The sequence below is a fragment of the Canis aureus genome, chromosome 21 (assembly GCF_053574225.1).
Source record: "Canis aureus isolate CA01 chromosome 21, VMU_Caureus_v.1.0, whole genome shotgun sequence".
Lineage (NCBI taxonomy): Eukaryota > Metazoa > Chordata > Mammalia > Carnivora > Canidae > Canis > Canis aureus.
Window position 1 is genome coordinate 644,020 of NC_135631.1, and position 554,279 is coordinate 1,198,298.

Consider the following 554,279-nt stretch of genomic DNA (forward strand, 5'->3'; position numbering starts at 1 on the left):
TGGGAAAGCTCACTCGGAGTACCCAGTGACAAGCCTTGCTTCAAAGCCGTCATGCCTCTGGGATCTGGGAGTCAGATTCAGGATAGCCAAAGGGACATTTCAAGTGGCCTTGCCCCAGCTGAATCAGCAAAATGTCCTTCTCACATAAGCTAGGAATCACCTTGAGGCTCTAAACTTGGTGCTTGGGGTGTGTCCTTGGGCAGCTGGCTCTGCAGGCAGGGACCCACTGGGGTCTGGGGGAGGGCGCCTGGTGATTCAATGTGGCAGATACAGGGGTGGGAAGAGGCATCCGGAGGGCCTGGGGAGAAGGGAGAGCAAGGAGCAGAAGGATGCTCATGCACAGATGACCAGCTGAAGCATCTCTCCGTCGAGCCATTTCATAGAAAGTGGTGGTTCCTCTGGCAGCCCCTTCATGCACCCCGCCACCTGTCCTTAAACCTGGACACGTGCAAGGCGCAGAGTTCAGGAGGGGGCAACAGACAGTAAGAAAAAAAAAATTGACTAAAGCCCAAGGATTCTCAACATGGGCTTAGATTTCCCAAACTTTCTTCCAGACTCAGTCCGGAAGAAAGTTTGGGAACCGGAAGACTTCTGACACCACATGGCATGGTGGAGGAACCCCTGCAGCCAGGTCAGCCAGCCAGGTGCCAGACCTGCTCCCACCCCTCCAGGCTTTGAGACTGGTCACTGGCCCACCCACCCCCTGCAGTCTCCTCCCTTGCTTAAAATTGGGGATCAAAGGGCTGTCGAAAGGCCCCGACAAGATCAGGCATGTATTCAGTGTATTCAGTACTGGCAGTCCAAAGCACTACTGCACGCTGTCCACAGGCAGCCTGTCCATGTCACTTTGCTGGGCAGGAAAAGCAGATGGGCTGACTTGAGAGTCCAGAAGCCTGGCCTCCTGACTCCCCCAAAGCTGCCCTTACTGGTGAGAGCAGAAGACTCCCTCCCAAGCCTCATGATAGAATCAGCTGAGCTCAGGGTGGGTTAGAGAGGGAGTAGGCTGGGTGGTGCGAAGACCACTGGGCTCACAGCCAGTGGCCCGCTGCCCCCTCTCTTTCCGTTTATAAACTGTATGGGAAGAGCTGGCCCTGACCTGGTGGCATCCTGGCGTTTCATACAGGCAGACAGCAGGTGGCGCAGATGCGGTGCCACCCTCGCTAGGCTGGGCCCCGCACGCCGCCTCGTGGGGGCCGGCGGACTTGCATGGCCCAAGCTCGGCCCAAGAAGAGGCGAAAATGCAGGTCCCTGCGTGAAAACACCTAAGATTTTGGAAAACCCAAGTGCAGGAGAAGAAAGGGAAAGGTCGTAAGAGCCAAGCCAGGGCCAAAGGAGCAGGGGAGGGCAGGAGCCCGAGAGGATACCCAGATAGATGAGGCTTTGTGGACCTGATCAAAGAGGCCTTTCAGCAGAGCATGATCCTGACGGTTTCCACCCCCCACAACCCAACCCAGCCCCCCAACCCTCCCCTCCAGCAGCCACATCTTTACTTCTCAAACCCCCTGGAGCCACAGCACGATCTGTAACTCACTGAAGTTTATTATGGCAACTAATTATACAAACATACCAGCAATCTGTCACACAGTTCCAGAAGCTCCCAAACCAGTAGAGTCCATTAGTGATTTCTCTTTATAAATAACTTACAAGAAGCAAGCACAATTGGCAAGGAACCGACAGCGTACGTGTAAATGGAGCATCTCATGGCGAGTACCCACTGATGGCATGCAGGCCAGGGCCAGGGGGCAGGCACCAGAAGGTCGAGTTTCCTCGGGGGCCCCCAGCACCCCAGGCCCACTAGATGCTAGGAACTCAAGTAGTGGACATTTCAAGGCACATATGACTTCATATAGCTGATAGCAGCTACAGAATCTGCCCTGGAGATTGGTTCCCATCTGGAACAACCAAGTTAATGCTTCATTCATCACATCCCTTTGGTCTATTGTCTTTTATTACTGAACACGCTTAAAAGCCCCAGTGTGCTGGGGCTACATGTGGCACGGAGTCACAATTTCTGCCCTTTACATTCCAAAGACGCGAGAGAAGCAAAGAAACGGACTCCGTCCAACAGAGCAATGGTGTCTGAGAAAGCACCGTGTGGGAGGTCCCTGTCTGGGCACCCCCTGCTGTCTGTCTGAGGAGGGGTGCTGGGGTTGGGGCAATAAGACTAGGGAGCCAGAGGGAGGAGATGAAGTGGGCGGGGGTGCGGCTGCGATGAGATTCAAGGCACTAAAGGAGTGGATGGATGGGGAGGGAGGGGACCCCACAAGTCAATGGGCCCCAGAGAAGAGAGGGTGGCTGGGGAGGTGACTGGCCTTCCATTCCTAAGTGAGTCCAGGGTGACCACGACCTCCTGGGCCAGAGCTGCTCCCTCCTCCCCAGGCAAGGCGACCCCCACATTCTCCAACCAGTGCCAGGAAGGTCTTGGGTCCACCTTCACAATCCCCAGCTTTCTCGCTGCTCTGGCTCCACTGCCGTCGTTCAAACCAGCAACAGAGGACACACTTATCTGACACTGGCCTATCAGAGTTCAGTTATGGCTTTACGGGACTTAAAAATTACTAAGTGTAAAAAAAAAAAATTACTAAGTGTTTTTCCTAACTGTTCCCTCGCCCTGATCCAACTCCAGCCATGTGCGTGGGGCAGGCCAACCTTGAAAGGACCAGACAGACACAGAGTTGCATCCATGGCCCTGAGCATCAGACTGAACGTCCTAAATCCCAGGAGGGAAGGAGGGGGTGAGCAGGGGCCGGACACCAGCCCCCTCGTCACTGAGATAACTGCATCTGGTTCCAGTGTCTGTGAGTGCAGGCACAAGTAGACGCCTACAAACACGTGTAGCTGGTCTCTGACACGGACACCCACAAAGAGGTTCTGAACCCCCCACCTGGAGAGCACCAGAAAAGCTGAAGCCAGTGGCTGAAAAGAAGTGTTTCCTTCCCCGCAGGGGCCGCTAAGTCTGTGACTGGCCAGCACATTGCCTGGTTGCCTTTCCAGGCCCACACACTCCCAACCAGGTCCCCCCAAGGCCCCTGTGTCCTGACACAAGTCCACAAGGAGTGCCCCAGTCTGCTTCCAATTTAACCTCGAATCTCAGTGGGAGGCAGGCCAAAGGTTGTGGTACAGGTGGAAGTAGAGGAGGGCTGAGGGCCAGGACTGTGTTTAGTACCCCGGCCAGGTCGGACCCTGAGGTGGTGGAAAGCCATAGGGAGGGGTGGGCCCTGGGGGGTAAGGGGGCTGAGGGGGCCCTGAGGCCTGGGGCTGGCCTGGGAAGTTCAGGAGCTGAGGCTGTGTTGGGTAGGGAGGTTTTCCTCCTGTCAAGAGGTAGGGGGCCTGTTGAGGATATCCTGGACTGGGGGCCCGGGTCCCTGCCAAGGGGTACCCGGGGCCAGAGGCAGCAGTGGGGGCCATGGGATAGCCTGGCCGGGGTGGTGTGCTCCTCTGTGGGGACCAGGAATAGCCTGCAGCACCCCGGGCTCCCGGGTGGGCTGATGGGTAAGGAGGGCCCAAGGGCCCACTGTAGGAATAGGAAGGCTGGGACACCACAGGGAAGGGGGCCGGTGGGAGCGCACCCTGGGCTGTAGGGCCCACAGGTAGGCCAGGAGACAGGCTGTAGGGCAAAGGGTAGGGAGGCACTACTGATGGTGGTGGGGGTGGCTCTTCGGCCACTGGGGGTGTCACCGGGGGGGCCGGGCAAGGTGGGGGTGGTGGGCGTGGAGAAGGCGCATCACCAGCTGGCTCCTGGGAAGCTCTGGGCCTCCTCATCACATCCTGGAGCTTCTCCACACGCACCCTCCGCAGATGGGACAGCATCCTCATGGAGGAAAAGTTTTCCAGAAACGTCTCCAAGGGCACCTCTCCCTCCAGGAACTTCTCAGCCATGGCCTAGAAGATGTAAGGTCTGGTGACAACAGGGGCCCGCCCGGGATCAAGGCCACCCATGTCCCCTGGGGTGTGGGCCTCCCACCTCAGCCAGCTGCAGCCACTCCCTGTCTTCTCTGGCCCCTGCCTGGGACTTTCTCCTTAAGGCCCTATCACCGCTGCCATATTCCACCTACACTGTTCTGTGCTCCTCATGGGGATGGCAGCTCCCGGAGGGTAGGGACTGTGGTGGCCACTGAGGTCCCCTACCCCTGGCATCATGCCAGGCTCACAGTGGCTCCTGCATGTATGTGATGAATAAATGGATGAACACTAGCTACTCGGCCGCCAGCATAAGTGCCCCGAGCTGGGAGGGTCTGGCAGCTTCTTCCACCCAGAGCACGGAGAACTGGAGGGAGCTCATCTGGCCATGGACTGACGAGACGGCCAGAGGGAAATGGAACAGAGAGCCCAGGTGGCCTGGGAGGGGCTGGGGGCCTGACATCGGTCCTCAGGGCCCCCACTGTGCCACCCTTCCACCCAGGTCTGCCAGCAGTCCTCTGACCAAGCCATACCAGCTGCCCACTTCTGCTCCAGCCAGGGAGACAGGGTTCCTGTGACCTGCATCCAACAGGGTCGCCACCAGGATTGACTGTGTCAATCCCTGCAGTCTACTAAAGCCCCCGTCCCAACTCTGCAGGCACCCGTGCTCATCCCCATGGCTCCTGCTCCAGAGCTTGACACTACCCACGGAAGAGGGGGTGACAATGGCCATTTTACCTCAGACTCCTCTTCAATCTTCATGCCTTCGATCTGCAGAAGGTCTAACAAGGTCTCTGGCTGCAGTGCAGAAGAAAATTTCTCTGGGAGGGAGGGTGGAAAGATCGACATTCTAAACGTGCCTTTCAGATCTGGTGTAAGAGGCTGAGCTCTCGGCAAAGCCCCTCAGAATGTCCTCTGCACGCGCTGAGGCCCAGTTCCGTGTGGCCTGGGGCCCAGCAGGGTCTACTGCAGATCCCTGGGGTCTGCTGTCCAAGCACCAGGCTTCTTCACTTTAGAGACCAGGACAGTGCCCCCCAAACCCCCACTTTACAGATGGCAGGTCCCGGGACGCAGAGAGCCCCGACCAGCTCTGTAAAGCGTAGAAGCTGAGCTGGCAGTGTTGTTGGCAACAGCCCAGGGTGCAGACTCTCTGGGTTCAAATCCCAAATTTAGCCAACAGAAGCCTGGCCATGTTCCTGATGCTCTCGGAGCCTCACTTTCCTCATCTCTGAAACAACACCATTACCTGCTTTTCCAGGCTGTGGTGAGCACTTAGCACAGGGCCAGGCACATGGTCACCCTCACTGTGGGCCCTTTCCGGCCCCGGGGAAGGGAAAGGGAACCTGTTCTCCTGCACTATTCCAGGAGCTCTCCCCGGTCCAACCTTGAACGGGGACTCTGAGTTACCATAGGAGCCCCCAGAGCCTACCCCCAGACCACCCCTACCCAGCTTGGCCTTCTGCTCCTGGCACCGCTCCACGAGCTTGCGGAGCTCCTGGTACTTGTCTGAGAGGTTTGAGCGGCTGATCTCCAGGGGACCCTGGAACTCCAGATTCCGCTCCGCCAGGCTCCGGTTGGTGGCCAGTGCCATCTCCCGTTCCAGCTGTAGGTCCTGGACCTGAAAGAACAGGATGCTGACCGTTAAGACCTGTCACCACTAAAAAAAATTAAAAAAAAAAAGACCTGTCACCACCACCACCACCACTCAGCTTGCAGCAGGCTGCACCAGAGGCTTCTGGGACTCAGGGCTCACAGTGTGGGAAGGGGGTAATACCCCCCAACTAGGGTCAGATGGACCCTGGGCCAAACACTCTGACCCAGGCACCCCAGGGAATTGCTAACCCCTGCGGAGAATTCACGCGGGTAACACACTGAAGGCCGGCATGCCCGAGGCCCCGTGAGGAGCAGGCGGGCTCCAGCAAGCAGGTGGGCCAATTAATAGGACGCAGTCAGCTTTCTAGGAGGGAAGGGACCAAAATCCCAGACTACTTATTCCCAAGACTCTGAGGCGAGAGGCCTACTCTGAGGTACACTAAGGTGGCCCAAGCCAGACCACAGGCTGGACGTGCATGAGGTCTCAGAACAGTCGCTCTGAGGGGTGAGGTAGGCAGGGCCAGACCACGACACTGATTCAGGAGACGCCTGTCCTTGCTTCCTAGGCCATACGTAGGTCTGCGGACAAACTGTGCAGATGAGCTAACAGAGCAACCCCGACCCCAAGAACTAGAGGGGAGTCTCATGGCCAGCAGAAGACCCCCACCGACACAAGCCACCTGAGGCCCTCCTGCCAACTTTGCCCCTGGATGTGCCCCCTGGAAAGCACTTCCCCAAGCCAAGTGGCGCTTTCCCCTCAGCCAGGTCCCTTGTTGCCATCACCAGTGAGGCAACCACCACAGGAACCCTTCCCAGACCTGCCACGACCTGAAGCTCCATCCCTGTGCCAGGGAGTCCTCTTTACCAAGGGGGGTAGACAGTCAGACCTCGCACCCCCGAGACAGTGACAATACAGCAAAGGCACTGTGTGGCATGAAAAGAAAGCACTCGGCACCCAGGGGAGGGCTCAGGGCACAGATCAGAGAGAGCAGCTCCCACGTGGGAGCCACCATGGTCAGCACTTCGAGGAACGGCCTGGCTCATCCCCTACGAGGCCAGGGCTATCCCGGAAGACGGGGCTCCAGGGAAGCCAACCCTCCTGCTGATCCCCAGCCTGGGGTCTTGAGCTCTGAGCTCTGGGCAGGCCTGAAGCCGACTCTTCATACTCCAGACAGGAGAGGGCGATGCCCTACCTACCTCCCCTCCACAGTGCAACTGCTGGGGCCCAGGGATCATGGGGCCAGGCTATGGTCTTTCCAGTCTCCCCACAACAGCAAGCTGCCCCCACATCTGGACTGTCTGGTTTGCTGCCACAAACACCCTTTTGAGCCACTGGGCAGCTCCACAGTGGGAGGCCTGAAGCTCTCCATTCAGCTGCTCCTCAGGGGGCCCCACTGGCCCTCATGTGTGTCCACTGCCTTCTCCCTGGGTCTTAACCAATGAATCTAAGCTGTGTCATTCTGCCCTACACCTTGTCCTACACTTTTCTTTTTTTTTAAAGATTTTAAAATTTTATTTGCAAGAGAGAACATGAACAGGGGGGAGAGGGGCCTGATCCCAGGACCCTGAGATCATGACCTGAGCCAAAGGCAGATGCTTCACCGACTGAGCCACCCAGGCGCCCCTGTCCTACACATTTCTGCCTGTTCTCCCACGGCCTCCCCCAAATCTATGAAGCCCTCCTCCAGTCGTTTAGAAGAGGTCAATAAGACAGTCCTCACACCCTGCCCAAAAGAGCTCACCAGCCTGCCTCGACCCCCCATTCACTGCCCTCTGTGGAGAGAGGCCCCCTACTAGCTAGTTCTTTTTCCTCCAAGCAACTTCCACATCCCAAACTGAACCAGCTCCTGTCTCTCTGCACAACCACGCGGCGACGAGGATGTATCAAATTATTTTTACAGACCATGGTGGAAACCTAGGCCAAGGGGTTTTGCAAATCTAAGTAGCTTGCCCTACTTCGCTTCCCCTTAATCTCAAAAGTATTTTTCCCCTCAGAGAACTCAAATCAATTGGTCAGGCTGGCCACACACCACAAAATTCGAGTTGCCTTCAACCCCAGAGGCTGTCTATGCTTATATTTTCCACAATCCTGCCCTTCAGCAGAGAGTCTACCAGCTTGCTCAGCTTGAAAGTCAATTAATTACACTTAGATGAAAGCTCATCTCTGCCAAGTTTCACGCACTTGAGAGTAGGCCTTGGAATTCCTAGAGCACTGTGCTCACGACAAAGTCAAGAAATACTCGGTGCTAAATCCATGACAGAGGAGGAAGGAGAGGAGACCTGCACAGTGTCTGGCACTGTGTCAACTGAGCCAGACCCTGGCCAAGTCACGGCCTAGCTGACCACGGAGGTGGGTTTGGGGCTTAACCAACATAGGCTTTGCTTCTGGTCCTCACCAAGTGAGGCTCAAGGCAGCAGGATGTGCCACACTGAGTCCCCCTACTCGTCCTCACACACTGCCCCTACCCCATCTCCCTCACCACCACCAAGCAAAGATTGCTCATTTGGGTAGAGGGGCAGGTAGGGGCAGCTAGAATACAAGCAAAGAAGGGGCAAGGGAACCGGCCCCCTTACAAAAAGCAGGGAGAAGCTGCAAGGGGGGGCTTCCCTGTTGCTGAGCATATATCGTGAATCCCCAGCAGAGACACACCATGCCTGTTCATCAGCAAAAATAAAAATATATTCCAAATACTCATCAAATGAACTTGGCATTGCTTGTACTTGTGTCTCTCCCCAGCATTAGGGAGGTAGCTTTAGCAGGGGTAGCTTCCAGAGCAGTGGCCAGGCTGCAGCCATGCAAGGCAGGACTGCGGGAATACCCAGCTCTGGGCCACATGCAGTCGCCTGACCTTGCAGGGGACTCACAGGTTCCAGAAGATGGGAAGGTAGGAAATGCCTTTGTAAGGGGTAAAGCTTTCTAAGTTATGGTTGTTTTATTCCCACAGGGACTGTGATGAGCTGAGATGGTTAGGTACCAGTCATTACAGGAAATGGGATCAAACAGGTGATGAGCCCAGGCCCCAGCCCAAGAATGGCTCCTCCCAGAGATGCAGGGCTAGACAAGGCCCCTGGGGAGAGGCAGCCACAAGATGGTACCAGTCCTTTTAGAAACCACCTCCGGATCCAGGCTGGAACCACAATGTGGGGACTCACATGGGGGCCCTGGATGCCCCAGCACTGCCCCCCAGGAACCGGACTCAGATATCAGGGGCTCCTCTGGCTTGGTCCCAACCAGGGTGAAGGCCAGAGAAGAGGGAGAAGAGTTGTGGCCCCAACTCCCACCAAGCCAGTATCCCAAAGTATGGCCTCAGTTCCACCTGCTGGCCTTCCTTGGGACCTGGGATGGCCTTGCTCTACCTCGGGGGCCTCCTGGGCCAGCCGGTCAATGGCCTCTGGGTCATTTTGCATCTCCTCCAGCTCCTCCAAGGTCTTGTCTTTCAGGGTCTCCATCTTCCCTGTGAACACAAAACAAAGGGAAAGACAAACTGCAGTTTCCCCATGATGCTTCCACTCTGCAGGAAGGCAAGGGTCACCTGCCAAGCACAGTCCGTCCACCCTGCCATGCACTGTCCCCAGGGAGACTGGGGAGCCATTCCTCCCACCAAACCATGAGTGGCAGGAAAGCCCTTGGCAGCCAGCGACAAAACCACGACTCCTGGCAGTGCTAGATAAAGCTGCCCAAGGAGCGCACAGGAAAAGACAGGAGGAGAAGCCAGGCAACTGTGGACAGAAACTAAGTTTGGCCCAAGGCGCCTGTAAGCCCTGATGCCAGCATGCCCTCTGATAAGTGTCTATTTCTGTCTAAACCAGAAATACACCTGAACCTTCACACGCAGCAGCTCTGCAGCTTCAACATCACAGGCTCAAGGGCATTGCTGCTTGTTATACTAGTGCATTGACCACCTCGGGGTGCCCCAAGTACGCTCTGCGACGGCAGTCCTCTCCGCGTGCCACAGAAACGGACTGTGATATGCAGGTTCTCCTTGGAGAACAACAAAAAAATCATCAAATTGGCCCCTGACACACTCAGAGAGCAAAGAAAACCAAAGGACCCAAATAGAACAGCTTCTTTGACATAGGCCCTGGTGTTAGTGGCCCTCCCTCTCTGTCACTCTGCCAAGGGGGACAGCGACTGTCTGTGTAACAGAGGGGGGACAGCCAAGCCCTGGCAGTGAGCCCTGGCGACCAAGAGAAGGAAGTAGACACAACCAGACCGCTCTTCCTTTCTACGGACAGGATCCTGTTAGCTTTTTCTTTTTCTCTTTCTTTCTTTCTTCCTTTCCTTTTTCTTTTTCTTTCTTTCTTCTTTTTTTAAGATTTTATTTATTTATTTGAGAGAGAGAGAGAGAGAGGGAGAGAATAAGCAGGGGTGAGAGGGAGAAGCAGGCTCCTCACTGAGCAGGAAGCCTGACTCAGGGCTCAATCCCAAGGACCCCAGGATTATGACCTGAGCCAAAGGCAGACGCTTAACCAACCGAGCCCCCCAGTTACTCCTGATGTGCATCCTACAGCCTTGATGTTGGTTTTTCTCACTACAAAAATGATGTTTGTTTTCAGAAGGTTCTAGATTCCAAAGAGGCGGAGACCTGGAGGCTGCCTTCCTCCTGGGTGCCAGTGCTCAGCCTGCATGAGCCCGCACTGGCCGGTGGTCTGAGGAGGTGCTCTGGAATCAAGGTGCTACAATGCTACACCTGTGTGGCCAGAAGTGACCTCCAGGTCCTAGCTTCCTTGTCTGTGACAGAAGGGAATGGTCTCCCCTAAGTCATTGGAAAGATGAAAGGAGAAACTAAGAAGCAGTGACAGCCTCTCATTTGCCAGGAAAAGTGCAGGTTTACTCCTCACGTGCTGGGACAGTTGTTAATGGTACCCATTTCTGGGGCTCAAGCGTGCCCTAGTTTCAACAAATTATAGGGTCACCCTACTGAGGAAAAGCTAACCCAAGAGAGTCATCACCACCGTTTCCTGATCTCCTGAGGGTTGAATGTGGTCCCCAGCCTCTAAGGCAAGGAATGCCAAGCTTCGGTTTACAATGGAACCCTAGGGGAAGTCCTCTATAAATGCAGGTGTCCCACAGTGAGAATAGGGAAAATTAACAAGGCAGGAAACCACAAATGTTGGAGAGGATGTGGAGAAAGGGGAACCCTCCTGCACTGTTGGTGGGAATGTGACCTGGTGCAGCCACTCTGGAAAACTGTGTGGAGGTTCCTCAAAGAGTTAAAAATAGACCCGCCCTACGACCCAGCAATTGCCCTGCTGGGGATTTACCCCAAAGATACAGATGCAGTGAAACGCCGGGACACCTGCACCCCGATGTTTCTAGCAGCAATGTCCATAATAGCCAAACTGTGGAAGGAGCCTCGGTGTCCATCGAAAGAAGAATGGATAAAGAAGATGTGGTTTATGTATACAATGGAATATTCCTCAGCCATTAGAAACGACAAATACCCACCATTTGCTTCGACGTGGATGGAACTGGAGGGTATTATGCTGAGTGAAGTAAGTCAATCGGAGAAGGACAAACAGTGTGTGTTCTCATTCATTTGGGAAATATGAAAAAAATAGTGAAAGGGAATAAAGGGGAAAGGAGAAAAAATGAGTGGGAAATATCTGAAAGGGAGACAGAACATGAGAGACTCCTAACTCTGGGAAATGAACTAGGGGTGGTGGAAGGGGAGGAGGGCAGGGGGTGGGGGTGACTGGGTGATGGGCACTGAGGGGGCACTTGATGGGATGAGCACTGGGTGTTATTCTATATGTTGGCAAATTGAACACCAATAAAAAATAAATTTATAAAAAAAAATGCAGGTGTCCCAGCCTACACTGTAGAGTCCTGTCACCAGGCCAGGGCAGGGTCCAGAAATCCAGAATCTCTCCTAGAGATGCTGATACAGCTGGTCCAAGGCCAGGTTCTAGAAAGACAACAGCTCCTGGGTAGTGGTGTGACAGTGGAGGCCACTGGTCACTGCAGCATGCGTGGTCTCTCCTGATCCTGCGGGGGGGCGGGGGGGAGGCAGGGGCAGGGAGGGCAACTATCCCTCTACGGGTGGGGAATCAGAGAGGTCAGTAACCGGCAGAGTAAAAATTCAAAACCCCCTTCTGTCCCCATCTTACTTGGCTGCTTCCAAAACCCTTGGCCTAAAAGCCAAAGCAGGAGGACAGCAGGCTGCACAGGCCCCAGGACAGAGTGGAATTTGGCTGCTACCTACACGCTGCTACCATCCTGCAACCCAACCCAACCCTCTGCCAGGAACAGGACCGGCTGGCGAACAGATGAGCGGAGCCAACATTTTTGTTTTTGTTTTTGTTTTTTTTAAAGATTTATTTATTTTTTCATGAGAGACACAGAGAGAGACAGAGACACAGGCAGGAGAAGCAGGCTCCCCGCCGAGAGCCCGATGTGGGACTCAATCCCAGATCCCAAGATCATGCCCTGAGCCTAAGGCAGGCAGACGCTCAACCACTAAGCCACCCAGGCATCCCAGAGCCAACGTTCTAAAGACAGACCTAGTCTGAGTCCCAGCCCCGTCGCTTCCCAGCAGAGGGACCTCAGACAACCCGATCCTCCTTGCGCCTCAGGTTCTCCATCAGCAAAATGGGTTGGTGTAACATTCAATGAGGTAAGGTGGACATGGTGCCAGCTTAGAACAAATGTTGGCGAAGACTCCAACACCACAGAAATGACTAATTACTGAGGCCTCCAGTGTTGGCCCAGATCCCACTGAGAACTCCCTGGGCCTTCACACCGGCAGTGCCAGGCCCCGCTCCAGCACACAACAGGGTGTTTGCCAGGGTCCCTTGGTTGGGGCTGAGCCCCGAGGGTGCCGGGCCAACGGAAGCTCCAGCACAGGTAGCTGCTGACCACACACCCCGGCGAGGTCAGCAGGGTGTCTGGGGAGGCCTAGGCAGGTGTGCTCCCCCGGACACATGGGGCTTGCCAGGCACCTACTGGGAGAGCTCCGGGCAGGGCAACTCTCCCTCAGCCACTTCCCTCAGCGGGTATCCCACTCCGTGCTTGGTAAGTACCACACGAGGCAGCATGGCCTCGGGTGGCAGATCACAACGCACATTTTGGTCTCCGGATACCTTTCACCCCTAATGTTAGCGAGAAACCCAAAGAGGTTTCCCTTCTGTGGATCTTGCATATATAGATATTCAAAGTGAGAAAAAAATTTATTTTTGAATGTTCATAGTAGCTTTTATTGGAATAGCCAGGAAGTAGAAACAACCTAAATGATCTCCCAAGAGTAAAAAGCCGGACAGTCTGTGCTGTATAGCTTCACTAGTAAGTGTGGCTCTCCAGTGAGAAGGAACAAATGGATGTCGACAACATGAACAGATCTTAAGGGAATTTTTCTGGGTGAAAAGTCATTTATAGAACACTCTGCTTATACAACATGATTATTTTTATATAACCTTAAGAAGAGAAGGGTGTCAAGACGGAAAACATGCTCACGGTTACCAGGTGGAGACATTTTTAAAATATGAGAGCACACAAGTACCATGCCATTAGCCACCAGGACGATGTGATCGTTGCTGTGGACCCTCCGAGAACCCCACTTTATACTCTTGCAAGAAATGCAGTAAAAAGGAAGCAATGTCTTAGATCATGAGAATCATTCTTACCTCACAGGCAGCTTGAAAGGGTCACGAAGACCCCCCCCATCCAGGGGTCCAGGGAACACAGTTTGAGAACCATTGGCCTCACGGTTAAGAGAATGGACTCTGTAGCCAGGCTGCCTGCGTTTGAATCCCTCCCCGCCCTGCTGTTTCTTCTCTCTGTGGCCCAGTACTTCCATCTGTTAGGATGACCCTGCCCGGAACTAGACGAGCAAGAGCACCACATAAGTACTTGCCAATACAAGGACGGTCATGACCAGCTTATGCAGCGAGTACTGCCGGCACCTGACCTCGCCAAGGCGGCTCGTAGAGGGGAAGCCACTGGCCCAAGGTCACACAGCTGGGTGGTGGCAGTGCTCTCCCCAGTGGGGGCTTTGCAGCCTGCACCTCAAAATCACCTAAGTCCCGAGGCCTCCTCCAGACCCAGAACTCTCTAGGACTCTTAATTTTATTCTTAACGAAATTTGCATTTTGACCAAGCTACCCAGGGTCAAACTAGTCTGGCCTGGTTTCCCCTTCATCTGGCACTCTGAGGGAACTCAGGTGGGTGCAGCCTCCCAACAGAGGAAAAGCAAAGACTCTGGAGAGGAAAGGAGTTGTCATCCAGTCCATCCGGGGCAGGATGCGAATATGGAGCTCAATCCCCTGTGTTGTTTCTACTGAGCGACCTCTGCCAGGACCCCAAACGCACTTCTCTCAGGTGCCTCTGTCTTGCCTCATGAAGGTGGGGTGGGACCAAGCATGAGACAGGGGTCTGCCACTCCAGGACCAAAGCTCCAGGTTTGCAGCTCCACAGCTGGGGGTCAGGTGAGGCAGGGCCGAGAGGCAGCCCACCACAGTGTCTGAACCAATCAGCGGAACATGGAGGCTACAGCTCTTGTGAAGACAGCCCAAGCTTGAGCCGACTCCATGGAGGGATTCACACAAAGAGCACGCCTGCTCGGCTGTAAGGTGTCTAGAGACTAGGAGACCCACGCTGTAAGAGGCCGAGTCAGGGTCAGTCCAAAGGGGAGGGTCTGCACTGGGCTCAAGGCCCAGAAGGCACTGGGAATACTGGGAGCTGGCCTGACTGAGGAACCAACCCTGCAGCCAAGAAGACTGCCTTCTTCGACGGGCTCACCTTCACCGACCACTTTTTCTCCTCCCCAAAAAGGGAAGTATTTTGGTTAGAAGAAAGTCACCCAAACAAAATCTTGGTAAAACATTCAAGTATTTTATACCATTCTGAACTGTTTTCTCTCTGGGGCGGACAAAAGCCTATCATCAATGCCTCTGTGGATGTAGCCTGTGAGTCCATCCCTGAACTAGGAGTGAGCGTGGGCATTCGATGGATGTCTGTCCCCTCCCCAGGTCACACAAAGAGGGGCCTGACGTTGCTACAACCAGCATGGAGCTGCCGCTGCTTTCATGAGGGACAAGGATAGCAACAGGACCCACCACTTAACTTGTCATCAAAGCCTGGCAGTCAGTGACTATAGACATTTAGCAAGAAAGGAGACTGCCCTGTTAAAGAGTACTGGCCAACCAAGAAATGTGTGCTCTCCAGATAATTCTGGGGTGCACCGAAGTGTGCAGCCCCTCCACCCACTGCCCCAAATGACAGTCTTCCTCTATAATCTAAAGCCCCGTACTTGGCTCTGATGGCCTTGAAATCCCAGACGTAAATCCCCATGACATCCAACTGGTGGTGTGAATAATCACTGTCTTTTAGACAGAAGAATCCTCTCCTCCAGAGCGGGCAATGAATGAAGCACACAGCTCTCCTTCTGAGACCTTCCTCTCCTAGCACAAGTCCCTGGCTGGGGAATCTCATCCCCAGGGGTATGTTCCCAGGTGCTAAGGGCATCCCCACTTCACTCAGAGGCCTGAAGGAGGCCTGGTATACACCTTCCTGAAATCGGAAAATCAAGAGGATGGAAGAGTGTTCTGGCTCCTGTCTGCGAGGACTCTCTCTGCCACTCCCTGACCGGAAAAGATGAACGTCCCATAATCAGAAAAGAAACATCACAGCCCTGTGGTTGCCAAAGACCTCTTTCCTGTGTCAATCCCCTTTCACTGCAGACTTCAGAACAGGTCACACACTTTTTAAATGCCCCAAGATCTATGGTCTGAAACACCTCCGTTCTACAGGTCAACCCCCTCAGGTTGAACTCTCAAGGGCGGCCTATGCGTTCTAGCACCCTGGACACGACGGGAAGTGGGCCCCCACACATGGCAAGCAGAAGCAGCCACGGCTGGAGGGTGGCCATAGCGCTTCTAATCACCTTCTCTGGCCTCTACCTCAACATCCTGCCACTTCACCCATGCCCATTTCACGGGTGGAGACACTGAGGCCAAGTGGCATGGATCTTGCCTGTGCTGACAAAAGAGTGGACACCTGGCCCAAGAGACTGATCCTGGCCAACTGCTCCTTCCATCAGGCTCCCCATCTCCCCTGTGCCCTGGCCTCCACACACTGCCTCATGGGCACGGCTGGCACATGTGAGAGGCACACATTCTCACTTCTTCCAGAAGGAGATGTGCTCGGGAGCCCACACTCAAATGTACTACACATTCCTTTGAGGAACTCAACTTTCCTTACTTGTGAAATAAGTCAATAACCCCTGCCAGTCACGTAGCTCCTTTCTCTGAGACCAAAGCCCTTTGCAAACTCCTCCATTCATTTATATACTTGCTCCAGTAACTAAAGCGAATGCAAGGCTTAATTACCCCTATTTTAGAGATGAAATGAAGCCCAAAAACAAATAATAGGGTATTGCCCAAGGTCCTGTAAGCTGTTGGGGTCAAACCACTAAAGGCCCAAGTCCCCTTCCATCCTTGGGGTTTTAACCTCTCAGCCTCTTTGCCCCACCTGCTCCACCCATCACAGGAAGCAGAGTTTGGTTATAAGGTTGTCCAAGATGTAGAGCTTACAATCCCACGCAAGCATGCTGATCACCCAGGCCTGTCTTTGGTTCCTGCCTCCAGGATGGAGGGGGCTCACATCCTCGCCCTCTGACAACAGTTTGGCCTGGGCTGGCAACTGCCATCTTGCCGGATTCACTGTGGCATCACCCACCTCTGGAAGTCACTGATGCCTTTCTTTCAGAAGTCACAGAGACCTCCTCTGATTCTCAGAGACACGCAGTAAGGCTGAAGATAGCTCCCACTTCTCTGGGTTCATCATTCAGAAAAGGAGGGGGGCACAGGACATTCTGCCCAAGGCCCATAAAGCAGGTGTCCCTGAAGCCTGGGCACCCACTGCCAGCAGTGTTCTGCCTCCCAGTCACCTGACAGGCCAGAACAATCCAAACCAGCACTTCTCAAAGTGGCCGCAACCACTAGGGATGTCATCATGCAGACAACTGGGACATTACTGAGACATTTCCCAGAGGGCCTGACAAGTGCAATCACCAGGCCCCTCAGCACCCTGGGCCCTGACTAAAACCCCCTTCTGCTTCCACAGAGTCCAGGAGGATGCTGGGTAACTTCTCAGGTGGTGTCTGGAGACTGCTGCTTGTGGGAGGGGACAGGAGAGAAGACACAAGCTGCTTGAAGGCAAGAAGACTGTCTTGTTCACCTCTGACTTCCCAGCGCCTGGCCTAGACACTGACCATTCATAACAGTGTGTGCAGGAAAATGGGCCAAGGCAGGGAGAGAACAGGTGGGTCAGCTGGCCGACGAGTCAGACAAGACCTGGAGGTACACGAACAGGGCTTCTCCCCCTTGTTCACACCTGCCTTCACTTCTCCAGGCCTCTGCTGAATAAACATTTACGGAGCAATCACTGCATGTCAGGGACTGTACCAGACCCCCAAATCAAAGGAGGCAAGATAAAGGAGGGTGGAGGGATGTAAGTAAATACTGAGTTCTTACCATGTGCCAGGCAAAACCTGAATGTATAAAAACAGATGCTAACTCCCCTCAACTCAGTTCCATTTTAAAAAACAAAAATTTCACCACCACTTCCAGAGAGTGCAGGTATGAGTGGGCTCCCGAGGGGATGTAGCACAGGTGGGGGCTGGTAGAGTGAGGGCCGGGGAGGAGGGGGGCAGCCCTAGAGCTGGGGCATGAGAAGCCCACAAGTCCTCCCTGAAGGGGGTGCCTCCTGCAGGAACAAGAGTCAGAGGACCCTGGGCAGGGCACAGCAGGGCCCTGGCAACGGCTGCTGCAGATCCGCATAGCTGGGAGAAAGGGAGCGGGAGGCTGCTGAGGCAGGCAGGCAGCTACGCAGCACTCACAGGTACAGAGAGCCACATCTCTTTCATGGGGTGATGCCATCCACTCAAAGGTGATCAGACACAGAACAAAGTGGGAAAGGCGACACATGTGCTAATCTGTCTTCCTTTGGCAAGAAGAGAAAGTCTCAGTTTCCCAGCCAATAACTCAAAGGGGGAAAAAACAAACTTTTTCTTTTGTCTCCTCTGCAGCTTTCAGCTACAGCAGAGGTCATAAAGCCGGACACCTACAGGGGTCAGGCAGGCACTTGTGGCAAAGGCCAACCCACAGGGTGGGGATGTGTCCCTCTGGAAAGCAGGGGCTCAGCCTAGCTCTGTACTTCCTGCCGTAAGGAGGGCACCCAGCTTGTCCAGACCTGCTAGAGAAGCTAGAAATCCAGATCCATGTGACACCCCTCCACTTTTAAATTTCAGTAGCCAATTCAAAACTTGTAAAACAACAACAACTGGGTGGGTATGGTTTTGTCAACACCACTTCCTTCAGGAGAGACTAGGGTCCTGCCCTGCCTAGAGGACAGATTCCACAGATAAGGGGGGCGAGGAGGGCAAAGTGACAGACATTTCCCAGGCATCCTGGAGCTCACCTTCCACCACTGAGCACTGTGTATAGGGGCTGACAAAGCTGGAGCAGCAGTGAGCAGAACCAAGGAGGCAGGCTTGGGGGTGCAGCCCCTGGGCCTCCAGAGCACATACACTATGATGAGAAAAGAAGTTCCCAGGCCAATGGCCCTGCATCTCACTCTCAACTTCTTTCCATCCCTTGATATCTTGACTAAATTGATCTCACGTGCCTGGAGCAAGGGAACTCAACTGAATGAAGATAGCAGGCCCAAAGGCGACTCTACTACCCACTGGAGGGCTCAGGCCAGAGGCAGTACCCTTTCCGACTACTCCCTGGGGTAGGGTAGATGGAGCTGAGAATGCTGGGGATGCTGGGAAGGGTTCAAACTCAGGGAGAAGGCAACATATGGATGGCGCCTGCTCAATGTGGATCTTTGGCAGGACTATTTAGCTCAAAAATAAACAACTTCAACTAGTATCAGATCCTTTGCAAGGATAAACTTAAAAAAAAAAAGGAGGATCCCTGGGTGACTCAGAGGTTTAGCGCCTACCTTTGGCTCAGGGCGTGGTCCTGGAGTCCCGGGATTAAGTCCCACGTCGGGCTCCCGGCATGGGTCCTGCTTCTCCCTCCTCCTGTGTCTCTGCCCCTCTCTCTCTCTCTCTCTCTCTCTCTATCATAAGTAAATATCTCTCTCTCTCTCTTTTTTTTTTTTAAAGTAAAGACAGAAAGCAAAACACAGTCTTTTCTAAGCTGAGATCAGAATAAGGTGTGCCAGCCTGGGAGGTGGCTTGTGATGCCTGGCGCCCCTTGCCTGAACAGTCAATGTGTCTGAACAGTCAATGACAGCTCTTCCCTGACAGGATGCAAAGAAAAGCACAGAATGTGGACGAATGCCTGGGGTTTGCGCTTTGGCTCCACATCCCTTCAGCTGTATGACCTCAATCAAGTCTCTTAACCTCAGTTTCCATATCTGGAAATGGGTACCATGACAGTAATCCTACCTTAGGGGTCATGTGCCTCAGATGAGCAAAGGGCCCTAGAGAGGGCTCTGCAAGCTCCTCAGCACTGAACAAATATTAATTATTCTGCCTCTTGGGGGTAATCCGATGATGAGGGGCAGCTCTTGACTCACTCCCCTGGGGTTTGATATTGAGTGAAGCAAATGTGACTGCTACTACTGATTCAGAAGATGGAACTGGGCCTGAGCAGGGTGCCTCTGTTTCCCCAGCTTCCCCTGGCAGACAAAACAGAGGTTCCTATCACTTCCCTCCTCCTCATCGTTAGACCATGCTGACTCGCCAGCTACTTCAAGCCCCAAATCACACTGCAAGGAGAATTACAAAGGCTTTGGGCTTCTTGTAAGCTTCCCACATCCACTTAGGGCAGCATAAGCAGCAGTTACCATAGCAACCTGCACAGTTCAGCATGCCTGAGTTAGAGAGACCTGGCCCCATCCCACCCTTCATGTTAAAAACACCTGCGGTTGCCTCAGAAACCTTCTTATTCCTTCTGCTTAATGAGAACAGATTTGTTGACCTGATCTAGTTTTCTTTTTCTAGAATGATTCTAGCCGGGCACCCAAGTATCAGACTGTTCAGTCACCTGACTTCCCACAGAAGTTAATAAAAACAAATCAAACCACTATGCGCTCCTTACCTGGCCCAAAGCACCACTGAACTGAGCTTCCCTTCAATTTGAAAAGCAGGCATGTAAGTGCCAGAAGGGAGCCTTCTTCAGTTTTCTAAGGAATTTCTGGGGCTGGGGTAGCGAATCCCTCCCCACCCTCCAATGCTGAACGGTTAAGACACCATGATGGGAAGCAGAAAGAGGTCAGGGCTTAAGAGCCAATTATTGCTGGGTTTAAATCCCAGCTTGACCTTTTACTAGCTCTGTGACCTTGGGCAAAGTACTCCCCCTTTCTTACCGTTTCTCATGGGTAAAATGGGGCTAACACTACCAACACAGTGGGCTGTTGTAAGGACTTAGAGAAGTAAGCGAGACAACATCTAGAGGTGCCAGAAGAACCACTAAGCAGGCGCTAGGTAGGGAGCAGTCACACATTCACACCTTACTACTGTTGCAAAATGCTACCTGACAACCTGGCCAGGCACCCAGCTAGGCTCAGGAGAGAGGGCAGGTCTTCAGGAAGGCAAAAGGTGTGGCTTTCTGAAACAGGCTGGAAACCAATCTGAACAGAGATCCTCAAATACAAGTATGCCAACAGATCAACGAGGAGAATATACAACCTCTCAAGACAAGACTTTTTGAAGGCAATTGTCATCTTTACATAAATATTTATATAACAGCCACATGCTCTCCAAGTCCACTGAATAACTCCATCTGAACTCCCCTTTCCCCAGAGGCAGGCCAGTAAGTGAGCCCCTTTATTGTGCTGAACACAGGACAGGGGAGGAGGATTCGGGAGTGGCACTAGACTCTAGCAAACTGCTTTCTCCACTCTGTGGGCTGCTGGCCAGGCTGGGGCAGTCCATCAGCAGAGGACACCTACAAAGCGGAGCCAGAGTAGGAGCGGAAGGGCAGGGCTGGCAGGGGTAGGGCCCCTGGCTACCTACAGTCCTTTAAGGACCCAGCCCATCCCCTGAAGGGGTCCCTCCCAAGCCTGCTTCTGAATCAGTAATAGCAGTTATATTTGCTTCATTGATATTGAGCCCAGGGGAGTCAAGAGTTGCCCCCTCATCATCAGATTACCCCCAAGAGACAGAATAATTAATATTCGGGGGAGGGAGAGCAAGGAACAATTCCCAGAGGAAAGGACATCTGAAGGACAGGCAGGCATGTTCAGGATGGGCAAAGCATATTCCAGGCAGACAGAAGGCAAGAGCAAAGCCAGGGAGCTACAGCTGGGAACTCCTTGAGGACAGGAGTCGAACCAGGCTTTACCACCACACTCAGTTCCTCTCTCCAAGCCTCATGTGTCACCAGTAAAAGAGAAACAATGATGGTCACCACACATAAGGTTCAGGGCACTTACAGTGTAAAGAGCGGCATCCTAGGCGCCCTGTCTGCAGCAGCTCATAGGATCCTCACAAGGAGCCCTCCCAGCTATGTGTCCTTTGGCTTCCCTCATTTTACAGACAAGAAACCTGAGTCAAAGAGAAGTCTCGTGCCTGATCCCAGTCTCACAGTGAGGAAATGGCAGAGTCTGAATTTCACTGCGGTAGCCTGGCTTTGGGGCCCGTACTCCCCACTGTACTATGCTGCCTCTTGGTCAAGTGTGTGCCCAGGTTGACACAGTACCCAGCTCTGGGTACAAACTTAGTACATGGTCCATATTCCTGACATTTTCCATCAGACTTCTAAAGAATAGGGCCTGGCCATACAGTGCCCCAGGGTCCCAGATCTCCCAAGGGCACCAGGAGCAGCCCCTCCTTAAGGCTCCAGCTCTGCAAGGAAGGCCTAGTGGCTAACGGCTCTGGAAGACAGAGGGCCCTATGCCCTCAGTCATTACTGGCTGGGGAGCTTCGGCAGGCTACTCCATCTCTCTGTATCCTGATTTCTTCTCTAATTCAGGCCCTTTTACAAGGATGAAATGAATCAGTGCCTAGGAGGTCTAATGTCCAGTTCGCAGGCCAGGCTCAACAAATGGTCAGGATTTTTATTCCATGGCTGAGCTCCCACCTGACCCATATACCCTCTGTAGATGCTGAGGAAAGAGAACTGAAAATTCCTCCAGAGACAGCATCAATCAACGGTGCCACATAAATCCAGTGGCTGGATGTAACTCAGATCAGTAACGTCCCAATTCAATCAATACGCTGGCCAAGAAACAGGTTATTTAATAAGTAGCCCATTCTTGAAACCTCCTGACAGTAAAACACAACCCTGACACTTTGCAAAGCTTCTTTGTCCTATGGCCCATGGCCCATGGCTCAGTGAAAAGAAAACCCTCCAGGGGTGCCTGGGTGGCTCAGTTAAGCGGCTGCCTTCAGCTCAGGTCATGATCCCAGGGTCCTGGGATGGAGCCCCGCATCAGGCTTGATGGGCAGCCTGCTTCTCCCTTTCCACTACTTATGCTCTGTCTCTCTCAAATAAACAAATAAAATCAGAAAGAAAAGAAAAGAAAAAAGAAAAGGAGAAAGAAAGAAAGAAAGAAAGAAAGAAAGAAAGAAAGAAAGAAAGAAAGAAAGAACCATCCTAAGCTACTCCACACCCCATGGCCATGTGTTTCTCCTTGCTCCAACCGTTCAGATGACTCAGAAAGGATCTGCCTGCAGCTGTCAACCCTGCTCCCCCCCCCCGCCCCGCCCCACTTCCTAACCTATGCAGGGCAAGCTGAGCTAGCAGATTCAACATCCCTTTAGGAAGGATCAGGATTAAGGTTACGGCAAATATCCAGGGTCTGTATCAGGTTACTCAAGGTCTGTCTGTTCAAAAGCCAAGACGTTGGAGACCATTGTTTTCACTGAGTTGGCATCATCCTAGGCTGGTAGAAGGCTTGGGGGGGGGGGGGAGCACCCATAGACCCTACCCTTGCCAGTGACACCTAATGCTATGAACTTCTAGGTCCCCGAGCAGGCAGGTGTGCTGAGGGCAATAGTGGAGCCACAGAAAAAGAGAAACTAGTCCAGAGCCTCCTCATATCTGCTCTTGACTCAGGCAGGGATCCATGAAGGCCATTATCAAACACACAAAACCATTATCAAACAGGCGACACCATATCAGCGGTTGCATGGGGCTCTGGACTCATTTTCATCCTCCAGCAAAAGGCCTACTCCGAGCCAGCCTCTCCAGCAGCTGCCCTCCTGGTTCTTACAGACTCTACCCTCTCCATCCCTCTCCCCCATACCTCAGTAACCGCTAGAGAACACAGTCAATCAGAGCTCCCACATCCCTGCTTAGAACCTTCCTTAACTCCCCAGGGCTTTGGTATTACATTCAAAACCTTGTGTTCCTTGGCTTGGCATCCCAGGTCCTGTATCAGCTGACCCCAAATCTTGTTTTCAGCTAGATCTCCCTCCACTCCCTCATGGACTGCTCACCCCACCCCAACTCTGTTCTATCTACTATTCCCAGAACAAGCGGCATGCTTCCAATCACTTGATAAATATTCTGCACCTATATAAAGATCAGTATGACACAGATCCTGCCCACAGGAGTTCCCAGCCTGCCACCCAGCCTCTGCTCATACTGTTCCCTCTGCCAGGAATACCCTTTCCTATGCCTTCTCTAGCTTGAAAATGCCTGCCCGTCCCTCAAATCTCAGATCGTTCTCCCAAAGACTTCAACCTACCCTCTCACGGTGTTCTGTAAGTACCACCCAGCATTTATGATATAGGAATCAGCATGTTTCTCCAGCCAGACTGTGAGCTCCCCAAGGGCACAGCCCATGGGGTCGCTCAGGTCTGCATCCCAGTACTAGGTCAATGCCTGGCACACATAGGGCACTCAATGAGTGCTGACCAGACAAGGACATACACTCTGGGCCAACACAGAGGAATAGGAACTAGATTCTTCTGCCTCAACCAACTGAAAAACTAGACAAAATAAGTAGAACAACAGTTTCCAGAGAGTGGACATCAGCCAGTGTAGAAAAGTGATTTCTGAGAGGGGAGAACAAACAACTGCCCCTAGCTCACTTCCTAGAAAGAGGTTCCAGGACATGATACAATGACAGAGTGCCTAGGCAAAGCCTGACAGTCTCAGAGCCCAACAGGCTCCTCAGGTTGGGGAAAGGAAGTTGGGAGTCCTGGGAGGCCAAGGCAGCCAGACTTTACAGGGCCTAAAACCAGAGAGGAGATAGCGACACACAGAAAGAACTCTGGAAATCTGCAAAGGGTCCCCCTCCATTTTTCAGCTAAGTGCTGACAGTACGGATCAGGATTAGAGGGAACAATCCTTGGAACTCAAATTGAGCCAAAAATAATTTGTGTCTCGGCTAGAGTCAAAAAAACTTAGTAATCCACATGGCATCCATGGAGCACTGAAGAAGGTACTGCCTTGTTAGTGGGGAAATTAACCCTGGTTTAAAGATTGTTCTGATTTCAAGTAACGAAAACTAAGAGCAAGCTTTTAAAGGATGAAACTGTTTCTTTTTTTTTAATTTTCATTTATTTATATTAGTCACAGAGAGAGAGAGAGAGGCAGAGACACAGGCAGAGGGAGAAGCAGGCTCCATGCACCGGGAGCCTGATGTGGGATTCGATCCCGGGTCTCCAGGATCATGCCCTGGGCCAAAGGCAGGCGCCAAACCACTGCGCCACCCAGGGATCCCGATGAAACTGTTTCTAAGTAACTTAACAGTGTCTCAAAATAACACGAAGAATATTTGCAGAAATACAAAAATATTCAGCTCCCAATGGGGTAAAATTTGCACCGGACATCAATAAAAAATTACCAGACATACAAAGAACCAAGAAAATGGAATCCATAATGAAGGAAAAATCAATCAACAGATACAGACTCAGAAATACAGATAACAGAGTTAGCCTAAAAGGGTATTAAAATAGTCACTACAACAATATTCCATATGTCCAAGAAGCTAAAGGAAAAACTGAGCATGTTAAGTAGAGACATATAGAAAAATATAAAAAAGATGTAAATCAAACTTGCAGAGATACAAACAATAATGCCAAGATAGAAAGCATACTAGATGGTAGTAACAATAGATTGGGTACTACAGAAAAAAAGATAGGTGAACTTGAAGATAAAACAGTACAAATGATCCAAAACAAATCACAGAGAGAAAAACAGAAAGACTGGGGGAGAAAATGAATGAAGTATCAGAGAGCTGTGGAACAATTTCAGGTATTCTAATATACTTGTAATTGGAGTCCCCAAAGAAGAGAGAGAAAGAACAAGAGAGAAACTATCTGAAGAATTAACGGGCTGAAAAATTTCCCAATTTGATGTAAGCTATAACCCCACAGATCCAAAAAAAACTCAACTAACCTAAGCACAATAAACATGAAGAAAACTACACCAAGGCACATGATAACGATTATTACATGGTCTAAAACCAGTGATAAAAGAAAAGCAGAAGGGGGACTCCTCCTGGGTGGCTCAGTGGTTGAGCATCTGCCTTTGGCTTAGGGTGTGATTGATCCTGGGGTCTTGGGATCAAGTCCTAAATGGGGCTCCCTGTGAGGAACCTGCCTCTCCCTCTGCCAATGTCTCTGCCTCTCTTTCTCTGTATCTCTCATGAATAAATAAATAAAATCTTAGGGAAAAAAAGAAAGAGAGAAAGAAAGAAAAAGAAAGAGCAGAAGGAAAGGGGGCATACTAGAAATGGAAGAACAAAAAATAAGGACAACTGATTATGCATATGCAACCATGCAAACCAGGAAACACCGGACCCACATACTAAAATGTTGAAATTAAGAGTCAACCTAGAATTCTATACCCAGGAAAAATACTTCTCAATAACAAAAGCAAAATAAAGACTTTCTTAGACCCCCAAATTCTGAAAGAATTAAAGGAAGTCCTCAAGTAAGAAAGAATGTGAAACAAAATGGATCTACACAGAGGAATGAAGAACACCAGAAATGAAAAACGTGTAAATAAATATAAAATATCTTTTCTTTTTTTCTCTTTACAAATTGACTGTTTACATGTCAATATTAACAATGAATTGTGGGATTTATAGTATATGTAGAAGTGAAATGTGTGACAACAACAGTACAAAGTCCAGGAGGGAAGAAATAAATGTACATATTGTAAGGTTCTTATACTAGATTTAAAGTGGTATAATATCACTTGATGATAGATTGTGACAAGCTAAATAAAGATGCATCTATGAATCTTTAGTAAATTGCTAAAAAAACAAACAAACAGAAAACAGTTATAGCTAATAAACTAGCATAGGAAACAAAATGAAATCATAAAAATTACTCAACCCCAAAGAGATCAGAAGAAAAAAGAAAAAAAAAAGGAAATAGGAAGAAAGATTATTGGATAAATTGAAAACAAACAGCAAGATAATAGTTATGCCTAACTACATTAATAATCATATTAGGAATCCCTGGGTGGCGCAGCGGTTTGGCACCTGCCTTTGGCCCAGGGCGCGATTCTGGAGACCCGGGATCGAGTCCCGCATCGGACTCCCGGTGCATGGAGCCTGCTTCTCCCTCTGCCTGTGTTCTCTCTCTCTCTCTCTCTCTCTCTCTCTCATAAATAAATAAAAATTAAAAAATTAAAAAAATAATCATATTAAATGTAAATGTACTAAACATACCAATTAAAAGGCAGAGACTGTAAAATTCAATTTTACAAAATGCAAAACCTCTCTATATGTTTCCTACAAGAACTCATTTTAAAGACACATAACTTAAAAGAATATCAAGAAATACACAAAGCAAATGTTGATCTTTAAACACTATCCATTTTTAAATCATGGTAAAACATATATAACATAAAATTTACCGTTTGAACCATTTTTAATTGTACAGTTTTATGGCATTAAGTATATTCACACTGTTATTCAACCATCATCACCATCCACCTCCAGAATTGTTTTAACATCCCAAACTGAAACTCTACACCCATTAAACACTAATTCCCCATTCTTCCCTCTTCGGCCCCTGGCAACCACCATTCTTCTTTCTGACTCTATCAATTTAACTAGTCTAGGAATATTATATAAGAGGAATCATGCGATATTTGTCCCTTTGTCCCTGGCTTGTTTCATTTAGTATTATTTCTTCCAGTTTCAGCCATGTTGTAGCATGAGTCAAAATTTCCTTCCTTTTTAAAGATACACAATGTTTTATAGATGTACCACATTGTTTATCCATTCATATATCAATGGACACCTGGGTTGCTTCCACCTTTGGGCTATTGTGAATAATGCTGCCATAAACACCAGTGTACAAATATATTGGTTGAGTCTCTGTTTATACTTCTTTAGGGGATATACCCATAATTGGAATGGCTGAATCATATGATAACTGTATATTTGTTTGAGAAAATTGCCATACTGTTTTCCACGGTGGCTGTGCATCTGACATTCCCACCAGCAATAATGAGGGTTCCAATCTCTCTACATCCTCTTGCCAACACTTCTGTTTTGTTTTGTTTTAAGATTTTATTTATTTATTCATGAGAGACACAGAGAGAGAGAGAGAGAGAGGCAGAGACCCAGGCAGAGGGAGAAGCAGGCTCCATGCAGGGAGCCCAACGTGGGACTCAATCCCAGGACTCCAGGATCACGCCCTGGGTCAAAGGCAGGCGCTAAACGGCTGAGCCACCCAGGGATCCCATACTTCTGGTTTTTTTAACAGCCATCTAAAGGGCTGTGAGGTGGTATCTCATTGTCATTTTGATTCACATTTCCCTAATGACTAGTGATGTTGAATATCTTCATATACTTATTGGTCATTTGTCTATCTTCTTCAGAGAAACATCTATTCAAGTCCTTTGCCTATTTTATTCAGATCACTTTTTTTTTGAGTTGTAGTTCTGTATTATATATTGTATACCAATCCAGTAATTTTTTAAAAGCTGGATTGGCTATATTAATAGGAGACAAAGTAGATTCAGAACAAAGACTATTACCAGGGATTGAAAGGGTCAATTCATCAAACAAACAACATCCAAAGTGTTTATGTACTTAATAACAGAGCTTCAAAATACATGAAGCAAAAACTGATAAAATTACAAGGAAAAACGGATAGATCAACCATTATAGTCGTAAGTTTCAATGACCCTTTTTCACTGATAGAACAAGCTGACAGAAAAGCAGTAAGAAGTTATGACTTGAACAGCGCTACCAACCAACTTAACAGATATTGATCCAATACTCCACTCAACGAAGCAGAAAACATGTTTTTCCCAAGTGTTTACAGAGCATTTACCAGGGAAGACCCTATCCTGGGCATTAAAGCAAGTCTCAGTCAATTAAAACATTTCAAATCATACAAAGTACATCCTCTGTTTACAAAGAAATTAAGTGAGAAATCAGTGTTTACTGGACAGAAAGAAAATAAAGTAATAGTATAATGCTGACTTTGCATCTTCTACTACTTGTAATCCAGCCAAGGGGAGAGTAGATACATTAAATGTCTTCGATGCTAGGCATACCTGATCTGGGCTTTCTGTTTGATGTGTTTATGGTTGAGTCTCCCCTTCTCTCTCTTCTCCAGCCCATCCTAAGCCCCAGCCCCGTCTGCCTTTGCCACTGTCACTTGTCAGTACCAGCAAAATCATGACGAACCTGTTTGGTCTTTGCTTAAGTCTCTCACAGAAACCAGCGAAGGGGAAGAGAGATGCAGTAGAGGGAGCACCAGCTAAGCATACATGCCTTTTAAAGCACCCAAATCCTCAAAGGCATTGCCATTACACAGATCTCTGAGTTACAGGGCAACTATCCAGGAACAAACCGGAACCTTAAGAAAACTCTAGACTCTGAGCAGAAACTAACAGGATTTTGGAACAACAGAGATCCAGTGGGATTACAACGAGATTTTCAATGATTATGTCAGCCTGGATAAAGCTGACTGGTACTGGCCCAAAGTATTCGGAAATAATTCACATTTCATTAGGCCAATGCCCTTTCAATGGCAGATTCATGCCAGATTAGCAGGTTTCACAGCAATAAGTAGAAGGCAAAAGAGATTCCTTAGAAACAATCTCAGTTTCCAGTATAGAAAATCTACAAACTCCTTAAACTGGTGCTTCCCAAATTTGACTTTCAAAAAGAATCTCTCAGTGCATATGTGAAAAATCTTGATTCCTGGGACCGCTGCTCCAGACAATCTCCAGAGGTTTGGCTTCATATTTTTAAAAAGCGTCACAGATGATTTAAAAAAAAAAAAAAGTATTTATTTATTTTAGAGAAAGAGAGTGAGCAAGAGGAGGAGCAGAGGGGGAAGAGAGTGAATCCTCAAGCAGACTCCCTGAGTGCAGTGCCCAACACGGGGCTCCATTCCAGGGCCCCAAGACCATGACCGGAGCTGAAGCCAAGAGGTAAACGCTCGAGTCACCCAGGCTCCCCTAAGCATCACTGATGATTCTTAAGGTCCAGCAAGAACATTAGCTTTGAAATGAGACTAACAGGTTAAAAATCCCAACTCAGTGCTTCCTGGCTGGGTGACCATTATATAACATCTCTGCAACTCGCTTTCCTGTAAAATGGGATCACCACCTACCCTGAAGTATTCTCAGAACTCATTGTGTTCCCAAAGCCCCTAGAACAGTGCCAAAAGCACATGGCAGTCAAGCGAGATACCAGAGCTAGTACCACCTAAAAACCAGCCAGCAGAAGCTGTCCAGATAAAGAAATCCCAAATGAAATTTCTACCCAAAGGCACCAAGCCAGTTTCCGAGATGATCGAGGGAAAAAAGCCTTTCTGGGCACCATGACCACCAGGAACAAAGACTCTCACTTCAGCAGCCAAGGTTCACCCAGGCCCTTCCTCCCACCCAGAACCACAAGGTCCAGGCCTGGGCAAGGCTGTAGCTTTGCACGACAGGCAGGCAAAGGAAGTCCTTCCTCCCCAAATCCCTGTCATTGAAACCTTCGGCTCTAGGGCCTCTATACAGTCCTGAGAGTCAGGTGGCAGCAACTTGGGTGCACTGGCAGTAAACAAGACTCCTGGAAAAGAGGCGAGGAGCCAATGAAAGAAGTGGAAAAGCCTTGAGTCAGCAACAGGATTACTGAGACGCTGCTAGAGTGAAGGGAAGGGAGTCTATGAAGTGTCCTGGGCCAAAGGAATACATTTCCAGGGTGGGTGAGGCCAGACCCTGTACTGAGACAGCACAGCCTTGGGGACCGAAACTGCAAGGTGTAGGGTCATCTGTGCCAGTGACTCACAACAGAGCCTCGGGTAACTCCTTCTCCCAGGCGCAAAGTGGGAAAATAAGCACCGTTATTGGCCGTGGGGGAAGCAATGAGGAGGAAGCAGGTCCCCATGGGAGATGCGCAGACCCACACACGCCCCCCTGCCCTCTGTACCCGGGAGGAACCGGACCTATAGCGCACGGAGATGTACACAGACCCGTAGGTGCGCAGGCGCAGGCACAGGCAGGAGCCGCGGCCGGGAGTCACCGCGACCCTGCTCTGCACTGGCCTCCCCTGCGTGCCCCCTGCTAAGGCGGCGCCCACCCCGAGGCCTGCCTCCCGGCCTGTGCAATGGGCAAACTGGCTCTGACTGCGAGGCAGGGTGCTCCAGTACGGGCGGGGGGCGGCGGGGGGCGGCGGGGGGCGGCGGGGGGCGGGGCCGCGGGCGCCACCTGCGGCGGGAAGGGAGGGGAGCGCGCTAGGGGCGGGGGCGCCGGCCGACCTCCCTCCCGCGGCGAGGGGCAGGGGCGCCGGCGCAGTCACGCGCCCCTCGCGCCCAATCACCGGCCTCGGCCCAGGCGAGGCGGACAGGCGGGGGCGCGCCAGGAGCCGCTGCCAGCACCACCTCCTTCCCCGTCCTCGCCCCTCCCGGGTCCGCTCACCTGCCCCGGCCGCCGCCGCCGCCGCCGCCGCCGTCGCGGGTTAAACCACCGCCCGCGCCCACACTTCCGGGGCCCGCTGGCCCGCCCCTTCCGCCGGATGTGACGTCCCCCGACATCCGGGCCGGGAGCGGGGCCGCGCCGCCATCCTCGCAGCTCGCCGGGAGGCCCCGCACGTCTGCCCCGCGCTTCCCCGGCACCGCGGACACCCGCAGGGCCCCCCGGGCCGACCCGACGGAGTCCCCGCGAGCCCCTCCCGCGAGCCGCTGGTCCCGGCGCCGCCCGCGCAGGCCTCCGCCCGCCTCTGGGAGGGGCGCCGCCCTCGGGCCGACTCTGCCTCCTGGACGAGTGCGCCTGCGCGGACGCCCCGCCGGGAGCCCCCCGGGGGGGGGGAGGGGCGCAGTCCTGTGTCGCGCGGCTCGACTCGGGGGCTTCGCTCAAAGCCGCCCGCAGGGAGCCCGGGAGGAGGCGAGCGAGACCCCAGCACCCGGGAACGCCCTGGACGGTGAGACCGCGCCCGCCCACGCCGTTGGGCCCCGGCACGCGAGTGGCCGCGGGCCTGTGTCCTCCCGGGCGGGTCCTCGGAACAGCTCTGCGTGGTTTGCCAAGGCCCTGGACCGCACCTGCAGCCCGCGCTGTGAGTAGTGCTTGACAGACCTTCCACATCCTCCTTGCCCCGAATCTAGGGGCTGCAGGCCGGGGAGAAGGACCCCGGAGCTGGCCCGCGCTCTCTTCTCCGGGCAGCCCCGTTCTGTCCCTCCGCAGGGTCCATGCAGCAGCTCTAGTAAAAGTGGGGCCCCAGGAGGAGGGCTTCGGAGAATTCACACGCGTTGAATTAAGACCATCCTTGCTAGTGATAGAGACCAAAACTCCGAACAGCTTCTGAAGAGCGGGAGTCGTTGGGCCGCATGACCAGAGAGCGCTGCGAGAGCACCGGGCACAGCAGCATTCAGAGTCTCATCCCCCTGTATCTGACTCGGTCTTTCTTTTGCGACATCAAAATTCTCTTCAGCAGATAGTCTCAAAATTTCTATGTCCGATTCTAGAGAGAATGGACCTGATTGGCGGTGGCACCACCACTGCCCCTGTAGGGCAGAGCTCCCGCTTTCTGGCCACTTCCTGGCTGCCAGGTGTAGCCTGTGGATTAAGGACCCTTGGACCAGAGGATCACGCTTCACTCACTGTTCACCCCTGGAGCGCAGAGCGGATCATGAGGGAGGCAGCCTCGGCTACTGACTTATTTGAGGGATACCATGGTTGCTTTTTGCAAACATCTCACTCTGAACATGATGTTAGAGCAGCTCACGTTGATAGCAGCTTTCAGAAAACCGTATTGGAACTGTTTCTGAGTGGCGGGGCGGACCAGGGCGGATGACCTTAACGCTGCGTCATAAACCTTTCGTGCTATATAATTTTTAATCTTGTGCATATGTTACTTTGGTAGTAAAAAAAAAAAAAAAAGAAAAGAAAAGAAAAAACAGAGGGCCCCTGGGCGGCTCTGACAGTTGAACATCTGACTCTTGATTTCAGCTCAGGTCATGATCTCAGGGTTTTGAGACCAAGCCCTGCATCTGGCTCCATGCTGGGCGTGGAGCCTGCTTAGGATTCTTTCTCTCTCCCTCTCCCTCTGCCTGTCCCCCACCTGCACGTGTGCACACCCATGTTCTTGCTCTCTTAAAAAAAAAAAAAAAATAGTACTACTGGTGGATTAGCTTGAGTTTCATTCAGCAATCCTTTCACTCACTGGTACTGTGTTGGCAGGTGAAATAGGTACATGACACTTGGAGGTCACCTTGACCTGTGAATTGACCCTGGAATGGTGGCCATACCTGCAGGCACAACAGAACAGAAAGAGCCTGAGCCCTGATACAGTGGAGCTTCATGACACTGCTGGATGCTCACCTCCAGACTTTCACAGGGGAGGGAAATAAACCATCTTGTGTAAGCCACTCTTGTTCTGGGTTTTCTGTCACTCATGCCCTTCGGGCGTTAGACTCCACTTCTGGAAAGCCCTTCTTGTACTCAAGACTGGGAAAGTTCCCTCATGCATGTTCTTCAAACACCCCCCCCCCCCCCCCACTTTTCTGTCTCTTAGCATTTACTACATTTTTGTGTAACTGACCATTCTCTCCCCCTGGATGCTATTTCCATAAGGACAGGCAGAACTTTTCTGCCAATGCTAGAAACTCCTAAAACAATGACAGTAATGACTTGTAAATGTGACAGACACAATGATTCCAGCCAAGGTGTTGAGGGGAAAAGACAAACTACTGCCTACTTTACATATCAAACAGGTCATTCCCAAGTCATCCGTTGGGGTGGGTGGGTGAGGGGAGCTGCTGGGCCTTCTGAATAACCAAAGATGGAGAATTAGGGCAAAGGACAGAGGGAGGGAGAAATGGCAGAAAACTCCAGTCATCTGAGGCAGATGGCAACGGAAGAGGGTGCTTTCCCTACCATGTTACCTCCTATTTTCCACTCCAGGCTCTTTTCATCCCCACCTGGCTCTAGCCCACCCCCTTTGGTCCTGGTGGTGTCCGATCCCTGGCACTTCTATCCCTATACAGTGCCTCAGTTATACCCAACGTCGTTCATGTTTCAAAGTGACCCTGATACATGCAAAAGAGAGGGGGAGAGAGAGGAAGAGAAGACTACTCCTTACTCTTCTCTCATTTTTTCATTCCACATTTCATTCACTGCTGAGGACTGTAGATACAAAGGAGAAGGACACCGTCTCCAGCCCCAGGGGAGATGCATTGCTGGTTGGAATTTGAGAGGACACAGGAGATCTCCCTTCCCCAAGATACCTCAGTCCTTCAGATGATCAAGAACAAAAAAAAATAGTAAAGTCGAAATATTCATTATGTTTCCTCTCTACCTCCTACTACAAAGTGTTTAGCTCCTCAGAACAGGATCTTGTTAGGTCCATGGTTGACTAGTTGAAAAGTGATGTGAACAGAAATGAGGAGGGCTGGACAGGGAGGTCAGAATTTGAGGTGTATCAAAGAAGATACTGGAGAAGCTGAGGTAAGGGGCGGGGGGAGGGGTGGTATTTAGGAACTGGCTGGATAAGCAGTTTTTAAAGGAACTTTCGCCATGTGGTACACACAATCCCCAATTCAGCCTTCAGATCTTCAGTGAACACTTGGTCTTGTTTTTTTTCTGGACTTGAAAGTCAGATTATTCTGGCTGGGTTTCTCACTTGGGCCCATTCTTCCTGGCTTCCCCTCCATGCTCAGCAGTCATGCCTGCACTACTCAGAAGGGAACTGTGCCACTGAGGCAGGGGTTGGTAGCTGCCAACAGAGTCATACACTCTCTGGCTTTCCTTAAAAAATAGAGTTTATTTTCTTTTATGGCAATATGCCCAATAGCTTTAAAAAGCTGCATTTACCGACCTCCTTTGCTGTTAGTTATGATTGGATGACTAGAGGTGCCCAAGTGGCACAGTGGGTTAAGCATCTGACTCTTGACCTCAGCTCAGGTCTTGATCTCAGGGTCCTAGTTCAAGCCTCCTGTCGAGATCCTGCTAAATAAATACACAGATAAGTAACTGAGTGACTTTGTGATATAAGCAGATGGATTGAGAAGAGTTATTTGGAAGGCTGCTTTAAAGGAGCTGAGTCAAAAAAAATAAATAAATAAAGGAGCTGAGTCACCTGAGATGTGAGTCCTTTTGTCTTCCCCACCTTCTTCTCAACTGACTGCTGCTTCAATTTCAGATGTGATGGCTGGAATTCTTGCAGCTGTATTGGACCATGAGGTGACCTAAAAAGTGAAAACCATTGAAGCTGTGGATGGCCTACCCCCAGATTGGTTTAAGTGGGAGGGGGAAAAAATCTAGTTCTATCTTGTTATGGTTACTTTAGGTTTTTTTGTTATGTGTGCCCAAATTTAAACATGCTATGGTTAATATAGTGCTGCTTTATTATTATTTGGTTGGGTTTGGTAAATTAATTTATATTTTACAAATTTCTTTCCTCTATTATTCTATTAAATTCACACACAAAAAAACACACACACACACATATACACATACACTCTTGTATCAATGCAAAATTGTGATTATAAACATACATGCTTTCTTAAAATATAGCTTTTGGATTTTTTTTCTTTTCGTTTTTTGCCTTCGGTTTCCCTCCTTATTAACAGCCTAGTGTATGTCCTCTCATATAATCTCATCCAAATCTGAGTCTACTGGCCAAAAGAGGCTGAGGAGCAGGGTAGAGAGAAGCAAAGAAAAGTAAAGTATAGGCACATGAATGAAGGTGAGGACCATTACTACTTGTCCTAAACCTAGCTGGATCAGGCTTCCCCACCCCTCTCGAGCCCCTGCCCCAAGTTACTGTGACGATGCAATTTACTTTGGTCCCTGCAACCTGCACAGAGGTTACTGGATGTCACTTCCAGTGACATCCAGTCCTGGATGTCAGTCCTTTGGTCCTGGTGGTGTCCGATCCCTGGCACTTCTATCCCTATACAGTGCCTCAGTTATACCCAACGTCGTTCATGTTTCAAAGTGACCCTGTTCATGTTTCAAAGTAGAAGCCTTCACAAATCGGGGTCCAATTTGCTGTGCATCCATTTCTCTTGCATCAAGAGGGCACATCCATCAGCTTCTCTCCCCACGTGACTGACAAGCAGTCCCCTGCTAACCCGTGTCAGGTGGGAATGAGCAATGAACCTTAGTTGTGTTGACCCACTGAGATCTGGGGGTTGTTATGTCTTCAAAGAGTAACAGTTTATCTGCACTGAATGAGGAGAGCATAACAGATGTTAATTGTTTCGTTCTTCCCTTAGGAATCAAACCCCTAGCCTAGGGCCACTCAGCTAAAGAGTATATTTCCTAGCCTCTATTTTACCTAAAAGTACTCCAGTGACTTCATTAGAGCCAATGAGCTATGAGTAGAAATAATATTTACAATTACTGGCTATGTTCTTTAAGAAATGGGGTATATCCTGCTCCCCTTCTCTACTTCCTGCTAGGTGGAATACAGATTTAATGACAGGAGCTAGAGCAACCACATTAGACCAAGAGATGAATATCACATGTTGAAGATGGCAAAGCAGTGAGAAAGAATTTGGGTCCCCCCCCCCATCACTGGGGAACCACCTGGAGTATTATTACATGAGAGAGATGAAATTGTATTTTATTTAACCCTCGGTTATTTAGGCTTTGGTTACAGAAGGTGAGCCTACAACCTAATACCCAATCCATGTGTTAGCCTTGTTTTGACAATTAGAGTGTGGAGAATGGAAACCATATCTCCCAGGGTGCCTGGGTAGCTCAGTAAGTTAAGCATCTGACTCTTGGTTTCAGCTCAGTTCACAGTCTCTTGGTTGTGAGATGGAGCCCTGCATCAGGCTCCGTGCTGAGCATGGAGTCTGCTTCAGATTCTCTCTCCCCCCTCCCTCCCCTCTGCTCTCCCCACCCCCACCAGCTTGAGCATGTGCACACACACACTCTCTCTCTCATATAAATAAATAAAATATTTTAGAAACCGTATCTCCTTCCATGGACTTATGAAAGAGTCAAGTGAAATCCCTGCCCTCGGGTTGCCTGAAAAAGAAAACGATCTTACATCTTCTTAGGTCAGCTTCCCCAGAAGTAGCCCAAAAGATGAGGTTTCATGTAGGGGAGGTTTATTTCAAAGTTGCTCTTCGAGAAACCAGTAAGGGACAGGAGAAGCAGAATAGGGAAGGGACCAAGCCAAGTCTGGGTGTGATTCTGCGCAAGTCCTGCAGAGGGAAGCTCTAGCCTGCTCCCAGAGGGAACCCTGGAAAGTAAATCCTGCCTTGAAAATTGCCCAACCCAAGGCCAGGGAGCTGGGCTCTCACACTGCCACAAGCTCCTCGGCCGCCTGATTGCTGCCTTGTGACCCTAGGGCTGTAGTAGTAGATCCTCCAAAGACAAGTCACAGGTACAGCTAGAAATAAAAGCATGCCAAAGCCAGGGAAAATGCAACCTCAGATAATGTCCAGGCATCCTGTACCACCTCTGCTCTGGCCAGTGTGGCTCAAGGGGGAGAGCCTCTTCTAGCCTCTAGAGTAAGACATTCTGGTGAACCAGGGAAGAACCATAAGCTGAGCAGGAGCACATATCACCTCAGCATTTAAATGTCCACACACCCCACATTCATACACATGCTTACTCATTTACACACACATACATGCCAGTTTTTTAAGAGCAAGAAGGAGGATGTGCTATGATTGCCGATGCAGTTATGAAGTGCTCAGCAAAATAAGCCAGGCTCAGTCTCCAGCCTGGGCCCCCAGAAACGTGAAGCCTTGAATCCCACCGCAGCTCCCCACACTCACATCTTCACAGGCCTTGGGATGGGCCATGGTAAGGTCCCAGTCAACCACAGCTCCCCAGGCCCTAGGGCCAGCTGGTGTCAGAATGAAAGGACAGCCTCTCTTCCAGGCAGCAGGCGCCAGGCAGACCCCACCAGAGGGCAGTCAGGCAGCTTCCCATTCATCCCAGGCTGGATAGTCCCACAGAGCCCAACGCCGAGCAGCTAGTGAGAGGCTGACTTGGGCCTCAGACGTGGGCCTCACAATGCCTCTGAGCTCCAGTTGCTTTGTAATTCAGTGGCATTGGTCCAAGGTGACCGTGGCCTAGTCCTTTCTGTTCTCTGGGCCTTGACCTATAAAGCTAGAGATGGAACCAAATGGCCCCTCAATCATGACATTGCGCTAAGACTCAGCTCCTTCTTAACCCCTAAATCCCAGACAGGCTTCCCACGTACAGCAGTGTAACAGGAATAAATCTAGGTCCAAACTACATGATCAACTTTGTGTAATATTTACATAGCACCTACCAAGATTTGAAGCACCCTATGCATACAAATGCATGAGGTTCTGCTATTATTCCTTCTTTAAAGATAGTGAGAGGTACCTGGCTGGGTAGAGCAAGAGACTCTTGATCTCAGGGTCCTGAGTTTGAGCCCCATGATGGGCGTAGAGCCTACTTTAAAAAATAAATAAATAATAAATAATAAATATGGTAAACACGAGGCCCAGAGAGAGGAAGTGAGTTGTCCAAGTTCACACAGCTACTAAAGACCAAGCTAGGATGTGAACCCAGTCCATCCGGCTCCAGCACTGTGTTCTTAAATGCTCCGCTCTGCTCCCTCTCCTTTTTTTTTTTTTTTTTTTTTTAATTTATTTAATCATGAGAGAGACGAGAGAGAGAGAGAGAGAGAGAGAGAGAGAGAGGCGGAGACACAGGCAGAGGGAGAAGCAGGCTCCATGCAGGGAGCCTGATGTGGGACTCGATCCCGGGTCTCCAGGATCACACCCCGGGCCGAAGGCAGGCATCAACTGCTGAGCCACCCAGGGATCCCCCTCCCTCTCCTTTGGTAAGCAAGGTCACATACTCCCACTTCTCTAACTCACGTGCAATCTTCCCTTCCTTCCAGGCCACTCTTCCTCCTCCTCCACAGAACCCAGTGAGATTTGCATACTACTGTGGTGCCAGGAAAAAATTAGGTTGGGGTCCAGACAACATGAAGGTCACTCTTTTTTTTTTTTTTTTTAAGATTTATTTATTTATGATAGACATAGAGAGAGAGAGAGAGAGAGAGAGAGAGGCAGAGACAGGCTCCATGCCGGGAGCCCGACGTGGGACCCGATCCTGGGACTCCAGGATCGCGCCCTGGGCCAAAGGCAGGCGCCAAACCGCTGAGCCACCCAGGGATCCCCCATGAGGGTCACTCTTAAGCCAGAGCTCCCCCAGCTATGTACAGTGACATGCCAATGCCCTCTGTCTCTGGGCAGGTCACACAGGTGCCCCTCCCAGGGCCCCGGCAGGGACAAGGGCCGGTCCTCAGGGGTCCCACCAGCTCCTCTGAAGGCCACATGCTCAGCACCCACCTACCTACAATTACTGCCCCTTCCTGCAGAGCTGAGTGGGAGAGAGCCAGCTTTGGCCGTGCATGGAAGCCACCACCCCTGTGTCACCCAGGAGAGCTTCTTCCCGCTTTCCATCCCCGCACCTGCCCCTGAGCCCACCCGCCCCAGTGGGTGCACCCACTGAACTTCACCTCCCAACTGAGCTGGCCAAGGGGCCAGTTTTCTGCAGGGTAGCTCTAGTGCTCAGCAAAGCTGTCATGCTTACTCTCCTGCTGCGGTAAGAACAGGAAGGAGATTAACATTTCCAAATATTACACACACACTCCTTTCTGTGCAGAGTGCTTGGCAAATAGTTCAAGAACAAGAAGATAACAGAAGTTGTTACAAAATTCAGGTTAAATCTGCCTTCCCACAGTTTAAATGTGGTCCTGTTCCACTGTGAAAATTTGCCGTAGAGTAAGGCTAGTCCCTCGTGTTGGCAAAAACCTTTTATTTTTTTTTAAAGATTTATTTATTTATTTATGGGGGGGGGGAGCAGGCTCCATGTCGGGAGCCCAATGCGGGACTCGATCCCGGGACTCCAGGATCACGCCCTGGGCCAAAGGCAGGCGCCAAACCGCTGAGCCACTCAGGGATCCCCCGGCAAAAACCTTTTAGATTTGAGGGTGGTCTTTCCACCTCAGGAAACCCTGACTTCCCAGGGTAAATGGCCCTCTGGGACCTCTGTGCCCTCTCCCTCCTCCCTGGCACCCTCCCTCACCGCCCCCCTCCCGAGACCTGTCTGCTCGCTCCCCCACCCACCTCCACAGCCCCCCTGCTCTGTCTTATCCACTCCCTTCCTCTTAAACTCTTTCTTCTCTTGCAGCCTTCTCTGGGGTCTGGCCTCCTTCATGCTCCACAGTCTGTCACCTCACTCACCTACACAGCGCTCCCCATCTCCAGGGATACATTCCACGCTCTTGAACATGGTGTTCAGGGCCCACCCATGACATGGTCTTTGCTTTCCCTTCCCACATTATCGCTTGTATCATTGGTGCTGTCCTCCGGATTTTTCTAGACTTCCTTCTAAATGCATGCTGGATTACACTCCTTGAAATTCAGTGTGGCCATGTGACTTGTTCAGACCTATGAAATTTGAGCAGTAAAGGCACATGTCACTCCTGGTGAACTTTATGATGGCCTGTGTACAAGCTGGCACATGTCCTGCCCCCACCATGGCAACCAGTGGCACTACAGGTGGTGACGTCTCCATCTGTCTGCATCCCTGAGTGGCAACATCTCCAATCACAGCCCCATATACATGACCTGTCATGGACAGACAAAAGACCAAGAAAGAAACAGGGTTTTTTAAAATTATTTTTTAAAGATTTTATTTATTTATTTATTTATTTATTTATTTATTTATTTACTTACTTACTTACTTACTTGAGAGACAGACAGAGATAGCAAGAGAGAAGATGAGATGCTAACCAACTGAGACACCCAGGCACCCAAGAAACATTATTTTTAAGTTGAATGTTGCTTATTGCTGCCCTTTCTGACTGATATAATGTGCCAGTTGGGCCTATGACTGTTGCAATTCCACCTTGCCAGGCAACCGACCATCCCTTGAGCTTACTGGGATGGCAGGACTGCCCTCTTTGAGTGACATTCTCTGCTCCCCATGCCCACTCAGCAAAATCCTCTGATCCACTGAGACTGAGCACAGTTGCCACCTGTGCAAGGAAGCCTTCCTAACTTTCCACCCAAAGCAACCGAAGAAAAGGAAAAATTCTTCTCTACCCTTAAGGTCTTCTAGCTGGACTAAGATTCAATTGACATGAGACAGATTAACAGGAGAAAAAAACCAAAAATTTTATTACATGCCCTCAGAGGCCAAATTATGAAATTGAGATACAAAGAAATGACCATGCCAGGCAGTTTTTATACTTTTTAGACAAAGAGACAATAAATCTGTGAGGAATAGACAGGACAAAAAAACAACCTTGGGAGGCTCGATTAGAAATTCTAAACAGAGCTTGGACTGGGGCGAATTAGTAAAAAGTAACAAGGATCATCTATATATCCTTCTCGGATCTAAATTTCCCATCTCTGGAGATAAGGGTCTCCTAGAGCAGGGAGGGTACCTTTCACAAGGGAAATTTATTTTTCTGCTTTTATGGGGACAGAGGAGAATCTGAGTGTCCTTCTTGTACAGACTGTCTCTTAAGTAATTTCTATTTAAAATAATATGCTAGGGTGCCTGGGTGGCTCAGTAGGTTAAGCATCTGACTCTTGGTTTCAGCTCAAGTCAAGATCTCAGGGTCATGAAATCTAGCCTCATGTCCAGCTCCTCACTGAGTGTGGGGCCTACTTGAGATCCTCTCTCTCCCTCTGCTCCTCCCCCTGCTCACACTCTAAATAAATAAATCTTTTAAAATAAAATACTAAAATAATCAATAGGCCAAAGTGGCACATTTTGGGACAGCCCGCCCGGGACCCCTGCACAGCATTAGGCATCTTCTTCCTAGGATGCCTGGAGAATGCCTCCTTTATAATCTGGTCACACTTCTGGACCAGAAGGGGCACTGTCAGCCCACTCAGAAAAAGCTGGCCCTTCCAGTGGATGAGCTCCCCAGGGCACGGCTCGGTGACAGATTATGGACTGGACTTCAGGCTACCTTCCCCTGGGCCTGTCAACTGTGTCCAAGGTACAGTCTGCACTCTGTCCCCACCTACCAGGCTCCTCTCCACACAGCGAGCATTTTATGGACTTGGCTTAGGGTACCTTCAAGAAGCATTCCCTGAGGGCGCCTGGTTGGCATAATTGGTTATGCGTCTGATTCTTTTTTTTTTTTTTTTCGTTTTTTTTTTTCGTTTTTTTTTTTTTAATTTTTATTTATTTATGATAGTCACAGAGAGAGAGAGAGAGAGGCAGAGACACAGGCAGAGGGAGAAGCAGGCTCCATGCAGGGAGCCCGACGTGGGATTCGATCCCGGGTCTCCAGGATCGCGCCCTGGGCCAAAGGCAGGCGCCAAACCGCTGCGCCACCCAGGGATCCCATATGCGTCTGATTCTTGATTTTGGCTCAGGTCAAGATCTCAGGGTAGTGGGATCAAGCCCTGTGTCAGGCAATGCCATTGCGCGTGGATTCTACTTAAGATTATCTCTCTCTCTCCCTCCCCTTCTGTGCTCCTCTCCCCCTGCTCTCACCTGAGCTCTCTCTCCCTCTTAAAAAAAAAAAAAAAAAAAAGTAGTGTTCACTAAAAGAAGAGTCTCTAACATATCTAAAATTATGCCGTCCATTTCCCATCCCTCCCCTCCTATTGCCCCCCCTGCATTGTTTCCTGACCCCCAAGCCCAGCACTATTTGGCAGCAGAGTGGTCAAGAGCATGGAATTTGCAGTCAAGCAGACCTGGGTTCAAATCGTGACTCTACTACTCACTGCTAGCCATAGCTCCTCAAGGGAGTACTAGAGTCTTCAGGCTCTTTCCCTGGGAGGCTGGAGCAGCCACAGAAGGCCTCACTGAGGAGGGGACTGTGGAGACAAGGGCCGAAATGGGGAGAAGGAGCCAGCTGTGCAAAGGGCTGGGAGAAAAACATTCCAAACCACAGAAGAGCAATTGCAGAAGCCCTAGGTAACCAAATTCCATAACTGGCCATGTTTCCACCTCTGGTCTCCTTTCCACACCTGGACGTACCAGCACCCACCAGGAGATGTCTCGGCCACAGGCCACCCAGCATAACCTCCTTGTCACATCCTTCACTTGTGAGTTACCAGCAACGAGCCATCACCTTCATCTCCAGAACCTCGGGAGCTGCCGCAGACCGAGGCAGGAAGACCAGGGCGGTGCTGCCAAGTTGACTCGAGGCACCAGGCTGGGTGGCTAAGCTGGTTATCTCCGGGGATGCAGGGAACGTTACTGCCACCACCAAAGACTCTCAGTCTGCTTGTCCTCCTGGGTGGAACCTCCAGCATGCCGATAGGGCCCAGAGGAAAGTAAACACTCTTGTCTAATCTTCCCCTATGTGATCATAGAGGTGGCCGCTCCCTCAGCAAAATCTGGTCCCTCCGTTTCCTTCTCCTAAGGGGGCCACAGGGCATCGGCGTCGGTACCTGATCTGGAGGCCTGGTGGCTGGAACTCAGCTCACCAGCAGTCGATTTCATCAGTCAGGGCCCTCAAAGCTCCGAGGTCTTTCCTGAGCATCAGACAAGTCCCCTGAACACAGGCTTGTCAGAGCCTCAGACTCAGCCACATAGTCCCTGAAGAATGAATAAGACCCGAGGTCTAAGTTGCCAAAGGCTGAGAGAAATGGTTCGTTGCCCTACATTCAGGCCAGTCCTTGTGATCTGGCAGGGTCGGTGTTGCGTGAACGAGGAGCCGTGGCTCTACGGAGCTGGGCATGAGTCAGGTGCCGTCTGTAGGACAGCTGTAGGACAGCTTCCTGTCTCCTGCCGCCACTCCAGCTGGGGCTGTGCCCACTGTGCCTGGCACCCGGGAGAGACAGCTCTCAACATCACTTTTCTGCTGTCCCAAGAAGCAGGTCTGGTGACAGAAGCAGGCCAGGGTTGAGAAGGAGGGGAAGCACTTCCAGCCCTGGCACCTGCGGGCCTCTGCGAGTCACCCATGGGGGCTGGCAGCAGTGGATGCCACTGAGCCTCCTCTGAGCTGTCCCGGCTCAGTGCTCTCCCAGCCTGAGGACCAGAGGCCTCGAGTCCCAACACTTCAATATTTTACCTTTTGGCAACCTTTGGTAAGTGACACTCCCTGGCTCCAGTTGCTTCATTCTAGGATGAGTGGATTGGACTCGTTTTAGGACAGCAGATGGTCCAGACTGCATGCCCACGCTGATTAGCGTGACAAGTGGCCGAGGGGTGCATGCTGCTCAGGACGGGCATGTTGCTGAGGCCATATCGAGGGATCAGATTGCCTGGCCATGTCTTCCCTGAACTTGGGGTGGGGTGTGACAGACCAGATGCCATCTAACTCCCACCCATGAACTGGAGGACCCCTGGGCTCTCTCCTGCGGAACATTCTACCCCTTGGAATGGGCTGAGATCAGGTAGTTAAAAGGCAGAAGTTATTGACGGAAAGGTTGTGGATTCCTTCAGCAGAAACACAGGTTAGGACGATGAATCACCTCTCCTAAAGGAATAAATACCAATAAAAGGACTCTGGGTACAAGACAAGACAGGAAGGTCAGAGAAATCAGACAATATTTTAAATGCTTGGGATGACCTGCCCTTTTGCTGTCCAGCTTGAGATGATGCCGACAGCGAGCAGTAATTGGAGGGCCACCGGCTATGGTTATCCCTCTTACAGCTCACTAGCAGTGACTATGGCTCTTATCGCCTCCACGTTTGGAGCAGGAATTCCAGCAGGCAAGATGCCACCTCCATCATTTACTGGAGTCCCTCTGGGGTCCCGCCCAAGCCGACCCCTCTCTGTTACTCCTTCCCCACTTCCCTTCCAAATCTCCCTCCACTTCCATCCCCCCACCCCACCACCACCACCCCCCTTGACTCCCTCCCTACCCAGGCCCATCTGTCACCCTGCCCATGGCCCTAAAGAAGAAGAATCCAGGGAGGGGGGTGTCCAGATGGTTTTTCCTAAAAAAGTCCTCATCCTTTCCACATCCAGGCCCTGACATGGCTCCTCAAAGTCTCAAGGAGGGGCGGGCAGGGGGTAGTTCTCAGGGGAAGAGCCGAGGGGATGAGCAGAGGAGGCTCCCAGTGACTCAGTCAGAGAGGTCCAATCCAGGTCTGCTCTTCTTAGGCTTAGTGTTCTTGGAGTAACACTAAAGGCAGAAATTTCAAATTGCAAGTTTTTTTTTTAAGATCTTATTTATTTATTCATGAGAGACACAGAGAGGCAGAGACACAGGCAGAGGGAGGAGCAGGCTCCCTGCAGCGAGCCTGATGCAAGACTCCATCCCAGGCCCCCAGGATCATGACCTGAGCCCAAGGCAGACGCTCAGTCACTGAGCCACCCAGGGGCCCCAGAATGCAAGTTTCTAAAACTTATTACACAAAATATTTCAAACCTCACAAAAGTGAAAAAGGATAGTGTCATGAACCCCATGTACCATCACTTGGCATAAAAAATTACAACACTACTCTCTAGCCCAGGCCGCCATAATGAAAGACCACAGACCAGAGGCTAGACCTGATCAGAGCCCCCTTCCTGGCTTGCAGACAGCCCCCTTCTCACTGTGCCCTCCCATGGTGGCGGGATTGAGGAAAGCTCTCTGGAGTCTCTTCTTTAAAGGTCTAATCCCATCATGAGGGCCCATCTTCATGGCCTCAGCTAAACCTAACTACTTCCCAACCAACCCACCTCCGAATACCATCGTATTGGGAGTTAAGCTTCAGCATATGAATTTGGGGGACAAGGAGGGAGACACAACTCAGTCCATAGCAATTATGCAAATCTTTGTTTTATCTTTATTTAGCTCATTTTAAAAATTTTTTGTTACTCATTTTTACTGGTGCATTTTAAGGCACAGATTACCATCTCATTTTAAGACTTTATTGTACACCTCCAAGAGGTAGATTTTTTTTAATTTTTTAAAAATTTTTATTTATTTACTCATGAGAGACACAGAGAGAGAGGCAGAGACATAGGCAGAGGGAGAAGCAGGCTCCCTGCGGAGAACTCTATGCAGGTCTCAGACCCAGGACCCTGGGATCACGACCTGAGCCAAAGGCTCACCCGCAGAGCCACCTAGGTGTCCAGAGTGAAGGATTTTTAAAATATATGTAACCACAATGCTATTTTATCCCAAACAAAATTACCAATAGCTTTAATGTCATCTAATGTCCTGTCTGTGGAAATTTAGGAGTTTCCCTAATTCTCTCAAAATGCCTTTTAACAGTTTATTGATTTGAATTAGGGGGTCAGGATCTAAAGATGTATGCATGTATTGCATTTGGTTGTTGTCTTTAAGATTTTGAATACATAAAAGTCTTACCCCTTCTTATGCTTTGTTTAAAAAGTGGGAGTGAGACGCACCTGGGTGGCTCAGATAATTAAGCAACCAAGTCTTTTTTTTTAGTTTTCTGCTTTCTTTTTTTTTTTTAATTTATTTATTCATGAGAGACACAGAAAGGCAGAGACATAGGCAGAGGGAGAAGCGGGCTCCATGCGGGGAGCCTGATGTGGGACTCGATCCCATAACTCTGGGATCACACCCTGAGCTGAAGGCAGATGCTCAACTGCTGAGCCATCCAGGTGTCCCAGCAACCAACTCTTGATTTCGGCTCAGGTCATGATTTCAGGGTCGTGAGCTTGAACCCCATGTTGAGCTCCATGCTCAACCAGAAGACTGCTTCTCTCCCTCTGCCCTACCCCCCCTCTCTTTCTCTCTAAAATAAATAAATAAATAAATAAACAAACAAATAAATAAATAAATAAATAAATCTTTAAAAACAGGGAGTGGGTGGGGGGTCAATTATCTTATAGAATGTCCTAAGTATTGGGTTTAAATGATTGCTTCCCTTGTCCCTTTATCTACATACTTCCTAAAGACTGACAGTCAGATTCAGACTTGGGTTGAAAATTTTTTATTGGAATACTTCGTAGACAGTTCCATGGGTCTCTTACTACATTATTTCAGTAGGCACATCACTGATAGATGCTGGGGTTCATCAGATGTTACCGACTTTATCTGTTGGACTTCCCCCTTGAACCTCTTGTCTTATGGTCCCAATATCCACTGATGCTTTTCTCCTAGATCCTTTGTTTTATTAGGAACTGCAAAAGAATGATTTCCTCATTCTATCATTCCTTCTGAATTTAATTCTGGAATTCTTCAATAAAGAAGAACTTTCCTTCAGCATTATTTTTAGTTACCTGGGATATACTTCACTCAGACAAAAATAGCATAAATATTAACCATTATTTCCCTTTCTCTATCAATGTTCAGAATAAGGCAGTGCCCTAGCAATCCCCTATGGTGACAAAGTAGATGTTACATGATATTACATGGAACTCATGGCTTCTTTGTATATTTAGTTTGTTTCTTTTGAGTTGATGTGATGCTCAAAATGTCCCACACTTGGCCAGTGGAAGCTTCTTCCTACTGATTCCTGAGCCTTTAGATAGGACTCCAGTGATCTTTGGAGGCTCCCAACTTTCTGGACTTTCAAGACGTGCTAGGCTCACCCTATGCATTTCTCCACCCAGCCCTGGAATCAGTCATCTCTTCAAGAATCCCTGATCCTCTAGTGGTAAATGGTATCTAGAGGCCACAAGCTGGGCCTCCAGATACTCTCTGCTATCACATTTATCATGACTTCTAGGCTTTTTGGCTGCCAGAGCCAGGAGATACGGCCAACTCGTGAGTAGCACAGGTCTGAGCTGTACAGGTCCACTTACACACGGCATCCTTGTAGTACATACGGTGCAGTGCTGTAAATGTGCTCTTCCATCTTTATGAACTTTTTAATAACATTTTCTTTTCTCTAGCTCACTTTATTGTGAGAATACAGTATATAATATATAATATACATGGCATACAAAATATGTGTTAATCGACTTTGTATGTTATTGGTAAGGCTTCTGGTCAACAGTAGGCTGCTAGTAGTTAAGTTACAGGGGAGTCAAAAGTTATATGCGGATTCTTAGCACCATGGGGGAGGGGGTCAGCAGCCCTAAACCCCACATTATTCTCAGGTCAACTATACATATTTTGTTAGAAACAGAAAAATAATGAATTAGTACAAACTTAGACTTCCAATTCAAGTTTGTAGATGATGGGGTTTTACTTCAACTTTTTTGTCGTGGACTTACATCTCTTTTTTCTCCTGCTGAAAGTCTTGCATCAGGACAATATTTGCAAAATTAATTACCCCACTGGCTTTGACCTCTAACTTCGGGGTTTCAAAATAACAGTGGCAACATCACCAACAATAAGGTTACTAGATGCAGTTCCAGATTTCTTTGGTTTTTTTCCTTGCTGTCCTTATTGATTATCCTTAGAAAGTACCCCCCAGTGAATGTAGAGTTAAAATTCCGCATTTTAAAGCCACTTGAGGGGCCCCTGGGTGGCTCAGTGATTGAGCATCTGCCTTTGGCTCAGGTCATGATCCCGGGGTCCTGGGATCGAGTCCCACATCAGCCTCCCTGCGAGGAGTCTGCCTCTCCCTCTGCCTGTGTCTCTGCCTCTCTCTCTCTGTTTCTCATGAATAAATAAATAGAATATTAAAAAAAAAAAAGTTAAAGCCACTTGAGGGGCACCTCGGTGGCTCAGTTGGTTAAGCGTCTGCCTTCAGCTTGGGGCATGATCCCAGGGACCTGGGATGAGCCTGAGGTCAGGCTCCCTGCTCAGTGGGGAGCCTTCTCCCTCTCCCTCTGCTGCTCCCCCTGCTTGTGCTCTCTCTCCTTCCCTCCCTCCCTCTCTCTCTCTTTCTCTCTCTGTCAAATAAGTAAATAAAATCTTTTTTAAAAAATTAAGCCATCTGAGGTAATGTTGTGCTCTGTGTGGCTATGTCACCAACTTGATAACCATTGGGTTCATTTGTTTAGTTTGTTCTCAATTCTGAGAGATGTCTTTCTGATTGATGGGTTCTGTAAAACATTTACCTGGTTGCAGAGTCAAACTATAAAACAAGAAAAATCTCACTTCTATCCCTACCTTGCCCTATTAATAACTAGTCTTATTAGTTTTGGGTTTCTCTTTCCACTGATTCTTATTAAAAGTATGCATGTCTTGGGGGACCTGGGTGGCTCAGTCAATTAAGCATCTGCCTTCCGTTCAGATCATGGTATGGGGTCCTGGGATGGAGCCCCACATTGGGCTCCCTGCTCCACGGAGAATCTGCTTCTCCCTCTCCCTCTGCACCTCCCCCTGCTTGTGCTCTCTCTCCCTCCCTCCCTCTCTCTCTCTCTGTCAAATAAATAAACAGATTCTTAAAAAAAAAAAAAAAAAAAAAGAGTATGCATGTCTGTGTATGTAAAAGCAGCAAGCTATAAATACTGTTCTGTTCCGCCCCCTCTTTTTTTTTAAACAAATATACCCTGGAGATCTCAACTATCCCCTTCTTTTTTCCATCTGCATTATACCCAGTAGTGAGACCTGCTCTGTAGCTTATCTGATTGACATCCCCAGTTGACTGTCACTTCGGGCATGCTGCTAAGTCTTTGCTTTTGCAAATAACGTTGCAGTGCAGAGCTGGTACATACATTTTATAAAAAAAAGAATCACAGGCCCAAAATGGCATCACTTAGGCCAAGTCCCCAATGGTAGCTTTAATACATAATCTAACTGTAGTTTCAACCTCCCCTAGAAATGTAATCTTAACGAGTCAGTCAGGAATTTTCTGATTAACAAATGGGCCCTCTCCATCCCCTAAAGGAAGACCAGGTGATCTGTATGATAAGACAGCTTGGTTTTCCCCCCAAGGGAAAGCGGCCTCACCTGGAACAATTTCTTTTGCTGGTAACTCTCTTGCCCAACCCTACTTCTATGAATTCTTTCCATTTTGTACAACTCAGGAGTTCCCCTCTATTTGCTAGATAAGATGCTGGCTGATTCCTGCACTGTACACTAAAGCCAATTAGATCTTAAAAATATATGGGGTTGAATTGTTTAACAGTAGTTTTATGTTTTTGCCAACATATCTTTGGATTCAAAGCCTAGAAGTAGAATCGCTACATTTAAAAAGAGCATGTGTGGGACGCCTGGGTGGCTCAGTGGTTGACCATCTGCCTTCCGCTCAGGGCATGATCCCGGGGTCCTGGTCCCTTGCATGGAGCCTGCTTCTGCCTCTGCCTGTGTCTCTGCCCCTCTCTCTCTCTGTCTCTCATGAATAAATAAATAAAATCTTTAAAAAAAAGTTAAAAAGGGCACATGTGTGTCATTTGCTAGGTGCTATCAAATCCCTTCCGTAAGTCTGGGCCACCAAAACTAAATTGCAGCAATGTGGAGAGTTGAGGGGTAAGATGCAGTGCCCCCACTCCTTCTATACCACCCAGCCTGGGCACCAGGCCCACCTCCCATTGTTCTACTCAAGACTCAGACCTAGAGAGAACTCACAGAGGAGCACCAGGTCCCCAGCAGTCTTGGAAAGAGCTGTAAAATTCCCATTCTCTTTACTTTGGCTGGAATCATACCAGTTTAATGGGTAGCTTCATACACCTCAGGCTAAGCAGAAGCTGTAGGTAGTCTTTTTTTTTTTCTTTTTCACCTTCTTTGATTGACAAGCTTATTCCTTTGTGTGTTTGGTTTGGCAGAAAAAGTGTTTCAAGCCTTGGATCCTTTTGGGGAGTTATGTCAGGTGCTCAGCAAATGAAGGTTAATGGTAAGTCTGTTGGTTGATTTGACGCTGGTTGGTGTTTCTTTACAAATGCGCAGAAAACTCACATGGCTAGGATGCATTCAGTCTCTTACTCATCCAACCAACACGAATTGAACATCCTCTTAGTCTGCACTGTACTCTTGCCCCTAGGCTAGAAATAAAAACCTGTACAGCCTACATGTTGAATCCAGCCCACAGCTGCTTGAGGTTTGGCTCACACTGTTTATTAATGGTCTGTTTTGTTGTTTTTTAAGAAAGTAGTTGCTTACATTTGAAAATAAGGATTTCACATAAGCATCCAGACTTCTGACATCTCTTGAAAACTTGGCCAGTCTGGCATCAACAGCCAGACATGGCAACTCTGATGGGAACAGGGTAGAGGCTGCCTCCCTGTCACAGGCACATGCTGCCCTTTGCCCATGCTGCCCATCCAGCCTTTCCATTCATCTCCCTCACCTCCTGGACCATGAGTTCTTGAGCCCTGCCCTAAGCTTCCCAATGGCAAGGACTGCTAGTGTCTTTTTTTTTTTTTTTAAGATTTTATTTATTTGTTTATTCATGAGAGACACACACAGAGAGAGAGGCAGAGACACAGGCAGAGGGAAAAGCAGGCTCCATGCAGGGAGCCTGATGCAGGATTCAATCCCAGAACCCCAGGATCACAACCTGAGCAGAAGGCAGACACTCAACCACTGAGCCACCAAGGCATCCCTTAAATGTATTTGTTTAGGGGATCCTTGGGTGGCTTCAGCAGTTTGGCACCTGCCTTCGGCCCAGGGCATGGTCCTGGAGTCCCGAGATCGAGTCCCACATCGGGCTCCCTGCATGGAGCCTGTTTCTCCTTCTGCCTGTGTCTCTGCATCTCTCTCTGTCTCTATATATCCATCTATCTATTTATCTCTGTCTCTCATGAATGAATAAATAAAATCTTTAAAAAATGTGTTGATGTATTTTTTTGGTAATCTCTACACCTAACATGGGGATCGAACTTACAACCTCCCGAGATCAGGAGTTGCATGCTCTTCTGACGGAGCCAGCCAGGTGCCCCAAGGACCACTTGTGTCATATTTGACTTTGACTTTTTGACATCCAGCCCAGACCCAGCACACAGTGAGTTCTCAACAAATGTTTGTTGTGTGAATAACAGGTCTCTTGGACGCATGCATCACATTTCTTCTAACATTAAAATTATGTAAGTGTAATACTGCTCTAACTGGATCTTTGGAGCCGACTGGCATCATGAATGCCCCTGGTCTGTGCCATCCCACCACCTAAAATCATCTGTATGCCAGTGTGCTGTACTCGGTGTCTTCACAGCGACACTTGACCTCCCTTCCTCCTGGCAATCTCCTCTCCAAATGAGGACAGCAACACATGCCTCACAGGCCTGGGGGGACTACACCAGATCAGCAAACCCAAGCGTAGCACCTGGCACTTATTTTTAGGACATTATTAGCAGCACCTTTATCTCCAAGATAGGAAGAGTCTACCCACTCTTTGTTAGAACTTACGGTTTGGGATTGTTTGTTTGTTTGTTTGTTTGTTCCAGTCAAGCCCCAAGAAAGAGATCATAATAAAAATCTCTGTATTCTGTGAATTTTCTAAATCCCCTCCTCACAAACACTGATGAGGATAGAGATCTTATCAGAGAGGTTCATATGACTTATCAGGTCCACTTAGCGGCCCTCAGGGGGACAACTAGGGCAGGTCGGAGTACATATAATGAGCAACTCGTGCTGGCCATTGCATGCTCGGAACCCAAGAAGAAAGCATGAAGTGGTTTGGGGTCCTCGGGCTGGTGGCCCTCTCAGAGTGCTTAGTCACGTAAGTACAGGGACTTCAGGTGGCATCCACTTTTTTTCTGGACTCTTTCTTGCCCTCTTATTCTCCTGCTCCACCATGGGTAGAGAAGAGCATATAATCATTCCCAGACTGTCTTAAAGTTCAAGTATCTATTTATTGATCAGTAGCTTACCACGTGCACCATGGGGTCCAGGTGTCTTGAGGCAGCCCTGCAGGGTTGTACAACTCCAGGAGTGCCAGTCATATCATGAACTATGTGAAATGGCACCCCTTGGAATTGTTCAGTGCACAACCTGTGCAACTGTAGGCATGGCCCTGTCTAGGAACAGCATTTCTCCTACATTTGTTTCTAGGTCTTCTATCTGCTCTCCCTGCTCTCTCTCCATTTCCATATACATATCTATATCTCTATCTATCTATCTCTTTGTCTTTGTCTCTTTGGATGTCTCTGCATGCAAATTCTGTGTTTTTCTAGTTTGTGTCCTTCCTGTTTCTCTGTCCTCTTAATTTCTCTAATTTATTCCCCATCTCCTCACTTCCTCCATAACCCCTCTCTTCTGGTTGAGCCCTGAAAAAAAGATCAAGAGAGCTACTGATAGGCCCAGTTTTGCCTCTAACAAGCAGTGTGGCCATGCCAAGTCACCAGCTACATATAAAGAGAGGATGATTTCCACTCTACCTCCCCTCACCCCCACCATGGCTTCTTTGAGAAAAACACAATGAGATGACAGCAGCAAGAGGGATGGCTGCCTTTGTTGAGACCTCCTATCGGTCAGATGCATGATAGCCATCATTTTGCTTAACACCCCAAACATTCTATGTGAGGGAGTTATTGTCATTCCACCTTTTTGCAGGAACGACAGAGGCACAGAAAGGGCATAGGGCTTACCCAAGATCATACAACAGAACCTGTATTCAAACCTAAGTTTATTGCCATGGTCTTTCCGTTCTGTTGGGTGGCCTGTCTTGATGATGATATCATAAAGATGCCTGGAAAACACACGGTAGGATTACAGAGTGAGATGTGGCAGTTACATGTAACATGGGGCGGGCAATTACTGTCTCTCATTCATTTCTCTTTCCCAACGCTGGCTTACAGAATCCCTCTGACAAGGATCAAGTCCATGCGAGAAAACCTCAGGGAGAAGGACAAGCTGAAAGATTATCTAGAGAAGCATCCTTACAACCTGGCCTACAAGTTTGTTGAGTCTGTAGATCCAGACACAGGGGTCTATTATGAATCCATGAGGAATTACCTGGATGTAAGTGCAGTAGGCAGAATGGCTCCACAGAGCACACCCTAGGGCTCCAGCCAAGCGCTGGGGTTCACATGACTGGAGGTGTGAGCAGGGATGCTGGGGCTGGGGCTCCTGCAGGCAGAAACAAGGGGGAACAGGAACCCTTCCCAGAGGAGAAGGCACCCCCACCCTCAACTCCTGGTCTGTGGCAACCAGGTCTGGCAACGACCTGGTGGCAGGTAAATATCCATTTCAGCACCAGCGATACTTCACTGGGCACCCATGAACCACAGCACTTGGCTTGAGGGACTTTGTTCTTTCTGAACTAATGCAAATCACTGAGTTATAGTTGAAGGGGAGCCGTGTCTGCTTAAACGACAAAACCCACTGTGAACCAAGTTTGACCCCCCCGGCAGAGGCAGTGCAACCTCCACAACCCCAAGAATGACACCAGTAAAAAGGTTAAGTGCCTACGGTGTGTGAGGCCATAAAAAACTAACATAAGATCATCATTATTGTTAACAAGGGGTCTCTTCTCTTCTCCAAGAATGTATAGTACAACCCGAGAGACAGGCAATAAGTAAATGAATGTAAAAGGGTCAACTACATGGTATTGATATTATGTTTTGAGTTTAGAGGAAGGGGCCTGGAGTGACATTAGGAGGGCTGCCTGGAGGGGGAAGCACTCAAGCTGGGCCTTAGAGGGTGGAAGGATTTAGTGAGCTACGGGTGACACTGAAGAGCTTTTCAAACAGAGGCACTAGCTGAGTAGAGGCTTTAAGGGCAGTGGTTGAAAGCTGATTGCAGGAGACACGAGACACCCAAAAGAGGCAGAGGCACTGGGAGTCAGAGAGGCCGAGGGCCTCGTCCAGGCCTCCTTCAGCACCCCTTCTTGGCCCCCGCAGCTAGCCTACGTTGGCACCATCAGAATTGGGACGCCCCCACAGGAGTTCAAGGTCATCTTTGACACGGGCTCGTCCGACCTGTGGGTGCCGTCCATCTACTGCTCCAGCCCTGCCTGCGGTGAGCGCCTCCAACCCCCTCTCGCGCACCCCCATCCCTTCCTCTGTCCTTGGCATGCTGACACTCACCTCCTGTGTCTGCAGCTAATCACAACGTCTTCAACCCTCTGCTGTCCACCACCTTCCGGGTCTCGGGACGGCCCATCCACCTCCAGTACGGTTCTGGGACGATGTCAGGATTTCTCGCCTACGACACCATTCGGGTAAGGTGGAAACCCAAAGCTAGGGCAGGCTGGTCCTATAAGTGACTGCTTATAGGGCCAGATGTAGGGTCAGCGGGGAGCACCTGTCTTTCCCAAAGCCTCCCAGCAGCTGGCTGCCTGCACTGCACAGCTGTGTCCCTAGGAAGACAGTACTCTCCCCCCGGCCCCCCTCCAGCTGACACACAGACTCCTAGAACAGCTACCCCAGAGAGCAGGTCATCGTGCTGGTGGACCTTAGGGCCAAGGATTTGCAGCTTCTTTCCCCTCGATTAGCTCAAGGCTGATTTTGCTGGGAACAGGGACAGCAATGCGGAAAACCACCTGCTTTTATATTCTCAGACTGTGCCAGGCATGGTGCTGGGTGCTTTCGTTGTAAGAACTTGTTTGAGCCTGTGTCAGCCCAATGGGCAGCCACTGCTACTGCCATGAGGCAGATGCAAGCACCGAGGTATGGGGAGAGTGAGTGCCTTTCCCAAGGCACTCCGGTCACGCACCTGCTAAGAGGCAGAACTGGGATGCAAAGCAGGACTCATACCCTTTGAAGATGCTTTGGGGGAGAGGGCAGAGAGGGCTCCAGGCAAAAAAGCAGAGGCCGGGGCAGCCTGGATGGCTCAGCCGTTTAGCCTGCCTTCGGCTCAGGGTGTGATTCTGGAGACCCGGGATTGAGTCCCACGTCGGGCTCCCTGCATGGAGCCTGCTTCTCCCTCTGCCTGTGTCTCTGCCTCTCTCACTCTGTGTCTCTCATGAATAAATAAAATCTTAAAAAAAAAAGAAAAGAAAAGAAAAGTGGAGTCTGCAGCAGTGGAAGGGCCCTGAGAAATGGGTTCTTACCTTTGGGGGACTTTGAGGCTCTAATAAAAACTGTGGGCTGCCTCCCCTAAAGTGCCTGAACACACACACACACACACACACACACACACACACACACACAAGCATATTTCCCACGCAGAATTTTCATAAGAGCCCTGATGGCTGCGTGGTATAATAGCATGTCTATGTCCTTGGTGGACACAGAATCCACAACGATTTGCAATAAATTTGCTCCATTTCTGTCATCAGAGTAATGCCCAAGAGGAGACTGTCCTCCTCTCTCTTCCTTTTGTCTTCAAATGTGAACAACTTGGCCCCATTCTGCATCTGTTTCTCCACCTGTAAAAAAAGGGATGATGTCAGCAAGAGGAGTAGTGTTGGTTAAAACCCACACAGCCCACGCAGACAGAGCCTGTACCTCATGCCAGCGGAGGTCCCCGAGGGCACTACCATGCCTGGGTTTTCCTCTGCGGTGTTCGTGGCACATGCCTGCCCACCTCCACCCAGCCCCACTTTCTAGCCCTCTCCCTGGTAACCCTCTCTTCTCCTATAGTTCGAGGGCCTCGTTGACGAGTCTCAGGCATTTGGCCTGAGCCTGAGGGAGCCTGGCAAGTTCATGGAATATGCAGTTTTCGATGGCATCCTGGGCCTGGCCTACCCCAGCCTCAGCCTCCAAGGGACCATCCCCATTTTCGACAACCTGTGGAAACAAGGTCTCATTGCTCAGGAGCTCTTTGCCTTCTACTTGAGCAAGTAAGTCTGGGCTGGACGAGCCTTTTGTCCAAATCAGCTTAAGATGCTTCCAAGTTACATGATAAATTGTAGATTACTTGATCTTGAAGTTTCTTGAGACCAGGGGTCAGCAGGCTATGGCCTGGGGGCCACGTCTGGCCCACCACCTGTTTTTGTAAATAAAACTTTATTGGGATGCCACCATGCTCGTTTCTTCCCATTCTGTCTGTGGCTGCCATTGCTCCACAGTGGCAGCAGGGAGCAGTCACGATGGATATCATGCAGGCTGCAATTCCTGAAATCATGATGATCTGGCCCCTTCTACAGGAAGATTTTCCTGGCCCCCTTTTTCCAAGTCCCGCATTTGACCAATGGGAGAACCCAGGCTCAGAGAAGAGCTTGGTACAAGGTTGGCCAGGCAGGTGCTGGTCGTGGCAGGACCTGATCTCAGCCTGTAGGATTCTCCCCCATGGTGGGTGGTCAAGTCATCAGCAGATCTCTGGTCCCTGGGCTCAGTAGCAGGAAGAGCTGAAGTCCCCTGTCTGGTTAAGGGTCTGGGGCAGGGGAGAAGCACAGAGTAGAGGAGGACCCTTTTGACAGGCTGTACCTTCCTCACCAAGGGTGGAGTTTGACCCAGAGATGTGTGTAGGAGGCAGAGTGTGGTGGAGGCTCTAGAGGGACCGGAGTTCAAACTTCAGCTATATACACGAACAGAAACAAGCTGCTGAACCCCTCTGAGCCTCAAGAATTCTAGCCCCAGTCAAAGAAGATTTGTTCGACCAGTATTTATTGAGGGTCTACTCTGTGTTGGTGAAGGAGACAGGCAGGAGGCAGAGGAGGCAGGGAAGAAATAAATACATGAGTAAAGGGAAAAGATAACTCTGGATAATACTCGATTCTGTGGCCGCAACAGGCCAAGGTGATAGAACAGACAGTGAGTGATAAGTGTGGATGTAGAGGGGCTACAGCAAAGGCCTGTCTCTGAGCTGAGTCTCTGTGATGGGAGAGGGCCCGGCTGCAGAGGCAAAGTCCCGGGCAGAAGGGAAAACCTGTGCAATGGCCTGAAGGAGCACCCAAGGACCAGCAAGGGAGCCAGTGCGGCTGGAACAATGCAGGAGGAGGGGAATGGGGATGGAGCATGGGGGGGCGGGGGCTGGGGGGGCTGGTATTGCAGGGGCGAGGCTACTCTGGGGTTTTGCTCTGTGTAGGAGTGGAGGCCTCTGGCAGCGATTAGGCCAGGAATAGACTTGATCCAATTTACATTTGTGAAAGCTCACTCTGGGTGTGCCCTGGAAAATGATGCAGTGGAGTGGAGGCAGGGAGGCCAGGGGAGAGGCTTCAGCAGTCTCTTTAGGAAACAGAGGGTGGCAGCTTGGTCCAGCGAGGTAGAGGGAAGAGGGAGAATAATGGACATATTCGGGATACGTGTTGGAGGAAGGGGCAACAAGACTTGCCCTTAGATTTGCTGTGGAAGGAAGGAGAGGGGTGGGCAGAGATGTGTCCTCCCTCACTAACATATTAGCGTGCTCCCAGGACCTGCTCCCTAATTTGTAGGAATGATGCAAACAAAAACAGGAGGCCCCAGCAGAGAGGTGGGAACTTGCTAAGCCTGGGGCTCTTTCCTGAAAGAGGCTTTCTGAAAGAGGACAGGCCAGACCTCTCGGGGCTGCCTGCTGTGCCCTCCAACTGCATGGCTGAGTGCTCTGGTGGCCGAAGGGGACAGGCAGAGGGGGTGGTCAGAGCCAGCCCTGCTGCCTGACTGTGCAGGTTCGAACTCAGCCTCACCGTCCACTAGCCAGGCCCTAACCCCTCCGTGCCTCAACCTCCCTGTGTGTAAAGAGCAGGGGAGCACCTACTCCACAAGACTTTGTGACATGTGAACAAGTAAGCTGTGAAGAGTGAAGGGCACAAGTGAAGAGTGTGCCCTTAGACGGTGCCTGGTGTGTTTGCTGAGCTTGGGAAAAGCATCCTGCCCCCTCCCCCATCATTTGCCCACCCAGTGAGCTCTTCCTCCCCCCCCCCCCCCCCCGCCCCCAGAAAGGAGGAGGAGGGCAGCGTGGTGATGTTCGGAGGCGTGGACCACTCCTACTATAGGGGAGACCTCAACTGGGTGCCCGTATCCAAACCCTTCTACTGGCAATTATCCATGGACAGGTGAGTTCTTCCCCCTGAGGGTGGCTCCGGGTGATCCTCACACACGCACACACGTGCAGACACGCGCAGACACACGGACATAGCCCCCTGCCTCATGACAAGGCCCTGACCAAGCTGAGGGCTCAGTCCTGAATCTCGGTGCACGAGGACAGGGGAGGTGGAGGCCCTACAGACCTGGGAAGCTGAACTCCCTCTGGCAAGAGGGGCAGGTGGAGGTGCGCATCCACCTACTGGGAGCGGGCAGAGGTGGAAAAGGGGATGGGGGGGAAGTCCAGCAGCCTGACGGGGTTCCTAGTACACGGGACAGGCAGTTTGAAAACAGGGAAAGTCCTGGGCGAGCCAAGACGGCTGGTCACCCTAGGGAGAGGCTGCCCAGCCGGGGAGAGGGGTCTTCTTCATTCTGGAGGTCTGAAAGCAAATCACATGAGGCGCCGCCCCACCACCTCCTCTCGGCCTGAGCATACAGTGCGGCAGAGAGCATCAGAAAGCAGGGAATCTACCTGAGAACAAGGAGGCGATAGCTCATGTGATTCTGTGTGACACCAGCACACAAAAGCTTAAAATGTCCTTTGGAAGCTTCCACAGCTGGTGTCCTGCCCCCTGAGCTAGATAAGGTGTTTCCTGGCCAGGGCCCTGGCATGTGAGCTGGGAGCTGGTGGAGAACAGCCTGTGGCTCTCTTCCTGTCATTCTGAGCACCTGCAGCAGGAGAACCTCCATCTGTCCTGTGACCCCATAGTGAGCCAGACACCAGATACAGAGCTCTCACTGTCCCTCTCTCACTTACTGGTTCATTCATTCATTCAACAAACTCATGTTGAGCATCTGCTATGCGCTGGACACTTGAGGGAGGCCCTGAGGAGAGAAATGGCTCTTACATCTAACAGGGCAGATGTACATGAAACAAGTCACACAAATAATGAATTACTGTCTTGATATGTGCCAGAAGTGAGTATAAGGATGCCGAGGTGACCGAGAGAGGAGGCTGATTTAGTCTGGGGATAAGACTTCCCTTAAAAAGTGACAGTGAAGCTGGAACCTGGAAGACGAGGAGAAATTAGCCAGACAAAGGGAGTGGGGATGGTTCTAGAAAGGGACACCGGCCTATGCAAAGGCCCTGAGGCACCAGAGAGCTTGGGACATTCAAGGACTGAAAGAAGTCAAAGAAGATCAGTATGATCAGAACAAAGAGAAACAGCTGGAAGGCCTGAGCTGAAGGGCTGCTCTGGATCCAGCCAGGGAGGGGGTGGTAGTGAAGGGAGCCCCAAGCGTGACCCTGGAACCTGCTTTATCCTCCGTCTCTCAGCATCTCCGTGAACGGAGCGGTAATTGCATGCAGTGGTGGCTGCGAGGCCATTATTGATACGGGAACCTCGTTGCTGATTGGCCCATCTAGTGTTGTCCTCAACATCCAGAAGATCATCAATGCCAAGCGGTCCTACAGTGGCGAGGTGACAGGTCATGCCGCAGGGCCCTCTGGGGTTCTCCATACACTAAGGGCCAGTTGGGCCAACCTTCTCTCTCCCTTTCTCTGACAGTACATGATTGACTGCAGCACCATCAACACCCTACCCGACATTGTCTTCGCCATCAATGGCGTCAACTACCCAGTGCCAGCCAGTGCCTACATCCGGGATGTGAGGGGCCAACCCTGGGGCCAGGTCCTCAAATCTGGGACTTGCAGGAATGTTGGGGTAGCAGCCAGAAGGAGGAGCCCCCTGGAGCCCAAGCCACACCATAGCAGATGTGGCCGAGTGGCAGAGGAGGGCCACGTGGGTCTGGGAAGGCTGCCTAGAGGAGCTGAGTTCGGTCTTAAGGGGTGGGTAGGGGGTGAGGGTAGGGGCGAGGAGAGAAGGAAAGGCAGTCTCTGTGGAGGGAACAGCCGAGAATGTGAGTCACAGGAAAGACACAGGACCCAGGCAGTCCTGGCTCCTGGATGGGCACCCACTTTTCAGTTGCTGGGAGAGCCAACCGGCTCAAAGGAAAGGAGGGAGAGGAAGCGGGGAGGCACTGGCTGTTGAAGGGGAGGCTGCAGGTGTGGGCGCAGTCTGACTGGTGAAAATTTCTGCCTCCTCCAGGGTCAGGAGGGCACCTGCTACAGCAACTTTGATGAGGGCAGAGGCGGCTTGTTCGTCTCAGACTCCTGGATCCTGGGTGATGTCTTCCTGAGGTTGTATTTTACCGTCTTCAACCGAGGGAACGACACGATCGGCCTGGCTCCAGCGGTGTAAATGCTGGGACTGCTCAGGGAAGCAACCACGCCGTCCCCCCCCCCCCCAAACACACACACTCGGGGCATTCCTGCCCAGGTGCCCGCCTGAACTCTGTCTGCGGCTCCGTAAAGCCCTGCTCTCCGTGGAGAATCAAAGATCTCATTTTCCGTGGAGCCCCTCTCTCCGGATCGGGGAGGTGCCTCAGAAACAGGCAGGACTGCAGAATCTGGTCTGGACCACGAGTGAGAGGAGCCCAAAGCCAGCTGGCCTCAATGAAGAGGGCGACTAACGCCTGGAAGGCTACTGGGGACCCAGGATGCGGGAATCAGAGCAGGTCCAAGGGCTCGGGAACCCAAGAGATCAAACGCTGCCAGCTCATTCTTTCTCTCCCTTCCCTCATCTTTGATCCTCTTCTCCTGGCAAGTTTCTTTCCTCAGTCTTCCATGTGTCCTCGGGGCTTTCTAGCCTTAAGGGATGCAGACCGAAAGGAAGAAACCCTAGAAAGGAGCTGAGTACCCAGGGGGGCTCTGATCGGTGCACGTCAGGCTGTGTCCGACCCTGGACCAGCCACTGTGGGCAGGCTCTGGGGTACTCTGACTGGTTCTCCTTGGGCACGTGGCCTCCCCAGTGCCAAGGATGTGATCGACAGTTTCATACCCAACCACGTGGGCCCCTGAGCTGAGGAGGAACAGTCCCCGAAAGAAGGGGCCGAGGTGCGTTCTAGACAGCTGGGAGAGAGTCCACGCCAACACCACCAATATCCGCCACCTCCACACCCAGAGGGACGGTTGAGGATAGTAAAGGTAGATTCTATTTTCCGATCACAAAAGCCTAGTTGGCAGTGACCTTCTGCCCCCGGGGGCTCTGAGTGAGGTCCTTAAGACTCAGATGGTCCCACTCTGGCCACCCATGAGTGCCAGGTGGAGAGAATAACAGGCACTAGTAGGAGGCCCGAGGACTATGGGCTTTCTCTTTGGGGGAGTCAGGGAAGGTTGGGTGAGTCGGCATTGACCTCAGTCTTGCCCCAAACCCTGCAGCTACTGTCTGTGTGAGATCTACTCTATGTCCACGGTTCTGTCCTAGTCCCTTCAGGATGGCAGAGGAGCACGATGTGAGCTCGTGGAGGGGGAGGCCAGACTTGGTAATGTCTTCAAACAAACAATAAAAATTAAAAACTGGGCTCAATGAAGACTCAGGCGAATGGTTTGTAAAACTCATGCTCAAGGGAGTCTTCATGGACTATAGGCAACTTCTCTCTTGGTCAGAAGCCACCAATAAGAGCAAGAGTAATAGGTCTAGTTCATTACATATGCTCACTGTCTCCCCATGACCCCCCACAAGGCAGAAAGTGTTGCCCCCATTGTACAGATGAGGGATGGGCTCCAGCTCCCAATGACAGACACATGGTAGACCCTCAGTAAATACACGTTGAATAAGCGAGTAGATGAATTAGTAAGTGCTCCCACTGGCGCACACTGCTGCATCCATGGCAGGAGACATGTGTGGTGTCACTGTGGCTTACGGCCACTCCATCAGCCATAAAAGGTTGGGCTTTGCTCCCCTAAACAAGCCCAAGATCAAGGCTGGAACTGGTGCCTTTTAATGAACTAAACTTTCCTTAAGGTTCCTGCGTGTGTAGCCTGTGCTACCAACATGAGCATAAAATCTGATCTTCAAAGCAAAAAGCCCTCCAGCACCCCCCCAGCCCTCCACTTTTATTCTTTGCCAGTTGCACACCGAAGGGATGTATCCAGCCTCTGGTGAGAGAGAATGTAGAGGAAAAGGAAAGCGCTCCTGAACACTTCTTACGGGAGTGCAAATTGGTACCATCTTTTTAGAGATGATTTGTCCGTAAAGGAAAGGGGCGGTAGGAGCTAAGCATTATTCTATGAAAGAGAAAGTCTTCTAACAGGGGATGATGCGCTGGCACCCAGCAAATCCATCCCCATAGAAAAGCCCTCCGGGAACGGACTGTGACGTGCTGTCGCCTAGTGGCCAAGATGCGTGTTGCACACCCGCTCTGCGTCCTCTTTCAGGTCGCGGGTGGACCTGCCCCTTGGTCCCAGCTGCTCTGCAAGAATGGCCATTTAGTGACATGAAACCACTGTCACGTCAGCTCTCCCACCTTTAGACCTGATTTGGGTCTGTCTTGTCTCTCGATAGGTCCCCAAGTGCCTAAGTTAGGGCCCGGGACATGGTGGAGGCTCCATAAATATCCTGGGGATGAATGTCATGTGAAACCAATGTTAAGAGGACGCCTGGGTGGCTCAGTGGTTGAGCATCTGCCTTAGGTTCAGGTCACGATCCCGGGGTCCTGGGATCTAGTCCTGCATCGGACTCCCCGCAGGGAGCCTGCTTCTCCCTCTGCCCGTGTCTCTGCCTCTCTCTGTATCTCTCGTGAATAAATATATAAAATCTTAAAAAGAAAAAGCAAAAAGAGGGCAGCCTGGGTCGCTCAGCGGTTTAGCGCCGCCTTCAGCCCAAGGTGTGATCCTGGAGATCCGGGACCGAGTCCCACTCGGGCTCCCTGCATGGAGCCTGCTTCTCCCTCTGCCCGTGTCTCTGCCTTTCTCTCTCTCTCTCTCTCTCTGTCTCTCCTCTCTGTGTTTCTCATGAATAAATAAATAAAATCTTTAAAAAAAAACAAAAAGAAACCAATGTTGAGAAAACCACATCATCAGTTCACACTGAGCATAACTGCAAAATCAAGAAATGTGGATGCTAACAACTACTATCAGTTTACTCAGGCTGCCATAACAAACACCATAGACTAGGAGTGTGGTGTGGGGGGTAGTGCAAGGCCTTACACAATTGAAACTCATTTTCTCACAGTTCTGGAGGCTGGAAATCTGAGATCAAGGTGTTAGGAGGGTTGTTTCTTCTGAGGCCTCTCTGCTTGACTTGGAGGTGGCCGCCTTCTTCTGGTGTCTTCTCGTGGTCCTTCCTCTTTGTGTGTCTTATCTCAATCTCCTTTTTAAAAATTTTTATGTATTTATTTATTTGAGAGAGAGGGCTTGAGCAGGACGAGGGGCAGAGGGAGAGGAAGAGAGAGAGGATCCCAAGTGACCCCCCGTTGAGCACAAAGACCAATGCAGGGCTCAGTCTCATGGCCCTGAGATCATGATCTGAGCCAAAACCAAGAGTTGAACGCTAAGCTGACTGAGCCACCTAGGCGCCCCAATCTCCTCTTCCGGTAAGGACACTGGTCAGATTGGGTGAGTGCCACCCATATGACTTCATTTCATCTCAACCATTTCTTGGAGGACCTCATCTCCAGCTACAGTCACATTCGGTGATTCTGAGGGTTAGGACTTCAACATATGGAAATACTGGGGAGGGGGGATGTCAACTCAGCCCATTACACAGATAAACACAAAAAGTGCTGGGATGTGTCAAAAGAATACAGGAGTCAGCTGAAAGGGGCTTCCAGGGGCCAAACCCAGGCCAGTCTAGGCATGAGAAGTAAGAATAATAATACTGGATTTTAACTCATTGAATAAAACAAGAATCTATGAATCCATATTGATCAATAAATACAAACAAATAAATAAATACAGAGGGTGAAAGGATAGCTGTTCCTCACCACAGACTGCCAATTGAAAAATGTAAATGAAAATTACCACTGTGGCCATCACTTTAATGATTGATTCAGGCATAAATCCTCAAGGGATGCTTCAACTCGGGTGAAGGTTTTTGGGGGGGGAGGCGGGGAACAGCTTATCTGCACCATTTCAAAGCACCTCCCCACAGAACACCTAGGAATTCCAGCTTGAGAACCACAGTGGAGGATCTGAGCAGTAGATGCCACCTTAAAGTGACCAAAGTCAGCACCCAGAGTAGGACTGATCAACACCCAGTGCCTCCCGTGACATTCCTGTGAAAAAACACATAACCTGAATCTAAAAATAGAAATACCTCAAACTCAAATCCAGGAACATTCCGCAAAACCAGCCCAAACTTTACAACTGCCCATGTCAAGAACAACAAAAGGCAAGCTAAGGAGCTGTTCCAGACTAAAGGGGGGTGAAGAGACCAGGCACAAAATAAGGCATGAGCCTGAATTGAATCTTGCGTCAGGAAAAAAAAAAAAAAATCACCTAAAGGAACAATCTTAGGACAGCTGGTGAACTTGAATAGGTGCTATGTGTCAGATAATAGGATTGTGTCAAAGTTGAATTTCCTAAATATAATCATTGTACTGGGGTTGCGTAAGAGAGTGTCTTTGTTCTTCGGAGATACACACTAAAGGTTTAGAGTAAAGGGTCATGATGTCTGCAACTGACTCAAATTATTCAACCAAAGTAATACTCCGTGTGTGTGTGTGTGTGTGTGTGTGTGTGTGTGTGTGACAGAGACAAATGGCAAAATAACAATAGGTTGAATGTGCATGAAGTATATGCAGGAGCTTATTGCACTAGACTGGCAATTTTTCTGGAAATTTGAAATACTTTCAAAATAAAAAGTTTCAAACTTTAGAGATGGTTTCATGTTTAGTGCCGGGGGTAAGGCAGCCCCAGGACAACAGGGGAAGGGAGGGTGCCTTACCTGAGCCAGCCCCGGGGTGGAGGGAACATGTGGGACTCTGCTGCCCACCCTCACAGGCACACCTCCGGCTGAGAAGGGTGACGGGTGCAGGGAGCACCAGCAGTGTGATTTTCAAGCCTCCAGCGAGGCTCTGGAGACTTCTCTACCACCAGTGATCAGAAGTTCATTCCAGAGGGTCCGTCAGGAGGCTTAATTCACCTGACATCTACTCTGTGCCAGTTTCAAATATCTATAAAAAGTTGATTCCCCCTAGGAGAGGGAAACACACTCTTAAGCTATCTCATAAAGACAGCTCAAATGCCTCCTCCCCCATGATGACCTCCCAGATGTTCCCTAGAAGTGAGCTCCTTTTTCTAAATGACCCATAGCGCCTTGGCTCTTTTTGGTGTCCTGCTCTAGCTGACCTTTGTGATGATTTTCTGCCCGTTATTATAGTGATTTAGGTCTGGGTCTTATTCCTCCCACTCAGAGGTGAACCCAATGGAGGCAAAATTAATGGCTAATTTGTCTCTAGTGGGCCTATTGACCAGCACATGGAATGAATGAATGAATGAATGAATGAGGAGATGGACCAGGCAAAGGACTCATGGGGAATCTGGGTGCTCAGGAACCAGGCCAAAGTGGGTGACGCAAAGCAGTAAGAGGGTCTAGAAAGATGGCAAAGGCTTCCGCAAGCATCCGCGGCCTCACAGCCCACCCCTAGGCCAAGGCAGGAGGCCACCCACGCTGTTGCCGCAGATCCTCTGGTCGGAGGCTCCTGCTGCGTCAAGAATGTTTTTTTCATCTGGAGCCTGAGGCCCAGGTCAAGGGTTTTAAATACCCTCCGGCCACTTCCCCAGCTCCCTCCACTGTAACCAAACATGATAAAGTCACAGGTCAGAAGCCAGGACCCAGGTCACTGCCAGAAAGAACAGGGCCTCCGTCAGATCAGATTGGATCAGAACAGACACAGAGGGTCAGGTCCAGAGGCGTGCTCACCAGGAGTAGGTCATGTGGCATTCGGAGGATGAAAGAGCTGGTGCCCATGGGGCGGGACTCATTATCAGTGACCCAGCCCTCTGTCCCCAGCAGGAGTTCACCCCAGGCCGCCAGCTCCAGTGAGTTTCCACTGCACCCCCCACCCTGGGCAGATCCAGCTCCAGGGAGGCACCCTGAGGGGGAGCGGGGGGCGGGGGCTGTGAGGGGCAGAGGGGCTTTCTGAGAATCCCTTTGTCTCTGCTGCGGGACTCCAGGCAAACTCCTTGGTTACACTCCAGCTCCCGAGAATTTTCCATACCCCGGTTAAGAACTCCATCCTCCGCCAGCCCACTCCCAGGTTCCAAACATCACTTTGTCTGCTTCCAGTTAACCCTCGTGTTGCCCAGTTCCAGATGCCTGCCTCCCGCCTCCCCCACGCTCCTCTCTTGCATTCTCCCCAAAGCTGGGTTGGAGGCTCCACATCATGCTTCAGCCTTCTCAGGTTCTGCATGAGCACATCCCTACCCCCAAGGAAGCACTACCTCCTTTCTGCTTCCTGATTGTGCCTGAGAGCCTGACCACAGCGCCCAGTGCCCTCGCTGCTCAGGGGACACAGAGTTGGGGCTATAGGGTCCCCATGGTCCTAGCCCCTAAAGGCCACTGGGCTCCTGCTGCCCTGGGCCAGCTCACTCACTCATCCTTTCATGTGTTCATTCACGTCATCTATATGGAAACATCAATTCTGCACCATCTGCACGGGGGCATCCCAGCTTCAGCTTGCATACCTCTCATGGGGCAGAGCTCATTACCTGTATATTGCCTTATCCACCAGCAGACCTTTTCCCCCCGGGTTGGGCCCAGGGACAAGCCTTGGGAGCTCTGAAATTGGGCGTGTGTATTCCTGGGAAAGTGGCAGTAAATGCTTACAAGTGTGGGCTCACATTCCAGACAGCCTGGATTTGAACCCCAGCTCTGCCCCCTGCCAGCTGCGTAACCTGTGTAACCTTGAACCACTGAACCTCTCTGCATCCTACCAGTGACTCATAAAGAGGAGGGGTACCTGACTCACAGGGTCGTGGAAATGAGACTGAATTCCCAGCACACACTTGCCTTTATACCCGCTAGTCAGTATCCTGCTCCCAGGCGTCTGTGCATTACTGTCATGCCACTGACCTGCCTCCTTGTCCCAGGGGCTGGTCTGGGTGGGAGGGGCTTGGTTTCACCTGCCCCAGGGAGATGGACTGTGCCTGGACCAGTGTCCTGTCTCCTGTGTGCCATTTGCCAGTCCTCAGAGGTCTGGAAACCAAACCAAACCAATTAGAAATTCACTTTCCTTAGTGAATAAGGAGGATCCAGAGCCAGAGTGAGGGGACGACCTGCTTTTTCATTTTTTTTAATTGTGAAGCATAACCAACATGTAAATAGGCTTAAAGCATAAATACACGATTTAGCATATTGTTATGAAACATTCAAGTAAGCCCATGCAGGCCAAGAAATAGAACACACCAGCTCCCAGAAGCCTTGCACATGTTTCCATTCAAGAGAATTTTCACCTCTACTATCCCAAAAATCTCAGGTCCAGCAGGGCAGGCACAGTTGGCATTAGACCCTCTTAGCAGAAGAGTCAAGGTTGCCTTCCACTGCTCTGAACCCTAGGCAAGCTGCTGAACCTCTCTGAGCCTCAGTTTACCAGCTGAGGTAAATGAAATGGTGCCGTATAGCTCAGGATCTATCTCATGGGAAGATCTCATGCAGGTGTATAGGTACCTGGCATGACACAGGTAAGTACTCGACACTTGCAGGCGATTACTTTTGCTAACTTGGGTTGGGACAGCCATGGGGGAGAGATTTTCTAGGGGAGATTTCCTCTGCTCCTGCAAACTCCAAATCTGCAAATGAGGTAAGACACCTAAGAGGTAAGAGTGAGAAGAGCCTCTGCTTCAGGGGTTTTTCAAACTGTAAGTTCAATTTCCAGGGGTTCCATAGGAATGTCTTGTGGAGTTGGCGAGTCTTCATCCCCTCTGCTGCCAAGGCAATTCAGCTTGTTCCCCTTTTCCTATAATGGCATCATATGCATGTAAGATTTTATTTTTTTGTTTTTTAAGATTTTATTTATTTATTTATTTGAGAGAGAGATAGAGAAAGACAGCATGAGCAGAAGAGAGGCAGAGGGAGAGAGAGAAGCAGACTCTCCACTGAGCAGGGAGCCTAACATGGCACTCCATCCCAGGACCCCAGGATCATGACCTGAACCAAAGGCAGATGCTTCACCGACTGAGCCGCCCAGGCACCCCACATTTTATAAAGATATTTTGTCCTTAAACAATTAAATTACTGATGTAAAACTCCTACAAGTTATAATAAAAGACAAGCAACCTAATGGTCTTTTAAATGAGCAAAAGACTTGAGCAGGCACCAATGGCCCAGTAAGCACGTGCTTAGCATTACTATTCAGGAAATGCAGATTAAAACCACAAGAAGGTACCTTCTTACACCCACTAGAGTAGCTAAAATTAAATGATGGACATGCCAAGTGTTGACCAGAACGTGGAGCAACTGGAACTCCCACTATCTGCTGGTGGGAGCACAAAATGGTACAACCACTTAGAAAACTGCTTAGCAGTTTGTACTAGAGCTGAACCTGCCCTATGACCCAGCAAGTCCACTCCTGGTCTACAGCCAGTAGAACTGCTACATATATTCACCAAAAGGCATGTATTGGAATGTTAATAGCACCATGTTCCTAAGAACCCCCACTCTGGAAGCTACCGAAGGCCCATAGACCAGAGAAGAGGTCCAGAAAATGTATATTTACACAACAAAACAATATACGGCAGTGAAAATCACTGATTTGCAGCTGCCCACTATCCTGGGGTAAATCTCATGAACATAATTTGGAGCCAAGAAGCTAGACCCAGAGAGTAGATGTTAGGTGGTGCGGTTTCCCTGAAGTACAGAAACAGGCCAAATTAATCTTTACTGTTTGAAATTAGAGTGGTGATTATGCTTGGTTTCGGGGGGTGGATCTAGAAGGGGGGCCTCAGGGAGCTCTGTGGGCCCTTGCAATGTTCTATTCCTTGATCTGGGTAGTGGTTACATGGACTTTTTCGGTTTGTGAAATTGCATGAAGCCATTCCCTATGGTACACACCTTATAGTTCAAGAAATGCTTTTAAAATGATGATGTAGGGAGGGGCCCCTGGGTGGTTCAGTCAGTTAAGTGTCTGCCTTCAACTCAGATCATGATCCTGGGGTCCTGGGATGGAACCCTGCATCGGGCCCCCAGGTCCGTGGAGAAACCTGCTTCTCCTCCCTCTGCTCCTCCCTCTGCTTGTGTGCTCTCTCTCTCTCTCTTTCTCTCTCTCTCTCCAATAAATAAAATCTAAAATAAAATAAAATGATGGTGTAAACTGACATGAAATCACCTGGGAAACACATGAACATTTCATTTTTCTTTTTTTTTTAAGATTTTATTTATTTATTCATGAGAGACACAGAGAGAGGAGAGAAGCAGAGACACAGGCAGAGGGAGAAGCAGGCTCCATGCAGGAGCCTGACGTGGGACTCCATCCGGGGTCTCCGGAATCAGGCCCTGGGCTGGAGGTGGCGCTAAACCGCTGAGCCACCCGGGCTGCCCCTCATTTTTCTTTCAAAAGCAGCCTACAAGAGTATTTTATTGTCTGGCCCCATTTTCGGAAAAAATAAATTTATTCATTTACAACATTAATGGGGGGATCATTCTGGGTGCGGTCGAATCCCTTTAAAACTTTTATTTGCCTATAAGTAATCTTACAAGGGACATGCATTATTTGTAGACTCGGGCCCCAAAAATGTCATTATAAATTTAATTGTAAAACATGTGCCCATCCCTAGAGCAATTCCGCAGGGCTGAGGCTGGGGAGTGGAAGTGTGTGGTCAGCGTTGGAAGATTGTGTGCCTGGGGCAAGGCCTTGATTGAAAGCCCCTAGGGGACCAGCCAGCCCAAAGCCTATCACACCAGCTCGATAACACTTATCTTGCTTAAATGCTCCATTTCAGTCTTGCCAAGACTGAGTTCTTTAGATCTCATTCCATTGCTTGATTTGATATGTTCACGGAACGTTTCTGAACACCTGTGCCCTTGGCGGGGGGTGCCCTGCCTTAGTGATGCCGTTCTGAGTGCCCCTTGAAGCCAAGTTCAGGGCAGGGCTAATGGCAGTGTACACAGTGTTGTCTAATCTTTCTGCCAGGCCAGTCTGGCACAATGAGATTACCTGGCATCCCCCTTGGCAGCCGAGGAGCGGCTCTGGCTGCTGATCAGACCTGCTCATGGAAGACACGTGGTCCTAGAATCGGGGATCTACTGTCCCTCCCAGGAATTCCTATGGGGACTGGGTGGAGGGGCCTCCCTGAGTGCCCCGGGAGGAGACTGTGGCCATGATGGAACATCCACCTCACGTTCTAACCAATGGGCGGGAACTAGGTGGGGGGTAGGGTGGGCGCAGAGCCTGGCCCAGGGCAACGGTCTCCCCAGACCACAGACTTCTGTGACACAGGTTCTAGTCCCTAAATAGTGTCACTGTTTAGTTATAGGAACCCATGCTGACCACTTAAACCTTCTGAACTGTGTCAGTAGGGATAATTCAGGGATGATAATAATTCTTAAAAGCCCCTGTATCTCAAAGCACTGAGAAAAGCTTGGAGAGCCTCAGAAGCCCAAGCCTTACTGCATGGACGGAGTTTCATATGTCAGCTCCCTTCTTGCCCGATGGCTCACGTTGCCTGGGCAGAAAACTGCCAGGAGGGCTCTGGAATGGCCCCAAATGGAGAAAAGCAGAGGTGGTTATGTCACTCTTAATGGAGTTTTCAAGGGGGTTTATATTATATTTGTTTCTTTTTTTTTTTAAGATTTTTATTTATTCATGAGAGATATGATATGAGAGACACATCTCTCATGAATGGGGAGCCCGATGCGGGACTTGATCCCAGGACCCCGGGATCACAACCTGAGCCAAAGGCAGATGCTCAACCACTGAGCCACCCAGGTGCCCTCTATTGTATTAGTTTCTACTGTTGGTGACAAATTAACACAAATTTACAGGTTGAAACACTCACATTTATTAGCTCACGGTTGCTGCGGGTCAGGCATCCAGGTTCATTCAACTGGTCCTCTGTTTCAGTGTCTCATGAAGCTGCAGTCAGGGTGTCAGCCAGGGACATGGTCTCATCTGGCATTCGGCTGGATAAGGGTCCACTTCCCAGCTCACACGGTTGTTGGCAGGATCCAGCTCCTTGTGAGTTGTCAGACCAGGGGCCTCAGTTCCTTGCTGGCTGTTGACTAGAGGCCACCCCCTATTCTTTGCTGTTTGGGCCTCTCCATGGGGGCAGCTTGTTCCATCAGAGTGAGCGAGGAAAAACATCTATACAAAGAGTCTCACTGGGTGTTACACTATATGTTGGCAAACTGAATTTAAATAAAAGAAAAAAGAGAGAAAAAAAGACTCTACTGGCAAGACAGAAGTGATGATGATCCCATATAATATAATCACAAAAGTGGCATCCCATGTGCTTTCCCACTCCTATTGGCTAGAACAAGTCACAGGTTCTCCTGCATGCATTCAAGGGAGGGGAGCAGGAGGGGCAAGGATAATTGGGGCTCATCATAGACTGAGACATAACTGGGGATTGGTGCCACCGAGCAGTTCAGCCTCTCTCAAGGTGTTAAAATCTCTAATATGGGAAGACTCGACTATCTTCACCCATCTAAGAGCTTCTCTTTAGTGCGATCCAAAGACCTATCCAGGTGGGAAGGAAAGAGCTCCCCACCGCTATCTGCCCTCTCTTGACTTGACTACAAACCCTTGAAGGCTCGGTGTGTTTTCATTTTGCTCATGGATGTACCCCCAGCCTCCTGAACATGCCTGCCCAGCATGTAACAGGTTCATAGTAAAAATGTACTAAACGAATGCGTGAATGGCTCTCTTGGGTTCCTGCCTGAGGAGCCTTCCTTCTGCTTCCTGAACATATTTCTCTTCTATCCAAAATTCCCATGTGGGTCTCACAGACAAGCTATGCCCCCCAGATAGATGCCAGGGAAGCCTGGACACTACCTACCCCTCCTAGATGGACCATGGCCACCCCACTCTCACCCCCAGGATGGCGTGAAAGAGCCAGCCAGCCAGTCACTCTGAGGAGTTTCGGTCCTCACTCGGCTCCCCAGGGCTTCACCACAGTGGACCAGCTTCATCACTGCCACCATTCGATGTGGAAGAGAAAAGCAGGCTGTGACCGGTATTACTCGTGGTTCTGAAGGACCGAAATGGAAGCAGGGGTGGAGAATGCATTGTTCTTTTCTTTTGTGTTTCCTTTAATGGTATTACAACACCTTATTTCAAAGGAATCAAATGGGTCCTCACCAGGGCACCCCCACAAGCAGAACCTAGTACCCAATTTCCCTTCACCACCAGCCGCCCCCCCCAGCTTGTGTGGCTGTTACTGGCTGAACGCATCACCTGCTATAAAAGTCAGGTGCATCACGTCTGTTGTCATAGAGTAAAGCATTCCTTTTCTTTCTTTTCTTTTCTTTTTTTTTTTTAAGCATTCCTTTTCAAGTGTACAATCTAGAGAGTATTTCCATCTCCCCAAAGCCAACCTCTTCCTCTGGACTCTCACCTGTTTTCTGTTCCCATTATTTTACCCTTTCCAGAATGTCATATAGGTAGAATCTTACACAGGTAGCCTCTTTGAGTCTGACCTCCTTTATTCAGCACGATGCTTATGAGATTCAACCAGCAGCTCCTTTGTTTCTCTGTTGCTGAGGGCTCTTCTGTCAAGTGGCTGCACCACCATTTGCATATCCAGGGAACAGCTGAAGGACTTCCAAGTTGTTTCCAGTTTTTGACAATTATGAAAAAAAGCTGTTACAAACATCTGTGTACAGGTCCTTGTGGGGACATACGGTTTTCATTTCTTTTCAGTGAATAGAAACCCAGTATTTTAGTGAATACCCAGGAGGAAGATTGCTGGGTCAAATGGTAAGTACATGTTTACTTTACAAGAAGCTGCTAAGTCATTTTCCAAAGGGGCTATGCCTCTTGCATGTCCACCTGCAATGGTGGCCCAGCATCCCCACCAGCACCCGCAGTTGACTGACAGTTGCTTTCATTTTAGCCATTGTAAGTGTGTGGCTGCTTAGGGGCACCAGGGTGGTGCAGTCGTTTAGGCGTCTGATGCTTGGTATTGGCTCAGGTCATGATCTCACGGTGGTGGGATTGAGCCCCAAGTCGGGCTTTGCACTCATCATGGAGTCTGCTTGAGATTCTCTCTCTCTCCCTCTGCCCCCCCACCCTGCTCATGTGTGCATGTGCTCTCTTTCTAAAATAAATAATCTTTAAAAAAAAAAAAAAGTGTGTGGCTTGTTAGCACTCCATGTTTTATCCTCACAACGGTCCTATGAAAGTGGGAGGACTATTATCCCCATTAGTCCCAGGTCTCACAGACATTCGGAGGCAGTACTAAGGTCCTTACCTAGACCCTGGATCCAGAACTCTTCATAAGATTCACCCATAGCCTGCGGTAAGCTCTAGTCCAGGGACTGAGGGAGAAGGCACAAGGAGCAACAGAGAAGGGCCAGGATTCAAGCTCCCTCAGGCAAGTGTCACAAATTCTCTGGGCCTCAGTCTCCTCATCCATCAAATGTGGATAATAATATTACTTAGCAGAGTGAGCTAAGAGTAAGAGATCAATAAATCCAAGCTCCTTGGTGTCTTCTGCCAATGGAGAGAAACACATGGAACATGCTGCCCCAGGTCAGTTAGCAGAATGGCTAAGTAGGGAATCATGACCCCACTTGGAGCCACATTCCCAACCTGCTCTTTTTTTTTTTTTAAGATTTATTATTTATTTATTTATTTATTTATTTATTTATTTATTTATTTATGAGAGACACAGAGAGAGAGGCAGAGACACAGGCAGAGGGAGAAGCAGGCTCCATGCAGGGAGCCCGACGTGGGACTTGATCCCAGGACCCAGCATCACAACGTGAGCTGAAGGCATCTAGATGCTCAACCACTGAGCCACCCAGGTGCCCCCTACAACCTGCTCTTAACTAAGCCCAGCTTTGCCTGGGATTCATCAAAACATGGTGATGAACACTCCATGCACCATATAATCTACTGAGGGAAATGAAAGATGAATAAAACATGCATGATCTTCATTCATTCATTGCATCTCAATCCTGATGGTCCCTGCTATCGCCCACCCGCAGTTCCCTTCATGTCTAAATTGAGAAGTGGGTGCAAAAGGCTTGGTCCTCCTTTCTTTTTTAAAAATTTATTATGAGGGCAGCCCCAGTGGCGCAGCGGTTTAGCGCCACCTGCAGCCCAGGGCGTGATCCTGGAGACCCGGGATCCAGTCCCACGTCAGGCTCCCTACATGGAGCCTGCTTCTCCCTCTGCCTGTGCCTCTGCCTCTCTCTCTGAATAAATTTTTTTAAAGAATTATGAATGGTTTCAGATACACATATTACATCAAGTATAAAGAGTAATGAGCACCCATGTACCCACCACCCAGTGCAAGACCCTCTTGAAGTCCTGATGAGTAGCCCCCAACCCATACTCCCTCCTGGCCAGTGGCAGCTTTGAGCCAGGGGTTTCATCTAATGCTTCCAGAACTTAGGCAAGCATCTGTCGGACCATAGGCTTGACCACATAAGTGCTGAGATCAGTTCACAAGTCAGGGTGAGAAAGTCTGGAGGGGGAAGAAAGAGAGAAGACAGGAAGCAGATATCAAAATACCTGAATGTGGAGATTATGGCGCAAGGATCCACATTTGGGGCCCAGAGATGTCTTAAGAGGGAAGTCTGAAATGCAAGTGTGCTTTGGACTAACCACCCCTGGTCCCAACCTTGATCCACACTGCCCACGGCTCCACACTCACCCAGAGGCACTGGGGGATATTTGGGGCTTTCATGAAATCTATGTCTCCTGATTTGGAAAAAACAGGGGTGGCCCAGGGAATCTGATTTCAAAACAAGACCCACAGATAGGGCTTGCTGCTGACCTCCCTCCCCTACAATTTCTGAATCAAAATTTTCTATTTTGTCAACTGAATAAATCCCACAAGGTAGAGAATCCTGTGAGTTGGTAAGTATCCTCTTCTAATAAGAGGATCCTCTTTTTTTTTTTTTTTTCTTAAAGAGGACCCTCTTTGAAGTCATTCACGTGCTAGTATGAATTTGCCCGGATGGCTTTGCTCCACTGTAGCTGATTCGATCACATTTTAAGCATGGAGCACCTGGGAGACACAGACTCTAGTGGGATCTTCAAGATGGAGGCTTCCAGCCACCTGGGAGGGTGAGAGAGGAGCCCTAGGGAGAGAAGGGGTAAGAATGTGGAAGGTGCAGATTCCAGCCTGGTGCAGGTTTGCTTCCTCCAGCAAAGGAAGGCAGTATTCTCCCACTTGTTCCTCTCCACCACTTTCCCAAGAGTCAGCCCAATTGCCGTGAGAAACAAGAACATAATAGGGCCGTAGGCTAATTTGACACCCTATATTTCCACATGAGGACATTTCTATGTGGAAATGTGTCCTGAGGTCTGAATCACTGACCTAGGCCCGTGCTTTGGGGTAGCAGCTCCAGAAACATGGTTCATCACTGAGTGGGGAACTGTCCTCCGAGAATCCCACCGTCCATCCCACAGGGGCAGAGCAGGGTACAATGAGCCCCCCTTGCCATCTGCTCAATGTTAAGTGCACTTTAGACCAATTCTGTCAAAACATTCAGCTTGTCAAGTTTTAATGAATTCCATTATTTAAGTAATAAGCCACCGCTCCATAGCTTGCTCTCTGCAGGTCCATCCCAACCGTGGGGTATGGTTACAGTGGAAATCTACTCAATTGGAAACTTCTCAGATCAGAGCTGAGGGGCGGGGACAATCTTATCGGGAAATTTTCTGTTTGGGGTTACAATTCTGGGTGACATTTGAAGGCTGATAAGGCTGATCCCTAAGAACATGGACTGTATATAAGGAGCAACTCCTGCCTGCTTCTGTACACTTTCCACCCATCTACCCTTCTCTGGAGATTGGGACCTGAGAAGAACCATGAAGTGGCTGCTGCTGATCAGCTTGGTGGCACTCTCTGAGTGCGCTATCATCAAGTGAGTCTGGGGGACTCGCAGCACCCGGAAGAGCTTCCCTAGGCTCTTCCTTCTGCTGCCTGTCACCTTCCTTTCTTTTCCCTTGCGTTTGTCTTCCTTCTTCCCTCATCCAAATCCTTTCTGTTTCACCACCTCCAGCCTCCCTTCTCGTCTCTCTGCCCTTTGGGGGAGGCAGCGCTGCTGACACAAGTCTAAAGTCCTTCCCAGGCTGGCTTCTCGCTCCAGCACCGGGCTGGTGACTCTGGGCAACCACTTCCCCTCTTTGCATTAGTGTGCCCAAAAGGGAAGCATCTCTCCTCTTGGCTTCCCTCCTCCTTCCTCTCTTGGGCCAGCTTCCTTTTCCTTCCGAGGCTTCCAGAGCACCCCGTGAGCAGATTCCTTGCCTAATTACTCTTCCTCTTCCAAACGACCTGTTTGCAACTGCTTTGCCACAGGGTTCCCCTGGTCAGAAAGAAGTCCTTGAGGCAGAACCTGATCGAGCATGGCCTCCTAAATGACTTCCTGAAGAACCAGAGCCCCAACCCAGCCAGCAAGTACTTCCCCCAAGAGCCTACTGTGTTGGCCACTCAGTCCCTAAAGAACTACATGGATGTGAGTCCCCAGGGATGGCAGTGGGGCAGCTCCAAGGACGCAGCCTTGGAGGAGAGAGGGGCTCCCAGGGGTCTTGGAGGATGGGCTAGGGCTCCCAGGCAGTAACCTAGGTGGCTGCTCCCAGGACCTCAGAGGCATGGGGGTTGCAGGAAGACTTGCAATCAGAGCCGTAGCTTTCATCTGTTCTTTGGTTCATTCATCCAGTGTCTATGCGTCCAGAGCACCTCCTTATGTGTCGGGCACTGTGCTGGGCTCAGTGCAGAGCAAAACCAGGCACAGCCCCTGCCCTCATGCTGCTCACACTCGTTCTATAAGGAGAGACAGACAGTAATCAGGGAGCCTCACAAACCATGCCAAGTAAAGCAGGCCGAGGGCTGTACAGTAAAGGTCTCACTCAAACTATGGGCAAGTGGTTAGAGCAAACAGCAAAGGTAGAGCAGGGCTTTCTAGGGGACAGGAGAGAGTCCCAGAGGGCTGGCAGCTTGTGCCAGACCCCGTGACAGCGGGGAACAGAGGGCATTTGAGGAAAGGAGGCTGGAGTTCATGGAGAGCAGAGAAGGAGAGAGAGGCACAAGCAAGACCTGAGGGGCGGGTGAGAGGAGCCAAAGACGAGTCTCATGATGGCTTGCTGCCGAATTGTCTTAACCAGGAGGGTTGACACGCCCAGACTGGAGCTTCAGAAAGATCACTCTGACTCTTTCATTTGAGAGTCAATGGCCACACCTGTCCTTCAGTAGATATTGCGTGTCCCTAGTGTGAATGGCATTAGGCCCAGGGTGTGAAACCAGGTTGCCTGTTGTTGAGAGTTTAGCCTACACAATCTGCCAGACCCGGTGCAGAGCCAGGCTCAAATGCTTCCTGCCCGCATGACCTTGGGCAAGTCATTTGAATTTTGAGTGAGCCTCAGCATCTTTGTAAAACAGAGCCACTCATATCTACCATCAGGGGGTCGCTGCAAGTAAATAAGGCAATAATGTTTTCTGGAGTGCTCAGCCCAGGGCCTGACCCTTGGTCAGAGCTTGGTAAAGTCAGCCCACCTGGTCACTTAACAAATATTTATAAACCACCTACTATGTGCCAGAGGCTCTGTGCAAGGAGCTAAGGAGATGATAGTGAATAAGTAAAGTTCATAGAGCTTATATTCTAGAGGGCAAGACAGAGAAGAGACAAAGAAGTATGTAAGATAATTTCTGGTAATGACAAGGGTCACAAAGAAAAATTAATTAGAGTAAAAGGAAGAAGAAAAATGAGGGAGGGGCAAATTTAGATAAAGTAATCAGGGAGGGCCTCTTGGCAGAGGTGACATTTGACTGGGGCTCTGAATGAGTGACAAGTAGGAGCCAGCCAAGGAAAGATCTAGAATAAACTTCGCCTAGCACAAGGAATACCAAGTGCCGAGGCCCTGGGAGGGGAATGAGCTTGTTACCATCAAAGAATAGAAAGCCCAGTGGGGCTGGAACAGAGCTGGCAGGGGAGATAATGCCAGCCCTGAGACCAACAATCCTGACTGCGTCCTTTCTTGAACCTGCTACACATACGTAGATTTAGGAGCAGACAGCTCGAGGGGTTCCCATCAGTAGGTGACTCGTTTATCTCCCCACCAGCGATTCAATGAAAAGGCATTTCAGCCTCTACCCTGATGGGTACGTGGGGTTCTAGCCCTTTCTGAGAACGGGCATTCTCTAGGCTGACGGGACTAAGATACACAAGACAAGAGCTGAAGAGAGGACAGCAGGTTATTACTGGGTGTTTGTGGTGCTTCAACGAGAACAGAGGGTAACGGGGGAGCAATCGGGGAGACTCCCGGGAGGAGGGGAGGCCAGGCTGGGTCTTAGAGGATGGAAGCGTTGGACAGGGAGAGAAAGGCTGGAACAGGGAAGGGCAAGGCGAGAGGGTGGGCCGAGCAGCAGCGCCGGCAGCGGCCCCGGGGAGGCCCGACCGGACTGTGCCCCCCGCCCTGACAGATGGAGTACTTCGGCACCATCGGCATCGGCACTCCTCCTCAGGAGTTCACCGTCATCTTTGACACCGGCTCTTCCAACCTGTGGGTGCCCTCGGTCTACTGCTCCAGTCCTGCCTGCTGTGAGTGTTTGGCCCTGGCCTGCCCGGGCTCCCCGCCACCACCCCACCCGGGAGCCCAGAGCACCCGGGGGCTTCCGATAGGTCCGTCCTCAAGCCTGCGGGAGTCACTCAGGGATTCACCCGACAGGCGTTTGCTGAGCACCTACTACATACCAGGCACTGGGCTTAGGTGCCAGGGATAAGGGGTAACCTACACACGGTCCCCGCCGTCGGGAGTCAGTCCCCGGCAGAGAGAAGTGCGACAGTGCTCAGCACCATGGGCGGCTGGGAGCCTGCTCTGCTCACTCACCCGCACTGCCTGGGGGTCCTCGGGGCGACTGGCCCAACGAGCAGAAGTGGTACCTGGGAACACTTAGGCTCTAAAGTCTGGGGGAAGGTTACATTTCTCCTCCAAAGCCCCCACCCTCCCACCCGAAGAAGACCTGCTCAGCCCATGAGTCTCACTCAGCTTTTCAAGTTTGCCTTTGTTACTTCTCGTCCTGGCAGCCAACCACAACCGCTTCAACCCTCAGGAGTCCTCCACCTACCAGGGCACCAACCGGCCAGTCTCCATCGCCTACGGCACCGGCAGCATGACAGGCATCCTGGGATACGACACCGTCCAGGTGAGCACCTGCCAGCCTGCCCCCCCGATCCCACCCAGCCCTGAAGCCGTCTGCCCAGGACCCTGGTGGCCACAGCGCACCCCCTGCCGAGCTAGCTTACTCAAGCAACACGGGTCTCAGTGACCACCAAGTAACCTGAGAGGGATCGCAGGAGGGGAAGTGGAAAGGACATCACAGACATTTTGAGGTGGGGCAGTAGTGGGTAAGGGGGTGGGGCAGCGGAAGCCAGAAGCCAACCTCGTACCCCCAAGTCACATGTTAGGTAGGGGAAAGGAGCAGAAGACAAAAAGTCTCAGTTCTCTTTCAGCACCTCCTCCCCCCACTCCCCCCCCCTCCCCGAGTCAGGAGAACTCCAAAGGGCCAGCCCCTGCCCCCACAGGGTGCAGCACGGGTCAGGGGCTCTCTGACTAGTCTGGAGTCGGCTCTGCTTCCAGTCATTAGAAACATACACGCAGACACGGTGACCATCTGCAGCAAACCCTCACTTTGCGCCGCAGACCATGGCCATCTGGAGATCCATCGCAATGGTTACTTCCCGCAGAATAACAAGCATTCCCAGGGCCAGTCCTTCCCCCTTCCAGACTGCCACCCTGGAAGCTGGGTCCTACTTGAAATGAAACAGGGATGCTCTGAGCCCGGGGCTGGCACCCCGCTGTGCTCAATCAACCGTGCTGATGGTGAAAATCTTGGTTTCCCCCAATTCAGGTTGGAGGCATCGCAGACACCAATCAGATCTTTGGCCTGAGCGAGACCGAGCCCGGCTCTTTCCTGTACTATGCTCCCTTCGACGGCATCCTGGGTCTGGCCTACCCTCAGATTTCAGCTTCTGGAGCTACACCCGTCTTTGACAACATGTGGAACGAAGGTCTGGTTTCCCAAGACCTTTTCTCGGTCTACTTAAGTAGGTAAGTTGGGCAGGGAAGTCATGACCATAGCACGGGCTGTCCGGGGCTGAGCAGGCGGATAGGATTTCAGCAAGCAAGGGATTTGAAAGGTCAATGTCTAAGTCTCAAGAGGTAAATCTTAGAGACGGTGGCAAATCCCTCCCTGACGAACGGTCTCCATTCATCTTGTTTGACCAGTGTGAGTCTTGTCACCTTGACTTACACAATTGAATGTCATTAGCCGTTTGCTCCCCAGCACCAGTCCTCTCGTTGCTGGCCCCCAGAAGTGGATTTAGTGAATCCACTTAAAATGGAGGCCAAAATTCCATAGCAAAAAAAAAAAAAAAAATGAAAATAGGACTTATATCCTGAACAAGGGAACTTTTAAATGATGAAAGCAAATTTCTTCTGTTCGTGAACAAAACCTAGTTCTGAAAAAAATAAAAATAAAAAAAAAATAAAAATAAGAAAAACCTAGTTCTGCCAGTGACTTTGAGTTAATTCTAAGGATGAATAAAGAATAAGCCAAGGGTCGGTTTGGTTGAGTAAAGGTTTATGCAAGAATATAAGAGGGTGTCATCAATTTTCTTGAGACACTCAATTTTCCTCTGACAAATCGTTCTCTCTTGAAGCAATTTGTCCTGCTCAACCTTGCTCTTGAGCTGCTAACTGTTCCGCTGTAATCTCGACCTCATCGGGTTACATTGTAAGGTCAGACGCTTGCAGGGAGGTAGGGTGGGGTTAGGTGAGTGGGGATTGTTTTATCCGTGGCCAGTTCTTCCATGGTTTATTTCTTAGCATCACTCACCTTTGCTTCCCTATCTCACCCCAAACTGCAGAGATCTAGAAAGTGAATGTCCCCGTAGCAAGAACTCCTGCAATTCACAGTAGGAGAAGCCATTCATTTGTTCTTCCTCTTGCCCACTTAATATTCCAATCTGCTCCTACACATAACCTGCCTTTACGGATACTTAGGCATTTCTTTCATCTCTCCAACCGATCAGGATTTTCTCTAGCAGCACTCTGGACGTTACAGACCCCAGAATTCTGTGCACTCGCGGAGGCTGTCCTTACATCGCAGGATATCTAGCAGCTTCCCTGGCCTCTGTCTACTAGCTACCGGGAGCACCCCTGTACCCGGCCGAACCATGATGATCAAAAACATCCTAGACGTTAGCAAATTGGAAACTGCTCCTGGCTGAGAGCAGACAAGCGGACACTGCCATGCATTCACTTCTCTTGAGGTCCCCACAGCAATGAGAGTGAATATGCTATAGAAACCACACATGTTGGAACCAGAAGGACCTGGGCACTCCCTGGCTGTGTGACCTGGGGCAAGTTGCCTCGTGTCTTTGAACCTCGCTGTAAAGTGGAAATAAAAATAATGACTCTGTCTGTCATACCCTCGGCACAGCTCCTGGCACTAGCAAGAACCCAATCGAGGGTGGCTCTCAGGATGCACCTAAGAGATGTTCAGGTTGATGAATGAATGAATGAATTTCTATCTTTTATCCCCACTTTCCATAGCGATGACCAGAGTGGCAGCGTGGTGATGTTTGGTGGCATCGATTCTTCTTACTACAGTGGAAACCTGAACTGGGTGCCCGTTTCTGTCGAGGGTTATTGGCAGATCACCGTGGACAGGTCAGAGCACCATGGATGACTAACATCCTGACATGGGCAGGTCTCTTTTCCATATAGACTCGTAGGTAACTGAGCTTTCTAGAATCACCCCCCAGAACAGCCAACACAGAGAACTGTACCCCAAGGGAAGAACATACAAGTTGACCACGCCAGAGAGACCGCAAGGAAAGTAACTCACTGGAGGAGCAGAGCTGCCTGGGACCCCCAGATGCTCTGCAACCGTGAGACAGCCACTTCCCTTCTGGTCAAAGAAGCCAGACAACCTACCAGCATACATATCCACACATCCCAGCACTTAAGGGACCTTGAACTGATACATGCCCCTCCCACCCTAGGGTGAAGGGGCTGAATTGTTTCAGGGCATCCTTTCCACTTTCCCCTTTGGGGCCTGCCCCTCCCCCACGCAGACTCCTTCCCCAACCACTCATCACCCAGCTGGCCTCCTGGGGGGACCAACTGCCCAGGTTTGCCCAGGAATGAGCAGTTTCCTGGGATGCCAGGAAACTGGATGCCAGTTTCTTAGGGCTTGTAGTACTAAAACCAGGATGGTCCTGGACAACCTGGCACACGCTGGTCACCATGTGTCTGCCCCAGCCATGCTAAAACTTCATCACCTCTTTCACCTCCTGCTGTGCTCCGCATCTCCATCACTCTCTGCCCATGACGTCCTCTTGCAGCTCTGCACCATCTCAGCAGCCTCTGGGGCTCTGCTTCCCTGAGAAGCCATCCCTAGCCGCTCAGCACCACCACCCTCCCCCTGGATTATGCTTCTGTTGCCCTGCCATGTGTCCTGCTGCTCCTGTTCCTACTCAATCATAACCTATCTTTCCAGCCAGACTGTGTGTTCTCTGCAGCCCAGAACCATGCAGCTGTCTGGTTTTGCATCTCCCATGCCTAGCTCAGAGCAGGCACTCAGTCAATATTTGTTGACTAACAGAATGCATGCATGAATAAGAGCTGCTGGAATTTCATGTATTGGCCAATGGACGGAAGGAGGGACCCTCTGGGGACACCTGGTTCCTCCCTGGGGAGATATACCCTGGGGACTCAGGGGATCCTTACTTGCATCTCATCCTTAGTGTTACCATGAACGGACAGGCCATCGCTTGCAGTGATGGCTGCCAGGCCATTGTTGACACAGGCACCTCTCTGCTGGCTGGACCAACCAATGCCATTGCCAACATCCAGAGCTACATTGGAGCCAGCCAGAACTCATACGGCCAGGTGAGTCCAGCCGTGACTTTCCCGTTCTAGACCCAAGTGGTAGGTCTGCCACGTAGAAGAAACAGAAGTCCTCCTAACCATCACTCTTTCTAGATGGTGATCAGCTGCTCAGCCATCAACAGCCTGCCTGACATCGTCTTCACCATCAACGGCATCCAGTACCCTCTGCCTCCCAGTGCCTACATCCTACAGGTAAGGAGGCTCCGGTCCAGGCACCCACATGTGCCTGCAGAGACTGTGGCCACATACCACCGCACCCTTCTACTCCCAGACTCCGCACAAGAGAAAGTGTACTTCCACAGGCTGAAGCTGACTTCTGTTCTGGACAGCCTCCAGAGAGAAAGAATGCATTTAAAATGAAAGTATGAATGAAAATGTGGACGCAGGGCCCCCCAAGGGGAAAAGGGAGGCAAAGGCAGGTGGCAGGAAAAGAGAATTTCTGGTTGGACACCTGAGTCCAAGCCCTGGGTCTCGATAACTAGCTCATTGATTCCAAGCAAGCTGCAACCTCTCCCGGCCCTCAGTTTCCTGGTCTAGAAATGAGAGAGGTCAGTGTTCTCCACCCTCAGAATGCGGTTAGGGTAACAGAGAAGGACCCACCGCATCAAAGCTACAAAGTGTTGAGCAAATGGAAACCATACATTCCATAGGGTCAGGGTTTATGATGCTCCCACTGTCTCTACAAGTAACAAATCTTTACTTGGTAGAGTATGAGCCACAGGACAATGCTTCACTGACCCAGTGGGTCAATGTCGTTCAGCAAGAAGTATGTAGTACCAGGCTGTCCCCCAGGGATGCTGATTAATTAGCAGGGGTAGTGGTGGAGGGGGTGGTTCCAAAACTCCCCAGGCGGTTCTAACGTGCAGCCAGGGTGGGGGCCCGTAGGCCGTAGTAACTGAAAAGGACGAACAGTGATGTGTTTTGCCACTGGATGGGGTCAGAATGGGAAAAGGCTGTGTCATCAGGGCTTCCAAAGTTCTTCACAGTAGCTGACTTCTCCCTAAACCTCTTAGCTCTCACGCTAATGTCGAGGTTTGGACATCACCAGAAACGCTGAAAAATGTCTAGTAGTGCCTGGAAACCAATAGGAGAGAAAACAGCTGATACAGGCAGACCCCCCGCCGCCCGCCCCCGGACACAAGCCGGGGAGTTCTTCCGTGCACGTGCCTTGTGGTGGCCGCCGGCCCTGCTGCTCTGTACTCGGCACCTTGTCACTGCTGAGCCTGTGCCCCATCTCCAGCTTTATCCTCCTTTTCTCCAGAGCCAACAGGGCTGTGTCAGCGGCTTCCAGGGCATGAACCTCCCCACCGCCTCCGGAGAGCTGTGGATCCTGGGTGATGTCTTCATCCGCCAGTACTTTGCCGTGTTTGACAGGGCAAACAACCAGGTTGGCCTGGCTCCCGTGGCCTGAGCCTGCATCTCTCCTGCCACGTCCCAGGAGGAGCTAGCCTTAGCTGCCCACTCTAGGTGTACATAATTCTCCCGATTGTTCTTCCTATGGGATTGTGGAGGAGGAGTCTCGACCCAATTCCCTGTCATTACCAATAACGTAGAATAAAAACCTCACCTCCTGAAAAATGTTCTGTGGAGTTGCTTCTTCTTCCCGTACCACCAGGAGCAGAATGCCAGGGCAGGGGGACACGATGACCATGTCCGCTTGGACAACACCAAACAGTGACAGTGGTACCCGGCCCGTTAGAGAGCCAGGGAGACGAACAGCCCTCAGCGGTCTGGCCGGGAACACCATATATAAAGACGGGCACCAGAAATGCCAGGCCTGTTGCCTCCTGGAAGAACAGGGCCTCTGGGTCCTTGGCAAGGGAGTCAGCTTCTTATTTCTCCCAAAGGCAGTAAGGGATAGGGAGAGGAGGAACGAGGGCAAGGGGAGGCAGCATTGCACTGATGGAGTATTCCCTAAGCAGACCAGGCAGGGGCCAGAGGGGCCTCCAAAGCTGACACTCCCAGATCTACCAGGCTGCCATCTGTGATTAGCTGGTTGATCCAGATTAACACTTGAAGGTCCCTCAGTGTTCTGGGTGTAGGACTCCGAACGGATCCGTTTCCCTGTCGGTAATTTGAAGAGAATGGTGTTCCAGTTCCTGGGGCAGAGATCATGAAAAGGAAGTGGGCATGCCCGTTAGCAAATATGCCCTAGCCCAGCAAGCAGGAAATACTTAGAGCAGCGTTTCTCCCGGTGGGTCTGGTAGCAAAACATCCAATGAAATACGAAGTTACAGGAAAAGCATGGAACATGTGGCATTCCGGGCCCTTCTTAGAGGTGCACGAGGTCTGTTTCCCAAGGGCTCTGAGCAGTGCTCCCACGAAGTCATCTGTTTCACCTTGACCCAGCTCAGCCTGATGCCAGAGAGCTGGATTCCAGGCTGAGGGCTGGGCCGGGCCTCCCTGCGGGAAGGCAGTGACTTTGGGGTGCCCAGAACAGGATGGCTTTGGAAACTGTCTTGTCACATCCTCTTCCAATTTGTCATCTGTCACTCATACAAATACTAGATGTTGGACTCTAGGATGCCCTGGGTCTCCCCAATGTCACCGGTACTCTTCCTAGCCCATTTTCCAGAACCGAACATAAACCTAAACCTGAAACATAAACCTGATCACATCGCTCCCTTCCTTAAAACCTTCAATCAAGGGACGCCTGGATGGCTCAGTGGCTGAGCGGCTGCCTTTGGCTGGGGGCGTGGTCCCAGGATAAAGTTCCACATCAGGCTCCCTGTGAGGAGCCTGCTTCTCCCTCTGCCTGTGTCTCTGCCTCTCTTTCTGTGTCTCATGAAAAATAAATAAATAAATAAAAATAATATCTTTAAAAACAAGAACAACAACAAAAACCTTCAATCAATACCTTGCAATTGCACTTGGAATAAGACAATCCATCTTTCAGGCCCTGGGCGCTCTGTTCCCCGAGCACCTCCCCTGCCTCACCTTGACCCCCCTCACCCTGACCCCTCCTCCAAGCCTCTGTCACCTCCACAAACACCCAGACTTCTTCCCCATCTCTGGACCTCTGTACGCACTGTTCCCTTTGCCTGGGTTCCTGCTGACTTTTCTTGACCTTCAAGTAAAAGGCATCCTGCAGGTCTCAGCTCACACAGCACTGACCTGCAAAGTGTTCCCTCACCACCCTCCCATGGAGCCTGGCCCCCCTATCTGTCAGGGCACTCGACGCACCCTGCAATCATGTATCTATGGGACCGCCTGTTTTAGATCCATCAAGGCAGGCACTGCTAAAGCCCCGCATCAAGGGCAGGTCCTGGCACATCGCAGGTGCTCAATGAATATTTGCACACCCAGTGATGAATTCAAGACGACTTTTTGAAAGGGAATAAGGAAGTGGCTCTAGTTTCACTGAGGACATGCTTGACACAGCAGATGGGTCTGCTTCCATCTCCACCCACATTCTGTCCCAGTCCTACCTGGTCCTGAGACAAAGAGGTGGACTTCTCAGGTTTCTGAGGAGGAATTTCACACTGTCTTTGCTGCTCTGCTGTGTTTGTGTTTCTGGCATTTCTCTAGCGCTTCCCATGAGCCAGGCAGCATGCTAGGCTCTGGGGAGGCAGGCCCTGTTTTCCCAGACCTCTGCTCCTGCACCAGCCCCCGCCCCCCACCAGCTGCAGCTCAGCCCTTCCCTCCCTGCCCCTTTTCCCTTTCCTCGCTCTGGGATTCCTGGATCCAGACAGAATCTGAAAAGACTCCCCTTTAAACAGACCATTTGGGCTGGGAAACCCAGAGCTGACAGGTCTGATCTGACTCTTTCCACTCTGCCCCTCGAGATAGATGGGATAGATTCACATTCCCACTCTACAGTCTGGGGCTCCTCCTCTATTCATCTTTCTCCATCCCCCGCAGGCCTCAGGGGTCTAAGCACAGCTTGGTCCATCCTTCCCCTTCACACTTGTCCAGGAGTGTATTTTCATCTCGGCAATCTCTGCTCCACCCTCCTCAGGCACGGAGGGTCTCACGCAGTGCTGGTGAGAGCAGAAACTGGTACAGCTCCTAAGGAGCGCCATTTGGCAATATTTATCAATGTTAGAAATGCATATGCCTTCCGGCCCAATGACTTCACCTCTGGGAATTTATCTTAAAGCCATACACTTGCACACGTGCTGAATGATATAAGTACGAGGTTATTTTTGTAGCATCTTCTCTGTAAGAGCAAGATTTGAAACGACCCAAATGTCCACCCATGGGGGGATGGTTAAGCAGACTAGGATTAAAAATAAGTGGGCTCACCAGGTACTGGGAAAGCTCTTGAGAAGAGGTTGTTAGATGAAATGAATACACACACAAACAGGTGACAACCAGGCTCATACAATGCTATCTTTGCATTGCAAAGAAAGAAAAGAAGATTTGGGGCAGCCCCGGTGGTGCAGTGGTTTAGTACTGCTTGCAGCCCAGGGCGTGATCCTGGAGACCCTGGATGGAGTCCCACGTCGGGCTCTCTGAATGATGCCTGCTTCTCCCTCTGTCTGTGTCTCTGCCTCTCTCTCTCTCTCTCTCTCTCTGTCTCTATGAATAAATAAATAAAATCTTAAAAAAAAATAAGATTTGCTCGCACTTAGATATGGGAACTGAAAAAGGACACCCAGAATCAGAAACTGTAAAAGGAACAAGAGGGGGAGCAGGGTAGACATGGGATGGGGAGAGGTCTCACTGAACACAATTTTACATGATGTAAGCGTATTACACATTAGAAATAAGTTAAGGGAGGACATCTAGGTGGCTTGGTCTATTAAGCCTCTGACTCTTAGTTTTGGCTCAGGTCATGATCTCAGGGTCATGAGATTGAGCCCTGCGTCAGGCTCTACACTGAGTGTTGAGCCTGCTTAAGGTTCTGTCTCTCTCTCCCCCACTTTCCCCCACCCCTCTCTAAATATATATATACATGTACACACACACACACACACACACACATATATATAAAGGGAAGGTACTCTTAAACCTCTGAGTTATCCTAATTTGAAACCTACTATAGTTTGTCCTTGAACCTGTTGATCTAAAAATCTCCAAAATCAGGTCTCTTGAATGGGGTCTGGTCATTTGGCCATTTGAGAACTCCCTACGCCCAGTGAAACTGGATCACAGACCAGGCTTCCAGGATCCTGTCTTCCACATCCTCTACTGCTTCTCAGAAGATTCCCTAAGTGTGGAATCCCAAGTAAGGGACATTGAAGGGTGTGTTCACCCAAAACCAAACACCTGAGTGTTGAAGTCTGAGAATTCAGACCAGCTGGGAGAATTCAGACCAGCTCCTCCCATTCGTTAAAAGCAGCCCTCACCCATCCTAGGGTCTTGAAGGCAGTCCTCCAGCCTGCTGGAGCCAGTGAGCCCTGGACAGGGGCCCTAACATCCTGAGGCTTCTTTCAGGCTGGACATGTTCTTCCCAAGTTGGATCCCACTGGGGCTCCCCAACATGTCACATCAACCCTGCCTGAAGGAGGACAGCTCTGACCCCCACCCCGCCCCCGCCCAGGTGACCTGGGAAGGGACTACACTGATCGCAGTGTGAAGTAGTGAGGTCTTGGCCAGCCTGGAGGCCCTCTGCAGACAGCTCCCTCACCTCTTCCCTGAGTGCCCGCATGTGGCTGGAAACCAGTGGAAAGGAGACAAGCTCCATCCTCAGCCCCAGCCAACTGGGCATACTGGAGAGCCAACAGGCTGGGAGCAAGAGAGGGACCAGAGTGTGGCATCCTCAGGCCCTTGGGAGGACACTTCTGAGGCGTGCGCTACATGGTCTCCCAGAGGGTCTGCAGAAGGACTGGGTACCAACTGCCCATAGACGTGACCCACACTTTAACACCCGGTGATTGATTTTCTTCCTGTCTCTGTCTCACCGCCCCCTCCCTCACCGTGCTCCCTGGGATCACTTTCCAGGTCAATGACTCTCCCCCTGATATTTATCTCTGGTCTGCTCTTGGGGGAGCCCAAACCAAAATAGGGTAATCACACTGCCCTACCATAAACTGTCTCTGAAACCCCACCAGAAGAATCCAACCAGGAGTGATGTGAAGAGACAAAGCCCAAGCTGGAAGTCAGAGAAACAGGGCTCTCCTCCCAGTTCAGACTTCACCATCCACGCAACCTTAGGACACTTCTTCTGGGCCTCTGTGGTCCCCACTGCAAGGGAGAGGAAGTCTAGATAAGTGTTTTTTATACTTGGACCACCTTGGGGAAAACGTTTACAGCTGTTGTCCTGTCCTTTGGTCTTCTTTTTTTTTTTTATCATTCAAAATAAACATGATTTTCTCAAGCTCAAGAGAGAGGGAAACTGGTATTAAAACTCAAAGTGCACTTTACTGAATAGCAAGGAGAAAATTGGCACCGACTCTCAGCCACTACCGCATTGACAGCTGGGTTGTTCAAGAGGTGACAACATGGAGGCAGCCAATATTTTACACTTCCATCCTGAAATTAGATCCCAGAGGGCATGGTGAGGTGGGAGGCTGCCCTGGATTGCAAGCATAAACCACTGAGACATATGAAGGCACTAGTGCATGCCATTGTCACGGCTCTCTGGCGGGAGGGTTAGGATCCCCACTACACAGGTGAGGGAGCCGGACAGAACTAAGGTCCCCGGGCTGGTCACGGCTGAAGGGCATCCCAGATCTCACTCTGCACCACACACCTTAGGTCTTACTGGACAAGAAGATCTCTAAGTCCTGTCTTGGGTTTCCACGCTCCTAACTAGAAATTCACTGTTCCTGCCACCACGCTGGGATTCGGACGTCCCAGGCTCACTGGTGTCTGGGCGGATGCTTCGCCCTGGCATGTGTGCACAGTGGCAGGGCAGAGAAGGGCTAGTGGGGAAGGGGGCAAGCGGGGCCGATGGCGGCGGGGCTGTGCCCCGGGAGGTTGCCGGATACACGGTTCTCAGGGGTCGCAACTGGTGACCCAGTGACAGCAGAGCTCCCTGTCCTCGGTCTCCATCCCGCCCCCGTTAACAATAGCACCATCCTCTTTCCGTCTGTTGTGTGAAGTGGGCTCCACCGCCCAGATCCCCCCACCCTTTGGACTGACGATCTTTTTCTTTGGGACGGACCACTTATTTTCCCAGCTGCCGGGTAGGCTGTGGGCCAATAGGTCTCGGCCTTGGGCCCCTCGGGAACAACCCGGGCTGAGGGCAGCTGCCCTGCCAAGGTCACGTCCCTTTCCCGAGGCGGCGCAGTTAGAGTCACCCTAGAGTTACCGGTCAGCACGGGGCAGGGGTGGGGTGTGGCCGGAGCCAACTCAGGACCACTCAGGACTGCTCTGAGGGGCCCTCGGAGCTGCCAAGGGGCTTGGCGGAGGCTCGCGACCCTCCCTCTGCTGCACTCCCTGCCTTCCGCCCACAGGGGCCCTCAGGAACTGTGGCTCCTGCCCCATACAACCCCCCACCCAAGGAACCCAACCTGCAAAGCCTCCCCTGTCCATCTTTTCCTATTTCCCTGGAGAGCCCCCCAGCATCAAAGGCAGCAGGTGCTTCCACAAGAGCCCACCCCACTCCAGTTCGGGCGCGAGTTTTTCTCCCAAGCTGGGAATGGGGGGTTGAGCTGCGGTGCTGGTTTACCACCTGGGGCTCGGCGTGAAGTTGCCCCACCTCTCCGAAGGTCTGGAGTGAATGAGCAGGTAGCCTGGGGGAGACCGAGACAGCCTTTAATCAGGGAACCTCAGGGAGGGACACATGATGGCTGGTGGCACAAGCCCAGGGGAATCCTGGGTCCTCTCAGACTCCCCTCCTCTTGAGCAGGATCCTCAGTGGCCCAGACCTTCTTCAAAAGGCTGGCCGCAGTGTCCAGGGAGGATCCTGACCGTGGAGAGGGCCGATTGCCTGTTCTCACAGCACATTCCAAATGCTTCTTGGGGACAAGGCTGCATGGGGCCATGCAGAAGCGAGCCCCCTGGTGTCAACCAGCCTCATCCGCCCCAGAGCCTCCCTACCAGCCCCAGGACCGCTGGCAGTTTTCTCTGTCCGGCGTGTCCCACGCAGAGTCCTGATCTGGAGGCCTGCTTAGCTGGTGGACTCCTCCTCCCGTGAGGTCCCCGCAGCAGGCCACTGAGGGCTGGAGGTGGCCGAGGCTACAAGGGCTGCAGAGAGTCTGGCAGTGGCAGGAGAGAGTCTGCGAGGCCTGAGGAGAATGGCAGGGGTCTCTGAGGGGCTGGGGGCCCTCATGGAATGGACTGAAGCTTCAGTCAGGACAACAGCAGGTGAAGAAGGCCTTCTGGACAGTGTCTGGGCCCCAGAGAAGGAGGATGAGGGCTCTGGAGTAACAGGAGGAGGCCCAGGAGCCCCAGGAGAGACTGGAGGTAGACTGGAGGCTCGTGGAGGGATCAAAGGCCCTAATGAGGGCTGGGAGGCCCCAGGCTCCCCTGGGAATGTGCCCCTGGGTCCCAAAGGGGATGAGGGTGAGGTGTGGGCTCCTGAGGGGCTCATGGGTGAAGTCTGTGTGTCAGACAGGTTCGTCCTGAGAAGTTGGAGGACACGAAACACTGGCTTCTGAGCCAACGCTGCTGGGGTGCCCGGGCACGAGCTACAGTTGACCGGGGCCTCTGCGTCTCCACGGGGGCTCCGAGCTGCTTTGCCCACCTCCACTGCCTTTCTTTCCAGGGAATCTAGAGAGAGGCAGAGGAAACAAGATGCACAGTGGCTCTGTCAGATGGCCAAGGCGGCTCTGGGATGAGCTGCACTGGGGACAGAGGTCTCTCTGCCCTGGCCAGGACCAGCTGGCCCCTGCCTCCAGGGAACACCAGAAAGGAACCATGAGCAGAGGAAGGCAGTCCGCCAAAGTCACTCTGCTGGGCATTGGCCATGTGACCTGGCACAAGGCATGGAACTCTGCTGGGCTCCTGCGTCCTCTTCTGTAAAATGGGCATCATAAGGACCTGCAGGGCCACTCCAAGCATTGAATGAATGGTGCATGGGAATCTCAGCCTAAACCTCGATGTTAACAGGGGACTTTGGGTGATAACCAGGTGTCAGTGTGGGAGGCTCGCTGATTGTAACAAACATCCTATCTGGTGCAGGACGTTGATCACAGGGGAAGGCTGGACCTTCTGCTCACTTTTGCTGGGAATCCAAAACTGCTCTCGGAAATAAAGTCCATTGAAAAAAAAATTTCTTTTTTAAGTCTCAGCCTGGAGCTGGCACATCATTAAGGGCTTGATGCATGGGAGGAGAACAAGCAAAGGAAGAACCTAAGCAAAGAGAACACGGAGAGGGAATAAGCACAGAAGGAAGAGTACTGGAGAAAGGTATGGTCAGGAGGAGACAGAGGTTGTCAAGCCCAGGAAACCTAGAATGATTTTATATTTCTAAAATCATCCCAAGAATGGTCGCCCAATTCTGGATATACTGAAGGCACTGGATTGTACACTCCAAGCCTGTGAGTTGCATGGTATGTGAATTATACCTCAAGAAAACTGTTACTTTTATTAATTATCAAAAGGAGGGCAGCCCGGGTGGCTCAGCGGTTTAGCGCCGCCTTCAGCCCAGGGTGTGATCCTGGAGACCCGGGATCGAGTCCCACATCGGGCTCCCTGCATGGAGCCTGCTTCTCCCTCTGCCTGTGTCTCTGCCTCTCTCTCTGTGTGTCTCTCATGAATAAACAAATAAAATCTTTTTTAAAAAAGTACAAAATAGCCACAATGAAGGTAAATTATGGACATGTTAAATCAGAAAAATTAAACTCAAGACACAAAGCACAGAATTGGCAGGAGTATGAGGAGCCAGCTACATCAGGGGGAGTTTCCTGTTTCCAAGGAGCCCCATCTGGTGATGCACTGTCATGCTTAAGGAGGTCCCACACAGCTCCCAACACCCCACGACCCAGTACTCCACCTGCTAACCACAGGGCCCCAATGCAACCCATAAATATTGAAAAATAAGTTGTCTGACCCAAGATTTCTCACAGTAGGTCCATTATGGATGGAAAAAGAAGAAGCAAGAAACTACCTAAATGTCAGCTTAAAAGTTAACGGGTGAGCAAACCAGGCTAAATGGGAGCTTTTGACAACAGGTGGCCGTGGGCCTCTGTCAGTACCTCAAAACCACATGCTACAGCAGGTTGTCCACATCCTATTTATACCTCTGCCAAAAGATTAACGTGCGTGGCCACTCATGATGGAGAAAGACAAGACGAAGATGATGGTGAAGACAATGTAGGAAAAAAAAAAAAAAAGACAATGTAGGAGCTGAAAGCATCAACTTGGGGCACCTGGGTGCCTCAGTGGTTGAGCATCTGCCTTCAGTTCAGGTTGTGACCCTGGGTTCCTGGGATCGAGTCTCTCATTGGGGTCCCCACAGGGAGCCTGCTTCTCCCTCTGCCTCTGCCTCTACCTCTCTCCCTCTCTCCCTCTCTCTCTATGTGTGTGTGTGTGTGTGTGTCATGAATAAATAAATAGAATATTTAATAAATAAAAGCATCAACTCTGGGCTTAAATCTGGCTCTACTGCCCATCTGTGGTGTGACCTTGAGCAGGTCACTTCATTTCTCTGTGCCTCTGCTTCCTCATTGGGAAGACTGAGATGATAATAGGACTGGAGTTGCTGTGAAAAAGAGCCTGGCACCTAAAGAGTATTCACATATTAGCTATCACTTTTCTGCAAAGTTGATTCATTTCCTAAATTGTAATTAAAAAATAGAAGAGGAAGAAAGCAGAAGAGATTAGGAAAAGAAGTAAAGAAGGAAAAGGAGGGATCCCTGGGTGGCGCAGCGGTTTGGCGCCTGCCTTTGGCCCAGGGCGCGATCCTGGAGACCCGGGATCGAATCCCACGTTGGGCTCCCGGTGCATGGAGCCTGCTTCTCCCTCTGCCTGTGTCTCTGCCTCTCTCTCTCTCTGTGACTATCATAAATAAATAAAAATTAAAAAAAAAAAGAAGGAAAAGGAACAGCAAATAAACACACTTGTCACAGTGTGGCATCGGGAACACTGGATGAGGATGAGCAAGGCCGGGCATGGGCTTGTCCTCAATACAGGCTGGCTGTGTAATCTTGAGCAAAACCCCTTCCCTTCCTGAGCTTGGGTATCACAGTTCCAGCCCTTTATAAGTTCTAGGTTTCTGGGAAGAAGAGCAAAGTGCAAGAAGCCCGTGGAGAGGCTCCAGGACCCAGAGGCCTGCTTACCTGGGCAGGAGGAGCAGCAGTCCCCAGGGGGCTCAGAGGGGTCCAAGCAGGCCAGCTGGCAGGGGACCTTCTCACAGCTCACCTCTCCCAGCTGCGGAAGCACAAGGACACACATGAGGCAGCCCAGACCATCTCCCCTCCTGAAGCAGCGCCCCCACGCATCTCTTCCACCCACAGAAAGGTCCAGGGACAGAGGCTGAAACAGCAGGGCCACTTTAAGGAAACCACAAACCTGAAGGTGTTCTGGCAGGTATTTAACGTTGGGCAGGCAGGCGGAAGGTGGGCTTACACTGACTAAGGGGACTCAGAGTTTTGCAAAGGGACAGAAGGCAAGAAGCAGTGCCTGGCGGGGCAGCTTCTGACTTGCCAGGCCCGGCTTACCTGGCACGTGCACTGGGTACAGGGCTCATCGTCCAAGGTGAACAACTGGCCATTCACTACCTTCCTTCCCTCATAGTTGCAATCTGCAGGGCAGAGGAGACGGGGCCATGAGAGCCATGGCGTGCCCAGGAGCCTCAGATGTGGGGCAGCGGGTCCCACTCACCTCTGCACACCGGGCAGCACTCTCCGTCGGGGTGGAAGGGGTAGGTGCAGGTGATGGGGCAGTCCACGGGGGAGCAGGCCACTGAGCCCAGCTGCACGACACAGAAAACATACAAAGCCCTTTGTTCTGGGCAGCTGATGGGGCGCTTGGGAAGGGCCATCACAGAACCACCGAGTGGCCATCAGAGCCCCCATGGGTGGGGGAGATGCTCACTCAGTTAGAGGCTATCTCCTGACAGAACGCAAACCCCACAAAGCCAAGGGCCTGGCCACACCCATGCAGCGCATCTGTGAACAGGCCCCAGCCGAACAAATCCATGAATAACCCAGGAAAGGTGAGCACCGTAAACCAAGGAGAAAGAAGGAGCCTGAAGCTCCCTGAAGCAGGTGAATGAACGAGGCCACTCAGAGGCCAAGATGTTCACTCTGAATCTCTCTGATCCTATAGATCTTGTCCTCTCCACGCTGCACGCACCGCCAGCCAAGAAGCTCCACTGGCATCAAATGTCGCCAGCATGATAAGCAATAGGGACTCCCCCCCCCAACCCCATTTTCCAAATCCTGGGTGATATTAACAATCTCACATGCTTTTTCAGGCTGAGAGGCAGCCTGGCTTAGGGGCAAAAGTGCACTTCCAGGAACACAGGATTTAATTCTTGGCACTTCAGCTGACCAGTCTTGATCCTGATCTTGAAGGAATGACTTTAGCTCTCTGTGACTCAGTTTTCCGACCTTAGCAGATGGAGATGACAGTGGCACATACCTCACAGGATTCTCCTGAAGATTAACTGAGCTCTTGCAAAGACAGGGCGGAGAGCCATGCGGCACACAGCAAGAGCTCTGCGACGTGAGTACACTAAAGATTCCAGCACAGACCCTGGGCTTGAGTCCCTCATCCACACCCTCAGGGAGCACTCACACGTTAAGTTACAAGGAGCCCCCAAGATGCCCCCAGAAGCAGAGGACTTTCACCAGGCAGGTCTAAAAATATTTCTCTGGCCCTGGATAAAGATTCACCCTGAGGAGGGCTGGAGGGAGCCAACTTTCGCCGTGACCAGAGTGACCTTCCTCTTGGAGGGCTCTGGATCCAGGGGCTGGCGTCAATCCCTGGGTGGTTTCCACAGACAGGGGGTAGGTCTGGGTGGTCCGTACCAGACAAATGCAGCTTAGACACGGGTCCTGCACTGACGGGAACGTCTGGTTGTTGTAGAAGATTCTGCCCGTGTAGGTACAGCCTGCCAGAGAGAGCACGGGGGTGAGCGCCAGCCAGGCAGGTGGCTGGTGACCAGGCTCCTGCCAAGGGTGAAGGTCTGAGGGTTTTCTGCATTGCAGAGGGCAGGCCAATTGCTTCCCCAGGCAGTCATCCCGGGGGTTTAGGGAAAGGACAAAACACAGGTCTGGATTGGGTGCTGCCTTTTTTTTTTTTTCTCCCTGGATTTAGCTGAAGGATCAGTGTGTCTCCACTTCCAGGGAAGAGAGCATTTCCTTCTCTGCCCCTCACCGGGCAGGATCAAGCCAGAGGGACTAGGAGACACAGTGCCCAGGCACCACAGCCGTCCTCTCTGCTCCCCCACCCTACCCCTACTCAGCCAGTCCCCACCTTCCAGGACATTCCCCCACACCTCTCCTTTTGGCTTCCCCAAGCCCGCCAAGGCCTGATCTGAGTGCTGCCACCTTGATGACATTCATCACAGCCTAGTAAGTATGAAAGCAGGTGAGAGCACAACAGGGACATACTTCAGAACATTCGTATGTTATTCGTTAGATAGGGATACATGTTACAGGTGTGTGACATAGAGATAGAGCTACTTATTTCATGAAAAGAGATTCGGAAAACAAACCAAGAGGCTAAAAGTGATAAGGGGCCCTTTTTGAATTGTTTTTATTTTTGCTGTCTGCATGTTCTTCAATAAAATGCTACTTCTGAAATCATGAAAAAAGAGGACATTAATATAAAAAAATGAAGCGTCATTGCTATGTTCTCTCGCTGCCCACCAATTGTTTCACAGGTACGGTTCCTTTGTCACCCCGCCCAGGCTATAAGCTCAGCATATCTCTGTATCTGCTTCCAGCACCCACACAGGGCCTGCCTTGGGCAAACTGCTTTACGTCTCTGAAGCCCTCATCTGTAAAACGGGCTTGCCCTGTGCGGCAGTGGGGATGAAGCCTGTGTGGCCCATCCTCTGCATGGAGGAGCCTGGTGCAGGGTGATCCCAGATGCGCGGGGGCGGGAGGGGGGGGAGGATCCCCACCGAGGGGAGCAGGGGTGCTATGCAGAAAATCACCTGCAGAACAGTCCGGGCAACACTGTCCAGGGATCCGAATTGGGTGAGGGCAAGAGTCCACGCAGTCTGTCCTCTTACAGCTCACTGAGCCATCTGCCTGAAGGAAGAAAGAACTTCACCAAGACCCCACCTGTAACATCAGGCCCTGTGCCTCCCTGCCCCATTCCACCCTTCTAGCACCATCCCCAAGAAAGGGCAATGCTGTAAACTGGCTGAGGCTTGCCCAAAGGGCTCCATGATGTAGCTGGGAGGTTGGGGAAAGGGGTGGGAGCCTTTCATGAGAACTCCCCTATCTAAGGAGTAGGAAGGTCAGAGCGGGGTTTTGGTCTCTGTGACTTCCTGTCCCTCTCCAGCAGCAGCCAGAGCTCACCACCACCCCATCCAAATTCTTCTCTCAGCCATTCCCTGGAACCCTCGCTCACCCCAAACCTATGGAGTACAATAAAATCTTATTTTTATAGAAAGCTATTCCACCAGAAATGTCTATTTCAGAAGACAAAGGCACCACATATGGTTTCTTTCTTTCTTTTTTTTTTTTTTTTGTTCTCAAAGAATCTGAACATCGATGAAGGTTTTGTGTTGCTTTCTCATACTACGAGTTCTCTGGATCAGTCATCGAGGGGAAAGGCGGAGGATGTGCCCTCCTCCCACCTGTAACTCTGATGAAATGTTTTCAAGTTTTGCAAGGGTCTACGGCTTTTTAACAAATGCTGCATCTGGGAGACACTTGAAGGCTGTGCCTCTCGAACACCAATGTGCACACGAGTCACCCGGGATTAAAATGCAGATCCTGAGTCCAGACTCTGCGTGTCCAGCAGGCTCCAGGCATGGACCTCGTTTTGAGAAATAAAGCTCTAAGATCCAAGGGACTAAATGCTCTTCTAAAGCAGAGAAGAATGCCAACGTGTACCTAAATGATGAGCTGCAACAATAGCGTTTCTCAGTAAGTGGCTGTGTTTGCATCTGGGGCCACCTGACTCTCACACCTGTGCACCATATCCTTATCCACTTCAGATGAGCTGAGGCCACAGATTCAGGCTCGTGAAGGAAACCCTGCAGTATTGCAGGGAAGCCCTGAACCCCAGAGCCTCGGGCTGTCCTGCTCCTTCAGTTACCCATGCCTGGGGAAATCCTGCTCTTGGGACCCCTGACTCCTCACAAGCAGTGGGTCACACCCCATTCTGTACAGATGGAACCTGCCAGCATAGGAGGGAGACAAAGGGCGGGCTAAGGCAGCCCAGCTTCAGGAGCAGCAGGGATGCCTGGCCAGGAGGGCCTGGTCAGGGGTGAGGCAGGGACAGCCTGGGGGAGCAGCCGAAGGCATGCAGGTTGCCATTCACCTGGCAGATGCATAACTCACAGGGGTCACCAGGAGACCAGATCTGTCCAATCGGAAACTCAACCCCGTTGTCATCGAGAGAGCAGCCTGGCCAGGGGACAGTGAGGGAGAAAGGGCAGGTGGGCACAAGTGCCAAGGAGGCCTGGAACACCTGCCAGACCTACAGCACACCTCCCCCCACACCAAGAACAGCTGCTTCCACACGTGCCTGGTACACACAGCAGGCTCACACAGACATACGCTTACCTGCAAAACCATAAACATATACATTTGTACACCGGCACACACACACTCACAGACACACACGCACGGATGCTGGGGGCCCTCACCTGTCATGGGTGTGGACTCCCGGCAGGTAAAACAGCACTGTCCAGGGCCCAGCCACCACTCCTCGCGGGGGCAGTCCAGTTCTGGACATGGTGTGAAGGAACATTCCACCTCCCCATTCTGGAAGAGAACCGAGGGCACAGGCCAGTGAGGGCAGCTCCCCGGGCCTGGGCCATCTGAAAGCTAAAGAAGAGGCTGGCTGGCTGCTGTCCCCCTTCTAAAATGACAAAGAATCTCAAGGGAGGGGATGGAGGAAGGGGCAGGAGGAGGCCGGGAGCACGTTCTGAGATGTCCTGTCTGTTGAGCTGGGGGCCCCTGCCCACCCGGGCTGCAACTCCTACACCTCTTCCCCTCACTTCTGCAATAGCCTCCTGCTCTCTCTCACTCCAGTCTGCCCTCACTCTGCAGCCAGAGAACGTTCTCATGTACCAATGTGATCGCATGGCTCCAAACCTAAAGTCCATCAGCAGCTCTGCCAAGTCCAGAGCCCTCAGCCTGGCCGGCAAAGCCCTTCATGACTTAGTCTGAGGCAGAGACTATAGGGCCCCCTCCTCCCCAAGATCCCTTCCCCCAAGCCCTACCTCTGGTTAACAGGGACCGAGCCCTCCCGGTACCTGGACGGTTCCCTCCCGGGCACTGCACTCCCCGGGGAGCAGAGAGAATGCGTTTAACTGACGATGCCCAGCTCCCTGGCCTCTGGGCACACCCGTCTCTGCCGTGCACCTCACTCCAGGGCTCCCTTCCCTGCCTATCCTGCTTCCCTGGCCAGCTTCTCCTGAGAGCATTCAGAAAATCACTTACGTGAGAATCCTGCACTGAGCCCTGCTTCTCAGATCCCAACCCAAGCACCATCCCTGTTTACAGCCTCTTCTCTTGCCTGACGCCCACATTCTGCACCCCAGCCAGAGGGACATCTTTAGGCCCTTACAACAGGCCATGACAGAGGGAACTGGGGCTGTCCCGTGTCCAGCTGTGTCCTCAGCGCTCAGCATTGCTCCAGGCACACAGTAGATGCTCTATAAAAAGCTCTGCAGCAGGGTGACCTTCAAGGAGACTGTGGGCCGGCCTTGGTGAAGGCAGGTCCCGTTAATGCCTTTGCTGCCTCAGTGTCCCTTCTGCCACGTGGCAGCTCCTATTCTCCTGGTCAAGGCGCGCTAGGGAAGTCCTGTGCCTGGCCCCCCTCCTGCAGCCACTTACCTGGCAGACACAGGTGGTACACTCGTCACCACCCCCACTGAACACAGCTCCGTCTGCATACCACCGGCCGTGGAAATAGCATCTCACTGCAGAGGAGAAAGGGAGAGGCAGCTCAAGGGCTTTGGGCTGGGGCAGCTACAAAGAAAGGGGAACAGTGGGCAGCGGGACCCTCGGGAAGCTAACATGCTCCCACCATGCTCCACAGCTTGCCCCGCTCAAGGAGCCAACCACTCCCCTCCAAACCCTTGATGAAAACTAAGCTGTTGCTTAAAAACTGATGGAGAATGAATCACATGTAAAATAATGTCCTTAACCAAAAAAAGGGAGGGGACTCCCCAAATAACTAAAGAGTAAGAGAAAAGCAGAAATGAAAAAAGACTGCCCCAGACACCTAAGGCAAGGACTGGGACCTACGCCACCCCTGGAGGCTGGGAGGAATCAGTGAAAGCCTCTCATCTGAAGATCTCCTCTCCAACCTCACTCCAATAAAACAGCCCGAAAGCTGGCTTAGTCAGACGCCCCTGGGTTCAAATACCAGCTACACAACTCACTAGGGACAGATTTGGGGCAACATACTCAATTTCTCTAAGCCTCAGTCTTCCCATCTGTAGATCGGGGTTGATAAGAGATGATAACAGTTCCTACTTCATAGGCAGTATGTTACTATTAAAAAACGTCTTAGCTAAAAATAATATTTAAAGGTTAAGAAAAGCATTTTTTGTTTAAAGAACACCAGTTTTGTAATTAGTAGGCTTGATTTCAAGTTCTGTTCTGGTATTAACTGGGCAGTCATCCCTGACCTCAGTGAGCCTTGGTTTTGTCATCCATAAAATGGGGCTGTGAATAGTGCTCCCTCAAGGCTGAGCCACACAAATGCAGTGAGACCAAGGGCTGGCAGGCAACAGCACAGAGCCATCAGGGAACATTCATGATGATGATGAGGTCATCCCAGGAAAAGAGAACCACATTTTAAACAAAGGACAAACTCGTTAGTGGGGAAAGGGAGATGCCCTCCCAGTCTCAAGACAGAGCCATGCCAGGAGTGGACTCATAGCCCTTCCTGGCTGTGTGGAAGGGGGGGCAGGGCACTGGCTGGGCTGGGAGCCCAATCGAGCTTCCAAACAACTGTGCACATAGTAGGTGCTCACTTAAACTGGCACTTTGAAATGCTTCGCTTGATCTGAGTTTCCGAAGCAAAAATCAATCTCCTTCCTCTGCTCCACTCACCCTGCTCCCAAAATCACACCAAAAAGCAAAATCCTCCCACCCAAAGCCCGAAGAGTCACTGACCTGGAACACAAGTGCAGCAATCTGACTTCAGGGAGGTCTGACAGGGGCCGGGAGGACACTCTGGGGAGATGCAGGACACATTTCCCGCCTGAGGAGGGAGACATGGTGGTGGGTGGGGGCAGAGGTGGGGAGGAGGAGAACTAGGTCCTACACCCCATCAGCTCATTCCCTACTTCACACCATCCCTCAGGTCTCCTGTGCAACACCAACGCCTCCTAATGGAAGCCATCCCAGGGATCCCTGGGTGGCGCAGCGGTTTGGCGCCTGCCTTTGGCCCAGGGCGCGATCCTGGAGACCCGGGATCGAATCCTACGTCGGGCTCCCGGTGCATGGAGCCTGCTTCTCCCTCCGCCTGTGTCTCTGCCTCTCTCTCTCTCTGTGACTATCATAAATAAAAACAAAATAAAAAATAAAAATTAAAAAAAAGGAAGCCATCCCAGACTGCTGAATGCCACCATGGTGACACAAGGACAGTGTGCAGGGCCCCAGGCCCTAGTGTTACATCCTCCTAAAGCATAACAGAAGCTCTGGAAGGATGCCAGGGAGAGGCGAACAGAGGTTGCTCCACCACTTCCCTGTGCATCTGAGTTTTGAACCAGGTGACTCTACTGGCTATTCAAAGAATTAAATTTAAGACCAGATTTTAAGTGCACCTGGGTGGCTCAGCAGGTTAAGCATCTGCCTTCAGATCAGGTCCTGATCCCAGGGTCCTGGGATGGAGCCCTGCATTGGGCTCCCTGCTCCACAGGGAGCCTGCTTCTCCCTCTGCCTCTGCCTGCCACTCCCCATGCTTGTGCTCTCTCACTCACTCTCTCTCTCTCAAATAAATAAATAAATAAAATCTTAAAAAAAAAAAAAAAGGTAAACTTTAAAATTTAAAGTTAAGGCAAACTCCTCTCCCCCTCCCACCAGCCCCCAAGCCAGCCAGAGCTGAGCTATAGTGTTTGCTCCTTCACTAATGAGTCCTGAGATTCTGGCCAATGTTCGTCGCTCACTGAGCCTCGGTCTCCCTATCTGTGTGATGAGCTGGAAACGACCCTTCCATCGGGGATTGCTGAAGATACGGGCCACAACAGGATCCATGAAAGTGCTCAGCCACTGCACATGGGCCCCCATGTGTGGCACCCAAGGGGACCTCGGTACAGGGCGGCGCTTGCTGTCTATGTGCCCTACCCCCTGTCCTGCGGCCTCTGCTGTCACCACCAGGCCAGTGACGGTCAGAGGACGGCAGTGAGGAGTGGTGGACAGAGCCCAGGCCATGGACGCAGACAGACCCCGGCTCACATCCCAGCTCATGCCTTTGTCTTTTCATCTGTAGAAGGGGCCAGGAAAGCTGACCCAGAGGAGCTGCCAGGAGCCTCGGGTGAGGCAACAGAAGAAAAGCCCCGAGCCCTGAGCCTGGAACTCGCCAAGTACTCCTAGTCGAATCTGTGTGACAGCACCTGGCAGTGTCCGGAACACAGTAGGTGCTTAATAACTATTCTTAGAGAAACGAATTTGCCTACAGCAAAATAATCCTCTTAATAAGCTGAGTGTGGTAACAAGCCTCCTCCCTCCCAAATGTGGATACCTTTGTGCTGGCAAGTATTTTGCCTGGAGAGGAAAACAGCCTCCCTGGTGGGAAGTTTCCGAGGGAGTTTCATCCCCTCCCCTTCCTCGATGGATGGATCCTGTTTGCCTGCTGGCTCCTGGCTCCTCAGACCCCCACGCCTTTAAATGTGACAGGTTCCGACCAAAATGCACAACCTGGGAACTCTCCCTCCATTTGACAAGCTCACCTTTAACATCGGATGTTTCCCTCTTCCTCTAAAACCCCCAGATGGTTAGGAAAATACCCGCAAGGCCTTGAGGCTCTTGTGATGCTCACCAGGCAGACACAGACAGTGCAGTTCTCGTTGGGAGGGGAAAACACGTCCCCTTCGGCTCGAATGACGCCACTATGAAAACAGCCTTTGAAAGACAAACAGGAGTGGAGGCCTTAGACATCTTCAAAGTAGAGGAAGCCTGAGGTCTCATTACTCTTCCAGGCATAATGTACCTAGAATCTTCTCTCACCGGCCTGGATGCCCAGGAGTGGCAGATCTAGAAACCCAGGACTGTGTGGTCCTAGGACCCCTGGAGAAGTAAGCAGGAGATACCCACAGAAGATGGCCTAGGAGAGGGTCCCATTCATGTCTGTAAACCCAGAACTCTATTGAGAACATGGCATTTTATTCCCATAAGGCAGGAAGGCCAGTCAGGCATGCCTGGGTTCCAAGCCCCGGTCTGTCCATTCCGTTACCTGAGTGACCTTGGGTATGTCACTTAACCTCTATGGACTCAGTTGTTTTTATTGTGAAATGGAAACACCACCATGTGCCCTTCAGGGACCTTGGGAAGATCCACAGCCTCAGATGTAAGGTGCCCAGGCATTCACATTCAGGGCTCAGGACATAGTGGGAACATGGTAAAAGGTCATGATTATCATTAAGTCTATTCTCATTCTAACCCTTTGGGAGATGTCTTTGCTGCTGCTCCACCTGCAGCAGCCTCAGCATCTTATCACCAGGAGCTTCAGAGAACACAGAAGTTTAGGCCCCTTCCCAGATCTACTGAATGGGAAGCTGTGTCTTAATAAGATCCCAGGGATTCCTGTGAAGAGCAAGTTTTGAGAAGCTCTATCCAAGGACTCGTTAAGATGCAGGGTCTTTATTGTAAGCAGATTATGGGAGTAAATTGGAAAGGGGGACAGAATTTACAAAGAACGACTCCTCTGGCTGTAGGAGGGGAGATGGGGGAGGGGACGGGGACCACTGGGTTGATCTGGAGAAACTCAACGAATGAATGAATGAATGAAGCTCAAAGAGAACCCACAGATGATGAAAAGTTCCCCTGAGGGATATCACAGCATAGACCAGTGGTTCTCAAAGTGTGGTTCCTGGACCAAGACATCAGCATCACCTGGGATCTTGTTAGAAATACAAATTCCCAGGCCCTGCCCATACCTGATAAATCAGAAGCTCTGGGGGTGAGGCCCAGGAATTACCCTTCAGGTGATTCTAATGTACCCCACAACTGGAGGACAGTCTTTCAGCCACAGAAGGACTAGGGAAGGGAAGAAGTAGGACCCTGTGGGGAACTCACAGCCTTCCCCAGACCAGCTCCCACCTGCACACGACGGACAGCACCCCCCATCTTCAGAGGGAATCGGGTGGGAGCAAGCAGCTTCACACGTCACCTTTTCACAGGTCACCTCCCCATTCTGCAAGCAGAAGCAGGAGTTCCAGCCATCACAAGGCCCTGGATGCCAGACCAGGGCACCCCCAGGGTCTCTCCCACCTACCTGGCACCAGCACTGGAAACACCCAGGCTCTGTCCAGTGGCTCCCCGATTCATACATGGCTCCCAGGTGCCAGCAGGCAGAGGACCTTGGTGCCATCTGTGTGGCTGCTAGGCCCCTGGGCAAGGACGGGGTCACCTCCTGTAGTTGTGAGGGAGGCCCGAGGGTCCCCGGGAGGGAGGCACTAGGTATAGGGATAGGCACCAGGGTGGCCAGCAGCTGAGTTGGGGCAGAGGACAAGGACGTGAATGGTACAGGGGTGGGAGAAGGCAGGCTGGTGGTCCTGACCCCAGTTCGGGGCCCCGGAGCCCCAGAAGGGGGACTGTGTCCAGGGAAGAGGGCAGGCCGGCCTGCCTCTGGGAGCAGCAGAAGCATCTTGGGTGGGTGCTGCAGGGGCTGCAGGATGGCCGATGGGGCCAGAGCGGCTTTCGAAAAAGCTGAAACAGAAGCACAGGTGTCTCTTGAGGGAGGCAGTGGAGGCAGGAGGCAAGACAGGGGTGGGGGCGGGGGGGGTGTCTGAACAAAGCTCCTCTACCACCAGTCACTGAACGTCTCTGGGCCAGTTTCTTCAGCAGCAAAACGGGTCTAATACCACCTGTTCGACCCAAGACCGCAGGGAGGGCCACAGTGATGATCACACAAGGTGGATGGAACAACACACAAGAGCCAGCCCAGTGACAGTTGGGAGTAGGTCCCCTGCTCCCCACCCAGAGGTGGCTTCCCAGGAGGGGATGCTAAGGCCTGGGATGAAGGAACAGCCTGGGGAAAGCTTGCCATGAACTAGAAAGAACACGTTCAGTATCTAGATGACCTTACATGCATGTTAATAGGCACACCACTGAGGTATGGCAGTGAGCTGACACGGCACTGTCCAGTGTCCCTGGGAGCCCAGGTTCCTAGGACTCCTGCCAGTCACATGCTCCTCTATCGTTTGTTTTTCCTTTTTACCATTTGAAAGAAAACAAAAGGGTCAGGGAAACAGTAAAATGACAAAGGATGACGAATGGATAAAAAAAGTGGAAGCGGAAGTGAGGACGTGATGAGTTGGAAATAACAAGATGACCTGAAAAAGAACCGATGGAAAAGGAAGAAGGCGGGAGTGGGCACAGGGTGGGCGGGGGTGGGGCCAGGGGCCAGGACGGCAGGCTGGTTGCTCACCTTCACAGGACACGCGGTCAGCTCGGAGCCTGAAGCCAGGTCGGCAGGTACACAAGAAGCTGCCCACGGTGTTATGGCAGGAGTGGTGACACACTCGCCTTTCCAGGGGCCTCCGACACTCGTTTACATCTGTAGGAGAGCTTCGCTGCCAACAGCTGCCTTGTTGGGGCTGCCGACCCCTTTTTCCTCCATCCCCGAGCCCAGAAGCCTGGGGCAGTCTCCTCGCCATGTTCTCATAGGGTCCATCCCTGCCTCAGGGTATGGGACGTGACTCAGATGTCTAAGAGGGGCTGAAATCTGCGGCTGGTTCCCTTGGAAGGTTCATACACCCAGTTGGCATTTAACGGATGCACCAGGGACGCATCTCCCAGCACTACTAAGGGCTGGTTACCTGCTGGCTGGTGGGGATGAGCCCTGCTGGGAATCTCACCTCCAAACCTTCCACCTTCCCACGTGTAAGTAGGGGATAGTGTGGCCCCCTCTGAAAAAGAGTCTCAAGAATCACTGCACTAGTCAACGTAGACTGTGGAACAAATACCAAACTCCGCCAGAACAAGGTCTGTTTTCAGGCCCATGGGACCCCCACCTTCAACTCATGAGCCAAGCTTAAGCCAAACATGCCAATCCCTTTCTGGAAATTTCTGCTAATGGGCTAAGAAAACAGGGGTCTCCTTCTAAACCAGAGGAACCAAGACATAACATGCTTTATTTACCAAGGGGAGCAAAGGCAGCCAAGAAAATGGGTGAGCAGAGAGGAATCCTTGGGGTGTATCTGGGAGAGGGGTAGAAGAGAAACATAACAGGATGAAAGTGGCATGTGGCCAGGAAAAGTCCAAGACAGGGTCTCACACGAGGAGCCACGCCAACCCCAGGGAAAGGCAGGCTCTGAGCAAAGGCTCAAGTGCTTACAGGCTCCAGGCGGCCAGGAGGTCCGGACCGCTGGCCTTTCCCTGTCCCTGGGCTCGCCCTGCCCATCTTTCTGATGGGCAGCCTCAGTATGAAGACAACAGGGTCCCCCCACCTTACCTACACAGGAATGCTGGTTGCCATGGAGATGGAAGCCAGGTCTACAGGAACACCTGTAGCTGCCTACGCTGTTTTTGCATCTCTGCTGACAGGGGGTCCCAAGGCATTCGTCAGTGTCTGCAAGGGACCAGGGCAAGACTGCAGCTCATTTCCCCATGGAGCGTCAGAGCTGTGTGCTCCCCTCTTCTTCTGTTGCCATCCCTCCCACTCGGGGCTGTGGGGGACCCTCCTAGGCCCTCTGTTTCTCACCACCCACATTCGGCATATTAACGAAATCCTCCCTGGACCAGCCCTCTTCTCTCCATCCTCACTGTCCTACCCCAGCCTGGGCTTCCTTTGCCTCTCTGATCTGGAGAAGAAAAAGGGCCTGGAGCCTCTCCTTGCGCTCCTCCCAAGCCGTCCACTACACTGCATCCGGGATATTCCGACCAAACACCCAGGCCACTCTCTGCTCTCGCAGACGCCAATGCCACCCCACAGCTCACAAGCCCTGGGCAGCCTTTCCCACATCCTTCCCTCTCCCTCACCTTTGTCCAGCCATCTTGCAAATGCACCATGTCCTTGTGGGCCTCCCTCTTTGCCCATGTTCTTTTGTCTGCCCAGAATGCCTGTCCGTCTTGTCTGGGGGGAAGACTCTTATACCTCAAAACTCAGCTTGCATAGCACCTCCTCTGTCAAAGCTTCCCCATGCCACTGTTTGAAATCGTGAAAAACTGGAAATAATCTCTATGTCCATCAACAAGAGAAGACTCAGTACACTATGGGATATTTGTGCTGCAGAGCACCAGGCGGCATTTTAAAAAGAGCAAGGGCAGGTCTGTTTGCCCTGATACGGAGAGATCCCCATATCAGCTCCATTGCTGAGAAGAAGATAGCAAGCAGAGGATCAACTGGATTCAAACCCCCAACTCTAACATGCTCTTGGGCAAGTTACTTAATTTCTTTAATCAGGAAAGTGGAAATAAACAGTAGCAGTCTCACAAGATCAGCCTGAGAATGAAATGAGAACATGCACGTAAAGTGGTCGGCGCGATGCAACTGTCAGCTACTCATCCTGTCTCTGTGAGTACGTACGTGTGTATGGACGCATCGTGGGGACAGGCAAGGAGGGCATGCATCAGAGCAGTAATAACCAGGTGCTGGGTGAATATGTTCAAGTCCTAACCCCTAATGTGATGGAGGGGGGGAGCCTTTGGGCAGTGATTGGGTTTGTTTATTTATTTATTAGTGATTCGGTTTAGATGACGTCATGAAGGGGGATCCCGCATAATGGGAGTAGCGCCCTTATAAGAACAGCCATCAGAGCTTGCTCTCTCTCCCCTGGAAAACACAGCAAGGAGGCGACTGTCCACAAGCCAGGAAGGGGGGGCCTGAAAGAGAATGGCCTGGCACCTTGACCTCGGACTTTTGGGACTCCAGAACCATTAGAATAAATTCTGTTGTGTAACTGGCCCATTCTGTGGGATTCTGTGATAGCAGCCCAAGCAAACTAAGATACCAGGCTTGGAGAGCAGGGTTGGAGCGCAGGAGTGGCAGAAAGGGTCTTGGAGGTAGCAACTTTTAAAATGTATTTTACAATTTATGACTATTTCAAACAATAGAAAATAATACCAGTTTCATAGGGAATCTTTTTCCTTATCTGCCTTAAGAGAGAATGTTTCCTCTGTAAGTAAAAGTCATCTTTAAGGGATAGGTAATTATATTAAAAGATCTCCCTCATCCTCCTCACTCAGGAGCAGACTCCTTCTCTTCCCCAGGCTCCCCCAGCATTTACCCCTCACCCCAACCTAATTCTGCCCTCCCCACCAGACCCAGGCAGCTCAGCCACGGGGGCAGGTGGAGCTAATGAAGGCAGCAGGTGATGGACTGCAGCAGGCATATCTCTTCCATGGAACCTCCCTCACCTCAGTGGCCTCCTCCATCCTGTCCTTGGCTCTCCCCTCAGCATCTCTGGCTGTATCCCTCCACCCTGCAGCACCAGTTCAGAGCAGGGGCTGGACATGCCAGGATTCGAGATGACTCCAGTGCCTCCTCCTGGGATGGCCTTGGGTGAGCCCCAGTTTCCCAGTCAGTAAAGTACGGATGATAACAGTATTGCCCACAGAGGACCATGAAATGCAGTAATGCATGGAGTGCACCTGTTGGGCTGGGTGGGGCCACGCCTTCGACTCAGAGCCTGGCCGTGGTGGCATTACCTGTCTCTGGGCCACTCACCTTGGCAGCTGTGGCGGTCGGCAGCCAGCTGCATGCCTGGCCCACACTCACACACAAACCCGCCTTCCGTGTTCACGCACTGGCCCTCGCAAGAGGAGCTTAAGCATTCATCAATGTCTGGGAAGAGAGAAAACATCCTTGCACAGACCAGTCTGCATGTGGTTGGGTTCAGGGGGAAAAAAACTGACCCCACAAGGACGCTGTTTCAGGAGAAGCCTACCTTCAGCAGGGTGGAAACCACGCCGCCCCACAACACACACACACACACCCCGAGGAAGACCAGGCACCACTGGGAAAGTCATTGGCTATGAGTGAACGACCAGATAGCAGAGGTTGAGGGCTGGGCTCCTTTGTGACCCACAGAGACTGGAGGACAGAGAATAGCTAAGACAGAACCATTTCCAATGGCCCCACCACAGGGCAACCCTAGAAGGGCAGAGGAGAGTGAGCAGGAGGGCTGATCCAATCCCATTAAATGTTTATTGAGCACCACTTGTATGTGGCAGATCTGGAGGGGTGCCGCGGAGGACACAAATGTGACCAAGGCATGGCACAGACCCTCCAGCTGGCTACGGTCTGCTAACATTAAAAGCCATGGCACACGCCCAGATGCTGGAGCCCCACCAGGTGATACATGCCCCACCGGGAAATGCCTGGCCCCAGAAGCTGGAGAACAGATGGGCAGAGGACCACGAGGCAGCAGAAGGAGGGCCACCAGCAGAGAGAGCCTGAGGAGCTTCCTCCTGCCGGCCTGGGCAGTGAGAGGCTGAAGCAGTGGGTTGAGGTTCAGCTGTAGAGTGCCAAGGAGGCCCCAAGGCTTCTGCCCAGGGCAGGGGGACCAGATCCAAGTAGTCCTTTGGGGAAGTTCAGGCCTGTGGGGTGAGGAGTGCCAGGGACAGAACTCCCCACCCCTGGCTTCATGGCATCCCCTCTCTAGGAGCCACAGCAGGTCTTAAGGACCTACATAATCTATGCCACCCACTGCAGTCTGCATCTGAGTCTCCCACCCCCGGCCCCGTGCCTGCCGGACACCTCCATCCTCCCCACTTGCTCTCCTCACAGCCAGCCCCTGGGGACCACATGAATGGCCTCTAGAAAGCCCACCCTGACTAAACCCCATCTCACTGGGATCCCTTGTGATGGTGGCCAGTGCCCTCCACCCCCGCCCCTGCCTGGTGCTAACTTTGACATCATTCTCTGGCTCTTCCAGGTCCAATTTGCCTCTGCAACAAGAAGTGTGTGCAGGAAGTGCTCCCTAGCAAACACATTCATGGGAGGATGACTGCTTCAGCCTTCCCGAAGAGGATGTGGCAATGGGCCCCGAGCACTAAGACTCCTCAGTGAGACCCTTGACCCAGCGGTTCTCCTTCTGGGAATGATGGGAGAGGCCCACGAAAAGCCTCTTTACTGCAGCGTTACTTGTCGTAGTGAAGCATCGCGGAGAACCTACACAATGGACAGCAAGTTACAGCAACCACACACACGGCCGCTAAAAATTACGTTGTGAGGACTGTTCCCCACCCACAATATAAAGTGAGAAAAAGGATGGACAAAAACTTTACGTAAGGTATAATTCCAATTTATGAAACACACAGATCTACACGCCACACACACACACACACACACACACACTCACAAACACATATACATCCAGGGAAAAAAGCAAAAGAAACGACTTCATTTTAGTAAAATATCTCTGAGTAGGGGCTTTGGGGATATGTCTGTTTTTACCTTCTACCCTTCTTTTATACTTTCCAAATGTTCCAAAGTAAGTTATTTTTTACTTTCATATTTGGGGAAGAAACATTATTTATACAAAGTCAAAACTCAAAAAAAAGAGAAAAGAAAGAAGAAAAGAAAAGAAAAGAAAAGAAAAAAAAGAAAAGAAAAGAAAAGAAAAAAGGAAAGAAAAAGAAAGGCTTTCTTTCAGCTCTCTAGAAAGATACGCAAGAAACTGGTCCCAGTGGCTGCCTCTGAGAAGGCAACAGATCTGCCTGTGAGAACGCTTTTAAAATCACAAATAGCACCGTTACAAAATAATTATTGAGGTTGGCTTTCCTGGTCTTTCAAATACCAGGGTCCCAAGGGAACGTTCCGTGGTGAGCCCAGTCTCCAAGTCCTGGTTCCCTGCCCCTCTGTGGGTCTGGCTCCCCGCACTTCACTGGTTACGGCCCCATTAGGGGGTTATCCTGACTTGTCTCCCCTCTCGCCTGTTCAGGAGCAGGGATGGACAACAGCAGGAACCAAGCCACCACTCGTCACCCCAGCCCCTTGCTCCATTCCTGGCTCATAGCAGAAGGGACCTGTTTCTTGTGTTGGCCTGCCTCCCTGCCCACGCTCCAACCAGAGCTCGGCCTCGCTCAGCCTGGCCTGGCATCTCTCTGGAGGCTGTACTGGCGGGAGGGATGGAAGATGAGACAGGATGCCCACTCGCCTTGCAAACCCACACCACGCCCAGGTCTCTCACCTGTACACCTGATGCCGACAGCTGTCTCTGTCATGGAGAAGCCCACAGGGCACACTCGGGCCACCTCCTGACAGCCGCCATGGTTACAGGTAAGGTCACAGCCATACTCGCCACAGGGTCCATGGACTTCTACAATGGATCACATCCATGAGCGCACACCCTCACCGCAGTGCCAGCTGCCCCCACCTCACGGGGCTCCTCCTAAATTCTGTTGGTAAGGTGGCTCTGGAGGGAAAGACTGGAACTTAAATCCAGCTGTGCCACTTGCTAGCCATGTAACCCTAGGTGAGCCACTAACTTGTGTGCCTCAGTTTCCTCATCTGTAAAATGGAGATGAGAAGGCCTACCAAGTGGGTTGTTGGAAGATGATATTCTGAAACAAAAGCCCTGAGCCTGGAACATAGTCTCAGTGTCAAAAGAGTATTTCCCACCAGCCACGGCCCACCCCCAGTTACCTGGGCAGGTGGCTCCTTGCTCTCCATCCTGGCAGGAACAGACATTGGGAGCAATGCAGATGCCACTCCCGCAGCCAAAGGAGCAGAGGGCTGAGAGGAGAAACGCAGGTGAGGGAGTGGGGGGCCGGGGACCCCAATCTGCCCTACATAGGCCAGCCCAGGGAGCGAGCACCCTGCTGTGGAGGATGTCTGGGGCACAGGGACAGGCACTTACGAAGGGTACAGTGCCCACTGCCCATGGAGGGTGCCCAGCCAGGGCAGCAGCCACTCCCGAAGCCCGAGAGGCAGACGTGGGGGCCCAGCCGGCGTCTACAAGAGAGGAGAGAGCACTTTCCAGATTTCTGTGCTGGCTGAGGGACTGGTCTGCCATGCAGTGAAAGCCTCCCAGCTAGTCAGTAAGTCAGTCAACAGTTCTTGAGACCTGCCAGAGGAGCAATGGGGAGTACCCCTCTCCCCCTGCCGCCAAAATGACCCAGATGGTCTCTCCTGGAGGCAAGACAAAGACAAAGGTAGGAGAGAAGAGACACCAGCTTCCGACAGACACCACATGAACACAGAGCAGCAGCTCCCTCTATCAGGAAGGTCCTTCCTCAGAAATGTACCCAGCTCAGGGCACCCAGCTCAGTGGTTGAGCGTCTGCCTTTGGCTCAGGGCATGATCCCAGGTCCTAGGATCGAGTCCCACGTCTGGCTCCCCACAGGGAGCCTGCTTCTCCCTCTGCTTGTGTCTGTGCCTCTTTCTCTCTCTGTGTCTCTCATGAATAAGTAAATAAAAACTTAAAAAGGAAGGAAGGAAGGAAGGAAGGAAGGAAGGAAGGAAGGAAGGAAGGAAGGAAGGAAGGAAGGAAGGAAGGAAGGAAGGAACCCAGGCCACTTGCTCCTTTACCTGGGTCTCTCTGCCCATGCACCTTCTCGGAGAGATCTATCTCACCCACCCTTAGAAGGGTAAGGTTTAGTCTTCTCCATAAGAAGAAGTACTTCCTGGGACATTCAAGTGCTTATCAATTTGCTGATTCATTCATTGTCTGTCCCCCCTCTCATCCTCTGAGGACCAGGGCTTCATCTCTTTGGTCCACTTCAGTGTCAAGAGGAGTGCCTGGCACATAGTAGGGGCTCACTAGACGGCCGTGGAGGGAAGGGCTGAGAAAGGAAGCCCGGAGAAGAGACAGAGGAGGAAGGCAGCCCCAGAGATAGCATCCCCAGGTGACATCTCTGGGGTGGGGGTGAGGGTGCCAGGAAAGGGGAGCCGGGTGAGGCGCGGCAGGCAGAAGGGCCGTGAACAAGCCTCCCTAGCCTGAAGGGACGCTGGGCAGATGAAGGACCAGGTGGTAACAAGACAGTGTGACTGGTGCCCCAGTGGGCCAGGCTTTGGGGTCGTGAGGAGGGCCAGGGGAGGTTTCCTGGCAGGACGGAGTCTGGGCCGAGATGGGCGGGAGGACAGGGCAAGCCCTGGGGGCGGAGGGAGGGGGCGGGTGCTGGAGGCAGAGGGAGCAGGTGCACGTGCTGGAGGGGCCGGCGGTGCCTGGCGCTGGTCCCGCGGGCTGGGCAGGGAGGGGGGTCCGGCCGGGTTTCAGCGGGGCATCCTGGCGCGGGGCGAGGAAGGCCCTCCCGAGGGCGGCTGGCCCCGCCCGGGCTGTCCCCCCCCCCCCGGCCGGCGGCCCGTGCAGCGCCCACCTGGCGGCAGGTGCACAGCGGGGCCCGGCCTGGAGGGCGGAGGCGCCCGCGGCGCTCGGGGGACGCTGTGGGGCGTGGCCGGTGCTCTGGGAGGGGACCCCGGGCGCGGCGCGGTGCCGGCGCCTCCAGGGGACTTTTCCTTCTCTGACGTCGTCGCGGAGGGAGGGAGGGAGGCAGCGGAGGGGCCGCCCGGGGGGGGGGGGGATGCTCCCGGCAGGCGCCGTCGCCCACTGGCCCTGCTGCGGCGGCTCGGCGGCGGCTGGGGGCCCGGCGTCCTGCGGCCACCTCGGGGCTCGGGCTCGGGCTCGGGCTCGGGCTCGGGGCCGCGGTGCCATCGGGGCGGCGGGCGGAGGGGCGGAGGGGCGGCCCGGCTGCAGCGGCCCCAGGCGCGTCCCCGGCGGCGGAGCTGCCCCTGCGCGCCCCCAGGCGGCGGCCGCCCCGAGGGTCCCGCAGACACGCGCCCGGCCGCGGCGGGGAGGCTCCCGGGGCGCGGCGCCAATCGGGAGGGAGCACGGGCCGCCCCGCCCGCCCCGCCCCGCCCCCGCCCCCGCCCCCCGCGCAGGCCGGAGCCCGGGCATGACCCGCCGAGACCCGCGGCGCAAGGTCCACAGCCGGGCCCGACGCCCCCCCGCCCCCGCCCTCGGCCCCCGCAGCGCCCTGGGCCCCCGCAGCGCCCCGCGGAGGGACGGGACGGGCCGGCCCGGACTCACCTCTCGGCCGCGAGCCGCCCGGGCGGCGGCCTCCCTCCGTGGCTGCGGCCCGGGGCCCCCGGCAGGAGCAGCGCGAGGCAGGCGGCGCGGAGGACCAGGGCGGCCCACATGGCGGGCGGCGGCCCCGCTGGGCTGCGCTCGGGCGCCCGGGGAGGGGCAGGGCGGGGGCCCGGCGCCGCGGAGCGAGACCAGGAGCGGCGCCGCTCGCCGGCCGCGGCCTCTGGACGAGCGCGGAGCCCGGGGCGGGGGCAAAGATCAGGGACCCCTGGGGGCGGGGCCTCACCCGGGCCCACACCCCGGCCCCGCTCCGCTCGGCGGCCTGGGAGGGCTGCGGGCGCCGGACCGAGGCCAGGGCCGGGCCGAGACGCGGGGCTCCCCGAGCGGGCGGGGGCGGGGGCGGGGGCGGGGGCGGGCGCCGAGGCCGGGCGCGGGGCACGGCTGCCCGGGAAGGCGGAGGCAGCGCCGCGCCCCGGTCCACCTGCCCCCGGCCAGAGGACGCCGGCGACGCCCGGGCCCGGAGGCGCCCCTTCGCCCCCTTCCGCGGCTGCCCCGGGCCGGGCCGCAGCCAGAGACCGGCGGGCGGGGAGCGGGCAGCGGAGGGAAAGCGGACCTTCCAGCGGGAGGAGGCAGCGAGGACGCCCAGACCCCTCTGCCCCGGGCAGGAGGCCCCCGGCCCCCCAGATCCCGCCACCCAAGCTTCCGCTCTCACACTTCCAGGGACGAGGAGCTCACCTGCCGAAGGGGGGCCCAAGCCAGTTTTGCGCGACTACATTTGCTAGGAGGCGCTTTCTCTCCCGGCTAAACAATTCCAGTTCCTTTGGTTCTGCCTCTGCAGCTGCCCTCCCACCCCACCGGCTGCCTTAAGCTGTCACTGGGATCCCCAACACTGGTGACCACAAGTGACCGCGGTGCACCAACAACGGCCTGGGCCTTCGTCTCCTCCCATTCCTTGCAGATACCAAATGTTTATTAACACAGCCCAATAGGACTTGGCTTTTCCGGCAACCGCATGATGCTGGTGGTTCATAGCGGTTTCCATTAGTGGTGTTTCTGGCTGTCAGGCTTTCACGTTGTTGCTCTTGTTTCCTGAACTCAAGCTGCTAAACCAATCTCCCTACCTGAACCCGTGCGCTTCAGTTTTCCCAGATGTTCAGATTTAGGCCCATTATCTCACCTTCTTAGTGTTTTTTTTTAAGATTTTTATTTATTCACTCATGAGAAACACAGGGAGGGAGAGAGAGAGAGAGAGGCAGAGACACAGGCAGAGGGAAAAGCAGGCTCCACGCAGGGAGCCCAATGCAGGACTCTATCCCGGGTCTTCAGGATCACGCCCTGGGCTAAAGGCGGCGCTAAACCACTGAGCCAAACGGGCTGCCCTCACCTTGTTAGTCTTGATCCATCTTCAAATCTAAGCAACAAATTCTCAGCAACTAGGTCACCAAAATATTCTGTATTGTAAGATGAATGCAACTTTCATATTAATGTTCATCCCAAGGGATCTCTGGATGGCTCAGCGGTTTAGCACCTGCCTTCGGCCCAGGGTTCACGTGATCCTGGAGTCCTGGAATCAAGTCCCACATCAGGCTCCCTGCATGGAGCCTGCTTCTCTCTGCCTGTGTCTCTGCCTCTCCCTCTCTCTCTGTGTCTCTCATGAATAAATAAAAATCCAAAAAAAAAAAAAATGTCCATCCTGAGTCCTAAGGACCCTCAGGATCCTACAGCAACTTTCCTTTTTGCCTCAGACATCCAAAGGTGCACTTTCTCTCTGCACCATTCATACCGCATTCCTCGCTGTTACTTAAAAAGTGTTTCAGTATCCACATAGTCTGGAATCTAACCCTGAATTATTCAAGAATAGGGCTAAACATAAAGGCCTTCCTTCACTTGAGCCCACGAAATCTACCACGCCAGTGCCCTTTATCATGCCTACCTAGGCCACCACTCAGTGTCAAACAGGTGCTCCTTCCCAGTCCTGGAAGCTACCCACAAATGCTCGACACAATTACACAGGACTAAAAGTCCCTTTTACACACCTGTCACACCTTGCACCATCTTTTCACACACTCCAACACACCCCAGCTACCTCCTCCCTGAACCCCACAACTCTCTGCCGTGGCCTCCAGTCCCGTCTCTGGCTCACCCCAGAACTATGGCAGGGTTTGCTCCACACTGGCCGGTGAGCACCTGGATAGTGGAGATGCAGCTCTGTGCTTGAAGAAAATCCTCATTTTCCCCTCAAGAGGAGCTCAGGGTATTTAAGACTTAGTAAATTTCTACTGGTCAATTTCAAAAACAAACAAACAAACAAAAAAACAACTTTCTAAATAGTCTCTGGCATTTCTTTCCTTTCCCTGGTTCATTTTGACCTGATGGCACTCACCTTGCTCCTCTTACCATCAGTTTGCTCCTTTTGCTTGCTGTTTGCTTTCTTTTTCTTGGCTTTTGGTTTGTTAGACCTTGAGGCTTCTCAGAGTTTGAACTCTGACAGCATCTAACTTAATATTATTCATCTTCAAGAACTAGTTTAGGCGTATGCCCTGGTTATATATAGTTCCTCCGCGTTTCTTCCCCGCTTCTGTGGCCTGTGGCTTCTCCATAACAAAAGGGACCCTCCGCTGAGGGCGGAGGATCCAAGTTGTTGTTGGCTGTAGAAAGGAGGCCTCTGGCTTCTGACCCTTCCAAATGGTCATGTGATGAGTCAGTGTTTCTATTATTCTCCCAAAGGTCCACTCGTGCAGAGGCCTGGAGTGAGTAGCTCATCAGCGCCTACATGGAAAGGAGCCATTCCAGCTGGCTGTAGCAAAGCTCCAAGGGCAACCTTTCACCCCCGGAGAGGTGATTAACGGTTTTTAAGAGAGGATGTGGGAATGTGGCAGAATGTCAGTTTCCAGAGGATTGCTGGAATTCAATCCTGACTGAATATACTCAAGATTATAGGAAACAAACAAACTGCAAGGAAGGACTCTATGGCTCCCAAAGCCCAGGCTGAAGCCACGGATAGTAATAACCTTCTACTCACTGAGGTCTCCATGCTGCAGGTCGGACCACAAAAAAGCACCAGAATAATCATCCTACCACATGCTCTTTCTGATCTTAGCACCTTATAGTCAATCCTCCAACTAGGATTAACATTTTAAAATAATCACAATGTGGAGACTGTTCGTTGCTTTGCTGCCTCATTAAAGTTGGTCTCTGGCATGGGGGCGAGCCTTTTCAATTCAAACCATGACTTGAAGAATTCAAATCACAGTATTGAGTTTCAAGTTCAAACTGTGGTTTTTGAGAGATGCTGAGGATTTTTTCCCCTTAAGACCCTTAGCTCCCACCCTCAGAAATTCCAGAAAAGGGGGAAAGAACAGTAATGAAACACAAGGAATAAAAAATAAAATAAATACAAGGAACGCTTCTAAGGAAGGAAGCTTATTCCAGAAGACCCCCAAAGCAGAGGTGCTTCCTTGCCCTTTCTCCTTTAAGCTAGAATCTCTCTCTCTCAAAACCACAGTTTGAACTTGAAACCACAATTTTCCTGACACTGTATCAAAGGCTGATTTTAAAGGAGCCTGCCAATATGCCTAGGATCAACCCTACTCTCCGCTGCTGGGACAGAGCAGCCTTTATTCCCACTGGATCACTGGTGGAAATGTGGGTGCAGGCACTCTGACCCACTGAGCTTGAAAGAAGTCAGGCTCTGTTTGCTGTACAGAAGGGTGAACCCCAAATGTGTCCTACTCCTGTATTTTCAAACCAAAGGCGCCAAAGGTTTACTTGATTAAACCAGAGGAAATAAAATCAGACTCCAAAGGGCATGTGGCAACAGGAAGCTGAGAGATGCATGAAGAGCTACTTGCCCCAGCCAAGGAGCAGCGCCTGGGAGCTAGTTGGCCAGACACTGTATACACACCTAAAATGACATAAGGAAAGGCAGCCCAAGCAACTCCCAGGCTCGCCAGGTCACTAACAGAGGCAACTGGGAATCATATGGTGGCTACAGAGTCAACAGCACCCAAAGACCACTGAATTTTAAAAATTACCCCTGGGATCCCACCAAAAATGATTACGTGGCAAAGGAGACACAGAGGTCACTTCACTACTCAAGAGGAGCTGTTGTGGCAGCAAAGTGCCTTGCAGCCACTGCCCTAAAGGAGGGAGACAATGGTGCCCTGAATTAGGCGTCGTGTGACTGGGATGCTGGGGAGTTGGGCAGCAAGAAGGAAAGTGGAAGCAAATGGATCTTTCTTCTTAGATTCTACTTTATTTGGTAAAACTCAGAAACTAACAACCAATTCACCGTCCCCACTTCCTTCTCCCTGAAGAAGGCAGTTCCCCAGAGACAAAAAGGCTGTGGCGGTTTGGGTATCACCCACCATCTTCAGGTTTCAGACTCGGGCAGCTCATGGCCTGGTGGTCAGGCCTCCAGACCCAAAGCTCTCAGGCAAGACAGAAAGCAAAAGGAAGCTCTCACTTCAGAGACAATGAACCCGTCCCGCCCCCTCTTCCCCCTTACCCACAGCCTCCCTGCACCCCCAATCTAAATAAAAAGATAGCAGAGGACAACATATGAGTGTGATACACACACCACACACACACACACACACACACACACACACACACACAGCTTCCTTTCAGCCCAAGAGCTGCAAAATCCCTCCCTGGAAGGAGGACAACTGGCAACACCAATCAAGACTTGGTGGTCCAAAGTGATGGTTGGAATCCTCTGAGACTGGTAAAAATCCAGGGAGAAAATATTCCACCTTCACCCCATTCCCAGGTCTCCAGTGAACTGGTTTTAGTTCAAAGAAATCCCCATTTCCACACAGGTACTGTGGCTTCTGGGACAGCTGGCTCAGGGAAAGGTTTCCCATGGCCAAGAAGACAATGGTGGGGGAGGGGAGCAGGGCAGAGAGCAAAGCCTTCGGGAAGGGCCTGGAAAGGGGATCCCAGCCCTGGGCTAATGGATCCGTGTCAGCTCCTCCACAACTTTGATCAGGTCGTCCGCAGTGGCCTCTCGCTTCATCCCGCTGCCATCATCATACTGCAAGGAGGAAAGGGGAGCGGTGTGAGGGCCACAAGGCTACTCTTCCCTCCCCAGGGAAAGGGGACAGTCAGGAAGAGGCACCTGGCTCCAATGCCACGGCAAGAAGGAAGGTCTCTTCAGAAACCCATACCCCTCTTCTGAAAGGTTCAAGTCAGCAAGACCTACTTACTGACAGCAAAGCTGGCTCAGAGGCTACCATCTGGCATACATTTCTCCCCCTCCCAGGATGTTCCCCAGAGGCACCATCTCCAGTTAGCAAAATCCCAAAACTCCACATTGTGGAAATTTCTCTTCCCTGCAGGATCCTGACCTGATCCAAGAGCCTCCCATCTGTGAGTTGCCAGAGATCCCGCACATGCCTGAACATGCCCTTGCTGCTCCAGCACAGAGGTCACATGCGTAAAGTTCCTAGTACAGTGCCATGACCCTTGGCTACATTCCTTTGCCCTCAGACTCCACCTTCCCACAGGGGAAGGAAACAACTTAGAAAGGGCCACCAGCATTTAAGGATCAAGGCAGGAGGCCCCCAGTGTTCTGAGACCCTACAGCACACCCGGCCTTGCCATGGACTTGTGTCACAGGTGTCGCGTCACAGGTGCAGGGCCAAGTACCACACAACTCACCTGAAGGTTTGCCACAACCTCCTGCATCTTGGGCCGGCTGATGTCCAGGAAACTCTCAATCAAGTCTCCATCAATGAAGCCCGTGGCTGGTTCTGTTTTTCGCTCAGTATGAAAGGATCTCCAGGTGGACGGGGGAGTTAAGGAATGTGTGAGATCTGCAAATAGCCTTACTCTCGGTCACCCCCACCTCTGCAAAGACCACAATCTACAGCAGTCATCAGATGAGAACAGGAAACATTTTCAAAAATCACATTGCTTTTTGGACAGTTTTGGAACTAAAAGACATTAGGTAAAATTATTATCCAAACTAAGGTTTCTCAACTGTTAATGTTTTTAAAGCTACAGATGAGACCCTCCTTAGCACAAAGCCTGGACATATGTGGACCATTTTCTACAAGCGCTCCAGGTAATCAGACATGCACACCGGGAAGAACCATGCTCCTAAGTCTAGCCTGGATCTTCACAGATGAATAAACTGAGGCTTAGTGAGACAAGAGGCATGCCATCAGTCCATCGCCTCCCTCCCAGGCTAGAGCAGGAGCCCTCCCACCTCCTGCTTGGGGAGGACCTTTTCCATCTCCTGGAACGAAAAAATGTCCAGCAATACTTGGATCCTGAGTGTCCCGAGGGGGCTGATCCCTGGGCTTCTGGAAGTTTCCAGCTTCTTCAGTCTTCCCCTTCTTCCACTTCAGTCTTCCCCCTCTCTCATGAGGATTCTCAGATACTGCTGTCCCCAACATCTCCCGAAGTATGCTCCTAAAGAAGTCATCTAAACTGCCTATTTGACATGTAAGGCCAGAAAGACCAAAAGCAGATATATTTCAAGAACACAAATATGTATTTCCAAGATGAACCAGGTAAACTGGATGGTAGGTAGTACATGGGGATTCACTATACTATTTTCTCTACTAGTCTTTGAATTTTTCCATGAGAAAACTGTATTAAAAAAACAGACAGGATCTCTGGGTGGCGCAGCGGTTTGGCGCCTGCCTTTGGCCCAGGGCGCGATCCTGGAGACCCGGGATCGAATCCCACGTCGGGCTCCTGGTGCATGGAGCCTGCTTCTCCCTCTGCCTGTGTCTCTGCCTCTCTCTCTCTCTCTCTCTCTGTGACTATCATGAATAAATAAATAAAATCTTTAAAAAAGAAAAGAAAAGAAAAATAAAAATAAAAAAACAGAACCAAATACATTTCCTAAGTGGATAGCAGTTTCCAGAAGCAGCTGAGGATAATGCGTCAGTCTACCTGTGCTGGGACATGCCTCTGGGAAGGATATAAAGAGTGCTCAATCTTGCCCACACTCTTGATGACTTTATTGAGTCGATTCTGCATATCCAACAGGAGGTTGTACCAGCTCTCTGACAGCGAGGTCACCAGCCCTGAAGAAGCAAAGGGAGCCGGGAGCTACAGAACACGCAGAGCCCACAGCAAGCATCTTCTACCAAGGGCAGCCCAGGAAAGCAGCACGAGGAAGGACGACCTTGTGGCAGCCTCTGCTAGTGAACTCCTAGGTGGTGTCCAACTGCTCTTCCTCACCCCTCAGAATGGTGGCCCCCTAGGAAAGGGGCCCGTGTGGGAGTGCACCCTGCAGGGGCTAGCCTTACCAATCATGCCATTGACTGTGCCAAAGAGCACCGAGCCCTGTGTAGGAGTGGAAGTCTCGCCCAGATTCTGCATGACCAGAGAGCCATGGCAAAAGACGTTGACAAATTCACCCAGATGGAAGAGACCGACCTCCTGGAGGTGTTGCCGCTCCTCATCAGTGGTGGCAGCACTGAAAGGCAGTGGGAGAAACTCATTCCCTGCACCTCCTGTCCCCACCGGTGGACACTGTGTGCTCAGCCTCTCTGGTGAGTTCACAGTGGCAGAGCCGGTCTGAGAGGCTGCCTGTTGTGGCTTTGATTCCCTTGTGAAAGAATTCTACCTCGTGAAGAGGAGCACCGATGCCTGAAAGAGCACCCAATCAACTGAAAGAGGACACATCACCAGACCCAGGGGTGCCACCTCCTCCACACTATTCCCAAAGCCACCACTCACCTATCCTTCTGACACACAAACAAGTTAAAGGCATTTTCAGCCCCCAGGAAATTGTCATCATCCAAGATTTCAACAGCACTCATCCAGTTGGGATTGAAGTCTCGAGCAATCTTAAAATAGATAAGGTATAACAAGAAAATATATTCAGCAGTTACACGGAAGCCAGTTCTGGGACCGTCTTTTGGCCAAGGCTGAGAGCCTGCCCTGCAGACGATGCAGCTCTGTGTTTTACAACTGCCACTCTAAAGGGATTCTACCCCCAATCTCTGGCCAAAACATCCCATTTGGTTGTAACTGACCAGAAATGGAGCCTACTCAAATTCAAGTTGAGGGGAAGGAGGTCTCTGAAAATACCTAATCAATGCAGAATGTACACCCCAGGGAAAACCTTCTGCCCCCACTGGACTTGATTACCCCCATCACCAGAGAAACACTTGCAGGGGCCAGATCCTAAATGAGAGGTCTGCTCCCGTCCCCCAAATACCTCTTCAAAGTTCCCCTCCATGGGCTTGTAGGCAAGCAGCAGCACCGATCGCATCAGGTCACCCACCAGGATGAAGTCGCCCTTGGTCTTCAGGTAGAGGGCCATGATATTGTTGTAATGATTGCACTCAGTGCGAAGCTCCTTTTCTGTTGTCCACTCATAAAGCCGAACCTGGGAAGGACATCTTGTTTCTCTCAACCTGAGGGGCCCAAACTCTCGGACTGACCACTGTCCCCCTCCTCCACCCTCCATCTGCAGCACCATTTATCAAGGGGCACCATGGGATGTGATATGGTTTGCTGTGGTATTTGCATAAACATTTTTTATTTCAGTATTATATATTTACGAAATACGAAAATAGAGCGAGCACATCAAAACAATAATACAAAGTTTTCCTTTACATAAAAATATGAGTCAGTGTAAAGAAAAATGCTAAGTAATAAACAGTGATGCTAAGGACATAACAACAAAAGATGGTCTTCTCATGACTGAAGGGTGATAACTGACCAGAAATATTTCTGGAAAAAGAAGATCCATCTCCAGTTTCCTGATCACAAAGGAACAAGATGGCCTCCCAACAAACCATTTTTTCTGAACCCTTCTGAAAACATACATTTCCAGAACATTCTGATGTGAACGCAACAAGAAGAGAAAATGGAATGGAAAGTCCAACAGATACACTGTCAAATAACTAAAGGACTCTTCAAGCGTTAGTCTGTGGCTGCCCAAGGGCTTTTGTCCTCCTTCTGTCTTCTCCACTGCAATGTTTCTTCAGTTACGACCATACTTCCAAACAAACGCAGATGCTTTACAATTAGCATACAGATGAACGGATATTTGGCACAACCCAGTCAGAAAAAGAGAGACTCAACTCCCTGGAGAAGCCTCCACTGGCAGACCCTTCAGGATCCCGGTGGTCCCATCCCTGGCTTCTGCACACACAAGAACTCATGGGCAGAATATATTAAGCCATGATTTCTCGGGGTTGTGTAAAGAACCTGACCTCCAAGATTTATGCATGACAATTACATTGACCACCACACCCCCACTGGCAGGGTCAGGGGTGCCTAGAGCACCCCATATTTGTTAAGCCCAGACTAACAGAGGAAGGAAAATGGGGCCAAATGTTCCATGTGCTACTGGCTACACCCCCTACCCTTCCACTCCACACTCCCAGTCTCCCAACCTGCTGTGAAGACAGTCAAGGCTAAGGTAAGACATCATCAAAACCCAAGATGCCCATTCTTAACCCAACAGGCTCTACATGACTGCTGTCTAATATGGGAGCCATTAACCACATGTGGCTACAAAACACCAGAAATGTGGGGTGCCTGGGTGGATCAGTCACTTAAGCATCTGACTCTTGATTTCCACTCAGGTCATGATCTCAGGTAGTGGGATGGAGCCCTGCATCAGGCTCTGCACTCAGCAGGAAGTCAGCTAGAGATTCGCTCTCTCTGTCTCCTCTCTCCCCCTCCTCCTCCCCTTCCCCCAGCACACACTCTCTCTCAAATAAATGAATCACATATCACATCCCATGGTGCCCTTTGATATATGGTGCTGCAGATGGAGGGTGTATATATATATATATATATATATATATATATATATATATATATATATATATACACACACACACATACATATAAAATAAATAAATAAAAGGGGGTGCCTGGCTGGCAGTCAATTGAGCATCTAATTCTCGGTTTTGGTTCAGGTCGTGATCTCAGGATCGTGGGACTGATGATCCCCATGTTGGGCTCTGTGCTCGGCAGAGTCTGCTTGGGATTCTCTCTCCCTCTGCCCCCTCCTGCTCATGTGTGTGCACACATGCTCTCTCTCTCTCTCTAAAATAATAAATCTTAAAAAAAACCCAAGAAAACAAAAAACACACTCGAAATGGGCCTAGCCCAGATTGAGCATACTTTTGAGTGTAAAATATAAATCAGATTTTAAGGTCTTTGTATGAAATACATTCACAAAATATCTTCTAATAATTTTTATATAAATCACATATTGAAATAATAGTTTAGATATATCGGGCTACATAAAATACATTCCTAAAGAATGTATTTATATATTCCATAAAATACATTCCTCATTTAACTTCATCTGCTTTTTACTTTCATTCACATGGCAATAACAAAGTCCAAAATCACACCTGTGGCTCCTATGGTATTTCCTTTAGACAGCAATGGCCTAAACACCTGCTATCCTACCTCGTACCCGACCCCTCCAACTCCTGCCCACGAGCTCTGACCCCCCTGGCGCACAGTCACCGGGCAGCCTCTCCTCTGGCCATCCCCTTTCTCTAACTCAAGGGTGGCTTTTTCACAAGGACTCCAAGCCATCTCCCTCAGCCTCCCACTACGGCTGGGACTGGGGGACAGACGTCCTCCCTGCAATTCCTGCCAGCCCTTTCTCACTTCCATCCTGCCTCCTCCCTAAAATACCAGTCCCGAAGCTCACTCTACCAGACTCTGCCAGCACCACCAAGTCTGGAGCAGCCATGCACACCCTCACCCAACATTCTCTCCAAACAACCTCTTGTAATTCTTGGTGACTTCTACATTCAGAGAAGACCCAATACTGACCTCTTTCCGTTCTTGACCCCCTTCTCCCCACATTATCTTGTCCAACTAGTGGTCACCCCTCAGAGCCTGTCACTAAAAACAACTCCAGAATCTTGTGTCCTCAGTTTCACTGTTTCTCAGATGCCCCGAGTCCCTCAGCATAAACTTTGAAGATTCTCGACCCCATTGCCCACTCTCCCTTGATCCTGCTCACCAAACATAACCCAACTCTGGCATAAGTCTAGTCTTCAACAACAGCTAAGGAAAAACAATGGGAGCCCGATGACTGGTCTCACTTGAACTTCGAGACCACTCATGACAGGGAGTTCCTCAGACTTCCCAGTAACTGGATACTCTCCTGGTCTGTTACACTCCAGGTCCTGAAACAAGAAGCCATACCTCCTCAAACCTCTACTACCTCCACTTCTACCCTTCCTCTCAGCTTCCTCCCAGAGGACGGACACAACCAATAGAGGACCTCCGGTGCTTTCACCATCTGCGGCCCACACGGCGTAGAGGGTCCCCCCTCTCATAGGTCTAGTCAAAAACACGGCTCCAGCCCCTCCTCTCTTATAGACCATTTTCATCAGCACAGAAACATAGTCGTATTTCCACACTCAAAAAACTAACAACGCCCGCCCCCTTCCCCCTCACCCCCCCGCTGCCCTGCAATCACCAAGACTCTTCTTCACTGCAAAACTTGCCAAGAGCATTTTCTAGTTTTCTAATGCTAGCAGCCCTCTCCTCGCAGTCCTGGTCAAACCCTCTTCTATCAGCCTCCCATTCTACCGCTCAAGCAAAGGAGCGCTGGTCCAGGGCAGTATCACCTTCCCTGTTGCTAAAACCAGCGGCCAACTCCAATCCTTAGATTACCTTCTGGCAGCATTTGCCATCTACCGATTCCCTCCTACCTGATAATGCTTTCTTTCCGTAGCTTCCAGTTTTCTCTCTTGGTCCTTTTCACTCATCACCATTCTGTCATCTTCCTCATCACTCCACCAGGACTCAGCCTTCCCATCTTTCCCTCTCAGTGCGTGGGTGAGCTTATGGCACCCCATCCAGACTGGTGGCTTTAAATGCCATGTCATAACCAGTACCCGGCCATCCTCAGCCCAGCCCTTGCCTGGATTCCAGACCTCTCACCCAGCAACCATCCTGACATCTTCACTAACCCTGACTACTGAAACTACTGACACATGTCCAAAATCAGGCCTCTGATTTCCCTACTGACACATAGTAAGAAAAATATATTTGAGGATGTCTGGGTGGCTCAGTGGTGGAGCATCTGACTTTGGCTCAGGTGGTGATCCTGGGATCGAGTCTCTCTCCCTCCCTCTCTCTCTCTCTCACACACACACACACACACACACACACAAATTTGGTCTCTGCCCCACTTCTTGACTCAGGGCTCCTAAAACCCTTGTAACTTCCTAGGTGTGAACAGTATTTTACACTGAGCTCCTAAATCCTCCAGAATTTCCTGGGTGCTAGGAGTCCTTTATTCTGATGAGGTGGATCTTGGTGGTTCCTGGATAGTTCAGGACATGGGCTAGTCACCGTGACGAGAAGCCTAGACCTGTATGCCCTCCTCCCCAATCCTCTGGGGAAGGGAGAGGCTAGAGCTTCAGTTAGTGGTTGATCATGCTGGGGCACCTGGGTGGCTCAATGGGTTGGGCATCTGCCTTTGTATCAGGGGTCTGAGGATCGAGTCCTGCCTCAGGCTCTGCTCAGTGGAGAGTTTGCTTCTCCCTCTTCCTCTGTGCATGCTCTCTCTCTCTCTCTCACAGATCGATCAATCGATCGATCATGCCTTGGTGATGGAACCTCCATAAAAATCCATCAAGTACAGGTTCAGAGAGCTCTCGAGTTGGGAGGATGGCATACATCAACTCCACAAGGAAAGAAGCTCCTGTACTCAGGACCCCTGTGGACCATGCTCTTATGTTCATCTGGCTCTGTGTATCCTTTATGATAAGCCAGTAAATATAAGTAAACATTTCCTTGAGTTCCATGAGCTGTTTCATCAAGTATCAAACTTGAGAGGAGGCTGTGGGAACCCAACTTTGTAGCCATGTTGGACAGAACTTTGGGTACCCTGGAGCCCCAGTGCTGGGGATAATGTCTGAAATGAGGACAGTCTCGTGGGACTGAGCACATAAGCTGTGACATCTGACAGCAGCTCCGGGTAGCCAGGGTCAGAACTGAATCACGACAGCACAGTTGCTGTCTTGAGTCAGAAAACTGGTTGGTGTGGGGATAAAAACCCTACACATATGGTGTCATAGTGTTGAGTAAAGAAACATTTCTCTTCACCATCCAAACCCACTCTATTCAGTCTCACCCTGTCAATAAATGGCCATGCCACCCACCCTTCCTGTTGCTCATGCCAAAAGTCTTGGCCCTTTATTCCCCCCAACACACAGGTCATCTTCCATGCAGCATCATAGCCTCTCCGTGTTCACCTCTTCCATCAGCAATCAGCAACCTCCTCCCCGCAACAAGAGGCTGTTGTCTCCATTACCACTACAGCCTCACAGATGTCATCACTCCTGTCCTTGGGCCCCTCCAGCCTTTTCCAAGGTGTAAAGTGATCTTTCCAAGACCAATGTCCAATCACATCCAAATATTTGCTCAAATCCTCCAGAAATTTCCAACATTCTCAGAGTAAAACTGAAAAGTCCTTAAACAGCCTGTGCATTCGATCCCCTGGCTGCTCCTGATTGACCTCTCTGCATCCTCTGGCTCACTCTCACCTCCGACTCCTTGCACTTGGCTTCTCCCAGACACAGGCATGGCTTATCCCTCACTTCCCTCAGGAACCTGCCTGGAGGTCACTGTATCAGCAGAAGCCTCGACCCTGTGATCAAACAACCATCTCCTCCTCCCACCCCATGCTCCTTTTGACACTCCTCCAGTCCCTGTCCCATTTTTATTTTTCACCATCTTTAAAACATATATGTACTATCTGCTCATAAGCCCCAAAGGGCAGCTCTTTGTCCATTTTGTCCACTGCTCTATCTCAACACCGAAATATGCCCAGCCCACAAGTGTTCAACAAATAGGTTGTGAATAAAAACAGCTACCGAAAGTCTTGACTTAATTGATGCTTTCTCACTCGCATACTTCTCAGCACCTTGAACAACCCATGATGCACTGGGGGACTCCAAGAGGGGACACAGGACACAATATTTCCCAAATGTACTTGACTACAAAACTGTTTAAAACTTTTTTGCAAGGGAGGAGGAATCACGGCAGAAGAGAAGCAGACTATTCCACAGGATCAGTATTCTGGGGATATACATAGGATAACGCAGTTTGGCTCACCTTGTTCCATAAGGATGAAATAGTCCCCTGTCACCACACATTTCGGAGTGGTTCTCACCCTTTCCTCAATATCCACAGCACTTAGGATCTGATATGCAAGGGGGCTTCCCATAACGGAGACTAACACCTGAGCCAACCTGAGTTCCTCCCTGGACTCCTAGTTCCACCTCCCATTCCCAATACTCTGTCATTCTTAAAATCTGTCGCATACCCAGCCTCAGAGAACATAAAGGGGACATGCTCTGTAGACGATGGTGTGCAACCTAGGGTGTGATACCAAGTGGTGTGGGCCTCACCGTGCTGTTGATGCTGGCTAACAGCTTCCCATTAAATTCCACCATAGAGTACACAGCTCCTTTCACTTCCTTCTCGGCCACAGTCTGTAGCTTTCCTAAAGGGAGAAAGACAGACTCTGAGACTCCTTTCTTAACTCATCCAAAGAATCCTGATTCCCCCTGGCTCGAATTCCTGCTCCCAAACCACACATCAGAATTCAGGAAATGGAGTCAGTGTCCACTGGGGTTAGCCACCACCACAACTGTGAGCCCCAACATGATGTGCAGGGACTGCAGACTGTGCCTAAGATCTGCCTGCCCCCCCAAAACTGTTGATCCAAAGTCCAAGATGGAGACCAACTCTCATCTTGGCCATCTGAGCTGAGGTTTTTGGCTTGATAGCGAGTCTTTAGAACCATCTTATGTGGGGGAGATGAGAAGAGATGGATAAATGAACACGAAGCGCTAATACTGAGCAACCAAGGGGAAAGCAAATCTAGGACTCCTCTTATCTTGGCGACTAGACTTTCTTACTTATAGTTTACATCTCCCCTCATCTGCCTTTCAAAGAGTAGAAAAAGAAGAAGCACAAGCCAAATTTTACTTGTGTGTCTGCTCACTCCCCTCCCCCAAAATTTATTCCAACCATCAGCAGCCTGAGTGAAAGGAACAAAAGTGCTCAGGTCGTAGCAACTAACCCAAGCTCTTCTGCTGCTTAACTAAGCAAGCTCTGAAACCAAAATGGTTACTTTCCCAGAATTTTAAATCTCTCAATAGCTGGGGACTGTGCCCACTCACCGTCAGAATACTGAAAGACCACAATTCGACCTTGCTTGGGCTCTGCCTCTTCGGGATACACCATGGCTGTGCCCACAATGAAGTACGTGTTGGGGTCTTTGCCCAGCTTGCAGGAGACCAGGCTTAGAGCATACTCATTCTGCAGAAACTGGTGGGCATGAAGCACTGGAAGGAGAGCCAGAGAACATGACTAGCTGCTACTGATCCCCACACATGTGACCCTGTACTCCAGGGGGGCCCCAGCTTGGGTCCACGCACAGTGTCCAGCTCCTGTTCTTCCTATCTCCTCGGCCTGTCCATCCCTCACCAGCCTGTGCTGACAGGAGGCGGCCCAGCACCCTGGATTCCTGGCCAATCCAGAGGCCCCACCCCTCCTTTCTTCTCCTCCTAGAATGGTCTACCACAAGGTCTATCAAACTGTGGAATCGATCAGAGCCCAGAATAGACTGGTTCAGGGAGGACATAGGCACAAAATGACAGAAAAAGCTCATCTGTACCTTCAAAGGTATGCTGGTCAATGATGAGGAGATTGTGCACTTCCACCTCTTCTCCAAAGGAGGTCTCATGCGGTGCTGTGCTGCTGGAGAATAGCTTGCTGGAGCTGACGCTGCTGGACAGGGCCTGAGAACAGAGAACACACAGTCCCTTTCAAAAGCAGACCAGGCACTGGAAGCATCCAGGTGATGGGGTCAGCCAGGATCAGGGAACAGAAGCCGAGTCTGAATGAGGAAAACTGAAGGTTGGCAGCTCAAGTGGAACCTGAAGAACAGAGAGCTCTGGAGGAGAAGGTTCAGGGATGGAGGATATGGAGCCAAATTCCGTATAAAATTGACACAGCAGTCCAAAACAGAACAATCTAATGGTTACTAATTACCATTAAAACAGTGATGCCAACTCAATCAAACCAAGCTAATGAGGAACTAAGGTAACCTAATAAGGGGAGAGACTCCGTATCTCTCAACGGAAAGAGCAGGGTGCACATGAAATAGAAAGGTGTAAGAATCATATAACCTGGATTAAGGAAAGAAGTCTCACCACAGATATTTAGGAGCAAGAAAAGCATAGAATATGTAATGTAAGACAATCAGCTAATACCTCCAAGGAGTCTATTACATGGGGCTGGAAATTGTCCTACTATCCTCTGTATTTCACAAATGAGAATTTTAAAGTTTAGATTTACCCAAGGTCACACAGGCAGCGATAAACCTTGAAGCCAGTTCTGTCAGACTCCAAATCTCACTTCTTACCTATTATGCTATGCTGTCCCCAATTATGCACATCCCACAAAGTATCCAAATTGATGATGAAAGAGAATTATTCATCCTGCAAGGAAGGCTACAGAGTAGCAGAATCACTGACCACCACACTTATCCCCAGTTCTTTCCCCAACGCTCCGAGGGGGCCAAATCCAGCTCACTACCTGTGTTCACACTGGAACCCAACTACCTACCTGCTGTCTGTGGCTGTTTCTTTCATGGCACACTGGAGTAGTTGCTCCCTATGGTTGACAATGCTATACATATTACATGATCCTTTCCAGAAAAGTTTGTCAGCCCTGCTCTAATGCTATCTTTCTCTGTCCGTGCCCTCACCTGGGTGCTAGCACTGGGCCTCAGGGCCGTTGTGCCGCCACTTGTGTCTTGGACTTCGATCCGGCTGGAGAGGACCCCAAAGCACTGGGACACTTCCTGATAGCAGATCTTCCTGGAGAACAAGTGCAGACAGTGCCTCTGAGAACAGGTCTGAGAGGGGAAGCACCCCACACCAACAACCAGATCACTGTGTTCTGCGGCCCTCCTGCCCTGGCCCCCCGACCCTGGCCCTCACCTTGGAGACTCATAGAGGGGAACTGTGCGGATGTGCAGTTTCTGGATCTCGTCGATGGTGCCAATGGTGAGAGTGCTGTTGTTGGCCAGTGCCAGGCTGGAAAGAAGGGTCTAGGTTTAGACTGAGTAGACCCAAGAAAAGAAAGGATACTACAAGGTAACTCCACAAGGGGAAGAAAAACAAGACATAATTACACTAGCTTCCTGCGGGCAATGGTTCTCCACCTGGACTCATGCTAAAAATCACCTGGGGAGACATGACATATTCCCACTGCCACCCCCATCTTATTTATTAACAGGTCCAGCTGAGGTTTTTAACTGCTCTCCATTTAATGCTCTTGTGTAGCATTTGAATCTAGAACAGAGATTCTCAAATTACCATTTGCATTAGAATCAGCAGGAGGGCTTATTAAAGCAGACAGCCAGCCCCTACCCCTCCAAGGTCTGAGTTTAACATTTCTTATCTTTTTTTTTTAAGGACCTTATTTATTTATTCATGAGAGACACACAGACAAAGACAGAGGGAGAAGAAGGCTCCCTGTGGGATCAAGCTGTGAGACAAAGGAGAGGCTCAACCACAGAGCCACCCAGGCATCTCCCTGAGTTTACATTTCTAATGAGTTCCCAACTAGTGCGGTGGCTGCAGGTGAGGGACCATACTTTGACCAAGTCTTGCTTTAGGGGAATGATCTCTAAGTCAGGAATTCTGAAACTTGACAACCCTTTGAATAACCTGGGAGGTTTTCTTGAAAATACAGATTCTATGGTCCAAACCCCAGATCTACTGAATCAGAATCTGAAAAGGATTCAAAAAAATATATACCTTTTAAAAAGTGTCCCAGGGATTTCTAATGGGTAGCCCAGATGTGAGAACCTCTGCTTTACGTTTCCCATCTCAGCTACTTACACTGATTTGACTTTTGGGAAAAGGCTAGAGGAGGGTTTGAGGAAAACACCATGATGTCCTCAATCAATGGCTCCTGTTAAAGAAAGGAAAAGAGGCTCACCTGTCAGGATACCCATCAGAGTTGAGGGGACACATGTAGTTGACCTCCTTGAGGTTGACATTGGAAAAGACCAACTTGTGGTTGCTGCTGTAGATGACAGTGGGGCGGTCAGAGCAAGCAAAGACGTTGGTGGTAGAAAGAGAACGGAAAGTCCTCAATACCGTGGGCTGTGTGCCCAGAGTCACCTTCTTACGGTCGCTCAACAGGCCTATAGAAAGAATGGCATCAGGAGAAAGAAGGAAGGAAAGGAAACAAGACAAACAGCTGGGTTGTGAAGGTTCAAAGCAGTACCCAAAGGCTACGGCAACTCTACACTCCTTACTTCTCCAAAAGCCCTCCATTCAAAGTGTTATTCTTACCTGTCTCAATGTTGAGCCCGAAGTAGAAAAGTGCCCCATCTCCCAAGGCACAAAGGAGATAGTGGCTACTCTCAAAAGTGGTCATCAGGATGGAGCGAGGAATGATCTCTGTGGGAAAGGGGCACATTAAGACTTGCTCCATTTTCTCATTCCAACCTTCAAAAGATCCTTACAAAACACCTACCTCCACCCAGCATCTCTTTGTGCAGCAGCTCAAAAGACGGCAGCTTCAAGATACGTGCAGAGATGTCAGTCCACAGGCCAATGGCACAAAGAGGGGACAGCCCATTGCTGTCTCCCAGCGGCGTGATGTCCAAGCAGGCCACTTCATGTTCCATCTCTGTGTGGCTGAACAAAGATGAATATGGCAGAGGAAGGACCCTAAGGATGAAAGAAGCCCCAGAGAATAGGAGAGGAAAAAAACAGCAGACAGATAAACACACACCTGATCTGTCGGAGCTCCTGAGGATGGATCTGCAAGTAGTAGAGGGCCCTTCCCACAGCTACTACCACCTGGCTGCTGTTGCAGGAGGCCACACTGATGTTCTTGCCCTGAGGCTCCTTCCACTCACTGACCAGAGCTTTGGGTTCCTGAGAGACCAATCTCACAGATGCTGAAGTGATCTAGAAAAAGAAGAGCAAGGTCTCCAAGCATCTGCTGGGATCCATACACTAGTGGGAAGGTGGTAAACAGTGCCCTAGTGGAGCCCTAAAAATAAACTACAGAAGTCCTCTCTGCCATATGTATTTTTTCCCTAAACTCCTGCAACGATTAGTTCTGATAGATGCCATTTTTAGTTGAAGCCCCAAATCAGACAAGCTGAAGGCTGCTTCCAACTTACCTACCTGCAACCAGAAAAAAAGCAACTTGTTTTATTCTGATTAAGTCTTGGGAGAGGTAGCAATGGAGGAAGACCCCATGACTACCAGTCTAGCAGTTTTTCTCAACCCAAAATTTAGTCCTCTAAAACAGCCAAGTTCTTTACTGTGCATGAACCATTAAAATTATTTAAACCTTGCAGGTGTCTGGCTGGCTTAGTCAGTGGCATGAGTGTGTAACTATTGAGCTCAAGGTCATGAAATCAAGCCCCATATTGGGTGAGGTGATTATTTAAAAATAAAACCTTGAAAAATAAAATTCTTTAGAAAAGGCTATGAAAATATCTTGAAATACACTTTAAAAAATCTATTTCATCACTGACATAAAACAAAAAGCTGACTGATGACACTGTAACATATGTATCAATTCATCTTAACCTATCAAAGCTGACCTCCTATTAATAATAGATACATGAACTGGAACCAGTCTTTAGGCTTTAGTTAGAAAAACTCGCAAAGCAATGAATCAGTATCTGGGCACCTCCCACACTTGGTCCACAAACCAAAATAACCTTCCCTCTGGCTTTTATCAAATCTACCACTGCTAAAAGGAAGACCGAAGTGGATAAAAAGACGGAAAGAAAGTGCCATACCTGACACTGGCAAACATGGACTTTGGCCACAGTTAAGAAAAGTCAAGAGTTGAGGAGGGTATGCAGAAGTGAAGAATGCCAGGGGTCATTCCAAACTAAAATCAACCGGAGGTGGGCATGGTGCTCAGAAATCATGGCTAACAAGTGTCAAAAGGATATGTGACCCCATACTGCATATACAGATTTAAAGCAAATTCAAAACAAAGTAAGAGCTCTGGTTCTAATAATTTATGTGAAAATGCTGTCAATAGTCAAATATGGATGGGAGCACTAGGCCTAAAGAGGTATATATTATTACAAGGTAAGAAAAGTGTCTCAGAAAATAGAGCATGGTTAGTGCTAAAATGATAAACCAAAACCATAAAAAATATTATGATCCCAGTCTGTAAGAGAATGTGAATAAATACAACATATGTATATTTGTACAAAAAAAAAAAAGATAAAAGGAATAACTCCAAAGTTAAGAGCTGTTGTCTTCTCTGAGTGGTGGGTTATTGGGTAATTTTAACTTTTTTTTCTCTAGGATTTGTTACTTTCAGAGGCATAAGAATGGACTGTTGTGAGGCACCTGGGTGGCTCAGCGGTTGAGCATCTGCCTTTGGCTCAGGGCGTGATCTCAGGGCCTGGGATCAAGTCCCACATCGGGCTCCCCACAGGAAGCCTGCTTCTCCCTCTGCCTGTGTCTCTTCCTCTCTCGGTCTCTCACCGAGAATAAATAAATAAAATCTTAAAATAAATAAATAAATAAATCTTAAAAAAAAAAAAAAAAAAGGAACTCATAAAATCCTGCAGTGCTCTATACTGCACTCTAGATCAAATTCAAGTCCATGGGGCTTGCCCCATTCTCAGTTACTACCTGGATGAGTTGTTGATGAGCCACGTTGCCACAGAAGAAAGTCTGCTGATCATCCACAAAACCCATCAGTTCGGTTTCTTCCACTTCCTCTCCGTTTAACATGAGGACTCTGCAGGAGGAGGGAAGACTGGGTCAGCCAGACCTGCTCTCCCACCTTGCAACCTTGACAGGAGCATCTGGAGTAGGCGCCAGACTCACCCTTACCTTGTCTGGCCCACAAAAGAGAGCACCAAAGTGTCATCAGTCTCCCGGTTTGGGTCAGACCGCAGTGGCCACAGACCTGGAACAAAGATCAAGGATAAAGATGCAGAGCAGAGCCCAACACTCGGGTTGCCACATCTAAAGAAAGGCAGCCTGGCCTCAAGAAGGAGCAGGAACTTTGTGGAGTCCACACTGAAGCTAAAAGAGCCACTCTCTTCTTTCCTGGCTTTAAGATTCCGAAGAAACTATTTTTAAAACTGTTTTGAGCTTAATATTTTAAAGTTTTTCCTTTGATTCCAGATAGGATGATAACATTTCTAGGACTAAAAAACAAAATTTATCTTTAAAATGTGTACATAGAAGTTTCACTCCAGGAAACCCATCCCCCAAATAAGTCATCAATAGTCTCTTGTTCAGGGCAGCCCTGGTGGCGCAGCGGTTTTAGCGCCGCCTGCAGCCTGGGGTATGATTCTGGAGATCTGGGATCAAGTCCCACGTCAGGTTCCCTGCATGGAGCCTGCTTCTCCCTCTGCCTGTGTCCCAGCCATTCTCTATCTCTCTCAATCAATCAATCAATCAATCAATCAATCAAATCGAAAAAAAAAAAAAAAAAGGAAAAAAATAGTCTCTTGTTCATTCTTCAAAAAAAATTTTTTTTAATTTAAAGAATTTGGTAATCATTGTTTTACAAGTACAAATATAGGGGCGGCTGGCTGGCTGAGTTGGTGGAGTGTGCATGTGTGTGGGTCCAAGCCCCATATAGTATTTAAAAATAAAATTTATAAAAGGTTACACAAGGACACACACATATAAATAAAACCTATCATATACTGTTCTGCACTACGCTTTTCCATTTTATACTAAAGCCCTTATCACAACAGTACCTTGTTTTTGACAGTGACACAGCATTTAATTGTACAGATGTACCAGTTTTAAGTCTCCACTGATGGGCACTTTTTCAGTATTTTGCATATAACGCCACAACAAATGATCTTGTATTTACATCACTCTGTCTATATGAAGGTCTATGGGATTGATGCTTAGAATTAGAAATGTCCATAAATCACTAACTTAAATGCAGGTGCAGTTTTGGCAGAGTTTACCAATGTCTGCTTATCTCCTCCCAGCCTCACCCACACAGTGTTGTCAAGCTTTTGGATTGGATTCTGGTCACCTAGTATATAAAGAATGGTATCACCATTTGCTTTTTACTTTTAAAGATTTTATTTATTCATGAGAGACACACAGAGAGGCAGAGACATAAGCAGAGGGAAAAGCAGGCTCCCTGCAGGGAGCCCGATCCAGGACTTGATCCCAGGATGCTGGGGTCACAACCTGAACAGGAGGCATACACTTAACCACTGAGCCACCCAGATGTCCCCCACTATTCAATTTTGGTTTTGGGGGTATTTTCGTTTTTTTTTTTTTTTTTTTTAAGATTTTATTTATTCATCAGAGACATAAGAGAGACCCCAGGATCAAGCCCTGAGCCAAAGGCAGACACTCAACCACTGAGGCACCCAGGCATCCCCACTATTCAATTTTTATTTGCATCTCCCTTAGTACAAGTGAGGCCTGTTACCTGTCTTTGCCAATTTGGGGGCAAGAATTTTGGTGATCATGGGATGCCTGGGGGGCTCAGTGGTTGAGCAGCTGCCTTTGTCTCAGGGAGTGATCTCGGAGTCTAGGGATCAAGTCCCACATCGGGCTCCCTGCATGGAGCCTGCTTCTCCCTCTGCCTGTGTCTCTGCCTCTCTCTCTGTATCTCTCATGAATAAATAAAATCTTTAAAAATTAAAAACAAATTTTTGGTGATCTTCTTTATAGAAATGTTTCAACATTAGGGAAACGAGGCCTTTGTCTATAAGATGGACTACAAACATTTTTATCTGGATTGCCATTTCTTATACTTAGCTTTGAGCATTTTGTTTTTGCCGTGCAGAAGTCTTATGTTGTTGAATTAATTAATCTTTTCCTTTGCTTCTGTGCTTTTTGAGTCATAGTTTAAAAGGCCTTCCCAAAAAAAAAAAAAAAAAAAAAGGCCTTCCCCATTCTAAAATTATAAAGGGGGGGCATCTAGGTGGCTCAGTCAGTTAAGTATCTGCCTTCAGCTCAGGTCATGATCCAGGGGTCCTGGGATCGAGCCTCACATCAGGCTTCTTGCTCAGCAGGGAGCTACAGCTCCCCCTGCTTAAGCACGTGCATGCTCTTTCTCTCTGTCAAATAAATAAAATATTTTTTTAAATAAATAAAATTATAAAGGAATTTGACAACTTTTTTACTTTCATATAACTTTTTTTTTTATTTTAAAGATTTTATTTATTTATTCATGAGAGACACAGAGAGAGAGAGGCAGAGACAGGCAGATATTGCAGCAGGCTCCATGCAGGGAGCCTGATGCAGGACTTGATCCCGGGACTCCAGGACCATGCCCTGGGCCGAAGGCAGGCACTAAACCGCTGAGCCATCCAAGGATCTCCATGTAACTTCCTTTTTATATTAAGTCTAATCCATTTGGATTCTAGCAAGGTATATAAAGTACAGTATGTATCCAAACTTATCTTTCCCAGTTGATAACTCGGAACACCATTTATTAAACAATTTATTTTTTTTTTAAATCATCTTTAGGGCAGCCCAGGTAGCTCAGCGGTTTAGCGCTGCCTTCAGCCCAGGGTGTGATCCTGGAGACCCGGGATCGAGTCCCACATCGGGCTCCCTGCATGGAGCCTGCTTTTCCCTCTGCCTGTGTCTCTGCCTCTCTCTTTCTGTGTGTCTCTCATGAATAAATAAAATCTTTAAAAATATAAAAATAAATAAATAAAAAATCATCTTTATCTCACTGAACTGAGATACTACCATCAGCATACACTAAATTCCCACAGGTCTATTTCAGGACTTGTTTTTTTAATTTCTGGATTTTAGAGTCTGCTCAAGCAAACTCTGCCTATTAGTGCACCAAAACTATACTTTAATTTACTAAGGTTTAAATGGTATGTTTTAGTATCTGGTAGGGCTAGTCCTGTCTCGCTGCTCCTTTTTAAGTCTTCCTGGCTTTTCTTGCTTCTTCCTTTTTCCATTTGGACTTCGGCTTATCTAGGTCAAGAAAAAAACCTCTTGATATTTTTATTGAGATACATTTAATACAAAAATAGGTCAAATAGAGATCACTTTATAATTTAATTTATAGGACCCTGATATAGTTTTCATTTGATCAAGTCTATCCTTTGAATTCTTAAGGAGTATTTTAAAGTTTTTCCTGTACAGGTTTTGCACATTTCTTGTTCAATTTATTCCTTGGTATTTTACCTTTTCATTACTATTGTAAATTGGCTCCTTCCCCTCCAACTATACCTTCTATTTTTTTCTTTTTTTTAAAGATTTATCTGAGAGAGTGAGAGAGAAAGCACAAACACCAGAGAATGGCACAGGGAGAAGGAGAAGCAGGCTCCTCACTGAGCAGGGAGTCAGACACGGGGCTGAATCCCATGATCATGACCTGAGCCAAAGGCAGACGCTTCACTGACTGAGCCACCCAGGGACCCCTTGATTGTACCCTCTAGCAGACTGTGTTTTCATATGAATGCTATTGATTTCAGTACATTAATTTTATACCTTGCTGCCTTAATAAACTGTCTAGTTTTCAGTCGATTCTCCTAGCTTTTGTACTTTTATGATCTCTTCCTAATTCATAACTCTCTATTTCTTTATTTACCTGTTCCTATCCTCTTATTACCTGATAGTCTAATAACTTTTTCCTTTTTTTTTTTAAGATTTTATTTATTCATGAAAGACACAGAGGAGAAAGAGAGGCAGAGACACAGGCAGAGGGAGAAGCAGGCTCCATGCAGGGAGCCGGACGTGGGTCTTGATCCCGGGTCTCCAGGATCATGTCCCGGGCCAAAGGCAGGCTCGAAACCACTGAGCCACCCAGGGATTCCCTAATAACTTTTTTTCTGATGTGCCTTCTATTTGTACCTATGATTTTGCTTTATGATTCAATCTGATCATTTTCTTGTAATAGGTGAGTTTAGCCCATTTATATTTACTGATACTTGCCAGATAGATCATACATTCATGCAGATGTTTGATAACAGTTCTGTCATATTACCTTGAGTCATGTCTACTATTTATACATAAAAATCTTTCACTGGGACGCCTGGGTAGCTCAGCGGTTGAGCGTCTGCCTTTGGCTCAGGGTGTGATCCTGGAGTCCTGGGGTCAAGGTCGCATCAGGCTTCCTGCATGGAGCCTGCTTCTCCCTCTGCCTATGTCTTTGTCTCTTTCTCTGTATCTTTCATGAATAAAATCTTAAAAAAAAAAACAAAACCTTTCACTATATAGTCTTTCTTTGATCTTTTTGATTAGTATAGCTCTCCTGGAATTTAGGTTTGTATTTTTGTTCCAGAAGTTACTACCTAAAAAAAATTTTAAAAAAGAAGTTACTACCTTTATACTTACACCTTTGTATGATATTCTATGATATTCTCAGTCTCCTCTTTTTTCAGGGATTCTATCAGTTCCCTTATAAAAATATTAGACTTAACTTACAAATGTTTCCTTTCCATGTCTCTACTCCTTATGCAATTTTGGTCAACAACATATTTTTTCAACTTTACTTGCTTGGCACCTTTTTAACTTTTTTAGAGATTTTATTTATTTATTCATGAAAGACACAGAGAGAGGCACAGACACAAGCAGAAGGAGAAGCATCCCTCCCCTGCAGGGAGCCCGATGTGGGACTGGATCTTGGGACCCTGCGATCATGACCTGAGCCAAAGACAGATGCTCAACCTCTGAGCCACCCAGGCATCCATTTGCACTTTTAAATATGTTTAAGCTTCTACCATTTATTTCTCATTGAGACTTTTTAAAAAATTCTTCATCTGACCTGCTTTCCTCTAAGCTCTCACTCATGTGCCTTTACAACACCTAATGAGGCCAAAAGCCAAGGTCACTTAAATAAGATTTGCATCCTATGTCTACCAAAAGGTTACCTTTGATGCCTGGTAAGTCAATGCTGGCATGCTCATGGATTCCGATTCCATTCCGGATGATCCGCAAGGAACCTTCCTTGAAAGCCCCAGAGCAAGTAACCAGCTGCAAGCAGAGAAAAGGTTTCTAAAAAACTACCTTCAGAGCCTGGGGCCATCATACTGATGCCTAGAAGATAAACGAGCTATACCTAAACCCAAGGACCCTTTCAGCAGAGCTAAGTTTGAGGAAGCCGACTCAACAGAGGCTGATTTCCAAGTCTCTCAAATTTACCAAGCAGATAGGACATCTAGTCCAAGAAGCAAAGAGCAACTACCACTGCTCCTAACAAGCAGGCTTCCATCCTTGAAACCTAGTCTACTAGAAAGATCACAGGATCTGGAATCGGACACACCTGCCACTTGGAGGTTATGTGACCTTGGACAAGTTACTTGATTTTTTCCTGCCCCCAAGCCCTCTCACTTCTTAAATGGTCAAGAATTCCTATCTAATTAGGGTATTCATGTGATCACAGATGATGTATATCAGTATCACAGGCCAAAAGATGCACTCAATAAAAGGCAGTTATCCTTGCATCACTGGGATTAATGAGTTATGCTCTTAAAAGTTATCTTCAGTGGGCATGCCCTACTCCAGACAGGCAAATCTTAGAGGACATGGTTTGAGTGGGTGTATCAACTATCCATTTCTGGGAATGATCTTCTTACCTGTCCCTGTCCCTGCCTCTCCAGGTCCACCACACACATATCCACAATGGGTCCTAAATTGGTAAAGGTTTCCATGGCCACTACATAGGAGCCTTGTTCATTGCTGTCAACATTGAGCTAAGAAGAAAAAAACAGTTAGTGCTGGAATGCTCCTAAGAGAGCCACCCTAAAGAGGTTATCATCCAAAAGAAACTCTCAATCCTTTTAGATCTGCCCTTCTTGTGCTCCACTGGATGCTTCAAGAAGGGGAATGCTGACTAAGGAACATGGTTGGCCTATAGGAGATCCACTCATTATTCAGGGATTTCTCATCTGTGAGTCCCATGGATTATTATTATTTTTTTTAAGATTTTAAAATTTATTTATTCATGAGAGACACAGAGAGAGGCAGAGACATAGGAAGAGGGAGAAGCAGGCTCCCTGTGGGGAACCCGATGTGGGACTCGATCCCAGGACCCCAGGATCACGACCTGAGCCAAAGACAGACACTCAACCCCTGAGCCACCCAGGTATCCCCCATGGATAGATTTCAAAGCAGCAGGTTGGAAATTAAAGCGTTCCCATGCGTTTTTTGGCAGGAAAGGTCCAAAGTTTTTGTCTTCTAGACGTGATCTGAAACATTAGACTATGGTCTACTTGAAGCTAGGAGTTGGGTCCCATTTATCACTGTATCCACTATGCCCAGCACCTTGCCTGGCACATCTATTGAATGAACTTTTAAGGCAAAGAGCTAGTCAGGGGAGGATGTGAAATCAGCCAAGAAGAAAGCTGCATAGTACAGATGTGGATGAACCGAAGAAATTCTGAGAGGCTCCAAACATAGGAGAAACTTAAGGAAGAAGCAGTGGAGGTGGCAAAGAAGCAGCCAGAAAAAAGAAAGTGTCTTCTCACCTTCACAAGCTGGGAGTCCCCAAGGCGAGACCCAACAAACACAACACCATTATCGAGGTATGTCAAGCATTCAGCAATAGAAGTCTAGAAGAGAGCCAATGGAATGAGAGACATTAGAACCGATACCCCATGACGCAAAAGCAAAATGTCCTACCACCTCGTGAACATCTGCTAAGAAAATGAACAACTGCAGCCATGAGTCCCAAAACGATTCTCCATTTCAAAACCTCAGTTCATACTAAACAAATGTTCCTAAATCTCTGAAGTTTGTGACTCCATTTACCACATCCTTACTGTCAGGAAGATCTATACTTTATCTTGTAGGTACCTGCTCCAAGTCATCATTTTAATCCCAATGGTTCCAGTCTCCTCAAAATAATTAGATACCTCTACAATTCACTGCATCATTCATAAACTTTGGGGGGAACTTCTTCCTGGAATTGAATATCAGCATTAGATTAATCTTTAATTCTGAATGGTATCCTTTTTATTTTTTTTTTTTTCTCTTCCTTTTTATACTTGAGATAGTGCTCAGCTGTCTGTGAAATTCTTTAACATCTAACTTATTCAAAATCCAACTTCCATAGCAGGACTGACCATTTGTTTGCTAGGTGCTAAGGAGTACAATTCCCAGTCTCACACTGCTCACATTGAGTCGCATTCCCAGACTCACATCTGGGGTCACTGGGCCCCTAGGAGAATGTAGCAGAGCAGGGACAATTCCTACCTCTCCGAGGAGCTCCACACGGAGATCTTTGAGGGTGACAGTGCCATCCATCTGTTCCTCCTTCTCCAAAAGCAGCATGAAGAGCCTTCCCTCCATGTCTCCCAGCAGATAGCGGGAACCATTGGGGTCCACACGATTGTGACACACAATTGTGCTTTGCTGCCAAGAGGGAAGACATGGTCATTATTATTATTATTATTATTTTTTAAAGATATTATTTATTTATTCATGATAGACATAGAGGGAGAAAGAGGCAGAGACATAGGCAGAGGGAGAAGCAGGCTCCATGCAGGAAGCCTGATGTGGGACTTGATCCCGGGACTCCAGGATCACACCCTGGGCTGAAGGCAGGCGCTAAACCGCTGAGCCACCCAGGGATCCCCAGACATGGTCATTAGACATTAAATCTACCACAACCAAAGAGCAAACCCTCGTGAACCACTCCCTTTACCAAACCTATCCATTTCACGAGCAAGGAATCCACTTAGCTAAGACTACCTGTGTGAAGTCAATTTATTCTGAAGACAACTTTCTGAGGAACTCAATATACCTTAAATGTTTATTTACATCATTTCACTGGAAAATGAAAATATATAGAAAGTAGGAAGCAGCTTGAAGTATTTATTGGACTATGGATACTAATTCAGATTTTGTTATTTATCCTCACTACTACTGATTACCTCCCACTGTTAATGTTACCATAGATTTTGTTACTTAGGCTTTAACTTAATCTTTTTATTAATTCTTAAAACTTGAAACGTTAAAGTTTAAAACTTTTATAACTAATTTTTTATGTCTATATAACTTATCGCTACATTATCTGCACATGACTTGAGCTCTGAAAACATTGAACAAAATTTGCAAAATTCTCCCCTCCTTCTTAAAAAGTTGCCCCAGTCAACGGAAAGGGTAAACCTACTTTCATTACTACTTCTTTCTCATAGTTAGCTAGCAAGCTATCAGTAAGCAAAACCAGGCCAATCTCTTTGTATTCCCAATGACCACCACAGTATCTTTCACACAGCAAACACTATGACAGACATCTTTAAGCGTCCCTTTGACAAATGAGGAGAAAGAGAGAAGCAGGGTAAGAACAAGGGTGAAAAACAGAGGAGGGAAAAGTAAAAGACCACTGCTCACCTTGATGATAGGAGGAGCAATTGCCAGGTATTTGTCACCATTGTGATAGGTGATTGATTCCTGTCCAATGATGATGGCCCCTCCGAAGGGCTCTGGGACTGCAGGAGGAAGGGCAGCATTAGAATGCTCAGCACTTTGGACCCGCCAAGCCCTACAGCAACAAGGGCACTAATCCAGCCAGCCATCTCTGAGGCAAACCTTCAGACAATTATAATTTTTTAAAAATACAGCAAAGTCCAGGGAACATGATAGCTTTAACTGAGATTGCTGGCTGAGAAATTTTAGGCTGGCATTATCTAACCTTAGTAGTATTTTAATTGTCACTCTGTTAGTGCTTCTGAGTTCCTAGGGATGAAGAGTCTTCTCTGTGCTCTTCCACCTGCATTCCTCCCCTTTTCTCTCCGAAACTTTGATCCTTTCCAACTCGAAGCTTTTATTTTTCTCCTTGTTCCTTAGCTTAATTTCCCCCATTATGAGGGCCACCATGTAGAAAAAGCAATTTTCACTTGAGAGTTTTAAAACTTCTCCCCTAGGTGAGCCACATAACATAATGTTGTGACGGGGATACAGGATAAGAAGCAAAGAGGCCTGGAGTCGGGCCAAGGCTTTGTCAATGAGGCACAGGCATGGGCAAGCCCCACAGGCCAGGCTTCCTCAACTGTGAAACAGTCAAGATTAGATAAGTTCTATAAGGCCGCTGCAGTTTTTAAATGTTATGCCCAACAAAAACATAATGAGAACAATTTCTGCAAGCCACTCTGCAAATCAAACTCAGGGTTTTGTAGCTAATCCCTCCACCCCAGATAAAGGAAAACTGTACTTTTTGGAAGTAAAAAACAGACAATCCCAAAGACAAAAATGGGAAAAGCAAACGAAAGTACATTTAGAAAAAGGAGACCTCAGGACTGCTGAGTAATGCATGTGCATAATAATAATAGCACTTGAGCACTGAAACGAAGCAGTGAAGGTGAGGCAGGAACAAGGGTAAGGAACAGGCCCAGACCTTGTGTGGGGGCACATTTCCAAAACCCCAACCAACCTGCAATCACCATGGAAGCTTCAGCTTCTACATTTTCCTGTTTCCAAGGGCCCTTATTGAACTCCTTCTCTCGGAGAGACACCTCGTAAGTTTTCACATGCCGCCCCTGAGGGTCCTAGGAGAGGAAAGGTGGAGGGTGAGTCCTTAGGACAGGGGAAACCTAAACTGGAAAGGAGTCCTGAAAAGGACAGACCACTACCAGCCAGCATCTGACCATCCCATCACGGTGGCCTTAACCATCCCGACCCATCCGTAAGTTGACAGCCACCAACTAAGGCTATGACTGGGTAGATGGAGACTCAGACCTATTGTTTCTAACAATTCAACCAACCAAGACAGACTTAAAAATTAGAAAAATCAATCTGGCATACCATACTAATCACCATAAGAAATACAATATACGCACTTATATATGTGAGTACATACAAGATGTGTGTATGGTCTATATTCCTTGGCCTCAAAGAACATATGAAGTAGCTTTAAAAAAAAAAATCCACTGAGAAGCTAACTGCATTTAAGAGATTAAAAAATTTGTTTGAGGGGTGCCTAGCTGGCTCAGTCGGTAGAGCTAGCAACTCTTGATCTCGGGGTCGAGAGTTTGAGACCCATGTTGGGTGTAGACTTTAAAAAGTTTGTTTGATACGATTCTTAAAAGCATTCTGACAGGATGACAGTAGGGAACAGAACATATTGCTCGTCTACAGTTAACTAAAACATCCAGTCCTAACTTTGTCAACACCATCTTCTCTTCCCCCCTCTCCTTCTGAATCATGACTCAAATCAGTGCTAAGCCTGTCAAAGTCACCTCTGAGAGACTGAAAGAACAGAGAGAGATGGCCTTCACAAAGGCCAGATGAAAGCCTAAGAAGTTATGGAAAGAATTCAACAATGTGTTTCAGGGCAGGGGCCACATCTTAATCACTGTTTATAGCTCCTGACACACTTAGAATGACTGCCTTTCACACAGTAAATCCTCAAATATTTACCAATATTTGACTTTTTTCACAAAACAGGAGATACTCATTTTTAGTTGATGAAAGATCTTCCCATCAATGACCAAGGGTAAGACTGAACTTCAGGAAAAGTTCAAGCTGGGGGTTTGATTTGGGCCCCTGAGAGGGAGAGAGAGAGAGAGACCCACACCCACACAGGAATGAAGATCGGTCACAACTGGCAGCTCTGAGGCTAAGAACACAGGGTCAGCCTTGAAGAGCCAACATCGGTATTTTAATAACCTGGTATTTACAAAACTGAAGAAGGGAAATTCTAAGTTGTTGTTTGTTTGTTTTGAAGATTTATTTATTGGGCAGCCCCGGTGGCTCAGCGGTTTAGCGCTGCCTTTAGCCCCGGGCGTGATCCTGGAGACCCGGGATCGAGTCCCACGTCGGGCTTCCTGCATGAGCCCGCTTCTCCCTCTGCCTGTGTCTCTGCCTCTCTCTCTCTCTCTCCTCTCTGTGTATTCTCATGAATAAATAAATAAAATCTTAAAAAAAAAAAAAAGATTTATTTATTTATTTATTTATTTATTTATTTATTTATTTATTTATGATAGACATAGAGAGAGAAAGAGGCAGAGACACAGGAGGAGGGAGAAGCAGGCTCCAGGCAGAAGCCCAATGTGGGACTTGATCCCAGGTCTCCAGGATCATGCCTTGGGCTGCAGGTAGCACTAAACCACTGCGCCACTGGGGCTGCCAAAATTCTAAGTTTTTATTTCAGCTCTGACTGTTATTTTTTTTATTTTTTATTTTTTTTATTATTTATGATAGTCACACAGAGAGAGAGAGAGAGGCAGAGACATAGGCAGAGGGAGAAGCAGGCTCCATGCACCAGGAGCCCGCCGTGGGATTCGATCCCACTGCAGGGGATTTTGTTTGATCTTGCTTACTGTGTTTTAACAGTCAGAGCTGGGGATCCCTGGGTGGCTCAGCGGTTTAGCGCCTGCCTTTGGCCCAAGGCATGATCCTGGAGTCCCGGGATCGAGTCCCACATCGGGCACCCTGCATGGAGCCTGCTTCTCCCTCTGCCTGTGTTTCTGCCTCTCTCTTTCTGTGTCTCTCATGAATAAATAAATAAAATCTTTAAAAAAAAAAAAAAAATCCCCTGCAGTAATTTCAACCTCATTCAAATGAACTTCATTTCAACCAGCCTCTGAACTCTTAACACTTATGGTGACACTAAAAAACACACAAAAATACATCAGTGTTTTCAATACTTAACACAACTATCAAACGTACCCACACACAGCACTTGGATTCGGACTAGGTTTCCTTCCACCATTTATTCAACCATATGTAAGTGAAATGACCTCACGCTGCATGGCTCTTTGTTTAAAAGGGTAAGATTTTACCAAGATACAAGTAAGTTAGTCTGATGCTCTGCCACCCCGCCCCCACTTAACAAATCTGGCTCAGAGAACAGCTGCCCAGGATCAGCTCTGCTAAAGTTTTAGGCACAGACTAAAATAGAAGTCAACAGCCAACAAGTCACCAGAAAGGGAATGCTGGACAAAACGCAAACCTCTCCTTAGAAGACATAAGTAAGGCATGACTGAAATGTTTTTATTTTGCTTATAAGGCCAATTTCTAGATCATTTCTCTACAGTATGTTTTAATAATCCCCTAGCATGCCGTTAAGAGACTCAAAGTATAAACTGGGTCACCCTATAAAATCTCCAAGGTCCACAAGAATGTAATCTCGGGATTAAAACCTGCTACCAGCGCCAGAGAGCTTCCTGCCTCATTAAGTACTACTGTACTAGAGACACAACCGAAATCGGACCCATATTAACTATACCACTTAAAACATTTCCAGACGAATACATTAAACTACCCTACTACCAAAATCCAGACAGTCCAATTAGCGAAAATCAACGCCCACTATGCAAAACCACATAGCTGCTCCCTCTCTCTCCTCCGGCTCTGTACCTGGTAGACAAAGCAGATGGTAGGTGCTTGGCAACCATATAGGAACTTGACATCGATGACATGCAGCTCCTCGAGGCGGATGTTAAAGGCCTTGAGCTCTTTATTGTCCCGGTCTAGCGGAATAACCTTGAAAAGGCCATCATAGAGTCGCAGGCCAATCATCCGGCACTCAGGGTCAATGATGCCAATAATGCCAGTCTCTGAGGGGCGGCCAATACGGTCCTGAGAAGTAAAACTGGGGTTAGGGAAGAACCTCAACATTCAGAGTAATAGAAGATACGAAGCATCTCTTCCCTAAGATGATTTTCAGGGTGGGAATAAAACTAGTGGCATCCACTTGACATGCCATGGAGCCCACATGTTAATGCACATCTTTTTACAAAAACACTGAGTCTCAATGAATTAGTACCCTGTCCCCTGGATTCTTCCTTTCTTTGTAAAAGCTCAAACCCTTAGTGTTATCTCTGTTTCTCTGATCACAGAGAGAGCTGCCCCTAGCAGTTCAAGTTTCTTTTTTTGAAACATGACGGCTCTACCCCCCAAAAACTCTCATCAGTTTGAAGCAGCCACCTCACCTGGACATTGCCATGGGCTCGCGTTATGATATCAATGCTCTCGCCACTCTGCTTATATTCCAGGATGCAGGCATTGTATTTAGCTGTCAGGATAAAGAGTAGGTCCTTGCTCTCCCCCTGGAAACCAATGTAATATCATCAAAAGAAGTTCTTTTTCAAACAAGGATACCTACCCAGCCTCTAAACATCTTTCTTTAAACATGCTAAATTTTTTAAGAACTTTCTTTTCTCCCTAAGAGAAAAGTCCATAGTGAGTAGGTAACACACACCCTTAGGGTGTGTGCAAAAGGCCAGAACTGAACCTGGTAAACATCTAGTCTGCACTTTAATGACTGTGCATCTCTGCCCTACCTACAATAATGTCTTGTCTATTTCCATCTCAAGCTAATCTCATTCTGAAAGATGAATATAATGCCTCCTCTAATCTTCTCCAACTATTTGAAGAGAGAAAAAATAAAACATGAAAAACAAGGGAAGCTAAAATGGACCTACAAAGCCTTACTTAGTTATTAACAGAGCCCCAAAAGAGTAAATATTTTGTCCAAAGGGTTAAAATTAAAATTTTGAATCCACTGCTTACTTGTCAGATTCAGTTAGAATATAATGAAGCAATACGGGTGAAAACATTTGTATTACAACAATAAAGATAATACTGTGATAACCACACAAATGCTTGCTATGTAATAGCTCCTGTGTTATTAAAATATTTCATCTTCACAATAACCCAGAGATTTTCTACTGTTATCCTCATTTTGCAGACAAGCAAATAAGGCTCTGAAAGCTTAGGTGACACCTAAAGTTAAAATTAATAAGGAGGAGCACCTGGGTGGCTCAGCAGTTGAGCAGCTGCCTTTGGCTCAGGGCATGATCCCAGAGTCCCGGGGCTGAGTCCCACATCAGGATCCTTGTATGGAGCCTGCTTCTCTCTCTGCCTATGTCTCTGTCTCTCTCCCTGTCGCTCATGAATAAATAGATAAAATATTTTTTTAAAAAATTAAATAAATAAATACAATTAATAAGGAATAAAGCTAGGGCTGCCTTAATCTAGAGCCTACTCGCCAAATCAGTATGGTGACCCACATTTCAAACTGCTTTGATTTCCCCTTCTTTTTTTAAAAAAAGATTTTATTTATTTACTCATGAGAGAACCCAGAGAAAGAGTCAGAGACACAGGCAGAGGGAGAAGCAGGCTCCATGCGGGGAGCCTGACTTGGGACTGGATCCCTGGTCTCCAGGATCACGCCCTGGGCCGAAGGCGGCGCTAAACCGCTGAGCCACCAGGGCTGCCCCATCAATTTTTTCTTAGTGACTCTCTTCTACTTCTAGGAAGCTTGTTCAAGTATACAAATTGAAACCCACCAATCAAAAGAGAAGCTTTTCTCTCCTAAACCTCATTCCACTCATCCCAAGCAAAACTGTAAAACAACATAAAACCATCTAAAACAGTTCTTCATTGCTGGGCCCAACCCAGAGCACTTACCTTGGGCCTGAAGAGCTCCATGACTGCAATCTTCCCATACATGCCCACCTCCTTGACGGGCCGAAGCCCCTCAGCAGTGACCACATAGATCTCCAACCTCGTGTTTTTGGCGATCAACAGGTTCAAGTCCTCGGCTGAAGTAAAGTGTCCTGAAAGGAACAGATCCTCTTAACTTTGGAAGCCGGAACAGCATCTAAATAATCCTATCACTTCCACTTAAAAACCTCCAGAAATCTCATTTACTTCATATATTTCTCTAGCTCCCTCCATTCACTTCCTTCTTGCCAAACCCAGCACCTCGGAAGAGTTCGCTTCGGACGCCGACGAGAGCTACTTCCCTAATCAGGCTAAGAAAACTGGATTGGGCCTGAGGGCAGCATGTCCTGCAGCTGACAAAGACTGTGAAAGCCTTTCAGATTTTCCTTCTGTGCCCTCAAATTTTACTTCTCCTACTGCAGCGGCAGACTTACCTCGTTAAGAGACGCTGGGAAGAAAAAGAAAGAGAGAGAGAGAGACACGCTGCGAAGTGTTCATCTCCACCCAGTCCTTACTTAAATCCTCACAAAATCTCTAACAGCAGAACGAATGCAAATTCTGCGCTTTATATGAAAACGCAGTTTTGTCCACACCTCTTCGCCTTCCCCACCGGCAACGAATACCCCCCATCCACACTCCTTCAGGGCTTCCCACTCTCCAAAAACAAGAGTTTCGTTTTGGAATCACGATCAGAGTCTACATGAACACACAAATGTGAAGTCCTGGCATCCTGCTAAGGACGTGGATCGGGATGGTTATTCCCGGGTTCTGGATATTTTGTGTCCTCTGTGATCCTTTAAAGAGTCAACAGGCAAACCCAGCGCTGGGCTGGGCCATCCAAACCCTCTTTTTCCAGCAGCTCCCTCGGGTAAACAGCAGCCCCAGGCGAGGAGGAGGACTCTGCTTCGGGGGAAGGCGCACATTCCTCACGTCCCTCCGCCTCCTGCACCTCCCAGGCTCTCCGGCACGAAAATGCTGACCCTCCGAGTCGCCATCACCCCGGCCCCTTCCCCTGACCGCGCGAGGCCAACCTCGGGGCCCAAGCAGCGGCGCGCGATCAACTCACGCTCCGCTCCCCGTCCTCGTGGGCCCGTCCCCGTGCCCGGAGGCCAAGTGACCTCCCAGAACCAAGGGGGACCCTCGCCCGCGGCTCTGCTCCCCAAAGGCCGTGCCGAAGCAGCTTCCTCAAAGTCGCGGGCCGGGGGGCGGGGGGGGCTCGCTCGGCCGCCAGCGCCTTCCGGTCCCGGGGGCCGCGGGCCTCCCTAGGCCTCGGTCCCCCCCGGCTCCCTCCCTCGCGAGGTCCCCCGCCCCGGCGGCCTCACCGGTCACGCAGCCGTTCACGGCGGTGGGCTTCTGGGCCGTCACCACGTAGTTGTACGACATGTCGAGGTCTGGGGCGGCGGTCGAGCGCAGCGACAGAGAAATGGACACCGGCGAAGAGACGGCGGCCCCCACCCGCGCGCGGCCAACTCCACTGCCTCCGCCTCCGCCTCCGCCTCCGCCTCCGCCCCGGACACACGTTGCGGGCCAGAGCGGCCGCGTCGCGGGGCATCACGGGACGGCCTCCCTGGCCTCTTGGAGGACTCGCGGAGCCCGAGGCGGCCAATCGAAGGAGGCCCCGCCCCCTCGAGGCCCCGCCCCCAGAAGCCCCGCCCCGTCTCTTGCCGCCGGAGCCCGCAGTGCCCGGATGAGAGCGCGCCGTCGGGGTCGCGGAGAAGCTGCGGCGGCTACGGAGGTGTCCGGGGCGGGCGCGGGCGCGGGCGCGGGCGCGGGGCGGGGGGCGCGCGGCTTCCTGTCCGCCCTCGGAGCCCACCCGCCACCCTCGGCCCCAGTCCGCCGCCCTCGCTCGTCCGTAGATGCCGTCCTCTCCGCCTCCCGCCGCTCCGGGAGCTTCGAGGCTCTTCTCGCCTTTGGAACCGGAAGTGCTGCGGAGGCCTAGGGAGGGACGGAGGCGACGGCACCTGGTGCGCCTCCCTGGCCGGAGCCCAGGTCCGGACCTCCGCCCCCTGGGCGCCCCCTGCGCCTGCAAACTGGGCCGGTACCGTCACCTGGGCCTGGACTGATGGGTGACCCGGCCTCACCTCGAGGGACACGAGGAGGCTCGCCTCTCCCTTTATTTTTGTTTATTTTTTTTTGGAAATCCCAATCCACGTTTATCTATTTATTTTATTTTTTGATTTTTATTTATTTACGATAGTCAGAGAGAGAGAGAGAGGCAGAGACACAGGCAGAGGGAGAAGCAGGCTCCATGCACCGGGAGCCCGACGTGGGATTCGATCCCGGGTCCCCAGGATCACACCCAGGCGCCCAACCGCTGCGCCACCCAGGGATCCCTCACCTCTCCCTTTAAAACTGTTCTATTTTTCTGACCTAGAAGAGCCCACTGGGCCCTTTGCCCAGCAATGTTAGCGTCCCTGCTGCTGTACCAAATTCTGGCCTCAAACACAAAACTAGAATTTTCCTGGTTAACGTTCCAGCCCCGCAATCTCCGGGCCGCTCCACATCAGACAGGCTTTGCAAAGGGTAGGGGAAGCCACGAGGCCTAGAAAAGAAAGCGACCTCCCTTTTACAGATGAGGAAGCTGAGGTTTAGGGGACTTGGTTTACCCAAGATGGCCCGGTCAGTCCGAGGCAGAGCTAGGTGGGGAATCTAGTGCCAGCTCTTTCTGTTGCAGACACAGCCTAAGTTCCTGGATGACCCCAAGATACCTTTGCACAGGCTGAAACTGGAGGGAGCTAAGATGTCTTCGTAGTTTATTTGTGTGGTTTCCCACACCAAGGACTCTGCTGGACTTTGGAGGCCCTGAATTACTGGTAGAAAGAACACAGGCTCTGTAGAAAGACTAGGCTTGGTTTTGGGTCCTCCTTCTTACCAGTACGATCTTGGACAAGTCACCAGAGCTCTCTGAGCCTGGTCCCCAGAAGTAAAATAGAGTCACAGCTTCAGTTGCGTCCTTCCTGGTGTGGTGCCAAGACCAAGTGTGTGAAGGTCTTCGTAAACTAATTTCACTGCACACAATACCCACGTAAGAGATGAAGTTACTCTGTGGGTAACGGCTCTTGTGCTGCTCCCGGGCACAAAGGCAGCCCTATGCCCAACGTGAATCCGTCTGTCTTCTGGCAGCCAAGCGCAGGTGTGAACCTTGCTCAGCCCCACGCTCTTCCCCATCCCCAGTGCACGTACTAGAGTTTGGACTTGGATCAAAGTCTGGGGCAGCTCCCTCATTACTAGGGCCCTGGAAGCGTGACTGCCAGTAGGCTGCCAGTGCCTCCAGCAGCTCATACTGTCACCCTCTTCAGGTGCTGCTGCCACCTTCACTGTGAGTAGACCCGGGGAGCATCCACAGGATTTCGAATCCTCTGGCAGTTCATTGCGAAGGTGTGGATTCAGCGTGCTTTAGAGCCTTCCCCACCATGGTGAGTGCCCATGAGGGCCAGGGCAGAAGAAGGACACTGTGGTCTTGGAGCAGTGGAGGCGCCAGCTCTAGGCATGCTGAAGTTCCCTACACCCTGACCAAGAGATGCTGCTGCCGCCTGTGATTCAGAGAGGTTAAGAGAGAAGGTCACCCTCCCTCTTAGGGCTGGATCCCTACTTCCCTCCATTGCCCAGGGCTGCAGCTCCTGAGTCCCTGCAGGGGCCATCTGGTCCTGGTCTAGGTAATGCGTTTAGATTAGAACCTTAGATTACAATGTTAATAGTTACTTACTCTGCAATAGACATTATATCAACAGCAGAAGGAGCCATGAAGGATCTGATGCCTGTTCCTGAGCTGGGGACAAGTGTGGGCTAGTCCCAGAGGTAGGATCTACAGTGTGGGAGGCTCAGCATGCCCCTGGGCATTGTTCCAGGCCCACTCCAGAACTAGATGCAAACCAAAGCAGGCCTTGGACAGCCTTGGGTTCAAATTTCAGCCTGTCACCAACCAGAGACCTTCGTACAAGAGACTCGTCTTCTCTGAGCCTTTTCCCCACCCCCACCCCTATCCCCATCCGCAATGTGAGGCAGATTAAGGCCCAATCTCCAAGTGGCTGTGAGCTATTGATCAGACTAGAATCCTGGGGTCCTCTACTCAGTGCCTGATCAACTTTTCCTTTTCCATCCTGTCAGGCTACTGAGAACCAGGGTTGGTCCTGGTCTCCGAGCCCTCCTCTGGCTGTTTCAGAAGTGGTTGCAAATCCCAGGCAGGACTGTCAGGGATGGTGGGGGTGGGGGTGGGGGACACATTCTTGGAGGGTGATGGCACTGGAGGCTGGGCTTGAAGTTAAGACCAGCTCACAATTTCTTTGCATATTCCAGTCCCCGGAGGGCTCTCAGAGCTACAAGCCTATGCCCTTACTAGGCCGAGACCTCTGCCAGTCTCAGCCTCCCTTCAGCCTCTGGGGAAAGCAGCATGATAAGGCTAAAATGGAACTCTCTTTGGAGCCAGGCCGACCTGGACACTTGCTGTCTGTGTGACCTTTGGGAAAGTCATTAAACTATGCCTTGGTTTCCTCTCCATGCCAATCTTTCCTCCATAGGTTATTGGGAATATTTATTGAATGAAATATGCTCAAAAAGCACTTAGACCCCGCACCTGGCTTTTAGTCAATACCTGGAAACAGAGCCAGGAATAACCAGGTTTTTTTTCTGCTTGCTTCCTGCTGACCTGGGCTGCTCTCCTTAGCCCAGGAAAGGCCAGAATTTGCTCAAAGGAACCAAGTGCCTGCAAGGAAATGCCCCTCGACAGGCTCAGCTGTGCTGCCCAGGGCCACCAGGCGGCGCTGGGAACCTGCCCTCTGGGCCTCTGTTGGGCTGCTGTCTCTCTTTGGGTCAGAGGCAGAAGCTGCAGCCTGCTCTACAAACCTCGTTCAGCTCACACCAGCTCTTCAGAGCCTGCGTGAGAAAGGGAGTAACCGTCGTTTATTCAGTTCTTTTTCCATAATAGGTATATACTCTAGTTTATTAAGTCACCGATTCACTAAAGAAAACAAAGGTCAGAACAACAAGGTGGCTTCCCTGAGTTCTCACAGCTGGTGAGAGGCAGACAGGGGATTTGAACCCAAGAGCTCGTGACCGCAAAACCCAAACCCTGTGCCATTCTGGCCCCAAGGCTGCCTACTGCTGGCGCCCTGTGTCAGCTCAGCTCTACCTTCAGGCCAGTTGCTCGAGACCCTCCCACCAGAGGTTCCCCATGGCCAGGTCCCACCTTCTGCTTCTGAGGACCTGCCCACCTCTTCCTCGTGGTCATTGGTTGCTCAAGTCATTCTAACTGGCTTCCTGGCCCGGCTACCGTAGGATTTCACCACCATGGTGTGTACTCTCCCTCTGCTTAGAATAGCCTCTCCTTTTTCCCTACCACCCCACACCATGGCTCTCACATTCTTTGCTTTCCTAACTCCTACTTATCCTTTGCAGAGACTCCCAGGATCTACTGAGGAGGTGGTACAAGTGCATTCCTCTTGTGTAGCACTTCCCATAGCATGTGGAAATGATATTTGTGTTTCCATCAAGGGCAAGACCAGCATTCTGTTATGTCTTCAGTCCCAGTGCCTGGCACTAGGAACCCGGAGAGGCTCAGGAGGTGTTGTTTGTCCAGTACCAGAGGCCCTAGTTGGAATAGCAAATGAGTGTGGGGTCTCTTTTGTACCTTCTGGCACAGGTGCCTCAGCGTGGAGCTTCCCCTCTGACAGGAGAAGGCTGTTGGGCCCTAATTTTATTAATTTTTTCTAGACTCAAGACTCTGGTTCCTTTCTTTTTTTATATTGAGGCTTTTTTTCCAGGTAAATTTAAGCCACGGTCCAAAACATGCCATACGTTTTGCTGTCAATAAGTAGTCCCAAATATAGAGAACTCACAGAAACATCCAGCTAATAGAGTCGTGCCCAATTCAAATTACTGCTGTGTCCCTGGAGTCTTTATGGCTGAGGAGTCTTTTTTTTTTTTTTTTTTTTTAAGATTTTTTATTTATTTATGAGAGAGACAGAGAGGCAGAGACACAGGCAAAGGGAGAAGCAGCCTCCATGCAGGGAGCCCGGACATGGTACCGGGCTGCAGGCGGCGCTAAACCACTGAGCCACTCGGGCTGCCCTAGCTCAGGAGTCTTAACCATAGCATTGTGGCTGGGCAGCATGGGAGTGTCCCTGTCGCTATACCTGGAACTTCCTCCTGACTCTTCTCTTGTAGAACTCCAAGAAGCTGGTGAACACAGTGGAAGACTGTGCTGATGATGCCCTTGCTGGTCTGGTGGCCTGCAACCCCAATCTGCAACTTCTACAGGGCCACCGTGTAGCCCTCCGTTCTGACCTGGACAGCCTCAAGGGCCGGGTGGCGCTGCTGTCAGGTGGGGGCTCTGGCCATGAGCCTGCCCATGCTGGTGAGTAGTCTGGGCCAGAGGTGGGGGCCAGATGCTAGGCAGAGTGGATGGGGCCTCCCAGAAGATCCTCAGTGCTGCTAGGACAGAGCCCTGGTCAGGTCCTGATTCCTTTTTGTTTGTTTATTTTTTAAGATTTTATTTATTTATTCATAAGAGACACACAGAGAGAGGCAGAGACCCAGGCAGAGGGAGAAGCAGGCTCCTTGTGGTGAGCCTGATGCAGACTTGATCCCAGGTCCCTGGGATCACGACCTGAGCCAAATGTAGATGCTCAACCACTGAGCCACTCAGGCACCGTGGTCCTGGTTCCTACTGTCTCAATCCCTCAGGCTGTGATCTGGGGCCAGTCAAGGTCTTTCTCTGGGCTTCAGTCTGTATGTCTTTAAAATCACAAGGTTGGGCCAAATCATCTCTAAGGCCCTGCCAGTTCTGTGAATCCTGGCTTTCCAGGCCCCCACTGACCCTTTCCCTCCCTCATGAAGCCTTCTTGACATTTCCAACCTAGGGTGGTATCCCTCTTCTGAATTCCCACCCCACATTTTCACATGCAACACAGACAGTCGTGGATTGCTTCCTGTTCAGTGCCGGGCGTGTGAGCCTTCTCAAGAACTTCCGGGGGTGGGGGCAGGAGTGGGGGCGGGGCGGGGGACACCAGGCTTTGTCCCCTGTAACCTTTCCTATCTCCCTTGACAAATCCATCCATCCACTAAGCAACCTTACCTGTTGTTACCTGGTACTGTTTGGGGCCCTAGGGGTCTAACAGCAAACCAGAAAGATAGGGGTCTGCCCTCACAGAGCTTCTGTTCTCCTTTGGGGAGACTGTAACCAGGTAAACATGTAAGTGAAAGAAAGCACCCCAAAGCATGTGTAGTGAAGTAGCAAAGACAAGAGAACAGGGAAAAGGAACAGGGAGTTGCTAGGGATGGGGTGATGACTGCCTCAGTTGGGAGATCAGGGGAGGCCTCTCCAAGGAGCCTGCTCTTCAGGAAAGGTCTATGGAGGGCGACCCAGATGCTCTTTCAGCACCAAGCACACAGTGGGGCTCACCAAACCATGAAGCCCAGGAGCGTGGGAAGCCCTGAAGATGGCAGGCACAGGTCCCCAGCCAGCATCTCCTCCATTTCTAGGTTTCATAGGGAAGGGGATGCTGACAGGGGTCATCGCAGGGGCTGTGTTCACCTCCCCAGCAGTGGGCAGCATCCTGGCAGCCATCAGGGCAGTGGCCCAGGCAGGCACAGGTAAGCCTAGTGTGTGGGAGGGCTGCTGTGGGGAGGGCAGGCACTGATGGGGCCCTGCTGGCTGCTCCTGCAGTGGGGACCCTCCTCATTGTGAAGAACTACACTGGGGATCGGCTCAACTTCGGCCTGGCCCGGGAGCAGGCCCAGGCTGAGGGCATCCCCGTGGAGATGGTGGTCATTGGAGATGATAGTGCTTTCACCGTCCTGAAGAAGGCAGGCAGGCGGGGACTCTGCGGCACAGTGCTCATACACAAGGTGAGATTTCCCACCTGGGACGCTGGCTGGCCAGCACCCTCACCCCCAACCTTCTCATTCCAGGCAGCACCTGGACCTTTCCAGCCACCCCATCCCCCCCAGGACCACTCCTTCCCCCGTGCTCCCTGATCCAGGAAGGCCCACCATCCCCTGAACTACCTAAGCCCAGAACCAAAGCATTCTTCCCAGACCCTTCCCTCTACTTCCCCCACACCGAGCCAGTTGCCCTGTCCTAGTGATCTGACTTCCGAATTGCCCCTAGAATGCACATGCCTCTCGGAGCCCTGCCCTTCCTGTCCCAGCCTTGGTTCGGTGCCCGTGTGCTCATGCCCAGCTGGCTGCCGCTGCTCCTCCCTGGGCTCCCCACCTGCTTCCTGCCAGGCTCCTCCAACGTGTGTGTTCCTCACATTGCCCCAAAGGTGTCTTTTGAAAATGTGCATCTGACCAGGGTTGTCCACCTGCTGAAATCCCTCTGGGGTTCCAAGAGTCAACGTAGGCTTCTTGGTCAGGCGCCCACCACACTCTTTTTTTTTTAATTTTATTTATTAAAAATAAAAAATTTTATTTATTCATTCATGAGAGACACAGAGAGAAACAGAGAGGCAGAGGGAGAAGCAGGCTCCATGCAGGGAGCCCGATGTGGGACTCCATCCCAGGTCTCCAGGATCACACCCTGGGCTGAAGGCGGTGCTAAACCGCTGAGCCACCAAGGCTGCCAGCGCCCACCACATTTGTCCCTCCTCCCTGATTTTTTTTTCAAAGATTTTATTTTTATTTATTTATGAGAGTTAGAGAGAGAGAGAGAGAGAGGCAGAGACACAGGCAGAGGGAGAAGCAGGCTCCATGCAGGGAGCCTGACGCGGGACTCGATCCCGGGACTCCAGGATTGGGCCCTGGGCCGAAGGCAGGCGCCAAACCGCTGAGCCACCCAGGGATGCCCCTCCCTGATTTCTAAATTCCTTTCTTGTCAGCCCTCATAGGCCCCAGTAATACCAATTCACAGCAGCTCTGGGACTTTGCTGATACCTAGCCTAAGACTATGAAAATCCTTTCCCTGTCCAATCCCGCTTTGGCCTGGCTAACTTCCACAGTTCCATGAAGGGCCAGCTCTGACGTCTGTCATGTGGGGAGGCTTCCCTTCTCAGTGCTCCCATCCTGTTGTGATGTACCCCCTCCCAGTTAGTGTTGGGTTTGTGTCTGTTTCCCCAACCTCACCCTAGATTCAGAGTTTCTCCAAGATTGGGACTGTCAGTCAGTCACCTTTTTTTTTTTTTTAGCACACACTAAATGCTTGGCAAAAAGTGGGTGGGTGTGCAGGTTGGGAGAAGCTGCTGCCATGCATGTGCCATGGAGAAAACTCTAGGCTGGTCATCAGGAAACTGGCTGCCAAATAGCCAATAGTGTGACACTGGACCAGTCACCTCCCTTCTTTGGGCCCCTTTCTACATTTGCAAAGTCCCTTCTGGTTCCAACAGATTGGGGTTCTAGAAAATTCCAGGCAGGTGCCCTGTGAATACAGAGGGTGCATTGTTCTGCCCCAAATAGGGTGGGCCGGGCTGATGGGACAGAACAGTATGCCTTCTGCCCAGCTGGAAACAGCCCCGGCCCCTTCTCTCCACAAACAGCACACTGACTCCTTCCTCTGATCTGTGTGGGGACAGGTGGCTGGTGCCCTGGCTGAGGCAGGTGTGGGGCTGGAGGAAATCACAAATCGGGTGAACGTGGTTGCCAAGGCCATGGGTGAGTGCCAGCCCAGGGATTTGGAAGGGGAAGGTGGAAGGTCAAGGCTGACCTTGGGACAGACCAGGCACAGGTTCCCTGCAGGTGCATAGAAGGACTTCCTGGGTGATTCCCTGGGGGCTGAGGGAAAGTCTCCCTGGGGCCATTCCTGGGGTCCCGTAGCCTTGGGTCCCCAAGCTGTGTTTCTCCCTCACCAGTGAGGTGAAGAGTGTGGCAGCCTGGCTCAGTGAAGAGGGCTGTGGTGGGCAGGGCCCCCAAGGAATGCTGCTGCCCAGCCTGACGCCTGACACCAAGAGCAGAGCAGTCACCCTTTCCATGCCTCACTTCCCACAGGGACCCTGGGAGTGAGCTTGTCCTCCTGCAGTGTCCCTGGCTCCAGACCCACCTTTGAGCTCTCACAGGATGAAGTAGAGCTAGGCCTGGGTAAGTTTGGGGCCCCCCTTGGCCTGGCCCTGCCTGTGCTCCGATTTTCCCCGTATCTTCTACCCTGGCAGCGGTCTTCTTTGTTCACCTGGACCTGGTGCCATAGCGCTCTTAGTATTTTTTTAAGCTTTTTTTTTTTTTTTCCAGTTTATTTAAGTAATCTGTATACCCAATGTGGGACTCAAACTCACAACCCTGAGATCAAGAGTCATATGCTTTTCTGACCAAGCCAGCCAGGTGCCTCATTGTATTTTTAAGTGGGCACTGGAGGACCTTCTGGCGTGGCCTGCGTGGTCTCTTTACCTGCTTTGCTGTTCATACCCAGGGCTCTGGCCACAGGGGCTCTGTGCCCCACCTGCCTCCTTGCCTTTGCTCACACTGTTTCTGGGCCCTCATGCCCCAGCCAAAATGCAGGCCTCCTCTCAAAAGTGGTTCAGAGGCCACCCATCTCCCCTCTTCCTCCCCATTGTGCTTCCAGAGTGAGGAGCAGAGGCCGTGGGGCCTCACTGTGATTGCTTCTAGTTAAAGCTACTTAACTAGTTAAAAGGTCAGTAGTTAAGGCTCTGGCTGTGTCCACCACCCAGCCACAAGCTCCCAGGGAGTGAAGACTGTATCTTTTTCGTTATTCTGCCCATTGCTCCCCACACTCCTCACATCCACGGCGCCTAGCCTAGTGCCGAGCACTTTGTAAATCCTTGAGAAAAACAGGATGATTGAATCCCTCTTATGGGCCAGTGGTGACTGAGTCTATCCACAGGGATCCACGGGGAAGCTGGTGTGTGCCGCATAAAGGTAAGTGGACTCCCTGGCCTGGGCTGGTCTAAGACCAAGGCCTTCCAGCACCACTCACTCCTGGCTCTCGCTCTGCCAGATGGCAAGTGCCAACGAGATTGTGACGCTCATGCTGGACCACATGACAGCCTCCTCCAACGTGTCCCATGTGCCTGTGCAGTCCGGTGAGGGGTTGTCCCGCTGTCTCCCAGCCTTTCCTCCTACTCTGGGCAGGGCACCTAGCGAGTCTCACATGGGTGTCGTGTCTGCACACAGGTTCCTCAGTGGTGCTGATGGTCAACAACCTTGGTGGCTTGTCGTTCCTGGAAGTGGGCATCATAGCTGATGCTGCTGTCCGCACTCTGGGTGAGCCCCACACCAACCCCTGGCACGCCTTTCCCTGCAGCCTTGTGAAGCTGGACAGAAGTAGCCACGATGGGGTCTTGTGATGGCCCAGAGCAAGGACTGTGTGGGCAGATTAGCCCAAGCCAGACCATCATGGTGCCAGCTGATTGCTGCGTGCCTTGAGCCTCTCTCCTCATCTGTGAAGAGGGGACAACAGTAGTTCCTGCCTTTTAGGGTTGCTGTGAGGATTATGTGAGATTACACAGACATATCCCACTTAGCAGCAGGGCCTGGCACCCAGTTAGAACTCAATAAAGGAGACTTGTGATCATCTGTGTGCCCTATAGAGGGGCACCTCCAGGGAATGTGGTTGTTCGGGGCATCCTTGAGGGATGACCTGAGGGAATCTGGCCATCTCACTACTAACTTTGGGTCCTAGCTTCCAAAGTCCTTGTTTTCCTCTTACTGTTTCCTTCTCTGATGCTCTGAGGATGATCGCCCATCCTCCCCTCCTTCCCTCATGGACTCCCATGCTCTGGTATTGCAGAGGGCCGCGGGGTGAAGATCGCCCGTGCCCTGGTGGGCACCTTCATGTCAGCCCTGGAGATGCCTGGCATTTCTCTCACCCTTCTGCTGGTGGATGAGCCTCTCCTGAAACTGATTGGTGAGACCTGGAAGTTGGGGTCATCCAAGCCAGGCCTCCTTTTAGCCAGAAGGAGCCATAGGGGACTTGGAGAGACCTCATCAGGGCTGACCGTGACCTCTACAGAGACACTCTTTGTGGTTTCTCCAGCCTTCAGCTCTCACTTGAGTTGGTATTAGGATCCTCCCTAGGGACCCTCCACGATGCTTCCCTTATAAATAGTAGGCACTTGGTACTTGCTTATTGATATGGAGGGAGCCAGACACCAGGTGGGGAGTCCAGGCCCCACTTGATCCCTGACTGGCTGACCTGTGTCTCTGAGTCATCCTGCTGTCCCTAGATGCTGAAACCACAGCATCGGCCTGGCCTAATGTGGCCAAAGTCTCTGTGACTGGGCGGAAGCGGACCCGAGCAGCCCCTGCTGAGCCTCTGGAGGCCCCTGATTCCACTGCTGCAGAAGGTACCTTGCTGTTGTGGAGGGTGGCCCTGGGGCTTTGGCCCATGCCCCAAGGGTGCAGGATATGCAGGGGCTCTTGTACCCACACATCCCACACTGGTCAAGGTGGGCTGTGAAAGGGCCAAGTGGGCCTCTGTCACACTGTCCTCCATCTGCAGGTTTGCCCTTGAAGCGGGTGGTGCTTGTGATGGAGCGGGTGTGCACCACCCTCCTGGGCCTGGAGGAGCATCTGAATGCCCTGGACCGCGCTGCTGGTGACGGGGACTGTGGTACCACCCACAGCCGTGCTGCCAGAGGTTGCTGCTAGGGTCCCTCTGGGGTGGAGACAGGGGTTGGTGTAGAATATGGGTTCTGAGATTTTAGCATTTCATGAACCAGAACAATTTCAAAAGCATGGGGAGTGTCCACATGGAATGGCCAACATTTATTTTGCCAAGAGATCATTCATAGAATCTGGCATCCCTTTCACCTTTTTTTTTTTTTTTTTTTTTTTTAAGTAGAAAAGACTCTCCTAATGCTACAAATGTAGCAGGGTGGTCATTGCAAAATAAAATGTAATCTTTTTAAGATTTATTTTGTGGGGAGAGAGAAACTCAAGCAGACTCTGTGCCCAGTGTGGAGCCCAACACTGGGCTCTCCATCCCACGACCCTGAGATCATGACTTGAGCTGAAGCCAAGAGTTGGTTTGCACCACCAGCTGTACCGCCCAGGGGCCCCAAATGTTATCTTTTAAAAATTACGTATTTATGTAGGTATATGTGTATGTATATGCCCCAAGATCAAGAGTCGCATGTTCTACTGACTGAGCATCCCAAAATGTAGTTTTATAGTGAATAACTTTAGGTTCAAGGGAAACTCAATATAATTGTCCTTATTTTTCTCAGCTTACTGAGACTAATGAAAAGCTCTTAATTATCCAGCATAGTTCTATCAAGAATTAGGCCTACCCCAGGCCTGGCACAGCAGATAAAACTCCCTGCCCCCGAGGCTTGTGGCTTATGGTCAGGTGGGGGAGGCAAACAGGCTACAGGAAATATCAGTAACTAAGATAGAGGATGGCGGTACAAAGGACTGAGGAGGAGAAATGAAGCAGGGAAACGAGGCACGGAACATCTCAGGATGAGGGTGTATGGGGGAGGCCTCACCTCCTAGGTGACTGCCAAGGTCCCTGTCATTCTCCATTTCCCAACCCTGCCCAGACCGCACATAGGATGCGGAAAGGGAGCTTTGAGAAGCTCCTGGGTTGATTCCCTCAGTCTCTGCCAGTGAGGTCAGGGCACAAGCAGATGGAAGGGAGGGGTCTCTGAATTCATTTTTCTCTGCCTGCAGCAATCCAGGGGTGGCTGAAGGAGGGTCCACCCCCTGCCAGCCCTGCCCAACTACTCTCCAGATTGTCCCTCCTGCTCCTGGAGAAGATGGGAGGCTCATCTGGGGCGGTGAGTACGAAAAGGCACTGGGACCAAAGGGCTGACACAGTGGGCTGCCAGGCTGCCTGAGGCCCAGGCCGGCCCCACGTGCTCAGTGTTCTGGTCCTCCCCAGCTTTACGGCCTGTTCCTGACTGCAGCGGCCCAGCCACTCAAGGCCAAGACAGACCTGCCAGCCTGGTCTGCTGCCATGGATGCTGGCCTGGAGGCCCTGCAGAAGTGAGCCAGAACCCCATGCCTTAGACCAAGGGTGGGCTGGGAGCAGTGAATGGTGTCACCTGCTCCCAGCCAGGCCCTGTCCCTACCCCCAAAGTGAGTCCCTGCAGGGAGTCTTACTCATCCTCCCTCCCTGCCAGGTATGGGAAGGCTGCTCCAGGGGACAGGACTATGGTATGTATTCAGCCCAGCCTTTCCCTTTCCCTCTCTTGAGTATAGAAGCCCTGGAGGCCACCGTCAGTGGCAGGGCCTATCCTCAGTCCCCTCTCCCTCACCTTATCCAGCTGGATTCCCTGTGGGCAGCAGGGCAGGAGCTCCAAGCCTGGAAGAACCCAGGGGCCAATCTTTTCCAAGTTTTGACCAAAGCAGTCCAGGTGAGTGAGGCTGGACCCAGCGACCCAGGAAGACAGACTTAGAGCCGCCAGGCTCCCATATCTGTAGGACTTTGAGCAAGTTAATATCCTTCCTGTACCCGTTTCCTCCTCCAAACATGGAGGAGTACCTGTCTCCGGGTAGCTCTGAGGCTTGAGATATGTGGAGCCCCAAGACAGAATCTAAGACATTGCAAGCCCTCAGTAGATGGTAGTTTCTTGCCTTGCTAGAGGTAGGCGACAGGTGACCTCTCTACCCTGATGATAGTACTTAGGGTGCTAATAGGGCTGGGACAGGAGGGTAAAAGGTCCTTGAACCTGCTCCCATACTTCCACCCAGAGTGCAGAAGCTGCAGCCCAGGCCACCAAGAACATGGAAGCTGGAGCCGGAAGAGCTAGTTACATCAGCTCTGCAAAGCTGGATCAGCCAGACCCTGGGGCAGTGGCAGCCGCAGCCATCCTCCGCACCATCCTGGAGGTCCTGCAGAGCCAGGGTGTGTGAGGGCCTCCGGGAGTGCCTCCTGGGCCGCAGGGCCTCTCTCACTGCTGTGCACAGGTGGCCAGTCACTTCCTCCTGTTTTCCCACTGTTACCCTCCCTCACCCCTTGTCCCTGTAGCCTGTCCTGAGTTCAGCAGAAAACCCTCTGCCAGCCTCCAGAATTCCTACAGGAATGCAGGCTGAGCGGGTCACGTACTGCTTTAGCCCTGCCTTTTCTCACTTCTGGGGTCATGCCGCTCTGCCCCCAGCCACCTTGGGGCCTCAGTGATACGCATTTTCCTAGGGTGGCAACATGGCCTTTAACTGGCCATGCTAATTTGGTTTTAAGGCTCCCTGAGAAAGGCCTGACCATGAGTGAGTGTGGAAAAGCAAGCGAATAAAAAACCAGATTGAAACAAGAGCTTCTGGGGATCCCTGGATGGTTCAGCAGTTTAGCGCCTGCCTTTGGCCCCAGGGCGTGATCCTGGGGTCCTGGAATCGAGCCCTGCGTTGGGCTCCTTGCAGGGAGCCTCTTTCTCCCTCTGCCTGTGTCTCTGCCTCTGTGTCTCTCATGAATAAATACTTAAAAAAAAAAAAGAAAGGAAAAAAGAAAAAAGAAAGGAAGAGAGAAAGAGAGAAATAAAGAAAAGAAAGAAGAAAAGAAAAGAAAGAAAAAGAAAGAAGAGCTCCTGCTGCTGCGGGACCTTTTTCCAAGGGTGTGAACCAGTAGGTCCACTACTGCCCCAGGTGCTAAGGCCCCAGCCCCTGGTTGGAATGATCATGACCCATCCACTACCACCCCACCCAAGGGCAGGGTCTGCGCAGCTGGGCTGGCTCTACTGGGATCCCTAGTCCTGGTTTCCAGTACACACACCACACCTGAAAGGTGTGCTTTTCTTAGCACTAAACTGACAGAATTCACGTATTCTTCAGGAATCAAATGGGCAAGTGCGACGCCGGAAGGTATCACCACATTCTGAAGCTCAGTGGTTGAAGAGAAACTGCACCCAAGCCAAACCTCCGGTCTCTCTAGAGCAGTCACTGATGGCACGTGGGCAAGTGGGAGGGGGCTGCCGTGTCTGGTGCATGGTGGAGACAGTACAGCACACGCCTGGCGTGGGCATGATTGAGTCCTGATTTTGCTTCAGACCAGCTACATGAACTCAGGCCTACTATTTAGCCTTTTGGAACTCGTAGAATCAGAACAGTATCCATCTCAGGGATGTGCACAAGCACTGAAATGAACCAATGGACTCAGTATGGTCCAGGTGCTTACTTGCTGAGAGTTACTATCATCACCAGTGTCTGCACCCAACTCCTTCTGGGTCATCTGCTCCACTGCCAGGAGGTGTCTCTAGCTGGTCACAGTGGGAAGGGGGCTTTCCATGGGTTTTGGGCTTTGCCCAAACTTGGCTACAGACTCCCTCAATCCTTGGGCTTCTGTTCAGGACCCCCTGTCCCCCCGTGGATGTGCACCATGGGTTTCCAATCACTACGTATGGTGATTGGGGTGCACAGATGCACATACCCGGCAGCAAGAAGGGGACTGGCATAAACATCCGGCCTATAGATCCCAACTCTACCATTTCCTGACTGAGTGGCCTCGTTACCAGTGACCAAGTCACTTATCCTTTCTGAGTTCCAGATTATAAAACAGGAAACATTTCCTTCCTTGTGAGCTATACAAGTACCCAGAACCTTTTCATTACTAAGGGCATCGGCATCCACACACACCACAAGTCATACCATTCCAGGAGGATAGTCATGGGATCTTTGGGGCCTTTTGGTTTGTTCCTCCCCAGAGGCTTTTACAAGTTTCCCAGAGCTCATTTAACCACAATGTCATTACAATAGAGGAGGCTTTGATTCTTAAAAACATGATAAATGGAAATCAAGCTTCAGGTTACAGGCCTACCCATGTGGAAAGAGGGGGCGCTGGTCACATGACTGAGGTGTCTGGCAGTTATCTCAATGGCTTCAAAGGGTCCATCACTCGGAAGTTCAGTCAGTCCTGCTGACACCGGGCCGTGTGGGGTTGGAGTGGACAGCCAGCCTCCTCTCCACCTGCCAAGGGTAAATGCATCCCAGCCCCCAGGTATTGTGCCGCTTGTCACTAAGCACAGCAGTATGGAGCCTGGGACCTGGCAGGGCTCATTTGGAGAGGGCAGGAAAAGCCACAGTGCCATCACTTAAGAGAGGAACAAGATTTCTCCCGTCCTCACCCTAACCCCAGCTTCTCCTCAAGAGGCAAGCAGCTGTTCACCCTCTGGCATAACAGGAGACTGGGTTTGGCCAAGCAAGTCACCAGAGGGGGAAATGAGGCAGTCTGATACTCAGCAGGAAGCACCTTGGAAAGTGGCTGTGGCCCCTGGGGTCCGCTGGGCACAATGTACCACAACTTTGGCTTTTTTATGGTGAGCTGGAGAGTGAAAATCAGCTGGGTTGGCGCCTTGCCAAAAGAGCGAAGCTGAGCCTGCCCGGGGACAGGCAGAGAGGCCCTGATCTGGTGAGGGGCAGCAAAGGAAGTCTGAAGCACCCTTGAGGATCATCCCTGCTGGACAGGATGTTGTTGGAAAAAGAGGCTACCAGGGTTCATCAGGCCGCCTGACCGTGACGGGCATGTAAGTCATAGGGGAGGCCCGGATCTAGGCCAGAGCTGTAGCAGTAGAAGCAGAGCCACACGGTCACCATGTAGGCAGACAGGGAACATGGCAACATGAAACAGAACAGCAAAGAGCAGTCAGCTGCTCAGCTTCTCTGCAGAAGCTGCTCTGCTGCCATTCTCCCCCCATACTTCCATCACCTCGAGATGTTTGTGCCCAGCCTCACATCTTGGTGGGCTGGATGGAGATGATGGCTGATGATGCCCACCCACGGGGGGGCGGCCCAAATGAAACACATGCCTTTACGGGAAAGCTGCTGGACACCATTACCATACAGATTGGTGTAGATAGATACCTCACTCTTCACATACAGATTGCCCTTGACTCCTGGCTCCTTTGAGCTGTCAAGATTTTCTGTCACATCCTTGGGGTCTAAAGGGGAAATCAGCCTGACCACACAGAAAGCAGGGCAGCATGAGCAGCTGTGGTGCAGGCAGGAGGCCACAGTGAATGAAGAACGAAGAAAGTGACGCCAGGAAGGAGCCACCAAGCAAGGAGGGTGGACAGCAAATTGGTGGAATGAGCAGACACCCCCCCCCCACCACCACCACATGGAGGCCAGAAGAGATTGGGGCCCAGAGCCCAAGGCAGGTCTGTCGCTGAAACCAGACAGGAGCCCCGGGCAGGGCAGAGCTTCTGAGGGGAAGCACCTCCACCTGCTCCTGGGTGCCCCTTCCTGCTTCACTCCCCATCACGCAACAGGGGCTGGAAAGACAGGCAGAGACACAGGGGTTAATGGCATCACACCCTAATGTGCAGGCCTGAGTTCTTCAGAAAAACCCCCAACCTGTAGAGCGGTCGCCAGGCGAGCCACTTCATCTTTCAGGGAAGCCCCAATGTCCCTCGGCCTGACACACACCCCATCTCACCACAACCTTTGCCTGAAGGTTGGCCAAGAACAGGCAAAACCTACTCCAAGCACTGCACCCTTCAGCAAGCACCCGCTAGATAAGCTCCTACCCCTCAAGACTAGCTCCAAGACCGGAAAAGTAGAAATTACAACACCCTTTCTTCATGCTCAGGCACTTTCTTGGGGGAGAGAAGGCCATACTTTCCCCTCATGAAACCACAGAAATGTGAGGAGGGGACTGGCATAAACATCCGGCCTATAGATCCCAACTCTACCATTTCCTGAGTGAGTGACCTGAGTTACCAGTGACCAAGTCACTTATCCTGTCCACCTGTCCTCTCCCAAGAGGCAGGCCCCAGGAGCTGCTGAGCCCAAACAGCTATGTTTGTCACAATGGCTGGGATGTGCTTTGACATCTGTGCTCCCCATCAGCCAACCCAACCCCACCTTCAAGATAGTGGGTTTCCCACCATGTTACTGAGTGGTCTTCCTAGCAAGGCCCAAGGCTTTCCTAGGAGAGTCTCCTCTAGACTCGGCCCCATCCCAAACTGGAAGGGGGAAACCAGGACGCCATACCTGTCCCTCAGTCAGGATCCCTGGTTCTGGGCGTTTCCAAGATGAAACCAGGAGGATATAGAGCACCAGTAGCCCAAAGACCACCACCAGCATCCCAAGGCTGTTGGCAAAGATAGCCTCACTGGGCAGATTGCTGTATGGTTGAGTGGCATTGTTCCTGAAAATGACAAAATAATGTGGGCCCCTGAAAGATTTTTCACCTGTTTTGGCCCAATAGGAGACCCAACACCATTAGCAGATGGTGAGAAAAGCTTCCAAGGACCATCTGTGACCTGAAGCACTAACGTACTAAGTCCCTACCACCACCACAAAAAACACGTGCAGACTGCTTTTTACCTCTGATAGAACTAAAGCTCTAAGAGGCATGATGAGCTTGCCCAGAGTCAGACAACTAGTAAATGGCACAGCCAAGACCTAAACCCAAGTCTGACTTCATATCTTATTTGCTTTCACTACCCACACCCCTGCCTTAAAAGAATGGGGAGACGGTAGTGGCTAGGCATGAAGGCTGCAATCTTAACTGAAACCCCAGCTCTGCCACTTCCTCGCTGTGTGCCCTTGGGTAAGTTACTTAACCTCTCTGCGCCTCAGTTCCCTTATTCGCAAATGGCAACGACGACAGTATCTACGTTATAAATGATTAAAGGATTCAATTTAAGGTACCTAGAATAGTTTCTGAGACATAGTAGGCACCAAGTCAATCTGAAGGTAAATAAATATTTGCTGACCAATTTACCAATCTCAACCTAAAGACTTCATGACCCTCCAGATCAGGAACAAGCTCAACCCCAAAGTCTCCCCTCCCTTGGCAAGGTCCTATGATCACAGGGTGCATCTTTTGAAGACCCTATGCTTTCCCGTCCATGTTAGAGCTGCCCCCCACCCCACTCACAAACTGAAGAAAAGCTTCTCGTTAATGCCAGAAATGACAGATGCGATGGACAGAGACAGGATGACGACTCCAAAGAAGACGTGGATGGGTTTAAGGAGGCTGCGCAGCCACACGGACATCCAGGGCAGCAGGAAGACAACAAAGCCCAAGAACCACTGTGGACACAGGGAGGAGGTGCCTGACCACACTGTGCTGTGCCCAGTGGTGCCCCAGGCCATCCCACAGCCCCCTGCCCTAGGGCCTCCTGCCCTGCGGTGGTCCCTCACCCTTTGTTACTGGCTCAAACCTCCCCCTAGGTGCCACTCCAGCTTTCATGCTGTGGTTGGCTGCTCAGCCAAACCAGCACATCCCATGAAATGCTTAGCTATGAGCCCAGTCTCCTAAAATCCCAGCCATCCCTGTGTGTCTCTGCTTCCTTCCAGTCCTGGCCCCTAAGACTCCTTGCTCATACGGGGTTGATGTCAAAATGCAAAAACCACTTCCAGAATTGCTTCCAGTTCAAAGAAAGGTGGGAATGGGAAAGGTGGAAAAGACCACCTGGAGTCAGTGTGGCACATGCTGTGATGAAGTTAGCTCAGCATGCTCCGGAATGACAGAGGAGTCGTGTGATGGGTAAGAGCAGGAACGGATGAGTGTGGGGAGCAGCAGTGTCCTATGGCTATTTAAGCTGCCACTGCTATGGGGATGTGGCTTGTGGGGCTGTGTCCAGGCAGTGAGCAGAGGGAGTGTGTGGCATGGGTGCAAGGAAAGCCCCAACCAGAGCCCACGGCCACCAGCCAGTAACAGGAACCCAAAGGGGAGAACGCACCTGGCAGGCAAAAAGGAAGACGGTGACAATGCCCAGCCAGCTGTGCAAGGAGTAGAGATTGGTGATCCTGGAGCGGCGGTGGAGCTGAAAGACGGCCACCAGCCCCAGCACGGTCAGGATGAAGGCCAGCAGGTGCAGCATGGCATGGCCGATCTTCCATGGCAGCTTCGGCCCCACCCACGACTGCGGCAGGCGGTACAGCAGTGACGCTGCGGGAGAGAATGTCCCAGGGCCCAGACTCTTCCCCTCGTGCTCCCCTCCACACTGGGGGAACTAACCTGACATGGCCCCACACAGCTTCCCAACCAGGGGAGAAGGAGATGCTGGGATGCAGCACCCCCTCCTCAGCATCTCCTATCCCTGCGTCATTGCTGGGATAGCAGTTGGCCATGACGCGGGAAGAAAACATAGTAGTAAAAAGGGAGGAGTAGGCTTATCAATCTGCCAGTCTGTCGTTACATCATATATGCACTTGTGTGCAGCTCTGCAGGTAAAAAAGCAATGTCACATTCATTATTTTTTTCTAAGTGAATACTCACAACTGTTAGTGGTCACAAATGCAGGCTTTTAGCAAAGTTAGATGGCCTATGTCCACATCCTGGCTCTGCCTCTTGGCTATTTGACATCTTGTTTCTAAATCTCAGTGTCGGGCAGCCCCAGTGGTGCAGCGGTTTAGCGTCACCTGCAGCCCGGGGTTTGATCCTGGGGACCCTGGATTGAGTCCCACGTCAGGCTCCCTGCATGGAGCCTGCTTCTCCCTCTGCCTGTGTCTCTGCCTCTCTCTCTCTCTGTGTGTCTCTATGAATAAATAAATAAAATCTTAAAAAAAAATAAATAAATCAATCTCAGTGTCCTCATCTGTAACATGGGGATAACAGCACAGCCCATCTCACAGGCTTCTTGGAAGAACAAAACAGGATGATGTATCTGAAGTACACAGGATAAGCTGCTATGATCCATGGTGTCATTGTTCCCATTTTACAGGTGGGGAGATGAGGTTCACCAGGGCCCCAAGGCCCAGCTCTGAATGCATGGGGCACAGATGAGTCTGGCAGAGCAAGCAGTTCCCTCATGTAATCCTGACTGGGGGACGAGAGGCTTCAGTCTTCCTCTCCCTAAAGCAGAAGTTGGCAGACTACAGCTCACGGGCCAAATCCAGCTGTTTTTTAAGTAAAGCTTTATTGGAACACAGCCACATTCATGTTTTCCGGTTATCTATGGCAGATAGATAACCAGTTGCAATGCAGGTCATATGGCTTGCAAAGCCTTTACTCTCTGATCCTTTATAGAAAGATACTGCCAACCCCTACCTTAGAGTATCTGTAAAGCTACCCTTCTCGGATGCCCCCATTCTCACCACTTTTTCCTCCAAATGATACCTGGGCTCAGAAACAGCCCAATCTGTCCTACTCTCATAGCCCCAATAACTCAACAGTGACAAAAGCTCTACCACAGCCAGGGCTGGGCCACAGTATGTCTCCCATGACCTCGTACTCACCAGCACTGTAGAGTACCACTGAGCCAACAACCATGAATACTGGATGATAGTTGAACATGAGAAGGGTGCCATCCCAGGCAAAGCCACCATGCCACAACTGCACCCAATAGATGGTGAGGATGATGCACATCAAGCCCAGGAACCACAGTGAGTAAAAGGACAAGTAGAACCATCCCACAGCCATTCTGATTAGGCGCTCCTGGAAGAAGCGTAAGTCACATGTGCCTGCTGGCTCTGCTGGCTTGAGTGCATCCCACATAATAGCTAAAGGAAGTAACACTGAGCTTGCTTTTGCTGGAAGTGTGGACACTTTTCACTTTAGCTCTCCTGCTACCAGCCTGGGCACTGCCCCATGAGACTTGGAAGTCCTGATCTCTGGTTATGGACAGTAAGGATGGCCCCACCCCAGTACCTGGCAGCTCTGGAAAGGGGCTGGACATCAAGGCTCTTGGCCCAAAGCCCTGGGATTAGCCTCTCTTCACAGGGCCAAAAGGTAAAGAATCCACCCCATCCTATCCCACTGAAAAGAAGGGACAGGAATCCAAAGCCAGGCTAGATCACACAAATGCCTAGGCCCTCGGTTCTAACAGAAGGTGGAAAAATTATAATCTACAAGGAGTAAACACCCTGGTATTAGGCCAGCTGACAGGAAGTCCTATGATCTCCCACTTCTATAGGAAAGTTCTTCAGCAGCTGGTGAACTCTATGGGGCTAACCCTCCTATTGAGGAAGTAAGACCAGGCCTTCACTCTAGAGTCCCCACACTCTACACCTTGAATTGGACAAGCCTCAGATGTCCTAGGCCTGAGACTTCTGCTTTCTCTTCCTCTGGGGAAAGTTCAGAGGAGAAAAGAGGAAGCGAGAACTCATGGTCTAGAAAGCATGAGTTTATTTTGAGATTTTTCTATGTCCTTGATAAAGTCAGAAACCAGCTCTGGTTTCAGACACACATCTAGAGCCCTGAGCAGCTGCTCTTACAAACCAGGCAACTGGGCATGAGGGCTAGCAGGCAAATACACAAAGCCACAGGACCATCTCTGCTCTCAGCTAACATGTAGGCAGTATGGGCCCAGCTCTCAAGGCAGTCAGCCTGTCCCACGGACTCACACCAAGGAGGAGACACTAGGACATCCTGCAGTTGATACCTCTCAATCTGAACCAGCTAATAGAAAAAAAAAGGCAGGTCCCTTAAACAGCTAAGAACTCCCAAGGAGATAAGACACTTGATTCCTCACCCTGTAGACTTAGTGGCAGACTGACAGAGTGATGGCCGAGGCTCCAATTCTTATGAAGTGGGGCACCTTGAGCAAATCACTTAGCATTGGTAGGACTCATTCTTCTCATCTGAAAGAAAAGCACGGTAATGAGAATACACTGAAGAGCAGCCATGAGCAGACACCCCACCAGAACCCATGATCTCATTTGCTCCTGTGAGAAGTTATCATCCCCATTTTATAGATGAGGAAACTAAGGCTCAGGAAGATTAAATGCCAGCATTGGGACCCAGGAAATGGGCAGGAAGTTTCAAACCCTTGTCTGTTTGGCTTTAAGGCTCCTGTTTTTTCCCTTGACCATAGACTGTCAGAAGAGCAAGTGAGAAAATGTCCATGAGGACATTGTAAGGGCAAAGTATTCTACTATTGTCACAGCAGTCCATCCTACCTATAAGCTACAGCCTGAAGCTTGTGGCCTCCATGCCAGGCCAGGCCTCTTGGTAGCCCTGATACTATGCCATGCCAACTCACTCCATGGCAGGTGTTCACCTAACTAGAAACAGAAACAGACACTGAATGCTCAATGTGACCCAAGTTGGCAGTAATCACTGAGAAGAGAAGACTCGAGGGGCTGGGGGAAAAACAAAAGTTCCATAAGGCTGAGGGTAAATAACACCATAACACCACCATCTTCATAGACGTTTTGTGGCTCAACTACAGAGCTCAGAGATTTGCCACCCAGCTTCAGAGGTGTCCCCTTAGTCTCTGTAAGAGCAGAGAAAGTTTCAAGTCCCCAGATGTTCAGTCATCCCCCAGTGAAGTCAGCATGAAGCACCTGGTCAGCAGGTTGGATCCATCAGACAATTATCTTTCATGACTTCCTTTTCCTTCGGAGAAGAGAAAACAAAAGTAAATACAATCCAAAAGGGCTGTATCCACCCTTCTACAACAGATTCTGGATTACTGCTCTGGGACAGACTTAAGAGTTCACCATGGGGACACTTTTCTGACAGAGGGCTGTGATGTTGTACTGTTCACAGTACACAGATGAGCCCTTCCTCTGCCAGAGAGTACGAAAGAAGAGAAAAAAGAATGCAGTGAAAACTGCAGCCCAAACTCTGAAAATATTCTCTCATTTATTCCATGACAGTAGGCTGTGCTATGGTTTCAGGATGGGCTCACCATAGTTTGGTCTCTGATTCTGCCCTCACTTTGTGAAGCCCCATTCTAAGGCAGATCAGCTCCTCTTCTATCAAGGGCCGGAATGGTAAATACTCTAGGCTTTGCAGGCCGTAGCCTCTTTCATGATTGTGTCAGCAACTCTTCTGATGTAGTGCAGAAGCAATCATAGACAATACTTTCGCAAAAGAACACAGCCATGTCCCCCAAAATGCTTATTTATGGGCACTGAAATTTCAGGTTCATATCATTTTTCATGTATCACAAAATATTATCCTTCTTCTTTCTGTTAATCAGTTAAAAATGTAAAAACCATGCAGGCGGTGCATCAGACTTCGCCGACCACAATCTAAGAGATGTACTCTCCAACCTAATACTCTCCTCGGTCCCTTGACAAAAAAGGGGTTCTGCCTGGTTGCAGTAAAACAGATCAGGCCCGGGATCCCTGGGTGGCGCAGCGGTTTGGCGCCTGCCTTTGGCCCAGGGCGCGATCCTGGAGACCCGGGATCGAATCCCACGTCGGGCTCCCGGTGCATGGAGCCTGCTTCTCCCTCTGCCTGTGTCTCTGCCTCTCTCTCTCTCTCTCTCTCTCTATCATAAATAATAAAAAAAATAAAAAATAAAAAAAATAACAGTCAGAGCTGAAATAAAAACTTAGAATTTGGGATCCCTGGGTGGCGCAGCAGTTTGGCGCCTGCCTTTGGCCCAGGGCGCAATCCTGGTGACCCGGGGTCGAATCCCACGTCGGGCTCCCTGTGCACGGAGCCTGCTTCTCCCTCTGCCTGTGTGTGTGTGTGTGTGTGTGTGTGACTATCATAAATAAATAAACATTAAAAAAAAAAAAAAAACCAGATCAGGCCCCTGCGCAGGAAATAAGTTTCCGTTCAGCCCTTAATCTTAGGAAAAAGGACTCTATTCCGAATCCTTAACAATATTCACTTTTAAAATTTAGAACTACAAGCGGATGAAGGAACAGAAAGTCCATTCGTTGCCCCCACTTCCCGGATGAACGGTGGGGGAGGACTTGGGAATCCTGAGAGTCAGACTTGGGGCTCAAGCCCTAAGCTCTTCTCTGACAGATCAGAATCACTGGGACCCGAAGTAGGAAAGTGGCTTTGGCCACGGTGAGCGGCACGGCTGGCACAGGAACCCAGGTTCGCTTCCCTCAGCTCCGAGGGCTCCTCGGGTCCAAATGCAGCTTCTGCAAAGTCGGGTTCCCCGAATTCCAACCAGGAGGTGGATAAGCAAGGCGCCCCTCAGCGCCACTGATCACAGACCGGCCCTCCCGGCTGCGCACTGCCCGGCTCTGGCCCTGGTGCCCCGGGAACGGCTCCGGGAGCCCGGATCCCCCGCCCCAGCGTCCTCCGCAGGGGCCAAGGGCCTTACCGGTCCCGGCTGGCCTTCGGCTGACAATCAGGGCGACGGGCTCCGCTTGCGGACAGCGACCCCCGAAGCGCTTCCTGCCTGTACAGACACACCTGCGGGAGGAAGGGCGCGGACAGCGGCGTCCCCTTCCCTACAAGGGGGGTGGCGAGCGACGGCGCAAAGCAAGGTGGCAGGCGGCCCCGCTCGAGCTCCTCCTCACCTCGGGGGGTCGCAGGGGTCTCCGAGGCCCGCCTCCCTCGCCGCCCCACGCGCCCGGCCGGCACCGCAGCCGCAGTGAGAGGGCCCCGCGCCACCTTCCCCTCTTATAGGCGCAGGGCACTTCCGGTCGCGCCCGCGGCCCCCTGGGAAATGGAGTCCCAGGCCGCCGGCTGCCAGCCCCGCGTCCTCCGCGGGCGTTTCTTCCCCAGGCAGGGAGCGCCGCCGCCGCTCGGCCCGGGCCGTCACCCCCACCTCGCGCTCGGCGGACGGCTGGATGCGGCGGCGCTGCGACGGCACGAGAGGGCCTGCCCAAACGCGGCGGCCGCGCGGACCGCAGAGCGGAGGGAGCGCCGAGGCCCGGCGGGTGCGCGGCGCACGCGGAGCCCGCGGCCGCCATGTACTTCCGGGACCTACCAGCGGCTTCCGGAAGCCGGGACGGCGTCCCCATGACAACCGGCGTCGCGCCTCGGAGCGGGAGGAGAGCGCGCGGGCGGAGCGGGTGAGACGGCGCGAGTCGGGGTCTCGGTCGTTACGGTGTAGGGCGGGTGTTCTGCCAAGGTGGCCCCATTATGAAGTGGGTGGGGAAGGACGGAGAGGAACACTGCCCCGGGGACAAGGGGCGCGCGGGGGAGGGGGCTGGGACAGACCGAGCCGGCCGGGCCACCGCTGCCCTGAGCGGGGGCGGGGCGCCGTGGGCTTTGGGGTCGCGGGTCGCGGGAGGCCCGCTCTGCCCACCTGCGACCCGCGGGGCTGACTTGAACTCTGGCCCTGTAGGCGCGTCCTCGCCTCGGTACGACGGAGGGAATCCTTCGTTCTCCCCTTTGCCGAAGTTGTCCTGGGCGCCACGTGTATCACGATAGAATAATACGTGATAAGTTTATCGCACTGATGGCTGGAGCTCGAGACGGGGGTAGGATAAGCAACCTCACGAATAATGACGGTCGTGAAACGTTTTACAGATGTTAGTTCGTTCGACCTTGTGCTCTGACACTTGAGAGCATCTTGAGATCTGCTTAGAGACTGGACCGAGGTGGAAGGGTCACAGGACACCCCCCAGAACAATTCCTGGGCCTTGGAATATGCGGGAGTAAAGGCCAGGCCCCCTTCATATGGTGCCACTCTGTTGTGGCCACCTTAAACAGAGCCTTGCAGGAGAGCGCGGTTTCTTGCTCACGTCCTGCACCCCTCCCTGCCTCTCTGGCTCCCACATCCTTCCCACCTGGTTACCTGTCAGCCCACCTGTTATGTGAGAGGCAGCTTTGGGGAGTAGTTAGGAGCACAGACTCTGGACCCAGGCTGCCTGAATCCCAATCCCAGCTCTGTGAGCTGGGACAAGTTATTTTACCTCTCTGAGCCTCAGTTGTCCTAACTGCGTAAGGGGTAGAGTGATAATAGTGACTCTTCTGCTTCACTCCGTTATTGTGAGATTTACAGAACTTTAGTGCTTAGAATAGCCCCAGGCAGGGGTGCCTGGCTGGCTCAGTTGGTGGAGCATGTGATTCGATAACGGGGATCAGGGTCAAGAGTTTGAGCCCCACGTTGGCTGTAGCGATTACTTAAAATAGTCCCTGGCATATTGTAAGTGATAATATAAAGGCTTGCTGCTGCAGTTCGTATTAGAATTAGTATTGATTGCACAACCAGACAGACACTCTTTGTAGTACTCCTAGATTCCTTTGAACTCAAAAGTGGTTAGAAAGATTTCTGCACTGGGGCGCCCAGCTGGCTCAGTTGGAGGAGCATGTGACTCTTGGTCTCTGGGTCATGAGTTTGAGCCCGACGTTGGGTGTAGAGATTACGTAAAAAAAGAATAAACAAAACTTAAAGAAAAAAAGAAAGAGCTCTGCATTTAGAAGTTTCCAGGCATGGAGAAAGTTTGGAGGATAACGCTCCCCAGAAGGAGTGACTAGTTGGGTTTTTTGGACATGGTAGTGGTTTTGGTCATTGACGGATCCCAAGCACCTACACCTGGCATGGATTAGAGCCGCAATAAATATTTACTGTATTAATGAATTTCTCCCCCTTCCCTCCTCCCCAACAGGCCCTTGTCTTCAAGGTAAACAGCTCTGATTTGAGGAACTAGTGCTTCTCCCTCAGTGCTGGGGAGAAAGCCAGGAGCTTTCTTTTGGGAAATTGTGGAATGTGCCCCTGGGGGCCCAATAAAGCAGAAGGAAGATGCTCCAGACCAGTAACTATAGCCTGGTGCTCTCACTGCAGTTCCTGCTGCTGTCCTATGACCTCTTTGTCAATTCCTTCTCGGAGCTACTCCGGATGGCTCCTGTCATCCAGCTGGTGCTCTTCATGTGAGTTCAGTGGGTGGGACTGGACAGCTGACAACTGTGATTTAGCATTTTAAAGTTATTAATAGAGAAACCTCAGGGAAAATAAAATGTTGCATATCTTGGGTACTCCATAGACATGTCAAGGGTCCTGTATTTATATACCTCTAACAAGGGTCTGGGATCCAGGGAGCAGTCAGAGGGTCATTTTCTCTATCTGTGAGTAGAAATATTGTCTTACATTGTCATGAAAGAGGATTACAGAACCACAGGTTAAAAGGGCAGTTGTATCAGTTATATATATGGGATAGAAGCTGTTGGCATTTTTCTTCCCCAGTGGCTTACAGACTCCATGAGGCTAGTTATCAATAGAAAACTGGTGTTTGGGCAGCCCCGGTGGCTCAGCAGTTTAGCGCCTGCCTTCAGCCCAGGGCATGATCCTGGAGACCTGGAATCGAGTCCCATGTCAGGCTCCCTGCATGGAGCCTGCCTCTCCCTCTGCCTGTGTCTCTGCCTCATTCTCTCTCTCTCTCTCTCTGTATCTGTCATGAATAAATAAATAAAATCCTTAAAAAAGAAAGAAAGAAAGAAGACTGGTGTTTGACACTGTCTTCCTTCATTCAACAAGTGTTCATTGGCCTACCAGACAGTATTCCAGGTGCAGCAGTAAAGCTGACAATTTCCTGCTCTCATGGAGTTTCCACTCAAGTGGAAAGAGACAACGAATACATTTTTTTATTTTTTATTTTTATTTTATTTTTAAAAAATTTTATTTATTTATTCATGAGAGACAGAGAGAGAGAGAGAGAGAGAGAGGCAGAGACACAGGAGAAACAGGCTTCATGCATGGAGCCCGACATGGGACTCGATCCTGGGTCTCCAGGATCAGGCTCTGGGGCAAAGGTGGTGCCAAACCACTGAGCCACCCGGGCTGCCCTACATTTTTTTTTTTTTTTTAAAGATAATTTTGAATAGTAACAAATGTCATACAGTGGATGGAAAGCAGATGGGGTGGAGAGGGGAGGGCTACCTAAGGCAGTAGAGTTAAAGGAGGCTTTCTGAAGAGGGGACATCAGAACTGAGACTTGAATGGCACTAAGACACCGGCCATGCCAAGATTAGGGGAAAGGCATTGCCATCTCACTAGATGGAAATGTGTGACAGGTGGTACTGGCTTTTTTTAGACATAGGGAAGAAAGAAGCTTCTCCTCCCAAGTGTCTAGAAGGTTAAGAGCGTCAGAGCAGGGAAGCCTTGTCTGTGGGCTGCACCTCACTGATGGGGCCTGCAGGTAGTTAAACCTCATGTCATTTGGGCCCCAAAGGCCCATAACACCTGTGTGTGTGTAGGGGGGGGGCGGGTTTCAGAAGGCTAGAGCACAGGGGAGACCAGACTTCATGGTGTCCCTTAGGACTCAGAGCCAGCTCTTGGATCATCACACAGACCTCCATTTGGCTGTGCTTTGTTTGATGTCCACAGCATCCAGGATATCGCAATCCTCTTCAACATCATCATCATTTTCCTCATGTTCTTCAACACCTTCGTCTTCCAGGCTGGCTTGGTCAACCTCCTATTCCACAAGTTCAAAGGGACCATCATCCTCACAGCTGTGTACTTTGCCCTCAGCATCTCCCTTCATGTCTGGGTCATGGTAAGAGCAGAGCTTAAGGAGCAAGGAGTATCTTTTCCCTAGGAATTCAGCATCATTCTTTTATTTTTTTATTTTATTTTATTTTATTTATTTTTTATTTATGATAGAGAGAGAGAGAGAGGCAGAGACACAGGCAGAGGGAGAAGCAGGCTCCATGCACCGGGAGCCCGATGTGGGATTCGATCCCGGGTCTCCAGGATCGCGCCCTGGGCCAAAGGCAGGCGCCAAACCGCTGCGCCACCCAGGGATCCCAGCATCATTCTTTTATATCTCACAGAATCCTTGACAGGAAACAGGTGTGTTTGTGGTGAATTAATGTGGTGCCACCTGGGCTTGGGCATATGTGAGTTGCATAAAGCACTTCTGCCCAACCTTTCATGTTAAAAGACTGCCTTATCCAAGAGTTAGGGGACGCTTCTGGAATATTCCGTTCACCTTTGCCCCAAACAGTCCTGCCAGAGGTAAAACAGGAAGGGGACTCTGTTTCATCATTAGCTGTTTGGGCAGGTAGGTGTTGGGACAAGATATTGTTAGATATCAGTGTCCCGTGGGAAATGGCTGTGCCAAGAGTGCCACTTGCCCTTTAGTACCTCATGCCCTCTACTCTGTTCTCATCACTTATACCAGAAGGACTCCTCTCCAAGGTGCCAACATGGCCTCACAGTAGATCCCAGTTTTCATGGTTCCAGATTTCTCCTGCTTCATGAACTGTTCCATCTCTTTGGAAACGTCGCCTATGTTTCCCAAGTACTCATCTTGATCAAACACAAGAAAAGCCCAGGAGGCTTCCCTAGTCACTTCTCTACTAAAGCCACCTTCTGGGGCAGCCCCGGTGGCTCAACGGTTTAGCGCCACCTTCAGCCCAGGGTGTGATCCTGGAGACCTGGGATCGAGTCCCATGTCAGGCTCCCTGCATGGAGCCTGCTTTTCCTCTGCCTCTGTTTCTGCCTCTCTCTCTCTCTCTCTCTCTCTGTGTTTGTGTCTCTCATGAATAAATAAATAAAATCTTTAAAAAAAATAAAGCCACCTTTTTAGACTAAACCTTCTTAAGTTGCCCTTGTTATTCCACAGAGAGAAGTAGGGCTCACAGGAAAGAAACAGCAGTGCCAGAGTCTCTCTAGGTGCTTCCTGAAAAGGATTGTCTCTGCTCTGGGTCCTGGGACCAAAATAGGTCCTGGCTTTGTACTTTGTACTATAAAGCTGTTAATCTGATTAAATCCTGAGTGCACTAAGCCTTAATCTGACAGGAACTGAGCCTGAGATCTTCAAGGCCAGACAGTGACCACCACTGCAGTCCTGAGATAATGTGTAGCACTTCTCCTTGGAAAAGGCCATGGAATGAAAGGGAATAAGTAGCTAAGTTCAAACTTCCTCCTTCAGACTTAAAAGGATATTTCCTTTGCACAGAAAAGGGAGTTTGAAGCTCCTTTGAGAAATACTCCTGGGAGTTGTGGGAAGGAAGAAGGAGGGTGAGATTAGCCTGATTTTTTTTTTTAAAGATTCTTATTTATTTATTCATGAGAAACACAGAGAGGCAGAGAGACCTAGGCAGAGGGAGAAGCAGGCTCCCTGCAGGGAGCCCGATATGGGACTCAATCCCAGACCTGGGATCATGCCCTGAGCCAAAGGCAGATGCTCAACTGCTGAGCCACCCAGGTGTCCTGATATTAGCCTGATTTAAAACCAAGCAGCATTTCTGCAGCTCATCTGGTCACTAAACTTTCCCTTTCTACTCATGTCTCCTTCAGAACTTACGCTGGAAAAACTCCAACCGCTTTGTCTGGACAGATGGACTTCAAACGCTATTTGTATTCCAGAGACTAGGTAAGGACCAGAGCAACCTCAGGCCTCACTTTGGTCTCACCTGTGGCTCAGGCAGCTAAGGGCCTTGGTCCTTGCTTTCCCAGTCCATCATTGCCAGAATGGGATGAGTGGAACAGCCATGACAAGAACAGGAAAGATGATGGCCCACTGCCCTTGCTAGTAGTCACTGGGAAATCATGAGGCAGAGCTCCTTTGCCCTATTAGGTTGTGTCCTTAGCCTGTAATGAATATTCAGGAGCATCCCTGAAGTTTCTTTCCTATTTATTGTTCACAGCAGCAGTGCTATACTGTTACTTCTACAAACGAACCGCTGTGAGACTGGGCGATCCTCGCTTCTACCAGGACTCTTTATGGCTGCGCAAGGAGTTCACACAAGTCCAAAGGTGACTGCTTCTGGTCACACTGATGGGTGCCTTTCCTTCCTGACAGAGGCCACATTTATGGCTCTGTGGGGTGGGGTTTACCCTATGCACAGGAAGCAATGTGACTTTCATAGGACAGGCTCAGACCATTTGTGTTTAATAGTCAAGAAGGAAGATCTTCCCTCTTGCAAATTAAAGTGTTTCCCAATACAGGCTTTAGTACATAACCCTCCCTGGCCTCCTACCTCAGTTCTGCCCCTTTTCCTTTCCTGCTCTCTACTTCTCTTCCTCATAGAAGGCTGTGAGGCTTGATCCTTAGGAAGCTATCACTTAGCCTGGTACAGGAGGGGCTCCTGGCACCTGGTTTCTTTGCAGCAAACATAATTAATGGATGCAAAGAGTGATATTTTTGAGCTCCTAACTCATCACACTGTAGACATTTAGATTCTATACCCAAGGCACTTTTTTAACACTTTATAAATAGGAAATAAATTGAATTCTTTTTCCATAAATGGTGGAGTCTGTCTGTCTACTGTTGCAGATAAGAGGTACATCAAGTCCTGGCCTTAGCATTTGCTTGACCCAGTGGGCAGCTTCAGTCACAGAACAAACACAGGTATTACTGAATGCCATTATGAGTACAAGCTATTTCTGTAGAAATTCAGAATGCATTCTGATGCCCCGCTCCAAGCGTTGGAATTCCAGATTTCTGTGCCTTTTTTTTTTAAGATTTATTTATTTATTTAATTTTACAAATGAGAGCAAAAGAGAGCAAGAGAGTGCTTGAGTGTGTGTACATGCACACACAAGCAGGGGAGGAGGAACAGAGGGAGAGAGAGACAAGCAAACTCCACACCGAGCATAGAGCCTGACATGGGGCTCAGCCTCAAGACTCTGAGATCATGACCCGAGCCAAAACCAAAAGTCAGACACTTACTTAACTGACTAAGCCACTCAGATACCCCTGGACTTTTGTGCTTTATTCAGACTCTCCCCACCATCAGAGCCCTAAACTGCACTCAGAAGAATAAAAATCCCTAACCTGTTTTGGCAAAAGAAACTTTTAAAATTCATGTGTTCATGGTATCAGTTTTCTATTGCCAGAATAATATGTAACAGACCACCATGAACTTCAGTGGCATGTGACAATAGTTATGTGGCTCTTGAGCCTTGGGGTTCAGCTGATCGGACTGGTTTAGATGATTTCTGCTAGGCTTGCTCATTTGTGTGTCAGCCAGGCAGCTTTGATGATCTTGGGATTTGGGGCTTTTGGCAAACCTAGGCTGGCCTCAGCTAGAATGACTGGGGTGTTCTGGTTCTCATGAGTCATCCTCCAGGGACTAGCCTGGGTTCATTCACATGACAGTGGCAAAGGAGCAGAAGAATAACCCCCATTGTGCAATACTTACTTCAAGCCTCTGTGTTGTGTCTCTTAGACTCCCATTGGTCAAAGCAAGTCATATGACTGTGCCCAGAGCCCAGGTGGGAAAGTACTACAAAATGTCCTGGTAAAAGGCACAGATACAGGGAGGGTCATGAATTGCAGCCTAACCACATCAGAAAGTTCCTCTGTGATACATCATTCAGACGTATTTTAGCAGGGGTTGGCAAACTTTTTTCATGAAGCACTAGATAGATTTTGAGGGCTATGTGGTCTTTGTTGCAACCATAAGCATACCTTGCTTTAGTGCACTTCACAGATACTGTGTTTCTTACAAATAGAAGGTTTGTGGCAACCCTGTGTTGAGCAAGTCTATTGGCACCATTTTTTCTAGCAGTATTTGTTCGCTTCGTGTCTGTCACATTTTAGTAATTCTTGCAACATTGCAAACTTTTTCTTTGTGGTTATATTTGTTATGTCCTCTGTGATCAGTGATCTTTGATGTTGCTATTGTAATTAATGGAGGCACAATGAACCACACACACGTTAGGGAGAAAAGTTAGGCCATAGATGTTCAGCATGCTGTGACTGCTCCACCGACTGGCTGTCCCCCATCTCTCTTGCTCCCCTCTGGCTTCCCTATTCCCTGAGACACAACAGTGTTGAACTTAGGCAAGCGAATAACACTACAATGGTCTCTGAATATTCAAGTAAAAGAAGAGTTGCACGTCTCTCACTTAAAAGCTAGAATGACTAAGCTTAGTGAAGACGACCTGTCAAAAGTCAAGATGGGCTGAAAGCTAGACCTCTTGTGCCAAACAGCCAAGTTGTGAACGTGAAGGAAAGTTCTTGAAGGAAATTAGAAGTGCTGCTCTGGTGTTCCCACAAATAAAGCAAAGCAGTCTTGTTGCTGATACAGAAAAAGTTCGAGTGGTTTGGATAGAAGATCAGACCAGCCTCAACACTCCTTATAAACCAAAGCCTAACCCATGGCAATGCCAAAACTCTTCAATTCTATGAAGGCTGAGTGGTGAGAGAGCTGCCCAAGAAAATTCTGAAATTAGCAGAGGTTGGTTCATGAGGTTTAAGGAAAGCAGCCATCTCCATAACACACAAGTGCATGGTGAAGCAGCGGTAGGACTGCTGAGGCAAGACCCTCCTCCAGCAAAAAGATTATGGCTCACTGAAGGCTCAGATGATTTTTAACAATTTTTTTTTCATTTTTTTAAAGGATTTATTTATTTGTGGGGAGGTGGAGAGAGACTCTCAGGCGGACTCCCTGATGAGCATGGAGCCCAAGGCAGTGCAGGAATGGCCCCCACAACCCTGATATCATGACCTGAACCCAAACCAGAGTCAGATGCCCAACCTACTGAGCCACCCAGGTACCCCAGCAATTATTTTTTAATTAAGATAAATATGTAGGGTATTTTAGACATAAAGGTAGTGAACACTTTGTAGAGTACGGTACAGAGTAAACCTAAGTTTTATGTGCCCTAGGAAACCAAAAAATTCATTTGACTCACGTTATGGCAGTATTTCTTTGTTGTGGTGGTCTGGAATCAAACCTGTATTATCTTTGACATGTGCCTGTACTCCACTTGGGCATTGTAGTATGAAAGGAGCCATAGATGATTTGTCAGTGAACGGATGCAGCTGTGTTCCAGTAATACTGAGAACACAGATTTGAATTTCATATCATATTCATGTGTCACAAAATATTTTTTGTAGACTTTTTTTAACCATGTAAAAATGTAAAGCTATTTTTAGCTCAAGGGAAAAACAGGCTAGATTTGCCCCAGGCCATAGTATGCTGAGTCCTGGTTTAAAAGGCTAGAATAAAGTTCTAGGGAAAGAGAGACTATAGGTAATCAGCTGCACTGTCAAGATTTTAATAGTTATTAGAAAAGAAAAGGTACAGTGTTTAAATAAACCATGTAAGACCCCATATCCTGTAATTGGAACAAGTGATCTAAAAAAACCTAACAAGGGCAGCCCAGGTGGCTCAGCAGTTTAGCACTGCCTTTAGACCAGGGCCCAATCCTGGAGACCCGGGATCGAGTCCCATGTCGGGCTCCCTGCATGGAGCCTGCTTCTCCCTCTGCCTGTGTCTCTGCCTCTCTTTCTCTTTGTGTGTGTCTCTCATGAATGAATAAATAAAATCTTTAAAAAATAAATAAATAAAAATAAAATAAAAGTTAAGCACCTGCCTTTGGCTCAGGTCATGATCCCAGGGTCTTGAATGGAGCCCCATGTCAGGCTCCCTGCTCAGCAAGGAGCCTGCTTCTCCGTCTCCCTCTCTCCCCACTGCTCTCCCTGCTTGCGCTCTCTTTCTCTGTCAAATAAATAAATAAAATCTTAAAAAAAAAAGATTTATGCGGTTAATCTTCCCACTGCTCCCACTGCTGTATTTCAGCCATTGAGTTCCTTCTCCATCCCCTCCCTGATGATCTACATTTACTTGTATACTTCTTATAAACAGTGTAACATTTCAGAAATATTTCTACCAAAAGCAAACAAACATACAGTTTGCCATAATCCCATCCCAGTCATTTCAAATATTTGACAATATGTATATATATTTTATATGCAGCTGTGATTATGGGGAATATGCCGTAAAACAGTTTGCTCCTCTCCTACTTGTTTTTAAGATGGAATGTTAAATTAACTCCTTGGGGACAGTCAGCTTTCAGAGTTCAGAGGAAAGAAAAGTATTTTACAAATGCTTGGAGACTTTATTAGTAGGATAAGGTTGCTTCTGGCTGAGTAGTGCCTCAGTAACTAAAAAAAAACATAAAATATAAAAATTATCTTTTTAAAGGGCCTCGGAATTACTGAAGGAAAGAGGACTGGGGGACCTGAAATTCTAAAGTAGGGAGAGTCATAGAGAAGTGAGCTGACAATTTGCAGCAGATTTTTCTCTGGGGGTATTTGCTGATTCTGAGTTTGAGCAAGAAGCTAAAAATCCATGCATTGCCCAGATAGAGGGTTATAGCCAGGAAAAAGTCTGCTGAGCCAGGTTATCTGATAACACTGGAGAAACAAAACTGAGGGCTGGAGGAGCTTAAAACACAAACAATCATCTTCTCAAGATATTTACCAAGTCTTGGGGCCAGAGGCTATCTTTTTCAGAGCAAAGCTCTGAAAAGCAGAATAGAATTTTTGGCAGATATATGGTACTGATAATTAGAATTCAGGACCCGCCAGTGGGAGGGAACTGTGAACAGATAAAAAGCTCAGGACTCCTTACTAGGAACAAGATGAAACAGGTAAGCTGACACTTATCAAAATTGCTGTAGCCTCAAACCATTTAGTTCCCAAGTGAGTTGACACTATATTTTTATACATAATTTCTGGATCTAATAATTACTGGCAGTCAAGAGATAGGCCCATATTATTTTTATTTTTTTATTTTATTTTTTTAAAGATTTTATTTATTCATTCACGAGAGACAGACAGAGGCAGAGACACAGGCAGAGGGAGAAGCAGACTCCAAGCAGGGAGCCTGACATGGGACTTGATCCTGGGTCTCCAGGATCACTCCCTGGGCCAAAGGCAGGCGCCAAACCTCTGAGCCACCCAGGGATCCCAGGCCCATATTATTTAAAACCAGAGTAAAAGAATAGAGAAGAGTGACCCAAATACTGAAGAAAGCAGACAAAGAGTTTATGATTGAGGGTTGTGCTCTCTTTCTCAAGTAAATAAAATCCTTTTTTTTTTTTTCCTTTTAAAGATTTTATTTATTTGAGAGAGCCCAAATAGAGCAGCAGGCAGAGGGAGAAGGAGAAGCACTGAGCAGGGAGCCTGACACAGGGCTGATTCCAGGATCCTGAGATCATGACCTGAGCCAAAGGCAGACACTTAACCAACTGTGCCACCCAGGTGCCCCTAAATAAAATCTTTAAAACTAACAGGGCAGCCCCGGTGGCTCAGCAGTTTAGCGCCGCCTTAGCCCGGGGTGTGATCCTGGAGACCCGGGATCGAGTCCCACGTCAGGCTCCCTACATGGAGCCTGCTTCTCCTTCTGCCTGTGTCTCTGCCTCTCTCCCTGCAGGGAGCCTGATAAGGGACTCGATCCCAGGACCTTGGGATCATGACCTGAGCCAAAGGCAGATGATCCAACACTGAGCCACCCAGGTGCCCTATATCCAGGGACTTCTAATAATGGCTGAGATCCTGTTGGAATGAGGAACAGAGCAGAAAAAGCATTTAGGAAAACAATAGTCAAAAATCTCCCTAATTTGATGAAAGAGAGATTTATAGATTTAAGATACTTCACAAACCTAGAGAAACACAGAAAGGCCATCACTAGGATATCCTGGTCAAATCATTGAAAGCTAAAGATGAAAAGCAAATCTTGAAAACATCAAGAGCAGACAACATACCTCATATAGAGGAATAACAATTGATGGTTTGCTTCTCAGTAGAATTTGGAAGCCAGGAGAGAATGTAACAACATCTCTAAGATACTAAAATGAAAAAAAAGGTCAAGTCAGAATTCTGCATTCACCAAAAATATACTTCCAAGAATGAAGTTGAAATAGGTATTTTCAGATAAAAGAGAATTAGCTGTCAACAATCCTGCACTACAAGAAATGCTAAAGGAGTTATTTGGCTTGAAGGAAACGACAGATGGGAATTCAGATTCTCAGAAAGGAATAGAGCACCTCAGAAATAGTAACCAGTTAAAGACTTTCTTTTTGTCTTTTTTTCCTGTTAATTTCTTTATAATACATATGCATTTAGAATGCAGTTTTTTTCCCTAGTATACAGAATATTGATCAGTATATGGTAAATATACTGGGCCATAAAGCAATTCTCAATTTAAAAGAGTATGCTCTTTGACAATAATGGGGCTGAGCTAGAAATCAGTAACAATAAAATAGCTAGGTGGTTCAATCTAGGTCCAATCAGGAGACAAGCTATACAATCATTTAAACATAAAAAGGGTATTAATATAAAGAATTAATAAATTATGGCAAAAAGAATAACTACAAAGATGTAAAGAGAATTCTAAAAGGGGACCTGAGGACTGAGGGAGAGTACTCAAGAAAGGACAAACTTGGCAAGGTCCCCCAACCCCAAGGCGGGGGTTCAGACCTCACTTCAGCCCACTGGATGGTAGACAAGTTCACTGGTTTAGCTAGGCCGGAGCTGCTTCACAGTTGTCAGGCAAGACACAACCCTCTAAACACAGGTAAGCTGAGGCTGGTGAGCAGGTGCAGGGAGTGTAAGGATACCATCTGCAGGCACCAGGCCCAGAGCATACAGTATCCACATTGGAAAGATTGCAGGAAACAACCTTCAGGCCACAGGTGAGCCAAGGCTGTTGGGAAGGTGACCAAAAGAGTTAGAGGAGTGTCCTGTGTGATGAGGCCTGGAGTGCATGACCTCCACACAGGGCATGGAGGGCCATGGGAATTAACCCTCCAGCGAGAAGAGCCAAAGTTGGTGAACAGATGTAGAGAGCGAGTTGGGGCACTGCTGTGGGTATGTGGTGTCCATGCCTAGAGGGGTCTGGGAAAAATGATGGTCCAGGGCAAAGGTAAAAAAGACTGAGGGTACAGATGCAGAGAGTTAGGGGGTTGCTCCAGGTGCAAGGCCTGGAGCATGCAGTATCCTTTTCAGGAGGGCCACAGCAAAGTAGTCATTGGGATTGGGACTGGACCAGGTCTGCCAGGTTGCTGAGGGAGTGTCTGCTCCTGGTGTGTAGCTGGAACAGAGCACCAGCTGATGGCCCCTGATGGCCCCTGATGGCCCTATGCACCTGCACTGCTGAGAGACCATGGCACTGGAGCACGGAAAAACAAACCAGAGCTCACTGGAGCCAAGAAGACAAATCCTTTCCTTCCTTGAGTGTCCCTCCACTGCCCTCTACTGACAAAGCTAACATCATGCTCACTGTAAGGAAGGAATGCTGAGTCCAGTCCATTATCAAAGAATAGGTACTAAAGGGTGAACCTGGAGCCGAGGCAAAAAATAGGTAACAAAATCCATCTTTTTGACTACTCAGATTCCATATGTGCTCTTCGATACATATTTGAACTTCCCTATCAGTTACATTCCTACCAATAAGATAGATCTATCCTTAAAAGTGATGTTCTCACCTTTCTCACAAATGAGAAGACACTGTCCCAATAGTCACTGTATCCAGAACTGACTGTAGTAATTACTCCACAATTTTAGTCCTAGTTCCACTAAATATTCTATTACCTAAAGATTAAATTATAAAGTTGACCTCCTACAATTTGTACATTAAAAGGGAAGTAAAAAGGAGAAAACAGTGTGTACAAATAAACACAAAAATAAAAGAAAAACATGCAAAGCTATTGTAGTCTTCATTTTTCTAGTTGGTCATTTTTGTAGCTAGTCCAAGGTCATAGTTGGGATCCATGGCTTTCTTCTTCAACTACCTATTCCATATTTCCCTTGTCTTCAGCTGAGCTTCTGCTGCTCTGGGCTCTTTACCTGGTAGAGGGACCCAAAGTCTCATTCTAAAAGATCTTGGTCCTTAATTGCCCTGCTTTTTGGGTAGCATGGATGCACTCAGAGGTGCCCCAGAGAATCCTCTGGGTTCCAGACAAAGTCTTCCTAGCCTCCACTGTATAGCAGCAGTAGAAATTTCCCTTGAGAATCAGCATCAATTACTCCAGCCAGTAGATTGGACCCCCTCCCTTTTCTTCACCCAGTGGTTTATGTGTGGGGCATAAGGAGCCCCATATGGCCAAGTGGCAATCCTATCTTGTAATTCAATGGTGCCATTGTTACATCCCTTTGTGGAACATTCCTCACTTGAGAAGTAAGATTTCCAAATCAGCAGGCTCAGATTTTTCAGGATAAGAGGCAAAAACTCTGTGGATTGATACAGTGTAATAAGATGAGTCATTCCTACTCCCACCTCTTGGTACCTGGATCAATTGTATGCTGGCCAGGGGGATGAAGCACCATATAATGGTCTCTGATTCAAAGATGTACTTTATTCTGTAAATCAGCCATCATTCTTTCATGGATTGTCTCCCACCTGGTGCTATAACTGAGTCTTCAGGAAGCTCTTCCACTTTTTAGTGAAGCCCCCTGGTTCCAGGTGATGAAATATGTGTGGGAAGTTCTGTTAAGTCCATGGGCATAAGCCCATTGCCACACTTCCTTTGCTGTGAAATGAGTATCTTGATCAGATTCAATTTTGTAGAGTACGTGGTGAATGTACATGGTGTTTCTTTTGGGAGGGCCCTGGGAAATGACACTCCAGAGCGTGGGTGGGCCAAGGTTAGTGGGTGGGTATGCAGAAGAGTTGGGGCACTACTGCAGGGGTAAGATCTGGAGCCTCTGGTGTCCATATCAGGAAACCTCTGGGAAACACCCTCTGGGATGCAGCAAGCTGAGCTGGTGGGCAGGAGTACAGAGGGAGCTGGATGCTTTGCAGGTGGTGAGGCTTTGGCAAGTTCGTCGCCAAACCTGGGCTGGAGCTAGAGGATTGCTGCAGGACCCTCCACTCTTGGCACACAGCTAGGGCAGAGCACCACTGGATGTCCCCCCCCACATACACATCTCTGACAGACTGCGCAGCAAGAGCAGATGCATACTGGAACCAGGAAAGCCCCTTTCTTCCTGCAGTATCCTTCTAGTATCATCTTATCATCATGCTCACTGCAAGGGAGAAATTCTTAAGAGTCTAGTCTGCTACCCCAGAATACAGAATAGGTGCTGAAAGGTGAATCTGGAGCTGAGGGGCAGTATATTGATAGTTGCCACACTGGGAAAACACTAAATATTTAGCAGTTAAATAATACACTTGTAAAGAATTCATGGATCAAAGAAGAATTCACAAGGGAAATTAGAAAGTACTTTGAATAATAATGAAAACATTAAAATGCCTACAATGCAGCTTTTATTAGAAAACAAATTTTTTTTTAAAGATTTATTTATTGGGATCCCTGGGTGGCGCAGTGGTTTAGCGCCTGCCTTTGGCCCAGGGCGCGATCCTGGAGACCCGGGATCGAATCCCACGTCAGGCTCCCGGTGCATGGAGCCTGCTTCTCCCTCTGCCTATGTCTCTGCCTCTCTCTCTCTCTCTGTGACTATCTCTGTGAAGCAGAGACACAGGAGGAGGGAGAAGCAGGCTCCATGCCGGGAGCCCGACGTGGGACTTGATCCCAGGACTCCAGGATCGCAGCCCGGGCCAAAGGCAGGCACTAAACCGCTGAGCCACCCAGGGATCCCCAGAAAAAGAAATTTTTTAAAGATTTTATTTAGAGTGAGTATAAGTAGGGGAAGGGGGCAGAGGAAGAAGCAGACTCGCCCTTGAGTAGGGAACCTGACAGGACCCTGAGATCATGACCTGAGCCGAAGTCAAGATGCTCAACTGACTGAGCCCTGAAAAAAAAAAAAGATTTAAAATCAGTGTCTTGGGGCACCTGGGTGCCTCAGTTCGTTAAGTATCCTACTCTTGATTTCCGCTCAGCTCATGATCTCAGGGTGGTAGGACTGAACCCCTCATCGGGGTCCGTGCTCAGTTCAGTATCTGCTTGAGATTTTCTCTCCTCCCTCTCCTCCCTCTGTCCTTCTCCCCGCTCACCTGCTCACTCTCAAATAAATAAAATCTTTTAAAAATTAAAAAGTAAATAAAATCAATGGTCTATCACTTTATCTACAACTAGAAAAAAAAGAGCAAAGTAGAAAGAAGAATAAAACCTGGGACGCCTGGGTGGCTCAGTGGTTGAGCGTCTGCCTTTGGCTCAGGGCATGATCCCAGGGTCCGGAATCAAGTCCCACATCAAGATTCCTGCATGGAGCCTGCTTCTCTCTCTATGTCTCTGCCTCTCTCTCTGTCTTTCATGAATAAATAAATAAAATATTTTTAAAAAATGAAAGAGGGAATGTTCCTATAGATCTTATGCATATTAAAAGGATCAGAAGGTTATCGATAGTCAATTTTATGCCAATAAATTTGATAAGTGTTATGAAATGAACAAATTCATCAAAAGACACAAATCACCAAAACTGGCTCAAGAAAAAAAGAGAAATTGAATTCATAATGAAAAGCCTTCCCATTAAAGAAAACTTCAGGTACAGATGACTTAATTGATGAATTCTATCAAACATTTGGGGAAGAAATAATAATCCTATATAAACTCTTTCAGAAAACAGAAAAAGAGAAGCATTTCCCAATTCCGATCATTTTATGACACCCTGATATCAAGATTGACAAATATTTCACATGGAAACAAAACTATAGATTAGTATCCCTCAAGAACATAGATGCAAACAGTTTTCAAATTCTAGCAAATTGAATCCAGCAATGTAAAAAGAATAACAACATAACATGACCAAGTGGAATTTATCATGGAATGTAAAGTTGGTCTCACATTTAAAAATCAATACGTGAAATTCACCAAATCAATAGAATAAAGGAGGAAAGGCATTTGATCATTAAATAGATGTAGCTGTGATGAAATTCACACCCATTCACGATGAAAATTCTCCGTAAACTAAGAAGAGAAATTTCCTTACCTGGTAGAAGGCATCTCTGAAATACCATACTCAATGGTGGAAGACTGAATGTATTCTAGAATTGGGGAAAAGGCACAGATATCCACTCACACTACTTCTATTCAATATTGTATTAGCTGGCCCAGAGCAGTAGGAGAAGGAAAAAGAAAAAAGGCTTATGTTTTTTTGAAAGTAAGCTCTAGGCCCAATGTGGGGCTTGAACTCATGACCCAGAGATCAAGAGTCACATGCTCTACCATCTGAGCCAGGCAGACACTCCAAAAGGCATACATATTGAGAAAAAAGAAGTAAAACTGTCCTTAATCGAAAATGATCACCATGAAAGATGCCTGAGTGGCTCAGTGCTTGAGCGGCTCAAGGCGTGGTCCCAGGGTCCTGGGATTGAGTCCCACATTGGGCTTCCCACAGGGAACCTGCTTCTCCCTCTGCCTATGTCTCTGCCTCTCTCTTTCTCATGAATAAATAAATAAAAGCTTAAAAAAAAAAAAGAAAAGAAAGAAAATGATCACCATGAACATAAAAAATCCTAAAGGATCAACAAAAAGTCAGTACAATTATATGTTAGTTTGATTTAGCAGGACATTGGATTACAAGATGCAGCCATATTAGCATGTAGAGGGGAATTTATAACCTTAAAATACAAATATTAGAGAAGAAAGACTGAAAAGGTAAGCTTTAGGTTTCCATCTCAAAAAGAACACCAAGTAAAACCTGAAGAAACTAGGACAAAGGAACTGAGGACGAGCAGAAATCTGTAAGAGAAAACAAATATAGAGTGAAGAAAAACCAGAAGTTGTTTCTTTAAGAAAGATTACTAAAATTGATAAACACCTATCAAAAATAATCGATAAAGGGGCATCTGGGTGGCTTGCTTGGTTAAGTGTCCAATCCTTGATTTCGGCTCAGATCCTGATCTTGGGGTTGTGAGATTGAGCCCTGCGCTGGGCTCCATACTCAGCTGGGAGTCTGCTTGTCCCTCTCCCTCTGCTCTTTTCTCTCTCTCTCTGATAAACAAAATCTTTTTTTTTTTTTTAAGATTTTATTTATTTATTCATGAGAGACACACAGAGAAAGAGGCAGAGACACAAGCAGAGAGAGAAGCAGGCTCCATGCAGGGAGCCCGACATGGGACTGATCCCAGGTCTCCAGGATCACACCCTGTTCTTTTTTTTTTTTTAAAGAACAAACAAAATCTTAAAAAAATAATCAAGAAAAAAAAGTCAGGAAGAAAAAGGGGCTATCACTATATATCCTGTAGGCATTAAAAAACATGAGGCTGTTATGAGAAACTTCGCATCAACACACTTGAAAATGTATAAAAATGGGAAGATGTTTTAAAAACACAAATTTTTCCAAACATTACTCAGAAAATAGAAAATCTGAATCTGAAATCAAGTATACATTAAAGAAATTTGGTTATGATAAAATCTCCTACAAAAAAAATCCAGGTTTAGGTGGCTTCATCAGTGAATCCTTCTTCTAAAGAAATAAAGTATTTTACACAATTTCCTTCATGTAACAAAAAGAAGAAATATTTCTCACCTCATTTCAGGTGCCCAACTTAACCTTAACGCCTAACTTGACAAGGTCCTTACAGGAAAGTAAAATTACAAACCAATCTCTCTCATAATGTATGTAAACACCTGAACAAAATATTAGCAAATGAAATTCAATGATATATAAAAAGTGTACTATAGCTACTAAACATCCCCAAGACCACCTCCAGACTCACTGATTTGCCAGGAGAACTCACAGGACTCAGCATACTTTGGCTATGATTTATTATAATGAAATGATACAAAGCTAAAGTCCGTAAAAAGAAAATGTGAAGTCTAGAAGAGCAAGCTTCCAAGAATCCTCTCCCAGTGGAATTACATAAGATTTGCCTAATGTCTCTAGCAGTAAGTTGTGATAACATGTATGAAATGTTGTCTACCAGGTAAGGGACTTGGGTGTCCAAGGATTTTATTGGAGGATAGCTACATAAGCAACCTCTATTTAGCACATACTTACCAAAATTTGACTCCCAGAAGGAAGCAGGTGTTCAGCATAAACCACATAGTTTGTACAGTTTAGGCACAGTGAGCCACTTTGGAAAGGTGGAAACACTTTTGAAACCAAAGTTCCAGACCCCAGCCAAAGACCAATCTTGCAAGTAGGACTTCCTAAGGACAGTAGTCTCAGGCCTGCTATGTCAACTCTTTTCTACATAATATCATAAGCAAATGTGTTTCTTCCCAGGAATGCAAGCTTAATTATACCCTTGAAAATCCATGTAATTCATCCCATTTGCAGAATAAAGTGGAGAATCATAGGATCATCTCAAGGGCTGCAGAGAAAGTATTCAATAGAATGTATCATTAACATTTCAGCAAACTAGGAAGAGAAGGGACTCTCTTAAACTGAGAGTATCTGCAAAAAAAAAAAAAAAAAGTCCTTATTTAACATATTGATGGTGAAAGCTTTTTCTTTTGAGAACTTTTAAGATTTCTTAGCAACTTTCAAATTTGCAATACAGTATTATTGACTATAGGTCATCATGAGGTACATTACATCCCCATGACTTATTTGTTTTATAACTGAAAGTTTGTACCTCTTGATGCCTTTACCCATTTTGTCCTCCACACACCCTTCCACCCTCCCCTCGGGCAGTCATCAAATTATTCTCTAGGAGTTGAGTTTTGTTTTAGATTCCACATGTAAGTGGAATCATATGGTAATTGTCTTTCTCTGTCCTATTTCCATTTGGCGTGAAACCATCAAGGTCTATCCATGTCGTTGCAAATGGCAAGATTCTCATTTTTATTATGGCCAAGTAATACGCCATCGAATATATACAGCATATCTTCTTTCTCCACTCATCGGGAGATGTCCATTTTTTTTTTTTTTTTTTTTTGGGGAGATGTCCATTGATGGACGCTTAGTCTGTCCCCATATCTTAGCTACTATTATAAATAATGTGGCAGTGAACACAGCGATGCATCTATCTTTTCAAATTAGGGTTTTGTTTTCTTGGGATGAATACCCAGTAGTGGAGTTACTGGGTCATGTGGCATTTCTGTTTTTAATTTTTTGAGGAACCTTCATGTTTTCCAGAGTGACTGCATTAAGACACATTCCCACCAACAGTGCACAAGGGTTCCTGTTCCTCTGCATCCTCGCCAATATTTGTTACTCTCATTCTTTTGATAATAGCCATTCTGACAAATGTGTGGTGATATCTCACTGTGATTTTGATGTGCATTTACGTCATGAGTGATGTTAAGCATCTTTTCATTTGTTGGCTATCTGTATGTCTTCTTTGGAAAAATGTCTATTCATGTCTTCTGCCCATTAATTGGATTGTTTTGGTTTGTTATTGAGCTGCATAAGTTTATATATATTTTTTGATTTTTATTTATGTATGATAGTCAGAGAGAGAGAGAGAGAGAGGCAGAGACACAGGCAGAGGGAGAAGCAGGCTCCATGCACCGGGAGCCCGACGTGGGACTCGATCCCGGGTCTCCAGGATCGCGCCCTGGGCCAGAGGCAGGCGCCCAACCGCTGCGCCACCAGGGATCCCGGTTCTTTACATATTTTGGATATTGACCTCTTCTCTTATACACGACTGCACTGTAGGGATGCCCGGGTGGCTCGGCGGTTTGGCGCCGCCTTCAGGCCGCTCACAGGACTTGGGTGCAGGAGAACCGGCTGCTGTGCGGCCATCCCTGCCGCTCGCTGCGCTAGGGGCCATTCGGTCTCACCATCTACTTTGGGTCGCGGCAGGTGTGCTCCCAGCCATCCTTTACGAAAAGGGCGAGCGGGGCCAGACGGTGGTTTTCAGGGCTACAAGCCGCGTTGTTGCTGTTGGCGACGGTCGAGCCTAGGCAGCGGCGTGACCCGAGCGGTCCGCGCGGTGTCCATGCGCGGGCGTAGCCGTGCTCCCCCGGAAGAGCCTGAAGCCGCAGGGAGGGCAGCTGGCGCGTCTTCCTCCTAGAGACGGACCATCTGAGGCCCCAGGCCGTGGGCGGGGGAGGCACGTGAGCGGCGGTACGGGGTGGGCCTGCGACCGCCCAACACCCTCCTCCTCGCGCGGCCCCGCGCTCCTGCAGCTCCCAGCCCCGCCCCCCGCCCCCCGCCCACACACGCTGGAGGCCGAGCCCGGCCGCGCGCCCGTCGCTCACTGTGGGGTTGTCCTGAGGAGAGAACCGAGGGCGCGGCCCGACCGCCGCCGCTTCCCCCAGGTGCCGCCACCCGCGTCGGGGGCCCTCGAGACCTGCCCCTGCCCCGGGCCTCAGCTTCGCGCGCCGCGACGGGCCCGACCGCAGCCCAGAGCGCGGACGCCGCGTCTCCTCCCCGCGCAGGCGCCGCGGGCCCGGAGGCCGCCCGGGACCCCGAAGACCATAGAGTCCGCGGGCGGGCAGAGCGGCCGGAAGCAGGGGCCGCTCCATCCCCGCTTCCGGCCGGGCCTCGCTGCTCCGGGAACGGCTGCGGCCGCGGACGCAGTTTCCATGGGGACAGAAGATGGCGTCGCGAGGTGAGATTCTGGAGGTGTGTGTCTCTGGTCCTGTGGCCCCCACTGTCCCTCTGTCCCCCGCTAGAGCTCTCCTAAACGCTTCGTTTTCGGGCGCCAGGGACGCCGCTCGTCGCTCGCGTAGACTGGGGTTCCGCAGCCTCACCCACCCGGTGCCCGAGGCCTCGAGGTGCGGGTCTCAGCAACCCCCACATCCTGGGCTGGGCCTGTTCCGGGCCGGCTCGGCTTCGAATCCGCTGCGTGTCGTTGAACAGGCCGGTGCTGGCCTCCGCGCCCTAATTTCCCAAATGGGGCGCAGCGACGGGATGAGATCTTAGACTTTCACCCCGAAGCCAAGAGCCGGCTTCGGCGTGATCCCGGGGACAGAAGCGGATCCTGGAGGCCCCTGCACACGCACACACCCTCGTTGTCAGCAACAAGAAGTGCCCCCAAGAGGCCTTTCCCTCCAGCTGCGACCTCGTTTCCTTCAAGTGAGGCACAAAACCATCCGGAGGGCAGAGGGTGACAGGCCGTCTCGCACACCCTCCTCACTTGTGCTCATCTTTTCAGGTAAACGGCTGTCCTCCACCCCGCTGGAAATCCTGTTCTTTCTGAACGGGTGGTACTATGCTACCTATTTTCTCCTGGAACTCTTCATATTTCTGTATAAAGGTAAGGCCTGGGGCGTGACTAACCTCGTCCCAACATCCCTTCCCCACTTCAGCCCAGAGCCAACTCCCATCAGGAGCCTTATTTTTCATCCTTTTCGTTGCTCCTTTTTAGAGAAGTGTTTCCATCATTAACACACACTGAGTTGACATACCCTGCAGCAGGCTAACAGATCCTGTCCACATCTCACTGACTGGTTCATGGAAAGCTGATAAGACTCATGCCCTCTTTATTCCCAAGTGTGGGGGAGTTCTTGTGGGTGCTCTTATGTTTGCAAACTCTGGCTTTTGTGTCGGCAGCTCTCCTCCTACCATATCCAACAGCCAATCTAGTACTGGATGTGGTGATGCTTCTCCTTTACCTCGGAATTGAAGTAATTCGACTGTTTTTTGGTGAGTGTTGTCCAGAGAATATTTCCATTCCTTCTCAGACTGCTATCTGTAACTTAACAAGAGGTACATAACCTAGTTTCACAATAAGAGATTGGATCTGATGGAATGTCCCATTACTCCCTCTCTGAAGTTTCAAGCTGCTTCATTTTCTGGGTCAGGCTTTACTAGTTTGTTGCTCTGTAGAGACAGAAGTGGGCAGTAGCATGAGTTTGTTTTGTTTTGTTTTTTTAAGATTTTATTTATTAGAGAGAGAGAGAGAGAATGAGAATGAGCAGGGGGAAGGGCAGAGGGAGAAGCAGACTCCCTGCAGAGCAAAGAGCCTGACTTGGGATTCAATCCCAGGGCCCTGGGATCATGACCTGAGGCGAAGGCAGATGTTTAACCAACTGAGCCACCTGAGATTTTAGATAGGTTCTTCCTAACTTCCCAAGTGCTATGAGAGCCTGCCTGATTCCTATTACTAGCTTGCTTAGGAGAATAGATTTGACTATAACTCCATGTTCAGGGCAGTATATGTCACACAAGAAAGCACTAAGGTCCCCTCTTCTCTCTGAACAGGATTTCTTTAGGACAAGTTTTTTATCCTCCCAGATCCAGAGTAGATTCCTTATTAGTTAGAAAATATCTCATCCCAGGAAACAATGTTAAAACACAGGCTGAGAAAAAAGAGTATTTGCAACATATGTAACAAAGATAGAAGGCTCACAGGAGTAACTAAAGATGACCTAATTTTAAAAATTGGTAAGGGACACTAATAGGGAGTTCACATAAGAATAATCACAGAGAATCATTAATCATGATAAAATGTCCAAACTCATTAATAAAAAGCAAATTGAAACAAGGTAATAATTTCATCCATCAGATTAGAAAGATTTCCGAATACCCATTATTGTAATGGGTATGAGGACCAGGTCTTTCTATTCCACACTCTTTGGGAATATAAGTTAGAATAATTGTTTTTGCTAAAGTTTTGTCATGTAAAATTTGTATTATTTTTAAAAATATTTATTTATTTGAGAGGGAGGGCATGAGTGGGGTGGAGGGGCAGAGGGAGATGGAAAGAATTTCAAGCAGACTCCTCACCGAGGACAGAGCCTGATGCAGGGCTCAATCCCATGACCCTGAGATCATGACCTGAGCTGAAATCAAGAGTCGTACCCTCAAGTGACTAAGTCACCCAGGCACCCCTAAAATTTGTATTTTTTTCTGAGACATAACAATTACACATCTAAAACTGGTTGGTAAAGAGACAAACACTTCCACAGATATGCAAAGGTATCTATAGGAGGTTTATGGCCACGTATTTTGTAACATCAAAACATTAGAGGGGTGCCTGGCTGGCTCAGTCATGGAGTGTGCAACTCTTGATCTCTGGGTTGTAAGTCCAAGCCCCAAGTTGGTGTAGAGATTACTTAAAAAAAAAAAAAAAAAATTTTAAAAAAACATTAGAGGGTGCCTGGGTGGCTCAAATGGTAAAGCATTTGCCTTTGGCTAGGTCATGATCTCAGGGTCCTGAAATTGAGCCTCATTGGGCTCCCTGTTCAGCGTGGAGTCTGCATCTCCCTCTGCCTCTGCCCCTCCCCACCTCATGCTTGTTCATGCTCTTTCAGATAAATAAAATCTTAAAAAAAAAAAAAATCGGAAACAACTTAAACATCTAGCAATAGGGGATTAGTTAAAATATGGAATTGCTTCCGTGAAATTGTTCATGGCCATTAAAAAAAGAATAAGGTAGTTATATGTGAAAAGATACATTAAATGGGAAAAAAACAAGTTGAAAATAGTATGTACAGTGTAATTCTATTTTTATTTTTTAATTCTATTTTTGTAATAATAAAGAGTAATATGTAAGTATACAGACATAAAAAAACCTGGAACAGTATGCATCATTCTATAATAATGGTTATCTCCAGTGGGGAGCCATGGGGTCTTTTAGTTTCTATATTTCCTAAAATTATTTTCTGTATTTATGTTAGTTGATTCTTTTTTTTTTTAAAGATTTAATTTATTTATTCATGAGAGACACACAGAGAGAGGCAGAGACACAGGCAGAGGGAGAAGCAGGCTCCAAGCAGGGAGCCCAATGTGGGACTCGATCCCGGGTCTCTAGGATCAGGCCCCGGGCTGAAGGCGGTACTAAACCACTGAGCCACCGGGGCTGTCCTAGTTGAAAGATGCTCAATGATTATATATTGTAATTAAAAATATATATATAGGGACGGCTGGGTGGCTCAGCGGTTGAGCATCTGCCTTCAGCTCAGTGTGTGATCCCAGGTTCTGGGGATCGAGTCCCACACTGGGCTCCCTGCGAGGAGCTTGCTTCTCCCTCTGCCTCTCTGTCTCTCTCATGAATTAAAAAAAAAATAAAAAATAAAAAAAAAATTTTTTTTTTCCCTGAGTAAAGAAGCTGTTGTCCCTTGAGTGGGAGTCAGACTTGAAGCAGGACCTTTGGAGTGAATGACTCCATCCTGTGGCACCTCCAAAGCCCTTCATTTTTAGCACGCTAGGACCCTCTTTATAAATCTGCCTATCCCCATTCAGGATGATTTTTCTCTGCCTTGCCAGTCCGTCCCATCCCATTCCCTCAACCTTTTCTCTGAGCCCAGGGAAAGCAGGCCACTTGGAGGTGACTCCATGGGCTGTATCTGACAGGTACAAAGGGGAACCTCTGCCAGCGAAAGATGCCACTTGGGTTTAGCGTGGCCTTGACCTTCCCATCTGCCATGATGGCCTCCTATTACCTGCTGCTGCAGACCTACGTGCTCCGCCTGGAAGCCATCATGAACAGCATCTTGCTCTTCTTCTGTGGTTCAGAGCTGCTGCTTGAGGTGCTCACCCTGACTGCTTTCTCCAGGTACTGCTGCTGAGGGTTCATTTCCTGTCACCTGAGGGTTGGGTTCCCAGCTCATCCTAGGGAGGGATTCCTTGTTCTTCTGAAGCTTGAGGGGTCTGAAGGACTTTCAAGGGGAAAGGGGATTCCTATGGGACTGCTTTTTCTACTCAGGGTAGACGGTTACTTAGGGAAGACATTCTCTTTGTTCTTTGGGGCCAAGAGGCTTGAAATACAGAACAGTTCAGGCCAGCTGCTCTTGTTCACTGGTCTTTTAACATTTTCTTTTTTTTTTTTTCTTTCTGCCATCAGTATGGACAGGATATGAAATACAAAAATTTCAGCCAGCAGCCCTTATGGGCTGAGACCACAGATTCTTCTGGTCTTTAGCCACATCAATGAGAATTGGTGGGTCAAGTTGTCCTGGGACAGGTTGCAGCTTTTCCTCAACACAGACATTTGGGCAGCAAACAGCATAAGGCCACTGGGCATCATCTTCTAAACCAGGACCATCAACCTAAGAGACTGTTCTACACTGCAGTGTAGGGAGGGGCAAGGTTGTCCTGTCCTGGCCCTTCTCAGAACCAGTTCTCTGCTGACCTCAAGTTTTCTTTGATCCTCGTGGCCAGAGCATCTTGTGTGGACCAGGGAGGCTCCTTGGGCTTCCAGCAGAACCAGAGCCACATCCTCCCCATGCGTGCTGTGCCATACCTGTCACATGGGCAGAGAGCCTCCGGATGCTTTGCTCCCAGGGTGATGCAAAAGCCTTTCATTTCAGTCCAGAGACTGAGCTCCAGACCTTCTTTTAGCGGCTCATAGTGTTATTTTTCTACTTTCATCATGAAACAAACATTATTTTATAATAAATGTATATTTTCCATCATGGGAGTTGAAGCCTTTTCCTTCTGGCACCTATTCCTAGAATTTCATCCACTCCAAGAGAAGGTAGGGACTTTCCCAGCCAGTGGTTTGTTTTCAGGCTGTGCTTAGCAATCCTATGCAGACACGAAGGCAGTGATTTTCTCCTCTCAGCTCTAGCCTAAATTAATCCTTAAAGGCATTGTTAACTTATGTATCTTCTTCAGGCCTGTCATCCGGTAAAAGACTGCTTATATTCTTCACCTCTGCCTCAAAGCCAGCTTTTCTCTCATTCCTCTTACAGATGATTGTCAGCTTTCCAGAGTGAGGCATGAATAATTAGAAAAAGCATATTCAAAACTTGGCAGTATTTTTTTTGTCATTTATTTTAAAATTTCAAGTTAATGTAAAAGGAACTTTTTTTTTTAAAACTGGGGAAATGTTGCCCCACATGAGCATATAATTCATTCATTCCCTTCCCCAAGTAACCATCTTTTTTTTTTTTTTTAAGATTTTATTTATTTATTAGAGAGAGAGACAGGCAGAGGGAGAAGCAGGCTCCATGCAGAGAGCCTGATGTGGGACTCGATCCCAGGTCTCCAGGATCACGCCCTGGGCTGAAGGCGGCACTAAACCACCAAGCCACCAGGGCTGCCCCCCAAGTAACTGTCTTTAAAACTATTTCTCATCTTGGTTGGTAGTGGCTTTTTTCTTTCCCCCCAAAAAGCTACCAGGAGCCATGACAGACTCCACTTTAGAAAACCTTGAGCCATATGGCCCCTCTGCTGTCAGGGGAATCCTAGACTATCTGCTCTTGCTCAAAGTCAAAAGTTAATTGGTCTTTAAGCATTTCCATGCTGGCTTTTAATTCTGCTTATTTCCCGTGATGGAGCTCATTCTCAGCCTATGAAGGTCTCTACTGGCCAAAGCGCTGATAATTTTGGTTTCCACAAATTCTGTGTTCTTGACTCCTGGCTGCCTTTGGGGTCTATCCAAGAACTGTAGTAGACAACTGTAATCCACTACAAAACAGTAACCAAAAATCCAGTAGGTACTTCCCTGATACTTCAGTCACAAACCCTGACTTTCTGCAGCTCACACTGCTGCTTTCTCTAGCTTTTTTTTTTTTTTTTTTTTTAAGATTTTATTAATTTATTTGAGAGAGAGGGGAGGGGGGACAGAGGGAGAAGCAGGCTCCATGCAGGGAGCCTGACATGGGACTCGATCCCGGGTCCCCAGGATCACACCCCGGGCTGAAGGCGGCACCAAACTGCTGGGCCACTGGGGCTGCCCTCTCTAGCTTATTTTAAAGACGTTGCTAGCATCAAGCTAGACAGGAACTTGTTCTCCATGGCCTCCCCATTTCTTTTAGAGGTTCAGTAGTTAAGGTCACTCTGCTGGCAACACACATAAATGACTGAAAGGCTCAGTTGGAAGTTTAGAAGTGACCTAAAATTAAAAGGGACCTTAGAAAGGGATCTAATCCCCCACTTTGCAGGCTTAGAGAAAGTAACAGCCAGGTAATCATACTGATTACCAACAGTTGAATCTAGAAATCTTGTCCTTGGAGTCTCAGTCTAGATCAAGTAAATTCCACTCCTCAGCAGGTACCACTTGAGGATGAGAATGAGTGGTTGGAAACAGGTTTAGAGCAGAAGTCCTCTTGTTGATTTCATGGTTCTCCAGGAGCTTAGTGCCTTGTGCTGCTTGCAGATGGTTTCATGGGTGTTCATTCTTCCTGGTGCTTGCTGGAGCCACCATGTGAAGATAGAGTCAAGCCAGGGTAGAACGTCCTACAACAGAAACTGAGGCAGCAGAGGATGGGAATGAGCATAGTCTTTCAGGGTTAATGTGGTCAGATGCTATCTTCACTGAATGCCAAGGGAAGCCACCTTACAGTCCATCTAGATAGGATCAACATTCTGGAACAGTAGAGAGGACCTGAGTAAAGGAGCAGGCCTTGGTCACACAGACTGGTAGAGATATTCTAGACCTGCTCAGATATTCACACTCCTGGCTAGAACTTCTCTAGAGGCTGAGGTCTGGCCCAGTACAGGAGACACTTAGGACACACAGATTCAGGTTTCTGGCTCTGTACCATGGCAGCAGTGTCTAGGAGACGAATACTTACCCAGTGCCTGGCAGAGTAGACTTAATCCATACCATGATCCTACAAGGCAGAAGATCAACTCAAATGTTAAGTCAACCTGTATCTGAGGGCATTCAGCTTAAAAAGAGTTGGGGTTTGAACTAAGAGTAACACAAAGATCATTCCCTTTGTTACACCATGGTAACTCTTCAATGAAGAATGTGTTTACATCTCTAAACTACCAGTCCTCACAATTTAATTTACATGAAATTCATCTAGAACATAAAAAGTAGATTTCTAGACTTCATGTAGATGTGGATGCAGCCCAAGAATGGGCTTTTCAAAAAGCAAGCACAACATGTAACCAAGATGGTTGGAACCATCAAACTTGCCTTGAGAGCCCACTCTTTATTTCCCACATGCTGCACATGGTCATAGAGCTTTGGGGGCTTTCTCTCCCTCTGAAGGTTTCTTGCTTTTATGCTGATCTTGCCTTTGTTGGTCCCAGCACACATTATGTATCACCTGGTCTCTGGTTCATCTTCTATGTAAGCTCTTTAGTTACAAGAAGCTTTCTGGAATTCCAAACTCTCCCACAACACTCTGCTAAACTTTCCCGATGTTTAGACCATAGTCCAATTTCTAAAACCTGCTCACATTTGTTTGCTCAGATTCTTAAAACAATGCCATGTGGAAGGCAGAACAGCTATGGGTGGGTCTCAGCCCACAGTCCACTGCTGGTGTCCATAGGTGGTGTAAGCAGGTGGGGGCAAGCATAACCTCCTGACTCCAAGCAGAGTCCTCCCACCCAGAACTTGAGAACATCAGAACTACTAAACTCTAAGGGGAGGACACTTAACTCAGGGAATGAATCTTAGGAATCTTGAAGCATAAAGGACGACTTGGAATTTTTCCTCCCTTAGTTTAGATGGCTAAGGAAGCAAGCTAACCCACAAGGGGGCACTTGCAAAGATCTGCACCAGAGGCCCCCTAGTGTACCGCAGGCAACCATACCCGACCTGTGACCTGCGATTCCAGCTCAGAACTCGGGGCTTCAGCACCATCCCATAGCCTCTACATCAGTCCCAGCCCGTGTCCCAGAAACCTCAACAAATCTATTCAATGCGGAATCCAAAAAACAGCTCACACCCCATTTATTATTTAAAAATATTTTGTTACAAAAGGAAAAAAATACAATGCAGTATAAAAGATTGACAGCGTCATCAAGTTTATTACACAATTTTCAACCTATCAGAAAGACAAACAAATCACCGACAACAGGGGGACGGGGCCTTGGCCTTTTTGAGGGCTGGGTTTTTCTTTCCTTTTGCTATCAGGAAATAAAACTAAAATTTTTGTCATTGAGTAAAAACAAAACAAGAATGGGGAGAAAAAAATTCTCCGGGTAAACGGCTTTTCTGGTATTCTATATATTTTTTTTCCTTAAACTGTCACCGTACTTGGTTTTCTCTACATTTTAAAAAGACACCCGGAGCTGCTCCCGAGGATAAGCACATTACTTAACGCTTGGCCAGTTGGGCGGGGGGCCATGTTCTGAAGTAGAGGTGGGGATGGGGTTGGGGGGACAGGGGGAAATAGCTACAAACTGTAGCCTCTGTCCCAAGGGAATGTGCCTGTCCAACCCTGGGGGCCCCCTCACTGACTGACCATGGGCTAGGTCAGAAACGTGCAGGGCACAGAAGAAGGGTTGGGTCCAACTCAGTCTCTCCCCTCTGAGCCAGAAGGGTCTCCAGTGGCCCTATGTCTCACACGCCGTCTCATCTCCTGTTAGATGTCACATGCCCTGTAAATGCATGCAGAAGCAGCAGCCATCGCCCTGTGGGTACCGCAGGACCCTGTTACTGCTGCTTCCATCAGCAGCAAACACACAACTTGGATGTTCTGTGAAGAGCAATTCCATTGGCCTGTGTAGAAAATGACCCCCGAGTGGTGGTCCGTAGGACTCTGAGCTGAGCTCGTTCAAGTCAGGCTCCACTTCCTCCTTGCTCCTCATCAGAGGCAGGAAGTACCTCCACATAGAGTGAAGGAAACTATTAATACGTCAATAGTCCAAAGGTGGAAAGACCCCAAATTTATGACTACCTGCCTATTAGTGCCAGGTTATCCCACAGTAAGTAAAAGTATGTACCTGGGGGATGCAAGCGCATGCTCACATTGAATCTGAAGAAAAGCCTATATGGAAGTAGGCCTAGCCTGCCCTAGCTTGCCTCCTCTCCTACCCCTCCCGGTACTTCACAGGGCTTCTTCAGTGCTGAGGTCCGATGTCCCCATCTCCCAAGGGCAGCATCTTCCTCTAAAACAAGGAAGCAGCCTTCTTGGGGGAGGGGCTCCATGTGTGAAACAGAAAAGCCCCAGGAAAGGGAACACCTAGTACAGCTGGTTACTGCAAGAGGCAACCAAGCACGAAGCAGCAGTGGGTGGTAACTGGCTCTGCCAGGCTCCCAGCAGCAAGCAACCTCATGGCCTTCTCTGCTTACCAGGGGCAAGTCCAATGAGGCGGCTGGGCAGCAGGGAGGTGGAAAGACTCAGTCCTCTGGGAGGTCAGGGAAACAAACTGTCAGTATGGAAGAGGGAAAAGCAAGAACAGGAGAAGCTTTTCATATGGGAATTTCCGTTCTCAGGATCCCTCCTCAAAGGGCTGAGAAGGTAAAGGAGTTAAACAAAGAAGTGGTATGTTAGCAAGGGGATTAGACCCTCTTGGCCCCATCAAACCTAATGCTGAGGGCAGGACCCTGGGCTTATTTTGGCACACCCAGTCACTTCTCCTAGATCCTGCACGGAGAAACCGTTTTCTGTGGGAAGAAAGTCTTCCCATCAACCTCACCACTGAATTCCTCCTGGAGAATCAGAAACTCCTACGTTTCCTTGGACAAAGCATCATTCTCTATGGAGACCAGGGGCCTAGACATGTTTTCTTCCTGTCTGCCACCCCTTCCAACCACATGGAAGTCTTTAGGTTCCTTCCCCTGACAAACAGGAGGTGTGGGATTGGGAGGGCTGCCAGGCAATCTTCCAATCTGTAGGGCAGAGGGTATTCCCTGGGTGTCTGAAGGGAGTTAGGGGTTTGGAGGAAGGGAGAGGGGTGGAGTGGCCTCCGTCCTTTAGTCCTGATCAAGGTGAGGAGATGCAAGTCCATTAAAAAAACATTTGCTTCCAACCAGACTCCTGCAATGAGAACATCAGAAGAAAAAGAAAACACATGTTAGAGATTATCTTCTGATTGATGTGTTTACAGGAATTATACTGGCATTGTCTAAAGTTACAATGTATGAAGTGGGAGTATATACACAGACAGAATGCAAGCCTGGGAAAGTGAAGGAAAGAAAGCAGGATTGTCTGGAAGTGTCTGGGTACTGTCCATAGTGAGGGATGGTTGCAGGAACTACAGTGAGTAGAGAGAAAAAGCAGTAACATCTCACTTTACGGTTAGGGAGAAACAGACAATGAAATGAAGTCTCAAAGCAGTTTGACTAAAAAGGAGACTTTGGCTGGAGAAATATGAAACTACGACAATCCAAAAAGAGTTGCAATAAGGGAATATAGGGAGTTGAAATACCATTTCAGAAAATCTGTTCTGAGCAACTCTGAGCTTACCTTAAGGGGAGGGGTAAAAATCTGGAAATGGGAGGTACAATGGTAAGAAAACAAATGTGCACATAACCAAATCCATTAACCCACAAACACCCAAGAGGCCCTAGCAGGGAGCATGTACTTAACACAGGAACTCCTAAACCCTCAAGAAGCCCTGTTTAACACATCCTTATGCATCCGTGTGCGCGTGCACACACACACAGAACCAAGGATGTACTAAGCTATACTAAAACTCAAGGGATTTTAAATCTTTCCCCAGACGACAGCTTTGAGTAAGGGGCCAAGTAGCAGCCTCATATCAAGCAAGAGTTATCTGGCCAGGCCAGAACAGAGAGCAGAGCGTGGAAGTGAAAGAATTCGTAGTCACAATTAAGAACTTCCACTGAACAGTAAGGCACTGTTCAGCCCCTCACCACATCTCTGCCAAACCTAAGGCCCCTAGTATGCCCAGCCCTTGTTCCAGGGTTGCAGTTATCAGTCAGCGGGGAGCAGCCTGATCAAGCTGACCGCATAAAGGAGAATGAACAGCGAACAGGAAAAAGAGAGATTAAATCAGGCTTAGGACTTCTACTAATGGCCAAACCCATAATATAGCCTCCACGCAAATGCTCACTCTTTATGTATGCACTTCTTTAAAAAAAAAAAAAAAAAAAGACTTTATTTATTCATGAGAGAGAGAGAGAGAGAGAGAGAGAGAGAGGCAGAGACACAGGCAGAGGGAGAAGCAGGCTCCATGCAGGGAGTCTGACATGGGACTCGATCCCAGGTCTCCAGGATCATGCCCTGGGCTGAAGGCGATGCTAAACCGCTAAGCCACCCACGCTGCCCTATGTATGCACTTCTGTAACCTGGAGGAACCACCTAAGGAAAAAACATCCACAAGCAGCCTGCTCCTTCTACATACTACTATTTCGGCTTGGGAGCCTCAGAATCTGTTCTAGAAGTTTCTGCCTTCTAGCTTCTCTAAACACCTATGCTCGCAGCTACTTGTCTCATTTCCTGAGAAAACTCTGAAGCCCGCAGTGCCTCTCCCCTTCAAACCATTTGGGTTTCTGTATCTTTGTACTGCATCAAAATTGAACAGAATGTTTAGTTTTCACTGGACTGGGAGGAAAGGAATGAGGGGAGAATGATTATATTTTAAATACAAGAATATCCCCAAATATGAGCCAATAGCTGAGAACTACAATAAGTTGAAGCCAAAGCCACACATTACCTAAGAATATCCTCAAATTCCAAAGCATACACACATATACTCCAAAGGAGATGTAATGGAAACTGTTCAAAACAAAACAACAAAGGATAACTAATACATCAGGAGAAATCAACTGTTGCACTCAATTCTTACAGGTTGTGGTTACCTTTGGTGGTAATGTTTGGAGGCAGGCAGAAAGGATGGATAGAAAAGCTTGCTGTTGTATTGCTGCCTCTAGATGGAACAAATCCTTTGGCTCTCAGGAACACTCATCCGTACAATATAGACACTAGTATTTTTAACTAAAATGTGTCATACACAGAACTTCCAACAGTTCTCCAGCTAAATGGACCCACATACCATCTCCCCAACACGGAACCTCCTACATCACGACTTGGTGACTGAAGATAGAATGCAAAGTCCTTAAGATGAGAATGTGAGCAACTGACATTTTTTGGGTTTCTGATTCAGTTTTTTGGACTAGCTATCTGGATGGAATAACCAATATACCTAAAGGATAAAAAATGGGAACCTGGAAAACCTTTTTCCTCCTGTTGTCATAGGCTCACACCAGCCAAATGACTGTTTTCTGAGAACTAGAGGGTTACAGGTTCTTCAGAGTTATTCAAACTGCATCACTCTCATATGGAGGAACACTTTATGAGAAACTCTCATTTTACAGGTGGAAAAAATGATGCAAAATGACAGTCTCAGGTTCAGATGTTTAGTACCCAAAATGCTAGTCCATCAGTGGATCTCGCAATTTCTCTTTCAAAAGACTGTTAGAAGGAGAGCCACCAGGAATGGTGACATGCAGTTACATGCTCTAACTGCTAACCCAAATGTGGCCCTAGAGATTATAATTCATGGTCTGCATGGACAAGTACCTCCCTGGTCACTATTCTCTAGTCTTTTCCAGTATGAAGGACCCATGCTGTGAGCAGCAGAATTAGGGGAGAGGTGACACTCAACCCCACAGCAACACTAGCAACTGTGTTAGCTCAAACAAGAGCAGGGAGATGCTGCTACTACCACAGCAGGGATGGGACAGGAACAAAGGTCTACCCTAACACCCACCCTCCTTTCCACTCCAAGGCCGAATTAGGCCAGAGTCCACTTCCCCTGGAGAAATATGGGTACCTCCCTAAACTCAGTTTGTCGCAAAATCTAGAAGTATCTAGCACCCACAGCCTGTTAGTTTTATATAGATTATCTCAGATTTCAGTGATACCATGCACTTTAAAATGTTGTGGAATTGAGTGTTTTAGAAACAGAAGGGAAGCAGGTAAAAAAATGTTAGTTAACCTTTCATTTTCCCACTTACCTCCTACAGAAGACAACAAAAAGTAATTTCCAGCTAGAACCACTTTTATCAATGCAGATAATGCAAACAATAAAGTCGAGGGCAGCAGCCAAACATAACTGAACTCCTTTCTTGTTAGTAGGTTATCAGTGGGCCAAACATGGCACTTTCTGTTTACAGTCCAGCTATTGCTAGTGAACTATGGGCATTCCCAGGTAGCAAGAGGGTCTCTTTTCCATCTGCATCCAGTTACCCATCTAGCCACCCCCAAAGAACCACAGAGAGCCCTTCCTAATCCTCACCCTCCTGTTCAATTACCATTACTTCGGACCAACCAAATTGGCCAAAAAAACATCCAAAAAACAAGGACATTTTCGTAACACACTTGATGTGAATGAAACCATAAAGTTGAGAAGAGACCCCAAAGAGATCTGGGTCTTGCAGTGGCCTCCAGGAACCATAAACAGATCATCCTAGCCAGAATCTAGACTACTTTTAAAGGCCTCCACAGAAACAGAATAAAAAACACTCTTTGGTTACTTATATACTAGAAACAATCATACAAAGTTCTGAGGACAAAGCGGGAGTCCCTGGATCCAGCCAAGCCTAACTCAACTTCTCAATAACCTGAGTTAATATAGTTCCCCTCACAACTCTACTTTTGTTTTGCTAAAAAAATAAAATAAAATAAAAATAAAAAAATCACTGTCAATAAGTTTTTCATTCCCAAAACAGATCTTTCCATTGAAGTATCCTCTTTACAACCTCTACATTATTAAATATGATTTTTTCAGATCAGCTTTCTCCTAAAGTATCCTGAGTTTCAAAATCCTAATAGATACTAATTCTTTTTTTTTTTTTTAAGATTTTATTTATTTATTCATGAGAGACACAGAGAGAGAGAGGCAGAGACACAGGCAGAAGGAGAAGCAGGCTCCATGCAGGGAGCCCGATGTGGGACTCGATCCCAGGACTCCAAGATCACGCCCTGAGCCAAAGGCAGGTGCCAAACCGCCAAGCCACCCAGGGATCCCTAGATACTAATTCTTAAAATTGTTAATGTTGCACCTTGAAAACTAACAAGTAGGCAAAGGTCTTACTTTTTTGTCTTGGTCAATTTCCTAATTTTGTACTTGAAAGTTTGGCGGGGTGAAAATATAATTGGCTATCAATACTGAAAACTCGGTATGTGACGAGTACCATGAGTGCTAAATGCTCTAGACAGAATGTCTCACTGAATTCAGCAATTCAACGAAGACAGCTGCGTTTACGGTCTTCATTTACACAGGAGAAAACTTAAGAACAAAGTAATGTGGCCTGCAGACACTGTGCTCTCATCCCAGATGTCATGCTGTCTCTCAGATACCGGGTTAAGGCAGACAAGACACAAACAGAACCAGCTCAATTTCAGGTCCATTTCAGGATAAGACTTCTCCAAAGGAGCAGGAAGAGCAAGCAATCTGCCCTCCTCAATTTTCTGTTACCTAAGTCAAAAGTCCTCCCTTTCCCTTTAACTGCTTTAAAAAGAGAGCAAAATCTTCACGATCACCAGTATTTTGTCCTTCGTGGCAGGCCACCCATAGCCAGGAACAGGGCCCAGTCTCACCTGTCTCAGTGGTGCCGGTCCCGCTCTCTATCCCGGTGTCTCTCGTGCTCCCGGTTCCTTTCTTGGAAATAATCATCATGCCGATCTTCGTTATGAAGCAGGTCCCGATGCCTCCTGCTGCTCTCCCGGGACCGGCTAGGTGACCTCTCTCGGGACCGATGTCTTTTCCTATTAGAAAGATCCTTCAGCCTCACTCAGAGGACCTACTACGTGCCTTCCAAGAGTGTTGTGTTCTGGTGTCTTCCAGTATTTGTCTGAACCCCTTTTCTATTATGGGCCCAATGTCTGAGGATGTCAGCTCTTTGAGGACTAATCTTTTTTTGGGAAAAAGGAACAATCAAACGTGTTGAGATCTTACTAATGTATCAGGCACAGTGCTAGGAGCTTTACATGCTTATCTCATCTCATCTCTACAACAGGGCTGTAAGAGAAGTACTATTATTGTCCCTTTTTTAAAATGAGAAAAATGAGGCTTAGAAAGCTGGTGACTGCCACACTCAAAGCCATACAGGTACTTTGGAGCAGAAATGGGACTCGAATCCAAGCACATATGGCTTCAAAGCCCGTGTTCTTAACTATGCCGGTCTATCTTTATTCCTAAATAGCCCACTGCCTCACTGAACAATGGATTGCAGACATTACAACATTCGTTAATGCAGATGTGACTAATTCCTTCCCCTTAAATAAGATAGCAGAGGTAGGCCTGTTCTTCCAGCTAGGGCCTTGCCACATCCCCTGGGCTCTCTTCCTCTCCCTGCCAATCCCTGGAAGAGTGCTGCTCGGGGCTGGTAGGCTGTTGAAGCAACCAATAACTCACCTGGACGAGCTTCCGCTGGCACCCACACTGTAGGACTTGGCTTCAATGCCATGAAGACAGTCCTTAAGAGAGGAGATGAGGACACGGCAACGCTCATCATTGGCGACCCGGGACTGTTTGATAACAGCAATGGCTGTGAGCAGCGTCTCAATCGCGTCACTGTAATCCCCTGACGGGATGGATGGGAAAGGCCAAGAATGAGCAGAGGCAGTAGATTAACTGGACCAAAAGGAGAACTCAAGAGGGCACAAACAGTAACTAGTTGTCTCACAGAACCACGGTAAGATGAATGAGGCAGAAGTGGCAGGTATAAAAGTGGACGGCATCTATATTTCAACAGTCTGCAATCAGGGATTCTCAGATGTTGCCAGTGGATATACAAAGTGGTGCAGGGTAGTCTGAGAACAATCTAATATCCGTTACAATAAACAATGTGCATACTTTTTGACCCAGAAAGTCTAAGAACAGTTCTACTTCTGTTCACAAGCATGTACGCTTAACAGTGTTATTTTTCAGCATCATTTTATCAAAAAATTAGACACAAATTAAATTTCCTTCAGTGGCATCTGGCTATATAAATTATGTGATGCCGGTTTTATAAAATACTACACAGTTGTTAAAAGGCACGTGATAAATCTGTACGTAAACAAAGTAATCCACGTAAAGCGCTTATTAGCACAGTGCCAGGCACACAGTAAGGGCTCAATAAATGTTAGATATTATACACTGATAGATGTCCAGAACATTAATTTTTTTAAAGTTGCAAAACAGTATTCCGTTTTTGTAAAAAGAATAAAAATTATATTTACGTTGTCATATGCACAGAAAAAAAATCTGAAGGACAGACACTAAATTGTGGAAGGTGGACTTGGTGGTGGGCCTAGCATAGCGGACTTTCATTAATTACCACTGCATTTTTTTTTTAATTTTAATTTTTTCCACTGCACATTTCTAAGTCTGAATTATTTTAAATCTATAATCAGATGTGTGTACACATATACATAACATATACCTAACATGTCTGTATGTAGAGTATATTTATATACACATGTTTTTAAATTTCGCTGCCATGAAGAACTAGCCCCTTCATTCCCCAAATGTGCGCAGTGCCTGGCTCAAGGTTTGTGGTCATGGGGTAGGTCCTTGCACAATGCTTTTCCATGCTAAGTCAAGTGCAATACAGACAGAAGATAATGCAAGGAAAGCATGGAACCAGACAGGAGTCCAGTGAAGAAGACTGGCAGCTTCCTCTGTGCAGGGCAATAAGAATAGAATGGAAACTGTGGAGGAACTGTGATTCTGTAGAGATCCAGGAACACCAGGATGTCAGCTCTACCAGGGCAGGGAATTTTTGCTTATTTTGTAAGCATTCAGTAAGTATTTGTGGTTTGAATGACTGGAATGAGAACAACAAAAAAGGACAGAGATAGAGATTCAGTTATTGATCATCTTAAGGTGCAGGAGTTTGTAAGGAAGAACAATGACTATTTCCTTTATACTCCTCTGTATACTGAACTTGTTAAAATGAGCACAGATTACTTTCTAATTAAAAAATCTTTCAGAAAAAAAAAAATCAGATGTCAGTTTTCTGGAGGAAAAAATAAAGAGAGAGAATATATGTATTTCCTGTCTTTAACCTACCCTGTGGATTCAAATTTTGCAGCCAAAGATGAAAAATTACAGAAAACAGATGGCAATATTTAGTGTTATTTCCTAGGAGATCTGACAATCTACATTTACATCAGTGTGGGAAACTCACAAGAAAGAAGTCTGACTGATACCATAACATGAGACTCGGACCAAAACCCTATAAAGAACCAAAGATTTAAAAAAAAAAAAAAAAAAAAGAACCAAAGATTCCATACTAGGGCTCTCAGAGTTACAGCTTCTGGTTCTGCCCACGTAATACTGACGGGGCAAAAGTTAGCTCTAAGGGCATATATTATGTCTTACGATGACACCCAACAGACTTGCCTCTTTCTAGGAGAGGCTACAGAGAGGTCAGCAGTTCTGTCTAAACCCCCAAATACAATGAAATTCCATATCAAACCATATCTAGTCCTAAGAAACCTGCAGTCTACACTAGGACTAGACACTAGATCCACTGATCAACCATTGAGATCTCCATGAGGGCAGGAATTTCATTCTACAACAGATACTACAATGAGATACTACTATTTATAATCTAGGCACTAGGTTTGTTTTCATGAGGCAGGTCTGGATACAGGCTTAATAAATTAACATCATTAGAACTTCCCCCAAGCCACAAAACCACAGTATCAGATTATATACTACTGAAAATGTGCCACTCTTGAGAATCTAACAGTACTCCAACTTTATCTTGCTGAACTTCTTCCCAAAAGAAATGACAAAACATGGAAAAACTAAAGGTAAGGAGAACACAGCAGAGGTAAGGGTGAGAGTTACCTGCACTGGCTCCAGATACCGCTTTGGAAATGGCACTGCTGGAAATTGCTCTATTTCGCTTCATGATCTCTTCAAATTCTGCTTCACTCACTGTAGAGGGCGGAGGGCCCGAATCTCGGCTGCACAGAAATAATACCATTCCTGATTGCCCAAGCCTCTTATCTTTACCATAATCTACACTACAGTGTTACTTAATCATGTTCTCCTATATAATGTCTTAAATGGTTCTCAGCCTGTTCACATTATATGTGTTCACATTCTCTTCAAGGACAGAATTTACATCATATACTTTTGTAATTTTGGCATGACCCAATGGCACTAGATATTTGCAGCATCCCTAACAGACACGTGTGGCTCTCAATTAATTAATTAATTAATTAAAATATTTTATTTATTTATGCCTGAGAGACATAGAGAGGAAGGCAGAGACACAGGCAGAGGGAGAAGCAGGCTCCACGCAGGGAGCCCAACATGGGACTCGATCCCAGGTCTCCAGGATCATGCCCTGGGCAGAAGGTGGCGCTAAACCACTGAGCCACTGGGGCTGCCCTGTGGCTCTCAATTTAATCAAGCTCCTTAAAAAAGGATTACGAAAGACATGATTAGGGTCAAGAAACTAAGATGCAAATGAAACACCAAATAAAAAAAAACATTATCTAACGGATGGTTAACTATTTCCCAGGACTCAACACTATGACAACAGTTTCTACAAGGGAAAACACAAGAATTCACGCTTACTTACTTCCTCAGGGAGAATAAACTACGTAACACATGGTCTACCCTACTATACCTGGCTCAGATCTGAAAGAAACAAGATAGTCCTTACCTGCCATGGTGGTTATAGGGTGCTGAGGCCTTCATGTAAGTATCTGGTGGAGGCCCCACTGTAGCATTTGGTGGGGGGAAGAAGGCTGGATTGAGGTGAAGGGCAGGTGGGATGGCCCCAGGGGGAGGTACAGCCAGATGAGGAGGTAATCGAGGAGGAGGGGGCATGAGATGCTGGTAGTGGATGCCAGGAGGAGGAGGAGGGACCCCAAAGCTTGAGGAGAGAGGAGGTGGGGGCGGAATTGGGGGTGGGGGCAGACCCATCAAGGGGAGGGCTGAAGGAGGGCGATTGAAGTAGGGCAGCACACTGGGGGGCTTATCCACACGGGCAGATGAAGGTACAAGGTTCTCAGAGGGTGTGGCCCGTCCATCAGCAGAATCACTAGAATCCCGTGAATGGGCCCGTGGAGGTATTCCTATGAAGCAAAACAGAACTAACGTTACTGCCCGAGGCTTTACATGTACCCATGGGACCAGCTCATCCCTCAGCAAGAGTCCTCGGATACCATACTGAGGAAGGTGACAGGCAGCTGAGAAAGAAGGTAAAATCATCTATTCCCTTTTCTTTGGCCTCAGAAAAAAAGGGCTGAGGCAAGTTAGTTAAGTCATAAACCCAGAAAGCAGTATCACTCCAATTCCGTGTCAGAGAATGCTCTTTATCTAGAACTCTCTGTGGTTCACACTCAATTTATCCTTAGACTTGTTTTCTACTTCTAAATGCAGGATCCTGATTAACCCAGGAGAAAATGACAGTGTTGAAGTTTGTTCACTACTGTTCAGCTGGAGTCAAGTGGATGTGGAATCCCCTTCCATGATTAAGAGTTCAGGGCCTCTCTCCTTAGACCAGTACTAGTTGACCTGAGACCAGTACTATGCTACTGTACACCTGCAATGTTCTCTCTGCAATGACATTTTGGCCAGAGAATTTGGGAGAAGTGAGGGAAGAGGAGGGGAGAGATACTTCCTCCATCTACATAACAAAACTCGTCACTGGGATGGGGAAAAGACATACACCACAGAAGACTGGAGGTCAAGTGAGAAGTAGAAAGAAAACGGGAGGTAAGCCAAGATAAGACATGTCCACAGACTGAGCAGATGGTACACAGCTGACAGCAGGGACTCCTAGTAAAACGCTTAGTAAAAAGCAACCCTCGTATCTGGGGAACTCCCACTATATTTCAATGGCCCAAACACTGTACCCCACAGGAAAATCACCACAGCACTTTGGTATGGTGGTGTGCACAAGGGCTCACAAATGCTTGTACACAGCTGGGAATGTGGCTGTACACTGTAAAGTCACTCAGTTAAACTTGTTCACTCTCTCCAATTTAATAGTCTACTCCAGGCCTGGTTAAGGTGGAACCCAACAGAAGAACACGATCACATAACCTTAGAAGTCTTGGAAGCAGAGAGATGCTGTTAGCAGTCAAATGTGGGCAGAAAGGAGAGTGCTCCTTAAACTAACACTTGCTGATAAACTCAACTCCAGGTTCAAGCATGCAGGGACCTATTCTCTCAGCAAACACCTTACTTTCTCCACCATAGCCTATCACCGGTGCCTATCATGGCATACTTGTGCTTCATATCTTATCCATATGGCAACTTGCTTCTTCCCTGAGTTCTCTCAAAGCAAAGAAAAAGGTATCAGTAAATGGGATCCTCTGAAAGTTAGCCATCTTCCCACTTTTTCAAAGATTGTTTTATACCTATGGCTACAATCCCAGAGTAGCAACCATTTTTAAGCAGAGGAAGTCTACTAGCTGTACTTAGTGAATTAATAGAACCCATGTCTGTCAACGTGACAGAGCAGAAAACAGCACTCAGTCACCACCATCATTTCAGCAAAGAAACGGAACACTGAGGAGCACATAGCTAAGCAGAAGTAGGAATGTTATCCCTAATGTAACTGTACCTTTATGCAGCTTAGGAAAATTAGAAAAGGGTTGAATTATACAAAGACTCTGAAACAGAGGAACTTGAAAATTCAAGTTGTCAAAGAAAAGCGTGTGCCTTTTAACCCAGAGCAATGGGAGTTCACACTCTATCCATCTAGGCTCTCAATCTAGTTAAAAGAACAGTTGTTCCTATGCAAATAGAGAAGTGGCCATATCTTCACCTTCAATCAATCAATACAAGGTCCCAGTGGACCACCCAATCAATACAAGACACTATTTTGAGAGCAGGACCTAAGAAATGACAGAACACAGGTGATGAACCCCACCCCCACCCCCGTCAGAAAAGAAAAGTAAAGGCAGCTGGCTGCTTCACGCAGGGCATTGCAGGGTGGCTGCACTTTGTGAGGTCAGGATAATCCAAGGTCTGGTCCTCAGGGTTTGTGGGTTCAGAAACTCAACTTTAATAGTTCACCCAGGGTGATTGTACCCTAGGAAATAGATTCAACGCTAACCAAACTCACAAGAGACTGATTCATAAACCAGAATGCCAATTTATTAATTTACAATGAGAAATATAACTGCCAAGCAGACTGGAATACTTGTGTCGGCTGGTCAGCGCATTCTCTTCCCAGTAGGAGAGCCTATTTGGGAAACCAAATTAGTATCAGAAGGGCTTGGTGAGTACAGAATCAGAACAAAGGGAGTAAGGTGAACTCAACGGATGCTATCATCAAGCTAAGATAGTATAATGCAGCTTTATTAGTGGGAAACACTTGCCAAGCAGACTAAAATATCTGGTAATTGAAAGGGCACTCTCTTCCCCTGGACAATGCCGGAGAAACATTGTTACACTCTTCTTTTCCAGCGCTCCTTTTGGTTGATTCCTTACAGAGCACCCTTCCAACATATGTTTATGACAAGATTATAGCCATCTTTATAAACATTACCTGTATATTAAGGTGGCTGCTTGTTAATTTATACAGAGCACATGTTACAGTTAAGCCCATTCACTATACTGATTTAAGACAAAACCATATAATTTAGAGTTGACAGGAACTTTAAACATCATGTATCTACTTCAGAGCAGAAATAATACAGTGACTTGACCAAGGTCACACAATGAGTCAGTGGCAAAACCAGACTATAATCTGAACCTCTCAGCACAGTGCTCTTTCTTATACACAGCCTCATTTTTGGGTCTACTAATTAACCTTGCCAACACTCATAACCACCACCACCCTCCCCCAAACTCCTCCACATTGTAGGCAGAGCCCACACCACAGAAAACAAACCCACAAATTTGCCCCCCTTCATACAGATGGTCTCCACGTACCCCCTCTTGGGACTCGGACGCACTCACGTTTCCGAGCCTGTGCCTCAAACTGTGACAGGTTCTGCCGGGTGGCCGGCCTCACGTCCACTTTTTCTCCATTAAGAACCTTTCCTGGCAAGAGTTCCAACAATTTGTGGACAGAGTTTTCAGAGGCTACCACCACCTCAGCATACCTTGAAGAAGAAAAATTAAAAATGAGTGAGATCTATTAGCCAATCAAAAGAACAAAGAAACTCTTCCACTTTTAGTGAAAGCTGGTAAAATAAAAGATATCTTGCTAATAACATACACAAAACTACCATCAATAAAAAGGCGTCAGTCTATAATTGTCCTATTTATTTGGATCAGAAATCAGCTCTTTTTGCCCCTCAACGGATGGACATTGTTACATTGCAGCAAGGTCCCCATTCTAAGGCAGTCTGTCAAAACCAAGGCAATAACCTGGGCCAGGGGTCAGAGGGATTAAAATCCAGGGCCAAAATACAGTGTAGATCTTTATCCTAATGATGACAAACTAAAAGGGGCTTCTCAAATCCAGACCTCACCCTTTGGACTGGCCATTTGCTCGATTCTCAGCAAATTTCAACTCCACCACATCATAGACTCCTATAGAGCGAATAACCTGGATCAGCTGCTGGTCTGTGGTCCACTGGGGCCGGCAAGATGGAAAAGGAAGAAATGTCAAGAGCTACACCCCCTCCCCACCTAGAATGTCCCAAACCCTTTCCCCAAACCTAGGATTCTAGTCACAATCATGACCTCCCACAGAAACCCAAGAGCCCACCAACATTTCAATTATTGCAGGCTTTTATTATCCTCACCCATCCAGCATTCCAAAACCTCCCACCATTCCCCAAACCCCATCTCTTGAGATTAAGAAAATTAAAACCTATTTTAACTTTGACTGCCATTTGGGCTGGCTGGTCATCAGTTCAAACAATGATTACTAGCAGCTTTTAATTACAGACCTGACAGGCTACAGTTTAACCAATGTCAGGAACGTCCCCCTCAGTATGCATTTCCTAATTTGGACCCTCCCTCTACCAGCCCCAAAACATGTCTATCACACAAGAATTTTTGCATAAGAATCACCACCTACCCTGAGTGTACTAGAACTATCAAGGTCTTTGATCCTGTCACCAATCGTTATCAAAGAACCAATGAATGACCCCACCAAGAGTTCAAGCTGTTCACTCTGAAATCTCATCCCACAGATGACCCTGCTAGACATAAAGCCCCAGGGTCAGGGGCATTAACAAGATGGCAGAAAAAGCAACTACCCACTTAATCATTGCTTTCTTCGGCACCAGTACGTCCTCAGGATAGTTCTCTTTCAGAGATCAATCCAACCTGATCCCAGGAAAAAGAAATCCAACCCCATCAGAGCACAAAACAGTGCAACAGTGGTTTTTGAAAATGCCATCACCTCCCAGCACTCTCCCTCCAGCCTACCCAGGAAGCTTTTTGGTTCCCCATGCTCACCCAGGAGAAGCTGCCCACGTATACAGCAGCTCGCCTATTGCGGAGGCCGCTGTACGTGTACAGGATCGCAGGGCTCTTGTTATTGGGCTTGGGAGATGGCTCTTGGCGTACAGGAGGAGGTGGCTCAGTGCTGCTGCTTCTGTCATCTGAGGGCTGTGAAGTGGCTGTCAACACGTCATCATACAGGTCAATCTGATCTGTATTGTTGAACTCTGGGTCCTAAGAGATGAAGGGTTGGCAAAGGTGGGTTTGCAGACCTCCCAATGGGTTCATTCTATATCATTCCCGTTTACTTAGAATCCACACTCAAATATTTCGTAAAATGTACAAAACTTTCCTGTCGTACCCTAGGAAGCTAGTAAGAATAATTTCCTGGTAAGAATACTTTTTCACGTAAAACCACTTCACTGAATTATGCTTCTGTAGCTTTTTCCCTCAAGACCCTCTTAGAAGTCTGCAATGCTTCCAGCTTCAGCCAACTGTGAGAATCAAAAGGTACATGATGATTACAAAAGCAAACTAAGAACACATAAAGATGCACCTGCTACTATTGTCAATGAGGTTAGCTTCTAAAGACCACATCTAAGATACAGTAATGAAAAACTTATTTTCCACAACTTGTACTATTTCCAAAATCACGAGTTACACAAATCTTCTTACTCTATTTAATAAGAAAAAAAGTAAAGAGTATATTCATTTAAAAATAAAAGGGAAAGGCATATTCAAGTGGGAACCCAGAATGCAAGAAATAACTGAAATTACTGGTTTACACTTTTATATTTACACTAATGATTCAGAGAAGCTCTAAAACTCATAGTATGCAATCCTATCTTTCTATGAAGTATCCATCGAAGAAACATTTTTATTTTTGTTATTTATAATGATTTTAATTTATTTATTCATGAGAGACATAGAGAGAGGCAGAGACATAGCCAGAGGGAGAAGCAGGCTCCATGCAAGGAGCCCGATAGGAGACTCGATCCTGGAACCCCAGGATCATGCCCTGAGCCAAAGGCAAATGCTGCTGAGCCACCCAGGCATTCCAAAGAAACATTTTTAAAAGAAAGGAAAGGAAAGGAAAGGAAAGGAATAACTCTGGGAGATTTTCCCTTAATATTTTTTAGGTGACAATGTAAATCCAATACATGATTGTGACACTTTTATAAGAGATTTCTGGGAGCAATGCCAGAGATGTTTAATGATACCACAAAAACAGTGAAGTTCTCTCAAAATATTAAGGGTCAGAAAACAGGACAGGCACCCACATCATAACCTATGTCACAGTAAGCATTTACAACATGAACATGTACTCCGAAACACAATGCAAAATATACTTTTATCATGTGTTATGTTTCCACATTTATTATTGTTATGGAATAAATGTTTGTCCCCCCCCCCAAAATGCAGATGTTGAAACCCTACTCTCCACTGTGCTGTATCAGGAGGTGGGGTCTTTGGGAAGAAATTACAATTAGACCAGGCTTTAAGGATGGAACCCTACTGAACAGGATTAGTGCCCATATAAGAGCCAAGAGAGTGACTGCATGCTCTGCTCTGCATCCCATGAGGATACAAACTGGCATTCTGCAACCTAGAAAAGGGCCCTCACCAGAAGCCAATCTGACTTCAGCCTTCTAATCATCTCCAGAACCGTGAGAAATCTGCTGTTGTTTATAAGCCACTCAGTTTTTGGTATTTTGTTATAGGAGTCAAGTTAACACTATATACCTCGAATCTTAAAACCACGAAAACCACCAGGAGACCTTAATGTTTCAGATTTGCAATGTCAGTTATTTCAGAGAGCTCTTTTTTATGTTAAGGATCAGAAAGTATTTTTTCAGATAACATTCTAGAACACCCTAACAGTGCTAAAGATGATGCTGCCAAAATGACAGAAAGAAGTTCAAAGTGTTTTAGGGAAACTACAGCTCATTCATGACATTGCTTTTAAAAAAATAAAGGAAGAACCTATGTTAAGTAACTTTTCTAGTTCCCTGAAGAAACAGAGCACTTCCTCTAATGCAACTCAGGACAGGAAGCTCTAATAGCTTTCTTTGTTCAAGAACTGCAGATTCTAAGGTGAGACTAGAGAGGGAACTCACTACAAAATTCATTCCTAGATCTACATACCATCACATACTTCTGGAAACAATCTTTTAGTTTCTCAGTTTATCTCAAGTACAATAGAAGAACATGCACACAAAGCATTATTGGGCTGTTCCGATACTGAATAAAAAAGGATTCTACTTCCTGAGGCATGAAAATAATTTCAAATACTACAAATACTCTAAAAAAATCCCACAGAGAGTTTATACCTTGTAAAAATATTGGAGAGAATTGCAAAAGAGAGTAACCTTTTTAGAGGGAACTTAAGAAAAGGGGGGTGCCCAGGTGGCTCAGTTGGTTAAAAGTTTGACTCCTGGTTTCTGCTTAGGTTGTGATATCAGGGTTGTGGGACTGAGCCCCAAGTCAGGCTCTATGCTCAGCGTGGAGTCTGCTTGAGATTCTCTCCCTCTCTCTGCCTCTCCCTGCTCATGTGCTCTCTCCCTTTAAAGTTAAATAAATAAAATCTTAAAAAAGAAATCAATGAGACAAAAAAGCACACGAAGACTGTTTTAGGTAGTCAAAATAAGTAAATAAGCATCTTTTATAAAAAGAATATATATGTAAAGAACAGGAAGAGAAGCTAACACTGGAGAGCACAGGGTAGATAATAAAGTGAGTAAAATGAAGGGCTAAAAACCTGACAAACATAATGGTGAAAATTACTTCATAGCCCTTATGTTTCAAAGAACTGCAATTCTAAACAAAATCATTTACTTATTTATATAGTAGGTATGGTAATATGCTCTTATGGTTCAAGGTAGGAAGAAGATGGAAACCACTTGAACCCCTCCCATGTTCTAATCCTTAGAGAGCACTACTTTAAAAGCATCACGGTGCTTTTTCAATTTAAATCAAGGATTCTGAAATAGAACTTATGGGGAATGAGTACTTCATTACTTCAGTGAGTACTTCAGTACTCCGTGGAACCAAACTTAGAATTCCTTCTAGGCAGTATCTGTGATTCAGAAATGTACGTCTAAAATTTTTAACACAAGGCAGCCCGGGTGGCTCAGCGGTTTAGCGCCGCCTGCGGCCCAGGGCCTGATCCTGGGGTCCCAGGATCGAGTCCCACATCGGGCTCCCTGCATGGAGCCTGCTTCTCCCTCTGCCTGTGTCTCTGCCTCTCTCTCTCTGTGTCTCTCATTAATAAATAAATAAAATCTTTTAAACAAATTAAAAAAAATTTTTAACACAAAAATTACCACTAATATTGGGCAGTGAACTAACATGCAGATTCATATAGCTCAGAAACCACACATTACCAGGAAATCTCCCATACTGCAAGCCTAGGCAATCTACTCTTTCAGGGACCCCCTAGAGAGCAGATAGACTCAAGTCCTGAAAACCCTTGTATATGGATTACCTTACCAATTTAGGAAGCACAAAAGGATTCAATGAATCCAAAATTGTCACAAGATTCAAATGGTTTCTCTGGGCCATAAAACCACGGTTCAAAAAAGTTGGTGGGAACTGTTCTGATTCACAGAGCAGGCCTGTTGAGGAGTTTGTTGAAGAAACAACGTATCAAGTTGTGTTTGGATTTAAATCTACTAGCAACACCAATTCATTTTAACTTCTTCAGCTGGTAAGACAGAAAAACAGGCCTGACGTTTTTCTGATTACCAAATGTTGAATTAGGTTAAAGCAAAATCTAATTCTACAAATTAAGTGAAAAATACAATGTTTTATGTGCATTGATGCTGAAGGTTTCATTCCAGGAAGATTAAAAAAGTATGTATTTAAAACTGAATGAAGATCTCATGAAAAATTTTGTTTAGTACTATAGGAAGAACTATGACTGTCTCTTAAGCTTTTAGAGAAAAAAGAACTTGTATGATTTTGAATTTAAGTAAGAACTTCTCCACCTGTATGCTCACTGTTTCTTTCTACCCTCCAATTCCCTTTTCCTAATTTCTGAGGGAAGAAAGGCTATGATTTATTTTTTCAAGGCCACCTACTCGATACCAAAGTTTCTTTTAATTGTAACTAAAGCTCAAAGCTTTTGGCTTTATAATGACAATCTCTAGTCCTCAGCTTACGCCCTCCTTCCCTGCCACTGTCCACTGCTCTCAACCACCAGGAATGCAAAGTCTTTTTAACACAGGGATCCATTTCTTCCCTGTTCGCTCCCTAGCCCTGACACTGTGCCTAGCAAAAAGAAATTGCTTAATAAGTACTTGTTGATGGAAGCAGCGAACAGTATTGGGCAATATGCAAAGAGCCTTGCTTTGCACAAGGAACAGAGGCAAAATACTCAGCAAAGCGGCAGCTCATGCTTACTTTTCCAGAGTACCTTTCCCCAGCCCAAGAGAGCAACTGTGAATTTTGACTCCCAATATGACAGGAGTAAAGCAGCTCTATAAAAGAATTTTTTACAGCTCATGTTGTAAGAGATCAGAGAGTCAGCACCCTAAGGTTCTATCCAGGAACTGCATTCATTTTGCTTGGGGGGTAGGGTACATGTGATAAGGTTCTCATGCCTGGATCAGCTTGGGATGAATTCTTAATATTCCTTTAAAAAAAAAAAAAAAAAAAAAAAGATTTATTCATTCATGAGAGACACACACAGAGAGAGGCAGAGACACAGGCAGAGGGAGAAGTAGGCTTCCCACAAGGAGCCCGATGAGGGACTCGATCCTGAATCCCAGGATTATGCCCTGAGCTGAAGGCAGATGCTCAACCGCTGAGCCACCCAGGGGTCCCTTAATATTCCTAAAACATTCTAAAATACAATCTGTACTGGCTGCCTTCAGGTCTAACCTTGCTTTTAACAATTCTTCCCAAACAGAACTTTAATATTTCTTTAGCAGCCCCCAAATTACACTAAAAGCAGCTCTACCAAAAATTAACTCATTTGGCGGGGAACACAGAGACAGTGACACACACACACCCCTACCCACCCACCCGTCTCCCTAGACCTTCCACAAATGGGCATAAAACATTCAAAATTTGTACTTCTTTCAACTTGCCAAGCATTAAATATTGTGTTTAGTATAAATGTCTACTAGATACCACATACAATCTTTGGCCTTAGACCCATTAAAAAAATAAAAACTTTTCGGGATCCCTGGGTGGCGCAGCGGTTTGGTGCCTGCCTTTGGCCCAGGGCGCGATCCTGGAGACCCGGGATCGAATCCCATGTCGGGCTCCCAGTGCATGGAGCCTGCTTCTCCCTCTGCCTGTGTCTCTGCCTCTCTCTCTCTCACTGTGTGCCTATCATAAATAAATAAAAATTAAAAAAAAAAAAAAGTTTTCTAAATCAACAGGACAACAATTAATTGTTGAGTCCAGTGACTTCTACCCTAACAAAGCAGTGACCACTGGACAAGGCCTGTGCCTCATCTAGAACCTCCAAGCTATACAGCTTAAGAAATTTGGTATTCCATTTTCTTAGACCAAATGCGGCTAGACCTGCGTGTTCTGCGCACTTCTCAATGAGCAGCATTGTTATCAATCCACAGAGAAGGAAATTAAGGGGGGGGAAGGGTTTTTATTAATAATAAGAACTACGAGAACCTTCTTCTTTTCTTCCTGTCTTGCATTAAAAATAAAAAAAAAATAAAAATAAAAAATAAAAATAAAACAAAAACAACCCACAACTTGTAAAGAGTAGTAAAGATCTGATTCAAAGTAATAATGGACAACTCAGGAAAATTATGGTGTGTAACTAAACTAATACACTAAACCTTTCTTTCCATCCATAATTATTTGACTTGCTTGGGCTTAAAAATTTTTTTTCATGTATTTAGGTCAATCGGCAGCCACATGTAGAGGACTCCAGTTTACCTGAGTACACATGGGAAAATGACTATTAAATATTCTACTTCAGGAAGCTGTATAATGGGTAGAAGGTCACTATACTATTCTACTTAGGTGTTCTAAAATCTCCATGTTAGAAAACGGCATAATATGTTAAAAATATTAATATAACTTGTGCCAAGTGAAAAAAAAATGACATGTATAAAACCTTTGTTGCCTTGTATAAAAGTCAGGGTCCAACCAGGGCACCTTCTTTAATCTGTCCTTTTTATCCTTTTTCCAGGTCCTTATGTGTACCCACGTAAGATGCTAATGAAAGGTGCTAATGGGAAGAACCAGTTTACTCATGTAAAATAGTGCTGAAAACAATTCCCGCAAGATATCACTAACTTTTAAATACAGAGTATGGAACATTCTTGAGATTGACTTCAATGTTAGATTATCATTTTGAGGAATATCACTGCATAATGTTCCTTGAGGTAATATAAACCGACCGACAAATCCAGGGTATACCAAGGGGTCTACATATGCTTTTTAACTGGTTTGTCCAACACCCTTACCTCTACCCTCTAAACAGTTACATTCATCAATAAAATAAAATTTATTACACCAAAATGCCTATGCACCTCTCAAGACTAGAGGCAAACTACTTACAGAAGGAAGACCCAAAACAGGCAGAATGGAGCTGCAGTTCAATGTTAAAGTATCTTTTACACTGTATTTTTGTACTGCCTTACGGAGGAGGGGACTACATTTCCCCAGCTGCCCTTTCAAAGAACTGCAAGGGGGGAGGGCGCCTGCGTGGTTCAGTCCATTAAGTCTCTGACTCTTGATTTCAGCACAGATCATCATCTCAGGTATGTGAGACCAAGCCCTACATCAGCTCTGCACTGGGCATGGAGCGCTTAAGATTCTCTCTCCCGGGGATCCCTGGGTGGCGCCGCGGTTTGGCGCCTGCCTTTGGCCCAGGGCGCGATCCTGGAGACCCGGGATCGAATCCCACGTCGGGCTCCCGGTGCATGGAGCCTGCTTCTCCCTCTGCCTGTGTCTCTGCCTCTCTCTCTCTCTCTCTCTTTCTCTGTTCTCTCATGAATAAATAAATAAAATATTTTTTTTAAAAAAAGCCAAATTCAGGGGATCCCTGGGTGGCGCAGCGGTTTAGCGCCTGCCTTTGGCCCAGGGCGCGATCCTGGAGACCCGGGATCGAATCCCACGTCGGGCTCCCGGTGCGTGGAGCCTGCTTCTCCCTCTGCCTGTGTCTCTGCCTCTCTCTCTCTCTCTCTTTCTCTGTTCTCTCATGAATAAATAAATAAAATATTTTTTTAAAAAAAAGCCAAATTCAGGGGATCCCTGGGTGGCGCAGCGGTTTAGCGCCTGCCTTTGGCCCAGGGCGCGATCCTGGAGACCCGGGAACGAATCCCACGTCGGGCTCCCGGTGCATGGAGCCTGCTTCTCCCTCTGCCTGTGTCTCTGCCTCTCTCTCTCTCTCTCTGTGTGACTATCATAAATAAATAAAAATTAAAAAAAAAAAAAAAAAAAGATTCTCTCTCCCTCTCCCCTTCCACCTCCTTCTCCCTCTCTAAAAGGGGGCGGGGGGGGGGGGGAGAATAACCGCAAAGGAAAAAGGTATGAACACTGTCCTCATGAATACTAACCTAAGCAAACCTAAGTGCGATTTTCTTAAGTGTGGCTAGTCTTTGAGGAGACTGACAGCCAAGTTCGGCCTCCTGGGGGAGTAAGTTCCACAGGTTGATTCACCATTCTATTATATCTAATTTTTATGTGCTCTTAAAGCTTGTAAAATTAAGCCTTGGCAGCTAAAAATCAGCATAACACGCAATGGTCGGCCGTCTTTAAAGTCTGTGGTGGAGTAAAAAATCTAGACCCGACAGGAGGATGTTCAGGCCTAGCAAAGACTGTCAGTGCTTGAAACCCCTGCAAGTTTGGTCAAAGTGATTCAGCGGAGCCCAGAAAGCCCCGATGCTAACGCCCCCTCACCTGATTGAACTCCTCGTCAGCATATATATCAATCAAGTCCACTCCTTCGGACATGGCTCCGGAAGGAAGATCGCGAGCCCGGAGAACGGACAAGGCAAGGAAGATGCCACTGCGGTACCCTGGAAGAGGCAAGTTAGAGGCGTGAGGGTCCCGGGCGGGGAGGGGAGCGATGGTTGCCAACCTCCGGTCTCCAGAGACGCAGCATCCCGGCAGCCCAAGCTCGGTCCCACCCGCCCGCCCCGCCCCCGGCCTCGCGCCGCCCCTCGGACTCCCAGGCCGCCGCGGCTCGCGGGGCTCGCTGCCCATCACCCTCGGGCCTGACCCGAGTGCGCCGCAGCTGCCCGGGCGCGACGGCGAAGCCCAGGCCTCCGCTGCGAGGGGCCCCGGGACGGCGCTGCCAAGCACGCCCGCGGGGAAGCCCGCGCCCCAGCCCGCCGCACCTGCCGAGGCCCCACGGCGTCCCGGGCTCGAGTCCCCGCGGGTCTGGTTTCCGGCCGCTTCCACTCCCCACCCGGGCCCAGTCCTCGCCCCCAGCTAGGCCCGCCCCGCTCCCTCCCCACAGATCCAGCCCGGCGCGCTCGGCCTCCTCCTTCAAAGCCCGCACCTCCCACCGCCCGTCGCCTCCGACTGCCCCAAACTCAACCGACCCCCTCCCAGTCTCAGCGCTGGCCCCGCGCCCTCTTCCGGCTCAGCCGGCCCCCGGCCGCGCGCCCCCGTTACCGGGAATATGGCGGCGGCGGCGGCGAGTCCGGACTAGGCCCGAAGCGCGCGAACCGCTCTCGGCCCCAGGCCCCGCCCCCTCCGCCTCTGGCGTCACGCGCACAGCCACTTCCGCCACACGCAGGGACGCATCTTCCGGCTCAGGCGCTCGGCGCCGAGGTGCGCGGTTCAGGCGTTCGGAAGTTCCCGGAAGTGGCCGAGCTGTAGGTTTCCGGTGCGGGTCGGGAAGGATGGCGGAGGCCGCCACGTTCCCGGGTCTGGCACGGGTGAGGCGAGTGGAGGTCTCAGGGCCCTGGGCAGGCCGTAGTGGGGGCTGAGTCTCGGCTTACAACGCAGTCGTGGGGACTGCGAGGAGCGTGCAGCTGCCTGGTATCCCAGGGCAAGGGCGGAGCCAAGGAGGGATGCGCCTTGCAACGTAGGAGATTCAGGTCACGTTCACTCCTTGCTGAGCCCGCCGTGCCCGTCCCGTGTGCGAGACGCGGTGCAGATGGCACCTGTTTCCCCGGTGGAGCTGGCTGCACCGCCTCTGCGCCAGATCTGAAGTCTGTTGTGCGGTCTAATACCTGTTAACGATTGTGCAACTCGAGGTCATGCGTTGTTGTCTTAGGGCTCCTCGTGGACACTGAACTGCTCTCAGTGCTGCTTTTTTGCTGCTTCTCATGATGTATTTGTAGGCCGCGTTGTCGCTCGTCTCAAGATCTTTCCGAATTCCCCTTGTGATCTTTGACCCATTTGAACCATTGGTCATTCGTGAGCCAGAGTGTCGGTGACTTTCACATATTCGTAGATTTTCCAGTTCTCCTTCTGATGTCGGTCTCTAGTTTCATCTCATTGTGGTCCTTTGTGGCCTTTTGATCTTTTTTTAATTTTTTTTTAATTCGGTAAGGCCTAGTTTGCATCCCAACGCGATCTATCTTGGAGAATGTTCCTATCCAAGTGTGCCTGAAAATAGTGTATTCTGCTGCTGGTTGGGATGTTCTGTATGTGTCCATCCCCATCTTGGTCCATTTGGTCTGGAGCTGTCGTTCAGGGCTTCGGTTGACTATATTGACCTTTTTTTTTTTTTTTTTTTTTTCTGTCCAGGAGTTCTATCCGTTACTGAATGTGGAATATTGAAATCTGTTTTTATTGGGTTGCTGTTGATTTCTCGCTTCAGTTCTGCCAGTGTTTGCTTCATATGTTTGAGTGCTCTAATGTTGATTGGAAACATATGACTGTTAAATATTCCTGGCACGTTGACCCCGTTACCATTATATAATAAATGTCTCTTATTTCGTGACGGTTTTTTTTTTTAATTTTTATTTATTTATGATAGTCACAGAGAGAGAGAGAGAGAGAGGCAGAGACACAGGCAGAGGGAGAAGCAGGCTCCATGCATCAGGAGCCCGACGTGGGATTCGATCCCGGGTCTCCAGGATCGCGCCCTGGGCCAAAGGCAGGCGCCCAACCGCTGCGCCACCCAGGGATCCCCGGTTTTTGACTTAAAGCCTTTTTTGACTGACATAAGTAGGGCCATCTTTGCTCTTTGGTTACCATTTGCATGGACTATCTTTTTTTTATCCTTTTGCTTTCAGCCTATGTATTTTTTTTTTCAGCCTATGTATTCTTATATCTAAAAGGAGTCTGTTGTAATAGCATATAGTTGGATCTTACTCTTTAATCAAAACGCTAGTGTTTTGATTGGAGAGTTTAGTTCATTACATGTGAAATAATTACTGATCCAGAACTTATTGCCATTTTGTTCATTGTTTTCTGTTCGCATTGTGGCTTTTGTGTCCTTTTTCTCCTCCCTTGCTGTTATCCTTTGTGTTTTTCTTTTCTTTCTTTCTTCCTTTTTTTTTTTTTTTTTAGAGACAAACTTTAATCCCTTTCTCATTTTCTATTGTGTATCTCCTATTCCTATGGATATCTTCTTTTTGGTTACCATGTGCCTTGTGTAAAGCGTAATTTATTTGAGAGACTGCAAGCGCACAGGGAGCAGAGGCGGAAGGAGAGCATCCCAAGCAGAGTTGGCATTGAGTGCAGAGCCCAAGGCAGGGCTTCGTCCCAGGGCCTTGAGATCATGACCTAAGCAGAAACCAAGAGTTGTTTGCTTAACCAACTACACCATCCAAGCACTCCCACAATTACATATTTTTTTATATTGTATTAACTTATTTTTTTTTCTATTTTAACTTCTATATCAGAATTAGGGCAGCCCAGGTGGCTCAGTGGTTTAGCACTGCCTTCAGTCCAGGGTGTGGTCCTGGAGACCCGAGATTGAGTCCCATAAATAAAGTCTTAAAAAAAAAAAAAAAACTTGTATATCAGAATTAAGAGTGATTTACATATCACTGTTACAATATTACAATATTCTGTGTTTGTCATTTGTTAATCTTTACCAGTGATCTTTATGTTTTCATAGGCTTTTGTGTTTTTTTTTTAAGATTTTTTTTTAAATTTATTTATTTATTCATGAGAGGCACGGAGAGAGACAGGCAGAGGGAGAAACAGGCTGCATGCAGGAAGCCGAACGTGGGACTTGATCCTAGGTCTCCAAGATCACACCCCAGGCTGAAGGCGGCGCTAAACCACTGAGCCACCAGGACTGCCCTGGCCATTTTTTTTTTTCATTTTTTATTTTTATTTTTTTTAAAGATTTTATTTATTTATTCATGATAGTCACACAGAGAGAGACAGAGAGGCAGAGACACAGGCAGAGGGAGAAGCAGGCTCCATGCAGGGAGCCCGACGTGGGATTCGATCCCGGGTCTCCAGGATCGCGCCCCGAGCCAAAGGCAGGCGCCAAACCGCTGCGCCACCCAGGGATCCCTGGCCATTTTTTTAAATAAGCTTTCTGCCCCTTTCTCTTTTCTTCTTCTGAGTTCCCATATTATTTATACTTGTTTACTTGATAATGTCCCATAAGTCCCTTATGTGCATTTCACTTTCTTTTGTTCTTTTTTTAATTCCTCTGATTGGGAAATTTCAAATGACTTATCTTTGAGTTCACAGATTCATTCTTCTGCTTGATCAAGGCTGCTAGTTGACCCTCATAGTAAATTATGTTTGTTTGGTTCTTACATTCTTTGGTTCTAAAATTTGTTTAGTTCTTTTTAAATATTTTTCTGTTGATATTCTCATTCTCTTCATGCATTGTTTTCCTGAGCCGATTGAACATCTTGAAGACAGCTGTTTTGAGTTCTTTGTCAGGTAATTTATATGCCTGTTTCTTTAGGGTTGTCTTTTACACATTTATTTCGTACTTTTGATCGGGCCATGTTTCTTCATGTCCCTTGAACTTTATGTGGTGTCTACACTTTTGAAAAAACAGCTCTCCCAGTCTTTTTGGACTGGCTTTGTACAAGGAAAGACCTTTGTCACCAGTCAACTTGGCTAGAGATTCCAGGAGCCTCTCACACTTTTGTCTTCTCTAGGCTTGTGCATGTAAACTCCAAGTTGGAAGGATTCCATGTCTTCTTTTTTCAGGAGCCTCTTACTTGGTTTCTGGGTTTCTCATAAAAGGGAATTGGTCCATGTGTTGTTGAGTTGGGGTCTATGTGAGTTGTGTCTGTGGAGTCTGTGTCTGTGGTGTCTGTTCCATCATCTTGCTGATGTCACTACCTTATAATTGCATCTTGATAGGTTTTGCCCTTCTCCTGATTGGGAGCCTTTGGGAGATTAAGGACCATCCCATCACTGTATGCTCAGATTTTAACACAGACAAGCAACTAAAATGTATACCATTCCACAAGAATTTTAAGGGAATACAAAGGAAAGAGAAAATATTTCTATTGAAAAATTTCCAGAAAGATACTTGTTAAGAACATATTTGCAGTTAGAGCTGGATTCTAGTCTTAACTGCAATTACTGTTTAGGTGACCTTGGTTAAGTTGTTTAACTTCTCAGAGCCTCCGCTTCCTAAGTTATAAAGTGGGGACAGTATCAACATAACTTCTTAAGAACTAAATGAGATTGAATGCATTTAACACCTAGTAAGTATTGAGTGGATGACTGAGGGTAAGTCCTCATAAAGATGTTTGTGGTTTATTTCAGATGCTTGCTCTGTCAAGGCGCCACCTAGTGTCTCCTTTGCTCAGCACACCATCCAACCGTTTCTACAGAGGTGATAGCCCAACAGACTCCCAAAAAGACCTGATTGAAATCCCTTTGCCTCCATGGCAGGAGCGAACCGATGAATCCATAGAAACCAAAAGAGCCCGGCTGCTCTACGAGAGCAGAAAGAGGGGAATGTTGGAAAACTGTATACTCCTTAGGTAGGGAAATATGAGATTCGGTGTCACTTCTCTTTCACTGGAGATAGCCTTTTCAACTTTGTTCTTTTTCTCATTTTTAGCCTCTTTGCTAAAGAGTATCTGCACCACATGACTGAGAAACAGCTGAACCTCTATGATCGCCTGATTAATGAGCCCAGCAATGACTGGGATATTTACTACTGGGCCACAGGTACTGGCATGATCAGCAAGCAGCATGATGTGAAAAATAGGATGACTTGCACCGATTTGAGTCTGGAATATTTTTGTCTTTCTATTCATGCAGTGGACACTCAGTCCAGTAGTCCCTCAACCCCAGTAGCTCTCCAAATTTTTCAAAGTGTGCAAAGTTGTTTTATTAGTTAAAGTTCTTTGTTTGCAAGTAATGGAAACCTGTCTAACTTAAGCAAAAAAGGAGTTTAGTGGGATGGTGTGGAAAGACAGTTGTTATAGAAAAAACAGGCTGGCACTGGTATGGAACCTGACAACTGTAGAAGGCTACATAGGAAGAGTTTCTTGGTAGTCTCACTTCAGCACTGCCTTTGGGAAGAATGGTTCTTACTGTATGTAATTAGGATTAGCTTTGGCTGTGAGTAAAACAAACAAAAAAACCAAAACAATAATAGCTCAAACAAATCAGGATTGTATTTTTTCTTTCTCATAACAGAAGTCCAGAGGTAGGCATTCCATTCAGAAGCCATGAACTCCAGATTCCTCTTGATTTACTTCTTCATCCTCAGCATGTACTGTCTTCCTCATGGTCACAGGTGGTTGCTGCAGGTCTATTCATCATGTCTGTGTTTCAGCCAGGAGTAAATGTGTAGAAGCACATGCCTTATTCTTTATGGATCCTTCTCAGGAGATTATACACCACACTTCCACTTATTTTCCATTGTCCACGGTTCAGTCACATGGCTTTGCCAGTCATGATGAAAATATAGTCTATTCAATGCATCCAGCTACAGTGGGAGTTCTGTTATCAGGAAAAATGGGAGAATGGATCTTAGAGCATATCTCATTCATTTTTGCTACACTCTGGGTCTTCTGGTTTTATGTTTGCAGTCTATATTTGAGTCATAAAGTAGAAACCATTCTGTAGGTTCTGAGTATAAAGTGACATAATACAGAGTCCAGAGGCTTATATAAACATTGGAAAGCCCACAAAGTGTAAACTGTTTACTCTCTGGCCCTTTATTGTTAAGTAAAATTTCATCATGTGGATGTACCACAGTTTGTTTATCCATTGACCAGCTGAGGGACATGAGGGTGTTTCCAGTTTGAGGCAATTATGAATAAAGCCACTACAAATGTTTGCATATAGCTTTTTGTGGATGCAGATTTTAGTTTTTCTTGGATAAATACCCAGGAAAAGCGTCACTGAGTCATATGGTAAGTGTATGTTTAGGACAAATTTTTTTTGTAACAGGACAGGTAGTAAATATCTTAGGTTTTGCAGAGCATACAGTCTCTGTCATGAGTCTTCAACTCTTGCTATTGAAGCATGCAAACTGCCACAGACCGTAGGTAAACAAACAAGTGTGGCTGCATTGCAATAAAATTTTGTTGACACTGAACTTTGATTTCTTTTTTTTTTTTTTAAAGATTTTATTTATTTATTCATAGAGACAGAGAGAGAGGCAGAGACACAGGCAGAGGGAGAAGCAGGCATCATACAGAGAGCCTGACGTGGGACTCGATCCAGGGTCTCCAGGATTACGCCCTGGGCTGCAGGCGGCACTAAACCGCTGCGCCACTGGGGCTGCCCTGAACTTTGATTTCATATAATTTTCATGTGTCATAAAATATCCTTTTGACTTTTTTCCTCAGCCATTTAAAAGTCATGCTTAGCGGACAGGCCCTACAAAAACAGGCAGCAGGCCATAGTTTGTTGACTCCTATGCTAAGTGAAAGAGGCCAGGCTCAAAGACTGGCCATATTTTTATTGTATGATTAAATACATTGGCTGCCCTGAGCTGAAGGCAGATGCCCCAACCACTGAGCCACCCAGGCACCCTTTAGATCTTTGACTTCTTTAAACAGCATGTTATCTACTGTTGTATAACAAATTACCCCAAAACTTACTGGCTTAAAACAAACCTACTTTTATTATTTCAACTTTTCTGTGGGTCTGGAATCCAGTCATGGCTTAGTTGGGTCCTACCCTTTACTCTGTCACAAAGTTATAATCAAGGTGTCAGCCTACGATCTGGGGCTTCATCTGAAGGCTCAGCTAGGAGGGATATGTTTTAAGTTCTCATTGGCACAAATTAAATTCCTCACAGGTTCCCCACCTGCAGGCCTAAGTTCCTTGCTGGCTGTTGCCTACAGGTTGCCTTCTGTTCCCTGTCCCTCTCCTGCTGGGAAGCTTGCTTCTTCAAAGTGTGCAAGCCAAGAAGGCAAGAGAGGAGTCTGCTAGCAAGATGGAAGTCTTAGTGTTTTATAACCTAATCACAGAAATGACATTCTGTTATCCTTGCCATCTTCTGGTGGTTAGAATCAAGCCATTAAGGTCCAGCCTGAAGCAGTGGGGTGGGGTGAGACTCATACAAAGGGCATGATATCTGGAGGTGGAGATCATTGGGGGCCATCCTAAAAATCTACAGTCCATGTTTTGTAGTTTTCGGCATATTGGGGTATATTTTGCTGGATTTATACCTAGGTATTTCATATATTTTGGGACTGTTATAAATGATACTTTAAGAAAAATTTTCAGTTTCCCATTGTTGGTAGGATATAGATAGAAAATTGATTTTTGTATACTGCTATTTTGTAGATTCTTTGGGATTTTTTCTATGTAGACAATCGTGTCATCTGTGAACAGAGAAGGTTTTCTTCTTTTCCAATCTGTATGCCCTTTATATCTTTAATTTGTTTTATTGCATTGTCTGGGATCTCTGGTATAATGCTGAATAGCAGCAGTTAGAGCAGCATCCTTGGCTTGTTACTAGCATTGGGGGAAAGTAGTATTTCACCGTTAATATAACGTTAACTGTAGGTTAGTTGTAAATGCCTTTTATCAGATTGAGAAAACTTCCCTCTTTTTTAATATGTTGAATGTTTTTTCATAAATGTTGAATTTTGTCAGGTGCTTTCTAGGCGTTTCTATAGAAATGATTGTTTGGTCCTATGATTTTTTTCCCCCTTAGTTTAGTGATATGATGAATTTTTTATTTATTCTTTTTTCTTTTTTTAAGATTTTATTTATTCATGAGAGACTCAGAGGGAGAAGCAGGCTCCCTGTGGGGAGCCTAATGCAGGACTGGATCCTAGGACCTTGGGATCACGCCCTGAGCTGAAGGCAGACGCTCAACCACTGAGCCACCCAGGCGACTCTGATTAATAGACTTTCAAATATTGGATCGACCTTGCATCACCACGATAAATACCACCTGACCTGGATATGTATTGCTTGATTTGATTTGCTAATAGTTTGGAGATCTTTGTGTCTGTCTTCATGAGGGTACTGATGTGTAGTTCTCTTATAATGTCATCTGGTTTTGATCAGGGTAATGCTGGCTTCATAAAATGAGTTGTGAAGTGCTTTCCTCTTTCATTTTCTGGAATAGTATGTAGAATTGCTGTGATTTCTTCCTTAAATATTTAGTAGAATTTTTTAGGAAATTCATCTGGATCTGAGGTTTTTCTCTGGTGGAAGTTTTTAACTGTAAAACCTAATTTTTTTTTTTTATATAGCTATGGAACAATTCAAATCACCTGTTTCTTTTTGGGTCAGGTTTGTTAGTGTGTTTTTAATAAATTTGGCCACATTAACACCTAAGCTGTTAGTAAGTCTGTGGATATAAAGTTGTGGTCATATTCCCTTTTCCTCTGAATGTCTGAAGAGCTGTAGTGAGGTCCCTCCTTTATTTCTGATATTGGTGATTTGTGGAGTTTTTTCTTTTTTTCTTGATCAGTTTGGCTAAAGGTTGATCTTGATCAATTTTATTTATTTTTTCAGAGAACCATAAAAATTTTGATTTCATTGTTTTTTCTGTTTTTCTAATTTCATTGATTTCTGCTTTTTATTTTCTTCTGCTTGTGTTGGGCTTAATTTGTTCTTATTTTTTTAGTTTTGTAAGATGGAAGTTGAGCTCATTGATTGAAACCTCTTTTTCCAATGTAAGCATTCAGTACTATTAATTTCCCCTTAAGTGCCGCATTGGCTTCATGTTGCAAATTTGAATGTGTTATGTTTTCATTTTCATTCAATTCCTCATTTCCCTTCTGACTTCCTCTGACTCATGAGTTGTGTAGAAGTTTCATTTAAAATATTTCCAGATATTTTTCTGTTACTGATTCCAGTATGACCACAGAACTTATGTTGTGTAGTTTTAGGTCTTTTAAGTCTCTTAAAATTTGTTTTGTGGCCTGAACTATGGCTGTGATACCTGATAAATGTCTCATGTTCACTTACTTGAACATAATGTGTCTTTTGAACCTGTGGATGAACTGTGCTATAAATGTCAACTAGGACAACTTCTTTGATGCTGTTCTTCATGTTCTCTATATTCTGACAGGTTTCCTCTGTCATTCTGTTAATTAGTAAGAGAAGAGTGTTGAACTCTCCATTTATAATTGTGGATTTGTCTATTACTCCTTTCAATTACCTGTTTTTCTTTCATATATTTTGAAGCTTTGTTTTGTGAAAACATTTAGGATTGTTGTATCTTCTTGATGAATTGTACTCCTTTACCATTTTTTATGTAATGTCTTTCTTTATTGCTGATAATATTCTTTGTTCTAAAGTATCTGATAGTAATTTAGATACACCAGCTTTCTTTAGATTAGTGTTTGCATGGTATGTATTTTTTCCACCTATGTTAGTTTTTCTATGCTACATATTAAATTACTAGAAACTTAATGGTTTTAGATAACATAGTTTGTACATATTTATACATATACTCATAGTTCTATAGGTGAGAAGTTCTATAGGCCTGTAGCTTAGTCTGACATTGGTGTCAGCTATTCTGCAATCCTGTCTGGAAGCTCATTCAGGTTCTTAGAATTCATTTCTTTGTAGTTGTAGGACTGAGATTCCACTTGTCTTGCTACCTGTCGATCTCTTTCACCTCCTGGAAGGCACTTGCAGGTCCTTGCTACATGGTTCCTTCCATCTCAGCAATGGAGATTCTCCCTCACATGGAATACCTCTCAACACTTCAAATCTCTCTGGCTTTCCTTCTGCCACCAGCTGGAGAAAACTACCTTTAAAGAGCACATGTGGGGGCCTCAGTAGGTCATTTGGTTAAGCATATGACTCTTGGTTTTGGCTAGGGTCAAGATCTCATGGTTCTGAGATTGAGCTCCGTGCTGGGTGTGGAGCCTGCCTTAAGATTCTCTCTCTCCCTCTCCCCCTCCCCCTTTAAAAGACTAAATAAAGAGCACATGTGATTTGGTCAGAACCACTTGGATAATTTGCCTTTCCTGAGGTCAGCTGTGCCATGTAACGTAACCCAACCATGGTAGTAAAAATCATGCTCACAGTCCTGAGGATTATGCAGGGCTTATATATCAGGGGAGTGGGAAATACTGAGGGCCAACTTAGAAGTTTGCCTCCCACACCATCCTTTTACATTTAACCTATCTTTGTCTTTATATTTAGATCGAGCTTCTTATAGATAGCATATGTAGTCTCTTTTATTCAGTCTTATAGTCTCTGTTTTCATTGGTGTGTTTTGGCTATTTGCATATATTCAGTGAACAATGTGGTTGAATTAAGATCTATCATCTTTTTCTTGTCTTTTCCATCTGTTCTTTTTCTCTTTACCTCTCTAGTTCTAGTTGGGTTTTTTTTGGATTTAAAAAAAAACTTTTTTAAGATTTCATTGATTTATTCATGAAAGAGAGAGAAAGAGAAGCAGAGACAGAAGCAGGCTTCCCACAGAGCAGGGAGCCTGATGCAGGACTCGATCCCAGGACTCTGGGATCATGACCTGAGCCGAAGGCAGATGCTTAACCAACTGAGCCACCCAGGCACCCCTCCATGGTTTTTTAATTATTTTATTTTTTAAAAAGATTTTATTTATTTATTTATCTATCTATTTATTTATTTATTTTAAAGATTTTATTCATGTATTAATGAGAGACACAGAAAGAGAGAGAGAGAGAGAGAGAGAAAGGCAGGGACACAGGCAGAGGGATAAGCAGGCTCCATGCAAGGAGCCCTATGTGGGACTCGATCCCAGGACTCCAGGATCATGCCCTGGACCAAAGGCAGGCACCAAACAGCTGAGCCACCCAGGGATCCCCAGATTTTATTTATTTATTTGAGAGAGAGAGAGAGAGAGAGCACATGCATGAGCAGGAAGAGGGGCAAAGAGAGAGGGAGCAGTAGACTCCCCACAGAGCAGGGAGCCCAATGCAGGGCTCGATCCCAGGACCCCGGGATCATGACCTGAGCCAAAGATAGATGCCTAACTGACTGAGCCACTTGGCATCTCTTAATTGAGTAATTGAAATTTCATATGACCTCCGTTGTTGGTTTATTATTTATTACTTCCTATTATAATCTTTTAGTGATTGCCCTTGGCTTTACATATACATCCTTAATTAATCAGTCTCTCTTCAAGTACTATTAACTGTATCACATATGATGTAAGAACTTCACATTAATATACTCCCAAATCCTCCCTCCCATCTGTTGTCATAGTTTTCACTTAAGCTGTAAGCCTACACTATATTTCTTTAGTTTCACTTTAGACAGTCATTTTTAGAGCCGCTTAAAATAAGGAAAAGAATATACTTTACATTTGTATATATAAATTATAACTTCTAGGGGATCCCTGGGTGGCTCAGCCATTTGGCACCTGCCTTTGGCCCAGGGCATAATCCTGGAGTCCTGGGATTGAGTCCTATGTCAGTCTCTTTGCATGGAGTCTGCTTCTCCCTCTGCCTGTGTCTCTGCTTCTCACTCTCTGTGTGTCTCTCATAAATAAATGAATAAAATCTTTTAAAAAATTATAACTTACATTGCGTCATATATATATATATACACAAAAATATATAACAATCTATCAAATACACTAACCTTTATTTTAATTGTCTAGAGATTTTCATTTCTTTGTATTTCTTTTCTTTGTATAGATCCATTTTTCTATCTGTATCCTGTTCCTTCTGCCTGAAGAACTTCCTTAAATATTTCTTGTAGTGCAGATCCACTATTATGAATTATCTCTGTTTTTGTAATTTTTGAAAGATATTTTCACTGGGTGTAGAATTACAGGCTCACAGTATTTTCTTTCAGCACTTTACAGGGACATACTTCTTTTGCTTTTAGTGTGCAGGATTGAGTCAATCTGATTGGGAGTTGGCACTGGCTTCGGGTTTGCTGTCTTGGTTACCTTCATTGTACCATTAACTTCCAATTCCCATCGAGTTACCAGGTTCTGTTTCCTGGTTTGTGTAGCAGACGAGAGGTCTGCTATGTCTTTACTCCTGTATATGTAACATATCTTTCCTGAATGTTTATAGCATTTCATCTGTGGTTTCTAGCTGTTGAATACGATGTGTCTTGATGTTTGTCCTTGGTATTTTTCCTGCTTGGGTTCCCTGGGCATGTTGGGTCCTATTACACAGTTTCTTATTACTCTACAGCTTTTCGATTCTGTTTTGTGTCTTTAAGTCTTTTCTTTATATGTATCAGGTTGGGGAATTTCTATTGGGTAAGACCGATTGATTTGTCTTCCAGTGGCCAGTTCTTTCCTTGACTGCAGTGTTCAGTCTCTTGATTAGCCTGTTGAGGTCAATCTGCTTATTTGCTACTGTATTTTTTTTTTTAACATTTATGTTTGACTTTTATAGTTCCCAACTCTACTGAAGTTGCTCATCTGTTCCTACATTTTGTTTACTTGTTCTGCTACAGCTTTTAACATATCAGTTCTTTAAATTTGGTAGTAGTTCTAAAATTGGTGTCACCCCCGAGGTTTTTTCTGTTGACTGCTTTGTCCCTTTGCAGTGTGTTTGTCTCCTTTTGTGTGCATGTGTATCTCATAATTTTTGATTGACTGTTAGACATTATGAGCAAGACAGTAAAGACTGAAGTAAATAGTATTCATGCCTGGAAATGGGCATGCTTCCAGCAGGCTGTTAGTATGGGGATGGAGTCAGTCTAGTTAGGAGTTAAGCTTGCCTGGATTCTGTTAGGGCTTTGCTTCCCTTCACTGCACCACAAGCCTCTATTGCTACCATCTGCTTTGAGTAGGGGCTGAGTTTCCGGAAGGTATTTCTCAATGTTCCTGTTCTACCCTCAGCTTTCAGCCTTCCTTCTATTTTTGTGCCTCTAAGGGAATCTCTGTGCTCCTCTTGCTTTTCCCCAGCAGTAAATTACTGTTGCTTCCCACTTAGTGCTTCCCTCCCTTGGGGCGGGGAAGGAAGGCTGGGAGAACATTTTCTGTTATCCTGGTTCAGTCCCTGTGGCCCTGCTTCTCAGGGATGGGCTTTCTCTGTGGCCCTGCCTATCCCACAGGAGTAGAAGTTTGTTTGTTTTGTTTTGTTTTTCTCTTCTTTTTTCACCATCCCAAAAAGGTCTCCTCACGTGTGTTCAGTAGGAGACAGGATTTGCAGACCTACTCCCAGTTTCTAATGGCTTTTGTTCTGTAGAGAAGAAGGGCCAGGCTGGGCTTTATGCTTTTTTTGCAGTCTTGGCTGCTCCCCTGCTTCTGACCTGCACCGCTCAGGGAGGTGTTCTCACACCTCCTGACCTGAACCTACCATGGATCAGGATCCAGGAGCAGGAGCATACTCGGGAGGTTTGTTGAGAATAGTCCACAGGATGTGCATTCCCCCAGTGTCTGTGGCTAGCCCACACTTGGCTTGTAGCAGTTTGTAAAAAATTGTAGCCAAACTCTTCTTCCCTGCCAGATGGTCTCTAGCATCTCTTCTTCCTGGGCCCTGTCTCAGGCAAGCAGATGCTCATGTGCAATTTCTCCTTTGAGGGCCTTCCCTTAGATCTTATTCTACTTGGTTGCCCCATGACCTCAGTTCTCAGATGACTTCTCAGAAAGTCATGCTGTTTATGGTTTTTCTGGCTTTTCTTGTGAGGATGAGCACAGTGTTCTTTCCAACTTGTACCATCCTTAGGGGAAGCCTAAATCTCCTGGACTTCATTTCAGTGATCACAGAAAAAGAAAAAGATGACAAGCCCACTAGATGCTGGGCTCAGTGCTGAGTGAGGGGGAATTCAGCTTTGTTTTGAGAAATTCTCTCTCCTGGCATTGTAGTCTTGATAGGAGAGTCATTCTCAAACACATTACCTAAGCTTTCCCCGGGGAAGGCTTTGCTTGTAATTGGAATCTTACTCAAGTGTCTTAGGGTAGAGAGAGAGAGGTGGGAGGTAAACAACCATACTGGGACCTCCTCGCACAGTCCTAAGACACACTCTCATGTCTTTGCTCCGTGCTGTTGTGGCCTCCATCCAAACCTGGTTCTCCAGGTTCACATCCATCTTGTGTTCCTCTAATAGCCTTCTAAGAAATTCCTTTTTGCTGAAGTTAGTAGAGCCACTAGTTTGTCATGTACAACCAAGGACTTCTGCCTCTGGAAATGTATAAGCTGGAAGAAGAAACACAATACCCAGAAAACACTGAGATATCAAGGCAAAGCAAAATGGTGCCACCAAGCTTGGACAGGTCAGGGGTCGGCAGACTTGTTCATAAAAGACCAGACAGTAAATATTTTAGTCTGTGGCCATATGGTCTCTGTTGGAACTATTCAGCTCTACCATCCTAGGTAAAAGCAGCCATGGACAATATGTAAACAGATGGGAGCAGCTGTTCCAATAGAGCTATTTACAGTACAGCTCCTGCTGTAGGCTACCATGTATATTTAGAGGAAGAATGGAGACAGTCTGTGTATCTACTGGTTCTTTGCAGAGGCCAGAGTTTCAAGTTTCAGGGTCCTTATGCCTGAGTACTGACTGACATAATTCTTTCTGCCCATTCTTCTCTTACAGAAGCAAAACCAGCCCCAGAAATATTTGAAAACGAAGTCATGGCACTGCTGAGAGACTTTGCTAAAAACAAAAACAAAGAGCAGAGACTGCGTGCCCCAGATCTGGAATACCTCTTTGAAAAGCCACATTGAGGGCAGCCTGGGTGGCTCAGCGGTTTAGTGCCGCCTTCAGCCCAGGGCGTGATCCTGGAGACCCAGGATCGAGTCCCGCGTTGGGCTCCCTGCAAATAAAATCTTTAAAAAAAAGAAAAGCCACTTTGAGCTGTGTACCACTGCCTGCCATGGGGGCTCAGTCCCTGGACTCTAGGGTAGACACACTGGCCTTGACCTCCTGCTTCTCCTTAGAACCTCAGTCCACCCAGACCATTTGTCTTATCTCAAGTGATGGACCCATCTCGTAGGACGTGTCAATGTTAAGTGTGACTCATTCAAACACTTATTTTGCTCAGTTTTAATCCTCAAAAGGGGTTGCTGGGGTTGCCACCACTCTGGCCTATTCCCTGGCTCCTCGCTCTGGAGGCAGGCCTCTGCCACAGGAGGGCACTGTTGGGGAAGCGATTGTGCTGGCTCATTGCTTTAGCCAGTAGCATATGCCTGGTGAAAGGACGCAGCCACAGCTGCTGGTGCTGTGTTGAGCTTCCCTGAGCAGCCCAGGGCTTTGTTCAAGTGAAATCTCCCCGACCACCTTCCAACCTGTATGGTTCTTCCTGCCAAGGGAGGTGGACCCAAGCCCCCTGAGCCAAATCTTTTAGAGGCACAGCAGGCAGAACGAGGGCAGCCAGCAGGAATGTGTGGGTATGCTGCTGACGAAGTCCACATCCTCATCATCAGATTTTCTCCAAAACATTCACTGTAAACTGAAGATAATTAAATATTAAAGAATATTTTACAAAGGAAAAGTCACGGTTCCTCAGCCCTCACACAATTATTGTCTGTTTTCATATAAACCATAGTGATTTGTCTCTAGAACTTCACAAGGTGACAACAGGTTTTATTCCCATGTAGCACAATAGCAAACTTTTCTGTATTTCCACAGTCTTCCCAGTTACCGTAGCTGACAAATTGACAACACGCAAGCAGTAACATCTTAGATGAATCATTTGGGAGTACTGAGCTCTGGGACAGGAAGACTTATGTGTGGCTAGCAGTGGTCTCCCCAGCAGGACTTTGCCCTCAAAACCATAACTGAGTCAGAGCAGTCATCACCCAAGGCTGGGTCAGGATCATCCGACGGTGTGGACCTCAAGAAGGCAGGCCAGGAAGCGTAAACGTGTGGTTGATGATCACAGGAGATGCACGCAGAGAGGAAGGGCCTGCTTCCAGGGTTCTAGAGCTCAGGGGTTCCCGGAGAGCCTCTTTCTGGTCCTTCCTGCCTCTCAGTGTCCCCTGCTCGGGAGAGAGGAAGAGTAGCAGCCTTTGCTTACGTGATCTTGTGAACGCCTCGTAGCACCCATATGGAAACATGGTGTTATGCTAATTTTATAGAAGAGAAAGTGGGATCAGTAATTTGTCCAAAGTCCTGTGGCTATTCAATCAGAAAGTGACAGTTCAGTTTTCCCTCAAAGCACGTGAACTTTCCACTAGAACTGTCTCCTTTACTGGCAGAAACTTAGTAGAAATTCATGCTTTGCAGTTAGGGCAAAGATATGATGTTTCTGAGACATGAACCTGTGTGTCAAAGAGGGCACCTAGCTGCCAGAGGCTTCCCAAACGTGGTGATCGAGGGCAGCTCTCAAGCCAGGAAGCAGTGCAGGCAGTGGTTTCAAGTTCAGATCCTGGTTCTGCTGCTCACTTGCTGGCTAAATGCACTGGCCTGAGCCTCAATTTCCTCATCCATAAAATGGAAATGACTCCTTATCTTAACTGGTTGTGAGTGTCATATGGGAAGAGGAAAAGCTCGTGTCTTACACGGCCCCCAGCACGCTCTGCTCTTAGTAGATGGGAGGTGTTGGTGCTTCATCATGGCCTCAGCCTGAGACTTAAAAGCCATCTCCTGACACCAGTCGCCTGGCATGTCACAGGTCACCAGAGCTCATGTGGCGCAATCTCCTGTCTAGGTGGGAAAGCGGAGCCTTTAAAGGAAGGGGTGGAGGGAAGGGCAGGAATCTTACCAGCCAGAGGAGACAGAAAACACCCTGGGGGTGAGAAGCACCATACCTAAGGGGGTGCTGACAGTTGGGAGGGAGAAAGCAGGGCCCAGGAGGGCTTACCTCAGACTGGCCGCAGACCTCCTCTGATGGGCTGGAGGGAGGGCATTAACCAACTGGAGGGTTCGTGTAGAGAGACCTAAACCACTGCAGGAAGTGCACAAACTGGGCAGCTACTTAACCATCGGTTCTGGATGCTTATGCAACCCACCCTGACAGCCTAGTATGCAATTTGGGCTCCTCCTTGCCCCCTGGGGGTTTGTAGTCTCCTTACCCTGATTTTGTCTCATTTAACATAATGTTCAACGGTCACCACTGTCACCTGGGACTGGCATGCTTCTAGATGAATTGTTTTCCTCCCAGACTGCTGGCTTGTGTCATCCCTGAAAGGGAAGGATCTTGCTAACTTCAGCTACTCAGTGTCTACACCCAGGGGTACTATGTAAACAGTTTTTACCTTTATTAGGCATTAACTAAAACTAGGCCGGCCACAGTACATTTTTCAAAAAATAATAAATAGCAAGGGCCAGCAGCCCCCTCAAGGATCTGTGGAGGACAGGAGCTGGACCCATTGCTCTCAGTGTGACACATCTCTGCTCAGTGACCTCATTCCAAGCCTGAGCTGGGCAGGTGAGCATCTGGCCCTGCCCTGACCTCTGAAGAGTGGTCTCGGAAGCCCTGCTGCTCAGGCCGCCTCGTGACACATCACTCTGGGCTGTAAAGTCTGTTCTCTTCCCATTCTTCCCTCTCAATGATTTTAAGGCTTCAGAATGCACAAGCCAAACCCCTTGGCCCAAGCTCTGTGCCTGAGTGGACCTGTTGGGGTCATTGCTAGGTGCCTCTTACTGGCTTTGGGCATTATCTGGAGGTCATCTGGTCTGTCTTGTAGCTCCAGCCAGGGTGGTACACTCACAAACCTGGTTCATATTTTTAAACTTCACCAGGAAAAGAGATTCACTTGGCAGAGTTAAGAGTCTCACATTTATCCTTCAATCCATCTGTCTCTCTGCTGTGGCTCGATGAAGAGGAAGGATCCTTGATATGGAAGCGGGGCAGCCTTAAGTGGCCAGCAGGTCTGGGAGACCTCTGAGCTGACAGCCCCCGATAGCACAGCCTGCCGTGTCTAAGGGGGCGGACTTGCCATCCTGCAGCTGTCAAGTGAATGATGCCAATTAGCTTCCAGTTAGGCCACCTCGTGACACGTGAAGCCCTCTGGGAGTTAGGAAGGGTGCAGAATCTTCCCTAGTCAGCTAAAAGGGTGGAACAGGTGGCCTGAAAGGGGTGCTCTTTCTGCTTTAAGAAACACACGTCTGTTAGCAGTCTGACATTTTAAGGTGGATTACAGAAAAGTGGAAGCTACCCAAGATAAGAGGCTTGAAGGGGGAAGATGTGCAGAGAAGAAATCCACCACCTCGTAACCTATAAATCGCAGAAGAAGGGTCAAAGTCCTTTGCTGGTTCCCAGGTCTTGCTGGAATCTAGATACTCTTGCCAAAGAGGAGAACGTTCTCTTTAGAAACAGCACTGTGAACACGTCTTACGTAACTACACATCATAGCATGTAGTTTTAAAGAAATGATGGCATTAAGATGTGCATTTTGTCTGCCAGTGGAGTCAAGTTATTTAGTTAGTATCGAGTGAAACGTTCACATTTGGCGAGGCCTCGGAACACACGGTGAGGGCAAATAGAGCAGCGCGGTTAAGGGCAGCTGCTTGACAATCATACCTAAGTCAGACTCCTGGATCTCCCATTGATCAGCCAGGTGGACAAGCATGTTAATTTAAGTTGTCCACGCTTCTGTGGAAAGGCTCTTTTACAGGGGAAAAAAAAAGGAACCTCCCCTCACGTGTGGGTGTAAGGACCCAATGAGGTCATGCGCGTAAGGTGCTTATTAACAGGGCCTGGCACCTTAGAAGAGCTCAGTGGTAGTCCTAGCAACAGTACTCTTTGCTGGTGGTAGGCCCAGCCCTGCTAAGAGTGTCGCGTGGACTCTTGCCGAACGCTCATGATGATAATATGAGATGTGTACCCTTGGCATTCCCCTTCCACAGATGAGAAAAGTGAGGCTTGATGAGATTAAGCTATTTGCTCTAAGTCACAGATGGGGACTAGCATTTGAAGACACGCCTTGGGGAGGCACCACATGCTACACCGCCTTAAAACAAATGCCATCACCAGCCCCCTTCTGTTACTGGCTTCTGGTCTTGGATCTTCCGTTGGTCCATGGAGGACTGCTGCACAGACTTCACAGAGACCCTCCCTTGGTTCCCTACAGGAGCCCTGGGCCCTGACTCCTGCAGAAATGATGTCATGGCCCCAGCAGCTCCAGCCTTAACCACCAGGGCCCTCCAAATAGGACACGTGCAACCTCCAGATGATGGTTTGGAGTTGAGAGACACATTGGATTTCAGGGGGCAATCAGAGGGCAGGGCTCAGACTGCCCTGTTTCAAGGGTTTTGTCCTTATCTCAAGCAGCCCAGATGAGGTTTGAAGCTTTCTGGATCTTCTGTCATTACCCATCCTTTCCCTCCAAGCTGGAGGGCTGGATGCGGCTGTTTGAGAAGGCCACTCGAACCCCATTCCAGGTACTGAGAGGAGTTGCCCAACCTCCAGCACACTACTGCCTCCAGTGCTTTTGCTAACAGGCCAGTACTGGCTCCTTCTAGCTAGAGGCCCTGAATGCCAGGCCTCTTGTGAGCAGGACCCTCACTCCCCTGTTTCTTTCTCTCAGCTCCCACTCCCTTGTTAGGGTCTTATAAAGGTGAGAAATTGCACTAGATAATGTGTTTCCAAGTCAAGTAGAAAAAGGCAGTTGAGTTGGTTCAAAAAGGAAGTGATAACTCAGAAATTAATCAGATGCACTGTAAGAGTCTTCACTATGTTCTGCATTAGCAAAATGTCCAGTGAAGCTATTGCCTTCTCTAACTCAAGAGGAACCGCATGTGCCTTCCACGCTGGCAACCCATGGGAAAGAGGTTGGAAAGCTAAAACCTAGTCACCTCTGCTGGCCACTTTTGTCTGCATTTGGTGAGGATTCACAAGGAAGAGGTGAGCCCAGGAAAGAATTACCTAGTGGTTAAGTACTAAAGAAGGAAAATAGAATCCAGACATCCAGGGTTGAGAAATCTTCTATACCCCAAGGAGAAAAAAGACAAGATATAAAAAAGTTAGAGGCAACGAAAACCCAGTAAACGTTTTCCCTTGGATAAAGTGACTCAGGACAGGACCAGACTGGGACATGCCTCCTATTTATTATTAAAAATAGCCTCTAGGGCAGCCCCCGTGGCTCAGCGGTTTAGCGCCACCTGCAGCCCAGGGCGTGATCCTGGAGTCCTGGGATCGAGTCCCATGTCCGGCTCCCTGCACGGAGCCTGCTTCTCCCTCTGCCTGTGTCTCTGCCTCTCTCTCTCTCTCTGCATCTCTATGAATAAATAAATAAAATATTAAAAAAAATAAATAAAAATAGCCTCTAGGTAGCCATTGAGGAGAGCAGGAGAGCTACGGAGGTGAACCAGCAAGACGAGTTAGGCTGGAATTGTCTAGGGAAAGACTGGGCGAGTGTGGCTGTGGGCACACAAAAGTGACTAAATACAAATGGGTTAGAAGCCAACATTGTGTTGCCAATGGAACCACGAGCCGGGGCTCCCTCCCCTCACAAATAAAAGTCCTCGACAGTTTTCAGCTGTAAAAGGACCTCTGGCTCTCCAACCATCCGTGAGCAGGAGGGAGACCATGCAGCTGCCAAGGAAGACAGGCTCTGCCTCATCCACTTCGGAGGTGGCCGAGCAGGAGCCCCCCAGAGGGAAGAGACCAGGCCAATGCCAACAGTGACCAGGGGTCTCCTGCGAAGTGGGACCAGTGAAGGAGGGAGGCCCCCTGCAGCCAGGGGGTGGGTAACACACCTGCCTTTCCAGTCCATGGGTTGCTGGTCCAGGAAGAGCTCGTTAGATGAGAAGAGGCTGGAGTGCCAGTGTCACCAGAGGCACCGGGCCTCGCGAGCCAGGATGCAGGGACTGTGGACAGGACTTTGGGTGGTGTCTCTTGAGGAGAGCGTGAGATGGTGCCATGTGTAAGGAGAAATACTGGCCGGCTTGGCAAACAAGGTTGGGCTGCGGCAGAGACCACAGCATCCCCCCCGCTGCTGCCTCTCCCCGAGCGGCAGGAGGAAACCAGGCGCCCAGCCTGCCTTCGACAAGGCCCCTGCTGTGACTGGAACTGGCCGGCAGGACACAGGCAGAGGCTATGAAAGCCACTTTGAGGCCTGGCCCTTAGCAACACCATGAGCGGTCCTCAGCCTGCTGCAGACACTTGAGACATGTGCTCCAGATGGGGTGCCCAAGGAGGAAGGCCACCCAACCTCTTTCAAAGCGCATAAATGAGACCTAAACCTTTACTGTGGCAAGTCGGGGTGATTTTGTGCTTTATTCATTTCCTCGTTACAGCCTATCTTGTCACTGGCACATCTTGTTGTGCCAGACACAATGCAATCGGCCTTTGAACAATGTGAGGGTGAACACACACAGCCTTTGACTCCCCCAAAACTTAACTACGAAGAGCCTACTGTTAACCCGAATCCTTGTTGATACTAAACAGTCGGTCAACATACATTTTGTATGGCATATGTATTATATACTATATTCTTACGATAACGTGAGCTAGAGAAAAGAAAATGTTATTAAGAATATCATGAGGGGGACGGGAGCCTGGCTCTAGAGCAGGTGACTTTTAATCTCAGGGTTGTGAGTTTGAGCCTCATATTGGGCATAGAGCTTACTTAAATAAAAAAAGAGTATCATAAGGAAGAAAAAATACATTTACAGTACTGTATGTATTTTTAAAAAAAGATTTTATTCACCTATTTTGAGAGAGGGAGGGTGAGCAAGAGAGAGAGCACGAGCAGGGGGAGGAGCAGAGGCAGAGAGAGAAGCAGATTCCTGGCTGAGCAGGGAGCCCGATATGGAGCTCGATCCCCGGACCCAGGATCATGACCTGAGCCGAAGTCAGATGCTTAACCACTGAGCCACCCAGGTACCCCGGTACTATACTGTATTTATGGGGAAAAAAAAGACCAAACCAGGTATAAGTAGACCCTCATAGTTAAACCTGTGCTGTGCAAGAGTCAACTATATATCACTGCCACTTCTTGGACATAAGACTTCATCTTGGCCAGTCTCTCTCTGTTTCTATGCTCCAGCCTTCAAGATCCTCCTTCAACCTATTCTCTCCACAATCCCTCCCACCACAGGGCCTTTGCACATGCTATGTACCTGTGGTCAATCTGCCATCTTACTCTCCACAATGACTGGGTTAAACCTACCCATCCTCAAACCTGTGACTTCTCATTTCCCTCCATTCTCAGGGAAAATTGACTTCCTTCAGGGAAAATTAGAGCCATCAGATAGCTACTCCCTTATCTTCCCACATCTGCACCTACTGTTCTCCTATTCCAACACAGGAGCTGTCCCTCCTCCCGTGTGCAGCCAGTTCCTCTACCTATACTTCGGATCCCATCTCTACCTTATTCCTTCCTTATCATCAAGCCACCCTAATGTGTTCGTGTGTCTCACTCAATGGCATCCAGACTTCTTTGCCAGGTCCTTCCCCTTTCCTCCCCTTCACAACCCAGCTTCTCTGAAGGTTGATGGTACCGGTCTCCATCCTGTCTGCTTCATTATTCAATGAGAACATCTCTCACCAGGTCCCCTAGGAGCTGCAGGTAGCAGTTGACATAACACAGAGTTGTGCTACCACCTGTGCCCAAGAAAAGAAACCTCCTTGTCCCCCGTTTTCATGACGCCACATTTCCTTAGGTTTCCTTCGGCCTCTCTAGCCACACCCCTGCAGCTGTAGAGGCCCATTGCCCCCTCTCCAATCATCAGATGTGAAGCTCCCCACGATGCTGTCCTAGGAGCCCTCCTCTTTTCCCTCAATACTTCCTCTAGTGATCTCACCCACGCTGGGGTGCCCAATACCAACTGTATGTGGGCAATTCTGGAATCTATGTTTCAAATCCATTGTTTCCTTTGAATTCCAGCCTACATGTATAACTGCCAGCTTGGCTCCTCCAGTGGATCTCAAAAGTCCTTCAAACTGGTTCCTTCACAATGGGATCAGGCTATTCCCCATCCCTCTTCCAGGACCCAACCTTCTCAGCTTTTCTCTGTAGTTTCTAAGCAAATGATGCCAGCATTGTGTAGCGGCTCAAGCTAGGACTTGTCCCAAACCTCCCCCTTTTGTCCATGACATTGCCGAGGCCTGCAGACTTACTTCCAGAATAGCTCTTAAATCCACCCACTTTTTCCTTCCCTAGCATCATCACCATGATCAAAATTGCTCACAACCTTCAACTGGACAACTGCTACAGCCTTTTGGCTGTAGCCACCTCAAATCTGTTCTCTGCCTGGGACCCTGAGATCAGTGTATTCCAGTATACTTTTCTGACCATGTCTTCCACCTCCTTAAGACACTTCCATGGCTGCCCACTGCTCTTAAAAAAAGGAAAATCCGGGATCCCTGGGTGGCGCAGCGGTTTGGCGCCTGCCTTTGGCCCAGGGCGCGATCCTGGAGACCCGGGATCGAATCCCACGTCGGGCTCCCGGTGCATGGAGCCTGCTTCTCCCTCTGCCTGTGTCTCTGCCCCTCTCTCTCTCTCTCTGTGACTATCATAAATAAATAAAAATTAAAAAAAAAAAAAGGAAAATCCTTAACGTGACCTACATGGGTCCTGCATCTTGGCCAGGCTCTCTCTCAGGCATCTCTTCTAGATGTTCCTTTAACCTCGTCCTACCCCAACCCTTCCCACCACAGGGCCTTTGCACATGCAGCTCTCTCTGTCCAGAATGCTCTTTCCTCCATGTCCTTCTTTACCTCTTGCCCTCTTTTGAATCTCAGCTCAGGTGCCACTTCCTCAGAGAAGCTTTCCTAAGTTCTCAATTTTAAATCCATCTGGTGATTCTCTAATTAATGACTGCCTCCTCACTAGATTTTTTTTTTTTTAAGGATTTGCTTATTTGAGAGACAGAAAGAGAGAGACAGAGCGTGAGCGCATGAGTTGTGGGAAGGGCAGAAGGAGAGAGAGAAAATCTTAAGCAGGCTTCCCGTTGAGCACAGAGCCTGACTGGGAACTTAATCTCACAACCCTGAGATCATGATCTGAGCCAAAATCAAGAGTCAATGCTGAACCAATTGAGCCATCCTGGCGCCCCCGTCCTCATCAGATTTTAAGTTCCATAAGAACAAGGATTAGATTTGTGCTCTTCATATCCCTAGTGTCTGGCACATCACTTGGCACGTAGAAGGTGTTTCTAAGGGGCGCCTGGGTGGCTCAGTCAGTTAAGACCTTCGGCTTGGGTCATGATCCCAGGGTCCTGGAATTGAGCTTTGGGCTCAATGGCTTCCTGCTCAGCAGGGAATCTGCTCTTCCCTCTCCCTCTGCCTGCCTCCCCCTCTGCTTGTGTTCTCTGTCTCTCTCTGTCAAATAAATAAAACTAAAAAATAAATTTAAAAAAAGGTGTTTCTAATTATTTTAAGAAATGAATTAAAAAATTGATGTGTAATCACACTGCAGAGTTCAAAGCAAACTTTCCAACAGGAAGAGCTGTAGGTCAGCAGTCAGAGCCCTCTTGGGTGTCCTGCTGTGTTGACATATTTTTCTCTCTCTAGTTCCAATGGTTCAGTGTGCTTGAAGGAATGATCCTCAGCTTTCCAGGTGGCTGCATGCCCTTGGACTGGGGAGAAGGGTTTTAAAATGAGTGAGCTCAGTCTCTCTCACTGTGGAAAGTGGAAAGTTCTGGGTTCCCTGCCAAGGCCTCTGGAAGGGAGCAAACTCCCAAACCCAGGCATGCTTTGGGAAATAGAAACTCCATGGAGGGCCCTGAAGCTGGGGGCACCTGGGTCCACCCACCCTTGCTAAAGGCAGGCGTTCTTCCCAATACTTTTCCCAGTAGCCACCTTGTCTGCCCTTCTCATAAGCCAGGACGGAAGATGGGCTCGCTGTGGCCTGCCAAGCCATGCTTTCCCAGGAGGTCTCATTCATGCTCACAACATGCCTCTTTTCAGAAGAGATTGCATTATCCCATTTCTACCTGAGGAAATTGGAACTCAGAGATGCTTGCCTACGGTCACACAGCTGGGAAGCAGCGAGACAGGGCTGAAATCCAGATAGATTTCCCCAGATCCTGGCGTGCACTTCCCAACACCCTACTTGTCCCAGATGTACCCTGTACCTTGCCTTCCTGAACTTTGCTATATCTGTGCACCACCTATACTAATATTTACTTACTGTCTTCCCTAAGTTGAGTCCCTTCTTTATTTAAACAAATTAATTTGGGCAGCCCTGGTGGCGCAGCGGTTTGGCGCCGCCTGCAGCCTGGGGCGTGATCCTGGAGACCCTGGATCAGTCCCGCGTCAAGCTCTCTGCATGGAGCCTGCTTCTCCCTCTGCCTGTGTCTCTGCCTCTCATTCTCTCTCTGTGTCTCTATAAATAAATAAACAAAATCTTTAAAAGAAAATAAACAAATTAATTTTTAAAAGGAAACTTTACATCATCACTGTAAATGGGAAAAACCGTTATCAGTGGTGTCACTTGCCCAAATTAAGAAGGTAGCTATAAAAACAAATGCATTGGGGGTGCTTGGCTGGCTCAGTCAGTAGAGGATGTGACTCTTATTCTGAGGGTCATGAGTTCAAGCTCCATATTGGGCATGGAGCCTACTTAAAAAAATTTTTTAAATACATAAAATGTTATGGAATTTTTCTAACATTTTATTTATAAAAATATCATATATACAGCAATGTTGAAAAGAGTCTTACAGTGAATAACCGTATGTCCTGTCCACTATTTAGATTCTACCATTAACTTTTTACATATTTGATTCATTGACTATCTGCTCATCTTTCCATCCCTTTCCACGCATGAATCCATCTACTTTTTGATTCGTTTCAAAGAAAATTATAGATATCAGAAGGCTTCCTCAAAATCTTTCAGAATACATATCATTAGCTAGATGTATACATTTATTTAAAATTATTTTCTTGGGACGCCTGGGTGGCTCAGCGGTTGAGCGTCTGCCTTTGGCTCAGGTCGTGGTCCCGGGGGCCAAGATCAAGTCCCAAATCGGGCCCCCTGCAGGGAGGCCACTTCTCCCTCTGCCTATGTCTCTGCCTCTCTCTCTGTCTCTCATGAATAAATAATTGTTTTAAAAAAAGTTGTTTTCTTTTGCTGTAAAATTTACATCCAATGAAATACTCGAATCTTAAGTGTATATGTGCTGCATTCTGGCAGATGCCTACACCAGACTTCTATCAGGATACTGGAATTACCATCACCCTAGAAAGTTCTCTCATGCTCTACCCTGGTCAGTCCTCATAACACACAGGTAACCATATTTATAATGTTTTCTTTCACCATAGATTAGTTTTGTCTGTTCTAGAATTTAATAAAGATGGAATCATACTGTATATACTCTTCTGTATGTGTCTGCTTTCACTCAGCATACTGTTTTTGGCACAACCTACATCTATGTTTGGTCCTGTTTAGTGTTGAGTCAAATGCATCCCATTGAACAACTCTACCACATTGTCTATCCATTCCATTGATGGGCACCTGAGCTCCTTCCAGTATTGGTCTATAGATGATTCCTTTTGTGAATGAATATTTTTATTTCTTAGTAAATATCTAGAGGTAGAACTGACAGGTCATAGGTAGGTGTATGTCTAGTTGAAAAGCAAGTGCCAAAAAAAAAAGAAAAGAAAAAAAGAAAAGAAAAAAAAGAAAAGCAAGTGCCAGAACTTTCTCCAAAACAGACATATACCATTTTATACTCTCACAGACAATGTATGAGAGATCCAGCTGCCCTATAACCTTGCCAGCATTTGGTGTTATGCTTTCAAAACTTAGCCATTCTCATGCATAGGTATGGACACCTCCCTATGACTTTAATTGCAGTTCCCTGATGATTGAATATTTTTTTCACGTGCTTATTGGCCATTCATATGTCTTCTTTTGTGGGGTGCCTATTCAAGCCCCTTGCCCACTTTTAAATCTGGTCGTTGTCATTTTATTACTGAATTGTAGGAATTCTTTTTTTTTTTTTTTTTTTTTTTTTTTAGGAATTCTTTATACATTCTGCATACCAGTCCTTTACTGATATATGTTTGCAAATATTTTACCTAGTCTGGGAGTTATATATTCATTTTCTTCAGTGTCTTTTGAAAGGCCAAAGTTTAAAAAAATTTTTTTAATTAAAATTTTTTTAAGATTTTATTTATTTATTCATGAGAGACACAGAGAGAGAGAGAGAGAGAGAGAGTGAGAGAGGCAGAGGGAGAAGCAGGCTCCACGCAGGGAGCCTGACACGGGACTCGATCCAGGGTCTCCAGGATCACACCCTGGGCTGCAGGCGGCGCTAAACAGCTGTGCCACCAGGGGTTCCCTGAAAGTTTTAGATTTTGATGAAATCGAATTTACTAGCTTTTTCCTTTTATGGTTATTGCTTTTTGTGACCTGTTTCAGAAGGCTTTGCTTCTCCCTAAGTCATGAAGGTATTTTATATCTTGAATGAAGTTTTAGATATGGTGTGAGGTAAGGCTTGAGGATCTTTTCTCTTTCTATAGAGATGCCCAGTTATTCCAACATATTTATTAAAAAAGACTTCCTGTCCTATTCGCTTGCTGTGACATCTTTGTCAAAGATCACATCTGTAACTGTGAAAACAAAGCCACGTTATTAAATTTAAAAAGATTTTAAATAAAATGTTCAAATGAAAATTAAATGCAGCTAAAAGTAGTCTAATTGAGTTACAAAAAATCATATTTAAAAATAAGTTCCTCACTGAGAAAAATGAGACTGGCAAGGACGAGTCTGTCATAAAAGATTACTTGGTTTTGTAGTATCATTTATATCTAAAATGAAAATAAAGTTCTCCATCATAGAGCAATTCTCTTTTTAAACCATGATATTAACCAGCTTCAAGAATGCCAACAGCCCATATGTATGTAGGTGGTGAGAGCAAAAGATTTTAACTGTTTTTCTAATACAATTATTTATCAGCTTGTCACATAAAAACTGGTTGTCAACACCCAGGAGTATTTGTTGTGGTGATGGGTGTATAAATTCAGTGCTTGAAAACCCACAGCAGCCATCCCCATCACCTACGGTGCCTGTCAACTATGTGGCCAGAGGGTCACGTGGTCACGTGGTCGGTATCCTGGTCAGGAGGACAGCCAAGATCCTGCTTCTTTTAGCTTTATCCTGAGACTAATAATAGCGAGATGTATAGCTTATTGTGTAAGGCACGCCTCTCACTTAGCTCACTTACTTTTCCTAGAGAAAGGCAGAAGCTCTCTGGTCATCCCGCTTTTAATGGGAACCAGAGGTGCAGAAAAGCCATGCCACCTGCCCAAGGTCACTCAGCTGGTGAGCTGCAGAGGTCCCACGTCCAGCCCAGCAGCCCGACTCCACGTGTGCTCTCCCAACCCCTTTGCAGTTTGGCCTTCTTGTAAGAAAAGAGTTTGGCCTCCTGCCTATATGTACTGTTCCAATTACCCAGTAACTTTGGTTTATAAATTGTTAAAAACCTGTCTGTCTCCGTCCTAAAACATCACGGAGCATGTACCCTTTGGGAGCACTATGCTGCTCCTCAGGTGCCTGCCACCTGCATCCTCCCAAGCACCTACTGGAGGCCACTGTGGGAGCCCGGGGAGGGGGCACAGCTGCCAGAGTACCCCAGAATCCCTCTCACACTAGCCTTGCTGTCTAGTTGTGACTCCCAACACCACTTAATGCCATAGCTTTCATCTCTGACAACACCACCCTCTCATTCAGCTTGAGAATGATCTCCTGAATAGTTCTTGAAGAACTGCCTGAGAGATATTAACAGAGAAGTGATCTAGGCAGATCTGTGCTTTAGGAAGTAAGTGCCCAGGGCAGGGAAGGACATTCCAGGCACAGGCAACTGTATGGGGGAAAGTTGCTGACGGTGCAGGGCATGCTTGGAGAGTCCCAGGATGGCTCATGGTGAGGCTGGAGCAGAGAGGCACCTGGCAGATTAGACTATGATCGTGAATAGACCTCCAAATCTCAGTGGCTTAACAGAGCAAAGTTTATTTCTCACTTGGGCCAAGTCCAGTGTGAATGGGGCAGCTCCTCATGGGGTGACCGAATGACCCAGGCTTTGCCTTGTCAGTGTGTGGTCTCCACACATCGCGAGGGTTAGCATGAGGCCTGGAAGAAAGGAGGGCAGATTTTGGATGTCATGATGAAATGTTTACACTTCATTCTAAAATAATAGTGTTTATTTTATTTTATTTTTCATATTTTATTTATTCATGAGAGACACAGAGAGGCAGAGGAAGAAACAGGCTTCCCACAGGCAGCCTGATGTGGGACTCAATCCCAGGACCCCAGGATCACAACCTGGGCAAAGGCAGATGCTCCACCACTAAGCCACCCAGGTGCCCCTGAAATAATAGTGTTTAAAGATGATAATGCCTCAAAGTTAGTTAGAATGGGCTAAGTTGTGCTGTGTTAACAACTAGCCCCAGATCATGGTGGCCCCGGACAGCTTGCTCACAGCATGTGCGTGTCAGGCCAGTGAGGAGGTTGGTGTGACAGCTGTGTCATCCTCGTGCCTGGCCTCACACTGGCAGAGCAGCCCCTTCTGGAAGACCGCAGGTCACAGTGACAGAGGTGGCTTAGGGGGCCCGAGCTGCTGGAACAGAGCACCACAGACTGCGTGGCTTAAACCACAATGCTCCGGGCAGCTAACTTCCCTGCCGTGACTCAGTGACCAGGCTGCTCCCATCTTTTGTTCCTCTGTCCTAACATGGGGTCTCTACCCACCGAGAGTGGAACATGCATAACCACTTCTAACTCCCTCCAACTGGGAGTAACAGTTCTCAGTCCTCCAGAACTGGCCACACTGTGTTTATCTAACCTCAAGAGAGTCCGGGAAATGTAAAATAATCCCAAGCACTTACTGAGTGCGTTCTCTGTGCCGGCTGTGTTTAAGCACTTACATGTCTCTTCTGAATCCTTGGCCTCACTGTGTGAATTCTGCTGTGTGCCCGCACCACTGTGACCTCATCACACAGCTTGCAAGAAGATAAGGGCGTCCAAGAGCCCAGCCCTCAGAAAGAAAGGGCTGGAGATTTGAACCCAGATCTCTGTGTATCCAGAATGCTTGCTCCTCTTGACCCCTACCCTGACTTCTTTGCTGCTCACTGCTGAAAATACTTTTGTCCCATCGGAGCACTGGGATTGGATTCTGATTTTCTGCTCTGTTTCATTTCATCTTCCCCAGGAGTCATGAATTTTTAAACCTGGTGCAAGATCACCCAGTTCACCCAGAGGAGAAGGTAGGAGAACAAGAACGGGCGGAAACAGAAGAGCCATCAAATAAGCATGACCGAGCTCTTCCAGGAGATGTCTGCCAACGGGGGGAATGAACCAGAAGGAGTAGTGCTGGCGAGGCGGGAGGTGGAGAGACTGTGCTCAGGTCATGAAGGGAATTGTTGCCTTTTAGGAAAGACAGAGACAGAGAGAGTAGACGTAGGCCCTCAGACTCGGGCTCCTTCAGTTTCTCGTAGTGAGGCAGGACCTCAAGGGAGGACGAGCTTGGGGGTACCGCTGTGGCGCAGGTGACGAGGTGGAGGAGGAGGCGTGGAGCCAACCATCATTCCCGTCTGTTTGAAGGAACCAGTTCCAAAGTCCTGAGGCCAAAACAACACGTCTCAAACTTAAAACAAGCCAAACCTCCTGTTCTGGCCCAGCCCCCTCTTTCACAGGCAACCAGGGCCAGAGAAGGGTGGTTAATTAGGGAAAGTCACCACCATTTGTGCCAGAGCTGGACCTCAAACCCATGTTCTACAAAAGGCTCAGGAAGGAGCAAGGATGTGACCTGGTCTCATTCAAGACAGGAGACTCCTGCCCCTTCCTCTCACCTAAAGGGCTCCACCCAGGCTTTTCCTGGGGGCAACACCTGATCCAATCCCTCTGCCCCCAGCACCGCCATTTCTCAGTGCCAACCTGAAGCCAGGCAACATCCCCTTTGGGCCTGCCTGGGCCTCCAGCACAGGGACTCCCAAAGTATAAATCTGGGGACATCTGGGTGGCTCAGTGGTTGAGCGTCAGGTCATGGTCCCCAGGTCCTGGGATCAAGTCCGGCATCAGGCTCCCCGTGGGGAGCCTGCTTCTCCCTCTGCCTGTGTCTCTGTCTCTCTGTGTGTCTCTCATAGATAAAATCTTTAAAAAAAGTTTTTAAAGTATAAATCTAATATGATCCAGCAGTTCCACGTCTAGGTATCTACCCCGAAGACATGAAAGTAGGGCCTCAAAAAGATATTTGTATGCCTGTGTGCATAGCGGCATTATTCACAATAACCCAAAATGGAAACAACCAACGGTCCGTCCATGGATGAGTGGATAAATAGCATGTGGTAAATCCACACAATAGAATACTATTCAGTCTTTCTTTAAAAAAAAATTTTTTTTTGATACCTACTACAATGGGGATGAACCCTGAGGACATGATGCTAACTGAAATAAACCAGACACAAAAGGACAAACACTATATAATTCCTCTTATAGGCGTCCCCAAGAGCAGGCGAATTCAGAGAGAGAGGAGAGTAAGACAGTGGTGCCAGGGCCTGGGGGGATGAGGGAGTGGGGAGTGAGTGTCTCATGGGCATGGTTTCTGGGGAGATGAAAAAATTCTGGAGATGGACACTGGTGATTGCCATGCAATATCATGAACAGAGTCAATGCCACAGAATGGTGCACTTTAAAATGGTTGAAGTAGTGACCTTTATGTGTATGTTACAATTTTTAAAAAAGGATAACCAAGTCCCCTCTCCCCACCACCCCACCCTCCCGCTCAGCTGCACCCCAGAGGCCCATTTCTCACTTCTTAGTCATCTCTGCCATTTGGATGATTTTAAACCTTTCTTCTGTGCCTTTTCACCCCGAGGTGCCCAGCACCAACCAAGGAGTGAAGTACGGGCAAGGAGAAGGGAGGCACAGACTTCTAAAAAGAAAACTGAGCCATCAGAGCTCAGATTTTGAAAATAGCTTGGAGGACCTTCAGTTCAACCCAGGAGGCAACATCAGAGCAGCCACCAGCTGGCCCTCAGTGCCAGCCTGCCTGGATTCAAATAACAGCCCCTTCCCCCTTAGCCGTGTGACCCCAGACGACATACGCGGCCTCTTGGTGTCTCAGTTTCCTCATCTGTAAAACGCAGATGCTGACGCTATCCCCACCCCGAGGGAACACACCTCACTGTGGTGAGGTTTGAGTGTGTTGATACATGTGAAGCACTTAGAACAGTGCCTGGTACCAAATACAGCCCAATAGAGTTTGCTATTATTGTCATCCAGATTCAAGTGATTTCAAACTTCTGCTTGAATGCCCACTGCAGTAGAGAGCTCACGGCCCGCCAGGGCACCGGGCTCCCCTGTTAGAAGGTTGGGTGTGTTAGGAAGCTCTTCCCTCCTTGAACCTGCATGGAGAAAAGCCTGCATGGAAAATGTTTAATAAATGCAAACATGGGATCCCCGGGTGGCGCAGCGGTTTAGCGCCTGCCTTTGGCCCAGGGCGCGATCCTGGAGACCCAGGATCGAATCCCACGTCGGGCTCCCGGTGCATGGAGCCTGCTTCTCCCTCTGCCTGTGTCTCTGCCTCCCTCTCTCTCTCTCTCTCTGTGACTATCATAAATAAATAAATAAATTAATTAAAAAATAAATAAATAAATAAATAATAAATAAATAAATGCAAACAGTTACGGGGAAAGGGTCTGAAGTGGGCCCTGGATTTCTCACTTAAAATCCGGAAGGATCATTTAGTCTGCTGCTTCATTTTACAGATTAAAAAAACTGAGGCCTCAAGACAAGAGGTCAAAAGTCACACGGCAATTCAGTTACCGCTGGGACCAGCACCTGGTGAGCAGCCCCCAGGCTCCTGCCCCTTGCAGGCTCCGGCCCTTGTGGGGCCCCCTGTGTTCTGGAGGCAGGCGAGGCAGGGCAGGGCGCTCTGTGGCTGAGGCAGCAAGGGCTCTGCCCCTCCCTGGTCCCCTCCAGGAGCCCCGCAGCCTCGGGAGGCTACACCTGCGGCATCTCCTGCAGTTCCCCGTGGTTACCGCTGGGTGTCGCCGCACAGCAAAAAAAACCCCAAACAAACAAACAAACAAACAAAACCAAAAAACAAACCCCATGATGAGCCCCTGGGAGCCCAGACCTAATGGGAGTTGAGTCTGGGAATGGACACCTTCCAGAATTTCTCCCCATCCTCTGTGGGCTTCAGCCCAGGCTGTCCTCAGCAGCTCAGGAGTTTCTGCCCTAGCGCCTCCGGCTATTTCAAACTTGTCACCACCTCCAGCTGCTGAAAGGAAAACCCGGACAACCTCTCCCAGCTGAGTGCCTTCCCACACAGTGCTCCGGGCACCTGGGCCCAGCACCGTCCCCAGCATGCCGGCGCTACCCACCTTTGCCCTTGAGGGGCCCTCCAGGAGGCGAGCCCTCCATCCTCTCCACCTGCTAGACACTGTGAGCAGAGTATTTCAAGGGCTTTATGTGTCCACCACGCTGTTGGTAGGAGTCATTTTCCAGTCAGGGAAACTGAGGCATAAGTCACACACATGGAATCTTAGTTATTGTGTGATAGAGCTTCAGAGTCTGAGCTCCTGCATGGAACCACTTTTCTATGCACCTCTGAGCCCAGGGCCTCTCTGTGGGGGTCAGGTGTGGCCACAAGCTCTGTCCCTGGCAGGCCCAGGCTTTTCAGGCTGAGTGCAGCAAGGGCATCTCCTGGGCGGCGGGGTCCCCCCTTCCCTGGGTACCCTCTTCATCCACATTTTGCTTTCCCCTAGGAGTCGGGGTGCTCTGGAGCCGACACACCAGCTCGTGAAAGTTGAAGGCAATACCTCCAGGAAATTTGTGAACTGGTTGGTAAATTCTGCCATTGGTAAAAATCAAATTATAGGGACGTCTGGGTGGCTCAGTCGGTGAAGCATCTGCCTCCAGCTCTGGTCGTGATCCCGGGGTCCTGGGATCGAGCCCTGTGTTGGGCTTCCTGCTCAGTGGGATGCGTGCTTCTCCCTCTCCCTCTGCCTGCCTCTCCCCCTACTTATACTCTCTCTGTCTCCATCAAATAAATAAAACCTTAAAAAATCAAATTATATAAACTTACAATTTATTAAATTATATTAAAAACAAAGGTAACAAAGACTTCAAGGTCATCACCTCCTTGTTATGGTACTACATTTGTCATCCATGGTCTTGAGGTCACTTCTGACTATTGGATCCATATGGTGCAAAGTCTACCTAGTGGGGGCTCCAGAGAGGCTGAGTATGACTTAGCAGCTCCCTGCTTGGTGACCTTGCCTTGGTAGTTTGAAAGCAGCCATGATGGGAGCACAGAAATGTGGCCAATGCTACATATCAGGGCTCCCCACTCCCACTCTGCCCCCCAGAGATCCAGCTGTTAGACATCTTACATGCCTTAAAGCTCCTGTGGAGCAAATGGGCCAGCACAGGGGGAGCAGGGGCCATGAGCTGGATCACTCCCATTTGAATCCTTCACTGACTCTGAGGCCTGGGCAGTGTCGTTGGGCTTCACCTTTCCCATCTGCAAAATGGGCTGAGAACAGCAGTCTTGAAAAACCCAAGAGCTGAATCCACTCAGCCCCACAAGGCAGGTGCTGTTGCAGTCCTAGGTGGAGAGGAGGGATTGGGGGCCAGGAGAGGCTGGGCCCCTCATCAACGGACCCATTAGCCTTGAGCCACTCGCAGCTGCTGGGGCTTGTGGGCCTTGTGATCACAGTGCCCTGCTCACAGGGTGGCTGGGGGGATTGTCTGAGGTAACAATGTGTGTGGAGGACCTCAGCACCAATCTGGCCCCAGCAGGACACAGGAAACAGGATCACTCACCGAGAGGCTCTTACAGTGGGATCGGGGCCCACCCACCTTTGAGTCTTGGCTCCTCTCTTTATGTTTTCGAGATCTCTGGCCAGTCAAGACACTGCTAGTCTAAGCCTCGTGTTCCCCATGTGAGAAGAGGATACTAATAGCCACCCGGAGGAGCCACTCAGAAGACTGCCCGTAAAGGATGTAAAGTGTCTGCTGAGAAGTGGATACTTAATAAGTGGGAGTGATTGTTCCAGATTATCTTTTATTTGTTGTCACTCACACAGCAACTCTGCCCAGCCCTGTCCGGGGAAGCTGGCAATTGGGGCAGGGGCCGGGAACACAGGACCTTGCCTGGGCAGCTGCCCTCGGCCCCGGCCCCGCCGGGTCAGCCTCTCAGTGGGCCCTGGCCCTAGAAGGCCTTCAGAGGCTGGGGACGCTGTTGCTAGGCACCAGTTGCTAGGCGACACACTGTTTCTCCTGGCCTGGCCACCTCCCAGAGGGCCTGGGCTGCTCTGGAGCAGCTGCCTCCTGCAGCCTCTCCCGCCAGACCTCAGAGCCACAGCAGAGGGCAGGTGAGGGTGGGGCCGGCTGTGGTCGGGGGGGGGGGGGGGGGGGGGGGGGGGGGGGCCCCCACCCAGGAGGGCAGGCCCGGGAGCTGAGGGAGAGACAAGGAGCCTGAGGTTGGGAGTGAGCTCCAGAGCTGGCGAGGCTAGGAATTGCCAGATGGGAGGGTGTTGGTCCATTCAGCCCCCAGAGGAGGCCCTGAGGGGATTAAGATCAGGAGCTGGGAGAGATACCCTGGACCTGAAGCCTGGCTCCAGTGCCAATTATGAGCTAATCCTTCATTACTTGGAATCTTACTTTCTCGGCCATAAACTGGGGAGATAATAAGGTGGAGGGGAAGGTGGGATGAGTTAGAGGAGCTGTGTGTTGACAATGATCAGTCCTTCCTTTAGTCTGGGGTGTGGGTATCTTGGTGGAGAGGGACAGGCCGAGGGGAAGGAACTGGCTGGGTGGGGTTCGAGCTTCGCCTCCGTGGCCTCTGTAGCCTGGGCCTGAGACAGGCTCAGGGTCTTTGGGCCACTGAACTAATGGGAGTCCTGGTGCTTCCTTCCTAGGCGACCCCCGGGCCCTGCCCCACGGCATCATGATGGGGAAACTCCCCTTGGGGGTTGTCTCCCCTTATGTGAAGATGAGTTCGGGGGGCTGCACGGATCCCCTGAAATTTTATGCCACCAGCTACTGTACAGCCTATGGTGAGGGCACCTTTGTGCAGGAGCCGTCCCAGGACACCGGCAGGATGCAGGGAGGCCCTCCTGCTGAGTGAGGAGCAGCCCCTCTGGCCTGTCACAGTCAGAGGGACCCCAGCACTGAAGTGATCCATCCCCTGAGCCTCCCGAGGCCCGTGCCCATGCTTGTGCTGGCAGGCTGGGTTGGTCCCGCTGCCCCATCCGTGATTCTGCCACACTGACCTTGTGTCTACCCTGTCATTTCCACTTCTTGCTGCCACAGTGTCCAAGGGCCAGGCTTGTGTTCCAGCCCCTGGCTCTATGCCTTCTCCATCCTGAGGACCTTGGGCCCCTGGGAGGTTTGCCAGCCCTGCCTGGGAAGTCCTGCTGACTGTTCTTCCAGTCCGCTGCCCCACGGCCCTGTCCTGTCTCCTGGCTTCCTCTCTGGCAGGTCGGGAGGAGTTCAAGCCCCGCGTGGGCAGTCACAAAGGCACAGGCTACAGATCCAGTTACCGGCCTGTGGTCTCCTACCATGCCAATCTCGATGCCCTGGACAACCCAGCCATGGGGTACAGTCTGTGCAAACCCTTCTCCCTCCCTCCCTGCCCCCTGCTGAAACTTAGCTCTCATGGGAGCTCATCCGACCGACTGCAGGCTCCTTGCATGCAGACCCAGAACCTGGCCTGGCCCAGGTCTGGGGCCCTGGGGCACTCGGGTCACAGTGCCCGCCTGGGGCCCCAAGGGAGGCAGACTCCTGAGGCATCTGCTGGAGGTTTGAGGGCACTGTAGCCTCCAGGTGGCCCTGGTAATGGGTCCTGTTCCTGCCTCACCCTCAGGGAACAGGTCGGCCACAATTTCCAGTCGGTGACCAATCAGAGTTACCGCCCCTTGGAGGTGCCTGATGGCAAATACCCACTGCCCTGGAACATGCACCAAACCAACTCTGGCTACTCTCGGGAAAAACCCAGCACCACGACCCCTACTAAAGAGGTCAGTGCTGGGCTAGGGCCAAGAGAGGGGGAACCCGAAGCTGGGGTGGGGGAAGGAGCGTGAGGATCCCTCCACAGGGTGGAGCTGCACTGCCAAGAGTTGGTCAAGGCTGAGCTCCTGGGCACAGAGGAGCCATATGCAGGCTGGGAGCCTACTCCCCGTATCACCTCTGTCCCCATCCTCGTCTGCACCGTCACCTTCCCTCCACTTTTATCCCTGTCCCTGTTGCTGCCATCACCTCCACCACCCTGACTCCCATCCCAACCACAACCACAACCCCAACCCCGTCCCATGGTCTCCAGTATCCCATCCACATCCCCAAGCCCACATGACATCCTCACCATCAATGTCACAGTCACTTTTGTCATCGTCATCCTATCTTCATTTCTATCATCATTATGACCATTGTATCAGCATCGGCAGCAGAATGGATACTAAGTCACTCCACTCATTCATTCATTCATTCATTCATTCATTCAAGCAATATGTTCTGAAATCTATATAAGAAGGTGCTAAGTCCTGGGGAAAAATTCAACAGGGAAGAGGCAAGGGGTGAAGTTGCATTGAAATGGTTGCGGCTACAAGCCAGGAGGGTGGGGAAAGAGCTGGCTGTGGAGACATTAGTCAAAGACCCAAGGGAGGTTAGTGTTCTCTAAATGTAGCCATGTGAGAGAAAGAGGGTTCCAGGAAGTGCGGACAGCAAGTGCAAGGACCCTGAGGTGCCAGTATCTGATGTGACAAAGAACAGTGAGGAAGTGGGTGGCTGGAGCCAAGTGAGGAGCTAGGGTCCTTGTGGGTCACTGTCAGGCCATGGGGTTCCACTCCAAGTGCAGTAAGAAGATTGCAGGGCTCTGAGCAGAGGAGAGACAGGACCTGACTTTCCTGTAAAAGGACCCCCCAGGCTACAGGTACTCTGTAGGGGTCAAGGGCAGAAGCAGAGTCAAGAAGTGACTGCCACCCCCTCACCTGGAGTGTGATTGGCCATTTCCTCCTCCCAGGTCAGGAAGGTCCATTTTGATACCCAGGACTATGGGGCACAGGCCATCACAGGGCTGGAGCCCAAAGACATGCCCCTGCTCCACCAGCAGCAGGGCAAGGGCTCGCTGGAGTGGGAGAACGCTGGACATGTGAGTAGGCAGCCCCCAGTAAGGGCTGTGAGCTGGGCAGAGGGGCCGACCCACCTCCTCCCCCTCCTAGAGATAGGTACTGCTCCGACTCACCCAAGAAGCCAACCAAATGTGGGCTCTACATATCTAGAAAAGCTGGGGAGAGCCAATGGGACTTGGTGTTTCCAAGAAAGCATCCAAGTGGTCGTGACGGGCTTCCTTACCCGTGTTTTAAGATTGAAGCCCAGAGGCCCCTTCTCTCCCCTCACCCATCCAGGCTCCCCAAGCTTTGGGTGGTGAAGTGTGATGTGAGCACTTTATTCCCATAGCTTCTCTCCTTGCATTGGGCCCCTGCCTTGTCTGGGTCCCTAGGTCCCAAGTTCATTACAAGGAGTCCAGTGTGGGATGTGATGGGCTTCATTGTCATGTCCCACTGCGTCCCCCTGGTGGAATATATGGTGCTCTGCTGCCCCGTCAGAGAGGGGTGAGTGCTGGGGTGCTGTACTGGCCCTCCCTTTGCAGACTGTATTGCACAGGTCTACCCGGAGCACCGATGACTGAGGAGCTGCCCCCTGGGCCCTGGTCTACCCTGTGGGCCCCAGCCCTCTGCCTTCTATGTTCCAGGGCCCGCGATTCATGACCTCTGAGTATAACTCCAAGTATCTCAAGGAGCCTCCCAACCAGCCAGGTAGGCACATGTCTGAGCTCATGCCTCCCTCCCACTATACTCTCCTACCCCTGACCATGAGGAGAGGCACTGGGGGTTCCAGACAGAGCTGGCAGATGACAAAGAGGGCACCAGTGGAAGAAAAAGGATGTAGAGGCAGCCTGGGGACCTGTGCCTTAGTGCCGACCCCCCAAAAAACAAGTCACTGGCTTAGGAGGGCTGTTGGTCCTGACCACAGCTGCCTCCCAGCCTGCCAGTCCCTGCCCTTCCTTTGCCTCTCCTCTTCTCTTTTCCTGTCTTGTTCTCTGTCCTGGACTCTGAAGTCTTCCTGCTGCCCACGATCCTATAGTTCGGGTGTCCAGATCCTTGGGGCCAGCTCCTTCCCCACTGGCAGGGATGCTGAGCCTTTGGGGGCCATGTGGTTGGGCCGGTGGCCAGGGTCAGGGCAGGGGTGCAGCACAGGGGTATGTCTTTTGCAGATCTCTTGCAGAAGAAATCAATTGGCGCCAAGGAAGAGACTGGCTTCACTGAAGAGTCCCCCAAGAACCCCATTGTCTTCCAGCCACCCTCCCAGACCCTCCCTGGGGACCCAGTAAGTCAGGTTGGGGCCACTAGCATCTCAGGGTGACTTCTGTTTTTTTTGCAAAATATGAGCTCCAGAGCCCTGTGTTCAAACAGATGAAGTGTGGGTAAAAACCACTGCTTTGGTCCATCCCCACCCAGCTTATGGATGAGAAGACTGAGGTCCAAAGAGGAGAAGAGGCAGAGCCAAGGTTATCCAGAGTTTGGACAAGAGCCCTGGCCTGCTGGTTCTCAGCACTGTTTCTCCCCAGACTCTTCCCTATCCTCTGTTACCCCAATTATGCCCACTTGTAGTGAGCCCTCCTTTGGGCTCAGGACACGGGGCGGCTGCCTCTGCTGGGCTGACACGTCTCTGCGGTCCTCTTTCCAGGTCCTCCTACCTGGCAGGAGTGTCACCAGGTCCGACTTTCTCCCCATGACCCACCCTCATGTAAGCTGAGCCCGGGGGGCGGGGGGAAGGCCATCTGACCCCACAGCCCGGGGTCCTTCTGTGTGGCAGTTAGGACAGCACCCGGAAGGCCGCGGGAGGAGGAAGCGTGCTCTGGTGCCAGCGGCTGCTCTGATGCCCTAGGGGGACGAGTTCCTGCCTGTGTTGGCCAGAGGATCCGAGCGGGAGACGGGCTACAGCCGAGTGAATGAGAGGATGCTGAACCTCAGGGTGAGTGGCCTTTTGGGGGGCCTCTCAGAACAGCAGCACTCCCACGGGAGGGGGCAGGGAGTTTCCTTGGACGCAGTGGCATTTGGTCGTTGAAGGATGGGAAGAATCAGGAGATTTGCACCCCCCCCCAGGGGAGGGGCGAAGGCCTAGTTACTGGCAAGTGATGGGTGTCTTTGAACCAGGGAATTCTGTGTGCTTGGAGAGGGAAGGACGAGGTCCAGGGGCTGGAGGCAAGTTAGGGCCACACGTGCCTCTGCCTGCCCTCCCTCTGTCCCAGCTGCCTCATCCTGGCCACTCACCACCTTTCTTGTGGCTCCATTCCCTGCAGGTGTTGCCTTCAGGCTCAGAACCTAGCAGCATGAGCCACCGGCAGTTCCAGCCCCCACAGCGGGTACAACAGACAAACATTGCCCTGCTGGGCCGGGAGACCGTGGGGAACAAGGTGAGGCTGGGGTGCCCAGCACCCCCCTCTCCTGGGGCCAAATCTCCCACCTGCTCTGGACCTGACAAGTCCCCTCCGTACCTCTCGTGCAGGAGCCCACGGGGTACAGCCTTAACAACCCCAGCTACGTCCGGAGCCCCTATGACCCCGACATGGACAATCGGTACCTGAGCACCTACAACCAAGGGTGAGCACCCCCTTCCCCACCAAATCCAGGGCTGGGAAGCTGGCATGCATTTTACAGACAGACTCGGAGACAAGTGATGAGCTCAGAGCCTGTGAAATAGAGCAACACTGGATTAATGTGTGTCCCCCCAGAAGCAGCCCCAGAGCCAAGGATTTGAGTGTCAGCCTCTTCCTGGGGAGTGTGGGGAAGCTGGAAAGTTGAGGGGGGAAGGGAAGGCAGCCCAAAGCCAGCATGTTATTAACCAGATGTCCCAAGGGAGACTCTAGAAAACAGTGCAATCACACAACTCAGAAGGATCCCAGTTGAGGGGAGAGAGCTAGGGTCCTGATACCCTCATTAATTAACGGCTGTCCCCACGGGCTGTCCTAAAAATCCCAGGCGCTTCCTTGCTAGGAAAGCAAGCTCCAGCAGCCCAAGGGCAGCCAGCCTTCCTGTGTGCTTCTCTCTGATGCAGTGCAGGCCACTGATGCCCAGGCTGGTGGGCAGGGGAAGAGAAAGGGGGCTGAAGGGGGTCAAGGTGGTACAGTACAGTATGGCATCTGCTAAGATATTTGGTGCAGTCCGTGGTGGGATCCCATGGTGGAGTCATCAGTCCCCAGAAAGTAAGCTCTTTGCCGACCCTCCAGGAGGGCTTCCAGGAGGAAGTGGCCCTAGAACCATGGGGAGGGCTCCCTGGGCCAGGACTGGATGGGGAGTGGTTATAGGAGTGGGCTAAAGGAGGTATAATTAATTACTCTGTCATCTGTCAGCATGTGTCACCTGTTCCTCACTGGCTCCCAACTCCTTGGTCTCCCAAGTTGCCTCCATCCTTGGGGCTAGCCTCCCTCTTTGGGATGGGGACCTTGAGGTTCAGATGGGAGAAGTGGCGCCTGAGCCACGCCGCAGAGCCGTGACACACATGGCTGCTCTGCTTCCCAAGAGGAGCGAGGGGGAGGCACAGAGACTCTGCGGGGTGTCAGGGGACAACTGTGTCCCTGCAGCTCCCTAGGCAAAGCCCCCTCCTGTGGCTCTGGCAGACCCTCAGCCCCAGCCACGTCTATGGGGTCCTTCTCCCACCAGCCCCTCGGCTTTCTGGAGCTCCTGCCAGGTGTCAGGCAGTGCAGCTCCGGCCCTTGTTTCTCTCTCTGCAAGGCCCCCTTCATAAGCACAAGGGCGAGGCCCACATCTTCCTCGTCTTGGCCCTTTCGGAGCCCAGCCCAGTGCTCAGTGAATAGCAGCAAAACAGAAGCAAAGTGGAATGCCTAGAGAGAAATGAATGAGACAGGGTCTCCCCTCCTCACCCCTGAGAAGTTCACAGGCCAGGGAGGGAGGCGGCCCACAAGCAGTCCTTTCTGCTCCAGAGTGCAGGCTGGCACAGCACCAGGCAGGCCCATGTAGCTCAGGGTGGGGGGTGGGGGGTGGAGGGCGGGGTGGGGTGGGGTGGGGTGGCAGGCAGAGCCAGGATGGGCTTCCCGGGGAGGGTCCGCAAAGGGAGGGGGGCTCAGGGAGTGCCTGGCAGAAGGCGCAGCACAGGCAGGATCAGGGAGGCCATCAGGGAGGCAGGAGGATCTGAGGCCACCTGTGCTCTGCTGGAGCCAAGCTTCCTGCCCAAGAAGGGCAGAGACTGCAGAGATGGGCAGAGGCCAGCTGACAGCCGGCATCCCCCCACCCCCCGCTTTGCTGCAGGTACTTTGAGAATATCCCCAAGGGTCTGGACCGAGAAGGCTGGACTCGAGGTGGCATCCAGCCGCAGAAGCCTGGAGGCTATGCCCTCAACCAGCCAGTCACCCGCACGGAGCCCACTCCCAACCGCATGGAGAGCCTTCGGCGCCTGCACCCCCACGTGGGCAGGTAGCCGGCCCTCCCTCCTACTCTGTCCTTTGTGGCATAGGCTTCTCCCTGGCTGTCCGAGAGGCCCGTTCCCTCTCTCTGGCTTGTTTGCTGCTTTCCCTGCTCCTCCCCTGGGCTCCCCAGTGCCCCCTTCCTCTGCAGGGCTGCCCCCTACACGCCTGTGCCTCATTCCGGTCCCGGAGGCCTGCTCCACACCTGCTCCCTGCCAGGCTGCAGGGCGGGTGGAAACAAGGCTGAGGACACTGTGGTTCTGCTCCACTCTGACTCCTTTCTGCTCAGTTCAGTTCCTCAAAAATGACATTTCTAAGACAATGGCCCAGAGTTGTCAGGCAAAGATTGTTTGCGGCTTGGCTGACCTCGCTGAGGGCTGCCCCAGGGGAGGGGCAGGCAGAGGGAAGATCCAACCTTGCCCCACGTCCCCCTCACCTGCACCCCTCTCCTCCCTGCAGACCCCTGACCTCTGCAGACCCCTTCTACCGAGCTGAGCCTCATAGCAGCCGCTTCACAACACCAAACTGAACCCGAGGCTGGGTAAGGGGCTCCCTGCATGGGCCCTGGGGCAAGCAAGCCCTGCTAGGTCCCCAGCCTCAGAGCCAGGGCTGGGAGATGAGGGCCTGTTGGGGTGGGGGAGTGAGAACCACCCTGGAAAACCTCCGGCCACATCTCTGTTCCCCACAGGTTTGCTAACCCAACAGACAGGAGCCAACTACTGTCCCATCCCCATCCTGCCCTGCTGGGACTCCCCTGGCTACTTTCCTAATGAAATAAAGAGCCATGAAGTGGACCAGTGTGTCTAGTCACTGGCAAGGGGACCTGGGAAAAGGACGGGGTAGTAGGGCGAGAGTGCAGGAGTGGAGGGGCCGGGGCCACTTTTGGAGTCGGGGAGGTCCAGCTGGACTCACCATGACATGTGGACAAAGATGCAGATTCCTCTCCTGTCAGGGGGTCTCCTACAGCCTGTGCTGGGGAAGGCAGGAAGCCCTGGCAGGAAGCTGGGGGGACAGAGTGGGGAGTGGTAGAGGGAGGTAGAGGGGGGCAAAGGGGGCTCGAGGGGACTCAGTGTGTATTTATTTATTTATTTATGAGAGATACAGAGAGAGAGACAGAGACACAGGGAGAGAGAAGCAGGCTCCCCGGAGGAAGCCTGACGCGGGACTTGATCCTGGGACCAGGATCACGCCCTGAGCCAAAAGGCAGACGCTCAACCGCTGAGCCACCCAGGTGTCCCATCAGTGTTCTGTTCTATAAAATGGGGGCAGAGGGATCAGAGTGGTCCTTCCAGGGCCCTTCTGGGTCCCATGTTGATGGTTTAAAGGAGAAAGAGCACAGAGGGGCAGGCACTCACAGAGATCCCTCTCCAGAGACAGACTGACAAGGGTCTGTGATGGATGGACACCTGGACACTGCCGCAGGGAGGGCTGGGGGCTGGCTGAAAGGGCTGGTGTTAGAGAAGCCCTTTTGTGAGAATTAAAACAAGGCATCGCCCTCCCCCCAAGCAGAGTATCTGAAGAGTAGACTTCTTGTGGGAAGGATGCATCCCTTCCTCCAGATGCTGCAGCCAGACACCAGGGCCTCAGCCTACGAGGCAGAACCTGGGCTGCCTCTCAATGTCTTCCGTCACCTCTACCGGGTGCATTTACACAGTGTACAACTACACAACTGTATGCTGTGGCCCTGCCGGTGCCAGCTCCACATTTTATAAAGGGGAACCTGGACCCAGAAAGATCCCACGAGTTGCTTGAGGTCCTATGGGCAGAGAGGCAGCAGCCACCCAAGGCTGAGATGTCTTCAGCACCTTCCAGGCCAGCCTGCCTGCAGGGGGGCAGCAGTGGTCTAGCTGCTTCCCGCCCCCCCAGTGGGTGTTTGTGGGGCAGTGCCGCTGGCCCCGGGGCCCAGGTGTACCAGCCTTCTTGAACGGCAGGCCTGGGGGCTGTCCTCGCTCGGCCTGGCTGGGGCTCCATGTGGGATGTGGGTGGCTCCAGCTGGCTCCAGCCCTGGAGGAGGGGGAAGCAGGGGACATAGAGTCTCTCGGTTGCAATCCCAGCCAGACTCAGGACCCAGTGACAGCCCCACAGACCGTGGGTGGCTCCTGCTGCTCCGTGGCCTCCAGCACTGTGGGTGAGTTACCCAGTGAGAGATCCAGAGATCTGCCCACTGGGCCAGGTCCCAACAGTGGCCTGGCCACGATGAGCTGGGGCAGGGGACCCCTGGAGATGTGTGCACACTAATCCATTTGGACACATAAATGCCCCCGCTTGAGCACATACAATGCAACACACACATAGGCAGATGCAAACACACACAGATGCGCAGATCTTCGCATAAACACTCAAATGCTGGTCTGTACAGATGCACACACGCAGAGGCAGACCTGCAGACACAGCAACATGCTTAGACACACCCAAGCAGACATACAGAGACAGGACAGACAGACACGCACACCCCCCACTGGACGTCTCCACGTCCTTCCACCACTGTCTTGTTATAGCTCATGCTTCTGCTCCCCTCTCCTCTGTCTGGCTTGGTAGAGGATAGGGTGTCGGGGACCCAGGAGCCTCATACAGCCTTTCTCAGTCCCCTCCCCCTCCCATTGTCCTGCACCCTGTTTCCAGGCCATGTGAGCTGGGCTGCCCCATGATGTATCCTGAGTTGGAGGGACCCCACCGGAGGGGGAGGTGGGGCTGAGCAACACCCTCTCTTTCCTTTAGCCCCTGCCTTTGTCCCCTGTGGCCTCTTTCCAGGCAGCCCAACCTCGCCTGCCTGTTTGGATCCTGGGCCCCAACCCAAGGGACTGTGTGAGGACCCGGTGACCCAGGGCAGGTGGGAGCAGGAAGGGGAGCTGGGAGGGGCCAATGCCTGTCTTAGGCAGTTCTGGATCTCCTGCTTGGTGGGGTTGCGAGTCGCCTCCGAGTCACACCTGCCTTCCTGACCTCTGACCACCCCACTGAGTTAGGGCAGGCCCTGCGGGAGAGGGCAGGTGTGAGCCAGACCTTGAAATGGGCAGCATGGTCAGTTGTGGGCGCTGAAGAAAGCCAAGCTGCAGGTGAGGACTCAGCACAGGGGCCAGCTTTAGGCTTGGCAGGATGCCAGGGGGCCGGGGACAAGTAAGGCTGTGAGGTGGGCAACCCCACAGGGAAAGGGACTTGGCTAGGTTTCAGGGGTCTTGACTACCACCAGGAGGAGGTCTGTCCTCCTCCCCGGCTACGGGACTCAACAAGGCACATGTCTGTCTTGTTCACAGCTGCGACTCCAAAGCCCAGACAGTGCTTGGCACATTTGCAGGTGTTGAGTAAATATTGCAGAAGGAAAGAAAGAAGGAATGAAGGAGGGAGAGAGGGAGGGAGACAGGGAGGGAAGGAGGGAGGAAACAACAGAAGGAAGGAAGGAAGCCCCAAATTTGGGCTTCTAGGTGTCACCAGCCTTGGCCACAGGAAGTCAGCCATGCAGGCTCCCTGCATATGCACAGGCTGGCAGCTGAGGCCCTGCTGTGCCCACCCCCACTTGCCTGGATGTCACAACTGTGACCCCACAGGACCCTGTGCTTCAAGCCTCCAGGCCACCCCTTCCCTCTATATGTGCCCTCTTGCTCTCACATCATGCCCAGCCTCTGACCGACCCCAGCCACACTCTCTTGTAGGGTCCCAAGGGCCTCACATCCCAACCTTGACCCCCAGAGACCCCTGAGACCAAGACAGGGTCTGTGCAATCCCCTCTGTGTTCCCACGACAGGAGGGATGGAGACTTCCCATCCTGTGACCACTCAGGTTACTGAAACCCCATGGAAGTGAAGGCCTCTGGCCTGTCACTCCCACCCTGTGCTGCCAGGTAAGTGGGGACATGGATACTGTGGGCCCCATCCCCTTGCCCTTCTGAGACTCGTCCTTGGTCTGGCCCCAGCCAGCATCCACCCAGTGTCCTTTCTTCTCCCTGAGCTCTGGAGTCAGACCGCCTGGGATCACTCCTGGCTTTCCACGCCCGAGGCTGCCCCCTGCCTCCAGCTGTGGAGGCCCCCGGACCAGTCTGAGCTGCCGTGGATAGCAGGACCCAAGCCTTGGGTGAAATAAGATGATGGGTATAAAGTGCTCAGCTGGAGACTGGTGGCTGCCTTGATGCTGGAGCAGAGGCAACAGAGGCCCAGGTAGGAGTGGGGACCTGAGATAGTCACAGGGCCTGGCCTTCGTCTGCTGCTTCGCCCCAGACAGGCCTCCTCAGGACCCTTGCCCGGGAGCAGTGCCCTCCTGGGTAAGGTAATCCATGGCCTAGAGGCCAAGGCTGCCCTGTCATGTCTCCGAAGCCAACTTCTGTCAGGTTCTCCTGGAAGCAGCCTGCCTCTGCCTTCACCTGGAAGCCAGGCTTGGGGCGTGGAGGTGAGTGGGTGCTGATCGTAGCTGCTACCAAAAGCTGCTCCTCCTCCCCACAGATACTTTGGAAACCGTTCTGAGGTGTACAATGACAATGATTAGCTTTATTAAGCCCCCACAGCCTGCTGGGTGCTGGGAATATTCCGTGGGTCTTCCTCTTTTCAGCAAGAACACGGAGGGGGCTCCCTCCGGGGAAGTTTTGGGGACACAGGTGGGTGCTGCACTGACAGCAGTGGTGTGGGGGTGTGGAGCCCCGGAGGCTGATGGGACAGCAGGATGGGGAGAAATCTGAATGCCACGCTCTTGGGCCCCACTTCTGATGCACACAGACGCATGTGAGACTGCTGCCTGTCACAGCGTTGTGGCAGCTGATGTTGACAGGTACCATCTGGCCCAGGTCAGGTGGTGACATGTGGTGCCACCAGCTCATGGACTTGACAGCTGGCCAGCTGAGGAAAGGCATCTGTCTGTGGACCTGGAGGCCCCAGTGTGTATGTATGGAGGGTAGCAGGAAGCCTGCATGGGGAGGATGGTGGGTTTGCCACACCCAGACAGATGGAAGGCCTGAACATGAAAATCTGATCTCCACTTTCCTCTCTGACCATCTGGAAGGCCACCCATTCTCCTGGAAATTTTCCGAAGAGCCAAATATGCAAGGGTAGAGGAGGAGTCAGATGCAGGGGATTCCTCCCACTGCAGGCCTCAGTTCAAGGTCAGAGGACAGTCTGCTGGGCCTCCCAGGCACCGAGATACCCTGTGCATCTCAAGAGACGCTGCTACAGACAGGGCTCTGCCAGGGAAGTTCTTGGGATCATCAAACTTCACTCCTGGAAAGACCTTTGTGATCTATCACCAGTTAATCTGGGCCAGAGATGAAGCAGCCTCCAAAGCCACACAGCTTGGTGTGCTCATACTCAGCTGTCTGTGCTCTGAACAAAGGTCTTTCCCATCATCACATGGCTGAAATGGGGCTCTTGAGCAGGCATCAGTGGGGGGTCCAGAAGCTTCCCTGGGAGAGCCAGTCATCGCATTGGCAGTTAGCAAAACAGGGTGCTTTGTTTTCTTTTCCTGAAGAAGGGATGTCTGTGAGTGTGAGTGTGTGTCTTCTGAGGTCCCCAGGTTAAAGGACAGGTCGGAGAGGCATCAGTCTAGCCCACCTATCCTAAGAGAGAGAGCCTGGGTGAGATGCTTCAGCATACCAGGAGTGCTATTTAGGAGAGACTAAGGGGCTCTGGACCCCAGCATCCTTACTGTGGCCTCAATGACAAGGTACAGTCTCTATGGTAAGAGACTTGCAGCAGAGCCATGTTCTCCCGGAGGGCTCTGGCACCAGGGGTGGAGGCTAGTTCTGAAGAACATAGGCAAACTGAATTCGAGCATCCACAAGGCACCTGGCGGTGTGGGCACTCCTAAGTGTCACAGTAAACCCCTGTGGCATGGGACAGTGGACCCTCCACTGTGATCATGTGGCTCTCCTACTGTTCTCAGGCTGAAGTCTGATCACATGGGGTAGCGGTCAGAGCTCTTTGCAAGCAACAGACTTTAGCTGATGTAAGCAGAAGAGGAATTTATTAAAAGGATTTCAGAGCTCACAGATCTTCAGGTAGAACCGAGAGCAAAGCTGAGAGCCTATCCAGCCAAAGATGGTGACCACAACTGTCCCATGAGCCTGGGCATGTCTCCCCCACCACTGGCCGCTGGACACTAGTCCTGCTGCCCCTTGCCCCCACCCAGCCTTGGAAGGGATCCTGCTCAGTCGGTTCTGCTCTGTGTCTCTCGTTGCCGATTCCACATCAGGGGTGGGTGCGTCTGATGGGTGGCTCCCAGGTCCTACATGTGCACCCAGCTTGCAGGGTGCACGGCAGCAGCTGCTCAGCTGTGTGCACAGCCACTGTGGATTTCACGGACACACAGTCAGGAGCTCAGGAACGTACGCTGCTCATTCTGTACCTGAACTTAACAAAGACATCCACCAACTTCCTCATCCCGTTTGAATTTAAGTTATTCATTCAAGACTCAAATCCCACGAAATCAGGAGTTCTGCCCCTCTTCCCTTGCAAGTCCTTCTCCCTAGGATGGTGTGGAGCTTGCTCTTGGGGGAGAGGCATCCATCTATGTGGAACCCCCCTCAGACGTGTGATCTTTTTTTTTTTTTTTTTTAAAGATCTTATTTATTTATTCATGAGAGACACAGAGAGAGAGGCAGAGACACAGGCAAAGGGAGAAGCAGGCTCCATGCAGGGAGCCCAATGCGGGACTCGATCCCGGGGTCTCCAGGATCAGGCCCTGAGCTGAAGGCAGATGCTCAACTGCTGAGCCACTCAGGCGTCCCCAGATGTGTGATCTTCATAGGTTGTGGTCAATCCACAATGTGTTCTCCTGGAAGAAACTATGACCCTCTGACCTCTGGTTGCCAGGGTAATGCAAACAACCCTCCAGCTGGAGCACATAGGCAGCCCCTCCAGGTACATCAGCTGCTGTCAAGCACCCCAAGTCCATCCCAGAGGTGCAGAAACTTCTGGATGTTCTCCCTCGTGATATAGGGGAGCATAAAGGATTCAGGGGAGAGGCTAGCTCACCTTAATTTCTACTCTATTGAGGCTTTTCCATAGAGGCAGCGGGGTTTATGGGAGGCCTCTTGCATTCTTAGGCCACATGTCGCGAGGCAAGGACAGATTCCTTCTGCCCTGGTGTCCCCTATGGGTACCTGGGATGTTTTTCATGCCACCTTCTGCCTCAGTCCAGAGCAGGTGGTGCCCAGGCTCCTTGACAGGCTGTCCATCTGTAGGGGTGTTGCTCTGCCTCTTCTTTCCCACCTACCAGTTAAGACTTTATCTCTTTTTGGGTGGGATCCAAGCTCCTGCGATGACACGTTTCCCCACTCTAGGGCTTATAGCATTAGCTCTCTTCTCGCCAAGTTCAAAGCCAAGCTTTTGGACCTTCAAAAAATGTGTCTCTCTCAACCCAGCTCTGGCATGGCTAGAGTCTGAACTCTGGGTTTCAAAGCCTCTTTTGCAACTCAAAGCCAAGGAATTGACTCTTTGTTCTGATTTCCCCTGGAGAGCTGGAATATAGGAAGCCAACTTAGTGTCTGACGGATGGGAATGGATATGTTGAAAGTTGTCCACGGTGGAGCATCAGTTAATATCTCAGAACGACAATCCCCAGGTCCTGTATTACTCACTGACGCTTCATGATAACTCTTCAAGGGTGGGTGACTGACCCTGTTCCAGGGCCAGAACTAGGGTGAGGTGAGGGAGGCCTTTACCAGGCACAAAATTCAGAGAAGTGCCGAAAAACTCAGCAATCAAGATAATAGTTTAATGCAATTACTTAAAAAAAAAATAAGAGTGAATGCAAAAAATTCACAATGAACAAAATAACATTTTAATAAAGACAGGTTGACTACTACTAATTGTTCCTTTTGCCAAAGGCTCCGATACTGTTCACCTCCACTAGCCCAGTGAGGGTTCAGCACTGATACTGATCCTATCTTCATTTAAAATGTTAATATTTTGGGCAGCCCGGGTGGCTCAGCGGTTTAGCGCCGCCTTCAGCCCAGAGTGTGATCCTGGAGACTCGGGATTGAGTCCTATGTCGGGCTCCCTGCATGGAGCCTGCTTCTCCCTCTGCCTGTGTCTCTGCCTCTCTCTGTGTCAATCATGAATAAATAAATAAATAAAATATTTTTTAAAAAAATAAATAAAATAAAATTTTAACATTTTGGGGCGCCTAGGTGGCTCAGTTGGGTAAGTGTCTGAGTTCAGCTCAGGTAATGATCCCAGGGTCCTGGGATCTAACTGCACTGGGCTCCCTGCTCAGCGGGAAGCCTGCTTCTCCCTCTGCCCCCTAGTGCTCTCTGTCTCTCGCTCATAAAAATAAATAAAATCTCTTTAAAAAACTGTATTTCTCATTCACCTGACACTTTAATGTGGGTCAGGTCACTCAGCTCTAAGTGGTGACTTGAGGATCCAGTTTTTCTACCTTTAATACTGCAGAAAATCAAAAAGTAGAGGATTGTGTGTGGATGTGGCATATATCACCTGCCCACCTCCACTAGCCCAATGAGGGTCCAGGCCCCACCTCCTTGGCCTGGGAGAAGTAGTTGGGCTGAGTGCTTGGGAAGAAGAGGGAAACAGAAGTCGAGACCCTCAGCAGCCCAAGCCACAGGGAAGGGGGGGGCCATGCAAGTTTTTGGCGGTCCCCATTGAGACCCGGGTCTATAGTCCGTTTCAGAACAACAGATCCAGCCTTGACCACAGATCTAGGAACGTATTAACATAAGGGCAGCTGCTAGCCATGACCACTGTGGCTGCTTCTTGGGAGAAGGAGCTTTCATGGCCAGAACCCATTAGAAAGATCAGGTTCCTGTCCATGGCAGGGAGGTGCAGCCTTCGCTCTCATGGCCTCTTTTGCGCTACCTCTGGTGTCCTTGGAGGGGACAAAGGAGAAGTCTCACCTTTCAACAAACCAGGCAGGTCACTCTCAGAGCTCAAGTTCCAGGGGAATGTGATCCTCAGGGCATGTCTAGGCTCTAGTTTCAAGGGAGTCTGGGGAGCAGGTTGGCAAGGGCTGAGCTAGCCTCATGAGTCTGGCTACCTATTGACGGGCCCTGGTCTAACAACGGGTCGGAGACTGCCTGGAATTTGCTGATAGAAAACCCTGAGCCCAGATCACAGTCCTGGGGTGCCCCTGGACTTGGGGACCTCTTTGCTCTGTCTTCTTGAACCTGTTTGAGGTTCCTCGGCTTGTCCTGTGGGTTCTAGGATGCTCCCAGTTGGTCAAACACATGGATCCCTGGAGCCTGGGATCAAGATCTCCAAGTAGGGCAGTCCTGGAAGCCTTTTTGCTGTTTGCAGGATGGGAGCAAGCATTTGGACAACCTTGGTGGTTTCTCCCAATTTCCCCCAGCCGAGAGATATAATGAGACATAGTAAGAAAAGCCCAGATGTTGCTTTAGGATGGCCTGGTTTTGCCCCTTCCTAGCTGGGTAACCTTGATCAAGCTACTTCTTTGAATTCATTTCCTCTTCAGTCAAAGAAGGGAGATTTAATACCTGCCTGGCAACCCTGCGTTGGAAGGCAGATGAGAAAACCTACAGGTGATCAATAAGTGATAACCAGCATTTTTCTGTGGAAGAGAACCAAGACGAGAGGGGTACAAGTTGCACAAACTCCTTCCCCGCCAACACACACACACACACACACACACGCGCACGCGCGCCTTTCTTGCAGACACAGTCAAGAGATCCTGTTAAAATACGTGTCAGATTGTTTGCCACTAGCTGTCTCTGGACTCATCCACATTCCCCCTTGCTCCCCAGGCTCCTTGCTGCGAGAACACACACACACACACACACACACACACACCCCACCCACTCCCTGCACTCCTGTCCCAGGGTGCCAGCACTGCCCTGGAGGACATTTCCCCTAGACATCTGCCTGCATGACTTGCCCCCCTCCTCCTTCCCATCTTTTCTCTGAGGCCACCCTGTCAACGAGGTCTCCCTTGCCACTCTGTTTTAAATGGGGTCCTCCACCCTCCTCCTCTCTCTCCCTTGCTTCATTTCCTGCATCACCTGCCTAGCACCTGACAGACCGTGAATGCATTTTGTTGATTATCTCCACTCACAGGGATAGACATTCTTCAAAGTCAAGGTTTTTTGTCTATAATGTTCACATTCACAGTAATCCCCAGTGCTTAGGCATACAAGTAGGGGCTGCGTGTTTATTGAATGGATGCCTGAGTGGAGAGGAGAACTCACATTGGGAGGAGGTACAGGTCAGGGGAGTGAGCCGTGGAATGGAAGACACGGTCGATCTCCTCTTTCTCCAAATGAGGGAGGTGGACTAGACCCCAGGAGACCATAAACCCGTGGGAATTGTGCACATCGGTGGTGAGTTCCCGCCACCAGGCATTGTTTTGGGATGAGGGTACCTGACTTCTTGCAGACATTTAGCAGAGCTAAGCGTCGTCCCTGCTTTCGTGTTTCAGGGTTGGATCTAAAAGGCTCAAATCCTTGCTAAGAACCTACGATACTGACAATTCCATGATCTTATTCTAGTCTCAGCAGTGACCAGTCCTGCTAAGCGATCCTGGCCCCAAAGAGGGGAATGGGAACCAGAGGGGGCCTTGGCAGGGTCAGCGTAATGGGGCAGAGGTACCCATGGGGACATGGGAAGGCACAAAGGAGACTTCTTACTGCATGTGTGGCTTTCTTCTTCTTATTTGAAGGACAATAGATATATAGCAAGTATGACAAAATTTGAACAATAGTCAGTGCTGGATACTGGACACAGGGATGTTTATCACAGAAAGCTTTGTACTTTTTCTATATTTCAAAAAACTCACAGATTTGGAGGTGGGCAGAGCAGTCACAGCTCGTGATTAGGCATAGAGAAGTCGTTCCTGGGGGGCTGGAGAGACTTGCACTTCGGGCATTTTTCTGGTGTGTGTGGGGGCAAAGGGGATGGCCAGGGTCTGAGCCCATCCCTGGAGCAGCTGGAGCCCTTTCTTACCCCCACTTGCTCCCTCTTCTCGGGTCTCAGTTTCCTGCCTTCCTGGGGAGTAGGGAAAGGCTGAGAGGCCCGGTGCTGGGGGTGAAGCTAATTCATTAGTGACGCTTGACAAGGACTGGGCGCCTGCAGTGCCAGCGTGATTCATCAACATGATTGCCCTGCTGCCAGCCTGCGTGGGCCTGGAACACCAGCACATTTTACCTTTACCCACTGAGAAGGGCCTGGTGGGAGGTGAAGTTACATGATTTACTCAGAGCAAGAAAAAGACTCAGAGGAAAAAGAGGGCTGGTCCCATGCGCCCTTAAACCCAGGAAGCTCTGCTAGGCTTGTGCGGGGAGTTGCAGGGGCTCCTGTAGCTCCTGCCACGCCCACAGAGCTCAAGAGGGCTGCCAGGTGCTGGAGTGCCAGCTCCAAGCATGAGCATGTGGCGACTGGGGGTGGGGCTGGTTGGGCTTCCTCCTCCACAGCGAATGTTCCCTTAGGGAAACTGTTTGGGGGGTGGTGGTGGTGGGGAGGGGTGCTCATCCTCTTCCCCAGCAGCCTGGCTGGGTTTTCTTCAGCCTTTTGGTCTCTTCCAAAAAGTTCTCCCAAATGAGTAGAAGAGAGAGTTGACTGGGGTTTAGATGAGGCCCAGAAGGAACCCAGAACCCTCTTCCACCCCAGGTCTGGTGTCTGGGCTCCACTTACTCTCTGCCTGAGTCCCCTGCCTCAACTCAGAGTCCCACCTTCATTTTGTCAGTGCCCCTCCCAGGACGGGTCTGTGGCTGGGTTCCCAGCTCACAACGATACCTGCCTCTGTCTCCCATCACTTGTTTACCCCATGCCTTCTCATTCCTTTATGCGACAAATATATATTGCACATCTGAGCAAAAGAAGTCAGAAACAAGCAATCAAACAAAAGGCACTGAATAATCTCATTTATATGCAATTCAAGCACAGGCAAAACTGATCCATGAGGATAAAGGTCAGACTCACGGTTGCCTCTGAGAGGCGGGGACTGACTGAGGGACGCACACGGGGTCTCTGAGTGATGGAAACATTACACGGGCGTTTACATTTGTCAAAACTCATCAAACCGTACACTTACCATCTCAGCATTTCACGGTATATAAAGTTTGTTCCCATTTACAAGATGTTAAAGTTTTTCATTGAATACCTACTAGGGGGTCGCCTGGGTGGCTCAGCGCTTGAGTGTCTGCCTTTGGCTCAGGGCATGATCCCGGAGTCCCGGGATCGAGTCCTACATCGGGGTCCCTGCATGGAGCCTGCTTCTCCCTCTGCCTGTCTCTCTGCCTCTCTGCCTCTCTCATGAATAAATAAATAAAATCTTAAAAAAAAAAAAAAAAGAATACCTACTAGGTGCCAGACCCTGTGCCTGCCAGGAAGGAGATAAATTTGCCCCCAGGGGAGCTGACGTTCCAGCTTACAAGGGGTTCTCATGCTCACCTTGCATTGGCCGCTGCTCTCTGCCCCTGGGCTGGCCTCCCTCCCTCCCTGCGGTGGGGATGAGAGTGGATGTGGGTCAGAGGTCTGGGTCCTTGCTGCCTGGACAGGGCCAGTTACAGGGTCACGCCCGCCAGGTTCAAGGGGAGGCAGGGTGGAGGGGAGGAGGCACAGAGCCTGCAGATGCTGCTGCCTGGCTCTAACCTGTAGTCGCTGTGTGACCTAAGACAAGTTCCCTAGTCCCTCTCAGGCCACTTTCCCATGTTTCATATGGGACTAATGATGCTCTCCCTGAAGTTTTGGCGAGAGAGTTAAATGCACTGTTTCTGTTTATTGGTGTGGTACATGATTAGGAGCACGAATCCCAGCCACTCACCAGCGAGTGGCCTTGGGCGAGTCAAACCCTCAGAGCCTTAGCTTCTCCACCTTTGACACCGGGGTGATGAGGGTGCCTACCTCGGAGGTGTGCAAGGATTCGGTGCAGCGCTGGGGACCCGGCAGTCCGGGAGTGGCAGGAGAGCAACGAATGGTGGGGGGGGGGGGGGGGGGGGGGCACAGCTGTCGGAGAGACCGTGCGCGACAGAGCTGCGGAAGGACCGCGGTCGTCCTTGGTGGCGCTCAAAGGGGCCCACGCGTCCCGGTCCTCTGCCCGCCGCAGCCTCGCACAGACCAGGAGGGACGAGGCAGGAGACCCGAGGTGGGCGCGCTACGGGGAGCCTGTGGGGCATGGGGGCGGGGCCTGAGGACGGAGCCAGCCCCGCGTCCCTCCCCGCGTCCCCAGATGTGACCCACCCCGGAGAGGCCCGGGAAGCAGCGCCGCTCCGAGCCAGCATCGTGAGGTGACCCCGCGGGGACAACGGCGATGAGTGGCCGAGAGCCTCTTCCCTTGGGTCCTCGGTTCCTTCTGACTCGCGGCGCCCGGTCTCCGAACGGCCCGAGGTGCCGGAGGTGTAGACGGCGTCGGGCGTCGGGCCGGTGCGGGATGCTCAGGGCGCGGACCCGGGTCCCCCCGCGCGCGCCTGCTGCGGGCCGGGCCGGGCCGGGCCGGGGCGGGCGGGGGCGCGGGGACCCCGGGCGGGCGGCACCAGGCCCCGCCCCGCTCTGCCCGGGTCCGCCTCATTGGCGGCCGCACGCGCGTCGGGGGTTGCCAGGGCGACGGGCCGCGGAGCCGCGAGGCGCAGCGAGCGCGAGTCAGTCGCCTGCGGCGGAGGGAGCGGGGGAGGCGGGGGGCGGCGGCGGCGCAGCCCGAGCGGGCGCCTCCTCCCCGCGCGGCCCGGCCCGGCCCCCCTCCCGGCGCAGGCCCAGGCCCGGGCGGGGGGCCCCAGGAGCCCGCGCAGCCTCGGCCCCGTCGGGGCGGCCCGGGGGCGGCCGGGGCGGGGCGGGGCGGGGCGATGCCGGGCGGCGGCCCCGGCCGGGGCCCGTGACCATGGGCGTCGCCGAGTCCACGCCGGACGCGCTGCCGTCGGGCGCGGAGGAGCAGCTGCGCAGCGGCGAGCAGCAGCTGGAGCTGAGCGGGGGGCGGCTGCGGCGGCTGCCCGGCGCCGTGTGCGCGCTGAGCCGCCTGCAGAAGCTCTACGTGAGCGGCACGGGGCTGCGCGAGCTGCCCGAGGAGATCGAGGAGCTGCGCGAGCTGCGCATCCTGGCGCTCGACTCCAACAAGCTGGAGCGCCTGCCCGACGGCCTGTGTCGCCTGCCGCGCCTCACGCGCCTCTACCTGGGCGGCAACCGGCTGCTGGCGCTGCCCGCGGACTTCGCGCAGCTGCAGAGCCTGCGCTGCCTCTGGATCGAGGGCAACTTCCTGCGGCGCTTCCCGCGGCCGCTCCTGCGCCTGGCGGCGCTGCAGTCGCTGCAGATGGGCGACAACCGGCTGCGCGCGCTGCCCGCCGAGCTGCCGCGCATGACGGGCCTGCGCGGCCTGTGGCTCTACGGCAACCGCTTCGAGGAGTTCCCGCCCGCGCTGCTGCGCATGGGCCGCCTGCACATCCTCGACCTGGACCGCAACCGCCTGGGCGGCTTCCCCGACCTGCACCCGCTGCGCGCGCTGCGCGTCTTCTCCTACGACCACAACCCGGTCACCGGGCCCCCGCGCGTCGCCGACACCGTCTTCCTCGTGGGCGAGGGCGCCGTCGAGCGAATGGCCGAGCGCGACGAGCCCACGCCCCGGCCGCCGCCCCGGCGCGCGGCTCCGGCCTTGGAGGACGAGGACGAGGAGGACCTGCTGGGGGGCAGCAGTGGCTCCCGGGCTCTGGGGCCCCCCGCGGGCAGCCGGCCTGCCCTGGAAGCCGCCCCAGGACCGGGCACCTGAGCCCCGAGCTGCGGGCGGTGGACGGGCCGTTGTGGGACCAGGGCTCCGGGAAGGCCCGTGGGCAGCAGACGGGACAGGCAGGCCCGGGGAGAACCTTCACGCATTCCTGCCCCCCCCCCCCCCTCTTCCCCAGAGACCCAGAGGTCCCGGCTTAGTCCATGCCCTGGGGCTCTGCAGGCTGCTAGAGCCCCTGACGGCACAGTCGAGATGCTGGCTTCCTTCTGGAACCAGGGCACTGTCCGCAGAATCCTCACCCCTGGCTGAGCCCGGATGTCCGGGGCCCCACACCAACCCTCTTCCTCCTGGAGTTTGGATCTCCCAGACCCGGCCTTTCTGGTACAGGAGCCGCTACCTCTGGGGTGGACCACATGCCTGTGGGAGACAGACTTGACCATGGAAGAGGGCCTGGGCCACGCCCCAGTGCCCGGGAAGGAAGTGGGAAACTGGGATTGGGGCCGCAACGCCGAAGCTGCCCGTGCTCCTCCACCGGGCTCATTGCACATACCTCCCTCTCCAGGCATCCTAAAATGTGCTTGGGGGAGGGGGCGCTTGGAAGGCAGGGTCTCCACCGCCCCCCGCCTTTGTTCTGTTCTGTGCTCTCGGCTCATGCCTGGAATCTTGCTGGAACAAGAGCACGCGCTCTCCCTTTCCCACAGCCTGAGCCTTCCAGCTATCAAGTTTGAAAAGAAGCCACTGTGCCTCTAGGGCCTCCTGCTTGGAAGAGAGAGGTTCTCTGCTCTGGGAATCTGCTCCAGAGCCTCCCCCACTGCCTGCACTCTCCATTCCCTTAAATGGACACAGTCAGGGTGGCTGGCACCGCGTGGGGGCATGGGACAAGCCCTGTGTGCCTCCACTCCGTCACCAGGGACAGCCTCAGGGGTGAGGAGTAGGGTGTCGCTCTGCAATTCCCAGGGCCGAATCTTTCCCATCCAAGCAATAACGGGAAGAGGGGGCCAGGGCCAGGGACACTCAGGGACATCATCAGGGGCTGGGGCCCCACATGGTAGTGTTATCTTTAGGAAGGAAAAAAAACAACTGGCTGTAAACATAAATTATATTTCTTGGAGAAAGAATGTGCGTTTCCCACATGCCTGTTTATTTATAAGCCCTGGGAGCACCGGGTCCCATCGCTATGGGGAACCTGCACTTCCCTTGGCACTGCCCTCTGTCCACATGCCCCAGCTCTGGGTCAGGCTGCCCATGGCCAACGGTCGTGTCCTGACTGGGGAACTAGTATCTGTCCTCAGTTACAAATGGCTTTGGCCGCTCGAGCCTAGTCTCCTGTCTCGTTCTCACTTGCTCTGCCTGCCAGGCACCCCTCTCACCCCCTTTTCTGTCCTTTCCAGCTTAATTTGTAGGTTCCCGGCTCTTAATATAATTTGAATCTCCCTCCAGCTGGGCTGACCTTTCAGTCTTCTTTTCACTGGTACGCTCCCCACCCCCACCCTCTCGCCATATTTCTATTCTTCCCTCCTTTCGTATCCCTCGCCTGGTTTTCCCTTTTTTTAGTCTCTCCTCTTTATCTCTTTTTTACTCTGTCGTTGTATTACTTTCTCCCCTGGTGGTTCAGGGGGAAAAAAAATAAAAATTTTAAGAAAAAAATCTAAAACATCAAGGCTAGAGGCCCATCTCCCATGAGAAGATGGTGCCAGGCCACCATCACCATGGTGACAGGGCTGATGTCATACAAGACCCAAAGGTCAGGTCCAGCCCAGCAGCTCTAGAGGGAGGCTTGGGATGGATCTGGGAGCAGTCGGCTTGCAAGCGAGAGACAAGACCTTGAACAGACAGAAGGAGCTGGTGTGTGGGGAAGATTGGAGGCTGCCTCCTGCTCCAGGAGGACGAGGGGGTCAGGGGCTTGGCTGCAGACCTTATCCCTCCCAGGGTTCCTCAGGTGCCTCTGCTCCCCTTGCTGAAGCTCTGTCAGGGCCCACGGGCCTTCTGGGATCTGGGACCTGGGAGGAAGGAATTCAAGATTTTAAGATCACTCAAGATGGGAACACAGCAGACCAGAGACTGTCCTCTTGCTCTATGACTCCTACTAGGGCACAGAGGAACTAGCCCTGGGTCCAAACTCAGAAGGCGTGGGTTCCAGTCCTAGTTCTGCTTTTGACCAAGTGACCCTGGGCAAGTCATGGTCCCCTCAGCCTCAGTTTCCCCATCTGCACACACAGCTGTTGGGTTTATTTAGATCTGATGCTACAGCTCAGGACGCCATGGAACTTGGTGTTTGTCTTCCTTCCTTTCAAGCATATCTTAGATGTAGGGGAAATAGGGGTTTGGGAAGAGCCACAGTCGCCCCAGAATAACTGCTGGCCCCAATAGCCCAGATTTCCTTCCTCTCATTGGTGTATTTCCCTGTACCTCTCCCACTGCTTCTCTTGCCTGAGAACTCTAGGTGGGGCAGACGCCCCGTGAGTACCCCTGGGCCACTTCCAGGAACAGAGGGCCCTGCCTTGCTGCATTGTCAAACACCCTTATCCACAGCCACTCACTAGCCAAGCGGGGGCTGCCAAGGCTGAGTTTCTCTGCAGGGAGAGTCAGAGCCCAATTCCTAGCTTTGCTATTTGCTTGCTCTACCACCAGGAACCAGTTCCTCTTGGAAAATTAGACAGTTTGGTTAAAGTGGCTGTTGATTCCTGGCTTGAGAGCACTATTGAGGGTAGTCTTGGTCTCCATATGGAAACGGAGAGACCAGGGTAGGAAGGGGGCCATTGCCAAGGACAGCTGGGCATCATAGATCCCCTCAGTGCTGAAGACAGCACAGTATTGGGAGTCCCAGCTCACCCCTCATCTAACTGCCAGGGACTGCTCACTTGGCCTTGGGGCAGCAGGAAGAAGGGGAAAAGACTTTTGGGGGATATTTTTAACAGTGGCCCTGTCCATAGTGCCCCAGGTTGTCTGGGGCAGTCAGTGGCAGGTGGGCTTTGGGGGAGGATGCTGAGGAAGCCCTGCAAGAACTGTGTTTGTGCCAGGAAGTTCGGCATCAGAGCAGGAGGGCAGGCAGTAGGGACTGTGATGACAAATGAGCAGAGGCAGCAGCAGGGCTAAGGACAGGCCCAGTGAGGGAAGGGGCTTGCTCATCCATGGGGTTCAGGCCGCCTATCCCAGTGCTGAATCCACACCCTGGGAGATCCCCTCTGTCCTAAGCTGATGGTCAGATCTCCATGTGGAATGGGTGGGACCTGCTCTTGCCCTCTCCCAGAGCCTCTCCAGAGCCAGACCTGGCCAGCAGAACAGCAGAGACTGGTGTGTGTGTGCATGTGTGCATCCTTTCTTAACTTTGGTACAGTCACCCCCGGCTCCTGACCCACCCTCTGGGGCTTGGGAACTGGGGGCCCTGCCCAGAAGCACCTGCCTGCCTCCAAAGCCACTATATTGGCTCGCTCAGCCACCTGCCCCAAAGCTTCCTTAAGACACCTGGGCGCTCTTGTTCTGAGGATGGACGTTTATTAGTACACTTGGGTGTGCCACACAGAACATGTATTCAGACAGGGGTCCCTGCCCAGGGGGGCTTACAATCTAAACAAGACACAACACACACACACACATGCACATACACGCAGGACACAGACACTGGGAGCAGGGCATCTTCAAGGGACACGAATAGTCAGGGGAGCCACAGGCTGGGGCATACAGCATGTTCAATCATTGTCTGTTGGGGAGGGAGAGGAGAGCAGGACGTGGCCCAGGATGGCTTTTGGGAAAGCAGTAGGATCCAGGAGGGAATTGCATGAGGCAGAGCACACCAGAGGCCACCAGTCCCAGGCACAGGGAGAGATGGGTAAATCTCTTGGTGAAGGCATGGATGCAGAGAGAGCCAACAAGGTGGAAGAGGGAGAACCAGGCAAAAAGTCCAGGAGGAGCCCCTGGGCAAGGGGCTGCCACATCTGCCAGGCTTGATGTGTGTGTGGGGGGGGTCCCTGCTTTCGGGCCTGGCTTTCCAGAGCCATCGTTCCAGAGAGATCCTGAACAGGCATGGGGTGCTCTTCAAACTACTTACCTGACCTTAGGGCTCCCTCTAATCCCTGGGACAGAGATCAGAAGCCCAAAAGAAAAAAAAAAAAAAACACCCACCTTTTAACGAACACTGAAGCGGGGTTGTAAGAAATTCATGGGGCAGAAGGGGACAGGGCAGGCAGCCTTAGGTGGGGGTACCTGGTGCAGGGCAGGGAAGCAGTTGCCCACCCCAGGTGCTGGAAAGCAGGGATGCAATGGCCCCCTTTGCTCTGGCGGGGGGCAAGGGCAGTGGGGGGACACATGGTAACAGAGGTGCGGTTGTTCCTTTTGTGTCTGCGACAAATTAGCACCTTCCTTCTAAAGTACCCTGAGAGCTGCCAGGCCTCAGCTTCCCCCCAGGCTGTGTGTAGGGTGGCAAGGGAATGGTTATTGCTCTTTCAAGAACTAAGGACACTGGTCCCAGGAGAAGGACATTACTTGCCCGGGACCACAGTGGCTAGAGAAGGAAGACGCCAGGGCCCAGTTTCTTCAGACTGGGATTTGACCATGGCCTCTTTGGAGTCGGAAAGACTTTTCTAGTCCTACAGGATTAAATCAGAAAAGGGTGGAGAGAAGCCAAAGATCCGGCCAACAGACCCGGAGCTCTTTCTTTGTCCCCACAAGGACCAGGAAGGAGACACTGCTCTGAAACCACGATGGGCCAGCCAGCAATCAGAGGGAGGTCGGGAAGGTGGAGGATCCCGCTTTGGATTGTCTGACCTGCCTTGGAGGGTTGTGATGGTCCCCTGGGAACCAGGAGGTAATGCTGGGCTGGGTGAACCAGAGGGTCTCAAGGAGACTCCACTCCCGACAAGCCTCACTTCAGGCCTGATCAGGATGGACGTATGGCTGCTCTCCTGATTTCTGGGCAGTTGGTGGGTTCAGATTCTCGATCTGAGCATAGGCTGGAAGCTCAGGGAGAGCCTTATCACCAGTGAACCCAAATCCCAAAGGTGACAAGGGGGAGACTCAGTCCCAGGCTCCCCATCCCCCTCACGCCACTGCCTCTTCCCCTGGGAGGTGAGGTAGGACTGGGGCCCGCAGAGGAAACAGCCGAGGCCCTACTTTTTCACGATCCTTTATTGATCAGAACGGGCCCTGCCACAAAAAGCAGGGCCCATTCCCACAAAAATATGATTTTGCAAAGAGGAAATCTTGCTGGCTTAGAGGGTGCATGTGGTGGAAAAATTTCGTATGGTTCTTTTTTTCCTTTTTTTTTTTTTTTTGTCCTGTTTTTCTTCATTTCTCTTTGCTGCATTTTTTTTTTCTCGTCATAGTGGGTTTCTGCCTATCTGTCTCTCTCTCTCTCTCTCTCTCTTTTTTTTAATAAAACACTTGCACTCAAGGACTCCAACACAATACAAACAGCGGCCACCAACCCCCACCCCTGGGGCCCCAGCCAGGCTGGGGGCTCTGAAGGCCCCCTTGGCTTTTTTTGTGGCTGTTTTCCTTGTCCCTTCCCTGGCGTCTGGCGCCAGTGGGCAGGTGCGGGGTCCTGTGGCAGGTGGAATTTGTACAGCAGTTATGTAGGGAGACGGTCACAAGAAAGGATACCTGAACAGGATAACAGCTAAGTCTGGGGCGCCCACAAAGACAGCAGATGACGCTCATGAAGGGGCCTGGGACACAGTGAAGAAGAGATAGATGGGCCCAGGCCAGCCTCGGCTATCCCTGGAGACTGCAGGGGGAGGGGCAGGCAGGCCTTGCTTTCCGGCTACAGTAATAATACTTTGCTCCCGGGTAGCACCTTCACAGTCCTCCTGCCAAACCCCCAGGTCAGGTGACGGCGGCCTCACAACCTCCCCTGTGAGGTAGGTGAAGTATTATTACCATCATTTTACAGATGGGGAAACTGAGGCCCTGCGAGTGTGGGTGATCTGCCCACGGTCCTGGGCCGGTGGCAGGGCTTCCGTGCCCTCCCCCCAGCCTCAAGCTCCCCATCCCTGTTCTCCTGCAGCTGTAGCCCGCCCCCGCCCTCACGCCTACCGCCCCTCCCGTGCCACCCGCTGCCCCTCCGGCCCTGCTGCCTCTCCCTGGCCTCGCGGCATCGCATCTGGACGTTGGGAAGACGCAGGCGGGCGGGGCTCACCAGCGCGCCCGGGTGGTCCGAGGGGAGCAGGCCCCGCCCCCGAAGGTGCTCTCCGCATACGATTGGCCGAGAGCTGGGGGCGGGGCTCGGAAAAGGGGGATGCGGTTGCCCCCGTCGCAGGTTGGTTGGTTGGTTCGATCCCCGCCCCCCTCGCGCTCTGCCTGGGGCAGGGGGACACCGGGCGGGGCTGGCACCACGTGGTGGAGGGACACAGGGTCTGGGGGGGCGAGGAGGTGACAGAGCCCTCGTCTTGCAAGGCCTCCCGCAGCCCCCCTGGTCACTTGCACACAACGTGGAGCGCTGCCCTCCCGTCGCGCTGGGGCTGGTCGCCAGCCCGCCCAGTGGCCCCGCAGCTGGTGCATCTTCAACAAAGGTACAATGCAGAGAGATTGGGGCTTACAAGGACTGTGGCTGACTCCTTGCTTTACCAGGGCACTCTTCAATCTACACAGCGACGCCCCCACTCTGGATGCTCCTCCAGACCCTCTGGGGAGGGGACGCGCGCAGGCGTGGGGGATCCAGTGTAAGCCGTGTTGGTGCGCGCAGCTCCTGCGGGCAAAGGGCTCCCAAGTCCCAGGCTTTGGCGATGCTCCAAGCGGGGGCCCTAGCCAGGGAGCCCCTGGGGCCGGGCCCACCCGGGACGCGGCCGTGGACGTGGTGTCCGGCGCCACCCGGCGGCCAGTGCCGGGAGGGTCGGCCCCGCGCGGTGTCAACGCCCGCGCCCCGCGGGGGGCGGAGCGGCCGAGCAGGGATTACCCCAACCTGCTGTCCCCAAGGGGAGGCCAGCTCTAGAGAAGCCACAGCGGCTTTGTGCGGGGCAACCTCCCACTTTGCACAATCTGGACTTTCCCCTGCTTCCTTTGCCTGAACTGAGGGGCAGAAGGCGCTGCTCCCAGGAGATGGGAGGGGGGTCGGGAAAGCTGGGCTACAGACCCCCACCTCAAACGGAAGGGATGGCGTGTGAGCACAGGGGTGGCAGAGGTCTGCACAGACAGGGAAGCAGCCTCCTGGGAAGCAGGGAGAACGCTGCCAGCTGGGCTGGGATCTGAGATCTGGGGAGGCTGAGGGCGTCTGGATGGATGGGTGTGTTAAGGGAAGAGAGCTAGTGGGGGCTTGGGACCCCTGAGGAGGAAGAGAGGGGGCCCTGGTGGATTGTGATACGCCCAGTAGGTGCTGAAGAGGTGTGAAATGATGTTCAAGAGATGAAATCAATGGACAAGGCGCTCCTGGAGAACTTGGAGCAGAGAAGGGCGTGGGGTGGAGGTGGCAGGAGGCAGCTCCAGGGTTTGCTCCCCTTCCCCCACCCCACCTTTCCCCTCCCACCCCGCACCCACCTCTCCTTGCCTACCCCCAGCCCTGTGCGTTGACCTCTCTCAGCCTCCTGCCCCACCCCACTTTACGAAAGCCTGCACTCTGCACTGCGGACCCCAGGAGGACAGGGAAAGTGTGCCCCCACCCCCATACACACATGTGCACACACATGCACACGCGCGTGCACGCGCACACACACACACACACACGGTGGACACGACGCCAAGTACACACGTTGCAGCTCCAGGACCCTGGAGCGGGCTATATACTATCCTTGGCATTCAGGGCCCAGCCAGCACCTGAAACTGCCCTGGGATGGGCCTCTCCCATCCATGCTGGGGCCAAACGCCTCAGCCTCCCCTCTCCTGGGCCCACATCGGGAACTAGGGAGAGGGCAGCTTCTCTCCACTCCAGGCGCTGCCTTAAAGAAAACGGGGGACTATGCCCACCTGGCGGGTCTCTGGAGGGATCTGCCCATCTGCCTCTTTGGCCTTCACACTCTCCCCCACTTCTTTAGTATCAGCAAGTTAGGAAGGCAAGGGGCAAAGCAGGAAAATGGCTCCCAGAGCCCCTCCCCCAGAGCTGGACTGGTGGAGGATGAGGCTGGTACTTCCTTGAAATGGGGCCCAACCGACTCCTGGGACCCCTCCCTGGCCAAGCCCTCAGGGTCCTCCCTTCACCTATGGTGGGGGGCCAGGCCAGGCATTGTGCATAAAGTGGTGGGGGCATGATGGGGACCCAGGCCCTCAGCCCCCTGGGCCTCCCTTGGCCCCACTTAGGCCTTGAGCTGGTGCCACTGGGCCACCGGCTGCCGGGGACGGGCAATCATGTCCTTCCAGTGCTTCACCTCCCCGGGCCCGCTCTTCCATGACAGGTAGATCTAGGGAGAAAGGGAAGAGCAGGGTATCAGTGTCGATCTCAGAGGCATTGTCCCCCGCCCCCACCAGGGGGTGACATGCCATCTCCTCTGCCTGCATCTTAAGATCAGGATCACGGGGACCAAGGAGCCTCCACCAACAGTGACAACCTACCCTCGGAGGTTCCCTCCTCCTTTCTCCTCGCCAGCCTGACCTATTTTCCTTGCTGTGCTTCCCTCTGGGAGCCTGGGCATGCCTGGCCATTTCTCCTTAGATTCCTGACCTGTTTTGAGGTGGGTGTGGAGGCAGTTAATCCCATGCCCTTCCCTGCCCTGTTGGCCACCATCTACCTCTTCTCACTTTCAATTGCACCCACTTCCTCACCACTTAGTGAGGTGAGGGCTTTATATACTCATAAAGGTCAAGGCTTACTGAAGTCGGGGCTTTATATACACAGATCACTGAATCCTTACCTGTGAGGCAGTTGTATTATCCCCATTTTACAGCTGGAGAAATGAAGGTGCAGAGAGTGAACAGACTCACCTACAGTCATGGAAGTTATAAGTGGTACCGAGGAATTTACATCTAGGCCTTTCTGGCTCTATACTACAAGTCTGTGCCTTCTGGCTTGTTTTAGGGGCTTCGCAGCCTCGTGGAGCTGTGTGCTAGCCGACCCCAGCCTCGTGACTTATAAGCACTGGGCTCCCAAAGCTACCCAGGCCAAAGTGAGAACCAATCCTTCTCCACCTTGGCTCAGTCAGCCGAAGGTAGGACAGTTTCAGAAGGAGCTAAAATTGGTATCTCAAGAACACCCAACACCAAAAGGCCAGGCTTCAAAAGAGCTTCGTGGGGCGCCTGGGTGGCTCAGTGGCTGAGTGTCTGCCTTTGGCTCAGGTCGTGATCCCGCGGTACTAGAATCGAATCCTGCATCGGGCTCCCTGTATGGAGCCTGCTTCTCCCTCTGCCTGTGTCTCTGCCTTTCTCTCTGCATCTCTCATGAATAAAAAAAATAGAATATTAAAAAAAAAAAGAGCTTCAAAGTAGATATGATTACTTGGCCCTTGGCCTGAGCTGGTCAAGGAGGGGGCTTAGTAGGCTGCAGGTTTGCTTGGAACACATGACCCTGCTGGGGTATGGATGATGCTGCCCTGAGGAAGGGTGCTACTGCTGCTACTTGTGCCCATAGGTTGGCCATCATATTCCCTGGCCCTTGCTATCCTCTTTGAGGTCAGCTGCTTCCCTGGACCCCAGTAGCTAAGTTCTCTATCTCCATCTGAGAGTTGTCTCCATCTTGGCCCTCTTCCCCTGTGGGGGCCCAGGTCACTCTTTCTTGTTTATCCCATACAGGGCCATGCCCCAGGTAATGTGAATTTTTTCCTCACATGCTCCTGGTGTCCACCCTTCCCCTTCACGTCATCTGCCCTTCCACCTATCCTGATCACTGTTCTGCACTGCTCCTGGCCAAAGCTCTGTGCCCCAATGGACAAACATGCCCTTAGTAGGAATGCCTCAAAAATTACTTTCATTATAATGGCAGCTCACATATACATGCTTTAAGCGCTGTGCTAAGCACTGATTCCCAAGCCCAAACTCTCGACACTAAACCATAAAAGAACATGGGGACAGACATTTCAAAGTAGAGAAACAGAGGGGTTTATGTCACAGAATCACATCCTGGAAAAGCTCAAGGCCAGATATGGATTTTTTTTTTTTTTTTTGTGAGTATATGAGGAGAGGTCACTTCCTATAAGGAGAACATCCACGGATCTCAGGCAATGCAATTGTTACACCACTCTGTGAAGGGCTATAGGGTCAGTACTACTGGCTCCATTTTACAAGTGGAGACTCTGGAGGTCAGGGAGACACATGACTTGCCCAAAGTCACACACCATTTAGCAGCACATGAGGTGAGAACTGAAGCCTGGTCTTTGGAGCCTGACTGCAGCTCTCGACTCTGCTCCACATAGCTCACCCTCTGAAGCTGGGACCTGGGTAACACTGCTCTGTGGTCTTTATCCTGCCTGAGGGTCCTGTCCAGAACACTCCTTTTGCAGGGATCCAGGGCACTTCTTTCTCCCACTTCCTCCCTTCCATGCCCTTCCAGTGATCTGTCCTGTGCTGACCAACCCACAGTCAGACACCTGGGGAAGGTTTTGTCCTGTCCCCTCATTTTTGGATGAAATGGAGGCCCAGAGAGGGGAAGGGACTGGCACTTACCTCTCCCACTGCCCATCCCCGAGCTCACCTGCTACCCCTGCTGCTCCTTGTGAGGACAGGTGTGTCGCCCCACCCTCCAGGCCCCTACCTTGCCAATAACGTCATTGCGGCTAAGCTTGTCCTTGTCCATGACGGTGATGATGATGGTCGTCTCCCTCAGCTTCTCTGTGGGTATATCGAAGGCAAAAGACTCGTTGAAGATGGGGTTCAGGTTCCTCTTCATTGTCACCGTCTTCTTCTTCTCCACCCGCTTGTCCTTGTACATCAGCCACACCTTCACGTAGGGGTCTGGGGGATGGGCAGGAGACAGGTCAGAGGGACAGTGAGGGGGCTCCCCAGGAAAGGCTGCTGGGGCAGGAGGGACTGTGTGCTTTCCCTGGAGGGTGAGGAAAGCCCCAAGCAGCAAGGAGAGGCATCTGAGGGACCAGTGCAAACTGGAAGCAAGCTTGGCCATCACCCAGGTGCCCTACTGTGGACACAAACAAGGACACAGAGCCCCACAGAGGCCTGATCTGGCCCGAGGTCATGGATGAGAAGTGTCCAGGCTGGCGCTGGAGCCCAGGTCTCTCCTTCTCCTTGATTCTGGTCAGGACAGAGTCCAAGATGATACAGACCCTAAGGGTTCTCCCATGGGGGCCACCTAGGACTCTAGGGTAGAGGAGCTGAGCCCAGAGGTAGGGTGAAAGGGCTGGGGTGAGTGCCACAGCTCAGACCCTGCTCCCACATCCAGCATGATCCTTGTGTTCCCACAGTCTCCCCGGTCCATCCACCCTCTGTGTTGAGAGGCCTCAGCACCTGATGTGCCCCCGATGTCCATGGCTTTGAGGTTCCGAGCTTTGATGATGTTCACGATGATGGAGTTGGCAGAGGGGTTGTAGCAGAGAGATAAGAGCAGCTCCCCTCGGCTCCCCTGTGGGGGACAAGGTTGGGGGTAAGCCTGGGCCATGGGGAGAGGTGCTCCTCCCTCTTGCCTTGGCTCCCCACGGGATCCGTGTGGGGACTAGGGGAGGGAGGTCAGTTAGAGAACTCTGTGACTGGCCCCACTGCCCCAGGGCCCTCCCTGCTGTGGCCTGGCAGCTCACCCACCCCCATCTGTCACTTCCATCACACCTGGTGTCTCCTCATCTAGCAGCCTTGTGCACCCTCCCATGGGGCCCCTGCTCCCTGAACAGAGTGCCAGGTCCTTCTCACAGCTCAGGCTATTCTCCCCCGGTGCCAGCACCCAGTGCTGAGACCGAGGCTACAGGTGGACTAGGACCAGATCTGCCAGCCCCACCCCACCAGCCCCCACACCAGGGGCCCGCAAGAAGGGCCTTACACTCCCATCGCTGCATGGCTTCAGATCCTTCCAGAAGGTCTGCATCTGGGTCAGGTCCACCTTGTTGAGAGGGATGGACACCTCCCCAATGGGGTCATTGCGGCTGAACCGGTCATAGTCCAGGACCTGGAGGTAGAGGACCCTCTGCACCACCTTCTCGTAGGGGAAACCTGGGAGACAGACAGCATGGATGAAGAGGGGACAGAGGGGCCACATGGGGCCCAAGCAGGTCCGCGCTCCAGGGCAGGAAGTCCCTGAGACCGAGAGGGCTGGCCCTGTGCCTGCCTGCCGTCCCCTCACCGAGGCACAGCACACGATTGCTGAATTCAGACCTTCCTGAAGCTCAGCAAGACCTGTCACTGTCCCATTTGTCCCTCTTAACAATTCTCCAGGTGGACAGCACCTTGTACATTTTACAGGTGAGGAGATGGCACCTCAGGTGGCTTACATCACTGGCCAGAAATCTCCTGGCTAATAAAGAGAAGACCAGGGACTGGTTATGCACTCGTTTGTCACATGTCTGTCTTGGTGGCCAGGGCAGTGGCCCCTCTCTCCCTGGGCAGCCCTGCCACTGCCACTCATCCAGGGACAAGCCTGGGCAAGTGGCCCTGTCTGAGATGGCCACGACTGCCAGAAAGCAAGCCCTAGGAGGACTCAGGCGGAGGCAAGTGGACGTAGGTCCCGAGATTCCACGCTTCCCCTTCTAGTACATTAGCCTGTCCTTCATCGTTCCTCAACAAATCCTGAAGCTGCCCCCTTCTCCACCACCACCCCCTCATCTAAGCTGCTGGAGCGTTTTGCCTAGATAGTCACAAGAGTTTCCAAACCACCCTCCCTGCCTGCGCACTTTCTCCTACCATCCATTGTCAACATAGCAGAGCAATCCCTTAAAAATAGAAATCCCATCACGACACTCTCCCGCTTAAAGCCTTTCGGTGGCTCCCAGGGCACTTAGAGTAAAAGCCATGTGCCCTGCTTTGGCTCCGAGTCCTTCTGTACAACCTGGCTTGACATACTTTCCTGCCCCTCCCATGAGCACTCTTGGCTCAACGGTGGGCTCCGGCCACACCGGCTTCCTTACCAGCTTTCAAGCACCAGCTCCTGTCTGGAGGTCCCTCCACCACCTGCCCTGGCCTAAACAGGTCTCAGCTTTCCTTCCTGATGTCCCAAATGGCATCAGGTCCCCTGTTCTCGATTCCAGCACTTTCTTTTCACATCCCACACTGTGGGCTGTAATATAGACTCATCTGTTTCCTTGAATCTGATTCCCACCAGGCTAGGATTTCCAGGAAGGCATCTCTGTCCTTAGCCACAGGATCCTAGCGTCCAACACTGTTTCTGGCACGTAGTAGGCACTCGATAAATATTTGTTTAAATGAATCAATACTTGAAAGGATAAATAAATAGCAGCCAAATGGCCTGATGGAGCAGCAGGAGTGTGGGGGAGGTGAGGAGGCCACGCAGGCAGCCAGGGGAGGGAGGCTGAGGAAGGGCTGAAGCCAGAGTCATCGGGCCTGGGGAGGCTTGGTCAGAGGAGGGGCCAGCCTGGGCAATGCAGGGGCTGCAGGTCAGCCTAGAGACCTGAGGTGGTGAGATCCTGAACCATGGTGTGAGCAAGAAGAAGAGAGGATACCTGACACCTTAGCCCAGCTGGTGGAGAAGATGGAGGGAGAGGAAGAGCTCTGGAGGGTTCTAGCACTTCCAGCCAGATGTTAGAAGCAGAACTGTCTCTGATAGGAACTGGTGTGCTGGAAGAGGAAGTCCTATGTTTCCTAGCCCCTGAATTCCTTCAGGGTTTCCTCCTCGCACCGAAGGGGGCTACATCTGGCTCATCTTGGGTTCCCCTGGGGACCTGCCCAGGTGACCTTTAGCATCGATTCAGGTGAAATGGTTCTAGAAATGTTAGAGGCTCCAAGAGGTCCCCACACCTGAGTCAGCTCTCTCCAACAGCAGAGGAGTGAGTCTCTTATTTGGCAAATGCCTATTCATCCATCAGAACCCATCCTGAATGGCCCCTATTCTGGGAAATGTTTTCCAGCACCATCAAGGGGAGCGTCTAGTAGGTGCCCACAGCATCGGCCATGCAGCGTATGGCTCAATTATCTACACACCTATGTCCTCCATTAGATCAGGAACACCCTGAGGGACAAATGGCTCTTGTTCTCTTTTGCACCCCCAGTACCCAGGATGGTGCCCAGCCCGTCGTCGGTGCTAGATAAATGTCTGCAGAAGAGACCAGGGAATCGAAGTTCTGCCTGTAAATCTCACCCCACCAGCTGGCCTCATTCATCCATCTCCAGACAGCTGAGCCTTCCACTGATTTGTCTCATCTCTAATCTGGCCCCCACACTGACTTGGGGAAGACAAGGGTCTGCAAACACACAAGCACCCACTAGCTCACCCTCAATGATTCAGCTGAGGTGAGCTGGTTGTCATCTTGCAGAAGGGGTGGGGTGCCAAGTGGTTGGGACACCAGGTGGGGAAGATTCCCTGGGACGCACACTGAAAATTCTAGAGGGCCGAGGGGCACCTAGCAGTTGGAGTGGTAGGGTTTATTCTCATTGGCTGACCGTGTCTCAAAAGGATAACAGCTTCTCTAAGTGGAGTCCAGGCACCAAAAAGGCCTGGAACAGAAATCACTCCCTGAACACAGCCCAGCTTCCTGGTTACCTTGGATCCTCAGAGATAAGAGATAAAGGTGGCCTTCAGAAGGGGTGCAGGAGAGAGGAAGGACATTTGTCTCAGTGGCCTCTAGGAGCCAGACACATGTTCAGAGCTGTTATTCCTGTGTGTCTGGATGTGGGCGGGGAGAGCAGTATGCAGGGTAGGGTGGGGAGGGCTCAGAGCAGGGGAACAGACAGTTTCTTTAACAAACTAGTGTAAAGGGTTTTCCAGGTATTATAAGTCCTTTCATAATTTCCTGATTTGTTTCATCCTTGCTATTGCTATCTTTGCTTTTAAAAAAAATATATTTTATTTATTTATTCATGAGAGACACAGAGAGAGAGAGAGGCAGAGACACAGGCAGAGGGAGAAGCAGGCTTCCTAGGGGGAACCCAATGCAGGACTCAATCCCAGGACCTCGGGATCACGCCCTGAGCAGAAGGCAGACACTAAATCACTGAGCCACCCAGGTGTCCCTCTATCTTTGTTTTATAGATGAAGAGAGCACAGCACAGAGAAGTTCGGGAACTTGCCCTGGTCACACAGCCAGGAAATAAGTGGCAGAGCTGTGTTTCAAACAGACAGCCTGGGCCATAGCCCATGTCTCAGCCACTACACTATGCTCCTGGTTCTCCACTTGTGGGTCCTGAGGACGACTCCCTTCCTGCCTGCCCTCCTCAGGATGAGTTCCATGTCTGGGCAGGAACCCCAGATAGTGGCCTAGCTGTGCTCCTCAGCCTCTGGCTGTCATACCCGATCCCAGCTACACATAAAATGCATCGGGTTGGGCAGCCTGGGTGGCTCAGGGGTTTAGTGCCAGCTTCGGCCCAGGGCCTGATCCTGGAGACCCGGGATCGAGTCCCACGTCAGGCTCCCTGCATGGAGCCTGCTTCTCCCTCTGCCTGTGTCTCTACCTCTCTTTGTTTCTCATTAATAAATAAATAAAATCTTTAAAAATAAATAAAATAACGGGGATGATGAATTCCTGAAAAAAAAAAAAGCATCAGTTTAACTGGGCTGAGACACGTGCCTGTGTGGGTGAGTACCAGCAGGCCTGTGCGTGTGTCCATGTGGGCTTCCAGGAGCGCATTGGTGTATGTGCCTCTGGGCAGGGCCTGGTGCAGGGGAAGAGGGGACTTCGGGTGGGGGCGGGGCAGCAGCGGCCTCACCTTCAAAGAGGAAAGTCTCATTCCAGTGGGGGTTCAGGTTCTTCCGCTTCACCTTGGTCTCCAGCTTGTGCTTCTTGTCTGGCAGAAGGTAGATCTTGACAAAGGGGTCGCTGGTGCCACTGAAGTCCTTGGCTGGCAGCTCCTGGGCCTTCATGATCTTCACGGTGAGGGTGGACTCTTGGAAATTGTAGCCGACGCTGAACTGGATCCGGCCCAGGTTCTCCCGGCTGCAGCCCTCGTGGGCCTCATCCTCTTCAGAGCCTGGGGAGAGCTGGGGGTAGGGGGAGAGGGCAGCAGGGTTGGGGAGGATTCTGCTTCCCCCAGGCCCCCACCACAGCCCAACCACACTGAGGAAGCCTCCCTGTGCTTGGAGCCAAGTCCTGCTGCTAGGGGCTTGCTCTCCCTCTGCTCACAATGTGGGGCTGGTGGTGGCCCACCTCGGTCATATTCACATCTGGGCGAGGGTGGTCAGGTCACACAGGAGGGGCAGAGCCAGAACAGCCCCTGTCCCCCTACCAGGAACCTGAGAGCAGTGTGCACCCCACTCCCCAGCCTCCCCTAGAAGCTCTGGATCGGCCCACTGGCCCTGACCCCTGACCCAAGCTCCAGCACGCTCAGGTTTTGGCTCCCCACTCTCCTCCCCAACCCCACCCACACAGCTGCCTTGGTGTCCCCTGGGCCCCGAGCTCCCCCTCCTGCTCTCCACCCTTGACAGCCAGGCCAGGCCAGGGCTCACTGTGAAATGCACCAGCACAGAACCTGGGCTACAGAACAGATGAGGGAGGTTGTTCACATCTCAAAAGAGTTTACCGAGATATTTCTTTGGAAAGTGACTCTCCGGGGTTCCAAGGATGATGTGATTTACAAAATGAGAAAGGCGACTTTTCAGGAGCAACGTCTAGTTTGTGTGAGGCATAAATTCTCGTAGGAGTGCTAAAAGTACAGGTGTCCAGGCCCCGTCCTCAGAGAGCCTGATTTGTTGGGGCTGGAGGGGCTAGGCCAGCACAGTGGTTTACAGAGCATCTCAGCTCACTCCTAGGAGGCACCGGGGGCTGAGGGCCATGAGGAGGAAGGGATCTACCCGCATTCAGTCCCCACCTCCCAGGGGCAGGCTCTTGGGCCAGCCCAGCAAGGGACAGGACAATAGGACATAGGCGAGGAGGGAGGCAGGGTCATCACCTTCCCAAGCCAATGATGAAACTCTAGAGGGAGTTAATTTGGGGGAGGGTCTCCCAGCCACATCTCAGCTGTGGCTGCTCAAGGGAATACCTGCAGAAGTGTCCCAGCAGCCCAGGTCCCGTCCCAGAACCATGGGTCCAAGTGGCCCAGGCATCTCTCTCTCTGAAAGCTCCCCAGGTGACTGGATGGGAACCAGAGTTGGAACTCATGGCAACTGCTGGCCCATTTTCCCTCCCCTCTTTCCCTACAGGAGCCTTCCCTGTGCCTCCTTCGTCCTAGGGAGCAGCCCCAGGCTCTGAAATACTAAATAATACAGATAATAAGAATAGACATAGTGTGCACCTACCATGGCGGAAGACTCTTACATCACCTTCTTACTGAATCCTGACAACAAGCAGGGCGAGGCGGTTATCACCACTCCCTAGCTGAGGAGACCATCTCAGAGAGGTTAAGTCACACAGCCAAGATTGCACAGCATTATGGACCCTCTCTGACCTGAAAGCCCACTTTCTACCGCAGAAGACTCATGCCCCAGGGCAATTTGGAGACTCCTCCCCCCCAAACCCACCACCTCAAGACAGGGAGAACTCACCTGCCCCAGGTGAGAAGATTCAAATCATGCTAAGAACAGCAATGACCATGTCTGGCCTCAACCTGTGCCCTGTGTTTTGACTCATTTACTACCTCTCTGCCATCTGCGTGAGGCAGGCACCAGCCCGTACCAGCTGGGTTTTGAGCGCACAGAGGGGACTCACTTGCCTCATGTCACCCGAGTGTACAATAAGTTGAAACTCACAGCCAGGTCGGCGCCCAGCCATCACGGGGGCCCTTCCAGCTCCCCTCACTGACACCGAAATCAGCAACTGGGGCTTCATCAGCCACATGCTGGTCCTGCCTGGAGCTGGAAGGAGGGCTGAGCAGCCTCCCCTGCTCTTCCTCACAGTAAAAGAGGATCCCTCCAGCTCCTACCCAGTTGCCAGATCCAGGCAACCCTGCAGGCTCCCCTCCTGACCCACAGAAAATGTGGCTTCCCTCCCCAGGTACGGTATCCCCCACCCCACCGCCACCCCTGCTCCTGCCTGCTGTTGGAACCAGCCTCACTCCCTGTGCATCTCCGATTCTGCACCTACAGAATGGGACCGTAATATACATCTTGTGGGGTTCCTGGGACGATTAAGTGGGCTCACGTCCTGCTCTGTGGTCTGGCCCCTGCCACTGCTGGCTCCGGAACCCGGAGCCTGGGACATGCATGAGTAGGCAGTGGCAGCAAAGACCACTTGCCCCTCCTGTTCCTTGTATAGTTTGGGTGGAGTCCCTGGTGACTGAAGCCCAGTGACCCCAGCCCCTCTGAGGTCCGTCTGGTCACTTGGCTCTCGGTTCCCAAACAGGGTAGTCTGCGGGGTGGGAGGCCCAAGCTGGGCCTGGCTCTGTACCTGTTTCCTGCTTTCCCAAACCATAGTCCCAAGTCCTAATTAAGGAGCTGGGGCAGCTTGAGGAGCTGTTTCCATGGCAACCAGATGGTCATCCCTACCATCTGGTAGATGGTTCCGGGACCCCAGGGGAGGTGTCACCTGAGCCCTTGATCCAGTAGAAGCAAGCATCCAAAAGCATGCCAGGGCTGGGGTGACCGGATAAGGGTGAAACTTGGCCTCCTCTCTTGATCCCGTTCCCTTAGTCCCTTCTTCTGGACAGCTATGGTGGGGTGCCTGGCTCCTGACCCCCACCTTCTGATGGCCTGGGGGCTGCTGTCTTCCTCATCACTATGAATGACAATGACCCAGCTCTGGTCTAGGTCTGGGCAATGAGACCTCACCTGCCCATCTCTGAGCATCTGCTGAGCCCTGAGCCCACAAGTGGGCCCTGGGCCTACGCTCCCTTCCTCTGTCTGAGGCTGTCAGTTCCTCCCTGGGGGCAGTGCAGCAGCCAAGCTGACTGGGAGTGGGCTGTTCCTGTCTGGAACCCAACCACTAGGAAGCTGTAAACAATTAAAAGGATGGGCAGGGAGGCAGCATAGGCTGTGGCATGGCCCATCCAGAGGACAGTATGGCAGGGCCCACCTCCCAGAGGACAGAGGAGGGCCAGGTTCATGGGGGCCTATGGTGGGCCTGGTGGGTGAGGCCCAAGGGAGACCAGATCTGGAACAGGGAGAATCTGATGCCCTAATCTGGATCCGAGAGAGATGCATATCCTAGGGCCCACTCAGTCCTGCTGACTGGGAATCTGCATTTTTAAAAAAGTTTTATGTATCCAAGTCATCTCTACCCTCAGCGTGGGGCTCGAACTCATGATCCCAAGATCTGGAGCTGCAGGCTCTTCCAGCTGAAACAGCCAGGCGCCCCATGGGAATCTACATTTTAACGACCTCCCAGTGATTTGTGTGCTTATTACAATTTGAAAAGTGCTGGCTAGAAAGGGGCAGTGGGGGTGATGGTTGGGGCTGGCTGGAACCCTAAACGGCAGAAGGGGAGGGCCTAGGGCGCTGGGGCCCCAAGGAGCGTGGCAGCTGCAGTGCCAGGGTCTGAGCAAGGGAACCCTGGACTGGCAAGGGCTTGAGAGCCCACAAACTTGCTTCCCTCTCTCTACAGGAGGGATTGGGGAGGGGACTTGGGTCAGGAAGTGGAAATGACTTGTCCAGTAAGCAGGCACCAGGTTCTCAAGCTCATGCCCTAACCCTCCTTGGGACTTCTGAGCTGGCAAACCTTTGACTACACCCTACAAACCCCCGGCTGCCCCATCACAATGTCTCCACCTTGGGGCCCTGGCCCTCCTTGGGCTCTTTGGCCAGCACAGGTGAGGCAAACGGCTGGGACTCATGGCTGCCACCAGAGGGTGCAATGCGAAGCCTCAACCTCTGCTTTGGTGAAAACACCCCAGAACTGTAGGGCTGGGAGACTGGGGGTGGGGGAGTGGGGTGTGCACAGAAGACGCTCAGCACAGTGGTTCCCCACTCTCCCCACCCCCGCCAGGAATCAGGACCTGGGGGGTTCCTACTCTCCTGTTATTTTTGGGCCCCGCTGGACCCCAGCAACGGGAGTTGAGGGAGGTCCCTGGAGGGAGCTCTGAGACCCGCTCACTGGGAGCTCCACCTCTGATCTCCACTCAGGGGGAAACCACTCCGAGAGAGGGGACACACTCAGCCCCAAGCCTTTCCTCCCACGTTCATAAAAATACCTTCTACGAATCGGTTTACTTGGATCCCCAACTCAAAGACCCAGAGAGAAACTGGAGGAAGTTGGGCATTCTTCTTCTCACTTAACAAATGAGGAAACTGAGGCACAGAGAGCCTGTTCTGGGGGAAAGGCTGAGAAAAGAACCCAAGCCTTGCTTGCTCAGTCACCACGCTGGTTCCCTTTCCTGAGCAGGCAACTCGTGTGCTGTCACCAATTTTCACACACGCCCCTCCCCGGCCCCGGCCTCCCAGCCCAGCTCCTGCCTGGTGCCCCGGCATCCTGCCCTTCTCACCATGAGCATCTCACTGGTGAGGGAGTTGACAAGATCCGAGACGGAGGAGCGTGGCTCGGTCCGGCGGTCAGACTCATCATGGGGTGTCTGGCCTGGCACTGGAGCTGTGTTCACTGCTTTCCCTCCTGCAGGTAACCTGGAGGTGGGGGGAATCTGAATGAGCACAGGTCGGCGGGTGGGCTGGGTTGGGCACCTTTGCCGGGGTGGCGGTGGCACCTCGTCTGAGACCCACGCAGCCACCATCTCCTTCCTGCAGGCCAGCGGGAGCTATGCTCTCGTCCACAGGGAAGCCTGATTTTCCCCTAAACCAGTGCCCAGGGCCCATCTGCCTCACCTGAGCATGATGCGGCTAGACTGCCCCTGTGAGCGCCGTTCTGGTGGGTATTCCCACTGTTCCGGTTCCCCAGAAAATCCCCCACCATCCAGTCACTGCCTGAATGGTGGTCTCTGAGCATGGCCCCGTTCCCAGAGGCCCCCTGCCATCCCTGCTTGCTCCAACCTGGCAGGGGAGGCCCCCAAGGTGGCATGTCCAGGTCACCCCCTGCGTCATGACCCTCTGCAAACACACCCAGAGTGCTATCTCCCAGGGCCCCACCTGTGTTTGTTCAGGCTGAGAACACATGCCCTTCAGCCACGAGACAGACTAGGTGAGGTCAGGACCACTGTCCACACACTGGCCAGTGGAACTTTCTACAATGACAGCAGCGTTCTATTATCTGCACTGTTCATATGTGGCTACTGAGCATTTGAAGTGGCCAGTGCGACTAAGAATAGAGTTTTTTAGTTTTGTTCAACCAAAACTAATTCAAACAGCCACCTGTTGGGTAGGGTGAACCTACACCCTCTTGCTCCCCAGTCCCCACCGGCCTCCTGCTCTGAGGACTATGTGTGGGAGAGATGGGGCACCACTGAGAAGCCCTGCATCTGCCATTCCATGCGAGGCCCTGCGTGCACCCCGACTCCATACTGCTCTTGGGAAGCTGGGCTCTGTGGCCCAGCAGCTGGGTGGTGAGCCCAGGCTCTGTCCAGCCGAGGCTCAGAAAGGGGGCACTAAAAACCTGCTCAGGGACCAGGCTGGAACATCTCATGAGAAGGAAAGGTGGGGCAGGCAGCAAGGAAAATATGGGAAGACCGGCAGCACGGGGCTCAGGACAAGCTACCATAGAACAGCTCTGAGAGTACCAGAGCCACAGACTCGGAGACACACACAGGCTGGACAACACCCTTGGTATGGACAGGCTGCTGCTGGCACACGGTTGACCACGACAAGCAGACAGACATGCACAGAATATGCCAGGCCCTGGAGGGGAGATACCAAGACCCAACAGCAAGGTGTGCACAGCATGCCCGTGCATGCGTGTGCACTGACGCACAGACACACACACACACACACACACACACGAGTGCACACAAGCCCGGCAGACACCCAAGGGACAGGGGAGAAAATGGCAACGAGGCAGGTCGACCAGAGCAGTGAAATGACACACACACAGCGATGCGCACACTTAGATCCTGGGAGGAAACATCCAGGGAGACTCAGTCATGCCGCCGTGTGCGTGTGAGTCAGGACAGACTGAGTCCGGCTGAGCAGCAAGCACTTCAGGGACACACGGCCTCAAAATCGGACACACACGCACCTGCCATAACTCGGCTCTGCCTTGACAGCGCAAGACACTCCGCCCCGCCTGGGGCCAGCAGGGGGTCCCCTCCCGGAGGCGAGGCCATGGCAACACACGCACGCACACGGGGACACACACGCGGACACGTGCTTACGCAGACAGGCACGGGGAGGAAGAGGACACTGAAATAGCTAGAGAGGTAAAGTCAGGTTAAAAATAGAGCGGGACAGGAGGAGAGCGCCAGATTGACTGCTGAAGGTATGAGAAAGTTGGTTATTTGGGCCACACCACAGCATCAGCACAGCTGTAAAGCAGCCTGGGAAGATGGTCAGCGCCACTGAAGCTACTGGAGGTCACAGGACAGAGAGGGACAGAGAGACAAGTGCACAGAGAGGCAGAGGGGGAGGCGAAGGAGCCTGTCGCTGGCCCAGGGACATCCCTGTGAGGAGCAGATGGGAAGAAGGAGAGGGGGAGAGAGGCCAAGAAAGGTTAGTCGGAGGCCAGTGAAGAAGGCTGCAGGGCGGACAAGGAGACGAGCGAGGCGGCCGAGAGGAGAGGCAGAGAGGAGGCAGGGAACACACACCAGGACAGAGGAAACATGGTGGCTTGGGGGTGAGGGGAGTAATGGGGGGCCAGGTCCCTGCCCTGCCCCGCGCCCCACTTGAGTGGGGGTGGGGCACGGTGAAAACCATTCGGATCCCGAGGAGCCACGGAAGGGATGGCAGAGAGCATGACATGGGGATGGAGGCAGCGCAGGGTGGGTGAAGGCAGCAGGGCACGGGAGCCACGGTTGGTTCTGGCCTCCTTCCTTCCTCCCTCCCTCCCCACTGCAAATGCATTCGGGTCTTGGGGCCCACTGAGGCTCAGACACTGGGAGATCCGGGATGGGGGGCTTCCAGGCCACCAAGGATCCTGGGAGCAAGGCAGTGACCAACCTTCCCATCTCCATGATGCTTCTAGATGCACCCCCTCACTGATCTGGGAATTGGAATGGCTGCTCCTCCTTCTGGGGCCTTCCTGTCATCCAGGGATCTGCTGCTGACAGACCTCCCCAGGATAGCCAAGGCCCACCCACACCCCAGGCATCCAGCCAAGGGGTCAGCTGAATGGGAAGGAGGGGCTTGGGGTAAAGGGGCAGACTCTGGGTCTGGAGGCAGAAGCTCAGGCGAAGGGGACAGCTGACCCAAGCCTACCATTCCGAGGTCCAAAGAGCTAGGAGTTCAGAGGAGTGGAGCCCTAAGGTGCCAGATGCCCGGTGGATGGTGTCAGAGCCGCTTGGGGCTAGGGAGGGTGCCAGGAAGGAAGCGCTCAGTTCTGGACACCCTCACAGGGCCCAGTTGCCCAGGAAACACCCCAGAGGCCACGAGACAGAAGGGGTGGGCGTGGCCAGGTAGGAGTGGCAGGTGTCCACCCTGAAAGGAAAGCCAGGGGAGGGGAGGGGGCGGGGGGGGGGGGCGGGCAGGGCCCAAGGCCTCCACCTCCACCCACACCCACCCTTCCCAGGAAGGCAGGACAGCTGATGTAATGGTCAGAAGGGATGGGCGTGTTAGAGTACGGAGGGAGACCTACATGGCAGAGGTAAAAATAGGCTGTGGGTGGAAATGGAGCCAGCTAATGAACACATGGGTGACGTGAAATCTCGTTTCCAGCCTGTGTCTGCTCCTGCACACTTCACACCTTTCCCCGGCAAGGAGTCGGGTTCTCAGCAGACTCCCAGAGGCCTCCACCCCCTCCTGCCGCCTCTCCCCCGTGGCCCTGGCCCTCTCTCATGGCACTGTGGTCTGCCCGGGCCCAGTCCAGGACCTCCGCGGTGCCAGGTGGGCTGGAGGTGGCAGGCTCTGTTCCTCCTGCTTCCCAGGACATGGGCTCAGGGTTTGACACCATCTGTGCCACTGAGTGAAAGATCCCATCCCTCTCTTCCCTCCCGCCCTCTGGGGATTTCTGGCTGTGTCCATCATAGACATGCAACTGTGAACTTAGAATGGGAAGAAAATGAGAGAAGCCGCTGGCGGGACAGGCAGTCAGCTGTCTAACTCTTGGCCTACCCTTCGGTAATCCACAGGCCCCTAGTGGCAGCCTGGGACAGTCCCCTCCTGCCTTATGGGCCTCAGGGAATGTCAGCATCCCTGCCCAGTGCACAGGATCTGACAGGCCCCCCAGCCTGAGGGGTTCTTCCCTCATTAGAAGCATAGCATGCCCAAGCTGGAAGGGGTCACCCCCTTCAGTCCTTCGTACAACAGACAAGGAAGCAGAGGCTCAGAGAGGGGCAGAGACTCGCCCAAGTCTGCAGAGCGTGGCTCTGGCACAACCAGAGCTAGAAGGCCAGCATCCTGGCTGTCAGCCCACAGGCTCTCTTGTAGGCCTTTGGAGGAACCCTCCCTCTGTGACTACAGGTGTGTGGCTGACCCAGCCCAAGGCCAGGTGACGGGAGGCAGCCAAACCAGGTGCAGGATCACCCCACCTTTGCGATGCTGCCTGAGCTCCCAGCCCTCCGACCTTTCCCTGTCTCCTTCCCCACGAGTGCTCCTTGCCCTCCCTGAGACAGGCGGGAGATGCTTCCCTGAGTTCCTGGTGGCAAAGACTTGGCTAAATGCCCAGCCCTCTACTTGGCCTGTGCTGTGGCCATACAAGAGATTCCAGAGGACATGCGTAGGGCTCCCAGTACCAAACAGGGATACTGTTTGGTACTGGGAGCCTAACTGGCACTTGCTGGCTGCTCTCAGCCCCTTACCCTATCCCCTCCTCCTGGTACCTCAGGCTCAGAGCTTCCTTTTGGTTCTTTCTGGTCACCAGGCCTGTCCTATGCCCCAGACCCTCTCCACCAGGGCTCCTCCACAATCAGCCAAGCAGCCCAGCCACACCCACGCAGTACCCCAGCAGTGGGGTACGCTATTACCCCCCTGTGGGACCTCCAGGCAAGAGGGAGGTTGGGGTGGCAGGGATGAGGGAGAATAGGCTGGTGCCCCTTCCCTGCATCCCCCCCGCCCACCAACCACCAGAGAAACTGGGATTTCAGGGTTGGGGGTGGGGCAGAGATGAAAGATGAGGGGCAGCAGTGGGCGGGGGGCGGGGGGGGAGCCAAGCAGGGAGATGGGGCAGAAAGGCTGGCTTGCTCGGGCGAGGGCAAGCATGCCTGGGGAGCAGGCTTGATCCAGAATGGTCCCAGGACAGCCACGCTGGCCTCGGACCCATGGGACACCCCAGGGTGGCCTGTGTGAGGGCACCAGCCGGGGAGGGGGCTGTCCTCCCGCTCCAGGATCGCTGAGGGCACCACCGCCTCATCCAGCAGCTGGGCCAGGGCTGGTCAAGGCCAGTAGCCTCTCTGCTCCTCCATCTCTGCCGCTGCCGCTGCAGGCCTTTGCCTGTGCTCGTACCTCTTGTCCCCCTGAGCGTTCTGGTTCTGCTGGGTTCCTGGGTTTTGCAGGTCAGGGATATTGGCAAAGTCATCCTGTTCCGAAAGCCCTAAGACCAAGGATAGCACCACCATCCTGCCTTCCCTGCCCGAGGTGGGCAGCCCACCAGCCGGGAGGAAACGAGGAGGCCCCACGAGTGGGGTCGGGGAGGGGAAAGAGAGAGACAGAGACAGAGACAGAGACAAAGAGAGAGAAGAAAAAAGCGTAAGAAACTGGCCCTGCAGGAGAGAAACCACACTTTAGCACTGTCAACAGTTGTAGTAGAGCAGAGTCGGGCGGAGGCAGGAAGGGAGAGAGGGAATGAGGGAAGGTGTCCATGGCCTGAGACCAAAGCCTGCCTTGGGGCCGGAGAGCAAGATGCTCTGGAGGCATTCGGGGAAGGGGCTGGGCAGAGGCCCGCTGAAGTGGCATGTGCCCGGGATGCTGCCAAAGAAGACTTGGGGCAGGCCGGGGGAGGGGAGCATAGGCTCTGGGGCATGCAGACTTCCAAGGTGAACTCCTCTCCAGCTCAACAAAGACCAGAGGCTACTTGCTCTGGCCATCTGGGCCCCTGGGAGAAGAGGGAGGGCCTCCATTGCCATCTTGCTTTGGGATATGCAGGCAGGTTTGGGCTCCCAGGTGGGAGGTTCTTAGAAAGTTTGGAAATCCGACGGGCATTGCACCCTGTGCTTATGGAAGGCCCTCATAAAGACATCATCTCTGGGACATGGACAGCCAAATGGCCCCGACACCAGGAGGGGTCCCTGAACACACAGCCCCGTAGAGAACGGAAGTCCCTTCTGGCATATCAGGTGTGATGGCCATTGTGGGCCTTCTCTGGAGTTCCCAGGAATAACTACTGAGGCTTTTGGGTCCAGTTCAGCGGCCTTTCCTTGGAGAAGCAGTCCAGAAGTCACCAAAAAGCCAAGGTGGAGAGAGAGAAAGTGCAGGAAGCTGGCAAGGTCTGTAGGCATCCTGGTAGGACTCAAGGGAGCCTGTTTCTGCAGTGAGGGAGATCTGTTAGAGGCTGGAGCCATCCTGCTTTGAGGGAGGCTCGGTCCAGGCAGACAAGGAACTGGCAGCAGCCCGGGGCCAGAGGTCAAGGTATGATGTGATGTTTTCCATATGGGGCATTCTCAGAGAACCCCAGAACAATGGCGGGGTCACCCTGCATTTTCCAGGGACAAAAACGTGACCTGCTGCTCCTCAAATTCATCAGAATTCATGGGCATTTTCTGGGTATTTTGTGGAGCTCATCCGGTGCTGGATCTCTCATTCGAATAGAGCAAGAGCGGTATCTCGTTTGGGGGAGGCAGGAAAGCATGTCTCAGGAAGGGCCAAGGGAAGGATGGTGTAAGCTCAACAGACTGTTCCAGAGAGGTGGATCGTGGGTTGATCCACTGTCGAGGAAGGCAAGGTTTAGACAGGAAGAGGTGGCCGTGGTTATTTCCTAGAGAGGTTGTCAGAAAGGGAACTCAAACAGGTGAGAAGTGGCGCCTGGGGCAGGCGGGGAGCAGCAGGAAAAATGGGAGAAGGCAGTGGGGGCTGGGGCAGGGGAGGAAGCTAAGCGGTTGGGCTGCCTTCTGTGCCATGCATCTTGGTCCTGGGCACATTACTCCATGCTGACACTCTTGCTGGCATCTAACTTTTGGGAAACAAGTCCCCCTTCCCTCAGGACGAATCCTCATTTTCTTTGTTCTGCCCACCGAGGTACTGTTTCAGAGTTGGTAAAATTCCATTTGGCTGCTTGGGAGCAGGATGAGCTGGTAGAAGGAGAACCCAACGAAAACAACATGTTTTTCCCTGGTTAATGCATTTTTCAGATACTCCTTTTGCTCTCCTTAAAAACAAAACGGAAAAAAAAAAAAGGCTCCTCTGCATAAATTCCCAATTTGTCATTCTTGCCTGCAATACAAGCTGCAAGGGTGAGAATGAGAGGCAAGAGGAGAGTCTGTGGTATTGTGTGTGTGTGTGGGGGGGTCATACCCATCAAGCAAGAGGAGGTGGGGTCCAGGAGGCCTCGCAAGCCCTTCCACCCTGGCTCCCTACCTGGACCAGCAGCATTTGGGACAGGAGAAGGGCCTCAGAAGCACACCAGCTAAACTGTAAGGCGGGGGTCAGAGGTGGGCAAAGTACAGCTGGTGGCCTGTCTTTCTACAGCCCGCAAGCTAAGAATGGCTTGTGCATGTTTAAAGTGTTGCTTTAAAAAAATGTGATCGAGACCACGTGCCCCATAAAGCCTAAAATATTTATAATCTGGCCCTTTACAGAAAAATAACTTGCCGACCCCTGCCGTGAGGAATGACAAGTGGAGGAGGTGGGGGGTTGTGTGATCTCTAGTGATGGCCAGCAAATGAGAGGCCCATAAAGCCATGGTGGGTGCAGAAGTGCAGACAAAGGATGCTGGCACATGAGTGCTGCTCATCAAATCCCAGTCGACCAGTGGTGCAGCAGGCAGGGAAGAGTTGGTAAACAGAGGCTTTCCTGCATCTGGCTCCCTTCTTCCGGGTGCCTGGGGACAGCCCCCTGCCCTAGTCTGATGGTTCCTAGAACAGGAAGCAGGGTGATAGCTGTGCAAAGAGCAGCCTGAGGGCAGGAGGAGCAGAGGGGTGTGGGGGCCCTCTGGCTCCCTGTTCTGTTCAAGCCACAAAAGAACCAATTCCCTGGACTCTCCTAATCCACACCTGTGCCGCCGTATCTGTCCCAAAACAAACTACCACCAGGAGGCTCTGCTGGGCATCTTGTTTCATGAAGACACCAGCTGGATTCCCAAGGGTCTTTGGGTGGGGGAGAGCCCCTGCAGATGTGCTGCCTGGATGTGCCAAGTAGAGTCGGGGCAGCAGGTGCTGCCAGGCCAGGGCCACAGGCCATTTGCATGGGTGTGGGAAGCCGGCATGGCTAGGCCTCTTCTGTTGGGGTGCCTCTGCCAGGGGCAGGCCTCCCATCTGCCCTGGAAGCCTGGGCAGGGGTCTCAGCTGGAGAGGTAGGATGCATGGAGGGACCTGCTTGCTTTCAGAATCCACACATCTTGCCAGTGAGGTGGGCCTTGATACTGGCCTTCCCCTTCCTTATATTAGGCCAGAGGCGGCAAGTGGTATGAGGGAGGTCCAGGTCTGCCTGGGCTCTGAGAGTGAATGCAGATGCCTGGAGTGATGCCAGAGAGAGGGTGCTCTGGGCAGGGCCCCTACCTGTGTGAGGGGGACAGGGGCGGGACAGCATGTGACCTCGGGGAATGAGGAAGGGCTACAGTTAGATACCCTCAGTGATATGTGGTTACTTCTCAGACCTGTGCCCTTGAAAGAAGGCTCTGATTTAGAAAGAATGTTTTCTAATGCTTTGAGGGGAACATCTGAGGTTTATCCTTAGGGGATGGGTCATTCTGAGAGCTGGATGACAGGTGGCTACAGAAGGTCACAGAGGCAGAGGACAGAGCTGATGGCAGGAACCGGGGAAGTGAGAGGGAGGAAGGAAGTCCGGGAAGGTGAGCAGAGTCGGGTTACAGGGAAGAGGTATTTGGAGGGTTAGAGGCAGGGCCAGGAGCCCAGGTTTGGGAGGAGGGGAGCAGCCTGGGACTAGCAGCAAAAGGAGGCAGACCTGGTGGCCTCAGCAGCATTGTCCGGTGACTGTACTGACTTTTAGCAGGGGGATGTGGGGGTGTGTGGGGCTTCTCCAGGCCCCAGGAGGCACCGAAGAAGGGGAGCTGGGGTCCTCAGAGGGGTGGCTCAGATCCTTCCATGGGGGGGGGGGGCTTCAGGCAAGAGCCTCGAGCCACAGGAGGCTGGGGAGGGGTTGGCCAAGTCTGCTCAGCATCCTGCCCCGGAGAGGAGGCCAGGAGTTGTGCAGGGCCAGCCGCTCCCAAGGAGATGAGAGGAGGGAGGTTGGGTTGGGAGGAGGGGGCTGGCCCGCTCAAGGGGGGGACTTACAGGAAGGATTTCATGTCCAAGCCTCGGTTTCGAATCTGCCCCACCACGTGGTCCCAGCTGCCTGGGTTGGAGCGGCTGCGGCCACCGGCCGCCCGGTACTTGGAGCCGGCTGAGGCGCCCTGCCGAGCCTGGACTCGGCCGGAGGCCCGGGGGTTGGGGCCCGGCGCCGAGGCCATGTGGGCCTGCAGCTGGCCCAGGCTCTGGCTGGTGGTGGGCTGGCTGGGCTGCCGGCCCCGCTGGTGCTGGCTCAGCGGCTGCTGCAGGCTCTGCTGCCGCATCAGAGTGCGGGGTCGCTGGCATTTCGGTTCTCCCGCGGAGCTGGGGATAGACTCAAGGGTAGTGGCCGTGGACAGGGTGGAGTCCTCGAAACTTGGGGCAGGTGAAGGAGAGGAGAGAAAGGAGAAGCAGGTGAAGGGATCACAGTGGAGGAGAAAGAAGCCAAGGGTCAGGACTAGGAGGCCCCAGTGCAGGGCGCGCTCTGCTGGACCTCGCTGGGCCTCCATTCCCGATGTCGTTGCTGCTGCTGTAGCTGCCACCACGGTCCCCTGCACCCGCCTGAGGCCCCCGGGTCAGCCCTGCCCGGCCCACCCTCTGGCCTTGGCTCGGCTGGCGCCCGAACACCTCCTGTCTGAGCAGCTGAGGGAGCTGTGGAGACTGCGTGGTGAAGGCGTCCCCGGGGCCCTGGGCCTGGTGTGCCGAATGGCAGCGGGGAGAGGGAGATGGTGCCACTCCCTCCCCCGGTCTCGCTGGGGGATCCCAGGAAAGTCTGCCTCTGTGATCTAAGGACAATCGGCCTTTGGAGACACAAAGAAATCCAGGCCAGCGCAGAACTGGCCTAATAACGTGTGGCAAGTCAGGGAAAGCCAGCAATTCTTATGCTGGGGTCACGGAGGCTGGGGACGACGGTCTGAGGACACCCTCTGCCCTCAGACCTCTGCCTCGTGGCCAGGGCTGCCTCAGGACTCAGGCTTTGGTACCCATCTCTGCCCTCCTGCCTGGGTTCCTTGTTTCTGAGTTTCTGTGTCCCTTCCTGATATCTTGGGAATGACTCTCAGTCAAAGGAGGGACCCGGGGAAGAAGCAGATGAGGTGGGAGCCCCAGGAACCAAGTGTCTGGCCCCTTCGCCCCAATTCTGATGGAAAACAGGGTGACTATGCATTTGCAAGAGGGCACCCACCTAACAGGCCCATTGGCATCCCTGAAAAATGCTGATAAGGGGCTGGGACAGGCAGGAAACCGGACATGGCTGATTAGAGGCGGTAGGAGGTCAGAGTGATCCGGGGTTCAAGCCCCAGCTCTACTGCTTCCAAGCTGTGGCATGTTTTGGTGACTCAGTTTCTTCATCTCAGTGTCTTCATAAAATCTGGATGAAAAATCATCTCTGGGCTGCCTGTGTCAGGGCTGCCATGTGGACCAGACCTAAGGAGGTCAGGCCCAGGGACACTGTCAGGGCTGCCATAAGGACCTGATGAAGTCGGGCTAGAGCTCCCCTGCCAGTGGTATCTGCAAACTTCTCAGGAGACGGAGGTAGGAGGAGTCAGAGACCCCTGGCCCGCCCTCTTCCCAGGCAACCTGCCTGCTTTGCTCCCTGGCCAGAGATTTCAGCACATCCCACAGGCAGGGCCAGAGCCTCAGACATCCCAACCTCCTCCTCTGTCCCCTCCCTCCATCTCCCAACCCAGTGGTTGAGGGCAGGGGTTGGCACACTATGGTCTGTGGGCCACATCTGGCCTACCACCTGTCTTTGTAAATAAAACTTTATTGGAACACACTGTCATTCATTTATATCCTGTCTATGGCTGTGACATGCTTGAGTGGCCATCAAAGAGACTCTGGGGCTTGCAAAACCTAAACATTTCCTATCTGGTCCTCTGCAGGGAAAGCTTGCCAACTCCTAGTCTAGGACCACACGGTGGCCATGTACCTCCCACCGGGGCTGCCTGAGGGAGGGGCCCCAGGGCCCTTGGAGCTGCTTTCACCACTGCAACCAGACCTCAGCTTTGCTCCTCCCGAGCCTACCCTGGGAACCAAAGGACATCAGTTAGACTGCCCCTGTGGGCTAGAGAGAGAAAGAGAAAAAGAGTGAGAGCAAAAGAGTGAAAGTCAGAGAATAGTAAAGAGAGAATGAGAGAGAGGGGAGAGAGAGAGAGAGAGACAGAGGCAAAACATGGCTTTAGCTGGGAGCTGGGGGTCTGGAGGGGGCAGCAGCCTTGCCTAGCTCAGGCCTGGAGCCGGGGCTACCACCAGAGAGAGGTACAGGCCTGGCTGGCCAGGTAGGCTCACAGCTCCCTGGGGGCAGGCCAAGGCAGGGGAGGACGACACTTGGACGGCCTCCTCCTCCTCTTTGCTGACCTCATTTTGGTTTCCTATCACATCCAAAATTAGTCCAATTTACAACCTCTCAGTCACAGGAAACTAAAATTGGTGCCTCTAGGCCTGGAGCCAGCGGATGGCATGAAGGCTTCAGCCAGCCTGGAGTCTGTGGCCAGAGCAGCCTGGGGAGGGAAGTGTGCTGGGCCTGGCTCTCCAAGGGGGTGTGGGGCTTCCTTCCCTGACCTTACTGAGTCTCTGAAGCTGTTGTCGGGGGAGAAATCGGCCTGTGTGCCCTCAGGCCAACAAGCAGATAAGGTCTCCACACAGTGACCCTCAGTGGTCCCAAAGGCAGGAATCCTAGGCCTTCTGAAGAGAACTGGGGGCAAGAGTGGGGGGTGGAGGCACTGAATGGAGGCAACAAGGTGGCCCCCAGCTAAGGAGGGCTCGGGCCTTCTAAGTGAGAAGTTGCTCCCTTAGCTGAGAATGAAGCTGTTCTGATTGTTGCAAGTGGAGCCTGCGTCCCAATGGGTGAGAACGGTAGGAGTTCAAAGGATTTAGAGAGCCTGGGAGGGCTCAGCTGTGGGGAAATGGAAGTTTCTAAAAGCCAAGATGAGAATGAGGCTGCCCCATGGTAGGGGAGGAGAGAACATATTTTCTGCTGTGAACAGGGGCCAGCCCTATGTACATCGCCCAAGAGATGGACCATCTCGTTTGGCAAAACTCAGAGAGCTACTAAAAAGGAAACAGCTCTTCCATCCGATGTCCAGACCACCCCTGCCAAAAGAGAGAAGCTAGCTGCTGGGGAGGGGAGGGTGCTCAACAACCCAACCGCCAAGAACACACCACCCAACAGCTGCCAGCAGGACAGCTCGCTGCCCAAGACTGGGACAGCCAGTGGGGATGGCTGAGATGAGGATGGACCAATGAGGGTGGCCCAGATGCTCATGGTGGGCTTACAGGACAGATGGTGAGGGGGGCGGGGGCGGGGGAGGGTACAAGCAAGAGTGGGACAAGCCAATGGAGGCAACCTGATGGTCAAAATGGAATGGCTCAGCCTCTGGGTCTGGGGCCATTTGCTGGCTGTAAGAGGGAGGCTCAGTGGCGGATGGGTGGCATCAAACAGAGGCCAACTCCCCAGGGACGGGATGGTCCAATGGCTGAAAACCATGGGTAGTCCACAGAGGGATGACCTGGCGGCTGGGATAGGGAGTCCCGCCAATCAAAGAGAATGGGATGACCTGAGGACTGAAATGAAGCTGCCTGGGGGGTGGGGTGGGGGTGCAGAAAATGAAATGACTTGGTCACCGGCAAGGAAAGGGACGGATGGGGAGGATGGGGACAGCAGCCGGGAGGCTGAGATGTGACATCGTATGGCTGTTAGTTGTGCCCGATGGCAGGGATGATGTGCATCTCATGAAGCGATGGAATGAGCCAGGGGCCAAGGACGGCACCTCTGGGGGGGCAGCAGCGGGGCATGCTGGGGGATCCCCGCTGTCCCCCCGCCCCCTGCGGGCGGTCCGGCCTGAGCTTGGGCTCTGGTGGCCACAGAGCCATGACTCACTTGGACAAGTTGAGCTTCCCTGCGGCCAGGTGGCTCTGTACCGTCCGCCAGCGGCCTCTCCCCGCCTTGCCACTGCTGCCCGGCTCGCTGGGGGCAGCCCCACCGCCGCTTCTCAAGGCGTCCTCTCCGGGTGGCGGCACCGGCGCTGGCTTCTCCCCCGGCCGGCCTTCCCGCTCCACCGCCAGCCCCGCCGCAGCGGCCACCTGGGCGCCCGACAGGAGGGTGCCACTGAGGCACGCGGGAGGCAGCCGGCCAGAGGGGCGCCGGGGGTGGCGGTGGGGGGAGAGGGTGGGCCACACGTGGGGGTGGAGGGGCGAGGGAGAGAAACAATGACAGATAAAAGAAAGAAAGAGACAGAGAGAGAGGAGGAGAGAGACAGACGGACAAGAGACAGACAGAGAGAGAGAGAGAGACATCAGCGCTGCGAGTGGGTTACAGCAGAGCCTGCGGAGAGGAGGGGCCGGGCGGGCTGGGGTCAGAGAACAACGCACCACGACAACGGAGGGGCGGCCCCTCCCCACCGCCTGGGGCAGGGGCAGCGGGGGTGGGGGGAGGGCAGCCACCTCCAACTCTATCCCACAGGACAACGAAGGGTTAACGACGGAGGAAGAGCGGGCTGTCCAGGCCAGGAGGCCCCAAGGCAGGGAGAAAGAGAAAGCCGTGTTAGTCAGAGTTCATCACCACCACCGTCACCGCCATCACCGCCACCGCCACCACGACCACGACCACCGACCACCGACCACCACCACCGACCACCACCACCGAGCAGCCAGGGCAGCAGCACACAGCAGGGAGGAGGAAGCGAGCCACACCGAGAGGGGGGACCAACGGGCAACCCCATCCTGACTGCACAGAAGGGGGTGGGGGACCGCGGGGGGCCAGGGGGGAGCCAGGTGTGGCTGCGGAGGGGCTCTCCTGCTCAGCTGGCCCTGGCGGGGAGGGGACAGTGGAGACGGGTGGGCAGGTGAGGGGAGGCAGGAGGGGTTGCTCGTCTCCATGGCCAGCCTGCCCATGGGTGCACGGGTGGGGAGGTGGGGGGCGGGGATGGGAGCCGGAGGGTCAGTGAGGGCCAGGGGGGGAAGGGGGGCGTGCGCGGGTACTCGGATACTCAGTACATATGATCAAACCAGGTAAAGTCACTCACTTGAGGGACAGTCGTGGGTCGCCATAAGGGGCGTAGGGTGAAATGTTTAGAATAAACTCCTTGGGAGGATAGGAGCTCCATTTCTGCTGCACTGTGCTCTCATTGTTATTCCAAAAGTCTCTGTCTAGATCGCTGGAGGGGCAGAGAGAGGGGAGAAAACAGGGAGATACAAGAAGAAACAAGAACCGCAAGTCCTGCGGGGGTAGAGGGGACTGGGGGGGGCAGAAGAGACGGCCCCCACCCCCCCGGGGCAGCACACACAGAGAGCGGAGAGGGCCAGGGTCTGCTCCTGCAGGAGGAAGAGAGGAGGCAGCTGTGCCACGCACACACGCACACACGCACGCCCGCTCACACACGCGTGTCTGCACACGCTCACACACTTGAGGGCCGGGAGAAGCGACGCAGAAAGGAGGCGAGTTGCAGGTGGGCACACTGGAGCCTCACACCCGGGAAGCTGGTGGGAGAGAGAAAGATGGTGAGAGGCGAGGAGAGGGCAGGGGCTACAGGCCTAGGGTAGGATGGTGCGGGGAGCGGGAGAAGGAGAGGGTGCTGGTTTCTGGCTGGAGAGAGCTGAAAGGTAGATCAGACCCTGCTGTCAACTTGCTGGGCACATCCCCCCTCCTGGCCTCAGTCTCCCTGCTTGCCAAACCAGAACATTGGCTGCATCTGCTGGGGTGCCAGCTCTCCTACAATCGAGACCCAAGGTTCTCCCCTCTTCCATGCACCTCCACTGAGCCGCTCCTGGGGCTCAGCTGCCTGCCCATCTTTCTCCTCCTTCCATTGGCCCGAGGTCTTCCAGCCTCCTCTGCTCTCTCCCCTCCTAGGACACAGCCTTTGCATGAGCTCAGTGGGATCTCAGCTGAGCTGAAGACATTCTCCACTCATCGCAGATGTGGTGGTTGGGTCGTCCCCCAGAAAAGAGAAGCATCTCCAGGCCTCTGATCTTGCTGAGGATGTGACAGGTCACCCAGAGCCCAGCAGGTCCAGTGTTTTGGGCCCGTGTGATGGTAGCCTGTCTTTCTCTGTGGGGGCTGATAGGCAGACTCAGCCTCAGGTCCTCGACACGTACCTGAACTGCCAGCCAGGGCAGCCTCTCCCTGTGCCCTTGATCCTTTCCAAGGTGGAGCTGCTGGGTCTGGAAGGGACCCTCTGACCCAGTCTTCTCACCCCTTCCTGCCCTGAGACAAGTCATATGAATGCAGCAGATGTGCTGGCAGCACAGGGAATGTGGGGACTTACACTGGGGGTTGGCTGCAGAAGGCACAGCCTGGAAATCCCAGAAACCAAAGGCAAGGGGCTCCATCAACTTGTCAGGCTCCTGGGGCCCTGAGGGGCAGGCCTGGGAGCACAGGGAGAGGAAAGGCAGAAGGAACAGGCCACAGGAACATTCCAGAAGGGAGCCATGCCTGAGCCCTCAGAAATGCATCTAGGGGAAGGAACTGGGGGTAGGGGAGTTGGGGGCAGGGCTTGCACTGAGGCTGTGCCAACTACTCAAGGTCAAGGCAAGGGCCCTGTGGAGGGGGGAGGCCACTGGGAAGGAAGACACATCTCCTGAAGATGGAGCAAACATGTTCTTGGGAAACCTGCTTCTCTCCCCACCCCCTTACCATACCTTGACCTTGACCTTGACCTTGGTTCTTAGCCTCAGACTTGGGAACAAGGCAGAGAAGCTGAGCAGCCACTTCAGGCCCAGAGGAGGTGGTGGTCCTGGCCCAAGGGGGTGAGGACAGTGCCTGCCTTTCCAGAGTGCACCTCAGAAATGTCTCACAGGGACTCCGTACACAGGGTTCAAAGCCAAAGTCCTGGGCCAGTTTGTGAGTGGCACAGTGGAGGCTGAGGTGGGAGAGGCAGGACAGGCCTTCAGCCCTGGGAGGCCTGTCCCTGGGGATGCTGCCTCAACAGAAGACCCTTTTCCTGCCAGAGACATCCTTTTACATCCTCCAGTGTAACAGAGGGATGGAATAGTTGGAAGCCTCCCTCCCCCTGCCCTCTCCAGATCTCCAAAATCAAGGATCATCCGATCCTAGATCCTAGAGAGAAAGATCCATCAAGGTCATTTCTGCCAGGCTGGGATGCTGACTGTTGCGGTACTGGAAAAGATGATCTTTAATTTTAAAAGCTTGGGAAACACAGGTCCCTTTACTGTAGGACTTCTCAGAGCCTTTACTATGTCACTGAATACTGGTATCTCCAAGAGGGAGATAGTGTGCAGTTTTCCCCAAACTTATTTGGTCATGAGACCCATGAAACCACAGTGATTCATGGCATAACTATGAATCATTTATGGAGTGCTTTGAGGAACACAGTTTGGGAAATACTGCTAAAGAATGCAACTTCCCAGAATCCTTGACAAAAGATCCCTTCAGGGATCCCTGGGTGGCACAGCGGTTTGGCGCCTGCCTTTGGCCCAGGGCGCAATCCTGGAGACCCGGGATCGAATCCCACATCGGGCTCCCGGTGCATGGAGCCTGCTTCTCTCTCTGCCTCTCTCTCTCTCTGTGTGACTATCATTAAAAAAAAAAAAAAAAAAAAAAAAAGATCCCTTCAGGCATGCCTGGGTGGATGAGCAGTTGAGCGCCTGCCTTCGGCTCAGGGCATGATCCCGGTGTCCTGGGATCGAGTCCTGCATCGGGCTCCCTGCGTGGAGCCTGCTTCTCCCTCTGCCTCTGTCTCTGCCTCTCTCTCTTTCTGTGTCTCTCATGAATAAATAAAATCTTTTTTTTTTTTTTTTAGAAAAAAGATCCCTTTGGAGGAGGTCCTAAGTCCATGAAGAGATTGTGCAATGGGTAAGCCCTGCCTCCTACCGCCATACTGGCCCTGGGTCCTGGTTAAGAGGTTAAGGCCTAGGAACCCAGGGCATGGAGACTGGAATGGTGGCTTCCTTCCCGTAAGGCGGGGGTTCTGACAGCTCAGCGGGGTGGGAGCGGGCAGCAGCCCAGGGCTATAGAGAAGAGGAGATGGCCACTGTCTTAAAGCATCCGTGGGTGCTGTCCCAGCCTGCCCACTCTGCTGCCTGCCTTCCCCCTTGCCGGGCATCCCATCTCCTCTCACGGGCCCTTTCCACAACTATCCAGAACGCGTACATCCCAGGTTATGGCCACCGGCAGAGACAGGTTCCCTGGCCCAACAGCAAACTGGGTTAGAGGGGCCTGGTCTGGAGGTGGGATAGGTGCTGGGCTGGCCCCTCGTGGTCCTTCCCTGCCTTCAGAAAGCCTGAGGCCTGGGCTCTGCAGCAGCCCCAGAGACCTGCCAGTTCTCAGCTTTGAAGACTGGAGAGTGTGCAGCTGAACCCAGCTTCAAAGGCTCCCTGAGGCCTCCTCCCAAGCCTCCTCCTGCCCGCAACCTCAGCAGGCCCACCTCTACACTTGCCCGCCACCCCCTTCCAGACACACACTGGAAGCTTCTGTGAAGGCCCCAAGCAGGGTCAGAGCAAGAGATAAAAACAGAGGAGGAGCAGGGAAGGAGCCCTCGTGAGCCGGGGAGAGGGAGAAGGGAGAGCATGGATAAGAAGGGGAAACAGGACTAGGCTGTGGGAAGGGGGCAGAAGGGAAGGCGTGGGGCACGGATGGTGTGAGCCTTGAGTCACAGGAAGGAGTGGGGGTTAGGGTGGGGCACGGAAGGCTGGGCGGCTCTCCTTCAGGCAAAGCCCCTTGCTGGCTGGCTCAGCCCTGGCCAGGCTACGATGGAGGGGCACCCAGCCCTATATCAGCCTGACAGCCTCCCAGCGAAGGCCTGGGTTCAGCAGAGAGGAGCCCTCCAGAGAGAACCCTCACTCCCAGAGCTTCCAGCCAGGTGGGGTGGTAGGTGAGGGGGGAAGTGGCTGCCCTTGGTGGTCCCGGCGACCCTCTGCTAACTGGGCTGGCCATGGTGGTCTGTGGTAGGCAAACGTGTCTCCTTGAGGAGGGATCTCAGAGCACAAGTAGGGAGCCTGGCTGAGTCAGAGGCAGCAAGACAGGCCACAGGGACCAGGAGTGACAGGAGGGAAGAGTCCCCATTGTCAGCTTTCCAAGTGGCCCAGAACTGAGGTCTACTCCCCTTCCAAGTCACCCTCAGGCCATTGGTGAGGTCTGAAATAAGAGCCTGAGCCCCACCGGGAGAGGAGACCCCAGCCCAGGGGCTGGGGGAGGAGCCTGGATCCGCAGGACAGCTGGGATGGGGTGATATGATATGAGGGTAGATGGAGGGACAAGCGAGCAGGGTTGGGGGAGGAGGGAGACAGTGCTGGAAGTGACAGCTACCAGAAAGTGGAGCTCGAGTCCATGTAACATTGTGAGGCTCTGGGGGGCGGGGGTGGGGTGGGGTGAGTGGGCATGGGCACAAAAGGTGGAGCCCCGGAGCCACCCTGAGGTACCACAAGTGTGGGGGAGGGGGCAGGGAGAGACAATGGCCCCAAGGTGTGAGGGGAGACCAAATGTGTGTGTGGCCAGTGGGAGGAGGGGGAAGCTCATCCCACTTGGGCTGCCTGCGTGCTCCCACCCCAAACTTGAAGCCTGGCACCTACTTGATGGCCTTCTTCTCACTGCGCCCACGCCCTGAGTCTGGCGTGCCCACGGTCTCCAAGGAGTTCTTGTAGCGTTTGCCCTGTGGAGATAGCACAAGGGTCACTCCTGGGAGAGAGCACCGCACCCTCCCTACCTCCCCAGAACAGGTCTAGGTAGGGGAGGAGGCTGGGGCCCAGCCTTGGCAGCAAGGTCTGGGGCCAATGTATAAAGGTACCAACTCCACGGCGACCTGTTCCCTGCTTGGTAGCTCCTTGGCCCCATAAGGCTCGAGGACCTACTCCACCCCTTGACTGGCACCCCATCCCTGACCCCCAGGGATGGGGGCCCCTCCTGTCTGCCTGTCTCCCGGAGCTCTGGCCTGGCTCCCAGAACTACATCTCCCTCTGCCACCGACAGACGGCTCTCAGGCGCCTGGCCACATCACACTGGCCACGTCACCACCCCCAGATGGTGGGGGTGGCATCCTGTAGGGCAAGGTTGGCAGTGGCCAGTGACATCAATGGCAGGGGCAGAGAGAGGGCCCCATGCCCAGTCCTGTCCAGGACCATGTCCAGCACTGTTTGGGGGCTCCCTAGGGTCCTCCTGCCTCGGGCACTAAGGCAGGGCAGGGCTGAGCACTCTCCTTGACAGGATGGCAGCCTTAGGAAGAGAGGCTACCTGCAGGCTCTGAAGCTGGGGCAGCCTGGCCAGCACCCCCGGAGTTCCTCACACCAGCATGAGTAGGGGGAAAGGGCATGCAGGATGGGCAGGTGCTCTAGGTCCCCTGGCTACAGAAAAGGCCGGGGCTGCGGTGGGGCCTGGGCCTGCTGCTGGAAAGGTGAGCACCATTCACCTTCTCAGTTTGGGTTTCTAAATTTAGCTCATGCAGAGCCTGGCACCATTAACATTCCTGGCTGCCACCAAGCGTCCTCACGCACACCCATGGGCCATGGGCCTGAGCCAGGCCCAGGGCTGATGCAGGCAGTGGGGTGGTGGCAGCGCGCATGAGCGTGCACACACACTCACACACACACTGACACGTGCACACATGTTTCCCCACCATCCTGTCACCAACACCACAGCCACGACAGATTAGCCCACCCTCCCTAAAGCAAAATAAAAGCCACACCGTGGCCCTATGTTCCCCAACATTCCTGTCAACTGCAGCCCCTTCCAGGGCATGGGAGGCAGCCACTGAGGGAGACGGGCAGAGGTCGCGGGATCCCTGGGATGGTGTAGGCAGAGGGGGTAGGGTCCTCACTCCACCTCCAGCACCCCCAGGTCTCAGGGGCGCCTGGGTCCTGGTGTCAGCAATGCCATGTCACCCCGGTCAAGTCCCTATCCTCTCTGATCTCCTTTCTGAAAAGGAGTGCTGTCACCAGATGAGCCCCAGGTCCCTCATCTTTTCAGGCTCTCATCATCACAGATATTACTATTTCTCTCCTGACTTACTTCCATACCCCCAACCCACCCCCGGGGCACAAGGGGGTGGAATGCAGCCCCGAACGGCAGGGACCGTTTGGTCTCTAGTACTTGGTGTAGAAGCGGGTACCCAGCAGTTCTCAAAATGGGCCACATGGGAGTGCCCCCCTAATGCCTCAGTCCCAGGCTGTTGCCTCTGAGCCAAAACTTTAAGAGTGAAAAAAACAGAGCTGTTGGGTCCTCTGAGTCCACAGAAGCTGGCCTCTCTCAGCTCTAGCTCTGCTCTTTCCCATCATTACCCAGAAGTTCAAATCCCAAACAATACCCAGTCCAGACTAGGAAGATCAGGACCTGGAGCTGCCCCATGCTGGCAAGGGCCCTTCTCTGGGCAGGACACAAGGAGGAGCCCACACCCCATGCTCCCCTTCCCCCAACATCTCAGGCAGTGTGGGACAGGGAGGACCCTGCTGCCCGCCACCCCCGCCCCCAGCCCCTACACATCACCCCCTCTCTTCTTTCTCCCTAGTCTTGGCAGGAGAATTTGCCCTAGTCAGCACGTTCTTCTAAGGTGGGTCAGCTGCCCCTTCCCCAAGGCCAGGCACAGCTGAATGCGCTGTCCCCAGTGCTGTGGGGGACAGGAACCAGTGCGACTTGAGGGACCAGGGGAAGTCATGGGAGCAACAAAAGGAAACCCAGGCAGGGTCCAAGAGACACTAGGTGGCTCTGAGGGAACCCAATACCACCAGCCTACTAATCAGGGGGTTGGCCAGGCTGATCTGGAAAAAGCCAGCTGGAGATTAAGGAAGTTATTAATGTTTGGCAATGGGATCTGGGCTGTCGGGGTATCACATCACTGCTGCTGAGGGGACAGGCAGGCAAGGAGAGTCCAGGAATGGTGCAAGGGGCATCTGAGAGCCCCTCCCCTAAAGCACAGGGACAGCCCAGGCTCCTCAGATGGTGGTTGGGGTAGGGGAGTTGTGGCAGGGTTGGGGGGCTGGGCCACTCAGGGGGGAAAGTCAAAAGGGATAGAGAGACTGTGGCTTGGACCCCTGGGGAAGTTGCTGGCGGCTGACGGGGGTGGGGATGCTGCACATCTAAGATGCCCAAGGTGCTTCCTGTGCCTGAAGCAGCCCCCCTCCACCTGCTACAAACGTCATTTTGGAACACTGGTCCCCAGGTGAACTGAGTGGGGGAGAGGCTCTCACCACAACACACACACACACACACACACACACACACACACACACACACACTGCAGCACTTACCAGGAGAGGCCAGGACAGTGGGGATGAAGCAAGTGTCAGCTCACTCAGGTGGAGATCTGATGAGATGAAGCACATCCCACCACGCAGGGGTGAACAGACACACACATACTGTACCAATACCCCCAGGGTCGACACATTCAGCACAGAGACCCCCACTCAAGGTTACTGGCAGCGCCTTCTCATCCACCTTGCTCTGCCCTCAGATGCATACAGACAGACGGCCTAACAGGCCCTGCAACCAACCGAGCAGGGCTGTGGTGAGCATGTGCTCCGGCCCTCCCATGGCCTCTCAGGACACTTACATTCGCAGGCACATGGCCAAACCCCCTCCTCCACCTCCCCTAAAATTCCGAGACAGACGCGGATGCGGGAGATCCAGAAACAATGCGGGGCAGCCAGCCTGACTCCCTGCACCTGCACACCACCTGCACATGGGTTATGCCTGCACTCACATGTGGGGCACACGGGACACACGGGGCACAGCTTGCCTTCTCCAGGGCTCCTCCCCAGGGAAAGCATCTACCTGAAGCTAAGTGTCCCAGAATGAAGAGCCATGTTCCCAGTCCCTGAGTTTGCCTTTCCTGAAGGAGACAAATGGGGTTTGGGGCCTCCTAAGTCCTTCCCACAGTTATCTGCCCCTTCTCTTCCACAGGATTGGGGCTTGAAGCCTACAACTACAGGGTGCCCACCGCCACCGCCCTCCCCCCTCGTCCTTAAGGCCCTCTGCGTCAGGGCAGGGAGAGAATGGGGGGGGGGGTCTCAGCGGTGGCACCTGCCCCCACTCCCACCACTGTCAGTCGAGGGGATGGAGGTGTCCGCCAGGGATGCTTCTTCACCCTAGCTCCAGGAAAGGCCCGTCCACCTTTGGGGATGCCCCACTGCAGTCCCCAAAGCCCCCTCTGCACTTCTGGGCTGGGGCAGCAGGACCGGGGTGGGGGGAGGCGGGGTGTGGTCTAGCCTGTGCCCGTCCCTCCTCAGGGAGCAGCAGGCTGCGGGTGGCAGGGCAGACCCACCGCTCCTGGCTTCCCTCCCCCTCCCGGCCTTCAGGAGATGAATGACCCTCCTGACGGTCTCATTACTTATTGATGGCCTAATCCTGCTCGTTAATTCCCCAGCCCTCGTTAAAAATGAAAAGAAGCCATTTGTGCTTGTACAAACCCCAAGAACCAGGATGGATGTGCCGCACTGGGGGCGGGGCGGGCGCGCCTCCCACTGGGGGGAGCTGGGGCGGCTGGGGTGGCAGGGGCTGCAACTCCGAGGCACTGCGGCTTCTTTCAGTGGGAGGTGGGGCGTGTGAGCCTGAGGCTGCGAACGTGCTCGTGCCTGTGAGACTCTCTGTCCACAGCTGTGTCCCTAGGTGTGTGGTTCTGGGTGTACACGCAGACCTCTGGGCCCACACCCAGGCAAACCCAGTGCGCGCACGCATGTGAATTCCTACGGAAAGGTGCCTGACTATGAGAGCAGGTGGGTCATCTGCGTGTATCCTTGAGAGGATTCAAGAGCCCGAACTCTGGGGCGCGGGGTGCAGGGCCAGGCCCCGCCTCCGGGGCCCTCAGGAGCCTCACCAGTTTGCGCTGACACCAGTGGCAGAGGCCACAGAGGACGACGGTGACGCTAAGGCTGACGGTGATGATGGCAGAGACCAGCAGGACATCGCGGGTGGGCGCCCCTGGGGAGGACATGCACAGGTCAGACCCTCATTGGCCGGGGCCGGTGCCCTCCCTCAGCCCAGAGCCCCCCAAGAGCAATTACCCTACCCTTCCATCTGGCCCCCAAACTGGGAGCTCTGGGCCTTGCTGGCTGACCTTGGGAAGTTTCTTCCTTTCTCTATGACTCCGTTTCCTCAGCTGTAAAATGGGCAACTGTGCAGGTTGAAGTTCCTCCCAGGCTCTCCCTGCACGGGCTCTGTGTGAATCCAGATGATCCGCACCATCACCCAAACTTGACACCCCAAAGGGAGAGGCCAAGTATGCCCCCCAGCCCAGCCAGGCCTCAGTGGACACTTCTAATCCCCCTTAAAAAGCCACTGCTTCTGCACGGCCTTCCTGCCCAGCACCATTCCATCCCCTTCAATACTCTGAGCCACAACTCCAGCCCCATTTGCCCAAAGGGCTTATTACTAGTTCCTATAGTCCCTCTAAGGACATTTGCCCCATGGGCGCTAACAGACCCTCAGAAGTGTCTGGCCCAAACTCAACAGCAACATATGTAGTCCAAAAGTGAATTTCTGGAATCCTCTGACCCGCCCTCATCCCCCTTCAGCTCAGCTTTCCTTGGGCTGGAAGCCCACCCATGTACACCCTGTCCTCCCCAACCCTTATCACTGGAGCTTGCCTATGATGCTCCCACTGTGTGGGCTCCAGCCCCACCTACACTGTCTGCAGTGTCGTAAATGCTCTCGAGGGTCACTGGCAGCTTCTGTTCCAAGAGCTCAGGGGTCTTATACTTCAGAAGTGGCCATGTTGACAGACCTGTCCTGGTCCAAAAATCCCAGGTTTTTGTGCAAATCCCACCACTTGCTCACTGTGGCTTTGGACAAGTCACATAACCATTCAGTCTTCTGTGTGAATGCGATTAAACCTCCCTGCCTTCTCACAGGTGGTTGCAAACGTGAGCTCAAACCAAATGCAAGGCAGGCAAAATTTCAGAAATTCTCATGTGGGGGAGTCGAAAGAGAGCAGCACAGATCACACGTGCACTGTAAATATGTATGCACCAGGATGCGTCCTAAAGGCAAATAGACACTGTTTATTTACAGAGGAGCCTGCGTGGGCTTTTCGGTAACAGTGATGGTGGTAATTAAGAGTCGACATATCTGTCTGGTCCTGATTCCTGTGATTTTAGCTTCTAGGCTCCCAGTCTCTCTTGCTTGGCTGTGGGGCCTCATGGGGAAGGGCCGGCAGTTAGCCCAGCTCTCTGGACCCTTGGGGCTCTCTCCTACCACCATTCATTCTAGTGCTCCGGGCAGCCAATTCACCACTTGCTCCCCCGAGAATCCTGCTTGGGCCCCACTTCTCCCTTCCCAACTTCAAATGCCATCTTTGCCCCGTCCCCACCAGTGCACCTGCCAGGCCAACTAAGCTTCCTCCTGTCCCGAGTCCACAGCCTTGCCCCTGGGGAAGCCCTGCACCTAGTTCACTGTCAACTCCAGGGTGCACACAGCACCTAGGCACTCTGACCTGGGCAGCGAGCAGACCCCCAGGACCTGGTCCTGCTCTTCCCTCTCCAGGGTAGAGGAACACAGCTCTGCAAGATGGAGAGGCCACATCTGCCTCCGTCTTTAACCTCCAGGCTTCAGAGAGAAAGGGAGGGGGGCAAGATAAATGGGGAGAGTGATGGCCATCACACCATAGGTCATGCCATCAGGGCCCCAAGACTCGAGTCTGCAGCGAAGAGAGGGGCAAATGCACCTCCTGGGAAGGGGACCTGCGCTTTTTCCAGTTGTCTCCACAGGAACTGCCCCTGCCCTGCTGGAAGAGTCTGGGAGGGGGGTGTGATGTGGGCTGGGAAAGCAGGTGACCTTGCACCTTCCTCTGTTGAACTCACTTTTAAATAAAATAAATTCCATTTTTGGTCTGAGCTTTCTTCAACCACTATCTGTTAAGAATCCACCAGGGGGCACGAGGGACAGGCAAGATGCAAGAATTCAGCTAATTATTTCCTAGCATGTCAGGTGCCCCAGCACCAGTGAGTGGCAGACCACCCAGCCTGGGGCTCCAGATTCCAGAACACTCAAGAAAAGACTGAAGTGTGAGTGCAGCTTCTGCCTAATAGCTGAGTGGCCGTGGACAAGTATCTTAACCACTCATTGTCTTCCAGTAAAGACAACCCACCCCATGGGGTTACTGTTAGCACTGGGTAAATACCTATTATGATGAAGGTTGGTGGTGTTGGTTTTCTTTCAGCAGTAAGCAGAAGGCTATGGGAGCACAAATAAGGAAATAATTGCTGGACTAGAGGGCTATCTGGGAAGGCTTCCCTGAGGGGGTGGTATTTGGTGTAGTTTGGGGATGGTTGTGAGGTGAGTGTGAGATATTTCAGACATAGGGAACAGCAAGAGCAAAGGTGAGAAGGGAGGTGGGGGGAGGGTCAGACACGTTGTTTGAGGAGCTGGTCTAGGTTAGTGGCTGTGAAGTGGTGGAGGACAGGCTGGGAGTGGAGTGGGGCCCGATGGGAAGGGGCTTGTCTATCAGGCTGAGGGGCTTGCTGTGTTTTGTAGGACATGGGAGCCATGGGAGGTTTTTGAGTGGGGGAGAGGCAGGACCAGAGGGGGGTTAGCAAGCTCCTGATCTGATAGCTGTGGTGCTGGGGTAGGAGGCCATGCTCCAGGTGGGCAACTCTTAAAAAAAAAAAAAAAAAAGGCAGCAGTATTTCCCTGTTTCACATCTTGGGCTTTTGTAGAAAGTTCCATTTGAAGAAAAAGCTGTGTTGCCAAGGAAAGAAGAACCCCCTAGATGGGGGGGATCCAGGATCCCCCTCTGGCACGGGAAGGTGGCTGTCACCTTCCAGGCAAGGAGTCTGACTCCTCCCCCGCCCAGGCCTCCAGCTGCCCACTGACAGCCCTTGAAGCTGGGGTGAAACAAAGGCTTGTCACTGCAAATTGCATTGATGTGGTGACCAAAGGTGACGGTGTTCTCAGCCAGCAAGCGTTGTTGCCTTCGAGGGGTGCAAGCGTGTGTTCTTGCCTGCCAGCCAGAGTGAACCCATTCCCAGAGCATGGATCGCTATGTGTGGGGCTGGAAGGCACCTCTGCCATCATGGAGTCTGGCCCCAGCAACGCACAAACACTCTGGGCAGCCCCGTCAGTGACAAGGAGCTGCTTCGGCAGGAGGCAGGCCCTCCACCACCAGGCATTGTTAGGGAGGGTTGCTGTGCCTCATCCTGAGCCTAATCTGTCTCCCTACATCTCGCCCTGCCCACCTCCTGTCCCCCCTCGCTCCCAAGCCTGCCCTCCGGAGCTGCTAGGAACAAGCTGGCTCTCTCTGCCACATGACAGGCCTCCAAATCCTTGCAGACAGCTCTCATGTCCCCTTGCAGTCTTCTCCAGGCGAAGCCGCCCTGGCCCTTCTAACCCTTCCTCCAATGACATACATGGTTTCAAGTCTCCTTAGCATCAGCATATTAACATTTGGGGAAAGAAAATATTGTAGCCCTCGTCAGCCTTTGACAGGGCTGGGTTCCACGACCTATCCTTGGGCAGAGGAGACATCCTGGGTCCTTGGGGGTGAGACACAGACAAGGGCAGATGAATGATGCCAGGAGCCCTGGGCAGCAGGGTGAGCTAGGAGCGGGGAGAGCCAGCCCTCCTGGGTCCAATCCCAGGGCTGTCCTGGGAGTGAGGCGCAAGCTTGGGCACGCTGCTGCCCCTCTGCCCAAGCTTGTGGTGGGCATGTCAGCTGACCAGAGCTTGGGTTTAACGATGATCCAGTGGGGTCCTGTGCTCCTGACCAAGCCACCAGCTAAGGGGCTCTCAGGGTAAAGCCTGTGTGTTCGAGGAGGCAGCCCACCTCTGAGGCTGGACAACAGCTCCATGAGGGCAGGACTAACATTCTGTTCACCACTGTCTTCCCAGGACCAAGGAAGGAGCTGGGCATACAGCAGGTACTTGACAAAAGCTTGCTGAAAGAATAAGTGAGCAGGACCCCAGGCTTCTAGGGATCATGATAATAACAGAGGCTGCCATTTATTAAGCACCTACTGTGTACCAGACTCCAGAGTCCATGAAGGCAAGAGCTGTATCTGCTTTGCTCGTTCCGGATATTCTGTGATAGGCTGACATATGGGAGGTGCTCAGTAAATATTGTTAAATGTTCGGTACTTGCGTGTCATCCTACTTGTCACCAAGACAAGATGGGAGGGAAGAGATGGGAGAGGCTGCTGTGAGAGTTTGAGCCTTTCTTTTACACACACACACACCAGGGCCCCTTTCAATCTTCCCCCACACCATCTTTGCCTGACAATTTCTGACTTTTCTAGACCCAGATGAAAAGCACATCCTCCAGGAAGGTTTCCATAAGATCCCCAGTGGGAATTAATTTCTTCTGCCTCTGAGCTTCCATCACACCGTGCCTGCACCCTTCCTTTAGGGGGCAATGATTAAGTGCCAGGGCTCTGGAGCCAGACTCTCTGGGTCAAGTTCTGGCTCTTATTCTTCCAAGGCATGTGACCTAATCTTTGCTTGCCTTTGTGTTCCCTTCTGTAAATGGGGGCTAATAATAGTACAGGTCTCATAGGACAATTGTGAGGTTTAAAGGAATTAGCAAATATAATGCCTTAGCACAGTGTCTGACACAAAATAAGTAGGCAACAAATGCTAGCTATTATCATAGTATTACCACGTCTGCCCCGTATTAGAGACATCTGGGGCTGAGGCGCAGAGCCGGCGCTCAATGAGTGTTGAATAAAATACCAAACTAGATACACATCTAGCTCTTCCCCACAAGACAGCAGAGGCCAGGGGTCCTGTCTTACCCTCAGGCCCTGCCCTGAGGGCTGACCAAGACTGAAAGCACCAGTGAATGCCAGTGGTGAGGATCTACAGGGCTGAGGCAAGGGGGTTGGGGTGGGGCAACAGTTGGAAGCCAGGCTGGGCTTCAGGTGTGAACTGCAGACCTGAGCCTGATCCTTGCCAGGGCTCTGCCCCCATTCCCGACTCCTTCTCATCTCCTCAGCAAGCCATAATTTATGGATGAACAGAATCAAATAGGACTGCTGGCTGCTGGGATGCCCTGGGGAGCTGCTAGAGAGGGAATGGACTTCTGAGGGCATGCTCAGCAGCTGCCCGGGGGTGCGGGGGAAGAACAGGAGCCAGAAGGGGAAGAGGTACACACACGCCCAGGTCACCGACATGGACACCCATGGCTCATATACACACCTGCATATACCAGAGACTTACTCTTGGCACAGACAATCATGTGGCCCACACCCCACACATGTGCATGCACGTGCCCCAGAGACTCACCCCTCGCACAGACACCCATGCTCATTCGCACACATGCATAAACATACACCTATGCACAGATACCCATGTACACACAAATACACACACATGCCAAGCCTTGGAGACTCATACCATGCATGGACACCTGTGTTGACAGTCAAGCACACAAAGACGCACACGCACATGGCCATGGCCATGAGCAGATGCCCAGCCCCCTCTGCCATCCATGAGATCTAGATGTTCATATACTTCCTCTGGCCTGGAATTCTCTCCCATGTCCATTATTCATCTACTCAAATTTTGCCTGTCCTGAGGCAAAGCCGTGGGACAGCAAGAGGAGCTGGAGGCAGATGGCCTGGATTCTAGTCATACCTCTGTCTACAGCCAGTGACCCTGGGGTAACAGTGAACCCTGTACTCACCCCAGTGGTTCATCTTCAAGTGATAACAACCCCTGACTTCCCCTGCCGGGGTTCTGTCAAGATAAAATAATAGCTCACATTACCTGAGCACTCACTTTTTGTGGCCAGACTCTGTGCCAGGAAGTTTATATGAGATCTCCACAACCGGGTACCATTATCATCCCCATTTCACAGACGAAGAAACAGGCACGGCAAATTAAGGACAGGAGCCTGCCCTTCACAGCAACTCCAGCTGCCTCCCTCTGTGCTGAAGGATGTCCCCGCCCTCCACAATGGGCTCCATTGCATGACCCAGGTATGCCTAACTAACTTTTCTTCTTCCTGCAAGAAGGCTAACCCCTTTTCCACTTGGGCACAAGCTCTTCCCTCTGCCTGGAATGCCTTCCTTCTATCTTCTACTGTTAATATCCCTAAACAAGATGGTCTTCATTCCCTCCCACATTCCCTCCTCCGTAACTATGGCAATTCATCATTGTGGGTTAATAAGTAGCACTTTCTGTCTTTCCCCCACTGGAAACACCTGGAGCGCCAAGACCCCAGATCATTCATCTCTGTAGTCCCAGGTCTGGTACCTAGGAGAGGCTGGATAAGTAAGTGCTGAACAAATGCATGAAGTTGTTCAAGGCTCTCCAGGTAAGACTGCCTCTTTCAGGAAGCCCTTCCTGATGACAAGTGCTCACAGCAGTCTCTTCATTCTCCAAACCTCAACTAACTGACCTTCTGTCCAATGCCCTTTTCTTGGGGGTAGGCATCTCCCCCAAGCAGAGTCAAGGGGTAACACTGTGTCTCCCCATCGCTTGGGCTCCCCCATGGTCCACAGCCCAGGATACAAGACAGAGAAGCTGCTTGACATGCTGGAAATCTGTGTACACAGATGCTTTCCCTGAGACTTTGCTTTCTCTTGCACCCTCGGCTGATGACACGCACACTCTCTGTATCTAGGCCTTCCAAAGTTGTCCCATCACCCCCACACCCTCCCAACCTAGACTGCTTTCCTCTTTTTAGATCTTACCAATACCTTTCATCATAGTCACTCAAGTATGCTCAGCATTGAATCATGTTTATAGTCTTCGGCACCCCTCTAGAGGTAAATATTCTCGTGCATGTTTTACAAAGAAACAGGCTCAGAAGGGTTAAATACTTGCCCAAGGGCACAGAGCAGAAGAGAGGTTAAAAAAAAAAAAAAAAGGTACCAGAGACAGGGCCCTGGGCAAGTACCTGAGTTACTTCAAGTGCTTTAGCGACTCCGCTCACAAACACCCTTCCCAGGGATCCTTCCTCCTCCAATGGCCCAGCCCTCAGCCTCAATAAAGCACCCTCATTAGAGAGAGGCTCAGTGCACCTAAACATCCCCAGAACAGGCTGGGGGTTGGGCCCCTGGGGCTAGACAACGGTGAGCCTGAGCAAAAAACAAAGAAGGGTGGGGTAGCCCAGGACTTGCCCAGGGCCCTGTCTCTGGCACTGCCTAGGGCACAACCACTATTCCAGAGATAAACCAGAGTGATGTTGGGGGTGGTTGGGGCTATATCTGCCAGTGCCTTCCTATCCTAATCCCACCTCCTCCCACTTGATTCTGCACTACTTACGACACAGCATGCCCCAGCACCTCCCCCTATCCTTTGCTGGCTGCATAATGACGTTCAAGGTGGAAAGCAGTGAAATCTGGAGTCACAGGTTTCCAAAGGAAGCACCCCTCTATGTGCATGCTGAGCAGATGGAAATGGGGGGGAAGGTGGGAGAGCATTTACAAGTGCAGAGCCTACCAGCCCTAGGACTTCTTGGGCATGGGAAGGGGGGACATTTTGGTACCTATCCTACCTTCCTTCCTCCTCCTGACCCAACATACATACACAAAGCCAGAAAAAGGCAGAATTGGGGAAAAAGCAACAGAAAACCAAGGAGCAAAACTCTGAACCTACATAGCCACGCAAAGCTCCGGGCCTCCTGTCATGCTGAATTTTCTGCCCTCTTTTTACTCTGTAACTCCCTTCAAGCTACCCACCTTAGGAGAAAAGAAAACAAAGTGGGCTGGTAGAAGGAAAAGGAGGAGAAATAGAGCCTGGCATTCATTTCCCAGGAATGCTGGGCCTCCACCCTACCACCATGCCCCCTGGACAGTCTCCCTGAGTGTTCAATGGAAAGCCAAGGAGACCTGGGGAGGGCACAAGGCTGGTGAAAGAGGAGGCCCCAGGGGATTGTTTTGGAAAGTTACAAGTAGCTGAAAATAGGGGCTTAGCAGGAGCAAGCCTCCTCAGCCTTGACTGTAATAAAAACAGATAATGCACGAGTGAGCTAGGGAGAGTGCCCTGGCAGGGGCCTCAGAGGCCGGCTGGGATCTGTCCGCGGTGCTGAAACAGGTGCCAGCTGCGATACCCCTGGTTTAGAATTCAGAGGAGATGCCAAGTGAGTAAACAGCGAGTGAAGGATTGTCTGGATGGGCCAGGAGCTGTTCTAGCAAGAAACTGGATGGGGACATGTCAGGATCTACCAGCACTTCCACTCCTCATCAGGGGAGAAAGGCCTGGTGAGCTACAGAGGCCTCATCCATGCCTTCTCTACCCTGGCTCTCTTTTCCAACAGAGAGCATTGCCTTGTAATAATGGCTCCCATTTTTTCAGTGAAGAAGAGTTTACAAAGTGCTCTGGAGTTTACCTATGGTTTCATATCTCTTGTCATATTTAATGGTGATGGGGTATATTCTATCTGGTGACCCCTCCCCTCACCACAGCCACTCCCAACTCCCACAATTCCTAGCTTAGGGAAGCCTGGTATGTCTGGCTTCAGTCTTCAGCCTCAAAAGATGGTGTGCGTGGATGTGTGTGTGTGGAGAGGGACCATATGCAGACTCTAGAGAGCTGCTGAGTCTGGAAGTCATGAGGGTCAAAGGCACCCAGGATAAACAGGATCAGGTGCCAGCCCTGAGTTAGCTGGGAATCAGCCACCCTCCCCAACCACCCTAATCCAAAGCTGATGATCCACCTGGGCAGCCATGACAATGATCATATCCATCACAGCAGCAGGAGCCTAGGAAAGGAGGAACTCAGGTGGAGGGCTTCTCCATCAGGATTGTGGAGCAAGGGTAGGATCAGGGACATGTGAAGATGAAGTGCAGGCCTTTACCACTAGTTACTCCTATGAATAATGCATTGTTGTGCTTTGGCCTAAGTCAGCATCTTATTGTTATTAATAATACACTGCTGCAAAGAAGCTGAGGTTGGAATGGTATGCTCTATTTTATTTGAGGATCTCAGAGCACTTAAGAGTTCCTCATGCTGATGACTCAACTCTTGCTCCCCAAGTCAAAGGCTTCCTTACAGGCCAGGGCACCTGTCCTGCCACAACACACTCCCACCTGATGCTTAGAGCCTCAGAGGCTAGGGGTCTTCCATCCTGGGATTCAGATTCTTGACTGGGGTTTTGGTGGGGGAAAGGGTACACTTAATCTTTGCCAGCTCAAGGGCTCTCAGAAATAGAATGGAATGTGAAGCTGCTCCCAGGGATGTTTATGAAGGAGGGAGAAAACTAGTGGAAATCCAGCTGGGAAGAAATGGTTGGAGAGAGACCACTGGGGATCTGAAATCCAGTTCTGCCATCCACTGTGTCACTGTGGGCGCGTGGCCTTAGGCAACAAACTCAACTCTCTGGTCCTAAGTCTCCTCGTTAGAACGTAAGGCAGGTGGCTGAGATTCCGTCTGGGAGGTGCCATTCTACCACATTCTGGGGTATCATTTGCACCGTAATTGTTAGGAGGGAGCCCCCCAGAACAGCCCTGAGATCTGTCCGTGGTGCTGAAACAAGTGCCAGCCGCGATGCTCCTGTCCTTGGTGCTGAAATCCATTTTGGTCCTGGGACTGCTCCCTCCTCCAGGCCGACCTTTGCATTGTCCCTAACAAGCAGGAGCCAAAGGACTGGAGCTGTTTTCAGAACTGCAGCATAGTGATCCCACCTTCCTGTGCCAATTCCTCCCTGATCAGCCAGGACCTGAAGCTACGGTGGTGACCAGGAGACTTCAAGAACTCTCTTTCCCCCATGAGGTCCTCAGATGCCGAGGACCCAAGTTAGCACTCAACTCAGGACACAAAAAGCCTCCCCACTGATGTAAATTCCACCTTCCATTCCCTCAAGTGGAGCGCGCCGAACTACTTCCTGGTAGCTGGTGCGGGCACTGTGCTTAGAGCAGAAACAAAAGGTTCCCAGCAGTGGCGTTGGGTGGACAGGGAAGGAGTGGCCTACAGTCCCCCCCGTCGCTGCCCCCTTACCCATGGGAGGTAGGGGGACAAAATATGGCACTCTGAGCTTGCCGCGCTACCCAATAACCTGCACGTTCCAGGCAGCGTGACTGCCTTGCAGCCACCTTGGAGCACCACACTACCTAGTTCACAGTGAAGACTCAAACCAGTGGTCAACCAGGGCTAAGTGAAAAACTTCTTGCTCCCTCTTCCCAGGAGGGTGGGATAGATCTGTTTAAACAAACACAGCCTTTTCTCCCGCTGTAGGGTAAGTCCTACCAAAATGAACACAAAGACTTGTAAACAGGCCTCCCTGAGGGCAAAGGCTCACCACCTCACAACCACTCAAATAAGAACCTTGCCCACAGCCCCTCTCTAGGAAAAAGTGGGAGTTAGGAGAGAAAGCCACAGCTTCTGCCCACTCCTGTTCCCTACTCCACAGGTGGGGGCTCTTTGAAAAGCAGATCTGCTTGGTGTTTCTAGGGACTGCTTCATATTAGCCTCACTGGGTGTAGAAATCCCTCTTTTCCCAAAAACAAACATCTAAGCAAATAAAACCACCTGAAGACAATGCCCCAAATCACTGCCTCTCTGGATCCAAGTAGGGAGTAAAGATAACAGTCTTTAATTACAGTACACACAGACAATATAATTTATTGAGCAACTACTATAGCCAAGAACTGCTGAAAGCTCTGCAAACACGATCTCATTTAAAACTATAACCCCTCCTCCGGGAGGAAGCATGATGGTCAGCATTCTACAGATGGGGTGAGGTCAAGAGAGATGAGGTGAGCTAGTGCAGCTGGTGGGTGTTGAGACTGGCACTTGAAACACATCTGTCTGCCTTTAATCTTGCAGGTTAGTAGGATCCACCTCCCCCTCCTTCTATGTTCTGGAAGCCTCACTGCTTCACCCCTCCACAACCCCTAATCTCATCTGAGAGCACACTGGAGGAACACAGTAACACTTCACAATCCCACAGCACTTTCCAGCTTGCAAAGTGCTTTCATAGCCATTGTCTGAATCAACCCTCATAATACCGAAGCATTCTTCCAATTTTAAAGGAGAGAAACCTAACGAAGAAATAAGTGGCTTGCCCCAAGTCACACAGTGAGCAGTAGAACCAAAACTCAGATGAAGATGGTAGTACTCTCAGCCCAGTGCTCTCTCTGTACTTCTGGGGTGCTGGGGGGAGGTCAGGAAGGGGGTCCAGGGGCTTCCTGAGATCCTGACCTGGGCTGCTTCCCTCCTCTTGGTTCCCAGGGGCCATCAGTTGGCTCAGCTCTACCTTGGAGTCTCAGAGTCTCGTTCTAAATGAATTTTTTTTTCCAGGCAATTACTTCCTACTAATTAGGAGGCAAGGCTGCCAGTCCCTGGGCCCTGGGCTGACCCCCTTTCTCAACTCACAGGGGTTGGGGGGTTGTTGAGATACTGATTAGCAGCACCAGCCACAGAAACTGCCTGGCTTGCCCCCATTAGCCCCATCATCTCTGAAGGAGACAGGGAAACTTTGAGGGCAGGGTAGCTGGTGGAGGAGTAAGGAGTGCCAAGGAACTGGAAGAATGGAGGTGGAGGTGGGGACGCTGGGGAGGGAGGGACTCTGAAATGGGAGAGAGCCAGGGTACAAGAAGTGAAGGAGCCTAGGTGTGCCCATGCAGAGTAAGAGAGAGACCTAGGCTCAGGGGCAGCAGGGGGAGCCAGGAAGATCCAGAGAAACAGGGATATTTCTTCATGTTGTAGGAAGAGAAAAGAAGGAATCTCAGGAAGCAGAGACAGAGGAGGGAGAAGAGATCTTCCCTCCGCAGAGCAAGGAAGAAGGCACCCTACAAAATGGTCAACATTCCTGAAGTGGAGGAGGCAGAGAGAGGGAGATACTGGGAGACTCTGAGAAGGGGAAGGAGAGAGGAAGGACAGGGAAGAAGGAGGAATTGCTGAAGGCAAGCTCTGGGGAGAAGGAGAGGAGAGCAGGGGAGAATGGCTGCAGTAGCAGTTCCCAGGGCCTCAAGAAGGGCTCTCTCTAGTCATTGTCCTTGAGCCTCCCCCAATGTCAGTGCCCAGCCAGTCGGACCTGCATGCCCTCCTACGCAGCCACAGGTGCGGGCCAGCATGATGGTAGGCCACCAGTCAGTGCAGATCCCAGATGCTCCACTCACCCAGGGCAGCCAGCTGACCTCCCTTCCTGTCCACCTGCCAGCTCAAGGGCTCTCCAGTGGGTTGAGCCAGGGATCCTCCGGGGTCACACAGCAACATGACCAGGAGGCTCTGGGACTAGGGGGTCCAGCCTCTCTACTTTACAGAGGGAGGACCAAGGACCCAAGAGGAAATGATGCTTCTCTGTTCCTATACCAAGTGGGTGATGAGGCCAGATGTAGAGGGTTCAGGGTCTAAGTTCCACTGATGGGTCCTGTTCCCTCCTGAGCAAAGCCAATAACAGGAGACAAAGACAGGTCTCGGTTGCTAGCAAGTCAGTCCCTGATTAATCTAAGCCTGCTGGAATGTGGGGTGACAGGTGGAAGGGAATAGGGGCAGCCAGGGGCTGAAAGAGAAGCAAAGGAAGTGACTGTTTAGGGAGCACTGGGTGGGTGGATTCTGCACGAGCTCTAACTGCAGCTAACATAATTGAACATTTACTAGGTACAGTGTTCCAGCCACTTTAGACACTGCATGCATGATCTCATTTAGTCCTCATGATTACCCTATAAAATATGTATACTGCTACTCCATTATAAGGAAGAAACTGAGACTCAGGAAGGTCAAGTAATTGGCCAAGTCCACAGGCTAATCGGTGGCATGTTTCTAATTCAGGCAACTGACCACTGCCCTGATGACCCATCCACCCAGCATTATCTGAAGATGCTCAGAACACCAAGTTCCCATGATCTCAGCCCAGCCCTGGCAGGATGCAGGCCCCAGATGCCAATGGGGTTACAGTCCTATGTTGCAGGACTTTCTTGTGGTCCAAAGTGGGGGCAGTATCATGAAGTGCTAAATTTGAGCAAGCCTCCATCTTAAGGCAGTGGAACCTGGGTTCCAGTCCTAGGTCTGCCACCAACTTACTGTGTGACTTTGGGCAGGTCATTTGCCCTCTCTGGACGTGATGCTCCCACCTGTGTCACTGAAGGGGGGACCCGATGAGAAGAGCTAACATACGCCTGTGGCTGACTTGACGACAGGAATGGTTCCAGCCAGTTTATATATGTCAACTCGTTGAGTCCTCCTCACAGTGCCCTGAAGTGGGTACTATTATCACCTCCCCTTTAGGGATGGGAAAATGAAGCAATGAAAGGTTAAGTGACTTGCTCAAGGGCACACGGCTAGTCAATACATGGTAGAACTGGGATTTGAACCCCATTACTTTAACATTTTTTAAAATTTTTATTTACTTATTTTAAATCATCTCTATACCCAACATAGGGCTTGAACTCATGACCTTGAGATCAAGAGCTTCATGCTCCATCAACTGAGCCAGCCAGGTATTCCCATTACTTTTGATCCCGAGCCCATGCTCTGGCTGCCACTCTGCATTATTTCCCTAATGAGTCTCTTAGGTGACTCGCTTGGTGCTCCAGAGAGGTCTTCCTATGTCCCTCTGCACAGGCATATATACCATCATGTCTCCACATGGGAAGCACACATTACCATCATGTGTCTGCGTGATACATGTGTTTGTTTATACTTCTACACCTGCTCCTGTGCTTTCACCCAGTTTCTGTCTAGAATAGCTACACTCACTCAGTCATACATATCCGCAAGCTTTTTGGCACCCAGGACAGGCCAATTCCGGCAGGTCCACATGCATGCACACGTATGTCCCCTTTCCTGGGCACCGGCTGACTCGTGGCAGGGGGGCCTGTGCCAAGCTTTAGCACATAGACACGTGGCAGTGACGTGGGCCGCCACACCCCTTCTCTTCTGCCCCCCTCTAGTGCTTGGGTGGCTCACACATCACACTGCACACCTGCCAGCACCCCCATCCACGCTGCCTTCCTCACGCCTCTCCCCTCACAGAAGCGGGCACCTCCAGGCAGGAAGCAGGCACAGGCCCAGCCTGGCTCCCACGGCCTAAAGATGCCAGCCAACTCAGGGGTGGAGAGGGAGAAAGAGCCATCGACCAGAGGCTCTGAAGGGCCTGGGTTCCACGGTTCCTGTCTGAGACTAAGCCCTCCCTTAGGTCGAGTGCCAGAGCTCCTGAGATCCAGAAATGGGGTCAGATGAGGGATGGAGGGAATCTCTGCCCATCGTGTCGGAGTAGGACTGTGGAGCCGTGAGGGCTTCTCTGGCCAAGTTAGCATTGCACCCCCCAGCACCCCATCCTGGTCCCTGCTCTCTCCTCCCCCTGCCCAAGCATCTTGGAGTTCTGGGTATTTTTAGGTCTCAGCTGACAGGCTGTGAAATCGCTTCCTTCGCACCTCCCCAACCAGGCGGGGGTTGGAGAGGGAGGAATGGGCCTGGGGGGGCCACACACAGCCGATTCATCAGGCTCCTCCAGGGCTGGCAGGTGCCAAGCAGGGAGTGAGGGGTTCTTCCCTTTCTCCTCAGAGCCTCCCCTTGACTGAGAGGAACCTTCCACTGAGCCTGCAGAGAGGGAAGGCGGGGTAGCTCCACCCTACTCCAGGGACCTGAGAACAAAGGCTTTAGGGGATGCCTCAAGCACTAAAGGAGGCACTGGGGATGCCCTTTGAGTCCAGCTCTGCAGCCAATACCAATTCTCAGCACTCCCTTCCAAGTGATGGGCTGAGAGACAGGCTGGCTCGGATCCCAGTGGGATTAGGGAGGCACCGGAGAGGAGAGCCTGGTGGTTAAAACCCAGGCTTTGGAGTCAGGCTGACCTGCAATCTCATCCCTGCTCTGCTGAGTGACCTGATGAGACACTCCACCTTTCTGTACCTCGGGCTCTTTACCTGTACAACCATGGGAATGGTATCTCCCCTGTGGGGCTGCTGTGAAGATGAGAGGAAATGCTGAGTGTGCGGACAAGGTGATCTGTGGACCTGCCAGGCCCTGCTAGGAGACTCTCCCTTGCCACCTTCCCTGACCTGCAGTTCCCTCCTAATTGCCCCTTCTCTGGGCTGCCTTCCTCACCATGATCCCTGAGGCGGAGGCCGACAGTTAATCCTGCCAGTATGCTCTTTAGTGTCCATCCGACCCTCATCCCCAGGGGAATAAATCCCCAGTTAAGATGGGTAGGCAAGGTAGACCATCCCTGCCTCCCTGCCTCCTGCATGCATATACATCACATGGGCACACGGACCCAAATACCAACACGTCCGTGTGCTGCCAGCGCCTGAGTGTGAGGGCGTTTGCCCTGAGACAAGCCCCCAGGGAAGTGGGAAGACATACCCAAGCCCTGCTGGGAATAGGCCCCTGTGCCAGGGGCCGTGGGCACTGAGAGGGAGGTGCCTGCCCAGTTGCCGTGGAGACAGATTGGCTCTGGTGGGGCGCTGGAACTCAGGCCTGGCAGCTGGAGTATGAGCTATGTAGCTCCTGCAGGGCCTGGCCTGGATGCCCATGGTATGGGGTAGGGTGCAGATCCAATCCCCAGGAGCACCAATTGTGTTCACTGGACCCCAGATCTGCCCACCTTGGAGCTACAATCCTCTCTGGAAGGCTTTCTCTGACACCCTATGTCCTGAGGTGAGCCCCCCTGGGGGTGTCCAAACACACCTCTCTTCACCTAGTACCCCCTTGACTGCCTATTAGCTGCCACAAGCTTTCCAAGGGTAGGGCCCAGTCCAGCTGGATGCTGCCGACACCTGGTGCGGTGCCTTGGACTCAGGCCTGGGCAAAGGTGGGGACAAATGTGTTAACCTAGGACTCCAGCTCCATATACCTGCCTGCCTCCAGGTTTCCTAGCCGCCACACTGCTACAGTTAAAGTTCTTTATAGAGATCTGCTTGAAAGTCATCCATGGCTCTCCACTGCCCTAATTTAAGAAAAACAAAAACAAAAACAAAAAACAACCACTTTTCCTGTTTCAGAATGCCAGGACTGGGTCGCCTGGTGGCTCAGTGGTTGAGCTTCTGCCTTCAGCTTAGAACATGATCTCAGGGTCCCAGGATCGAGTCCCACATCGGGCTCCCTGCATGGAGCCTGCTTCTCCCTCTGCCTTTCTCTGTGTGTCTCTCATGAATAAATAAATAAAATCTTTAAAAAAAAAAAAATGCCAGGACTTCCCTAACCTGGCCCAACACACCTTCCCCAAGCCTCAACTCCTGCTGCTACATGCTCCCCCCCACCAAGACCTCTCTTCTAGACATTCAAGCACTCATTGCTACTCCAGCTGAACAAGCCACTTCATATGCATGTGCTGCCCCCACCACACTGACCACCTCACCCCTGCTGGTCCCATGGCAAGCTCTTATTCTTCCTTCAAATCCCAAGGCCCTGGACTCAAAGCTCATGCTCCCGGGTCTGTTGATGTTTGCTGGAACCCCAAGCCGACTTCTAACTGCATGTTCCCCCTTCCCAGAGTGGTCTAAGGATGGAGGCGCCAACATGTGTCATGTGTTTAGGACAGCACCTGCCACACAGCAATCACTCAACACAGGTTTGCTGTTCCAAAGGTAACTGACTGACACTGCCTCAGGGAAGCCCTCCCCAACTCCTCCTCCACCAGGGTTGAAGCGGGCATGTCCTCCTTGGAGCTTCCAGAATCCTCATTGCAGACATCAATCACTTGGTGCAGGATAATGCTGATGACAGCTATCACTGGCTGAGTGTTTACCATGGACTAGGCTCTCTGCTAAAGATGTTTCCCGCCTTACCTTGCCTCATCCTGCAATCCTGGGAAATAAGAACCATCCCCATACCCATTTAACAGAGAAAGAAACTGAAGCCAGAAGAGCAGAGTAACTTGCTCCAGGGATAGAGCAGCAAGGGTCTCTGCCAAGGTTCTGACAGACAGCTCTTTGACCCCAGAGACCTAGCGGAAGCAAGCCCCTCCCTGCCGCATGCACACAAAATGCTTAGCACAGACAGAGTGCTCCACACATAAGAACCTGCTATTATTACTGTGCTCAGATTATCAAGAGAGGGAAGAAGGTGTGTCGGGTGACCCGAGAGCAACTTCCTTAGGGTGGACCCCATATAGAGCATGAAACCCCCATTCCAAGGACAGTGAGGGCTCTGAGGGGCCTTTAGGCTGCCAGGGGCAGGGGTCAGGACGGTGAGGAGGCATGCAGGGCCTGGCAAATCTGAGGGGTACTGGAGCGAGCATATGCGCCAGGGGGTGGAGCAGGCCCAGGTTGAGCAAGGGGGAGAAGGCCTGCTGTGTGCTGGCTAAGCTGGCCACCGCTCTCTGGCCCCGCTGACACCACCCATGGTAATGAGACGGATCCAATTTGTACCCAGGGCCCCGCTGGGAGCAGCTGCCGCCGCAGGGTTTGAGGTAATTTAATTGGACACATTAGCCACAGAGCTCTCCTCTCTGCTCCTCTCGTGCAAGGCCTCATGCGGGCACCCCTTGTGGCTCCCCATACCCCGTGCCACCCCTTCCTGGCTGTGGGCAGGGTACACACTTCACCAACCAGCACCGTGGGACCCCCACCTACTAGGGTTGACCTCCCTCCACCTCCTGAGGGGTTGAGAACCAGAGAGCCGGCTGGGCTCTGTATGCACCAAGTTCTCCACTTTCTTGGATGCAAGCAGCAGCTATGGGTGTCCCCTGGGGCTGGGGCTCAGACCTCTCCCTCCTGTCTCCTCTGATGGGCAGAACGGGTCATCCCCTTTCCCCACCCCAGCCTACCTGAGAGCCCCCAACTTCCTGCACTCCAAGAAGGGCACCAAAGGAGCAGGGCCAATATGGGGGTGGGGCCATCCTCTTCTCAGGGCTCTGGGGAAGGGGTGTGTACACACACACAGAATCAGACATAGTACACACACATAAACACACGCACGCACGCTGACAGCCCCACATGCTGCTGTGGAAATGCCCGGATCTGAACACACCAAAGCTCCAACACCCTCCCGTCCACACCTATGCATGCCCGCGCAGCCAGTTGAGGCCCTCCCTGCTCCCAGCAGATGGAAGCTTCAGAGACAGCCCAGCCAGCAGGTGGGAGGGTGTGGCAGGGGGCAGGCAGGGCCCCTGGAGGGCAGAGGCCCTGCCTGGCTGGGGATCAGGATAGGGGAGACGCCCTCCCCGCGGCTTCCTGTCACAGCTCCCCATGCACCTCGACACACCTAACTACAAACACTCATTAGCTGCTGTTTACAGCTGGCCCGGCGCTCAGAAGAGTGAGCAGAGCGCGGCTCTGACCGAGTCCAGCTGGCACTCATGCTGGCACGTAGGTACACAAAGCACAGTGCTTTCCCCCACTAGCCCCACCCCTCCACTGGTACTGCAGCCCCGCACGCTCCATGACAAGAATATATCAATTCCCCAAACATTCCAGCTCGTGACACAAGTCAGCTCCAGGAGACTCACCTCTTCCAAGGGGCCCTCCAGGAGGGGACTCCAGAGCCCCCCAGAGCTGTCCCGGCATGCCAGCCCACCTCCCAATCCAACTGGGTCCAGAATCCCAGGTGTGGGCTCTGGGCACTGTCCAGCACCTTCCACAGGTCCCATGCTGTCTGCCAACTCCATTCCAACCCTTAGGGAATTCAGCTGGCTGAGACCAAAGCCCTGCCCTCCAGACACAAGTTGGACAGGGCCCAGCAAGTCTGCCCTGACTGCCTAGAAGGTCAGGAACTTCCATGTCCACAGTACTGGCACAATCCTCCTGGCACCATGGGCTGGGGTTCCCTTGCAAGGCAGGCGGGTACCGGGCTGGGCCTGGCCCAGGCTGCCTCCGGCACCTGCCAGACCAGTGACCGCCACGATGGAGAGAGCTGACCTTACCAGCCTCATGTGCCACCTGCCAGGCACTGCCCACAGAGAGCTGGCTTCCCACAATGCTGCCCTGGCTCACCCAGGATGCAGGGGTGCCTGTCCGAGGAGACTGTCCAAGCAACACCCCTTCTGGCCAAGAGTCCCTTCCTGGCTCAGGACTAGGCCTCCCGCGCCCCCCAGGCCCTCCTCACTGCTCTTCTCTCTGCCATTTCGCAGCCTCACTCCCCTGGCAGAGGCAGTCTGGACTGAAAACAGTCCATCAGATTCAATAAGGATTCAAAATCCCTCAGAAAATAGAGGGTGGGTGGGGAGTGGGGGGGGAGGAAAGGTAGGGTGCCAGAGGGAAGGAACCACCCACTCCTCCCCTGCCTTTCCCTCAAGGCCTCCTGCAACGGCTGGGTTGTTAGGGGTGAGAGGGGATGGCCCTTGGCTGGTACGCCCTGTTGCCTTCCTTGAGCCTGAGCTCCCTTGAGCCTGAGCTTGGGGTCAGCCAGGGGCAGGGCCCAGCTGCCCAGGCCCTCACACCCACTTATTCCCCTGCCTTCCAGCTGTCCCTCACCTGTCACCTGCTGGCCTTCATGTTCCCAACACAATCCAACCTGCTCTAGCCTCTCTTCCCCCACTAGGAGGGGCTTCAAGGCTACCTCCCTCCCCATGGTCCCCCAGTTCTTGAGCACCCAGCCTTTCAGTCAAGCTGTTCCCACCAGGCCACCAAACAGCATGACCCAAGGCCTAGGAGGGTCCTGTCTCCACAGTGACACACAGCTTGGAGGCACTAGCTACTTTGTCCCAAGCCCACCAAAGCCATCCCTTTCACCCAGCGTTTCAGATCTGCCCAGCCCCAGGCACCCCCGTTCCGGCTGTGGCCTATTGGGAGATCATTAGCTTTTCAGCTCTAGATGGGGACCCAAGCCGGAGATGCAACCCAGAAAGGTCTATGACTGTGCAGGTGGGGTAGGTGGGGGGTGAGGGGGTAGAGGGGTAGATGGGCGTGGGGGAGAGTTTGACAGTGAAAGGGTCAGACAGAGTCAGGCCTCTTTGGACCTTCCCACTCCCCAGCCTTCATCCGTAATCCTAGTGGCCCCTTCAGCAGTACCCCGGACTCCTGCCCTACACATCACCCAATGGCCTCTGTCCTTAACTTGTGCCCAGGGGGTGGAAGGTTGGCCTGGACAATCTCATGGATCTTTCTTCCCCGAGGAAGGAGACCCACTGGGCCAAGGCCCCCCACCCCATGCAGTGTGTCCCCTATGCTCCCCGAGAATGACCTTTTTGGCAGAGTTGCTGTAGAGGACAGATCCCACTAACAGGTGGGACATACAAGGCTTCAAACACTGTTACCCCAAAGGACAAGCTCACAGAGGACTGGGAGCAGGGCAGGCAGCCTCAGGATCTGACCTCTCTCCCAGCACTGCTGCACTGGCCCAGACTTTCCCTCTCTGGCCTTGCTCACTCACTCACTACAAGGTCACCTCTCCCTCCTTCCCTCCTTTCCCGAAGCCGCCTAGCCAGCCCACTGCAACTTGCCTGCCCACTGCAACGCTGACCCCTGCAGGCCCGCTGAGGCCCTGCCTGGTCTGGAGCCGGGTCTGAGGGACACAGGGAAGCCAGGCAAAGCCAGCGTCAGGATGAACACAGGACGAAGGCTGACGGCAGGGAGAGAGCTGTCTGCCTCAGGGAGGGGACAGCGAGGAAGTTGCAGGCACAGGCAGGGCTGGGGGGAGTCCGGACAGAGTTTGGAGCAAAGCCAATGGCTGTGGGGGAGGGGGGGCTGGTCTTTGTTCTTCACTGGGCTCTGGCTTTTTTCCTACAGTCCCTTGCTTCAGCTGAGCTAGATCCCAGAAGTGCCTGTGGCTGTGGGCCCAAGTGGGTAGGGAACTCTGAACAGGGTCTTAGCAGCAGGCTGAACCCTGTAGAGATCAGGGTGAGTGTGCTGCGGTGGTGGTGGTGGTGGTGGTGGTGGTGGGGAGTACCTCGGGGACACTCTGGAACCAGCCCTGGGACACAGGAGAACAAGAAAACACAGGGGACAGAAAATTGGAAAAAGGACTGGGCCACAGGTGTTCCTGTGAGTGGGATGAGGGGATCCAGACAAACAAGGTACTGGCCCCTTGAGGACCAGAATCACACAGGAATTAATTTGCATAATCTCACTCCTGCCAGGTGCCAGCCAAAGGGGAGGTGGGAGACAGAAATGGGGGACACAAAGGCCTGCCTGGGGGAGAGGACTCTGGGGAGCCTGAGGTGAGCTGGGGCTGGGAGTAATACATCGCCTGGCCTGGAGCTGTAAGGATTCTAGGAGGTAGGCAGGGATGCAGGAGTGGGGTGAGGGGGTTCTGAGGCCAGACTGATGACTCTGGCCCCTCAGAGAGCCCCAAGGGACCAGGATCAGAGGCAGACTCTGACCCCATCCAGTCCAGTGGCCACACCAGAGAGAAGTGAACTTCAGGCCCAACCTGTCCCCAGCACTCCCAGCCCCTGCCCCCAGCCCCTAGCATTCCTGGGCCCTGAAATGGGGCAGAACAGGTCTCCATCCCAGAGGGAGGCTTGTTTGAGAAGGGGAAGACAGAGACACCCTGGGGGGCTGCCAGTATGCCAGGGGCAATGCTGGGTTGCAGGCCCTTTGCCCAGAGGATGCCAAGCATGTCAAGCTGGCCTCCATGGAGAGGGCAGAGGTGCTCAGAGGAGCAGTGATGTCATGGCGCCCAGGCGTGGGAGGAAAGAGGGAGGGAGAGGATGAGGGCATGGACCCAGGCCACTGGGCTAACAAGAAAGGGGAGGCTGCTAGCCTGGTAGGGCAGGGGGAATGGGAGTGTCCTCACTGCATCTCCCCTTCCAACCTCGCACCCTAGGGCTAGCCTCGGAACTAAGCTACTGGTTTCTGAGAAGGTGATCTAAGCCAGAGAACGCCTGCCTCTGCCCTCAGTCGAGTGCTAGAAGCTGGCAGCCTTTTGCGGGAGGATGCTAGGGTCGGTGGTCTGGGTTCAGACAGATGAAGCAAGGGGTCTCCAAAGGCAATGTCCCTTCATCCACCACCTAGAGGATGTTCATAGATGGGCATGAAGTTCCAGAGCTGGAGACTGAGTCTCTCACCCTTCTCCCCGAGCACTGAGTGGGTGCGATGCCTAGCACCCAGTGAGTCCTCCTAGTTGGCCTCAGTAGGCTGCAGTGATTTGATGGGGGTGAGGGCCCAACTCCTTAGAAGGCAGAGACAGGCTGAGGCTGCCCCTAGAGGGAAAACAAATGTGAGGCTGGGACGAGAGTGGACAAAGCTGGTGTCCACTGGACTGCCCTCAAAATCCTTGGGGATCTGGGGCAGCCCCGGTGGTGCAGCGGTTTAGCGCCGCCTGCAGCCCAGGGCGTGACCCTGGAGACCCCGGATCCAGTCCCACGTCGGGCTCTCTGTATGATGCCTGCTTCTCCCTCTGCCTGTGTCTCTGCCTCTCTCTCTCTCTCTGTCTCTATGAATCAATAAATAAAATCTTTTTAAAAAACTATTTTAAAAAATCCCCTTACACACACATCCCCTTTTGCAGAGGGCCTTAGAGCTGTCCCTTCCCCCAGCACCCTCAGCCCTCGGAGGTCAGCAAGCAAGCGGTAAGCCTGCAGGCTCTTCATTTGGGAGCAAGTCCTCGGGCTGGGGTGTCTCGCTTTTCGCATCACAGAGAAACCCAGAAGCAGAGACCCCGCTGACAGAATTGGCAGACCGGGGCGCGGGAGCGGGAGGGGGGGTCGGTGATGGGTCTGGGTTGGGGCGCCCCGGGGTGGGAGCTGAGATAGCCTGGGTAAGAGCTGCAGGGGACCTGCCTACAGGTGGGCACCGTGTGAGGAGGCGTCAGGAGCCCAGGGGGAAATGGCAGAGCAATTTCCAAAGGAAGGAAAGATCTTCGGGCTTGGCTTGGAGAACGGCAAGCAGACATGGGATCCTGGGCCACTCCCCAGCTCCCTCGGGAGAGGGGGGGGATGCGAAGGGGCGGCCCCTCCTCCCCTCCCCCGACGGGCCCGGAGTGAGTTTGGGGATCTTTGCTTTCCCCCTCCCCAAACGTGGGGGCACAGCCTGGCACCCCGTTCTCGCCGGTCGCTGTCTTTGCCTCCGGGCACTCCCGCTCGCCTCCTCTGGGCTCCTGCGGCTGCTCAGCCTCCTCCTCCGAAGCCCCCGCCCCTGCCCTGCCGCTGCGCCCGGTCCCCGCGTGCCCTCTAGCACCGGGTCCATTCACAGTGGGCGCCGCCGATGTCATTCTGCTCCCCGGTGCCCACCGCCTGGCCCAGGGCCGCCTGGGGTCCTCGCCCGCGGGCGGCCAGCGTTGGCACCAGGGGCGCTGGCGCTGGGGACCCGGGGCGCCTCGGAGGGCGCTGCCCGGCCCGCGGGGGCAGTGGCTCCTCGCTCGGCCACACACGCCGTCCTTGGGGGGGGGGGGGAGGTCCTTGTGGGGACACTGCGAGGCCGGCGCCGGGCTTGGAGCCTGGAGCACCCGGGCTGCGGGGCGGGGAGAGCCCGGGCTGGGGCTCCGGGAGGGCCGGCGCGGGGCCGCGCTTACCTGGGCCGGCCGCCTCCGGGTCCCGGTACATGGTCCCCCCGTCGCCGGCTCGCTCCGGGCCCCTAGAGCCGCCCGCGGCCGCGCGCTCCTCCGCCGCCGCTGCAGGGCATGGGGCTGGGCGACCCCCGGGGGCGCGTCCGAGGGCGGGGGCCGCGCGGGGCCGGGCAGAGCCGAGCCGCCGAGCCGGGGAGCGGGGGCCGCCCGCCAGCCCTCCCGCCGCCGCCGCCGAGCCGAGCCGAGCCGAGCCGAGCCGCCTCCCTCCGGCCTGCGCGCCGCGTGTGCGCGCCGGAGCGCGTGTGTGTGCGAGCGCGTGTGTGAGCGCGCCCGGGCCCCGCCGCCTGCACCCGCTGCTGCCGGCTGCCGGCCGCGCCCCGCACTGCAGCCCCGGCGGGAGGCCACGGAGCCCTCGGGTGCGCCCTGCGAGCCGGCGGGTCCGCGGCGCCCCTGAAGGCGGCAGCTTCGAACCGCGCGGGCCGGGGTGGCTGCCCCGCCCCCACCGTGCGAGCGCCCTTTGACTCCATTCCCAAAGGCGCGAAAATCCACTCCGGGTTTTCCGGCTGGCGGCGACTCGAGGGCGTCAGCTCGCGCCTCGGCCCAGCGGCGGCCCCGGCGAGCCGGGCTGGTGTGTGCAAAAACCAGGACTGGATTTTTTTTTGCCAGCGCTGAGCCTGGGCCCGCCACTCTCGCGGTTGCCTGAATCTGAACACAGCTGGAGCAGAAAAGACCGGGATCGCCACCCTCCGTGGGGGACGGGGCCCAGCGACCCTCCCCACTTCACCCAGCCTCAGAAAAGAAAACAGACCCTTTGGCCTCTGTTCATTTCTCTTCCGCAGACTCCTCCACTTCGCTCCCCCCTTCCCTTTCCTGGCACTTGAGTGGGTAAGGAAGACGTCCCCCCCCTCTTCCAACCCTGGGGCTCTCTTGGTTCTCTAAGCGCCTCTGTCAGTCCCGCACGGCCCAAAACAGGTGAACCCTAGAACTGGAAGTGTTTGGTTCTGGAGCAGGGAAAAGAAGGGACCCTTTCCCCCAGATTTTCAAGGCCTGAAACTGAATGAACTACTGGTGGTTTCGGGGGCAGAGACATCCCAGCACACACCCACACACCGAACCAACTACACCACCACCTCCCCTTACACACGCATACACTGGCACACAAACCCAAGAGATACTCACCCTGAAGCACTGTGAGGTAAGGGGCCCACCTCTACCCTAAACTGAAGGGGGTAGGCAGGAGGGTAGAGCCCTTGGTCCTGCTGCAGCATCCTGCCCTCCCCGCCACTGAAGTTGGAAGGTGAGCCAAGGTTTCCAAAATCCAGGATTCCTAACCCCACCCAGAGAAATGAACTTAACTGACTTTATACTGCACAGCTCACACCCAACCACACCTTCACTTTCCCCACAACAGGGTAGGCAGCCAGCACCCACAGCGACAAGTCTGTCTCCAGTTTCCCCCAATACTCACTCACACACGCACACAGCCCATACCCTTGAACCTGCAAGGAGCCTATTACACACACACACACACACATGCTCGGGCACAGGCACACATTCACCTCCGCCCACAGCTTTTTGGTTGAGAAACAGATAAGAAAATTCCCCTAAGGAAACCTCCATGAAGAGTGTTCCGGTGGAGAACAGATTTCCTTGGATTTAATGTTCTAATTAAAAAGGGAAGATAACAAAAGGCAGCCATAGATTCTAGCCCATAATTAGTCCCTGGCCAGAAATCTCAACCCTCATCCCTTGGTCAAGGGCCATCATGCTTCATATACGCTGCAGCCATGCTCACCCCTCTTTGGCAAACCCCAGGCAGCTAAGGCAAAAGGCTGGGACTCGAGGGTCTCCAGTCTAGACTTGTTCGTGCCCCCACCCCAGCCGCTTTTAGCACCCTAGCTAGTAAAGACCAAACAGTCCACCCCTTCCCATCCCTACCTCATGTTGTCAATGGGATCCACATAGAAAGGTTCCCTGCTGAGGAATCTTCCCATCTATCAACCTGAGCAGGATTCATCATTGAACCCAACAGATCTTTATAAGCGTTTAGGATCCTAGAGCTTCTCACAGTTGGTGGGGAGAGGACCTTTGAGAGGCCACCGCTCTGTGACAGAGGATGAAGATAAGACCTCTATAGGGGGAAAGAACTGGCCAGGGAGCTCAGGGCCCCAGAGCTAGTAGACAGGGAGCTGGGAAGAGAACCAGGAGGAGAACCTTGGTCCTGGCTCCAGCCTTTTGCCAACCACCACGAGATTCATGAGCAGACCCAGTGCTTGCCCTAATCTGAGAGTTGACAGGCTGTTCCTTTCAAACTTAAAAATCCCAATCTCATTCACTCCCAGGAGGCAGTAGTCAGCCATTGTTCCAGAACTTCAGAGATGGACAGTCCTTCAAATACACGAGAAAATGCACGAGATAAATCCCATGAGATGTCGCTGTGGAGATTGAGGCCCTGGAGCATTGGGAATCTCTGGGTTTTACTTCCTGCCTGCATTATTGACACAGGAAAAGCTCTGAAGACACCCTTTCTCTGGGCCTCCATTCACTTTGTCTAGGGGATGCAGAATCCCTGGTAAGAGAAAAGAATACAGATTTACATGGCCCTGCCATTCATAGCTGGGTGACCTTAGGCAGACTACTTGACACCCACTGGGCTTCAGTCCTCATCCATACCATGGAGACAAAAATACCACCTATTTGACTATTATAAACATTAAACGAGATGATACAGGAAGGCACTTCAAATGACACTTGGGACATAAAACATTCCTGATGGATAGCGAACCTACACCTCATAATCATGTTTTTGCCTCTCAAAGAAGTTCTTCCAGATGTCCGACCTCAAAACATTCTGCTGCATTTGAAGACTACTCTCTCCTACTGGGGCATCAGTAAGAGCCAAGCCAACTGTGAGTCCCTGTCTTCTGGGCACTTGGAGAAGGCAGGAAATGAAGTGTGCGGAAGTGAGCAGGTCTTCTGAGAAAAGAAATCGGCGTGAATCACTCGTCTTGCCTCTAAGGTGAGGGGCCTGGGCCTTTGGTGTTCTGCCTCTCTCCTTCCCAGGCCTGGTAGAGGGGGGCCCAGAGAAAGCCTTCTCATTCTGTGACGCTGCTAGCTTCTTTGTCCTGGGTTCCATGACGCGGCAGGAAATGCTGGCAGCACCTGATTCCCCAAGGAATGCCCCACTGAGTACTGTGGGTCCCTCAGGCCTATTTCCGATTTGGTGTGGTCATCAGGGCCCAGATGTTCTGGGTTGGCTTCTAGAGGAACAGAGCAGGGAGGGACGTTCTTTCCCTCCCAAGCAGAGACCAGGCCCACACTCTCCCAAAGAGGGCCCCTGAGGCTGCCTGGCTCCGTTGCTAGGCCATGGCTGGAGGCAGGGCTCCTGGGTTCCCCTCTGGCCCCTACCTGGCATGGTCTCTGATGCTGCTGTCTGCCCACAGCTCCTGTCCCCCTACCCTACCCCCTTGGCCATAGGCTGAATTATTAATAAAAACGCTGAGGAAGCTGTTTGTGCAGCTCATATGACAGAACAAACACACCTCTCTCCTTATCACCATCCATGTGGCAAGAGGCTCAGCGCTGAGCATTTGATTGATCCAGGAGGACAGGTTGAGACCAGTCAGAAGGCAGCTTTGAAGGGCAGCAGCAGAGCCTGCCGATGTGCCAGACCGGCAGCAAGGATATGCTCTGCCACCATGTCCCTGCAGCTAGTCCTCCCCTTCCTCCTCTACAGAGGGCAAGAGTCTGGAGAAGGTAGAAGCATAAGATGATCAGATATCATCTCCCCGGAAAGGACACAACAACAAAGTCCTAGAAGGCAGCTCCGGCCATTCCTATGCCCACTTCATCCCAATGCTTGCCTCTTCTCCCCAAACCCAGTGATCACTGAATCTCAGAGGCTTACCCAAGGCCTCGGCACACCTGTCACACTTCTGCTGGACCCCACTCTGGAGAGCTGATACTAAAGAGGCATCTAGCATCCAGGGAAGAATCCTAGACTATGGCCTTGCCTCTGCAACATCTAGCTGTTTGGCTTTAGCCAGTTACTTAACATCTCTGGGACTCAGTTTTCTCATCCATAAAATAGGGGTGTAATTACACCATGTGGGGATGGAGAATATACCGGGGAGATAGCAAGGCAAGGGCTGGGTGTCTTTCATGGCTCCCTTGCACCAGGGCACCTAAAACCTCCTGGCCACCAAGGACTCTGCCCCAAGCTGACCTTCCATAGCGCTGGGTCCCCATTCTACATCCTTAGGTCATGTTGCAGGGCCAGAAACCGCTTCTGCACTCCCCACCCCACCCACATCCTTTCTCCCTGAAGCCTCCTCTCCCTCCTGATTCTGTCCCTAAGTCTCTCTCCATCGTCACCCTGCCACCCACACTTCCCCCCTGTGCTTGGCTTAGCCCCTCAAATTCCGAAAGATGAAAGCTGGTGCCCCTTCTTCTTGCCATCTGCTGTGTGGGATAGCCCCAGCCTCAGTCAGAATCTTGGCCTTAGGCCTCTGTTTTGAGATACCACCTATCTCTCGGTCTTGGGCAACTCTGGGCCTTGATATAGGTTGAGAACCATGGGAGCCAGCGAGATGCCCTTATCACCAGGATGCCCCATGGAAGCACTTTGGCTTGCCAATTATAAGCTGAGTGACTTGGAGTAAATCACTCAATCCTTCTGAGCTCAGTTTGCCAATCTGTACTGCAAGGATGTTGGTTTTTAATCTCAATTCCGCCTTGGACTCCTTCAGGAATCTAGTGAACCCTGTGGACTTCTCCTCCCTAGAAACATGCATATTCAAATACAGACACAATATTTTGCCATAATTGGGTGGGAGGGGGTCCTATAGGTTTCAGATTAAAATCCCCAGTTCCAAAAAAAAAAAAAAAAATTAAATCCCCAGTTCCAAGAGGCCTACAACTCTGACAGTCTGTGCCCGGCTCTCTGCCCTACTCACCTCTGCACAGTGATTCTTGGTAGGGGTGGGCTAGGAATCTATCCCTACCATTTTTCCCTCCTGGCTCAGCAGTCCCCTCCCCCAGTGCTTGCTGTGGCTGGAGCCAGCTTGCCAACAGCTCAGACCAGCATTTCAGTACCTCTTGGAGGCGAACAAGCTTCACCTGCCTTTCAAGGTATTTAAAGGTTCTTTGACCAAATGCTTTTTGATCCTTCGCTGATGGGAACCAGCAGAAGCTCTTTCACCAATGGCCCCCCTCCCCTCATATATTAGTGACTAAGAGCTCTTTTGATATTGCAGAAGCCTTCTGTGGTTTGTTCAAAGCCCTGGCCCTTGTGGCCACCTCCCTCAGAGACCCAAGCCGGTCAGCTCCAGCCGCCACCGCCCACCGCCAGCGGTGGCCTAGTTAATAGGGGCCTCCCGGCGCTAGATGGATTCTGCCTGAAACCGTAAGACCCCAGACCTAAGGCCAGCTGCTAGAGCGGCCGCTTCAGTAAAATCTAGCTCCTCCCAGGGAGCAGCCCCCCCCCCACCATCTGGATAAGATGGGGTTCGAGTAAGTATCCCTCAGACCCCCTCAGACCGTGGGGAAACACGTCTCTTCTTCCCTACCAACCTAGGCTGCACAGACAGGCATGCGGCCCACCGGATACATTAAGCTGTTTCCAGGGTCCAGTAAATGCAATCTCTTAGCCTGAGGCTGAGAAAGGGAAACTGAGGCCGGGTACAGGCCTCGGTGTACGGTGTACGAGGGACAGGAGTCGGCACCCACTGACTCAAGACCTTCACCGGCGCTCTGCAAGCCCCGAGGGGTGGGTGCACCCAGCATCTAGGAAGGGCGCGACAGGCGGGGAAGGACAGCCAACGTTGACGCCCCGCGCTCCACCTGGAGTTGAAGACTGCAGTGGGGGTGGTCCTGTTTCTCAGCAGGTCAAAGTGTTCTCCTGCAAGAGAGGGCTGCGACTCCCCCCATTCCTGAATGCCTGGCTTTGCACTTGCGAGGATAATAGGAGGGGCCCAGCACTCCCTGGAGCTGGGCGGGTTCAGGTCACCTGGCCTCTTTGCTCTTAAAGGCTCCTTGGGGTGCTGGGCTCCTTGGGCCCGTCAGACCAAGCACCAGAATCCAATCCTGGCCTTGTAGTAATTATCAGAGCAGCAGCCACCATTTATTGAACTCTGAGGCTTGACAAGACCAAGTGAGGAACAGGCCAGTGAGGAAGTCTGGTTGTGATCCCCTCCCAAAGATGAAGAGGATGAGGATCAGAGGGAGTATGTCTTGCCTGAGATCACAAAATAAAGAGGGATGAGGGATGGGGGCCGCCAGGAGTCCCACCCAGCTCTGATCCATTCTAGAGTCTAAGCCTTCAACCACTAGGCTTTGCTTTCTTTCACCTTGGAACTTTCTGGAGGCTGGGGGTGAGGGGTGGGGCAGTTTCTGTCTTCAGCCCAGTTTGGCCCAGCTCATGGAAGATAAGGGGGGAACAGGTGGGGCAGCCCTAGGAAAGAGTGGGACCACCCCTTCTCCTGATTCTCTGGCTGCTCCATTTCCTCCTGGATCCTATCACTTCCTGCCCCCAACTGTGGGTATCCCCCAAGGCTTTGTCCTCAGCTGTCATCTTCTTTCTCACCCCACACTCTCTCCTATGTGAGCTCATGTGCTCCCACTGCTTCAGCCTAACTCCCAACTATGTCTCTGGGGCCCTGACCTCCATCCCAGGCTGGCATCCACTTTGGTGAAGCCCCCACCCCCCAGTGGAGTAAATTCATCGTCTGTCTTAAAACAACTCCTCCCTGGGGCCACACCATGCCTGTTAAGGCTGCATCCCTCTCCCAAGCTCCAGATCAGGTCCCCAAAGCCTCCTACTGCTCTTCCCACACATTGGATGAGTTTTGGATCCTTCAGACCCTTTCTATGGGGATCTTCTCACACCTACATTGTAACCTTGGCAGCAGCCTCCCTCGGTCAGACACTCCCAGCCCTCTGCCTCCACCGGAGCCACCTCTTTTGTCTATTCCAACCCAGTGCCCTCCCCTTGCTCCCTCATGCTGCTCCCCAGCTCTCTGGCCAGCACCCCCAGCCCAAAGCCTTTGATTGCCTCCCCACAGCCTATGGAGTCAGGCACAGGAAACCTTGCTTGAAACAGAGTCGTCCCCAGTATGTGAACCCTGCCCTCCTTGCCCTGCCCAATGCCCTGCCTTCAGTTCAAAAGTGTTCCTGAATTTCTGCTATATGTTTCCACCCTTCAAAGCTCCATCTCAAATGCCACTTCTTCCAAGGAGCCATCCCTGATTCTCCCAGGTGAGTTTGAACTTTCCTCTTCTGTAGTCTCACCACTCATGGAATTATCCACTTTAGTAGTATTTGTACATCTCTCCAATCCTGACCTCTGTCTACCTCTCCCATGTATGCAATGGGTTGGGAGCTCCTATAAAGGCAAGGATGGCCCATTACTATTCTCCTCTTCATTCATTTAAAAAAAAAATTGTTCCAGGGCAGCCCGGGTGGCTCAGCGGTTTAGCGCCGCCTTCAGCCCAGGGCCTGATCCTGGAGACCCAGGATCGAGTCCCAGGTTGGGCTCCCTGCGTGGAGCCTGCTTCTCCCTCTGCCTGTGTCTCTGCCTCTCTCTCTCTCTCTCGGATAAATAAATAAAATCTTTTAAAAAATTAAAAAATAAAAATAAATAAAAAATTGATCCATTTAGCAAACACTGAGTAGCTACTGTGTACTAGGTACTGCAAATACAGGATCTCTGCTCTGGGCTCCTCCTCTGGATAATTGGCATACAATGGGACAAGGACACTAATGGAGGGATACTCAGGGCACATTCAGGGATAACTTTGCCCTGGGAAAGCATTTCTCCAGGCTCCAGAATGCAAGGCCCTAACCTATGTACTAAGGGTTAATGCAAGCTGGAATAAGACCAAACCCTGCCCTCCAGGATTGCAAATACATAGAAACAATAAGATCTGTGTAAAGATGTGGATCTGAACAGCGTGCTGTGAAACCGTAGTAGATGGAATAATGACTTTGGCCCTGGGGAAATCCAGAAGCTTCCCAAATACCCAGTACTTGCACCAATTAGGAGCCTCTTAAATCTTTGTTGAAATAAATTAGGTGGGGAGAAGGGGGTATAATAGAGGCTGAAGTAAAGGTTATGAGGGGAAGGCAATGACAGACCATTGTCACAACATCTGCACAAAGTGGCCCTGCCACCCACCCTAGAGGGGCAGCTTGTGGATGAATGAGATCATGAGTGTGCAGTGCTCTGAACTTTTGGGAAGAAAGGAGAAAGAGAGAGAGAGAGAGAGAGAGAGAGAGAGATCACTGGTATTATTAGTCTATTCCCATGAGACCGGTAAGTTCTGCTTTCCAGTAAGTCTATTTCCCCCTCAGAAAATCAGGTGTACCCCATGACAACTTGATGCTCTCTGGGCCTCAGTCTCCCCATCTGCGATCTGAAGATGTGGGATGAGGCAGTCCTGAATGTCTCTGGCTCCTCCAGGGAGTTGCTCCGTGGGATGGCTGTGCCTGCCCAGGAGACGCTCTCTGTCTTCTCCCGCCAAACACACCCTGGGCTGAGCACAGGAGCCCAGATGATTTCACTCCCTGTCTTGTTTATCTTTCCGGTCAAACAAGGGCATGCGGAGAGTGAGACAAGGGTGGACTTTTCAGCTGGAAGCTCCCCTGTAAATTTTGGGGTAGAGGCTGCAGGCCTGCATTCTGAACCCCCCCTCCGTGTGGGCCCCTCCCCTCCATTCAGGTCTGGGGTCTGGCTTCCCCTGGGGAGCACCTATCTTTCTCCAAAGCCCCATGGGCTTCTCCCTTATGGTCAAAACTGTTGGGGTACCAAATGCCCCCAGTGAATGGGGACGGAGGCTGTAGTAGGGGAGACAGAAGCTTCTGCCAAAAACCTTTACCCCCTCAGCTGAGTGTTCCCCACTCATTCACTGCACCTGACTAGCATGTGCCTGCACCCCTTCTCACAGATCAGACCCCTTGGCCATGTCCCTGCCTCCCCTCTTCTCCTTACCCTGCACATGTGATTGGGGACAAGGTGTGGCCTTTCCACTGTTGGCTATCTTTCCTATCTATCTCAACACCCCTACCCAAGTCCTCTTGTGTCTCACCAGCTTCCTCCCTGGGCCCCCTCCCACCCACTGTCCTGTGCACATCAAAGCACAAGTGCCACCATGTTGTTCTCCGGCTCAAGGTCCTTTGTGGGTCCCCACTACTCCTAAGGAAAAGCTCTCTTCCTGTCTGGCAGGCAGGGCCTTCTTGACCTACCCAGAGAGGAGAAACAATCTTTGAGAGGGTTCTGGGGGTGAGAAAGAGCTGGCGGAAAGGATGGTGTTGGGGGCACATTTCAAGCAGGCAGCCTGACGGGTAGAGTAGGCAAGGACAAAGTAGGGAGAGGTGGTGGAATCTGGTGTGGAAAAGTCAGAAACCTGACTGGGGTGGGTGGCCACACACCTACTGTGTGCCAGGCGCTGTCCCCATGCTGGGTCTACAGCAGTGACCAAAACAAAGATCCCATCGGGGAGCTGGCATCCAGCACGGGGAAAGAGGCAATGATAAGTAAATGTCCTAGTATGTTAGGGGATGAGGAGTGTGGTAGGAAAACAAATGCTAGAGACAGATTGAGGAGGTGACATCTGGGCAAAGACTTGAGGCAGGTGAGGGATTTAGCCCTGTGGCTATCTGGGTAGCAGTATACCAAGAATAGGGAATAGCCAGTGCAAAGGCCCTGGGGTGCAATTGTGCTTAGAGGGTTTGAAGAACAGCCGGGATGCTTGTGGGACTGGAGCAGAGTGAGCAAGGCAGAAAGGAATAGGAGAGGAGGTCTGGAGACAAAGGGGGAATGGGGAGGGTGGGTTCGCTGTAGGAACTGTGGGAGATGGGGAGCTTCTGGAGTGTCTTGTGAGGTGGAGGGACACAAGCTGTCAAAGGATAGTGCTGGCTGTGTGTTGAGGGAGCCGGGGCAGGGAGACCAGTTAGGAGGCTGTTGCAGTGATCGACACGAGAAGCCATGGCAGCTCAGATAATGCTGGTGGTGGGGAGTGGTGGATTCTGGATCTATTTTGAAGGCAGAACCAACAGGATTTCTTGATGGATCATTTATAGGTCATGAGAAAAGGGGAGGAGGCAATGTTACTTCCAAGGTTTGAGCCAGAGAAATGGAAGGATACGATTGCCATCAGCCAAGATGGGCAGCTGGCATTCGAGCAGCGCTGTTCCTGTCTTTTTTTTTTTTTTTTTTTATGATAGCCACAGAAAGAGAGAGAGACGCAGAGGGAGAAGCAGGCTCCATGCACCGGGAGCCCGATGTGGGATTCGATCCCGGATCTCCAGGATCGCGCCCTGGGCCAAAGGCAGGCGCCAAACCGCTGCGCCACCCAGGGATCCCTGTTCCTGTCTTCATTATTCCCCACCCAGAAAGAGCCTTCTTAGACCTTTTTCTCCAGTCATCACCTATGCAATTTTAATATGAGAATTTAAGTTATAATATTATAATACTGTAATAAATCTATGTTCACGGAGTCTGGCCCTTTGGAGAATCACCAATCATTGCAACATCTAAGAGTTTTTATTCCCCAAGAACCAGTTCTCACCCCCCACCCCCCACCAGGGAGATGGGTAGCCCATGGAGAATGGATGGTTCTAGCAATCGAGTTGTGCACAGGAGAGGAGGAGCTCAGGTGCACACCAGTCATTGGATTTGAGCTGTCTGTTCCAGGGAGGAGGTGCCGAAGCCACAGTTGGGTGTTTGAGGTCCAGGCTAGAGGTATGGGTTTGGCCTTCAGAGGCATGCAACTGGTGCTTCAAGCAGCAAGACCAGAGATGGCCAGGGGAGGGAATCCAGACAGAAACCAGGACCGGGCTGGGGGCTGGGAGAAGGGAAGAAACCAGCAGAGGAGACCAAGAAGGAACACACAGACAGGTTTTAGGAGCCAGCTGAGCACAGCAACAAGCCTGGAAGCCAATCGGAAAGAGTTGTTCAGGGGGTGGGGGCACCAAACCGTTACATGTGGTGGGGAGGTCCAGTGGTGGCCACACCGAGCAACGTGGAGGTCCCTGGAGATCTTGATGGGCACCCGAGATGGAGTGGGAGAGGGGGGGAAAGCCAGATTGGAGTGGTTTCGGTGGAACAGGAGAGGAGGGATGACAACTCAGAGGAGCATCCCTGCAGAGGGGAACAGGGACTGAGTGGAAGCAGCAGGGGAGGTGGGATCATGATAGGTTTGAGAGAAACGGGAGGAAGAGCAGTGAGCTGGTGGAGAGCCTTGGGTGGAGGGCAAAACTGATGCTTAGAGGTGGGGGTGGGGAGCACCACCCAGAGACCTGCTGGAGCCGTGTCCTTGAGCAGAGCAGAGGGCTGGGCTCTGGCACCGGTGGAGGTGGGAGCGTGGGCCATCATGCCTCAAAGGACAAGGGAGGCAGAGCGTGTGGGTGCGATCCTGCTGGGGGTGGATGTGTCTGCGAATCCAGAAGCACTGAGAGACTGGATTGTGTTCGGGGAGTGTGGGAAACAAGGTCAACAGCTGAGAGTGAGGGTGGGGGAAGCGAGGGGGGCGGTGAGATCATGAGAAGTAGTCACCCACAAACGGCAGCCGGTATGAAGGGGTCTGCAGCAATGCACCCTCCTGCCCCGGCCCAGGGCTGCATCAGCCGCCCACCTATCCAGCTCCTAGTCTCCCCCACTGACTGGACTCTGGGTGCTCATTGCTCTGTTTGTCCCAAGAGAGGGCCTCTTCTTTCCCTCAGCATTCCTGTTACCAGGCAGGCAGGCAAGCAGCATTTGAAATGGCCGTGACTCACTTGCTGGGGAACCTTGGGCAAGTATTTTAATGTCCCTGTGCCTCAGTTTCCTCATCTGTGAACTCAGGACAAGGGTGGGAGTGTGCCCTCTTTGCTGCTGCTGTGTTGTACCTGTTGCCTGGCATGGATGAGGGCTCAGGAAATGAAGCGTGACAGCGTGGATGGAGGGAGAGGAGTTTGCTCAGGGCCCGTGGAGGAGTGGGCTGAAGAGGGCTAACAAAAGACTCTGTCCTCCCAGCCCCGGTGCTCAGATTCCACCCTGTAGCTGGGGACCCCGACACTGCTCTCGGATGGGCAGTGGCCAGCTGGGGACAGACCCACAGTGCTCCCCAGGACAGTCCCTAACTCAGCCCAGGGCGAGGCCTCTCAGCAAGGCCCCCCAGTGCAAGGAGGGAGAGTAGGCTGGAGTTGGCACCTCTTCCTCCCCGCCCCACCCTCGGGATTTCCTCCCCAGCCTGGACCTTTCTGTTTTCCTCCTGGGCCCCTGGAGGCCATTTCCTCCAAAGAGTCCAACAGGATGTTGCTTTCTCTCCCCAGATCCCAGAGCTTTCTGGATTTGCGAACTTCCAGAGCTGGGCCTTTGATACTCCCTAGGAAATCGTCCGCTGGCTAGCCCCTTCCAGGAGGCTGTGATGCCAGGGGTTCTACTGGGGACGTGCAGTGTGTGTGTATGCGTGTATGGAGTAGGTAGGATTCGCGAAGGTGAATGTGGCCTTCATTCCTCCAGTGGGCCGGCAACACACCATGGAAAGACTGGGATGGACCCTGGCATCCCTAGGAGGGGGCTCACAGCCCTGGCCTGGGCACCTGCTCTGCCATGCCCAACTGGGGCCTCTTGCTCCTGGAACTTCACCCATCCCCCACACCCCTACAACCTGGAGGTAGCAATAAAGACTCCATTCCAGGGGGCCTGCCAGGAGCAAGAGCTAATGGCCGGAATGGGCTTTGTAAGCTGCTAGAGATCTGCAGTGTTCCTTACCCTCCCCAAATGCCTGGCAGTGAGGAGAGGGGAGGGAGCTTTTAAGCGCCAGGTGGTATAAGGCTAGAGTGGGGGTGGGGGCTGATGAAGTGCCCAGCAGGGCCCTAGCCCCGCCCTCCATGCAGCCCCTTAATGAACCAGCCAGTGGCCACCATCAGCTCAGTTCTCAGGCCTGGCTGCCCCGCTCATTCATGGGTCCTGCAAGCAGGCAGCCTGACGGGTAGAGTCCGGGGTGGGGGGACTCCCTGAAACTGGCTCTGCCCCCTTCCCATGCATCATGTCTAGCCTTGCCCCCCAGCCCCTCCCAGGGGTACCCCAGAGGGGAAAGGTCAGTGCTCCCAGACAGGAGAGTGTCACAGGGCCCAGGAGGAGTTCCCAAAGCTGGGGGACTTCAGTCATCACGTAGCAATGCCCTCCCTGTACAGCCAGGAGAAACCAAACAGAGTGGGCTTGGGATGTGCCTAAGGATGCGCAGCCATTCTTTCTGGGATATTAGCCACCCCTCTCTGCAACCATCAGATTCCCCCCACTGCCCCTCAGCGGGACTATAGAATTAAAGAGGTCACCCCTTTCTTCTACAGGTGATGGTGACACTGAGCCAGGACCAGCCATGGCACAGAGTGATAAGAACCATTCCCTTTTATTGAGGGCCTGATCTGTGTCAGGCAATGCTCTGACGGCTAGCAACACAGCGGCCGGTGAGGCCAAATCTACTGGGGTTTCTAGGACTGCATTCAATCCTTATATCGCCCTATGCAGTCAGTATTTACAGGTGGAGAAACTGAGTCTCAGAGGGACAGGGAGTGAAGTGAGGTCCTATGGCCAGTGCATGGCAGAGCAGGGATTCGAACCCAGGTCTGTCAGACTCTCCACCCGAAGCCTGATCTCTTAACCACTGTTGAAGCAGGAAGAGCCTGAACTGGGAGGCAGAAGACGTGCACTGGCCACTCCCCGGGGTCTGAGCCTGGGGACAGGCTTCCCCTCCCTGGGCCTCTGTTCCCTCATCCATAGGTGATCCCGAAAGTTTGTTACAGTATTTCTACAATTCTGAAATGTCAAAAGACCTAGCAGTCTGTCTGTCCAGGAAATCCAGGCAGGAAATCCTTTTCTCCCCACCACTGCACCCCAGGTGGGAGGACAGGAACCCCAACCCCAGCTTGCCCAGGAGCAAAACTTTGTAGCCGAGGGGTGGGATAGAAGCCGCGGTCAGGCTGGCTTTGCCCCGTTCTCAAAGTGACCCTTCCTCCATCCTCACCCCTGGCCCCAGCCCTGACTCTGCCTCCTCTAGCTTGATACCTAACCTTGGGGAAGCCCCCTCAGGCCTAGTTTCCACACTGACTGGATGAAACCATTTCTGATGTGCCCCCCGACTCTGCCAGTCTGATTCTAGAAGCCTGTTGAGGGACACCTGGGTGGCTCAGAGTATGATCTTAGGGTCCTGGGATCTAGTCCCGCACTGGGCTCCCCATAGAGAGCCTGCTTCTCCCTCTGCTTGTGTCTCTGCCTCTGTGTGTGTGTATCATGAATAAATAAATAGAAACTTTAAAAATTTTTTTTAAAAATAAAGGCCTGTTGAGTACTTTTTGGGGGGCCCAGACCTTTCTGGGAAGGGAGCCAGACTCAGCCTGTCCGCTGGCTGTGAACTCTATCTACTCCTGCCCCACGCTCTTCCCACAAAGCAGGAGGGAAGAATGACCTGTCTCACACTGGTCTTAGGGCTTCCTAGGACCCTGTCCTCCTCACCCACACTGAGGCTGAGTCAGGGATGTCTCCTCCACCTCCTTCTCCAGCCAGTCACGGGGTGGAGGAGAAAGGAGGTGGGAAGCCGGAGGATCACGACAGGTAGGGCTGGGTGGTAGCAAGGGCTCCACGGAGACCAGGCTCAGCAGAAAGGCATTTCTTATCACGGGTTCGCCTGCCAGTTGGTGGGAGGACCATTGCTTTTCTTTTTTTATCCCCATCCAAAGTGGCTGGGAGGGAGGGAGCCTGGGAGGAGAGACTCCTGGGACAAGAGACAGAGATCTACGGGCTAGACTCAGACAGGTAGGCACTAGCAGCCAGGGTACCTCCCGGCCCCCCTGCAGACCCAGGCCCTAGTCCTCTCCTTGAGATCTTGGGGCTCAAGTGCCCTACCCCACACCCATTTCCCTGATGAGGCAGCAGAGCCTCAAAGAGGAGAGATGACTGGCTGCCGAGGGCCATGGGGTGAAGTGGCCAGCCTCCTGGGAGTTCTCTGTCCTCTTCAGGCAGGGATAGGGGTTTGGAAAGCTCACTCAATGGGAGGAAACGATCTCCCCATCTTTTAGTAGAGAAAGGGGAAAGAGCCAGGCAAGAGGGAAGAGCAAACAGGCTGCTAGCCCAACTGTTGAGAGACCCCGGAATTCGCCGTGCTTCCTCTACACTTCAGACCTCTGCCGGGGCTGTTCCCTCTTCCTAGAACTCTTTCCTCCTCCCTATTAACTCTTACAGACCCTCCAAATCATAATTCAATGTTGCCTCCTCCAGGAAGCTCTCCCTGGTTTTCCTGGGGTCAAGTGGCCCTGTTGTGTGCTCCAGTGCTCCCTGGACTTCCCTGACCAGAACCCTAATCACCTGCTATGTAGCAGTGTTTCTTCTCATTAAACTGGGAGCTCTTTGAGGGTCAGGCTGTGACTGATTAGCCTCTAATATCTGGACCCCACTACCCCACATAGTGCAGGGTACACAGTTCACTCCAAGAGCTGTTTGTGGAATGATTGAATGGCTGAATGAACATCTAGAATGATCAACTCTGTCCAGGCCTATGAAGGGATCCAGTGGTGAATAAGAGGCAGCCCTAATCCTGTGGAGCATCCATATACACAATGGTCCAGGACACTGCCCAGAGTGAACATGGACAGGTGTACTGGGAACTCACAGAAGGGGGCGGAGGGGCAGATTGGAGGAAGGATCCTAGGAAGCTCTGGGAAAAGGTACAAGGAGTCTAGAAGGCAGATAGTTTGTATGTATGGTGAGAGCTTGGGGGGTGCTGGCTTTGGGACTCCCAAATAGGTTGCTTTGTTCCAAGTCTGGGACTCCACTCAGGAGTAGACTGGCGAAGGGTTCACTGGAGAGGGAAGCTGGGTCACGGTGTTATGGAGAGCCATTTCCAGGGGAGACCAGAAAGGGCAGGCATCATGCTCATGGCAATGCAGCCAGACAGCAGCTCCTTGCCGGGGCTCTGTGCCACGCACTGGCCCACTCGCCCCACCTGGCAGCCTCCTGGCTCTGGGCAAACGAGTTGCCCCAAGCCCCAGGGATGCAGGACCAGAGGGAGGTAACAATAAAAGCTTATCAAACAGCACGTAGGAGGCAGCCGCAGATTGCAGAGACTAAATAATCTGTGTCTAATGTTCACTTAGCAGAGCGTGAGCCTCTGAAATGTCAATGCTTGTGGTCTGACCCTGCAGTGGCCAAAGCTTTTGAAGCCAAGGGAAACAGAGTCACTCTGCATTCCTAAAGCTCTGCACTGGGGGTGTGGTCGTAGATGGGAGAGTTTTCAGACACCAGCCCATCCTGGTGGCCCCAGCCAGCTGTACCCAGGGAAGTAAAGGTTTTTTTTTTTTTTTTTTTGGTCCTGGAGAGGCCATTCAGGAGCAGAGAGTCAAAGCTGCCCTGTTACAGATGGAGAGGTTGGCTGTGGAGACCCACTGCTGATTGACTTCATTTCTTTCTTTCTTTTTTTTTTAAGATTTATTTATTTATGATAGACATAGAGAGAGAGAGAGGCAGAGACACAGGCAGAGGGAGAAGCAGGCTCCATGCCGGGAGCCTGACGTGGGACTCGATCCCGGGTCTCCAGGATCGCCCCCTGGGCCAAAGGCAGGCGCTAAACCGCTGCGCCACCCAGAGATTCCCCGCTGACTGACTTCAGAGCCTGGTTTACCCGCGAGCCTCTGCTGCTGCTGAGTGCCCTGGCGCCCTGCCCCAGGGGCAGAGGGGAGGGCTCCTGCCATAAAAATGACCATGAAAACGATGCCCCACGCTGGCCACATTGGGGCCAACCTAACCTCTGAGCCTACACACAGGCCTTGGGGCCTGCCTCTACCATCCCCCTGTTCTATCTCAGGCAAACCCTTAAGCCCTCCTGGACCTCAGTTTCCCCATCTGTCAGGTGGCCGGAAAGCTCTGCAAGTTTCTATCCTTCTACAGTACCTTACAAATGATGACTAAGGCAACTGCCCCGCAACCACCCTTACTCTGCTCTGCTTTTCCTGTTTTTCCCGCAGCTCAGGGGTCTTTGTTTTGTTTACTGAGGTATCCCAGCAGCTGCAATAGTGCCTGCAGGCATAGTAGGTGCTCAGTAAAAATTGGGGCCTTTTTTTTTTTTTAAGATTTTATTTATTCACGAGAGACACAGAAAGAGAGAGAGGGGGAGAAAGAGGGAGAGAGAGAGAGAGAGACAGAGACACAGGCAGAGGGAGAAGCAGGCTCCATGCAGAGAGCCCGACGTGGGACTCCATCCTGGGTCTCCAGGATCACGCCCTGGGCCGAAGGCTGCGCTAAACTCCTGAGCCACCGGGGCTGCCCAAAATTGGGGTTTTTTTTTTTTTTAATTGGGGCTTTTAAACTCCCAACAGGCACCCGACTTCCCCACTTCCTGATTAATAACTGCCCCCCATCCACCTATTCTGTTTAGTCCCCTCCTAGGGGCTGCACTGCAGACTGATAAGCACATGTTGATATGCAAATTTGGAAGCCTCCCCTGTTTCTATTCCACCTTCTCCTTTCCATAGTGGGTGCGTGGGAGCTAGCCACGTCTTCTTTTAGATACCCCCAGCACGGCTAGGATGAGTGCCAGGGCCTCGGTGGTACAGTCAGTGCTCTGTAGAGTTGTTTACAGTTTGCCCATGACTCACGCATGACAGCCTGGAGAAGGCTCTGCCCAGGCGGGGCCCAGGCATGGGGAAGCAAGGGAGACCAGGGTCTGAAAAGCCCTCAGGGATCCTGGGACAAGGGCAGAGGAGCAAAAGGCCTTCCAGAATAGTCCTGGCCCAGGGGAGCAGGCATGGGGAGTTGAGAGCCAAGGATGGCTGGGCCTGGGCTGAGAGCATCTGTTCTGCCCATGCCTGCTGATTCTTTTGTTGCCTGCCCTTTATCCAGGCCTCCCTCTGGGTGACCTGGGCTGGGAGCTGGGGCACCTGAGATGGATCAGTCCTGATCTTGGCCTTGTGGAGCTTACACGTTGCTAGAGAGGGCCATGGATACAATGGGTTATAATGGAGGCAGCCACGGGGTGATATGGAGGTGCAGATGAGCTGGTCATTTATCCAGTGGGCTGGGACTTTACTGGGGAAGGCCCTTCCTGGCGAAAGGAGCAGCACAGGCCAAGATACAGAGGCCTGGCTCAAACAGCAGGGAAAGGTGGGAGGCTGGCCCTGCCCTCCTGCTTTTTTTTTTTTTTAATTTTATTTTTATTTTTTTTATTTATGATAGTCACACACGGGGAGAGAGAGAGAGAGAGGCAGAGACACAGGCAGAGGGAGAAGCAGGCTCCATGCACCGGGAGCCCGATGTGGGACTCGATCCCGGGTCTCCAGGATCGCGCCCTGGGCCAAAGGCAGGCGCTAAACCGCTGCGCCACCCAGGGATCCGCCCCTCCTGATTTTTGACCTCGGACCACGCCCACCTCTCTCAGGTGTTTTGTCTGAGCAAGAGGAGGTGGTGGCACTTGGGTACATGGTTAGGGGTTTTCCTCAACGTCTTCCATGGGCCTCCCCAGGTCTGACAGCGATTCTGTGGGAGCACGAGCGAATGAGTTCCTGACAGGGCAGGGCTCTGGGAGATAGTGAGGTCCTGGTGGCTGGGCAGACAGGACAAAAAGGGCTGTTTAGGCAAGGAGGGGAACCAGGGCAGGGTACTGCCCACCAATTAGACTGTCTCTCCAAACCCAGTGCTTGCTGACAGAATAAGGGAGTTGGCTATGCCAACGGTGGGGGATGAGGGGGCCCTGCACTGCACACACATGGGCTTTCCCTAGGCGGGGGACTGACCCTTGGAGCTCCATATACCAATAATGGAGGTGCCCAGAGAATGCAGTCCAGGCTGGGGCCTTGAGCCCTCCTCCCCAGCCTCTGGCTTGAGGGGAGTGACCATCCCCCTCTGGGAGGGGAGAAAGGCGCGGGGGCCAGCTCCTCACTGCCATGGGGAAGTCCCACCACAGGGGTTTAGTCTTGATTCTGCCACCAACTTTATGGGTGGCCCTGAGTCTGTCTTTTCCCTCTCTCGACTTCAGTCTTAGTCGGAAGACGAGAGGCAGGAAGAGAAGCCCATTACCATTCCACCCACTGCAGCCTCCCCCCCACCCCCAGTCTTTGCTTCGGCCAGAGCAGTTTGAGCAGTCTTGCTTTGAGCAGCTGGCCTGATGATTCCGTCATGCGCCAAACAACTAACTGCTCAGCACCCACTCCATGCCAGGTGGGCATAAAGGCAGATGAGACAGCCAGGTTTTCCAGCCTCAATGAGCTCCCTCTGTAGAAGGGGAAAGGGGGGCCCTTGATTCCAGATCCTCCACTGGGGTCTTGTGTGGCTCTGTGGCTCTGCGGGAAGGCTCCGGAGTCACACGGACTGTGCTTCACACTAGCTAGCCATGTGGTCTTACCCAACCTTTTGTGCCTTGGCTCCCTTATCTGTGGACTGATGGGGAGGACAACCACCCTGCCTGCGAGACCAGCTGGAGGAAGCCTTCACACAGTACATGGTGGGTGCTGCCTAAACTTTGGTTGCTGGTATTGTTCCCAAGGATCCTGACGGCTCCCCCCAGTTCTAGGAAGGGGCAGCCACGGAGAAAAAAGTCCCATGATCCAGGCAAGAGTAGGAGAGAGGAGATGAAAGACCCCAAAATTGGTAGGGAGCCTGGGGTGGGGTGAAGGGAAATGGTGCTGGGAGGTGGTGTCTCTGCCCCTCATCACTCTCCACTGTACCCCAACCACACCCCAGAGGAGTCAGCAGTTTAACTGTCTTCTGCTGGATTCCCCACCCCCACTCCAATACATACCCAGGCCTCATGACAGGAAAGCCTTCATGCTCTAGGCCTGGTTGGCTGGAGAAGCAGGGAGGGAGCCAGACAACCATTCCATCATGCAGATGGTAACACTGAGGCTCAAGTGTCAGGGAAACAAGTCATTTAACATCCATCGGGGCCAGGGGGTGACCCAGAGTCTCCAGAGCTGTCCCGCCTGGACCCCTGCCTCATTTGTGGAGAGCAGTGAGGCTCAGAGTCCCCTGACACTAGGCCAGGTGTATCTTAGCTCCACCCTGCACTTGCAGGGGGCGCAGCCACCCCGGGCACACCCTCTGCGGTGCCTAACTCCCCCAGGGGAAGCAGATGGTGCCAGGCCTGCCAAGAAGTGGCTGTCCTTGGATCCCAGCTGTTGCACAGACGTGAGCTGGGGGCGGGGGGGGGGGGTGAGAAAGGCAGGACAGCTCCTGCCTGAGTCACCCTTCAGCCCCAGAGTGGTAATGAGCAGATTAGAGTCATTCCAGGCCGAATGACTCGGAGCTCACTTGCTCACCAGAGCAACCGCCAGCGCCAGGCCAGCGAGGGCTGCTCACACACGCTGTCCCGCCTTGCTGCTGCCCTCCCAGCGACCTCGACTCCCAACACCTTCTATGGCCTTCGCATGCCTCATTAGAGCCTCCTGGGCATACCCGCCTCACACTTCCTAGACATCACCCTCGCCCTCTTCTTCTGGGCTTGGCAGGGGGGACCCTGGAACCTGCTAGGAGGCTTGATAAGGAGCCCAGTCATCCCTGCCCGAGGAGATTGGTCTAAAATCCCCCTGTCTGGGAGGCCTGGGCGGCTCAGCAGTTGAGCGTCTGCCTTCGGGTCAGGTCGTGATCCTGGAGTCCTGGGATCAAATCCTGAATTGAGTTCCCCACAGGGAGCCTGCTTCTCCCTCTGCCTGTGTCTCTGCCTCTCTCTTTGTGTCTCTCATGAATACATTTTTTAAAATCTTCAATAAAAAATTCAAAAAAAATAATACCCCCCCCCCCCCCCCCCGCCTACCTCCACCTGGAGCCAGGGCAAGGGCAGGGTGTGGCAGGAACCCAGGCACCAGGGCCAGTCCTATGCTGTCTGGTCACCTACCAGGGGTCTGAAAACAGTGAGGGCCACCAAGTTCTTCGCCAGAGACACCTTGATCCACAATGAGGGCAGTTCCTCCTTTCCCTCTGGGCTTCGTGTCTTCCTATCAGCTTCTTCCCAGAGCAGAAACACAGAACCAACACATCCCATAGCTTAGGACTGAGTACCAGGGCGATGGTACTGAGACTTAGTGCTTTACGATGTCCAAGCAGGCATTGCTCTAAATGTAGGACATGTTTACTTTGTCTTCATGACAGTGCCATGAGGTATATTATCCTCAGCCCCATTTTTAGATGAGATGATTTAGGCCCAGGGGGGTTAAGTAACTGTCTCAAGGTCACGCAGCTTGTGAGCAGTGCAGCTGGGCTCCCATCCTGCCTCCTTACTCCACAACTCTCTTTCGACCACAACGTTCCATTCAGCACTGGCCCAGAGCCTCTCTGCCTGAGTCTGCGCCCCACTGCTGCCCGGCTCAGCTCCTGGGGGGATCAGCCTCTGGAAAGAGACTTCTCATCATGCCTGTCCGCCCATTGAGAAAGCTCTGGTGCTTACCACATAAGCTTCTGTTCTGGCATTTGAACCCCACCCTTCCTGGCTAGCCTCTAGGCTCCCTCCATTCCTAACACCAGTCTCATCCTCCACGCTCACATCTCACACTTCTTGGCCACTTTCAGAAGAGTCCCACCTCCGTGCTTATGCATGGGCTGTGCCCTTTTCCTATAGGTGCTGCTGGCTCCAGTGTCATCTGGCCTGTGTGCCTGAGCTGACCAGGACATACAAGCACCTGCAGAGACACAGTCGGAGGAGGCAGGGGATGCAGAAAGGAGAACAGGGGCTCTGTGGGCAGGTGTGTGACCTCAGGACAAGTCACCATCTCTCTGAGCCTCAGTTTCTGCATAAAGGATATTCAGGAAAACTCATCCTAGCTTCTCATGTTCAGCCATCATAGATGTGAAGGTCCCAATACACAGTAGGCCCATCACCACCTGAGGTGACAGATGTAGGGAAGTGTCTCCTCCATTTGTGAAGTCCAGGAAGACCCTCTGGTGCTGGCAATGGAGGGAAAGCCATCAGCTGAGGCCCTTGTCCCGAGGAAGACACCTACCCTCAGTACCTCTTTGCTTTGGTCCCATCACTAATAACAGAGCCAGGAAAAATTTTCTGTACACCAAATGGTGCCCAGTGACCAGTCCTGGCAGAGCATGCACCCCCTCCATCTCTGGGAGCCTAGCACCAACCACCTCCAGCTCTGGGAAGGGGTGGGCGGCACACTCCTTCCTCCACAATGCTGCTGCCTCAGAGAGTCAGAATCCAGGGAGACAGTCTCCTGGCAGCAGAGATTCCACTGCCCACCCTGCATGGGTGTCTGTGATGCTGCCATGCCTGGGGGCACAGGCATTCTGGCATCAGGGCTGATTCGATCCTGGGAGAGGGCAGGGGGTCCAGCCAGTGAGGCTGGAGACAGCCAGCTCTGGTGCCTACTTGTCAGGGGGCAGGTACCAGGATGGCATCCCCCTCCAACCCAAGGAGTTTGGGCAGGTGAGACAGCAGTCCTGGCCGCATCCAGCTTGTGCCACAGGGAAAGAAAGTACCTGGTACAGGTACACAGCAGGTACTCAGTGAGTGGGAAAACCTTCCCTGGTGGGATGCTGAACGCTTTGGGTGCCAGCAGAGCCAGCATCCCCAGGGCAGGGGTAGGCATTTGACAGTGGCTGTTGGGAGGATATAAATGTTCAATCTTTCCCTGAAAGAGGGACAGTGGTAACCTCAACCGCAGGGCACTCCTGCCCCTGTTCACACCCACCCACTGCCCCTCCATGTGCCTACTCCCTGCCAGTCTCAACTGAACATGGGCAAAGGCAATGAAGGCAGACCTATCCTTGAGAACTGCACACCACCAGGGGGCCATGGTTGGTGGAGCTGATGCAACCTCTCAGTCCCAGCCTTCTCCTGTTGGGGTGGGTTTGAGGTCCCAGGCCTGCCTGCCCCCCTCACCAAGTCCTAGGGGTCCCACCTCACTGCCCCGTATGCTGAGCCCAGCTTCTGAGGATCCTCAGTCACCATTCCCACAACTGCCTCACCCTCCCTTCCCAAACACAAAGCTAAATGCTCATCTGAAGCTCAATCTCAACCAGGAGGGTCTAATGAAAAAAAATGAATATTTAAAACATAATTTACAAATATAAACTTAAAAATAATTTACATTTGTAGTTTGAATGGATAATGCATTCACATGATTCAAAGTATAAAATTCAAAAAGGACATGATGTGAAAAAGTCATCCTCTCCTGGGCCCTGGCCACCCATCACCCTCTCCAGACAAGAGCATTAGTGCCAGTCGTGTGTGTTCTGCCAGAAACTTCATTTTTTTAAATATTTTATTTATTTATTCATGAGAGATAGAGAGAGAGAGAGAGAGAGAGAGAGAGAGAGAGAGAGAGAAAGAAAGAGGCAGAGACACAGGCAGAGAGAAGCAGGCTCCATGCAGGGAGCCCGATGTGGGACTCGATCTGCGACTCCAGGATCGTACCCTGGGCCGAAGGCAGGTGCTAAACCACTGAGCCACCCAGGGATCCCCTGCTAGAAACTTTAGTACATAAACCATCACCTTCATGTTTGCTCTCATTTGTTAGCCTTTTATTTATTTTTTGGAAAGATTTATTTATTTTTAGGGGGGGCACAGGGAGAGAATCTCAAGCAGACTCCCCACTAACATCAGTTCCAGAAACAGGGCTTGATCTCATGACCCTGAGATCATGACCTGAGCCAAAACCAAGAGTCTGACACTCAACCAACTGAGCCAGCCAGGCGCCCCTCATTTGTGAGCCTTTTAAAATGCATGCACACCCTGCTGTGTACCTGGCTGCCTTCCCTTAAAAATATATCTTGGTTATTGGTTTATGTCAGCTGGAAAAGTGTTCTTCAGTCTTATCTTATGGCTGCATATTACTTCATGGTGTGGAGGTACCGGGAGTTACTTGCCCAATCTCTCCTGGTGCACATTTACCTTGTTTCCAGTCTTTGGCAATTACATTAAGTGTTGTGATAAATAACCTTGTATGCATGAGCCTTCAAATGCAGGCTTGCAAACCTGTGGAGAGAGTCCCAGGAGTGGAGCAGAGTGGAACAGTAGAACACTCGGGCTGTGCTGCTGGAAAGGGGTGGAGAGGGTCAAACTGTCCTCTCCAGGTTGCCTCACCAGCCAGGTATGCCTTTGCCCCGTCTCTCATAGCTTTGCCGGCACAGTGTTTTATCATACTTTGCAAGTTTGCCCATCTGATCTTTGAATATTGGTAGATCAGTATGGTTAGAAATTTTAAAACAGCAATTGTATTGGTGGCTGTTTGCTGAGCGGGAAGGCCCTGTGCCAGACATGGTATACGTGACATTATACTCACTTCTCATAAGGAACCATTGGAAGCAGATAGCAGGTGTGTCTGCTATAGAGGAGGAAACTGAGTCCCAGAAGGGTTAGGGGCTTCCCTAAGGTCCCACAGCCTTGAAGAGGCAGGGCAGAGATTTGAACCCAGATCACCTTCCTGGAGCCCATGCTCCTTCCTCCGTCCAGCCTTTCAGTGAAGGGCTGCTGAAGATTCTCCAGGTCTGGGGACTAGCACCTCCTCAATCCCAAAGGGGCTCTGGGCCCACCCAGGGCTGTTGCTTCCCAGGAGAGGCTGATGGAGCATGCTTAGTCTCACAGCCCTGCCTGGGGGGTGGGGCCCACCCTGAGAAGAACTGTCAGAGCCCCAGCTCTACCCTCCCAGGATTGAGGCGCAGCAGGAGGTGGGCCCCACTGGTCCCGAGCCCCAGGCAGGTTGGCATTCCCGGAGACCAGAGCCAACACCAGCACCCTTGGCACTCATGAAGATTTGTTTCTCGGCAGCAACTTCCAGAGGCTACTCCCCCAGGCCTCTCCCTTCCCAGAGCCCTACCCTCTCCCTTCCCCAGGGGCCCATTTGCATTTGGCGCTGGGCCCCTCTGGTCTCTGAGTCTGTGCCCCCAGATCCCTCTGGCACAAACAACAACCAACTGCTGAGTTGGTTGTTGGTCTCTGCCTTCTCCCCTGCCAGGCCCAGAGGTTGGGGAAGGAGAGTGCTGAGCCAAGACTCGGGAGCCCACCTCACTGAGTGGCCCCGGGGCAGGTGCCTCTGCCTCCCCCGGGCACCCCAGTGCCATGGCCTCCTATAAACTGCCAAGTGCTCCCAGATTTGCCAGTTCTCCTAGGGCTGGCCTCTACCCCAAGGAAGGCCAGGGAGACTCCAGCTGCCAGGAGGAGCTGCTCCCCCTTATACCACTTATACCACTCCCCACCACCCAAGGAGACTTCGAGGCCTTCAGGTCTGCAGGCCTCTCTTTCCTGCTCCCCTCCCCCAGGCCCGGAATGGCCCAACAACAACTCTGAACTCTGATCACAGCCTGTCCAGCATGGGTGGGGCGAGAGATTCTGTCAACGGCAGCAGAAACTCATTAACTGAATGTCAATAGGATTAAAGGTTCTGACACTCCAGGAGCTGAGTGTGACATGACACGGTGTGATGGACAGTGAGGAAGGGCTCCCAGGACCAAGGCGCGTGCATGTGTGTGCATGCATGTGTGTATGTTTGCATGTGCACATGTGATTGAGGGGGTTGGAGATGGGGGTGGGGAGAGCAAGTTCGCAAATGAAGATTGAGCACCAAGAAGCCTTCTGCCCTGAAGCCTTCTGAGGAGGCTGCGGACGGTGTCCTCAGGGACTTCACATGGTAGGTTTGTCACTCAGGCAAAGATGAGCTGTATTAGGCACCCACAGGGTGTCAAGCTCTGTACTGGTTGCTGGGGGCAGGTAGGAGCTGGAAGAGCAAGGAGGGATGAAGATCGCCTCGGCCCTGGGGGTCCCCACACATGGAGGAGCAAGATGGGCTCTGACTTAGAAAGATCCACACCCTTCGTCACTGATGAGCCTGAGGCCCAGAGAGGCTAGGGGAAGGTCTTGAGGTCATCCCACAGGCCAGGTGAGCCTGGCACTCCTGTACTACCATATACTACGCCGTGAATACACACACACACACACACACACACACACAGACTCTCGGTGCCTAGTGCAAGTGTGGAGGTCATCGTTCCAAGTCGGCTAGGCTAGGTCATTCGAGGGAAGGCGGCCAGGAACAGTGAGGCTGAGTAAAAATTCGAGTCCTGCTCCCTGCAATGGAGGAGGTGCTGGAGACAAGGGTCTGAGTCCTGGCTCTGCCGTTCCTTGGGTGCACGGCCTTGTCAGAGGACTTTGACTCGGAGACTTGATGTCTTCTCCAGGGACAGCAGGATGAGAAGAGCAATCGTTAGGAGGATTGAAGGAAAGCCCCTGGCCCGTAGCTGGCCTGCATGATTTGGCCTTGCCTTTCCCTCTCCCCGGGTGCACAAGGGAAGGACAATCAAGTCTCATCGAATGGAACTGGCCCCAGGTGAAGCCACATAAACAGGAAAGAGGACTCATTGGTGTCCAGTCATTCTTTCCATGTCCGGCCCCTGGGATCTTTCTGCCACGGCGCCAAGAGAGCTGCTGATGGAAATCCCAGGCAGGCAGCCCAGGTCCAGCAGGATGGGCCCCACCCAGCTGGACAAAGCAGCATTGCCCAGTGCCCACTGAGGCTCCTTCCCCGCCACGCACACCTCAGGGCCCTCCTTGGGGAGGGGCCCTCAGCAGTGGGGGAGTCACAGAGGGACCCTTCCGGGAAGGGCCCAGGACTCTGCTGTGCCCACGCCACCTAGGCTGCTAGCTAGCATATAGATGGGCAGACAGGTTAGCCAGAGGGCACTCTGGGAATGTAAATTCCACATTTGCATCAGGGATGTTTCTGGCCCCAAGGGCCACTGACCTTTTTTTTTTTTTTAAAGATTTTATTTATTTATTCATAGAGACAGAGAGAGAGGGGCGGGGGGGGGGGGGCGGCAGGGCAGAGGCACAGCCAGAGGGAGAAGCAGGCTCTATGCAGGGAGCCTGATGTGGGACTCGATCCAGGGTCCCCAGGATCACACCCCAGGCTGCAGGCGGCGCTAAATCACTGCGCCCCCGGGGCTGCCCATTACAGTTGCTGCCTGGGTCCTTCTTTCCCTTCTAGTCTGCCAGTCTCAGCCTGGCCTCCGGTAGGTGCTGGAGCATCTTAGAACAGCAGGAGGGGGAGGGGGCCCGACGCCTGGGGCCTTTGGGGAGGGGGCCCTGGAGGTGGGTCCTGCAGAGACCAGCTTGCCCTCCCCTCTTCACCAGGCAGGGGGAGCCCACTGTCCCCTGACTCAGCATCAGCTGTCCCTCTCCCCCAGCCAGGATCCCTTCCACCCACCCAGTGCGAGTCATTGCCTGACACATGGACAGCTTGAGCCCCCAGATTAGCAGTGACATTGAGATATCGGTTGCCTCCAGCTGCCCGTGACGTCTCCCCAGGGAGTGCCCCATCTCTGCCAAGTGACAGCAATGCTGAGCATACTGTCAGCTTGCCTAGGCTCAGCAGTCAGGCCTGCCCCTTGAGGGATGGACACCTCTTCCCAACCCACCCTACCCCTTCCGGGTTCTCAGAGGACTCTGGTCATGGGTGGCTTGGTCAGCCAGCTGGCTGGGCAAATTCTCTAAGATGCATGTGAATTGAAATCCATCTATAGATTCCTCAGGAAAGCAGGCTCTGCCCTGGGTCCCAGGAGCCTGGAGATGGGGACACTGAGTCATGCCCCTAGTGACTCACAAGCAGAAGACCCCATTTACTAATTTGTGTTGTCTATCCCACGGATATCTCTTGGGCCAGATGCTGGGGATGCTTCGATGAATGTTATGGGTTGAATTGTGTCCCCCACAGCATATGTTGACATCGTAACCCCTAGAACCTCAGAGTACAACCTGATCTGGAAATGAGGTCATTGCAGATGTAATCAAGTGAAGATGTGGTCATTCTGAAGCAGGGTGGCCCTTACTCCAATACAACTGGTGTCCCTTATAAGAAGAGGGAAGATGGGGGCCCTGTGAAGACACAGATGCCAAGAGAGGGCCATGGGATGACAGAGACAGGGACTGGAGAGTGGGATTTACAAGTCTGGGAACACCCAGGATCACTGGCAACTATTGCAAGCTTCCGGAGAGGCAAGGGGGGATTCTCCCCTATGGGTTTCAGAGGAAGCCCGCCCTGCAGACCCCTTGATTTCACACTTCTGGCCTCCAGAGCTGTAGAGCATCCGTTTTTCTTGTAGGGTGCCCAGCCAGTGGCAGTCTGTGACAAGTCAAGCAAGTGCCACAGTTCCGGGTGGCCAGAGCTTACCGGTGCAGCAAGGGGAGACGAGAGCTGTGAGGCAAGTTCACAAACGAGTCACAAGACATGGCACTCTGGAAATAGCAGCTGACCTTTATTAAGTGTTTGCTACCTGCCTGGCACCGTTACAAGACTTTTTATATATACTTCTTTTCATCCACACATGGAGCCTGGGACGTAGGTGCTCTCTTGATGTCTGTGTCACAGACAAGGAAGCGGGGACAGGAAGGTTGAACAACCTGCCCGAGGTCACGCACCACGAATGTGGCAGGGAGGGAATTTGAACCTGCCACAGGCCTAACTGCTACTCTGGTTCCGATGAAGGAAGCAAACAGGAAGATAAAGGATGGAGGCAGTGGGGGCTGGGGTGGGGTAGCACATCCAGAAAGAACTAAGAATCCTTTTAAATATAAATGGGACCAGGTCACCCTCCTCTTGCCTGCATCTTCAGCGTATCCAGTTTTCAGAGTCCTGGCTCCGTACCGGGCTCCTCTTCCACCCTTCCACCTGCAGGAGGCAGAAGCTCACAGAGGCTCAGGGGCACTAATGGGGGGTGGAGGCTGCCCTGGGCCAGCGAGAGTCCAAGAACCCGGCTCTGCTGCTCACTAGCCTCAGGCCCCTTCACCTGTGAAGTGAGAATGGGCAAAGAACCCCATGGTGGCTGCAGGGCCTCATGAAGTAGAGTGGAAAGCAGCTACTCACGGCAGGCCCTGTGTAACGGTCCTCCCCTGCACTCTGGGTCCCCACCGCCCCTCATTGGGCCTCCCACCGCTCCTCACTAGACTTTGCAGCAAATTTGACCCTGACAAGTTGACAGCTCCCTGTACCTTTGCTCACGTTGTCCGCTCGGCTTGGGCGGTCTTTCTCTCCCTTCTTTGCTTCTTCCAACTTGAAGAGTCCTCTGCCCTGCCCTCTACCCCCCACCTGGAGTTATGTGTCCCCCATCAGGGCCTCCCAGGGAGGCTGGAGACCCATCAACAAGAGAAGTAAGTCCTAAATGTTAGCTCACTCTATCCCTGAAGCAGGAGTCTAACTTTGTCTTGCCTCAGTTTACCCATCCTGATAGCGCTGTGGCACTTGCCTCCTTGCTCTGCCTCTGGTCCCCACTGTCTTCTCCCACTTGTCCACTTGCCTACCAGTTGTCCCCCATCACACTTCCCTCACTGGCTGTCCTGCTGCCAAGTGGCAGCCCCAGCTGGGGGAGGGCAGGTAGAGAATAGAGGCCTCTCTTCCCTCCAGTTGATCTGCAGATTATATGGCTGTCTTTCCCAGAAGAGAGTGGGTGACAAGAGTAATTAGCCACCTGCCAACTAGCCACTTCGTGGAGCCAGCTCTGCCCCTGGGAGCTGGTGGCAGCAGGAAAGGCCTCTTTCACCTCCCACTATGATCAACGTCTCCCTTCCTCCTGCAGAATTCTGGATGCTGGAGCCTTGGGAGTCCCCCTGCTCTTGAGTCCCTCGGAAGGGGGCTTGTCAATCAAGAAGTCCCATCATGTTGCAGAGACAGTGGAAAAAGTTCTGCCTGTGGCATTAGAAGGTCTGGGCTCCAGTCCACCCCTTGTTTGCCGTGTGCCTTGGGCAAGTCAGTTCCCCTCTCTAAACCTGATAAACAGCATTATATATACAACATGCCCTAATATACAAATGAGAAAGGATGAGCTCAAGCCCCTCCTTCGCATGACTCTGGCAAACCCTGCTGAGTGCCCATCCCCCCTTTGCTAACCACACTCCAACTTTGTTTGGGATCACCTTGTCCCCTATCCCCATGGGTGGGTCAGGGCTAGTCCCAGCTAATCATGCAGCTTCCAAGTGCCGACCAATGAGGCATAAATAGAGGTTGACTGTGTGGGGTTTCAGGAGACTTAAAAAAAATTTTTTTTTTAAATAAGGAGCAGGGATCCCCGGGTGGCGCAGCGGTTTGGCGCCTGCCTTTGGTCCAGGGCGCGATCGTGGAGACCCGGGATCGAATCCCACGTCAGGCTCCCGGCATGAAGCCTGCTTCTCCCTCTGCCTGTGTCTCTGCCTCTCTCCCTCTCTCTCTCTCTCTCTCTCTCTCTCTGTCTGTGACTATCCTAAATAAATAAATAAAAATAAAAAAATAAAATAAGGAGCAGACTGGGCTGGTAGTGTTCCTTTTGACCACAGCTTCCTTCTTTTTTTCCAGGAACCTAGACGTGATGCTGGAGGTGTGGCAGCCACTGTGGTACCATAAGATTGAAAGCCAACATCTAAGGATGGTGGAAGACATCATGAGGCCAGCAAACCAGTCCAGGCAACTGACCTGTAGATTCCTTGTCATGTGAGGAGAGGATGCCCTTATAATGTTTAAGCCACTATTTTCAGGTTTTCTTTGACTTGTGACCAAAGGTATTCCTCGCAGATGCAGATTAGTACCTGTCTGTGGGATGTTTCCGTTGCTGTCGGCCACCTTAGGATATTGTAACCTTGCTTGGGGGGCACCTCTACATACCTGCCGACTGGCTGACTGGCTGAATGGTAGGATCAACTTTTTACAAGTTAATAACGATAATAACTGTCTTACTATTCCTGTTGGTATTGTTACCCCATGGATCAAGGACCTGCTCTACTCTCTATATGAAGCATTATCTCATTGAACCCTCCCAGGGACACTATGAACTGGAGTCTGAACTGCCCCCATTTTACACATGAAGAACACTGAGGCTCAGAAGGGGTCACACAGCTGTTTGGTCATGGGGCTAGAGTTTGGCTCCAGTATGTGGGCTCCGGGACACACCTTTTGTTCCCCTCCTTTCATGCCCTCAGGTCTAGAGAACCAGCTTGGTCATTTTGTCTTTTGGACAAAGAACAGTCTGGGCAGGGAGGACGACCTTGCTAGCAGGATGGCCCCGTGGCTCTCTGAGTCTCAGCTGTCATGTGCAACTGCTGAGCTCCAGGCCTGAATGTCAAGGGAGGCTGACAGAGGGGACCTTGGAGGAGATAGTTAGAGGGCAACGAAGAGTCTGTCCCTCTGGCCTTGGTGATCCAGATCGTGAGGGGACCATGAGGTGCCACCCCTTGGCCCCAACTGTTCCCAGACTCCTCTAAGAAGGCCCCCCCTTGTTCCTTGAAGCTACCAAGCACAGAGGGAAAGGCTGTGGTCCTAGGAAGCTAGGCCATGCCTCTCTCCTGATGGTGGCACCCCCATGCTCAGTCAGCTTGGCCAAGGGCCTGTTCTGGGACAGGGTCGGAGTCAGAGCCAGAGCGAGGCAGCAGGTGCTTGCCCTCTATGAACTTAGACTCTCAGTAAGCCCAGAGAGGTGAGAGAGCACAGATGGCCACCTATCCCAGAGGAGGAAGGCCAGGGAATGGTAAGAGCCCAGGCCAAAGGAGGAGGAAGGGAAAGAGTATTTGTTCTAGGGCGTGAGCCCCATTTTGGCAGGGAGAGTGATTCAGAAGAGCTGACCTGAGGCGCAGAGAAGGGAGGAGAGGCCGAGAGAGGGGAGCCAGAGTGGGTCCTTGGGGCTGGAGGAGCCTCATGGTGTTTCATGGAAGAGTGGGGGTCGTGGAGGGCTGGGCCAGAAGGGTATGCATTTGGAGCATCCCTCAGGTCTTTCCTAGCTTCACTCTTCTGGGTCTCTGAGGCCAGAGCTTAAAAGGCTATGCAAAATGACGGCCACCCCAGGAAAACATCCCTGAGAATTAACACCCTGGGATGGGCGACTCAGGGCAGCTCTGCAATTTCCCCCAGTCCTACCCTCCGACTATGGGGTCGGGTATGGCAGGGGTCTGCTTTCTTGCCTTGCTTCAGGTTCCAGCAATTCTTGGAAATTAATGCAATACCCACAATGATGCCCCTGGCGGCTGAGGAACGTTTATCTTGCAATGTTTAAACAATTTGCATTACGCTTACATTTGTATATATAAATCTAGATATTATGCGCATGAAGTACGATGCTGATCCTTTACATTACCCATTGGATGGTAGTAATAATGTTATTTTTTTCCAAAATGTTTAAGAACATTTAAATACAATTTCAAAAGAATTAATAACAATTCAGATTTGATTTAAAATGTCATTGATTATAATTGTACTTTTTTTTTTTTAAAGATTTCATTTATTTATTCATGAGAGACACACACAGAGAGGCAGAGACATAGGTAGAGGGAGAATAAGGCTCCCTGTGGGGAGCCTGATGTGGGATATGATCCCGGATCCCAGGATCATGACCTGAGCCAAAGGCAGATGCTCAACTGCTGAGCCACCCAGGCATCCTTTATAATTGTACTTTGTCTTGTCATCTCAATCAATAATTTTGGCTATTTTAGAGAAACATCTTTTCAAAAAATACTTAAAAATTTTACATGTATCATAATTTATCTTTTGTTTTTTTAAATTTTTTTTAAAGATTTTATTTATTTGTTCATGATAGTCACAGAGAGAGAGAGAGGCAGAGACACGGGCAGAGGGAGAAGCAGGCTCCATGCAGGGAGCCCGACGTGGGATTCGATCCCGGGTCTCCAGGATCGCGCCCTGGGCCAAAGGCAGGCGCCAAACCACTGCACCACCCAGGGATCCCATAATTTATCTTTTGGATGAAAATTATATTTTATCTCTTTAGTCTTCTTAGATTACGCCTGTTCCTGGAACATAAATCAGGAATTTTGGTGAAATGAGGGCATGAACGTTTTTGTGGAATTAAACCATAATAATTTATAAATTATGTATATCTTTATTTTACCACTTGTCCGAACACAGCCAGTACATCAGCAGAACACCCAAACACATCAGCTTTCAAATATATAAAAACCACAGCTTTATACATACTTTTCAACTTCGCCACTATGGAGGTATATTTGTCAAGGTAGGAAATGGGAACATATTTTATTCCCCAGCTTGTTTGCTTGATCTTTAAATATCTAGGCATACGGGGCAGCCCGGTGGCTCAGCAGTTTAGTGCCGCCTTTGGCCCAGGGCATGATCCTGGAGTCCTGGATCCTCTCTCTGTGTGTGTCTCTCATGAATAAATAAATAAATAAAATCTTTTTTTAAAAAAATAAATAAATATTTAAGCATATGGTATGTGGGTCTCCATTTGTGCTCCTGCAAATATTAGGGGCAGATCTGGTTTTTTTTTTTTAATAACAGCTTTATTGATCTATAGTTCATATACCATAAAGCTCACCCTTTTATTTTATTTTTTTAAAGATTTTATTTATTTATTCATGAGAGACACAGGGAGGCAGAGACACAGGCAGAGGGAGAAGCAGGCTCCCACCAGGTTGCCCGATGTGGGACTTGATCCCGGGACTCCGGGATCACACCCCAGGCCGAAGGCAGGCGCCAAACTGCTGAGCCACCCAGGGATCCCCAAGATCACCCTTTTAAAGTGGACAACTCAGTGGGTTTTAGTGTATTTATAAAGTCATACATCTACTACCACCACATAATTCCAGAACATTCACATCACACACACACACCTATGAAGCCCTTCACCTATTAGCTGCCACTTCCCGCCCTACCCTCTTCCCAGCCCCTGGAAACCATGAGTATTCTTTCTGTTGCTATAAATTTGCAGATTCTGGATACTTCATCAAACGGAGTCCTACAGGGACGCCTGAGTGGCTCAGTGGTTGAGCGTCTGCCTTCGGCTCAGGTCATGATCCTGGAGTCCTGGGACAGAGTCCCACATCGGGGTCCTTGCAGGGAGCCTGCTTCTCCCTCTGCCTGTGTCTCTGCCTTTCTGTGTCTCTCGTGAATAAATAAATAAAATCTTTTTTTTTTTTTTAATTTTATGATAGTCACAGAGAGAGAGGGAGAGAGAGAGAGGCAGAGACACAGGCAGAGGGAGAAGCAGGCTCCATGCAGGGAACCCGACGTGGGATTCGATCCCGGGTCTCCAGGATCGCGCCCTGGGCCAAAGGCAGGCGCCAAACTGCTGCGCCACCCAGGGATCCCAATAAAATCTTAAAATAAATAAATGAATGGAGTCCTACAATCGGTGGCCTTTTGTATCTGGCTCATTTCATTTGCCTTTAATGTCTACAGGTTTCATCCCTGGTGTGGCAAGGGTTAAGGCTGCACCTCTTTCAAAAGCTGAATAATATTCCCCATGATATGGATAGACCATCTCTTGCTTACCCACCCATCAACCGATGGGCATTTAGATTGTTTGTGCTTTTTGGCTCTCATAATAGTTCTGCTGTGAACATTTGTGTATGATTTTTTTGTGGGCATATGTTTTCAGTTCGCCTGGTCATATACCTAGGAGTAGAATTGTTGGGCCATATGGTAACTCCATGTTTAACTTTTCGAGGAACTGTCAAAATGTTTTGTGAAGCAGCTGCACCATTTTGCATTCCCACTAGCACCGCATGAGGGGTCTGATTTCTTCACATCCTTGTCAGCACTTGCTATTGTCTGCCTTTTTGATTATAACCATCCTCGTGGGTGTGAAGTGAAGTGGTAGCTCATGGTGGTTTTGATTTGCATTTTCTGATGACTAACAATGTTGAGCGTTTTTCATGTACTTATTGGCCATTTGCATATCTCCTTTGGAGAAACACATTTTTTTTTTTTTACAGATTTTATTTATTTATTCATGAGAGACACACAGAGAGAAAGAGAGAGGCAGAGACATAGGCAGAGGGAGAAGCAGGCTCCTTGCCAGGAGCCGATGTGGGACTTGATCCCAGGACCCCGGAATCATGTCCTGAGCTGAGGGCAGTTGCTCAACCGCTGAGCCACCCAGGCACCCTGGAGAAATGCTTATTCACATCCATGCCCACTTTTTAATTGGGTGGTTCAGGTCTGGTTTTAATCTGCATAGGGATATGGCAACAATCATGACCACCCCAACACAGAAGCCTCACGCTTGCTTCTCCACCAGCCTACGCACTTTGGGGTGGGCAGACTTCACATTTTAGTCTTTCAAAGGCAGTTCCTATCACCTAGGATGTCTTCTCTTTGCACCTCTTCAGCAAAGCCTAGCCTTCTTGGTAATCCTTGTTCAGTCACAGAGCGATGACTGGCCTTGCTGCAGTGCACTGAGTCAGCTACAGGACATGGGCCTGGGAGCCAGGCTACCTGGCCTCAGCTGTGCAGACCTGAGCTGCTAACTTCTCAGTTTCCTCCTCTCTAAAATGGGAATGATACTGCCTTCCTTAGAGAGTTCTTGGAAGCCTTGCTGAGACTATCCATGTAAAGCCTACGGCATACATGCCCAATTAGTACGTGGAGGATTCCCCTCCTCCCCACCCTGGGCAGAGCGCTTCTGCTTTCTGGGCAAGACTTTTCATTTTTGGATGATGTTCACTGCAACAAGCCCTTGGGATGTTGGGCTGAAAATCACCTCCCAGGGTCCCTGGGGCCACCAGGGCAGTATTCAGGTCCAGGCAGACCTTGCTCCTTGAACTCTCGAGTCTGGGGTGAAGGCTGTGGGCTCCCCCCACCCCCTCCAGCCCTGAGTGTCCACCCACTCCTCCCCTCTTCTCCCTTCTCTGTCATTTACACTTCCTCCTTTCTTCTCGAGTGGCATGTGACTGCCCAGGGGATGTGAGAAGCAGCTGGAAAGTGGTACAACACCCCTTAATTACCTTTGTTCCTTCAATGTCCCAGTGACTAAATTTAGCCAGCAGAGCCTGGGCACTGGGGACCCAGCTCCTTCCTCCACCAACCCCCCCACCCTCAGTAGAGGCAGGAAAATGAGTCCCCAGGACAGGGCTTCTCCCCCAGCACCTGTTCCTTACCGCCCTGGGTGGGGGGGTTGCAGGGACATCTCTGAGAGGCCTGGTGGGGATGCTAGACTCCAACAGGCACCCTTCCTTCTGCAGCTACCAACTGGGGCTGCGAGGTATGATGCAGAAGAATGCTACTTGCCCACCCCCCTGCTCTTTGTCATGATGGGGAACCCCGAGGTGGGGCCGGGGTCAGGGAAAGTGGCCAGAATGTTAGGTACACAGGGTTCCAAGTCAGACGGCCCTGGGTTCTCAGTTTTCACTCTACCACCTGCCAACACGGGGCAGGTCAGCAAACCTCTCTGGGTGTGTTTCCTCATCTGAAAAGTGGAGACAATCGCAGGATCTCCCACATAAGGTGGTCAGGGAATTTAAATGAGATGATACAAATAAAGCACGGAGCATCAAACAGACCAACCACTGCTGGGATCGAAGGACTTGGTCTGTGGAGTGGCCACCCACACCCCTGGCCATGTGCTCCTCCTTCACTGGTAACTCTGGATGCCTCTACTTCAGATGAGGACACTGAGGCAGGGAGAAGTTAGTTAACAGGCCCTAGATCAAGCCCAGCTAGTTGACTACAAGGTCGGGATTCGAACCCAGGCCTGCAGGCACCAGAGTCCTCAGCAGCTATGCCCTTCTGTGCATTGCTTCGGCAGAGGGGCCTCAGCTCTTCGAAGTTGTCTCAAGACCCACTCCTTCCAGGAAGCCCTCCTGGCGGGCTCTAATGCAGCCCTCTCCTTGTTCTCTAGGGGCAGAGTGTGTCTGCTGGAGATCATGAGCCATTCCCAGGATTCAGGACAAAGTCTGGAAGAGGAGGGCTTGCTTGTTGCTTCCCTGAGTCTTTGAGGTTGGAGGACAGAGTCAGTGGGAACTACAAGTCACCGCTCTTTGGGGTAAATAGACAAAAGGGGAATCAGCAGGTGGGAATAGAAATTGAGTTGGGACAGAAGGTTGGACCTGCGGGTCACCTGGGTGGTTCAGTTGGTTAAGCATCTGCCTTTGGTTCAGGTCATGATCCTAAGGTCCTGGGATCGAGCCCCGAGTCAGTCCCTGCTCAGTGGGGAACCTACTTCTCCTCCCTCTCCCTCTGCTCATCCCCCTGCTCGTGTGCTCTCTCTCTCTTTCAAATAAGTAAATAAAATATTTTTCCTTTTTTTTTTTTTCAAAGAAGGTTGGACCCGGAGGGGGTGTCAGGTGTGGGAAAGTAAGCCTGGCCCAGTCTGCACCCCAGGGATGGGTGACAGGGGCTTCACCTCAGAGCTGGGAGGCCAGGCAGTCCTGGTCAGGGCTGGGGTCAGGGTCAGGTAAGCCTAGATGGTGTCCTCACTTCTGAGTCTCTGGGTCTCAGTGTCTCATCTGTAGAATGGGGCGGTAAATGCAGGCCTCCTAAGGGTGGAGACCGGATGAAGAGGTGGGAATGTGTCCTGTCCTGTGCCCCCTAGTCCTATGCCCCTCGTGTCCTTCAGCTCAGTGGCAAAGCTAGACAGAGCCTGAATCTCCCATTTCACCAGAGGCAGCTTGGGCAGCTTCCTCAGATACAGCTCTCGCTCTCTCTCTCTCTCTTTCACACACACACACACACACACACACACACACACACACACGGTGTCTGCACATCCTGGCCACGCTGGACCTTGCATGCACAACCCCTCAGAGGTGCCGGCTGGGGTGTGGGGGGGAAGCCTCACATCACCCGTGCTCGGCTGTCGTCAGGCCTCACCAGCTCCCGTTACCTCACTGATACGGCCCTACCGTCGTCCCATGTCACTAGTGAGGCAACTCGGGCACAGAGAGGTTAAGGAAAGTTCCAGAAGGACAAAACTTGGTTTCCAACCCAGGCAGTGTGGCCCCAGCGTCTGTGCTGGAAACCACTACCCTCCTCTGCCTCCCCTGATGAGAGTCACAGGGCTGGAGCCATGAGACAGCTTCGCATGCGGGAGGCGCTTCAGGTGTGTGCTGGAGACGGCTGATCTGACGTAGCACCTCAGAGTTCAGTTCTTCGCTGGGGGTTTCCCTAACTGACGGGGCTCGTTGACTTGGGGCTTCTCCCCTGTAATACCTCATAATAATAATAATAATAACAATAATAATAATGATACAGCTGGCAGCTAATGTTCTCCCAGCCCCTCTTATGCACCGGGCGCCCATCCTAAACCTTGATGCGTGTTAAGTGGTCTCACCTGCGTGGCAGCCCTAAGACGGAGGGGCTGTGAGCTTCCTTGCTCAGATGAGGAAACCGAGGCTCAGAGGGGTCAACTGCTCTGGTGACCCGCAGAGCTGGGATCAGAACCAGGCAGGCAGGTCCCAGCGTCCATCCGCAGCGCACCCGGGCACAGTCCTGCCCTGTCCCCCCCCCCCCAGGAGGCCCACCCAGGAGGACAGGTGGCTGCGGCAGCCCAGGGTGGTCCTAGCAGAGGCCCCGGGCGTGCCCCCCACCTCGTTGTCCCTCCGCAGGGTGCTCTGGCCAACTAGGTCTGGGGGCCCCGGAAGCCTGGACTGAAGCAAACCTCCAGCTCAGAGGGAAGGGCCGTGGAGCCCTGGAGCGGGACGGGTGCTCTCCCAGCGGCTGCCCTGGATCCAGTCAGCGGCCTGGGCCTCGGGGCCGCCCCCTCCCTGACCCCCCGGAGCCGCTTGCTCCCCGAGGGCTCCCGTAAACCCTCCGCCCGGGGCTCTCTTCTGCTCTGTCCCCAGCTCGGCCGTAGAGGAGAGCGGCGTCTGTCTGGGCCTGTCGTGGAGGTGAGCACTCCGGGGCCTTATGAAACGGCCCCTTTATCAGTGTTACTACGTGAGCATGTGGCAGAGGTGAGACCGCGGCCCTGGGTCCTGGGGAAAGACCCACCCGGGAATGCCAAGGGGGTCAACGAAGTGTCCCTTGTGAACGCCGTCTATTCCTCAAACAGCGGGTGCCTTAAATCTCGGGGACCTCTGTGAGCCCATGGGTTTCAGACCCGGAGATGGAAGCCCTGGGTCACGGCATCCAGAGAGTGAGGCATGTCTGGGTGGGGGGGGGTGGGGGGGGTGGGTGGGCCTGTGCTGGCAGGGGGAGCCGAGCTCTCTCACAATGTCGCAAATTATCTGCAACCAAGAACACACTTTCTTTCTTTCTTTCTTTCTTTCTTTTTCTTTCTTTCAAGAATTTTTAAAAAATGTTTATTTATTTATTCATGAGAGACACAGAGATAGAGAAAGAGAGAGGCAGAGACACAGGCAGAGGGAGAAGCAGGCTCCACGCAGGGAGCCCCACGTGGGACCCGATCCCGGGTCTCCAGGATCGCGCCCCGGGCTGAAGGCGGCGCCAAACCGCTGCGCCACCCGGGCTGCCCTGTTACTGTTACTCTGAACTCCCTATCACAAAACCAGAACTACCCTCAAAGCAACACCCAGGCCCCAAGAACAAAGCTTACGTGGGCATACAGGGCGCTTGGCCTTGGGGTTTCCTTACCTGCCACAAGCCCTGGCAGCCGTTGCCCAACCACTCTGAGCTACCTGCCTGCTCCACTTCTTGCTTCGCCAGATTGCGCCCTCTGCCTGAATGCCCCCGTCTGGACCTCCTCTGCTAGGGGACTCAAGCCCAAAGACTCATCATGGAAATGTTACTTTATGGGGGCAGCCTCACCAGGCCCTTCTCAGGAGGACCAGAATCCCTTTCTCCAACTCTCTCCCTTGGGCTTCCAGAGCCTTCCGTCATCCCTCTATTTATAGCCTGTTCAAGTCAGGTGCTCCTGGACACATCACTCCCCAGGCTGGGAGAGCAGGTTCTGTGACCTGTCTGGGGAAGGGCTGGATTTTCCAGGACAACTCCTCTGGCCTGAAGTCCTTTCATCTGTCTGTCTCCTGAGGCCCCACACCTGGAGCAACCTCACCATTGCTTATGGGGATGGGTGGGGGTGGCCATGGAGCCTAGATGTGCCCATCTCTGATGCCCAAGCCCCAGCCTCTGACTCCCTACACCTGGAGCCTAGGTGTACCCATCTCTGACTCCCAAGCCCTATCCCGGGTCCAGGCCTGACCCCGCCTCCATCTCTGTGTACTGACCTCAGTAATGCGGGTGGGGTTAGAGATCTGCATGCTGGAGGGGGAATAGAGAGGGTCTCTGCTCCCGGAGTGTCCTAGCCAGAAAGGATCTGCCTAAGTAAGAGGGCAGGGCTGGCTCTAACTTAACGGAGTCAAGGGGATGCTCTCCGTGGACACTCAGCTTCCCTCCCGCTTCCCTGGCAGCTCCAGACCACCTGCCATGGGTGGTGGAGAAGCATCCACCCTCCAGGAAGCTCAGTTGGGAGAGAAGGGCCCTGCAACCCCTCACTCAACGTCATCGTCATCTCCTCTCAGCCGGCCCAGCCCCTCTGGGATTCCACAGTGCCTTTCCCCCCATTTTTTAAAGATTTTATTTACTTATTCATGAGAGACACAGAGAGAGAAAGAGGCAGGGACACAAGCAGAGGAAGAAGCAGGCTCCCCGCAGGAAGCCCGATGTGGGACTCGATCCCAGGACTCTGGGATCACGCCCTGAGCCGAAGGCAGATGCCCAACCCCTGAGCCACCCAGGCATCCCTCCACAGCGCCTCTTAGCTTGACACCTGCTCACGCTGGATCCTTCAACCTACCCAAGCCATCACTCATCCCCATCCCCACATTCCTCACGTAAAGGCCTCTTTCCACCCCAGTTGCCCAGTGGCTCCACCCTCGTTCCTCCCAAATCCTGATGGATTGGAATTCTGAGTCAGTGACGCCCCTGCCCCCACCTCCCACCTACACACCGACGTTCAGATAAAGACGGTGATGCCCATGCCAAGGATGTGCCCTGGCTGCCAGCCTAGGGCTTCCCTCTGTCCTTTCATAAGCCCCTACACCTGGCCCTGACCTCCTGGACTGAGCCCTTGACTCTTGAGTGACCAGACAGACACCCCGTGGAAGACTCAGCCTCTTTGTCCCCACTGAGGTTCACATCCCCAGCTGACCAGGATCTTCCTGCTTGCTATGGGCCACGCAGCAGGCTGAGTCCAGTGTACCTGCCCTGAGCCTCACCTGAACCAGGACTGGGATCCAGCCTTTAGAATCAGACAGACCTGGCTGTGTGACCTCTGGCAAATACAAACCCTCTCTGAGCCTCTGATTCCAGTGTGGCACATGGGGCTCCCAAGGGACCAATAGACCCTCACCTCCCTATGGGTTTGAACCCCCCCTTCCCTCCCTCACCCTGCGAGTATCAGGGCAGGAGACTCCTTCCTCCATGGGAGTGGGTTAGAAGGGCGAAGGAGGACTAGTGTGCCTTTGGACCTCTCCCCACTGGTGGCCTCTGCCTAGCTTAGACACCACCTGGCAGAGACCTGCAGGTGCTGGTGCCAAGAAGGAGAAACAGTCTAGGGCGCCGCCTCGTGGACACCAGGAAAATGTCTACCGTGGAGAGGAGGCAGAGGATAATTAAGGGCTTCTGGTGCAGCCCCTTAAGTAAGGCTCTCGGCTTAGACTTGGGGTCCAGTACCCACCCATCACTGCCAGCTATGGCAAAGCCACTCCCCAGCGGGAAACCTCCGCAAAACACAGATGATGATCACACACCACACAGGACCACAGTGAGGCTCCAGCCAGCTGGCCAGGAAACCTTGCCTTGCAGACTGTCATGGTTTTCAAGGTCTGGAGAGGCTGGATCGAATTCAAGGGCTGCAGCGAGCTGGTGGCTGAGCCAGGGTGAGGGGCCAGGGGCTCAGACTCCTGGTCCAGTGACCTTGAACTATCTGGTCACTATTAATTCCTATTAATTCCTCCATGCGGCTCTGGGCGTTTTCAGATGTTTTAGCACTTTTAACACACCTGTCCCAGGAACCAGCTCATGACCACATCCAATTAATCTCCCTGCCAACAGTGGCCCTGGTGATGGGATCTTGCTACTGTGCCAGGTCAGGAGCTGTGTGTGTGTGTGTGTGTGTGTGTGTGTGTGTGTAAACATGTATATGTGAGTATATATGTGTGTTGTGGGAGGTAGAAGGAAGAGACCTTCTCAGGGGAGAAGGGAGATGCAAAAGGGGATCCTAGTGCTCCAGCCACAAAGGGCCAGATTATTTGATCTGTAATGGAGTGAAAGGGGCCTGGGTTACAGCCGCTCCCAGATTCTGCTTCCTCTTGGGTGGTGTGGGGGTGGCAGGGAGCCACGGGCTGGTGGGAAGTGGGGCCAGCCAGATGCTGTGGTTGCATAGAAACTGTGAGCACATCCAGGGTGATGAGAGCTCTCCCAGCTCCCTCATGCTGCGTGCCCCTCGATGCCACCCCAGCACCCCTTCTTATATCCCAGGGAGGCCCCAGGGCTTCACTGAGTCTGAAGGGGCCACACTCACAAGCCTTTACCTGCTGTGGCACATCTGGCTTCTAGGAAACTTCCCTCAAACACACAGACGCAAGGCAAAGACCGGGACCGTGTGATGACACAACCTGGAAAAGCCTCACACAGACACACAGACACAAACACACACGGGCGAAGGGAAAGGACAGTCTAAGGGGTGGGCAGGCCCTTGGGGTGGGGGACCATCTGGGCAGATTGTTGGGGAAGGCCCCCCCAGCCACATCACCTTGTCCAAATCCTTGCCATGAGCCAGCAGACTGGGCCCGAGGCCCATGACCTGAACCAAAGCCTGGACAGACACATGGGGGTTGGGATGGCTCCAGGAGGCCAGCGTGGAGGTGGCCCTGGAGGCCCTCGTCTCCTCCTCCCCCTGCTACCCCAGCGGGATGGGCCTTTACCTTCTCCCTGCTGCCCCTCCCCAGCCTCTCTGGCTGCCAGCTCTGAGAGCCCAGCTCTCCCCTCCCCCTCCCCTTCCCCCTTCCTTTCCCTCCCCTCCCCTACCTCCTCCCCTCCCTTCCCTACCCCACCCCTCCCCTCCTTTCCCTCCCTCCCTCCCTTCTCCTCCCTTGCCCTCCCTTCCCTTCCCCTCACCTCCCCTTCACTTCCTTCCTCTCCTGCCTCTGGGACAATACTCTCCTTGCCTTTGCCTACTTGTCTCTGGCCTGCCCCCTCCTACTGCTCCCCTGTCCATGAAAAATGCCAGCTCATCCTCCAACGCCCAATTTCATGCCTCCACTGAGAAGCTTTCCTGCCACCCCTCTCCGAGACAAAATTAATCTCTGCCTCCTAGTGCCCCCAGGCTCTTGCTCCGACCTCTGCCTTAGCTCTGAAGCCTTCCTGATGTAATGCTCTGGGAACGCACCTAACTCCCTGACCCTGCTGAGAAGGATGTGCTTTTTCTGTTTTGTACCAAGGGCAACAGGAAGCCATGCAACACTTTAACGGAGCTATGCAAGATAGGATGTGTGATTTAGAAAGGTCACAGAGGCAGCTTCATGGCAGTAGCAGGAAGCAGGGAGAGGGGGGCATGGGAGGAGTGCACACGTGGGGAGGTTGGCAGGGTCAAGGTATTCAGGGTACAAATCTCCCCACAACTGGTGTTCTCTACACCTGGCTGTGCTCTGGATCCCTTGGGGGAAATTAAAAAAAGAAGAATTCCTAAGCTCTACCCCAGATGTACCTATCTATGGTCTCAGGCCAGGGCCAGAAACTGCATTTTTTTTTTAAAGATTTTATTTATTTATTCAAGAGAGACAGAGAGGCAGAGGTAGAGACATAGGCAGAGGGAGAAAGAGGCTGCCGGTGGGGAACCTGATGCAAGATTCCATCCCAGGATCCCGGGATCATCCCCTTAGCCAAAGAGATGCTCAACAACTGAACCACCCAGGTGTCCCTGTATTTTTTTTTTAAGATTTTATTTATTTATTCATGAGAGACACACACAGAGAGAGGCAGAGACACAGGCAGAGGGAGAAGCAGGCTCCATGCAGGGACCCAGACGTGGGACCTGATCCCAGGACTCTAGGACACACCCTGGGCAGAAGGCAGGCACCAAACCGCTGAGCCATCCAGGGATCCCCTGTATTTTTTTATAGCAGTAAAAAACAACATAAAAATCTTGACCACTTTTATATACAATTCAGCAGTGTTAAGCACGTTCACCCTGTTGCAAAGCCAAGTCCCAGAACTCTTTCCATCTTGCAAGCCTGCAGCTCTACAGCCCTTAAAAAACTCCCTTCTGGGTTGTCTCCCAGTTCCTGGCAACCTCCATCCTCCTTCCCGGTTCTAGGAATTTCACCTCTTTAGATTCCTCATAAAAGTGGAATTAACCAGTATTTGTCCTTTTGTGACTCAGTATCCTTTTTTTTTTTTTTTTTTTAAACTCTGCTAGTAGTTCTGACGCAGCTGGTTGTGTGGCCCGGAGTTTAAAAACCACTGTCCATGTTCTTCAAGATGGAAGGTGTCCTCTCACTCTCCCTCTGCTCTTAGCAGCAAAAATTAGATCCTCAGACCTCTGACCTTGAGTAGATGTTCCCCATGACTTCTGGGACGAATTTTCTCCCATACAGACCCCTGTAGTCTTCTGAAGTCAGAACAGCTAATAAGTCAACACCCCAAATGATTATTAATTTTCATGACCTACATTTATATGGTGTTTTGGATCCTGGCTACTCAAGTCTGGTTCTAAACTAGCAGCAGCAGCAGCCCTGGGAGCTGGTGAAAAATACAGACCCTGAGGCCCCTCTTGTCTGTTGAATCGGAATCAAGTTCCTCAGGGATTTGTTTGTAAAATAAAGTTCGAGAAGTCCAGCCATAGGGTTTACAGAATGAGGTCTGCTGGGGGCTGGGGGCTGGGGGCTGGGGGCAGGAGGCTGGACTTAGAGACCCTTCCTCCCAGGAGTAGTAGTTGACAGGCTAGGGAGGTGGCCCAGATTGAAGTGGGCTTGGTTTTGGCTCTGCCACTCCACTGCCAGCACCTTTGAACGAAGCTGTCCTATGCACCTGTCAAAGGCTGTCTGCACCCAAGCAGCCCCTGGTGGCTTAGCCCCTGGCCCTCGGTCACCTGCCTCCTGGTCAGTTCTCCCAAGTCTTAGCTGCTTGGAAAACATTGTGTCCTTTGCAGCCTGGCTGGGGAGGGTGCCCTGTATTTGGCCTGACGTAGACACTTCCAGCAGGGCACCAGCTCTTGTGACACACCAGCAGCCCCCTCTGGTCCTCACAAGACCCCGAGAGGGGCGTACTTGTATGATGGCTTCCTGAGCACTTATGAAGCAGCAGGTACTGGCAAAAGGCTGGGTCCTCCCAGGACCCCGTGAGGATGCCATGGGGATGTTTTACATTTGGCAGGCGAGGTAATGGAGACTCAGGAAGGTGAAATGGTTTGTGCAGTGTCCCATTAACTACTAAGTGCTGGCGTTGGGATCTGAATTCCGTGCTGTCCTTTTATAGTGGGGACACTGGAATTCAGTTTTACAACTGTCTGAGGTCTTATCTGCTAAGTGCTGGACCAGGGACTTGAACTTAAGGCTGTGAATGGCAGGCTCTGAATTCCTAGCAGGTGAGCCCGCTTCCTTCTTTCCATCTTTACAGACGTGGTTGCTGAGACTCAAAGCTGAGCGAGTTGGCCTGAGGGTGTGTGACTCTCCCGGGTGCTGGTCTCTTTACCCCATTTCCAGCTGCCAGTGCTCCCCCCTGGCATCAGGCCCCTTCCACCGGGGCTGTCATCTTAGTGGTAACGATACTGAAGGACCAGGGTCCCTGGAGCCCCAGCTGCAGCCCAGAATGTGTGGGAAGCTCAGCACCGTGTGGAGAAATGGAAAGTGACACGTCCCAGCCTCCGGGCTAGCATCCACCAGGGGAGCAGATCACACACCTGGGCACCCAAGGTGGTAGAGCCCCGCAGCTGTCGGCGATCAGGAGGCAGCAGGGATGGAAACTGACAGCTCATCCTGCCCCCCTGGGAACCCCTGGGCACCCACGGCAGTTGGGGTGGAGGCTGGCAAGGGGCAGTGCCGAGGGCGCTCCTGGAACCACCCCCGGCTGGCCAGGCGGGAAGGGCACGGGCTTCGAGCTGGCTCCCTATAAGAGGGCAGGCCATGTAAGGGCCACGGCGTGATCCAAACAGCAGCTTGACCCCTCACTGGGTGAGCTGCTTAACCTCTCTGGGCCTCAGCTCCTCATTTATAAAATGTGGACTATAATAGCACGCTTGGTATTGCCGAGAGCCTCAAGACTGGCATAAGATGCCGAGCATCCGGTAAACATCATCATGTGGGCTGACCGAGTCTAAGGGAGGCAATTTGCACCTGGCTGCTCAGAGGGGACAAATTATAAATAGGAAAAGCAGGGAGGCCTGGCATACAGCAAGCTCCCTGTCAGTAACAGGTATTATTATCAAAAGCAGGGCTGGCTATATAATTGGCAGAGCCCAGTACAAAATAAAAACGGGGGCCCTTTTACTTAGTTATTTACTTTTAATTTCATTCATCCATTTCAGATATATATATATATATATATATAGGGAGAGAGAGAGAGAGAGAGAGAGAGCACAGGCATGAACAGGGGGAGTGGCAGAAAGAGAAGCAGACTCCCTGTGGAGCAGGGAGCCCAGTGTGGGGATCAATCCCAGGACCCCGGGGTCATAAACTGAGCTAAAGGCAGATGAGCCATAGGCAGACACTTAACCCACCAGCCACCCAGAAGCCCTGGGAGGCAGGCGGGGGGTGGGGTGGGGTGCGGTTAAAGCCATTTTTAAGAATTGTAAGATGGTGGCAAGAGCAGAGCAGTGAACCAAGCATGCACCCTGTGTGACTGCAGCGTTGCACTGGGAAGCTGGCCGTGACTGGGGCACAGGACACGGGGGCCCTTATAGCTGCACAGCTGTCTGCCCTTCTGCTCAGCACTGGAGCTGGGTGGAAGTTTCTCCACTACTGCCTCCCCTGGTCTCCAGATGATTCCAGGAGCCGCCTTGTTTCAGGGAGCTCTTGACAGCCCCCTCTCCTTAGCCCAACCCCAGATTCATTTATCCTGCATGATAGAAACACTTGAACCCTCCTGGGCTTTGGACCCTCCCCAACAGCCTCAGAATCCTTGAGACCTAGGGCGCCTCGAGATCACCCTGTCCCCAAGACAAGCCCATCCCCTGTCCCCAAGACAAGCAGGCCCTGCCCAAGGACGCATGGGACCCAGTGGCAGGCAAGACAAAGACCCCATCTCTGACCCCCCAGCCTAGAAGTTCTGTCTCAAGACTGGCTCAGACACAACAGGGGATTCTAGGTCCTGTGGTGGGAGAAAGGTGGACTCGTAAAGGACATTGGCCCCTAGGTCAGCCTGCACTGCCCATGGAGGTGGGCACGAGGGAGTTTCTGTTCTCTTGGCTTCTCTGTGTTTTCTGCAGTTGCTTTTGTACAAATTGCTTTTGTAATAACAGGGGGAAAAATCATAACGGAATCTTCATTTAAGGAAAAGCAGTGTTCTCCCAGGAGCCAAGAAGACAAGCCCTTGATACAAACTGTATTCAGAGGGAAGAAAATTAAGAATACAAATGGTTAGGGCAGCCCGGGTGGCAGCGGTGGCGCAGTGGTTTAGCGCAGCCCGCAGCCCGGGTGTGATCCTGGAGACCCGGGATCGAGTCCCACGTCAGGCTCCCTCCCTGCATGGAGCCTGCTCTCCCTCTGCCTGTGTCTCTGCCTCTCTCTGTGTCTCTCAGGAATAAATAAATAATTTAAAAAAAAAGAATACAGATGGTTAGATTAGAACAACCAAGGTTGTAATAAGTCCTCCCAGCAAACCCTGCTTTGCAGTGGAGGAGGGGCTCTGAGATCCTGGATGTGTGCACGCGCATGTGCACATGCCAGTGTGTGTACATGGTGTGATGTGTGTGAGTGTGGAGGTGGGGGGACCATCAGCCCCTCTAGAAACAGTCCTAAGGTGGAGCCCCAGGCCTGCCAATGGCCCTGTCTCCTCGCCATGCTAGAGCTAGTTTCTTCTTTAATAAAACGGAGGAAACAATATCTTCTTTACAGCCTGTAGCTGTGGGGATTAAAGAAAAGAAGCTCACGCAGGGGTAGCACATAGTAGGTGTTCAACCTCTCGGAGCCCCCCCCAACACCGAGTAGTGCCTGACAGTTTCAGAAGCAGGTCCTCCCTGAGGTGTGTGACCTGACCCCAGCGGGAGCGCATGGCATCCACAGGCTGGGGCTGGGCATTCTGGCCTGTCTCCGTTCAGCCAAGGCTGGGGGCAGGGGGAGGCAGGAGGGAGGGCCCTCCTCCTCCTCTCCCTTTCCTTCCCTTCCCCTCCCTCTCCCTCCCCTCCTCCCCCATCAGCTCCTAATTAGCTGCTGCCAGCCCAGAGCCCTTGGAGGGCCCCAGCAGCCTTTTGGCGGAGCGTGGAGACCCCCCAGTGGCCTCGTGGGGGACTGCACTCCCCGCCTGAAGCCTCCCACAAGGAGCCGGGCTGCGCTCCCCACCTCGGACTTCCCTCTGCGTCTCAGCAAACGTTTCTTGAGGCCCTGCTAAGTGACAGGCCTCATGCTATAGGTGCTGCGGTGGTAGAGAGTAAGTGACTCCCACCCCAGAGGAGCCCACCACCACGAGAGTTGCAGAGGCGGGGCTACTCCACTCCACTCCATGGGCCCCCACTAAGAACTGCGCAATCAGTGAGGAGGCTTCTGGCAAGACAGCCTGGATCCGGTGTCCTACTCTGCACATGTGCCTCATGAGAGCGCTGTCCCACAGAGCCCCTGGAATGAGCAGGAGCAAAAATTATGATATTAAAAGTACAAAAGGGCAGATGTGTTGAGCCAGGGGTCACACCCCTTTTGCTTTCTCTAAGCACATTGCAAATTGCTAGATACTTGCTCGAAACTGTGCCCATGATGTGCCAGGTACTGGAAGAAGCCCTTTGCGTGTGGCATCTCACTGGCCTCCAGCCCCTGTGGAGAAGGAAGCCACTAGAATTTACTCACCTCTCTGGGCTTCAGTGCTCTCCTTGGTCAGGCCAGATGGTTCAGTTTTGTTTGTTGTGGACACTGGCTGGTTCCCAGCCCCGGCTGCACAGGGGCTTCGCTGGATTCACTTGCTCGAGTACATCCTCAGGCATTGGAATTTATAAACTTCCCAGGTCACCCTCATGTGCACTGAGGGTTGAGAAGGACCTTCTAGGCCCTGGTACGGTGATTAGGTTTTATTCTGCCAGGTATTTTTTTTTTAATTTTTTTTTATTTTTATTTATTTATGATAGTCACAGAGAGAGAGAGAGGCGCAGAGACACAGGCAGAGGGAGAAGCAGGCTCCATGCACTGGGAGCCCGATGTGGGATTCGATCCCGGGTCTCCAGGATCGCGCCCTGGGCCAAAGGCAGGCACCAAACCGCTGCGCCACCCAGGGATCCCCTATTCTGCCAGGTATTAAGCCTGTGGAGTTTCCCTCCTTCCCCCTGGGCTCAAGTCTTCTTAATTACCTTTCATTCCGGATTTATTAGATAATATTAGCTCCTTTATTTTTTAAAAGATTTTATTTATTTATTTGAAAGAGAGAGAACATGAGCAGGGCAGGGGAGGAGCAGAGGCAGAGGGAGAAGCAGCCTTCCTGTGGAGCAGGGAGCCCAAAGTAGGACTCGATCCCAGGACCCTGAGATCATGAGCTGAGCCAAAGGCAGATAGATGCATGACCAACTGAACCGCTCAGGTGCCCCAAGATTTGCCCCTTTAAAAAAGTGTATGGCTCAGTGGCCTATGGTATATTCACAAGGCTATGAACCATCCCCACCACATTTAAATCACCCTAAAAAGCAACCCTGCGCCCACTAGCGATTCCTTCTCATTACTCCTCCCTCCAGCCCCTTGCAATCACTAATCTACTTTCTGCCCCTACAGATTTGCCTGTTCTGGACAGTTCCCGAAGATGGAATCATGCAATCACACACGGCCTTTTGTGTTCAGCTTCTTTTGTTTACCATACTTTTCTTTCTTTCTTTTTTTAAGTAATCTCTATGCCCAGCATAGAGCTCAAACTCATGACCCCGACATCAAGAGTCCCATGCTCTTCCGCTTGAGCCAGCCACAGGCACCACACCGTATTTTCAAGGTTCGTCCGTGTTGTAGCATGTCCTGGTAATTTATTCCATTTTGTTGATAAATAATAGGCTATCATATGGAGGTACCACATTTGAAAATCCATTCATCAGTTTTGAGGCTCTCACATTCTCTTGGCCAAGAGAGGTGCCCTGACTTACCCAGGCAGCGGGGGCCCAGAGAGGCACCAGGGAGTTGGGGCACTGCCTCCGGAGCCTGCATGAAAGAAAACCCAGCAGAGCACGGTTGTGCAAATCAACCCTGAAGACTTCCCAGGGGCACAGTGGGCAGATCCTGAGCACCCCTTTCCTCCCACGCCTTTCAATGAGAATAAGCGGGGACCCAGGCAAAGCTGGATCCCCAAAGTGGCATCGTTAGGGCATTGCCAAACAGTGACAAACAGAGATAACTTCAAGGTCTGACAGTAAAGAATTTGTTTAATAAACTGTCACGTCAATCCAAGAGAATACTAGGGAGTCAAACATGACACACTAACAGCCCACTTTTATTATGCCCACAATGCCAAGCCCCGCGTGTGTATGTCACACTTGCTGACTCACTCAACCTTCAGAGCAGCCCATGAGATAGATGCTCTTCTGATTCCCATTTTAGATAAGGATACAGAAGCATGGAGCGGCTAAGGAAGTTGCTCAACATCCTGCAGCTAGAAGGTGGTGGCGCTGAGATTTGAATCAGGATCCACTAGCTTCATGCCTCTGTCCTCTTACCTCTCTGAAGGCAGGAAAACTACTTACTGATGTGAGGAACCATTCACAGAATACTGGCTCGGTGAAGGAATCGGGTTATGGTGGGGGGTGCCCACTACGAATCAAGACATGAAAGAAATATGCCCAACTGCAAATAGGGAAGCACTCTGCACATTTGCAGTAGGTCTAATTTTTCCTTTCTGCCTCATGATTGTATTTTCCCAATTTTCTACAAGGAGTATGTTTCTGTTTTCGGGAAGAGAAGTCTTTTACTTGGTTCACTTTTAAAAAGTAAATGACTTTCATGCTTCGCTGGTGGGGATCAACCTGGGGTACCCGCAGTGGAGGGCAATTTTGCAGTATTTCTCAAAGCTGCAGATGTATTTGTCTTTTGACTCAGCAATCCTGAGTCTACATTGAATCCTATAAGTGGAGCTGTGCTCATATTATATGAGGTTACTCACTGCAGCATTGTTTATGACAGCAAAGGAGCAGAAACCACCTAAGCATACATTTTATAAGTATTTGGTTAAATAAACTCTGAAAGGAATAATATGCAACTGTAAAAAAAAAAAAAAAAGCAAGGAAGCATTCTATACTGCTAGGGGAAGAGCACTGAAATAATCTTTATCGAAAAGGGCATGATTCAGACAGCCCGGGTGGCTCAGCGGTTTCGCACTGCCTTCAGCCCAGGGCGCGATCCTGGAGACCCGGGATCGAGTCCCACGTCGGGCTCCCTGCGTGGAGCCTGCTTCTCCCTCTGCCTCTCTCTCTCTGTCTCTCATGAATAAATAAATAAAATCTTGAAAAGAAAAGGGTATGATTCAGAACAGAGTATTCATAATGTTACTTCTGTGTAAGAAAGAAGCAAAGGGAGAAAAAATATTTTGGATCTGGAAGGCAGAACAATAATCAAAATATTTAACATCCAGTCCAGGATGGAACAGACTACCACTGGCCCTGTAACCACCAAGAAGAGACCGCTAGCCAAGAAACTGAAGAAGTGGGTGCCTGTAGAGACAGGAAAATGGGGTGAGCAGGACAGGGGTGGGGACCAGACTTCCCAGCCTCTGCCTTTTTAGATTGTTTTAATGCTTGAACCATAGGATTGTATTGCTGGCGGAAAAAAAAAAAAAAAGATAATTTTGAAAAATACCATACCCCCCACCCCCAGGGCATGGGGAAAGCTTGAAGAAGAGGAGGCTTGGTGGATTGTGGTGAATTCTGGGTGTTGGGGACAACCCCTTGGGGTGATATAGTCTGTCTGGCACTTCAGCTCAGAGGTGAAGCCTCGGACCGTCTCTGGGGCGTCACCTCCATTGTACTGGCCCAGGTATGCAGAAGGTGACACAGTTGTGAGAGCAGGGGTTTTCCTTCCCTCAAGGACCCCTCAAGCTTTCTATCGGGTACCAAGAGCCTGGGGCTTCCTCAGCTGCCTTGGCTAGGCACGGTGCTGGCACACAGTAGGCTCTTTACAAGTTTGCTTAGTGAATTGCTCCCTCACCAGCCTGATTATTTTACCCTCAGGGTGGTAAGCCTCTTACACAAATCTGCCCCAGCCGCTTAAGCCCGTTGACTTGCTGGTACGTGAGGCCATATTACTTTAATCAGATAATCAGATTACTCCCTTCCCTTGCATTCGGCCAAGATCAGGGCATGACAGAAAGAGAAATGAAAGCCTAGAGTTTCCATCCCATTGGTAGACGTTTATCACATGCCTGCCATGTACAGGCCTCCGGCCTAGATACGGCAAGGCAGCACACCGTTGGGCTTCCTCTCCCAGGGCATCCCATTCTCTGCAGTCCCTCTGCAGGGGTCATTTGCTGTAGCTCACATTTATGGACCACTCACACATGTACAGCTCTATGCTGAGCACTCTTTGGCATGCAGCATCTCTCCTGGTCTTCACAATAGCCCTATGTGCAAAAGTGCTTCTGTTACTCGCAGCCTGTAGGCACAAGGGGCATGAACCTGACTCAAACTCGCTTAAGCAAAGGATTTTATTGGCCTGTACAACTCAAGGTTTGTAGGCTTCAGGTATGGTGAGATCAAGGCTCTGGCTACCTCTCCATCTTCCTCTGTATCCTCTTTATGTTCATGCTGCCTTCCCTTGTGGCTGAGATATAGCCACCAGAGCAGCAGGGCCAGTATGTTTCCTTGTCTGTGTCCTGAAGAGAGACTAAGTAAGCTTCCCAGGGCTCTGTCTCAAGAATCAGGAAGATTCTTTCCTGAAAGCTGCAAGTGAGCCACACCTCACATCTCATTAACATAAATTGACTTAGATCTGTCCATCCCATAATCCAGTGGTTCTCACCCCTGGGCGCACATCATGATCACACAGGGGTTTTTGAAAAACCACCTGGTGCCCAAACATTACCCCAGTCCTGTAAAGTCAGAAACTTTGTGGGTGAGGCCCAAGGATCAGCATTTTACAAAAGCTTCTCAGGTATTTCTAGTGCATGGTAAGAACCTCAGGGTTAGGCTTGTGACATTGTCTCCCAAGGAAGTCATCTGTCCAGTGACAGAGAGCTAGCCTAACCGAACCAGGAAATTTCCTGCCTGTGGCCCATCACCGGACTCTGCTGCCTGCTGCTTGTAGTACACCAGCAATTAATAATTTTAATAAGTCCTATAATTTTCTTGTGAATAGCATAATTACATTCCTTGGCAATTTGTGTGTGTGCTAAAAGCATTAATTTGTTCGATGTAAACATCTAAAATATGTTACGATTATTGTAAACCATGTTAGCCTGTCTTGTTTTTTTCATACAAGCTGGGAGCCTCCAAAACTGGAATTGGCCCAAGCCCCCCTCTGTTTGAGAGATTCTCCACCCAATATCCAGCCATAGGCCAGTTTGCCCGGTTCTGGACCCTTCCCAGGGTGGAAATTTGTGTTTCTGACCCCAGCTCTTCATTGTCCTGCAGTTGTATTATGGATTAGCGCTTTACCCTGGCCTCAAGGTGTCTGGATGCACTCCCTGCTCTTGACATTGAGCTTGCCCATGTGACTTGCTTTGACCAGTGAGCTATAAGCTAAGCAGGGGCTTGAAATGTGCTTTAATGGCTGAGCTTGCTCCTTTTTCCTTCTGCCAAAGCCGCTGGAAAAATATGTCCCAGGTGGCTGCTGTCCCTTCAGTCTGGGCTCTGGGCGTAGGATGAGCCATGCATCTGGGTTGAGCTGGACCTGCTGCCTGCAGCAGAACCACTTAGCCAAGCCCAACCAAGCTGCAGACCCACGAGTGGGGAGAGTATGTGATTGTCTTGTTAAGCCTCTGAGTTTTGGGTTGTTTTGTTATGCAATATTATTGCAGAATGCTTTGCATACTACACTTTTGCAGACTGGTGTGGGGAGACATACCAGCCCCAAGCTCTTTTGGCGTCAGGGGACATTAGGGGCACAGCACAATGGTAGAGAGTATCTAAACTAAGAATGTTCCCCTCCTGGGACCAAAGGATAGCATCTAGCGTTTATGAGGGTTGTGGCAAGGCCTTAGTCGAAGCATAATGATTACAAGCATAGGTTGTATTGAAGCCAGACTGTCCACTGGGTTTAAAACCCAGCTCCACCATGTATATGCTGTGTGACCTTGAATAGGTCACTAAATTTCTCTGGGTCTGGGGCACCTCATCTATAAAATGAGGGTGAGAATAATAGTCCCTACCTCTGTCATGCAGATTAAGCAAATTAGCTTGTATAAAATGCATACAGCGTGCCTGGCACATAGTAGTAAATACTATACAAGTGTGAGCTCTTATTATTAAGCACTCTCCTGCTTTTCATTATCTCAACAAAGCAATCAGAGAGGCTTATCATTGTTTTGTGGGTCAGAAACTGAGGTTAAGGGCAGCCCTGTGGCTCAGCGGTTTGGTGCCACCTTCGGCCTAGGGCCTGATCCTGAGACCTGGGATCCAGTCCCACATCGGGCTCCCTGCATGGAGCCTGTTTCTCCCTCTGCCTGTGTCTCCGCCTCTCTCTGTCTGTGTCTCTCATGAATAAATAAATACAATCTTAAAAAAAAAAAAAAAAAGAAATAAAAGAAACTGAGGTTAAGAGAGGTCAGCTAACTTGTCCAAGGTTACACAGTATGTGAGTCACTGAGTCAAGGTATGAAAACGATTTCATCTGATTCAAAAACATTTTTTGTCTCCGTATCCCCCTCATTTAGTGCGAATTTGGTGCACATCGGGCAGCAATAAATGTCAATGAATGAATGAACAACATAGCTAGGTGGAAAGCAGGCTGGACTGTGACTAGGATTCCTTATCCAGTGCTCTTTTTACTTTCCCTGGCTTTTAATTGGGCTGGAGACTGGCTGGTGAGTGGGGAGCCCCACTGGGATGGTTTGTGGGGAGTGGGGGACAATGGCCAGCTGCCCTGGGTAAGGAAGCAAGGCCCTGTATTCAAGTCCTGACTTTGCCACATCCAGCTGTGTGTCCCAGGGCCAGCTACATTCCAAACTCTCTGAGACTCAGTTTATTCCCAAGTCAAAACAGGGTCCTGCAGAAAGGAGAGCCAGAAAGCAGCAGGACAGAAAAGCCAGGACTGCCTTCAGAGCCCCAGAGCTTCACCTCTGTCCTCTGCCACCTGCAAAAAGGCTCCCTCCCTTCCAGAGAGAAACCTGAGCCTGGCTGAGCTGGCACATTCTGGGGCCCAGATCTCTGTCACCCCACCCCTGCCTCCCAGCCCAGAGTGAAGACCTATCCATCCAAAAGGCAAGGACAGATGCCAAGCCTCCTCGGGGCAGCAGCATGTCCTGGGATTTACTCACAGGCTGGGCCCATGGGGCTCCTGGGCCAGATCTGCCCAGGCGTCTCCTGCTGAGGAAGGGCAAGCAGAGCCCTGTGGCTGGGCATAGGGCAAGAGAAAGGACCTAAAGACACAAAGCAATCCCTGCTCCGGCTACTTAGCCCCACAGAGCCTCAGTTTCTTTGAAATGGATTCATAATTCCTACATCTCAAAGCTGTGTAAAAGCTCCAAAGGAGGTCACCTGAGCATCAGAGGGAGAAGACCCTCTGTAACTGCCAGGGCTGGTGCTCCAGGAGACTGTTCCCTGGTCCTCACTTTCCATGTCTGAAATGAGAGCAAGGAGCTCAAAGGGTTCTTCAAGCGGGGAAGTAGTTCGGTCCAGCTTTGAAAGAAATCATCCCCCAACTCAGCATCACTCATGTCATGTAGCTTCTGGTGTGATGCACCATGAAGTACCAGCATCACCCATGACTTGTCCTCACTCAAATGCCCAATCATCTGAGTCCAGCAATTTCACTGGAAATACAGATGAGGAAGGAATGCACATAACAAGACAAGAGAGAATCAAGGAGACAAATCCTGAAGGTGGACATTGTGCACGACAGCTGGTCCAGTCTTCACATGTCATTGTGACATGTAAGAAAGGGATCTGCCAGACAAAAGGAGACCAAAGGGCATCCAACCAGAGGGTCCTGACTACATCTTGGTTCACACCAGTCGGCATAAAGGACAGTTAGGGAACAATGAGGGAATCTGAATATGGCTGGGTACAGACAAGTGAAAATGTATTGACAGGGAGAGGTCAAGATCCCTAACTGAAGAAAACCAAAAAGCTGATTGTAATGCAACACAGACACTATGATCTCCTTTTGATTAAAAAAAAAAAAAAAAGTTACATATGCGGGACGCCTGGGTCTCTTCCACAGCCTCCTTTTTTTTTTTTTTTTTTTTATTTATGATAGTCACAGAGAGAGAGAGAGAGAGAGAGGCAGAGACACAGGCAGAGGGAGAAACAGGCTCCATGCACTGGGAGCCCGACGCGGGATTCGATCCTGGGTCTCCAGGATCGCACCCTGGGCCAAAGGCAGGCGCTAAACCGCTGCGCCACCCAGGGATCCCTCTTCCACAGCCTCCTGCCCTCCCTCCCCTCTTGTGTCCTGGTAGAGGAGTGTCCACTGAATTACTGTGGCCCTCTGGCCCCTCTCCCTCCTCCTCCCTTGCAAAGAAGTTTATCTGATGGCCCCAGCAGAAAGGAACTCTCTCTTTTTTTTTTTAAGATTTTATTTATTTGTTTGTTTGTTTATTTATTTATTTGACAGAGAGAGAGCACAAGCGGGGAGAGCAGCAGAGGGAGAGGAAGAAGCAGGCTCCCTACCGAGCAGGGAGACTGACACAGGGCCCTATCCTAGGCCCTGGGGATCATGACCTGAGCCGGAGGCAGACACTTAACTGACTGAGCCACCCAGGCGTCCCACAGGAACTCTTTGGAAGCCGTTACTGGCCTGCTCCTGGTGGGCAGTCAGGAGACTCCTGCATTTCCCACTTGGGCCAGGGACTGCCTGATTTTGGTAAGTGAATGTCAAGTTCAAGGTTGAGATGGTAAGAAGCCCCTTGTCCATAAATCTTAATTCCCAGCCATAAGGAAACATCTTGGTCTCTATCTGTCTAGCTGTTGTGTAGACACACAGTTGGTTCCAAACTTGGATGGGGAAGTGAAGTGTCCTTTACTGGATTCTCTAAAACCCAACATGTGGCTCTCCTGCCCTGGCCACGGCTACCCCTGCAGCACCCCAGGTCCTGGTGGAAACTGATTTTTTTTTTAAGATTTTATTTATTTATTCATGAGAGACACAGAGAGAGGCAGAGACACAAGCAGAGGGAGAAGCAGGCTCCATGCAGGAAGCCCGGCGGAACTCGATCCTGGGATCCCAGGATCACAACCTGAGCCAAAGGCAGATGCTCAACCGCTGACCACCCCAGGTGCCCCAAAGCCGATCTTTTAGAGGTATCTTTTGGTGATGGAACCTCAGGATTGAGTTTCTACTGAAGAGGAGAAGAATAGGGAGTCCCTGGGTACAGCCAGAAGTGGAGGTACAGATGGTGAGGACTGGGCATCCAGGCAGAGGAAACTAGACAGGCAAAGGCAGAGGCTGGTGGCACAGTGGGAGGGGATGCACTGCTGAGATGTGGTTGTGCTTGTACATGACCCATGGGGTCTGTGGTCAAGGCCAAGGGGGTCTGACTTGAACCACGGGGCACATGGGGCCAGGTCAAGATGTAACACTATCACCTTCATATATTTGGATCCTTTCTTAGGGCCACTCTGTGAGGACAGATCTAGGAGCAGGGAGACCAGCAGTAGGATCGTTAACTCTAAACACTTACAGAGAAAGGGAAAAAGAGCCATTTAAAAGAGTACACGGCAGCAGCCTCCATATTCAGGTGAACTGAGAACTTTGTCTCTGGAACAAATCACTCCTGATTGGCAAAGGCTCAAAAGTGAGTTTCTTAAATTATGCAAAAGGGGGGCAAGAGTCTCTCAACCCTGTCAGACTCAAGCTCCCTTTGGATGACAAGTATTTTGTAATGTGCCCTTTACCATGCTGAAATGAAATTCATAAATAATCACACATGCTTTAAAAAATCAATGTAATATCCTAACCATTATATGAGGGAGAAATAAAAGAAGAGTAATTTATAATCAAATAATTTCAGGATGAAAAGGCACAAGCTGATGGCAGCAGGAGATGAGATGACGTAGCCCCACGCTTGCTCCTAGAGGTGGGATCACAGGGAACATCACAGCCACAGAGGCAATGGACCCAGGTGGTTCCAATGGTGACTCAGATACTGCGAGCAGTGTTGTTGCTGGTGATGTGAAATGGGCAACAAGTCTTGGCAAAACTCTGAACAAAACAAAGGACGATCTTCTCTCACCATATACATAATAGTCACATTCCTAGAAGATTCTGTGTGTATTAAAAGCATGCAAAAATTTCTTCGTGTGTATATATAAACACGTTACACACACACACATTGTGACAAAGAAAATGCCCTTATAGGGCAGCCCCGGTGGCTCAGCGGTTTAGCGCCGCCTACAGCCCAGGGCCTGATCCTGAAGACCCGGGATGGAATCCCATGTCCGGCTCCCTGCATGGAGCCTGCTTCTCCCTCTGCCTGTGTCTCTGCCTCTCTCCTCTCTCTCCTCTCTGTGTATTCTCATGAATAAATAAATTAAATCTTAAAAAAAAAAAAAAAGAAAATGCCCTTACAGATTTCCCAGACTCCTCCTAAAGGGACTGTCTTGGCCTCCTTGAGCATCATTGTCTTAGAGTGTCTCCCATAATGATAGCAATTGAGACCAAAATGTAGCTCTGCAAAATCAACTTTGCGTCTACTCCTGGTGGCTGATGGAGGGGGGGGGGGGGGGCGGCGTGGGTTGTGAGGAAGCTCTAGAGAGGAGGCTGTGAGCAGGTCCTGAGAAATGGCATCAGGCCTGAGCCAGAGGACACAGCTGGCTGGTGAGACGTTTTCTGTGATAGGATGGATGGGGGCAAGATCTGTGGCTCAGTTATAAGTGGTTCGGATCCTGTAATTCCCCTCTTCGCCCCCAAACCTTTCATAAAATCAGTTGCACACAGTAGTGATTAATGGAGCATAAGTAAAAAATGAGAGCTGGGGAGCCTGGGTGGCTCAGTGAGTTGAGCATTCAACTCCTGGTTTTGGCTCAGGTTGTGATCTCAGGGTTGTAGGATTAAGCCCCATGTTGGGCTCTGTATTCATTGAGGAATCTGTAATCTGTTCAAGATTCTCCCTCCCTCTCCCTCTCCCTGCTCTCTCTCCCTCTCTTTCAAATAAATAAATAAATAAATAAATAAATAAATAAATAAATAAATAAAATCTTTTTTAAAAATAAGGGCTCATGTGCCCTAATTGCCAGGCACTGGATGCTTTACCACATCAATTCCCAAAAAGGATAGGCCCCATTTGTCCCTGTTTTGTTTTGTTTTTTTAAGATTTTATTTATTCATGAGAGACACACAGAGACAGGTAGAGACAGGCAGAGGGAGAAGAAGGCTTCCTACCGGAAGCCCAGTTTGGGACATGATCCCAGGTCCCTGGGATCATGACCTGAGCCAAAGGCAGACACTCAACCACTGAGTGGGGTCCGTTGTCCCTGTTTTATAATGAATGAGAAAACCCAAGCCAGAGAGAATGCCTTGCCCAAGGTTAGCCAGCCTGTCAGTGGCAGAGCTGGACTTTGAACCCTGCAGTCTGGCTCTTGTTGTCCTGCCTGACCACCTCATCAGCAAAAGCCAGAGCTGTGTCCCAGTGATGAAGCACCGTGGAAGAAATGGCAGAGGCAGGTGCAGAGCTGGGGGAGGGGAGCAGAGAGCTGCACGAAAAGGTAACAGTAGACTGATCACAAGCATCCCTCTGATTCTTGGAGACACAGAGAAGTATGCTAGGTTTCCTCCGGTTCAATTTTAGTATATGTGCTGCTGAAGCGAACACAATTTCCTCCAGGTCAAAGAAGAGGGATGTAAGCCATTCCACTGGGTCTTTCAGGGAGGGCTGACTCCAGGAAGGTGGAAGAACCAAGCTTTCCTTCACACCCTCCCCAATTCCATTTTGAGAACCCCAAAACGGCAGCATGAGCTTACACCCAGGGCCTATGTGAACACTTTGTTTTCTACACACTTACAAGGCTGCCGTTTTAACTATTCCCACCCCATTTGTTAAAAACTGTATTTATGTATTCATTGGCTGAGGAAACATAACAGAAAAGACTACTGTGAATTCAGAAAACTTTTTAGTGACTTTGAACATTATTAATCACAATGGTATCCACCTGCATTTGAAAAACATTACATATGTGGAAACATATGTGGAAGCCAAACGCTTTCCATCTGCCATGCTTGGGAAACCTACAGACAATCATAATAAACGCATTTAACTCTTGTTATAGGTACTGGTGGGAACTGGGAAAGGCAGTTGACATGTTAAGCACTTGATCCCTTGGGCCCCAGAGCACACACTGGTGAGGCTCTGAGTCACTACAACAGTCCTGATGCATGGTACGTCACCTCCTCCCTGCTGGTACATGTCCAGAAGAAACGCTTTGATTGGGTGGTCCTAAAGCCACACAACTTTGGGTTCCTGGGCCCAATTCCAATGTGTGGGGGAAGGATGCGGGGGGTTCCCCACATAAACAAGCAATTCTCCTACACCAACAGGGTATTCAAGAATTCTACTCAATTCCAACACCATCTACCTAGATGTAGTGTCAGATTCCACTGGTGAAGGGCTCAGTCCCATAAGATTGTGCTCTAATTCAGGTGCCAATTGCAAGTGCGAGTTGTTACCTGTGTTTCTGACCAACTGGCTATTATATCAGAGGTTCCCACAACCCCCTCCTTGGATTCAATTAATTTGTTAGAGTGGCTCACAGAATTCAGGAAACCCATCACTAGATTACCAGTTCATTACAAGGGATTTGAAAGATACAAAACAGTCAGATGAGGCGACACAGGGCCCATTCCGTCCTCATTGAATTTGGGACCAGTATCATGGCACATGGAAGCATTCTGGTTCCCCAACCTTAAAGCTCTTGAAACCTTGCTTTTGGGTTTTTATGGAGGCTTCTTCACACAGGCATGACTGATCAATGCATTGGCTATTGGTGATTGATTTGACCGTCAGCCCCTCTCCCTCTCTGGAAATTAGGGAGTGGGTATGGTTGGCTCCTCTGGAAACCTACACCCATTCTTAGGTGCTTTCTGAAAGTCACCTCATTAACATAAGTGCAGGTATGGTGGAAAGAGGCTTATAATGAATAATAAGACATTCATTTCACCTTTGTCTCTGAAGGGATTTCAGGAACTAAGGACAAGAGGCCAAATATAACAAAAGATGCTCCCAATGCTCTTTTGCTTAGGAAGTTCCAAAGAGCTGTGAACTAGGAACCATGGACGAAGACTAAATATCTATGAGAAACAAATTTTGAATTTGAATGAAAAACATATATTTCTTATGAATCACAACACCACACCCTCAGTATGGAGCAAAGCAGTGGGGTGGAGCTTAGACCAGCTCCCATGGGGATTAGCTGACCTGTCCAGCCCATACAGAGCTGCCTTCAGCGCCTGGGGGGCAAGGCCAGCACAATCGGCTCTGACCAAGAGAGCCACTGCAGTGGATGGGGAAGGGAACAAATTGGAGACCCATTCCTCAAAAGGTGGCTGGAAAATTGACTAAAACTGAAAGGAGCGGCCATACCAAATGCTGGAAAAGATGTGGAACAACTGGAACTCTCATACTCAGTGAATGAGAGTGTAAATTGGTAAAATCATTTTGTAAAACTGAAAGAATTGACCAAACCAACATACATACACCCTAACCCAGCAAGCTATCATTAAGAATATACTCAACAGCAATGTGTGCGTGCATATGCTCACCAAGACATATACACAGTTTCATAGCAGCAAATATCCATCAACTATAGAATGAATAAATAGTAGGTTGAACCTTATGAAATGGCCTTATTTTTAATAGATAGAAAAGTTGAAGATTAGCAATTTCATTTTATTATTTCTCGCAGATTTGGCATATTTATGCCATGCAATACTACACAGCAATGAAAAAGAATAAGCCACTGCTATCTGAAATGATGCATCTCACAGATATAACAATGAGTGAAAGAAGCCAATCACAAAAATAAACATAATCTATGGATCCGTTTATTTGAAGTCCTAGAACAGGTAGCATTATCCATGGGAATAGAAATCAGAATGGTGGTTTCCTTCAGGGAGTACTGTCTGGGAGGGGGCGTCGAGGACTCTTACTGAATGCTGGAATGTTCTAAATTTGAATATAGACAACGGGTTACCCAGGTGATTAATGAATTAATCAAGTTACAGACTGAAGATTAGCATGTAACTTTTATCTCAATGAAAAAGTAAAAAAACACCTTAAAAATGGCCCATAAGCACTTGAAAAGATGCTCAACGTCACTAATCATCAGGAAATGCAAATCAAAATCACAAGAAGATATCATTTTACATCCATTAGGAAGGCCATTATAAAAGACAAACAATTGGAAAATAACAAGTATTGGCGAGGATGTGGAGAAATTAGAAGCGTATTACTGGTGGGAACGCCATATGTGCAGCCACTACGGAAAATAGTGTAGCAGTTCCTGAAAAAAACTTAAACGTGAAATTATCACAGGATTTAGCAATGCCACTTCTGAGTATTAAAAACAAGACAATAGACCAAAAATGGAATAGCTTATGCTAAGCTCAGCCACAAAACCGAGGCTTTACTTCATGGTGCTTTTGGCTCTTTCAGAAATAAAATCTTAAACCAGTCCATCAGAATCACCGGTGGGTGATGAATCACTGGATTCTGCTCCGGAAGCCAGTGCTACATTGTACGTTAACTAACTTAAATTACATAAAAAAACAACAACAAAAAAAGAAGGGATTACCTGGCCAAACTTGTTAATAATCTGCTTGATGACCCCCTGCCATTCCTTAAAGGAAAGTAATTAACAGCAACCAACTGACTTTTCCTTACTCTCACTCCTCAGAGCTCCTCTCTCTCTATCTGCTAAATTGGATGCTGCCTGATTCAAATCAATTTTTGTTCAAACCCTTAAAACTTTTTTTAAATATTTTATTTATTTATTCATAAGAAACAGAGAGAGGCACAGACATAGGCAGAAGGAAAAGCAGGCTCCCGGTGGGGAACCCCATCCAGGACTCCATCACAGAACCCCAGGATCATGATTGAGCCAAAGGCAGGTGCTTAACCACTGAGCCACCCAGGTGCCCCAAACCCTTAAAAATTTTTAACATGCCTGAGTTTGTCTTTACCACAAATATATATCCCAAAGAAGCAAGCAGGGTCTTAACCAGATATTTGTACACTCATGTTATGTCATTCTTATTACTGCCAAAAGGTAGAAACAACCTAAATGCCCACTGATGGATGAAATGTAGTTTCCCGACTAGGAAACTGAGCCTCAGAGAGGGTCTCACAGCCAGAAAAGTGCGGGCGGAAGTTGGACTTTAGAGCCAGCTTTGCTTGGCACCAAAGCCTGCTTGCTGACCTTCCGGTCTCCATTCCTGGGAGAAATAGGTTCTGGGAGCTTAGCAGCCGGAGAGGGCTTTCTCAGAGATGCAGCGGAGGGCAAAGTCCACTCTTGGAGGCCTATCAAAATACAAGTCCCAGGGCTCCCTGGGACACTAACAGACACCTGCGCCCCAGGAGAGTAAAAAAAAAAAAAAAAAAGAAATCAAGTCCCAGCTCTCCCACACCCTGCGGGGCTTCTTCAACCTGAAATGGGTCTGGTAGAGAAGGCCTCTGGCCCGAGGGACTTCCGGTGTCTCCCACAGAATAGCACTCTTTGCCTGTCTCCTCTCTCACTGCCAGGGTCAGCTCAACCCTTCCCAGAAAGGAAAGCCTTGGGAAGAGAGAGAGTGCATGTGGGGGGAGTGGAAGGGGGTGGAAAGTAATCCTGAATGGAGAAGCTGATGTTGCTCAAAGCAGGCTGAGGGGGGTGGGGCATGAGGGAGGGGGTTGGGAGGGGCGCCTTCTGGTACCAAGTGGACAAAGCCCTGGAATGGAAATTAGAGCCTCCAGTTTTAGTCCTAATAGCCTCCATTATGCTGTGCAACTGGGGCAGGTCCCCAACCCTTCCTGTGCCTCTGTTTCCTCATCTGTATGAGGGTGAGTTTGAAGTTCATGATTGCTAAGGGCTCATTCATCAATTACCCTAAGATGAACTGAGACCCTGGACTAGCCACCAGCTAAGCTGTGGGGACACAGAAGACAGATGGGTCCCCTATCCTCTTTAGGTTGGGTCTAGTCGGGAAGATAGACACTGGTAAGTAATCACAAGCATACTGCGTGCCGCGGAGGAGAGACACAGGGGGCTACAGAGACCCACAGCCAATAGATCCAACCCCACCTCAAGGATTGGACTCAAATAACAAAGAATCAGCTCAAAAAACAACCTGCTTTCTGCCTAGCCTTTATTGTGCCGTGCTCCGGACCCCATTGCCAGGGGCAGCACGTCAGGGGCACAGGGATCCCAAATGAAGGACTCCTAGCCTTCTTGCTTGCTTGCTTTTTTTGGAGATTTTATTTATTTGACAGAGAGAGAGAGAGAGAGATAAAACACGAGCAGGGAGACAGGAATGGGAGAAGGCGAAGCAGGCTTCCCGCTGAGCAGGGAGCCTGACACGGGACTCAATCCCAAGACCCTGAGATCACGACCTGAGCTGGAAGCAGATGCCCACCCAACTGAGCCACTCAGGCGCCCCCTCCTCTTGCTTTTGATGAGCCTGGGGATAGAGAGAAACCATCTTTCTCAGAAACTGAAACTCCTCACAATTGACCAGAAAGGGCTGGAGGAGTGAGGGCAGAAGCACCTGCCATGGGCAGCCCCGGTGGCTCAGCGGTTTAGCGCTGCCTGCAGCCTGGGGTGTGATCCTGGAGACCCAGGATCAGAGTCCCACATCGGGCTCCCTGCATGGGGCCTGCTTCTCCCTCTGCCCTGCCCCGCCCCGTGTGTCTCTATGAATAAATAAATAAAATCTTAAAAAAAAAAAAAAAAAAGCACCTGGCACAGAGTGGCTTTTGCAAAAGGGAGCAGCAGGGAGTGGAGAAGTCCCAGGGCTCTTCCTGGAGGCCGTGCAGAGCAAATGCAGGTCCTGCTAGCACAGTGGATCTCAAACACCACTGCCTGCTGAGAGCATCGAAAATTCCTGATGTTGAGTCTCAGCCACAGAGATTCTGCTATAATCAGCCTGGAGGGGCAGCCTGGGCAGATGAGCCTAACGAACTGAGGACCAGTGACCTGGCAGAAGGAGGATGGTGATTCGAGGAGGCCAAAGAGGTCGGAGGGTGTCCAGGGGACAGGCAGGCTGTGTGTTCTGAACAGTGTGGGCAATTGGGCACCCAGAAAGGCCTGCCTGGTGGTGGAGCAGGGGTTAGTCCCCACCTCACCCTCAGCCCCACCCTAACCGGACCCGCACCTATGATTGCCAGATAAAATATAGGATGCCCAGTTAAATTTGAATTTAACAACATTAAATTTGATAAACGGCAATAATTCTTTAGTATAAGTATGTCCGTGCAATATTTGGTACATACCTGTCTTTAAAAATTATTTGTTGGGATCCCTGGGTGGCGCAGCGGTTTGGCGCCTGCCTTTGGCCCAGGGCGCGATCCTGGAGACCCGGGATCGAATCCCACGTCGGGCTCCCGGGGCATGGAGCCTGCTTCTCTCTCTGCCTATGTCTCTGCCTCTCTCTCTCTCTCTCTCTCTCTGTGACTATCGTAAATAAATAAAAAATAAAAAAAAATTATTTGTTGTTGGCACACTTGGGTGGCTCAGCGGTTGAGCATCTGTCTTCGACTCAGGGCATGATTCTGGGGTCCTGGGATAGAGTCCCACATCGGGCTCCCCACAGGGAACCTGTTTCTCCCTCTGCCTGTGTCTCTGCCTCTCTCTGTGTGTTTCTCACGAATAAATAAATAAAATCTTTAGAAAATAAATAAAAATAAAAATTATTTGTTCACCTGATATTCAAATGTAATTGGGCATCTGGTTTTCCATTTGATAAATCTGACAACCCCACCCCACCACACCCCACCCCACCACTGACTTGTTTGAGAGCCCTGTCTCAGCTCTCATTCTAACATAGGGTGGGGGCAGGCTTGGGCAACTCACTGTTCCTTTCTGAGTCTTGGTCACCTTATAAATCCCTCCTTCCTCAAGGGGCCAGGCCAACTGTTTCCAAAGCAGGAAAGTATGAGTCACAGGTCCCTGGAAAGGCATCGAGCTGTTCTGTAAAGGAATACTGGGTCTCTCTCACTAAGAGATCATTTCCCTCCTGGGGGTCTGATCCGCATGAAAAGTTTTTCAAGAGTCTTTCTGCCCCCGGGGATGCTGGCTAGTGGAGACTGTAGCAGAGGGCACACTGGGGGCCGGGTGGTCTCTGTTTCATCTCCTCGCCCTCCTCCTGTGTTCCTCCCTTTCTCCTCTTCCTGGCTTCCCTACTGCATCCACTTCCCTTACCCCTCAAGTGGAAATAGTTCATTCAACATTGAGCAGGTGGCTGCTGTGGGCCTACTCTGTACCAGGCCCTGGAAAGATGTACTGTAGACACAGTGGTGACCCAGAGTCTGCCCACTCGGAGTTTGGGGGGGGGCAGGCAAAACTCGATCACTTAAAGAAACATGCTAATGGCAAACCTTGATGGGCCCCTGGAGAAAAAGATTAGGGAAACTTATCTCCCTCCTTGGGGATGTATCCTGGGAACTGGTATCTAAAGAGTGGGGGAGGGGGTGTGCCCAGCAGCAGAAAGGGCACATGCAGAGACCTCTCTGGAACAGCGAGGTGTAGCTCATGTGGCCAGAATGCAGGGGACAGAGCAGAGGGCCAGACACACTAGGTGGTGGGGACCAGTGAGAGGAATTTGAGTCGTTAGCCCATCTGATGACTTTGCAATTCCATTCCTACCCATCTACCTATACTCATTTCCTGTTGCTGCTACAACACATTGCCACACACTTGGTGGCTTAAAATGAAATTGAATCTGTTATCTTATAGTTCTAAAGGTCAGAAGTCCAAAATGGGTCTCACTGGGCTAAAATCAAGCTGCTGGCAGGGCTGCATTCGTTCTAGAGGCTCTAGGGGATTATCTATTTCCTTGCCTTTTCCACCTCTTAAAGGCCGTTCTCATTCCTTGGTTCATCTTCAAAGCCAGCCAATGGCTGTTTGAGTCTTTCTTTTGCTGCCATCTCGCTGGTTTCGCTCACTGGGCTTTCCTTTCTTACTTACAAGGAAACCCTTGTGATTACAGTAGGCCCACCCAGATAATCCAGCATAATCTCCCCCATCTCAAGGTCAGCTGATTGGCAAGCTTAATTCCATCGGTAGCCTTAATTCCCCCCTTCCCTGTGTAATGTAACACATTCACAGGCTCTGGGGATTAGGATGTGACATCACTGGAGGGCCATAATTCAACCTATCACACTATCCAAGAGAAATAATCATAAAGTCCACCGAAAGACTCATACAAGAATATTGACAGCAGCCTTATTCATTAGAACCCCAAACTGGAAAAGACCACATAACCATCAAAAGTAGAAGAGACAGGGATCCCTGGGTGGCACAGCGGTTTAGCACCTGCGTTTGGCCCAGGGTGCGATCCTGGAGACCTGGGATCGAATCCCACGTCGGGCTCCCGGTGCATGGAGCCTGCTTCTCCCTCTGCCTATGCCTCTGCCTCTCTCTCTCTCTCTCTCTGTGACTACATAAATAAATAAAAATTTTTAAAAAAATTTTTAAAAAAAGTAGAAGAGACAAACAAATCATAGTGTATTCACCTAATGAATTATTACATTATAATAATAAAAAAAAGAACGAGCTTCTGATACACAATAACATAGCTTAATCTCACAGACTTAATGTTGAGCAAAAGAAGCCATATGCAAAAGAGTTCCTACTATAGATCTTCCTTGACTTACACTGGGGTTACCTCCCGATCAACCCATCATAAATTGAAAATATCATTAAGTCGAAGATGCATTTAATACATATAACCTTCTGAGCATCATAGTTTAGCCTTGCCTCCCTCAATGGTGTTCCAAACACTTACATTATCCCCCGGTTAGGCAAAACCATCTCGCTGAAGCCTATTTTGTAATAAAATGTTGCCTTTCTCATGTGATTTATTGAATACCAACAGTGGAAAAAGGATCATGAATATATCCATAGCTGACCCTCATGACTTTGTGTATGACTGGGAGCCCCAGCTTCCTCACAGGAGAGGATCACATTGCATGTTGCTAGCGGGAAAAGATCAAAATTCAAAATTTGAAGTATGGTTTCTACTGAATGTGTATTGCTTTGGCACCATCGTAAAGTTGAATAATCTTAATTTGAATCATGGTAAGCTGGGGACCAACTGTATATGATTCCATTTGTAGGGGGGTATCTGGGTGCTATAGTTGGTTGGACATCCAACACTTGGTTTTGGCTTGGGCTGCGGCCTCAGGTTAGTAAGATCAAGCCCCACATTGGGCTCTGCACTCGGCTCACAGTCTGCTTGAAATTCTACTTCTGCCTCTCTCCCCACCCTCCCTCAAAGAAATAAATCTTCTAAAGAAATTATTCCATTTGTAAGAAGTTCAGGAACAGACAAAACTTATCTATGACATAGAAGTCTGAATGGTGATTACTTTTTGGGGGGTGGGGGTGGATATTGACTGCACCAGGAATTGGGAATATTCTATATCTTCTGCAAGCTGTATGCTATACTGTACACTCAAAAAAAATTGGAATCTGTATTTTAAGAGCAATAGGAAACCACAGCAAGATTTTAAGCAATGACGTGACATAATCTGATGTCCATTTATAAAAGGTCACTCTATCTATTGGATAGAAAATAGATGAGCAGTCATAGCAGAGAGGAATCTGTTGCAGTTGCCTTGAAAAAGAGACAAAGGTGCCCTGGATTGGATGGTACTGGTAGAAATGGATAGAAGTGGGTGGTTTTAAAGACATTTAGAAGAAATAATAAAAAAGACATGATTTAGGATATAGTTGGATAAATGGATGGGTGATGTGTGAAAGAGTTAATGGACAAATGTGTGGATGAGTGGGATGGATAGAAGAGCAGGTGAATGGATGGGTATGTAGGTGGGTAATGGACAGAATGCGTAGAAGGGTAGGTGAGTGGATGAATAGGTGGGTGGCAGGATGGATGGGCAAAGAGGCAGGTGGGGGAATGAGTGGCCGGGTGGATGGGTGTGAGGATGAACCTTCTCAAGAGCACAGACTCTACCTTGTTATTTATGTCCAGAAAGTGCAGATGAGTTGCACTAGTCAGTAAGCATGCAAGCTTTCCTCTGAGATATGTGTTTACACTCCCGTAGTTCCCCAATGTCCCAAGGAGAAAAACTAGTTACTACAATACCCATCAGGGAGCAGGCACTTACAAATAGGCTGGTTTAATGAGATGCAAGGATTCCCCAATCTTCTGGGCATTATAGTCAAAGCGCTGGCAATACCCAAGTGAATGGAGGATGAGGTGGGAATAGGAAAGCCTCCCAGTACTTCCCCTTGGAAGCCACTGGTCCTCCTTTCCCACCCTATCATCACTGCCACCCAAACCACCTGCACATCACCTCCTTCAGCTCCACCCTATGATCATCCCACCACTCTATGGATTTGTTGAGACTCTGCAAATTGCACTTGCTCAGGTAAAAGGTGTGGGCTTATAGGCTCCCCTGTGTGGGGTGGGAGCAAATTGCTGCTCTTTCACTCTTTCTCTTTCTCTCCTTTCCTCCCTCCCTCCCTCCCTTCCTTCCTTCCTTCCTTCCTTCCTTCTTTCCTTCTTTCCTTTCCTTCTTTTACAACTTGCTTCTTGCACAGAACCTCAGCATATCCCAGTGGTGGCTGACCTTTTAATCCTGTGGGGGGTCCAGCCCCCACTTACTATTTGCCCCCATGACCCATTCCTGTTTCTCATAGCGGAAGGAACAAGAAGGGGGGTGGGCAGCAGTTTTCAGAGGGAACAAGGGCTGAAATGCTGCCAGCAGGTGCTCTAGATGATCCAAAGCTGGCTCCAGGTGCCCCAAATCCCAATTCCTGTGCATTCCCTAGTCCTCACAACTGGCTCATTTCTCTCCCTGTAGAAGTCTGACAGCTCGGCCTCCTGAGAGCTTTTCTCTTGCCTCCCGGGGCAGGCTGAGTCTGTGGTATTTGGGTAAACAATATTCCCTTGATTATCAGAGGCAGGCTTACTTACCTGGTGATGGGACTGACTGATTTCTTCCTACCCCAACACAGATAGCAAGACTTGGGAGTGGGGCAGAGAGCCAGCACCCAACAATGCTTAGGGAAGGGGACTCAACATCTCACAACAACATCTGGGACAGTGACATTCATTACTTCACTCAGGGGTCTCTCTGGCCTTTTGCACCTGGGAACAAGCTAGAGCTAAAGTCACCATGGCCCAGCGCTGTGATTTCATTCAGTTATCCTATACCCTGCATCTAGGCTAAAATAGAGTCATTGGATCTTCCACAGCCATGAGCAGATACTCTATATTTTAAAACCCTGCATGCTTCGACTTCCCCCAATCATAAGCCCATGTGCCATGTTAGCTCTCCCTTCCTCAGGCTGTGGGAAAAGGTGGTCACTCGATCCCCTGGACCACGGGCAGCGCAGTCAGGGGGTTGGTGCCCACCTCAGGAATTCTGCAGTTGCCTTTCTGCAGGCAGCTCTACCCTGATGCAATAACTGGCCAAGCCATCCCATTCTGCAGCTGCTGGGAGCTGAGAGTCTAGGGCAGGGCACAGCTGTGCCAGCTGTCAGAAACAGATTACGCTATGAAGCTCGGCCATGACTCACATTCTGGTACAGGGGAAATGTGCAAAAGTTATACACTGTCTCTGGGGTCCAAAAATCATCTTGGTTTTTGTCTTGCAAAATGTTCAGCTTGTAGAGCATGGGGCAGACAGAGGAAGGGGGTGGGAAGGAGGCGAGGGGAGCAGATCCGTCTCCAGTCGACTCTGCCTGTCACACACCCTCCGTGGCTCTAATAACAACACTCAGCATTTAATCAGCCCCTTTGTGGAAGCAGACGATGTCACACTCATTAATTAGTTAATCTGCACGGCCCCACTGGGAGGAGGAGCCATGTTATTATTCCCACTGGGACCCAGAGGGAAACTGAGGCCAGAGTGAGAATTTGGCACTGAGCTGATACAGCACAGCTTGGCAGCTGGACCAGGACCAGTCTGTGACTTACGGCCCCTTCTGGCAGCCATACTGCTGTCCTCCTCCCCAGCTTCAGGCTGCTCATAGCACTGGTGGCTGTCTCCAAAGACACCTGGCCAAACTATCAGAATGGGGGCCCAAAGGGACTCATGGAAAAGAGCAAGCATGGCATTGGAGCAGAGAAAGTTCAGCTTGGTAGCCAGATGCTAGGGAATATGTGCTCTGAACCAGATACCTGTTACGGCATGCTTCTTCCAAAAGGTCTCAGAAGTGGGGGGCGGGGGGGAAATGATGGTGGTGACTCCCACCATCATCAGAATGTCTTCTGTCTGCTTCTTGTTCAGACAGTTCTGGGGTTTGATTGCCTTTAGGACTGAAGGAAGGAGCATTTCCACCGGGAAGCACAATAATGGTTCCATTGGATTGGAAATTCGGATTGCCACCTGGCCAATTGGGGATCTTCATCACACACACACACACACACACACACACACAAAATACACGCGCGCACAGGCTCACAGAGGGTATATGGGGTGGAACTGAGGGTCCCCAAGGAGTACCTCCTACATCATCCTGCCCAGTGGTAAATGTAGATGTCACGCCTTATAGCTGGGATGACCAGTGGCTCAGGCCCACAAGGATGAAGATGGGTCAGTCCACCAGGCAAAGAATCCTGACCAGAGGAGATGCAGTGGGAGGCAAGTGGAACATGAAATAGTCAGGGAAATGAAGTCATAAACACCATTTAGGAGTTTGCAACCAGTTGCAAAAATAAAGAGTTCAGCCCCCACCTATGTTTTCTTGCTGGTTACTGGAGTTGCTAAAGATGAAATCACTAACCCCTCTCTTCTTTTCTTTTTAAATAGGAATGATTGCAATTAAAAAACCTTTTTCACATCCTTCCTTTTCCTTATACCCAATTTTTATAAGAGCAGTTAAGTCAAAGTTATATTTATATCAAATGTTACTGTGCCCACAAATCACCTGGGGTCTTAACCTGCTTAGACCTCTGGGCCTGAGATTCTGCATTTCTAACACACTCCCAATGGTGTCAATGACACACTTCAAGTAGGGAAACTAAAAGACACGTTGGTGGTGGTTAAATGTTCCCTTTACTTCAGCTGTGAGATGCCCAGATGGACTCACTTGAGGAGAGTAGACTTGAGAAGAAACGGACATCACCTTGAAGATCTTAGGCTTGGATCTTAACCATGACATCAAGTCTGGAGCGGCCTGACCACAGAATACTGGAACTCATTTAGATGAATGGAAGGAGTGTGTGTGTGTGTGTGTGTGTGTGTGTGTATGTGTCATTTTCTGTGCACAGGGCAGCTAATGGGTGGAATGTAGCTACTACAATTGGCCATGGCCCAAACCGAACCAATAAGATTCTTTCTCCTGGGGATCTAGAACTTGGAACCGAGAGACATTAGACTTGGCAATTTTGGTTCTGATTAATTGCAATGATCTGGTAAAGGCCTGTAAACTGCCAGCACTATATTCAGTCCTTAAAGCCTTGATTCCTGCCCTTTCTGAGGTGCAGCATTTCCTTTAAACCCTCTCAGTATCCCACTCGCTATTTGTTCCCCTACTCATTCCGTTTTATTTTTTTTTTAATTTTTTATTTATTTATGATAGTCACACACACACAGAGAGAGCGAGAGAGGCAGAGACACAGGCAGAGGGAGAAGCAGGCTCCATGCACCGGGAGCCCAACGTGGGATTCGATCCCAGGCCTCCAGGATCCCGCCCTGGGCCAAAGGCAGGTGCCAAACTGCTGCGCCACCCAGGGATCCCTCATTCCGTTTTCTTTCATTTTTTCTTTTCTTTTTTTTTCTTTTTTTTTTTTAACTAAGCTGGAATTTGCCTTCAACATAACACAACACAGAATTCCTTCGAGAAGTAGCTCCCACCTGCTTCAGCAGAGAGGCAGTCTTCTCTGGACTCAGTCTCACTTCAGACGTGAGCGTCCAGGTGATCTTTCAGCAGACGCTCACCTCAGACCCTCTGACACAAAGCTTCCTGCGCTCCACTGTGGCTCCCTTTTGCACTGAGCCATGGCCATTCGCCCTGCCTTCCTGTGATGACAACAGAGCCCGGGAAACATTTCAGTGGGCTTTCCCCTGCAGAAACACAGCACTCACCATGTTCGCCTCTGAAGAATTTCTACTGGACCCTTGAAACCCACTTGGGTCATCCAGTCCTGCCAACCCAGCTCCCTCCTCCAGGGCTTGCTTACAAGTGCCCCTCGTAGGAGCCCTGTGTGCTTAGCTCCCACACCAGGTTGTCCGGTGTCCCCTCCCCTGCAGACTGAGCTCCCTGAGGCCAGGGCCCGGCTTCTGCTTCTCCGAGCCCACCCACTGCCCCCTTTCCCCACACTTACAAGCCCAATGCATAGTGCTCAAGAGCAGCTCTCAGGGACGATGTGTTAAGTGATTTACAGCCTGAATGAATGGGCGTGTGTGTGCGCGTGTGCGCGTGTGCGCGTGTGCATGAGGCCGAATGGGAAGGGAGATTCTCTTCATCTACCAGGAAATCACAATGGGCCGAGGGCCCCTCTGGATGCCAGGCAGGATGCTGGGCACTGGAAAGATGGGGAACGGGGGCGGGACACAAATGGTGGTGCTGCCACCCCTCAAGGACCACGCAGTCGCCCCGAGGAGGTGGAACCCGGCTCTTTGCTCCTCCCTAAGTTAACCAGGTCTCTCTCCCCAGTGATCCTACTTTGCTTTTTTACGTCTCCCACGCTGAAGCCGGTCACGCGGGGCCTGAAGGAGGTGGACCCGGGCGCTCCCCTCCCCGCCCGCCGCGCGGCGGGTCCGCCCCTCCGGGCGGGCTGCAGGCTTCGGAGCCGGGGCCCGGCCAGAGCCCCCGCGCCCGCCCCCGCGCCCGCCCCCGTCCCCGCCCGCGCTGCAGCAGCCTCGGCGGGCCCGGCCTCGGCGCGGCTCCCCTCCCTGGCACCAGGGGGCGCTGCCGCCCCACGCCCGTCGCCATGGCCACCGCTGGCGGCGCAGCGCGGTTTACGTAAAGGACGCAGCGTCCCCGGGGGGCGGAGGCGGGCTGCGCGCCGGCGCCGGCGCCCTGCGGAAGCGGCGTTAGTGAATCGGGGCCTCGGGGCGCCCAGGATGGAGGCGGCGGCGGCGGCGGCGGCGGCGGGCCGAGCCCTGCGGCGGGCGGGAGGTAAGGGCGGCCGCGGGCGGGGGCGGGCGCGGGGCTCGTGGCTGAGCTGCGGCTGCCTCGAGCGCCCGCGGCAGGTGCGAGGTCCGTGGGGCTGCGCGCACCCGAGTGGGGACGGCGGCGCGGGCGCGGGCAGCGGGGTTCCCCGGCGCGGCTGCCCGAGGTCGCGCCCCCCGCCCCCGCCCCCCCCCCGTGAGGCGCGGCCGCCCAGGTGCCCGGCAGGTGCAGCCCCCCGTGCAGGTAGGCGGCGGCCCGGGCTAGGGCAGGTCCCGCGGTGGCGGCGCGGCTGGGAGGCAGCGCTGCGGTTGCCCGGCGCTCGCGGTCGGAGGGTCCTGGCCCGACAGGGTGTGCAACGACGGCACCTGGCCCCGAGGCTTGGGAGTCCCCGCACGGCAGGAGCCCCCGGCAGGAGCGTGAGAACCGGCCTCGGCACGCGCGGCCGCGGGAGGGAGGGTCCGCGGCTCCCGGACCTGGAGGATGGGGGCTCCACGTCCACGCCCCCACTCTGGCGGCGGCCAAGGGCATCGCCTCTGCCCCCCGGGCTCACCTCGAAGCGCCTGCCGGGTGCACCGCTGAGGAGGAAGGAGCGGCTGGGAGAAGGTGGGTGCCCTTTAGGAGGGACGCGGAAGAGAGATGCCCGGAGACGCTGGGACCACGAGGAACTCGACGGTGACCCACATGGAAATCCGGCCACTTCCCGGCGCTGCCCTGGGCCCACGTCATCATCCAGCTTTGGGCAAGGAGGAAGGGGGCCGGGGGTTCTCGGCCGTGATCACTACCCTTGAACGCGCGTGGCGAGAACTGTTGAGGACTGTGCACAGGTGGCCCACGGCACAGCGCCGGGGAGGTGGCCCACCATCTCCCTATACCGCCCGGGCCCTGTCTTTACTTTGGGTTGATGGTCCACTCCGGGGTAGCTGGGAGTTGCCCCTCTTCTCTGATGCTTGGAAGCCCTTGGGTGCAGAGGATTGTGGCGGGGGCGGGGGTGGGGGTGGGGGTGGGGGTACAGTACTTGAAGGATGGATCTGCAGCTACTGGGAGTGTGACAGGATTGCCAGTCTTCTGGGAAGCTTTGGGCGAGGGTCTCACTCAGTGTCACACGCTGTTCTGCCTTGCAGAGGGGTAACTTACAGAGCTCCAGGGAAGTCTGTGGGCGGGGGAGATCTTTGGGTCTTTGTGGATCTCTGGGGGCAATGGAAAATGGGATCGAAGAATAAATGGGAGGAACTTGTGCTGGGCCTGGCAAAGGCCTTGAGGATCCACAAGAACAATGTGGAGGGTATGGGAGACTAGGGTGGTAGGTGGCAGCTCCTTCGCCAAGGTGGGTGCTTGGAGGTGACGCTGAAATTCCTTAAAGTTGGCGTGTCGTCCTGTGCACTTGGAGCCAGAAGACTTAAAGTGCAGTCTTAGCTGCGTGATCTTGGGCAGGCGACTTTACCTGTCAGATCCGTGTCAGCGGGTGGTCATGGAGGAGGAAAAGAGATGGTGCACGTGGAAACCCTCTGTAAACAGTGAAAGGCCGTACGAAGGTCAGGGATTCTCTCCAGGTAGAGAGACCAGGGTGAGAGCAAAGGCAACAGAGGTGGAGGCCTGGAATGCAACTGGGGAGGATGGCAGCCGGAGGTTGAGAGCCTGTCACAGGGAATTAGAGGCCCTGAGTGTAAAGGCTCCTGGTGGGGAAAAAGTGGGATCTGTCGACACTGTGAGTCAGCTGCTGAGCTGGAACCAGGCCTCAGGTCTCCCGAGGACGGTCCCGGGCACATGGCCACAGCAACTGTGGAGTCCTGCAGGAGCGGCCAGAGCAAGACATGCCTCATGGTCGCACAGGGCTGGGGGGTGTCTGTGGCCGACAGATCTAAGGGGCCCGTGTGGCAGGGAGACTTGGAAGTGTGTGTTTTCTCTTGAGAATCTCCTTTGGCTCTGGGTTCTGAGGATGGGGGTGAGGTGCAGTCGCATCAGTGTTTTTGGGGCCATCGCCTGAGGAAAGCAAAGTGGGTCAGAGCCACCAGAGTAGATGCAGGGCTGGATGTTCTCGCCAGGGAGGTTGTGGCTGCATGACAGGAGGTCTGGGGGCAGTGGGGGAGGCCAGTGGGCGCAAGGACAAGGAGATGGGGCGAGGGGCACCCTCAGAGGGGTCCTCCGGGAGTGGATGGGTGTGGCACAACTTCTGCAGGGTGTCTCACCTGCCATGGCCCCGCTTCTGTCTGAAGGGCCTTCTCACATGGGGAAGATGAGGACAGCTCCAGATTGCTTTGCTTCCTGCCTCCAGGGACCTAGGTCCTGACAGCAGGCTGAATTACAGACCCTGCGTGCTCAGGTCCACTTCTCAAGCACTCCATGCATCCGTTTTAGTCAGCAGCCCATTCTACAGGCTGGGTCCCCGAGGCAGAAGGGTTTTGCCCCACATGCAGGCTGTAGTGTCAAGCCCTGTGGGTGGAAGGACACAGCTTTGCCAGACCTGGGTGGTGAACTGACTTTCCTGTGCCGTGGGACTCACCCTGCCTCAGTGGCTGCTGCCTGGACACTGCAAGAGCTTCCTGGACGGTTCCTTCCCAGGTTGGTGCCAGGGTCTGAGGCCCGTCCCACACACTCACTGCAGCGCTCTTCCCCGCCTCCCCTGGAAGCTGCCCCGCATTTCAGCTCCTGCTTGGAGAGCTCTCCACAGTGTAAGCCCCTTAAGAGGCATGCCACCCGCAGCCCGCAGCCTCCCTGTTGTGAATATTCAGCATTCATGTCCCCTCAGCTTACCCTCCACACCTTGGCCCGTTTGTTCTGATTTGTAGCTCAGCCTTATGGGCTCGGGCTTCGGGACCCCTTTGCAGCAGCCCCTTGCCATCTGCTTGGGAGGCTGGGACTCTGCATAGCAGAGCTGGGTGGCAGGTGGGGCAGATAGGAGCTGCTGAGGAGGAGTTGGCCTCCGTTCCCCAAAAGCAGAGCTGAGCTTTCTTCTGAGTCTTCAGGGTTTGAGCCAGTAGAGAGCCCAGCCAGGTCACCACCCCCTGACCTTGGGCACAGATGCGCTTTTGAGCAGATTCCAGCAGGGGCAGGGTGCTGGTCACATAGGACTGGATGTCAAGAGCAAGCAGCTCTCTGGAGCCGAGATGTTTTCAATCCTGGTCCTCAGTCCTGTTCCCGTTGCTTTGTCCGTGTTTCTCCAAAAGTTGCTTAAGTCAGCTCCCGGCAACCTTCGTTCCTCAGCTGTCTCATAAATCATGGTGCCCGACTGCTCTGCCTCAGGGGTGCCAGGGAATCGGGCATCTCTGGACAGAGGATTCTGGACCATTGCTGGCAGCGCCAGGCCAGCCGGCCACAGCTGAAGGCACAGCCTGTCGCTGGAAGCCATTCCTCCCCCAGCCCTTCTGCCAGGGACGAGAGGGGGACCTCAGAGTGTAATCATCTGTTGACCCGGTGCTACACCTGAGTTCATCTTCTCTCACTGGGATCGCTTTGCATTACGTGCTAGTGGACCGGGCAAGTAGCACTGGGGGAAAGAAACATCAATGAGCATGTGGTCAGAGGAAGATAAATCTTTTAGAACCGCAGAGCCTGGGCCCTTGCAGGATGTGGTTACCTTCCCAGCGGGCAAGGCTGAAAACTCTTTATCTTGATTTTCCTTTTTGCTCTCTGCTGCCAACTCTGGCTGGGCTGGATCTCTCTGGGGCAGGTGGGGGCAGCGCATGTGTAGGTGAGGAAGACTCTGGAGGCACCCCCCCAACCCATCCTGGCACCCCTGGGCACCTTGGCTGCAGAGGGAGCGGTCCAGGAGATGAGGCAGAGGAGAGCCGTGGCCCCAGGTGAGGGTGTTTGGCAGGAACGCCCCGGCCCTCCCCACGTCGGTGGTTGAGCTGGGCAGGGGTGGGGCTGTTGCCAAAGCAGGGCCACCCGGGGACTGCACGTGTGTGTAGCCGCGTGTGCCCGTAGCTTGCTGCGGGAAGTGAGGGCTGAGGGGGTGTGGAGCGCCTGGTGGTGTGGGAACTTGTGGGCTCCTGTGTGTGGCTGGCCTGGTGTCAGTGGGTGTGAGGAGCAGGGCGTTGCTGGGCTCCGTGGAGCAGGAGAGAACAGTAGGAGCAGGGAGGGGTGGGGAGTGTCTTCCAGCTGGAGGGGGTGTTTAACGTCTCCGTTTGTGATTGCTACGGAAGGAGCCTTTCTGCTTTCTTGGTATTCCTTAGAAGGAAGCCCAGGCTGGAGGTGTGGCTCTCCAACACCCATATGTACTCACTCATGCCTGCTGCCGTGCTCCTCCTCGAGCCCCCCTGGAAGTCAGCCAGGGATAGTCCACTTGGATGACAGAAGGGAGCATGGTGGCCACGGGCGTTGACTTGGGGCTCTGCGGTCAGACAGACCCGGATTTGAATCCTGGTGCCTCTGTACACCTCAGTTTTACCATCTGTAAGATAGGGACAGTAAAACCTGCAACCAGGGTGGTCGTAAGAATTCCATGACCTAGTAATGTCTGGTGAGTGGAAAGATCATGACAAAAGCAAGGACACACACACACACACACGTTTTTGTTCTTATAGTCAGAATCTTTTCTACAGAAAAGCAGTTACATCATGATCTGTATATATTAGTACCAAGGAAGATGTAATAGGTCATGACCCTTTTCTTGATAAGAAGATAGCTCCACCCTGCCCTTGGCATGGATGGAATCTCACTTATCTGGCAACAGAATCATACACAGGAATAATGTCTTGACCCCTAGGGACAGAATTCCGTCAGTACTCCTTTCTTGAACCCTTGCAGTGGTTTGGGCTTGGTGAGACCAGAGATGAATTGGGCGTACCAGGGCCTATAAGGTAGATCTGCCCTCCAGGAGTTTGAAGTCTATCGAGAAGATATGTGATGGACATAAAGGTCCGTGCCACATTCCAGGAGAGGGGGCCACTGGAGGTCAAAGGAGATTGAGGAACTTAAGGGAGATCAGCAGAGACTTGGGTGGTAATGGCCCTTAATCAGGGCCATCCAGGTGATGGTAGAGGAAGTGGCAGCAAGGGGAGATGTGGCCGGGAACTCAAGGTGCTGACAGGTTGTGGTCTGGCTTGGGTGCAGGGCACACGAAATGGAAGTGAAAGCTAGGGTTGACAAAGTGACTTGGAGCTGGGTCCCTGGAAGTGTGACAGCGGGGCTGCAGGTTGGGTCTTTGGAAAACATGAGCAGCCACAGTGTACTATTGCACTTTTCATTTGGGCCTTCTGCAACCGGGATTACATCAGGCTCCCCAAGCTTGCCCTTTATCCAGCTCCCAAATGTTCTGTGCAAGAGGGAAAGGCCAGGTGCCCCCTCCCACCACAGGCTTCTGGCAGCAAGTGGCTAGGGCCGTTCCCAGGTACAGAGGGCCCTGGGGAGGAAAGGGACCAGCCTGCCTGATCACAGAGGGGAGGTAGAAACCAGGACGTCCGTCAGTTTGGTCAGTAAGGGGTGGGCCCGGGGAAGGGCAGGGAGGTCAGGCCCAGGATCAGAGCTGGGCCCCAGAGTCTTGGCCCGGGATGCATTTCCCACACGTGCCTTTCTGTTGTCTTGATTCCTGTCTGTTCCAGCCTGGGAGTTTGAGGAGAGGCTTTCAGGGACCCCCATGAGGCTGGTTGTTATGCCTGCAAGGCTGTTCTCATCCCCCGAGGACCCATCAAGGGGGTTCCAGTGTTCCTGGCATTTATTTCTAGGCATTTGATCATTTTCTCACCAAATTACCCCTTGAAATTTTGCCTGCCTGAGTTCAGCCCAGGAGGTTACTATTCTGGGAAGTTTCATCAAAACCCTTGCAGCGTTTGAGAGTTCTCTGAGCCGGGGGGGAGAGGGGGGGCAGGTGGGAGGAGAACAGGGCTTGTCCTCACCTGTGTTTTGGGGGCCGCCAATTCCATACCTGGAGATGCTCCTGGCCATGGAGCCTGTGGGGGGGCAGCTGGGGAAGGGCTGGCCGAGGCTGTGTAAGGGGAGGCAGGACACCACTTCTCGTTCATCCCAAAAAAGCTCCTTGTCGTTGCCTCTCCTGGAGCCATTTAATTAATTTATGATTGATGTTCCTGGACTTACTTGAGGTTCATTTATTATTGATAACCTTCATTATATACAATTCACCCTGTACTGTTGAGCACATGGCTGCTCCTGCCAGGCAGGCCACACAGTGGGGTGAGCACTGTGAGGTTGCTTCTCTGGTCCTCACCCCCCTCACCCCTGGGGACAGAGCCCCGCACTCGGCTTTTGTCAGACTCTCTTGGGTTTGGGAGTCCAAGCTGGCTCCAGGGTTTCTGTCTTGAAGAGGCTTTTCTCAGCCACAATGTAACAGTAATGATCCTTTCCATTTTGTGAACATGGGGGAACTAACCCAGCACATGGCATTTGTGCCAGGCATTTCCTCTACTCCTTCATCTGTCCAACCCCCATCTTAACAGGAGACTAAGGGAGGCCAAGTGACTCATCTGAGGACCCATGGCAAATAGATGGAGAGCCAGGAGTGAGCCCAAGACCCTTGCCTCTCCTTCAGATCCCACATGGGGCCCTTTCCCTTTGAAGCCTTTCTTCTGCTGTCCCGAACTCCAGTGCTGGCCTGGCTAACATTAGGTCATGTAGCGCTGGCACCCCTGAGAGAAGGTTTTGTTAAATGTTGGTGGCTTGTCCCCCTCACTAATCCATTGCCTCATTGAAGACTAACAATAAAGGCCAAACAGCACTTCCTGAGCAAAGATGCCAGGCGCTGTGCTAAGTGCTTTTCGTACATTAGCTCATTTAATCCTCATGACCACCCCAAGGGGCAGGTGATGTTAACCCATTCTATAGATGAGGTTTAGAAATGTGCTCTGGGGGATCCTTGGGTGGCTCAGTGGTTTCGCACTTGCCTTGGGCCCAAGATGTGATCCTGGAGTCCTGGGATCAAGTCCCACATCGGGCTCCCTGCATGGAGCCTGCTTCTCCCTCTGCCTGTGTCCCTGCGTCTCTCTCTCTCTCTCTCTCTCTGTCTCTCATGAATGAATAAATAAATAAATCTTAAAACAACAACAGCAACAAAACCTGAGGGAGTAGGCCTGGGAAAGTACATGCTTAAAAAAAAAAAAAAGTGCTCTGGGCACTCAGCTGATAGGTGGCAGAACCAGGATTTGGCCCCTAGGAACCTTGAGATGCAGGTGCTTACTAGTTCTCTCCCTGCATCCCCCACTTTCTTCATCTCCTTGGGCCTGTTTATCAGACGTCTGTATGTTTATCCAGTGGCCACATCCTCCTCATGTCTGGCCTGAAGTATCAGCCTGCACTGAGGCCCCCTCCTTTGCTTTGGGGACCAGGAGTGCCCTCTCCCATGGGATGGGTGATTTTAGGGAGACAGCAAGGCATGTGGAAGGTACCAGGTCTGGATTCTGCTCCTGACTCAGCTGGGAACTTCACATGAGTCATTGAGCCTCTCTGAGCCTCAGTTCCCCTGTTTGTATATCAGCCATAGAGATATTTGTTTTCTCCTTCACTGGCTGTGCCCATGGTTGAAGGTAATGAGAGATAGGAAAGACACTGCGCTAATCAAGGGTTCGATTGCTTGTGTAGAAGATCTAAGAGCTGGCATGAAGGCCAGGAATGCTTAAGGCTGGACACATAAACCCAGGCCAGGGGATCTGTACCTACCTTCTGAGCTGCCCTGGGTGGGCAGATGAACTTCATGACTTGCTGGCTGGCAAGGACTGGCTCAAGGACCCTGCTTACTTGGCCAAGAGCCAGGTAGGAGGTCCCTAGAGTGGGTACCAGGGCGTAGTCTGGTGTCTCTGTTGGCTGAGTCGTCCCTGGCAGTTCTGGGCCCCACTACCCCTCTCATCTGGGCAGCCTGACTAGGTTGATTTGGGCTAGATTCAGTGTGGAAAGAGATTAGCTTGCCAGGCAGCTGCCTGGACCTCCCCTCACCCCTCAAAATATGCGGAAAGCCTGGTGAAGAGGTGAGCCCTGCGTCTGTTCCGGAAAGCTGTGAGACTGTCAGCCTCCCCGTGGCAGGGTTCCCAGGGCGTTGGCTAGGAGTCCGCTATTTTCTCATCAGCCTGGGTAACACGGCGCAGTCTGCCAGGGTCCCCAGGCCTGGGGAGGCAGGCAGAGGTCTGAGACAGTGGGTCTGGGCAAGGCAGGCCTGGTGTTGCTGCTGGAGACTGTGGCAGGGCTGCTGTTAGGTGACTGTACTATTGCACTTTTCATTTGGGCCTTCTGCAACCGGGATTACATCAGGCTCCCCAAGCTTGCCCTTTATCCAACTCCCACCGCGCCCCTGCGCATATGCTGCCCTGGGACAGTTGGCCCGCAGCAGCTTCAAGCAGGCTGCCCTGGGCCCAGCAGCAGAGGGGACCGTCCCGGCTCAGCAATGGGCACCAGTCACCCTGCAGGTCCACACCAGCAGGTCCCAGTCCACACCTGTCACCCCTCAGGACCACTGATCTCCAAGACCATGCCACCCTTCAATTCCTTTGATTATCCACCTCTGATTCGTTCTTTCTCTCTTTAAACTTAGCATGGCATAGGCCTGTGAGCATGGACCTTAACATAAAGATGGAGCTTTATTTGAATCCACTACTGCTTGGGCAGGTCACTTGACCTCTGATCCTCACTTTCTTCATCTCGAAAATGGGGGCTCTAATGGAATATGGCACATGGGACTGCTGTCAGCATCCAATAAGATACCACCGTGCAAGTTTTGCCCAGTGCCAAGAACATCGTAGATCCTCAATAAATGTTTTGTGCTGTTATTGGTTATCTTGATTATTTCAGCTCTCCTTGGTCAATTGAGGTGGGCACTAAGCTGAGAGGACCCTCCCTATGCTGAGGCTGCTCCCTCTCTCCTCTGCAGCCAGGCAACCCTAGCCTCGCTCCTGAGATGCAGGCCAGCCCCTTGGGCTTCCCCTACTCCCCTCCCACTTCTGGGCCACTTCTCAGGGCTGGCAGTGACCCACCTTCCCTCTGGCATCTTACCCTGTTCTTGCCCCAACCCTCTTTTCAGCTGGCTCCTCCCCCCCCTCCCCCCCATCCCCTTTCCTTTTGGTTCCTTTCCTGGGTTGGTTTCCTTCCCCTTGGCACCTCCTCCTTCTGGCTGCTTTTCTTAGTACATCTTTTCCTCCCCCAAGGCCTTTGGGGGGAAGCCGGTGTCTTTCCTCGGAGATCCTCTGACCATCCTGTGCAAAGAGGTGGCTTCTCAGCCCCTCCAGTTCCACTCAGCTGTGGGGAGCTAGCTTGGGGGTCATATTGTGCATCCTGAGGGTGGGGGCCACAACTTGGCCTCTCAGCCAAGAACGCTGGCAACCTTGACAAATCCAGAGTCCCATAGTGTACACGTCCAGCCCCGGAAGCCTGCCGGGCAGACAGGCACTCCAGGGACTGCAGGAGGTGGCCACAGCTGCTGAGGGGAGCCCACTGTATGGAGCCCCAAAGCCCCAACTGAGGCTTGAGGTTCCAGTCACAGCAAATCCTCTTCAGTTCCAAGGACGTGCAGAAGGAGGCGGCCAGTGTCAATCCCAGTTTCCTGGAGCTAGAAAACCAGCCGCAGCTGGAATCTCTTTCCTTTTGGGAAGTCAAGGAATTTGTCAAGAGTTTCCTCCAGTTTCATACCTTTGAAAAGAACTTGGTCCTCCTCCACCTCCTTCCCTGGGACAGGGGCCAGGCTATAGAGGACAGCTTTCCACCTCTGTCCACTCGGTTCTTTCCGGGCTGTTTATCAAGCACCTGCTGCAGGCTAAGCTTATAACTGGGGCTGAGAAGAATAAGAGAAAATTCCCACCTCATCCTCCCGGAGTTCCCAGGCAAGGGACCAACCTATAACAGACTTTACAGCAGGAATAGGAGCAATGTGGCTAGTCCTCTCTATGGGGCACAGTACTGAGTTCTTTGCGTAGGGTAGTTGATATAATGGAAAGAACAGTGACGACTATGACGGGGCTCGCCCAGCACGAGGCTCTGCCCTCAGGGCAGAGGGAGGGAGGCCCTCTTATTTTACAGCAGAGGGGCAGGTCCAGGACCTCAGCTTCCTTAGAGAATTGAGAGGACCTGCTACAGGACATAAATTCACAGCTAGCAGATTGGGACTCAGACCCTTACCTGTCCAGCCTCTGCTCTTGGACTGTCCCTTCTTGCTTTCCCACCTCACATCAGGTTTGGGGACCCTCTGAACCGTGGGAAGAGCAGGTTCCTACAAAAGCAGGCCACCCTATTGCTGAGAGCGCAGCCTCCCCCACTGCCAGGAAGGCCTGTCCTTCCCCACATGTAGGCCGTCTGTGGCTTGCAGCCACCTACCTCCTCAGACCCCACGCCTTGCTGGCTTTGGCAGGCAGCTTTCAGGCACACACAGGATTGTTCCTCTCACCCCACATGCCCCTGCCAGTAGTGTTGAGCTCTTGCAGATCCTTCTCCATGCTGCCTGCCTGCTCCTGCTCTACTGTATAGTTTGATGAACGGGCTAATGGAGGGCCCCTGTTCTCTGGAGCCACCTTCTCCACATCTTGGCCTCTTTAGAGCGTCAGGCCCCCTCCCTTCCCCAGGTGAACCCCATTCAGCAGGCTTCCGGCAGCGGTAACTAAGCCGGGCACCCAGCCCACCACCTGCTCAGTACTTTATAAAAGTTTAACCTTAATGGTGTAACAAACTCCCATCATAAAGCAGCTGGAACAGTGCATCCTGGGATGTATAAATTACAGGAGTCCTCTGAAGTTGTAATTGGAAATGGCAGCAACTGGAAGGTTGAAAGAGGCCGACCTCATTGGGCTGAGCACAGCTGTTCTCTACTTCCTTTCAAAAGGCACACAGAACAGTCTGGCTGTGAAAAAAGACCGGCCTCAGACCAAACTGAGTTCCTGGTTCCTCCGCCTCACTTCCCATTTCCTGCCCCTGACTGTCTCCAGAGCCTGCGGGGTTTTGAAGGCTGGACCCCCACCCAGGCCCTGAGCTCTGACTCAGCTGCAGACAGAATGCACTGCGAACTGGGAGGGAGTGAACACGGGTGTAGACAGGGCACATGGGGTGGGCCCCAGGCTCACCGTTTCCTGGGGAGAGCTGGAGAGCTGTGGGTCTGAGGTCCCTGCCCGGGAAGTAGAGAGCTTGAGCCCACCTGGGTGGTGGGTTTTCAACTGGGGAGCCACAGGGAGTGTTGGGATGCAGTGTTAGGAGCTCAGGCTCTGAGGTTGGGCCATCCACTTCCTGCCACATCTCCTCCTTGTGGTATAAGAACTTAACCGAGTCCTTAACCTCTCAGCTGCACCTGTAGAATCAGGGAAATCATTGAACTACTTCTGAGGAGAGTCAGGAGCGTGGTGTGGGATGCTGGCTTGTTAACGACTCAGCATGGTGCTTCTTTAATGGGCACACAGATCACCTGGGGAGCTTGCAAATGCAGCTTTCCCTTGGAGGCTGGATGGGGTCCCAGATCTGTTTCTCCTGATATGGCTCACAGACCACACCTCGTGTGGCCAGAACGAGGTGTTTGACCTAAGAGCTAGCTGTAGTCATCCCTGCAGGCAAAGTGCCCTCTTGGCTTATATGAGTGCTCTGGAGTATGGCCCATGTGCCAGCAGCAGCATCACCTAGGAACAGGTTAGTGGTATAAAATCCATGTCCCCACACCCCAACTCAGAATCTCTGGGGATGGGGCCCAGGAACCTGCAGTTTAAGCAGTTCCAAGGTGCTTCTTTTGCCTCCTGCAGTCAGGGAAGCACTGCTGGGATTCGCCTTCCAGAACAGGGCTTCTCTGAGTACGGGGTGGTGGTCAGTCCAAGCCTCAGAAGCTCCTGTGGCTGGCCATGGTGGGGTTTGCTCCAAATACAGGTTCCCAGGCCCTACCTCAGACCACTGGATTCAGAATTTCTGGATGGGGCCTGGGGATCTGCATTTATCCACCTCCTCACTGCCATTCCCGTTGAGAGGCAGTGGGACTCACTCGCTGCCCTGCCCGAGAGCTGTGGAGAAGAGCAGGGCCCCCACTCCCCAGCCCTCCCCACCTTGTGCAGGGGGGAAGGAGTGCTAGATGGGGCCCAGGAGCCCTAGGCTCCAGCACAGTCCTGGAGTGGCTGGAGCTGCTCTGCCTTGGCCCCAGCTGCAGGGGGGTGGGGTTCTCACATCCAGAAGAGGGAAACAGCCCCCAGTGGGGAACTGGTCGAATGAACTCAAGTATACGCACGCATGGGGCCTCCTCCACAACGACGAGGGAAGATTGGGCCGGAACAATGTTTAATGAGGAGAAACGTTCACCTTCTCTACTCAGTGGAAAAAAGTTGTGGGTACAGAATGATCCCGAATTTGGACAGAGGAAAAGCTAGACGGATGTTAATAGTTAATCATTTTCCTAGGAGGATCATGGTGACTTCTATTTCTCTCTATTTTTTGTTTCTGTTTTCTACAGAGAACGTGTATTTGGTGATAAGAAGGAAAAAAGTAGGGGATCCCTGGGTGGCTCTGTGGTTCAGCGCCTGCCTTTGGCCCAGGGCGTGATCCTGGAGTCCCGGGATCGAGTCCCGCATCAGGCTCCCAGTATGGAGCTTGCTTCTCCTTCTGCCTGTGTCTCTGCCCCTCTCTCTCTCTCTCTCTCTCTCTATGTCTATCATGAACAAATAAATAAAATCTTTAAAAAAAAAAAAAAAAGAAAGAAAAAAGTAGACACAGATAAGCATGTGTGGCCCAGGGTCATCAGGTCACCTTTGCCAGTGAGAGGCCCAGACTCCCAGGACAGTGCTTGACCTACCTATTGGGCTGACCTTCACAAGAGTTCCCCTCTACCCCCAGGCCGTGACCTCACCCCCAGTCCTTCACACTTTCACACTGTTTCTCCCCCCTCTCTTTTTTCTTACTTCCTTTCTGCTTTGAGTCTTCCCTGTCAGTGGCAAGGGCAGCTCTCCAATTCAAGCAAGGGGTAAGGGGTACAGGGAGGGGAAAGCTGAGGGGTGGGTACCCCTGCAAGCCTCTGGCAGAGTTCACTTTTCATCAGGGGCTTACCTAGATGCCTAAACCTCAGTCTCAGGGTCTGGCACATAGGATGTGCTTGGGAAGTCATGGTTGCATGGAGGTCTGGATGCAGCCTCCTGCCATGGACACCCTGGACAAGATGCATAGCTGGGCTGACCTTGGGCATGCCAGGGTGCTTCCCTGGGCTTAGGGTTTCCATCTCTAAGATTCTCAGAGACTTGAGCTCTGATTCCACCCCCACCCCCCACCCCCACCCCCACCAAGGCCCTTCCAATTCCAACCTGTGGAGAGTCACGTGCCTTCCCACTCCTGTCCCCTTGTTTGGTTTTCTAAAGCAATTCATGCTGTCCAAGAAGACCCCACCTGTCTGTCCCAGCTGCCCAGTGTCCCAGCTTGCGGAAGCAGCTGTTCAGGGCCGGACCTCCAGGCAAGGGCGGCAGGAGGGAGGGGACCCATGGTGCTGGGAAACAGTGTAGCCTCCAGTGCCAGAGGGCACCAGACAGTCGTGAATCTGCTACTGGTCTCTTGCAGCCCCTGGGTAGCCCCTGGTGCCTGTGTGTCAGGTGTCTGCTTTCCAGCTGCTCCTGGCCAGAGCTGCCTTTATCCCAGTGCCCCCTGCCTGGCATGGTGGCCAAGACCCTGCTTCCAGCAGCCCCAGCACCCCCAAGTCTCTGGCCCTTTCAGCTGCTTGTTTCCACTGAGTGACTCAGGGCGGAGGGATGGTGGGAGAAATCCATTCAGGCCATTTGTTTTAAAGACATTTAAGTAAACTCCTGGGATTTGTGTGGCCACATTTTTTTCAGTCTTCTTTCAAAGAAATGGATGGGTTTCTGGGCCTGTCCCACCACCAGCTTTCCTGCCTAGCAAGTGCACGAAGCCCAGGCTTTAGATAGAATCCTGCAGAAGGGGAAGCACTGCCAGGGTGGGAGGGTGACAGTGGTGGGGGGTGAAGGGGGGGCAATTGGAGCTTGAGTTTCATGTCCCCACCTGTGGAGGGGGGGTCCTGTCCTTTGTTCAGTCCCCCAGAATGTGTTTCTCCTGGCCCAGGGAGCCTGTAGAAATCAGCTTTGCCAGCATTCTGGAGGCAGGAAGTTGGGAGCTAATAGTGGTCTCAGCACACAGCCCTGCCAGAGCAAAGGTGAGGGAGGCATTGTCTCTGGGGTCCACAACAAGGTGCATTTGCCTCAGGGGTCCTGGGAGGCTTTCTAGGGACAGCAGAGAATAAGCAAGCCTTACTTCCCTGCCTTTTTCTTCCTGATAGTGACCTGTTCAGCCTCCAGCACCTCTGGGAAGCCTTCTCTATCCACCGTGGGCTGACAGGTGTCTCCACCGTAGGGTCTCTAGTCTCACAGCTCTGTAGCCTCTGGCCTGCATATGGGATTCCTTCTGCACTGTGAGTTCCTTGGGGATAGGGCTTGCCACCTCCACTTTCTGATCCCCAGAGGCTCCTTTTTTTTTTTTTTTTTTAAAGATTTTTAATTTATTTATTTGAGAGAGCAAGCATGAGAGCGTGTACATGAGTGGGGGGAGGAGCAGAGGGAGAGGGACATGCAGACCCTTCACTGAGCACAGAGCCCAAGATGGGGCTCCATCCCACGACCCCGAGATCATGACATCATCACGACCCCATAACTAAGAATTGGACTCCCAACCGACTGAGCTACCCACTTGCCCCCCAAGAAGCTCCTTAAGAGGTTCTCTTTGGTGCATCTGAAGCCCCAGCTGGTATTCTCAGGCCCTGAGTTTGGTCTGCCCTGGTCTTGGAGCCCACTGAGGCAGGGATCGGGGCATGCTCAGAACATCACCGTTCTTTCACTCTCCTCTCCTAGGCTGAGAAGGCAGCCCCCCTTGCGCAGGAGTCAGGCTGGAAGGGAATGGGGCGATAGATAGGGTGGGTGGTGATAGACAGGGAGGCACTGGCCAGGATGTCTCACAGGACAGATCCAGGCTGCAGCTGCCCCAGGGGAGGGATCTCACACACCCTATCCCCTGCACCCTCAGGCAGCCTGCAGCAACGAAGTGGCCACTAACACCAACCGGTCTAGCTGGTTTGTGGGGATCTGGCCCAGTTTCTTGAGGGACAGGATGTCCTGCTGGGAGCAGCCTTTGTGCCTGTCCTTTCTGTCCTCCTCCTTTCAGGCTCTCACGCTGGTCCTCTCCTGGCCTTGTTCTCTCCTTTCAGGCTCTCACGCTGGTCCTCTCCTGGCCTTGTTCTCCTCATTACCTTTTTCACTTCTCCGGGAGGGCTTTGACCCTGCCCTTCTTGAGGTGCAGGGCAGCGTGTGGTGGGGGTGCCCAGCAGGACCTAGAAATCAGAGCCTCCCAGGAATGAGGTGGGGGTGTCCATGACCCTCACCCGGTGAGATCCTGGGGGTGCTGAGGCCCTGGCAGCAGGATACCCAGTGGTTGGGGGGACACGTACCAGGCAAGAGCTGGCAGGGGTCATGGAGATCATTCTCCCAACTCCTCTCCTACTGCCATGCCACAGATAAGGGACTAGAGGCCTGAGAAGCCACAGAGCCTTGTGGCAGGGCTCCTTGGCGCTGTGACTCCTCCCTGCTGCCACCACTACCGCCAGGCTCCCCTCTCAGGGAAAGGGAATTGGGGGTAGGGGAGCCCGGGGGTTCCTCTCACTCTCTGCTGGAACGGGCCGGGCGCCCCACTCCGTAGGTGTCAGCAGAACTGTCACCCAGCGGTGGGTGGCGGGTGCCGGGCTGGGATTTCCCTGGCTGACTCACCCCCGGCCTGGCTGTGCCACAGTCTAGGCGGGAGTTACTTGTGAAGGTGTCTGAGTAGCTGCCACCGCAGCTCACACAGAGGGAGTCCCAGGAATGGGGGAAGCAGGCCCTCCACAGAGCGGGAGACCCTACGTTCTCTAAGCACAGCAGCTGTACATCCTACTGCAGGAGGAGTGGTGAGACATTTAGGGAGCTGAGCACCAGCAGGGCTGCTCCCTGCCTCCCTGCAAGAGTACCCCCCAGCTCCCCAGGATGAAATGCCTTCCCTTCAGAGAATAGAGAAGCCATTGATTCCCCTGATCCCCAGGCACTTCATAGACAGGCGCAGGGTGGGGGGGGCTGTGGGAGGCAGGAAGTGGGGCCAGCACAGTGACCCAGCCAGGGGCCAAGGACCCTTGAAGAAAGGGAAAAAACTGTAGGCTGTTCCCCCCTACCACCAGAAGAATTCACATAAGTCTGTGTGAGATTTCCAGGCCCACAGATGCCCTAGAGCACATCTTGGGGCCCTCCTCGGCCCCAGCTGCTGGTGCCGCCCTCAGTTGAGAGCTGGCAGTGGGGTGGAGGTGTCATACTTACAGTGTGTGTGGGGGGGTACCGGGGGAGGGCAGTGCGGATAGAAATGTGGAGTGTGCGCCTTGTGAGCAGGCCTGTGGGGGCGGTGGCAGCAGAGCTGCGTGGGGCGGGCTGGGTTGGGGGTGGGATGGGATGTACAGTTCTGAATGATTGCCCCAGAGTCCTTGCCTCCCTTTCGTTGATGGGGTGAAGGGTTACCCCCCAACCTCTCCAGGCTGGAGTAGCGGGGGCTCACAGTCCCCAGGGGCCAGGTTGCCAGGGCTGAGGTTCACAGGGTGACATTTGGAACCCTGGCACAGCTCAGTCTCAGCGGACAGACTTCTCAGCCCTCTACCCACTGCCTGGCCTGGTGAGAAGTGGAGCCATTTCTGCTGGCCGGGTGCCATGGGCAGCCCCAGTGTATCTGATGAACAGGCCACTTAAACCGCTTTGGCCACACTAATCCCTCCACGAGCCGGCATAGGGCAGAGCCCAGGAAAGGAATGTGTCCTGTGGGCCCAGCCTCTTGAGTGACAGGGCTAGGGGCACAGCCAGGAGGGCAAGGAAACACCAAGGCTGCCTGGCTGTGGCCTGAGCAAGCAGCATGGACAGGGAGGGTGCAGGGGAGGCCCGGCCTAAACCATGATGAGCCCTTAAGGCAGAGCCAGCACACTTCAGCCCTCGAAGGGCAGCGCTTTGTAAAAGACAGAGGATGGCCCTGCCTGGCAGCCTGCCAAGGGCACAGGAGCTGGACAGCAGGGCAGGGTTCCAGGTTCTGCTCCCAGCCTACAGCTGACCTCAGTGTTGCCTGAGGCTGGGATCTGCATCTTTGGCCCTCACCTTCCTCCCTAAAATGATTATATATGACTCAGTGGCCCTGAAGGTTCCTGTATACCTAGATGTTCTCCTGTTGTCTACTCAGCCCCCAGCATTAGAGAACAGGACCTTCTTCTGATGCCTAGGTGGCCAGGTACTTCTGCAGTGAGGAGCAAGACAGGGCTTTGCCTCCCTTGGACTCTGTCTCCTCTACCCTCTTCCCTCTCCAGGGTGATGGGACAGGTGAGATGACGGCCCAGAGTTCCCAGGACTGGGCCTTCCAGCAGGTAGTTGGGCTGGAATTGTACCCTTATCATCACCATTATTGTGGAGTTGGCTCCCTAGAGCCTGTAGGGGGGGCTCCCTGGAAGAGACAGTATGGCTCGTGTCCTGGGCTGCCTTCCTGGCCCCGTGGTCAGGTTGAGTTGCAAGAGGTCAGAGGGGGTACATAGCTAGGGGGTCCGAGTGAGCAGGAGAGGGCTCTGGCACCTCTCAGGCTTGGCCAAGCCCCTGGCTCCCATCTGCAGAGGGGCGGCCCACCCTCCACGAGTTGGCGAGGAGACCTCAGAACTGAGGAGTGCGTGTCCCCAAACATCTTGTTCACAGCAGATGGCAGCCGCAGCTCCCTTTCTCCCTGCAGTGCCAGTTGCATTTCCCTTCCCTTTGCTCAGCCCTCCTGTTAACTCTGGTTTCTGCTCTCCAAGCTGGGGTGGGGGTGGGGGGGATGGCAGCCTGCAAGCCCCCAAAGCCACCTGTGACTGTGGGTGAGGTTAGGTGCTCAGAGCAGGGACAGTTTCCAAAGGAAAGGAAATCTCAAGCACCCATCCACTGGCCGGGAAAGCTTAGTCTTGCCCTGGTTCCTGCATGCTGAGTCTCTGGTCAAACGAGCAGCAGCAGCATGATCTCAGAGGAACAGGGGAGCAGGCCCAGGGCCTAGCCTGACATTTTTTGAGCAGCTGCTAAGCACCAGGCCCTGAGCTAGGTGCCAAGAACACAGGCAGAAGGTGTAGTCCTGTCCTCTAGGAGCTGCCAGCATAGCAAGGAGCCAAGATACTCAGGAGAGGAATGGAAGGACACTGATCAGGTCTGCTTCCGGGTTAGGCAGGCTTCTGGAGGCTTCACAGGAGCTCCAGGGCTCCTTAGCTTTGGGCTGAGCTCTGGAAGGCGGAGGAGTTTCCAGGCGAGCAGGATTTGAAAAGGCATTCTGTGCAAAGGCATGAAGGGCTCTGACCCCACAGAACACTTGGCTGTGGCAAAAAAAAGGCAGAGCCGATGAAGGGCAAGCTGCCTCATCAGCATGTGCTGTTCAACCTCAGGGTGGGGTCTGCAAGGGGGAGACCTCGCTCCCTGGGCTGCTTGTGGGCTGGTGGAGCAGCCCCTACTGGAGCAGCCTCCCCTGGAGAAGTAGAGGCTGGGGCCAGGAAGTCAGGCAGTAGCTGAATATGCCCTTGGAGGATGAGGTGCCCAGGTTTCCAGAGTGCTGCCCCATGTTCTGTGACCTGCCCTGCCTCTACCCTACATCCATGTGACCCTGGGCAGAGCATCTGTGTAGTGAGACCCTCGTCTGTGCCAAGCTGTGCTCGAAGTGTTTCCCCCACGGGCCTGGTCCCATTTTACCTTCCCAAGGGTCACTCATGTGGGCATTGTTGGTCCTGAGACTTGTTCAGAGTCACGCAGCCAGGACAGAGCCTCCAGGCCCAGGTCAGCCTCACCTTGCTCAGCATAGCTCCTGCTGGGTTACATACCCTGTACCTTAGAGAAGGCTCATGGAGCCTGGGTGGGGGGCACGAAGCATGGGAAGCCCAGCTCCCTGACAACTTGTGCCCTGTGCATTGGCCCCTGCTGCTGCCTCCTCCTCACCTCATGCTCAGGATCCTCCGGGGGGCCTCAGCAGCAGCTGCAGGCACGGCCGCTATGAGCAGCCGAATGCCATCCTGTAGGGCAGCAGGCCCTGCAGAGTGGTGGCCTGGAGTGTTTGCTTTTCCCAGCCCTGTATTTGCTGTGTTGCTTACACCTGGCTCACTGTTTGCCCAGGGATTTGCCCTCCAGGAAGGTGAGGTGAAGTGAGGGTGGCAGGCAGGTGGCCTGCCTCTTCTGGGCTTCCAGCTTTCCTGCACAACCCAGGAGGTCTGCACTGTCCCTAAGTGCCATGCCCTCCAGGCCCTCTGCTGTCCCCAGCAGCGCCTGGCTTTGCCCGTATGGAGCATGTGACTTTGCAGTGCTGGGTCTGGCATGCCTGGCGTGCCAGGGCGGCAGTGGCAGTGGCAGCTGGACAGTCGGCAAGCAGCAGAAGAGGTCCCCAGAGCCCTTATGTTGGGCCCTGGTGTGGGAGTGTGGGGGTGAGAGGCGGCATCAGTGGGACTTCTGTGTGACTGGGGCAGGAACACAGGATCCAAGCCAGGAGTGTCTCGCATAGGCACATTTGCCTCCTTCCTTCCTGGTGCTGCTGCTGTCTGCAGCCGCCACCCTTCCTCCCAGTGAGGAGAGCTTGCCTAGACTCAGCCAATCCCCACCCCACCCTGCCCTTCACCCCTTTTCCGATGAATCAGCCCCAGGAACTTGATGACTTCTTCTTGGGCCCTGGGCCTGCCTCTTGCCTGCCCTCCTGACAGCAGGCTTCCAGCCTCCTCTCCCTGGTCTGACAGCTGTCTGCTACATGGGCAGTCACTGACCAGGAATATGCTGGTGCCTCTTTCAGGCCATGGGCCTGGTCCTCAAAACCAACAGGAATGGATTAGGAAGACAGAGGCAGGGTGCATCTGGCAGCCCAGGGAAGAGGGAGCCCTCTCTCCACTGCAGCCGGGACCCCAGGGAGAGGCCTATATTAGCTGAGCAGAAAGTCTGTATCTCCTTCCTTGCAGTCCTGCCTATGGCCAGCCTAGAGAGTGGCTCTGGTCCCCTGAGGGTGAGGGACTTTAGCATGCCTTGGGGTGTCCACCTTGCTTTGCACTGGGGCCTTCAGCAAACCTACTGGCCTCGCCCGTGGTCTCTCTACTACTTGGTACCTAGCAGACAAGCTGTGGGGACAAGTAGGCTGTCACCAAGAGGCCATGTTGTGCCCTCCATGGGCAAAGAGCTCTGTAAACAGATGGCAGCCCAGAGAGTGTCCTCACTCAGGCTTGGGGACACCCTTCTCAGGTGGGCACAGCTTGCAGGACGTTGCCTGGCCGCTCCCATCCTGGCCCTTGGTGAGCTGGCCCAGTGTGTCTGGCTCTTGGCCATGGGGGGCTCAGGTCCCTCTGCCTCTTAGCCGGGGAGGTGGACAGATGCAGAGGAAGGGCATTGTTGGTCTCCTGTAACTGAAGTCTCTGTGGCCACCTGGCACCGCACAGCCTTCCCTCCTGCTGCTGATCAGGGATGGGCGCCCACCCCAGGACAGTCCAGTCCTCAGGACTTGTACCCCACATGCCACTCCTGCAGCAGCAGTAACGTGTATTGTGTGTGGCACCCAGCTGTCACCCCTCACCCCGATGCTATGGGTCTGGAACCTGGCGACCCCCACCCCCCCTCCCTGTTTGCAGGGAAAGAAGCTCCTGTCTATGTCCTACTTTTACTCACAAAACTCAGAAACTAGGGTCCAAAGGACTGTGGCTGTCCCACATGTATTAGTGGCTGGGCCCAGGACCAAGCCTGGATTCTCTGACACCAGGCCCCACATGTCTCCCACTCTGTGCCCTGCAGTAAATCGAAGTGCTAATAAACGAGCACATTGATACATAATTAATCCCACCTTGGATCCCTCTGTTCTTTTCTCTCTGGGGAGCTCTGAGTGCTTCCCAGACGTGATCTCATGCATCCTCCAGAGGCCCAGAAGAGGTGAAAGGAGGTTCTGTGTAAAGGGGGATGGAAGAGCCAGCACAGGAGGCCTCAGGTCAAGAAACCAGCCCCCTCACCGTCCTGGCTGCCCCTGCCACACACCACGGCCTCTCCTGCCTCTGGGCCCTCTGGGGCTGTGCCTGCATGAGCCAGGAGGAGAGAACCTAGCATAAGGCCCATGGGGGCAAGGATGTAGCAGCCCGGTGCTCTGTCTTCAGGGGAAGTCATCCCATTGCCAAGGCTTTTTATAGAATTTTATTTCCATGAAGCCCCTGTTCCTTCCTGTTTGTTCTCACGCTCCTAAGAAGTTGGCAGAGAGCAGATGAGGGTCATGGGGAGGGAGACAGAATGAGGACCTGTAGGACAAGTCCTTTAAGCCATCTGCTCCTCCAGTGGCCCTGGAGGCAGCCCTATTCATGTCTGCATTGTATGAGGAGGAGCCCAAGCTCAGAGATGATCTGTGGTCACTAGGTCACGGGCAAGCCAGTGACTGGTTAGGTTTTGAACTTGGTTCCGGCTTACCTCATAGGCTGGTGCTCTTAAACCACTGGGCTCTCATGTGGCTCAGGCCTGTCTACCTCCCCGGGCTGCCATGAGGTGCTACTGTCAGTACTTTCTGACACTTCCGAGGGATCATGTTCCTTTTTTTTTTTTAATTTTTTTTTTTAATTTTTATTTATTTATGATAGTCACAGAGAGAGAGAGAGAGAGGCAGAGACACAGGCAGAGGGAGAAGCAGGCTCCATGCACCGGGAGCCTGACATGGGATTCGATCCCGGGTCTCCAGGATCGCGCCCTGGGCCAAAGGCAGGCACTAAACCACTGCGCCACCCAGGGATCGGGATCATGTTCCTAAGCCAGATGGAAGAGCCTCAGAAGTTGAGCATTCAGGGGAATAGCCAAGCGAGTCCTGGGGAAACTAGAAGTGATCTGGTCACTCACCTTGTTTTCAGATGACGATGCTGAGGCTCTAGGAGGGAAAGCCATATCCTCCTTCCAGTCTCGCTGACAACCAGGCAGGCTAGATCTGGGCTGTGGGCGATGAGGGTTAGGGTTAGGGTTAGGCCCCCGGGGAGCCCTGGCGCTGGGAGAGGGCTTGGGTGACCTTCTTCAGCGCCATCCTGCAGGGGTGCTCCCTTCCTCCCCAACACACCACGCTTTGCAGAGAGTAGCGCCACCGGTCACCCTCCTGCAGGTGTGCAGGGAGGATGGGGCTCTGAGGTGAAGAGGAGCCCCTCAGGCAACAGGACCTCCCTGATAAACGGGCCATGACCTTGCTCTGATGTTGTCTATGTCACTCAGGCAAATCACCCAGCACCCCTTTCCTGCCAGTTTTCTTTTTTTAAGATTTTATTTATTCATGAGAGACCCAGAGAGAGGCAGAGATATAGGAAGAGGGAGAAGCAGGCGCCCTGTAAGGAGCCTACTGTGGGACTCGATCCCAGATCCCAGGGTCATGACCTGAGCCAAAGGCAGATGTTCAGCTGCTGAACCACCCAGGCATCCCCCTGCCGCGGTTTTCTGCATCAGTGAAATGAAGATGCCACATTTCCTCCCTGCCTCCCCCATGGCGTGGTGGTCGGGCACCAGGGAGGCCCCCTGCACTTGTTGCTGGGAGGGTGGTTCAGGATAGAGCCTGGATCCAGCAGGTGGGGCCAGTGGATGGTGTGGAGTGGGCCACGGGGCTGGAAGGCAGAAGCCCTGGGTTCTGGGCTGGAGTCTACATGGGCTCCCTCCGCCTGTGCTCAACACAGCTCCTCCTGGGGTAGCAGGGACTCCGTGGGTTCCCGCCTCCTGCAGGGCCCCTGCCTCAGGAGCAGCATCCTGGCAAGGGGAAGACAGTAAGCAGGCTGACAGTAAACCCGAGAGTGCTAGATACCGGTGAATGCCCAGAGGAGAATGCAGGAGGGACAGTGAGGTGATGGAGAGGAACAAGGATGAGCACACCTGAGACTGGGCAGGCAGGTCAGAGGAGCGAGGTTTGAGCTGGGGACTGAGTGGCAGGACAGAGCCAGTCATGCAGAGATTATTGGGGGTGGGGGGGCACGTCCAGGCAAGGGGAAGCTGGAGGGCCTGGGCACAATTGGCCGTGTGAGGGACAGAGAGAAGGCCCGAGCACTGGGGAGTGATCAGTGAGGGCGGCCTAGGAGGAGGTGATGGCAGGAAGGCCGGTGGAAGAAGGGGAGCATTTTCTAAGTGAAGAGACGAGATGGTTGGGGGTGAGTTGACCAGCAGACAAACGTCTCTGTTTGTCTCCTCCTTTGTGGGGTTGGCATCAGCTCTGAGATGTTGCCCACCCAGGGGCCACCTCCTGCCCTGTGCCCCTGGGTCGGCCAAGCTGGGGGCTTGGGGCCTGAGCCTGTCACAGGATTATCATGGAGAAACGGGTGCTCTCAAAGCATGCTCGCGGCTGGAAGAACGAACAACTGCCCCACATTCTAATAGAGACCATCAGGCCACTCGGGGAGGCTTCAAGGGTGACGAGAAAGTAGGAAACCAGGTAGAATCTTGGCCTCACAGTGGGACCAAGGAAGTGGGAGAGGGGGCCCAGGGTCAGATGGTTTTGGAGCCTTCTCCCCTGAGCTTGAGGCCACAGGTGGGTGATCTTGGGGCCGAGTGCGCAGCCTTGGGCACTGCATCTCCTTTACAGGCTGGCCAGGCCTTTGTTCTCCAGGGACCTGGTATTCTCAGCACCGGCCATAAAATGGTAGAACGCTGGTGCTGGGAGGCTCGGGGCTGGAAGCCATAGCTGTCTCCCTCAGTGCTGGCGCTTTCCCGTTCCTGGCCAGTGTTCGTGGGCTCCCAGGCTGTGAGGACGTTCTAGTCAGACAGGCTCAGTCTAACACTGGCAGGGAGGGGGCACCCAGGAGGCCCCAGAGCCCACGATTCTAGGTCACCTCTGCAACATCCAGAGGTAAGAGTGGTATTTATAGCAATCAGCGGCCACCAAGGGTGGGGAAGTCAGCAGGAGCTGTGACGCAGGCCACCCCCCATTCAGGTCCCCTAGCTCTCCCTGATTCCCTCACTACCACCCCCTACTCCAGAGCCTTTCTGGGACGAGTGGTGAAGGGCTGGGCCTGCCAAGAGAGCAGGCATTGCCACACTGCCATCCTCAAGCCCTGGAGGAGATGAGGTGCCACTTTCTGCCTGGCAGGAGCCTTGGCTTCTGCCAGTCTGGCCAGGACCTTGTCTGTCCCCATGGCCCTAGGTGGGCATCCTGTTAGCACGCGGTGCCTGGCCCTGCTGGTGTCTCTCCATGCTGTCAGCTCTGTGTTGAAAGGTCCATCCCTGGAGTCCCCACGATCTTTGCCAACCTTCCTGGGGCCAGTAGGGGTCAGTGAAAAGCCTGCCTCATTTCTACTGGTAGCAGGCAGTTAACGGGGCCGTGGACAGCTGCCCACACACCCCCCCCCCCCCCCCGCTCCAATGACTGAGAAGAGGCCCTACCAGATGCCTGTTACCTCCCTGCTGTGTCTGTGTGAAGTGAGCCAGGAGGGCGGCAGTCCCAGCTCCACCTCCCACCACACTCAGGGAGCAGGCAGGGAAGCAGGGGCCACAAAAGTGACAGCGTGACAAGGTTAGGGCCCTAGGCCCTCAGAGTGAGTCTTCTGGGAAAGAAAGTGATGCCAGACTCTGGAGTCTGAGGTCAAGCCTGCCAAGCCCCTGCTCTCTTAGAGCCTTTACCTACCCAGATACAAAGTGGGCCCTTTGGTCCTGCCCAGGTCTGAGCAGAGAAGGTAACTGATGTGGCTACCCCCACAATGGGGGCTTGGGCTCCTCTCCCAGGCTTACCCCACTTCCAGACTGTTGCTCAGAGCCCCCAGGCCAGAAGAGAGGCTGGGGAAGGCTCAGATTTCTCTCTGGGAGCACCCACACAATGGAGAAGGTGAAGCAGATGCACCAGGAGCCTGCAGGAATGCAGGCCTTGGTTCCACTGGCCCATCAGAGGCTGATCAAGCAGGCCAAACGCTTATGGCCAATTGGGGACAGGACCTGAGTCTCACTAGGGAGGGGCCCCTGAAGTGAGCGGCCCATCTGGAGAGGAGGAAACCCCTGGGCTTGCTCAATTCTGAGATGAGAGCCAAGTCAGGAGCAGGAAATGAGTCTGTCCAATGGACAGGGACAGAAGGGGCAGTGGTTGGTGGAGAGCTTATAGCCAATAGTTGACAGTTTTAATCTTATTTAAAGGGCATCTCAGAGCCAAAATATGCTTTTGAGGAGGGGGGTGATTTAATTAAAACTCTAAACTGTATGTATGTGTAGCTAATGCTACCGAGCATCTCCCTGCTCTCAGCACTTTACAGCTTTGAACTCACTTTGTCCTCACAGCAGCCCCATGAGGGAGGTGCTGTCATCACCATCCCGGTTTACAAATGAGGAAGTGGCTGGTTCTGTAGTTGATTTGCCCTGGGAAGTTGTTCCTGCACTGTGCTCCGAAGGTTGTGGCTCAGTGGGACATCTGAGTGAGGAGAGGCATCAGGGCGAAAGCAGGTCTAGCCCTGCCCTCCATCCAGTGGCAGAGGACCTTCTGACCCCTGCCCCTCCTTGGAGGCCTGGGGTAACTGGTGCTTGGGCTCAGCTTTGTCGCGCCTGGGGGCGGTGGGGGGTGGAACGGTTGCAGGGGAGGGCTGTCTGAAGGACAGCAGAGTCAGCCACAGGCCTCAGCCAGAGCTGCCTCACAGCAGGGTTTTCTGTGACCCCTTTTGCCCTCAGGGCTCAGGCCAGGGGACTAGTTCGGGCTCCTGCCTGGGGCCCTGAGGTGCTCTCCTTCGCTGTTATACACCAAAGCCAAGTAGAATTCTACAAGTCAAGGCTAGTGGACCTGAGAGGTCATCCTGTCCAGAGCCTCTCAAATGTTTTTTAACACTGAGACTGTTTTCGTTTTAATAAAATATTACAAGGAACCCCAATATGTAAAACAGCTAACATCAATTCTGATTTAGCAGGCAAGCCCCATGAAGCCCCAGCCCTGTCTGCTATGGCTGCTTCCCCTGATCTGGGGGTCCCCGAGGGTTTCCAGAACCCCACTTGGGAGAGTCCTTGGACACAGGAGAGGAGGGCCACGTAGGCGCAGGGCCTGGGCCCAGGCCTAGGCCTAGGTACAGTTCAAAGCCCCACATGCTACCTCCATCCACGTTTGGTGGGGGCAGAGGTTGTTGGCTTCTTGCTGTTACATATGGGAACTCTGCACATCTCCCCTGGGAAAGAGCTAGTGTTACGTTGTCACTCGATGCCTGCCTGCTTCCTTGATGCCCAGGGAATGGTAGAAGTGAAAGCTGATAGCCCAAGCAGCTGCCCTGTGCCCTAGATGACCATGCCACCCACGGAGGCGGCCCCTTCATGGATCCGTGGCCCATGCAGACTCTGGGAGGCATTTTCCCCAGTGCAGGCCAGACGCCGAGACCCAGTCTGCAGCCTGAGAAGGTGCAACAGGATCATGCCAGCGTAGGGTATGCTGGGCGTGGGGCGAGGTGTCAGGCTGGGTGTGCCCCCTTAACATTCTCGTTAACAGCCTCACCAGGGACCTCTAATGAAGTGGAAAGTGCTAATTCCTCTCAGAGGTGTTGTCAATGCACCTGGGACAGGGATTCTCCTCTCCGGGAAGCTCTGAGAAGCTAGACCAGGGCATTGCAGCCTGGTAGAGGGGGCCATGGGGGACGTGGGTGTCTTGGCTTTCACACAGGCCCCTGCAGGAGGCTGGACAAAGAGGAGCAGGAGGTACAGTGAATAGGATGCTGGACTGGACGGATGGGCTTGGGGCATCCTGAGTTTGAGCAGTGGGACATCCTGAAACTCAGACACAGATGCAGGGAATTCCAGCAAGAGCACAAGCGTGGCCTTGGGTGGAGCTCTGTGCTACAGGCTAACCCATGGGATGGTGATTTCCACCTCATTGGCGCATTATGGATTAAAGGAGGCTGCCAGTGAAGCCTCAGCACAAGTAGGTGGGGCTCCCAGGAGAGGTCAGGCAGGGCATCACGTAGGTGGGCAGGGCATCATGCAGGTGGGCAAGGGTGAGGGTAGGTGTGGGTTGGCCTGGTGGCCAGGGATAGAGAGCTGGGCCTTCCTGTTTAGGAGGGTTGTCTTAGGTCACAGAGAGGTTAGCACCCCTGCCACACCCCAGTGAGGGCAGGGGCTTGGTGCAGTGAGGGAAAGTGTCTTCTGAGCACTCAGAAGACATGATTAATAAAGAACAACAGTGGCAACTAGTACTTTTTATGAGCTGAGTGCATTGTATGTATTACTGCTTTTACTCCTGGTGACTCCCTTTGAAGCAGGTACCCTCACTATCCCATTTTGCAGATGAGGACTCTGAGGCTCAGAGAGGTGAAGGTCACAGACAACTAGAAGGGATGGAATCGGGATTCACTCCAGGGCTCGAGGGGAGGCAGTGGTGGTGGGCTCACTGGTTGGCTACTCCCTCCAGGTCCTTGCGTATGAGGGAGGAAAGGTTCCAGAGGAGAGCTGGGGAAAGGCTCATTAGAGCACGTGGAAGGACCATGGGCACTGTAGGGAAGGGACTCCCCTGAATGGAAACAACCCCCCCACCACCACCACCACCAGACAGGCAGGAGGACCTGGCCTGGGGCTTGGATGCAGCCACCCCAGGGTACCTTTACCCCAGGTGTAAGAATGGATGTGGGGCAAGGGCCCTTTCCTAATTTCAGGAAAATAAACAGCCTGAGAAGGAATTCAGAAACAGAACCTGGGGAACCCCTTTCTACTGTTGGAAACAGGGCCTTTGGGCCCAGGACTGAGTGGGTCCTAGTGTGAACCTTCCAATGGAGGAGCAGGGGAGGGCTGTAGAGTGGGAGGAGGCCCCAAGCCCTCCCTCCTCACTCCCCAGCAGGCAGTTGCCCTCCCAGAGCAACTAGCAGGAGACCAAAGGCCCCAATTGATTCCCAGGGAGCTGGCTGGTGTCAGTGACAGGCCAGGCTGGTGGCAGATGGCAAATCCTGTTTGTTGTAGAAGAGTGGAAAATAATTAGCATCAGCGTGAGAAGCTGGAGCCTCTGTGATAAATGGAGCCCTGATGAAGGCTTCTCAAGAGGCCTGTGAGCGCAGCCTGGGGCTTCACAGCCTGCCTCTGCTGCCTACTAAGTGACCTTGGGCTACTTACTTAACTTCTCTGGGCCTGAGTTCCCTCAACCTTATAATGGAGTAAGACTAGCGCTTACTCACCGGGTTAAGGTTAAATTAAAGGAGGGGATATTTGTGAACTCCTTGCTAAGGTACCTGGCATGTAATAAGTGCTATTTAACAATTTTTAAGAAAGTAAACAGGTGTTGGAGCGTCTGGGTGACTCAGTCGGTTAAGTGTCAGACTCTCGGTTTCAGCTCAGGTCATGATCTCAGGATCGTGAGATCAAGCCCCACGTCAGGCTCCATGCTCAGCAGGGAGTCGGCTTCAGGTTCTCTCTCTCAGTCTCTCTCTCTGCCCCTTCCTCTGCTCATGTACGTGCACACTTTCTCTCTCTCAAATAAATCAATCTTTTTTTCAAATAAATAGATCTTTTAAAAAAACCCAACTGGGTGTTAAGATCACTGTTGGGGTGATGAATGGCTAGCAGTCGGGACCTCTGGCAGTTGGGCTCCTCCTTTTCATTCTCTGAACTCTGGGCCAAGGGCCCTGTCCAGCAAGCACACTGGTGTGGGAAGATGGTTCAACCTCTTGGAGCCTCAGTCTCCACTGAGAACAGTCATCCCCACTCCCAGGGCCATAGGGAGGGGTGGAGGAGGTGCCTCCCCTTCACTGCTGTCCCAGCCTGGAGGGAGGGGGAGGGAGGAGATGGGTTTGTTAGTCTAGGGCTCTGGGTGCAACAGGGACAAGTGGCAGTGGTGTCCATCCCACTCCCTGCCACCCCAGGCTGGCGGTGTCAGTCCCCAGGCCTGAGCATGTAAGGGCCCGTCTCGTGCTGAATCTGGCCCCAGCCCTGGGCAGGCTCGGCTCTGCCTTCTGCTTGGGCACAGCTGAGGCATGAAAAGCAACAGCTCAGTTTGGGGCCCTAACTTGGGTAGCACACACCTGGGCACAGGCTGGTGGCACACGCAGCCCCCAGCCCCCATGTGCTTTCACTCTTTCCTCCCTGAGCCTTCCAGAGCCCAGCCTCTGTGTGGGGCCGCAGACCTGAGAGGGATGAAGGGGCATTCGAGGTGGCAGGAACAGGTGGGTCTTCGTGTCTATGTGTAGGAATGAGGACTCTGGTGGAAGGAGGCACAGACTTTTTTCTTTTTCCTTCTTTTCCCTTTCAAGTAACTCAAGGAGACTGCTCCTGATCCCAGCTCCTTGTCGCGGGATCTTTGGGCAGACATGGCACCTCCCTGAGCCGTGGTTTCTTCATCTGTAAGGCTGGCGTAACAGCCTGATGAGGCTGGACTGAGACCACACTTACAGCCTTAACTCTGTGATCTCTCCTGGCTGCACAGCCTGCCCACCTCCAGACAGGACAAGGGACTTGCCCGGGCTTAGCGTTCCCCATTTGCACAGTAGGCCAGTAGCCACCCTCTCCCACGTGGTGGTGTGACCAGGAGTCTGCAGCCAGGCGGAGTCCCAGAGCCTTCTTTCTGGCTTCCAGGGCCCCCACCTACTCACTCTCTGACGGGGTTTGAAGCCAGCTTCTGGGTTCAGAAGCGGGCATTTAGTTGAGGCCTGCTCCTCAGAAGCAGCGTGTGGTGGCAAAGACACTGGCTCCGGAACTAGGCCATGTGACACTGGGCAGGTCACATCTCCTCATCTGTAAAATACAGGTAATAGCAGTACCGACCTCCTAGAGCTGTTCTGAGGACTCAGTTAGGTTTACAAAGGGCTTAGACCAGGCCCACGATGTGGTAGGCAACTGACAAATGGCAGAGGAAGGGAAATGACTGGGACCCTTCCTTACAGGTGAGCTATCTCCTCCCCATCATCCTGACACCCTGGAACCGCCCTGCAGTTTCAGGAAATCAGAACCAGGTTACTATGTGTTGATCCCCTCCCTCTACAGGTGCTCTCGTGGAAGCCACACGAGTGAGCAGGAGGTTAACTAGCTCCCTAACTAGCCATGAAGCTAGGCCATGAACCCCATGGAGGGGTGGGGACCCTGATAAAGAGGGCAGAGTGATCTGCCCACATGGTTAGGCAAGAGGGTGTCCCAGTGGTGAGCCCATCCCAGCTAGGATGGAGCCTCTGGCCACCACTCACCCTTCGGGCCTCCCTGGGGCCCAGCCACCCTATAGTCACCCCCCCAGGTCAGAAGCCTTTCCCCACCCAGACTAGACCAGCTCAGGCCTCCAACACAGACACAATCAGAATCAGACCAAGAGAGCCAAGCAGGTAGCAGGGGTCTGTCCCTCTCACCTTGTTTGGAGTACCTTCCCATTGCACAGCCCTTTCTTTCTTTTTTTTTTTTTTTTTCCTTAACATTTTTTTTAAAGGTTTTATTTATTTATTCATGAGAGACATAGGCAGACAGAGAAGCAGGCTGCCTGCAGGGAGCCCAGTGCAGGACTCGATCCCAGGACCCCAGAATCAGACCTGAGCTGAAGGCAGATGTTCAACCACTGAGCCACCCAGGTGTCCCTGCACAGCCCTTTCAAGTGGGGAATCCCATTCATTGTGGGTAGGGGGGAGTCCCCGGCCCTCCCCTCTGAGGACTAATGATCAAAGTACCCTGCAGAGCTAAAAGAGACCTTACAGACTACCCAGTTTCCTTTTTCTCTTTGGCCGCCAGGAAGCACAGAGTCTAATAATAGTTCCTGTGAGAGCCTTTATGTCTCCTTACATGTGTGCAACAGATTCCCCTCACTTTCTGTTTTAATTTCCTTAGTTTTTGTTGCTGAACTTTGTTCTTTTTTTTTTTTTTTAATTTTTTTTATTTATTTATTTATGATAGTCACACAGAGAGAGAGAGAGAGAGAGGCAGAGACATAGGCAGAGGGAGAAGCAGGCTCCATGCACTGGGAGCCCGACGTGGGATTCGATCCCAGGTCTCCAGGATCACGCCCTGGGCCAAAGGCAGGCGCCAAACCGCTGCGCCACCCAGGGATCCCCTGAACTTTGTTCTTAAATTTATTCTCCACCTCTATTGTTTCTGGTTCCCGTAAGGCACATGGAGCCATTTGTTGTGAAATCGAGTAAATACTAATCTGAGTACAAAAACACGAACCTCTTGTCAGTAGGCCAGGCTCCTCATTCTCCAGAAGAAGAAACCAAGGTCTGGAGGGGCAGTGACACTCTGGCCTGGGGACACTGCTCTTGGTCCAGGACTGGCTAGACCTGGCTCCATTTCCAGCCTTAGCAGGGAGGGTGGGCTCAGGTCTGAGGTCTCCTGTCTTTCGCCAGCCGAACTGCAGAGTAATGAGGACCCTGCCCTGGGAGGTGGAGAGCCAGCCATGGATGACTCTGTTGGAAACTGTACAAGTAGTTGATACCTTCTTGTGGGTGGACCTCATGTGGACTGGCCAGCTTTCCCGTCTATGCGTCAGGAGTGTGAAAGATCTCTTGTAAGGAGTTCGAGTGGGGTGCACATGAGGAAGCAGGGCAGGGGCCAGCCCCAGGACTCTGGGACAGTGTGTCCAGCACCAGGGTGGTGACACCGCAGAGCTGGATGCATGGGGAAGCCCGGAGTCCCTGGCACCTTTCTGGACCCATTTCCTCGCCCACGAAAGAGGGTGATGGTACTGTTTCTGAGCCCCTTCTCGCCACCGTTGCACAGTAGGTGTGAGTCTTGGGTGGCAGCAGGTATGGCCTGTGTCTCCTGCTGCAGAGCTCCTGTTCCTCGGAAGGAGTCGGGTGATGCCTGAGCCTCAGTACCTCCTTCGGGAGCAGTGCTGTTGGAGGGGCACTGGCTGGCCACCACAGTGTGGGCTCATCTGACCCCGTGACAGTTCTGAGGTAGGTACTGTTCTTAGCCCATCTGAGAAAGGAGGAACTGAGGCATGGAGAGGTAAGTAACCTGTCCAAGGGCACACGGCCAGTACGTGCATAGCCAGCTCTTAGGCACGGTCTGTTTTTATAACCTGTGCACCAAGTGCAGCTGTCACCCTGCATCCCCTCCCACCTGTGAGGGTGGAAGGTAACTAGTCTAGAACTTGGGGGCACAGGAGGTGCTCACCTGATGGCAGGACCTGTGGCCTGGACCTGCCGGTTATCCCTCTGTTCCAGCTCAACTCCAGCCCATCCTGTATGCCTGGGGCCACCTCAGGCCAAGTGGGAGGTCCCGTGGGCTGACCTGGAAGCTGGAGATGGCCCGCCACAGCCCTCCCGCAGCATGTCGTCCTGTCTCCTGAGGGTGCTGGGCTCAGCCTGGCTCCAGTGACCTGGCCCCACTCCCATCTCCCTGCAGCCCTGGGTCTTCCAGAGAATAGACACAACAGCCACGCCCTCCTCCTCCTCCCTCACCTGGGGGCTCTTGGCACCTTGCTGGTTAGCACCCACCGTGGAGGGGCTCTTCTCCCTAAAACCTGCTCCCAGGGCCAAGCCCAAGGAGACCTTTAACCAGCAATCCCCCAAGGCCCACGGCAAGGGCAGGTGAGCCTATCCAGGCTTATACCTGTTTAGTCCAGCCCCTTCTGCCCAGCTGGAGCCAACCATGGGTGGCAGCTGCACTGGCCCAGACCCCAGCACCCAGTCACAGATCACCCTGCCACAAAGGCCCCAGTGAGCCCCGCAGGAGCTTGGTTATGATGGCCCCATCTGCGGGGCCTGTGCTAGCCCTCAATGACACCATCCCAACCATTTCCTGCTATAGCCCTCAGGGGTGGCCTTATTCTGGGTTTGCAACCAGAGAAACTAAAGCCCTAGGTTGTAAGAGAGCCAGAGGGGGGCAGAAGATGGTTCTCCTTCAGTGGTCAGGGGAGGCACTGGGGTGGGACATTAACCAAAAAGCCAAGGATGTGAGAGCTAAAAGGGAAAGGAGCCACCTCTGGCCCTCTGGCCCTCCTGGCTGAAGGGGAACTTGTTTCGGGGAGATGGAGCTGTGGTTCAGGCCACTGAGGCTGCTCAGGAGGAGAGGGTTTGAGGTGAGATGTGTTCGCACCCTAGGGGCACAAAGTGGGTGGGAAGATGGGCGGCTCTGTAAGATCCAGGCCCTTAGGGGACTCAGCTGAACCAGAGCAGGGACAGGCCTGAGGAACTGGCCAGTTTACCATACGACACTGTGCCCAGGGCTACGCTGGAGTGAGAGGTCTGGAGATCCCATCAGAGAGTAGCCTGTTCTGCCTGGGAAGAGTGGGGTTAGGGGGTGGGTGCTGTCAGGGATGGTTTTCAAAGAGGCCATGACTTTTGGCTCCTCTGGAAAGATGAGTAGGATTTTGCCTGGCAGAGGAACTAGAGTAAGCAAAGCATGGAATCTTCCCATGAGGTGTTTTAGGGAGACAGCAAGTTTTGGGGGCAGTTAGGAAAGGAGGGTGGGGCAGTGTGAGAAGGGGATGGAGTGCCTCCCCAGCCAGAAGGAACTGGCTGGCTGAAGGCGGGTTCTGTGCTTATATCAGACTATGTCCCGGATCCCCAGGGGTTGGACAGTATCTTTCTGGTCCAGGATTCAGAGAGGGGAAGGCACCCTCACAAGATTGCACAGCCTGCCAGCCAGAGACTAAGGCCCTTAACCACTGCCTGAGGGGCTTGGACTTTATCCTGCAGGCATGGGGAGCTGTAGAGGGTTTCTAAAGTAGGGAATAGCATGTGCATTTTTTAAAAATTTTTATTTATTTATGATAGTCACAGAGAGAGAGAGAGAGAGAGGCAGAGACATAGGCAGAGGGAGAAGCAGGCTACATGCACCGGGAGCCCGATGTGGGATTCGATCCCAGGTCTCCAGGATCGCACCCTGGGCCAAAGGCAGGCACCAAACCACTGCGCCACCCAGGGATCCCAGCATGTGCATTATTTAAAAAGAGTTTTGTATCTTTAGAAAGAGGAACTCCCAAAAATGGTTAATACCTAACTTGGGGGTCCTGCATCACCAGCAGGGAAATGGGGCTTTGTGGATGGGGGAAGAAAGGGGCTCCCAAGGGCCACTCGAGTCAGACGATCTACATGAAGAGGGTCTTGGGACCCCAATCAGACCTGCCTGAGCTGGGGGCCTAGCCAGGGGATATAGGGAGCCCCCAGTAGCGCCTCGGTTCTCTGCTGCTGGAGGGGGCACCATTCCCACCCTGGAGGTGCCACTCATCTGGGGTAAGGAAGGAGGGGAGGCTGTATGTCCCACTAATGCAGTTGTTGGAGGGCATCGACCCTGTTCCCCAAGGGAGGAGAGCCAGAGGAGGTGCTTTGTGGCCACCCAGACCAAGAAGTAGCCTCTGCCCTCCCCCCCTCCTGAGACATTTCCTCCAAATGAAATCACATCCCAGCAGGGGAACAGGCCCCCATTGTGAAGGGCTGGGGTCTCAGAGAAAGGGTGCCTTTCAGGCCCTTAAGAATAGCAGCCCTGATGTTGATGAATCCTCATGGAATGGAGTGGCCCGTCTGCTCCCAGCAGCACCGGCCCTGTCACCCCCACCCCACATACCCGTGACCTGTTGTGACCTGTCGTTGACCAGCTGGAGTATTCACTAGCCCAGGCGGGGGAGGGACGGCTGGTCCACCGGGGCTCTCAAGCCCTTCCTCTGCCTCACCCACTCACTGGGCCCATCCCTGACATTATCCAGCACTCCTGGGGCCTCTGCAGACTTCCTCTCCCGTGGTCCTCACCAGAACTTTAGCAGGTGGCGTCAAGCGACATTTTACAGATGAGGAAACTGAGGCGCAGCTAGGAAGTCACAGTGAGTGGGTGGTAGGGTCCAGGTTTGAAGCCAGGCAGCCTGGGCACCCACCCTTGGATTCTGCAGTGTTGCGCTGGCCCTAGGTACAGGCTGGAGGATGAGGGTGTGGTGCCCAGGCCTGTACCAGGGTACCCAGTGGGGTCAGCCCGAAGGAGCCCTGCCACGTGATGTAGGTGGTCACTGGCACTGACCACAGCTGCTGGCCTCAGGCTGGTCACCCCCTGAACCTGGCCAGAGGCCGTCACTGGCCATACTTATCAGGAGTCTTGACACATCTTCGGCTCCCTCTGCAGGGTGGGGAGCCAGGCTCTCCCTACCTTTCCCCCTGAGGGCAGGAAGGGCAGTGCTGTGTGCACATGCGAGGCTGTGTGTCTGAGTTTGCAGGTGTGAGCTGAGTGTTCGCCTGTCTAGACTCCCAGAAGTGAAGGGTGGGGACGAGAGGCGGGTGCTCCTCCAGGCGGTGGGGGAGGGCCTTGGGGGGCACCTGAGAGCAGGATGTTCTGGGCTGCTGGCAGAGGCCCGACCTTCCCCCTCTGGGAGGGCACTCCCCTTCAGTTGCTACCGCAGGGGTGGGGTTGGATTAGTGCTTAGATGGGGATTGGAGCTGCGGCACCTGCTGGGACCCCACCAGCTGACCTCCCAGTAATCTTGTTCATGTGAGGGGGCCCCCTGGCCCAGTATTTTTAAGAGGAGCCACCTGGAGACAGGGAGGGGCTGTAGAGAAGCGGCGGCTGCCACCCCAGCTGTTGGTTGTCCCACCCCAGCCTGGCTACGGACCCACAGTGTCCCTGCCCCTCCCGTCCCAGGCCCGTCAGCCCCTTGTGAGGGACTCACATCCCCTGTTGGAGCCCCAGACCCCCACCCCCGCCCAGCCACCCCACCACGCAGCTCCCTCCCGTGCTCTTGATCCTCTTCCCCACTTCCCAGAATCCGTGCTTTGACTCCTCCTTGGAGAGAGTGGGATGATGTCACTTCCTGAGGGGGGGAGGAGTAGGCACGACCCCGCCAGGCTAGCCCGCCCGCCAGCTTGCAGGGAGCAGCCTGGCAGCCGCTGGCTAAAGTGGCTGCACCAGGGAGACAGAGACAGAGGCGGCCCGGCCTGGACATGCCGGCGGGCCACCCGGCCCCACGGCCCCTCATCCAACCTGAGGGCCCTGCCAACTGGCAGGGGGACACTTGGTCACTTGCTTCCCGAGTGATGCTGGTCTCTGAGGACACTTGCTTTCCCCGGAGCTGCCACCGGGGAGAGGAGGACTTGCCGCCCGCCTCTGAACCAGGTGCCGTGTAAGCCTCTGGGCCTGGGGGCAGGTGCCCACCAGTGGGGTGCCCACCCCCACAGCAGGGGTTCCTCTGCACAGTTCAGCCCAGGTGAACTGGAGCCCCCCACCAATATCTCCTAGACCAGCCTCCCCGGGGGGAGCCTTCTGGTCTGTAGTGCTGCCCTTGTTCCTAGGGCTCTGGGGCATGGGGGCCCTGGACTCCTGAGTGCTCCTTCTGAGCTGGCCTGTGGCTAATTTGAATTCAGCAGCTTCAGAGAGTTTTGAACTGGGCAGCAAAGGCTGAGTGGCTCGAGGTGGGCATGGGAGGTATGTTGCCAGGAGGACGGGACATCCTGCAGGACTCATTCACTGCCCTTCCAGCAGAGGGGCTGGGGGCCCCAGTCACACCCCTGCCGTGGATCCCAGCTGTGTCCCTCCCTACCAAGAGGCATAGCTGTGGTTGGGCATCTGTCTGATGAGTGTGAAATCAAGTCATAGAGCATACTTCCTGGGGTCCAGCCAAGCAAGAAACTGGACCTCATTCAACAGATCTTTACTGAGCACTTGCTATGTGCTGGGCACTCTCCTGCCTCCATACTTGCTAGATCCATGCATGCCCTTACCCTCATCTCCCCCAAGGTCTTCTGCCTTCTACCTGTCTTAATCGGTTTGTGCTGAGGGACTGGCTCATGCTTGGTGTGGGAAGCCCCCACCCTACCCCCAAGGACTACATGCACTGGGCTGGGTCTCCTTAAGAAAAGGCAACAGCGGAGCTGGGGGCTCCCCTGATCCATGTAGGAGGCAGAAGGTGAGCCCAGGTCTTTAATGGAACTGAGCAGTTACTGTTGCAGTAACCCCAGGGAGAGCCGATCCCAAAGGGCTGGTGCCAGTCTTTGGGGGCAAGAGTCCCTCAGGGTTAAGTCCTCAGGGGAAGCCCGTCTCTGGCTGCTAAGGTTCTTTATATTGGCTCTGGGGGGGCAGACGGGGTCGGAGGTGGGTCTTGCCCAGGCATGGATCAGCCTTTCCAATAGCCTGGAAGCACCTGGGCTGTGGGGCCTGAGAGATGCTTGTATACTGGGCACACCTGGCTAGGACCGTGGTGGCCCTGGATGCCACAGCAGCCCAGGCAGCCACAGGGTCCTCTGCTATCTTTCAGGAGGTGAGCACCAGGCCCGCTGAGCCTCTGCAGAGCTGCCAGCCATGCCCGGGATTGTGGTGTTCCGGCGGCGCTGGTCTGTGGGCAGTGATGACCTCGTCCTGCCAGCCATCTTCCTCTTCCTCCTGCATACCACTTGGTGAGTCTTAGGGCTGTCCCACAGGCCTGGAAGAAGGCTTTCTGGCCATTTGTCCTGACCCTGCCATGCTCCTGGCTCCTAGGAGTTGGTGTCTGGAACACACACCGATTAGGGAGATACCTGCGTGGAGCCCAGAGACCCTGCCTGACCACCACTGGACCTGGCGCCATCACTGGACAGGGCTGCCACTGCCCTCTCCCCACAGCTGGCAGCTGAGCTCCCTACTCTCACTCCCCTGTCCCTGGCTGCCAGTGTCCCCAGAGGCACCAGATACCAGGTGGATGGTGGTCCTGAGCCTGAAGCAGTTGAAGCCCTCCCCCTGCCGAGTCCTCCCAGCTGGCCAGGGACTGTGGGAGGTGCCCAGGCTGCCCGGCCCCCCTCATGTGTGCATCTCCCCAGGTTTGTGATCCTGTCTGTGGTGCTCTTCGGCCTGGTCTACAACCCAAATGAGGCCTGCTCCCTGAACCTGGTGGACCACGGCCGCGGCTACCTAGGCATCCTGCTGAGCTGCATGATCGCCGAGATGGCTATCATCTGGCTGAGCATGCGCGGGGGCATCCTCTACACGGAGCCCCGCGAGTCCATGCAGTATGTGCTCTACGTGCGCCTGGGTAAGGGCCACCCACCATGAATGGGGCTGCTCCAGACCACCCCCACCTCCTGCTCCTCTTGGGCTCCATCATTCACTCAGCCAACATTTGTGGGGCATGTGCGATAGGCCAGGCCCTGGGCTGGCACCGGGTCCAGCAGCAAACCAGCAGACGTACTGGGCTTGTGTTCTAGACCAGGGGTGGGCAGACTGTGACCTGAGGGCCACATCAAGCTTTCCATCTATTTTTATAAATAAAGTATTATTGGAACCCAGCCACACTCATTCATTGATGTACTCACTTGTCTCTGGCTGCTCACGCGTGACTGCAGAGAGCTGAGTAGTTGTGCCAGAGCATAGGACCCACAAAGTCTAAAATATTTACTCCGGCCTTTACAGGAAGAATTTGTTGGCCTCTGTGCTTCTCTTCTGCTACTTTGAACTTCTTCCCCAAAGAGCCCCCTTTCTCCGGAAGCCCATCAGGGGGCCAGATCAGCTCCCTGGAGGGCCAGCCCATGTCTACTTTCCGGGCTTGGGTTCCAGCTGCCCCTCCCAGTCTTTCCTAGCAACACTTCTGTCCACTTCTAGGAACTGTGCTAAGCCTTTCCCCCTTATTAACTGAGGGAGGAGCATTATGGGTTCGCCTTTATGGATGAGGAATCTGGGCTCAGGGAGGTTAATTAGCTCCTTCAAGGTTACATGGCTAGTGTGTGTGTGTGTCAGAGCTGAGATTCGAACCCAAGATGTCTGTCTCCAAAGCCTGGACTCTCAGCCACCCCAGGCACTGCCTCTGGAGCTGGGTCCCTAAGGCTGTCCCATGCCCCTACCCCACTGGCCTAAGCAGGGCTTCTCCCTCCTCCTGCCCCAAGGGCTGGAGCCTCCTTCTGGGAAATAGCAGTCTCCATGAGATGAACACTCTCTCAATTCTCTGCAGTCCTGTAACGCAGACGTTGTCACCCCATTTTACAGATGAGGAAGCGGAGGCCCAGGGAGATTAGGTAACTTGCCTAAGATATGTCTGATACCACCAGAGTTCATGAACATAATTCTAAAATCCTGAAAGAACAGAGAAATGCCTCTTTGTCATCTGCTTTTCCAGTCACCCTCTCAGGGAGGCGTTGGGGGCCCTGAGGGCACGTAAGCTAGCAGGACAGAAAGGTGGTGGGGCAGCCACACTCCCTGGGCCCCATCCACCATGAGGCCTGTGCCGGGGGTGGGGGTAGGGGTGGGGGGTCGGGGTCTGAGGCCCCTGCCACAGAGCTGGCTGGAGGCCCTGCGGCAGGAGGGGCCAGGTGGAGGTCCCAGGACCCTTCCCTGGCAGGCCAACCATGGCCGTCCTTCAGCCAGGGCCCTGCTCTCCTCGCAGCCATCCTGGTGATCGAGTTCATCTATGCCATCGTGGGCATCGTCTGGCTCACTCAGTACTACACCTCCTGTAATGACCTCACTGCCAAGAATGTCACCCTCGGTATGTCCCGCCAGCCCAGGGGTAGAAGGGACAGGTCAGTTTAGAGAAGAGGAAGCTCAGGCACCTACAGGGGGGCAGCGTCTGTGAGGATGCTGGGCAGGATGGTGGCTGAGGCTGTGGGCTTCATCCTGTGGTCTGCCATCCTCCCACAGGGGAACGGAGTATGTGGGGGAGGGGGGGCAAGAGCAGACACAGCGGCCCAGGGCAAGAGTGGAGGGCCCCTCAGCTCCTCACCAGAAACCCCCAGAGCTGCCTGCTTATGTGTACCAAGGCTGGGCCTCGGGGGTCATGGCTCAGCATGGGCCAACCAGGTGGCCAGAGGCTGGGGCCAGGGGCTTTGGAGCCCTGTTGGTCCCCAGGAGCTGATGATGATGGGGAGGTTTCCATCTTGAGCCCGGGAGGTCACCCCAGCACCCCTGCCTCTTGCCTCCCACTGCTTCCCCCGCAGGGATGGTTGTCTGCAACTGGGTGGTCATCCTCAGTGTGTGCATTACTGTCCTCTGCGTCTTCGACCCCACGGGCCGCACCTTTGTCAAGCTGAGAGCCACCAAGAGGCGACAACGCAACCTCCGCACCTACAACCTTCGGTCAGTTGGCCTGCTGGCAGGCGGGTGCCCCGTGAGAGAGGTGTGGGCGGGTGGGTGGAGCTGGCCCCGGGCTTCCCACACCACCTAGCGACTTGTGTGGGCCATGGGCATCCGTTACGGTCTTAGCCACTCCCTGCCTCTGTTTCCCAGTCTGGAAAGTGGGAATAGTGGCAGCTCCTGTCTCACACTGCTACCACGAGATTGAAATAAAGTACGTGTTCATTAAATGGTGCCATTGTGACCCCTGGCACCATCTTCAGTGCTCTTAGCCACAGCAGTCATTGTAGCAGGAAGCATGCCTGAACCAAGCCAAGCACCGTGTGTACTAAGTGACAACAGTTCTAGGATGAGGCTGTCAGCATCATCCCCATGATACAGACAGAGCTGGGACATGGAGACATTATGTGACTTGCCTGAGTGACACAGCTGGTATACAATAGGGCTAGGCTTAAGCCCGGGCTGTCTGGCTTTAGGATGCTTGCTCCTAACCACTCGGCTAGGTTGCCTCTAGGATTAAGCAGGCTGGAGAAGATTAATCAAGGAAGGCTTCCTGGACAGGCTAGGTTTTGCCCGGTGTTTTGAAGGAAGGAGAACACTGTGCCATGGTAAAGAAAATGAGACTTACAGGGTCACAGTAATTCTTGTTTAGTGAAAGAAAAAGACTGGGGCGGGGGAGTGCTTCCAGGGGGGGCATGGTGACTCTTGTTAATTGAGTTTCTACTATGACTTAGGTCCCGTCATGAGCCCTTTCCCACCATCAATCCATTGGATCTTTTCGCTGACCCTGGCGCCCTCAAGAGACTCTTCTACTGATGAAGGGTCCAAGCTCCACAGATGTTGGGTGCAGACCTGGCTCTCCCATCTCCAGGGCAGGGCAGTCCAGGGCCCTCAGCCAGGGCCCAGTGGGAACTCTGTTCACCCCACCCTCCTGCGGCTCTGCTTTCAGCTCCCCTCGGGGCCTCCACGTCAGCTTGGCATTGCAGCCAGAGCCATACCCGCTCCTGGGCTGGCCACCTCCCAGCCCAAAATACCAGATCTTGGAGCCAAGGCCCCAGAGCTCATTTTCTCTCCCGGTGGAGCAGGCCATCAGCATTCATCCCATTTTGCTCATTCTGAGCATATGCCCCCACCTGACCTGGTTTCTGGGCTTCTGGGACCCTGGGACAAAAAATCTCCCCTCCCTGACTCTGGGTAATTGCCTTTGGGGCCCAGGGAAGCCAATGCCTTTGCAGTTGGGGGGCTGTCATTTTAATAAGAAAGTTTTCCTGTGGTTTCAGGCCCTGTGAGGCTAAGAGGCCTCAGAGCCCACAGCTCCCACCTGTTGTGTTTTCTTCAGCTCCCCGCAGGGGTTGGGAGGACAGCCTAGTCTGAGGCCTGGTGAGGGTGATCACCTCTCAGGCTGGTCTCAACTGGTCTTCCCTTGGCTCTGAATCCAATAGTTTTTCTAACAAGGACATTTTTAAGCCTGCCTGCCCACCCTTCATCCTCTTCCAGGTTTGGGGACATGCACAAGCCTCATCGTGCCACACCGACAGGTTATTTTATCATCTGGAAGTCAGAAAGCTGCTTAAGTCCTGGCCCCTCTCTCCTTCCAGTGAAATCTGGTAGGGTTTGGGAGATGGGTTCCTCCCAGCTTTACTTCCTGGGAGCCTTGACCATGATCTTTGCAGGGGTGTCTGCCATGCCTTTGCTTTAGTGAGCCCCAGGGAAGAGGGGTGCTGGGTCCACGAGCTTGCTGTCCAGCTTTGGTATCTCTCTGCCTGTGTTCTCTGTAGCCTAACTGATGCATCAGGCCAAACCTGTCACTGGCTCCATCTGCCTCCTGGTGGGTGTAAGGAAGAGGTGGTGCAGGAAAGTGCACAGTCAGCACTTCCATCAGCCAGAGAGGCCTAGCAGGAAATACTCTCCAAAAGTTTAAAAGTCCATTCGATCAGGAAGGGTTAAAGAGTGTGATGCTCTGGGATGCCGGCTTGCCAGCATGTTTTTCCTTCATCAAGCTCTTGGCAGGTGGGATGTTGGTGTATGATGTAAGGCTGCCCGAATCCCTTAGAGCTGGTAGATTGCAGAAGCAGAAATTCCCTTGTACCCTCCTACCGTTTCCTAACCCCTCCTCTAGCCCTAGAAACTCTGTGGCCTTCCCTGTCCTTGGGGCCCACTGCCTTATGGAACCAGGGCTGTGTGAAGCAGCCCTTAGCTGCAGAAAGACGGCAGCAGGCTTGGGAAGGAGGGCCTGGCCTCTCACTCCTGACGGATACTAAGTGCCTTGCAGGCATTCTGGGCCACCCGTGCCTTCCCCTACTGACCACCAAGCATCAGCATCTGAAGGGACTGGAGGGAGGAGAGGGCACATGCCACAAAAGCAAACCAGCCTCTTCTCGTTCAATCTGGAAACTTAAGTATTTAATGTTGGGTTTCTTAAACTTCTGCTCAAAACACATGGGCTTCTGGGCACCCAGCATGGGAAGGGCTTCTGTGGAGAATTGGCCAGCAGCTCTGCCTTTGGGTGCAGACTCTTGGACACCTGACTCCGTGTCAGAGCAGCTAGACACATTGGGGCTGGAGTGCAGGAATGGACAGGCACCAGCCATGCAGGTGAAAGGGGCCCCCAGAGGCGGCCTTGTCCCCTCTGATGTCACAGATCCAAGGAGTTGGAAGATGGCAGAGCCCCCTGTGCCTCTTAAACTTTTCCCGAATACAGAAAGGATTAGGTATCTGAAATCCTTTCAAGGAGAGCATGCCTGTCCAACAGCTCTGCTCCAGCGAACTAGCCGAGAGGTTGGCAGCCAGCCCTGCTGGGGTATCCCAGGGCTTGGGTTAAGCCGTTGGACACCTGCACCACAGGGCAGCCCCTGATTTGGGCTACCACCTCTGAAGCCCCCAGGGAATGCAGGTGTTCAGTCCACCAAAGGTTGGGAGCATGGCTGACCGTGTGCCAGCCTAGGCCAACAGGGGTCCCCTCAGGGAGTGCCATGCTGGCTGACGTGTCACCTGCTCACTGGCCACCCAGCTTTGGCCAGGCCCAGGCCTGTTTTCTCCTAGACCCTCTGCTGGGGCACCATTGGTGTGATCCTGGGAACAGGCTGCCCTGTTCCCATCACATCTAGGGCATGGCTCTTCTGGTCCCGCCCTCTGACCTCACACATACCAACTCTCTCTCCATTTGCAGGCACCGCTTAGAGGAGGGTCAGGCCACCAGCTGGTCACGCCGGCTCAAAGTGTTCCTCTGCTGTACTCGGACGAAGGACTCCCAGTCAGTAAGTCGCATCCCCAGGCTCACATCCTGCTGTCAGCCACTTAGGAGCCCTCACTCCTTGGCAGAGCTGGGGGTGGGGGTGGGCAGGGCTACTAGAAGGGTACTGGGTTTTAAGCAGGAGCAAGTTGACAACCTGTTATCCACTGACCGACTCCCTCCAGCATGTGAAACAGCCAATCCCTTGCTTTGCTTTGGCAGGGGGACGGACAAGTGCCAAGACTTTTCATCCACCCCCTGGGAACCCAGAGCCTAGTTTAGGAGAGCAGATACTAAAAAATCAGGGTGACCCATATGCAAAGCAAAGCAGCGTGTCACCAGCTGCAAATGCCTCTGGAAGATCTGTCACAGCTGTCAGGTGCTGAGCCCCAGACACACACAGCTGGCACTTCATACCTGGTGCTCAGAGGAGGAGCCAGAGGGGCCCGGTCTGTCAGTGCCAGGTTCTCCAAAGGAAGGCAGGCTCAGCCAAGGGTGGCTCCTGGAGGGGAGGTAGGGCCCTTGGGGTCCTTGAGGCAGAGCCACTGGTGCTGGCAGGGCCCTTAGAGACCACCTAGTCCCTACCTTCACCTGCCCCTCGTTTTGCAGATCAGACAGCTAAGCCCAGAGAGGTGGTTGACTTGCTCAGAGTCCCACAGCTAGTTAGTGGCAGAGCCAGGGAGGTCAAGAGACAACTCCTCTAAGCCAAGACAGCAAGTGCCCTCCATGAAGCCATCGGAAGCCTGAGTGGCTCCTTCCCATCAGCAGCCTCTGGTGAGCTCTAGAGTGAGTAATCAGGTGTAAGAAATCCCCCCTCTCCCTGAAGGCTCCCTGGTGGGTGGAGAGGGGGGTCTAGGGGGATACATCCCCCCTCCAGGGCACAAGGCAGAGTTAAGGCTGATGTTAGTAGAGCTTGGAGAAAAGGCAGGACATTGCAGGGAGGGATGGCCCAGGATCTGGGTCCTGTCAAACACTGGCCTGGGGATCAGGTCCAGCCCAGAGCATGTTTTGATCACTCTGTGCTGTGTTGCTTAAAATTTGAATTGAGTGCCAGCATGAAAAATCAGGGCAGGGATCCCTGGGTGGCGCAGCGGTTTGGCGCCTGCCTTTGGCCCAGGGCGCGATCCTGGAGACCCGGGATCGAGTCCCACATCGGGCTCCCTGCATGAAGCCTGCTTCTCCCTCTGCCTGTGTCTCTGCCCCTCTCTCTCTCTCTCTCTGTGACTATCATAAATCAATTAAAAAAAAAAAATCAGGGCATTCATATACAGTTTCATTTTTCTGGATCTGGCAGTGTGGGCCCCTTGCGGGGCAGTCAGCCGGAGCGAGTAGTAGCTAGCTCCATTTGGCCTCATTAGGCCTTTGAGTTTGCAACCCCTGATTTTTCTTCTCTTACAAGTGCCAGGCACTCAAGAGCGAAACCCACCAAGAGAACCACTTGCCATGAGTTTACTCCCATCACAGCCTCCCCTGACAGGTTAGGGAAGAGGCTCCAGACTTGCACTTGGACTCAGGTGGGAAGGATGCTGAGCACATGGACGGGCCTGGCTGCCTCTGCCTATGTGCCTCCTGCATCCTGCCCTGGGCTCAGGCTGGCCCGAGGACCAGGCTTATGGGGAAGCCAGAGGGGCCACTGACCCAGCCTCACAGCCTCCTCCAGTCACATCACGAGGGTCCCTGAGTCTGTAACTATGGGGAGCTGGGGGAGAGGGCCTGACACCCGGAAGCTCAGCCCTCAGGAGGCCTTTCAAGGTCACAGCCAGTGGGAGGTGGGAAGAAACTCAGCGTGGGGAGGCAGCAGCCAGGAGCTCAGTTTCGGCTTCTCTGCTAGAGAGAAAGGCGGAGGAGAAACAAGCCAGGCCGAGCAGGCCTTGATTCCTAGTGGCTTGGGAAAGAACAGGAAATGGCTCACGTTGGCATCTGTGCGTGGTAGGAGGTGATGGTGAGTGCTGTAGGAGCTCTGAGGACAGAAGAGGGCCGGGAGGTGGAGGACGGACAAGGTTGGTGGCTGTCCCAGACAGCTCTGGCCGGGTCTGCGGAGGCCAGGAGCCCAGGCTAGGGCCCTCGGGGTCACGGCTGTGGAAGGCCACGTCGGGTTGGGCCTGGCTTGTGCCGTGCAAGTGCCAGGGGCAAACTGGCACTGGGCCCACGGCAGACCCCCAGCATGGAGGGATTCACGCCCCATCTCTCGCCCTCTTTCCGCTCCCCTGTCCCTGCTTCCCACCCCCCATCCCCCCACCCTCCGCCCCGGACCTCACAGGACGCCTACTCAGAAATCGCCTACCTCTTTGCCGAGTTTTTCCGAGATCTTGACATCGTGCCATCCGACATCATCGCAGGCCTGGTGCTGCTCCGGCAGCGGCAGCGGGCCAAGCGCAATGCCGTGCTGGACGAGGTGAGCGCCCACCCTCCTCCAGGCCTCTCCCCACTGCCCTGCTGCCACTGCTCCTGCTCCTCAGGGTCCCTCAGGTTGCCCCCTGATGTCAGCTCCCCTTCCTCTCCCCCCGGCTCATCCCCTCAGCAACCCCTCCTGGCCTTGGCTTGAGCGACTTCCCTCTGCTGGGCCAGTCACAGGAAGCTTCTAACCACAGGGCCCTCCTGAATGATGCTCAGTGCTTCGCCCTTCTGCACCTGCCTCCACCCCGACCCCAACACCCCAATCCTAGCTGAGGTCTCCTGGCATGCCCTACAAACCATGTGACCTTCAGCCTGGTCAGAAATGCCCCAGAAGCAGGGGAAGGGCGGGGGGGGAATTGATGCTTATGGTAGAAGGGGAGCAACTGGAAATGTGAGGAGACCTCAGATTTGAGAAGAACTAGAAACCACACCCTCCTTTGGGTGTTCAGGCCCTTGGGAAGCAGGCAGAGCCTGGGGGGCCTGGAGCACCTTTCCCAGCCACGCACCTGGACCCGGAGCAGCCACCTCCACGCATGGTTTTACAGGCGAACAACGACATTTTGACCTTCCTGTCTGGGATGCCAGTGACCAGAAACACCAAGTATCTCGACCTCAAGAACTCGGTTAGTCAAAACAGCCCGGGGCCCCTCTCCCTGTGCTGGGGTGGCCTGAGGAGAACACCTGCCCAATCCCCTGACAGTGCAGGCTACATCTGCTCCTCCGTGAAGCCTCCTGCAGCTCTCCATGGAGCCTGTCTCCTCAGTTCACACCCCTTCCCCCTGAGGACTGCCCCCATCACGTGGCTTCCATGGTCAGAGCCCTGGAATTGGCTTCCCCACGCTCAGCATGTTTGGTTCTGGCCCCTTGAGACTCTAAAGTGCCTCAAAGGGGTGAGCTGCTTATAGGGTTGCTGCTGCTGTCATCCTAAAAGGCAGCATGACATAACTCATTGGCTTCGAGCTTGTCTGAGCAACGGAACCTCTTCTCAGGCATCTGTACTAGAAACCCAGTGTTTCCCAGGGAAAGGTGGGGCCGGTCTTCTGGCCCAGGGAGGGCACTGTGTGGCCTGGGCTGAGACTGGCCAGCGGCCTTAGGAGCAAACTGATTCAGGGATGCATCAGCTCCGCCACCGTCACTGTGACCTTGAGCAAGTCCTCCATCCCCTCTGAGCCCGTTCCTGCATGGGTCATGGTGCTGGGCACACCTTCCACCCAGAGCTCTAGTGGGGAGGACCTGAGCCATTCTGAGTCTACTATCTCCATCGGGACTTAATAGGAAGGATTCCTCCCTTGTATCCAAATCTCCTAGAAAAGCCTCCAGTCTCTGCCTGTTCCCACCACCCAAGGCAGGTGTGTGTACCCCCGCTGCAGGTGGCCCAGTCCAGCTCCCGTGGGTCACTCTGGGCTCTCTCCCCACCTGAAGGGGGAGGGGGCGGAGGTGGGCCTCAGAGCCCTGAGGTGCTGGAGTCCCTGCCTGCCACTTGGGTAGATGGGCCAGCACCCCACCCTCCAGCCGGAGCAGCTCCGACCTGCAGGGAGGATAATTGCCTTCTCCAGCTTGTTCCTAAAGAGCAGACAGAGCTGGCCCGGGGAAGCTTCCAGCCCTCTGGGCCCTTATTAAGGTGCTACTTATTGCACTTCAGAAGATGACTAATCACCTGTTTTAACTTTTACAAGGTGACTAATCCCCCCTAAGTGCAGGAGCCCTCCAGTGCCTGGCACGCCCAGGACACCTGTGCCTCCTGCCTCCTTTGGGCTGATGACAGGAGCCAACGGCCTCAGACACTGGGTTTCAAACTGGCGCCTTTCTCGGCAGAGATCCCAGTCGGCTCCAGATGTCCCTGGGGAACCAAATGAATCTCCCCAGCTTTGCAGACAAAGAACCTGCAGGCTGAGATAGGGTTGATGACTTATCCCATCACCCAGTGTCTACAGGGTCAGATACCCCCCAGCTGGAGGGCCCAGGGCCTCTCAAGGCTAAACTTCCCTTGCCAGGCTTGATTGTGGAGGAGGGGTGATTACCACTCACCCCTTCTCTAGAAAACAGGCAAGGAAATCGATCCAGTGCTCCGAGTGTTTTTCTGTCCCCAAATCATTAATTCTGAGGTTGGAGCATCAGTACAGGTCCCAGGAGGCTTCGTGCTCTGGTTGCATGGAGATAATTAGGGAAATGCAATTATCATCTGGAGGAGCAGCCCTTCCTCCAAAGCAGGAGCAGGGTCAGGCCTGCAGTCCTTGGGGAGGCTAGAAGGGCCACTCCCTCCTCCACCCAGGGGAGCCATTCGGCCTACAGGCCGTAGGCAGGAAGGGCAAGAGGTGACCGCCTTTGCCTCCTTTCTTCCAGCAAGAGATGCTCCGCTATAAAGAGGTCTGCTACTACATGCTCTTTGCCCTGGCCGCTTACGGGTGGCCCATGTACCTGATGCGGAAGCCTGCCTGTGGCCTCTGTCAGCTGGCACGGTCCTGCTCGTGAGTACCCCTGCCCCATCCTTCCAGCTGGCCAGCATGTGTGGAGGAGCAGAGGTCCTGAGGCTGGGCCAGCCTGTGTGAGAGTCTCCCTAGACAGACTGTGCCTGCCCCCACCTCCCCTGTGGTCTGAGGCCTGCATTGCTTCTCTTCCCCACCACCTCTGGGCCTCGACCTTTCTAGTTCTGCATTCTCCTTAGGTGGGGAAGAGCTCAGGCTTTGGGATCACACAGTATTTGGCTTGAATCCAGACTTTGTCACTTACCACCTTGGGCAGGTCACCCTACCTCTGCAAGGCTCAGTTTCTTGATCTGTAAAATGGGGCTGGCAATACATACCTCCTGGAGTTGTTTTAAGAGGATTCCATGAGAGTCACCCAGCCTCTGGCTCTGCTAGTTCCCTCCTGTCCCTATCTGCCCCACTCAGCCACTCCCCTCTACCTACATCCTTCTTTCTGCTGTTCCTGACCTGTGCTCTGCCTTTCCCAGTCCATGGAGGCCTCTAGAGGGCATCGAGAAGGCCCTTTAGTGAAAGACTTTGAAGCTCTTCACAGGAAATTGGCAAGGCACCTGCCCCAGACCTGCCCACAAGCCCCATCTCTGGGGGCCGGGTGGACCCCCTGCTTTCCTAAGTGGGCCAGAGGAGGGCACAGTTCCAGGAGGGGAACTGGGCTTGGCGTCTCCACTCTCAGCCCAGCCCAGCCCAGACAGAAGGAAGGCTCCCTGGCTTCCTGGTCGAGAAAGGGTGGCACCCCATCTGTGACACCCCTGCTGCCACTGGGGCAGCCACACCCTTCCTGCAGTGCTCTTCATTTCTGGGGAGAGCTGGGTGGCTCTTGGGACCTTGTTCTTCCCATCCCCCAGTGACTCACAGAGTGAGTGGACCACCCTCCCCATGCCTTTCCACAGCTGGCATTCCTCCCAGTGTCCTTGGGCATCCCTGCCACTGCTGAGGAGCTTCTCAAAGTGAACACCAGACCAGGAGTCTGGAGACCTGGGCTCTGATAGGCCCTGCTCCGTTACCACTGGGACGGTGGGGACAACATCTATGCAGGCAGTGTCTGTCCCGCCGGCCCGTGTGGTATTTCAGAAGCCAGGGAACGGCTGGTAAGCTGGGCACTCAAGGTGATCTGCAGACAGGAGGGATGCTGCTGTCCGTCAGCTTCCCAGGGCTTTGAGGAGAAAGAAGACCATCCTCGAGTCCTGGTGTCTGTCCCTGAAGACACCAGTGGTGGCCACATACCAACTGCCTGAGAAAAGGAGTTGCTCGCAGACCCAGGCCAGCCCCCACTTGGCCCAAGTCTGTGGGAGCAGCCCCAGTGTGTGTTGAAGTGGTCACCCGCCCCAGGCCCGGTAGCTTCCAGGGGCTGGAGTTTTCTCAGTGAGGCCTCTCTTTTTTGGGGAGTATGTAACAGTCCCTTAGGTACTGCTTGGGTGAGGACAAAGTTCTCAGCATCACCAAAACTCAGGATTCTTAATAAAAATCTCCGCTGTCCTCTCAAGACAGCGGCCTGCAAGGGCATGCTCTAGGTCTGGCTCCAGGGCCCGATCTGCTGGGTGCTGACTCCCCCTGGTGGCCTGAGGAGCAGCTGCACCCCAGCAGGGTGCCCCCTCCGATGCTCAGCTGTTCATTTGGAGGAACCTACTATGTGCCTGGGGCTGGGGCTAAAGCTATAAACCAAGCAGAGCAAACCCTGTCCCGTGGAGCCACTGCCTGGTGGGGAGGTATGGACAGTACACAGACCAGGACACATAGCCGGTAGGAGCCATGGACGCTTTGGGGAAAAACAAGCCGGGTGTGTTGTCAGGCTGGGGAACTCTGGCAGGGCGCTGGCTGTGCTAGAGAAGGTATCCAGGTGGACCTCACTACAGCATCTGAGCAGAGGCCCGAAGGAAGGGAGAAGTCCTGCCATGCAGTCTGGCCGAGGCATCCAAGGGCTGGTAGGAGAGCCAGTGTGGCTGGAGGGAAGTCGGGGTCAGTGAGCCAGAGCACTGGGGCCAGAGGGGGAAGTGCCATTGCCCCTTGCAAGGACTCCAGCTTTTACAGTGGTTGAGAAGGGCGTCACTGTCGGGTTTTGAGTGAAGTGACGTGGCTTGACTTACATCTCAGAGGGTGACTCCAGCTGCCAATTGAGAATGTCAAGGGCAGGACACCTGGGTGGCTCAGTGGCTGAACGTCTGCCTTCAGCTCAGGGCGTGATCCTGGTCCTGGGATCGAGTCCCACATCAGGCTCCCTGCAAGGAGCCTGCTTCTCTCTCTATCTGCCTCTTTCTTTGTGTCCCTCATGAATAAAGAAATAAATAAAATCTTAAAAAAGAGAGAGAGAGAATGCTGAGGGCAAGAGTAGATGAGGGAGACCAGCCAGGAGGTCACCACAGCACTCCAAGGCAGAGATAATGGTGGAAGGGGTGGGCACGAGGGAAAGTGGTTGGAGTCTGTTCTGAATTTGAAGGCAGAATGAGCTGGTGACAGGCTGTGGGATGGGAGGTGGGACGAGGACCTGAAGCCAGCTCCAAGTACGGGGCTGGGCAATGAGCAGCCAGGCATGGAGGGCTCAGGGAGCATGCGGGGGGCGGGGGGGCTGGTGGGGACTGGGACCTGGAAAGATGACATGGGGGCATCTGGAGGCTGGGAGCAGGGCAGGTGGTTCTGTAGCTCAGAGGCGGTGCTTAATGCCAGAGACAGTGTCACTGTGGCCAGGGATGAGCCAGGGAGGCCACCAGTGAAGGAAGAGCAATCCAGGGGTGAGGTGGGGAGAGGGAGAGGCCCACCAGGTCCCCTGCTGCCAGGAGGCCAAGTAGAGTGAGGACTGTGGGACTCCTCGAGGGAGGTTCGAGAGAGGCTGGTGGGGACAGTTGCCCCCGGGGCCTCTGAGCCCCCTGCCACCCCTTGCCAGGTGCTGCCTGTGTCCCGCGCGGCCCCGCTTTGCCCCAGGAGTCACCATCGAGGAGGACAACTGCTGTGGCTGCAATGCCATTGCCATCCGGCGTCATTTCCTGGATGAGAACATGACTGCGGTGGACATAGTATACACCTCCTGCCATGACGCGGTGAGGGGCCACACGTCCTCCCCAGCCTTTGTCCTCTGTGGTCACAGGGGCAGGTGGGGCTGGGGCCTGGCCCCCCTCCCTTCCCCACAGCCTGGCCTGCTCCCCCTCCGGGGCTAGGAAGTGGTCCCAGACTACACCCAGCCCCAGGGCTTCTCAGCCCAGCCTTCTAGGGGACGGGATGGAGGGACTAAGCAGTGAAGCACTGTGGGGGGGGGGGGTGCAGTCTCTGTAGACTCTGCAGGCAGGACAGCAGCCATCAGGTGGGAGGGGAGCTGAGAATGCAGGGTCGGCTGTGTGCCAGGTGGGGAGGGATTCCTTGGCCGGGAGACCTGCTTAGGTCACTGCCCAAGCCTGGCCCCATCCCAGGGCCATTTGGCTCACAAGCCACCCTCATCCTAGGTCTATGAGACCCCCTTCTATGTGGCAGTGGACCATGACAAGAAGAAGGTGGTGATCAGTATCCGGGGAACCCTTTCCCCGAAGGTATGCTGCCCATGGCTCCCAGCCCACCCCTCCCAGTGCCCAAGGGGTGTGCCTCTCCCTTTCTGTCCTCCTCACCCCACCCCTCACCTGTCCTCTCTCCACAAGGATGCCTTGACAGACCTGACTGGTGATGCCGAGCGCCTCCCTGTGGAGGGGCACCATGGGACCTGGCTGGGACACAAGGTACTCCTCCTTCGGAGCCCCTGAAGCCCCTTGCCTTCTCTCCTCCCCTGCCAGCACTCAGACCCATCCTGTCGTTGGGATGGGGGTTCCCCCGGGAGAGATGGATCAGAGGAGTCTGGATTCATCTAGAAGGTCCACTGTGCCCTCCCCCCCCCCCCCCCCCCCCGCACAGTCCTGCCCAGCCCAGATCCTGTCCCAGAGGAGCCTGAAGAGGCAGCTGGGAAGAGACTGACTTACGTTACACACACAACTCTTTTGAGCCTCAGCTTTATCACCTGTGAAATGGAAATGATGTGGTAAAGTGTCCACAGCCCCCACAGCCAGGTTGCTAGGAGGGCCAAAGGGGAAACAGTTGGGACAGGATTGGTGAGTCTCCAGTCGCTGGTTTTGCTGGTCTCTAAAAGGCCTCCCTCCCAGGGCACCTGGTGGCGCATTCATTGAAGCGTCTGATTCTTGGTTTCGGCTCAGGTCACGAGCTAAGGGTCATGAGACCCAGCCCTGTGTCAGTCTCCTCGCTCAGCACAGAATCTGCTTAAGACTCTCTCTCTCCCTCCCTCTGCCCTCCCCCTGACGCCCAGGGAATGGTCCTCTCGGCTGAGTACATCAAGAAGAAGCTGGAGCAGGAGATGGTCCTGTCCCAGGCCTTTGGGCGAGACCTGGTGAGGCATTTTCCCTGCCAGGGAGCCCTGGCCATGCCAGCTCTGCCTCCCGCAAGGCAACACTGGGGGGCAGGGTGCCTACATGGTGGAGCTTCCCCCACCCCCTCTGACCCCTTCCTCTTTTGTACAAGCATTCCTTGGGCTCCCCTGTCCAGCCCCACCTGGTTATGAGCACCTACTCCATGCCAGAACTGGAACAAAAATGGCTCTGGCCAGGGGCTTCAAAATACCAAGCAGGCGACAAAGAAAAGTAATTACAGAGCCCACAGGAAGGAAGGGTGTTGGTTTGGTGGGAGCAATCTGGATCCTGCCCACCACCTGCTCCCTGGGCAGGCGATCCCCAAGGTGCTGCCAACTGCCCTTCCCAAAGCCAGGTAGTCCCTGGCCTCAGGAGGCCCCAGTCTGGTTGTTGGGGCACAGAAATTGGGGCACGCGAGCAAACGATTGTAATAGAAGAAACTCTCCCTGGAATGTACATTTATCACAGTGAAGCGTAATCACCGTACGTGAAGGTCTTCCACCAGTGTAGATGCTGCGAGCCTCTCCCGGCAAATCTGAAAGTGCTTCTCCAGGGTGATCCTCTGAACAAGATTTGGAAGGATGAGTAGGAGTCTGTTAGAAGGGTCTCCCCAAGAGGTTACGCCTGTGAGTCTAGGTTGGCTCTCCCTCTGCCCCGGCAGCCACACAGCACAGTGTCAGGATCGGGAAAGAACCTGACTGCTGTCAGCCCTCCACTCAGCGAGGCAGGGCTCTCCGCCTTCTCTTGGTTTTCAGGGCCGAGGAACCAAACACTACGGCCTGATTGTGGTGGGCCACTCCCTGGGTGCAGGCACCGCTGCTATCCTCTCCTTCTTGCTGCGCCCCCAGTATCCTACCCTCAAGTGCTTTGCGTACTCCCCGCCAGGGGGCCTGCTGAGGTGAGTCGCCTGGGGCCTGAGAGTTGGCTTGGGTAACAGGAGGGGCAAAAGACTTGGGAGCTGGCCTGGGCAGTCTGGCTTCTGGTCTGGGGGCCTGGGAATGGCCTGGTAAGTGGAGGGAGGGGTGCTCTGTCGAATGCCAGGCAGACTCCAGATCTACACCCGGTAAACCCTCACTGGTAGGAAGGGTGCAACAGGGAACAGGCAGCCCAGCCTGGCAGCTGTGGGCTCCCCAGAGGGCCTTGAATCCAAACACTCACTACAGGAGTGCTGGAGCAGGGCCCCGTCACCACCCCTGCCTGAGCACCCCCTGGCTTCCTTTGCAGTGAGGACGCCATGGAGTACTCCAAGGAATTTGTGACGGCTGTGGTTCTGGGCAAAGATCTTGTCCCCAGGCGAGTCGCAAGTCACAAGTGGCTCCCTCTCACCATGTCCTGGCCAGCTGTTCCTCCTTCCTCAGGGCCTCTTCCTCGGATTCCCATCTCCCAGGGGGATCCCAGAGCCTCCAGAGCGAGAGGACAGGTGGCCCCACCCTGCTTGGCCTCCCTTCCCTGGCTAGGTCCTGCTAAGCTGCAGACTCACCCCTACCCGCCCCTCCTACCCTGTGACCCTGGTGGCATGGTCTTCTCGATTCTGTGGCTGCCGTGTGCCTGCCCCGCTGCCCCCACGCCCCATACCTCTCCTGGTCCCTGGCCGGGCCAGGTTGATACCCAGCTTGCTTCCTTCCCCAGGATCGGCCTCTCCCAGCTGGAAGGCTTCCGCAGACAGCTCCTGGACGTCCTCCAGCGAAGCACCAAGCCCAAAGTGAGCCCCTGCCCCTCTGTCCTGCTCGGGCATGCTGGGCCTTGGGCACCTCATCTGTCTCATGCCTTGCCTATCCCTTGGCACAAAGCACAAGAGGGCCCAGCCATGAGAGGCCAGGCTGGGTGTGGCTGGTGTCCCAGGAACCCCAAGCCATCAAATTCCCAACACCTCCAGGCGCATCTCACCTCCCCCACCGCCCTGTCCTTGTACAGAGGGGGAAACCGAGGCCCAGAGCGGGCAAGGGACTTGCTTTTACTCACACACACTGTCAGGACTGGGACCAAGGGCTCCTGAGTCTTGGCCCCATCACCCAGAGCTGCCTAAAGTCAGGGAAAAGCAGGCCCGAGGCTCGGTGCTTCAAGCTTATGACAGCAAGTCCTCTGCTGAGCCCACGGCAGTTCCCCAGACTCCACAAGCCCGGATGCTCCCACTGGAGGGGGGCTGGGTGCAGTTTGTTGCGATGTTCCACTGTGGCTAAGGAGAGGCTCAGCCATGCCTCAGCCCTTATCAGGTGTCCGAGGACACAGGGGCCTCTTCCTGTGGCAAGCTGGCCTCAGTGTGCCAGGCAGGCAAGGGTTCTGTGGCCAGGGGCCCCAAGGCAGGCGGGAAGGGACTAACTTGGACCAGCAAGTCCTCTGTGAGCCCCAGGCTGGCCCCTGCCCCATTAACCATCATCTCTGCCCAGTTTGGACTGTTCCTAGTCTTGGTGCCCATGACCTTCCAGCAGGCAGGGCCGCGGGCCAGGCACCAGTTGGCAGGGCGGGCAGGGCAACAAAGCCTTAGGGGGCCAGGCCTGCCTGCAGGAGTCTGGTTCCGGAAGGTAGAACTGCTCCTGTCAGCCCCAGGCCTGTGCGCTCGTCAGGCCCAGGAGGCCAGGGGGCTGGGAGCCAACCCAGACGTGGCCAGGCCTCATAGGTACAGCTGGACTAAACTTCGGGCTGTGCAATGTCTCCAGCGAAATGACCTAGAACAATCCTTTCCCTTTGCTGGGCTGTTTCCCCTTCCTCCAGATAAGGCCTTGACTGGTCTTCCAGCCCTGTTCTAGCCCTAAAATTCAACACTGTCATGTCACCTGTCCTTGGCATCTTTTCAGCCATCATGGCCACCATATGCCTTAGCCAGTGCCTCTTCAGGAGGGCACTGTTCTTCCCATGTCCCACGGCCATCCCAGCTCCCACCTGTTACCTCCGAACCCCCTTCTGAGGACCCTTCTGCCGCTGCCCACCCAGCCAGCCCTGCTCAGCTCTGTCCTCATCTCCCCACCTTGCCCTGCACAGTGGCGAATTATTGTGGGGGCCACCAAATGTATCCCCAAGTCGGAGCTGCCCGAGGAGGTTGAGGTGGCCACCCTCTCTAGTACACGGCTCTGGACCCACCCCAGCGACCTGACCATCGCCCTGTCAGCCAGCACCCCTCTCTACCCACCCGGCCGCATCATTCACGTGGTCCATAACCACCCAGCAGAGCAGTGCTGGTAGGTGCTGCATGCGATCCTGGGCAGCTGGGGTGTAGGGGATGGGGCTGTGGTCCTGCTTTGTCTCCCCCTGGGACTGGGGGCAGAGGCTGGGAGATGATGGCCTAGGACGCGGGGGCGGGGGTGTCTCCTTTGGGCCTGGAAATGAAATAAAAGACCAGTCCAGAGCAGGACCCCAGGCTCTTCTCTTGACAGCCCCAGCCTTTGTCCCCAGTGTCAGGCCTTCCCTGGTGTCCCCACTTATGGTCCTTTTCAAAGCAGATGCCCTGGAGGGGTCACCCTGAGACCTCAGTGGTCACTTGGCATCCCCTCTGGGATTAGTTGGCAGCAGGGGGGCCGGGAGGGTGGTAGGAGAGAGATGTGGGCCAGTAGTACATAGGCCTCTCCCACTTCATACTCTTTCAGAGGGTGGGGCTTGGACCCTCTGGCCCAGTGACAGAAGGCTTGTGGGCCGGGCCTCTCCCAGGCACAGGCAGGTAGTAGGGTGTGTAGGGACTATGGCTGAGGCTCATTTGACATAAATGTTCCTGGGCAGCCCTGGGGGGGCTTTAGCGCCACCTTCAGCCGAGGGCGTGATCCTGAAGACCACCCGGGATCGAGTCCCACATTGGGGTCCCTGCATGGAGCCTGCTTCTCCCTCTGCCTCTCTCTCTCTCTCTCTCTATCTCTATGGGTCTCTCACTAATAAATAAGTAAAATCTTTAAAAAAATGTTCCTGGCTCCCGTGGGGGTAGGGGTAAGGGCTCAGGGTGAGGCAGGAGCAGGGAGCCCAGGGACCACCCACCCTCAGCTTCCCTCCGGTCCCTCTGCCCTCCAGCTGCTGTGAGCAGGAGGAGCCCACATACTTCGCCATCTGGGGCGACAACAAGGCCTTCAATGAAGTGATCATCTCGCCGGCCATGCTGCATGAGCACCTCCCCTATGTGGTCATGGAGGGGCTCAACAAGGTGAGCCCCTGGGCAGCCTGGGCACTGACGCCTCATTAGAACCCTGCAGCGCTCTGCTGGCCGCACCTCCGTCCACGTGGGACAGGCAAGGGTGCGGACGCTCCGGGAAGTGGTCAGAACTTGTGTTCTGGCCCCCGCACCCCTGCTGTCCACACCACCAGGTGGGCCCCACGGCGGGGAGGGGTCTGTCTGGGAGACCCCCAGGGACCTGGCCCTTGACAGATGCACAGCCAAGCAGGGGCATCCACAGACATCACCTGGCTGCAGAAAGCCCGGCCGTAGGGAAGAAGGCCAACTCGGCCCATCTGTGGGCCAGGCATGATTACAGGGCCAGTCCCGGGCCTTCCTGGTGGAGCAGGGACCTGGGCTCCTCAGCAGGCATGGGGCTCAGCCCACCACATGCGAGTCTGGCCTGTTGCCCTCTGCCCCCACATGTGATTGTCACCCCTCCACCACCACCACCAGCTTGCCCGACCTGTCCCCAGGTGCTGGAGAACTACAACAAGGGGAAGACAGCCCTGCTTTCTGCTGCTAAGGTCATGGTGAGCCCCACTGAGGTGGACCTGACTCCTGAGCTCATCTTCCAACAGCAGCCGCTGCCAACAGGGCCTCCCTTGCCCACCGGCCTGGCCCTGGAGCTTCCCACCACGGACCACCGAAATAGCAGCGTCAGGTGAGCCCTGTTGCACAGCCCCACCCTGTGTGTTCCAAGCTTGAATGCCTTTGTACACATATACATGCACGTGCTAGCCCCACTGGTGTTCGCACAGCTCTGCACTCATGTGCAGGAGGACTTGACGGTGCCCCTCTGCTTGCAGTCGCCGGGGCTGCTCCCGTTGCCCACAGCTTGCCTTCACTGAAGCCCACGTGGGATAGTGGCCTTCTAGGGATGCACAGACCCGGAGCCACAAGCACACAGGTTCCCTCATGGCCGTGTAGCTCCAAACAGGTGGATGCCCGTGTGCTTATATACACACACACGTGTGTATTTGTAGTGACACTTACACATGCACATACATATGTGTTCATAAACGGTAGCTCTCCGCGCAGAGAGCCCCACGCAGGCATGCTCCTGGGTAGGACATCCAGCAAGTCAGAGGCTGAGACGCGCACACGGCATGCCAGGATGGCGGCCGTGCACCGGAGTGCAGGAGTGCACCTGTACGCACACGGAGCCACACAGACACATATTTGGGCCACCTGCCGTACCGACGCCTGGTTTGCACACTCTACACATGACACAGAGCCATGCGCCCTTGCTCCCAGACCCACACACATTCCATATTCACACACACTCTTACTGGGGTTATCTCTTAAAGGGTGGCTCCTGGGGGGTAGGAGTCTTCCTGCTTCTCTGGGACCCTTCCAGCCCAGGTCACAGATTTGGCCAGGAGGCTGCTCCAAAGGGTGGTCGCCAGATCCAGGCTCTTGGTGGGGACACCTGGACATCCCTCCTTGCCGTTGGTGCGTTTCCAGCGCATGCCCACAGGAGGGAACCAGTGTGCACCGGCAGCAGTTGTTGCATTCCTCCCCCCACACACTTCCCATTTCCCTGTTCTTCCAGCGGGGGTTCTGGGGGTTCTAACCCGTGGCCCAGCTGGGAGGGACTGCAGTGTGAGGAAGAAAGCCAGCTCAGCCCCCAGAGAGGCACCAAGGGGTGCTGCCCTGAGGGAACCAGTGGGGGCGGCCCTGGGCAGCGGTCACTCCCATTCCCCTCTCCCCTCCCCCCATGGCCTGCTGAGTGGCCTGGGGCAGCCGCTGTCTCTGGGCTCCAGGCTCCTTCGGCCTTCAGTGCCCCCACCCACAGCATCAGCCCTTTTGCCTTCTGTCCTGGGCTCTTGCCAGTTGCTTTTTAAAAATAAGGGTCTCTGCCCAACGCTCTTGAATGACCGCTAAGTTAACTCTCCCCTCCTCCCCTCCCCAAGCTCCCTGCAGCCCGGGAGGGGAGGGGGGCCTGTGTCTCTGCCTTTCCTGAGTCTCTCCCCGCTCACACACCTCCCCCGCCCCCGTAGGAGCAAGTCCCAGTCTGAGATGAGCCTGGAGGGCTTTTCGGAGGGGCGGCTGCTGTCCCCGGTGGTGGCGGCAGCGGTGACCCGCCAGGACCCCGTGGAGCTGCTGCTACTGTCTACCCAGGAGCGGCTGGCAGCGGAGCTGCAGGCCCGGCGGGCACCCCTGGCCACCATGGAGAGCCTGTCCGACACGGAGTCCCTGTACAGCTTCGACTCCCGCCGCTCCTCGGGCTTCCGCAGCATCCGCGGCTCACCCAGCCTCCATGCTGTGCTGGAGCGCGACGAGGGCCACCTCTTCTACATCGACCCCACCATCCCTGAGGAGAACCCGTCCCTGAGCTCGCGCACGGAGCTGCTGGCGGCCGACAGCCTGTCCAAGCACTCACAGGACACGCAACCCCTGGAGGCAGCCCTGGGCAGCGGGGGCGTCACCCCCCAGCGGCCCCCCAGCGTGGTGGCCAATGACCAGGAGGAGGAGGAGGGGGGCGGGGGCGGGGGGGTGGCCCCCGGGGGAGAGTTGGCGCTGCACAACGGGCGCCTGGGGGACTCGCCCAGCCCTCAGGTGCTAGAGTTCGCCGAGTTCATCGACAGCCTCTTCAACCTAGACAGTAAGAGCAGTTCCTTGCAGGACCTCTACTGCATGGTGGTGCCCGAGAGCCCCACCAGCGACTATGCTGAGGGCCCCAAGTCCCCCAGCCAGCAAGAGATCCTGCTCCGTGCCCAGTTTGAGCCCAACCTGGTGCCCAAGCCCCCGAGGCTCTTCGCTGGCTCAGCCGACCCCTCCTCGGGCATCTCACTCTCTCCCTCCTTCCCGCTCAGCTCCTCGGGTGAGCTCATGGACCTGACACCCACAGGTCTCAGCAGCCAGGAGTGCCTGGCAGTGGACAAGATCCGGACTTCCACCCCCACCGGCCACGGGCCCGGCCCCGCCAAGCCAGACGACCTGGTTATCTCAGCACGCTAGCACCCCAGGAGTGGCTGCCGGCCGAGGCCCAGGCCAGAGCAGGTGGCCCCTCAGGCTCCTGGTGGCTGCCCCCAGGGCCAGGCTGCTTTGTGGAGAGGCCCCTAGGAGCCAGTTTAGCCTCAGGCATGGGGCACTGCTGCTGAGCTGGGGGTCCGCATCCCTACCTCAGCTTAGGACCACCAGGTGGCCCGGATCTAGGTCCTCCAGACTGGGGAGAAGGTGAAGCAGGGAGAAGCCTGGGGCAGCCTGCTAAGTGGGCAGGGCAGCACTGGCCCCTCAGCCTGACTACGCCACAGGATGGCCAATGGGCATGCTGACTCCCCATCACTGCCCTCTGCTGCTCTCACAGGGCCGAGATGGAGAGCAGCCCTCTCCCCACACCTTCACCTTTGTGGCCCAGGCTGGCAGCTGCCCTGGCCACCTCCCCTAGATCTGGTGCCTGCTGGCCAGCCCCCTGGGATAACCCCACACCAAGGTGGCCCGCAGTGCTGTGTATGTTTACAGATGCTGCTGGGCTGGGCTCAGGATGTGTCCTGGGCTTGCAAGCCCCCTCCCGCCAACCCCTCACCCCAGCCTCTTCCTGTGTTTTGAGCAGGGAGGGGAAGCAGCCTGACTGCACAGAGCCCAGGGCAGCCACGGGGCCTGGAGGAGGGTGAGGTCAAGACTACCCCTCCTCTGCTTGGTGCCCGTCATGTCGATCCTTCTGGCAGCAGGTCCTGGGCACCCTGGCTTGCCCCATCTGCCTGTTACTTCCTAGCTTGCCTTCTATCCTCCAGGGATCCCGGCCACTCACAGGGTGGAAGGCACAGGTGTGACCACTCCTGGCTGCAGAGTCCGTGCCCTGGGAAGAAGGAGGGCGCCCAAATCCCCCTTCCTCTGAGGGCCCCATGTAACCCCTTTATATCACCCCTCTTCCCCCACCCAAGCAGCCTCAGGCCCTGGGATCTAAAACCACACATGCCTCAGCTCCTCCTCACTGGCCTGAGCTCTCTCCTGGTGGTAGGGCTTTCTTCCCTCCCACCCTTGAGGTCCTGTTGGCAGGAAATGGGGCCAAGAGTGGGGAGTTGTGGGACTTGGCTAAAGGGGGAGCAGGAGGGCCAGAGGCTCTGGGGCTTTCCCGGTTTAGCCGGAAGCCGCCACAGCCCCTGCTTGAGGGGGGTTCCTTCCCTGCTAGTTTGGGGGGGGCAAGGGGAGTTGGAGAGTGGCCTGTCCCCAGAAGCCGTGGGTAGAAGGTTGTGCATGCGTGGGGCATGTCTGTGCATGTGCATGAGTGTGCGCCACTCCTGAGGAAGGGGCTGCTGGGGGCACCCACCCACTGCACCCCACCTGCCCTGCCTGCTTGCTACCCCTCCCCAGCCCACCAAGAAAATAAACTAGGATGGGGGCCTGTGCACAGGGGGCCATAGGATGAGCTCAGTTTCAGACATCGCCATCCCCCTTGTCCTACTTGTGGCTCTGACCCCGGGTTTGGAAAACGTGTGTGCTCAGGCGCTAACTGCCCGCTTGTGCCTTCGTCTCCTCGGAGGCATACTCCCCCATGCTGGCCCCTCCACGGCTTCTCCGGGGTGCCCCCCAAGCTCATGAACACTGGTGTCTTGGCCTGTCCTGACCACCCCCATCCCTGTCCCACACAGCTGGGACTGGCTTGGACGCTGCTCTGGGACCCCTGCCCACCCTGACAGATGGAGGCAGAGACCTGGGGTCTGGGCCTCCCTCTCTGACACCCACCCCTCACGAGACTCTAGGACGCCCCTGCTGAGGGGCCCGCTGCTGGCAGAGCCTGGGCCCAGCAGAAGATGGAATCAGTGGCTCTCAGAGTTTAAAAAAAAAAAAAAAAAACCATCATAAATCAGAGTAAAGTTCCAACAAGCACCTCAGCCAATTATAGGGAGAGACTCAGTGTCTGGCCTTTTAATTCCTCTTCTGCCAGGGTGGGCCCTGGCACCTCTAAGGGGGCGTGGTACCCACCCACGCCCAGAACTGAGCCATCAGGGACAGACTCCCCACCGCCAGGGCTGCAGCCACCCAGGGTTACAGACTTGGGGCTGAGGCAGGCTCGGACTCAGCCCTGGATGCCCCAGGGTCAGCCCACCCCAAACCCACCCCCTGCCCGCCACACTCCTGATGATAGGCCCGACCCACCCCTCTCCTTCCCCACACCACACCTGGGGGAGTCTGAGCCACCCCCCTCAGCCCAGCAAGGCTCAGACCCACGCCCACTCTATCCCCCAGACTGCAGCACAAACTTCCCCAGCCGTGAGCTGGCCTGTTCTCCTAAGGGGCCTGGGTGACCTCTATATGCAATCGGTAGTGAGCAGCTGGGCCGCACAGACACTCAGGCACTGTACGTGCCATTCCCCTATGACTTTTTGTACTTACTGTATGAAAGATCCAAACTAATATTGCTGTAAAAAGGAGAGACTAATTAATATAGCTTATTCTATAAATATGTCTGTATATAACGGTTTCTGTATATTGTATAGAGCTGTGTATAAACTGGATGTAGGAACGTGCTGGCTGCCTCGAGTAAGCTCTCTTCCTGGCAGGTGGGGATGGGCTGGGGGCTTCCTGCTGATGTCAGTGGTGGGCAGGGACCTTGAGACGGGCGCTCACTGCTGTCAAGCCCTGATCTAGGACCACACTTTGAGTCGCAGTGAGGGCCCAGAAGACCCTCAAAGCCCCACACGAATGGGGGCAGTCCCTTGTTGAGCTCTGCTCATGTGAAGGATGACCCAGGGCATCCACGTTCAGGACCTCATCGGGGCCTTGAAAGATGGGACTCGTCAGCCCTTCTCCTTCCTGAGGGGGTCTGGGGCGCAGAGAGGGTAAGTAAGCTTCCCAAGACCACAGAGCTAGCATGTGGGGTACCGGGCTGGTCTGATGGTTCCCACCCCTTAACCCCAAGGCAGAACTAGACAGAGGGGGAAGGACTCCACTAAAGCCCCCCAGCAGGGTAGCACTGAAATGCAAGGGCCACTGGAAACCTTTGCTGAGTGCTTCTTTGGGAGGGTGCAAAATAGCTGGCCAGGCCCACCCAGGGCAGCCAAGGGCCCACCCGAGGGCTCCAGGGCTCCGGAACAGCGGGGCCTGGGGAGCGGCTTTCAGGGCCAGCAGGCAGCTTGCTGTTGCACCTGCGTCTCCCCACAGCAGGCGGCGCTGTTCCCCCAGCCAGTCCCGAGGGATGTGGAATGGGCACTGACCCAGCTAAACTTTGACCTGACCTTGACCCTCTCCTCTCCCTTCCCCTCCTGAGTCCAGAGCCACCCTACTTGTGAAATTCTAGGGGAAGGTGATAGAACAGTGCCTTGGCTCCACCCCCAGCCTCTTGAACAGAAGAGGCCCAAAGACAGCAAGGACCTGTGTGCGGGGACAGTTGTTGGACCAGAATCCGGGCCTCCTGGCTGAGGACTCTGGCCTCCACCCTCACTTTGTGGTTTTGCGAGGTTCTTCCTCAGAAATTCAGTCTCACTGTGTTTGCAAACTATCCTGTCCAACTGGTGGAGCAGAAGCAGAAGATACTGAGGGCCAGAGAAGTTCTGTGACTCGCCCAAGGTCACACAGCCAGGCTGTGGGGAAGGGCTGGAGCAACCTGTGCTTCCCATCCCCTTGCAGGCCGTGTGGATGGCCCATCCACTTCAGCTGGTGAGGAGGTGGGAGAGAGGTTGTCCTGCAGGGCTTCCCCCGCCCGTCTCACCCGAGTCGGTGGGACGAAGCCACACTGCCAGCCTCACTGACGCTGGGCTCCCACTCACTGCTCCTTGGGCCTACCTCCCTTTCTCTACACAATGGGCAGGTGCCAGGGCTGCATGAGCCCATGGGGGGTCAGGAGCCCTACAGCAGGGTCACCTGCCCATCTGGCTAGCTGGTGAGCCCCACCCTCTCCTGGGCTGGCCTCCAGCCCGGTCCTCTGTTTCCCCAGTTACCCTCAGTGCCTGCCTCCCTCTCCCCAGGCACTGTCTCCCGCTGGCCCTGCTGTCACTCATGGGCCGGTACTGAGCACCTGGAACTGTTCTGGAATAGAAGAAAGCAGCGCTGATTGATCACTTCCCTGACATTTTAGCTACCCTGAGGGGCGGGAGTAATAGGCTGATTTCCAGATGAGTCCTCCAAGGACCAGAGGGCAGGCCCTGGACCATGGCTGAGAGGCCACAGCTGCCACTGCTAGGCCAGGAATGAAGTCTCAGTTGGTCACTCATTACAGCTGGGTGGGGATGGGGTGCAGACAGGGCTCTTCTCTATGGACGGCTCCCTCAGAGTCCTGGTTATGCAACATTCCCTTGGGCTCCCTCACCAGCCTTAGCCGGCGCCCCAGCTTCATGATGGACTTTGGGGGTGGCAGCGTCGACTTGTGGCTGAGCTCCGGAGTCTGGCACTTGAACCACTCCTCTCCCCCAGCCCAGAGATGGGAAGCCCCGGGGCAGTTGCTCCTTTGCTCCGTGGCCTAGTGGAATAGGGTAATGGTAGGGCCACACCCCCTTAGCCAGGCGAGTTCCTGCAGGATCAACAGGAAGCTCCCTCCCACCCCATCGAAGCTCAAGGCGCGAAGCCCAGAGGCTTAGTGATCCGACCTGAGGAGTTGGGGTGTTGGGGACCAAATAGGCATCTCCCGTTCCTTCGGTGACCAATACAAGGACGACGCTTAGCTCGTCGTGCTGGCCCTCGAAGAGCGGGTATACATTTCAGCCCCATGTGGAATATGGTGAAAAGACCTGTGGGTAGGTGGGAGCTTGTTTTCCAGCTGGTCCCAGGCAACTCCTAAAATAAATTCATTTAAAAAAAAATCACATGGCGTGAGCGGGTGTCCACTCTGTCTACCACAGGCGGGCGGGGGGAGGGGCAGGGCAGAGAATAACAATTGTCTTAAGGGAGGCTGCAGAGGGCGAAAACTCTCTGGGGTGTATCAGCTGGAAAAGAATAGGCGTCTCAGTGTGGCCCTTGCCCCCCTTCTCAGCCCAGCCCCTGTGGGGGGAGCACCAGTCAGCACACACAGCTGGGGCCTCCAGCAAGATCCCATTCTATATATCTAAGAGCAACGTCTCGGAGAGCGGCCCCTGGAGGGACAAAACCTCATTGTGAAGCGCCCGCCAGCCTGGGCACCCCCTCCCCCAGCCCCAGAACTGTCGTGGCATTGACCCTCCTCGGTGGGCCACCACGGGCCTGCTGACTGGGCCACATCTGGGGCCCGGCCCGGCTGCCCCTCCCCCATGACTGGCCACTGAGGAAAGGGAGGGCCGCCTGGGTGGGGGGTGCTTCGCAGGCTCTCGCCCCCTCATGCCCATGCCGGCTCCTGGCAGGCGGCATGGCCCCCTCTGGGCCAGCAGGTCTGGCATCCGACCTGCCGCGGCCCTCCGGCCCCTGGACCTCCGTCTCAGCCCCATCAACTGTCGAGCAGGTGGTGGGATCGGCTGTCGAGATCTGACCTGCTGTCTCTGAGGACCCGGAGAGGCCGTGCAAGCAGCACCACTCCACAGTGACCTGATTCCCTGGTCCGAAATTCCAGAATTCTCCACCTCCAAAGTTTCAGAGATGTGGGATCCCGTCCTGCGAAGATGCCGTTGTCCATTCACTCCATGTATGTTTACCGGGAACGTACTTGTCCCCGCTGGCGCTCTTGGTGTTGAAGTCAAGGCAGTGACCAAGCCTGAAAAGTACCTCTCACCGTCACGGAGCTTCCACTCTGGAGGGAGGATACTCACAAAACTCGATAAAAATCATGTACGTGGGGCACCTGGGGGGCTCAGCGGTCGAGCGTCTGCCTTTGGCTCAGGGTACGATCCCGGAGTCCCGGGACCGAGTCCCGCGTCGGGCTCTCCGTGGGGAGGCTGCGTCTCCCTCTGCCTGTGTCTCTGCCTCTCTCTGTGTCTCTCATGAATAAATAAATAAAATCTTTTTAAATAAATTGTTTACGTGGTGAGAAGGAAGGGCAGGTAGGGGGAATTGCTTCAGGTAAAGCGTTAGACAGGTGATAAGGAATCAGCTATGCGGGGACAAGCATTGTAGACAGGTGGAGCAGCACGTGGCTGACGTAAGCCTGGCATGTGGGAGTGAGGGCAAGGAGGCCTTGGTGGCTGGGACGTAGTGGACAATGGGGAGGAAAGGAGGAGCTGAGGTCCGTGGTACGGGAAAGGGCAGATCCTAGTAGGCCTCAGAAACCAGCGCGAGATGTTTAGATGTTGTTTTGAACTGGACAGGAAACTACTGGTTTTAGCAAAGGAATGACATGATCTGATTGACATTTGTTAAAAAAGGGATTTGAGGGGCGCCTGGGGGGTTCAGCGGGTTAAGCGTCTGCCTTCAGCTTAGGTCATGATCCTCAGGATCCTGGGATCGAGTCCCACGGGGCAGCTCCGAGCTCAGTGGAGAGTCTGCATCTCCCTTTCCCTCTGTCTCTCCCCTTCAGCTCATGCTTTCTTTCTCTCTCAAAGAAATAAATAAAATCTTTTTTTTTTTTTTTTTAAAAAGAATGATTTGGGAAGTTCTAGAGGCCATCGCTGAGGACAGAGGCATTGCCGATGGACAGAACAGCGATGAGGAGGTGCTCCCAGGCAGAGAAGAGGGCCGGGGCTGGTGGGTTTATCCCGGACACGCTTAGGGGGCTGAACGCGTGGACCTTGCACTAGCACACAAGGCAATAGTGACCAAGAGGCTGCTTTTCCAGGTCAGCCAGGATCTGGCTCTGAACCCAGGCTTTGACCGCAATCACCTTGAAAGCCTTGGACCTGTGCCGTCCGAGACCCGAGCCACACACGGCTACTTACACTTGGATTCCTGAAAGTTAAATAAAGCTGAGAAGTCAGTTCCTCAGTGCAGTAGCCACGGTTCGGGTGCTGGGTGGCCACGTGTGGCCGGGGGCCGCCCTGCTGCCCTGGCCAGAGCCCATCCCCGGGCAGGGGCTGTGCAGGAGGGCGCTCGTCTCGCAGCCCGCTCATCTCTCAGCCCGAGCCTGTTTCCTCGCCTGCAAGATGCACGGAATAGTACGACCTGGTGGGACACCTGCGAGGGTGAGGTGACGTCACCCTGGAAGTCCCGGGCGAGTCTGCTCAGCAGGTGCGGGTTGCTGTTCCTGCTGAGGTCGGCGGGCGAAGAGGAAAGGGTCTTCCGAGGTGCGGCCCGGCCCGAGGAGCTAAGGTCCGGAGGCCTGGCCCCCCCCGCGGCCCGGGGGAGGGCGAGGACCCCCGCGCAGCCCGCTTGGCGCCCCCAGCCCCACCTCCGCGCCCCGCCTGCGGAGCCCGCGCCCTGCTGCAGCGCGGGCCGGGCCGGCAGGGGGCGCCGCTGGGCGGGGCGGGCGGGGGCGTGGCCACGATGGGGCGTGGCTACGAGGGGGCGTGGCTACACGGGGGCGGGGCCACACGGGGGCGGGGCGGGGCGGGCCGCGGGAGCCGAGCGGGGACTGTCGCGCGGGCCGCACCGGCGATGCCGCGCCCCCGGGCCGGGCTGTAGCGGGTGGCGGCGGAGCGCGCGCCGGGAGGGCGGGCCATGGAGGTGGTGGACGAGACGGAGGCGCTGCAGCGCTTCTTCGAAGGTGAGGAGCCGCGGGCCGGCGGCGGGGTGGGGACCCAGCTCCTCTCCCGGGGCCTCGGACCACGCGGGCGCTGCCCCGAGGGGCCCCTGTGGGCGCGGCCCCACCCCCTGGGGGCTCCTGCCCAGATCCCCCGAAGGTGGGCGCCCCTCCCGGTGCCCCAGCGCCCAGCTTCCATCCTTGGTCCTTCCTCGTGCCCCCCAGGACCCCTAAAATCTGGTCCCTCCCACCCGGGCTGAGTCTGGGGACTCTGCGGTGCTTCCCGGAACCCCATACAGACCCGGGCTCCCACACCCCCTTTGGGGGGCCCACCGGGCAGCCTTCTGGGATCCCCCTGCCTCTAAGGCCGGCACCCCCGCCCCCCGCCCCCCGCCCAAAGACCCCCTGCGTGCTTCTCAGGTGGACACCCTCCCCCCAGCCTGACTCCAGGAGCTCAGACCTGCCCCCTGTGCTTCCCTGAGACTAGGATCCCCTTCAAGACTGCCATCTGCCTTCTGCAAGGCTGCTCCCTTCCCCAAGGCCGAAGTTCCCCTTGAACCAGCCACCCCTCCCTTACTCAGGGCTTGGAACCCGTCCCCAGCGTTTCTCCATCAGCTAGACTCTCCCCTCACCCTGAAATGCTCTCCCCGGGCTAGAACCTTCTCGAAGTCAGCATCCCTTGTGCCAGCCATCTCCGCACCCTGGGACCCTCCCAAAGTGGTGAACTGCATCCTGCCGGTCCACTGGGGCTCCGCAGGGCTCTTCCACCCACACCTGTCCCTCGAGCTCTGCCTCCTCCGGCTGTTGCCCCCACCCCCACCCCAGGAGTGACCTCACCCTTGATAGGGCCCTCCCCAAGGTTGGGATCTAACATCCACACACAATCTACACTATTTTCTTCTGCCCCTGCCCCCCACCCCCCAACACACACACTGTGGTTTGGGAGGTTCGTTCCTACATCTAACCAGACTCCCTTCCCCTTTGCCTACGTAGCCTCTGCCCCTCCTCCAGGTCTCCCCCCTCCTCCAGGGTGCTGGATTCTGGATGGAGTGTGGGAAGCGGGGGCAGAGGTGCAGGCTGACATCTCCCAGCCCACTCTGCTTCTCAGACCCTCACTGGAGCATCTGGCCAGGCCCTTGGGCCCCTCTTGTGCTCTCTCCACCAGTTTGGGGAGCCAGGTCTCTGCCCCCACCCTCCCTCCCCAGCCCCTAAGCCCATATCCTACTCCTCAGTGTGAACCTGCCCCTGGGAAGGGGGTGGTCCTTGGGGTACCGCTGTGCAAGGGCTGTTGAGCTGCGCCCCGAGTTTCAAGCCTAGGACCCAGATGCCTTCGGAGTTTGGGAGGGAGAGAGGACGTGTCTCAGCGTCTCCCTTTATGTGTTTGGTGTATGTGGGGGAGTGCAGGGGGGTGGGGGTGGGGGTGTAGCAGCCTTTGTCCACTCCTGCTTGCTGAGTAGGTAAGGGCATCCCCTAGCTTCGGGCTTCCTCACTTCAGGAGTCTGGCAGCCCTAGCACACCCAGAGCCCCAGAAATCAGACTTGGACAGGATTACATGGTTGATCCTGAGGTAGGTGGGCTATTTGAGGGTCCTCAGCAGTCTTCCCATCAGTTCCAGGGGCTCTGTTTTCCCTAGACACTGTCCATCCTTTATGAACCCCCAAAGAGCCTTGTGAGGGCTGGGGGTCCCTGGGGAAGAAGGAAGGGACATGATTCCTTGCTCAAGGGTATTGTTTTGGGGATGCCCTGAGCCCACTAGATACCCAGGATGACCCACGGGCCAGGCCCCCTTGCTTCCTGCAGACGTCCCCATGCGTCCTCCCCCAGGACCTGGCACCCCAGGCAGAGGAGTGGGCCCGGCTGGCCCAGGTTCCCCATCTCCAGAGCCAAACTCTCCCTCCTGGCCGTGGGTGGGGGGTGGGGGGTGGGGGCTGACGCCACAGCTCAGCCATGCGGCTGGCCTGGCTGGGGAGGCTGCGCTGCTCCCTCCAGAGAGATAAGAGGAGACTCAAGAATGTCTGTGGGGAGCACGGAGCGGGGTGTGGGGCTGCCTGCTGAGGTGGGTGGAGGGAGCCAGGGACCTGGAGAAGTGTTCCCGGAGCCTGAGACAGGAGGGAAGGTGGGCCGGTGCTGAGGGCTAGGAGTTCCCAGGACCACTTGGGAGGGGCAAGGCTGGTGGGGATCAGGGTGCAGGGGTGCGTGGGGGACCTCAGGGCCAAGCCTTTGTGTGCACTCGTGAGTGGAAGGATTAAAGCAAGTGAGTGTCGTGCGTCGGGTACGCTGTGCTACACTCTCACACTTGGGGCTGGAACCTGAGTTCTCATTCTGTCCCCTGCTTGGCACTTGGCCTTGGTCACTCCCTGTGGACCGTGGGGACAGGGGGCAGGCTCTGTGCTTTCAGCTCGGGGCTGGAGACAGAGACCGGCTTTGCTGAAGAGCAGGGGTGGATTGAGACCCCTCTTTTGGCATGGCCCACTCTCTAGCAACGCCGGGCCTATGTCCTGGGTCCTACCATGTGCAGTGGACCAGGCTGCGCCCCACCCCAGGGTGGTGGGCTGGGGGCTAAGGCGCTTTGGGCGTCGGGTGGGAGGCTGGGACAGGGCAGCCCCCTCGAGGCTGGTACAGCCGGGCCCCCGTGACCGCCCTGCTAATCCCCTAGAAGGAGGCTACGGCCTTCTGCATCAGCAGGCACACGGTCCGTGGAGAGGGGACCCTCCAGGCAGGATGCACTGGCTCTCAGCAGGTAACAGGGTCCTCGTGGCAGGTACACTCCTCAGCATCTTGACTGGCTGGGGCCTTGGATCCCCAGAGCCTGGTCAGGGACAGGGGCAGGATGGCATCAGAGGAGCCCCATGGAGCCTTAGAGGTTCCCCTGCAGGCTTAGGCCCCTGCTGCTCAGGGCGGTGACCCTGTGCTGAGCTTTCGCCCTCTCTGGGCCCATTTTCCTTACCTGCAAGACGGGAGGGGGTTGCAGAGAAGGTCTTGATGATGCCTTCGGATGAGCCTCATCTCCCAGCCCTGGGAAGGAGGAGTGTTCTAGAGCACAGAGGTGGAGGGTATTGACTCCTGGTTCCAGGGGCACAAGGAGTTTGAGTGAGTAGCGCCCCCACTCCAAGAAAGCAGGTGCTGTGGAGGAACCCTGAGAGCCCTAGGAGAACTGGGCTTCCAGTAGGTGCTGCAAAGGCCACTGAAAGGTTGGGGGACCTCCACTTGGCCTCTAGAGCCCCGCCAGGGCTGGAGGTGGGAGGCTGGTGTTCACTCCCTCCAGCCCGGATGGGTGGCTTGGGCTAGTGACTTCCCTTCTTTGGCTTCATGTCCCCTCCTGGGGCAAGCAGGGGGGTTGGACCAGAGCCGTGGCTTCCAATGAGGTTTTCTTTAGCTGCCAAAGAAAGGCACGCTCAGGGCCTCCCAGTACAGCTGGGCTCTCCACTGCCCTCCGGGGCACTGGGATCCTGATTTGAGAGCCACTTGAGGGAGGGGCTGGCACTGGCCCCCTTTCCCAGGGGCCAAGACTCCCAAGAGAAGGGAGTTAGTCAGCTGGGCCAGAGCTGACACCAAGAAGCCCCCACCTCTCTCCTGTACCACCATGGCCTTGGGGAAGGAAGGGTGGCCTTCCAGGGGGAGGACCCAGAGGGCAGGAGGAGGCCATAGGGGGAGACTACCTGAAGACTTTTGGAAACGGATGCCCACTCTGGACAGGAGTCTGGGGCTGAGTTGGGGTGTGGATCTCATGGCACTGTGCTCCATGTTGGCATGTCTGTCCGTCCATCTGTCTATGGTACACCAAGGAGCAGGTGGAAGGGGGAGGCAGCTGGACCCCTGACTGTCAAGAGGATGAGATGGGGTGCCTTCTGGGGGAGTCCTGTCCCTGTCCTTCCTCCCCAGGTCCTGAGTCCAGCTGGAGGGGAAGTAGCAGTGGGGGGTCTGATTCATCCCCGTGTCCCCAACACCCAGCACAGGGCACAGGGTGGCATGGGCTGAGGGGGAAGGAAATCTTCTCAGGGTCATTGGAGAGAAAATGGTATGTGAACAAAGGTGGGGTGGGGGGTGCACCCCAGGAAGCCAACTCTCTGGGAGGCCTGGGGTCAGTGCAGGGGGGCAGTGGGGCGGGGTGGGGAGCAAGCTGTTTCCGACCTCCTGGCCTCAGGGCCTCTCCTGAGTCTGGGGCCCTTGGCGCCGTGCCCCTTGGGCAGAGCCAAGCAGGGCATTGTCGGGGAGACAGGTAGGTCACCCTGAGCAGAATGGCCTCGTCTTGGGGACCCAGCCCCCGTGCTCTGACTCTCAAGGGCTCCCAGGCCTGGGGGGCCCTGGCAGCTGAGGCTGCTGGGTAGCGGCCGGCAGGGCTGCTGATTGGCTGCTCCCCCTGGACTTTGCCCTCTGATAAGAACGGGGAGCAGAAATCATTAACCGAGGCGGCCCTGCCCTCCCCAGGCTGCCTGCCCTCCCTTCCCGCCTTCTCCCTCCTCACGCTACCCTTTTGGGCCTTAGTTTCCCTCACGGCCCGGGTGTGTGGAGGGTGGCGGTAGGGGGGCTCTTCTCCCATTCGCGTCCCCGGCCCCTGCTGCTGCTGGGTGTGGGGAGCCCCGGGCAGGGGGCAGGCGATGGATGGTGTTGGGGCCTCATGCCCTCCCCGGAGCAGGCTGCCAGGGTCTGCTGCTGGCTGCTGGCCTGCAGCCCTCCTCCAGGCACTGCCGCACTGCTTTGTGCCCCCGCTTTCCCATCCCTAACATGGGGATACAGCCGAAGCCCTGGTGCCCACTTGTCAGGGTGTTTGTGGGGAGGGAGGGAAGCTGGGTGTTCTGGAGGCCTGCTGCGGTACCTGGTGCGGTAATGCTCCAGAAGCTTAGCCTGGAGGGTGATCATTGTCCCATGGGGGCCTGCACGGTCTAGTTCACTGGGCTCTCGGCAGGCATATGCTCCCTACTCTGGAGATTTATTGATCCACGGGCTCAGCGCCCCACCTGGGGCTGGGGCCCGTGGCTGGCACTGTGTGCTTTGGGAAAGCCACTCACCCTCTCTGGGCCACTTATTCCGAGGATTAATCCCAACAGCCTTATTGGATGTGCTCTGCAGGCAGGGACCCAGCTTCACACAGGTCTGCACCCCCTGCCTTCGTCCTGATGCCTCCTGCTGTGGCCCCACCCTGCCTCCCTGCCCCTCCGCGCGTGGGGACCTGGCCTCGGGCTGGCAGCAGGGGGAAGGGGCTGGCTGTCCTTTGTCTTCACGTGCCCCCCCCCCCCAGGCCTGGGTGGGAGGGGTGAGGGTGGGAGGTTTTGCATAAGTCATCCAGTGGGAGTCCTGGGGCTGTGTGGAAGTGCAGGTGGTATTTCTCATTTCCAGGAGGGAGGTGCAGAGGGAGGAGGGGAAGGTGATGTGCCGGGAGCACTGAGGGCAGCCGCAGCAGAGCCAGAGTGGGATCCTGGGGCTCCCCGATCACAGTTGGGTGCCAGCCTAGAGTGGGGCAGGAAGGGAGCCCTCCAGTGCTGAGGGTCCTGATCCACCACTGAGGGCTGGACTGGGTGACTTCCATTCAGCCCCTTGACCTCTCTGGGCCTCAGAGCCATCACTCAGAGGGTCAAAGCTGTGTGCCGTATGATGCAGGCAGTGAGACCCATGAAGTGCCAAGGCCTGGATGGAGAGAGCGGAGGGCAAAGCCCGGCATGGGGGGCAGTTGGGTCCAGAGCCTCCCCTGGCCCGGCCTATGGAGGCCGCAGGGCGTCCCGTCCACCTGCCTCCAGGCCTGCATCTGCCCTAGGTCCCCCCAGCCCTCCTAATGTGCACCTATAGCCTCTGTCCCTCTGTGGAGTTTGGGGACCCTTGCTCCCTTCCCTCTCCTCTTCACCATCTCAGTCCCTGAGCTCTCTTCACCCTCTGTGGTTCTCCCTTGTTGGGTCTGCGGCCCAGGATGGGGGTAGCTGGGGTGTCTGCGGCACTGAATTGGCTCTTTTGGATCTGGCTCTAGCCAGACCCAATCGGGAGGGCTGTCAGCCTGGGCCTGCCATTGGGTCAGTGAGGATTGTGTACACGAGCTTTCCAGTCTGGGAGGTGTGCTGATCTGTGAACACGCGTGGGCCTGCTCATGACTCAGGGCCTTTGCACTGGCTCCCCACTGCCTGAAATGCTCCTCTCAGATATCCATGTGGCTCACCACCTTCTTATTATCTCTTTTCAGTGAGGCCCTCCCTGACTGTCCTATTTATTTATTTATTTATTTTTAAAGATTTTATTTAATTATTTGAGAGAAAGAGCCGAGAGCACAAGCACGCAGAGTGGCAGGCAGAAGGAGAGGGAGAAGCAGGCTCCCCACTGAGCAGGGAGTCCGATGCGGGGCTCGATCCCAGGACCCCAGGACCATGACCTGAGCCGAAGACAGATGCTTAACTCCCTGAACCACCCAGGTGCCCTGACTGTCCTATTTAAAACTGCCACCCTGTTCTCCTGCCACCCCAGCCTCTGCTCTCTGCTCTGTTTTCTCTGTTGTATTTGTCACCTTCTGAAATGCTGTGGATTTTTTCCCATGTGTCTTGTCCTCTGACTCTGCTTCCAGAACGTCAGCTCGTCGTGGGCAGGAGGTTTGGTTGTGTTCCTTACCATAGCCCCAGAGCCAAGCATTGTGCCTGATACATAGTATATGCTCGGCAGTTGTTTGGATGAATGGATCAGTGAGCCCTCATGGAGCATGCCCGTGTGCGCATGTGTGTGTCAGCAGGGAAGGAAGGGCATGTGTGTAGACGATTATGTGCATGTCGGTGGGAGTTGTCCCTGTGAACACACATGTGTGGGACATGCTGCTTTGTGACTCCAGATGGACATGGGTGACCCTGGTAGAGACGTGCCCCCACCCCAAGCTACAGGGTCTCTACCTCTGTGGGGAGGGCCTTCCCCAGCCTACCTACCCAGTCCCAATGGGAGACGGATGGGGCTGTCAGGTGGGAGCTAACTTGGCCCTGTAGACTCAGGGCTGGGGGCGCTGAAGAACCCTAGGGACCAGTGTGGGTTCCTATAGAACACGTTGCAGCTTCCGGGCTCAGTTCTGTTGGACTTGGCTGGGGAGCATCTTGAGCTGTGAGTTCAGCCCTGTGGTCGCTATGCGGGGTCTGGGGGAGGAGGACATGGCTATAGTCCTGGGGTGGTCAAATCCTGGAGGCAATGGGTCTCCTATGCATTTTTGGCAAGAAATTGAGAGATAATAAAGGCAATCGTGGCTCAGATTATTTATTTATTTATTTGTTTATGAGATACAGAGAGAGAGAGGCAGAGACACAGGCAGAGGGAGAAGCAGGCTCCAAGCAGGGAGCCTGACGTGGGACTCGATCCCGGGTCTCCAGGATCACGCCCTGGGCTGAAGGCGGCGCTAAACCGCCGAGCCACCCGGGCTGCCCTCGTGGCTCAGATTTAAGGACCCGATGGCAATAACTTAGGAGGCACATCCTCATCATTAAGTCCCAAGCTAACTGGGGACTTGATGCAGAGACGTAAAGGATAGCTTGCAAAATCAAGCATCTGACCTGAAGGCATTTTGAGTGAGAAGATCTGGTCACAAATTGAAGCTTGAGGCAGGGATGGCTAGCAGTTATCACATTAATCACAGATCATATCAATAAAGGTAGAGAGTTCAAGCCAAAGGAGGCGAGAGCCCTGTCCCAGAGTGAATTAGTTTGGAGCTCATTGATTAGCTCGGGCAACATTGGGAAATGAGCGCGAGCCCTGGGAGCCCTCTGGGATTGGGAAGATTGGGGAGGGGCTGCAGAGGCAGCAGGCAGAGGAGGCTGACCTGCCAAGAGAGGGGCGAGGGCTGTAGCTGAGGCCTGAAGGCTGGACTTGGCTGTGTATGTGCCAGAATAATAGCACCGTCCAGGTCGTGTGTCCGAGGGACTCAGGAGGAGGTCAGAGGCCCCCCAGAGGCTCTCTGGGGTGGAAATGCAGTGAGGTGGAAAGGCCTGGGCGAGAGGGGAGCCCCGCAGACGCGGAAACAGCAATGAGTGCTATCGGAGGGACGGCCCAGGAGCTTCCCTACCGTCTCGGTCTCGCTGAAGACTCACGCTGCTCTGGGATGCACTTGGTAGAGAAGCAAGCCGAGCCTCAGAGAGGTCAGAGCACGGGCCAAGGGTCACACAGCAACGGGGGCGGGGGGCGCCCCATCCTAGCAGTTAGGCCTCTTTGACCCTGGGAGTCCCTGAGGGCATTGTGGGGGTGCTAGGCTGGACAGTGCCCTGCCCCCCAGCACCCTGGCTCCCAGCCATTGCCTGGAGCCAGGATGCCCTCAGATTCAGATGCTGGGGGTGGACACTCAGGGCAGAGTTGGGGGACAGGCTCGGGCCCTAGGCCCTGCCAGCTCGGGTTCTGATCAGCTAGGCCTGGCCAGCATACTTGGGCCCTGCTGCCCCTGCCTATAGCCACGTGGCCAACGGGATTTCCGCCATGTTTGGGACATGAATTGACAAGTGCCCCATTGACGGGTGGGGGGGAGGTGTGGGCAGGGCACAAGCCTCCCACTGTGCCGGGTCCCCACCCTCCCCCGTTCCCTGGGACAATGGCCCAGACTCAGCCAGCGGCCACAGCTGGTGTGTGTGGGGGGTAGTCATGAGCGTGAGGGGGGGAAGGGAGGGGTCCAGGGGGGAGGACCACCTGGGCCCCCACTGACCCTCATCCCTCATCCCGCACCTGCCTGGTATCCTGTCAGTTCTTCTTCTGCCCAGCTGGGTGGCCTCAATACGGGGAGGAGGGAAGAGGGGAGGTGCTTCCTCCCCGTAGGCCCCTACCCCAGCCTGCCTGGGCAGTGTCTGGCTCCTGTTAAAAGCAGGTAATAAAGGCCCTAATTAATGAGGAGCCGCTGGTGCAGTACCTGGAGGGGCCCTGTGTGGCCCCGGACCCTTCCATAACACGGCTGGGTAGAGGTCCCCAGGCCCAGGCAGGCTGGTTCTGGTGTCCTGCGTGCCACTTTGCTCATTCATTCCATGAACATTTATTGAGTACCTACTGTATGCCTAGATGCTTATATCCCAGAGAGGCAGAGCAGGGCTGGGCTCCCATCCCAGGTCCCCCATCTGTAAAGTGGAAAACCGCCTGTCCTATTGAGTTGTTAGGGGAGTTAAATCTGAGCCATCTGAAGTGTGGGTACAGAGTGAGCACTCGGTGCATGAGCCGTGGGAGCGGGTGGGCAGCGGACAGAGCCTCCGCCCACCTGTGCGGTCTGTGCCAGGCCGCAGAGTGAGGAGCCCCAGGAGATAGGAGAAAGGAGGCTGCCAGCCAAGGAGACAGGGAGTCAGAGGGCACCTCTTGGAGAAACTTGCATTGAAGCCCAAACCTCAAGAGTGAATAGGAATGGGCTTTGTCCAGCAGAAGGAAGAGCATGTGCAAAGGCCCCAGGGCAGAGAGAGAGAGAGAGAGAGAGAGAGACAGGGGCTGTGGAGAGTTGCCGGGAGGGAGCTGGTTGGGAGAGGAGGCTGTAGTGGGTAGGCAGGGCGTGTAGTCAGGGCAGGTGCCTTGGATCTCAAGGTGGGCTCTGGGTATCCTGAGCGGGGGGGGGGGGGGGCTGGGATGCTGGTTTGTGACCTGGTGGTGCCACTTTCTGACGCTGGGACCTTGGGCAGCCTTCCCACCTCCCAGGGTGGTCTCGAGGATCAGCAGGAGACATGCTTAGTGTCCTGCCTAGGAGGGATCTGTTGTTGGCTCAAGGATGTTTCAGGGGTTTTCTGGGAGCAGTCAGTGAGAGGGGACCCCCAAGAGTGTGCTGCACCTTCCTCCTGGGCTTCTGGGGACTCTGCCCCTGCCTCAGTAATCTCTGGGCTCCAGCAAGCCACCACCCCCACCCTGCCCTCCCAAAGGTTTAATTAGAAATGTCCGATATGGTTTCTGGGGCAGCCTGGGGGCACGTGGCTGAGCCATGTGGGGAGAACATCAGGCAGGCCTTGTGGGGTCCCAGAGAAGGAGAAGAGGTGGGCTCGCTGTTCTTCAGGAGGCCCACCAACCCCCCAAACCTCAAACTTCTCTCCCTCCCGGCGGCCCACCTCCACCCTCCCTCCCAGTTCCGTTCCCTCCTCCCTCCTCTGTCCTCCCGTCCTCCCGGCCCCTGGCACGGGAGGGTCTCTCTTCGCCTCAGCCACATCTGGTTCTCATTAGGGTCTCCCAGGATGCCTCTGCTTGAGGCCCCCCTATCCCAAGGGAGGTGGGCAGGAGGATTAGGGGTGATTAGGAGTGCTCCTGGCCAGAGGAGGGGGAGGAGCAGAGGAGGGGGCCTGGCCTATTATAAATAGCAACACCGTGACTCTATCACCCCATCATTCACTGTAGATTCCAAGTTCAGTCTCAAAAAACCTGAAGCTTCAGGAGCCAGGGCAGGGGTGATGCTCCGGTGCTCCCTCCTTCCCCATTCCCATCTTCATCTCCATCCCCGGGGCCACTCCCAGCCCATAAGATGGGACAGCCCCGGAATGGCCAGAAAGTCATCTGTCACCAGCCACACCTTCCCGGCGGAGTCAGGCCCCTGTGCCTGGGTTGAATCCTTGCTGTGTTGCCTTGGGCATGAGGCTTGACCTGTCTGAATAAGGGGATGCTAATAACACTAAATCTCGGGGGGCGGGGGGGGGGCGATTGGGAGATAAACTCCTGAAGCACTTAGAATAGTGCTGGGGCCTGGTAGGTGCTCAGTCCGCAGGGGCCGCTGTCCCGAGCACTGTCCCCATGTTATCATCACCATTCCAGAGGGGGACGAGGAGTGTCACACTGCACGTGAAGAACACACTCTCTGTATAAGAAATTCCTATGATCATTAATGTCTTTGTTTCCAAAAGGGCCAGGCATATAGTAGGCATCGAAGAAACGGGACCTTCGGTTAACAGGGAAGGACGGGGTGGGGGCCAGAGCGTAGATGGGAATCCTAGAACCTTGATGTGCAGACTGGTCATTCCTCTCCCCGGCCACACAGGGCCCTGGCGGGCCATTGGCCCTGTTCGGAGGGTGTCCCTGGCTCCTGGCTGGGTGAGCCAGGGGTGGGGGCCAGCAGGAGGGCCTGTCCCAGGCAGCGCGTGACTCCTAGGAGGGCTTAGCCACTCATTAATCACCTAAGCGGGGCTCAGCATTCTTGAAATGCCAGCTGGGGCCAGGGAGGGGCCTGGGCCAGGGGCTCCTGGGGACCCCAGGGCTCTGGGACTGTGAAGCAAGGACAGCCACTCCGTTTGCTGAACACCGGTGCCGGGCACCGTATGTACCTTAACTTGATTCGTATTCAGCCCTGTAAAGCGTGAGCTGTTCATGTCCCCATTTTACTAATGAGGAGACTGAGGCTCAGAGAGGGCATGTGAGCTGCTCAAGGTCACACAGTGGGCATTAAGCAAGCCAGGATTTGTTCCTGGATCTTCTTGAGCTGTTCCCAGGGCTCATCAGGGAGGAGGCGTGAGGCGCAGACCCCAGGCTCGCTGCCCCAGGGGCCTGTGGGAGGGGCAGCTCTGCCTCAGTGGGGCTGGCCAGCCTGAGTCAGCAGTGTGGGTGGGGCCGTCCTCCATTATCGGGGTTGACACATCTCCTACGTCACCGCCTTATCACCCCGCCTTCCCACTCCCCCCCTGCAAGGTGACCCTGGGAGGGGAAAGGCCAGCACCTCCCCTCTCCTCCCCTGCTTATGCCCAAGAGCACTGGGCGCCTTTTCTGAGTCCCTCCCCTTTGTGGGGCTAGGGCCAGCAGGGAGGGCCCAGGAGAGGGCTGTGGAGGAGCAGAGCTCTGGCCGCCATCCTTCCTTGCTGTGAGGCCAGGCAAGCCCTCACCTCTCTGGAACACAAGGGCTAGGCCCCCTGGCCCCCGTCGTGGGGGTGATGAGCTAGGCAGTAGGCTGAGTCCAGGCCCCACTCCCTGGGTATCTGCGACTGGGGCCTGGGGTGCAGGAGGCTCCCCTGGCCCATGGGACCTTCAGGACATGTGATTCAGCCCAGCCAGGCCTTGGGTTCCTCGGTGCCCACCAGGTGGGCCATCTGGAAGGAGGCAGGGCAGGACAGGGTCATTGAGTCTGGGTCCAGCATCCACGGGTGGTGGGCATCCACTGGGCACTCATTTCAAGGAAGTATCTCACTGACTCTTCACACACCCCATAAGACCTTGGGATGACTACCCCCCCCCCCCCCCACTTTTTAAAGATTTTTATTTACTTATTCACGAGAGACACAGAGACAGGCAGACACAGGCAGAGGGAGAAGCGGGCTCTCCATGGGGAGCCCGATGTGGGACTCAATCCCAGGGCTCCGGGATCACGACCTGAGCCAAAGGCACATGCTCAACCACTGAGCCCCCCAGGTGTCCCCGATTACCCATTTTACAGACTTACATCCCAGGAAATGGCTTGTCTGTCCCAGATCTGCACTCTGGGCTCCTCCCCTCCTCCTGGACGGGCATCAGGTGCTGGGCCCTGAAGTGCTGGGCCCTGAAGGACTCTCCCCCCACATGGATACACAGGTGGGGAGGAGCTTGGGGGCATGGGTTTTGGAGGGCCCACCCTGTGGAGAGCTGTGGGGCAGAGCCCAGAGGCCTAGGGGTCTTGGGGAGCCTAGCTCATGCCTGCCCCTTCCCTATAGGCCACGACATCAACGGTGCCCTGGAGCCCTCCAACATAGACACCAGCATCCTGGAGGAGTACATCAGCAAGGAGGATGCCTCTGACCTGTGAGTGGCCCCACCCCCACCCCCTCTGGCCTCACCTTTCACCAGACAGGTGATGGAGCCCCAGTCTGCAAGCTCCTCCCCCTCTATTCCCATCTGCTGACTCCTCTGCTGTCTCCTTGAGCTGCCCTGCAGAGGGGGAGTCTGGGAGGGGCGGGGGTCCTGGTGGACGCTGAGCTTTTTCCTTTTTCCACAGCTGCTTCCCTGACATCTCTGCTCCAGCCAGTGCAGCCTCCTACCCCCACGGGCCTCCAGCCATCCCAGGCTCCAGCGGGGGCCACCACCTGAGCCCCCCTGGGGGTGGACCCTCCCCAGGGCGCCATGGCTCCCTCCCAGCCCCAAGCTACAGCACCCCGCTCAACTGCAACAATAATGCTATGAGTGGCGCTCCTAAGCCCTTCCTGGGGGCCTCTGGGCCCCCCATCAAGGCAGAGCCCAAGGCTCCCTATGCCCCAGGGTGAGTGAGGGCCGGGAATGAGGGGGTCGGGCGTGGGTCTGGGAGGTGCTGGCAGCGGCCTGGCCTGGCCGTGGTGACTGGTTAGGTAAAGTGGCTGAGGAGGGACTCATGACTTTGTTCTGAGGCCTTGGGCAGCCACAGAGGATTCTGAGCAGCAGCGGGTTGATGAGGGCTGGTGTAAGTGCTAGAAAATTCTGACAGCTCTGTAAAGAGGGGATGCAGCTATGTACCTGTCCTGATACACGCATGTACATACACGCGTACATACAGAGGGCACACGGGGTCCCCGCACTGCCCCAGGCCCATCCGCTCGTGCATTTAGCTGCTATTTGCTTTGGCCGCCAGTGGCACAGATACGGTACCTGAAGCTTCCCCCACCCAAGCCAGCCTCCAGGCCCTTCAATCCTCTCTCCAAGGGGTCCACACCAGTGGCCTGACCCTGGGGCTCAGCCTGGGTCTGGCTGTGGCCGAAGGAAGCAGGCGGCCACCATCCCAGCCACAGACATGTGCTCATAAGGATAGGCAGGAACATGGGTCTGCTGGGTTCTGCAGAGGGGCTCGAGGAAGTTCTGGGTTCAGCCTGGGGCAGGAACAGGGGACCCTGTCTTTGGGTAGAAGAATACTAGAGTGTGGGAGGCATGACACTTGTCTCCACAGCCTGGCCCCACCTCCAGCTCCAGCATTTGCAACCTTCTGGCTTGGGAACCCACAGCCCCGGTCAGGGCTTCAGCATCCGCAGCTGTAGAGTGACCTCAAAATGTGTCTCCCTCCAGGACGGTGGAAATAAGGGGAGGAGGCCCACAGCAAGTGTGGGTCGGGGGGTACCATAGCTTCTCCTGGCTTATTCGCAGAGGCGAGTTGGGGTGTTAGGGGTGAACTTTTGCCACAGGAGACAGACGTTGGGTGAGAGTCTGTCCCTAAGCCCAGACCCCGAAGGGCAAAGACAGAGGGAAGAGAATTGACAAGTTATGAGCACCTGCTAGTACCTGTTGCCCCGTGGCTCTCGTTGTGTAAGCCTATCAGCCCTCTCCAGCAACAGCTCCGGGGACCCCAAAACCAGCTGGCCTGCGAGTAAAGTTGGGCTGACCCTCAGCACACTGAGGCCCTTGCTCAGGGCGAGAAAGGGCTTGCCCAGAACCACACAGAGACCACGGGGCCCGGGCTGCTCCCTGGGCAGGACCCAGAGCCCTTTCCTGCCCCTGCCCCTGCCCCTGCCCCTGCCTGGACGAGTTCTAGGTGCCAAACAAGACGAACACACATCCCCTCTGCAGTGGATCCTGCAGGCTGGCTGGGGCAGGGTTGGGGAGTTATTAATAAATCACCAAATCGAGGAGCATGAGGAGGAGTCGTGAGGAAAGAACATGAGGTCCCGCGGAAGGGGAAGGGATCTTGACACACCAGAAGACCCACCGGCCCTGTGCAGGGAGCAGGCGGGAGATGGTGCCTGGGCAGCCTCTCCAGACGTGAGGACCAGGACGGCCAAAGAGCTGGTCCCCGCCTGGCTGCGGCCCCCCTCACCCGGTGAATGCAGGTTCGCCCAGGACTTGTTGATCTCTCAGGGTTGAGTTTGTTCTTTTGCCTGAACCGCTGATAAAACAAAACCCGAACGAAAAAAATAAGCCCAGGCCTGGTGGAGCTGGCTGCCTGCCCAGCCCATACCTGCCCACGGTGGGACGGCCCAGCCCCCTAGAGCCCCCCAGAGCCCCCTAGAGCCCCTCTAGACTTTCTAGAAAGTGGGGCTTCAGTGGGCGTGGGAAGGCAGAAGCAGACCTGGCCCCTGCTCCGTGAATCCGTGAATCCCTGTGCGTCATCAGGAACACTGGTTGCTGGTCCCCAAGTGCCCAGTGGGTCTGAGGGGCTGCCCAAGGCCCCACACCCGCGCCTCAGCCCCGGGCCCTGCCTGGCACTCCCAGGTGGCTCAAAATGCCCCAAGGGTGGGGGTGAGGGACCGTCAGGGCCTCCGGCGTTGGGGTCCCGGGGACCCTGCGGCCTGCCCAGTAGCGCCCTCCTCCCGCCCCCGCAGCACGCTGCCGGATTCTCCCCCAGACTCGGGCTCCGAGGCCTACTCCCCCCAGCAGGTGAATGGTGAGTCCAGCGGGCACCGCCCTCCCCTCTGGGGTTTGGGCAAGTGGTTGGGGCGGCCTTATCGGAGGGAGGGAGCGCGGGAGGGAGGGGGCCGCGGCTGCCCAACAGGCGAGATTATCGCTGCTCAAATACTCCCCGGCGCTGCTATTGTTTCCCCCCGGCGGGTGGGGAGCCTGGCCCTGCCTCTGAGCAAGTGTCCCTGCCGGGGATGCCACCCGCCTGGCCGCCTGCGCCATCATGGACGCGCCCTTTGGCGGTGAGTGGACGGCTGGGGCCGTGGGTGCAGCCCGGTCCGGGCCCCGCTGGCCCCCGTGGCGGGGCGGGGGCAGGGCTGCGCGGCCCCCAGGTGGCGGAGCAGAAGGACCGGGCGGCTTCTCCGCCCGCAGCAGCCGGGAAGGGTCAAGAGTTCTGTTTATCTTACCCAAAACATTTCTGGAATGCCTCCTGGGGAACAAAGGGAGCGGGGCTGGCCCGAGGGGCTGCGGCCCGTGCCGGGGGTCCCTAGAGGCTCCGTGCTCGGGCCCGGGAAGGCCGCGGGAGCTGGCGGCCGGGCCTGCGCCGAAGGGGCCGGGCAGGACATTCGGACATTCGGGAAAGCTGCGCACCCGCTGGCCGGGGCTGGTCTCCCCGCCGGAGCCTCTAGTGGCCAACCTCGGCGCCCAGCCCTCCTCCCACAGGGGGTTGGTGCGAGGGCAGCCCCCGGGGTGGAGATCGGGGACCCTGCCAGGGCCGAGCGGTGCCTGGGAACCTGAGTGACGTGGGGCGCTGATCCCCGCTCCCCGCCGTCTCTCCCGCAGACCCCCATCTCCTGCGCACCATAACCCCCGAGACCCTGTGCCACGTGGGAGTGCCCTCCCGCCTAGAGCACCCGCCTCCACCTCCGGCCCACCTGCCGGGCCCCCCACCACCCCCGCCTCACTACCCCGTCCTGCAGCGGGACCTGTACATGAAGGCCGAGCCCCCGATGCCCCCCTATGCCGCCATGGGGCAGGGGCTCGTGCCCAGCGATCTCCACCATACGCAGCAGTCCCAGATGCTACACCAGCTGCTACAGCAGCACGGAGCTGAGTAAGACCAGGGCAGGTGGGCTTGGGTGGGGGGCCAGGGCAGCAGTAGGCAGGACAGGGGTGAACCAGGAGGGCAGAAGGCCCTGACCCCAGGTGACGAATGTGCCCACCAGCAGCCAGCTGCAGATACAGGGCCACAGCCAAGTGCTCCGACTACCTGATTTGGTGAGCATGGCCTGCCCCACTGTCCAGAGAGGTAAACTGGGGTTCCCAGGGGAGGAAATGTTGGTCCTGGTCATGGAGCTAGGAAGGGGCAGAGCCAGGACTTGAACCTCGAGCTGTGCCCTCACCCAGACACCAGTGACTTTCCAACCTTTTGCACGGAGTCCAGGGGCTCTGGAGGAAGTTCTAGCCACGGACCCAAGCTTCCACTCACACTCCAACCAGTAGAATCATCTTTTTTAAGATTTTACTTATTTATTTGAGAGACGGAGAGGGAGAAGCAGACTCCCTGCTGAGCAGACAAGACAGCCTGATGCGGGGCTCCATCCCACGACCCTGAGATCACGACCCGAACTGAAGACAGACATCCAGCTGACTGAGTCACCCAGGCTCCCCTAAAATCATACTTTTATCTGTTTATTTTACACACTGAGATGTCATGAAAGCTTTAGTTCAAGGCCAGATTCCACAGCCTCCTTCCCAAGAAACTCTCCTTCCCAGACTCGGTGGCCCGTGCCCTCTGGGGCTTGTTTGCAGCTATGGAGGCTGCTCTCCCTGGAGCCCCCACTATGAAGGGTGGCTCTGGGAATGTCCCCACAGGGAAAGGACCGACTTGCTCATTCCACAGACAGTTCTGAGCACTCTGTGCACCAGGCCCATTGCTGGGCAGGATGGGGACACAGACAAGTCAGGGGTGGCTCCTCCTAGATTCAGTAATCTGGGGGGTAGAGAGGAGTGACAGAAACAGAGAATGACATTACAGAGCAATGGGGGAGCACAGAGGTAAAGCCCAGGGCTTTTTGGAGGAGGTGTCCTCTGGATTGGGCATAGCCTGCTGAGACAGGGTGAAGAGGGGAGGGGGGCTCAGAAAGGGCCAGCCCCCACATGGCACATGCCTGTGTCACCCCCAGGCTCCCCACACACCCCTCCAAGAAGAGGAAGCACTCCGAATCACCTCCCAACACCCTCAATACCCAGATGCTGAATGGAATGATCAAACAGGAGCCCGGGACCACCACGAGCCTGCCCCCACACCCAGCTCGCGCCCCATCACCCCCCTGGCCTCCCCAGGGCCCACTGTCACCTGGCCCCAGCTCCTTGCCCCTCAGCATCGCCCGGGTCCAGACGCCACCTTGGCACCCGCCAGGTGCCCCCTCACCAGGTACGTGCCTGGCCTGCTGAACCTCACAGGGAGCTGACCCTTGACGTTGGGTGTGGGGCACAGGGTTGGGAAGAGGGGCCCAGGGCCCACACAGGTGCTTGCTCCTCCCAGGTCTCCTGCAGGACAATGACAGCCTCAGCGGCTCCTACCTGGACCCCAACTATCAGTCCATCAAGTGGCAACCGCATCAGCAGAACAAGTGGGCCACGCTGTACGATGCAAACTACAAAGAGCTGTGAGTGTCTCATGCCACACCCCGCCCCTCCTGTTACCATCTCTGGGGACCCCCAGCCCTGGCATCAGGGTCCCAGAGCAGGGCCTGGGAGCACACAGGGTGCAGCATCTTCCTGGTTTAGAGAAGCACAGCAGGCTCAGGGCGGAACCAGGATTGGCACTGAGGGTTCCCAGTTTCTGGGCCAGCCCGAGGCCTCCCCAAGAAGGCAGCGTCTTTAGGGTGGGGCCAGTGGGAGTCAAGTCAGGGAGAAGTGGGTGGATGGATATTTTCTGGCTCCTCCTCCCCCACTCCTGCATTCCAGGAAGGTAGCAGGAAGTTGTGTTGGCAGCAGCCCCCTCCCTGGAGGGAGGGACAAAGGGGTGGGGGAGGACAGGCTGTCCGGGCATTCCTAGCTCTCCCTCAGCACCCACCCATGCAGATTCACTTCCTGGGACCAGGCCAAGAGCACTCTGGGACCACTCCCCTCACTCCCGCAGAAGTCCAGTGGGGCTGAGAGTGTGGCTCACTGATTCCCTTTGGACACTGCCAGGCCTGGACAGGGTGGCCTCCTGGAGTTGGGCTCCCCAGCTGTGTGGGATTCTTAGCCAGAAGCCCTCAGGGTTGGGGGGATCCGGCCTGCTGTAAGTTGCTGAAGGATCCCTTGAGGCCCTGCCAGGCCTGGGGGGAGGTCTTCGGGGATCCCACCCTTATGGCCTGGTGGGGACCCCCTGCTCTTACTACCATATTTTCGGGGTCAGCCCTGCCATCTCAGGCCCTAAGGCCAGGAAGCTGGCAGCTGAAACCCTGGTGTGGCCTGCATACTTCCTGGGTGGGTGTTCCCCTGGGGCGGGCAGGTGGGTGGAACCCCAGGCCTTCCTATATAGGTGGTAGCCAGGCCCCAAAGCCTCTTCCCTCAAGTTTGGAATCCTTTTCTGTCCATCTTCCTGGGCGTCAGGGGCACCGCTTGTGCCTGGGGACCTGGGTGAGGATGGGCTAACAGTTGCCCTCTTTCCTGCCACCTAGAGGTCCCCTAAAGGATCCATACTTGGAATAGTTGCCCAGCAATAGATAGGTAAACTGAGACTGGGTCTGGGCTGCACAGAGTGCCCCTCTCCCCACCTGGGCAGATGGAGGAGTCAGAATGAGGACTCTGGGGGCTTGAGCAAGCCAGTGGACAGGGGCTGGGCCAGTGCAGAGCCGGCGCCTGGTTCCACCGTTTCCATGGCAACCAGCTGTCAGGCCAGTGAGGCTCTGCAGACACATCCCCTCTCACCCTCTCTCACCCCATCTCCCATGAGGAGCGGTCTTCAGGCAGCGTTCTGGGAAGGAGCCAAGTGTGAGGAGGGGCCATCAAGCCCCCTCCTCAGGAGCTCACTCCCATCTGGTGGGGCCTCGGGGTTCTGGCCCTGATTCTCTCATCACCAGGGTGGGCTGCTCCAAGCTACGTAGAGGAGAGAATATTGGCTGAAGAGGTGGCAGACCTGAGCTCAGATCCTTCCGGGGACTCAGTTTCCATTTCTGAGAAGCGGTGGCGGTGTGGTGGGGGGGGCAGCCTCATGAGTGGTTTGAGGATTGGTGATACCGAGAGGAAGTTGCTTTGGAATGTAGGCATGTGGGAGGGACATTCCAGGCCGGGCTTTGGGGGGCCTCCAGCGAGTACCCTCACCTGCCCCTAGGCCAATGCTCACTTACCGTGTGGACGCTGACAAGGGCTTCAACTTCTCGGTGGGCGACGACGCCTTCGTGTGCCAGAAGAAAAACCACTTCCAGGTGACAGTGTACATCGGGATGCTGGGTGAGCCCAAGTATGTCAAGACACCTGAAGGCCTCAAGCCTCTTGACTGCTTCTACCTGAAACTGCATGGAGTGAAGGCAGGTTTTGGGGCTCAGCAAGGAGGGGAGGGTGGGAGCCAGGAACGCCTGAGATTGAAAGACCTCCAGGCAAAGTGAGTGTACCTGCACCCGAACTGTCAGGCTCCTGGTTCTCAGCCATGCTTCCTGATTCCTTCTCTACCTTGACCCCAAGTCTGTGCCCTCAGCTGAGACCCTGCCCTAAGCTGGCTGCTGCCTTGGTCCCCATCCCCAGATGAACTCCCTGTCATCTTACCCCGCCCTCGGGGCTCCCCACTCAGGGAGTGGGGCTCCAGGGGCCCACTTGCCCTCACCTCATCATGCACCCGGCCTGGCTGTTCCCCTAGAGCATTGCCCACCCTGGCCCCTTCCCCTGTCTTCTCCTCTCTGGCTCTCCCCAGACCAGACCATAACCCCCAACCTCATCTAAATGACCACAGCAGCATCCACTCTGGCTGCAACTCATGTTCCCCCTGAGACACTGGTGGGCATGATACTAGCCATTCTTCCAAAGCACCTGGTGCCCTCCCAGCAAAGCCTTGACTTCTAAGCTTAGGCCACAAAGGCTTTTGGGACCTAGCCCTTCACTCCAGTCCCAGACCGGTTGTGGCCATTCACACAGCCCCTGCTTTCCTGAGGCAGCTCCCGCTCTCTGGGATGCCTTGAGAATGCCCATCCCTCCGCTCCTGGGAGACGATTCCTTGGCCTTCCCATTCACTCTGCTACTGGCCTGGGTCCTTAGGGACACCTGCCCTGAGGCTCCTTCCCTGTGGCACCTCTAGCCCCACCCCAGGAGTGCTTGACTTGGGGCCCTTGAGCTTCCTGGGGGCACGGCCAGGTGTGTTTCCTCCTGTGTGGGGAGCCAGGCCTGGCACCTTGGCATGGCATGGAGAGGTTGAGGCGATGTGGGTGTGGGAGAGGGTCTGGGGGGGGGTGTGGGTTTGGGTGGGAGTGGGTGTTCATGGAGGTCGGCTAGGGTTATGTGAGCGAAGGTGGAGGCATGTGGGGTGTGGACATGGGGGCCGTGTGTCTGGAATGCATGGGTGCGTGCGCACGGAGGGGAGAGTGATGTGACGGTGCCCTCATGGAGGGGAGGGCCATGCCTCCGCCTCCTGGGGAGCTCTGGCTGGGCCAGGCCTGGACTGAGCGGCTAAAGGGAGACAGAACCAGGGAGGGACCCCGGCCCTGATGTATATCGGCCTCTGCTTCTCCCCCAGCTGGAGGCCCTGAACCAGTCCATCAACATTGAACAGTCGCAGTCTGACCGGAGCAAGCGGCCCTTTAATCCGGTCACGTGAGTATCTGACCCTCTAGGGGTGGTGCCTGGAAGGGCTGGGGAGCACCCACAGTATCTGTCCCCTCCCTGCCTCCTGAGTCCCCTGCCGCTCTTCCGCAGGGTCAATCTGCCCCCTGAGCAGGTCACGAAGGTGACCGTGGGGCGCTTGCACTTCAGCGAGACCACTGCCAACAACATGCGCAAGAAGGGCAAACCCAACCCTGACCAGAGGTGAGCAGGCTGGAGCCCTGCCCTGGCGGGCCCTCTTATTTCTGAGGAGGAGGGGCAGGAAGGCACCACCCCGTGGGGCAGTGTCCCACAGACGGACCCATTTTATGCAAGAGACCTGAGACTCTGACCTAAGGCTAACGGATTTAAGGATGAGGAAGCAGGAGCCTGGCTCTGGAGGAACAGCTCAGTGGTTCCTTAGCTCCAGGCCCTGGGGAGTCTGTGCCCCCTAGTGGAGACTCGGGTTCCTCCTCTGTAGGCTGAGGTGTTCATGCCCTTCGGCCCCTGGGATGCTGGAGCTGGAGCCAGGGCACTGTACATCCGACATGGGAAGGGGGACTGGCGGGCAGGGGCCAGTGGGGCAAGACCCCGGGGGGCCTCTAAACCCCTGTGCACCCCAGGTACTTCATGCTGGTGGTGGCCCTCCAGGCCCACGCACAGAACCAGAACTACACGCTGGCTGCCCAGATCTCAGAGCGCATCATCGTGAGGGTGAGGGCTCCCTCCTCCCAGGGGATCAAGAGTCGTCCCCAGTGCGGGGAGAAACAGCACGCAGGAAAAATACTGGGGTACTGGGGAGTCAGGAGCTCGAGTGCTGACCCTGGTAGGCACTAGCTGTGTGGCTTCGGGCAAGTTTCCCCCCTCAGAGCCACGGTGTCTCCTTCACAAGAGTGGAGGTGGATAAGACCTGGATAGCTCTGCGATCCCACGAGTGACTTGAAAGGCGCCACAATGGGAGGGACAGGTTAAGTTGGGCGTGGTGGGATGAGACTTTCTGGCTGGAGCCGGAGGGGTGGCTGCAGGGTTTCCCCTGTTCCCAGGGCACTGCACGTCCCACCTCCCCCGGGACTGACCCAGCTCCCCACCCCCCCACTCGTGCTAGGCCTCCAACCCAGGCCAGTTTGAGAGTGACAGCGACGTGCTGTGGCAGCGGGCGCAGGTGCCTGACACCGTCTTCCACCATGGCCGCGTGGGCATCAACACGGACCGGCCCGATGAGGCGCTGGTGGTGCACGGCAACGTCAAGGTCATGGGCTCGCTCATGCACCCCTCGGATCTGCGGGCCAAGGAGCACGTGCAGGAGGTGGGGGCGGGCTGAGGGCGAAGGACGGGCCGTGGGGCGGGCGGGCGGGCCGAGTCACCCTCGGGAGGTACGGGGCTGCGGGAGGACCTCGGGGAGGCAGGCAGCTCTCGAATCCTCCACCCCTCCGTCCCGGGACCCTGGTGTTGGAAGGACTCCGCGCCACTCGGCAGGGCCTGTGTTGTTGCCGCAGTCTTGAGCTCCAGGGCCCACTTCGGATGGGCCGGGAGGGGAGGGGTTCAACCTGGGCCCTGGGTCCCGTTCAGGTGGACACCACGGAGCAGCTGAAGAGGATCTCGCGCATGCGGCTGGTGCACTACAGATACAAGCCGGAGTTTGCAGCCACCGCAGGCATCGAGGCCACGGCGCCAGAGACAGGTAGCGACCGGCCTGCGCGGACTGGGGCTGGGGTCTGGGAACCCAGCCACCTCGGGGCTCAGTAACCGTGCCCCCTGGAAACCCCACTCCCAGGAGCCCCTCTCCTCAACTACTGTAACATCCTACCCTCTACAAGTCCTGCCCCTCGGCCCTTGGAAAACGGGGCCTCCTCAGGTGCCCAGTAGCTCACCTCTTGACACTGGAAGTCCTGGCATCGCGGTCTTAGGTGAATCCTGCCTCTATCTCTGCCCACTTCCCCTGGATCCTCTCTCCCAGGAATCCAGCCTTACGTCAGGCTGGGGAACCCCACAACCTGAGCCCGGACTGCAACCTTCTGAACACTTGTCCATGGGAACCCCCTGCTCCGGGGCTCCTTGCATCTCAAATCTCTAGCTCCCAGAATTTCGCCCTCCTCCAGTGGCTCCCCCACAACTCCGCAGGTGTCATCGCGCAGGAAGTGAAGGAGATCCTGCCTGAAGCCGTGAAGGACACTGGAGACATGGTCTTTGCCAATGGACAAACCGTAGAGAATTTCTTGGTGGTGAACAAGGTCTGTGGTGGGGAGGGCTGAGGGAGCCGACGGGAGGGCGGGGGCCAGCGGGAGGGCATTCATCTCCCACTCAGAGACCAGGCACCCCGAGGTGCAGGGGCGAGGCCGCCCAGCCTCCTCTCATACTGTGCCCAGAGCCCCAGCCCCACCCTCCAGGGAAGGGCTAGCAGGGGCCTTGGCAACACTCTGGGTGTGTGCTCAGCAGGCAGAGCAAGCTCATGGGGTCTCGTTTTCTTCCCCTTCAAAAGGAGGCTGAAGATGACCACTGCCTCAGGTGGCTGTCAGCCGAAACACCCCTCATTGTGGGGACCAAGTGCTGTTCTGGCTGAATAGTTGGGAGCCAAAGCCTGAGGCACCACTTTCGTCAGATGAGAGGCTGGGAGCCTCTGAGAGCCCGTGGTGTTCTGATGGTGTTCTGACGGGGTGGAAAGGGCCGGCCCAGTGGAGGTGGGGGTGCATTTTGGAGGCAGGCACAAGGAGTGGGGGAGCCCAGGCTGGCCAGGGCAGGGAGGCTTTGAGGGCCTCCACATGGCCGCGGGTTATGGGGTGGGGCTGCCATCCTGCCCCCCATCGCCCAGGCTCCTGGGGGCTGATGGCGCCCCTTGCCTGTGGCAGGAGCGCATCTTTATGGAGAACGTGGGTGCCGTGAAGGAGCTGTGCAAGCTGACGGACAACCTGGAGACGCGCATCGATGAGCTGGAGCGCTGGAGCCACAGGCTGGCCAAACTGCGGCGGCTGGACAGCCTCAAGTCCACCGGCAGCTCGGGCGCCTTCAGGTGGGGGCGCGGGCCAGGCAGGGCAAGACCCCCTTCCTAGAGGCTCCTCTGACCCTGGACTTCTTGCTGCAGCCATGCAGGGAGCCAGTTCAGCCGGGCGGGCAGTGTGCCCCACAAGAAGAGGCCCCCCAAGGTGGCCAGCAAGGTGAGGGCAGCATGGACGGGAGGCAGTTTGGACCGGGCCCTCCCTCTGCAGCCTCTCGGACTGCAAGAGCTCCTCTGTCTTCTCAGCTCTCTAGCTCTCTGGCCCCAGTTCCCCTTCCTCTCCCTCTGTGCTGCACCCCCCCACCCCCATCCCAACACCCATAGGAATGAGTAGACTGTAGCACCCCCACATCCAGCAGAGCCCAAGCCCGCCAAGTGACACCACAGGCTCCCTAAGCCTGAACCTTTTCTGCTTCTTCCCCCTCGATCCTCAGTCATCCTCTGTGGTCCCAGACCAGGCCTGCATCAACCAGCGCTTCCTACAGGGAACCATTATTGCCCTGGTAGTGGTCATGGCCTTCAGGTGACTTGTCCTCTCCCCGGGCTCCAGGGGTGGCCTGCGGGGGAGGGGGGTTGGGGGGAGTTGAGCGGCCCTTGCCGTTGCCCTTGCCTGCCTGGAGGAAGAGGAAGCCGTGGCTGGGAGATCAAGCCCTGGCTGAGGTCTTGGGGGAGGTAGCGGCCACCCCCCCCTCTAGGGCCTGCCCCTGGGGCTGGGAAGACGCCTTTACAGGCATCATTCATTCGCAAGCCCATCCCCTGGAGCCAAGGCCTGCAGACCCTGCCCTAGAGAGCGGACTGGGACAGTGGCTGCAGCTCTAACAGTGGCCCTTTCTTGTGGCTCCCAGCGTGGTGTCCATGTCGACACTGTATGTGCTGAGCCTGCGCACCGAGGAGGACCTGGTAGAAACTGATGGGTATGTCCCTGGAGGCCTGGCTGCTGGCCAAGCTGCCAGGACAGGTGGGGCTTTGGTGGGCCACCCAGGGGCAGAGTTGCTATGGAAGCTGTTTCCTCCCATGGGGACCGCACCTCAGGCTCTCAGCCTGCTGGGGCCTGCGGGGGTGGGTGGGGAGGTCTCCCTGGAGGAGAGGCGACCAGTTCCCCGTCCCTGCCCAAACCAGTGTTTCTCTGTGGTCTACTCTGTGCTCCTTGAGGTAGCTGGGCCTCGGACAGTCTGGGGCATCTGAGGGGCACAGACTGGGATGGGGGTTGGAAGGTAAGGAGGACCAGGGTGGGACCCTGGGCTGTTTGCCCACTGTCACCTCAGCTCTGGGGCTACCTCTGACTGTGTCTTTTCTCTCCTCCCCTGCACTTGTCTCCCCTCCTCCTCTTCTCTGCTGCCCCTTAGCTCTTTTGCCGTGTCCACTTCCTGCCTTCTGGCCCTGCTCCGGCCCCAGCTCGCTGGGGGGAGTGAGGCCCTGTGCCCATGGTATGTGTCTGGAACAAGTCCCCTCCCTCCTACCTCTGGCTCCTGACTCTTTTCCACCATCCTTGTCCACCTCTTCCTGTCCCTCCTGTTCCTCCGGGACTCCCAGGCCTCCCTGTTGAGGCTCTTGCAGTCGCTCTGAGCTCAGCCCACCCTTCCCCAGCAGGTTAAGCCAGAGCTTTGGGACCACTCAGCTCCGACAGTCCCCTGTGACCACCGGGCTGCCAGGCACACAGCCCTCTTTGCTGCTGGGTGCGTGTAGCACTGGGTTTGGAGGGTGGGGACGGGGGAGAGGTGGCCATGTTCTAGGTGGGGGCCCAGCTGCCCAGCTCACATAGCCTCTGGCTTCCTCAGTTACCACTGGCCTGACCCGCTCAGCACCAGGTCCGGTCGTCCCCACCTTGGACCTGTGCTCCAGCCACCCCTGCCCGGTTGTCTGCTGCTCGTTGTCTACCCCCAGCCTGACCACTGCCCCTAGTCTTGGCCCCAGCTTTAACCCTGGCCGTGGCCTCAACCCCAGTCCCAGTCCCTCCGGCAACCGCTCAGGTATGGCTACCTCGGGTCCAGGGTTTGGGTTGAGGGGGTTTTATGTGAGTCCAGAGAAAGGCCCTAAAGACTCATTAGAGGGAGTGTATCCAGAGCCCAGAATGAGGCTCTGGAGAGAGATTGGTGGGTCTCCCAGAAGGGACGAAGAGACAGATGCAGGTCACCCAGAGTCTGTGAAGTCCTAGAGAAAGCTGGACCAGAGGCAGCCGGTTCCCTCTTCTCAGCCTATCCCTCATTCTGTCCATAGGCCCCAGCCAGATGGCCCTGCTGCCAGTCACAAACATCAAAGCCAAATCCTGGAGCCTATCAGCCAATGGCATTGGCCACTCCAAACATCCAAAGAGCTCAGAGCCTCTGGCCAGCCCTGCAGTCCCCTTCTCTGGAGGGCAGGGCAAAGCCAAGAACAGCCCCAGCCTTAGTCTCCATGGTCGGACCCGCCGAGGGGCCTCCCAGCCTGGCCCGAGCCCTGCTCAGCCAACTCAGGCCCGGGGCCAGCCAGGTACTTGCCCTCCCCATCCCCCATCTCCTCAGCCCAGCCACCCGAAGGCCTGGTGCAGGACTGCCAGGCCACAGATATTTGCTGGGTGTTACCGAGTCCCACCAGTCGGGCCAGGAACCTTATGTAGATCACCTCGTTCAATCCTCCCCACATCCCCGTGGTTCAGATGGGGAAGCGGAGACAGATCATGTGGCCTGTCAGCAGAACCACAGACTGACCAAGTCTGCCTGATGCCAAGGCCACAGAAAAAGCCAGGGGCCTTCCAGGCTTCAGCCAGGCGGCTCTGCTCTGGGTATTGGGCCTCCTTATCAGCTTTCATCTGATGGGTTTTGTGGCTTAAAGAAAAAAAAAAAAAAGGCTTGAAACTGTGACTTGCTAAGATTGAAGTGCAGAGTGATGGGGAAACCCCACAGGTTAGCTGCTCACCAGCCAGCCTTCTCTGCTCTGTGGCTGACTCCCTACAGGGTACTGGGGTGATGAAGACAGGTATGCCCTGACCCCGGATTTCATGCTCAGAGACATGAAAACAGTCATGTAGTAGAGTGACGGGGCTCTGAGGGGACATGTAGGGCTGGGGGGGGGGGGGCACTTCACCCAGGCTGAGGTGGGGAGGTGATCAGGGAAGGTCTCCCTGGAGGAGGTGACATTGGAGCTGAGTCCCTGAAGGACCCACAGGAGTTTGCCTGGAAGGGAAATGAGATGGGTACCTTCTGGTATCTGTTCATGAACCTGCAGGCATGCTGGGTCCTGCAGGGGTCCTTGGGTACCTGCGTTAGTCCTCATAGAGCTGAAAACATACCAGGTCTAGCAGATGTTTGGTGACCCCAGCTTCCCCTTCCTAGTGGGATGGTCAGGCAGCAGCCAGATGACCAAGAAAGCCTGTCTCCCCCACCCATCATGTCGCACTTCAGTCCTACCCCCAGCCAGCCAGTTGGTGGGGGGTTCATCCACATAGGCCACAGCCTTCACAAGTAGTGTGCTGGTAGGTGTTTAACAGTTGGCTCTTCGGAAAAAAAGCCCTGATTGGTGGCGAATATTCCTACTATGGCTGACTTCAAGCAACCAGCTTGATGCCACTGAACTGAATGTAGAAATGTGTGTAGTCAGAAGCATGGTTCTGCTAGCGGGCTCCTATACGCCCCTGGCAAAGGATATGGAGGACCCATCCCTGCTCCTCATGTTCAGGTTCTATCAAGGAGGCAGATCTCAGGCTCATGGGAAGTGGCTCTTTGTAGTGCTGCTGGGGAAGATGGTGCTGTGACCTTGGGCATTGTGGGGGGTCTGGAAAAGAATAACCTGGAACTTATCTATACTAAGGTGTGAGTGACTGACTGAATGCAAGCCTGGCAAGGAAAGGCACGGTAGTTTCTCATTTGTATCCTGCCTTGTCACCCTCCGCCCCGCCCCAACAGTCTCTCTCCTTGCAGACCCAGTGCCCTCCCTGACCTCCATCCAGGTGCTGGAGACTTCGATGCCCATCACTTCCCAGTACTGCGCTCCAGGAGATGCCTGCAGGTAGGCTTGGCTCCCTCCCTTTGCCCCAAGGATAGATCCCCTCAAGTGATATGAGCCCAGGCAGTACAGATGACCAGATGTCGTCCCCCTTTCCCCACAAGGCGGGGGAGGGGCAGCCCCTTTCCATGGGCTCTGGTACAGATCAGGGGCTGGGGAGTCCAGGCAGGGGGCCTAGGCAGGGTAGCCTTGGAATAAGGAGCCAGGTTTGCCCTTTCAGGCCTGGAAACTTCACCTACCACATCCCTGTCAGCAGCAGCACCCCACTGCACCTCAGCCTGACTCTGCAGATGAAGTGAGTGCCAGCATGGGGAGCGAGGAGACACAGGGGTCACAGCCACTTGGGGAAGGGATCCGAGGAGGGATGCTAACTTACCGCCTGCTCTGTGCTTGACTGGCTGTGTGACCCTGGCGGTCTCTGGGCTTCAGCTCCTCATCTGTAAACTGTTGTTGCCTCACAGGGGTGTGAAGACCATGTGGAAACGGTGGACAGGGAAGGGCTGTCTAAGGCCTGACTAGTAGGCATTATTTTCAGGCTGTGTGAGGATTCGTGGCTTGTGTCAGCGGGGCAGGGGAGGTGGCATGGAGGGCTGGCTGGGAGTGAGGTGGGGTTGAGGAACTCAGAACCCCATTTCCCCGCTAACTGGGCCTTCCCCCAGCTCTTCGTTTCCCGTGTCTGTGGTGCTGTGCAGCCTGACGTCAAAGGAGGAGCCGTGTGAGGAGGGGGGCTTCCCCCAGAGCCTGCACACCTACCAAGACACCCAGGTAGGAGGCAACCGGGAAGCTGCAGGCCAGCCAGGCCCCAGAGCTTCATCTCCCCTGGTCCAGCTGAGCCCCTAGACAGGGGAAGGGAAGGAGCCGGGAGTCAGAGCCCGCACAAGGGGCACTTTAAGCCTTGGGGTGGGGGCACACATGCACTGCTCACTGTGGAGCATCTCCTGGCCCTGTCCTTGCCCTGTCCCGTCCCTGCCCTGACACAGCCCCTGGGAAGAAAACAGTTCTGCCAGGACTAATCTGGGATGGATGCAGTGTGGGGGTGGGGAGGGAATTCTAGGGGTCCTTGGCAGGGACAGCTAGCCTTGTCTGTCCTCAGGGTCAGAACGGCCACCCCCAAAGTCATGTTTAAGACAAAATCTGAAGCATGATTTGGGGTCAGCTGGAAGAAGAAAAGAAGACTGTGTCTCAGGAGAATAGCATGTGCGGTCTGGAGGCCAGGGAATGTGTGGCCTTCTGGCAGGGCTGTGGCAGAAGGCTAGGAGTCTGGAAACAGGAAGGAGGCTGGTCCTGAAGCTCAGACTGGGCAGCGGCCTGGTTCAGTCTACCATTTTGGAAGATCCCTCAGGCTGCCCTGTGGAGGCCTGCCTCTTATTCTGAGAACGAAATGACCAAGACCCTTTCCTTTCCAGCTCCTCACTGGCCATGTGACCCCCGCGTGACCCCAAATTGTGACTCTCAGCACAAGTGAAGGGAATCTTTTCTCACCAACTCATGTTTATTCAACAAAAATGTATTTGGGGCCATGTCCCTGGCCCTGTGCCGGGCCTAGCCTTGTGGAGACAGTGGGGGGCGGATCCTGGCCTTGCCCTGGAGAATGTATTCTCTGGCTGGGGAGAAAAGAGGTGCAGAAAGTAATTTGAGTAGAGCAAAGTGGGTGAGAAGCTCAAAAGAAGCTCAGGCAGAGAAGAGAGCGCCCAGAAGTAGAGGGAGAGCCTAGGCAGCTGCTCACAGGATGTGGAGTTCAGGCCCGAATCCATGAATCCATGTCTGGGGAGGCCAAGCCAGGGCCTCAGCTAGGACACAGGCAAGCTGTCTGAAGCAGGGCCTTAGGCTCCTCTGTAAGGGACAGAGCAGGACAGACCTGTGTCCATCCCTGCTCTGCCAGATGCTGGTGCTGTGTGACTTTAAGCTTCCTCATCTACAAGCAGCATCACTTTATTGGGTTGTAGTGGGGATGGGATTAAAGAAATACTCTTGATGTGCCTGGAGCATAAGGGGAGGGAAGGTGGCAAGGGACAAGGCAGGGACCAGGGGAGGGCCGCTATGGTACTGGCACAGTCTGCGAAAAGTGGGGCTGCCATTGCCTCCCCAAGCAGAATGTGCTCCCTCCCTTCTCTCTTCTCAGCTCTGACTTGACCCTTCCTAAAACTTGCCTTAGAGCCCAGGGCTGCAGTGACTGTGGTGAAGGATGTTGGTTGGGATAGGGGTAGGGGCTGTCTTCACCCTTCTCTTCCCTTCTCTCTCCAGGGCACTTCCCATCAGTGGCCAATAACTATCCTGTCTTTCCGAGAATTCACCTACCACTTCCGGGTGGCACTGCTGGTGAGTCCAGGCACCTGCATCTCAAGCGTGGGGCTTGGGGAAAGGATATGGGGGTTCAGAGAGCACACGGCAAGACTTGGGGCACAGTGTGAGGTGCTGTGTGTGTGGGGGGTGTTCTTGTCCTGTACCCCCAGAGCCACCTCCCGCTGCCCTCCCCCACCAGGATCAGGCCAACTGCAGTGCAGAGGCCCCTATCCGGCCAGCCACAGACTACTACTTCCATTTCTACCGGCTGTGTGACTGAGCTGCCTTCTCCAAGGTGGCAGCATTCTGGGGCCTGGAGCCCTGGGCGCCCCTTCCACACTGGATGCAGTGGTGTTATACTGGAGCCTGCCACCCGCCAGCTCTCTGCTGTTCACTGGCACTCCCTGGGAGACTGAACTGGGCTTGGCCCTCCCCCACGACTGGTCAAACTGGAAGTCCTCACACTGGAGTTGCTGTTCCTGCTGGCTGCCCCTCACATACCACAGAGGAAGCCAGAGAGACCTGGGGCCAGGACAGGACTGATATGTATCAATCTGCATATTGTGGTTGGAAGGCTGGCTTCAGGTCCGTGGCTGGAGCCTGTGACCATCCAGAGCCTGTCCTCCCACTCTCCCCTTTTCAGACTGCGAGCCATCCCGCTTTTGAAATGGGGGCCTGTTGCCTTTGGTAACAGCTGGGGACTTGGCTGGATCCCTACAAGACTTGGCTGCATCCATGAGTCACTGGAGAGTATGCAGCCCTCACCTTCGAGGCTGCTCCCTGGGGGGTGGCGAGGTGGTCGACTTCTTAGGGTTTGACTGTTACGCTGGACTTGGAACTTTTAAGCTTTAAGTGTGACCCAGGAAGTTTCTTCTCCCTGGGAGGGCTGGAAAGACTGATCATGTGCCTTATGTACTTAGTGCCTGGCTGAACCGGTGGGGGCGCTAGCGCACCAGGTAAGCCTTGAACCTGGAGTGTCCTGGAAGGGAAGTTCCTGGTGAGCCCCCAGATGGGTGTTGTGGCCCCCTGGCCCAGGCTCCTGGGAGCTGCCAGAGCTTGCAGGTGGTATCAGTGACCTATCATTTTCTCTGAGCAGAGGAGCGGGAATCCCTGCAAGGCAGCAGGCTGGCCTTGGCTGGTGCGTGGAAAAAATAGCTTTTGCTGTAATTAATGGAGTAGTTACTGAAATGCACTTAAGCCAGAGCAGGAGTGGAAAGATGGAGATGGAAAGCCCAGAGAAGTGCAGAGCCCTGGGGAGACACAAAGACAGGGCCCTGGCTCTGATCCATCCCAGGGAGGCTGGAGACATCCCTCCCCCTCCCGGCCACTAAGACTCTGGCTTCTCCCTCTTCTTGTCTGCTGGTAACCGTGTCTCCCCCAGTCAAGGGCTCCTGTGCTCGGCTCCACAAGCCATGCTTGGCAGCAGGCTCGGTCCCCCTCTCCCGTCCCAGAGGTGGAGCAGTGGGCTTGTGTCACTAAGTCTTAACTCGAGTGCCAACGTTAGCCTGGAGCGTTCGGAGGCCGCATATCCAGGCTCACGGAAGGAGTACAGAAATCTTTTAGCCGCATCTACATGGGTTCAGAAAGGGGAACAGGAATTGCCATCCCTGCCCGGTGGTATTCTGCCTTTGGGAACCAGGCCTTCCCCTTCCCCAACATCTCGTTTTCAGCTTTGAATGGGAGGCCTTTCTGTGGGGAACTGAGATTTGAAGAAACCTGTGAGGTGTGCGCCCCCTTCTGCCATGGGTCTCAAAGCACTTATCCTCAGAGGAACTGGGGGTTAGGGCTACCCTGCCTCCCAGTTCTCTTCCCAGTGTGGCTCCACTCCCTCATCCTGACATAGGAATTATGTGGCTCCCGACACCGTGCAGGGGGCCAGGCCTTACTTATGACTACTCTGTTCTCTCTCCCCCCTCACAGGGGTGGGGGAACCCTTCCAAAACGCCTTAAAACTGCTGAGCCCCACCTTTTGTAATAGGATTTTGGGGCTTCCTCAGTGAGGGTGCCTGTCCTTAGACTGTGGCCCCTCCGTCCTTAACTGGAAAGTGACCCTCCACTGCCCCCTGGAGCCCTTCTGGAAACGGCATAGCCCCAATCTGGTGAGCAGCTGGCTGTTTCTATGCCTGAGGAGGGATCCTCAGTGCAAGGGTTGGGGCCAGGCTGGGCTCCAAGCTGCTTGAGCAGGGGGTCAACCTTGGACCAAAGTAAAAGGGCTACAGGGGAGAGGAGCGGGGTCACCTGCTGGGGGCTGACAGCTGCCCCGCTGGCACTGGTAAGTGGGTGTCTTGGCTCCATTCCCTATGTGGGGTCTAGCAGCCATTCCTTCCTCCCTCTCTCCCCTCTGGCATTTACTCCTGTAGCCACTGGGCTCATCTCCCCAAAGCTTCAAGCTGTACATAGGGCCTTTCAGGCACAAGTCCCTCTGCCCGTATTATACCCTCCCCTGATAAAAGCCTGCATGTGCATAGAGCACCCCTTCCCCCCAGTTAACTCCCAGTTCCTGTCTCTGAGTGCTGACTCCTATTTATCGTGTACCAGCTCTGACTCTGGAGTGGGCAGAGGGAAGCAGCCCTGGGCTTGCTTTTTCCTGTCCCTGTTCTTTTCTTCTGAAGTAAATATACGTATATAAATAAATGTAAAAATATGGCTTTGTATCTGACCTTGCCTCCTCATCTCTTCTTGAGAGTATTGTGGGTAGGAGATGGGAGTTGCCTGTAGGGCTCAGGCCAACTGGCCAGATGGATGCCTTGTATTCCATTACCCTTCTTGGCTTCACGCTCAGCTTGGGAACAGGACTCAGCAGCCCCCTCCCTTAGCCATTATCCCATGGACCTACCGCTGCCCCACTGGGGTCAGAGTAGCCACCCGAGGGTAAATCTCCTTTGGGGACAAGCTGAGCCTTGTGAAAGTCCCCAGCACACAGAAGGGTGGCTACATTTAGAGAACGGGATTGGCCCAAGGCAGACGCAATTGATGCGGATTCCCAAAGAGGTCTGCTCTAAAAACAACAGAAGAGGATAGGCCTGACCCCCTTCCTATCCACAGAGTTTTCGATTCCAAAGACAGGAACCCCTCCCATACCCGCCTCACTCCGCACAGGTCCAGCAGCAGGAACCATCCTGAAAGGCCACCCCACTCCTGCGGAATGGGCATAAGACAGGCCAGGACGGTCACACATCTGCTTTTATTGGGAGCAGCAGGTGGGACACTTCCAGCAATAGTAAAAAAATTAATTTACAAAAGCAGGAGTTCAGTGAAGCCACCTTGTTGGAACCTGAAAGAGGAGAGGGGTATAAAAATGAGACCAATGACCCTTCTTTCCACCTCCTTTTCTCACCAAACCCTGTGCTCCCGGCGCTAGGGCTGATGGGCATGTACTCTGAAGCTGAGCCACCAAAGCCGATACTCAGTGACCTGTTTAGTGGATTATCTGCACCAAGGGGTTGGGTTTTTTTTTTTTTTTTTAATCACTTAGTCAAGATTTCTATTAATGCCTGAAAACATTCAAACTAACCACAATAGTACTCCTTGCAGCAAGCTGTAAGTCCCAGATTCTGACTCCCTTCTAACCCATTCCCAAGTAGCCTTGCCGGTCAATGGTGTATGATGTGTAAGAATGCAAATGGCTCACATGGGAAGCCTGTGCCCGTGGCCCTGTGAAGTGTATCCCAAAGCCAACTCAAGGCCCTGGGCAACATGCAGAACTTAGAATAAGACGAGGTCACAGATCCCCATTAGGGACAAGCCAAGAGGCACACACATCTGGTGTCCCTATCCACTCTGCTGGGTCTGTCACCAAAGTGTCACACAGGCCTGAGGACCCCGCCAACACGGATATGGGAAAGTTCTCTAGTGCCCACCCTGTCACAGCTCTTACCCTTGGGAGCTCACACGTAGATGCCAACCCAGAGCAGCAGGAAGAGGACTCCAAAGCCCATGAAGAGTGAGGCCACCAAGGAGATGAGGAGCTCTTTGTAGATATCCCGAGTGTACTTAGTGGAGGTGACCTCATAACTGGCAGGGTGATTAAGGAGAAGCAAAGGGATGGACTGCCTAGGACAGGAAGCTGCCCAGTGCAGCTCTAGGAAAAAGGTATGGGCTGAGGGCTTTCTAGAAGGCTTGCCTGGCTCAGTGCAGCCAGGAAGAGGGACCTGAGAGACAACTTGTATTCTGTTGCTTCATACCAGCTCTCAACCACCATGAAAAAAATCAGGTCCGGAGGGGTTAGGTCACTTGCCCCAGGTCACATAGCCAGTGTGGACTGACACTAGCCCTCGGATTTCCCACTGCCTGAGCACACCCTTCTCTTACCACTTTCCCGATTTCAGATCCCCTATCCCCCACCTCCAGTCCAGCCAAGCCTTCTGTCACCATCCTGGGAATCTGAAGAGCAAACTGAGTTCGCCTGAGTTTGGGAAATCAGGCCACCACCTGACCTTGAACCTCAGCAGCTTTCCTTCAACTCCTTCCCTTCCCTTTACCCCCACACCAGCGCAAAACTGGCAGGGTGGTTTCCCACTTCGCTAATTCAGGCCCACGGGCTGCTCAGTAAAAGGATACACGAAGAACCAGGCGGTAAAGAACATGCCAATTGCCAATAGCACCACGGTCAGATGGGGGAAGACGGCAGGGTTCACTGGGCTGGTGTATCTGCTCATGGCCTCGAGCTCCTAAGGGAGGGTATGAGATCAGAGCTATCAAAGAATCCCAAGACTTCAACCCGGGAATGGGGAATGTGAGGTCATCAAGGAGCCTCCTCCTGCTAGGACTGTTATGGGTCTGTTTCAGCCTGGGAAACATGGAAGTCCCTCGGAACCAACATCGAGCGATCCCATTCGGAAATGACAACAATGACATCTTAAAACTAAGGTGATACTTTACTTTTTCAATATGAGACAAGAAGGGCAGCTGAGGGTCTGATGCTGACACAGAAGGTGATCGATTAGCTATCAACCAGTGTGGTTCCTAACATTTTTTGAGACCGCTGAAGACTATTAAAAAACATGCGAGAAAAGGTATGGACTCTGCCCAGGGTAAACCACAAGCAAGAAGTCTGTCTCTAATTTTAGGAGCTGTACGGACCCTCGTCTGAGGACACCAAGCTCAGAATCCTGCTGTAATTCCGAGCCTGGGCCAGGACCCAATCTCAACTGCTACATCTGCGTGCTTCACCCCGTGCTGTTATGGAGTCTCAGGATCTATCGGCCAAGAGACTTCAGTTAATAATCTGGCTCTACCGAGTAACATGCATCTCAGTAGTCATTAATAACACCACTCAGGGATCCCTGGGTGGCGCAGCGGTTTGGCGCCTGCCTTTGGCCCAGGGCGCGATCCTGGGGACCCGAGATCGAATCCCACGTCGGGCTCCCGGTGCATGGAGCCTGCTTCTCCCTCTGCCTGTGTCTCTGCCTCTCTCTCTCTCTCTGTGACTATCATAAAAAAAAAAAAAATAATAATAATAATAATAACACCACTCATAGGGCTGATGTATGATTTAAGAAGGATGACCAACGTCAAAGTGTCAAAGCATGTAGCTCACTTCCTGGCATGGAGTAGTTGCTCGAACGGTGTCTGCTTCCTCTTCGGGCTTACAGGGAAGATTATGAGATAATGCCTGTGAAGGAGGGCTGTAAACGTAAAGTTCCGTACAAATGTTAACTTCCATTGTCACTCACCAGCCAACGCTCCTAAAGTCCAGAACATAACAACTCTAGAGAAATGAATTGACCCCACTGTCCTAAGAGACACTGGAATTCAATTCAGTAAACATTTGTGCCTCCCCGAACACGACAAAGACAATCGCTGCCATTTACTGGGCCTCCAACTGCGGGCCCTGTGTTGGGCACTGGGGGATACAAAGATGAATAAGACAGCGTCCCAGAGCTGGAGGCACGTCAGAGGCTGGTCACTCGGAGGCGTGGCAGATAACAAAGGAGTCCACGACCTGCGGCAACAAGCCTGTACAGAGGTCGCGGGAGCGCCCAGGGCAGAGCGGCCAAGCGCCTGGGAGAGCTGGACGGGCTTCACCAAGAAGGCGACACCTGCCCTGGGCCTTGTAGGATGAGCACGAGTTCGGCAAGGGGGAGAACCTTCCAAACAGACACAAGAGCTCAATCACAGCCGACACATAAAAGCTCACGGTATTAAAATGCACCTCACGCGGCTCACCCCTAAGAGTCGCGAGCGCGAAACCTCGGCCTAACGAGTCCACCGCAAGGGGCTTCCCTTCCCGCCCCTCGGCCCGAGCCGGAAGATACAGGAGCCTCCCGCCATCTGCATCCCGGCCGTCTGCGGCCTTTGCGAGAGAAATGGAATGTGGGGCGGGCCCCGAGGGGGCCTCAGGGACTCTCTCACCATCTCGCCAGGTGTAGGCTCATCCGCCGCTCCGCCACCGGAATCACACGTCGGCAGCAGGAGCGGGCGCTCTGTCCGGCCGGAAGAGGAAGTGCACCCACGCGCGTGGCATTGTGGGATCTGTAGTCCTGTGCGCTCGGGTGTAGCAGGGGCTAGTGCCTGTGGGCGCCTGACGTAGAGCCGGGGCAAGCGATGGAGAAGGGTAGGGTAGATCCCCTGAGAGGGTTCATTCGCCCCTGGCGGGACTGTTTGCCACGAGGGGAACTGGCCGAGGGGTCGGGGCACGGTGCACTACACTTCCCAGGAGGCTATGCGCGGCGGCGGGTCACGTGACGGGAGCGCGGGCTTTGGAAGGCGGCGGAGCGGGACCGGGTCTGCGGCGGAGTGGAAGCCGGGGAGGGCCTGAGCACTGTCCTGGGCAGCGCCGGACTGAGCACTAGCTGCGGAGGCCTCGCGCCGCAAAGGCCAGGTGAGGCCCCACGGGCAGCGCCCCCGAGGGCGGCGGGTCCGCCTCGCGCTGGGTGCTGTGGGGGACCGTCTGCCGCGCGCGGGGCGGAGGCCGGGGCGCGGGCTCGCCGCCCTCCCGCTGCGCGACTTGGGTCGGTCGCTTAACCTCTGAGCCTCTTGCTTCACTTGCGGAAGGAGGGAAGTAGCCTCCACTTTAGGGGGCCGTTGTGTATTTTGACCGAGATTCTGCACGAGGGACGTTTTGGAGACTTCGCTGGTCTGGACCCCTTTCCCGCCTCCCAGTGTTGGGGGCTGGGGGAGGCCAGCCGGCCGGCAGGTCCTGACCCCTCGGGACGCCTCCTAGCAGGACGGCCAGCCTGAAGCTGGACCCAGAGGATCGGATGTACGGATCCGAGCCCCCAGGGTGTGGCAGGAGTTAGAGGATGGCGGGAGGAAGGGCAGGCAGGTCTTATCCCATCCTTTGTGTTGGCCCCCAGACTGTGAAGGCAGGTTGGGAAGCAGAGCACGGAAGATCCTGATGCCGGGTTGAGGTGTTTGGACTTAGGTAGAAGGGGGTATGAAGCAGGGTCCCTGATGCTTTAGAAAGAGCCCTTTGAAAAGTGGGAGCAACGAAAAGATCTAGTGTAATATTTCTTGGGCGTATCGGACACATAACACCAATGGGCACGCGATGACTTTTTAAGTGGCACCCAAAAAATCCTTTTTATTGTTATTTATTTATTTATTTATTTATTTTGCAAAAAATCCTTTTTAATAGTTATACGTTTAACGCATTAAAACGTAACTGATACAGCACAGACATACTGCTTGAGTTCTCTTTTTCAACTTACCTTCGTTTTTGTTTTTTGTTTGTTTTTTTGAGATTTTATTTATTTATTCATGAGAGACACAGAAGAGAGAGGCAGAGATGTAGGCAGAGGGAGAAGCAGGCTCCAGGCAGGGAGCCTGATGTGGGACTCGATCCTGAGACCGACCGCAGGATCACACCCTGAGCCAAAGGCAGGTGCTCAACTGCTGAGCCACCCAGGTGTCCCTTACCTTCGTTTTTAAAACCATGGTGTCCATTTAAAAAAAAAAAAATATTAGGTGAACGAAAGTACAGGTTTTACATGGAAATGGCAAGACATTGTGAGGGTGATTTGGGTGTGACCGAATTTCGGGAAACACTACCCTAGGAAGTAATTTGTCCACAGAAGTGCAGTACGGGACTCAGCCACTACAGCTTGCCAGGTTCCTAGATTGGGACCTAGGGTCTAGTAGGAGCCATGAGTTCACATTTCAGACTTAGTGGTAGAGAGAAAATACAAAGGGAAAGCCTTAAAACTCCTAGCAACATCATAGAAGTAGAAACCAATCACCGTGTTGAGGGGACACTGAAGGGAGCTTGTGAGAAAGCCACATAACTCCTGTCCAGATATGATGTTCTTTGCCAATCCTCCTTCAAGGCTACTCTATGAGTCGGGGTTCTCCAGAGGAACAGTAAGATATAGGATGTGGACATATATAAGGAGATTTATCTTAAGGAAGTGGCTCAGGTAATTGTAGAGGTTGGCAAGGTTGAAAATGATCAGGCGGGACCTCAGGCTAGAAACTCATGCAAGAGTTGATGCTGCAGCCTTCAGGCCAAATTTCTTTGGGAAATCTCAGCTTTTGCTCCCAAGGCCTTACAGCTGAGTGAATGAGGCCCAGCCGTATAATGAAGGATGATCTCTTTTGCTTAAAGTCAACTGATGATAGATGTCCCAAAATACCGTCACAGCAACAACTGGATTAGTGTTTTGAGTAAATAACTACATGCCTTAGCCTAGCCTAGTTGGGACATAAAACTCACAGCTGCAAAGTGGCAGGGAGCCAGAGGCATTAGTTGGGGATGTTCAATGACTGGCAGAAAGGTACAGAGGAGGAATGTATGAGTTGTCAGCAAATTGGCAAGTAGATACTCATATTTATTTTGCTATTGTGCACATTCAGCCTTGTATCATGGTTGCTTTTGTGCTTGAGTTGTCATCTTTGTTCAGCCAGTATTTGTTTGCTTGTTCTTCAGGGCTTGGTTCTGTCATTATGATCCCTGGGCGCCTCAGGCCGGGCTGGGCACCCTCCTCTGGACCTGCAGTGTCCTTGATGCCCAAGCCAGTGGTAGCCCTTACTGCACACTAGCCCTGTTGCTGCCTTAGCCACGAAACCATAAGTCTCTTGACATCAATAGTATCTTATTCCTCTTAACACCCAGTTCCCCCCACTCCCCCCCGCCCATACTCAGGAAGCCTTAGTATTAATTGAGTTACCCTAGCAAGGGCTTCCTTGCTAGACTATACGTATTTTTGCGAAGGTGACCTTGTCTCATTCATCTTTTCATCTTCTTCGGTCCCAAATTGGCATCCTTTTTGTCATACTCAAGTTTGTTCAGTTGAAGGCATGAAGTTGCTGAGATGGCACCAGTTATAACCCTTGATCCTTTGCAACCTTTAAGTGCTTCCCCTTCTTACTTTACTCCTTTCTTTTTTAGCTGCCCCTCCTCTGTATTGCTATGGGAATTCAAGGCCTGGCGAAACTGATTGCTGATGTGGCCCCCAGTGCCATCCGGGAGAATGACATCAAGAGCTACTTTGGCCGCAAGGTGGCTATTGATGCCTCTATGAGCATTTATCAGTTCCTGATTGCTGTTCGCCAGGGTGGGGATGTGCTGCAGAATGAGGAGGGTGAGACTACCAGTCACCTGATGGGCATGTTCTACCGCACCATCCGCATGATGGAGAATGGCATTAAGCCCGTGTATGTCTTTGATGGCAAGCCACCACAGCTCAAGTCAGGTGAGCTGGCCAAACGCAGTGAGCGGCGGGCTGAGGCAGAGAAGCAGCTGCAGCAGGCTCAGGCTGCTGGGGCCGAGGAGGAGGTGGAAAAGTTTACTAAGAGGCTGGTGAAAGTCACCAAGCAACACAACGATGAGTGCAAGCACCTACTGAGCCTCATGGGCATCCCCTACCTTGATGCGCCCAGTGAGGCTGAGGCTAGCTGTGCTGCCCTAGTGAAGGCTGGCAAAGTCTATGCTGCGGCCACTGAGGACATGGATTGCCTGACCTTCGGCAGCCCTGTGCTGATGCGGCACCTGACTGCCAGTGAGGCCAAGAAGCTGCCCATCCAGGAATTCCACCTGAACCGGATTCTGCAGGAGCTGGGCCTGAACCAGGAGCAATTTGTAGATCTGTGCATCCTGCTGGGCAGTGACTACTGTGAGAGCATTCGGGGCATTGGGCCCAAGCGGGCTGTGGACCTCATCCAGAAGCACAAGAGCATTGAGGAGATTGTGCGTCGACTTGACCCCAACAAGTACCCTGTACCAGAAAATTGGCTCCACAAGGAGGCCCAGCAGCTCTTCCTGGAGCCCGAGGTGCTTGACCCAGAGTCTGTGGAGCTGAAGTGGAGTGAGCCCAATGAAGAGGAGCTTGTCAAGTTCATGTGTGGGGAAAAGCAGTTCTCGGAGGAGCGAATCCGCAGTGGGGTCAGGCGGCTGAGCAAGAGCCGCCAAGGCAGCACCCAGGGCCGCCTGGATGATTTCTTCAAGGTGACTGGCTCTCTCTCTTCAGCTAAGCGCAAGGAGCCAGAGCCCAAGGGATCTGCTAAGAAGAAGGCAAAGACTGGGGTAGCAGGGAAGTTCAAAAGGGGAAAATAAAGGAGTTTCCCCTCATACTTCCTTGGCCCCAGAGTATCTGCCTTATGGTACCCTCAAGAGCTAGCACTAGAGAAACCTCTGGGGGCAAGGAGGGATTGCATTGCTTCTCTAACTCTGCCCTTTTCAGTAGTGCTGAAAAGTAGTGCTTTTCCCTTTTGTACTTGATTTTACAACAGGAACGCTACAGAGCAACTTTGTTTTCTTCCTTTTTAGCTCAGGAAAGCATGTCAGGCTCAAAACACCTCTCAGGCAATTTAACGGACACTGAATCTATTGTTAAATAAAAGTGATAGCAACAAGTTTTGAAGAGGGAGTGGGAGATAAATGGTAGAGACCGCAGACTGGACAGAAAATGATTTCTTGGCTGGCCGACTGGCAGATGGGAGGGGGTGTTGGAACCAGAATGCACTTCTTTCTGGCTCAGCCTTGATCCACCCCATAGGACAGCCATCAGAGACCCAGTCTTGACCAGATGAGGAGAGCTGCTGAGAGCTAAGACAGGTAGAACGAGCTGGCGTCCCTGGAGTTGGCAACAAGGGTCTAATTACTGGCTGTGTGTCCTGTGGTGGGCAGAAACTTGAACCTGCTCTGTAACTTGAGTCTTCACGGTGGTTACTTAAACATAAAAGACGGCGAAATTCTAGTGTCCTCTCTGAGGCAGTCAGCTGAGTTGAGACTTTGAGATTAAGATGCTGTTTTCATGTGCTGTTTTGTTTTAAAGGTATGAGAAAAGAGTCAATAAAACTGTAAAAGTAACCAGCATGTCGTATTCTCTGAGAACATCTGAAAACATCCCAAGTGCCTCCAGGCTTCATTCAGGCCATATGTAATGTTCTTTCCACGCTGAAGAGAACACCCTGGGATCGTAGTTACAAGAGGTTTGAGAGTGGCCACAAGATGGAGCCACACTCCATAGACTGGCCAAAGCCGCTGTGGCCGTGCTTTAGGCCATTTGGAGGAGGATGCCTGCCTGGTTTAACTTACTAGAAAAGAATTTTTAATAAATTGAATGGGTTTCTAGTTTCCAACCCACTGGGTGAGATAAAGAAGCTCCTTTGAGGAAAGCTTCACAATTTTGATCTACTTCATTCAAGCATTTACCTCACGAATTTATAAATCGTGAAAAAAATTGCACTTCACAAGTCACTTGTGCGTTCCTTTTGTGACATCAAATCCAGGTTGCTGTTTCCCATAGAGATGGAATGTTTTAAAAGTTCTTTTATCCTGGTGAAACTTGTGGGGAGTCTGATTTCTTAGCATTCCTGTCACTGCCGTTTGAGGTTAACAGAGACCCTGAAGCCATCTCGAAGTTTAAGCTGCCAGTGTTCTAACAGATTAAGTGGGTAAAAGACTGAAGCTGGTGGGTTTTAAAATTTCTAAGGGAGCAATCTGTATTTTAAGTGAAATCTTACGTGGAATCTCAGGATATAAGAGCTGCTCTGGTTGAAGCAAGAGTGGGACAGTCTCCCCAGCATCGCTCTTATAATTAGGGGACAACCACTGGTGTAGACAAAGTTCTATTCTGAGGGCAGGGATCTTGGTTCTGTTCACTGCTATACCCAGCAGTTCAATGAAACGGATTTCTCCAACTGGACCGAGCCACATAACTTTTGAGAGCGCCAAGTAGTATTTCTAAGCCTGTGGTAATGATGACAGCAGGGCCCAGAAGTGGAAAGAGGTCTTAGGGAGTGATGGCCTCAGTGTTGTGGCTCTAGTTAAGGGCTTATACCCTGTGGGAGTCGGATGTGTAGAGTGGTTTTCCTCTGGTCTTTTCATGCTAAGTTGTCTGGTCTTTCCTAGAAGTTTATTAATCACTGCACACTGCAGGGGAAAACCACTTCCGCAAATTTTTTCCTAGCTCATTTTAATGTTCCTGCTCAAAGGGAGCTGTTCTAGTTGGATTAAGGTTTAAAAGGCATTGCTTTGCAGTCCGTCTCTGAAGCGTTGAACCTGCAAAGGTTCAAGCAAAAAGGAGACTTTTAGGGGAATACTTGTACTGAGGCTAGAAACAAGGTCAAAAGGGTGAGGGTATTGCCTCATGGTAGTGGGAGATACCATCTGGCTTTCCAGGGGTCACAAGAAGGGGCTGGCTTTCCTTTTCCTTGCCATAGTCTCCCTGTGCCTTGGTGTTCTTTTGGACAGTCCTGTTATTCCTCTGCCCAAAGGCCTTGTGCAAAGGGGAGAGTCTGGGAACTCCTGATCAGAAAGTTCCAGCCATAGAGGTAGGTAGTAACTTAGAGTGCGGGGGGTGGGGGTGGGCGTTGACATGTGCACAAGAACATCATGGATTACAAGTGAATAGCCTTAAAAAAAAAAAAAAAACAAAACAAAAACAAGTGAATAGCCTTCATTTGGTCAAAATTAACTTTATTTTTCAGCTTTACCTCATCTGGATGTGGTAACAAAACTGGCACACCCAGAAAGGATACAGATGTAGGGCATAATTAAAGAAAATGCTTTTGGTAAAGGGGCGCGAAGACGAAAGTAACAAAGATAGACATGTAGGTTGGAATTCTACAACACTGGGTTGAAATGTAAGCTTTGCCACACTCTGTGACCTGTCCTCCGTAAGCCTGTTTTCTCACATAACGGCCTGGATTTGAGATCACTGCCCTGACTGTTAAAACAGTCTCAGCCTTTTACATCATTGGTGCATCCCTCTGTGGCCATGTGAGACCACTCTGGTCTAGGTGAAGGAGAGAAGGCCACAGTGGTTAAAGTCCTTTGAGGGCCTGGACTTGGCTCAGTGAGCCTTACTGGCTTTACAGGCTGGTGACCCCTAAACCTTAGGTAGCGGGGGATAGAGGTTGGGGCAGGTCAGCACCTGTTCCGGGGTGAGGAAGCCAATGAAAATAGAACTTTCCAATTCCACTCCTAATTTGTTTCAAACCATGTTCTGCCCAAATGGAGATCTGAACTCTTTCGTAACCGGTCCTGCCCTGTTTGTCATCCCTTTAATCTTTGTTCTGACAAATCTGTAAGTTATCCCAACAGCCTTTCCACGGGTGGTACCTCTGACCCCATCACAACTTGTTTTCAGAGGACCTTTATTCTCTCCTAAAACTAAATATGGACTCTTCTACGGCTCTCTTTTTTGCCTTCTAGGTTTGAGTTTTCTCCTCTCTGTATCCAAAATGCTCAATATTCTTACAGTAGATGCTGATGAACAGGGAAATAGCTCCCTCACCTGCATGGGAGGGCTTAAAACCCTGGAAATTTTTTAAAAAACTGTATTTCAGTACTAGACTGATAGGCTTTTTAAAGAGAGTATTCTAAATTCCTACCTGGTGTCCAGCCGAGAAGATGCTTGAACAGAGTTGATAGTTCACAAACTTCTGTTTTTATCTTCCTATCTCTGGTTTAGAACTGTGAAGTGATTATATTTAATTCACTGTTCCTACTCAGAAGTAATACCTAAAATAATTTAGGTTGTAGAAAATCTCTTAACAACCCCTATAGTCTTTAGGAATTAAATTTGTTTTCCTCATGACTGGTAATTCAGGGTCTCCCAACATGGTCACTTGTGCCAACTAACTACTTTGTTAAACTTGGAAGTACAGGGAAGATGACAAAGGGAAACCACTGGGAACCCCCTTTTTTTTCTAGGGAAGAGATGAAGTTAGCCCATCTGTTCACTTATGGATCAAGAAGTGGACTCCTCATCCTACGAATGTCTTATTCCTTGGGTGGTGCTTACAAGAGGTGACCCAAAGCCAGGCACTCTTCTTGCTATTTTTGCAAGACCTAGGACCTAAATGCTCTCTCAGTGCCCTGGATGGAACATAAGTTCAAAATCGGTAGTGCCAAGATCCTTCAAAGTCAGAGGTCTCTAGCACTGCAATCCTGGCTTTACTCTAACTGCTACTAGAAGTGGGAAAATTGCTTCTCCAGGAGCTAGAGGCAGACCTAGGTCCCACCTAGCCCTAGAGTGAGCTGAGCCTCCCAGGCAGTGTACTATGCCAGGCTTCAAAGAGGATAGAAATCTTACTCAGAAGGTTCAGCCACTCTTATCTCCTCAGATAGTGGAGGGTGTAGAAGGCACTGAGAAGCACACCAGTGAGATGGGCTCACCCCTTTCCTGGCTGGAATTTTAATGCTAAATCTCTTACTGATTTTTGGGCTGGGTAGATCCCCTCCCTTTCCTCACCAACCATCTGCATCTGCCAAACTAGAAAAAGGAAACTAAACTCGCACATCTCTGCCCCAGTAGTTCCATCCCTCCCCCTCTAGGGGGCTGTGTGTCCCCCTAGCCCCTTGGGTCTTAGATCTGTGCCTAGAAGATAAAGGGGAAGGGTTTGAGTTGAGCTATTACCTCCTCAAACCCACCCCCACCTCTGAATATTAGAATTGCAGTGGATTGTCCTTCAAACTACCCTCTGTTTTGGTGCCAGAAACGCCTCTTCCAGACAGGCTGGTGTGTTTTGTTTTGTTTTGTTTTGTTTGTTTTTTTAATTTTTTTTATTATTATTTTTTTTCAGGCTGGTGTTATAGGTGAAGATAGGCATCTCTTACAGATGGGGGTGGGGGCTGTTGTTACTGGTGAAGATAGGCATCTAGCCAGAGCTGCCCAGACTCCTTCAGTGAGCTGTGGGGGCAAGATAGGAGCAGGAAGTGAGAGAGCATAGCCAAGCCCAAAAGCCAAACCACCCTACAGACATGGAGTAGTGAGGCTCTCAGAGAGGAATGGAGACCGATCTCCATGGCATATGGCCCTCTTTCTCCCCTTTGCTTCTGAGAAATAGGTTGGGCCACAACCACAAGACCAATACAGCACCTGCCTGTCTTGGTGGCCTCCATTCCAGAGGATTGGGAAACCTGCCTTTTGCTCCCACCCCACACATCACCAACCCCATGGCTTGCCCCCCTTGGCCCCCCCAGCCATCTTCCCAGGCTCAGGTACTCACTAGATAATGTCGGCGAAGGCTGAGAGCAGGGGCTTGGACTGGTACTCTATGCCATGCTTGGCACACAGGGACTGCACCAGGGGAGCCACTTTATGGTAATTGTGTCGAGGCATTGTGGGGAAAAGACTTCAAGGAGAATGGGACAGTCAGGCTCCTACTCCGGTTTCCACATCCCTGCTTGCCCCACAGGGACTCTCCCAAGGACCCTGCTTCTCAGGTCCCCCTACTCACTGGTGCTCAATCTGGAAGTTGAGATGTCCACTGAACCAGTCGTTGAAGGCAGACCTGTGGACGTTGCATGTTGCCCGGAGCTGGAGGAAGAAGGCCGGGGAGGGGATGCGTCTGGGTGCCGGATGGAAAGGCCAAGCTGGCTAAGAGGACGGGTGTGGGACTGTCCCTGGTCACTCCCTTCTCCACAGGGTAGCAGGAGAAGCCTCAGGCTAATAAGGTGGTGCTGTTTGGGGGCTTTTATGTTACTGCCCTTGCCCCTTAGTCTGCCCCTGTGCCCACCCACCATTTTTATTATCCCTAGGTCTTCCAGGTGACCGTCCCTTACCTGGGTGGAGACCCAGTCCATATTCCGGTCGTAATCAATGTGCATGGGGATATGGTTCATCTGTGTTACCCATACAAACCAGATGCTTTCCAGGAACCGGGTGGATGTGGCGCACAGACAAAAACAGTACAGATAAGAGCTCTCTAGCCTGGCCATCTTCCTAAGCTAACAGCTGAAACATCCCCTGCTGCCGAAATCCCCAGCACAGCCCCCAGACCAGACTCGTGACTCCCAAACACCTGCTTTTCTTCGCCATCCCTCCTGCCCTGTCAAATACTACCTGACCATGAAGAAAAGGCCCAGGACGCCTTTCAGTCCCAAAAACGGCACGTAAGTGAGGAAGATGCGAGCATAGAAGGTCATCATCCAGGCCAAGTCCTGCATTGAGAGGCAGAGAGGCAGGCTGGCATAAAGCACTTCCTCCTCTTCCTCTCACTTCGCTTATTTGCATGGTATGGCCATTCTGCCAGGGACCCAGACTGAAGCCTCCATCACTGTCAGCTTTTCTTCATCGCACGATCTGCAGTATCTAGTGCCACCACTTACGTTCCTGGTGGTAGTCCCCAGTCCTCCTTCCCTGTTCCCTTCACAGGTGGCAAAGCCTGCAGGGCCTCTCTGCCTCCAGCTCCTCCCAACCCACCTAAGTTCTTTTTTTTTTTTTCTTTTTTTAAAATATTTTATTTACTCATGAGAGACACACAGAGAGAGAGAGGCAGAGACACAGGCAGAGGGAGAAGCAGGCTCCATGCAGGGAGCCCAACGTGGGACTCGATCCCGGGTCTCCAGGATCTCGCCTTGGGCTGAAGGCAGCGCTAAACCGCTGAGCCACCCAGGCTGCCCCCATCTAAGTTCTTTATGCCTTCATTACGCTGCCAAACAAATCTTCCAGGACAGCGGCTGACTGTGCCTGTCCCCTGATCAAACCTCCAGGCACTCTTCTGTACCACAATTCTCCCCTGACGTGAGTCCACAACATGTCCAGTGGCTAAAATTGCCCCTCACTTCCCAGCTTCTCTGGTCAGAGTCCTCTCCCTAGCCCACCTCTGCCTGTCCTCCAAGGCCAGCTAGAAAAGTAATTTCACAAAGCCTTTTCTGATGCCTCTCTTCAAGCCAGAGGCAAGCAGGGCCCTTTTGGAATCCCAGAACCACCTGCTTCTATCTCTTCCCAAGCCTGGCTCCTGGCTTTATGCCAAGCACAAAAGCCTCAGGAGATACAGGCTGAATGAAATAGGCCATTGGGGGCGCCTGGGTGGCTCAGTCAGTGGAGCATCCGACTCTTGGTTTTGGCTCAGGTCATGATCAAAGTGGTGGGATCAAGCCTGGTCTTCTCTGCTCAGTGCCAAGTCTAAGTGAATCTCCCTCTCGTGTGCACTCTCTCAAAATGTATGAATTTTTGAAACTCTTTTAAAAAATGAAATATGGCATTGGGGTCAGGCTGTCTGGTAAATCCAGATCATCCCATCTAGAGACAAGGAAGGTCTATACTCAAGTTCTATTAACTTTGCTCTAAATTAGGCCTGGAGTAGATCTCAGTGGGCTTTCCTCTGGAGAACCCCCATTCCCCTCAAAGTTCTGAAGACAAAGGATGTGCATCTCGGGGGCTGTGGATACTCACCACCCACTTCTTTCGCTGGATAACAAAATAGAAAATATACCACTGGAAGTAGAGAGGCAGCAAGGCTGGGGGCCCAACTGGGAAGGAAATGGAGGCAGGAGGGAGATGTGAGCAGCACAAGGGGGGGTCAGTGCCTAAGGGACAGCCTCTGGCATGGTGTTGCCCCCCTGCCATCCCTTCCTGTGGCCCCTTCCAGCTGCCTTGGCAGTTGAGACTTTGAGATTAAGATGCTGTTTTCATGTGCTGTTTTGTTTTAAAGGTATGAGAAAAGAGTCAATAAAACTGTAAAAGTAACCAGCATGTCGTATTCTCTGAGAACATCTGAAAACATCCCAAGTGCCTCCAGGCTTCATTCAGGCCACATGTAATGTTCTTTCCACGCTGAAGAGAACACCCTGGGATCGTAGTTACAAGAGGTTTGAGAGTGGCCACAAGATGGAGCCACACTCCATAGACTGGCCAAAGCCGCTGTGGCCTTGCTTTAGGCCATTTGGAGGAGGATGCCTGCCTGGTTTAACTTACTAGAAAAGAATTTTTAATAAATTGAATGGGTTTCTAGTTTCCAACCCACTGGGTGAGATAAAGAAGCTCCTTTGAGGAAAGCTTCACAATTTTGATCTACTTCATTCAAGCATTTACCTCACGAATTTATAAATCGTGAAAAAAATTGCACTTCACAAGTCACTTGTGCGTTCCTTTTGTGACATCAAATCCAGGTTGCTGTTTCCCATAGAGATGGAATGTTTTAAAAGTTCTTTTATCCTGGTGAAACTTGTGGGGAGTCTGATTTCTTAGCATTCCTGTCACTGCCGTTTGAGGTTAACAGAGACCCTGAAGCCATCTCGAAGTTTAAGCTGCCAGTGTTCTAACAGATTAAGTGGGTAAAAGACTGAAGCTGGTGGGTTTTAAAATTTCTAAGGGAGCAATCTGTATTTTAAGTGAAATCTTACGTGGAATCTCAGGATATAAGAGCTGCTCTGGTTGAAGCAAGAGTGGGACAGTCTCCCCAGCATCGCTCTTATAATTAGGGGACAACCACTGGTGTAGACAAAGTTCTATTCTGAGGGCAGGGATCTTGGTTCTGTTCACTGCTATACCCAGCAGTTCAATGAAACGGATTTCTCCAACTGGACCGAGCCACATAACTTTTGAGAGCGCCAAGTAGTATTTCTAAGCCTGTGGTAATGATGACAGCAGGGCCCAGAAGTGGAAAGAGGTCTTAGGGAGTGATGGCCTCAGTGTTGTGGCTCTAGTTAAGGGCTTATACCCTGTGGGAGTCGGATGTGTAGAGTGGTTTTCCTCTGGTCTTTTCATGCTAAGTTGTCTGGTCTTTCCTAGAAGTTTATTAATCACTGCACACTGCAGGGGAAAACCACTTCCGCAAATTTTTTCCTAGCTCATTTAAATGTTCTTGCTCAAAGGGAGCTGTTCTAGTTGGATCAAGTTTTAAAAGGCATTGCTTTGCAGTCCAACTCTGAAGCGTTGAACCTGCAAAGGTTCAAGCAAAAAGGAGACTTTTAGGGGAATACTTGTACTGAGGCTAGAAACAAGGTCAAAAGGGTGAGGGTATTGCCTCATGGTAGTGGGAGATACCATCTGGCTTTCTAGGGGTCACAAGAAGGGGCTGGCTTTCCTTTTCCTTGCCATAGTCTCCCTGTGCCTTGGTGTTCTTTTGGACAGTCCTGTTATTCCTCTGCCCAAAGGCCTTGTGCAAAGGGGAGAGTCTGGGAACTCCTGATCAGAAAGTTCCAGCCATAGACGTAGGTAGTAACTTAGAGTGCGGGGGGTGGGGGTGGGCGTTGACATGTGCACAAGAACATCATGGATTACAAGTGAATAGCCTTAAAAAAAAAAAAAACAAAAAAAACACAAGTGAATAGCCTTCATTTGGTCAAAATTAACTTTATTTTTCAGCTTTACCTCATCTGGATGTGGTAACAAAACTGGCACACCCAGAAAGGATCAGATGTAGGGCATAATTAAAGAAGATGCTTTTGGTAAAGGGGCGCGAAGACGAAAGTAACAAAGATAGACATGTAGGTTGGAATTCTACAACACTGGGTTGAAATGTAAGCTTTGCCACACTCTGTGACCTGTCCTCCGTAAGCCTGTTTTCTCACATAACGGCCTGGATTTGAGATCACTGCCCTGACTGTTAAAACAGTCTCAGCCTTTTACATCATTGGTGCATCCCTCTGTGGCCATGTGAGACCACTCTGGTCTAGGTGAAGGAGAGAAGGCCACAGTGGTTAAAGTCCTTTGAGGGCCTGGACTTGGCTCAGTGAGCCTTACTGGCTTTACAGGCTGGTGACCCCTAAACCTTAGGTAGCGGGGGATAGAGGTTGGGGCAGGTCAGCACCTGTTCCGGGGTGAGGAAGCCAATGAAAATAGAACTTTCCAATTCCACTCCTAATTTGTTTCAAACCATGTTCTGCCCAAATGGAGATCTGAACTCTTTCGTAACCGGTCCTGCCCTGTTTGTCATCCCTTTAATCTTTGTTCTGACAAATCTGTAAGTTATCCCAACAGCCTTTCCACGGGTGGTACCTCTGACCCCATCACAACTTGTTTTCAGAGGACCTTTATTCTCTCCTAAAACTAAATATGGACTCTTCTACGGCTCTCTTTTTTGCCTTCTAGGTTTGAGTTTTCTCCTCTCTGTATCCAAAATGCTCAATATTCTTACAGTAGATGCTGATGAACAGGGAAATAGCTCCCTCACCTGCATGGGAGGGCTTAAAACCCTGGAAATTTTTTAAAAAACTGTATTTCAGTACTAGACTGATAGGCTTTTTAAAGAGAGTATTCTAAATTCCTACCTGGTGTCCAGCCGAGAAGATGCTTGAACAGAGTTGATAGTTCACAAACTTCTGTTTTTATCTTCCTATCTCTGGTTTAGAACTGTGAAGTGATTATATTTAATTCACTGTTCCTACTCAGAAGTAATACCTAAAATAATTTAGGTTGTAGAAAATCTCTTAACAACCCCTATAGTCTTTAGGAATTAAATTTGTTTTCCTCATGACTGGTAATTCAGGGTCTCCCAACATGGTCACTTGTGCCAACTAACTACTTTGTTAAACCTGGAAGTACAGGGAAGATGACAAAGGGAAACCACTGGGAACCCCCTTTTTTTTCTAGGGAAGAGATGAAGTTAGCCCATCTGTTCACTTATGGATCAAGAAGTGGACTCCTCATCCTACGAATGTCTTATTCCTTGGGTGGTGCTTACAAGAGGTGACCCAAAGCCAGGCACTCTTCTTGCTATTTTTGCAAGACCTAGGACCTAAATGCTCTCTCGGTGCCCTGGATGGAACATAAGTTCAAAATCGGTAGTGCCAAGATCCTTCAAAGTCAGAGGTCTCTAGCACTGCAATCCTGGCTTTACTCTAACTGCTACTAGAAGTGGGAAAATTGCTTCTCCAGGAGCTAGAGGCAGACCTAGGTCCCACCTAGCCCTAGAGTGAGCTGAGCCTCCCGGGCAGTGTACTATGCCAGGCTTCAAAGAGGATAGAAATCTTACTCAGAAGGTTCAGCCACTCTTATCTCCTCAGATAGTGGAGGGTGTAGAAGGCACTGAGAAGCACACCAGTGAGATGGGCTCACCCCTTTCCTGGCTGGAATTTTAATGCTAAATCTCTTACTGATTTTTGGGCTGGGTAGATCCCCTCCCTTTCCTCACCAACCATCTGCATCTGCCAAACTAGAAAAAGGAAACTAAACTCGCACATCTCTGCCCCAGTAGTTCCATCCCTCCCCCTCTAGGGGGCTGTGTGTCCCCCTAGCCCCTTGGGTCTTAGATCTGTGCCTAGAAGATAAAGGGGAAGGGTTTGAGTTGAGCTATTACCTCCTCAAACCCACCCCCACCTCTGAGTATTAGAATTGCAGTGGCATTGTCCTTCAAACTACCCTCTGTTTTGGTGCCAGAAACGCCTCTTCCAGACAGGCTGGTGTGTTTTGTTTTGTTTTGTTTTGTTTGTTTTTTTAATTTTTTTTATTATTATTTTTTTTCAGGCTGGTGTTATAGGTGAAGATAGGCATCTCTTACAGATGGGGGTGGGGGCTGTTGTTACTGGTGAAGATAGGCATCTAGCCAGAGCTGCCCAGACTCCTTCAGTGAGCTGTGGGGGCAAGATAGGAGCAGGAAGTGAGAGAGCATAGCCAAGCCCAAAAGCCAAACCACCCTACAGACATGGAGTAGTGAGGCTCTCAGAGAGGAATGGAGACCGATCTCCATGGCATATGGCCCTCTTTCTCCCCTTTGCTTCTGAGAAATAGGTTGGGCCACAACCACAAGACCAATACAGCACCTGCCTGTCTTGGTGGCCTCCATTCCAGAGGATTGGGAAACCTGCCTTTTGCTCCCACCCCACACATCACCAACCCCATGGCTTGCCCCCCTGGCCCCCCCAGCCATCTTCCCAGGCTCAGGTACTCACTAGATAATGTCGGCGAAGGCTGAGAGCAGGGGCTTGGACTGGTACTCTATGCCATGCTTGGCACACAGGGACTGCACCAGGGGAGCCACTTTATGGTAATTGTGTCGAGGCATTGTGGGGAAAAGACTTCAAGGAGAATGGGACAGTCAGGCTCCTACTCCGGTTTCCACATCCCTGCTTGCCCCACAGGGACCCTCCCAAGGGCCCTGCTTCTCAGGTCCCCCTACTCACTGGTGCTCAATCTGGAAGTTGAGATGTCCACTGAACCAGTCGTTGAAGGCAGACCTGTGGACGTTGCATGTTGCCCGGAGCTGGAGGAAGAAGGCCGGGGAGGGGATGCGTCTGGGTGCCGGATGGAAAGGCCAAGCTGGCTAAGAGGACGGGTGTGGGACTGTCCCTGGTCACTCCCTTCTCCACAGGGTAGCAGGAGAAGCCTCAGGCTAATAAGGTGGTGCTGTTTGGGGGCTTTTATGTTACTGCCCTTGCCCCTTAGTCTGCCCCTGTGCCCACCCACCATTTTTATTATCCCTAGGTCTTCCAGGTGACCGTCCCTTACCTGGGTGGAGACCCAGTCCATATTCCGGTCGTAATCAATGTGCATGGGGATATGGTTCATCTGTGTTACCCATACAAACCAGATGCTTTCCAGGAACCTGGTGGATGTGGCGCACAGACAAAAACAGTACAGATAAGAGCTCTCTAGCCTGGCCATCTTCCTAAGCTAACAGCTGAAACATCCCCTGCTGCCGAAATCCCCAGCACAGCCCCCAGACCAGACTCGTGACTCCCAAACACCTGCTTTTCTTCGCCATCCCTCCTGCCCTGTCAAATACTACCTGACCATGAAGAAAAGGCCCAGGACGCCTTTCAGTCCCAAAAACGGCACGTAAGTGAGGAAGATGCGAGCATAGAAGGTCATCATCCAGGCCAAGTCCTGCATTGAGAGGCAGAGAGGCAGGCTGGCATAAAGCACTTCCTCCTCTTCCTCTCACTTCGCTTATTTGCATGGTATGGCCATTCTGCCAGGGACCCAGACTGAAGCCTCCATCACTGTCAGCTTTTCTTCATCGCACGATCTGCAATATCTAGTGCCACCACTTACGTTCCTGGTGGTAGTCCCCAGTCCTCCTTCCCTGTTCCCTTCACAGGTGGCAAAGCCTGCAGGGCCTCTCTGCCTCCAGCTCCTCCCAACCCACCTAAGTTCTTTTTTTTTTTCTTTTTTTTAAATATTTTATTTACTCATGAGAGACACACACAGAGAGAGAGGCAGAGACACAGGCAGAGGGAGAAGCAGGCTCCATGCAGGGAGCCCAACGTGGGACTCGATCCCGGGTCTCCAGGATCACGCCTTGGGCTGAAGGCAGCGCTAAACCGCTGAGCCACCCAGGCTGCCCCCATCTAAGTTCTTTATGCCTTCATTACGCTGCCAAACAAATCTTCCAGGACAGTGGCTGACTGTGCCTGTCCCCTGATCAAACCTGCAGGCACTCTTCTGTACCACAATTCTCCCCTGACGTGAGTCCACAACATGTCCAGTGGCTAAAATTGCCCCTCACTTCCCAGCTTCTCTGGTCAGAGTCCTCTCCCTAGCCCACCTCTGCCTGTCCTCCAAGGCCAGCTAGAAAAGTAATTTCACAAAGCCTTTTCTGATGCCTCTCTTCAAGCCAGAGGCAAGCAGGGCCCTTTTGGAATCCCAGAACCACCTGCTTCTATCTCTTCCCAAGCCTGGCTCCTGGCTTTATGCCAAGCACAAAAGCCTCAGGAGATACAGGCTGAATGAAATAGGCCATTGGGGGCGCCTGGGTGGCTCAGTCAGTGGAGCATCCGACTCTTGGTTTTGGCTCAGGTCATGATCAAAGTGGTGGGATCAAGCCTGGTCTTCTCTGCTCAGTGCCAAGTCTAAGTGAATCTCCCTCTCGTGTGCACTCTCTCAAAATGTATGAATTTTTGAAACTCTTTTAAAAAATGAAATATGGCATTGGGGTCAGGCTGTCTGGTAAATCCAGATCATCCCATCTAGAGACAAGGAAGGTCTATACTCAAGTTCTATTAACTTTGCTCTAAATTAGGCCTGGAGTAGATCTCAGTGGGCTTTCCTCTGGAGAACCCCCATTCCCCTCAAAGTTCTGAAGACAAAGGATGTGCATCTCGGGGGCTGTGGATACTCACCACCCACTTCTTCCGCTGGATAACAAAATAGAAAATATACCACTGGAAGTAGAGAGGCAGCAAGGCTGGGGGCCCAACTGGGAAGGAAATGGAGGCAGGAGGGAGATGTGAGCAGCACAAGGGGGGGTCAGTGCCTAAGGGACAGCCTCTGGCATGGTGTTGCCCCCCTGCCATCCCTTCCTGTGGCCCCTTCCAGCTGCCTTGGCAGTTGAGACTTTGAGATTAAGATGCTGTTTTCATGTGCTGTTTTGTTTTAAAGGTATGAGAAAAGAGTCAATAAAACTGTAAAAGTAACCAGCATGTCGTATTCTCTGAGAACATCTGAAAACATCCCAAGTGCCTCCAGGCTTCATTCAGGCCACATGTAATGTTCTTTCCACGCTGAAGAGAACACCCTGGGATCGTAGTTACAAGAGGTTTGAGAGTGGCCACAAGATGGAGCCACACTCCATAGACTGGCCAAAGCCGCTGTGGCCGTGCTTTAGGCCATTTGGAGGAGGATGCCTGCCTGGTTTAACTTACTAGAAAAGAATTTTTAATAAATTGAATGGGTTTCTAGTTTCCAACCCACTGGGTGAGATAAAGAAGCTACTTTGAGGAAAGCTTCACAATTTTGATCTACTTCATTCAAGCATTTACCTCACGAATTTATAAATCGTGAAAAAAATTGCACTTCACAAGTCACTTGTGTGTTCCTTTTGTGACATCAAATCCAGGTTGCTGTTTCCCATAGAGATGGAATGTTTTAAAAGTTCTTTTATCCTGGTGAAACTTGTGGGGAGTCTGATTTCTTAGCATTCCTGTCACTGCCGTTTGAGGTTAACAGAGACCCTGAAGCCATCTCGAAGTTTAAGCTGCCAGTGTTCTAACAGATTAAGTGGGTAAAAGACTGAAGCTGGTGGGTTTTAAAATTTCTAAGGGAGCAATCTGTATTTTAAGTGAAATCTTACGTGGAATCTCAGGATATAAGAGCTGCTCTGGTTGAAGCAAGAGTGGGACAGTCTCCCCAGCATCGCTCTTATAATTAGGGGACAACCACTGGTGTAGACAAAGTTCTATTCTGAGGGCAGGGATCTTGGTTCTGTTCACTGCTATACCCAGCAGTTCAATGAAACGGATTTCTCCAACTGGACCGAGCCACATAACTTTTGAGAGCGCCAAGTAGTATTTCTAAGCCTGTGGTAATGATGACAGCAGGGCCCAGAAGTGGAAAGAGGTCTTAGGGAGTGATGGCCTCAGTGTTGTGGCTCTAGTTAAGGGCTTATACCCTGTGGGAGTCGGATGTGTAGAGTGGTTTTCCTCTGGTCTTTTCATGCTAAGTTGTCTGGTCTTTCCTAGAAGTTTATTAATCACTGCACACTGCAGGGGAAAACCACTTCCGCAAATTTTTTCCTAGCTCATTTTAATGTTCCTGCTCAAAGGGAGCTGTTCTAGTTGGATTAAGGTTTAAAAGGCATTGCTTTGCAGTCCGTCTCTGAAGCGTTGAACCTGCAAAGGTTCAAGCAAAAAGGAGACTTTTAGGGGAATACTTGTACTGAGGCTAGAAACAAGGTCAAAAGGGTGAGGGTATTGCCTCATGGTAGTGGGAGATACCATCTGGCTTTCCAGGGGTCACAAGAAGGGGCTGGCTTTCCTTTTCCTTGCCATAGTCTCCCTGTGCCTTGGTGTTCTTTTGGACAGTCCTGTTATTCCTCTGCCCAAAGGCCTTGTGCAAAGGGGAGAGTCTGGGAACTCCTGATCAGAAAGTTCCAGCCATAGAGGTAGGTAGTAACTTAGAGTGCGGGGGGTGGGGGTGGGCGTTGACATGTGCACAAGAACATCATGGATTACAAGTGAATAGCCTTAAAAAAAAAACAAAACAAAACAAAAACAAGTGAATAGCCTTCATTTGGTCAAAATTAACTTTATTTTTCAGCTTTACCTCATCTGGATGTGGTAACAAAACTGGCACACCCAGAAAGGATACAGATGTAGGGCATAATTAAAGAAAATGCTTTTGGTAAAGGGGCGCGAAGACGAAAGTAACAAAGATAGACATGTAGGTTGGAATTCTACAACACTGGGTTGAAATGTAAGCTTTGCCACACTCTGTGACCTGTCCTCCGTAAGCCTGTTTTCTCACATAACGGCCTGGATTTGAGATCACTGCCCTGACTGTTAAAACAGTCTCAGCCTTTTACATCATTGGTGCATCCCTCTGTGGCCATGTGAGACCACTCTGGTCTAGGTGAAGGAGAGAAGGCCACAGTGGTTAAAGTCCTTTGAGGGCCTGGACTTGGCTCAGTGAGCCTTACTGGCTTTACAGGCTGGTGACCCCTAAACCTTAGGTAGCGGGGGATAGGGGTTGGGGCAGGTCAGCACCTGTTCCGGGGTGAGGAAGCCAATGAAAATAGAACTTTCCAATTCCACTCCTAATTTGTTTCAAACCATGTTCTGCCCAAATGGAGATCTGAACTCTTTCGTAACCGGTCCTGCCCCTGTTGTCATCCCTTTAATCTTTGTTCTGACAAATCTGTAAGTTATCCCAACAGCCTTTCCACGGGTGGTACCTCTGACCCCATCACAACTTGTTTTCAGAGGACCTTTATTCTCTCCTAAAACTAAATATGGACTCTTCTACGGCTCTCTTTTTTGCCTTCTAGGTTTGAGTTTTCTCCTCTCTGTATCCAAAATGCTCAATATTCTTACAGTAGATGCTGATGAACAGGGAAATAGCTCCCTCACCTGCATGGGAGGGCTTAAAAACCTGGAAATTTTTTAAAAAACTGTATTTCAGTACTAGACTGATAGGCTTTTGAAAGAGATTATTCTAAATTCCTACCTGGTGTCCAGCCGAGAAGATGCTTGAACAGAGTTGATAGTTCACAAACTTCTGTTTTTATCTTCCTATCTCTGGTTTAGAACTGTGAAGTGATTATATTTAATTCACTGTTCCTACTCAGAAGTAATACCTAAAATAATTTAGGTTGTAGAAAATCTCTTAACAACCCCTATAGTCTTTAGGAATTAAATTTGTTTTCCTCATGACTGGTAATTCAGGGTCTCCCAACATGGTCACTTGTGCCAACTAACTACTTTGTTAAACTTGGAAGTACAGGGAAGATGACAAAGGGAAACCACTGGGAACCCCCTTTTTTTTCTAGGGAAGAGATGAAGTTAGCCCATCTGTTCACTTATGGATCAAGAAGTGGACTCCTCATCCTACGAATGTCTTATTCCTTGGGTGGCGCTTACAAGAGGTGACCCAAAGCCAGGCACTCTTCTTGCTATTTTTGCAAGACCTAGGACCTAAATGCTCTCTCGGTGCCCTGGATGGAACATAAGTTCAAAATCGGTAGTGCCAAGATCCTTCAAAGTCAGAGGTCTCTAGCACTGCAATCCTGGCTTTACTCTAACTGCTACTAGAAGTGGGAAAATTGCTTCTCCAGGAGCTAGAGGCAGACCTAGGTCCCACCTAGCCCTAGAGTGAGCTGAGCCTCCCGGGCAGTGTACTATGCCAGGCTTCAAAGAGGATAGAAATCTTACTCAGAAGGTTCAGCCACTCTTATCTCCTCAGATAGTGGAGGGTGTAGAAGGCACTGAGAAGCACACCAGTGAGATGGGCTCACCCCTTTCCTGGCTGGAATTTTAATGCTAAATCTCTTACTGATTTTTGGGCTGGGTAGATCCCCTCCCTTTCCTCACCAACCATCTGCATCTGCCAAACTAGAAAAAGGAAACTAAACTCGCACATCTCTGCCCCAGTAGTTCCATCCCTCCCCCTCTAGGGGGCTGTGTGTCCCCCTAGCCCCTTGGGTCTTAGATCTGTGCCTAGAAGATAAAGGGGAAGGGTTTGAGTTGAGCTATTACCTCCTCAAACCCACCCCCACCTCTGAGTATTAGAATTGCAGTGGCATTGTCCTTCAAACTACCCTCTGTTTTGGTGCCCGAAACGCCTCTTCCAGACAGGCTGGTGTGTTTTGTTTTGTTTTGTTTTGTTTGTTTTTTAAATTTTTTTTATTATTATTTTTTTTCAGGCTGGTGTTATAGGTGAAGATAGGCATCTCTTACAGATGGGGGTGGGGGCTGTTGTTACTGGTGAAGATAGGCATCTAGCCAGAGCTGCCCAGACTCCTTCAGTGAGCTGTGGGGGCAAGATAGGAGCAGGAAGTGAGAGAGCATAGCCAAGCCCAAAAGCCAAACCACCCTACAGACATGGAGTAGTGAGGCTCTCAGAGAGGAATGGAGACCGATCTCCATGGCATATGGCCCTCTTTCTCCCCTTTGCTTCTGAGAAATAGGTTGGGCCACAACCGCAAGACCAATACAGCACCTGCCTGTCTTGGTGGCCTCCATTCCAGAGGATTGGGAAACCTGCCTTTTGCTCCCACCCCACACATCACCAACCCCATGGCTTGCCCCCCTTGGCCCCCCCAGCCATCTTCCCAGGCTCAGGTACTCACTAGATAATGTCGGCGAAGGCTGAGAGCAGGGGCTTGGACTGGTACTCTATGCCATGCTTGGCACACAGGGACTGCACCAGGGGAGCCACTTTATGGTAATTGTGTCGAGGCATTGTGGGGAAAAGACTTCAAGGAGAATGGGACAGTCAGGCTCCTACTCCGGTTTCCACATCCCTGCTTGCCCCACAGGGACCCTCCCAAGGGCCCTGCTTCTCAGGTCCCCCTACTCACTGGTGCTCAATCTGGAAGTTGAGATGTCCACTGAACCAGTCGTTGAAGGCAGACCTGTGGACGTTGCATGTTGCCCGGAGCTGGAGGAAGAAGGCCGGGGAGGGGATGCGTCTGGGTGCCGGATGGAAAGGCCAAGCTGGCTAAGAGGACGGGTGTGGGACTGTCCCTGGTCACTCCCTTCTCCACAGGGTAGCAGGAGAAGCCTCAGGCTAATAAGGTGGTGCTGTTTGGGGGCTTTTATGTTACTGCCCTTGCCCCTTAGTCTGCCCCTGTGCCCACCCACCATTTTTATTATCCCTAGGTCTTCCAGGTGACCGTCCCTTACCTGGGTGGAGACCCAGTCCATATTCCGGTCGTAATCAATGTGCATGGGGATATGGTTCATCTGTGTTACCCATACAAACCAGATGCTTTCCAGGAACCTGGTGGATATGGCGCACAGACAAAAACAGTACAGATAAGAGCTCTCTAGCCTGGCCATCTTCCTAAGCTAACAGCTGAAACATCCCCTGCTGCCGAAATCCCCAGCACAGCCCCCAGACCAGACTCGTGACTCCCAAACACCTGCTTTTCTTCGCCATCCCTCCTGCCCTGTCAAATACTACCTGACCATGAAGAAAAGGCCCAGGACGCCTTTCAGTCCCAAAAACGGCACGTAAGTGAGGAAGATGCGAGCATAGAAGGTCATCATCCAGGCCAAGTCCTGCATTGAGAGGCAGAGAGGCAGGCTGGCATAAAGCACTTCCTCCTCTTCCTTTCACTTCGCTTATTTGCATGGTATGGCCATTCTGCCAGGGACCCAGACTGAAGCCTCCATCACTGTCAGCTTTTCTTCATCGCACGATCTGCAATATCTAGTGCCACCACTTACGTTCCTGGTGGTAGTCCCCAGTCCTCCTTCCCTGTTCCCTTCACAGGTGGCAAAGCCTGCAGGGCCTCTCTGCCTCCAGCTCCTCCCAACCCACCTAAGTTCTTTTTTTTTTTCTCTTTTTTTTAAATATTTTATTTACTCATGAGAGACACACAGAGAGAGAGAGGCAGAGACACAGGCAGAGGGAGAAGCAGGCTCCATGCAGGGAGCCCAACGTGGGACTCGATCCCGGGTCTCCAGGATCACGCCTTGGGCTGAAGGCAGCGCTAAACCGCTGAGCCACCCAGGCTGCCCCCATCTAAGTTCTTTATGCCTCCATTACGCTGCCAAACAAATCTTCCAGGACAGCGGCTGACTGTGCCTGTCCCCTGATCAAACCTCCAGGCACTCTTCTGTACCACAATTCTCCCCTGACGTGAGTCCACAACACGTCCAGTGGCTAAAATTGCCCCTCACTTCCCAGCTTCTCTGGTCAGAGTCCTCTCCCTAGCCCACCTCTGCCTGTCCTCCAAGGCCAGCTAGAAAAGTAATTTCACAAAGCCTTTTCTGATGCCTCTCCTCAAGCCAGAGGCAAGCAGGGCCCTTTTGGAATCCCAGAACCACCTGCTTCTATCTCTTCCCAAGCCTGGCTCCTGGCTTTATGCCAAGCACAAAAGCCTCAGGAGATACAGGCTGAATGAAATAGGCCATTGGGGGCGCCTGGGTGGCTCAGTCAGTGGAGCATCCGACTCTTGGTTTTGGCTCAGGTCATGATCAAAGTGGTGGGATCAAGCCTGGTCTTCTCTGCTCAGTGCCAAGTCTAAGTGAATCTCCCTCTCGTGTGCACTCTCTCAAAATGTATGAATTTTTGAAAATCTTTTAAAAAATGAAATATGGCATTGGGGTCAGGCTGTCTGGTAAATCCAGATCATCCCATCTAGAGACAAGGAAGGTCTATACTCAAGTTCTATTAACTTTGCTCTAAATTAGGCCTGGAGTAGATCTCAGTGGGCTTTCCTCTGGAGAACCCCCATTCCCCTCAAAGTTCTGAAGACAAAGGATGTGCATCTCGGGGGCTGTGGATACTCACCACCCACTTCTTCCGCTGGATAACAAAATAGAAAATATACCACTGGAAGTAGAGAGGCAGCAAGGCTGGGGGCCCAACTGGGAAGGAAATGGAGGCAGGAGGGAGATGTGAGCAGCACAAGGGGGGGTCAGTGCCTAAGGGACAGCCTCTGGCATGGTGTTGCCCCCCTGCCATCCCTTCCTGTGGCCCCTTCCAGCTGCCTTGGCATTCCTCGATCCCTTGGAACTGTCAGGTGCTGAAGGTAGGCATGAATGCAAGTCTGAAGAAGGCAGAACCTCCCAAGAGAATGCCAGGAGGGTAAGGGTGGGAGTGGCATTCTCTTCCAGTGAAAGGAAGCAGCTGGTGCACTGTGAATTCTCCCCATGTTCCTTGGCCACAGGCCTGCCCCTGCCCGTCCTTGCAGTCACCTGCCCTGTGTTCCTGGCTGCTCTGCCATTAAGGTGAAGGGACAGGAGCAGGACAGTGTGTGTGTGCTGGGGTGGGGCTGGGGGTGGGGGACCCTCCTGATGCTTTACAGGCAGAAAGCTCACTTCTTCAGATCAGGGAAATGAGCTTGCACCACCCAACCTGAAGCCCTGGAGGGCAGGTATGGGAAGGGGCTTCTCTTAAAATTAGGAGTTGAAAAAATGGTGCCGCCCTAATGCCATCCCATTTTACAAGGCTAAAGTTTAATCAGGATGGCCGGACTCAATGCTCTTGTGGAAGCCAGGGTAGAACTTTACCTCGATACAAATGACCCCTGACAGGGAATTAGCCGGTTAACCTTGCTCAACTGAGATGGTAGTCTGTTCCTGAGCGGGGAGTAACCAATTGGGGCCAGGGTACTTCCTCCAGCCTCTACTTAAATACCATAATCCTTCAGAAAGTCCTTTCTTCCTCACATCCCTTCAGCACCCCCATCCCAAGAGAGTCTCCCTATGTGGGATGAGGACACTCACTCAGGAAGAAGTATTTGTGCTGGTGATTGTATGGCATGTACTTTTTCTTCTGTTTCCCAAGCTGTGAAGAAAAGCAACACAAATCAGTGCCCACAGACTAATCACCCCATTCCCCTCCCCCTGTGATCTTGGCTATTCCCTGCTCAGCTTAGGCCTACTCCAGCAGCTGTCAGCTTAGCTTTTTGGTGCTGTTATTAGAATGTTCCAACAGCCCTGGCCTTACCTCAGCACCTAGTGCATGAGGGCCCACATGAGGCATGAGCACAACAGGGTCTACAGGTCCTCAGGACTCCTCATGTTCATCCAAAGACACATTTGTCATAA

General features: G+C 52.5%; 21 protein-coding genes and 6 long non-coding RNA genes across 105 annotated transcripts in view; 15 read left to right on the forward strand and 12 right to left on the reverse strand.

The window, feature by feature from the left end:
* Positions 1 to 1,521: 1,521 nt before the first annotated feature.
* VPS37C (VPS37C subunit of ESCRT-I) lies at positions 1,522 to 30,359 on the reverse strand. 4 transcript variants are annotated; one of them, XM_077861849.1, is made up of 6 exons: positions 30,286 to 30,359; positions 9,318 to 9,472; positions 8,851 to 8,948; positions 5,347 to 5,518; positions 4,639 to 4,721; positions 1,522 to 3,882 (listed from the first exon to the last, which is right to left on the reverse strand). In XM_077861849.1, exons 3-6 carry the CDS (start codon positions 8,941 to 8,943, stop codon positions 3,160 to 3,162), a joined length of 1,071 nt encoding a protein of 356 aa, XP_077717975.1. In that variant the 5' UTR covers positions 8,944 to 8,948; positions 9,318 to 9,472; positions 30,286 to 30,359; the 3' UTR covers positions 1,522 to 3,159. The 4 variants fall into 4 exon arrangements, with proteins under 4 accessions (XP_077717975.1, XP_077717974.1, XP_077717973.1 ...); XM_077861848.1 differs by having other exon boundaries at positions 9,318 to 9,475; positions 30,286 to 30,351; XM_077861847.1 differs by lacking the exon at positions 9,318 to 9,472 and having other exon boundaries at positions 30,286 to 30,353.
* Positions 30,360 to 30,381: 22 nt separating this feature from the next.
* Positions 30,382 to 60,774, forward strand: LOC144292106 (pepsin F-like). 5 transcript variants are annotated; one of them, XM_077861842.1, is made up of 11 exons: positions 30,382 to 30,919; positions 32,044 to 32,223; positions 49,352 to 49,419; positions 52,319 to 52,481; positions 53,363 to 53,480; positions 53,564 to 53,682; positions 55,046 to 55,245; positions 57,262 to 57,378; positions 58,683 to 58,827; positions 58,915 to 59,013; positions 59,455 to 60,774. In XM_077861842.1, the coding sequence occupies exons 4-11, from the start codon at positions 52,344 to 52,346 to the stop codon at positions 59,605 to 59,607; spliced, it is 1,089 nt and encodes a 362-aa protein (XP_077717968.1). In that variant the 5' UTR covers positions 30,382 to 30,919; positions 32,044 to 32,223; positions 49,352 to 49,419; positions 52,319 to 52,343; the 3' UTR covers positions 59,608 to 60,774. The 5 variants fall into 5 exon arrangements, with proteins under 5 accessions (XP_077717968.1, XP_077717970.1, XP_077717971.1 ...); XM_077861844.1 differs by lacking the exon at positions 32,044 to 32,223; XM_077861845.1 differs by lacking the exons at positions 30,382 to 30,919; positions 32,044 to 32,223 and adding an exon at positions 41,207 to 42,872.
* A 14,294-nt stretch (positions 60,775 to 75,068) lies between these two features.
* Positions 75,069 to 83,833, forward strand: LOC144292109 (pepsin A). The gene is made up of 9 exons (XM_077861851.1): positions 75,069 to 75,225; positions 75,660 to 75,816; positions 77,781 to 77,898; positions 78,385 to 78,503; positions 79,209 to 79,408; positions 80,915 to 81,031; positions 82,111 to 82,255; positions 82,349 to 82,447; positions 83,517 to 83,833. The coding sequence occupies exons 1-9, from the start codon at positions 75,170 to 75,172 to the stop codon at positions 83,664 to 83,666; spliced, it is 1,161 nt and encodes a 386-aa protein (XP_077717977.1). The 5' UTR covers positions 75,069 to 75,169; the 3' UTR covers positions 83,667 to 83,833.
* Positions 83,834 to 89,883: 6,050 nt separating this feature from the next.
* VWCE (von Willebrand factor C and EGF domains) lies at positions 89,884 to 116,058 on the reverse strand. 5 transcript variants are annotated; one of them, XM_077861856.1, is made up of 20 exons: positions 115,750 to 116,058; positions 111,201 to 111,295; positions 110,987 to 111,076; positions 110,532 to 110,660; positions 108,065 to 108,181; positions 105,851 to 105,967; positions 104,825 to 104,953; positions 103,670 to 104,103; positions 103,495 to 103,588; positions 102,215 to 102,297; positions 100,348 to 100,435; positions 99,058 to 99,143; positions 97,863 to 97,980; positions 97,555 to 97,620; positions 96,195 to 96,287; positions 95,062 to 95,144; positions 93,911 to 94,001; positions 93,748 to 93,830; positions 93,367 to 93,457; positions 89,884 to 90,856 (listed from the first exon to the last, which is right to left on the reverse strand). In XM_077861856.1, the coding sequence occupies exons 1-20, from the start codon at positions 115,764 to 115,766 to the stop codon at positions 90,255 to 90,257; spliced, it is 2,706 nt and encodes a 901-aa protein (XP_077717982.1). In that variant the 5' UTR covers positions 115,767 to 116,058; the 3' UTR covers positions 89,884 to 90,254. The 5 variants fall into 5 exon arrangements, with proteins under 5 accessions (XP_077717982.1, XP_077717981.1, XP_077717983.1 ...); XM_077861855.1 differs by having other exon boundaries at positions 96,195 to 96,291; positions 97,535 to 97,620; positions 115,750 to 116,057; XM_077861857.1 differs by lacking the exon at positions 115,750 to 116,058 and adding an exon at positions 114,102 to 114,306 and having other exon boundaries at positions 96,195 to 96,291; positions 97,535 to 97,620.
* A 1,541-nt stretch (positions 116,059 to 117,599) lies between these two features.
* DDB1 (damage specific DNA binding protein 1) lies at positions 117,600 to 150,264 on the reverse strand. The gene is made up of 27 exons (XM_077861853.1): positions 150,076 to 150,264; positions 148,718 to 148,866; positions 147,238 to 147,354; positions 146,663 to 146,884; positions 143,736 to 143,850; positions 142,697 to 142,794; positions 141,557 to 141,715; positions 140,830 to 140,913; positions 139,939 to 140,055; positions 139,234 to 139,336; positions 134,243 to 134,318; positions 134,039 to 134,147; positions 132,156 to 132,334; positions 131,895 to 132,058; positions 131,711 to 131,818; positions 131,352 to 131,559; positions 130,346 to 130,441; positions 130,111 to 130,222; positions 129,016 to 129,139; positions 128,519 to 128,683; positions 127,742 to 127,836; positions 121,549 to 121,719; positions 121,065 to 121,174; positions 120,632 to 120,801; positions 120,304 to 120,406; positions 119,028 to 119,151; positions 117,600 to 118,401 (listed from the first exon to the last, which is right to left on the reverse strand). Exons 1-27 carry the CDS (start codon positions 150,134 to 150,136, stop codon positions 118,318 to 118,320), a joined length of 3,423 nt encoding a protein of 1,140 aa, XP_077717979.1. The 5' UTR covers positions 150,137 to 150,264; the 3' UTR covers positions 117,600 to 118,317.
* A 131-nt stretch (positions 150,265 to 150,395) lies between these two features.
* On the forward strand, positions 150,396 to 163,889 carry TKFC (triokinase and FMN cyclase). 10 transcript variants are annotated; one of them, XM_077861902.1, is made up of 19 exons: positions 150,396 to 150,488; positions 152,053 to 152,169; positions 153,422 to 153,677; positions 154,916 to 155,105; positions 156,233 to 156,343; positions 156,417 to 156,598; positions 158,260 to 158,338; positions 158,672 to 158,761; positions 159,519 to 159,553; positions 159,633 to 159,717; positions 159,809 to 159,898; positions 160,425 to 160,541; positions 160,861 to 160,980; positions 161,136 to 161,273; positions 162,308 to 162,414; positions 162,519 to 162,622; positions 162,760 to 162,793; positions 162,904 to 162,993; positions 163,331 to 163,889. In XM_077861902.1, the coding sequence occupies exons 5-19, from the start codon at positions 156,250 to 156,252 to the stop codon at positions 163,490 to 163,492; spliced, it is 1,527 nt and encodes a 508-aa protein (XP_077718028.1). In that variant the 5' UTR covers positions 150,396 to 150,488; positions 152,053 to 152,169; positions 153,422 to 153,677; positions 154,916 to 155,105; positions 156,233 to 156,249; the 3' UTR covers positions 163,493 to 163,889. The 10 variants fall into 10 exon arrangements, with proteins under 10 accessions (XP_077718028.1, XP_077718021.1, XP_077718025.1 ...); XM_077861903.1 differs by lacking the exon at positions 150,396 to 150,488 and adding an exon at positions 150,761 to 151,886; XM_077861895.1 differs by lacking the exon at positions 153,422 to 153,677.
* Positions 163,890 to 165,313: 1,424 nt separating this feature from the next.
* On the reverse strand, positions 165,314 to 175,168 carry CYB561A3 (cytochrome b561 family member A3). Of its 8 annotated transcripts, XM_077861917.1 has the most exons (9): positions 174,535 to 174,973; positions 172,805 to 172,856; positions 172,418 to 172,522; positions 171,991 to 172,099; positions 170,756 to 170,954; positions 169,258 to 169,466; positions 168,450 to 168,604; positions 167,558 to 167,714; positions 165,314 to 166,836 (listed from the first exon to the last, which is right to left on the reverse strand). In XM_077861917.1, the coding sequence occupies exons 5-9, from the start codon at positions 170,937 to 170,939 to the stop codon at positions 166,813 to 166,815; spliced, it is 729 nt and encodes a 242-aa protein (XP_077718043.1). In that variant the 5' UTR covers positions 170,940 to 170,954; positions 171,991 to 172,099; positions 172,418 to 172,522; positions 172,805 to 172,856; positions 174,535 to 174,973; the 3' UTR covers positions 165,314 to 166,812. The 8 variants fall into 8 exon arrangements, with proteins under 8 accessions (XP_077718043.1, XP_077718045.1, XP_077718050.1 ...); XM_077861919.1 differs by lacking the exons at positions 172,418 to 172,522; positions 174,535 to 174,973 and adding an exon at positions 175,147 to 175,168; XM_077861924.1 differs by lacking the exon at positions 172,805 to 172,856 and having other exon boundaries at positions 174,734 to 174,973.
* TMEM138 (transmembrane protein 138) lies at positions 175,098 to 181,358 on the forward strand. Of its 5 annotated transcripts, none has more exons than XM_077861926.1 (5): positions 175,098 to 175,231; positions 176,774 to 177,035; positions 178,489 to 178,660; positions 180,409 to 180,484; positions 180,759 to 181,358. In XM_077861926.1, exons 2-5 carry the CDS (start codon positions 176,908 to 176,910, stop codon positions 180,869 to 180,871), a joined length of 489 nt encoding a protein of 162 aa, XP_077718052.1. In that variant the 5' UTR covers positions 175,098 to 175,231; positions 176,774 to 176,907; the 3' UTR covers positions 180,872 to 181,358. The 5 variants fall into 5 exon arrangements, with proteins under 5 accessions (XP_077718052.1, XP_077718056.1, XP_077718055.1 ...); XM_077861930.1 differs by having other exon boundaries at positions 180,762 to 181,358; XM_077861929.1 differs by lacking the exon at positions 175,098 to 175,231 and adding an exon at positions 175,268 to 175,290.
* Positions 181,359 to 184,041: 2,683 nt separating this feature from the next.
* Positions 184,042 to 196,115, reverse strand: LOC144292129 (uncharacterized). The gene is made up of 3 exons (XR_013359626.1): positions 195,901 to 196,115; positions 193,751 to 195,724; positions 184,042 to 186,696 (listed from the first exon to the last, which is right to left on the reverse strand). It is a non-coding gene; the product is annotated as an uncharacterized LOC144292129 (long non-coding RNA).
* Positions 195,893 to 225,842, forward strand: TMEM216 (transmembrane protein 216). Of its 8 annotated transcripts, XR_013359622.1 has the most exons (8): positions 195,894 to 196,253; positions 196,800 to 196,901; positions 197,198 to 197,290; positions 199,943 to 200,144; positions 214,778 to 214,888; positions 215,227 to 215,394; positions 215,576 to 215,911; positions 225,711 to 225,842. XR_013359622.1 is itself a non-coding variant. In XM_077861932.1 (5 exons), the coding sequence occupies exons 1-5, from the start codon at positions 196,241 to 196,243 to the stop codon at positions 214,830 to 214,832; spliced, it is 465 nt and encodes a 154-aa protein (XP_077718058.1). In that variant the 5' UTR covers positions 195,893 to 196,240; the 3' UTR covers positions 214,833 to 214,898. The 8 variants fall into 8 exon arrangements, 3 of the variants coding, with proteins under 3 accessions (XP_077718058.1, XP_077718060.1, XP_077718059.1); XR_013359623.1 differs by lacking the exon at positions 215,576 to 215,911 and having other exon boundaries at positions 195,893 to 196,253; positions 215,230 to 215,394; XR_013359624.1 differs by lacking the exon at positions 215,576 to 215,911 and having other exon boundaries at positions 195,893 to 196,253; positions 215,305 to 215,394.
* On the reverse strand, positions 199,942 to 228,301 carry CPSF7 (cleavage and polyadenylation specific factor 7). 7 transcript variants are annotated; one of them, XR_013359620.1, is made up of 11 exons: positions 228,146 to 228,277; positions 227,426 to 227,544; positions 219,563 to 219,781; positions 218,626 to 218,729; positions 218,081 to 218,253; positions 214,854 to 215,268; positions 214,028 to 214,146; positions 211,601 to 211,769; positions 210,784 to 210,951; positions 205,566 to 206,253; positions 204,279 to 205,097 (listed from the first exon to the last, which is right to left on the reverse strand). XR_013359620.1 is itself a non-coding variant. In XM_077861911.1 (11 exons), the coding sequence occupies exons 2-10, from the start codon at positions 227,477 to 227,479 to the stop codon at positions 210,789 to 210,791; spliced, it is 1,215 nt and encodes a 404-aa protein (XP_077718037.1). In that variant the 5' UTR covers positions 227,480 to 227,544; positions 228,146 to 228,277; the 3' UTR covers positions 204,279 to 206,253; positions 210,784 to 210,788. The 7 variants fall into 7 exon arrangements, 6 of the variants coding, with proteins under 6 accessions (XP_077718034.1, XP_077718037.1, XP_077718038.1 ...); XM_077861911.1 differs by having other exon boundaries at positions 204,279 to 206,253; positions 214,854 to 214,911; positions 215,113 to 215,268; XM_077861908.1 differs by lacking the exons at positions 204,279 to 205,097; positions 205,566 to 206,253 and adding an exon at positions 199,942 to 202,783.
* Positions 227,478 to 243,245, forward strand: SDHAF2 (succinate dehydrogenase complex assembly factor 2). Its single transcript, XM_077864268.1, has 5 exons — positions 227,478 to 227,519; positions 227,620 to 228,411; positions 232,181 to 232,401; positions 232,482 to 232,591; positions 242,348 to 243,245. The coding sequence occupies exons 1-5, from the start codon at positions 227,478 to 227,480 to the stop codon at positions 242,476 to 242,478; spliced, it is 1,296 nt and encodes a 431-aa protein (XP_077720394.1). The 3' UTR covers positions 242,479 to 243,245.
* An 8,793-nt stretch (positions 243,246 to 252,038) lies between these two features.
* Positions 252,039 to 260,215, forward strand: LOC144292114 (uncharacterized). The gene is made up of 2 exons (XR_013359618.1): positions 252,039 to 253,870; positions 257,795 to 260,215. It is a non-coding gene; the product is annotated as an uncharacterized LOC144292114 (long non-coding RNA).
* On the reverse strand, positions 256,581 to 259,300 carry LOC144292113 (uncharacterized). Its single transcript, XR_013359617.1, has 2 exons — positions 257,472 to 259,300; positions 256,581 to 256,716 (listed from the first exon to the last, which is right to left on the reverse strand). It is a non-coding gene; the product is annotated as an uncharacterized LOC144292113 (long non-coding RNA).
* Positions 260,216 to 262,378: 2,163 nt separating the features above from the next.
* On the forward strand, positions 262,379 to 270,867 carry SAXO4 (stabilizer of axonemal microtubules 4). 3 transcript variants are annotated; one of them, XM_077861859.1, is made up of 14 exons: positions 262,380 to 262,964; positions 263,511 to 263,648; positions 264,073 to 264,190; positions 264,458 to 264,611; positions 265,610 to 265,738; positions 266,342 to 266,405; positions 266,864 to 266,976; positions 267,337 to 267,396; positions 267,538 to 267,624; positions 267,953 to 268,066; positions 268,159 to 268,253; positions 269,919 to 270,083; positions 270,533 to 270,614; positions 270,762 to 270,867. In XM_077861859.1, exons 2-13 carry the CDS (start codon positions 263,540 to 263,542, stop codon positions 270,600 to 270,602), a joined length of 1,278 nt encoding a protein of 425 aa, XP_077717985.1. In that variant the 5' UTR covers positions 262,380 to 262,964; positions 263,511 to 263,539; the 3' UTR covers positions 270,603 to 270,614; positions 270,762 to 270,867. The 3 variants fall into 3 exon arrangements, with proteins under 3 accessions (XP_077717986.1, XP_077717985.1, XP_077717988.1); XM_077861860.1 differs by lacking the exon at positions 267,337 to 267,396 and having other exon boundaries at positions 262,379 to 262,964; XM_077861862.1 differs by lacking the exon at positions 263,511 to 263,648.
* A 313-nt stretch (positions 270,868 to 271,180) lies between these two features.
* LOC144292115 (uncharacterized) lies at positions 271,181 to 276,601 on the forward strand. The gene is made up of 2 exons (XR_013359619.1): positions 271,181 to 272,201; positions 273,813 to 276,601. It is a non-coding gene; the product is annotated as an uncharacterized LOC144292115 (long non-coding RNA).
* A 7,192-nt stretch (positions 276,602 to 283,793) lies between these two features.
* LRRC10B (leucine rich repeat containing 10B) lies at positions 283,794 to 290,428 on the forward strand. The gene has a single exon (XM_077861870.1). The coding sequence runs from the start codon at positions 283,832 to 283,834 to the stop codon at positions 284,708 to 284,710; it is 879 nt and encodes a 292-aa protein (XP_077717996.1). The 5' UTR covers positions 283,794 to 283,831; the 3' UTR covers positions 284,711 to 290,428.
* A 1,908-nt stretch (positions 290,429 to 292,336) lies between these two features.
* On the reverse strand, positions 292,337 to 351,205 carry SYT7 (synaptotagmin 7). Of its 6 annotated transcripts, XM_077861863.1 has the most exons (13): positions 351,054 to 351,205; positions 327,661 to 327,764; positions 323,429 to 323,508; positions 318,928 to 319,059; positions 317,784 to 318,011; positions 313,910 to 314,278; positions 309,969 to 310,091; positions 304,976 to 305,111; positions 300,335 to 300,605; positions 296,502 to 296,671; positions 295,979 to 296,093; positions 295,272 to 295,471; positions 292,337 to 292,989 (listed from the first exon to the last, which is right to left on the reverse strand). In XM_077861863.1, the coding sequence occupies exons 1-13, from the start codon at positions 351,082 to 351,084 to the stop codon at positions 292,885 to 292,887; spliced, it is 2,064 nt and encodes a 687-aa protein (XP_077717989.1). In that variant the 5' UTR covers positions 351,085 to 351,205; the 3' UTR covers positions 292,337 to 292,884. The 6 variants fall into 6 exon arrangements, with proteins under 6 accessions (XP_077717989.1, XP_077717990.1, XP_077717991.1 ...); XM_077861864.1 differs by lacking the exon at positions 318,928 to 319,059; XM_077861865.1 differs by lacking the exons at positions 309,969 to 310,091; positions 313,910 to 314,278.
* Positions 351,206 to 369,999: 18,794 nt separating this feature from the next.
* LOC144293186 (uncharacterized) lies at positions 370,000 to 382,767 on the forward strand. The gene is made up of 3 exons (XR_013360617.1): positions 370,000 to 370,516; positions 381,333 to 381,467; positions 381,549 to 382,767. It is a non-coding gene; the product is annotated as an uncharacterized LOC144293186 (long non-coding RNA).
* Positions 382,768 to 425,071: 42,304 nt separating this feature from the next.
* On the forward strand, positions 425,072 to 487,063 carry DAGLA (diacylglycerol lipase alpha). 6 transcript variants are annotated; one of them, XM_077861888.1, is made up of 20 exons: positions 425,072 to 425,214; positions 462,187 to 462,325; positions 462,725 to 462,936; positions 464,281 to 464,382; positions 464,831 to 464,969; positions 468,136 to 468,223; positions 470,459 to 470,593; positions 471,141 to 471,218; positions 472,939 to 473,063; positions 475,957 to 476,110; positions 476,510 to 476,593; positions 476,699 to 476,776; positions 477,355 to 477,435; positions 478,210 to 478,352; positions 478,679 to 478,747; positions 479,084 to 479,156; positions 480,434 to 480,630; positions 481,448 to 481,577; positions 482,063 to 482,250; positions 483,590 to 487,063. In XM_077861888.1, the coding sequence occupies exons 2-20, from the start codon at positions 462,231 to 462,233 to the stop codon at positions 484,548 to 484,550; spliced, it is 3,132 nt and encodes a 1,043-aa protein (XP_077718014.1). In that variant the 5' UTR covers positions 425,072 to 425,214; positions 462,187 to 462,230; the 3' UTR covers positions 484,551 to 487,063. The 6 variants fall into 6 exon arrangements, with proteins under 6 accessions (XP_077718014.1, XP_077718019.1, XP_077718017.1 ...); XM_077861891.1 differs by lacking the exon at positions 425,072 to 425,214 and adding an exon at positions 456,777 to 456,904; XM_077861890.1 differs by lacking the exon at positions 425,072 to 425,214 and adding an exon at positions 460,755 to 461,048.
* A 4,871-nt stretch (positions 487,064 to 491,934) lies between these two features.
* On the forward strand, positions 491,935 to 524,888 carry MYRF (myelin regulatory factor). 16 transcript variants are annotated; one of them, XM_077861871.1, is made up of 27 exons: positions 491,935 to 492,072; positions 504,609 to 504,696; positions 504,890 to 505,150; positions 507,174 to 507,235; positions 508,033 to 508,303; positions 509,376 to 509,626; positions 509,738 to 509,861; positions 511,517 to 511,712; positions 512,909 to 512,985; positions 513,088 to 513,198; positions 513,597 to 513,687; positions 514,079 to 514,279; positions 514,543 to 514,654; positions 515,095 to 515,204; positions 515,820 to 515,980; positions 516,053 to 516,125; positions 516,400 to 516,488; positions 516,811 to 516,879; positions 517,312 to 517,392; positions 517,553 to 517,641; positions 517,744 to 517,935; positions 518,183 to 518,434; positions 519,847 to 519,949; positions 520,167 to 520,241; positions 520,606 to 520,711; positions 522,191 to 522,265; positions 522,400 to 524,888. In XM_077861871.1, the coding sequence occupies exons 1-27, from the start codon at positions 492,027 to 492,029 to the stop codon at positions 522,643 to 522,645; spliced, it is 3,612 nt and encodes a 1,203-aa protein (XP_077717997.1). In that variant the 5' UTR covers positions 491,935 to 492,026; the 3' UTR covers positions 522,646 to 524,888. The 16 variants fall into 16 exon arrangements, with proteins under 16 accessions (XP_077717997.1, XP_077717999.1, XP_077717998.1 ...); XM_077861873.1 differs by having other exon boundaries at positions 519,862 to 519,949; XM_077861872.1 differs by having other exon boundaries at positions 517,556 to 517,641.
* A 506-nt stretch (positions 524,889 to 525,394) lies between these two features.
* Positions 525,395 to 528,741, reverse strand: TMEM258 (transmembrane protein 258). Of its 3 annotated transcripts, XM_077861937.1 has the most exons (5): positions 528,584 to 528,721; positions 527,769 to 527,856; positions 526,790 to 526,899; positions 526,107 to 526,243; positions 525,395 to 525,503 (listed from the first exon to the last, which is right to left on the reverse strand). In XM_077861937.1, the coding sequence occupies exons 1-4, from the start codon at positions 528,604 to 528,606 to the stop codon at positions 526,117 to 526,119; spliced, it is 348 nt and encodes a 115-aa protein (XP_077718063.1). In that variant the 5' UTR covers positions 528,607 to 528,721; the 3' UTR covers positions 525,395 to 525,503; positions 526,107 to 526,116. The 3 variants fall into 3 exon arrangements, with proteins under 3 accessions (XP_077718063.1, XP_077718064.1, XP_077718062.1); XM_077861938.1 differs by lacking the exon at positions 527,769 to 527,856 and having other exon boundaries at positions 528,584 to 528,741; XM_077861936.1 differs by lacking the exons at positions 527,769 to 527,856; positions 528,584 to 528,721 and adding an exon at positions 527,543 to 527,658.
* Positions 528,186 to 533,477, forward strand: FEN1 (flap structure-specific endonuclease 1). 3 transcript variants are annotated; one of them, XM_077861914.1, is made up of 2 exons: positions 528,186 to 528,785; positions 531,558 to 533,477. In XM_077861914.1, exon 2 carries the CDS (start codon positions 531,579 to 531,581, stop codon positions 532,719 to 532,721), a length of 1,143 nt encoding a protein of 380 aa, XP_077718040.1. In that variant the 5' UTR covers positions 528,186 to 528,785; positions 531,558 to 531,578; the 3' UTR covers positions 532,722 to 533,477. The 3 variants fall into 3 exon arrangements, with proteins under 3 accessions (XP_077718040.1, XP_077718041.1, XP_077718039.1); XM_077861915.1 differs by having other exon boundaries at positions 528,186 to 528,369; XM_077861913.1 differs by lacking the exon at positions 528,186 to 528,785 and adding an exon at positions 528,801 to 529,052.
* A 1,594-nt stretch (positions 533,478 to 535,071) lies between these two features.
* On the reverse strand, positions 535,072 to 538,590 carry LOC144292126 (acyl-CoA (8-3)-desaturase-like). Its single transcript, XM_077861935.1, has 4 exons — positions 538,182 to 538,590; positions 537,857 to 537,936; positions 537,626 to 537,751; positions 535,072 to 537,306 (listed from the first exon to the last, which is right to left on the reverse strand). Exons 1-4 carry the CDS (start codon positions 538,335 to 538,337, stop codon positions 537,255 to 537,257), a joined length of 414 nt encoding a protein of 137 aa, XP_077718061.1. The 5' UTR covers positions 538,338 to 538,590; the 3' UTR covers positions 535,072 to 537,254.
* A 1,917-nt stretch (positions 538,591 to 540,507) lies between these two features.
* Positions 540,508 to 554,279, forward strand: part of LOC144292135 (uncharacterized) — an 18,656-nt gene continuing 4,884 nt past the window's right edge. For 2 of the 3 annotated variants that reach the window (XR_013359628.1, XR_013359629.1), the window contains exons 1-2: positions 540,508 to 540,694; positions 546,664 to 547,302. This is a non-coding gene — a long non-coding RNA (uncharacterized LOC144292135). The remainder of the gene's footprint in view (positions 540,695 to 546,663; positions 547,303 to 554,279) is intronic. The other variant, XR_013359630.1, reaches the window with a different exon arrangement.
* Positions 543,745 to 546,593, reverse strand: LOC144292133 (acyl-CoA (8-3)-desaturase-like). The gene is made up of 6 exons (XM_077861945.1): positions 546,405 to 546,593; positions 545,072 to 545,169; positions 544,792 to 544,888; positions 544,467 to 544,546; positions 544,236 to 544,361; positions 543,745 to 543,917 (listed from the first exon to the last, which is right to left on the reverse strand). The coding sequence occupies exons 1-6, from the start codon at positions 546,576 to 546,578 to the stop codon at positions 543,866 to 543,868; spliced, it is 627 nt and encodes a 208-aa protein (XP_077718071.1). The 5' UTR covers positions 546,579 to 546,593; the 3' UTR covers positions 543,745 to 543,865.
* LOC144292130 (acyl-CoA (8-3)-desaturase) overlaps positions 548,292 to 554,279 on the reverse strand; it is a 13,313-nt gene continuing 7,325 nt past the window's right edge. For both annotated transcript variants that reach the window (XM_077861940.1, XM_077861939.1), the window contains exons 6-12: positions 553,956 to 554,016; positions 553,018 to 553,094; positions 551,683 to 551,780; positions 551,403 to 551,499; positions 551,078 to 551,157; positions 550,847 to 550,972; positions 548,292 to 550,527 (exon numbers count right to left, since the gene is read on the reverse strand). In XM_077861940.1, coding sequence (XP_077718066.1) covers positions 550,476 to 550,527; positions 550,847 to 550,972; positions 551,078 to 551,157; positions 551,403 to 551,499; positions 551,683 to 551,780; positions 553,018 to 553,094; positions 553,956 to 554,016 — 591 coding nt within the window. In that variant the 3' untranslated portion in view covers positions 548,292 to 550,475. The remainder of the gene's footprint in view (positions 550,528 to 550,846; positions 550,973 to 551,077; positions 551,158 to 551,402; positions 551,500 to 551,682; positions 551,781 to 553,017; positions 553,095 to 553,955; positions 554,017 to 554,279) is intronic.

What these genes read in the sequence shown, in the direction of transcription:
- LRRC10B (XM_077861870.1), top strand. Translation starts at nt 283,832, where the DNA reads ATGGGCGTCGCCGAGTCCACGCCGGACGCGCTGCCGTCGGGCGCGGAG.
- FEN1 (XM_077861914.1), top strand. Translation starts at nt 531,579, where the DNA reads ATGGGAATTCAAGGCCTGGCGAAACTGATTGCTGATGTGGCCCCCAGT.
- VPS37C (XM_077861849.1), bottom strand. Translation starts at nt 8,943, where the DNA reads ATGGAGACCCTGAAAGACAAGACCTTGGAGGAGCTGGAGGAGATGCAA. An exon ending in TGGCCCAGGAGGCCCCCGAG is followed by an intron (nt 5,519 to 8,850) that starts GTAGAGCAAGGC and finishes CTGTTCTTTCAG; the next exon opens with GTCCAGGACCTACAGCTGGA. An exon ending in AGATTGAAGAGGAGTCTGAG is followed by an intron (nt 3,883 to 4,638) that starts GTAAAATGGCCA and finishes TACATCTTCTAG; the next exon opens with GCCATGGCTGAGAAGTTCCT.
- TMEM258 (XM_077861937.1), bottom strand. Translation starts at nt 528,606, where the DNA reads ATGAGCCTACACCTGGCGAGATG. An exon ending in CAACTACTCCATGCCAGGAA is followed by an intron (nt 526,900 to 527,768) that starts GTGAGCTACATG and finishes ACCCTCCCTTAG; the next exon opens with GAGCTCGAGGCCATGAGCAG. An exon ending in TTTACCGCCTGGTTCTTCGT is followed by an intron (nt 526,244 to 526,789) that starts GTATCCTTTTAC and finishes TCACCCTGCCAG; the next exon opens with TTATGAGGTCACCTCCACTA.
- TKFC (XM_077861895.1), top strand. An exon ending in CCATGAGCCTGCCCATGCTG is followed by an intron (nt 155,106 to 156,232) that starts GTGAGTAGTCTG and finishes CTCCATTTCTAG; the next exon opens with GTTTCATAGGGAAGGGGATG. An exon ending in CCACAGCCGTGCTGCCAGAG is followed by an intron (nt 161,274 to 162,307) that starts GTTGCTGCTAGG and finishes CTCTGCCTGCAG; the next exon opens with CAATCCAGGGGTGGCTGAAG.
- SYT7 (XM_077861863.1), bottom strand. Translation starts at nt 351,084, where the DNA reads ATGTACCGGGACCCGGAGGCGGCCGGCCCAG. An exon ending in AGTGAGAAGAAGGCCATCAA is followed by an intron (nt 319,060 to 323,428) that starts GTAGGTGCCAGG and finishes CTGCCCCTCCAG; the next exon opens with CGATCTAGACAGAGACTTTT. An exon ending in TGAGACTTTCCTCTTTGAAG is followed by an intron (nt 296,672 to 300,334) that starts GTGAGGCCGCTG and finishes TCTGTCTCCCAG; the next exon opens with GTTTCCCCTACGAGAAGGTG.
- LOC144292126 (XM_077861935.1), bottom strand. Translation starts at nt 538,337, where the DNA reads ATGGCCAGGCTAGAGAGCTCTTATCTGTACTGTTTTTGTCTGTGCGCC. An exon ending in AACTTCCAGATTGAGCACCA is followed by an intron (nt 537,752 to 537,856) that starts GTGAGTAGGGGG and finishes TTCTCCTTGAAG; the next exon opens with TCTTTTCCCCACAATGCCTC. An exon ending in GCCTTCGCCGACATTATCTA is followed by an intron (nt 537,307 to 537,625) that starts GTGAGTACCTGA and finishes TTGCCCCCACAG; the next exon opens with CTCACTGAAGGAGTCTGGGC.
- CYB561A3 (XM_077861919.1), bottom strand. Translation starts at nt 170,939, where the DNA reads ATGGCTGTGGGATGGTTCTACTTGTCCTTTTACTCACTGTGGTTCCTG. An exon ending in TCTTCCTTTTTGCCTGCCAG is followed by an intron (nt 168,605 to 169,257) that starts GTGCGTTCTCCC and finishes CTGTGTCCACAG; the next exon opens with TGGTTCTTGGGCTTTGTTGT. An exon ending in GAGAAGCTTTTCTTCAGTTT is followed by an intron (nt 167,715 to 168,449) that starts GTGAGTGGGGTG and finishes TGTCATTTTCAG; the next exon opens with GAACAATGCCACTCAACCAT.
- DAGLA (XM_077861888.1), top strand. Translation starts at nt 462,231, where the DNA reads ATGCCCGGGATTGTGGTGTTCCGGCGGCGCTGGTCTGTGGGCAGTGAT. An exon ending in ATCTCGACCTCAAGAACTCG is followed by an intron (nt 471,219 to 472,938) that starts GTTAGTCAAAAC and finishes CCTTTCTTCCAG; the next exon opens with CAAGAGATGCTCCGCTATAA. An exon ending in CAGCTGGCACGGTCCTGCTC is followed by an intron (nt 473,064 to 475,956) that starts GTGAGTACCCCT and finishes ACCCCTTGCCAG; the next exon opens with GTGCTGCCTGTGTCCCGCGC.
- LOC144292106 (XM_077861846.1), top strand. Translation starts at nt 51,188, where the DNA reads ATGAAGTGGTTTGGGGTCCTCGGGCTGGTGGCCCTCTCAGAGTGCTTA. An exon ending in CCATGAGGAATTACCTGGAT is followed by an intron (nt 52,482 to 53,362) that starts GTAAGTGCAGTA and finishes TGGCCCCCGCAG; the next exon opens with CTAGCCTACGTTGGCACCAT. An exon ending in TTTGCCTTCTACTTGAGCAA is followed by an intron (nt 55,246 to 57,261) that starts GTAAGTCTGGGC and finishes CCCCGCCCCCAG; the next exon opens with AAAGGAGGAGGAGGGCAGCG.
- LOC144292133 (XM_077861945.1), bottom strand. Translation starts at nt 546,578, where the DNA reads ATGGCAGGGGGGCAACACCATGCCAGAGGCTGTCCCTTAGGCACTGAC. An exon ending in TCCAGCGGAAGAAGTGGGTG is followed by an intron (nt 545,170 to 546,404) that starts GTGAGTATCCAC and finishes CTCTCAATGCAG; the next exon opens with GACTTGGCCTGGATGATGAC. An exon ending in AACTTCCAGATTGAGCACCA is followed by an intron (nt 544,362 to 544,466) that starts GTGAGTAGGGGG and finishes TTCTCCTTGAAG; the next exon opens with TCTTTTCCCCACAATGCCTC.
- MYRF (XM_077861871.1), top strand. Translation starts at nt 492,027, where the DNA reads ATGGAGGTGGTGGACGAGACGGAGGCGCTGCAGCGCTTCTTCGAAG. An exon ending in GCTGCAGCGCTTCTTCGAAG is followed by an intron (nt 492,073 to 504,608) that starts GTGAGGAGCCGC and finishes CCTTCCCTATAG; the next exon opens with GCCACGACATCAACGGTGCC. An exon ending in GCCAGGTGCCCCCTCACCAG is followed by an intron (nt 509,627 to 509,737) that starts GTACGTGCCTGG and finishes TGCTCCTCCCAG; the next exon opens with GTCTCCTGCAGGACAATGAC.
- TMEM138 (XM_077861926.1), top strand. Translation starts at nt 176,908, where the DNA reads ATGCTCCAGACCAGTAACTATAGCCTGGTGCTCTCACTGCAGTTCCTG. An exon ending in CCCTTCATGTCTGGGTCATG is followed by an intron (nt 178,661 to 180,408) that starts GTAAGAGCAGAG and finishes TGTCTCCTTCAG; the next exon opens with AACTTACGCTGGAAAAACTC. An exon ending in ATTTGTATTCCAGAGACTAG is followed by an intron (nt 180,485 to 180,758) that starts GTAAGGACCAGA and finishes TATTGTTCACAG; the next exon opens with CAGCAGTGCTATACTGTTAC.
- CPSF7 (XM_077861908.1), bottom strand. Translation starts at nt 227,479, where the DNA reads ATGTCCGAAGGAGTGGACTTGATTGATATATATGCTGACGAGGAGTTC. An exon ending in CGTCCGAGTCCCAAGAGGGG is followed by an intron (nt 215,269 to 218,080) that starts GTACGTGGAGAC and finishes TTTGCTTCATAG; the next exon opens with GAATACCTCCACGGGCCCAT. An exon ending in CCCTATAACCACCATGGCAG is followed by an intron (nt 214,147 to 214,853) that starts GTAAGGACTATC and finishes ATTTCTGTGCAG; the next exon opens with CCGAGATTCGGGCCCTCCGC.
- LOC144292109 (XM_077861851.1), top strand. Translation starts at nt 75,170, where the DNA reads ATGAAGTGGCTGCTGCTGATCAGCTTGGTGGCACTCTCTGAGTGCGCT. An exon ending in TCTGAGTGCGCTATCATCAA is followed by an intron (nt 75,226 to 75,659) that starts GTGAGTCTGGGG and finishes GCTTTGCCACAG; the next exon opens with GGTTCCCCTGGTCAGAAAGA. An exon ending in TGGCAGATCACCGTGGACAG is followed by an intron (nt 81,032 to 82,110) that starts GTCAGAGCACCA and finishes TCTCATCCTTAG; the next exon opens with TGTTACCATGAACGGACAGG.
- DDB1 (XM_077861853.1), bottom strand. Translation starts at nt 150,136, where the DNA reads ATGTCGTACAACTACGTGGTGACGGCCCAGAAGCCCACCGCCGTGAAC. An exon ending in CCATCTGCTTTGTCTACCAG is followed by an intron (nt 143,851 to 146,662) that starts GTACAGAGCCGG and finishes TTCCTCTCCTAG; the next exon opens with GACCCTCAGGGGCGGCATGT. An exon ending in CAGGAGCTCCGACAGATCAG is followed by an intron (nt 132,059 to 132,155) that starts GTGTGTGTTTAT and finishes ATCTTTGTTCAG; the next exon opens with CCACACAGAGATGGAACATG.
- SDHAF2 (XM_077864268.1), top strand. Translation starts at nt 227,478, where the DNA reads ATGGCTCCGGAAGGAAGATCGCGAGCCCGGAGAACGGACAAG. An exon ending in GAGCCCGGAGAACGGACAAG is followed by an intron (nt 227,520 to 227,619) that starts GCAAGGAAGATG and finishes TCCGGTCTCCAG; the next exon opens with AGACGCAGCATCCCGGCAGC. An exon ending in TATTTACTACTGGGCCACAG is followed by an intron (nt 232,592 to 242,347) that starts GTACTGGCATGA and finishes CTTCTCTTACAG; the next exon opens with AAGCAAAACCAGCCCCAGAA.
- TMEM216 (XM_077861932.1), top strand. An exon ending in CTTCATATTTCTGTATAAAG is followed by an intron (nt 196,902 to 197,197) that starts GTAAGGCCTGGG and finishes TTGTGTCGGCAG; the next exon opens with CTCTCCTCCTACCATATCCA. An exon ending in AGTAATTCGACTGTTTTTTG is followed by an intron (nt 197,291 to 199,942) that starts GTGAGTGTTGTC and finishes TGTATCTGACAG; the next exon opens with GTACAAAGGGGAACCTCTGC.
- SAXO4 (XM_077861859.1), top strand. Translation starts at nt 263,540, where the DNA reads ATGATGGGGAAACTCCCCTTGGGGGTTGTCTCCCCTTATGTGAAGATG. An exon ending in CAGCTACTGTACAGCCTATG is followed by an intron (nt 263,649 to 264,072) that starts GTGAGGGCACCT and finishes CCTCTCTGGCAG; the next exon opens with GTCGGGAGGAGTTCAAGCCC. An exon ending in TCCCCATGACCCACCCTCAT is followed by an intron (nt 267,397 to 267,537) that starts GTAAGCTGAGCC and finishes CTGATGCCCTAG; the next exon opens with GGGGACGAGTTCCTGCCTGT.
- VWCE (XM_077861854.1), bottom strand. Translation starts at nt 113,479, where the DNA reads ATGTGGGCCGCCCTGGTCCTCCGCGCCGCCTGCCTCGCGCTGCTCCTG. An exon ending in TGTCGGCATCAGGTGTACAG is followed by an intron (nt 108,182 to 110,531) that starts GTGAGAGACCTG and finishes CTCTCTTCCCAG; the next exon opens with ACATTGATGAATGCTTAAGC. An exon ending in TTGCTGCACTTGTGTTCCAG is followed by an intron (nt 99,144 to 100,347) that starts GTCAGTGACTCT and finishes TCTCCTCTGCAG; the next exon opens with TGAGATGCTATTTCCACGGC.